The sequence below is a fragment of the Lathamus discolor genome, chromosome 16 (genome assembly GCF_037157495.1).
Source record: "Lathamus discolor isolate bLatDis1 chromosome 16, bLatDis1.hap1, whole genome shotgun sequence".
Lineage (NCBI taxonomy): Eukaryota > Metazoa > Chordata > Aves > Psittaciformes > Psittacidae > Lathamus > Lathamus discolor.
This window is the reverse complement of record NC_088899.1, coordinates 7,474,177-7,961,763: the sequence shown is the minus strand read 5'-3', so window position 1 is coordinate 7,961,763 and position 487,587 is coordinate 7,474,177. Positions and strand designations below refer to the sequence as shown.

Genomic DNA, 487,587 nt, shown 5'->3' with positions numbered 1-487,587 from the left:
TTCCAAAGCTAAAGACTGTCCCTATTGCCATCCAAACCTCCTGCAAGCATTAATTGTGCCCTGTAAAAGAATCAGGGATGCCACACATGATGTTTGAGTGTATCTGGCTGTGTCTATTTTAGTGAGTTTAAAGAATGACTGGAACTGGACTAAATCCATCTAGAGAATTATGCTGCTGCTGTTCCCTGCTGTATCTGAGGGCCTTTGGTGCTTGTCAGTTTGATTGCTGTATCCCTGATGGGCTTCCCTGTGGATCTGCTATTTCTCCTGTGTCACCAACACCACTTTTCCAAGAGAAGGCTGAATGCTGGGAAGGGTTTTATTTCTAATGAAGTACACCCTTTGATTTGAGAATGATGGAATGGATGGAACATGGTATATGTCCTTCATATGGTCAAAAGGGGCCATATATAATTTCCAGAGGATTATTGAAAATTATTCTTAACTAAAACCTTTTAACTACCCTGTTAGTCAGTGAAGAATTCCTAGACTGGCTTCCTCTTAATGTGGTCACCTCTTTAGTGGCAGGGGTCAGCAAGGGCTGCATGGCCAGGACTGTTCAACACATCGTCAGACCTTGGTGTTGTGGTAATTTCTAGAATTCCACTTGTGGATCTTCAAATTTGTGTGTGGTGCATTGTGTGAACAGAGACTTCTTGGCACCAGCGCCTTTCGGGTTGGGAAGGATTCTCTGTATGTCTTCTCTTGGCACTGAAGACACAGCCAATGGCCTGGACCATTTGATCCCATCCTTCTCCAGCCTCCCCTTTAACGCTGTGAGGCTGGATGTCTGATCTGGGTATGTGAGAGCAGGCCCCTCTCTGGAGAACTGCTGGTGTAACTGCACCATCAAAGCTCTTTCGCAGCTCCAAAACACCTCTTTCCTTTATGCTGAGTGGGATTTCAGAATAAAAACCCACAAACAAACCGGGAGAGTTTGCGGCGTTCCCTACGATGTTGTATGGAGCCTGAGTACATGGTGCCGTCCTGCTTTTCTGCTTGCTCTTCTAAGAGGTGTTTGGATATTTGCTCGTTCTTCCTCTTGTGGCCTCATCTACCTGGTTTTAGGTTGCAATGGTGCGCTCCGGAGGAGGCTATCGGGAGGCTCGGTTTGTGCCCCACTCCAGGTTCAGTTCCACGTCAGTGGGTAAGGGCGCTGTGGTACAGGAGCTCCCCAGCAGCGGCCGGGGGGTCCAAGCGCTCTCCAGCCTTGTTTTGGTGCCGCAACTGAGCGAGTGTGGGGACAAGAGGCGGGCCCTTGAGCTCGCCCCCGGAGCCTGCACGTGGCGCCGCTGGGGGCACTCCCGCATTCCCGTTGTGCAGCCACGGAAGAGGGGGGAAGCCGCAGCTTTCGCTCCACACTTGACGTCACCGCGGCCAGGGGACTCCTGGCTCCCGACAGCACCAATGACGTCACGTTAGTGATGTCAGCGCGCCGCCGGGGCCGCGCCGGGCCGGCAGGGGAGCAGCGTGGCGCGGCGCTCGGCAGGGGGCGCTCGCCCCCGCTCCGCGGCGGGGGTGGCGGTGGTGGCGGCCCTCCCGTGCGCCGCAGCGGCGGCCGCGGCTCCCCGCTTTGCGACAGGGGCGGGCTGCGGCGGCCAGGCCTCGGCGGAGCCGCTGCCGGCGGGGCTCGGGGCTGCTCAGCCGCCCCCGCGCGCCTTGCACGTGCTCGGGCGTCGCGCGGTCGGGAGCACGGGCGCTGTCCTGGGCTGCAGCCCGAGCCTGCACGCCTGCGAGTTCACCGCAGAGAGCGGGTCGTGGGCCGCAGGCGTTGTAACCGGCGCTGGCGGCGGACGCGCTCCTGATCGCTCGCTTCGTGCCCGCTCTCCCGGAGGGAAGGAGACGCCATCGCCCTCCCGCCCGGCCTCGGCGGCGCGGCGCTCCGTGAACCCAGCAGTTTACCCGGCGCGGGCTGTGCCGGCGGCGGGGGGAGGCGGGCGCTGTTCCTGGAAGAGCCCGGCCGGGGAGTTGGTCACATTCTTGGCCGGGATTCAATGACTGAGGCAGACACCAACAAACAGAGCGGGCAGCGGCAGGCGGAGGAGGCGGCGGCGGGGCCAGCCCGCATTAGCTCAGCTCGCAGGCACTCTCAGTCTCCGCTGGAAAGAGGAGCTGGGAGGATGTGCGCTCTGCTGCCGCGGCTCCCCACGGCACGCCGAGGAAACCGGGAGAAATAAGGGCAGAAAGGGCGAACGGAGAGACGAGGAACCCTCCCGGGCCGAGCTGACGGGCCACGCGGGGGAAGGAGCCTGCCGATCGCCCGTCCGAAGCCCCCGCGCCGCTTTGAAAGTGCCGGAGATTTGGGCCTTTTCCTTTCCTCCTGCGTCGTTCCCTTCCACAGAAGCTTTCCGCCTCCCTGTGCTTTTCCTCGCCTCCCCCTCGCCTTCCTGCCGGTGGATATGGACAGAAGGGCGATCGCTGCAGAGCAGCAGCAGCCGCTAGAACGTATTTGAGCCCGTGGAGCTCGGAGCGTGGCACGGACTTTTTGTGTTGCTGTGGGTGGTGTGTGTGTGTGCGTGTGAGAGTGAGTGAGTGAGTGAGTGTGTGTGTGTGGAGGTGTGGGAGGCGGGATTGCTTTGCCTGGGGGGCTGGCTGAGGGGCTGAGTGCTCGGATGAAGACCTCTTTTTGCCGTGACTCTGTGCTCCATCGGGGCAGCTTGGAGACTTGGAGGGTTTGAGGTCGTAACGAAGCAAGAGGAAAGAAAAAACGAAGAGAGAGACACGCATACAAAAAGGATTTATTTCCTATTCGCTAGTGGATTGCTAAACCTGAGTGGGAAGGAGAAAAGAACAAGGGTGGGTTGTTTTATTTTGTTTTTTTTTTTTTTTCTTTAAAAAAAATCCCTTTAGTGGATTTGTACCAGGGTGGAAGATAACTGGGGATTTTTGTTGTTTGTTTTGGGAATAGAAACTAAAAAATGGAGACTGTAAGTAGAAGCAGCTTCCAGCCTCATCCAGGACTGCAGAAGACCTTGGAACAGTTTCATCTGAGCTCTATGAGCTCCCTGGGTGGCCCTGCTGCTTTCTCAGCACGATGGGCACAGGAGATGTACAAGAAGGACAATGGCAAAGACCCAGCGGAACCTGTACTGCATCTGCCCCCTATCCAGCCTCCTCCGGTGATGCCTGGTCCCTTCTTCATGCCCTCGGACAGATCTACGGAGAGGTGCGAGACCATCCTGGAAGGGGAAACCATCTCCTGCTTCGTGGTGGGTGGAGAAAAGCGGCTTTGCTTGCCCCAGATCCTGAACTCTGTGCTCAGGGACTTCTCCCTGCAGCAGATTAATTCGGTGTGTGACGAGCTACATATTTACTGCTCCAGATGTACTGCTGACCAGCTGGAAATCCTCAAAGTCATGGGCATCCTGCCCTTCTCTGCTCCTTCCTGCGGGCTCATCACTAAAACTGATGCTGAGAGGCTTTGTAACGCCTTGCTTTATGGTGGCACCTATCCTCCCCACTGCAAGAAGGAATTCTCTAGCACAATTGAGCTGGAGCTTACGGAGAAGAGCTTCAAGGTGTATCATGAGTGCTTTGGGAAGTGTAAGGGACTCTTGGTGCCAGAGCTTTACAGTAACCCCAGCGCAGCCTGCATCCAGTGCTTGGACTGCAGGCTTATGTATCCACCTCACAAATTCGTGGTCCACTCTCACAAATCGCTGGAAAACAGGACTTGCCACTGGGGCTTTGACTCTGCAAACTGGAGATCCTATATCCTCCTCAGCCAGGATTACACTGGGAAAGAGGAGAAAGCTAGACTGGGCCAGCTCTTAGATGAAATGAAAGAAAAATTTGACTATAACAACAAATACAAGAGGAAAGCCCCCAGGGTAAGTGATGCCTTTCATTTTAAAGGGGGTGGGGGGAGAAAGAGAAAAGGAATTTTCTCCAGTGTCGCTAACAGCCGTCGATATACCCAATTTGTTAGCAGCTGCTTTTCCTTTGAGTCATTTAGCAATCTAATCGTGTTCTTAATTCTCACCACGTGTGTGTTAATGGAGACGAGCAACGTTTGAGGTGGCACCTTTTTTCCTCGGATTGTATTCTGAACTCGGTGGTTGGAGTTTGTTTAAATGATACATGTGTGTTTGCATAGCTTACTACAGATGGAACCTGATCTTTGAAATCCATCGCCCTGCCCCAGACGTTGATAGGACGTGTGTGATTTCAGGTCTTGAGAGCTTCAGTTAGGGGTCAAGACAAGGAAGAGGCCAGAAAAAAACCAAATCGGTTTCTGATCGCTCCAGAAGCAAATATGTATGTTTTTATATGATCAGCTGCATGCTGCCAAGGGTGGAGGTGGAGGATAGAGCGTCTAAATGCTTGTATTGAAATAACAGTGTGGCTGCTGAAAAAATCCAGACGGTAGCACAGGTTACTGGTGCTGGGTGGAACGTGAATGGCCAAGTCCCTGCTTTCATAGTATCCCTGTGGAGTCTCCCTACCAGACAGGCTTTTGTATATTGGATTATGTATACATTCAGCAAAAGAATCTGTCTCGGGGCAGCTGCAGCAGGAGCTTAAGGTATGCCGTGCCTCGTGTGCAGAGCCAGACAGCTAAAGCACAGTGTTCTTTTTAGGTGTCTTTTGTTTTTCTTTCAGTCTGAGCTGCCTTTAGCTCCCAGCATCCTTGGTGTGTGTGTGGGAGGCTGCCTTCGAGCTGGCAGTGGGACTTATCCATGGGCAGTGGTGGGTCCACAGGGCCTTGAGGCCTCACTCACAGACTCCAGGGTGCTGGTGAGGGTGCAGAGCCGGTGGGGTGAGCAGTTGGCTCCCTCAGTGCCCAGAATATGGTTAAAAGCAAACTCTCACCTACTGAGCTGTACACTGCGGGTTCTTTGGTTGGATTTTGGCTGGTCTGTTAGAGATGTCTGAACTTTTCTTTGGTTTTATGTGTCTGGAGCGGATGGCAATAACACAAGCCTCAGAACAGAAGTAACGTTTAAAGCCCACTGAGAATGTTCAATAAAATTCTTAATTAACTTATCAAACACCTGCCTAAAGGGGCAGATACACTGCCTTAAATAGACTTAATAAATGGGACTTAAATTGAGCATCTATTTGTTAAAAAAACAACAAAAATGTCCAAACACAGCGTTTGTAAGATACCCTGCCCAGGCAATGCAGTCATTCCTCCTAGCCTGAGAGGCCTGGCTAACCCATTTTGTGGGGAAGGAGCAGAGGCTCCCTCTTCAAGTTCCAGTTTCTCTCCTGGTCGTGTGCTCAGCCCCCGTTTCAGTCCTCGCCCTCACCCCTCCTCTTCCTCCCGCTGGAGTGTCAGAACCGCTGTGACAAAGCTAGGCTGTAATGAGCCACATTATCTCCGTGGTTGGAGGTGGATGTGTTTTTAATGGCTTGTCTATTCTCCGTCAGTCATGTGCTAAGATGGAATGGTGGGATGGATGTATATGAATGCCTGTGCGAGGAGAAATCTGCTCTGAAAACAGAGGCATTTTGCATGTTGGGAAATGAATTTTCTAGGGCAGGCTTCTTTGGGAAACAAAAGTAAGAAATCTCCATATTTGTGCTGAAGAAAAGGTACTGCGTTCCTGGCTTGGCCATTCACAGAATTTAATTAAAATCAATGTTGGCAGTGGTGCACTTTCCTCTTCTTCCAAGGCTTTAAAGCGTTCTGTTCAGTTGGATGATTTATCCCAGCTGAAGTTGCAGGTGGAGAACAAGAAAAAACTATGAAGCCTTGGCTTTGCCTGAGTTTTTTGGTGACCCTTTAATAGGTCCTGGATCGGAGCATGGCAAGAGCTCTTTCCCCCCGCCAACCCCCTCCAAAATCTGCATGCAGCACAACTCTTCTTGCAGAGGGAATTCAAGATCCTTAATAGTGGACACCAAAAATTATGCTATCTATTGCACAGAATATGGTGCCAAAAAACTGTCATGATAAGATGTTGCAGTCTCCTGCATAGGTTCATTTGTGAGGTGGCAAGGAGTTTTATGGGGAAAACCAGTGGCCAGTGTGTGCTCAGATGATGGGGTAGGGAAAAAAGAATGCTTTGTCATACACCCAGAGCAGGACTAGGCTCAAGTTTCAAGGCTTTAGCATGTCTTCATGGCTCTCCTGTTAATGTGCTGCAGTCTTGAGGAAGACCCCGGCAGTGCTGGCAGAATTTTGTCTGCTTATCCTTCCTTTTTCTGAAGTCTTTTTTCCATTGGGCTCAGCCAGCGGATATCATATGCTAAGGTCATTTGTGTTGTAGCAGTGTGTGCAGATAATTACGGAGAGATTTAATCAGGCTCTAAGATTGGTAGACTGTGGCCAGGGGCAAGTAGCGTTGGAGTAAAGTTTAGATGCCTAGTAAGGAAATGAAAGGATGGTCCCATGACTGTGTGTTCGTGTTAATTCCTGTCAGTCCCTGCGGGTTTTGTGTGTCTGTTGGGCTCTGTGTCTGTCTGTCTCTGTGGATGAAAGGGTGAAGCATATGTGTCTTTGTGGTGGTCCTCCTTTTTAATGTAGATCTCTGTGTTGCTTTGTTCTGTTTTATACAGAGGTGTTGGTAATCTGCTGTGACAGATACTCAGTCCTCTCTCCACTTTCAAGAGTGGGCTTTTTATCAGTCTCCCAATTTATTTATGTATGTATGTGTATACGCTGCTTTGTGTGATGTGTTTTCCCTGGGGCTCCCTCAGTATGTTGGTAGCATGGGATGCATATGACCGTTTAGTGGCTCTTTGAGCAGCAGTGAATTTTTTGACCTTTTTCTGTGTCTTCATGAGGATATGCAATGAGGTATATACAGTTCTGCCAGCACAGCTCGCCCTTTTAAGGGTCTGACTTAGATGGAGGAGCTGGGTTGGCACAAGCCCCCAGTGCAGACTCAGTGCAGCGGCAAACCTGCCTTTTTCCCTCTCCCTTCATTATCTAGTTTCTTTTCCCTATTTATTTATTTGTTTATTTTTTCCCTTGGTGTGGTTTTGAAGCATTGCTACAAAGCAGAGCTTTACCAGGTACTGCATTCCTGTCATATCCTCCACATGCATCAAGTACCCGTTGTGCGCATCTATGTCTGTAGGCAGAGATGTATGCATAGATGCAGATACATTGTCTCTCAGTCAGCCTGGTTGGGTGAGGGAGATGTGTGTTGCTTGGTCTTGCCACTTGCAGAAGCAGCTTTCGTCTACATCTGTGTGAAGTCAGCGAAGGGTCTTAACCAAAAACTGGAGAGAGTTGTGACAGCTGGGCCCCCACTACAGCACGAGCCATAGAGGCCTCAGCCACTTCCTTTACCATCTTCTAAAATTTGGATTTCTGTATCCTCGCTGTTCATCCATGGATTGATGATTTACCTTCCATAAACTTCACTTTCCTGCCACTTCCCAAAGCTAAGTCTTTTCTTGAGCCATATGATAACTTCTCCATTTCCCTATGTATCCTTTACTGGATTTTCCACCTTTTATGCTCACGCAGGGTTCTTCTCTGCTTTGCCTTCTCTCTGGTCTTTCAGAGTCTCCATACATCAGCATGGCTTTTACTTGGGTGGATGTTCTGTTTCCCTGCCCGTCTCATTTCATCCATTACTGGTGTCGAGAACAACCATTACATTCTGGGAAGTTTCTAGAAATTTCAAACATGAATAACCTCACAGGGTTGCAAAACAGGGTCCTAGAAATCCATCCTCAGTGCCAAAGCCTTGTTCTTGAGCTCAGCAGCTGGTGCATGTTGAGCACCACTTGCTTGGTGTAGGTGACAGCCTTGGTGTGTGTCTCATGCAGTCTTTCCACTGCTGTGTGAGACAGCGCTGTGCTTCTGAACATCAGCATGCTTCCTCCAGGATTGAATGAGTTCAAAAAGCAGGCCTGAAGGCTTTGTGGGTTGCTGTTTGCAGTGAAGGAGGGTGGGTTCAGCTGTCTCTTTTGAACCCTGTTTTTGTCTTTTTTTTACTTACTGAACCAAGTGACGTTTGTCAGCGCTTTCCTGTTCCTACCTGTGTGCCAGACAGCTGTACTTGCAGTAAGGCTGGATGTGATCAGAGAATGAAGGAGCTCTCCTTGCACACGTGTGAGCACACCCACACACGCCAGCGCTGCAGCGTTCCCACGGTTCCAGTCCCAGCAGCACTTCTATGAAGTGGCTGGAAGCTAGAAGCAGCATTCTGGGTACTGACACACAAATGAGCACAGGAGGCCTCCCACCTGATTTCACAATGCCTACCAACCTGGCGCTGCCACAACACGCAGCTCTCTCAGCTGGAGTAGGGTTTAGCCAGGTCAAGTGTGCAGCCAAATCAAAGGACAGAAATTGCTGCGAGCAGAGGAGTGCACTGCTGAGCTGTGGCATGGCTGTGGGCTTTCGGGGGCTGCACAGCGACTGTGCTTTGTGACCACCTGAAATGCTGCAGTAGTAGAGCTGGAAGGCATACATTTCCCTTTCGTATCCTAAGGTCCTGCCTCCTGCCAGTAGTGACCTTCTTTATTTGTTATACAGTATATCTTTTATATATATATTTCTTTGTTAACACTATATCCGATGGTAGGTGTAGCAGAGAGACTCTTGATTTTATCCACAAGTTCAGACCACTGAATGTATTTATTCTTTTTGGTAAGAGCTAACTTGATAAATACTCATGGAAAATTTTGCTGGAGACCAGGGAGTTCAGTTGTTTTATCGTGGAGCAATGAAGTCATTTGTTCTCTTACCTCAAGAATTACATTAGAGACCCTTCAGTAAAAATTTTGATGTCCCTAAACAAAAAACAAGTTGAAGTCTTGAGGCAGTAGCTTAGTTCAGAATCCTTTTACAGCTTACAAGCTGAACTTCAGAACAGACACCACGCTTAAACAAAACGCTGTGAACCTGAGGAGATGTCTGTGTTTAAGCAGACATCAGCACTTTTTTCCCCAAGCTTGCAAACAGTTCTACAGATGTTGTGGATCAAGAACAAAGAAGCAGGTACATGCATGTGTGTTAGACAAAGAATATGCTGCAAATGATGATCTAATGATGTTGAGTCAACTGTGGCTCTCTGTTGCCCCAGAATAGTTCCTAAGCTCCTGAATTCAGTTCTCCTGAATTAGGGAGGGAATCATGCAGTCTCTTCTTTTGCAAATCGCTGCCTAAAATGTTTGAACATCTGCCTCTCCCTTCATTGTCTGGGCTGTCTCTCTTGCCTCTCCATTTCTGTGGTTTTGGGCTTGGGCATATGTTCTGCCCGAACAGTAGCATGCTTTGAAGATACATGTCAACAGAGCTGATTTTTGGATGTGTGAGGAGCCCCACACCTGGTCTCTGCCAGGATGCGAGTGTGGTTATTGGAGCTGGGGCTGACTGACCAGCAAAGGTGTATTTGCACTTGCTGAGAGGCGTGTTTAGATCCGTGTTGTAAAAGCATCTGGAGGCGTCCGTATGAGGCTGCTCGGAGCATGTCTAGACAACACAGCGATTAAAATCCTGGCAGCCACTTGGACCTTATCTGCACCTTCCTAGGTTCTCCATGCTGCTGGAACAGGGGGAACTTAGGGCATATATTGAGGTCGTTGAGCCCAAGCAAGATGTGGATATCTAAAGTATTGTCCAACCTTACCGAAAACTCAAGTTATTCTTGTCTATCAGTAAAGTTATTTTGGCAAGGTCAAGGACTTTGAATGGCACTGACTGCAGTAAGGAGTGGGCAGGCTGTCTATGGCTGGTGATAACTGATGATAGGAACTCACAGTGCTGGCTTGGCTGGCCAGACTGCTTTGCTATCACACAAAGAATTGCGTCTCAACGTGTGCAGTACTTAGACCCAGAAAATACTTCAATTCTCACCTTTTGTGTGATTTTTTTTTTTTTTTTTAGTAGGCAAACTTTGGACTTGACGCTATCCCTCTTATTTAGAGGGAACTGTCATGGAACAGTTATCCTAATCCAATGGGGGGTTCTTGGAAAGAAATTAGAGCTTAGGCAAAAGTAATTTAGGCTGAACTGTAGAGAATCTATCAATAGAATACTGTCCATTACTAAGCTAATCTATTTTAGCTGAGTGGCCATAGAGCACTTAATTCAAATTGATCTTTGTGTACAGGAAGCATTACTTTAACATGTAGTAATATAGTGTGGTTTTGTTTTAAATTTGTCAATTGCAGCATGTGTGTGTTGATGCTACGCTTTATTAGATAATATCTAATTCATTTGCATGTGTTTTTTGAATCTGGATAATCTACATTGATAAATCTACACCTCTTTTTGGGGCTGTTTCACTCTGTCAGTCCCTAACATAGTCAGTATATGTTTTTGGAAATTAATTACAGAGAAGCAAGCTTGCTCTGGAAGGATGTGCAGAGGAAGTCCCTTCCTTTCCTTGTATAGCCTCATGTGTCTTCTGCATTTCATTGTCAGTGCAGAGATTCAAATTCAGTTTATTACTGAACTCATCCGTTCCCATGTCTTCTGGAATGCATGAGGTTAATCTGAAGGTTGGGGGCTCTGGGGCTGGTCCTGCAGCTCTCACTCCAGCAGTCAGCCAGTGTAGTAATTGGAACCAGTTCACCCACAAACCACAGAAGACTTGTGTATGTATTAGACTTCTTCCTGTGTGTTGACTGGCAGTCCTTGCAGTCACAGAACAGAGGGACAGATTCTGGCCCAGAACATGCCAGTGTTGGGACAAAGGAGCTTCACTAAGCTTGTGGCATTTACGGGACTGTTCTAGGGTTGAGGGCAGAACCCATAGTTCTGCTTCTGCAATATTTTAATTTAGCTCATTGACAAGGTTTTGTTTTATTTGATGGGCCTCTGATCCGGACAGATCTTACTGAATGGGGTGGTGGTTTCTGCAACTGCCAGGCTTCCGGCTGAAAGGGTTTTGTCTGCTGGTTGCTACTTGCAATTGGGTTCTGGGGCTGAAAGCCTGCTGGCCGATGGAGGTGGGCTCCTCGGCACCCAGCTAATTATTTTGCTTTGACTTTTGCTTGGATGAAGTAACAAAACACTGATACAAATTCAGGCTCTGATCCTGTCAGTGTCTGTGGACAGGGCTGTCCTGGAAGCCGATGGGAATCCCCATGTGTGGAGCTCTTGTCATTGGCTTCATCGATGGTTTGGTTGCTATCACATAAAATTGGGCTTTTCCAAGGGCTGGGTGCATATTAATAGAACCTGATAAGCTGCATGATCATATGTTCTTTTGAACAGGTCCTGCCTCCCTTACTCATGTGAAGTAGTCTTTCCTTGTTTTACCAGTCTTATTTAAAAAGTCAGGGGAAATGGGCATGAGGATAGAGACTCTGTGGATATGTAAAAATTGCAGCATCATTCTGTGTGCCGGAGGTAAACAGCAAAGGAGCTAATCAATAAGTTGGTTTCTGGCTTTGTTGTTTATTGATTTATGTACAGTTACCTTTGCACGTGATTTATAGAAAATGTGACTTGGTTTTCTGTGGTGTGTTTTTTTAGGTATTGTTTTAAATTGAAGCTGTTTGTGTTTTGGTGTGGAAATCAGTTGCACTGGAAGCACAAGAATTGCTTAGGCTTTACGGAATAAAAGACAGCAGCAAGGTTAACAAAATAAGATCCAGCCTAGTGCTTGTGTTTTCCTATGACAGATTTCAGTGATAAATTCAGAAGACATGTACCCTGTGCTTTGTTCTTCCTTCTCTGCGCAGTCAATGGTATCGTTTTAGAGAATAAGGTCATTGACTTGGATTGCTTCTTGGTTTCTCAACCCTTTTCACCAGCCAGTTTGTGTAATGTCTGTCTGAAACATTGAGTAAGGGCATTGAAATAGCAGACAGGATATCAAGTGTTCGGAAGTCTGGGTTAAGTCTAAACAGGCAGCTCTGGCTGGTGAAAGGGGAGCAGCAGCCCCTGAGCTCGGTAACAGATCTGTCTCTGTAGCAACAGCAGACTGGTCTTTGCATCCCTGTTGCAGCTTCTCCCCTCTGCTCCCTTCACACCCATGTAATTAATTGTGTGTGGGTGCACCTCTTTTCTAGAGATGTGTCTTGATTGTTTCTTAGTGGCACAGAATTGTGTGTAATAATGTCTCTTTCTAAGGATTACATAAGTTGAAGCGGATTTCTCCACTGGGAGAATTATGCAAGTTTAAACTGAAATGTATTTACAAAGCTCTAATGTATGTGCTTTTTGACTCTCAATACAGAAGGTGATTTATTTGCATCCTTAATTGGACAGCATCTGTTAGGATTGGAAGGAAAACCATTCCATATAATTTCAGTCATACCCTGCATTTTTATGAAGGCCCCTACCCCCTCTGCTCCCTATGTTACCTGTTTTAGAGGCTCAGATTCTTCATGTCCAAGGCAGGGGCACTTTCCACTAACCCGGGTTGCTCCAAGCCCCTGTGTCCAACCTGGCCTTGAGCACTGCCAGGGATGGGGCAGCCACAGCTTCTCTGGGCACCCTGTGCCAGCGCCTCAGCACCCTCACAGGGCAGAGCTTCTGCCTAAGAGCTCAGCTCAGTCTCCCCTCGGGCAGGTTCAAGCCATTCCCCTTGGCCTGTCCCTACAGGCCCTTGTCCAAAGCCCTTCTCCAGCTTTCTTGTTGGCCCCTTTAGGTATTGGAAGACTGTTACAATCCAAAGAGTTAGTTTTGTGTGGCTTTTTGCTTGTTTCTTTTTTGCCACAACAGTAATTTTTGCAAAATGGGTAAAGCCATATCTCATCTTTGGGCCATATTCAGCGGTAGACAGTGTAGAAGTGGGAAGTGTTGTGAAGTGCTCTGTTACACTGTTCAGTGGATTTGCACAATTTTTTCAGAGGCCTTGGTCTTCAAAGCAGAGCAACCCAGAAGTTCCCTTTCTAAAGCCTGAATTTTCTAGAAACATTTATGTGAAAATCTTTTCTATAATTGCTTAATTGATGCTTCTTTCAGCCCAGCTGATTCTAGAGGACAGATGGCGTAATATTATTAAATTACTATATTTTAATTATTCTGTAATTTTAAATTATTAAAGCTCTAAATACAAAGGGAAAAAAGTAAAAGTAGTGATTTGGGGGGAAAAGGGGTAGAGAGAGCTGGCAGTGCTGTAACTCCTGTTTGCTTGTGTTTCCCATATTACTTGCATCATTTACAGCATTGTTTAACTTATCCATGTGTCTCTTCAATAAATCTGGTCTCTGCAGTTTTGGTGACAGCCAACCTCGCTGTACTGAGGCAGGAGTGGATCTATCTGCACACCTGCTTGAATTAGAGATCAGGCACTCAGTGCTTTGTGGCTTTAGCTTGAAATTCAAGTTGCTTTGAGTCATCCCTTTCGTCTTTTGTTTAGATGGAAAAAAGGAGTGGCGGGGAAGGGCCTGCAGCTAAGAAAAGAAAGCGTGGAATTAGGTTTTAGAGATGTTAGTCTTGGCATTTGGGACATTTGCATTTGTACAGATTGTCACGCTTCGCTTTGTTTCGAGTTTAGCAGTTCACTGTTCAGGATGAAAAATGTTACATATCTTTTTCCCATTTACATGACACATGCTTACTACACTGGAAGAGCAGGAAGGAGCTGGAGTATGAGCTGTGGTTTCAACCAGATTAGTAGTAGCAGCCTACCTATAGTCCTACCTATAGTTTCCATGCTGTGGTGCACAACTGACTCGGGTTTTTTTCTGATGGCAGCTTCTAATTCTATCAGCCAGAAGACAGTCCACTCTTCAAAATCCAAAATGAGTCAATTGAGACCAATTGCTAAGGAGGAATTGGACCTACTGCCTCTCTTGAATTCATGGGGGGGTAGTTGAGGCAATGTTTTGCTCTGTGGTTTGACTCCAGCAAAGTCAATGGGCTTGGCCCAACTTTATCAAGTGCATCTTAAGAGTGGAAATGGCTTGTTATAGCTTCTGAATGCAGTCACTTTCTCCTTACTGGTTATGATTTGAGGGTCAAGTTCTGCTGAGATTTTACAAGTGAAAACGTGAGTAATGTGCGGGGTTTCAGTGGCGTTAGCTTTTCAGAAGTATTTCAACATTTAAATTCTACTCTTACAAATCTACATAAAAATTGATAATTCAGGTTTGTAACAGTTTTTCAGATTTGCCCTCACTAGCTGGACTAATTTCTTGGTGCAGTTTGCCCTTATCACTTGATTTGATTTCAGTAGATTCACACAAAGCTTGATGTATTTGTTTCTAAGAGGGATGTTCATTCACGTTCTCCTTAAAGAGCAGCTGGATCCTATCTTATCCTTACATTAAAGTTGCTGTAGTTTTTGTGTAGTTTCTTTTCTTAATTAACCCACCCCCTTTTGAACTCCTTCACGGCCTCAGTCAAAACCATAATCCCCTGTGACATCTGAATAAATTGCTGGAGACAGTTTGAATGTCACAAAGTGAGCATTAGATCTCGGGGCAGAGGAATATGGAGACCCCTGGATCCTATTTCTAATAAATCTCTTAACTAGGAAAAGGTTGCTTGATTTTTTTAAATGTTTAATTTAAAAAACAGAAACAAATTTGGTTTAAATTCTAATTGCATAGTAAAAACTGAGTTGCTCCAAATTCACCCCACTAAATCTACCTCGGGAATGATGACGAAGGGGCTCCAAGCTGGCTTTGTGTAACTTCTGTTTTGGCAGAGGAGAGCTGCAGTTCTGTGGGTTAGATTGCTGTATGGCGAAAAATGAACTGCTACCCTGAGAAAGCTTCTTAAATGGCTGGCATGGCAGAGCTGTGTTCTGAGTTGTAGTTTGGAGAAGTAAGTTCATCATGAGTAGCTCTGTGGCTCCTCTTCCTGCTGTGGTGGACACATCGGTAGCTCGTTGTTTTGGGGGGTGATGGTGGTTTTGTTTTCTGGTTTGTTGGTTCGTATTTTTTTTTTCCAGGCTTCTTGCCCGAGTGCATCTTGGGATTTCCCTTTTGCTGAATGAGCTACTTGTGTGAGAGGGAGGAAGTGAGGTCCCTTCTGGATTAGGAGGGAATGGGGGTGGAGGGTGGGGAAATGTCCTGTTTCATATGCAAAGCACACTGAACTGGGAGAAAAAAACACATGAAAACCTTTTAAGAAAACCATCCATGTCACAGGCTGGTGGAGCAGCTGCTGGCTTTGTTAGGGAGAATATTAAGGTCTCAGAGACTTGCAGAACCTTTGGAAAATGAGATGAAGGATGGGATTTTTATTTTTTCGTAAGATACATGCTGAGGTAAAAGAAATAATCTCCTTATCAATATCTGTGAATGGAATGTAGTATCAGTGATGTGATACCAGCTTACACAACAGTCAGAATCTCAGTGAGATACGCTGTTAGGGCTGCTCTCTGTTTCCTGAGATTTTGAGTGTAAAAATGGTCCTGATTCTTGAGTTACATCAGTATTAGCTGCGTGCATTTTGATTGCCGTTAAGTTTCTCCTGCTTGGTCTAATAAGTGATCTAGCAAAAGAAAAAAGTAGCTTTTCTGACCTTAACATAATTGTAGCTTCAGCTGAGAGCAGTAAAACCTGTGCAACAGAAGAGCAGTCTGGTTGAGAAAATGCTGCTTTTTTTCTTGTATCAGTGATTGACATCAGGAATCGGATGGGAAAGTTTCCATAACACTCAAAGCGAGGAGGGCTGCTACACTTTGCCCGTAGCCTCCAGTCCTCATCCCCATCTGGGTTGGGTCAGTAGGAAATCAATTAAAATAAGATTATGCTAAAAAAACCCAAACAAAACCCCAGACCCTTGCTTGAATTTGTCCTATTAAAGATAAAATAATGCTTAGTGTTAAATTCCATTTAATATAGTTGCAGATGCAACTCCCCAGCTCTTGCCATTTTATTACTCAGTCTCATGTGTCCAAGCAGACACCACTGCAGAGCATTAGTCTGGCTTAGGGCTGCAGTGTCTGTTGGAGTTGATGACAGCGTGGTATCAGCATCATCTACGTTCTTGGCACGAGCAGTGTGAGGCTGACCCTGTGGTCAGTCCTGTTGCTGTTCCTAAGCTTGTATGTATTCTAAAACACAATTGCTTCCATTCCTGGAATAAATGGGGCTGCCATTAGATTAAAAAGTTTGTTCTTGGGTTATTGGTATAAGAAGCCTCGCTTGAAAAAAAAGGCTATGAAAAGGAGCAGCTCGCAGGACTGCCCTTTTTGTCAGGATATGCAAGTAGTAAACTTGACGGCAGTCTCACCTAATCCTGTTTTACTAATGGTGCAACTCTAGGCATCAGAAGCATTCTGATGTTTTTATTGGTGGCTGAATATAAAATCATTTTGCATCAAGATAAAGAAGCTAAATGTCTTTTGTATTGATTTTATTTTTCTAATTTAGAAGATCAGAAACGATAGAGGTTGATAATGTAATAATATTAACACTTCAATCACAGAAGTATCTCTGTTGCACAAGTACAACATTCAGAGGCAGAAGGAAGTGCTCTGCTGCAGGCCTGGCAGGTTTCTGGTTTGTATGCTGAGCTTATTTTTTTGTACAACATTTCCAAATGCTAAAGAATCCCATCTTTTGAAAAGGGAAGTATGGTAGCATCATTTCTGCAGTGATTACCTGCCAAAAGTGAGCAGGTATTAACTTCTGCTGTAGTGTCTGTGTGTGTCTGGTAACCAGCCTGAAACAATGAGTCCATTTTATGTTGGGAAATTGTGTTCTTGACTCTCAGTCCTTATCCACTTAAAGAAAGAAAATCATCATCTGATATCCTTGGAGCAGCCCTTCTGTCAGACTAGTTTCATCCTGCACACTTCAGGTCATTTATGAACCATATAGCTGGCAGATAATTGCATGTTTTCCTTGACTTGATATAATCTTGGAGTCAAAGGGGTTTTTTTCTGCCACAGATCTGAAAGTTTTCTCAAACCTTTCTTAAAATTCACACTAAATTTAGTGGCAGAGGCATGCAGACATGGACATTTTTTCTCCTACAGTGATTGAAATGGAGTTGTTTGTTTGTGGGTTTGGTTTTTTTTTTTTATTAAACTTAAATGGATTCTCTTGGATGTAAACCCATTTTTGGGAGTAACATAGCTGTGCATATGAGCAGGCAGTAATGATCACAGGTTAAAAGTAGGGGAATAGTTAGCATGGCTATCAAACATTTGCTGTCATTCTGAACGCTGCTGTTGGAATCACTTACGTTCCAATGTTCTTAACAAAAGAATGTTGAAAATCTCAGCTGAAATTTTTTATTTCATTCAGAATTTGCCATTGCGTTTCCTCATTGCCCTTGGTTGGTTTTACGGAGCTGCCTTTTGCACAAGGAAGTGCTTGTGTAATGCCCAAGCCATTCCCATTCCTCAGTGAATGATATGCAAATCTAGTCAATTAAGCAGGGGGGATTTAATTAGCAGTTTAAGTTCATGTGTGAAGTGTCTTGCCTTAATTACTTAACAGTTTTGTTGCAAATTTGCTGAGGTTTTTTTTTTTTTTCCCACAGAACTATCAAAACTGTGATTTTTTTTTTTTTTTTTTTTTAATTTATTTATCCCCCCCCCCCCTTTCTTTTCTTTCTTTCATTTTTGGTAACTTTTTCAACTCTCAAGTATTGCCCAGTCCCTGTGCCCCCGGCACTGCTCTTGTGTGTGCATCCCTCTACTCGGAAAGCTCTTGTCAGAGCTGTGGGGACAAAGCAAAATTCTATTTATTGTCTCAAGTAGAACAATATATTTAAAAAAGAAAAAAATAAGGATTTTTGTTCTTCAGATCTGGAATGAAAGGCCTTTTTTTGTTTTGGTTTGGTTTTTTGGGGTTTTTTTCTGTTTTGTTGTTGTTTGTAGTTGGATGACACCATCGTAGTACTATCTGTGTAATAGTCTAATATGATTGCCATGCCTCGTATTGAATGGTGGCTTTTGTTTCCTATTCCGTCTGGCCAGGTTGCTTTTCTGCATCACTGCAGTGTCAGTTTATTGCTGTGTCAGTGGCGTTGCAGTGATGCAAACAGCTCAGTGTTAATATAAACAAGAATACTTCTGGCTTTTTGTTGTACATCTTCTCATTTGGAATATCTGAGCACGTGAGAGTGGCACCATTCAGTTCTGTGGTTCTCAGGCCATCCTTGCCATTTGGAGTTCTGATGGGGCTGTCTTGTGGCTTTGGGTTTGATTCCTTAAAACATCAAGGGTGGGAAAACGTGTGATGGAAGGTTGTGGTATTGCCCATTACTCTATGACCACTCATGACTTAAATATACATCAATTCTGTAAGACAGGTTATCAATTGCTGTTTTTAGCAATTTAGCTGTATCACTTCTTGGTTTTATATTGACAGTCATTCTGTATTCTTTGTAGAGGTCTATTTTGGAGAAAACCCTTTGTTCTAAAAACCCAGTATGCATTTTAGATTGGGAAACCACACACACAAAAAATTCTTGGAGCTCAAATGGGTTGCTCCATAGTCTGGCCCCGGACCATCTGATGTAAAAACCCAAATCCCAGCTAGATGTTGGTTCTTTTCTTCTTCCATTTCTGTCTTTAATCCTCCCTTCTCCCAGTGTGAGAATCTCTGGGAACTGTATAACTAAGGCAAAAACCTGGGAGACAGAGGAAATGAGATTAATTTCTATAAATGCCTCCCTTAATAACCCCAAATCACATCTGAATGTGTCCCAGGACAGATACAGGTATGTTGCCTTCCCTTCCCAGCACAGCACAGCAGATGGTCTGGCTGCAAAGAATCCTGGCATGTTGCAATTTTTAGTATAACTTGGTACAGTTCTGTTTTGATACCCATTTTCATCAACAAAAATAGTATTTATCCCTACGATAGCAGATCTATCAAAGCCAGATATGAATTGCAAAATAGAGTTTGTCATCTGTTGTCGCTGGCATACTGGCTCTAAAGGATAACCTGGCTTTCATGCTCTTAGCCTGTAGGTATTTCTCTCTCCCTCACTCCCACCTCCTCTCCTGAAGTTGCCAAATACCAAGATGCTGCTATAAATGCACATAGCCAAATAGGAGTGATAACTCCTGAAAAAGTCTGTTTAACCATGAAGCATCTTGTTCCTCAGAGCAACTGCAGTATGTGGTCAGTGATCCCATGGTTCCTTAAAGGACCCTGTTCTCATTATGGTCAACCACTGCTCATTTCTGCAATTTGAATACATAATAGAAATGCCTGGGAAGTCAGGGAAGAAGAGCGTTGAGTGGCATGATACTGAGCTGGGCTTGCCTAAGTGCTCGCTTGGGAGTACATCTGGTGCTCTGTGGCTTCACCAGTAGTTTCTTAGGATGATGGGTTGTGTGGCTTTTATGGTAGAAGGGGTGTTATTGTATCCTGAGTCCATTGCTGTAGGATGTTGGAGAGCCTTTCCCTGATGGACTGAAAGTGTCCCACATCTGTGTCCCACAGCAATATGCTGATGGTGATTCTTTTTCACTGCTTGTCAGCTCCAGTTTTGGGTCAGTGAACATGTGTATGTGCATGAAGGAAAGGCTGGGGAGGAACAAGAGCAGGATTGTTACTTAGTCCGCTGCACCACAGATTTGCAGGTATTACCCAGTGATTGTTTTAAAGGATCTGTTCTTTAAGATCTGACAAAACTTTGGTTTTCCATCAGTACAGTTAGAAATTTAGCTCATTTGTCTTCCACAACACACGAACTGCCAGTAATGTCACTGCAGCTGATGGTGTAGTGGTGACATACTCAGTTTAAAGCTTTTTGACTTGAAAATGGGCTTTCTACCAACCAGGAGCTCGACAGATGTGAATAAGGAAGTAGTGCATTGGTTCTGGTGACTAGTTCTTGCATCTGTACGTCTTGTAGAGTATAGATTTTGAATAATTTAAGGCACAGATTACTGCCTGCAGTAGCTGTGTTGTTAGAATCACTTCAGTCAGCAGACATCCAGACTGGGCAGAAGGCAGGGATGCTCAGGTTTCTTTCAGATTCTTTGATTAAAGGATCTTAAAGATTTACTGCAGCACCATATGATGGGAAATTCACCTTATTAATAATTCTTTTTATGAAAACAGAAGAAACATTTCTGAACTAGAAAACCAGAACTCCTCATTCCATATCACATCTCTTTGTAAATTGCTTTTGTAAAGCAAAGCTATGGTGTAGGTTTTTTGTCTTTTTTTTTCCCCTTTCTTTCTACGTCTTACAAGTGAGGATTGAAATCCCAAGTGTATCTGCACCACCTCAGCCCCCAGGATTAGTGGAAGTCACATACTTCTAAAAATGTATTAATAAAAACATCCACCTTTTCATTGGATGTGTTCGTTTCTTAGTTTTTTTCTGTGCTTTTCCAAACTAGGTTCTGGAGGCTCTTTCTTCAAATTTGGTATTATCGTTAAGCTTAAGATCTTGCCTCTGTGCCAGGCTGTGTTTTAATAGAATTTCTCTGTGGTTCAGCCAGGGCAACCCTTTTGTTGTACTTTCTTTGGGATAATGTTCCCATGTGCTGCAGAGGTGCTGACACATGACCTCCTTACACATAGAAAATCCTAAATGTCCTGCCCCTTGCCAAACCCATCACAAAACTCCCCATCACCCCCTTTTCAGGATCCCAGATGGTAAATAGCAGCAGGAGGTGAAAGGGGAGCTTTGTCTCCATTCTGAGTCCTGTTTTAAGTATTCTGTGTCTGTCTGTATCCCTCTGCTTTTCCCACTCTGCCCATAAATTAGCAAGCCAGCTTTTCTGACAAGGGAAGACAAAATGTCCATAAGTTGCAGTAGCATCACCTACTGAAGATAACGTCTCTGAACAGTCCTTGGTTTCATTTGATTTGATTGTGATCTCTCTCTATTTGGATAGAACTCTGTCTGGCCTGCTCACTACAGTATTTGGGGAGATGCAGCTGGTACTGTGTATCAGGCTGCAATTGAAGTTTACCTACAAACTAAAAAAAGCAATCCCTCCAAAACCACTCCCCAACCCCAAAACCAAACTACAAAGATCTGCTTGTCTTGTTCTGCTGGTTTTTAAAGCTGAAATCACAGGAGGAGCAGCAGTTTCTGCTAGATGGGGAGCACCAGGAGCAGCTGGCTTTGAGTGTATAAAGGGATTTGTCAGCCAGGCAGAGAAAGGAGCAGAGATGTGGTCAGTGAATGCAGCACAGACGGAGCTGCTGTGCAAATCTGTGACTGTTCTTAGAAGCTCTGCTTTGCTCCTAGGGTTCACCAGGCAGGATATTGTCTCTGCACACTCTTTCCGTGGAGTTCCCCTCAGTGTCAACAATTTCCTCTTACTTGGTGCAGGAAAGATGATGTGGGCTGTTGCGCAGGGGGGGCAGTTGTGTGGAATAAACTGTGCTGGTGTTGCTTCCGGAAAAGTCTTGGCAGTATCTGTACTGTGATGATAGCTTGGTATTTGTGATTAGGGTAAGTAGTGATAGTAGGTGTGAGTGACATGTAAAATGTGTATACGTTGATCTCCCAAAATGAGGTATCAAATCAAAGTATCCCTACAAAAATATGGATAAAAGGGGAGTAACAGGAAAACTGGTCACTTTTTTTTTTTTTGCCATGCTACATACAGTTTTTGTACTGGGTGGATCTAGTGGCTTCTACTGAGCAGCACTGATTCATGCCAGCTGAGCATCTCCTTGTTTTGAGAACAGGTTGTTTGATTTTCCTTAATTGAGGTCATGCATTCCCCTTAACCCCTTGAGTCCAAACCCATCCTGTGTTCATCCTGAACCTGAAATGTGGCAGCTTTGTCTGTGATTAGTCTTTTCTCTGACCTGGACTGCAGCTGACGTAACAACTTTCCAGTTTCAGCTGATTGGAAATGAGACGCTGGTGAACTGAAATACTGAAGGCTTCATGGGTTCCCTGAATTCCCTGGTGGTGTTTTGGTACATCTTTATTTTAAACTGTTGAGTATTAATGAGAGAAGGAGAGTGGGAGTGCAAGGCCTGTTTACTGTCTGGTACCTGAAAGGGGTGTTCTTGTTTGTCTGTTTGATTTTACATTGCAAATATTGCTGTAGAAATCCTGTGTTGCTGCGAAGTTCCTACCTAGCTTTGGGATGCCAAGTGATTGTCAGCTGGAAAGCTGCTGGGAGGGTTTTAAAGCAATGTTGCCTCTTTTGCAAATGCCATGGCTCTCAAATGTAGAGTGAATCCACCTTGGACCATTTTTTAATGAGCCTTCATTTTTAAGTGATGAGCAATGTTATGAGGAAGAGAGGGGAGAGCTCGTGTGTCTCTGTTTTCTGGGTAAGAATACTCTGCTTTCCACATTGTAAGTTAATTAGCAAAGGTTTTTTCCTCTGGAATCTCCTGCATTTCTCCTGACCTGTAATTCTATGTATAGTCGTCAAGTAAAATAGATCTGATGAGCTCAGTTCTGACACGTTGTGTTTTGACAGCACATTTTGTTCGTACTGAGTCAATACTTTTGAAGCTGTAGTTGCATGGTCACTTTGACATATACCTTCCTTCTGCCAAAATTCCTTTTGGCTTCTGCCCTAACACCAGCCTACTGTTCCTGTCACCTTCTTTGACCGTCACTAGCGCTTTTATGGATGCACAGTGTGCAACAGCTCACCAGGGAATCAATCTGCCTGAAAATTGGTCATTATATAAGGGAGAGTCACAAAAATTAACTAAACAAATGTGCTGTCGAGTGTACAGAAAAGGTGAGTCAGGGTGGGTTGGCTGGTTTATTCACTGGTATTACATGGTCTTATTTGTGATTGCCAAAGGTAGGAAGGTTTCAGTTAAAAGTGGTTTAATCGTAGAACCAAACCATATAAGGGACAGTCTCACAATGGTGGGAGTGTGAATTAGATAGAATCAAAGAGTACTTCTTCAGACTTAGCTTCTGTAATTTGTTAAACTTTTGTGTAGTAGATGTGGCTGCTAAAGATTAGGTCAAGTGTCTTTTCTTTAACACCTTATTAGGCTGTTGCTCTCAACCACGAGCTGCTGGGAATTCAATTTTCTGGAATTCAATTTTCTTTTTCTCTTTTTTTCTTTTTTCTTTTTTTTTTTTTTTTTAAGAAAGGCTTTTGATGGATGAAGATGTAAAATGAATAGAAATAGTGTCTCCCTCTTCCTCTGTCCTCCTACTCGGCGCTCACACACAGTCAGCCCTGGGGTCTTTTCTTTCTGTGTGGTTGGCAGAACAGAGAAAAGGAAGAGAGAGAGGTGGAGACTGTCTGGGCCCCTGGTGCTGTCAGGAGAAGAATAGTGGTGCTGTTAGCGCTAAATCTGAAGGGACAAGCTTGTGTGTGTATGCTGCAGCAGCCAGTGGGCTGAATTAGTGGCCTTTAGGCACTGCTAAGAGGCTAATTGAGTCACTGGTACTTGCTGATTAAACCAGCAAATCCAATAATGGATGGATGTGCATGTTTGTGTTTGGTTCTATGCTCTGAAAAATAATACAAGGTTTTCTTAACCCTTTCCATTTTGCTCAAGTTATGCAGTAGCTTAAGGAATCTCAAAGCATCTAAATAAATGTTTGGGGGAGATCTTATTCTATTATTTTCCTCCTGCTCTGTGCAGTGGGATTGGATGAGAAGGCATTAAATCAATTCCAGTACCAATTGCTGAACTCTACCATTTTTTAAACTGCTGTCCTAAGTGAGCCTTTAGTTAAATGTGGGATAATCCAAATTGTGAGGTAACAGAAGGTGAAGAACTGAAGCCATCCATGATGGATGATACATCAGTGCCATGTAGAGATGGAAGCTGAAGCCTATATTGGAATTTTGGTGGGCATCCACCTTGAACCACTCCACCTTTCTCAGAGTTGTGTTAGCAATGCACAGGTGATGGTTGCACCTCTGTCCTGGGTTCAGCAGGAGCAGTCATTTTTCTCCTTCTGGTGCAGTGCTGTGTTTTTGACTTTCAGCCTGGGAACAGCGCTGATAACACCAATGTTTTTAGTAGTTGCCCAGTAATGTTTACTCCTACCAAGGACTTTCTGAGTCTCATGCTCTGCTGGGGAGGAGGGGAAGCTGGGAAGAAGCAGAGACAGGACACCTGACCTAAACTAGACAAAGAGGTATTCCATACCACAGCACGTAATGCCCAGTATATAAACTGGGGGCAGTTCCCAGAAGGGCTAGATCACTGCTCGGGTCGGGCTGGGTATCGGTCGGTGAGTGATGAGCAGTTGTGTTCTCTTCCCTTGTTATTTCCCTTATCGTTATTATTATTGGTGGTAGCAGCAGTGGTTTGTGTTGTACCTTAGTTACTGGACTGCTCTTATCTCAACTCATGGGAGTTATATTCTTCCAATTCCCATCCCTCTGGGAGCAGGGGGGAAGAGGGGGGAGTGAGCGAGCGGCTGCATGATTCTGAGTTACCGGCTGGGCTTAAACCACGACAACCACTGCTGCCGAGTATCTCATGTAGTAAGTGCATAAACAGCTCAATTGTCAGATAGAAAGATGAGGACCAGAATGTAGGTAAAGAAAATTCTAGTTTTGCGTGGGTTGTGAGGGGAGTACACAGAGAATCTGCAAAGCCGAACTAAACTTTAATACACCCTTACATTATATTTTCTAATCCACTGTCACTCCTGAAATGTGCCCACAGGCTCGGGGCCCGCTTTGTTTTTGCCCAGAGTGGTTGTTATGATGATTGTGGCTTGATTGACTGCAGTGGAATTATTCTGAATTTAGAGCACTCAACTGGAGAGCAGAATTAGCTTCTTGTGTTTTCCTTTGAAGTATTCAGTGCTGCTGTGCTGAGGCATATTGCTTTCAGTGATTCTTTCTCATTGCGTTTTTAACGTTTAAGGAGAACAAGATGCCTCTCCATCTAAACCAGAAGGACATGGGTGAAAAAATAGGAAGACTCATAGAGGCGAATGGTGGGTTCAGAACCTTGTGAGTCATTGCAGGGAGATTGACAGTTTGGGAACATGAATGTGGAGGAGTGAAGATGGGATGCTCAGGGGCTGATGAGATAAGGGAGTCTATAGAATGTCAGCAGAGGGGTCAGCAGCAGCGGGCATCTCATTCCAGAGTTAAACTTAGGCATTGGGAAATGGCATTCCTTGATGGCAAACACAATCTGACAGTTCTCAGCTAGCTACAGTATTCACCTCCTCCTCCTCCCTCCCCCCCCCGCCCCAACTGCGTATCAGTGGATGCTTTGGAGATCATGTCTGTTCTTGCCTTCAAAGCAGCAGCAAGAAAATATTTAAAGCCACAAGCACACCTTGGAGTCTGCAGGGTAAGTCAGGTTAGCAGGAAATTTACATGTAAGTTGTGTCCCTCTTCAGGCAGCTGAGTTCTTTCTACGTGTGGTCAGTCTGTTTTGTCTCCTGTGCAGAGCTTGCAAAGCTTTTTGCACAAAAAAAAAAGCAAGCCATATGTAGCTCTTCACTTCTGTCTGTCCTCCTTTCTTTCTTCTTCTTACTGTGCATGTGAAAGAATTTCCTTCTGTTCGTGGGCAGGCCTGGACTGGATCAGCTCCTGGAATTAGCTACACAGGAGTTCATTCATTCCTCCTCTGAAATTACTTGGTGTTTGCTAGGATAACTTGTTATTGTTATTACTGAAGGTGCAGGGAGGTAAGGCTGCTTTAGTGGGTAGGGCAGAAGATTGAGGCAAGAGAATTTTTTTTATAGTCTCAGCTCTTGACACCATTTCACTGGATGACCTTGGGCAAGTTACTTCACTGCGAAAGAGGACAATAATATTTACCTCCCTGCCCAACAGGGGTCTTAAAGAGGATTTTTGTGGAGCATTTTGCATATATACAGGGCTGTGTTATTGCTGAGAATTGTTGTTTCTTTATGAATATGTATGAAAGGTGCTAAGACATTACCTCATCTTGGCAACTCATTACAGGCTTGTGGTTTCTCTGAATTGAGGTGGTGGCAGAGACAAGGAGTGTTGTGCCCAGAAGCTGTTGACATCCTCGGAAGAGAAAGTGGCAAACCCAATTTCTCCTTCTCTAATTAGCACTGTGTTTAAAGAAAAAATGTATTTATTCTGAGCATGCAGCACTTTTGGGAGCGTTTTGGGGATGGGGCCTAAGAAGGCTCCTGTTGGACTAAGTATGTATTATTTTCTGTAAAGCTTTTTGTGAGATCCTATGATGCAGGTCTTCGTGCTGAGGGAGAAGGGGAGAAATCATGATGAAACACTGTGTTACAGTTTTGTTTTTGAGTCCTGATGACTGGGCTTTGATGGGGGACTCCGCATCACAGAGACCCACGAGGAGAGGTTGCACAAGCACTGTCTCCAGGGTGTCACTCTTGTGGTGTCCAGGAAAACTTCCTCTTTCCATCAATACCACAGTGCAGCTGTGAGAGTGGTCATCACTGGGAGGGTTTCCAGTTTGTAAGGGAAAGAAGGGCGTGATCCTCATCTCACTTGGTCTTTTACACAGAGTAAGCAGGAGCATTGCAGGCAGACCATAGCAAACCTGTGTTGTTGAGGGAGCATTTTCTTTGGCAGAAAATAAAAACCATAGGCATAAGGTTGCCTATGCAAACCATGATGTGCTGTGGTTCAGAATGACTTGGTATGGCCATGACCTCAGACTGAACTACTGCACTGATCTGTAGCGGTGTTGGTGCACATCCAGCCACACACTGCTTATTTTACCATATATATGTATTCCCAGATGCCATGTGAAGAATTAGTGGCATTGGTTTTGGGGCTCTGGCCGTTACTCTTGAGTGCTGCCAGTATTTCATCGGGGTTCAGTTGTCCTGTCTACTTAAAAGGAAAAAAGAAAGGCTTTCTGTTTTGGGTTGTCACAGGCCTCCATGTTTGGGTTGAAGCTGTTGACAGACAGACGTGCTGGAATACCGGGTGCTTTGTGATAAATGTTGCAGCCTTGTAGTTTGCAGGTCTTCTCAGGTGATATGAGTCAGTTGTATAATGACAGCTATCAGATAACATCTCCTGTCCCAGCTCAGAGCGAGCAATCTCAGATTTTAGTCTACTGTGTTGGCAAGGCAATTTTAGGTCAGATAGAAACCTGTCAAAAGCTCTGATCTGAATAAACAACTGTGCTTCCTCCAGTTCTGATGTCTTGTAGCTTGTGCTTTTTGGCCAGAATGTTAATGCTCATCTCTAGGATCTCCTTATATTCACTGCACACATGGTGGGTAGAATGAATTAAAAAGTGAGCTTATGGCATGAAAAACATAAACTGGTGTGGAATGGATTCAGCATCACTGCTGTTCTCAGGAGTTTGTTAGAAATTTCTAGAGGGCCTCTGTCTCTTCCACAGGTCCATCAAGTTGAAGGGTTCAAGAGATGCAATGGATTTCCACACTTTTTAGGGGAGTGCTGTGATAAAATAATTGGGTTTAATTACAAGAGTAAAACATTTAGTGCTCACTCTTCCCCTGTAAAAACCTGCCAAAATACCTTCAGGAGTGGACTTCTCTGCATGGCTGCCCATCTCCGTGTCCCTTCTCTGGGACACGTCCTGGCAACTGGTTTTCAGCTCAAACGCAGCTGAGACTTCCTGGAGTTCTGCACTCTCTCAGGGTTTTTTAGTCCAGAGGTTTGATAAGGGCTGCTGGGGGTTGTCCACTGTGGTTACAGAAACAATTTTATCTTTGAGCTTTACCACAGAAGCTGGAAACTGGAAATGCTTCATGTGAGCAGGTAGTGTCCAGTCCCCACTGAACCCCTGCAAGATTCAGAGCTAGCATCTCTGTGCATTGATGCCCCAGTTGACAGGGCCATCCATTGTGCTCTTTGTGTTGTAGGTTTCTTCATTTCCTTAAGCCATATTTGTATTACTGTTTCTTTCAACACTTAAATGTATTTTTATTCTGTTCATGTGATTTCTAAGCAGATGCGTACCTTTATTCAGAGAAACATACTTAGAGATTTCATGTGGGGTTTCTCCATTTTGCATGTTTTAATGTTTGCAGGGGTGGAGTATGTTGTAAAGTGTGTGTTCTTAAAGCTCTGTGCTTGTGTGGTTTAAAATGAATATGCTTTACCTTTCAAGTGAACAAGCATGCTAGTATCAAGGGTTTGTGAACTGTAAAAAATCCTTTATGTATATATATACACCATATTATCTGCAGGTTTATCTCCAGATTATTGTTTGGAGAAAGGAAAGTTCATTTCAGTGATGGAAATGAAATGAAAACTTTTGTTAATTGTTGTTTTGAGGGAAATAGATCTCTCTTGGATACAGAGCGTATCTTGCCCAGACTGCAAGCAACATGCTGTGTCCAGAAGAGAAAAAAGCCTGGTTGATTTTTCAGTAGAGGTAGGAGTTTCTGGATGAATTCTCTTCATGTTAAGGTCCGGAGGTGTTTGTGGTATGTTGTGGCACTGTGTGCTCTAACCCTGATGCCTGTATGGGTGTGTGATCACAGTGGGGTGACCTGTGCTAACAGCCAGATGTTACATGGCTGGTTGGGGCTGGATGAAGGATCAAGAAATTGTGTTTAACCTGTTCATTTGTCTCCTGCCCCAACTCATTCTCTGCTTTGTATTGTAAGGACAGGTTTGAGAAGTCTTCATGGATCTAACTCATTTTAAAATTGTATTATCAAGAGGTTTCAGGTTGATTTGTGTAAATCAGAACTTTCCAGCTAGTAAAGTTTCACTTGAAGCAAATACTTTGTTCCCTTGTTTTGCACACAAGTACAGTGATTAGCTCTCCCTCTCTGTGTTTGTGGCTGGCTTTTCACATTGTCATGTTTGTACTTGCAGTGAGATAGGGATGTCACTTATCACCTGATTCTCCTATGCAAAGGGCTTGTCAGTCAGCTTTCATCAGGAGTATCTTTTTGTGAAGTACAAAAGATACTTTCCGATACACTTATATGTTTCCTGGCACTTTTGCATCACCTTTCTGCTCAAGTGACAAAGGGAGTTGAGTGTGAATGAGGAATAGTTTGTACATTACTTAGGAGTAATACTGCCTTGGAAGTGCCACACATAAAGTGCAGATGATTACTGTAAAGGTCTCGTTCTGGTTTGAGAAGCAGAGAATTATCTTTGAAAGAAGAATATGGGCAGTTATTCTGTATTAAATGTACTTTCTTTGTAAAAGAAAAAAATTGTAAAGCACTTGAAGATACATTGGCATGAATGCTGCTATAGAAAGGGGAAGTCTATGGCAATAGAAAGGAATTTTGCATGTTTCTGTCCAGTGAGAGGCCTGCTCCGAACAGAATTGGATTGTTTAGTTGAGATTATTCTTGTTCAAGAAAATCAGAAGGGCTTCACTCCTGTCATAACAGAACTGGGTCACTGTCTTTTTTAACTGGGTCAGAGGAGTTTCCCGCATAGGAGGCTCTTACCATGTTTGGTGAGGGTGAAGTGCTGGAACAGCCCAGTCCTGTTAACTCTTAGTGCAGGGTGCTGCGCTGTCTGCACAAAGTAGGCGCGAGGAAACTACCTGCCCTGACAGATGGAAGTGTTTTCTGGTGACTTACCTGGGAGCTGGTCCAGCTGACCTGGGCTAGAGGTCAAGTCTTTCCAAGTTAGCCCAGTGCTTTGGCTTCTGTTGCAGCTGGAGGCTCTCCTGCGTTTCACTGGAGGAGAGGAAAAACGTGGCTCTGTGGTCCTCAGTTCCTCGGGCTCTTTCAGTTCGCTTACCTATCCCAGCAAACCCTGCTCTGAAAATACTGTGTGCTGTAGCAGCGTGAGGGTGGTGCCCACCCTTGAACCACCGCCTGGGAATGCTTTAGGAGTTACAGAGTAAACCCCCTCTCATTAGGGAAAGAGAGAGAGTCTCCCCTGTTTGTCTGCTTTATGTGAAAAGAGGCAGTGTCTAAAAACCAAAACAAAAACCCCACGGCACAACAACTGGCCTCCTTCCATGAAGTGGCCCTATTTCCAGCTTGCCTGCCACGGTACCAGGGGCACAGGCTGTTATTGAGAGGCTGCTCTTGTATGTACATAAAGCCTTGTGATTTGTGTTTAGAGCTGGGAGTCTCCGAGAGTTCAGCTCTGCTGGAACAAAATGTTCAAGACAATACTGTGGGATCCAGCTGGAGGTTTAGCATTAATGCAGTGTCAGCCAGATGGAAATGAGGTGGAGAGGGCGGGGGGATGGGGAATGTCTTCTCTTCCGAGGGAAAGGAAAACAATAGTAACTCTGAAATACATATTCACATGTATCTATAGTGCTAAATGCTAGCTATGATAGGCATGTTTTCATTCAGCTTTGTGCCAGTAAGATGTCAGCTGGGCTTTGTGTGTGGTTGATACAGCAAATAGGGCAGAGACTGCTCTTGGTGAAAAGCCTGTGTAACTCCACCAAGTTTGGATGTGCACTGACAGAACTGGAGCAGAATTTGCTGGTTGCCTGTGTCTTTCAGAAGACACTAGTGAGTTTGTGTGTACATATGGGTATGCCTGGTGCCGGCCTGCTTTTCAGGAGTACCATGTACATACATCCTGAAATGACCAATACTGAAAGGTACAGGTAAGTTTTTCCAGACTTCAGAGTTGTTTCTAGATGCAGCATGCAACTGGTAAGCAGCAATAGCCCAAATCTGTCCTCTGTCACACCTTGTATTTCTTGCTGATTTGCCTCTGGAAAACCTGTAGCTGTGTGACCATCAAGAAACAGGGAGCGTGAAGCTCATGTTTTTTTGTAGTTGACTCATGGTGGTTCTGTACAGGGGTGTTGAAAGAAAAGAAAGAAATCCAAAAAAATAGGCCAGTTGGAGAAGGCAAGGTGACTTTCTTCTGTTCCATGGTTCTCAGACATACAACCTTCTGTTGCTCTCCTGAGGTAAAGCAAAATACTAAAGAAACTACTCTCCTTCACGTCTTGCTTTAAATGTGCCAAACCCAAGTAGGTTGGTAGGTAGCTCTTCTATGGAGCCACAGAGGCTGTTCATACTGTTTGCCTCTCTTTTTCTACTGGTTTCACATTTGAACTCAGCAAAAGCAGAACTACCTGAATGCAGACTCAAAAAGCCAGTTCTGTTTTTGCAGAAAAAGGATTTGGCAAGAAAGAATCTCTCCTCCACGTCTTTTTTGGTGTATTTTGGTCTTTCCTCTTTAGGAAGAGCAGTCAGCAGGTTCTAGTGAAATCCACTTGAAGATTGAGAAACACGGTCCATTCCTGTAAGCAGTCTTGGTTCAGCAATAACTTTTAGAACATACCTGGAAGCACAGTGGTGTTCCAAAGCAGGCTTCAGGGCACCCCTCTGAATAACATCAAGTATTAATTTAACATCTTAGAGCTGGATGGGCAGTGGTACAGCGTGGCTTTCAGTCCTATGAGGAGCATCTTTGGGGTGAAACACTTCCTTCATGTACTAAAGAAAAGACTTTTAATGGATGAAGAAGAATGAGAAGAGGAAGCACAGCGGTATTCCACTTGATGACCTTGTCTAGGAGCAGTCAGTATGCACGAGGAGATGTATTCTCTCTTGTGGAATTTTCATAGGTCATTCTCCAAGGCGCTGAAGACTTGCAGCATCAGAGTTGGCTGAAGTCATGTGTTGGATGCTGAACTGTTAATTAAATTATCCACAGCACAGGTCCCTGGCTAAAGCCTGTAAAAGTGTTTAGCACTCTTTCATTTGTGCCCTAGTATCTTCTGGGAGCATCTTGCAATTAATACTGCTGAAAACCGTTGAGGCTCTCAAACAGGGCGATACCAGTAGTAGTAAAAAGCCAGCAAGCTCTGTGATTTACTGGTGGCAGGTCAGCGCTGGGAAAGCCTGTGCCCTTTCTTTAAAAGTCCCTTTTAAAGTTCTCCCAAACACACAGTTCCCAGGCCCCATTCACTACTCGCTCACAGAATGAATGTCTCTCTTCTCCTCTTACGTATGTTCCCGTGGTCTCTGTGATCATAAGTTGCATTGCTGTGCTCCATTTTCCACTGCCTGTGGCTCTGGGCTTTTGTGCAGCTTCCTTAGAATTTCACAAGTACATCACAAGATGCTATTTTGGGTCGCTGCTACAGGATAAAGAGTGTTTAAGATCTTCAGAATGCCCTTTGCCACTTTCAATTAAGACTGTGGAGACACTCAGGAAACAAAATGAAGCAATCAGAACTCTTGGTAAATCTTAGTCCAGCCTGTTCACTTCTACTCACGCAGACGAGTTCAAAAGGTGTTGGGTTTGGTGGGTTTTTTGGTGTTTTTTTTTTTGGTTTGGTTTTTTTTTTTTTTTTTGTCCTAGAGCTTATTTTGATGCTGGCATATGGTTTTCCAGATAGATAATGGTTTTACTCCCTGAGTCAGGAGCATATGCTTCAGCAGGCACAGAACTTCAGCATGTATGTCAGTCCCTCACACAGTATTTCTTCAACACTGTACTTAAGCAAAGGAGCTGGGCCGTGCAGGAATAAACACACTGTAGGTATTTATTTTCCTGCCTGGGGGCTTCCTGCTGACTGTGAATAAGGGATAACTTCTGCTGTGTCTGAACATTTGGTGGACTGTGTTTTGCTATAGGGTAACTTCTCAGGTACAGAAGGGGCTGTGCCGCTCAGTGAAACGTGTCCCCTCGTACATTTGTGGTGCTATTTCTTTGGAGTAGGGTGGCTGATTGACAATTAGTGTTGCTTTCAGAGGGCTGGCTCATTAGAACAGAGTGTGTTAGAGAAGTACCTGCCTGTGATCAGCTAAAGGGACCTCTTGGCAGGAGAGCGTTCTTCTTCTGTGGTGTCTCTATCTTCCTGCTCCTGCACAAAGCTCATGTAACTGTCTCTGAAGCAGAAGAGGGGTCACTTCAGGTGCCTGGTTTGATCTGGTGGTGCCTCCTTGCCTCTCTAATGCCGTCTGGGAGGATCTGTTAGATTCATTTCTGAGAAGGAGAGGCCAGGCGTGCCTGCACTTCGGCACATGCACGTGGTGCTGCTGCGCTGGGATTGAAGGGGGCATGGAAGCCTGGGCTGCGGCAGGAGGCGTGATGGGGAATACAGTCCTTTCACAGCACTTTGCTTTTGCAGTTAAAGGAGGTTCTGTGTGCTCAGCATTCAGATCCACTGCCCCAGTGACATCACACAACTGCCGGGGCTGCAGCTACAGCAGAGCCACCAGCAGTACTTTGCCTTTCCTGTTTGGTTTGCCTGGGACTGTTGGACTCATTTACATACGTAAAACAGCCATTGTGTGACCCTGGGACAAAGGGTTGTATTTTATCTGCTCCTTCAAGGAGTAAACTGAGATAGAGAATGACCTGATGGTGTCTGTGGCCACACAAGATGTTATCTGGTGGACCTGCAATTAGAACCTACAGCCCAAGCTCTGCTGTGATCTGATGACTTGATAAGTTCTTCCTCCGGGCATGCAGCCCAGGACCAGTGAGTCTTCACCTCCAGCATGGGGTTCTGAACTCCCTATTGTATCTCCAGACCTGAGAAGAAAAGCTGGGTGTCACGACTACCACTCTTGGGTTAAGCAGCAAGCTGCAGCATGAGTGCAATCGGGGACGAGGCTGACCTCCCAGCTTCCACTGACCTAGTACAGCCTGGGATGCGCCAAGCTCAGACTTGGTACCTGCCCTGCCGCTCAGTTCCCTCCCTAGACGCTGCCAGAACGTTTTGGATTGCTTTGGTCACTAGTGCTCTAGACACTTAGAGATACTCTCCCTTCCCTTTCAGTTTGTGTTTTCAGTTTTGGGATACTTCCTTGGGGTCTGGTTTTCAGCAGATGTATGCCCTGCACTGTGAAAATAGAGAAGCTTAACACCAGGCTTGTCAGAAAGCTCTTTTTCCATGCTTTTGATGGGATTCTGTGTTAGAGGCAATATTACTTCAACTCATCTTCCTGTGTCTGTACTGGCATTTCTGAATAAATACTTTTGAACTGTATCTTAATTTCTGCATGCTAACTTTGTGTGGATTCTACAGCTTTTGTTGAAAACAATAGAGAGACATATTAGAAAAGCGCTGAGGGAAGAGAGGCCACAGTCCCACATGTAGTTACATTGGTATAGATAAAGACATGCTTTCTGGATATTTACCAGTTTGGAGAATTAAAAACCAGAATTTTTTGAGAGGTGGCTTTTGTAGTGCACAAGTAGATGCAATTTATCTAATCTCTCTTTCATCTTTGTTTCTTCCCTTCTTCCTCTCAGTCATTTCCAGGGATAAAAATAGATGTTATGCCATTTCACTTTGGAGATCTCAGTTAAGAAGGGCATAAAGGAAGCTTTGTGGCTGAGCTCTCGTCTGCTGGGATGGAGGGCCACAAAATTTAAATTATTGCTCTTCCTTTTTCTGACTAGTCAAAAATTGGGATGAGATGCCATGCACAGGTAACTTCAGGTTATACATGAACAGTCTAAGAGCTCTGCTCTGCAAGTTTTTCTGTGGTTCCTTGGCGTATAAATTGGCATATAAAGGTCCAACTGATGATAGAGACTGCGAGAGTGGAACTCTTAGTTAGTAGCACAAGATGTACTTCAAAGAAAATCCTCATGCTGCCTTTGGCCTGGTGAGATCTTCAGAAGACTTACTGCTGCCCTTTGTACACACACACACAAATTAAGCAGGATCCTGCTTGGTAACATGGTGTCTCTTTTGAGGAAGTGGAAAACCTATAAGCCATCCTCAGTGTAGGAGAAGAAAGATTAAAGTTTGGGTAACTATCAAAATACCCTGAGCTGCATTGAAAGTAGAGTTACTTATGAGTGTAAATTACAGGGAGGGAATTCAACAGCATGAGATTGACACATCACAGTACACTTTCCCAGATGTATTTTTTGTAAAATGGGAATTGTGTTTAGCTCTGGTTTTCCCCCCAAACTGTATTCCACATGCATGAGGGAGAGGCATCTGCATGGCATGGGATGTTGTGAGAGCTTTCTGCAAAAACATACATTGCAAAGTAGTATTCCTCATCCCTGGCAGTGTTCAAGGCCAGGCTGGATGGAGCTTGGAGCAACCTGCTCTAGTGGAAGGTGTCCCTGCCCATGGCATGGGATTGGGACTGGGCGAGCTTTGAGGTCCCTTCAACCCAAATCAGTCTGTGATTCTGTGGTTTATGTTAGGGAAAGATGTTACTTTATTGAGAAGATGCTGGAGGAGATCCTGAACTATTTACCTGAACCTCTTAAAGCAAGCACTGGCTGTAAATACACTGAAACTTTAGGTATCTTCTTTGTAGTAATCCTCAAATTCCTGTTCCTTCCTGCAGTTCAGCTGTCTATAGCAGGAATGGCTGGTGTTCGTTCTGGGGTGGACGGGTTCCTGGGTGCTCTCTTAGTTTGCTGAACTAAAATTAGGGCTTATGTGTAAACTCCTATTTTGTTTAACACAGTGAGTGCAGTTGTGTTCAGGCACCACTATAAAAGGTACCCACATTCCACACAGCCCTTCCTCAGAATGTTTCCCAGCACAGTGCTAATTAATAAACCCCCCCCCAAACATCTTTTCTTTCTTTCCCCTGGTGTTAACTTATTTATAGGCAAAGTGCATGTTAAGTTCAGTAAATAACTTCCTGCATTTTTATAAGTATTTTTAGAGCATCAGACTCCTTGGCAGTATTGGAAGGATTCATGTGGTCTTCGTTTAGTGTTGGGACGTAAGTTTCATGCATGCAAGAACTGGGAGGTATGTATCAGCCCTTCTGCTGACCAGATGTTAGATGAAAAGAAAAACAAAATACAAAATACTAAACTGAAAGTGTCAGAAAAAAGGTGTGCTAAGAATGTACTATTCAACTCAGTGTAGGTTTTACAATGCATAGCAAGAGAACTCAGTATGGCCAAAGTAATGTATCCTTTGTCCTAGGAATGAGTAAGGATAGAAGTAAGCATAGAACTGGAAACCTTTCCATTTGTCTGGAAGTTGTCTGGAAGTAGGGAAGGGGGAAGAGCTGACAAAGAGCTGAACTTCCCGAAGAACTCAAGGCTCATTCTTAAGGCAAAGAACTTTTCCCATCCAGAACAATGTGTATCTATTAGAGAAGAGATTAGCAAAGCGTATCCATCCCCAGGTGGAACAATTGGGACACCATGCTCATATTCTTTGGTTCTGGTCATTACTGAGTATTGGGCTGCACTGACTGCCAGTTAAACTCATTCTTTCTGGCAGTCATGCATGAGTTAGGTATAGTTTTAATCCTGTTAGATCTATAGAAATTTGTTTGAAGTTGTCCAGTCAAACATACTATATACATCTGTGTGGGTTTGGTTTGTTCTGTGAAGGATGCCAATGTTTAGGATGCTTTCTAATACTAGGGCTATCCAGCAAGAGTAAGATCAGGATCACAAGGAAAAGAGAGGTGATGAGTATTGAGAAGTCTTGTGGGACTGTCTTGTGTAGAAAATTATATCAGGCCAAGATGAATCCATGCAAGAAAGATAAAGCAAGTGATGATTGGACCTGAACAAATCTGCACACACATAAGAAATTCTATCCAAACTAGCCACAGGTACTCACTCATTTTGCTTGTGTGACCGTGTGGCTTCCTGCTAGCATCCATGAATCTGTGCTGCTGCATCACAGCCCTGTACTGTACCACTTAGTAAAGAGAACACGGAAGGGAGAAGAGGGAGCAATAAAATCCAATTGAAGTATGTGAGAGGAGACTTAATCCCCTAATTCAATCTAGGTGTTAAAAATTAAGATACTTTCTGAACTGGCTGTGGATTTCCTAGTTAAGTTCATGAGAAATTAAAGATGCGCATAATAGAGAGAAGCTGGAGCTGGGGCTTTTTCTGGTCTTGAAAGGCTGAATTCTTTTCTTTTTCACTTTCTTTCTTTCTCCCCCTTCTCTGCTCATTAAAAAGGTGCTATTTGTGGTCATTAGGAGGCACCCAGAGCAATTAGGTCCAACTGATCTTCGTGATGGCTATTCAAGACAGAAGCTAAAGCAGGGTTGTGTTGTAAACAACAACAGAAAGGGGGTTGCACTAAACTTTATGGCTTGTTGGTATCTTGGGGGGAGATTAGAGGGTGATGCAGTCAGCATCCCTGTAAATCTTATTTATCACTGATGTGGGGGAGGACACCATATCTGAGGGGAATCCTAGGACAGTGAGGTTGTGAACTTTGGGGTTTTATCAGTTCAAATGGCAGATGGAGTAAAGGATGAAGGAGGGAATGAAATAACAGAATACAGCCAAGTGACTCAGCTCTGAATGTGAACTGCCTGTGGGCTGGAGTTAGAAGGAAAAAAACCACTTTATTAACTGTGGTATGTAAGAATGACCATTCCGTGGATCCATCTGACCCAGCTTCCTCTCTCAGAAAGTGGGCAATAGTAAATGCTGAAGCCAGGAGACTAGGCTGAGCATACAGGTTGTTTCTCCAGTATGTACTTGGTCACATGTGGCTTAGGGGCTTCCTGAGTTGGAAGTTCTGTCTTGGTGTTCAATGGCCCTAAGGGACTTTTCTTCCTTGAGTTTGTCAGAGTTCCATTTTATCAATGCTGTCATCTCCAGCACTAAATCAGAATTAGCTTTTCACTGGAAAAGTCAAGTTATAGACAAACAATCAGTGGCATTTGAATTGCCATTCCTCATCATCAGCTGAGCTCTGATAAGCAAGTGGGCTCTAGCTTCTTACAAGTGGAGCTTAAACAAAACATACTTCCTTGTATCACCCACATGGCATTTGCAGTGGGATAGTGGTGAGCCCACCCACTTCAGTGCATATCAGCTGGTGATAGTGGTGCCTGCAGTTTTGCAATCCTGCCTGTCCCTGCAGGAAGAACCTTTGGTGTCCCTGCTTTTTTTAGCACTGAAGATCTGTGCAGCTGTGTTATCTGAATGGAGCTGTGCTGATTTACAACAAGTGTATGACACTGTTCAGGCAAGGAAACGTCCAGAGGAACGTGGTTAAGATTCATCAATAACCAGTTTGTTAAAATGGAGGTGTGGATGGATCTGCTGCCTCCCTGGTGGCAATTCCTACTTATCATGGACTGATTTTTGCAAAGATATGTTTGGGGTTTTGGTGGGAGGTTTTCCAGTTTGGTGTCTGTTTGGGAGAGGTGAAAATGATCTTTGCAGAGTATTCCCAAGTTGAATGGCTATGGCTGTATCTACCCAGGAGCAGTTCTGGAGTAGGTGTTGCCATTTCTTGTGTGCCCATAGCCAGTTTCTCTAAAACTGCAGTTTTGCTTTACCTGTGGTGACTTAAAATGCTCCCTAAGGGAGGCCTGTAGCCCTTGTTTACATGCCGTGTCAGAGTTCAGATCTGCTTCTCAGGCCAAGGAGGAGCTCATCTTGTGTTTGTGTCTTAAAAGAGTTGTATGCGTTGAGCATAACAGAAGTGTTTTAGGAATAGCTGACCAGCTGCTGAGTCTAAATCCGGGCTGGAATTCTGGGCACAGAACTGAAAACACGTCGATACAAATGGGATCAGGTTCTTCAAGGATCGAAGGCGTCTGCATCCTCCCGCAGTGGGGTGGGTAGGAAAAGTTTGAGCCCCTTCCAGTTTTATGTGGGGTCAGGCAGTCACTGTGGATGGAGAAGGCTCTCAGAAGAGCCCACCATCTGGCAATCATAAAACGAGTAATCAACATTTTTGGGAGGCGGATGGTGAGGAAACAAGCTGCAGACGATTGCAGTGCGATCACAGCCCTGCACAGACACCTTTATGGCTCTTCTCTGTTCTGGTTGGGTGTCTGCGCTCCAGGTCAAAAGTTCAGGCTGTCCTCTCCCCCTTCTTTCTGCTTCCAAAGATGGGAATTAGGCAGGGACTGGAATGCCGAGAGACTGTAAAACGGCTTGGCCTCCACAGCCCCTCCTATCCCTTTCTCTGCTGCCCCGGCTGCTGCTGCCTGTGCGGAGGGTGGAGGCTGAGCACCGGGCTGGGCGAGCCTGGAGCCAGCACGGCTTGAGCCCCATGGCACGGGGCAGTGGGTGAAGAGGCCAGGCAGCCTCCTGAGCAGAGCACTGGCAAGTGCAGGCTTTTCGCTCCTCTTTTCCCTTTTCCCCAGAACACAGTTAGGAGCTTCTCCAGGGCCGCTGCGTTGCTGCACCAGACCTTGGTGGCAGACAAGGAGATGACAGTTTCAGAGGCTGCTCAAAATCTTTTCAGTAGAGATGCTGCGTTGTCAGTAGAGCACTAACAGGCAATCCTGTCCTAGAACCAGATGACATTAAAGGGGAAAACAGGTCAATGATTCCGCAGATCACATACTTTGAATTACCCTGTAGGAAAGTAGAAGTTGGAATAACTATATAAGGCCTTCTCTTCTGCTAACTTGCATGTTGTATGCGGTTATTGCTCCTCCCACCCAGCTACTTACCCACCCTCCCTTTAAGGGTGAAAGTTCCAGTTTACCAGATGTGACAGGAGTAACATCTGAGAGATCTGCTTTGTGCGTTAAACGAAGGCCAGAACCGTTCAGTCTGATTCTCCCTTCTCGTAATGAAAATCAGGAGCATGAGTAACTGTATCCATGCATGCAGCTACCCCCACTGCAGCATCAGTCAGTGGGCAGGGAGAATGAGGCTGAGGCTATTACAACAACAAAATTCAGGGAGAGGTATCTGAAACCATGAGCAAGTATAAGACATGAGCGAGGTTAAACTGTGGCTATGGAATGTCTTTGAGGTGATAGATGAGCTTTTGCTGACCGAGAACTCGATTAATTTCTTTTTCTGAATAAAGAAGACCATTTTTAAGCAGCCGTACCTGGTTAATATGAATCATTCGGTAAACTCTGGGGTTTTTTCCCACTCTGCACAACACAGAATCTCCAGCTTAACAAATATGCTGGAATGCAGAATGCACATCTGGTCTGTGTTACTGTGGACCCGGCTGGAGTCACATGGAGCAAGCTACCTTGGGTTTTTATGTAGAGATGTTTGTATTATACAAACCCCCGTTGCCAAGCAGTTTTTATTTAAACAGCCAGTTTATGCTCAATATAGTGTCCCGCTGAGGAGCTTGGAATGCCACAGAAATCTATGCACAGCTTCCCTCCTGTTTTACAGTTCCAGGGTCTGAGAGGAACCTGTGTACTGGGTGATGGGTGAACGTGCTCCGAGTGTTTGTCTTCACTAACACATTTCTTCTTGGAATATCCAGTTGTTGCTGCCATCCTGACAGTCCGGCTATTGTAGTTACAGTGGATTGCTAGGGAAGCTGGGACTCTAATCGCCATTTTGCATCTGCTGCAGCAGATCTGAATGACACGGAAATTGAAATATCACCACGTAGACTAAGCTAGTGCTCCTGGTGGACTTCGAGTCTGGAGGTGGGGAATTAAACCAAAATGTATAGTAGCCAAGGGGAGCATGGCAGGGGTTAGTTTTGAGGGCTGGAGGGTTTCTAATGATGCATGGAAGATTAGAAATGCTCACTTTGAAATCCCAATTCTCAGGACATAATTTTAGAAGTTGCTTAGGATAATTCTCTTAGGGACTTAAAATGATTAAGATTTACCATGTGCTTTAAAAATGCTTCACATTAGAATACCGCTCTGACCTGACTAGCAGTGCTTCCCAGAACTTGAGCTTATGTGCTACTGTAAATCCAGAAGTTGGGCTCAGTGATATTTAGGTTAATCAGTATCTGTGGAACTTCTCACACACCAGGCATATTCATTCTGGTGCAGTAGTAGAAAGTTAGAAGTAAATAGCAGCAAAACTCTATACTTCTATTGCCATCCTGCAAGAGTTGGAAGAGTTGGTGCTTTTGGTAGGTTAGGAAAAAAATGAACCCAGAATTTTTCAAGGACTAAGAATTTAAGGGTATTATTTTGCATTTCCACCTAAAAGTGTGCTCTGTACATTCTTACATACAGTAAACCTTACCGAGTGGCACGAAAGGTCACAAGACAGGAAGGGGAAGAGGGAGGGCTGATTTCTTAGCCTGGTGTCAGTCACCAGTGTCTGCCAGCAGACCACAGAATCCTACCTTCATCTGTGCAGGCGCCCGGTCACAACATGCTTTGGCCAAGTGGTTTCTTCCTGTCCTGCAATTCTCCTAGCCTCATACAAAGTACTTTCTTCTCTTACCCTGTGCGTCCAGTGGGAGGTGGAGGAGCTGTTGCAGAGTGTGTACACAAGCTTGTATCCTGCTCTGGCATAAACTGTCTTGGTTTAGTTTTAAAATGCTGCTACACAGAGAAGCAAAGACTGTGATGGGGAGAGAGGCTTCAGGTAGTTCATCTTTTTCCAGTGGTGTTTCTTTCATTTCACAATCAGGGTGTATTTGGGTGCACATGAAGGTGAACTTACACAGTTCCTGTCCTGTCCTGAATGGGTTTTTTTGAATGGATGTGACAGTCCTTGATGGTTTTTGTCACTGTTGTGACTTGTGTGACTTCGGTTTCAGGATACAAAGGTTTGCCTTCACTGTACATCAGTTAGATCTTTAGGTGCTCTCCCTGCTTACTTGCAGAAGTGTGCACAGGGATGCGGCAGTGCAGGGCATGCAGGATGTTGCTGTGCATCTAGAAGCCCATGCTGTACATGCCAGGTGGTTGGCAAAGGTATCTATGGTTAAATGACGCTGGAATATGGCACATGAAGTGTCTTGAGGGCAGTACTCAAGTTCCGTTGCCCACATCTTCAGAAAAACTACTTACACTACTGTTACTTGTTGTGCCTTAGGGGAAAATGCCTGCAGCGCTGTCTGTGGCAACTTGGTAAGGCACAGCCCTGCTCTAAATATGGAAACACGTGCTTTGAAAAGGAAGCCATTTCAGAACTGCTGTATTCTTCTTGTTTCAGCAATGATGACCTAAGAACTGGCTTAGCAGGTGAGATCTCAGGTTGGTTTAGCGTAGGCTGTTCTAAGCGTGCCTAGGTGGGTGCACTGGGTAGATGACTGTTACAAAGGCAAACATCCAGCCATGCTTTCCCAGTATGCCTTTCCCAGATACTGCATGTAGATCCTGAACTTCCTGGCCCTTTTTGTTATTATATCTCAATGGATTTTTCTTCCACAAATGGCTCTTGATTGATTTTGGAGTTTTTTCAAGCTTCTGGCATCCACCATATCTTGTGGCAGTGAATTCCCAGATTGTATTTGAGATATGAAAAACATCTTTTGTTTCTTCCCCGTTTTCCCAGATGTGTCAAAGAAGCTGGAGGCAAGGGAATTTCTGGCACCTTCACCTTATAAAAGAAAATGTATCTTTTACACTGTATTTTCATCCAAAATGAGCGTTGACAGGCCCTTGTTTATTGTGCTAAGAAAAGCTGCTCTGCAGTATTTTCTTAGTGGTGGTTGAAATATTTCAGCTTACTAATTTTAACACTTGTATTGGGGTATAAGAAGACCAGAAAAGAAAAGAGTGAATATTGCGTGCTATGTAACAACGTGTGATAACAGGAACTCCACAAAGCCCACCTTAAGTTAAGGATGGGTTTGGATGATTTTCTTTTTCTTTACCCAGGAGGAGGAGATTGTGTTGTTAAGCATCACAGCTGATACTGGAGCTCTGCAGGGGCTCTGGATATGCATAAAGTCATGAGGAGTATGTAGAACCAGCCCCTGAGATTTCACACATGTGGGATACAGAGCATGTTGTGTCCACGTGGAAAATCTGCATAATATCCAACCTGATGAATGAATTTAAACTCACACAGCTAAGTCAGTGCAGCTGGACTTGGTATGTGTGCACACAGACCGGGCAAGAATGGCCTTTTTGTTTAGATTTGTCAGTGAGGAGCATCTTGAAATGAAGTATAACCACCACAAAACATGAATCCATTGCTGTTGACACCAGTTTAGTTTGAAACTAGTGCAGCTTTTCAGGGTAGAAATGATGTTGGTGTTCCTTTCCTCATGCACAGTTTAATTGCTCTCCTTTAAAGAGGAAGTTTAAATCTCCAACTCAGCGTATGCCAGGCTCCTGACATGCATGACAATTGAACTGTGCTTTTTTCTGCCAGCTATTTAACAACACTATTGGCATATAAAGATCACTTACACTGAATGACTTGGCCTGGCTGAAAGTGATGTTTGGTGCAAGGACTAAAAGAAGGAAATATGAAGTTGCCTTGTTAGCACAAAACCAACTTTTGTCCTGATACTGATATTGCAGAGATTTAAAACACCCCAAACTACCCCTGTCCTGTAACAGCAGTTGGTACAGCTTACTAAATCCATATCCGTCCATGCAGAGAGGCACTGCTTTCCCTTGATCTATACTAAACTTACTCAGTATATTTAAATACTATTTTTTCTGTCATTGCAGGAGCCCTGTTAGAGCTTTAGATGTGCCACCTTTTCTGAACACATTTTCTTGGCACAAATTGTTGCGTTTTGTTGGTCTGTCACATCAAGCAATATCCTTGTCAGTGCCAACTAATTGCTATCAATCAACTGCTGAGCCTGAAAAGCTGGTCTGAATGTTTATTAAAGCATGTTAAAAAGCCCAGGCCACATGATTTCTTGTAAAATCTGAGGCTGGAAGGGTGGTTCTGTAGGAAATCGGCTGACACATCTCCAGTTTGCATTTAGGAACTGCCATGCAGGTGGGTAGATGAAGCAGGCGTGAGTGATTTGTGTCAGATTTAGTGCCTGTCACTTGGGAGGGAGTGTGAAAGTGGTCAGGAAGAAACCATTCCTCCTCAATTGCTGTGGGGACCATCAGGGACCATCTGCTTGCTTACAAACTCTGCTTGGCATAGTTGTTGCTGATGGGATGATAGTACAGGGCAGCAGAGGAATGCAGGTGGTACTTCCCATAATATAGCTACAATAATCCACTAGCATCCTACTTGGATAATTTAGGGGATAATTGACCTGAGTCTGAATTTTCCCCTCTTGTTAATCCATTTGTTTGCAGGCTGTTCATTTTAGTGCATGCCTGCCTCTTTGATTGTCTTGGCATCCAACTCGACATTTAAATTGCATATAATTTATTAAGATAACAGCAGCTTGTAGCCTGGTTGTCCGGGGCCATTGTTTTTACTGCCTACCTGGCTCCTTGGTTCAAACCCCAGGGGTCTGAAGAGGTTTGCAAGCAGCAGAAGGAAGGAGCTGCAGCCACCACAACTACCAGGAACCTTTCCTCCATGGAACCATCATGGTTAGTACGTCTGTGTAGATGTGAAGCTCAAAAGGTCATAGTGTGTGTTTATTACCTTCCGTTTAGATCTCAGGAGTCCCATTTCATGACCATCATCAGTACTGGCCAGGGCATCAGCCCGGTCAGGGGAGTTACCTCCTTCTTTATGACTCTGGATGGGTTTTTTAGGAGCAGTCGTCACTCTGTCTTTCTTACAAGCTCATTTGAAAGTTCTGGAAATAACGTTTGAAACATTTTTATTCTTCAAGTGAAGCTGAGTGTTTACCTTAATTTTAACAGAAGACAAAAGCAGTTGCAAGACTTCACAGCTGCCTAGAATAACAGCCCAAGTGTGGGAGAAACAGCAGGGCTGGAAATAGGGGAGAAACAGCTACACATCATTTCTGCCTCTTTTCCAACACCATGAATCCTTCCTTTCCCCAGAGAAGGATGGATATATCCTACTGCTTGCTGATCCCCAGTACATTCATAAACCATTTCAAGGGCCCTCAGGATTATGTTTTTCCCTTGAACATGTGAATGTCAGTTCTGGGAAATGTGACTTGCTATGACAAGAGATGCAAAGAAAAGACATCTAAATTCTGATGAGACATGAACAAGCTTGGGAGATGAAGCAAGAATCCACTTTTTCTCCCCCCCCCCCCCCCCCCCCTTTGTCTCCTCCTCCCCAGTCCTGTTGTTTCTCTGTGCTCGATGGTGGAGTAGGTAAGCAATGCATATTTGGTGTCTTGTATTTAAATTGAGCTTCTTTCCAGATGAATGTCTTGTCTTTCTGGCTGGAAGATGGGTTTTGTCCTTACCCTGACCTTTGAAAGGTGGAGCAAATCTGCTCTTTTTTCACACGGGTTGCCTGGTGGTTTTGCGACATCTATTTTGTAATAGAAGTAGTTTAGTTCTTCCCCTCCCAAATTATTTATAACAACAAATGGAATGTGAACAAATGATTCTTAAAGCACTTAAAAAGCAGAACGATGTATTACTTCTTCTTGTTAGAAGACATCTGTCTTACCATTTCTATGCATTGCAATCAAATTACAGTTTAATTTCCTTGTAAACAGTATAGGAAAGTATTTCCCAACTGGATTCTTCTAGGGCTTTGTTGATAAGAGACAGTAACAGGGCATATTTTGGCCAAAGCATGGCAAAGCTGCTCTTCTGTATTACAGATTTTGTATGTATCTTTAGAGAAATGTCTAAGAGCACTGATTGCTTTACCCGGGTGGACATTTTGAGAAGTGCATGTTCCCTGATTGCATATTAGCTTTCATAATTCACTGGTGTCTCTCCTAATCCATCACGGACATCTTCTGAGAATCCCCTGAAAAGTGAGCAGAAGGAAACGTGGTCTTTTGCTGAGGGTGCCTAACGAAATGCTTAATGGGAAATAGCCTAAATATTGAAATAGGTATTTAAATTTCATGTGCTACTTTAAAAACAGGCTAGTAGTTTAGAATAGTGTTTTTTTTCTGTAAAAATGAAAAAATATAAGACCCCAAAAGACACATTTGCTCATCAAGTTGTGCAAAAATTAAGGCTATGAACAGGCAGAAGAACGAAGACTTGTTAAGATAAGGATCTCCATAGGATCACACTGCAGTTCCGGTTTTCATTTGCTTTCTCTTTTCCTACTTCCAGGGAACCCTCAGTTGTCTTTGTGTGAAATATTGGCTTTCTTACTCATGTTAAGTTGTGCTTTACAGATGGCATTGAAAGTGTTCTGCTGGGATGCAGTTTAAAAAGCATCCAAGAGAGGAGTGAGGCACACATTGCATTAGAGCATCTAGTGTTGGTGGTGGAGTATTTTGGGTTTTCACTGTAACCGGTTTTCTTGAGGAACATAGCTTCAAGTTGGTTGACTTCAGGCCACAGGGCTTGCAATATGGGCTTGGCTGGGGTTTACCCCTGCCAGATGAAGCTTTGTTTTCTGCTTGCTTGAATTTTGTATTCAGAAGTATTTAAATACTTATTTTAGGGTGGTGGGACACTGTCACAGGGTGCCCAGAGAAGCTGTGGCTGCCCCATCCTTGGCAGTGTTCAAGGCCAGGTTGGACGAGGCGTGAAGCAACCTGCTGTAGTGGAAGATTTCCCTGCCCATGGCAGGGGACTGGGACTGGATGAGCTTCAAGGTCCCTTCCAACCCAAACCACTCTGTGATCATATGATTCTATGAAAATAAGGCCAACTTTGTAAGGTGTCAGCTTTCCTCCTTAAGTTTTCCTTCTGTTTGTAGGCTGATAGCCAGCACTGAGCTAGACCTGTCCTACAACTTCCAAGCTGCTCCTTGAGAGCATTTTAGAGGCATGAGCTGCTCTCCTTGCTTAGCCGTTCAGAATCAAAGTCCGACATCTTGGCTGCTATTGAACTTCCCCCTTTTTGTCACAAAATGTTGAAAGTCAGGAAGGGAATATTTGTTTTTGGTTGTCTAAAGCAAAACCACCTCAGAAGGGGTCAGTTTCTGGGAAGCAGTGAGCACTTCTGTAGGTACAGTGTTCCACAAAATGTTATTGAATCACTGCATATGTTTTTAGTCATAGTTTATTTGTGTTATGGTAGAAATAGGAGGTACTGGCGAGAGAATAGATGTTCCCACTCCCGAGAAGGTGAGTATGTAAGCCTGAAGAAAACAAACTGGAGGCAGTAGATAGGTGAAGAAAACTGAACTCCCAATGTGCAGTGGTGTATGTGTCATAAAAATAGCCCAAAATACTTGCTGGTTTCACAGATTGCTCTAGCTGATAATCAAGCAAATGGAACAGCAAAAAGCAGCAGTGCCATTGTGAACACACTGCCATTGTGTCCCAGGAATAATGATACTGCAGCATTCAGATCACATCAGATCTGCCTGTCACTCTTTGAATATGGAATAGATCTGATTCCCAGCTGCACTTCCAGAGGAAATCTGAACAAGACAGGCTCGTAGGGAGGTGTCCCTGCTGGCTCCATGACTACTTCCAAGATTATTTGCCTTTTTGATGTATCCAGTGACAAGTGCCTGGTCTCTATTTGTACACAGCTTGAAAGCAGAATGATTTGCATTAGATAGCACAGACACAAGAATGGACATATGGATTGTTTTGAAGGAAGTGAAAATTGTTTTGTTTCTGCAAACTGGTGCATTTAAAAATACATATAAAATACAATACAATAAAAGATTGCCAAGCCTGCTTTTCCTTCGAACAGCTCTGTGAAAGCTCGGGTAGAGGTTAATATCACAGGCTTTAGTGACTTGAAGCTGTAAGGACACTTGGAGTGCGTAAAGAGGGGAAGGATTGTGCAGATAAGGCTGAACTCTGAACTCGGGGCACAATCCAGTTTATAAGTTAATCTCCACCAGTACCAGCAGCATCAGCTGGGCTGACTGGTCAGGACACTGCTCCTCCCTTTACTTTTAAGCTGTTCAAATAACATAAGTAGGCTGTTACACCTGAGAAGAGGGCAATGAAGGTGCACGGTGTTGAGCTTTGAAACACATGAAACAATAATGGAAACAGAAGCCAGAGGAAGTGTTTGTCTGTGGTTGCATTGTCTGTTCCGTCTCATGAAACTTAGTCCCCTTGCAGCGGAGTTGGGTTTTGTTTGGGTTTGTAATTAGACCATTGCTGACATCACCCCCTGCCCATTCCTGTTCCTGGCTGTCAGCATTTGCAGTATGGCAGACGGATGAACAGTGGTTCCTATTAATCAGTTTGCATCTTAAGATGCTTTCCTCCTCGTGATATGGTTACCTCCTCCTAACTTCACCTCTTGGTGAGCTTCTGAAGCTGGTCATGTAGGAAACATGGGAATGAGCAGGTTTGTGTGAGTCTTGTTTTTTCAGGCACAAAACTTTGAGTCTTTAAACATATGAACAGCACTGTTAGTCTTAAGTGTTTCATGTGAGGATAACCTCTTTGAGGAGATTCTAGAACATAGAAAAAATGCATTGTGACTGTAGCACAGAAATAGGATGAGATGTTCGTGGGCCATAGTGGTATCTCGATTATAAGATCAAGACCTGGTCATTCTGCCTGGAGCAACATCTCATGACCTGATGAAAATCAGGAGGTTGCTATGTCATTCTAGTTGTCATTTAGTCAGTATCTTTGTTTTTTACATCATTCTGGATGATTTTCTGACCTAGGACATCATTTATTTTCTTACAATCAGAGTATATTGTGATCTTAAGCACTGGGCACTGGCGTGAAGGTCAGAACAATTGGTTTCTCTTCCTGTCTTGTTGCTGAGTGATGGACTCAAAATCCTTGCCTCTGTTAACCTGTCTGCAAAACCGGAGATAATGCTGCTTACAGACTTACATGAAGCACTTAGAGGGTTATCTTTTTTGATAGGCTGCTTGTTAGGGAAGGCTGAAATGGCTTGAGTGCTTGTGCCAAAACCAGGCTGCACTGAACATTTGGAGAAATGGATTATAATTTAAATTTTCACTCTTGCTGCTAGTGAAAGCCAGAAGGGAAGAAGCACTTCAGAAGCAAGTCTCACTAGCTTTTTTCTCTAGGGCTATGGAAAGCAGGAATTGCAGCAGTTCCCATGAAAGAGGTGCAACCCTTGTTTTTAATGAATAAGGTTGAAGGATCACTGACAAGGCTGTATTATTTAAACTGAGGTTCAAACCCTACTACTAATGCTGAAGGACACAGTCTGATGAGGTGCAAAAAATACTCCACTCTGCCATCCCTTTTAACAGAGGGACTGCTCAGCACCCTGCTAATTTGAGCTAAGGCTCTTGCTTAGAAGATTCCTAATGAAAAAAATACCCTTGGGACTCTAAAGTATACAGTAGCTTTAAAATATATAGGGCAGGGATGGCCAAACTTTTATTGCCGGATGGAAAATGCACTGTTAAGGGATTGTTATTATTAGTACCAGCTTCCTTTTAGTGCCAGACTTGGTGGTAATGTCAGTTGTTCACCATTCTCAGTCTCTACAAGTGATGCATTTCAGAGCAGAATCAGCTTTGTCTTGGAAGTGATGCTCCCAGTGACCATGTTGCAGGACTCTTATGAGGGGCTGTGCTGCCCTCTCTGCCTCCTGCCTTTCCCCTCAGGACTCCTGCAGACAGCTGAGGATTACTAGGGGTAGTGGCAGCCAAGGTAAGGGAGTGCCTGCTTGATTGCATAGAAACCTGGCCTTTATCACCTGCTTCCACTTCTTTGGAAGATTGCTCAAGGTTTAAAGTTCTGGATTGGAGTAATCAGTCCAGCCTAAGACCTTACAGAGGGAAACAATGGCTGAATGCTGTGCTGTAAACGCTGTCACTAAGGAAGTGGCTTGGTTTGTCTGAATTTACAGCCTTCCTAAGACAATCCGAAATGCACTGCCTGGATTCTGCCTTTAGAAGAAAAGTGTCCTCTTGGCTGTAGTTTCCAGCCCAGTTTCTGCTCCTCTCTCCTTCCACCCCCCATATATTTTTTTCAAGCCACCATTTTCTTCCCGTGCTTGTTCTCGTGGGGTTTTGTCATTATTTCTTGTTGCTCAGTGGAGATGCCTTTTTTTTTTGTTAAGAAAAAAAGCAGCAAAGGCAAAGCAGGCTCTTGCCAGAGGAATGTGCAGGCAGAGAACAGTGAAGAGCCACATTCTGTGCTGCTATGGCAACCAGAGTTTTAAAAATGATACCGTCGGTGTTCCAAAATGATGCAACTTACAATGAACATCAGGAATAATTAAGGGAAATGGTGTGTGCTCTGTGCTCGGGAGGAGAATCGAGGAGGGGACCATTTCTCTATTGATTACCCTTTTTCCCCTTGCAAGTGGCATTTACTGTTGTTTGGGTTTTGGGGTTTACTTTACTGGTAATACTCTCACAGTGGTCAGTGGTGAATTTGTTAGAGACCTAAATGTTTTGTCCCTGAGCAGGTTTATAAGGTGGCCTGTGGGTGATACCACTGAATCGATTTAACTGATTTACTTATCTGTTTAAATAACTGCAGTGATGTAGCTCTGCTGAGGTCTTGACCCAAGGTCTGGTGGTAGCCTCCTTCCAAGGCCTTCCAGTCAGTGCCGGTATCGATAGCAAGGTATTTCTGCCACAGCATACAAGCTCTGTCCTAATATAAAGGCCATGCATTTATTATTACCTTTTTTTTATGCTTCATTTCCATCTTTCATTCTACTATCAGTAATGGAGAGGGAGCAGTTAAAAATGGAAATCCCAGGGGTAGATGATGGTGCATGGAAGAGTCAAGAGGGCTTGGAAATGGCAAAGGTCATGGGTTAAGACCCTTTCCTGGGAAGAACAGAAGCAGTCTGAACTTGTTAGTGAAATGGCTGGGTTTTTTAGTGTTGGGTAGAGAAAGTGAGGAGATGGGAAAAGAACAGCAGTCCCAGCTCTCTGTGAGGGCTCATGCAGCTTAATTGTGAATGTTGCTGCCAGTCCAGTACACTGGATACCTCCTCCTATCTTATTTTTTTCCAAACCAGAAATTAACTTTTTTTTTCCAGATAAACTGCTAATTCTGTTTAGGAGAGTAAGTTTGAATCCTGCTCTTTCTTAGACACCAAAGAAGAAACCGTATCTGCTAGTTAAATTACTAAAATGCAAATAGCCATGAAACTTCCAAACAGCATTGCTTGCTCTGGAAAGCATCAGTAGCTTTGCAGTTTGGGGACAGACATTCCTTGATGGACAATGAAAGGTTCTGCTCTTTGGCTGGTACATCAGTTACCAGCCAAACCAAGTATCTTAAACATAGGTTCATGCATGAAGGCAATGTAAAGCAACAAAATTACCTGCCTTCAACTTCCTGAAAAGCTGTTCAGTTTGCTTTTCCTTTTCCTGCTATATATGTATTCTACGTTGTGTGCCCTAGCAGCTCAGACACAGAGAAGCCTTGAGAAGTAGGTTCTGCATTCTCTCAAGGTTGTTTAATGATGTATCTGAAACAACTATAATAATAAATAATAATGAGAAAAAGCAGACAGAAGTGAATGGTACAAGGCCAGCTCACTCCCATATGTTATAGGATTGTGTGATTACACATCCCAGCAGTGCAATAGCCACCCACAGCTGTACCTCCACCACCACCCCCGCCCCGTGCTTCCTTTCCCCTCCTTCCAGCATCCCCACCCCAAAAATAAGGAAGAAACTTCTCTGTGGTAATGTGGGGTTTCTTGCTTTTAGCTGTTCGAGGTGAATCTGTTGAAGAACACTTGAGTTCATGCCCCAACCACTTCCCAAGAGTCTGGTATTATAAGAATCTGATTTCTTCTCTCTTTTGCTGATGAGACAGATTGAAAGTGTGTTTTACGGGCACACCCATTCAGGTTTCTCTATCTCTTAGCTTGCATTAATTTTTAATCACTTCCTCCAGTTCACAGGCAGCAACGCCTCTGAGCGCCGGCTGAAGCTGTTCCCGGGCAAGCACTGCTCAGCCTTTATAAAAAATCTAAGGTGACATGACCTTAAAAACTCCCGAAAATGGGCTCTGATTTCAGATACGCTGGTGTGCACCGGCTCCAGGGGGGCAGCGTGAGCCTTGTGGACATTGGAATCTGTCCACCAAAAAGCCCCTTGCGTTGTAGAGCAAATTCAGGCTTTTGGCCTATCGTGTGTGTGTTAGCAGAGGATTCCTTGTGCAATTATGGGATTGCTTCCCAGTTTTCAGGCAAGAGAGAAGGTCCTGCTGGTTCATTACGCCTGTTGTTTTAAACTCCCCGTATTTCAGCAAGCAAAGTGAATGCTTGGGGAGGATGCGAATGTCTGTATATGAACACATATTCAAAATGCCCCTATATGAAAAACTATGTAGATAACTAAAGATGCAGTTTCATTTCCCAGGTGAGGTGGCAAATTGAGTCCAATTAGAACATGTAACTAGAAAACCAAGATGGGGGGAGGAGGATTTATGGTATCTTGAGTGAGTGGTTTGAAAAGTAGCTGGCACTATGGTTATGGGATCCAAACACTCTTGTTTAGTATTCTGTTTAATGTCTCTTGTTTCAGCTGCCGTGGCTGTTTTCAGTGCCCGAGCCTTGCTCCCTGTCTGACAGCCTTTGCAGCTGCTTTGTAGGCTGAGAAATCAGGTCAGAAACCTGAAAAAAGCTCAAGGTAATGCTTAGGGTGGAGCACGTGGACATGTGCGCTTGCACACACAAAATACAGCAGGCAGCAAGCTTCCAGGCAAATGCTTCTTTAAACCACTGGTAGGGGGTTGCCTGGCCTGGAGGCATTAAAGGAAGTCATGCGGTGCTGGTGAATGGATTTGCCTTGGATGTAGTCCCAGCCAGGGAAATTGTGTGACAATTTTAGGGCAAAGGTTCCCCTTGGGTGACATTGGACAGTATTTCACATACACTGTGTGTGTTACCGAGCCCGTGCGCGTTACTCCTCTGCCTCGAGACAAATAAGGCTTCAGAGAATTAATGATCTGTTCGCTGGGGATGACCCTGCTTGTCTCTGAATGACAAAGGAGTGGCAGGGTGAGTGGATGCCGTCAGCACAGGCCAGATGCACAGTCAGGCTTGGAGGTTTCTCCACGGGCTTGCCATCAGCGATCGCAGTTAGACACCTCGCCAGGTATGTGTACACACCGCACCACCCCTGCCCACTGCCGCGGACACCGATGACTATTAAAAGACATGTGACACACATCTCACATCCCGGTATGCCGTCCCGGAAAACCACATATGGCTCTACCAGGCCGCCTGTGGAAAACAGCCTCCTGCCCCGGCCTCCCCGCTGCGGCTCCGCGGATGCCGGCAACGTGCGTCAGCGCGGGGCAGACAGGGCGTGCGCGGCAGGACGGAACAGCCGCAGTCTGGGCTCCCAGCCTCCTGGCTAGACTGGAGAAACTTCTAATTGAGCTCCGAGCCTCCCCTCCCCTGCCTGCAGCTCCGCTGAAAGCAGCCTGGCTCCCGGCCATGCCCTTTCACAGTGACCTTGCCTGCAAATAGCGCGCAGGAATTTTTACAGGCGCTGCGCACTTGGAAAAAGGGCTGGGGGGGGGGGGGGGGGGGGGGGTCAGGAGGGGGCTGGAAGGGGCGCGCTGGTCCCTCTGGGTTATACCCGAACCCCAGCAGCTTCCCTTGTCAGCCTCACCCCCTCCCCAAACCACTGAGCCCATGAGTTGCAAATTTCATTCCGTTGCGCTAGTTTTTACAATGCTATAGATTAATTTGTCTTCTGACGGTGTGACAAATGGTGAGTCTGCAAAGACTAACTGGTTTAAAGAGATTGTTTAACGCAGTGGCAGGATGATATTTTATATGCTTAGGTTTCTTTCACATGTAATAATTCTTTTACATGTATGTAAAAATATGTGAAATACAGGGAGAGTATGTACATGAATGTTTAAAAATATTCCTACATCCACTTATGCATGAACATAATGTAAAATGATCCTGGTAATGGCTCTCTACTTAGTATATATACATAAAAAGCAGCAGCAACCACTGGCTAAAAATAACCCCAAATTCTTCTCTCAGATTACATCAATTAAGCTTAGAACATTTGATGTAAAAAGTTGGGCTGTTCCATTCTGCTTAAGAATTAGTGGCCCTTCTGGGACACTATGAGGCAGGGCATAGAAATTGCTGGGTTAGGGATGCAGGAACGCCATGGAATTTTGCCTCTGACCAGCTGCATGATGGTGAATGAGCTGCCTTGGCTCCTCGCCTTCTTTCAGTGATATTAAATCAAATTATACCCTTTTCTGGGAGGGATGGGTATGCCCAGTGTCAGCATTAGCATCACCTGAACCCTTGCTGGAGCCTCTGCGAGTGCTGCTGTAGCACTACTACCACCCAAGCATTTTCCCCTAGAGCTTTGAAAGTAATACAGAAATATTTGTGCTGTTCCAGCCTTTGGTGTCATAAGTGAGATTCCTGCTATACCTGCAGTGTGCTGCCTCTTGGATCTGAAGGTGCTCAGCACTTTGCATTCTCATGCTTTTCACACGTTGCCACCTTGCTCCCAATCACCAGATCAGCTCGTGTAACGTGTCAGTTGCATCGCACTCTTCAGATGTATATTAGAACTTTGGGATACAAAAGAGAAAATGGATTATTTCAAAGTGGCCTTAATTAAAACTTGTATTTCTTGCCTGCTGCCCTGTGTTGGTGTTCGTGGTATCGCACTCACTGGAGTCAGCAAGCTGCTTTTCTCTGCCCTCAAACGTTCAGCTGTTGCAATCAAAGGTAATTTTGTTTGTGCCAGATACTTATCTCCAAAGGAAGGGCCAGGAATAGGGGTGAAAGGGAGGACAGGCGGCAGATGACTTCAGTGTTCCTATTAGGCCTTTCTGACAACCCCAATAATTCTTTAATGGCTTCCTAATAAAGTGTAGCAGCATTATGTCTGAGAGGTTTTTTGGGCTGCTTTTCTACGCATTCGCTAAAGGGGATGAAAAAGAAGCAGCCAAGATCAGAGCTCTCTGTGTGTGTCTGCGCTGTGTTGATTTGAGCATAGTATCCCAGACTTTTTTGGGTTGGAAGGGACCTAAAAGCTCATCCAGTTCCAACCCCCTGCCACGGGCAGGGACACCTTCCACTGGAGCAGCTTGCTCCAAGCCCCTGTGTCCAACCTGGCCTTGAGCACTGCCAGGGATGGGGCAGCCACAGCTTCTCTGGGCAGCGTGATGCTCCAACAGCATCCGAGTTCTTTTTATCTTTTATGCAGGGAGGGAGTTAATGGACTAAATGTCATCACACATAAATCCAACTGTAAGGTTCATCAGCTCATTTTATGCTTCTGGCACCTTTCATATAAGCAACCCTGAGTCTCCCGAGAGGGTTTTGATACCTGAGGGATTCTGCTGCTGCAAGCTTGAATTTGCTTAGTGTGACTCTCTCTGAGCCATATGGTGCAGCAGCACCTGTTTTGTGAGTATGATCTCAGTGTGGAGAGTGCGGATCCTCGAGAACAGAGGAAATTTCATCTCTCCTTCCCGGCATTCCACCTGGCTGCCACCTGCTCCCACATTTAATTGGCCTCAGTCCCTTGGCTCCCCACGCCGACCGACCGCAGGGTGAGCAGGAGGAAGCGGAGACAGACAGCGAGCATGCAAAGTGCTGTGGGGAAACAAAAGGGACTTCGAAAGAGCAGCTCAGATAGAAGCCAAGCTGGTTCGTGTCAGGCTTGTCAGTCACTACGGGGCGGTGGCCGGATGAAGTACCGCAGCCTGTCAGTTGGTGTGAAGACACAGGACAGGTTCTTGTCCACCTGGGCCAGTAATCTCAGCAACTGGGTGTAAAACGCGTGGCGAGTCACACTTGAAGAAAGACCCATTGCTGTGTGATACTGGACTAGTGGTTTGGAAGTTTCCAGCCTTCTAGTTTTGTAGCATAAAATAGCGGTGGTAACAGCTGGGAGTATCCAAGGGGAGCTGGCAGTAATATCTACACACCAGGGATAAACATCCTGACAAAACTGGAGTGTTTATTTGCATGTGGATGTCGCTGCTTGGTAAATTTCAACACATCTGGTTATCACCGCTGCGATTTGCCAATAAAAAGGAGGGTGTTTTGCCTCATTTTCCCCAGAACAAAGTCAGCATGGCTGCTCATGTGAAGAAAATTAGAGGAGCTGATACTTAACAGATTTCATTCCTGCTTGTGTGTTCACCCTCACCTCTGCTGAGTCCAACCACCTTTTTTCACTTAGTGTGACCACAAATATTTAACCACAGTTTCTTAACTTAATCTAACCACACCGTTAGACCTGGTAAAGACTAAGCAATGTCGGGAGGAAAAAGCGGTAGTAATACAATGAACCTGTGTGCATCTGTTCGTGAGCTGAGCTTTTGTTTGAAACACTTGGACCACGCTTGCATTGGGGTAAGTTAGCAACAGGGCCCAGGTGCTTCGCTACTCACAACTGGCTTTATAAATGGAGTGATGCCAGACTCTGAAATGAGTTCCAAAATTGTTAGTAAGAAGTTTAAAGCCGTATGTGTTACACAGATCGGTGTTTTATAATGGCCCATAACTATTATCCCTGTTTCTCCTCTGGGAGAGAGGAACAGCTCAAGGTCTTTCACTGAACTGGTGTACAGGGAAAACCCTGTCGCTCCTGATGCAGTGTGTGTAGAACACTCTATTGCTGCAGTTTTGTCCTTATGGGTCATGTCTCTCAGTCTTTTACACACGTGCACGGGAGAGCAGGCTGGGGTTCAGAGCGCTTGAAGTAAGGTTACTTGTGTTACAGGCTTGTAGCTTTTGCCTCTTAAGTCTCAATTCTGAATTTGTTATAAAACTGTCTTAAGTATTCAAAAGATGATGGATGTGTGGCTTGGGTGTGTGTGCCTGTGGAGAAGTGAGCATCCACAAGCAGCATCTTTAGTCATTCCAAGGTAAGCTGCCTTTCTCAGTCAGCCAGAACTTTAGAGCAGCCTTAGGACTGCTCTGTCTTACTGTTTCTGGGTATAGGACATGTCACTGGAGTGTGCAGACACAACCACAGCACGTTTTTACACCCATGCTTGGGATGAAGCACAACTTGCACCATTACAGAAACCATTTGCAGAAAATCTGTTCTTACAGGGCCCTTTTGTTTGCTGTGATGCTCCTTTATGCTACTGTAAAGAGGTTTTAATGCAATTCAGAACGCACCGTGCAGTCCGTCACCAACTTCTAAGCACACAAATGGGAAAATTAGGAGCTCTTTCCGAGTATGGCTGGTTTCCTGAGGACCACCTCTCCCCCAGTCTAATGGAACACAGAGATGATAGTGAAATGCAGTAGCAGAATAGAACGGTAGGAGCTTACCCTCTAAATCATCTTGCAGTCAAACAGCATTAAACACTTCCCAATGCCGCCTGCCAAGCGCATATTATCTTTGCGTCTCTGAGCAGTGCAGCCATTTCGAGATAAGAAAAGGTTAGTGCCCTCGGAGGAGTGGGAGAATGTTTACAGAGGTGTTGGCACCAGTTTAGCAAGTCACTAAAGTATCTGTTCCTTTGCCTTTTGTTCATATTTAAGGGACAGTACAGCTCCACGTAGCGCATCTCTCTCTCCAGCGTGCCTATAGAGTGCTGTAGGTGGCCTGGACGCTGTGCTTATAATGCGTGTCTTTTGCTGGTATCTAGGTACAGTTTTCAGTTTGGTGCATGCAATGTAATAGCGAAGTGACTCCAGTGGAAGCTGGGACTAAGGATATGTGAAGTTAATTCCTTTGCCACTTTAATCCTCTGTAAGCATGATCCAGTTCCTGTTAATCCAGATCTGTAAAGGGGCCTTCCTTTTCCTCCTCTTTGGATTGCAAACTGTTTGGGATAGCAGTTGCTTGTATATGCTGTGTTCTTGTTAGAGATAAGTACAAACTTTTGCAGTGCTTGTACTGGAAGAATGGGATCGATTAAAGGGTTTTAGAGAGAGCAAGGTCTGGTCAATGACCTGAGAATGCTGCTGCTCTGCCAAGGAGGAAGCCAGGGTACAGATAGCCCAGTACTGTTGTTTGATTGCAGAACAAAGGAGGAAGTCATTAGGCCCCACCCTTTATATGTTCCCTTCCCCTGCGCGGATGTGAATTTCGGAGGGAGACTCAAAGATTGTTAAAGGTAGGGGTGTGCGTCTTACCTAGAAAAGAAGAGACTGAAGGGTACAGTGTCCGTGCAAGCTGCTGGGCACCAACCTGATCTGGTTTGGCTGCCAGCTGAAACAAGAAGTTACGTATGATTCTGTTTTTCTCCTTCCCATATTTCTTTTTTCCATTAGCTTTAGAGTCGGTTAATGTTTATACAGACTGAGTCACTCATCCCTACCCAGCCACCAAAGAATGCATTTAATTCACAGCTCAAGAAGCAAACTGAATGTTTAAATTGACTCAACCTTTGTGGAGGCTTTGATCCCTTCTGGAGAAGAGTGACTAAGTGGAAGCAGGGGCAGTCAGCTCACAGGACCCCTCTTAGGGCTTTTGCTGTAGGATCATTTCCACAAAGAGCAATGAATGGTACCAGCAGTTCGGTACCTCCCAAATGCAGTATGGGAGCAGCATTGTGAATCCTGGAGCTGGGACAGGAGAGCAGACTCTGCCGTGCGCAAGGGGGCAGAGAGCCTGGGCAGCAGCCAGTGTCACCAGCATTTGGGGTTCTTCAGGCTTTATGGAGTGCTTCGGCCGACTCCTTTGAGTGCTTGGATTTAGTCCTGGTGTGAAAATTAAATCTCTTTAGGTGTTGCATGCACAGGTTCTGAAAAACAGGACTGGGAACTTGTCTTAGGCACGGCCTTGGTCACTGCCTTTTCCCAAACGTCTGCTATTTGGTCTGTTTTTCAAATGTCAAACCAATGATCTTTAAATAATCAATGATACATGGCCAAAGACCGTGGTGTAAGACAGTCCCTGCTCCCCGCATTACTTGTTACACTTTGGGCACCCTGAAGGATTTCAATTCATCTGGGTTTAAGGTGTAAATAACTAACCAGTGTGTGGCTGGGGATGGGAAGTATTCTTGCTTTCTCCTCTAGGGACTCTCCAGTATCTGGAAAGAATCCTTTCCGGGCTGCAGTGCCATGCTCATGGCTCTGACTGCTATTCCATACTGCACCAAGTGCTCCCTCGACTTGGGTTTGGAGCCTTGGAGAGAGCTGGTGAATTGTCTCTTTTGAGTCGTGCAATTCCTGTTGTACGTTTCCTGGGGAGTAGCCAGAAATCCCTGCACACTGCCTCTCTTCTCTGCCTCTTATGCACACTCTGTCTCTTTAGCTTTCCCTTGCCTTTTGTGCCAAGAATGTGGTGGGGGAAGGGAGAACCGCACAGGAAATGCCTCTTCTTTTCTCTAACGACATTTCCAGCTGCATTTGGATGGGAGAATTCGAGGAGGGGGAAAGCATCAAATCAGTGGAAAGTTGTTCAGCTGCCAAGTCAAACTGGTACATTTTAGCTCTGGAGACAGTAGAGCCTTTTCTGCTGCATTTGGCACATTTGTACGGTTCCGTTTTTGGGCAGCAGCCGGTGACATCAGTGCTCCTGGGGGGGTATTTATCTGCACTGGGTTTAGGGGCTTTTTCAGCAAAAGTGGATTTAAATTGTAGCTTTACTTTTGAAGGTTGAATGTGTGATCGCTTTAGGAAAGCTTCAGAAGGGTGATGCCTTGCTCTTTCATAGTGAGGAGAGTGCCTGCTCAGCCATCTTTTGGGTATCCATCTATCCACCCATGTGCAGTGCCAGAACCTCCTGTTTACTGTCTCCCATCCTGCTACTTCGTGTTATTATAGAGTAGGTTGCCTGGGGTGTGTCTTCAAGCCATACAATGCAATGTTGGATCAGCCCTTTTACAAGTAACCATGGATTGAGCCATACAAGGATAGCCTTACAGTTAATCAGATGCCAAGGAAACATAGGTGTGAGTTGAAAAGTAATGGGAGGGATGCAGACAGGACAGGAGCTGAAAGGTGGTGTAACCGGGGAGCAGGATTTCTTCATCTCAGTCCAACATGAAGGAGTTCTCCCCAAGTGCTGCAGGAGGAGATGGGCTTTGCCTGTGGCGTACTAAATTTGGAGTATATCACTCTTAGTGGTTCAGTGCCCGGCATCCTGCAATGGATCCTTTGGTCAGTTAATGTTGTAAGAGTATTCTTTTTGTGGCCCGTGAGTCAGATTTAAGGAGGATGTGACAGAAGTGGCAAGCAAGCATTAGGATCTTTTGGTGGTGAATGTTACAGTCTTAACAGTTCAAGTGCTCTGTATTTTGCAATTTTTTGCCATATAAACTGTGTTCCTTTGAGTGAGGAGCAGTGAGACATCAAAGCTCTGCAGCAGCTTTACCTTGTGAAAAGAAATTAAAAGGAGGAGGAAAGAAATGGGGGGAAAAAAGCTTGTTATTAGCAGCCTGGTTGTCTGCATTTAGAAAACCTATTAAAAATGCATCATGCTGAGGAGACAGTCTGCACAGTGTGTAAAAGATGGGTTGCAATAATTCTGTCTCAGTGTTTTGAACCACAGCCTCAGACAGAATGCACAGGGTGGGGAAAGTGAGGTGGGAATAGAGCTCCGAGAAAAGTTGTTTATTGCCAGTGCAGTTGCAGCCTGGACCCAAAGCAGACACGTGACTATGCGAGGGTCACAGAGGAGCTGCAGCAGGCAGTAGCGATGATGGGAACGAGATGATGGGCTGCAGGAGGAGATCTCTGGTGATGCTGAGTGATACACTGGTGGAGTTACAGGATGAGAGCAGGAGCTGAGATGAGCTGGACTGATCCCAATCTCTCCTGAGTTTCCATAAATCAGAGAGGACTTTCTGGAAGTCATATGGCAGTATGTTGATGGGAATCTGCAGCATGAGTTAACTGAAACACACGTTTGATTCTTCTCCTTGCATTCATTGAGGATAAAAAGAGTGCATAGGGGTAGCAGAATGTCCTGAGGAAGCATGTGGGGGGAATGGAGGAGAGTCCAGACTTGGAATTCCCTGTGTCTCTCTGCTGTCCGCCGTGGGCCGTGGTTAATGCCCTGGCACAACACTCCAGGTCACTCCCAGGGAGGGTGATGCAGTCACCTGCACCAGCATCCCCTGCACTGCCGCTGGGAGCGGCGCCGTGCTCTGTGTGCTGCAGGCTGGCTGGGTTCCAGGCGTGGTGTGCAGTGTCTCACAGATCCAGCTGTTAGTCCCAGGGCTTCTTCCCCCTAACCCTGCAGTTCCTGCATTTCCCACGTAACCCTAATCTTTCTCTGACAGCATGGAAAGAGCAGATGGGGTCTAGTATAATGCCAGCTTCTCTGGTGGTGCTCTACAGCCTTCTGTCTCTCCATCCTTACAGAGAGGAGAGGGGAGGGAGTGTTGAAACTTCCTTCTTGCAAGGGTTGAATCACCATTTGCCCTGAGGGACGGCGCAAGAGCAGGAGTCACCAAACTTCTCTGGCACATGCTGTTATCACAGCATACAGGGTAATGTCCTTGGCTGTGAGCAGCCTCTGCCCTTTTTCTTGCCTCCAAAAATCTGGATTTCTTTAGCCCTCTGCTCACAAGCCTCTTGCAGCCTGTTCCACTGTCCCTTGCTGCCTTCTGCTTAGAAGGGTGGCCAGTGAGTGCCCAAGGGAGGCCAGTGTTTCCTGCAGGCTGGGAGGGAAGGAGCAGCAAGGGAGCCTTAAGCCTGCCTCTTGATAGCAGGAGTTGTTTTCACTTGGCATTTCCATGCTCTGTAGCTGTTTTTCTTACCTGACATTGCAGAAGGATAACTGTCATAATGCAGGGTTGGGAGTTCGCTTACTCTGACCGTTGGGAAATCTTTTTCTTCAAAGGTTTGAAGCTTCTTATGTTAAAAGGCAAACAATAAATACTAGAAACCCCCTATAAATCATTTCTTCCATGTGTTAGTGCTCCATCGGTCACCTCTCCTGCACCAGTTTGTTGTGTGAGGATATTTCGAGTGAAATGCTGTACAAGAGGTCGGTATCCAGCAAGGTATTTTCTCGCACTCAGAAGTTCATTTTAACGTTGGAAACAGTCTTTTCCGTTCCTGCAAGCATAAATCCTTGTTGCTTAGATAAAGAGCTGTCTTACAGCTACAGGTGGCTTTTGACACATCACTGAGCTGGTGTTCATTCTGTAACAGTGGGTTAGGGCAGAATTTTGGAAGAACTGGGGCTGTTCTTGGTTGCACTGGCTTTTTGTGACAACTCGCTGTGTCTTCTTACGTCTGTTTCTCCAGCTGCAGAAAGTCAGTTAAAAATACCTGTTTTCTTTGTATGCATTTTTATGCCGGCAGTCATGGATGCATATTGTAAGCTGCTATCCTAATCACCTGTGATAGGTACTATGTCATAATACTGTTATGCTTGATATATGCATGAGAGCACACTAGATGGGTTCCAGGATCTGTCTTTGTGTTTATCCCATGTCACAGATGTCTTTGTAATGGGGAACAGAATGCATGTAGGTCCACTTTTTTTGGTGCAAACTCTATTTGCAAAGAAATGGGAATGAGCTGTTTGGGTTTTATCCAAGTGTACTGCATGGTGCAGTCTGGTTAGTGTTCTAGAAGCCCCCCTGAGCCTGGTGCAGTCTGCGTGTGGATACCTGACCCCTCTCCTTTTCCTTTCGTAGGTGTTCTTTTTCCTGCTAACTGCTGCAGAGCAAAAAAAGGAGACAGATAAAAAGCAAGAAGTTAGCAGAAGTTGCTGTAAAATTGTGTCTGTGGTGTGCAGAGGGCACAAGATTCTGCTGCTTTTCTGGGTAGCCTCACAATCCTAGATAGATGGGACTGTTGCCTTCATCCTGAGTAGTTAGAACAATACCTTGAAGGATCAGATGTGCTTGGCAGCCTGTAGGTATCCTGGACGTTTCTTTCCATTTCTCTGTGTTTCTCTTGAGCCTGCCTTGGGCCAGGCTGTGTTTGTGGAGCTGGAGGTTGGCTCAGGCTTGCTGTTATGTCGGTTTCTATGGAGGAAAAAAAAACACAGGGATTGCCAGACCTGGAAGAGTATTGAAAAAGGAGAAGAAGGAAGTGGGGAGGGTGGTGAGGGGAGCCTGGGGTGGAGGAAAAATGTGATCCCCTGGTGCTCCGAAGGTAAAATCTTGATTTCTCCCCCAGTTTTGAATCGTACGTGGTGGGTTTGACTTCCCAGGCTCACAAAGTCAAACTGAAATGTATCTTCAACAGAGGGGTGCTTGCAGCAGGGCTGGTTTCTGACTCTGAAGCCTGTTTTGTGGACGGCTGAACCGAGTCTGGCCAGTAGTGTGGGATACAGACGAGGGCTCACCCATGGTAGATCACAGAGGTGCTTAGGCTGTATTTCTGTCAGAGCCTCTGGATGATCTGCGGCATTAGGGATTAATGGAGTGAGTGTTTTGTGCAAGTGATTCCAAACTCTGCCTTCCATTCGTAGGTTTCTAAGTTTATTTCTGTGGGCTCTGTGCTCCACTCTTTTAGAAGTAGTTTCAAACTGCTACCCCTTTCCATCTACATTGCAAGTTACATTTCAGCAGGTAGGATTCAAGTGTTTTAGTAGCACCCTCTGGCATCAGATAAAAGCCCCTGCACATTCTCTGTTACTGGAAGGGATGGGTTTTATCAATTCTCACTTGGTGTAGGAGATGCCTCTGAAGATCTTGACTCCAGGGAGTTCTTGTAGCCTCCTGTACAGTGGCAAGGCATTCCGTGTTCTGATTGGGATGCAGGAGGAACCAGAACACATCAAGAAGAAATTATCTGTCCTCAGATGAATCCTCTGGCTTCCATCCTCTTGAGAGACGTGGATTTTGAAAAATGTATCCCGTACTAGTTGTGTGTTTGGAGGTTGCTGTAGCTGTTCACATCTGTTAGTCTTACTAAGACAGAACAACTCCAGGCAGCCGTTGCTACTAACCTGTGACTGTAAACTACATGTTTTCTGTATTCATTGGGCATCCGGTGATGTTACAGGATTTGATCCTCCGTTCTGCAGCTTAGGGCTACCAGAGGCAAGACCCTCACCCCCATTTCACTGAACCTGAAGCAGCCCTAAGCAGGAGCTCTTCAGTGCCCTTACAATTTCCTCAAAGCAGAAGGAAATTGTAGGGTCTTCAGGTGTCATTGTAATAATTCAAACTTGGACTGGGGGTGTTGAGATCTGGAAACTTCTTTTCTGACCAGACCTTGGGCTGGCTTTCAGGGATCTGGGGAGCAATTTATGGGTTTGTGTAGAAACCAGATGGAGTTTCTGTGGGCTTTTTCCCCCTAGTTTTGGTTTCATTGCCTTCAGCTATATATGCCTGTATATGTCCTTTGACTATTTGTGAAGTAGAAACCCCATCAGTGCAGTTTCTCCCAGTATGATATTCCCTTGTTCCTCCCGATAGGGAAAATTCCCTCTTTTTAAGACCTAACGGTATGTCTCTCAGAATTGCTGAGTCACAGAACTTTGGTATCTTTGCCTTTAAAAGAAATCATTACTTCTGGTTTGAGTAAACTTCTGTGTGCTGATAAAAGTGTGTCACATTTGGGGCTCTTCTTGCTTCCACATTTTACATTAGAAATCAAGACAAATCAAGGAACAAATTCTGTCCTCTGTGGGCATAATTATTTGCACCTTAGGACTCTTTTACAGGTAGAAAATCTCAAATACTCATAGAGTGTGCTCTATTTTATTTATTGCTTTTTCAGAGAAAAGTTTGTTTTAAAAAAAGAGAAGAAACCCACCAGAACCTTGCATGTTAGAGGCAATCTGAAGAGGAATGCATGCTCTCTTCGGGCAGTGCCAGGGTCTCTTTCTTTCTTTACTAAATGGAGATCATTTTCAGACAGTGTTGCATCTACTTGTTGTATGCTGGTATGTTTAGTGGGGATCAGACAGGTGAAGGTACAGGACAAGGTGCAGACATACATGATGGTGATCATTTGACTGGGTGACAGTAGAAAGTAATTTTGTGCTAAGATAGACTAGCTCACATGGGATTTTGTTACTGTTCATGTTGTTTTGATTTGTCCATACATGTCCATACGCAAGGGTTAACGGGTTAAAACTTAAACAGGGGAAGTTTAGATTGGATATAAGCGGGAAGTTCTTTACTGTGAGGGTGCTGAGGCACTGGAATGGGTTGCTCAGGGAGGTTGTGAGTGCTCCATCCCTGGCAGTGTTCAGGGCCAGGTTGGATGAAGCCTTGGGTGGGATGGTTTAGTGTGAGGTGTCCCTGCCCATGGCAGGGGGGTTGGAACTGGATGATCTTGAGGTCCTTTCCAACCCCAACTATTCTATGATTCTATGATCTAATTTGAGATCTTGCTGTTCCTGTTGGAGGTCCTGGTGTCCTGTAGGATGTCCTTCCATTTTTGAACCCTGTCAAGTTGAAGAGTATTGTACCTGCAGACAAAAGGTCAGCATTGAGAAGAGGCTGGGAAAAGAGGATTTTCTCTAAAGAGTAGTTTGGTTTAGGACAAAGTCCACACCACTTAGTGAGCTGCGTCACATTTGCCCTTTTATTTTGACAGTGCAGCCACTGACTGCAGGAAAGGCAGTTTCAAATCTCTTAATTGCAACATGGTCTGGAGGGTGAGACTGTTCTGTTGTAACCTTCCTTATTTCAACAGTTTCACCCTGGACTAGTAGACAAAGGCATGATGATCTCGTGTCATTACACGCTGAAGCATGTGCCACAGTGGTGGTGTCTTTGGGACTGAGGCGTTGGATCTAGTGTACATTAGGGAGGCTCTTTGATTTACTCATGTATGTGACCACAATATATGTGATTATTTGTAATAACTCCACTAGCTGATAAAGTTTGCTCAGGAGCCACGGCTGTGCTGAGCAAAGCAGCCGCAGGGCCAAGATGCTGGCTTGGAAACTGTGTGTGTGGTAGGGGGGCACAGGCCAGCAAGTCTGCTGGAGCTCTTCCAGCCTAAAATCTCCTTAGTTCCTAGCACTCCCCTCAGTAAACATTGGCCTCAGCTGGCAGCTGAAGCAGGGCAAGAGTCTATTTTGATTTCTTGGAATCTGGTAGACCTGAAATCTCTGTTAAATGTTAACTTTCAAAAGACACATGCATCAGCACTCTGACCACCGCGGAGTGGAAAAAGAGACTATAGAGAACATCAGTTCAGCTAGGGTTTGTCCTTTCCCAGCCTTCTGTCCCTTCCTTCCTACCCAGCCATCTCGGTATGACCTGCAGAAGAATCTGCAGATAACTGTGCACCACCTAGCAACTATGATTTTTTACTTCTAATTTGATCGTGAAAGAAACTGAGGTAGCAAAGAATTAATCCCGTTCTCCACACCCCCACACCCCCCACTTTTATTTATGAATGCTTTCATTTAAGTGATTACGGTGGTTGCCATCAGAAAAAACCAGGAGTTTAGAGAAGGTTGCTGAAGTGTTGACTCGGGGATTGAGTGCTAAATAGGTGGGGTTTAAGTCTTTGCTGAACTGTTATGAAAAACGGCACAAAATGTCTTTCCTGACTCCATTTGTAAACTACATATATCATTAACAAAGAGACCTTGTCAAACAGGCAGTTCTGACCTGAGAAAGGAAAAAGATCCTGAAGTTTAACTGAAGTTTAAGCAGTTTCTCGTCCAGATTAAGGTTCATTCTGTAAAGGCCTGAGAGAAGAAATGTCTTCCCGTTGCATTAGTCAGCTTGTTACTTTTAGGAGTTTCAGCTAGTCATTTTCATTATTTGTTCTCTTTTTTCCCACACCAGTTTGGAATTGCTCCAGGTGATGTCAAACCAGGAGCAGGATAGACAAGTGAAAAAATTAGTTTGCGTTGAATCTGTCTCCCACTCGGTGGTTAAGGAGGATAATCTGTGAGAGCCTGAAGGGTTTGGTTTCAGATGCTATTTCCCATGGCAGTTCTGTAAATCTGGAATTACCCCATTGACATCCTCTTGACATTCATTTGTTGGCATTTGTTTCTTTCTATGCTAATAATACTATGTCCCTTTCTGATCTCATACGGTGATTATAAGCTCCATTTCACAGTAACACCAAGACCAGATTCATTATTATCCATAATGCAGTAGAGGCTGGAAACCGGAATCATGACCTCCTGTGCTTAGGGCTCTGTAAATGCATAGAGAGGCATTTGCTTCCTTACTTCTTGAAATATAATTTAGCAGAAAATGAAGCAATGAATGAGACAGTTCAGAGGAGGACGAAGGTAAGGAGTAGGTATAGCAGTAGTTAAGATGGTTGTTGTAAACATATCAGCTCCCTTCACCCAGCAGCCTTTCAGTTTGCCTGAAATCACATTAGGTGTGAGGGAAATAGGGGAATAGCGAGGTTCCATGGGTAAACTCAAGCTGGAGAACTGAATGCTCTGTATGCAAAGGTGGCACATCCATGCAACGTCCCAAGCAGTACCTACCGGTCTGTCATTGTTCTTCCACAAGATTGTGCCCCAAATGTTTTCTATATTAAGATACTTTGTGAAATACAGTTGTTTGTGTTTAGGAGAATCAGATTCCTTTTGAGTTTAGATTTTTGCTGATGTTTGTTTAAAAGAGGAATTCCAAAGCACTTCAGCCATGTAGTAACAATACTACTACTGCTTTGCCCTCTTCCTGTGTTATCTCTGCATTCCATCATTCCAGGTGTTCACCTTAAATTTGGGCAGAACCATTTGATTCTCAAAAAGACTGTTTGTCGTAAAAGCATTTGCTACCTTACTGTAAGTCTGATAGCAAGGGTAAACTGTATTGACAAAATACAAATGGGTAACAGCTGCCTGGGAGTGAGCAGAGCTGTAGAAGTTTATAGTGCATCCTGAAAGCTGAAGGCTCCTCTGCCTGTAAGTGGCCTTTTAATTTACACAGATGTTTCTTCATCATCTATTCTTTTCAGACTGTTGGAATGATCAACAATTTAGTCTAATTGTGCTGGATGTTTGGGTTGTAAGGCTGTTTATTTTGTCTGTATGTCTGGAATAGTCACTCTGTCAAGGACTTGACTCCACTCCACAGACCTCACATGATTTACAGAGGAATGGGTTGTGTGCTTGCTAAAACCTCGAAGATGATGTTACCAAGCTTGGTTTCAAGAGCTGTTCTTCTATTCCTGGCTCTGCCACGTGGCAGGTTGCTTCACTCATCTGCATGCTGCCTGTGTAGAATGATGATAATAATTACCTGTTAGGATAATGGCTTGAGATCTAGGATAAAAAAGCGCTGTTATTTTCAGAGTCATTTTCCTTTTCTGGAGCCTAAGATGCCTGCAGTTGCAGTCAACCCCTACATTACTGTGTCTTCTGGGTCTGGTTTTCTTAAATGAAGCCCAAATAATGAGCTGAGCATGCTTTGCCAAGCTATGCTCATCTGTGTCGTGGAACAAGCAAACTATGGGGCAAGTAATGGAGGAACTCAGGCATTTTACTGAGCACTTAAAACACAGGTTTTGGAGTTCCAGGTTCCTGGTGTCAGATCTTGCATGGGAAAGCTGTGAAGTCCCTTCTTGAAGATTGCCCCGGAATGGTTTTCCCTGTTGCTCCATGAGTTTATACTGAGTTACCTTTCTATGAACAGGATTCACACAACATTTTGCCTCCTCTGATTGAATTTATTTTCCACATTAGTTTGTTTTCATGCTAATAAATACATTCTGTATGCAGGAAAATACCAAGACCTTGTTGTTCTTTCCTCTTAATCAGAATTAAGAGGAAAATATTTGACTTTTTTACTGTTCTTGAATCCTTTACTCATAGTAGATGGGGGACGTTATTTAAGCATCTGTAATCTCGATGTCTTTGATAGAACAGCGCAAGCAAAAGTTATCTATCAAACCGTGCAGGTTTTGTGTCAGCCTTTACTTCATGCCTGTTACGTTTCAGGGAGATCCTTTCATGTGCATTAGATGCAATTTCTCAGTTGAGTTTCTGTTTCCTGGTCAGAAAAGAGGTGGGGTTTGAGTTTTTAACAAATAAACCTTGCATTATTAGTGGTATGGGCTATGTTTCATAAATGTCACGTTGGTTGTAAATAAACTTTGATGATAGCTCCCCAGGCTGACAAAGCAACCACCGTGGGGTTATTGTTCATGAAGGATTCAGTCCAGCACCCCTTGTTCAGTGAAGGAAGCTGCAGGAGAGTTTGGCTTGTGCCCCCCATCCCTGAGAAAAATGGACTTTCTTACAAGCAGGGAAGGGAGAGTGAGGGGAAACTAAAAAAGCAATTGAATAATTATTCCCTTTTTAACCAATTCTGTGGATCTTTAATAGCTGTACTCAAACAATCCTTCCTCACTTCCTTCCTCACTTCCCTTGATCGTGATAGATAATCAATTGCTCAGGACAACTGATGCGTAGTAAAATACCAGTTAGTGCGAGAACCCAGTGCATGGAGAGGCAAAGAGCCTTTAATGACTACAAGACTATTATTTAATCCCAGTTTGTTCTGTGGAGAGTTCTTGAGTTTATAGAAGTGTTTCAGTCTACAATACATTAGGTTAGCAATTAATAGCTGGTTTTCACTGATTAAAAGTATTTATAAAGTGACTCAAGTATTGCTTTTGAACGCAGCTAGTAAATGCATATGTGTGTGTGGTATCTTGTGTTTATAACTCAGGGTAGTGGCTTTGCCATGGGGTTATTGGTGTCTGCAGTGTACCCATAGTCACACTGATGGAGATGGGGCAGAGGTTGAGCAAAATGGACTTCCTTATTTTAGGAGTGCACTCTCGGAATTCTCCCCTAGACACACTACACCAATGTTGTAAGTGGTGAACTTTGAGAGCAATCAGTAATGAGACTTGACCTTTCTGAGGCCAGGGCGGTCCTGAAGCATTATTATAGCCCAGCATTCCAAGTCACGCAGCACGGGACTGTGGGCTGGGAGTAATGAGTGCGTACATGTTCCTGTGTAAGAATAGTAGCCAATAATCATGGCATAAGCAATGCTGTTCTAGTAGTTCACTGACACAGCCCGCCCCCCCCCCCCCCAGCCCATAATTGTCAGTCGTAGATGTTGGGAACTGACAGCTCCCATGAGCTTTTCTCATGCCAGGAGCTGCTGTGTGGATCGATCTGGCGTTTAGGTGAAACTTCATTTGAACAGAAGCACCAGCCCGTTTTGAAGACCGCCTGTAAAAAGGAGGTTGTCGCTTCGCTGCTGTGCTTTCTGTTCTTTCCTGGGGGGAGGCAGCCAAGACAACACTGACGGAACAGCAGAGGGTGGGTGTCTGCGGTTCTGGTATGTGGCCTTTTGGAAAAGGAAATAGTTAAAACCTGGCAGCTAAGCAGCAGGTCTTTGGAGGGGAATCTCTGTACAAGAGGTTTCTGGGATAGATCAAAACTTTCCTAGCTGAGGCACATGCCTTTCATTTCAATGGCCTTTTACAGCGAACAGTTACTAGGGAAAAGGAAAATAATGGAATACTATAAATGGGGTTTTCGTCTACCACTGCAGATAGCTTGTATTCGCAAGCTGTGGTTTGGTGTTGAAGCTACCGCAGCTTCTTCCCGGGGGATGCACGTGCTCCCAGATGAGCTGGGTGGGGTTTCTCCCTGTTAGAGATCCATTAACTCACAGGGTGAACCAGGCTATGGGTGCGTTCTGATGCTTAGTTAAGGTTTAGTATCATACCTCTTTGAAATCTGTCGTTCCCTGTTCTGTCTCCCTTTCCTGCTAAAGCTGTGAGCAGTAGCGTGTCCTGCACTTTCTCAACTTTCCAAGAGTTCCTCAAGTTCCCTTGTCTTTTCTCCTTACTTTACCTGATGTTCTAGTCCTTCTCCCCCCTCCACCCCTTGATCCCTCCTCAGCATCTTTCATCATGATTGGACTGTAAGGTAGAACTTGGCATTCTGTGCCAGACCAGGAATCTTCTGCATGGGGAAGGCGGGGGGGAGAGAGAGAGAAATTTGAAGAAATAAAAGGTTTTATTTTGCATGGAAAGTTGGCAGCCGTCATGTGCCAGCTTCAGACACAGCTCTTGCTGGGCTGCTTTTGCACAGGGGGGTGGTTTAAAGGAATACACCTTTTGCTAGAAATACTAGAACTTACTTTTCTCTTGTTTCTCCTTTACCACCTTCGAAATACCTGCACCAGATTCCTTTTACCAACATTCCTCTTGTGTGTCTTTAAGGGTAACAGCTAGTGGAAAAAGCTCTTTCCTGTTGCTTTCTTTTCTGTGTGTGTGAATAGTGCTGGTGCTTTGCAATTCTATCTATGGATCTGGGAACACTTTGCAGAGACGTGTTAATTGCAGGTTCCTGATGGGTGGTCTTAAAATGTTACTGGGATGAGCAGAAGAATAATGGTAATGCCTTCAGAGAAAGACTCTGCTCTTGTTTTCAAGCCCTGTTGGTAGGACAGACTTCAGCCATGGTTGTACACTCCCCAGAAGTCGTCCTCTTGCTCTGGTGAGTAGTTTCTTAAGACAGAAATATTAGTCCTGTCACAGCTGGATGTGCAACATCTGTATCTGCTCTACAGCCTGTCAGTGTTAGCATTCCATGGAAATGTGGCCAGCTGTCTTGAAGCACAGTAATACCAGATCTTGGGAGCAATAGTATTTTATAATACATAATGTTACTTTTTGTGATTCTTAAGGTGCTGTGGTATAAAACACAAGACGTTGTGGTTGCATCTCTTTCTGGGTTTCTCTGCTAGTCTCCCATAACTCTAAAATGGCTTGGTTTAAAAATGGTTGTCAGGCCTCTTACGTATTTCATTTCCTTGAAGGTGGGAAAATGTCCAGCCAGTGATTGATGGGTTTTTGGAGCTTGCTCAGACATTTTGCTTAGCTGGGATGGAGAGGGTTCTTACAGTTGAATCTGATCCAGCATTCCCTGTGCTGCAAAGCTCCTGCTGGCTTCTTCCTGACTTTTGCTCTTACATTTATAAAGAAAAAAGAGGGGGAGAAGCAGCGGCAGAAAGTACGGCACACCCGAAGTGCTGCTGTTGACTGGGTGAAATGTAGAACTTCACAACAGGCCGGTCCCCACTTTGTGTTTTCCTTTTAACCATTGTCTTGTGGCGCTGCCCAGAGTCCTGTGCTGTGCTGAGGGTTTTCTTGTGCAGTGCTGCCAGATGAGATGATTTAAATAGGAAGAGTCACTGTTAGTGGGCAATTCCATGAAATTTTCAGTGAAAGTCAGAAAACTTCCCAAGTTAAGGATTTCTGAGGACCCTGTTAAGTTGTATTCTGAAGCTTGTGTTAAATGCTAAGCCTGAACTGGGACCTCATTCCAGGAAAGAGAGATGTGAGCATCCCTGAGGGATTTTGGGAAGAAGCAGGTTTTCAACGGCATGGCAAAAATGACGGCTAAAACCTCCCTAATATCCTTGAAGAATGGGGTTTGGAAAACTGACTTAGAATGCAGGCCTGGTTGCATCCTTAATGCTGGAGCAGCTTTTCAAGCAGCTCTATAATTTGGAATGTGAGTGACGTCAGTTCTTCTGGCCATCTGGTTAGAAAATCTAGTTGTAACTGAAAATATCCAGCCCTTTTTTTCTCCATTGCTAGGTGGTGACTACACACTTATGTAATTTAACAGCTCAAATTCTTTTCCATTCTGGTGATCTCTTCACAAAGTCGTAGCAGAGGGGATGCTACTGTAAGGATCTCATCAACCAATTCAACATGAGCGCTTTGTCAGCTGCAGAGGAAAGTACAAGGCTCCGGGTTAGAAGAGAGGATTCTGTTTGAACTGGTGCTAGGTTCGTATGTGAACTTGGACATGTATATTCCCATTTTTGTACCTCAGTTTCCCCCCTTATGAAACAGCAACAATGACACTTCCTATCTTACAGGCATTGTTAGCCTCTAATGAGTCATGCTAGAAAGGCAGCAAGGTATTGTTATAATTGCTGCCTGTGGTGTTCTGCTCATTCACTGCTTTTTCTTCTTCTTCTTTTTCCCCCATTTTTTCCCTCCTCAGCACATCCAAACATCCCATTTTAATGCTGTTCTTTAAATACTTACAGAGCCTCGCTGCTCCTTATGCAGAGGTTGTAGGCTTAGAAAATAGTATTGATGAAAAGTATGCAGGAAAATGCACTCCCTGATGGTGTACGAAAAATAAAGGGAAGCTGTTCGGTAAAGCCTTTTGAATGGCAAAACTCAGCCCAGGACCAGGTTGTGAACTAAGCAACTGCAAACACAGCGATACAAACTTAATATTCATATAAAATGTTGCCTTTGATTCACTGGGGTTCGTAGTCAGTAAATTTTCCAAGCAGAATAACCACAACATCACACGCTTCGTTTTTGTCGAGCATTTCCTCTAATTCTTGATGGAAAAGTTAAATCTTTTTGTATTATTGATCCCAGCAGAGTCCTGAGCCAAGCACCCTTTCAGGTCACTACATCCAGCTGAAACACCAGCCATTGTTAGTCACCATGAAAAGAGAACTGATGTCACCAGGGAAAAGTGTGATAGACAATTTGCCAGGGAGGAGGTGGACTTCTGGGATCTAGGGAGGAAAAAAAAGGAAGGACTTTTTGCATATTCTTTTCAGATTCTCAGGCCGTGTGTATTAAAATTTAACTTGGAATGGAAGGAACTACTCCATTTTATTATTCCAAGGAGTGGGTGAAGGGGACAGCATTAAAAAACAAATGATAAATAGAACAGAAACCATCTCGCTCAGTGAAAAAAGGAAACTATCGCTGCCCTATCCCCTTTCTTTAAAGCAAACAAACTCTTCATGTTGAGTTAGAGGGATGCAGAAATGTAAAATCAGTCAGCACATCTACAGGAGTAACAGGCACAAACACACTGCTGCAGGTACACTGGGGTTTGAACACAGTGACTGATAAAAGACTCAGCTTCTGTAACTACGTGGTAGCTCACCCTTCAGTGGTGGAGGGAGGGAAAGCTGTGTCACTGAGTGGAAAGCTCAAGTAAAGTCAAGGTTTACTCTGGCGTTAGAGGGATATATGTCTGTTGCTGTAGAGGATCTCAAGCGCTGTATGTTTGCTCCCTGAAGTACTTGCTTGTGTGTCACCTCTCCTGTGCTCTTCAGAATTAAAGGGGCAGGATCAGTTGTCAGTGAATAAATAACAAAGGAAAACTCCCAGTTTAAAGGAGGGTTGTGATGGACATGGAATGTCCTCATTTGTGTCATAGCAGAAACATTCCCTATACGGTTACACTTCACCTTCCCTTAAAGCTTTTCCACCTGTGATGGAAGTGACCATTCAGATGGCCAGAGCCCCCACTCCTGGGGAGCAGCAAATCTTCATATTGCATCTCAGGTTGTGATGCACCATTTTTGTACCTCAGTACTGAGCTCTAGAGCTTACATTTATTTTCCTAAAGTGCTAGAAAGAATGATTTCATATTAGGGGATAAAAAAAGGAGTGGAAATTACTCAGTGGTTAGGTTTAATTGTTCTGAATCCTTACAGTGTTTCATGAGAAAATGTACCGAGGAGATGTGCACTACAGTGGGAAATGTGATGGAAAGGTATAATTTGACCACCTACCACTAGGCAGCTGAAAAGTAATTCTAAGGGCTGCCTGCCTATCAGGATTAAACACTATTTCATTATTGAAAATACCTTCTTTGTCACTCCTGCAGTCCCTCTTGATGGGCTCTAGGCATCAGAAGGTGTTTGCTGAAGGTAAACAGGAGTTACAGTCCAAGCTGTACCTGTAAGGTTCAGGGAACACCTTTTGTTAGGTGCAGTTCTGGAGTATTTTGCTGTGGAAAAGCCTTGCTAGAAGAGTGGGGAAGGTCTGGTAAGGCAGGGTGCTCCCAGGGCAGAGCAGCATCCCTCACGAGACAGTTTATGGCCTCCCTGTCTAGTCATTTACCTCCATCTGAACTCTGGCGATGGACGTGGCCAAGTGTTTCATTTGGACAAGAAAAAAAGAGCATTATTGAAAGGGGCTGACCTCTCCATCACCCTGCTCTGTCGTCATGGTGCTTTTATAGCATTTCTCTCGACCAACCCCTTCCCTTTTCTAAAACACAATGATTCCCCTCCTCCTCTCAGCCTGTCCTCCCAGGAGACTTGGTGGTTTCTCTTTATTTTCACAGGCACCTGCACTGCTGTGCTCGTCCCCTAAAACCTTGTGAGCTTCTGGCAGAAGGTCAAATAATCAGCACTGGTCCATTGGCAAAGCTTGGAGGCACTGGTTGTCCCTCCTGCCTGGGCACTCACGCCGTGCCTCAGTGATGGTTTTTCTCCTTTGCTCCTAGAAGCGCAGCTGAGGGTGATTTGCAGGGCACTTGCACTCCCAGAGCATCTATTTTATAGATGGAGTGGCAATAGAGCAGGGAGTCTTGTGCCTTTCCTCATCTCTAAAATCCATTTTGGTAGCAGGAAACACCCCTGTTGAGCCCAGCAGTCTTTCTCAAAGCTCACTGTTACTTGTATTGAGTCACAAGGCTGTCACACTGATGAAGTCATTCAGGCAGAGCCAGTCTGCTCTGGGCACCTGTCTGTAGGTAAGTGATGGGCAGAGAAAGTGTGGCCGGAGTGACTGTGTTTGTTATTCTAAGTGGAAAAAATAAGGCCGAAAATGAAATGATTTCATTTCCTTAAGCATGTGGTAACCATGGCTTTGTCAGTACTGTTGTAGCAGTGGAAATTTCAATTGATTGTATTTCATTTTTCTTTTTTTACTGAAATTTCTAGCAAGTCCAGAGGGTGCTTTGTTTAAAATGACAATATTTGGAACAATGCTGTGTTTCTGTGGATCTGTATTGGTATACACTGGGTACACAAGGCAGCACTTGACCATTGTCAGGGGAAGCTGAGGTGCCTTGGACCTCATAACTTGCATTAGAGAGCTTTGGTTGTTAGTGGATTCCAGGGATTATTCTATATTCTGTGTGCAACAAGTTTACCTGTCCTAATTCAGTATATTTTGCACAATCAGGACCTTTTGTGCGTCAGAATTCAGTAGCATACAGCTGGTGCTGTACTTGGGCTGGGGTCCTTAATTGGCCTCTTTGACAGCTGGAAACACTTTAAAATCAAGTGGTGATGCTGCAGTCACAAGGGGTTAATTTTGATCATCAGTCGCTCAGGTGAAACCTGGACTGGTAACACAGCCTCTGCACAAGTTGTGTTTCTGCTGTTTTCATGTTGCACTCTGCAAATCTGAATCTTTGTAGTAATTACACTTACGGATGAGGCTTGAATATAAGCCAGTGAAAAGAAGAAAGACAAAACACTGCCAGGTTCTCCCACCAGCCATGTCACTGGCTTATTGATGACCTGTGGGCTGGAAGCCAAGTTGCTCAGCCTCCAGGAGACCCAGGGAGGGTGGAGGGATGGAAGAGGAAGGGGGATGCTTGCGCTGTGCAGGGAGAGCCAGACAGAAAAATTGATTGTTCCTTTAATGTGATCTGACAGAAGAGAAAGTGGAAGTAAAGGACAGAGGAAAACTGCAGCCTCAGCACTACATTAGAAGTGCTGCGACTTTATGGAATGTATTGGTGTCCTCTTCCTCTCCCAGAGATGAATCTGTAGAATCCTTTCTAGGGAAAAAGAAAACAAGGGAAGAGAGAATGTGTACTTCAGTTGCACAGTGTGCTGCTAGGGCATTGCTCAGACTGTTGGTGATTTCTGCAGAATCATAACCTCCTCTTACTGATGTTGTCAAGAAGCCCATCAGAATGGGTAAAATCACAGCTAAAGCAGGTGAAATGGTTCAGGCATGTGGTTGGAATGGTAGAACCTTGTGTAACGTGTATGACGGCTAAACCAGTTTACACAGGGATAACTCAGTTTATTTGTGATCTGCATTTTGGGTGCAGGTAAAACATATTTGCCAGCAGGAAGGAGTGGGCTTTCACCATCAGGTTACTACCACACAAGCTCTCTGTATATTAGGAAAAAATCATTTTTTTTGTGGTTCAGAAGCAGAAAGTTATTTTTGTGCTACTGAAAAATGTAATCATTAAGAGAGAGTCATTCATTAAAATAGTCCTTCAGCCTCATTGTTTCATGTGGAGGAGAAAACACCACCAAAATAAATCTGACTTATGCACGAGGCATTGAAGTTTTGTCTGAGATGTGAACAAATCTTGGTCAGCTGACATAAATGAGCTGGGAGAAGAGATGCTTAAACATTGCCCCTTGGAACAATGACCAGTCTTGTAGAAGGTTTCCACCAGGGTTTTGAGGCTATTTAGACATCTGTTTCTCTCTGCGGAAGTCTCATCCATGAACCTGGTTAAACTTAGGAAATGTATTGGTTTCCTACAGTGTAGCTGTTGAAGTCTGTGCTAAATGATAGATTATTTGATGGGGTTTGAACCATGTACTTTAGGATGTATTGAAGTCTGAAAATGCCTTTCTGTTGACTGCCGGGGAATCTACACCGTTATCTCCAGTGTTGACAAGTCCATTGAAAATATCTAAAAGCAGATGATGTCTCACCTATGTTGAACCTGATGTTAGACAGCCATATTCCATATACAAGTGCTCAGGTTAGAATTTGGCACATTAACTGTTTGAGAACATAGTGAAGAGATCTGTCATGCTGTATCAGGCTACAAGTACGTTTGGTCCAGCACCTTAGGATGAGATATGTCAGGAAAAGGAGCAAAAAAAAAGGAGCAACTCTTGTGCAGTGGCCACTTTTGGAGAACATCATTGTTGGGAGTTTCCACAGCTATGTCCTGCAGTAGTTTTCTCCAAGTATTTGGAAGTTGCAGGTTTGAAAACAAATAGAAGAAAAAATTCATGAGCTCTATCCTGATGCTTCCCAGCTGGAATTGATGGTGCTTAACCCTGTTAAAGAATTAGGAAAATTAGATTCTCTGCTTGTAGTTTTCTATGAAAACTTGAGTCTTGTTTCTCTAGTGCCTTTTATTGGAAAATCTGAAATGCCTTTAGAAATTCAGACTCTGTTGACACTGATGTAGTGTAATGAAACATACACGGTGTCTGATTTACCTAAAGCCATTCAAATAACATCGGTAGCAGAGCCAGGAATAAAAAGCTGCCCCAACTTGCATTCCATGTGGGTCCTGTTAGCTCTACACTGACTGCCACTAGCAGCACATGATTTTAGTATCTAATGCTATTAGTCATGACCCAAATCAGCTTTAAAATGGTTAAACGCATAGGAGTAGGAGTAGAGTGTCAAGAATAGCTTGGAAGAAGATGTTATCCCACATACCAAGGAGTTGGTAGCTCAAAGGTGTCATAGTGATGGAAGTGAGGAGAGGACTAAACTGCCAAGTAGGCTCACCAAATAAATACTGACTTCCCGTGGAGCATTCACTCCTTCATTAAGTGAAAATCCCCTTTGGTACTCCTGATGCAGAGCTTCCATGTAGCTCAGGAGACGCTGTTCTTGTACAACACCTTTGAAAAATAATACCTATGAAAACTGCCAGGGATTTCTTGTGTTCAGAGAACAGGACCAGGAGCCAGCACCCAGCAGCCTTCATCCTTAGCACTGGCATTCACTGGAGTGAGTCACTTGGCTGGCTTTTGCTGTGCAGGATGAAGGTGGAAACGGGGCTCATGCATTTGATGGCACAGCTTGTTGGCTCTTCATCCAGGTCATGATTGAAGTTGCTGTAAAATTAGGCCTAATTTCTTAAATCGATTGTCACTAAAAAGCATTTTTGGCCTTAATGTTTGGTTCACTCTGTGTAGAGCTGTGGAAATGCTGTTCCATTTACATTTTTTATACCTGTGTTTCTTACCGCTCCAGACACGCTATCCTGATGTCTTTGGGTGGATGCAAAGAACCACAGACCTACAAAGCACAAGTGGAAGACTGTAGGAAAGAATGTCAGGAGCACTGACAGGGTCTGAGGTAGCTGTGCGGAAAATTTACAGTGTGTGTGTTGGAGTCAAGTGAGTGTCAGAAAACCCGCCTTCAAGGATGTCTTGGTGGTGTTAATACATTCACATGAAGTGCAGCCCTTAATTCATTTGTGTATCTTAGTTTCTTGGTACTTCCCAATAGCTTTGCACCCTATCGAAAGGGAAAGTGACCCAGAAGGTAGCAAATCTGCAAGATTTTTTAAAAACAGTGTGCGTTTGGCAGAGGTAGGTATTGCTTCACTTGGCGTTGTAAAACGGTATAGGGAAGGGCTTAATGTTGAAGCTCTCCCTTTAAGGATTGTGGTTATAGCCCATGTTTTAATCGCGACTTTGATCTGATTAAATCCTCAGCCACAGAGAAATCAGCTTAGAGAAACATGTCTGCTGTTGAACCAAAGAGCAGCAGCAGTTCAGAAGACCAAGCCAAGCCAAATACCATTAGAAAAAAAGAAGAGCTTTAGCTCTCGCCGATAGCATGGTGCTGTTGTAAATCACGTAGTGCTGCTTTGCAGTGGGATGTTTCAAGTCTGCTGATGGTGGATATCCAAACTGAAAATCACCTAACGATGCTGTGGTTTCATCTCCTGTGCAAACACATAAAACCTGTCCAGAGCAAAACTGGATTCCGAATTTTGTTGGTTTTTTCTTCTTGTGCCTTTTGCCTCTTATTACAGTGTCAGGAATCGGGTATGTGTAGAATGGGGAAAGGGGAATTCTTATGCTGTGCCTGGAACTTGAGGACCAAATGAAGTTTTAATCTTATTTCAACCTGTCTGCCTTCTTACTACAGTCAAGTCTCCTTTCAAAATCTTATTTAAATCCATACATGGGTTGCTTTACCACGATGATAACAGTAGAAGTGTCCCATTAAATAATTCTGGTGGCACCCAACAAAAATTATTAATCTGTGGATCAATATTAATGCTGTAGGGAGAGAATAAAAAGGGAGGGGGAACCCCACATACATAAAAGGAGAAATTATTTTCTCTTATCTTGGATTAACCTAAATACTACTTGAGGTGTAGTTTTCAGCAGGCTGTGTTCATCCTTACTGTTACAGGCAAGGAACAGCTACCACTCACTTCAATCCTAAATTAAAGATACTACAGTTCTTCATGTTGTTTCACCTGATCTTTTGAGTTAGCAGGACTATAAGTTTCATCCTAGAGTGACAATTAAGACTTGTTTCTCTCCAAACTCACGTGAAAGAGGAGTCAGGATAGGTGAGTCTTGGTTATAAAACTCCTGCAAGAAAAGTCAGTCTTTTCTGCTTCTGGCTTTATCTGAAATTCTGAGGAAAGAGATCCAAGTTAATTCTTTGCTTACACTCTCACTGTAGCTCTCCTGAGCCAGAGCAGTTAGACCATGCCATTAAGTGAGGATTGCCATTTAAAAGCTCTTCTGCAAATGAGTCAGCTTCATATTCCTGGGTGACATCAGCATTAGTTGGACCAGGGCAAAGTGACTTGCCCATGGTCCTGCAGGTCTGCAGTGCAAGAGGCAGGACAAGGACCACCATTGTACCGTGGTGTCCAAAATCTGAACAAACCCATTTTGGGCCATGCTTCTTCACTAAGCTTTGTGAACTGTTAACAAGCCCTGTTAGCCCTCAAGGTGCTCCAAGCTCTGTTATACTGTCACTTACACTGACACTGTGAGTGTGTCTACTAACCTTTTCCCTTCCTTGTAAGGTTTCTCAATGATGGGAAGAGCAGCAGCAGCATCCCTGCTGCAGGCAGCAGTGATTTTGGCAGGTTTGTTGGTTGTCATGTCTCCTGCAGCATGGCATTAGCTTTGCCCTAGGAGAGAAACTCAACAGAGGAGAGGGATCTGAGAAAACTCAATTACAAACCACTGTCTCTGGTTTGAGCTGCGTTTTACCACTGCTTGCTGAAGAACTTAAAGCCTTCAACTGGAAGAGATGCATGTGAGTCAGAGGCATAAATATGGGTGGAGGTGTCACTTTTATAATAATATTCTGAAGCTGCACGGGAGAAAAGGCTTGTACAACACCAGCCCCAGCTCTGCCCAGGATACAGCCAGACAGCTATTCTGGGAAGGCAGCAGCTAACAAAAGACGTGAGAAAGGCAAGGAGACTGAGGGCCCCAACCTATTGTTTCCCTGCATCATTCCAAATAATCACGACTCCCGTGACCTCCTGGCTTGTTCCCTCCAATGAGGATTTTGTGACAGCTGCTACCACCAACAGCTGAGCCAGGCAGCACTTCCCGGGATTCCTGCAGCTCCCTCCTCCCACTCCGGCAGCAGCATTTGCAATGATAAACTCCTCTCCCGCAGGGTTCATCTGTGTTCTTTAATAAAGGTTTGGGTTTCATTGGGATTTCAAATACTTTTTCCTTCCTCTCCTAAAATGTGCTGCTTTACCTTGCTTTCCTGTTCCACTGGCACAGTCCTATTTCTGTACAAGAGAGGCTCAGCCTCTCTTACGGCAGTTGACTAAACTTGGCTAAACTGAGGACAGGGTTGCAAGTCTGTTGAAGAGAGTTTAGCAGAGGTGGTGAATTTGCATCGCACTTCAGTTCTTTTCCCACTTCAGCAAAAGCCTTGCTGTCGTGGCTGGGAGAACCTGCCCAAATTTCTTGGAATACACTCCTCAATCCACATGTATGGGAGAGCTTGGATGAGTGCAGAGGATTTTTGCCTTAATGTGCTCAAGGCCTTTGAAGCTTTTGGCTGTTGCACCAGGTGAGTTTAGTTCTATATCACCTAAAGGTGATAATTTTTGTTCCCATTGTTGGCTGGCAAGGTTCTCCTTGAGATACCTTTTATTTTCTCAGCCTCAGTAGTGTTTCTTTAGGTGCAAGGTAACTTCCCCCTGCAGTTACAGTACTGTGCTTTCATCCCAGCAGGCTGCTAATTTTTCTCTTGGGGACACCAAAATCTACCCTGTCTGGAGTCATCCCTCCACCAAACCCATCTTATCCTTGTTACCTTAATGCCACCTTATAACAGTAACGTCTGAACCATGGCTTTGTCTGTCCAGGTTTCTGGAAGGCAACAAACCTGTGCTTAGGTAAGGTCTTGCTACTTCATTTTGGCCAGGCTGATCATGATGGTTTTTAGCATACAGTGCTTCTCAAAGTCTTGTGTGTTTCAATCACTGCATTACAGGCTGCACTGGAAAAGTTCAACTCACAACTGGTTTTGAGGCTTCAAGGTTTCAGATAAAGGAAGAAAATACAATACGAGACTTTGGAGCTATCACAATACCAGAGCTGAATTTCAGTTCTGTGTTGATTCCCTGATGTGTTAATGCAGGTCAGTGTGTGATAGTGTAATTCCACGAGAAGGGCAGACTCAGACGGCTACCTTGGAAATCTTGCTTGCTTTGCAGTTTGTAAGTCAGTTGTGTTGACAATAAGAGCAAAATCCATCCCATGGTTTAAGGAAAGGAAAGTGGGAGCAGGAAAGTTGGCGTTTATAGCTCCAAACTTTCTCTCAACCCCTTTCTTTGTATTTCTGATCTCAGGCTGCAGTCCAGACTCTGTGGTGGTTTGTAATTAAACCTAAATTGCGAAGGTTCTGTGGAGTTCTCATTGCCTACCAGGTCAAATGGAATCTGGTTTCTATCATGGAATATTTCAGTTCAGTTACCCCTTGAGGAAGTATGGGAACAGACAGACCATTCATGTCGAACAGATGACCGAGGCTTAAAAAACCCCTTTTTGTCTATTAAGCTTATGGCTGAGATATTATGAAAACGGCTTAATAATGTGCCCCAACATTTATACTACACTATTTTCTTACTTTAATTTTCCAGGCAATTAAAAATAATTGAAAGTTACTGCCAAACCCCCTGAAGATATACTTTTTCTTTCAAATAAGCTTATTTTCATACTTGTGAGGTCACCAGATATTTATTTGACCATCTTTATAGGGGTCAGGCACATTACACATGCCAAATGGGAATGTGGAATAGAACGCACATTGTAACAAGAAAGTGAGAAGTAAGAGCAAAAACCCAGTACATGTCATGGCCAGTGGGTGTTCATAGTTATTATTTAGGCAGGGCAAACATAACTCATTGTATATACACCAGCAAATGAGGCTTCAATTCTGCCATTCACTTAAATACTGAAAGTTAAATCTGTGTTAAAGCCTATTAATTTGAATAGATGTCAACAAAAGTTTGCATGCGTTGTCAGATAGGAAGGATGAGTTGGGGCCAGCAGATAGCCCAAGGGAGTTACTCAGTAGAGTCTCCAGTGGGTGCTTTTGGGGTGCTCTTGGCATTCTGACTCACAACCCCACCTCCCCACTCCCCCCAGGAGCCTGTGGCAATGAGAAGAAAATGGAGCAGGAAGAGAAAGCAGGAATTACACTGGGAGATGTAGCCTGTATATAGTCAAACCTCTCTAATCTTCTCTCCTATTAATAGAGTTGTAGCAGACACAACCCATGTGGCTGCACGGTCACGCTGTGCTGTAACATTGCTTATAGCCAGTTCTCCCCCCGAAGACCTCAAATCCATCAGGTTACACAAGAACTAAAAGTTCCTTGTAGTGTCCCAGATTTCCCCCTCCTGTCCATCCCATCCCCCTTCCGTTTTCACTTTTAATTATCTTTTGCTGCTTCATTTGATGTTACACAAAATAGCTTTTTGGAGACGTGTTGGGTATCTCTGTACATACTCACATGCATTCTGTGGACATTTCCTCTTAGATCTCTGACCTGTAGTCAAAAGGTGAGTTTACGCTGGGGGAAAAAAGGAGACACACGGGGGGGGGTTTGTCAAAATGTGGTCTATTGAGACAACTTGCTAAAGGCCTCTGTAGTGTTGAGGGTCATGTTGATCGTCCTGGTGTAGGGGGTAATATTTTGCTCAGTCATTTGAATCTCTCTTTTTTTTGGTAATTGTTGCAAATGCTTCTTTTCCCACTGTTAGTAGCCCTTCCGAAGGACAGAAGCTCTTTTCCAAGTGCATCACTCCTGCATGGTGAATGTCCTAGCTAAAATTAGTTGTATTTAGACAAGGCACTCACTGGAACGTGAAAGGTTCTTCCAAAGCAAACCCTTTCTGACAGAGAAGGGCTGATTTGCTGCACTGGTTTGCTTGAAAGAGTAAACTGAAGGGCCCTCTTCTCTCCTCTGTTCCTCCTCCCTCCTCTCTTAAACCACCTCCACCCACCCCCCTTAACTCAGCATCTGGTGGAAGGAACATGTGATGCTTGTTTCTAAAGGCAGAAAAATAAGCTTTGAGAGTCTAAGGCTGTAATTGGTTGTCTGCCTTTATCCTTGGAGCTCTAGGGAGGTTTCAGAAGTAATAACTGTTACTTAAAGTAGATGAGCTTCTTGTGGCTTTCTTAGAATTGTAGAGCACGTTAGTTGTCGGGTGCTTAAGGAAGCATCTGCCTGTCTGGAGCTTTCCAAACATTTTGTAAGCACAGAATTAAGGTTTTTCCTGTCTTCTATATATGGATGGTGAGAAGTTACTCCTCAAAAAGTGTGTTCTTACAGAAAGAGTAAGACTGCCTTGACTGAAAAGATAGGAAGGAAAACAAGTTCCTTTTAATGATATTAAATTTTTCCAGTATCTTACTTAAAACTATCGGTATCTACAATGTCCTTAACTATATGGTTACTACTCTTCTCCTTCAGCCAAAAACGTAGTTTTGTTTTGATAAGGGACAGATAACTGAGGCCTTCACTGGTACTAAGGGGTTTCTGTGACACTTTTAACTTCAGTATTATTTGTAAATATTAATCCATGATCAGTGTATTGACATCTCATCCTGGCAGCCCATCATTGCTGCTGTTAACTGCTCTGGAGGTGTTGTGGTGTCAGACGTGCACAGTTCTAGGGATTGTCGGAGAAAATCCAAGTAGCTGTGCTGGGAAAACACATGTGCTAGCAGGGGGGGCTTTGTAAGCGCGGTGGCAAAATAACTTGTGAGTATGGCTTGTGCTTAGGAAAGATGCCCAAGTAAGAGAGGTGAAAGTAAGATACACCCAAGAGGAAGATGTTCTGAAGAGCAAAGAGGTCTCTGTTGGCAAGTGCCTGTCCTTGTAATGAAAAAGAACTGGTAGAGTGCCTGGTAGCTTGTTACTTGCATCCCAGTGTTGAATCCTGTGCCCCAGGGAGCTCTGCAGGCGTAAGAGCAGCCGGGGAAGGGCACAGCCCCAGGCAGTGTGGAGCCCGGAGCTGCCTGCCCAGCTGCTGAAGGAGAGTTTGGCAAAAGCCCGTCTGTGTTCCATGAGTTTGGGCCCCCTCTCCCTTTTCCTGGCTTCGTAAGGTGTCTGTGTGCTGAAGTTCCTCATGCATTAGTTGGTACCTGGGGAAGAACACAATGCCTGCTAGAGAGCCAGTGCTAGTGGAAGTCACAAGGGGAATGCTTGTTCTTTTATGTAACATTTGAGACTTGACCTGGTTTGTACTGGTCTTGATCGCTGGCCCTACAGTGGGAAGTGTGAGTTGAACTTGTTTTGTTTTGTTTTAAACCACAGGGCAGGGAATTCTTTTCAAGCTGTAACTTTTAGTTTCCACTGGAAGGGCAAAACAGACTCCTGGCCAATGGAAAAGAGGCTTCCAGTTCATCAGCCAAGAGCCAAAACACAAGTACATCATATAACAAATAATCCTAGAATGGTTTGGGTTGGAAAGAGCCTTAAAGCAAGCTCCGCCAGCCGCTGCCGCGGACAGGGACCCCTTCCACTGGAGCAGCTTGCTCCAAGCCCCTGTGTCCAACCTGGCCTTGAACACTTCTTCCTTTTTTTCTTTCTTTTTTGGCTTTGTTTCTGGCTATTTCAGTTTTCCCATCCATGAGTCCCTGTCCCACCGGGGTGGGTTTGTGCTGCCTCTGATTTCCTGGAGCAGAGGGATTTCATCAGAGAAGCAGAATCACCGAGTGGGAAATACGGATTTTGTTGAGCAACTACTAAAGAGTTGTGGAATTTTAAGGCTAAAAGAATGTCCATTAAAAACTTGGTGTTTGTGAAAGATTTTGAGACTTAAGGATTTATAGGATGAGATCTATATCAAAGATTAATTTTATACGATAGATTTACAAGAGCAGTGATATAAAGAGTAACTTAAGATCAGGAATTAAACAGCCAGTTTTATCTCGGTGCAGCTTTCCAGGTAGCACAAGCTTTGTCTAAATGCAGTCATCAGATGGCCAAATAACCTGCCTGATTTTTTGTACTAACAGAATAAAAGAAATGTTGAGACAGGAGAGAAAACCATTTTCTTTTCTTTGGTTTATGCTAGCCAAGAAGCTTTGGAGATGGATGATGACTTAAACCAGGGGCTGTGTAGTGTGTGCTAGAAAATAATCTGGATTTGCCTTCACAAAATGAACTCATCAAAGGGTATTCTGTAGCAATATGCTTTAAACTCAGATCATGTCTGAATTAAAAGAATCCTGACCCTTTTCACTGCTTCTGTTGTAAACTTCTGATGTGATTCCATAGAAATCAAAGAATTTTGCAGGGGTGTGCGATAAAACTCAGTTCCCCATTTTCCTATGCTACCACATGACTAAAACATTGCTTCTTTACATGGAATTCTCTTAGACCAGCTGGGAAGTTGCATTTACACTGCTATCAGTGAAGTAAAGTGGGGCCTTCACGCAACCAGGAGATCCAGGAAGAGACAAAGCGAGTCCTTGTGGGCTCACTCAGAGGAAGGAAGAGCAGGTTATTCCCATGAGGTTTATTTTCCACAGTTCCTTCTCATGCCCATGCTCTTCCAAGCGCTCTCCACTGTGGTTTGTGAAGATTCCCCACAGGTCAGACTTGGGGGCCACACTGGCAGCCAGCATGTGTGCTGTGAAGGCAAGAATAGAAAGCAAATACTTCCCGTAATCACACATCCCAAAATTACAGGGTAAAATGAGTGCTTCTGCTTCCACCAGAGCAGTGAAAAATGGGAAGATGGAAAGTCTGGACTCCTGCCCAATGAAACCAAAATTGTAAAAGAGAAAAGTAAACCAAATGCTGCATGCACTCCCCAGAACTGACACTGCAATGTGGTAGGTTTTTTCTCTTTTAAATATATACAGTAGACAAGCAGTAAATTTTCTTACAGCTCTGTAGAGCAGCATTATTTTTAGCGCTTTTTATTATCGAGACAACCCTTCCGAGCTTTCAATCTGTACCTGAATATATTTATGTTTTTAATCCATGTGGAAGTGCAGTCCTTATAAAGCCCTCAATACCTTATTCATCATTCCTGGACAGCACAGGAGGCCTTTAGGAAGCAAGTGTTCTGCCCATCGGTTGATGTGCTTGTGAAGGCTTGAAGGATGCCAATAAAGGGCCCTCCCTTTTCCCCACATTGCAGATACCTCTCACTGTGAGTGTTCAGTTTGACTTTAACTAGAACTCGTACTCTGACCTTAGCAAAGGTCTACGCAGGTATTTTCTGGAGGCTCCTAGGGCTCTTCAGGCATCAGTAGCAGCATGAGATACAGAGACTGGGGTGCTTGCTTAGATTTGCTGTTCATCCCTGAGTAAGAAAAGCCACCAGTTCCTGTAGAAAGATGCTTTCAGAGCTTCTTATACTTTGTTTATTTTATTGACTAGCTGTGCAGGTAATGGCACTAGTAAGTACCTAAAGCTTTGTCCAGTGATGGTGAACAGCAGCAGCACCAGCAGCACACTCACATGCTTCATTTGGGGCTCCTATAGCCGAACACGGAGCAGTTGCCTGGAAAGGTACATGGGAGTAGGTGAAAATCTTCAGACACTTGTGTAAGCAACATTTTCACTGCTGTATCTGTAGTGTCAGAGGGTTTTAGTCTTGACACATCTCTTGAGGTAGAGCAGAATTAGTGTCAGTTTCCCGGGGAAGGTAGTGGAAATGATTTGCTTAGGATCAGAGTCACAAGCTCTTTTCTGTTTGTGTTCCACCCTGTGGCCTCTACAAAATCATCTTTCCTCTGCAGTTTACCTAAGAAGGAAAGTTTCATTGAGAATAGGTGTTTGGCTAGTCTCAGTGTCTCCATGGCCTGTGGTGCTGATACTGTTCATCGCTCCCTGGGTCTTGCACCTTTACCCCTCTCTGTAGGACAGCTGCTGGTTTAGGTGTTCGCCACATTCCAGATTCCCTTGGAGTAAATGAGTAAATGTGAGCCGAGATGCTCAGATGACAGATTTTAACAGGAAAAATTTATTAAATAACCATAGAATCAATCACAGAATCCCAGCCTGGTTTGGGTTGGAAGGGACCTTGAAGCTCCTCCAGCACCAACCCCTTCCACGGGCAGGGACCCCTTCCACTGGAGCAGCTTGCTCCAAGCCCCTGTGTCCAACCTGGCCTTGAGCACTGCCAGGGATGGGGCAGCCACAGCTCCTCTGGGCACCCTGTGCCAGCGCCTCAGCACCCTCACAGGGAAGAGCTTCTGCCTAAGCGCTCAGCTCAGTCTCCCCTCGGGCAGGTTCAAGCCATTCCCCTTGGCCTGTCCCTACAGGCCCTTGCCCAAGCCCCTCTCCAGGTTCCCTGCAGCCCCTTTAGGCACTGGAAGGCCAAGGTCTCCCTGGAGCCTTGTCCAGGTAACAGCCCAGTGGAGATGGTGGCTCGGTCCCACTGCAGCGCAGTTGATGTGAGCTGTATGATGTGCTCACTGTCAGCCTTTTGCTGTTTCAGCGTGTATTTATCTCTTGATGTCTGACACATTTTGAACCCAAGCAGTCTCTCTGGGGTTTCTCCTTGCTTATATCAGACTGGCGTCTGGTCTTGTGGTTTGTGCCTCTAATGAGAAAGCCGCTTAATTTTCACACCCAGAGGAGTATCAGCTGAGACAGGAAGCCCCTCCCTTCCTCAGGGTGTAACTGCTCTCAGCTCTGCATGGACCAGCAGCAGGAGCAATGGCCTGAACAAATGAGACTGGTATTTATAGATTTACAGCCCTTTTCTGTTCATTTTGCCTGCTCTGGCCATACATGCTTTTCTAACTGTGGAGTTTTCAGTGGAGATGTGATTTATGCCTGAGTTAGGAATATGAAATTGAATTCTTAAGCCTCACAGTATTTTCCCAATTAATCTTTTGAGAGACTGAAGTACACATTTCTGTGTGTTGGGATAGCTCTATAGCCTTTGGGGACTTAAGTCTTTCATTTCTAAAGATGCCACCACATAGGATGCAGTGGCTGCTGCTGGGGTGGCATCCACATTTCCAAGGCGGTAAGAATCGTGTCCCTGAGCGCTCCCAAACCTTGACGTTCAGGACTCTCTTCTGGGCTCATTCTCCATTCTATGTCCCAACAAGAAGCAGCATTCGGGCCGCCCTGGTGCGCCGCTGCCTGCGGACAGTGCGGCGCAGCGGGGAAGGAGCCCTTGTCTCCTTGAGGAGGGGGTCAAAAATTCCTTCTCCTGGTCTCATGGTTGGTGGCAGTGACACGTAATTGAAGTGGAAAACGTGCTCTGACATGTCAAATGCGGGCCTGGTTGGCTAAAGGGCAGATTGGGCCTCTTGATTTCAGTTTGCCTTAAAATGGCTGACTGCAAGTTCACATGCCCAGATTTCCCTTTGGGATGTACTTCTGAAATCTTTTCTTAGTAACTTTATAAATCTCTGTATCTGCATTTCCTCAAAAGTCAGTAATGTCAGAAAGCAAGAGTCCAAAAGCTTAAAGAGATGCATTTCTGGGTCCACTTTTTATCATGAAGCTTCCTACATCTGTGGACTGGATTAGATGTGTATTAACGAAGTGTCTTACACTTTGCCCAGTGCAAAGCCCATCTGACAACAAATCATTAAATTGACTCTAATGGAAGGAAAAATTAATAGGAAATGAAGGAATATTTATCCCAGCCTTCTGGGGGTTGGGCTCCAGTTCTTCGTAAGTCACTTCTGAGGAAGGCAAAAAAGTTACATCAGATTTTGAGTCTTTCTTTTGCAACTTTATGTGTTTCATTATTTGGCAAAGAGAGGAAATGAAATAAACTCATCAGATTGGAGCCAGTACCAGGGTTTGCTGGCTGCTGTGGCTGGGTTGGAAATGTCAGAGTGGGGTATGCTGTTACCTGGAACGTGTCCTAGAGTGGGATGTAATCCGTGAGTCATGTGAAGAGAAGATTTTGTGTTCGGTGTCTAGTCTTGTTCCGCATCTGGGTGTCTTCCTATAGTTGGGAGCAGCTCTGCTTCTGCCTCTCCCAGTGCTGGAAGGCTGCACAAAGCAAGAGACCTACTTTGGTTGCGTATGGGGGGATTTTTTGTTTTGTTCTTGACAGCCACAGTATTTCTGCAGAGGGAGGGGGCAAAAGTGTTTTCAGTGACGTGTTCACATAGGTAGAAATACAGAAGAGCAGATATTTAACCAAATGATCACAGGTTGTGGTCAGGAGCCTCCTGTTCCATGAGCTTTGGAGATGAACGTCCATCTCTTGACTAATAGCAACACGTAGTGCCTCGGTGTTTCAGAGAGCAGATGGGACACTACTAGAACTGTCATGTTCTCACATAGTTAAAGCAGAACCCAAATACTGTACTGGGACAGGCTTGAAAACCAGAACAACCAGGAGATGATGTGTGTGAACAGAATGGGACAGTGGATGGAGGGGAAACCAGCAGCGGCTGTCACAGCAGCTCAGAAATGCTGTTGGCAGGAGGGCTTCCCGGAGCAGAGCTGAAGTGCTTCACCCCTTCAGGCAGCACTGGTCTGTGAGGAGGGCCGGAAATCAGACCGATCTGCACACCTCACTGCTCTCTCCCTGTTTCCATCTCATCGTGAGGAAGCAAACCCATCATTCCGCCATGCACACACCTTGTTCACGTCTCTTTTTCCCAGCAGCAAGCTCGTGTTCCCAGGTCCTCACACAGGAGGTTGAGCATCGCCACCAGGTCTCCCTGTGGTGGTTGGTGCCAGCCTTTATTTAGAGGGAGAGGAGGGGGGACAGTGGGGAAGGCTGGGCCCTGATCCCTTGAAGGACTCGGTGAGGCTCCTCTGCGGCGCCGCTCCCTGGACGCGCCCGGGGCTGCCCCGGCGCTGCCGCTCACGGGACGCCCCCGGGCTGAGCCTTGCCACCTGTTGCCTTTTCCATTCCAAGCCCCCTTCCTCCCCGCCCTCCTTCTGGCCCCCTCCCCACACAGCTCACGTCCCCAGTGGAGAGGGCTGGGATCAGTCGTCACTTGCCAAATACCTTTCGAATGCTGTCACTAATTCTGCACAGGCAGCATCTCTGGAAGCAAAACCAAATCTTTTCCAATGCATTGTCCTGCTAAAAGAGTCTAGAAATGCCTTTTCTGAGGCGAGTTAGATGGGAGGGACTGTGCCATAGCCCCTTCCCGAGCCAGCCCTAGCGGAGCCCGAAGCTGTGCCGCAAGAGTCCTCTGCAAATCCATTGAAGCTAGCGTTTGGCGTTGGCTGAGGCCGAGATTTCTCCTAATGGAGGTGCGCAGAAGGGATGGCATTGCTCTGCTTACACAGCTGCTGGGTCTGCTGGAAGTCAGTTGGGAGTCTGGAGAAGTGCATTGGAACAGTTCTGCTGCCAGTCCCTCATGCGCTCTCCAGGTAAGGTCACGTAGATTGCAGTTCCTGGGAGTGAATAGTCATTGGGAGAAGCGGTCTCTTACGTGCCCAATTTAAGATGCCTTGAAGGGCACTGATTTTCAGACACAAGACGTTGGCAAATAAAATCCCCTCTTTTGCTGGCAAATAGACCTGGATTTGAGGCATCCCGGGCTCTCGGAACGTTGCCATGCTGGGTTTTACAGACCCACCTGTATAAATACTTGTTTGCCCTCAAAAATCACAGTGAGATGTAAGGATGAAAAAGTTTAATGCAAATACGAGCACTTCCAAGTAGCTGGAAGGTAGAGTTTGGAACTGCAGAAAGGGAGAGAAGAAAGAAAACGGCTGTGAACAGAGGTGGATGTTTCTCTTATTATTTCTAGTCATGAGGCAGCGTAAGGTCCAGAACCTTCTCCCTCCCCATGTTTGTCCTGGCAGGGCTTCCCGCTGGTATCCCCCGCGCACCAGTTAAACCAGTAGTTACCAATTCTTTTGCAAGCCACGCTGGGACTGTAGGAATTTTATTCCTTCGCCGTGTTGAAGGAGGGGAGTTGTTTGCCAAAGGCTTTCTTATGCTTGAGGATGATTTATGGGCCAGGCTGAGCCACTTGTGGAAAAGGCAAAGCAGCTCTTGGCAGCACCCCCAGAATCCACTGCAGCTGCAGGGTAGTGAAGTCATCGGCATAACAACCACTGCAAACAGAATAACAAAGTCTGCTCTGTTCTCTTTAAAATAATCTTTCCAGCTCAGCAGCCGCGTTAAACCTCACCTTTCTGCTTACAGAAATGAGAAAAGGCTGACAGTTCTCTGCAGCACGGTGTGAATGTCTCACTTATCTGACTGCCCATCACTGCTGCACCTTCCACGCTTTGTCAGAGTACTTTAAGCGAAGGAGTGAAGCCACCTTATGTCATAGTTTGTGTCTGCCCCTTGTTTTCACCCCTTTGCTTGGCCTCTTATTTAAAAGGCAGAAAAAAACCCGTGTTTCTTCTAAATACAAAATTTGCTTTTGCCTCGTAACCTGCTTCTAAGCTGATTGCAAAATGAGTAATTCTGACTTTGATTTTTCCTGCCTGTCTTTGTTTCAGGTCTCCTCAGATCCTCCTGCTTCCAAAAAGCCCAAAATAGATGACTCTGCTTCCCAATCTCCAGCTTCTACTGAGAAGGAAAAACAGTCCAGTTGGTTACGGTCCTTATCCAGCTCATCTAATAAGGTGATTACTGAATATTTTGTAATCAAGAGAGATCAAATGAGCACATAGCATCGCGTCACTGAAACCAGGAGAGCAAGAACTTGCCCAGGTTTTCTAAATTTGTAACCTTTCAGTCCTTTTCCTAGGAAACACTCTGCTACTCAGTCCTCCCAGTTTCCTCGCCATCTTCCTTGATTGCTACCCTGATTGCGACCATGAAGGAAGCAATTCCTTCGTGCCTTTCAGGTCCAGGAATCCTGCAAGACTCAGGAGCCTGTTGTGGTCCCTGCAAACTTCATGTAACTTAGTGGCAGAGAAGAACCTGTCAGGTTTCACACTGGTGCAGAGAACCTCTTCTAGTGGATCTCCTCTGCAGGTCCTAGCCAGTGGGGAGAAGCTGTAGAACTAACAGTGTGTGCTGAGAAGCAGGGCAACCACTCCACTGGGGGCTAGAGTTTAAAAGACTGCTCACATTCACTGATTTTCCTTTCCTCCCCTTCCCAGAGCATCGGCTGTGTCCATCCCCGCCAGCGGCTCTCGGCTTTCCGGCCCTGGTCCCCAGCTGTGTCGGCAAACGAGAAGGATCTCTCAACCCACCTTCCTGCCTTGATCCGGGACAGGTAAGGAAGCGGGACCTGAAGGAAGGCCTGGGCTGGCAGCCAGGGGGATTTATTTGACAGCAGTTGTGTCTTTGCTCCCTTGCCCTGGTAGCTGGTGGCTTTGCAGCTCAGCCAGTTACCCACTCGCATGGGATTAAAGAGCATTCGCAGCTGCAGAGAGTTAATTCACAGAAGAGGAACAAAAGTACCGAGCTTTTGTGCATTCATTGAATAGGTTTTGTTAGGTGAACATGTCATAGGAGCCTGCAGTGGAGGCTGCTTCTAAGAATTTATGAACAGGGTGAGCTGGAGAAGTCGTCTCCATGTTTAAGTGAGTGCAAAGCACTCAGCAAACACAGGCAGAGTCTCAGGTGGTGTCGGTCAATGGAACTTTGCTGCCAGTCCAGTTACTTGCAGTTTTGGTGTAACACGTGGATTGGGAAGCTTTTAAAGCCAAGGACATTGGCTTTAACTGTCCGAGATGGCTACTAGAATGACCGTTTTCTTTTGCCTCCCCTTCTAAACCAGTTTCTACTCCTACAAGAGCTTCGAGAATGCCGTGGCCCCCAACGTGGCGCTTGCGCCCCCGCCGCAGCAGAAGGTGGTGAGCACCGCGCCCTGCGCCACGGCAGTGCCGCGCAGCACTGAGCCCGGCAGCACGGCCCCGCCGCGCAGGAGGAGGCCCGCGGCCGAGAGCACAGCCCTGCCCGAGGCAGCGGCCACCACGGCAGCCCCGGCTCCTGCCCCCGAGGAGGACAAGGAATCAGAAGCAGAAATCGAAGTAGAAACCAGGGAAGAATGTGAGTGACCGTCCCGTTCCATCCCAGAATGGTTTGGGTTGAAGGGGCCTTAAAGCTCATCTAGTTCCAGCCCCCTGCCATGGGCAGGGACACCTTTGTAGCAGAAGTGCTCCAGCCTGTTGTGCTTTGTTTCCGCTGGGTTTCCCTCAGCAATACACAGAGCTTAGCTGTTCAACCTCTGTTTTGTTCAAATACAATTTTGGAAGCTCAGTACCTCCATGAGATGTAATAATGCAATCTCAAGTAATATTGAAAACCAAGAACAGAAGATAGGGGGTGTTTTCCTGTTAGATGAAGGACATCATGGACTAGGTGATCTCCAGAGGTGGCTTCCAACCCTCATGACTGTGATTTTGAGCCACAGGTGTCCACTGAGCTGGAGTATGGTATTAAAGCAGGTCAGTGTTGTGCAGAGGACAAAATGTGTGTGGTGTTCACATAAACCCCATGGGTCAGGAGGCTTCTGTCAGAGCTCTTTGTGGGATACACACCAGTAGCACGTAAAAATTCCAGAGCAGAGTTTTGTGTCAGACAAAGAACACGGTCACGGTGTCAGTACCACATCCACGGAGCTGAGCATATAGAGGAGGAGCCAGAAGGTTCTTAACCAGTGTGCCCACAGCAGGCTCTGGCAAGAGGATGCGGGTGTCAGATAATTGTGCTGCTGCCCTCAGCAGGTCCGGTCCTCGCTCAGGGCAGGTGGTGCATGCAGAGAGGTGACATTTACCCACCGAAAACAGCAGGACCCTGTAGGAACCCTGAAGAAATCTGTTTCTTCACACCCATGGAGAAAAAAAGCCATGACATAAATTGTGGCATAAATTCCAAAGTCACAACTCAAGCAAATTGATTTTCATCACATTTCAAGTATCAAAGTTTAGAACAGGTATTTTCTTTCTTCCCTTGTCATTGAATGTCTCCTCTGTACAACAGGGACGCAGCATATTTTGAGTTTTATTGGATGTTTCTGTATTAATTTTGGATGTTTCTCGTTTTCAGTCACCTCCTCCTTATCGTCGCTCTCCTCCCCATCCTTCACCTCATCCAGCTCTGCGAAGGACATGAGCTCCCCTGGGATGCAGGCCCCGGTGGCAGTCAGCAGCTCGTACGAGGTTCCAACACATTCCGACTCTCACAGCAGCGGGCTGGAAGCGGAGCTGGAGCACCTAAGGCAGGCCCTGGACAGTGGCCTGGATACGAAAGAAGCCAAAGAAAAATTCCTCCATGAAGTTGTTAAAATGAGAGTGAAGCAGGAAGAGAAGCTGAATGCGGCCTTGCAAGCCAAGCGCAGTCTGCATCAGGTAAGGGTGAAGAATCGCTTTCCCTTGCTACTGTCTGCAAGACCCCTTCCAGGTAGGAACGTTGGGCAGGCTCATGTGAAAAAGAATGGGCTCATTTTTCCCGAGTAGCACCAGCCTTTACTGGGGCACTGCTGTAAATCCAGCCGGGAAACCCAAGTCTTCAGGAACCATTCCAACATTTTTCAGCTTGCCACCTGCTCTTGCCCTGGGCTCTACTCCTGAGGGACCAAAACCAACATCTTTCCACCACCGAAAGAATCTTTGAGCCCAGCACAGATGAGTTTGTTCTCACTGCAGTGAACTAGAAACCTTGAACCTACTGCCAGGGTTCTGGGGGTTGGGTTAAGTAAATGGATAAGTCTTCAGAGCCAGGTTGGATGGGGCTTGGAGCAAGCTGCTCTGGTGGGAAGGTGTCCCTGCCCCTGGCAGGGGTTGGAACTGGGTGAGCTTTAAGGTCCTTTCCAACCCAAACCAGTCTGGGATCATACAAAAGATTTGCAAGCAATATATATTTAAAGCTGATTTTTAAGTATCTAAACTCAATGCAGTGTGTACTTAAAGTGAGTTCCAGGAGGCGGTGGATGAAGAGGTGAGTGTTGAGGCATTAACTCGAGCCGGTCGGAGTGGGGGGAGCAGTGCCAGGCACAGCAGCATGTCCGGAGCGGGGCGGCGGAGCGGCTGCGGCCGCCTGGGGAAGCGAGACAGGGAAGGAGTGAGTTTCCCATGACCCCAGTGCAGTGCCCGCTGAAGGGAGCGATGCTGCGAGGGTGACTCTGACACCGGAAATGCTGCTTCTGGGGAAGAACTGCACTGGAGTTTCTGATTTAACCATCTGGGAGATGGATTTTAGTGCGCTCTGGGGGCCTTTCTGCGCTTGGGAGGCCTTTTAACAACAGCATTTATCAGCTCAGGACTTTCTGCCGCTGTAGCTTTAGGTTCTTTATCGTTATCGCGTCCATTAATGGCTCTCTTTTGGATTTGAGATTTCAAGGTAACAGCTTCTATTAAGAACCTGGACAGTGAGAGTGGCAGTTTCCAGAGCAAAGCGTGGTTTTGATTTGGCTGAGGGTTTTAGCCCAGGGTTTTGCAGATGCTGGGATAGAGCCATCCATTGGTGGGTTCTCAGGGGACTCAGGCTCCACACCAGCCACCTGGAGCACAACCAGAACTGCCTGGAGTTACAGATCCCACATTGGTTTTCTCATGCTTGCCTTAAGTGGATTTGGGGCGGGGTGGGGCTTGGTAAAATGGAACCGCTTCCCAATGCCTTCAGTGAGTAGGGAGCAGCATTGCTGCACAAAGGGCATTCACAAACTGCATTTATCACAACCCGGTGCATCTTCGGTGTCTTCAGCTGAAGGGCAGGCACTGCAGTTGGTGGGTTTGGAACTTGGAGCAAGCGTGGAGCTCGCGGCTCGTAGCGCTCTCCAACTGCAGTTCATCTTTATTCAGTCACAGATGGTCACAGCTATTTTGCGTGACAAAGCAAAATGTGGCTGTAGTGTAGAGGTTTTTTATTACCCAAGAATTCGGAGTATCTTGAGTGCAGGGTCTCGTGTTGATTTAAAGCAGGAGTGTACGTAAAGTACAGAAGGAGGTTTAGACATGGGCTGCCTTGGTCATAACCAGCAGTGGTTGGTAGCTGGGTTTGGACCACTCCCTGCGCACTTCTGTTCCCATGCGCTGACTTTGTGCTCACAAGTGAACGGCTTTTGTATTGCAGGAGCTGGAGTTCCTGCGGGTGGCAAAGAAAGAGAAACTGAGAGAAGCAACAGAGGCGAAGCGCAACTTAAGGAAAGAGATTGAGCGGCTGCGGGCTGAGAATGAGAAGAAAATGAAGGAAGCGAATGAGTCTCGGATACGGCTGAAGAGGGAACTGGAACAAGCCAGGCAGATCCGGGTGTGCGACAAGGGCTGTGAAGCCGGCAGGCTCCGCGCCAAGTACTCGGCACAGGTAAGACCTGCACACCAGGAGTATTCTCATTCTCGTAGCAGGTAACTGACCCTTCCTGTGGGTAGCTCGGCTGTCTCTTCCCCACTGGCAGTGGCCTTCTTGTGTCTGATGCGACACAAGCCGAGCTCCTGCCTGTGCAGGGTCTTTGCCCCCCTCATGGTGGCTCACAGCCCTAAGGCAGTGTCCCTTCTGTCAGTCCTGCAGGTCTGCCCAGCGCTGGGCATGTTTGTCAGTCGGACATCACCATTTACAGAGACAGGCGCTGGCCAGGATTTCAGTTCCACTTGCAAGCAGTGGGTTCTGAAGGACGGGCAGGCTTGGCTTGGCTGTATTTAAATGTCCATACACACACACGCCGTATCTGCAGGCTTACCGGCTACACACACACTTAAAGGGACTCCTTCAGAGCATGTTTACTGGAGGGCCTTTTCTACCAGGCGTGTTGTTGCACACGCGTGCTTTACGAGCGTGTTGGTACCCAGCACATGAGCTGCAAACAGCTGCTGTGGTCGCTTTAAGGGAGGGGGACAGGCAGAGGTGCAGCCGGCAGCCGGGCGCGGAAGGGGAGCGGTGCCTGCCAGGGCTGGGAGAGCTTCTGCGGGTGCAGCAGCAGGAAGTGATGTGGGCTTCCTCCTGCCATCGCAGGATGTCTCACTGATAAGAGGTGTCCAGACTAAACATAACCGGGCTGCGCTGGGCGTTACCGGCAGCTGGCTTCCACCCGGCAGCAACCAGGGCAAGGCACCAGCAAGTGCTGGGAATGCGGGACCATTCCTTGTGAGGGAGTAGAGGAGGCTTCCTAACATGAAAGGCTAAAGTCACCTCAAAAAGCTGAATAGCCATAGGTTTGTCCTTTTAGAGCAGCCTGAGGACACAGCAAAGCCCTCCCAGCGCTGCGCTGGGGCAGACACCTCATCACTACCAGTGCCTCAGGACCTGGGGCTTTGTCTGGAAGCTCCCTCGGAGATTTCTGGATAGAACTGAGTGGAAAAATACCTCCGGTAACTTCAAAGCCTGAAGTTTACTGAGGTCCATCCATGTGACTTCAGTTCTGGAGTCATGTAAGACACTTTAAGGCTTTTCCCCCTTTCCTCTTGCGTTTGGCGGCGCAGGGGGAGTTCATCACTTGGGTTTGTTCATCACTTTGGTTATTTTTGCGGAAACCACAATTGTCAGGACAGGCTCAGTGTGAGAGGAAGAGCTTCGGGCCGTAGGGGAGGAAGCAACACAAATTTGGGGATGTAAATGTTTAAGTGCCAAAGTACTCAATGGCCAATACGTACTGCACAGCAGTGTGCTTTAGGCCTTTCTTTTTGCTTGGCAGTGAGATCCCAGTCTGGACAGGTGGGGGTTTACATGGTGGGTTAGCCCCAAATGGATGTGCTTTCCTTTCCTGTTAAGTGGCAGTCCTTGGTATCAGCTGATCTTACCTGTTTGTGGCCTAAAACTGCGTATTTCACACCGGGGCCGCTTTTCCAGTCTTTACACCCTTCTCTCCTAAACTAAAATAGTTTATTATGTTTCTTAATGTGCTTCTCACCAGATTGAGGACCTGCAGGTCAAGCTCCAGCACGCAGAGGCCGACAGGGAGCAGCTCCGAGCTGACCTTATGCATGAAAGGGAGGCTCGGGAACACTTGGAAAAAGTAGTCAAGGAACTTCAGGAACAACTGTGGCCTAAACCAAGCAGTCAACCCCCCAGCAGCGAAAACACAGCGAGCGCCCTCGAGAACTGACCCACCCCTCCAGCCCGCCAGAGCTGCGCAGTAAGAGAGGACACGTGGGGACGTGTGTAAGTGCATGTGTGAGTAGTTGTGTCGTGGCACACAGGGCTCTGAATATGGATTCGTACTAGTTGGAAGGCAGATGTTACTCTCTCTAACTGAAGCACTGAATGATGCCTCTTTTTTTCCCCGATCCATATAGCACAACATCTTACTGTGCCTAGAAAACACAAAGTGTTTATAAACAAAATACTTTTGAGTCCACAGCAAATTTTCTACTGGCAAACTCCAAGCAAGCAGCATCGTCCAGCTAAAATCAGCGCAGGCAAGCGGGGCAGGGGTTTTATGTTGCCCTATTGCCTGTTGGAACATTTTGGAATTCAAAAGCAAACTTTTCTTATAAGCTATTTAAAATAATTCATTACACAGACTTGGTATTAAAAAATTAATGAGATTTTTATAATGAACCTTTCAAAGCAAAACAAAAAACAACCTTCGATGCACAATTTTTAATGACTTGTTGTAGGTTTGGGGATTCTCAATGCAGAAGCCCTCTGGTGATGATGCCATTTCATTAGCAGTTTTCCAGCCACCTCGGAAGCCATCAGTTTAATCCCGTCACGGGTATATGACAATTTCGGAGTGCTTTGATTTTTAACTTAGAAAGAATTCTCTTCATTTCCTGTCCTGAACACAAGAAGCAAGGGAGATGGAGGACTGGAAAGAGGGAGGGGGATGAGAAGAGTACGCGCTATACTTACAAGCCCAGCCTTACAGACTTCAGTGTTTGACATCACACCATTGTTTCTAACGACATCCTCACTACTCGGTGCGTTCAAAGGACTCACTTCATCCAAGAGCGCTTCAGCTTATGGAAAAGAAAGAAGGAAATGGATAATCCGTTAAGGAAGTCAGTTGAGAAATAAAGCAAAAGATGAACGTGTTTTGAAGCCATTCTGAAACCTGAACGTCAGTTTTCTGGAAAACTCACCTGTGTTGCTCCATCTTCCCATAAATTCAGTATTTCCCTGCTTTTTACTATGAACCGTCAGTCCAGAGTCCTGTGCCCAAGGGGAGTGCAACATCGCATTAGCGGATACTACAGACAAGAAAACATGTTTGCTGCTGTGAATAAGCCTACGTCATTGAAAAACCTTTTTTGTTTTTACCACGAGAAATTAACTTTGGGATCCCAGCCGCAGCCCCCGGGTCCAGGTGCAGGCTGCAGGCACCGCGGCTCGCTGCGGGGTGCTGCTCAGTTTTCAGTTGGGTTTTCGTTCCACCGCTCTTTGCCAGGATCTCACTCTGCATTTTATTCCACACTTCCCAAGTTTACAAGCTGAGCAGCCCAGGTTCTGCCCCGCGGGGCAGGCGTGGGAATCATCAGCCCAGTTTTCCACCAGCTGCCACCTCGCACCATCACCCACAGGAGCATTCCCCGGGGTGGAATCCTGCCCCCGGGACTTCCCCAGCGGGGTCTGAGTCCCGCTGAGCTCGGGAGGCAGCGGAGACGCTCCCAGAAGAGCTGAACAAAGAACGTTGGTGCTTTACTGAACAAGAGAAAAGTTCTTTTCACCCCTAAACACTCACCTGTCACACTCAAGCTCATCAGCGGAACGTGAACAAATTGATCTGGGGCTGCAGATGTGCCTTCCAGCTCGTTTTAACTCTCAGCATCTTCTAGAGGCAACGCTGACACTTTGGTGACCTTACAGAATAAAAGGATAAAAGATAAAAAAAAGCCCCCCCCAATGGATCATCCTCCCCAGAAGTTACTCAAAACAAAGAACCATTATTTCCAGCAATCTTTGTTTGCTTTTGGACATTACTGCAAACTCTGTAAGCTTACAAATTATTTCTCAGTAGACAGAAAGCGGCTTCCAATCCTGAAATTATCCTATTTACTTACAGTACATTAGAGAGATTATTTTTTTTCCTAAACAAGAGCTGTTTGCTTGAAACCATTATAATAACCATTATAATAACTGTGAGCATTAACAAAGAAGTTCATATATGTGTTTTAGGTACAAAAAAAAAGAAGAAACATGAAAGGAGTAGAATTACTGGGACAATGTAAAACTGGTGGGAGCAAGAAACCCTTCCACCAACTAAATGACGGGAAACTGTCCGTTGATGCGGGGCTCTGCCCTCGTGCGTTTGGGATGCTGGAGACTGAGGCTAGTGCAGATCTCCTCCTCTAAAGTGCAATGCAAAAGGAATTTTGATTATGCTTAAGCAGGTTTTTTTTTTAATGTGTTTTGTTGTTTTTGGTTTTTTTTTCTTTGTATGTTTTTTTCTGCGATATTAAATCATATGCATGGAATTAAAATCTCTGCCATAAGTATATTCATTAATGGGCATTATTACTGTCTTATGTAAAGGGTTTATTTTGTTATGCAGTATGCATAAAAATGTTCTCAGCCTTATGATTTCCAGCTCTGTATTATTCACTTATTTGTTCAAGGGAAACAGAGTAACTTTAGCTCTAGTTGATGCTGGATCAGCACTCACCTGCTCTGCTTCACTGCCACGCTATGAAATTACACCGAGGACACGTACGTCCCCCCAGCACGTCTGACCCCTCACGGTTTACACTTGGTTCCTTTGGGGTTTTCACCTGCTCTCCCCTTGTGACCCAGCAGGAGCTGGCACCGTGCCTGCCTCCAGCCACCCTTTCCCGGGAAGTGGCTCACTCACCTGCTGCCCAGGACACGGCGGCTCTGAGTGCGCAGGAAGCAGACGCGGTCACTGGCACAATGTCTGCTCTGCAGATGATGCTTTTAGCTCCTAAATTAATGAGTTCTGCATTTTTAAATACATAACCCCCAAACCCAGAGCAGCGCATGGGCTTATCTATCAGTAGTTAGTAAATGGTCCTGTCAAACAGCCACCAGCGCCTGTGCTTCACATGAGACAGGCCGGGCAGTGTTCAAGGCCAGGTTGGATGGGGCTTGGAGCAAGCGGCTCCAGTGGAAGGTGTCCCTGCCGTGGCAGGGGTTTGGAACTGGATGAGCTTTAAGGTCCCTTCAACCCAAACCATTCTGTGATTCTATGATTGAGATTGGCAAGAAAGAAGCCTACAAATTAAAGTTGCAACCATTGTTACAAACCTGTTGTGTCCTTTTCCCAAGCATTATAGTAATTCCATGATCTGTGACATGAACTTTACCATGGTTGAGGTTCAGGCTCAATAGCGTTTGATCCTTGGGAGTGAGAACGTTCCATAAAAACACTTGCATAAATTCAGGTTTAAAATCCAAAAGCCTAAGTAAGGTGCAGGAAGACTGGGAACAAGTGTTCCACACCAGCAGCTAATTGGCAGGAGAGGCTTGAAGGACAGGAATTCCATCCCCAGGGATTTTGTCTTTCTGAAGTACGTGTTAACATTTATTGCTGCTGAATATGGACTTGATTTCTAAGTCAGAATTCCTGAGCGTGCCGTTCATTTCCACATCCTCAGCAGACAGCCCCAGAGACACTAACTTCCAGAAACGGGCTGTCAGATGGGGGGGATCTTCAGCGACCCCCCCGTGGGCAGGCTGGCGGTGGGGAGTTGTGTGTGTAATTTCAGGGAGCACCCGCTGGCGGGGAAGGGCTGGGCTTGTCCTTGGGCTCACTCCAGGTCCCGCCGCATTCCATGCGCACTCCAGCCCGGGAGGGCCGGAACTGTAAAGTCCCAGCTTCGCCTTTCATCTGCTCGTTAGTTTCCTTTAAGAAGTTAACAGGGAGAAGAGGTGTTTCCTACAGGCTGTTGACTCTCCCTCTGCTTAAAAATATATTACTTAATACTTGTATATTCAGTTTAATTACTCATTGTTTCTATTACTGAAAGAAGACTTAACGAAGGGAAAAAAAACCAACAGCAATAACATTCATATCTATGGAGCAGCTAACTCGTATACATAATATTCTGCTTTTCAAACAGAACTAGCCAATGTAAAAAAGAAACAGTTAAAAGTCAAGTCAACCTGTAAATACTTGTTTTCATTTTACACTGTTGTATTATAAGTGTATATGGTGTTTACTTTTTCAAACTCTTTCTTACCTGGTAGCTGTCTTGTTTTATGAGTTGTGTTTTTAACTGAGAAGAACCTTTGCTGTCTGTGAGGAACAACACAACAAACCCTTTTTGGAAGCTGCCGCTGTGGGTTCGCCCTCCTCCACCATTGGCATTTCCTTTGTCCTCGTTTTCACTGTAAAGTATTTTATTACCAAAAGATTGGTTCCTTTCCCCTCTGCCCCCACCAGTCCACGTGTTTTAGAGAGAAGGTTTTTGTTGGTTTGGTTGTTTTGTTTTGGGTTGGGTTTTTTTTTTTTTTTAATCAAAAGAACTCACAGAAATGACATTTTTTCAACTGAAGAAAAATGAATCTTTACATTTATAATAGCCAATAGCATTTCAGCACATTTTTGTTATCCTGGTCTCTCCTATGCTGCTGCTAATGACAATATTATGACTTACTCTACTATTCTAGAACTATTTTTATGTAAGTAATGTATGCTTTCTTGTTTATAAATGCCTGATTTAAAAAAAAAATAAGAAAAAAGCTTGGCATATTTATCTATTTCGCTGTGTACCTTGATAGTCCTTTTCCACCCCCTTTTCCACATCCCCTCCCCTCGAAGCAGATAATATTGTAAAATAAAGGACTTTATGAGATTATGTATGAAAATAGCTATGCTTATATACCACAGTGACTGAATGTACAGTGTATAGACGCATTACCTAAAATAAAATTGTTTGTCCAGAAAAGAATCAGTAGCTGTGGTTTGGTTTTTGGCCTGGCTGTGCTGGAGCTATCTGTCCGGGTGAGCGCATGGCTGTGTCTCACAGCGGGTGAGGTACCTGCTGGAATGGTCAGTGCTTTGTAATTTGAAGTTAAACCCCATGCACACACCTGCACGCGTATACCCGATGGTCACTGCCATTGGCCTTGTGCGTGTTGTGCATGGAGAGGTCTCTAAAGCACCAGTGGAGGTGACCACGTGCTGGTAAAGCCCTGGCCTTTTCTCAGTGCTGGGAAAGAGACCCAGGCCAAGCTCCCCAGGGGAGGTGTGAGATGGGGGACATGGGCTTGTGGGGAGACATGAGTGATGTCCCTGGCTTGGACACTCAGGCACAACCCTCACCGCTGGCCCTGGCACAGTGCCTCACATGCTGTGTCCCACCTCAGAGGGCGGGTGACAGAAATATTGCATTTTAACTCTACTAGATGGGCATTTAGTGCATGTGCAGCCAAGTCATGTAAGACAAGGCTTATAAATTGTCTAACCCATTGTAGCTTGCAGGCCAATGAACTTGTCCACATACTCATCCTCTGATAGACACACAGCCTCACATACACCCAGCACCAAGCCCCATTTTGTCTGTAGGCGGAAACACCATTGCAATTGTAGATGTTGGAGGGACGCTCAGCTTTCCTGCTGTGCTTTAGTTTTTTTGACATACCTAACTGCCCCCCCAAATCAGTCACCTTACCACCTTCAATGTGCCAGGGTGCACCAACCACCTGCAGCTGAGTCAAGACAGCACCTTGTTCATGCTATTCCCCACACAGCCTGGTATAATCCTCTTGAAGGCATCATTTAAACAGAGCCAGTTTCAGGTCTGCACGTGATGATATGGTAAAGGAGAACGGAATTCCATTGGAAGCGATGTGTACTGCTTCATGGGGCAAGTCCAGCACTCCAGTGAAGTGTCTGTTGAATACAGAGAGCTGTAAGCATATAAAAGTTTGTACTGGGTCAAAGAAAAAGAAATACAAGAGGGGAAAAATGCAAAAGAGCAGAAGATGGAAACATGTTAAAGTAATTCTCTCATGGTTTTCTGAGAAATGGCTGCAGAATTTCCACAGCTCTGGTACATTTCTTAACATGCCCTTGTAAAACAGTGGAAAAGCCAGGGAATGATCAAACAGCTTAGACAAAAATATCTCTGCTTCCTCTTTGTGACTCACTGCAGCCTGCTTTCTGAGGGGCAGTCGGAGCAATGCCCCTCCTGCTCTTGCCAGAACTGCCCAGAACGTGTTCAGTTCTGTGCACTCTGAATGAGTGTTCTTCACCAGAGACCACCTGCAGCAAAGCTGCACTTCCAGCGTTTGCAAGAGTTAGGGAGTAAACCTTGTTTGGTTTAGTCCCCTTCTGACGTTAGCTGAGGCTAACTTGGAATTAAGGCTTGGCCTCGCATATGGAAATCTCCAATGCCTGAATCCAGCTACCCAGGCCTATTGGACTCCATCCCTATTCTTGGACTATCCCTTTTCAGCTATCCCAAATTTATCTGGCTCCTCTACGCTCGGAGCTTTCATTTAACTGACCTAGATTACAAGCACAAACACACAAAGCAAGAAAACGTGTATTTCATTTGCCTCCTCCGCTGTCCCGAACACAAGACTGTCCGATGGGAGCTGTACACCCGAGGTGACCGTCACAGATCCCACAGAGCTCTGGGTTAGTCCTGGCAAAATTTGAAGAGACCCACGCCATTACCATCTTATTTTTTTCCCCTAATGGCTTATGTATAAAACCAAAAATCACACAGAACCCCCAGAGCTTCTCCTTTGCCAGCTGCAGCTGTGTATCAAGGGTGCCAGTTTCATCTCACAGTGGAAATGAGGTGTTCAGAAGTGGTTTGTGAGTGAACAGGCAGCTGGGGACATACTGGGAAGAGCCAAAGGCATTAAGTGGTACCTGTCAGAGAGTTTCTTACTGGGCAGCAAGAAATGGAGTTGGCCACACCACTCACGGTCACTCGTAGAAAGCTTTTCTTTCACTCCGTTTTCCTCACCTCAGCTGGATTTGTGTAGTCCTTCTTTTGGCAACGTGCCTCCACCGATGCAGGCGCAGTTCAGGCACTGCCCATCACTGCAGTGAGTCACAGATAAGGAGCGTGGCTCAGTAAACTGCTGCGCAGTCCCCAACCAACAATCCAGGGATCCGTTCATCCTGAGCACTACAAAACTCCTTTGAGACCAGTTGATACTCAGAGTTCAGCTAATGCTGGCAGTGCAGACAGAAACCTGCCTCGCAGACTGTGGCATGCTGAAATACCCCTCGAGTTCAACTTGATTTCACAAAGTGGAAATAGTTTAGAAGTCTAAGAGGCCCCGGCCCCTCTGTGCTCAGTTCCCAACAAGTCCTTAGCAAGCTACAGGCCCTGCCCCGATGAACTTTCATTCAACAGGAACAACAAAGAATGAGGGGTCTGGGGGAAGGAATCAGCAGCCAAATGAGCTGAACTGCCCTGTGCTCAAACCAGCTGCTGGACGTAGAAACAAATTCCCTGAGGCCTGAAGTAAAACATCTTCATGGCTCATTCAACAGCCACCACGGAAAAAAGGGAAACAAAAAACCCCCCAAACCCTTAACCAAGCCATGTACATACACTCGGAGCTGCTCATTCTGAACATGCTCTATACACCGCAAATTAAAATGCTCTGAAAGAGGTTTAAACACTAGTTCAGCACTGCACCTCACTCAGTCCTTCCCATTTTAGTGCAAGCAGCACCCTTCTTTATACCGAACAGATGGAGCAAAGGGAAAACTGAACCCATAGAAACAATAGAGTAGAGGTTCGGTAGGGATTTTCAGTAGAAAAGGTGAGAGCCCTTGTTACTGCCCATGGTATCCAAACTGTGCTTTTTACATGTTCATTTGTTGAAAAGATACTGCAGAAATACACCTTGGCCAATGTGCGAGGAAGGGATAAAGCTTGCAGAAGATGATAGAAACCAGGGAAGCAGTAAAAAGCCAGGAGTGTCAGAGCTGATGATGAGATGTGAGTAATGTGGCTCCAAAGGCGCTGTCAGTAGGAAGAGAGCACAGATACAATAAAACGCAGCTGTGTGACGTATACTCCGGGGGAATTTTTATTAGACAGCTTATGTGCGCTTTAAGCACACCTGACTGCAATGCAGATTCCCACACACACTTACTTGGGAGGGAGAAAGTTTCCACAGATCTCTGCACTGGACTGGTTTAGGTGAACTGTTCTGTCCATCACCCACAAGTTGTCTGGCGCGTCTGCTTCAACTTACGTTTGTATTTGTCTTCTGCCGAGTCAGCTCCAATCCGGAACCTTGAGGATTTTTGCTTTTAGGTCCCCAGAGCCTATTCTGCCCAAGCTATCCTGGTCCTCCAGCCCCTCAGCACTCTCCCCAGAAGACAACTCTCTCGTCTCACCTACGCACCAACTGCAGAAGAAAAACCCTGCAACACACGAGGGAACCTGCATGGGTCAAAAGAAACCAAGGTTTTACTGCCTTGAAAGGAGGTCAGATTTGTTCCAAAATCTGCTCATTTCTGTGAATATCATAAAGACTTTATGTTTGAGTGATCACTATGCTTTTGTGAAGAAAATCATAAACCCATGATGTTGAGTTCACAAACCAAGAGCAGGCACATGGGCTGTCAGCAGGGCTCAATTCCAAACCCAGTAACAGTAGATGCTCTGGAGCTGCAGAAACTCCTTTGCTGGCTATCTGTCAAAAAAATGGCATTAAACCCCTACTTCAGGAGGCAAAGGTCTAAAAACAGGTACTGTACCATGCACTAACAGGCTGTTGGCCACGCAGCCCACAGACAAAACGGATTTGATCAGTACAAATAGATTCTGTTTTATAGCATCCCAAGTGACAATCTCCCTGTTGTTGTCTGAATGGATCTAGTCGCATTTGTTCATATACCATGCAGAAAGCACCTACCAAACATCTCCATAGATATACTGGTGGCCTTTGAAATGTCAATTGCCAGCCCAGGAAGTGGAAGTGTCATTTTGCAGCTGGTAACTCTGTTAAACTCCCCTAAACCTCGCTCCTGGATTTTAACATTGCTTGGCAAAATGAGTAAGCAGTTAGAGGTACAGAAGTGAAATTTATCCTTCCAACCCATAAGGCAAGTGCAATGAGAAGCAGATACACTCAGGAAAGCAAAACACCAAACCCCACAGCAATAAGCTGCATTTCCTTGCATATTAAAACCCCCACCCCAAACCTCCTGACCTCAAGACCCATGAACTCTCAGTACATCTCAGTACCGGGTCACACGCTGCGCAGCGTGGCTGCGTTGCCAACAGACTCAACACGTGCACCACTTTTAAACATTAGTTTCACTAGCACTGCCTCCAAGGAACCCACTAGTGTATCTTCGCTGTTGCTTTCTCTACAACCCTTGCCTGTATAAACTGGGATGTGGCAAACAGTGAGATACTCTTGGCTACACCCAGAAAAAAAGCAAAAGAACATGAAACAGAATCACAGAATCACAGAATCCCAAGGGTTGGAAGGGACCTAAAAAGATCATCTAGTCCAACCCCCCTGCAAGAGCAGGGTAACCTACAGTACATCACACAGGAACTTGTCCAGGCGGGCCTTGAGTCACAAGTGGTGCTACCAGGTTAAAGGCTCTGGGTGCTGCTAAGCTCTGAACTCCTTTTTGCACACACAAGTTCCACTGACATTAGTGGGTGCCCAAGAAATTGCCAGTGAGTAGAACCAACACTCAGCTCCCACCTGCCTTGCCCATGAACTGAGCTTACTACAAACAGACTCTTTAAGCTCCTGCTCTTGCAGTGTGTAAAGCAGGGATCCCATGCTGCTTAATTCAATTTGGCAGATAACATTGGTGAAAGGCATTGATTTCTTCCCTCACTCCCCCCTTCTCTTCCATCAATTTTCCCAGATAAGAAGCCTGTGGCTCAGACCCTGCTGGTGACGGATGCCTTGTAATTGCTTTGAATGGATTATCACCAGACATCTAGCAGGCATTTACAGTGCTACAGCTGTAATCAGAAACAGTCTCACCCAGTAGAAGGGCTCTGAGGAAGAGACAGCTGTCTCTGTTGCCTCTGCCTTGTCTCTCTGTTCTTGCATTAAGCCTAACTTTATGCTTTTAATACAGTAATATCTAGGACATTCAACTGACATCAGTGTCCAGAGAGGCTAAGCGCCATTCAAACCCCAGTAACCCATCTCTGCTTCTGACCAGGCTATGAGAGGGCTGCCCTGCACTGCTGAAATCCTGCATTTGGCTAAAGAAGTACCCACCTGGTTCAAAGGGGAACCTTACCAAAAAATTGGGAAATCAGAAAATACATACTCTGTTCTGGCAATTACCGGCTAACAGACATTAGATAAGACACTTCTTACCTCAGCTCACTGCTGCTTTTCTCCCTCTGCCTAGGCTAAATTGTCAGTAGTTTGCTTACAGAGATGACAGTGACATTCTAATTTGCTATCTGGAATTCAATTTGTATGGCTGGGGGGAGAAGCAACATGAATAAGGAAGTGTAAGAGACTGTGACATAGGAACAAAACGGAGCACTTTGATCTACTGCATTTTGTATTAATTGTACAAGCATATGTAGCTGCCCAGTATCAAGAGGCTGTAGATCCACGTCCATGACTGAACTTAAACTGAAAATTTGATCAACACTAACCAAGTTATTGACCCTGCAAAGTTTCATTAGGGGTAAGATAAGGAATAAGCCTCAAGACATTTATCTGATTGTTCAAAGACTCAGTCACTTGTGCAGCATCAGTCTGGTCAGCCTACGTAGGACACCTACATGTGCAATGATACCCTGATAAGAAAGGTTTTCGTGTTTAGTACAAACAGTACAAGCTTCAAGCTTCCAATCTTTAATTCTAACTAAAAATCAATTCTACTTTGGAACAAGTCTCATCTAACACTCTGTTCCAGCAAAAAGCTCCCTCTGCTATCTTTGAAAACAACACAAAACCTTTCTCGGAGCAAACGAAGAGTTGCTGTCAGTTTGGAGCTTGGATCCTTCCCTGCATGCTCCATACCTACTTGTCTAACAAAACACTGAAGGGGCTCATTTTAAGTGATGCTAATTTCCCAGAGCTCCACTGAATGATAACTTGGAATGCTTCATACGGGCTGGCTTATTACATGTGCAGAAATTGGCTGATATAAAGAGGGAGCTTTTTTAAATATCACACAACACAACCAGTAACACAAGAATTCTTCACAGTTTCTGCACCTTGAAAAGCAGAATGAAGGTGGGGAAGAGGGGCTGGTGGATTTGCCACCACAACATGTACAAACTGACTGTGTAGGGCTTGTGCAGCTGGGAGATAACGTGCTTTGCAGGTCACTGGCTCTTAAGCACTGTGTTATCTCTCTGTAACATACACCTTGTTGTGTCTCACTGCTTAATTACAGCCGATATGCAGGCCATAATATTGCTTATCATTAGTCAGAGGATGACAATTACAATATAAGATTAAACTGTTTTCTTCTTTTCTTCAGCCAAGTCTCTGTATGACACTTCCTTAGCCCAAGAAAAGATTTGCACATGCAGAACAAATCCATATACTAATTGGTTCTGTGCCCCTCAGAATGATGTATAATTTGGGAAGCTTGCGTTCCATGATGAACTCAATACTGCATAGAGCCTACCCCTGAACCTGCAGGGTCAGCTGGTCAGCTACAAGCCTGAAGAATCTCCGGACAGCAATAAAGACAATGGGATGTTGTGATCCCCTACACGGGACAGGTCCCAGCCTGGTGATTGTCAAGAGCAGTGCCTCAGCTTGCAGTAAGCTCAGGCCTTCCCTTCAGTCATCACTTCCAACTCACCTTCTGCTGTCAGCTTCACCCTCTCCTCATTGCTCTCCTCCCTGTTTTCTAAAATGGCTTGCTAGTGTTTTAGACGCTGTGTGTCAGAGGCAGAGGCGCAGCTGCATGCACCCACCCTCCCCCCACTATCGCATTACGATGCACTGCAGAATTTTGGGGTTGAGTTCAGCAGAACACTTAAGTACACACTTGATTTGAGAACAGTGTCCTGTGCATCCCAAAGCCTTTTTGCTTTAGCAGAGCTTTTGTTTCACAAATGGACACAGCTAACGGAGATCCTGGAGTTGGGAAGTAGCTTGAAATACTAAACTATTAAAGGAGCAGCAAAAAGTGATGAGTCTGCTCAAGCTGAACTGTCATTGAGTAGCTACACCCTTCTCAAGAAAAACAGATGTGTTATTCTGTACAAACAACCCAAAGACTTAAAGATGACTTACAAATATTCTGCACTAAAATCCACAGTGGCCTGAGAGATTTAACTACTCATCACCAACAATAAAGCTTAAGAACTGCATTTCTGTACCTCTGCTAAGCATTTACAAGACTCCCTCAAAACAAAAGCCTTTAACTCCTGAACATAAATGTGATAACATACAGTTCTGATGACTCCTAATGTCAGAGGTCCATGGTTTAAACCTCGTGTCCTGTCGTTTGTCAACTCCCATTTATCCTGCCCAGCACAACACTGGCCCATAAATCTTCCAAAAATGTGTTCTGATCTTTCACCTGCAGTAGATTAAAAATAGCCCAGAGCAAGAGCTTTTAGCATTCTGTCATAGCAATCTCTCCATCAAATGTGATAGATAGCCAGCTACACGGAAAAAGAACGAACCAACCCAGAGATCAGATAATGAAAAAGTCTGAATTACGCCTCCAAAAAGTAGGAGGTTTACTCCTGCTGGAAATCCCCACTGAGCTCCCGCACTGGGCTGGTGTGTTACAGCACGGCACAGGCCGCGAGACTCAGCCAGTAAGGCACTGCTTTCCTCCCTTTGATTTTTCATTCACACCTCACAGCAGACTCACGAGCTCCGTCTGGGGTCTGCACCCTTCAGGCACGGGTTTGGGCAGAACGTCCATTTCAGGTTTTACTTAAAAAAAAATAATCACTTAGGGACAGGTGCTCATCTTGGCCATCCAGCATCTGGAGAGCTCTTCTGAACACCAGCTGCCCAAAGTGAGTCAAGTTAAAGCCAGAGAGTGAATACTCTGAACAAAACCCCTTCCTTTGCTGAGCTGCTGAGCTTGCTGAATTACTCTGCTGTTGGGCCCTGCAGCTCTTCCTTCTAGGTATCTTCTGGTGATCTTGCAGCAATGAGATGTCTTATCGCCAGTATTAAAGCATGCAGCACATTTTCACTACCAGTACAAAGAGAATCCTGACAGTAAACTGTCCTGATCTATTACTGCGAGCCACTACTGGTTTCCTCTCAAAAAGAAGAATAAGATTGCGATTTCTACACATTCATTTTCACTAACCTAATTTCAGACAGTTTTGTCAATGCATTAAATACCAATTTTACTGCAAGTTTCTGTATTTTTGTACCATCGACACTTTAATGAAACTCTCCTAAGAGGACTTCCAGCCTTGCTTCTTAAAGGAGCTAAACTAATACGAAAAAGCCACAAGATGCACTTAACTGTCAGAAGCCTACAACAGAGAAGATTCCTTCTGCATTATGTCCAGTCTTTGGCTAGGTGCAATAGTGGAAGTATTAATAAATACAAGGAGCAGCTGCTTGAAAGCAAACCAATTTTTCTAATGTTATCAGTTGGTTTAATAAAAGGTATTGTCTATTAGTGTAAACTATGCTTTACTTGTATCTTTAGGTCACCACAGCCACGACTGCAAAAGTGGAATAGATGTCCAAAGTGTCCAGGAAACTAAAGCTTCCAAAGCCACAGCTGCTTCCATATTTATTGAGAATGATGCACACTTTCGCAGCAGTTTGGGAAGGCTGGAACATCTGTTTACCAGACACCTGTATCACATTCTACCTCTGAGTAATGGACTAAGTTTTAAAGAGTTACCACGTTAAATTCTGCAGAGGTACTAAATAAACTGCACTGCAAAGGCTGAACAGAACTGCTCATAACACTTCTCTCCTTCCTAGGCTCCATTGCATTGTCAGATGGAAGAGAAAATAAAGGAAAACCTGTTTATCTTCATTATACTGAACTGTATTTGTGAGTTTTATTACTCACATTCTGGTATATTGTAGTTTATATACATGTGGGTAGTCTCTGAAGGATGGAGTTGAGTATGAGGTTCAGACCCAGCCCCAAACTGTTTGTGACATGGACAGATATATCAAACAAATCAGCTGGAGAAAGAAAGGCATTGAGCATCGACTCTTCCAGCACCACCCAGGACAGCACTGGGAATGCAACATATCTCCTCCGAGAGCCATCCAGTGCCTTCTAGCACTGAAACTGGCAGTATTTTTTTTAGGCAGTATTGCCCACTTTCTTCCAGCCGCCAGTCATCACAGCACCTTCTTACATGTATTCTCAAGATAAATCCCATAGGCATTAGAGACCAAAGGGCTCTGACAAATTCCAGCTAATGTACACTGAACAGCACAAGTGCAAAAGGAGACAATTTCCTGCCTCTGCTCTCAGAGTTACACAGGGTCTCACATCCCTGCTGCACCACGAGAATCCAGTGGATCCCAGTGATAGAGGCCAAGACGCCCTGTCCTCTACTTCTGTCCCCATGCTTAGTCACACGTTGTACTAAGTTTCCATTTATAAGCAGTTTATATGGAAGCAATAAACTATTCACAGATGTTATAAACATTTTACAGGTCAGGGCACTACACACACACAGGTTAACAATTATTTACTAAAGCAGCTATTAATCATTTACAAAAAGTATATGAATCAAACCTCGGCATTTACGATGTATAATGGCTGTTATCCTGGCTGCCACACTGGAGATGGGCCCAAGGATATCTGCAGTTCAAAAATCAACCACACATCTGAGGGTAGAAACAGCTCAGATTCCCAACAGGAAGCTGTGACAGGCTCACACCTACCATGGGGTGGATTCACAGAACTAGTGAATGGGAAGTTAACTAAAACTCCTCAAGTAAACTAGAAAGTTGCTTCTTCAAGAACATACCAAATGTCTTGGTCCTGATTTTTCCTTATCTACAGTTCAGGTGACCAAAGCAATCAGATGCCAGCGACTCACTGGTACAGATGGAAATGGCTGCACTGAAGGAAGGCACGCAGGGATATTCAAGTCCCTTAAATTTTCAGCATCATGTTGTGACTGGTGCTTTTCTTGCATATCTGGAAGTATTTCCTGCCCGCTTTGGAAGGACACAAGTATACAAATAGCTTTACTTCTTTGACACTTTCAGTAGGGTGAGTATGAAAGTTGTAAGTGGCACTGGTATTTTCACGCACCTCAAATGAATGCATCTCTATGCCACAAACGATACTTGTTAATCCAGGAAATTTTTTCGGGGAAAAAACCCCAAACATATTCTCACCCCTCTTTCCCCAAAGACCTGATTTTCTCTCTTGCAAGCAGCTGGGACTCTGGGGCAGCAAAGCCCTAAGCCATCTGGCAGAAATCACCAAGGCAAGTTTTTGACTCACTGTCACAGGTCATGACCTACAACCACTGCCAGTGTTCCAGGGCTCCTGGCTCTTCGACTTCTCTTCCCCAAAGCAAACACAAATACAAGCTGGAAAACTCCTGAAGCAAAGCTCTTCCCTCCTGGGGCTGAACGTCTGTCACCTCTGCAAGAACACGCTCGGTAACAACTCCACAGTCATTGGTTAGCTGTCAATCCCAGTTACATCAGCGACTACAGCAATACTGAGCAGTTGAGGTTGGAGGGCAGGAGGACAGGTGACCCAGTATTCCTTCCACTACATTTGCTCCTTGATTACTAACTGTGTTAGCAGAGAGCACTGGTGTCATTGCTGGGTTTCTATTCTATGGATGACTGAAATATGGTATAAGTGCACACGATTTGAATTCACACTAAGGAAAAAGAATCCACAGGGAAAACTGTATTTCAATTATCGTAAGTCATCTTCTTGCATGAAATCTGACTTAGTGAGAGTTTACAATGCAGTGCATCTGCACAACAGCACTTTCTTCAGCACATTTTCCTCTGCCAATATTTTTCATGTTTCAGTACTTTGTGTACTACTGGGAAACGTGGTGCTTCCTCTTCCAATATCACCACCTGCAATAGGTGCGTTGAGCTATGCAACATCAGAATCTATTTCCATCTTGACAACTACACATTCTATGTATGCATCCTATAAGATATATATTTATAAGGTAAATCAGCCAACCTCAAGTTCTAATCTGAGGAAACATTTAAGCATATTCTTAACAAAGGAGAAGACTAATTGTATTACCACTGAATTGGACTATACACTTACTCAAGCATGTGTTTAAACACTTTTCTGAGTGAAGCCTGTGTCAGCATATGGGGCAGACTAGTCTTTAATGTAACCGTGGAGATACAAGTGTCCAGGCTGCATTTGTGCACTCCGATAAGTGCTAATCTGATAAAGACTTAAGCACACAGGCTTTATGCGTCAGTGAAGACAGTGTGGCAAGTGGATATTACAAGGATACTGCTTATCTAGCTGAGAACAAATGAAAACTCATTCAAAGAACTTGGTGCTTTTGAGATAAAAGCTGAGGAGGTCTTGTAGGGGGCCAGGAAAAGATGAGGTTATCACAGCGACAGGCAGGCTTAAAAATCCACTGTTTTATTACGGTGGCAATTAAGAGATAAAATTGCAGACCTCCAAAAGATGTAGAGGTGTTTCATTTCAATTTAAATCATGGTCCAGTGAAAATATGGATTCTCGTGGCATTGACTGTAAAGCATGATCAAATTTATAACACACCTTTCTAAGAAATTGTCTGTTCCACATTAGCTTTTCATGAGTTGTTGGAACAAATTAATCTGCAAACCCGTAGCTTATAAAGGAAAGAATCATAAGGGAAGCATGCTCCATATTTAGTACAGTCCCACACACAGAGACAACAACTAGAAAGCATATTGTAATCCTCAGTGGGACGGTGCCACTGACATTTCAGGAGGTAGTCTACCTGTGCTCAGGGAGCCTGCAGATGTACCAAAATACAAGCTAGTCTGGTAAAAGGGGTGCCAGAAAAAAACACCCTGCACAATCTGAGAAAAGGGACACAGCACAGCTGGGCAGCTGCTAACAAAGATCCAAAGCACCATCTCCCTGAATGCTGCTCACGTGGACCCTTCTACAGGGATGCAGGGAAAGAACATCCTGCTAAGTGTCCAAGGCTGGAGCACAAACCAGTGAAGCAGCTAATGTCACAAGCCTCCGGGCTCAAGAACAAGCCGCAGATGTGTAATTACGCACCGTATCGGCATTTACCTGACTTGAATTCATTGTTCCAGGCAATGTCAGCTTTGGTTATCCAGGAGCTTTAAAAGAAGGGAAGAATTCAAAGTTATCTTTGCCTTTTGCTAGAACTGGTCTGTGCACAGCTGGGGAAGCTGAAGTGCAGTTCAGAAGCTGTAGGCTCAGCTCTACAGTGCTGCTTTCCACAGAATGCTGTCCAGAAGCATCTTACTTCGATTTTATAAGGCTCATCTCCAGTTTCACACCACTGTGTGTAACAGGGCAAAGACACAGAAAAGGCTGGTCCTCCTCTCATTTGTTAAAAAAAAAGTTGATCTATGAAGTGCCTGTAACGCCATGAAAATACTTTATAAACATTCTTTGGTCACTTAGATTTTGTTTTCCAGATCCTATTTCAAGCTTTTTTTCTACCCCAAGAGCCCCCTGTTTTCACTGACAGATCTGAAAAGTGTTTTTGCTTCTGTGATGGAATACCAGTTCCAAGCAGGAGTCCAGTACCACAGAAGACCCCTTTGGTTTGGAGCAGGACAACAGTTAAATCTTTGTTCGTCCATCATCTGATGAACGCTGATGTCTCTTCCCAGCTAACTCAGTGGCAACTGCAGGGACCCAACACCTTCAAAACTAATGCTCAATATCTTTCTAAATTAAGCCACTGATGATTAGTTCTGAAATTTTAAACAAAATTATTTCCCTTCTCAGACATGTCAGGCCTAAAGGAAACGTAAAATAACCTTTCCTTCCTCCTAGATCTTGAAAACCTCTCTGTGACGAAGGCCAAGCCCCGCAGAAAGCCTGCTTTCCCAGCTAGTGAAACAGCACTGGCCAGTTTCATTTCCCCAGCACTGAAATGCTTCAGTTCCCTGCTTTATGGAAGAACTGCAGCACTGAGCTAGACCCAGGGGTTTAGGTTCTCAGGAGGTTTATTTCCCACAGCTGCTCTTCAGCCAAGCTGTGAATGAACCTGAAAATTCATTTGAAAACCCTCTATGGTTTGTCATGCTTTCACAATTACATTACAACTCTTTCCTCAACATTCACCACCACCCCCTGCAGGGAATTCCCCCACCACATGGGTAACATTTACCAGGAAGGCTTGTAAACCTTGATGGGCATTGCATCTCCAACAGTGCAAAAACTGACTTTCAAGTAAGTCTGGGAAATTCTCTTTTACAAGCTCTGTGATTTTGTTACGGAAGCTTGGCCTGCTGAAGTTCTGCTCTGTGAGCTGGGTTTGGAGCCCACTGAAGCAACTGGAAGGACTCACATTCATGCTCGTGGGCTCCAAACCTTCAAACTGCTCAGGTCTGTCACTTTGCCAGTGACTCCACAGGGAAGTACTCTGTGAGCTACGACTGAGGACAACTATCCTAGGAGGCTGAGTTAGTGGCTGGGGTTCTTGATGTAATATGGCAGATGAGCCACTCTAAAGCTAAAGTTTCTTCCCTTCCACTAGATAAGACCAGGGTGTGCAGGTCTCAATGCAACAGTGTTGGACTTAACTCTTCACCAAGTTTTGTTTACATCAGTCCTCAAGTGATCACTGAGGTCACAGCATTTGTGCATCAGCGTAACAGTCACCACAGAAACCAGTAAACTGACATCTGCTTGATGTCTTGGTTTAAAGGAGCTGTGAAGCTACTCGGGCAGGAAAGCCTCCTGCAAGCATGCAGCTCCTATCACTGGGGTGGTTATTTCCTTCATGTCTCACTTGCACATTCCACTTTCCAGCTTTGCCCTGTGACTGGTTCATCATCTCCTCTGACCACACCAGATGCTCTCGTTCACCAGGATCACTCAGGCCCATTTACTACCAATTCTTTATTACGGGGTTAAGATCCTACCAGAGACTAACATGGAGTCAACCCTCAAATCCCCACCCCAGAACCCAAAGACAGACATACTCATTTCAAATTCACACTGACAAATCAAGTAGATTTCAAGTTATTCAGAAAGTATAAGCAAAACCTTGATCCTTGTCATCATATTACAATTATATACTAGATAGAAAATACATCTTATTGTATTAGATGCAAGTCTAGCTATTTATCATCAAGGTAATCAATTGAAACAACTGTAAAATGAAGAGCCACAGGAACTGCTAGTTTCTGACAAACACATACAAAAAAAAAGATGCCCACAATCTATATATTGAGCCCATACCTATTTCACATTTTTACAACATACAGATGCCTGAATGTTACATTAGCCACTACCCTGCATTTCATGGACCCTCAAATAAATATAAGATGAACCTAGGATGTTTCTTTCCTAGATTAGCTCTCAATATTGGAGTCTTTTGAGGGTGGGAACTTCCAAATACATAAGAACATAGCTCTAGAAAAGCACATCTTTGATCTTCCTTTATAGCCAGCACAGCACAAAATATTCCTACTGTTCAAAAGTTGATTACATGTTCACACACACTGCTGCATAAAGTTCATGACAATGAACACCATTTTAAATGACCAGAAGTATTTCTGCCTGGTCGAAGGCAATTGCTGAACACAGAATTGGCTACCATGACACTTGCTGGAGTGCAAGTTAAAACAAACACATGTGAACAGCCTCCTGAGTTGTGTTCAGAGGAATTATCCCATTCTTTCTCTGAAACAGGGTGACTGCATATACACTCCCGACTGGGAATTGCCTCCAGCTTCAAACCCTACCTGGGAACACTTCAGAAAAATACCAGCTGGCATGGCCAAAATTCTGCCAAAAAACATTCCAGCACTTCAGTAGTATAGTATCGTATTCCACATTTGAGGAACATTCCCGGGAACATTCCCAGGCATCCTTGATTTTACTAGTATGGACTCAGCCTAAGATTTCCAGATGCTTACTAGAATAAAGTTTTGCTACTTGGCCACTACCTTCTGAACAGAGAACCCACACAAACCAAAAGAATCAAGGCTTATTTATGGCAGAAATTAACATTACAGTTAAGAATCCTTCCTGAAAGGGATTCCAGGCCCAGTTTGGAACAAGCACCATTCAGCACTCGCCAGAAAGCCGTATGCTCATGAGACCCTCATTTTACAACCTCGCTTTCTGATTGTCCTGGGATAAGCACAACAGCACTTGTAGATTCCACACAGACACCACTGGCACAATATCTTAACTCTGGAATTCAAAAAGGGATCTCAAAGAACCAATCAACAGCAGCTGTAAAAAGAAACACGGAGGAGTGTCTCTGCTAGTGAAAGCACAAGCAAAACAATGCTTCCTGCCCACAAGTCTCCAAGGCTGGTTTTCACCCTCAGTCCCTTTCAATCCATGCAACAGGGGTGCCATTTTAACAGAGAGAACCCAGTTGTAGCTGTCACACAGCTACATCTTCGGGTTGTAGTCAAAAGTTCTATGGAAACAGTGTAACACTGATGTTTGGGAAGGGAAAAGGATCAGGAGGAATCAGCAGAAAAGGAAAAGGACACAAAGCATCTTTTACCTGACACTGCGTACCTGTTCTAGTGTTGCTTTCATTTAGCCAGGATGGAGAGAAACATTGGGAAGGAGCTGGCACCACAGCCTTCCTCACAGCCTGAGTGGAGGAAGCATCCTGTCCGTCTGTCCCCTTCCAATGGGTCTCTATGCAACTCCTGCTGCACTCACCTCGACCTGCTAGATACCTATCTGTGCCCTAGAACACAACAACTTAAGGTCACACAACATTTCACATAATTGCAATAGATTTTACCACAGCCTGGGAACAGATACATCATCATCATCACTCCACAGCACAAAATTAAGGTGGTTTTGGTTCGTGTTTTTCTTGTGTGTTTTTTAACATTCCTTAAATAATTTGGTTAACAAATCACACATTTGAAACTTATGCAAAAAAGCACTATCAGAGAAATGTATTCACAATAATTAATCAGAGTAGGAAACATTTTCTAGAGAGAAACAGTCTTGAAATGGCTTAAAAACCTTGAGAAGTCTTTGAGACAATAAGACAGAATTTTTGTTTGCTTCCTTTGATTTCTAATTCCCGCTGTACTTGGATAGCATTTTCAAGAGGTTTTTATTCCTCCAACTTCCAAAGCCACAAAAACTCAGCTTTTTAAACACGAAGCTAACAGTCCTGTGACATGACTCTAGAGGGGGGCTTGACAAAAGCTCCCAAGTATCACAATGTTAAAAACCAAAGAGTTGGCAAAATACCTCAGATTTGAGGAGGTGAAGAAATATGAGTGGCACGAGACGGACTTGAACAGCTGTACATACTTCAGCTCAAGATTTTAAATTTTCTGTCAAAATATTGCAGTGAAAAACCAACATTCTCCATGGAAAGCAGCTATTTTTGTTGAAAATGTTATTTTATCAAAACTCTATTTTCCATTAAACACAGTTTTGACAGAAATTTTTCAACTCTCCTTATTCAGTGTTATGCTCTGTAGTTGGAAATGTTAGCAGTTTTTTAGGCTGTCTCTACAACTGCAAAGATTTATAAGGACTTGGCAAAGACAGAGAATGGGGAAAAAAAATTTGATGTAAGACTAAGATCTCTGTCCCTTCCTATTACACACAGCCCTGGAAATGATCTTTAATGAAGTTTAATAGAACACATAACAGTGACACACCACAGCAATGCTGCTGCAAGAAACCTGTTAATATGTCTTTCATGGCTTTTTTTCCCCATTGGATAGTACTGGCAAAGCATCTTTCTTCTATTAGTAAAGCAATGGAGTCTTTCATTTTGGCTTACTGAACTAGGGGATAATTTTTCACTTAGTCAAGTCCCAGTACCACTGGCATGTGTGCTGAATTTGGGAGCCCTGTAGATGGAGTTGCACCTTCCTCAAATCCCAAAGCAAGGGATTCAGTACAGGACCATGCCTACTTGTCTGCTGGAATTACGCAGGACTCCCTTGGCTGTGCTCTGAAGGGAGGCTGCTGCTGCTGCCTGCTTGTATCATGTTACAGCTCAGTCTGAAGTGAAACTGGGGGGAGAAAAAGAATCAGCGTGTGCAAATCAGAGGTATTTTGAAAATCAGAAACCTGCTATCTGGGAAAAGGAGAAAGAAGGCTGGAGAACTCCCGAGCACTGTATTTTCTGTAGCGCTTTTGCTTTTTAGGCTTTCCAAAATGTATTTACCAGGCTTCGGGGCTCTGCAGCCTCCCCATTGTCTGCTGAACCTTGCCTAAACTAAGCAAGCACTTAGGCCAGGTTGGACAGGGCCTTGAGCAACCTGGTCTACTGGGAGGTGTCCCTGCTCATGGCAGGGGGGGTTAGACCTGGATGAGCTTTAAGGTCCCTTCCAACCCAGACCGTTCTGGGATTCTATGAACACAGCTGATCTCATTAGTAACGAGGCAAAAGAGAAGCTACAGTCATGACCTTCACCCAGCTTAGCCCTGGCCTTTGCCTGAGACTGAGAGAGCCACACAGTCATAGCTGCTATGAACTAGTGCAACATGAGGGTCAGTGGAGCCACGCAGTGTCACAGCAACTGAAAATATGCCCTGGATTTTGCTGCCAATATTAGAATACATATTTCTCATGCACCTCCTTTCTCTTCATCCCCATCTCAGATGAACTTACAGAGTCTTGATTAGTAGCAAAAGTACCCAAGCTCCCATTCAGTGACTGACTGCAAGACAAGAGCCAGTCTAAGAGATCTTTTTAACTGGACACACTTCCTCTTACAGCCAATCTGCAAGATAGTCATCCATATACAATAGTAATAGTAATAGCAATAGTAATCCATATACAGAGCACTCTGGACCTAAAGAAAACAGAAAACCAAGTCTGAAGGCAGACGTGAGCAAAGGAAAGTTTCCATATAACATCTCTCTCTGAGTCCACTAACTAAAAAATGATGCAGGGAAACAACAGCCTGCTTCCAAATCAGAGGGATGTGTACACATGAGCACACACAGATGCATACAGGATTTTTGCTAATTGTCTCTATGGAACCCCTAAGTATCCACCAACATTAATATAAATCCTTCCTTCCTGCAAGCCAGCATTCCCCAGCCCGTTCCATCTCTCACTTCCCCCACAAAAATGACAGACTGACTCTAATCTCCCACCTGCATAAATCTCCTACAGACAACCACAAATATTTTAGCTATGCTGATTTATGGAAGCACGAGCAAGACTAAACCAGGAGATCCATCCTCCATGCACAATGACTGATGGCTTGCTGCAAATCTTTCCATTTAAAGCGCTGTCACTTTTGCAGCTCCATAGAGAGAGAGAAAAAAAGGGGGAATAAAATAACATGCACTAATGCAGCTTATGGCAGCTCCTGGGAAAAAGGCATTTGTGCAACCTGATTTCTTCCAAGTCCTTCTGCACAAGATCCTTCCTACTAACTGAAGAAACTCGATTTGAGGGCGGGTGTAAGAACAGCTGCAGGACCCTGCCAGCTCTCCTCCAGCCATCCCATTTTCTGACTTTAACTGACCATGGCAATCTTGATTTACAGCCAACGGAGAGTTGTCTTTTTAACCAATGCTTTTGTACCCATGGATTGAAAGAATGAATGAAAATGGGGACTCCTTACTCAGATTCAACTACAGCAGAAAACAAAATCAGACTGTATCTCCTGGCTCCACAATAATTAAAAGCAAAAAATCTCCCCAAATCCAGAGGACTAAGCTTTGAAGCCCATAAGGCACTGGGAACATCCCTTGACCTCAGAGAATACCCATCACAGACAGGATCAGTCTGACAAGAACAAGACCAGGACCACTGAGTTTACTCATGGCAGATAAACAAAAAGGACACAAACTGTGCACAAGAGACCTGTCAACATCTGGTTCAGCCTCTCCATGCTGTGTAAGGGCCCCACAGAGGCAAGAGCTTACAGAGGAGATTTAACTTATTTAGCTGCTCTGAGCCAAGCTGTTTTAAGGTTTGTGTTTTGCACCAGGACATCAACAGGGGCAGATACTGCTGTTGTGGCAACACATGATTACTATTCTGCCAGTTGCAGTTTCAAAGAGCTGGGCTGAGACCTGAAGTCACAGAGCAAATAAAGGGATTTCTGCATTCTCAGCTCTACCAACACCATTTTCCTGGCACTTCCTCTGCACCTTCTCTGCGGTGGGCTGTCTCTTCCTCACAAGCCTGTTGACAGCCACACTTTCACCTGTTGTCACAAGCATGTCAGTAGTAATGTCTAACTGAACAGCTGTATGCTTTCTGCTCTACTGCAACTAATTGACTAGCAAGTAAAGCCTTACAGCAGGATTACTGACCATACTCCTTTTCTATGAAATTTAATTGACTTACCAAAAGTTTTGCTGGGTTACAAGTCATTTGTTTTCACATCATGGCTCCAAGATATTAGCTGGAAAAAAAGAAAGAAAAAGGGTTAGCTGGTTAAAAAGAAGAGCAACGGGTATTTTATATCTTTGGAATGCATGTCTGAAATGCAATGGTTATTTTAGGGCATGTTACATTGTCTACACGGTCTATTACATGGAATTCTGGACTCAATTTCTTCTCCAGGCTCTGTGAATAATCACTTCCTTTTTCTAGACCCTAACTTCCTCAGTCAGTAAAATGGGGAAAGTTACACATACTGTCCTTGGAAATGCATTTAATGACAAACCTTTACGTAATGGCTGATTGTGCAATATCACGAACGAAGGAGGAGAAGACCAGCTGTCAAGTAGCTTGGGACATATCCCACCCCTATCAATGACAAAGTTATACATGTTTGCTTTAAGTTCCTCATTTAGGACTCACAGGTGAAACTTGAGAATACCTGTTCTAACAGGAAACTTTGCTTTTCCTTGCTATGAATCAAACCCGAAATGACACACTGGTAACATTTTGTACTTGTTTTTACCGGCTTGTAAACCCAACTCAAAGAATATCCTTATTTGAGAAGGAAAACAGAAAATCCCCAGAACTCAGCAACAGACACTCTAATGAGGCCTAAGACTTAATTACACATGGATCTGCTGGTAAATATCACCTGGATTTTGCTCTAAAAAGAACTTTGTAGACTGCTTGCAGATTTCTATGGGTCACTTGCTTGAAGCAGGAAATAATGCTTGTATTAAGCAGGATCTTAATAAGAAACAGTATAAAAGGAGATTAGAAACAGATAAATGAGGATTTTGAAAAGTCTCACAGTGGGACAGAACAATCATCAAAATGAGGCAGCAGAATGCTCCCTACTTCCCATCCCAACTATCTTTTAGCATGGAGAACTTTTCAGTTCGTGTATCAGACTGAGAGCCACTGACTCGGACAATCCTGGCAGCTGTTTGTATTTGCACACCTACGGTACAAAACAGTAATCTCTCAAATCTGTTTGAAATGGCAGATGTTAGTGATCAGCACTACTGCAGACCAGGTGCCCACACAAGGGCACAGAAGCATGACAAGGCTTAAATCAACACTCCCAGAGTGGTACTTTGCTCTTTACGTCTCAGAATCCAAGCTGCCTGTCTCTATGGCTGAACTGTGATAGCTTGGTTGGGCTAAGAACAGATTCATTCCACTATGGCAAAAAACCTGAAGGCAGAGTCTTGGGCAAGCACAAATTTGAATTAATATACTCTCTGTGAAGCAGCTACCACCAGGACAGAATGAACAGAACTTTGGCTTAAATAGCCCAGACATCAAGAACAGTTCCAAAGAGGCCTACATAAAAAACCTGCATGGTGGCAACTCAAAGAAGAAAATAGAAAGGTCTTAGTCAAACCAGGAAACATCAAGGAAACAGAAAAGAAAATAAAAAAGAGTCTACCGCTTTTCTATTTCTGCTAGTTTACTTTTGGACATGTGGGCAATGATTTCGAGTAGTTGTATGCAATACTACAAAAGCCTTGGGTTATGTGTGAACCCCTGCATGTCAGAACTGCAGAAAACAGTTGTACAATATGATCACTATGTGAGAAATACATGTACAAAGTACAAATAGGTGTTGGGGTCAGGGTTCAGGACTGAGCTCGCCAGATACAAAAGGCAGAGCACCACTGCTAACAGGAGCCTTAGCTCAAATTCTGTTTGTCATCTGGAGGGAATCTGAGCAACTTTTGCTGAAAGTTCTTGTTTTTCTCCAAACAGAAAGATCAAGATCAGAACTTGGGTGCACACACACATGCACACGCAAGGTAAAACAAAGCACCCAACATATATTAACTTAAAATAAAAGCTACTTCAATTGACAGCGCAATGCCAAGACATGTAGATGAAACATATTTCCATTATAAAATCTATTCTGTCTGCTACTAACATTGTCAAGTGCATTCAGCCTCTTGGTAGCTCAAGATGATTCCATCACCGATCCGTCAAAGGCTAAATACAGCTATATGAGACACAGAATATAGGATGTGATCACTTAGCATGCATGGAAGCGTGAAAGTAAGCAACGTGCTCATGGTAGTCAGGTTAAAGCATTATTTAGCTGGTTAGATCACATTCCCACATGGTTTGTAACTACACATTAACAAGTCAAGACAGACACTCCTAAGTTTGGCACTTTGCAGAAAGGGTTCAGGAGCGATTTTCAGCGACAGCAGCAGCAGCCACGGGCAGCTCCCTGCAGCTCTGACTGCAAGCTCGCAGCTGCACACATTGGACAATTACATGCTGACCCAGCCTAGTTGTGGTGCCGTGTTTGTATGAACATCCTGCAATAGTCTAGGGGGACTAAAACCAAAGAAAAGGTACAGAGCAGGGCTGAAAAGAATCATTTGTAAACAACTGAATGGAAACCACTCTTTTATGAGCTTCCCTTTGCAAACTATCCTCATCAAGCCAAGGTATGATGCTTTCTGATTTAGGCCTAGCATGCACTACCTGTGTTTCCTGCACTCAAGCTGCTAGTGCTCACACAGAATGAAGTGGGTGATCTCGCTACTCCACATTCTGGAAGGTAGAATAGAAAAATGAATGAGGGGTCTACAGTGTCTTCCCAGACTTGACCTACTTCAAAGAAAAACCAGGAAGAGCTGTGGCAGGTTCATGCTGTGAAGAAATTGTTGCTGCTTCCAACCCACCATGCCAAACTGCAGGATGCTGCTGTGAGGTCACCTGAACAGATTCACTACAGAATTCAAAGCCACAAAGTGACCTATTTTATGTCTGATAATGAAATAAGATGCTTTTAGAGAAGTACCTGGTCGCTGACTGCAGGAAAATCTCTGTGTAGTTAACACAGCCCTGTACAAGTTTGTGTTGAAAACTTCAATCACACAACCATGCTCACTTTTAACACATTACTTGCTTACATGAGAGGCTTTCCCCATAAGAAAAGACAAACCACACAAGGATGAAACTTACCAGGGTCAGTTTCTAATCTCAGACTCCTGTAAATCCGAAGTAACTCCTTAATCAGAACATTTTAAACCGGAAGTTAAACCGGACATGTATCTATACAATTCAGCAACTGGCGAGTGCCCGTCTGAGGAGCTCTGGAGTTTTCAGAGGAGGTTAGGTTCTGAATTAAGAGCCAGGATTTTCAAACCTGAAGCAGCAATTCTTGTGACAATTCTATTCTTTCTGACGAGTAACCCTCCACGAAGAAGGCACATTTTCATGGTTCACTACCAAAAACTTAAGACACATTTTCCAAATGAGCTCAACTCCCCATTTAGGTACCTAAATGATGCTGAATTACCAAAACTGTGTGTGACAAGAGCTGCTCTGAACCTGTAGTCTGGTTTCGTTTGGTCCATAGAAAAATGGTGTTTTGGCAAAATCAAGAAGTTTCACATCAACAGGAGAGCTCCTTTGCCACAAAACAAGAGCTTGCTGTTTTGTGACTCTTTCTGTAACTGATTAATTGTTTGTCATTAGAATTTAACACTTGGAAAGCTGGTAGAACTTCAAGCATAAACAGACTCAATCAGGAGCTGTCAGTGAAGGTGTTGTTTCATGATCTACTAAACCTGGAACCTGTTCTGCTATGGACCTGTCACCTCCTGCTCTTGCTCCTTTTGCTGAGCCACAGCAGTCTGTCAGATCATGGAGCTCACATGGCAAGGGAAAATAAAAGCCTTTGGATTTCAGCCTCCTCATCTTGGTGACCAACAGCACATTCATGCTGCCTGAAAAAGGGAAGGGGCAAGAGGATATAATTTGGAGGCAAAGCCAACTTAGACCAGCTTGACTGACAAATGGAACTGCACCCTCAAAGAACAAGAAACGTGGCCCCAGGAGAAGAACTGCTTCTCCCTCTGCTCTGACACTCTGTACCAAAGTAAACACAAACTGTCAACTGCTCTGTTCTGACAGTGGAGATCTGAGGAACGTAAAATACAGAGCCCACACACCACAGCAATCCCCATCTCACTTCTCTTTGTTTCCACCCAAAGCCTGCATGATCTCACTGCTGAAGCATTGATCTTGGTTCTGTGCACAAGATGGGTGGATACTGGCTGACTTGTTAGCACATTTTCCTCATGCTGCTGGGTACACTTCCCTTAGCATCCAATATTTTTGGTTTTGCCTTTAAAAACAGCATGCATAATGGAAAGGCTGGGAATACTTTTTTTGTGCAGAGGAGAGGAAAATGTATTTCAAACTGAGCAAGAAAGCTCCAAACACAAGGAGGAAAGGTTCCTGTAGGAAAACAGTGGACAGTAGTTTGCACATGTAGGAAAATTCTGATAAATGGGGAATCTATAACTTTGCAACCTGGCTTTGTCCACTGTATAGGGACCAAGGACACTGCTGGTATGCTCCAGGTGTGGATTCTGCACGGCAAGAGAGCCAGATTTAAGTATCAGCTGAGCATGCATCGGCCTGCTCCTCTCACTGCAGGTTGCAGAACTGATGTTATAATAGGCAGACTTCAAACTGCAAAGAATGCTCCTTTAAACACGAGGGTCAGATGGTTCTGATCAAGAGAAAATAAATCAGAAAAGCAAACAAATGCACTCAGTGAGCCAAGTTTCACCATGAAAGGCAAGAGGGTCTTTTTTCTCTGCCTGCTATTGCCATTATTATCCTTAAAGTAATGGTTCTGGGAAGGAGATTTCAACATATGCCATAAAAAAGCTGTGGCAAACCTACAGAGCACATTAACCAGAAAGAAGGGCAAACTACTCTGGATGTTCTAATGAATGAAATGATTTAATAACACCAGCGAGTAGAGCTCACTTATAAACACTTTCAGAAGCCTTAGCACTCAATTTTACTCACTTGAGAATTCCTGACAGCTGTTAAGATCCTTTCCAGCGATCCAATTAGGCAGAGGAATGGTGCAATTCCAATAATTAATTTCAGAATTTGTCAGAAAATTAGAGAAAATCATCATGATTTTTTTTTTCTTTTTAAAGATCTCGTGTCTGACAGAAAATATTTCTCAGCGAGTGGGACTAAGGAAACACTTGCACGTGGTGACCAGGCTGCAATCTGGGTAAGAGCAAAACCACCACGGTTCACAGGGCGGTGGAAGTACTTCTCAAGACAGTCACAGACAACTAGGAAGGTCTGTTGCAGGTTTTATTTTTGGCTTAGTTAAATGTGCTATATTAGATTATCAGATGTACTGCAGGGAGATAAAGTAGTACAGAACAGAGACAAAATCTGGGCCACTTAATGAAACACCTTCTGCTGAATATTCAGCTACACAAGAGGTCTGTATCCTGCAAACCTCCACAAGGCCAAGCAGAGGGTCTGGCCAGCAAACTGTTGCTTGTATTTATCAATGAGTTCATTTAAGTACAAACTTCTTTCCATCTATGGATAAAAGCGCAAGCAGAGGGACATACTTCACTGAGAGCCGGGCAAAACAGGGGCCAGCTCTCTGTTTTCCTCAGGCAGTTTATGCCTCAACTCAAGAAAGACAACCTCCAGATCTACTTGCCACAACTACTTGCCTTGCACCAGGCATGTGGCCTCAACCTACAACCAATCAAAAACAGACAGCTTGGGAAAGACAGGACACGCAGAGCCTTGTAGGTAAATTTGGAAGACAAGATCTTATGCCGTGCGATCTTCATTTCTACTATTTATTTGGCTTCAAGACATTTTTGCAGTATACAGAGAGCTAACATGGATGAGCAGTTTACACAAAGAAAACTCCTGAGCTCAGTTTCTGTGATACCACGTTTCTTGCAAAATTTGACAGGTCACCCTAATTTCTGCATATAAAGTAGATTTAAATAACAGTTTCAGATGCATTGGAGAGCAAGGTGAGCACACAGAGGTGAGCTGAGGTTTGTAAAGTGCTTCAGAATCCTTCAGCCACAGGCACTGAAGAAAATATTCAACATGTTAGAAAGATTCCAGTGCTCAATAAGCTTTTTTCCATTACAATTGGGAAACTCACACATCCAAAGGATACACCGCCCCTTTTCTTGAACCAAATTCATTTCTGTTACTACTGCAGTCACAAAGCCTGACGCAGTGCTTACATCCAAGCCCTTGGCCTGTCTATTGTGGTCACCAGAAAAACCTGCCATTTATTTCTCTACAGGGTAAGCCAACTGCATAATGTTGTAAATGCCAAGAACAGTGAAAGTACAGGGCCTGAGAAACAGGGAATATGCTGCTTCACTGTGCAGACAACTGACACAGAACTGCTTGCAGCAAGGCAGGGAATCAGCAAAGATCACGCCATGATCTTGGTGCCTCCTACACTGATCCTCATCCTCCCTACCAATGCTCACGGAGCTGGAAGATAGCAGCAGCTCCTGTGCTTGTCCAGTGGACAAGGAACAAAAGCCTTGAACAAAATGGCCACAGATGGAAGTTGTTATGTGGTAAACTCGACCATTTTACTAACATCTCAGCTTAAGAGCAGTCAGCTGTTCTCTGCGTGGCCAAGATACTGAATCTCACTCACAACACAAGGCAGACAGAGGCATTCTGAAGAACAATGAAGAGATCTGGAGATACATGTTTTAAAAGGTTGGGCCAAGTGGCATATGCCTGTCCAGCAATTCCTTCTGCCTTCATCTTCTGAACAGTGTAATAGCGTGTGACTAATATCAGTCCTCCCACTTCTCCAGCCTAGTCATTTCAGCTGATATTTTAAAGTGTACCACACTATGTGCTGACATGCCTCCACCCTCTGCTAGCTTTCCTGTTCTAGAGAGACAGAGAGAGAGTGACTCATGCATCTCTCCTACTATTCAAGCCTTTTAAGCAAATTCAAAGGAAAGTTTTAAAGGTGCTCTCTTGCTTTGGGGATGCTTGGGTGGGGTTTTCTCTTTCTGCATGTGCTTGTTTTGTCAGGTTCTACGTCATTTTCCAACCTCTGTGATGCTGAGACATTTTAATAATTCATGAATCTTTCTGACACTGTCAAACTGCAATTTGGAAATGTCAGGGGTACCCACTGGTAAAGGCATTTGTGGATGCCTATAGGAAATGAAATGGAAAAGGAGAAGGCTGGTAGAATGAGCTTGCCAAATGCCATGTCTGGCTTGTACTCTATTTGACAGCCATACTTGAAAGCTGAGGTGGTAAAAAGAGGAAAGTAAAAATCCTGAAAGTGAATGCATTTTAGACTTGATAGCAATGCGAACGGACTTCAGAACCCGCCGAAGAAAAACAAACACTGCAGATTGTTATTTCAGTTCCAGCATACTTATGTCAGATTTAAAGACAAAGTATTTTATCACCAACTCTGGGCACCTTCCAGAGGCAGCCATGTGACGGCTACAAACCCCAAGGTAGAACAGCAGTGAAAACCAGCAAAGAAACAACAAAACCATCAGGAAACATGGACTTGAAAGTGCATCTCTAAGTTCCACAAAACTTGAGCTATTCTGAAGCTGTCAAAAGCAGATGAAAATCCTCATCAGGAAACAGATGAGCTGACACTTCGCTTCTTTATCACGTAGAAGTGTAACACTAATAAAGCCATAAATTATTTACTTTAACTCATGTAAAGAAACCTTGACAGGAATAGAAAACAGCCCTTACAAGCAGCTACTTAGAATCAAGAAGCTAAAGAGCTCTTTGTAAGAACCATGTTATTATGTTTTTAACCTATCCCCAGAGAACAGGGAGAGGAGAAAGCAAGCCATGAGGGAGATCACCAAGCAAAGAAGTGAGCTCACTGATGTGTTTTCTCATAGACCTTTTTATGCCAGGTTAAATCTTGACCTCAGACATGATCTAGAGAAAAGCACAGTCCACTGATAAAGGCAGCTTGCTCAACGGCATCTAACGTCCCCAGGAATTCTTCCCGAGGAAACCCAGATGTCCTCCTCTCGCAGCAACAAGCTCCTAGGAATTAGATGTGTGCTTTTCTGGAACCCAGTCACTTGGGAAAGACCCACAGGGCTGACAGGATAGGGGCACTGGGGACTGATGTTGGGCAGCTTGCTTAAAAAGTTGAACCACCGCAGAGTTAACGATACACTGAAAGGTATGTAATGCTTTGGGGGTATGTCTGATCTCTAAGTACAAGGGGTGGTGGCTTCAAACCGAAGCAAGAGAAGGTCAGGTCGGATAGAAGGAAGAAGCTCTTCCCTGTGAGGGTGCTGAGGCGCTGGCCCAGGGTGCCAGAGAAGTGGTAAATGCTGCATCCCTGGCAGTGCTCAAGGACAGAGCATGGGTGACACGTCTATGCTGAGGAGCCCCTGCCCGCTGCAGGGGGCTGGATGACCCCTTTAGGTCCTTTCCAACCCGAACTGTCCTGTGACTCTCAGATCTCGTGCTCTAGACGGCTGCCTCTACGCCAAGAGGACTCTCCCGATCAGCCTGACCTCCGTGCTAGTGACGAGAACCTTCGTGCCCTGCCCTACGGAGGGGCAGCGGGTCCAGGCGCTGCCCTGCGCCGGGCTCCTCCGCGCGGGGTGCTCGTGGGGAGCGCACGGGCCCTCCGCAGCCCGGCCGCACGCAGCGGGGCTCCCCACCCGCACCCGACCGAACCCGCGATCCCCCCGGGAGCGGCCTTTTCGGGCGCACGCAGTCTCCAAGCCCCGCTGCCTCTCCCCTGCACCTTCCGCCCCTCGGCCGCAGCCACACCGAGCCCTCAACAGGCAGGGCAGCGGCTCGGCAGGGACGGGGCCGCCCCGCGGCAGCCGGCACCAGGCCCCGCTCCCCGCGGCATGGCGGCCGCGGGCGCCGGCGGAGCGCGCAGGGACGGCTCCTTTAAGAGCCGCGGCGGCGCCCCCTGGCGGGCCGTGCGCGCTCCGCCCCCAGGCCCGGCGCGGAGGGGCCGCGGCAGCGCCGGCCCCCGGGTCGCGGGCGGCGCCGGGGCCGCAGACGGGGCGGGGCGGGCCGGGAGGCCCCGGGGAGCGGCTCCGCGCCTCCTGCCGCGGGGGGCGGGCTCCGGGCCGGGGCCGCAGGAGCGGAGCCGCCGCCGCGCCCGCCTCGGTCCCCCCCGCAAGCCGGGGGCTCCCTCGTTAAAAGCGCGTGCTCAGCACCTGCCCGCTCCGGGAGCGCGGATAACGCTGCGCAGTCACAGCTCACCTTGGGGAGCCGAGCGGCAACCGGGCTGCTCCCGAGCGGCCTCCCGGGTGACCGCAGGCACCCTCCCAGAGCCTCTTTGCAGCCGCAGGAAAAGCGGGATGGCATTCCAAACTTCTGTCGCCACGAAGCCTTCTGGGGGGCGAATTCATTTTCCTATGTCCTCGCAGCTCGCACTGAGCCACACTGACATATGTCAGTGACTCACGCCAGCGCTTGCCAAGCCATCAGACCATGAATACCTCTTAAAAACAAAAAATAGCAGCTTCTAAAGAATAAAGGGACTCCAAACCGAGCCCTTCCCTCCCCGCAGGCCAAGCTATTTGACTGAATTGGGCAGCAGTGTTTTATCACTTTGAGATTGCAACTTGGATGGCAAAGTCTTGTCTGATGGCTGGCTGGGTAATTTGTCTCTCAGCTTGCAGAGAAATGATGCAAGTCAATTTGACAGCTGCGAGGCTCCCCAAGGATTCCAGACCCAAAGTGCAGAGAGCAGTGACAGACACAGCGATGCTCAGAATATCAATGAGGCGCTGCCTGGGAATAGTGCTGAGGCAATACAAATCACACATGTTCAGCTGGAAGGTTATCACTATCATTATAGTTATTAATTACTGTTATTATTACTTCTATTATTAAGATACAAAATAAGCCCAAAAGCTCCTCCTGGTCTCATGGAAAACAGATTAGTTCACAGCTCTGACCAACAGACTGTCCTCTCTTCCATGCAACCATAGTTCTGCCTGAGAAGATGCGGCACCATAAAAAGTTGCAAAGCTTTCTGTTAGTTCAAAAAGGAATAGCACTTGCTATTTGTACCCAGCTTTCCTGGGTCCTGTACGGAGTGCTGCAGGTGGAAACGTGCCTGCCTTCTCTCTGGAGAGTGCTGGTAACAGCTCTGTAGGTCTGTAAATCACAGGATCACAGGCTGGTTTGGGCTGGAAGGGACCTTAAAGCTCATCCAGTTCAAACCAAGGGGCAGGGACACCTTTCACTAGACCAGGGTGCTCCAAGCCCCATCCAACCTGGCCTTGGATACAGAGCATCTCATGTGAAAGCCGACCTAGAGGCTTTGCTTACCCAACTCCTTCAGCTTTCTTGGGATGTCTGGGACAGTTGGCTCAAATATCTCCAAAGCTGAGGTCAAATGCAGCATCTGGGGAAGGGTGAAGAGAGAGAAAAAGAGAAAAGTTAAAAAAAAAAAAAAAACCAAACCAAACAAAAACACCACCCCACAAAGCAAAATGGCTTTTGTGCTCCTATTCAAAACTAGGGGGTTTTGCCACTGGAGAGAAGAGAGGTCACTTAAAGCAATATACAAAACCTGCTTACATAGCAGATTTATTCCTGAAAAAGATTTACAAGGGAAACTAAGCTCAGTGGCAACTCCATCAAGTCAGTCAGAAGCAGCCCAATTGTTTGACTAAAACTATGGCAACTGTACAGATACTAACATGCAATCCTGCTTTATTAAACCAAACCTCTAGTGAATCTGTTATCACCATAGTAACACTGTAGTTATTACATGGAAACATGTTGAACTATAGTTTGATATTCACATCTGGTTAGCATCTGCACAGTTTCTTGTTCACTTTAAAATTATAATCCAGGCAGAGAATAACTCCAGTAAAACTCTAGTTTTAAGGCCAAATCCTTGTCTCAGGTGCATTATATTTAACAGACAGGCCCATGATATGTACCCTCTATCTGGATTTACAATCAGGGGCTCAGTGTGATATTTCAAGGTTAGTTTATGTATCTCCTAGGATGCAAACACACACACAGTGTTGTTCATAATATCCATGCAAAAAAAATGGCAAAACCATATGATAATTGCAACTGACCTTCCCACAAGTGCTCTCCAAAGCAACCCAGCTTTGCAGAGCCTGCTGCCAGCATGTCAAAGCTCCAAGCAGTTTCTAACAGAGCTTGTTTGATTCTTATTTATTTTAAGCCACCTGCCACAACATTTTTCCCGTCTTCATCTTCCTCCCACACAAAGTGTGGCACTTTGTATCCAGGCCAGTGCCATTTTGTGAATAAAGCGAGGGATTCTGTGATCCGAGTGATGGGTTTAAGGCCCAAAAGATTCACACACAGTCAGCATGAGAAGTGGCTCAGTTTTCTCACTGGAAACAGATATTCCTGGGTTTAAAACAAAGGGTGGAAAAGGAAAAATCATGGTGGTTTTTTGGCTAATACTACATTGTGATATACTTTCTCCTTTGTCACTGAAGCCCACCTACTTGTAATCCCAGTAATCAAGTTTCTCGGTTACACGTAGAAGATGGAAACTATCAAATATTCCTCCAGTTATTAAACCATGAGTTTTTTTTTTTCCAGGATGTAGCACATTGAAAATACAAGATGGAGCACAATGCACACTCTTCAAAATACACCTATGCTTGCCTGGGCAGTTTGCTGTTCTTTGTCATGTCAAACACAAAGATGGGACAACTTCATGTACACTACAATTCTAACAAAGTAAACTGAAACACGTGTTTTCTTAACATGCCTTTTACCAAGTAAAAAACCATCAGAAGTCAGTAGAAAAAAAATCACACAAGTAAAGCCTCAATGACGAATTAACTATACAAATAACAGGCCCGAGCGTTGGGTGATTTACAACCAAGAGTTAGATTGCCTGTCTGCATTCTCCATGTCTTCCTTCTTATAACTGGATATTGCACCACCTGAGAAGGCAGCACAACACAGAAACAAGAGGGGCACAAAACATTACAATTTCTAGTAACAATCTGCTGCCTCAAACCCCACCGTATAAAGCTAGGCACCTCTTTCACTTGCAGGGTCTAATGAACTTACCCTCTACTTAGCTGGATTCAGGGTTAGCTTCACTCGTTACTGACAACCTGTCTGCTATCCCTGTTCGATCTCAGCTGTGTAATGAAGACTGTCTTTTAAAGAATACAAACTGTTTGAGGCAGAGTAAAAGAACAAACTAGTGATCACAAGACAAGTTGTATCAGTTTCTTTTCTCCTCAATAACCTAAATCTCTTCAGCAAGAAAACACGACTGCATGGCAACTTGGTGATACAGCCAGGTAAAAGATACATCCAACACTTGTTCTCAGAAGAAACCCTTTTTGGAGACCATATATCACTAACAACTGAGATAGGTGGCATTTCACTCCTCTCCCATCACACATTGAAGTTTTTGCTACATGTTAACTTGCTAAGGCAACAACATGTGTGATCCCTGGATCATGAAGTTATTTCCATATGATCACAAACCCATTTCTTTGGATATACATAGGGAAGATGCATCAATTGAGCTAGACTAATGATGCGGACTAACATCCTACTGCACTTGAAGGCTTGCAATACAAATGCAGAATAAGTTACAGATAAACAGTTGGATTAAGAAAAGCACTACCTTAATATTCTCATTTTCAAGCAAACCAGAGTACTTAAATTGCACCTACCCCCACTTCTGTAATGAAGTAGAGCCCATGGCAAGTGGCACAGGATGAAGTGCGTAGCTTATAGCTTTCCAAAGCATTTAAGTATGTAACCCTGTACATAATACTTGGATCTTCAAGAGTGCACAGGCATCCCCTGCCCCCAGCACCAGTGACATGGTCTCAGCAATCATTGCCACTGAAGCAGTGATTCCTCCCAGCTGCGTGAATGAAAAGGAACAAACCTTGGTGGGGAGGAGGGGCAGGTGGAGCAATGCCCACACTATTCTGGGATGAGATTAACATTAGCGGTGTTTTACATACACTTACTTTCTGCAAAGTCCACGATGAAAAGCACTACTTTGGCCCAAACTACTGCCACAAATTCAGTGCACTAAGCCCTACAGGAGCTAGTTGCAAGCACAGGGTAGCAACCATTGCAACCTGCAAGCCTGAAACTGGGTGTTTTTGTTTAAAAAGGTGCCAATACACAATCAGCACAGCAACCACCACCAGCACAGGCAGACAATCAAACATGAACAATTGGGAAAGAGGTTAAATCCTACAGCTTTTTCTGAGTGCTTTTAGGCACATGTCAGGTTTATAGAGGCTTTCTCCTCCTTAAATACATGTTCTACAATTCCCTCCTTCCTCCCCCATAAAGCAGCAGGCTAAAGCCAATTACAGACCCAGTCTTTCTCTTCATTAGATCAGCAGCAGATTTGACACACGTAAGAGTTACACAAGGAAAAAGCCAACATAAGAACAGGTCAGACCCAATCTAGGCTTTGCTTCAGAGTTCTTAGGGAGCTTAAGCTCATCTTACCCAATGCACAGATTCTCTGCAGAAAAACCACACCACTTCCGACTTACTGCGAGGTGAACAAGGTGGGGTCAGTCATCTGCTAGGACTGATCCTGCCTGGCTCGCTTCATGGTAAACCTGAAGTGACGTGTGCTCCCCAGGCCTCCTTCAGCCCAGCTCTCATGCCTTGCTTACTCTAGAGCTTACTCTTACTTTCCCCCTCTTCCCCTCTTATTTTAAACAGGAATTGAAGCTCATCAAGGACTCACACCTCTAACAGTAAAGATATCCCATGCATACCCTACCTCAACAAAAAACAGCACCATCCCAGGGCCAAGCTTCCACTGCTGCCTTTCTTTCATCTTCTGCATTCCCTTCCCACCCCCTTCAGGAGAAACTGCTGCTTCCAAATGGCAATCTCGAAAGCACCTGTGTGAGAACTTGATTGGCACTGATCACACATTGGTTGTCTGGGTCCTGAGGAGCCACAGCTGTTACCTCAGTGGAGAAAAAACTTAGGGAGAGCGTTTCTTCTTCCTGGAAGAATGAACCAAGCCATTCCTTAAGGGAACGTTCTTACAGAGATGGAACCTGACAAATGCAAGTTAAATACAAGCCAGTGAAATCCCTGCAACCAATGGTTCATTATTACCATTACTAATCACACCTCTAACAGTAACAGGTACATGGTCACCAAAACAAAGTGGTCTTGTGCTAGCTTTGATATGATTACAGATCGATTGTTATCAACATAGGTGAGGCAGAGACTGCCGTTAAGGTATAAAGCCAAGGGAGTAAGAAGACAGAAAGCAACTGTGGATAATTTTGGGCATGGATCTAATTGGGAGTTATTTATCTACAAAGAGAAAAAAGGAAAGGCAGAGGTGAGAAGTTAAAGAAAGAGGAAGGTTTGGTAGAAATGGAAGAAAGGTGTGAGCCCAAAGCAGAAAGAAGTCAATGAGAACTGCAGCAAATCCTCTGGTGATTTATAGCTGTACAGTTCTCATTCTGTGAAATAATGATAACTGAAATTAAGTTCTCTTTCAACACTACACGACATTCCTTTCCTGATGGAGATGAATCCCATAAGAACTGTGAGGAGGAGCATGGGCCATAGTGAAATAGAAATATTGCTGTTTTAGCCGAGAGAGAGCAACATCAGCTTTGCAATCCATGTTTGCTTGTGTAGCACAGGTGTATTTTAACCAAGTCTCCCTGGAGATTTGCCTAAGGCCAGACTGTTGCTGTGTAAAAAAATAGAGAAAAGAAATGTTTGAGTAAAGGCAAAGGTAAATGTGGCTGATCTGCAGCCTGATGGGAGGAAGAAGGAGCAATACAAGTTTGTAAAAGCAGCTCTCTGGAGGCTGGCTCCCTTACTTAGGACAACCCCAGAGCACGTGCTTGGGAAGATGCAGACCAGGTATTTGGTTTCAACACTGCTGAAGTGCAGATAAAGAAGCCAGGCCTCCTGGAAGCACAAATAACCAGATCAGGACAAAACAAAACCGTTTACAGGCTGCATGGTTCCAGCAGCAGCCAAGGCAGAGGCTGTAAGTGGGTGATACCAAGAAGCATTAATGCAATCTTTACACTTAGCAACTATGCTCTTAAACCGATTTAGCTCTGACTTCACTGTCTGCAGGATCAAGCAGAAGATGACCAAAGGAGGAGGTAATGATGGTATTCGGTGATGGAAGAAATTGCCACGCTGAGAGCAAACAACGAGGAAGAGGAGAAGAGGCCGATTTTAGCAGCTTTCCATAAAAGCCATGGATTTCCTTTCTGCATAATTTACACAAAGACCTTGAAGATGATAAATTAGGGGAAAGGGATTCAAAGATTATTTGCATAAAATGGAAACAGAAAAATGGAACTATACAGAATACATTATATACTCCTCCAAGGAAATTCACATTCCTGTTTCTATAATCTTGGGAAAGAAGCCAAGGAGGACTGGAAATACACAGAAAGCTTTAAACAATTGATCTCACTGGGAGGTTACGCTGGTACCTTTTATCCTCCTGGTATCCAGATGTTTCAGAAAATACCTGGAAGTGAAACACTTGCAGGCTTCTAGGAAAGAAAGTGGAGAACCACTCTCTTCTTCCCCTTCCAGCCTGCTGTCAAGCCATCTCTCTAGCCCCCAGTACACCATGTAAGCTCTCTAATACTGCAGACAGCCTGCCTCAGCCTTTTTTATCTTCGGTTGTACAAAAGCCATGCAAAGGTGGATGGAGTTAGCACTTGAAAAGCAGCATCCTGAGGAAGAAACTGTGTGTTGCAGCAATTGCTGCAATGATGTCTTGAAAGGAACAGCTGGTGTTGAGGCGTGTCATGCTGCTGGACAGTGCTGTGCTTTTCAGAGGTACAGAGGGTATCTGACAATCTGCACTTTAATACCTTGAGTACAGAAAGCTTGGAAGTAGCTGTACTTTGGTCATGGCTGATGTAGTGTCTTTGCAGGTTTAGACCCAGTGCTTCAACAACATCTCTGCTCCGGCTTTGTCCTCAGAGATGCCAGGGCAGTGGCCCAAAGGCTGGATGCAGACCCCAGTCTGTACAGCTTTACAAAACCACTGCTCAGAGGCTAGCATGACTCTACCCTGTTAACTCCAGCCTGATGTGCTTTCTTGAGACAGATTTCAATGAAACAAAACTCCTCTGACAACCCCCACCCTCTTCCAACATAAAAACTGGAGCATGCCTCTTTAAAACTAGCCTATTTAGGCCACAGATGCTAAATGAATTCAGCAGACAGACGGAGTAATGGAATGTCAGTGTTCCAGTCTGCTGCCTCGAAGCAATAGGGGTTTTTTATTATTAATTTCTCCTCCCTTTGTGCAGCGCTGCCCTGGGCCCAGGCTCTGGATGCGCTGCTCTCGCCAGCCTCGCTAACCCACTTCGGAGAGAATGAAATTTTAAAATATTAAAGGGATTATAAATACTTCCCACCCCTCTTCCTCCACCCCATTCCCTTTCATGCTGCTGAATTTTCCTTCAGGACCTCGAATGCGTTACTGCAGAATCTGATTTGTTACTGCAGTTTCCTTTGCAAAGGCTGGAGAATACCTGAAGGGGAAAAAGCCCAGAGTTAATTCCAGCAAAAGGTTGCCCGGGAGCTTTATGAGATAAAGAGCTTTCTGCCATCCTGACACCCTGGAACCCGATCTCACTCCCATGTAAATTAATGATAAGACTCTCACATTCTTAGAATGGAAAGATTTTTGAGTCACAGATGAGTCCTCACAATGATACAAGCAAGGATGTAGTTTATCACAGAACCATTGAGGGTGAGCTCATGTGCAGCTGCCCTGCTCAAGCAGGGACAGATGGAAGAGTTTGCTCAGCACCATGTCCACTCAGATTTTAATACATCCAGGATGGATAGATAGCATCTACGCTGTAAGTCAGCATCCAAACCCCTGTTTTCTTTGTAACATCTGTGAGAAGCATCCAAAGTTCAAACCCAAGTATCTCCCCCTGAGAGCACCACACAACATCCCCTTATTATACCCTGTTTCTTGAGAGTAATACAATTTCCCTGTTCACCTTGTGCTAATGGATAAAGCCTGAAACTTCTGTTTGCTGAATATCTGGACACTTATACAGGCTTATAGATTCTTGAGGCTGGGAAGCACAGTCTCTTCCGTGCCTCAGACACTAGCATCAGGTATTTTCACCTTTGATATGTCCACAAGTAGATGTAAAGGTACGTATTTACAAGTCCTGAATGGAAGCTGAATAATTCTGATCACGTGCCTCCAGCTCAGCCTGTTGGGATCCTTTAACAGAGAGTTCCCCAGGTTTAGAAAGGCAGAGGCACAGTGTGACTCTCACATAGATGAAGGTTTCCTAACTCTCAGGCTTGCCCTTTTGTGGGTCCAACATCCTGCTATTATTTTAAAGCTACATCTGGAATAGAGGCTACAAAAGAAAAGATGAGACCACGACCAACTCATCTGTGCCATCTTTGTCCCACATTTCTATCTTGAAAGCATTCTGTTTAGCTTCAGATCTTTCTGGGTCACCAGTGGTTTGTTTCAACAACTGTACTCCAGACCTCACCGAGGCTCCACCAGTCATTTTGTTTATGGCTTCTATTTCCTGTATATTCTTCTTGTTGATTGCACTTCCCAGTTCACACCACATCTCGGATGGAAAATAAAACGTGGTGGAAACAAAGGGAATCCAGTGCGTCACACATCTCCTGTAACACATGAGCTGAGCTTAACCGGAGCGTGAGAATGGCTGCCTAGGATCTCGGACTCACATTTGCCTGGGAAGGAGTCAGGAGAACCCACTCTAACTCAGGGTTGTCTCATGGCAGGGGGGTTGGAACCGGATGACCTTAAGGTCCTTTCCAACCCTCATTATTCTATGATTCTGTGATTTAGATGCAAAATCCTGACACCATTGAGAAACAAACCCAGGACTAACAAGGTCACTTTGGGGACATAGGAAGGAGGGCAGATTTGTGGGTTTTCACATCCAGAAAATGAAGTTATAAACGTGGAAATAGTTTTATAGTGAACACGGACAGGGCCTAGTGACCCAGGCCCTTCAGGTGAGATACCAGTCACTGGGATTTGATAGATATGAAGATGTGTACACGGTAGTTTCAAATGAACTTGAGTTACAGTGAATCACAGCTTGTGGTTTATACTGCAGCAAAACCTATCTGACTTTTTTCTCTCTGTTTTACAATATTGAGGGAAGTAGTTTGATTTGGACACCAGAATTCAGGAGAATACAAGGAAAATCACTGGCTACTATTGGGAAAGTGACATTATTCTGCACTTCTAGAAAAGCTGGGCACTGGCACGCACCCTCTAGTAACTGGAGATGCCCATCCAGCATTTCTGAAGATGACACCTCTGTTTACCTTCCATAAAATCACTGTGGCTTGGTGAGAGGCTACAAAGATCCATTCTTTAGACTATCTGAATTTCTCAGTTCTCATAGAATCGGTGACTGCATCTGAATCACCTGTTACACTGAACATTCAGGTCAGAGAAAAGCATGCAAACTGACAATGTGGTTTGTAAAAGAAAAGGCATTCTATCAGTTTCTCTGTGACACGTTTTTTCTTCCGGCTACTTCTAATTAGTAAATCTTCCTACATTGTGTATTGTTTGTCGAGAATCAGCAGAGTTGGATGTTAAGGAAACAGGGTTTTTAATCAGTGTAAGTTCTCTGTGGTTTTCAGACCAATTTGGTGGCAGGGCTTTGGAGAGAAACAAGCCTCAGTTAAAGTGGAAGTGAAGAGAGCAGCAGTGGCAGCACCAAAAGGACAGGAAGACTATACTTGCGTTACTGTAGGATTGTGCAGTTGTAAAAGCATGAGCTAGTCTGTCTTGAAGTAAAGGAACTCCTGGCTCAGAGTCCCTGGTTAGGCGTATGACAGATAGCCATTTTTTCTGCACCAGGCAAAGAAGGGATCCATTACACAGTGAGCTATACTTGGGTTGAAGAAAAAAGCTTCTAAAAGATAGCAAGTGATGGCATACGTTTTCATTATGGAGCACGCTATGCAGAGATCTGGGTAGTCAGCTCCCACCAACCATCTGGAGAGAGAAGTCACTCAAATTGAAGTGCTGAACCTGCTGTGGTAGACAATCGGTGCCAGTGAACCACTCACTACTCTCCCCCTGTCTGTTTTCCTGCCTTTTGCTGCAATAGAGCCTTAAAATAAAATAATCTGGCTGCCACTTTCCAAACAGCCGCTTCCAAACAGCCCAGCTCCCATCTGCAGAGTGCACTTCATTCATGGGACAGAGCGGGCCACTACTGTGGGAAAAGCTACGCCAGGAACATCTGACCAAGAGGGGGATGCTGGAGAAAGGAAACATCATGCGAAAGAACTGCCTCTTCTTCACTGAGCTCCTCATGGCCCTGTGCTAAACCCTCATTTCTGGTTTGTGTCTCCTTGATTCTTCCCCAGTGCTTAACGTCTGTTTCGACTCCTGGAAAAAGCTTCCTGGGGCTGAGGTTTTGGGAACCCAGCAAGCTCACTGGGTTTGCCTTATGAAAAGTGACTTTAAGTGCCAGGGCGGGTTTAGCAGCTTTGAAATAAAAGGAACTTTCAACCATGTTGCCATAAATTGCTTTGTTGCCTGTAGTCAGCAAGAATCAGTTTGAAGACTTCTGAAGCCTGAGGGTATCAATTGCTTTGTTTTTTCCTTCTATCAAATCTATCCTCTGGTGACTTGTATTACACTGCAGGCTGCACTGGGATGCTCAGCAGATGCTAAATGGGGCACAAGAGACATATCAAGCCCCTTGGCATGTATATATTTTTAAATTAAATAGGCAGACATGGGCAAAAGAATCCGTGATGGTGAATCAAATGTTCCTAGCTTGCTCTGTTGTATACAGTCATCCTTCCTCCCTGCAGGACTAGACAGGAACTGAGTGACTAAAGCCTAAATAGCTTTGTGATATGAACTTACTGATGTATGCACCAGTTCCAGTGGGCTCACTGGGACAGCTTTATTAGAGCAGGTCATTTCATGGATAAAGAGCTGTGAAGAATATTCATGGGTGGGAATAATCTGATGAGTACAGAATATACAGATTATGCCAATTACAGAAACAATTTTGTGCACATCAGCTGTGAATTAAAAATCAAGTAGGATATGGAGTGCTGTTTCCACAACAGCAGCTCCTGAAGGAAAGAAGGGATGTTGGGCAATTTAGTACAAATCAGTACAATTGGGGTGCCCCTGCTTTTTCTACTAATCAATAAGGAAGAAAACCCTTGCCAAATAAAGGGAGCTATTGATGGCTTTTTCTCCTTTGAACTTGTCTGCATGCACCAATTGCACAGAATTAGCCCACATTAGACAGGGATACTGGTAACACTCTTACCTATCAAAACTTTTTCTAAAAAGCAAATAGGAAAAAGGGCAAATGAAGGAAGATGCTTCATGTGAACACTCAACTGGCTATCTGCATACCCACCTAAAGGCAAAAGAATAAATCCTGTCGGGAAAAAAAGCATCTGGTATAAATGAAGCTTATTTGTAAAAAGAAGCTGACATAAACCCATAAATAATTAACAGTACGTATAGATGCCATATTTGCTGTAAATTATCATCTATAGAGAATATTGTATGGACAAACTGAAGCATTCAAATAGCACAACATTTTCAAACAGATTTTTAGGAATCTCTGCTGCTTAGCAAAGCACAGGGAAGGCCAGTGCTATGATTACACCACCAGTGCAGCAGCTGGGAGAGCTGTATTCACCCTCCTTTGTCAACACGCATCTTCCATGCGAGCTCTGCCAACTGATCAATTCAGCTTTCCAGGGTGTCAGATTCCTATCTAAAATGCTGAAAGAATAATTCTCTCCTATTTAACAAGGATAAGGAGGAGGTAAATGCATGATAAGATTGTGCTTGCTGTGAAAAGTCTGAAGAAATCCAGCTTCACATATAAGAAGTTTTCCACAACTGGTTAATATTTTTGGTTCTGGAGCTCCAAAGTCAATAGAGCTCACATGTATTTCACTGGTAGAAATAACAGCTGATTCAACTGCAACTGTGAATGAATTCAGGGACAAATCACCAGCTGAGAACTTCACTGAAGTCATAGAACCATGGAATCCCAGACTGGTTTGGTTGAAGGGACCTTAAAGCTTGTTCAGCTCCAACCCCATGCCACGGGCAGGGACACCTTTCTCTAGAGCAGCTTGCTCCAACCTGGCCTTGAGCACTGCCAGGGATGGGGCAGCCACAGCTTCCCTGGGCACCCTGTGCCAGCGCCTCAGCACCCTCACAGGGAAGAGCTTCTGCCTAAGAGCTTGTCTCAATCTCCCCTCTAGCAGGTTAAAGCCATTCCCCCTTAGCCTGTCCCTACAGGCCTTTGCAAAAAGTCCATCTCCAGAAGTCAGGACACCTCTAGGAAATATCTACCCTAAAAGACCATTTCTTGGTAAGTAAATTCCTGCTTGGCATAACTTTGTGACTGTTGTTCCTTTTTCGCTTCCATTGCGTCCTCCTAGAAGGGCATCAGCTTGCCTCAGGCGCTGGTGGTAGGTCACTGCACGCAGTGGTAAGCAGGCAGTGCCGGCTCACTGCTGCTGCTGCTGTAGCTGGCTGGCTCCAGGGCTCAGGAACATGTGCAGCTCCTATTAATAAAACAGTGTGCACTGATGGAACAATGCCAAATTGCTCTCATCTCTGTACTTCCGAATTTCTCTTGTAGCCCTCACCCTCCAAACAGGAACAAAGCTCTCCCCTCTCTGGTGTTGCTCTCTGTGCAAAGGGGCTGTTAACTACTCAGCATGGCACTTTGATGAAGGCAGCATGCTGGGAAGCAAACCAGCCTCTTGCATGACCACTAACCCAGCCCTTCCTTTTCCTCTTCCTCTTCCACCCCAGCAGACAGATGCTGAGCTCATGGGCCCAGGTGCATGCACACAGGAAATCACTGCAGTCAGTGTCTCAGACGGCGGCCGTTGGGAGCACTCTGTGGGATTTGGCTTGGTTTCTGTGTGAAACAAGAACGAGACAAGATGACAGACATAGGTGCTCATTTCCTGTAGCAGTGTCATGCAGTCGCTGTCCTTAGCTCTGAGCGCAAGGGCCAGGCGTTTGCCCAGCAACAGGAACTGCAGCTCAATAGTGGGATCCATGCTGCTGTCAGTTCTGACATTACTCTTTAGAAGATGGAAAGTTTAAGTGGCAAGAGAAACTCTGAGAAGATTACAGGAATGGGAGCACAGGGATGTTTGGACACCCTAAAACATCCCCAGAGCCCCCAAAACACCACTGGGATCCCCCAAGCTCCTCATGTCCTTGTCCCCTTCCTGCCGTGATGCCATGACCCAAATCAAACCCTAACCCCTAACCCTAAACCCTATCCCTGACCTAAACCAGCAGCAGTTTTGAACAGAGCCAAGAGTGCTAGTTGCCTTGTCTTAGAACACCACATGGTTTCCTCCATGCTTGTCATCTTCAAAGGGTTGTGCACACTGTCGTGAGGGAGGAGGGAGCGTAGTAGTTTGTGGTAAGCTGCTTATTAATCTTTTCTCACTTACAGAATTAGGGCTTAATGAGCTAAGTGGTCCTCAAGAGTTATGGACCTGAGAACTAGCACAGTAACCAAATCAGTCATGGCAGTTAATCATGTTGCCAACCATGCATGGCAGTTTGCCTCCCACAAGCAGTAGTCAGATGTGATGATTCAATCATAGTAGCCTTCAGAGCCTTGGGGTCCATCCATGGCAGTTAATGGGGGCTCCGTGAGCAAAACCTGCACAGTACAGCCTGTGTTACAGTCTCATTTCCCCGGCTTGGTTGACAGAAGCATCAAGTGCACTTGTGCTCTGAGGTCTGTGCTGTATAAATATCCTCAGGAAATAAATAAATGCCAGTGCACTTGTGCATTTCCCTCAGATATTCTTCTCCCCAGCTGCTGTGCTGACAGTACTCACTAGGAATCAGGCATCTCATTCTGGCTCAGTGTTCTGCTGGAGGGAGATGGGAACAAGATGCTCTCGAGGCAGAAAAGAGGGGGGGGCAGCAATTTAGTTACCAGAATATTGGTCTGTTTGTTTATGGATGCACACACAAAACCTGTGTAGAAAGCTGGAAACTGATTTGCCCTTACCCTGCAACTGAAGAGGAGGGCTGAAGACTGAAATCTTATTCAGGGGAAGAGCTGTGAGAGAGAAGAGAGGAGAGTTTAGGATTTGATGGCATAGATGGGAACCATGGTCCCTGTTGCAAGCTGACAGCACTGGGTTTTGCTTGGCTTTGTGTCTGCAGGTGGCTCTGAGTCACATAAAGCCCAGCCTGTGGGACTGTCCTGGTTACTGCCGGGCACAAATGACCTTGTAACATGCTTTGTCTCCTGGAACATGCTCATTCCTGCTCTGTCCCTGGAGACCATCTCTGGGCAGACATCAAGTCACATCCCACCAAGTTCTCACATCAGTTTGGGTATTACGTGCATGCAGGATGTGTACCCAGTGAGAACGGCTGGGTTTCAGGGATGGTTATCCAAAGGAGGACAGACCTCCTCGATTCATTATTGCCAGCTCATCTGATTAAATTGCTAATAACAACAGACACACACTGTTAATTTCGGTGGCAATCTGGATTCTGCTGTTGACATTAAGTTCACTTGCCAGTGTCTATCACTCCCAACAGCGCTCAGCCTAGGCTGAATTACCATTTTAGCTGGAACAGGTCCAGTCAATCACAATTATGGATTGGATACCAATGGATGGAAATCAATGGACACTGCCCCATAGGACAGACACCCATGCTACTTCATAGCTGGGGTCTGCGGAGCTTTCTGCTCTCTGTTACACATCCTGCCTTGCTGCAGAACTTAGCTAACTGACAAGCCAGTATCAGTTTCACTGGAGAGTCATGCACGGCAAACGACTGCAGAGTTCGTTAAGTTTTCTCTGTTCTGTCCATGAGACACATCCAGTTTTGTAATGAAATGGTGCACAGGCAGCAGCTTATCCACTGGTCTGAAGTCATTTCGTTTTGGAGGCACTCATGAATTCTGTGGCCTGGTCCTGGTGGTTACCTGTCATATAATAATACTGTCCAGAACAGGAATCACCACACCTCAGTGTAACAGGTTTCAATCAGGACAGGTCGAAACAGCAGGAAACACTCCAAACTGGGATGAAGGCTGAAGATAGCTGGTCAACACACCTTAGGTCAACGGGAAGGCCAGAAGTGACACAAGTATTGGAACAGCAGATGATTAGATCTGTGATGCAGACACAGCAGCATCAGTGTACAAGTGGGAGTGCAGGTCTGCTGCAGGTCAAGATCTGTGTCTGTTAATAAAGTTCCTTGAATTTCAACCAGATTTTAAATGATAATAAGGATATAATTGGCCAGAGCCGAAGTGTTTCAGAAGAACTGTAGCTCAAAATGGAGATGGGGGTTTCCACACAGTAAGTTAGGACTTGATGGAACCAGACCACATAGCCTGCATCTACCTCTTGCTCTCCCTTCCACTTGTAATCACTCCCAACGCAATCAAATACAAAACTAGGGCCTCTTTTGGTCTCTTTTTGCATGTTGTCTTATACGAACGAAAAGCATGGGTATAAAATGCCAGGGAACATTCTCTATGCTGGTTTTTTTTATCATACATTGATAAGAAGATCCCACTCCAATGCCTGAACTGCAGCACAAGATTCTCTTTCCTTTTCTTCGTTCTCCTTTCACTGTGAACAGCCATGTCCTTCTCATTTCAGACCTGACCCCGGCTGCAGGACTGGGAATGAGAGCCCCCCTCGGTAGCTGCCCTGTCCCTCTGGCGGAGCCTGTCTTTCCACAGGGCTCTGTGTGTTTTGTCTACCGGGAAAGAGCCAGCCCGTGCTCCCTCCGGTGTCCCCTTCCCATGACATTAACCCCAGACTGGGGGGTGTTTGCGCGCCGGCAGCGCTGCGCTGCGCTGCGCTGCGCTGGGGAGGAGGCTGCCTTGGGCACACACACGGAACCTGCAAAGCTGCTCCGCCGGCTCTGGCTGCTGTGCTGACTGGCACCACCCCAGGGGAGAGTATGCCCATGCATCACAAATCTGCTTTCTGGTTCCCCTTCCACCCACCCCTGCGCGGAGCTCTCTGCCAACTCAGCTTCTGTATAAATCAAAGGGAAATATTCTCCCCCTCCTGCTTTTTTTCTTTTCCTGAACAGATTGGATGTCATTATGTGCAGCTGAGCTTGCTGAGGGGGAGGAGGGGACGGGAGGAGGGAGGGAACGAAGAGACAGTTATAGAAAAACACTTGCAGTCCATCAGAGGGGGAAAACAGCCTCCAGCTACAAGTAACCAGCACTTCACACACACACTGATTTACTGGGGAAACCCACAGAGCTTTAATATGTAAAAATAAAATAGAGTCGGGAGAAAAGAACGGGAGGGGGAAGGATGATATCCCTGCTCCCGGAGCAACGAGAGACACATCACAGGGCTGGGATGGAGGAGCTGGCTGTCAGAACACCTTCTCCAGCTCTCTGACACATTGGGGGTGCTCAGGTGGGAATTTATAGAGCACATGCCGTCGTGCAGACATCAGTGCACATCCAGACTGCCATGAATAGTCCCAGTGGCTGTGCAGAAAGGCTTCTAGCTCATCTTTTATGAAGTGAAAAGCACCCTTTTACTCCTCCCAGCCAAGTTGTTCACCAGGCAGTGCAGCTTTCCATCATTACTGAGGGGACCACTGGGTGGGAATGAGGGAAAAAGCATTGGGAAGGAAAAGGGGAAAGGGGAAAGAGGGGGAGGGCAGGAGGAAAAATCAGGAAGGGAGAAGGGGGGAAAAGAGGAGTAAGAGGGGGAGAGAGGGAAGCGAGGAAGAGATTGAGAGAGACAGACCGAGAGGAAAGGAGGGGCACGAGCCAAATCCATGGCATTCAAAAGCAGCAGCTTTCAAAAGCTTTGGCTGGGATGCAGGTTTGCAGAAGCTCTGGACCCAGAATTCCCTGGCACACAAAGCTTGCTTGAGGCACCAGAGTGCCCAAGAGGGGCCTGCAGAATAAACAGCAAATAAAATACCCAACACCCACAACAAGCCTACGAATTACAAATGAAGGTGAGCGAACAGCTTCCTTGGAACAGTACTTCCAACTGCAGGAGATCTCATGATGGCAGCTATGCTATGGAGAGGCACCAGCATGGCCAGTGGCTCCAGAATAATCGGCATGGACAAGAATAACTGGGAGGAAGAACACATTCCCTGTCTATACTAAAGAGCAGGTAATTGCCTACCTCTCCTGCCAGTCCTATTTTAATACAAAACTAAATCACTCCAAATATTCTTACAAACTTTCATGTTACAGCACCTCCTAAAGCCTCAGTTGACACTGCTATAAAGTACTGCTCTCACTTAAGTTCAGCCAGCCAGAAGGATGGCTATCCACCAGGATTTGCCCAAGATCCCAGAGTCCGGGACAGTATCACCAAGAGTCCAGATTTCCTCAATCTCAGCCTCATGCCTTAAGCGAACAGCTATCTTCTCCCAGGTTTTAGGTGCTTATTGAAATGAGCAGAGGTTGAACGTGAGAAACAAAAAAGACCCCAACCTGTAATTCTGTTCACAGTTCTCCAGTTAATTATCCTCAACGTGATTCCTTGGTCCTGCACAGAGCAGCATCCTGTTATCGGATAATTAAAAACAAAAGTGACAGGATTGAATAAATGCTGTTGGCTCCACATTACGGATGGGCAAACCAAGTCACAGGGTGGAATAATTTTCTTCAGTGCATTTGACAGGCAGTTCTTTCTTCCAGGGGATTCCTACTGCCCCAAGAGGGTCTAAGGGTGCTGTACCAGGCTCCACACTGCCTGTGCTTTGCCTTTTTACAAGTGGGAGAGTACAGCAGGACCACAATGGGAATGGTTTTCTAATAAGAATAGTACAACAGGAATGTGATAAGCTACAAAGATGACAAAGAGGTCTCAGGAGAACAGAAAAGCTTGGCAACTAATGTACTTTAGGTGGACTTTCCGTCTGCAAGGCTTGAAGGTCTAGACTTCTTCCTGGTCCCTGCAAGAAGTATCATGCATTGAACTGGAGAAGCCAACCCAAAACATCTGAACTTTCCATTCAAATGACTCTGTAACATTTTACAAACTGCTGACCCCAGCCTAGGAGACAGAATAGGAAATGATGCAAGAACTACCACATCTCTATCTCTGTAGATAGCAGACAGTAGTGGGAAGTTCTAGTATTTCTAAGCTTCAATCTTCAGTCATTTAATGTGAAAGGAAATGATTTTACAATGAACAACATGGATAAAGTACAATGCCCCACAGCCTTGCCAGAGGCTGCACTGCCTGGAACTACCTGTGGAGATACTTATGGCAACCAGTGGTGTACAAGAAGCAGACCTATGGCAGTATATTTCCAACAGCTTTTGCCTACTGGACATAGGAATGCCTCAGAAAGCACAAACATTTGGTAATCACCATCCTCCCGAACACATACTGTGTCATGTCCAACTTTGGAGTGAAATAAAGCCGGCTTTTGGAAAGCACATTCCATTACTAAAGATGCAGAGCAATGGAGGATCAAAGTGTGTTCAATCTTCAGAGAAGAAAAAATTACAATGAATAATAAACCCACATGGGCATATGAAACAAAAGCAGTCATTAAAAACTGCTTCTGAATTGGTCGGGTTTTGTGAGGGAGAGATCATTCCAGAGCTATTTGGAAAAACCAATTCCAACTGCAGTTGTGCAGAGAATGGAAATGGTCGCGCTATAAAAGGGGCCTTGGTTCCTTCACCAGATGACCGTACATGTACACTGGAAAGCAAGCTGCAGTTCTGTCACAGGGCATTAAAAATAGGCAGAGATCACGTACCACCAAGGAGCAGAGATTTGCTGCTACCAAAATAGTTTACAGTATTTAAAAAAATCTGAATCTACAGATAGCTCTCTTGGCAGCAAAAAGCTTCCTCATGCCAAGAGGAAAATAATTTGCATCCCTGGTGTCAATGGTAATACTACCATGCTGCCTTCACGCTCCAGGAGATGCAGCCAGCTCAGCACTGCTTTCTGAAAGAAAACCTCTGAAAATAACACTGAGAAGAAAAGAAATTCACATTGCAATTGCACCAGTGCTGGATGTGACATCAGCAGGTGATGAATCACTCTTTAGTCAAAGCATTTCTCTAATGAAACACCACGCTGGTGTTTGGGATTGGGCTTTTTCTCTTTGTTTCAGTCTGTTAACAGCCCTCAATGAGTTAAGTTTTCAAGAATATGGTTGTCTTGGTGTTATGCTCTCAGCTGTGAGCAGCAACACGTACCAGAAAAACCCCAGCACTTAAGTGGATTTTTGTGAAGTATTCCCCACTGTACATGTGTAATTAATTAGCCTCCCCCTGCTCACACAGCCAGACCCTTGGGGACCTTCCACTTTTCCTCCTCCCAGATTCAGCCAGTGGCTCGGAACCGCACTATTCATCCAGCTGTAGGTGCAACACGTCCCTGGGAAAGATGCAAAGTTGCAGCATCCATTTGGGTGCCTGGAGGTTGGAGCAGTCTCGCTGCTGTTCAGCACTGCAGAAAGTTCACAGAGAGGAGTGGAGCCGGCAGCAATCTGGGCAGTGGGTTTTGTCTGAGGCCACTTGGTGATTCCACACCCAGGGCACGTTCCTGTGAATCAAGCGGCAGGAATGAGGGAGGAGGGCTGTGGGAATGGCAATAAACACGAGCACCTGCCACTCATTAAGAAAATACCGCGATTACAAGCCTGGGTTGAAGCTTTTGTTCCAATGTGTCGCGTTGACTCTGTGCTGTGACAGTCGATTTCATGCGCGCTTGGCTGGAAATACACGGCAAGTGAGTTCCATATTGCCAAGCACAGAAAATCATATTGAGATACCTGTTCAGTGCTCATCATCATTGTACTAGAGACCCTCACGCTAAAAAACGTGAACAGCCAAAGAACAAATTAACCATAATTAACAGCACTTTGCAGCACTTCTGATTACATCTCCAAGTGCTTCAGCAGCTTTCATTTTCTGCACATTGCTGCGATACCAGGCAGCGCTGTTACTCCTCTTTTAAAGCTGGTGGTGTGGAGCGCCCAAATCTGCTGAATTTAGGGCAGTTTGGGAAGGTTTCTTCATGCTCGCAGCAGGCAGAGCAGTGGGGAGGTGGCACACTCTGTCCATACCCCTGATCTTTCAAGAACCAAGACGTTCCTCCCTGTTGAAGTTGAGATTGAAGTTGATTTTCCTTAAGCTAACATCAAAAGTCTGTGACATAAAGAAAAGCCTGATCTAAACTGGAGCCTAGTGCCCACCAGGTCACAACCCAAGCGCTGGGTGCTGGATGTACTTGCACATTAAGGGATGTGTCAGTTCACAGCAGTTCAAGTAGTGAATACAAATTCTGAAGACTGATGACATGAAGTAGTGTGTTGCCAGCACTTACAATTTTATTAGCAGTACCATAATATGTGCTATTTCTCTTGAAGATGCAGCTGCTTGAATGTCATCTGAATACCTCAGCCTTTAGGAAAAAGTGCTCTATTTTTAAAGTCATAATTATGCCACTCAGGATTCTGAAGTACAGGCTTATGCCTTTATTAGTGTAAGACTGGCAATACTGAACTTAAAAAAGCCCAAATCCTGAAATACCTGAAGGTATTTTAAGCAAAGGGAAAGCTTGAGAGAAACAGGTGACAGGATTCTTCCCCTAACTCTTGCACCAGAGTCAGGAAGGAAGGCACAGACTCAAGTGAGGGCACATGGAAGGACACCAAGAAGCAGCAGAAGCCTGCACCAGTTCTGTGTGATGCTTATTGCTTTGGGCTACTTGAAGTTAGCAACTGTTCAAGGCTACCCAAAGAAGCCCTCTGGGTTGTGCAGCGCAGGGTGGATCATTCTGGTAGAAAACAAAGTCCACTTAACAAGAATGGATTCCCATCACTGTTCGGAGAGCTGGAGATCTCACAGAGCTAGAACACACTAGCCAGGAGACAATAAAGAAGTGTAATCGATGGCCCGCATGGCGCGGCTGACTCCCGATTCACATCATCACAGCTGCCTTCAGGATTCTACCCTGCAATTGGTTCTACCCACACAAACCTCATTGTAGAATCAGGACTTTTATTTCTGTGACTCTTTTTTGATCTAGAGCTGAGCGCCATCATCTTCTTGATTAGAAGCCCCACTTGCTTGGAGCGGAGTTTTCCTGATAGTTTTCTTTCTATGAATTGCTCCATCAAAGGACTGTCATAACAGACTGTTTGCCAATTTGAAACCCAACAGTTTGTCTGCTCTAAGTGTTAAAAATGTTGTCTTGGCAGTTGGGGTTTTTTGGTGAATTTTTTTTTTTTCTTGCATTAAGTGACTTGATTTTTCCTCTGCTCCTACAGCATGTCAAGGAAACGGGAGCACTTCAGTAATTGAACCTGCTTTTTTCTTGCACTTCAAATAAAATTCAACACTTACCCTATGAATTCAGAAAGTAATTATATTTTAACTGTGTAAACTCTGCAAAACTCAGCAGGTTTTTTGCTGAAACTTCTAGCCATTGCTGGTACAATACAATTACATTGTTTTAAAGGGGGATCAAAAGCAGAAGCAAGATGGACATATGTTTTATTTACTGAGAAGGAAAGATTTGAGGCTAAGAGTTCCCTCAGACTTTAGTCTGTCAGATAAGGGTCTGTGGTGACTCAAATCAGGCTCTTTCAAATGATCCTTTACCCGCTTACCTTTTCACTCATTACAACCATTAAATGACTAAAGCTTTACAGTCTACTTATGATGCAAGAAATACTGATTTTATGTTCCCAGTCTCTAAACCCTCTAAAAATCCACTGAACTTGCTTTACAAACACCTGCTCAGCATCCAGGAGAAGGTGTTTATGTGAGCAGAAAGCCAAAGGATACCTGCAGAGGCCACTGTACTACGAGCAGGAACTCCAGGAAATACTTCAGGGCAAAAAACAAAGTTCAAAACCCCAGACTATCAAGGACCTTACATTCTTTCGTTAAGGATAGATGAAAGAATTACCTTTTAATATGCCAAGGTTTCAAATGGAGAGAGGCACAGAACCACTGACTTTAGTGACCCGCTTTTATCAGGACTCACTGTTTCATCCAGCCCAGAGCATCATCTAAAGCCATTTCTTACAATGACAGTTGCAACTGTGTAAATCACCAAAGTCGCAGCAGTGTGAAACTCATGAGAGTGAAGGGAGAGCCAGGCTTCCAGAGAACATGCCAAGCAGAGAGGAAACACTAAGAGAGGAGGGTTCTCTCACCCCCCGGGAGCAGTGTGGGCAGCCCCAGCACATGGGACACGGTCTGTGTGCGCATGTGTACCTGTGCAAGTTCAGCATCTGTGAAGGGTGTGGGCAGAAACAACCGGACCACGCTCCAGGAGCCCTGATTTCAAGCTGTGAGGATGGTTCTGAAGAAAGGTGCCTGTCTGAACCCCAGGAAGCAGGCGCCTTCCTTCTCCCCCCGAGCCGGGGCGGCTGCACTCGCGCTCGCTGGCAGCGCTCCGAAGGTGCCGCTGTCACTCCTTGTACAGGGCTCTGTGTGTGCTGTTTCTTTTTAAATGATTCATGACTCCCACTTCTCACTTCATCTGCCTTTGTTTTCCTCTGCAGTGCAATGTGTCTGATACATGGCAAAACGTGCTGCGCTAACGCCAGCACTGTCAATGGTTTCACATTAATGTCAAGGTAACGATGTCTGCAGATATAGTGCGGTGATGTAAATGGGCTTGAGAGGGTTTGGATTCCACTTCTTTGGCCTTGTAAAATTATACAAAACAGGAATACAAACAGCTTCCCCACTGAATCATCGTTATCCAGTGCACACTATTTTCTTTTTCTTTTACTAGTCTCCTTCTAAACTCATCTTCAGCAATGGCCCTTCCCAGAACTCCACCAAATTCTTACTTCTCGTGACAGTAAAACCCAGATGCCAGTGTTTTTCTACACCAGCTTTCACACGTCTTTACAAAGAATCAGAAACCCTCTGTAAGGATGGAAAAACCGAAGCACAGAACCAGAAAATACCTTGGCTAAAACCACTCGGCAGGCTAGTGGAGGAGCTAAGAATAATATGATTTCCTGATGTTTAGTCTGATCCTCTGCGGATCGGGCTGCCTCACACCGAGAAGGTGCTCAGCGATTAACTTTATTTATATATTTACCACTCAAAAATGGCATGCTCACACATCTTTTTATTTTCATGTTAACCATGTTGTGGATCTTCTCCACCCACCCCCCATTTCCTCTGGTACATTTGTTCTGTAGCTATTTGTGTAGAAACCAGGCAATTTCTGCTCCACCTGCTCATAAACACAATGAGAGAGAGAACACTATGTTACAGCACAGCCACTGCCTTAGCAACAGATTACAGCATCACTGGGAAAGGAACAGAGACCTTCTGGAGAGGAGGAGTGCCCTTTATCTCCCTGAAAAGCTACAGCAGGCAAGTTCTGCCTTTAATTATGTTTCCTGCAAGCCCCCCTTTGGCTTGAAGCAATCAGCAGTTATAAAGAAAGAACGTAAAACCTGAGCACAGAGTTTGCTCCTCGCACTCAGAAAAGACAAAGTGGGGTTAGTGGAAGGTTGTGAGCAGGCTGCCTTCCCAGCAGAATGTGCAGACATGTATCTGAGCACTCAGTTATGGTGGGGTGTAAATAATTCATTGTGTTTAAACACCGACCCACTGGTATCTCAATGTCTGGCAGGACAACTCTTGTACGGAAGTACGAGAAGGAAGGAAACCACAGCCCTTTGCTGCCACATCACTAGCAGCTCATGCATCTGGAATCCAAGTCATGAACTCTCCACCCTACGAAGAAATGCATTTCAGTCAGCAGGCACAGTGGGACACACAAAGGCTGATCTGGCAGAGCCTATCTGACATGCAGGTCATGGAGCTTGATACCTCCTGTTTGGAAAATTAATCACATCTTGATGGACTGGTGAGCTTAGGGTATAATACAAAAAAGAAGGTTTTATGCAATCTGGCCACAACTCTTTTCACGGATGCTAACCTGAAATGCAGCCACCAAGCAGTGACAAAGCCCAAATCGTTACCTCCCTCACTTTCCAACCCCATCCACTGTGCCACACTGACTGCATTACACATAGGTGCAGTGTGAAGCATCACTTACAAACCTGCTGTGTAAAATCTGGTCATTACCAAGCACCTCCACTGCGTGTGCACTCCTGGGCTGCACATGGCGCTGTGCCGGCTCACAGGGACACCAGGCCTGGCTCCCAAGGAGATGGGTGCCACGTGGGGAAGGATTTGTACGGGCAGCCTACAGAACTCAGCAAGTGCCATCTTTCTGGAGGAAGTCCCTCCTCTGACGCACTGACACCACCTGTCTCTTTACACTTGATGGCATCTGTTGGCATTTTTTATGTGCCAAAGCATTAATGTGCACAGTGCAAGAAAGGGAGATACCAAGGAAGATACCAAGTTCTTGGGTACTTAGAGATGCCAAACACCTCGGCTGTACCGCACCAGTGAACGGGGCTCTCCACTAGCATCACCAGTGGCAGCAAAACACAGGGGACAGCAGGTCATGCATTTGTCCCCACCATCTGAGGTGCCACTTTGAAAAATGCAAGTGGCAGGGGATTAAAACCCTTTGCCACGAGAAGAGTGGGGAGGAAGGCAAATTATCTTAAAAATAATAAAGAACCCATGCCAGGATAAGGTACCAGATGGGTAGTACAGAAATCCTTGACTTGTCCCCAAAATAAGGTAAAGCAGACAAGCTTTCCTGACATTGCTCAGTCAGCCATGAGGATCCACCAAGAAGAGGCAGATGGTCTTTCATCTCTGAAACTATCTGGTCCTTGGCCTCTGCTGGGAGTTTATGTTGAGGTGCCAATTACCAGCACTCTGACTGGTGACTTCCGAGATGCAGACAGCCATCAATTTAATGCTGCATGAAGGTTCATAAACCTGATTTCACAAAGAATGGCAAAAATGGCAAGAAACCAGCAGGTTTTGGTAAACATTCAAAATAAGTAACTGTAAAACCAGGAAAATGCCTTTAAAAATAAAACCAGGAAAAGAAAAGGTGGAACAAAGATAGAGACACACAACCCATAATGTCTCATTGAAACACTTACAGGCCAGCAAAGGGCATTTTATTACCCTACATTGCTCTGTAGACATGTCCTTGTGAATGAGACAACTACATTCTCAGTCCCACCAGACATCACAGAGAAGAACTGATGCTTTTCAGACGGGGAAACAGGTAAGCTTGGAGTATCCCTTCCCGTTTATATTTTATGGATAAATAGCAGAGTGCAGCCTCTAGTGCTGTCAATATGGTTCCTTTCAAAAGCCCCTAAAGTTTGCAAAAAATTAATGAAAGAATCTGAAACAGACCTCACATTCTGGTGCCACCTGTCAAGCCTGTCCTTGTGTGAAACTGCTGAATAAGTCAACACTCCCTAGTCTTTACTTTGACAGCAAGGCATATTGCAGTGTGCTGTACTTAGGGCTGCACCTTAAATCTATCTGTGAACTGAAGCTGCCATAGAATACAGCAGCCTGTTTATTAGCTGGTTCCCAGCATGTCAAGATCTAGGTTGACATCATATTGATTTCTGTGGGGGGTTTGACAATTTGGGTCTGACCAATAGTATGTAGAAAAACCTCATCTCTGTGTGTGGAGGAGATCCTGCCCTCATACACTGCGGCCACAGATATGGGTGCCCTGGGGGTGGCCACTCCCTGGAAGGATCCATCCTCTTCCAAGGTCCAAAGGGATAGGTATTAATGACCTATCAGGTGTGCTGCAATCCTGAGCAGAGTAAGGTTTAACTTGTCATATGGTTAGTTATTAGAAGGTGCATGAAAGTGGGTAAGGAAGCAGTGCTGATAAGCCCTCACTGATTTTCTATCACGGAATCCCACACCAGTCTGGGTTGGAAGGGACCTTAAAGCTCATGCAGCTCCAGCCCCCTGCCACAGGCAGGGACCCCTTCCATTGGAGCAGCTTGCTCCAAGCCCCTGTGTCCAACCTGGCCTTGAACACTGCCAGGGATGGGGCAGCCACAGCTTCTCTTTGAGGGCTCAGCGGCTGGTGTACAGGAAAGGTGTACTAGGAGATACAACATGACTTAAACATGGGGTGTATTTCAAGTGGTGGGCCCAGAGTGGTCATTAGCAGTGTAATGGGGAAATCAAGCTGCTTACAGAAGAGCGTAAATTCATTATGAACAGGACTCTCTAACTTCTGCAAAGACACAGAATATATTAATTAATGGCTTTAGTCATAGTACTGCTGTTGGTAGAAGATGCTGAGACAAATGTGTAAACAGAGGAGCCTTGGGAATGTCACAGTAATTTAAAGTACATAAACCTTCAAAGCACTGCCTGTGATAGAGTGATACATTGTCTTATAATTGGGCAATTGCTTTCATTCCATGATATAATTAGCACACAATTATGGTTATGTGAAAAATCATTCTGTCTCCCTCCCTTCCAATTTGTGCCTGCTTAATCTAAGTAGAGAACATACCTTTTTTGCTACATTACCAGTAGGTCTATTTATCCTTCCCAATAACAAGGCCTCTTACCTGACCAATGTAATGATCAAATATTCAAGACAGAAACTGAAATCATGCTATTTGTATAAAATATTTCCTATTATTATTTTTTTCCACCTCCCCAAAATATACAAACTGCTGCGACAACATGAAGTGAGGTGACTCACAGCACAAGCACCAGCAATCAGCGCAGCCGAACGGCAGCAGGGTTTCTATGCTGTGGGTGCAGTGCACGTGCTCTCTACTCAAGGCTGTGCTACAAAGGCTGGGTTTGGCTACAACATCTTTTTCTGAGAGCTGATGTTCAACCAGCAGTGACTTGTTGTGAAAAAATCTGGGGCTCTGAATGGTAGAAATCTCACCCGATGCACTGATTTCACTGTTTCTGCTGTCTCAGTGCACGAGTCTTTCAGTAACAACCCTTTTATTTCCATCATATCTTCCTTTGACTTTACAGAACAGCATAAATGACATACAAAAGACAGGCTGTATGGCTCCTGCAGACTGAGCTGATACCGTTCTAGAGGTAGCATGTGCCAGAACTGAGGTTGACACCAAGAGCTCCTATGTTCCAGCACAACACTCTACAACATTATCTTTCCTCCAAAATGCAAATGTTTTCATAAGCCTGTGAAAACTGTGTGCTTTTAAACCAAGAGCCTATGCCCAAGTTACAGCACATACGTTATATCTCTGCTTATTTGCACACGGCTAAAGGCATGCTCCATTGCTAGTGTTAAGACAAGTTGTTCTGAAAACTCTCACTTGCTTCCCTACCCCAGAACACGCTCTTGTGTGAGGTGTGTTTGTGCGTCACCGGTGGCAGCAGAGGGTCCGAGCTCTGCTGGCACACCCCACAGCACAGAAACCACCCTCTGCTTTAATGCAGTTACCATCTACTTCCTGCAGCTTGGAAGAAATCCCCAGAGTCCTCCCCTGGTGGAGCTCACCTCTCCCGCTGCCTCGGAAGGGTTTTTATCTTTAGTAGAACTGCCTGGATTCTCTTTAATCAAATCTTAAAGAAAAATTCGTACTGTGCCTGTTCATACTATGGAAGAGATTAATGCTGAGACTTCTTGGACTTTGCTGTGCAGGAGGGAGGGTCAGGTTATTACCTGATTACAGTGCTGCAGCTATGCGCCTCTATCATGGTACTACTTGATATCTGCTATCTCCCACTCTGGCTTTGGTACCATGGTCTAAATTCTAAACGCGTAGAACTTGGAACACAATTTTAAAAGTACAGCAGACATGCTGCAGGGCAAATCCTGCAGTTCTGGTCTGGGAGGTTTCCAGTTTTGCACACTTAAAGGGCTTAAATTCTTCACATCACAGTCCAAATGTACAGATGCTATATCAAACTGAACAAGGTCCTCTGGGAACACTTGTCCTCTCCTGATGGAAAGCACCTCCAACTTACTGGAGATCTAAAAGTACATCTCCACTGATACTTGAAGTCGCCCAGTGACATGAGAAACAAAGCATCATTGCACAGCACAATCTAAACTAACTGAAAGCTGTATGATTGCGTACAGGGTACGGATGTTAACTTCGGTAAGAATCAGACCAGAATCGATGGGTACGTGCATACTTTCACCCATTCCTATTGCTCAGCTACAAAGAGAAATCTTTCTGCACAATGTACTATCCACAGATATTCCCAAAACTATCCCTTCTCTGTGCAAACACATATGTATCGGTCAGTAGACACTCCTTTATTTCCTATACCAGTTACTTCCCACATGTATCCATAAAGAGGGCGCAGGCACATACATAAATTTAAGGGTGGGGGGAATGCACTGCAGATGGAAAAGAACACCCACCACCATCTCTCGGGTTCTCTATAGTTAATACTGGGGGAGATATTTGTCTGTGGGAAAAGCTTTACAAACTAAGTTAACGGAAAAAGAAATGTATTTTCATAACATTTGGGAGAAAATACATCTTAATGGAAAATAGGGGAAAATAATAGAGGCTAGTGAGCTGAAGGAACTATATTCTCACTGACATGCAACAACAATAGAAGCTAATGCGAGTCATTTGTAGAAGGAAAAGTGAATAGCTGTGGCATATTTGCAAAGAATATATGGCAGTTTACCAAAGGCAAAGCTCCAAGGAATACCAGCTGGGACATAAAAAGGGAGCTATCAAAAGAGGAGGGAGGTATAACAGCATCATGGAATGGTTGGCACCATTTCTTTAAAGCATTTCATGAAATGAGATGTAGCTGTTCAGAGATGGTAAACCAAGGTGCTGCTGTCACTGCTACAGCTCATGGAGGGGAACAGGGACTGTGCGAAGGCACATACACACATGTGTGCGTGTTCTTAGCATGTCACAAGATGGTACCAGTTATTAAACCAACGCAGTGAATTCATTTTTATTAATAACTACTCTCCTATTTGGATCAGAAAGCACTTACTTCAAATAGTACTTAAATATCAAATCTTTCTAATTAGAACACATTCCATTTGTGGAAAATTACATCCTACTGACTTTGTACTTTGACCTTATTATCTGGAGACGAGGATGGCCTATTGTTTTGTGCATCAGCTTCGCATCTTAGCAACACAGGGCTAAAGAGCTTAGTAAATAAGGAGGCATCCAAAATGCCATAGTAACATACCACTTATCCTGATGCTCACAAAAAGTTGATTTCCATGTTTGGATTTGTCTAACCAAGGAAGCTGTCTCTGCAATGAAAATGAAGTACATCTTAGATTTGGAAAAGAGATTGATAAACTCATTTCTAGCTGAATGCAGATTTTAAGCAACACAGAACAAATTGTGCAATATTTCATACCCCAAACAGCTTTCAATTTCAGTTCCTCAGGATTCTTTTTTCTTTGTGAGGTAACTACTGCAGTTATTAATAATTTAGAATATGAAAAAGGAGTTGCTTGGATTTGCAAGAGAAATGTTTCATTCCTTTATGTGCAAAGTAAAATTGTGAGAAAATAGTGGATAACAGCATGCAGGTGATTTCATCTTTGAAATAGGCTGTCCTAATAAAGAGGAGTCTTGAACTCCTGCCTATATACTTGGAGGCCAATTTGTCCAGACTTAATACACAGCCTGTGAAGTGAGAGGGTTTTGTGAGGACAAAGCTGAAGGGCTTGTGCCACCAACTGTTGAAGAGCCCTGTATTACATTTACAGGCAAGACAAAACTTGTGCTGTCTCATCACTTTTGGTCACTTCTTAAAGAACTTTTGGCTACAGCTCCAGGGTTCTCTTTTGTAAAGTGACACTAAGGGGCGCAAAAATTGCAACAAATAGCTTAGAAAAGATAAAAAAGAATCCTGTTACTCCTTGTTGTAGTTACGGTGCAGTTCAGTGTCCGTGATAATCAGTCCTCTGCAAATCATTCCTCAAGTTCACACTGTGATATAGCATGAAATAAATCTGAGCCAACCACACAGTTCTAATTCCAGCGTGCTGCCATCAACTGGTATGTTAATTCCATTAAAATGAGCTTGCTGGTAAGAACAGGGTTGCCACTCTGGGAGGGTGGGGGGGGGGGGGAAGGAGGGGTTGCAGTTCCTAAATACAAGGAGAATCCACTTCACATTCACAGCTTCAGCTCTCTAAATTACAGATACAAGATCTTTGTTCAGATTACTGACAAGGTTACCAGCTGGAACTTCACACTCAATTCAATTATTTTATATTGTACCTTCAGGCTCCATTCCAAAGTGACTCTTAAAGAATAATCAGACTTATTCAATAGGCAATCAAAACGAAATTACTTTTTGTAAGTACAACAAGGTTACGGACTTGGTGCAGTCTGTAAGTTACATGCTACTAATTTTCAGTGCTTTAAAATTTTTCCTCTGATTATCTGTGATGTTCAGGCATCAGCTACCAGGACATAATTCCCTCACAATTTCATCTTACCCTCTTCACTGTCTCCACTGTAGCTTGGATAAACAGGTAGAAGCTAACAAATAAATTACAGAGCAATTGAAAGTGATGCCTTATGTTGTAACTACCCATAGAAGCAGTCCTTGATGGACTGCCCTCCTTGTAATAGGCATTATAAAAATCTAACCCATACTTGTAATTCATAAAAAAATCCTCAGAGTAATTGTTCTTTGACTTAAACTAAACTTAACTTATATTTGGTATACTGAATGGCAAATAGAAATCCCACAATTCTCTCTGCTGTGTGCTCCTTCCCATTTAAAATAGCATCTTTGATATCAAGGAACAAACACAACAACCCACACTCTTTTCTAAGCTACAGCCCCATCAGACTTCTGAAATGCATACAGCTGATGCCATATATCTTCTCCTATATATAAAAAGTACAGCGCGTAAAATCCCATGATGACAGTCAGACACCGCCTCCATTTGCTGCTGTCTCAGGAATTGTCTTCCTGGTTCCGATGGCTCCACTTCCAGAAGACACCAAGCTAACCTCAAAAGTGAGCCCCATAATATTGAGAAGTCTGGCACGCACCGCAGTGTTAGTGAAAAGGCATCACCTGGCGTGCTTGAACAGCGAGTAAAAGCACCACCACAGCAGCACAGGCTGTGCAAGAGTTTAGACGTAGGAGCTATGTAGAGACTTACTCAGTGGTCCTGAGAGCTCCTGCTCAGCTTTCTTTACAGGAATGTAAACAGTTCTCCTTGCAATGTCTATGTTATGTCTCGGCTTTGTTAGAATTTCCTGAGCAGTGCTGCTGCCAAGAACACAAGGAGCGAGGCCATCAGGAGGAGCAATTCTCTCCCCAGTTCCTCGGGGGGGTGGGCCAGGATCATGGATCTTGCAGGACTCAGTGCTGGAGATACAAGCTGGGGTTAGGCCCTTGTTAGCTCTTCTGCAATTTCTGTAAAAACTGTGTCCTGGGATTCTTAAACACATTCAGGAACAGCTTCAGATGAGACGGAGCATCAGTGTGCCTGTACGACTCGCCTTGCATTCCCATCACAGAGCACACCTCACCGTACTGATCGCTCCACAGCATTCTGCTGTAGGCTAAAACTGTGTGGAACGAGCCAATGTGCTTTGTTGGGCTGGCACAGCTATGTGGTTGCACAGTATTTTGCCATACACTTTATTTCACTGCTTTCAATTGCACAAAAGGGATAGAAAAAAAAATAATGATACAAATGTGAATTCATATTAGAAGTGGTATTTTGCATATGTTTGAGTGAAAAATTGGGCTACACAAGATATGCCATAAAATACGTTCTTCCTTTTTGTATTAGAGGTCTGAATTCTTGTGAAACTCAGAAGTTTAAACACACTGTAAAATCATAACATTTGATTAAATCCATGCAGCTTTACTAAAGCTCTCATGGCACTGACACACAACTAATTCCCTTTGAAGACACCAGGAAATGCGAACCCAGAGTTTGCTATGCTTATTATTTCTAACCAAACTACAGCGATGATGAAAAATTATTAAGTGTGTATCATTTTGATATAAAATCATTAATCTGACTTTGACAGGGGCCATAAATAGGCTGAACAGTTTTCAGAGCCATTGCCTGTCCTCCTACACAGTGCTTTCCTTCATGACAGCAGCTGAACAAAACAAACTCGTTTTCCTAATACACTTAGTCTTTGGAAATGCATTTTCAATTAAGTAACTCATTCCTCCTGTTGGTCCACTGGTAACCGAGTTTACTGACAGTGAAAGGTCCACCTTTACATCCAGCTGGGTGCCTGCAAACAGATGGATGAGGCTGTGTCAATAAATCTGATTCTTTGCTGTAGGAAAAAGGGAGGGTTTTCATGGGGGCTGGTGGGTGCTGATGCTGCCAACAACGTTTTGTTGAGAGAAGACTGTCACACAGTCTTGCTGGTGAAAGGAAAAAGGCATGATGCAATGGGCAAGTCTCTCTGCCATGGTTCCAGAGGGCAGTTCACAATGCAACTGAGAATGGGAAGGGGAAAAACCACCTTCAACCACTCCAACAGCACCAACCCAGTGCTGTGCAGATTACACAGCAGAAGAGTGATGGAGGGGAGGCAAAAAAAGGGTTTGTGGAAGCAACGTGTCCTCTATAATCATGAAAGACAAAGAAAACAGTTTGTTTTAATGGAAAGAAGAGATGAAAGTACGTCATAATGAATGGAACTGATTGGCTGAGATAAAGCATCCTATGCTCTTCCTTATCATCTCCATTTTGCTGTGTCTTCCTTGCCCTCGAAAGGTTTATTCCAGCTTTACATCATTGCTGCTATGGCTCTCCTTTATTCCATTTCATATAAATACCAAATCAGTTCTCTGTCCTCTTGTACCAACTCATTTGGTTGCTGCTTCTGATTGTAATACTTGGGGCTATAAAAGAGTTCTCAAAGACCTTGCTTCCCTCTTCTATCAGCGTCTCAGAATTCTATCTTTTGCCATTTAGCTATCTCTACAAAACAAGATGTTAATGGCAACAACTTTTAAAATTGTGGATTTTATGATTTTATGTATGCAAGCTGATTTAGCAGGAGAATAGCAACAAATGAGAAATGGCAATTAACACTCCCGGAGTAAAGCCTGTTATTTCTCATGTTCTTCAACCCTTCTCTCACAAAATGCTTTCAGAAAGAAGGCAGCTGATTCTAGCAAACAAGACTACACATTTCATAATTCCACTCCACTGCTTTTCCAAAAACAAAAATATGTAGGAAGAACATTTCAGTATCACTAATTAGCAGGCTCCATGTCCTCATCCTTGGTGTTCAAGGGACATCTCTAAAAGATTCCTCCGGGAGAGCTTCTGCTGTTAGAATTTTACGCCCCTGCTGGAGTCCATTCAGCCTCCTGGTATCCGAAGGGGGCCTACAAAGATGTGGAGAGGGACTTTTCAACGGGGACTGTAGCGAAAGGACAAGGGGTGATGGGTTTAAACTGAAACAGGGGAGATTCATGTTAGATGTAAGGAAGGAATTCTTCCCTGTGAGGGTGCTGAGGCACTGGCACAGGGTGCTCAGAGAAGCTGTGGCTGCCCCATCCCTGGCAGTGCTCAAGGCCAGGTTGGACGCAGGGGCTTGGAGCAAGCTGCTCCAGTGGAAGGGGTCCCTGCCTGTGGCAGGGGTTGGAACTGGATGAGCTTTTAGGTCCTTTCCAACCCAAACAACTCTGTAATTCTATGATCTACGTTGACGTTCTGCAAGGAATAACCCCTTGAGAACAAAGAATGAATACCCAGGTGTTATCTGAGAAATTGCCCTTGTCTTCATCATGGAATTTGGCATGTACTTTAAATCACAGGCCGGGGCATGGAGAGCTGCAAAGAATTGGAAAGAAACATTCCCATCTGTCTGTTCCCAACCAACAGTGTCAGTGATGTGGCTTTGCTCTTATAAACCTCAGCTCTTGTGGAACGGCCACAGAGATGAGCCACTCAGCACCATTATCCCTAATTCTCTCTGCACTTATCCTTGAGTCATCACAAAACAACTCATTGTGCGGAGTGTCATCAACTCAGCTGTGGTTCATGGAACCTGAGGTACGTGCTCCCCAACCTGGCACAAAGCAGCGGAAGGAAGCACCCCCTCCTTCAGCTGGGGTGAGTATCAGCACTGCCAAGGGCTTTCTGATGCTTTCGCAGAAAAGAGGGAAGTAATTTCCCACTTTTGGAGAGAAGGTCCCTTCTGAAAGGCTCCAAGAGCAGATCTGTCAATGTGCTAGAAGAGAGGGAGGGCCGCTCAGATGCTGACACAGAAACAAACTGCAAAAGCATCTTTGCTTTTGATGATGCAGAGCAGTTCCTGACTGAAAGATAAGTAAGAATCATGCACAGTTCACTTCTTTACATACTCCTCACTGTTTAAACTTCTCTTTCCATATGGTTTTATTACTTTCAAATGTGGTTTATTCCCTTATGGTAGGAAAGGCTCTTTGGCAGGTGTATTGTACACACTGACTTCAAAATGACTGGTTAAAAAAACAACAGTAGTTTTCCAAAGAAGGATTTTTAATTAAAAAGTATCAATATTTGCACTTGGTTTCCTTGTATCTTCTCGATAGAAAAGAGAGATTTTCCCTGACTTCTTGGTAAGGTCACCCACTGAAAAATCCAGGAGTTACCCAAGTCTACTTCAGGTACTAAAATGACAATGTTTAGAAGATTGAGCTACATGTTTTCAGTCACTAAATCAGAACTAACTTAACTCTGGAAAATGAGCACATGTTCCTGGGGAACAGAACTCAAAGAAGGGATTTCCTTCTCTTTCTGTGCTTAACTAACCTGGATCCCTTCTGCTCTGGCAGGGGGCAAGGGCTTCCTTTGCTGTTTCAGTCACCTTTGGCTGTTCATACAGATCCACATGCACAGAGTTTCAATAAGCTTCAACAAAGCTCCACTGTTGTGGGAGCTCCTCCAAATAAGTATTTGCCAATTTCAAACCTTTGGAAACGTGTCCATCGTTAATCTCCACGATAACATGGCACAGGGCAACATCTGCTTCACATGGCACACACAAACAGGAGACACAGCTGTGACTGCGTGCCCGAGCAGCATGGTCAGTGCTGCTTTGAGCAGAGCGAGGAACATGTTTGGGGAGGGGAAAAGAGCATAGTTTAAAAAAACCCCAAGTCTTTGGTAATGCAGAGAAGTTCTATAAGCTCCAAGTCACCAGAGAGCTCAGGGGCCATCGCTGTCTGCTCTCAAGCAAGCCAAATCCTGATGTTTGCATGCAGTACTCCGTGCTATCATAGGCAGGCCAGCCACCAGATGCTCAGAAATCCTCATTCCTCTGCAAATTAGTTCACCTCATTTCATAGCCAAATCACTCACTTGTCAATTCCCCCTTTGGCCTTTGCAGTTAATGGGATCTGCTCTCAGTCAGTCTGGGGGGATTCCTTACTCCCATTATGAAAACAAAACTTTACTCAGAATTTAAATGGAATTCATTTTCCTAAATACAGGAGCACAAGTTGCCACTCTATTGTCTTAGACTAGTAGATTTGGGAGTGTTTTGAGTGGATTACAAATCACTTCAAAACTCCAAATGAAAACTGCTGGTTTCATTCAAGTACATATTGAAAAGAAATTCTTCTTTCCCTGTTTCTTTGCTTTTACCTTTCCCTTTTACATTCAGTGTAAAAAAGGGTATTGTGTAGTGTGACAGACAGCTAGCAAGCGAAGATGCAGTCTTACAGCCATTTGTAACAGTAGGCAAAGATCCCACCTTGCCAGTGGTGCTGTACATCACACTCCAATGGCTATAGCTGGGTGCTGCAAGCCAAGCGATCTGGCCCTAACTCTGGCTCTGGTCAAAAGACCTTGAGGGAGTTACTTCAAAGTACTGAAAGAAGCACCAGCGCAGGTTCCTTCTGTTTTCTGTTGCTCACTGTCACTGCAGCCTGGCTTTCCAGCTGTGCAAGATGTGACATTTGCCTTGTAAATAGAAGCCTGAAGGGCTTCTCTTGGTCCCACAGCATCTCCTCCAAGAAACTGCTACAACTGATGGCCAAGACACCCCCCCATTTTACACTTTATATATATGCTTTTGAACTGTTTTATGAATCAGGCCCTATGTTTCATGCCAGGCATCCTGCCATGTGCCTCATGTAGTTTGTATAAACCTCTAGGGCTGCCTTTAATCTGCTTTCCCAGAGTCCCTCAGTCTGAAAACGTGTATACCAGGAAGAAAGAGAGAAGCTGGAAAAAGAGAAAAGAAATCAAAGCACAAAGCGAGCTCACTTATGTAAATCTTAGTCACCACTGCGAGGAGGGCCTATTCGGTTGCGCAGCCCTCACCCTTTCACCTCAGGTACTGGGATTAATGGGGGACCATTTTCCCCCTTCTGATTGTGTAAATGAGGAAGCTGTTGACTCGCCTGGTACTGGGAAGACATATGTGCTTCATTATCTGGATTCTTTGTATTGTTTCAGCTTGTTGCTGGCTGGGAACGTGCAGCCTTGAGCTGTTCCCTTTTTTAAAACGCACTTTTTTCTGCCCCGGATTATTGCCAAGTGGAGATTTAAGTACACTATTACTTTTATGGAGAACTATTAAGAGTTATTAGATCCCATTAGAGCAAACTATGCTCTTTTAAAAAAAGAATCCTTTCCTTTATTTTTGAACAACCATTTATATTCATTTAAACCCAACAGAATGTTTGTATCAAGGCAAACACAGTTAATTATATCCTAGATCAGTGAGAACATTTCTTGTTTAGTTTTAAAAAATGGTTTACTAGTCTCCCCTAGAGATGGTGGTTTAGGAATGTGGATTTAAAGCAAGTCTGAGCCCTCATGGGTGCACTGGGTGTGCTGGCATGGATGGCACGAGAAGAGTTGAGTAAAATGATAGGAAACTGAATCCCAGCACAATGTGGACCTGTTCTGTTACTAGGTTTGGACAAAGTCCTCAGCTCATGGAGATTAAAATGTCAAGGGGGGGCCTTTGTATCAGTAGAAGCAGGATCAGACCCCTCGTTGCAATAGGAAGATGACCTAATATTACTGGCAGAAGTCACTACTAGTAAGAGCTGCACACGGCACCCGTGCCTGGGTGGTTGTGATTTTTTTAGAGAGGATGAATGCTTGGAGCTGGTCTGCTCCAAGTTTACTTCATGCCTACTCCTCTCTTTGCAGTTTACACCCAGTTCTCCAAATCTCTGTGCATTACTGCTTTGTCTCCAGTCAATTCCAGATAAAATGAAGGAAACGTGTCTCAGAGGAGTGAAGTGTGTGCTGACACCATCTTTTCTGAGCAACGCCTCAGAGATTAGCTCAGATTTTATCCCTTCCCTAATGGCAGCACTGGTTGTAGGCAACATTCTCAGTAGCCCAGACCTATGGGTTTGATCTGCTTAAACTGTAATTTGTACAACCCACTCTGGGAAGAATGGTATGTCTTCCTGGAAAACACTCCATTTCCCTTCCCTTTTCAAAGGCACACTGGTGAGGAGATGACTAAATGCTGCCACAGGAGGGAGAAAAACAAACAGGAAAGAATTAAAAGGGCCTCGGATAGGGCTGGAAAGCAAAATGCATAAATTATTCAGCTCTTCCCCTCCCTGAACCCTCTCGCAGCCAGCACATGCACACCACCTCCCTTCTGGACGAGCCTTTGGCATGAGCGGCGGATCGCACTAATGCTCCATCCCATTCCGCAGTGGAGCAGCGCTTGGCAGGAGGAGGCAGGAGACTCCCTCAGGAGAACTTTGTGAGAACAGAGCTGCACGGCTGAGCTAGGTAGTGGAGGGGAGGGAGGGAGTGGGAGGGGGAGAAGCATCCTGATTATGAGGGGAACAGTGTTTGAAATGGCTTCTCAGAGCAGAAAGCACGTCTGGGAGTAGAAGTAATTGTTTAAAAATGTATATGCTCCTGGAAAGCTACCTGTGGTGATTTTGTGCAGGAAAGAATGCTGTTCCTATTTGTCCTTTCAAAGAGCAGCTTAACAAAACAGCCAGCCACATGAAAAGGCAAAGAGCAGAATTCTCACATATGTTGCTTGACTCTTTTTTCATTATAATTTTTCAGGCAGGCTCTAATGCAGGCACTTGGAAGCACAGTGGTTAGGTCTGACTCACAGTTGTCCTGCTTAACTTGGTCCTGTCCTAACATGGTCCCTTTGTGCTTGGTGTTCAAAGCCCTTAGGTTTAGTCTAGACTTGGAAAAAGGTGTTTTTCTTCAAGAGTTATAGCTCAGTTGAACTTGTTTAGCTAAACAAACGCCAGCAGCTGAACAACATCAGGACCACGGTTTAGCAGGTCTGTCTCAGTTCAAGCAGTGGAATAGAACTAAATTAAGTAACCTGCACTACCTTCAACATTTTCTTAATAGGCTTTACAAGTGACAGACTTAAAACCTTAGGGAGTTTCTGAACATAGAGCAGGCTGAGCACTGGCAGGTTCCTTCTGGAAGAACAGGAGAGACGAAGCTTGACCTTAGCAGACCATTCAACCTCAATTTACCCAGCCACCTATCTAGATATTTAGCTTTTAGTGTGCAGCATTTGGACATTGCCCTGCTGAAAATCCACAGAGGAAGTGATAGTATTTTTCCAGGTGATTGTAAAATATACTGGTAACAGGGATGAGACCCACCTGACTTCTGGAGTACTGGCTTAGTGAAATTCTGCGCTCCTGGAGTCCTGCTCTTCCCATGGGAGGGACAATGCAGTAGGAACAGCCTTTCCCCACTGCTCGTTTTCATTTTGAAATCTCCTCTAGAAAATGTACAAAGGAGATAATAAACTCTTCTTCTTATGCCAGGAACTCTCCATTTTTGAGCTTTATCTGTTGCTGGCTTTTGGCACCATTAAACTGTTCAGGGTAAATTTCAAAATACTTGAGAAACTGGCTCCCTGGATTGTAGTTTGGGGCTTTCCTGCAGAACAGGAAAGCTTTTGACTCAGAATAGCTCTTTGATTTTTGATGAAGCTCATAAGCATCTGTTCTCGCATGCAGATAACTAACTCTACCTGGTTATGGATTATTTTTCCTCTGAAGTCCCATCTCTGCATTGCCCAAGTTTTCCAGTAAGACTAAGATGTGTTTGATTTTACCCTTTTGCTGCTTTAGATCTCTCTTTGGCAGTCGCATCTACCTACATAGATAAATGCTCTTATTAAAGAACTTAGTCATGGTCTGAAGTAAGTGCAACCCACTGTTATCAGTACTTACATGTGTGCTTTGAATTCCACCACAGAGAACGGGGGTGTCTGAGAGTTTTTTTGCTGAGTGCCTTCTCATTTAGTACAGACCAGAAGACTCTTGTTTTCAGACTGGGGCAATCTCCAGTGTTGATGAAGTTGATAGTATTTGCACAACAGGAGTAGGGATGGAATGCCGTCCAACACTCCCTGAATCAGAGCTTCTTTTTTGTTCAGTTTAATACTGTGTTAGGGGTTCTGTTCAACACAATGCAGTGAAGAACATGTCGTCTCAGCTCCAGGCAGCCTGTTGTCTAAACTGGAGTGATTCCAGGGTAGCTCATCACGTACAAATGGAATCAGTGAAATATTTCCTATGGATTAATATGGTTCATTTTGTAAACCCAGATGATTTACATTGATTGTGACTGTTAGAGGAGTAAGGTTTAGGAGACTGTTTTAAGTAGTATGGTAAAGTACTTCTGGAAGGGTTTCAGAAAGGCAGAGAAGAATTAACACAACATAGAAAACAGTTTGAGGAGAAAGAAATGAGCAAGGAGCCTTTAGCATCCTGCTGAAAATCTTGAAACTGGTGTTAGGTAGCAAATGGATTCTCAAAAGGAGACACTTTCAATCTAGTTGAAAAGCTGTAGGAAAAGAGAGAGAGCAAGGATTTAACACAGAGGTCAAGAATAAGATATGGGAGAGTCACAAGGTCTGGAACGAATATTGGGTGAAGTGGAAAGAGATTAAAAAAAGTACTTATTTTGTATTCTACTGGATTCTGGGAGTGAACATACCACTGTGTGTGATGGTGCGCATGCATGTGACAAGGAATTTGGGTTTGCCTCAGAAAAGATTAAAAAGCTATCATCTAGGGTCAGACTGCAGGAAGACAAAACAAGCTACTGCAGAAATCCAGCAGGAAAATAACATGGCTCTGAGGCAGGGCCACCACTGCTTTCATCTGTCCCCAAATTGTACTGTATAGATTTCTAAAGGGTTTAAGCTTCAGATTCTTTAATTTCCTGACTGGGATGTGTGAGCTAAAGGAACACCATCTGGACAGGTCAGTTCAGCAGGAGCGCTGGTTTACAGAAACTGGAACAAATGTTGGGATTACAGTCCTGCTTTTTTTCCAAGGGAAGGAAGGGAATGGAAATGGAAAAATGTCAGTGAAAAAACCCCACACAGGGCACAAACTTCAGAGCTGAGGAAGTCTGCAATGGAGAGTGTAGTTGAGACAGCTGTGCTGAGGCTTACCTAACCTAGGGCTGGCCACGCAGCTTCCATGAGGTCATTACATTAGTTTGTTGCTCCAGTCCTTGCTCCTGACACCTATTAAATCTACAGCGTTTGAGTTTGGAGTTGTCAAGGCAGCACCACACCGAACACTAACAGAATCCATGTGGAATTCTGGGAATGAGTTAGACCCTGCACAGAAGCTCTTTGCCTTTTTTCTTGTTTTTTTCAGGATATTTTCTTCTGTGCATATTCTAGGATTGGTTTACAGAACCAATTAACTATCTGTCCTCTGTACTGTTTAATGCCAGATGAAACTAGGAAAGCTCTTTTCTGGGCTTGGGCCTATCATTTTCCTCTGCAGTCTTGCAGGAAATATCCCTATTAATCTCAAAATAGTAGAGAAGAAGATTTATTTCTACAACAATTATATTATTAAAAGGCCACCCAGAGGATTCATTCATATTCACAACAGTCACAAGAACTTGCATGTATTTAGTGCTTCTCATCCCAAAGGAAACCACAGTTACATGCTCTACATTTGCACTGTAGATAACAGATCTTATACAACATTCTGAACCCCAAGCTACTTGCAGGACATAGCACTTACTGGACACAGATCCCATCTGCTTTTCTTGCAGCAGGCGATTACAAGGTCTCCTTAAGGATCCCAGAATCTTCACAATGACAGGTCCAACACTGTCCTGCCTACTTCCAAGAAAATGTTCCCTAACGGTATTATGAGTCAAGAGTCAGTGATGCAACCATCCTTCCAAGTGAACCCCAAAGGGCTGTTAAATGTACATTTGGGATTTTTATTTTGATTGTCCTCAGTAGTTTTCCCCAGGGGACCCTCTGAATATCTCCCTACCCATCACTCAGTTTCTCCACGTCTCTCATGTCTTGTGCTCAAGAGAACAGCTACATGTTCCCTTCTGTTCCTTCCCACAAACCTAAACTAAATGTAGAGCACATATCCCCTTCATCTACCACCAAGCTTAAAGTCCTGGCATCTGCTTCCAGTGGCACATCTGGATAATGCAACCTGGTACTTTAGGTGGCTGGAGAAGTGGAGATGCAGTCTTGCACTACACATTCTTCTCGACAAAGGTCTATTATAACAAGTGAGTCTTTTAGTGTAACAAAAACTGACTGGCAACCAAGACTGACTAACAAGTTGCTTCTCACTTCCACCAGGAACCTTGAAGTGCAGGACAGAATGCAGGGAAGATTTTCTGGAAAACGAAGAGAGATCCAGTAAAGACTCTAAGCCTGGGCAAGTCAGTAAACTGTCACAGTTGCCCAGAAGGACTTGGCTTGTCTTAGATAAACTTACAAAAGGCCCTGAAAAAACAGAACTTTTTTAAATGGCAGAGATTAATTTTCTGACTTCAAAGCAGTATTAATGCAGAGCTTGGCTAAGGTTTCCTGTGCAAGCAGTTTCCCCCTGAGCAATGATTTCAGAATCCGCCTTGTTTCAAGGCTGGCATTTGCTGCAGCTGCAGACCTGGAGTATTCTCGATCCCCTCTGAGTGCTGGAACACTATCCAACAACCAAACCGCAACCCAAAAACAATCAAACATCTGTTTGGAGGCAGGCTGCTCAGTGACTGACATCCTCCTGCCAGCATAAACACTGGAGCTGCTGAGTGATTCCTGTCTTTTGTGTGTGTGTGTGTGTATGTATGCGCTGCTTGTGGGGGTTTTGTTCCATATTTTTTGTATATGCAAATACACTGAAGAGCACTTTTATTGCAATGTATGAATGTGCCCATACAGTTTATTTGTGGAAGTCTTTTTGTTGACATGAACACACGTTTGAGTGTTTGAGCTCAGTTATTTGTGTGCTGGAGGCCGCTCTGCAGAAAGAAGGTGAGAATGTGGACTATGCGCCTGGACTCAGGTACATGCTTATGCAGCACGGTGTGTGTTTGTGTATGTTCATTTACAGATATGGACTTGGCTTTATTTGGGCAAAATTAGCATTATGGCTGTGTGTAGTTTTATGGAGAGACAAGTATTTTGAAGTGTGTGCATGTGTGTGTAAATGTAGAACTGTTCCTGTTAAAGGGCTTGTGCTTTTTGATGGACACCTATTCAGGTTGGACGGGCTTTGAGCAACCTCTCCTAGAGAAAGGTGTCCTGCCCATGGCAGGGGAGTGGAACTAGATGATCTCTAAGGTCCCTTCCAACCCAAACCATTCCATGATTCTATGATACATCTGATCTTCAAGTTCTGCCATTGAACTAATCAGCTACTTAGGCCACAGGAGTTGATGTCCTTTACTGTTGGCCCAGTAGGAGAGATAACAGACTGCTAGAAGCAGTTCGGAACTGGGTTCAAAGGAAGAGCCAGGTCTGACCTTGATGTAATCTCAGTCCTTCTAAATCTAAACCCCCTGATGTCAAGACCTCTCTTGGGATGACAGTAGGGAATCTGAGGATGATTTGGCTCAAGGGCTTCGGGAACATGGACGGGCCAGTGAATATTGATGTTAGGTCTGCCTTCCTAGAAGTTCAATTACCCTCCTTCCTAAAAGCATTTACAGACTCCATGCAGGTATCTGCTTTTGTCCTGGTTTATTTATAGACTTCCAATAACCAGGGGCTGTTGATGGCCAGGGTAAAGTAGCATGCAAAAGGCATTCATTCCCAACAGGAACCCCCTCGCTGCAAGGCTAAGACCAGCTTTCAGAAAATGCCATTGTTCCCACTCCCAGCCAAATGACAGCTTGTGCTGCTCCTGCCAGTTCCGCTGAACCCCCAGTGTCTGCCTAGAGATGGCTGCTTGCTGTCTGCAGTGTCTTTGTGTACCTGGCCATACATGAGTCAGTGAAGCCTCTTGCTCGAACACATCAGTATCACAAGTGACAGAATCTGGGCCACCCACTGGATGCATTTCTGGAACATTCCTGTCTAGGAGAGAGCAGCTGAAGCCTTTTGCTTTAGCCCAGTTCTTAAATATCCCATTGCTGATGTATAAGAACATGCCATTGCAGGAAAGACAGATCTGGTGATCTTCCCACTGTGAGCCCACTGCTCTGTAACGGGCAGTGCAATCTTCACCTGTATTTTTCAACACAAGACCCCTCAGCAGGGTATAACACAATGATCATGACAAAAGGCCCTTCGTCAACATTAGCAGCTGCTCAACTTCCCACAAACTCCAACTCCAGACAAATAAGAAGTGCAACTTATGGAAGCCCTCAGCTGTCTCCTACTTTGGTCACTTCCAGAACAGATGTGAATTAAATTCTAGTCTCTTTTCTGTCCCTGCGTCTGAATTTTGATTGTAAGACCTTTCAACTTTGAACTGTTCCCTTACAATTTATTCCTTATTTGCTGCAGGAGTTTTGAGGGACATTTGAAGCTCTTTTACTTTGTGAATTAACATATTTAGCCTTCCACTAATTAGTCCAAACCTCAGAAAGCCCCAAACTTTAACTGCAGGCTCACTATTCAACCAACCAATAAATAATACGAGAGACGAGAAAACAAACTGTAAGATTTAAACTTACTGTGTAACACCTTAAAAAAAAGGAGTGGTATTGCTCATTGAATAACAGGATAAATTCAGGAGCAAGGGAGTGAAACAAAGGAATATAAAATCTCAGTATGACTACTGGGGAAAATGCATTTGAGACTAGAATAGTTTCCCATTGGAAAGGACAAAGAAGCAGGCACTTGAACAACTATGGACAAAATAATAAACACTAGAAACTGTATGGCTGTGTGCAGAAGTTACTTCCATAAAACCAGGCTGAAGATGCCAAGTGCGGCTCTTGGACTCAAGAAAACAAGCAGAAGTTACAGGGACTGTAATCAGGGGACTGGAGCACCTCCCGTATGAAGACAGGCTGAGGAAGTTGGGGCTGTTCAGCCTGGAGTTCTCTTCTCTGCGAAGAAGAGAAGAGAAGAAGGCTGCGTGGAGACCTCATAGCAGCCTTCCAGTACCTGAAGGGGGCCTATAGGGATGCTGGGGAGGGACTCTTCGTCAGGGACTGCAGTGACAGGACAAGGGGTAATGGGTTAAAACTTAAACAGGGGAAGTTTAGATTGGATATAAGGAGGAAATTCTTTCCTGTGAGGGTGGTGAGGCACTGGAATGGGTTGCCCGGGGAGGTTGTGAGTGCTCCATCCCTGGCAGTGTTCAAGGCCAGGTTGGATGAAGCCTTGGGTGGGATGGTTTAGTGTGAGGTGTCCCTGCCCATGGCAGGGGGGTTGGAACTGGGTGATCTTGAGGTCCTTTCCAACCCAAACTATTCTATGATTCTATGTGCCCTTTGCCTGTCAAAGCTGATGTGTGCATTCATTCTCACACACTGTTTGCGTCAGCCTGTCCATGTTATATAAAACTTCTCTTTTTAGTCAATAACTTGAATCAAAAATCTGACATATTCCTTCTGGGAATAACTTACATAAAATTGGACTATCTCTTTGGGAAAAGGGGGATTATTCAGATCTGGAAAGGTATTTGCCATGCAAAGTCTCATCTAGGCTGACAACAGCAGCTTCCCATCCTCTGTCCTGAGGGGAAAAGGGGTGTCAAATCCTCACATCTGCCATCCCAGTGCACAGCTGTGAGTTGCTGAGGAGAACCTCCCCTGCTCGCCCAGCTGCCCCTCCATTCACTGTCACTCAGCAAGTAACTATTTCACAGTCCTTACTGGAAACAATAGGACCTTTCAGAATGAAATCAGATCTTGACTGGGATAGGAAGGCAGCTGTGAGACACATGAAAGCTTCTGCTTGCTGTCTTTTCCTTGTCTCACAAGGTTCAGATTCAAAGACTCCAAGTGAAAAACCCACTGCCAGCCCCTTCAGAAAGGTCAGTGTTGCAAGGGAGATTCTGCATGTTGGGTACCCAACGTACAGACTATGTACAGCTGCAGAAAGCTGTACAGACACAGATAAACAGCTCACTGCAATTTAGATGGATGCAGCAGGGGTTGAGTATACATGGAAATAGACAGAATATAAAAGGAAAAAAATAGACCAAGAAAGAGCATTGAATTTCAGTGCTTTTTTGATTCCAAAAGAAGACCCCACGATTTATTAAGTTGACATTTCTCCCATTACTGATACTCAGTTCCTCTGGGGCAGAAGGCAGAAGCTTTTAACAGCACTCAGCTATACTACATGCTAGTATGCCCCAAACTCCCCAAGATTTTTTGGGGCACTGAGTACTTGATAACCTTGGAGAGAACAGTTTCACCATTATCAATAATAGCTGCAGTTTCCCTTGAAGGTTCTTCTCTCATCAACGAACTGATGAGGTCCAACATGATTTTAACCTTCTAATTATTCTAATTTCAGGACATCAGTGCTGCTGATTAAGAAATACACTGCTCCAAAACAGCTCCCTGGAGCTGGGTGTACAAGCACAGCGTGGAGAAGGCAGGAAAATGAACCCACATGGAACGCTCTGGTAACGCGATTCCATGTATTCCAGTACCCAAACTCACTTATTTACAAGCACAGGGTGTTTACACTTCACTGCAGGCTCTAGCCTAAATTATTCTGAGAAAACCAAGCGCAGGGAAGAGCCGCTGGTCAATAAAAAGGCCACTTCTTTTTTATTTCAAGAGAATTTACAGACTGCTCCTCAGAACGGCACAAAACCAACACGTACACTGTTTTCTCAGGGACTGGCCAGCCTAGGATCTCTTTTTCTTTCAAATACACCAAGTCGTTTCCAAGCACAGGGACAGCTTAGTGCTCATAAAGCAGCACACAACACATGCTCCACTAGCCTATAGATCAGCCATGTGTTACCCTCCCTTGCTGCTAGTCCGCCTTATCCTTACCCTTGCAGTCCCCCTCGCTATTGTCTTTCTCTCCCAGTTCCTGCTTACATGTTGTCTGCAGTGTGCTGCTCCTCCCTTCACTCATTCCATTCACCTGCTCCACCAGCTAAGCCCCATACCCTTTCTCCGTTCGGAATATTATCCATTGCTATCAAAGCTTATCCACTGTGATACCAATTCTGAACTCACATTTTCATATTATCTTTCTGTCTTATATCACAGCAATTCCCAGCACCACCACTCTGAAGCGTTTCTGTTTCCCCCAGCTTCCTCTATCACCCAGTTTGGACTTAACTAAGAGTTAAGTGCCTGCTCTGAATAGTTAGCTATATGACAAATAATGCACATTGCATGTTCCTTTGTCTTCTCTGTCTTTCATTTCTCAATGTCACATTTCAGTTTTGAATTGCTCCTCTGTTTTGAACAGATTCCTATTTTCTACTCATGAATAAAAAATAAAGCATCTTGTTTGTGTAAATGCTCCCTGCTCCAGTACTGCATGCATCTGTAGCCACCTTACTGTTGCATTGCTGATGGGGGTAAAATTTTGCTGCTGCTAATGAAGGTAGGAGCTCTTTAATTCCCGGGTAAGGATTTAGGTTTTCAGCTCTGAAGCTCAACAGCTCAATCCCATTTCTGACCCAAGGGAGGAGCTGTTACACAGGATCCCATCACTGAGTTCTAGCATCACTTTTCTCATCATCATGTATTTGAATTGTTACCCTATACATCATAATTCCCCAGAGCAGAGAACTCAGAGCTCCTCACACCACAGAAATAAATGTCCACTTCTTAAACATTTGTTTGAATTGGGTAGGGAAAACGTACTAGAGTGAAAAATGTACTATCCGTGTGCTCACTGCTGGGGGTTTCAGACTGCCAAAAACACATAATCAAAAAGGATTCCTGTTTCCAAATGACACCAATCATTTTTCCCTCAAAAGCTATTGTATGTGGCACTGTGGGAGTTCTGAAAAGTGAAAATACATTTATTTAATAAGAAAAAATTAGTGGTGTCAGAATATTATTCGATTGCATCTATTTAGAGAAAAGAGGCTGAATCAATACCACACATACTTGCTGCTTTAAAGTGGAGAATTTCACTGTGGCAAAACCAATGATAAGACTCATTTATTTTATTCACCTCCTGAAATCATCCAGGCTGTTGTCACTAAATGCAGATTTGTCTTCGTGACTGGCAAGGCGAGTGTTGGGGTGGGATTTGGGCAGGATATTACCAAGAGATGAAACCAGAAAGACCTAAACATTCATGCAGGAATTGCAGTGAAGGGGCAGAAGGCAGATGTGAAATTCTTTCAATCCTGTGTAACAGAAACACAACCCTTCTGAGAACATAGTTTTATTCCATTTTCTTCCAGCAAAACTTGTTTTAGAAGCCTTAAGAAAACAAAGCCAGCCTCAGAATAACTTTGCAATTCTTTTTAGCCTAATTAACACACAGCAGTCGGCCTTCCCAAGACCCCAGCATCCTTTGGGCTGGATCACTGTGCTCAACAAGCCACTGCTCAGGTTTAGCACACCAGCTTATGAGCTTTTTATTTTGCTTTCAGCTTTCTGAAAGGTTTCCAAAAGTACCAGGCAAGGAAATGAAATCTTCATCTCAAGGAAAAGATCCCTTTCCAAAACTGTTAATCTTCCCTTATGACATGCTTTGGAATACAGACGTATCCAGAGGGGGGTTTATTCAGCAATATGCTGCTCTTGTAAGCGATCAAACTGGGGTTTATTACAGTGGTACATATGTTAACAATAATTCAAGCTTTTATTGACCCTGTTTCACCACCACAGCTGCTCTTGGTTTTCGTCATGGCCCCACCCAGTGCCACTTGGAACACCAGCAGACACATGTACGTATTGCAGGGAGTGATGCTTTGTGCTGTTATTGAAGAACCAGGCTTCCTCTAGCATGCAACAATCGTAAACTCATGACTACACATTTCCTAGCTGTCACTGCATTACATCCATATATGCTGGAATCAGCAGAATTAGAAAACATGGGTTTCTGTGTATCACTTCTGATTAATTTTTGCATTACAGAGCCTCTGGATGATCCAGCCACATGTAGGTCAGTCCGTCTTAACTTGAATTGAAATATCTATGAATTAGATCTCCAAATTATTATAAGAATATGGGCCTTAGCAGCATGAACAAAATACTCTGCAATTAGGCCAACATCGGTACTAACTAAAAATACAGAACATGTTACAAGTCCAGAGGAGAAGAAGCTCCCACAGCTTTCACAGCTCTCTTGGTGGATGAAGCAGACCCAAAGAGGGAGTCACTACGAGCTATAAAATCTGTGACTCTGCATCAGCAACTCGATGGACATGGTGGCTGGCAAGCCAGCCTGTGTGCTGTGTGCAGCTGGGTTTGTTGAACATGAAATTTGGCAATGGGCATCAATGTGTCAAGACCCTCTGGGTCTTCTCATCTTTGTCACATATGATATTTTATATCATATTTTATATTTTTATATATATATATATATATAAACCAGAATAAGATGATGCCACCCCATGAAGAGAGGGGAGTGTCCACTGGTTTGCATCCCAGCTTGTGGTTCCAAACCCACGTTTCTGTCACAGAGATCCCAAGTGACTTTGGGGAAGGTGCTCAGTGAATTCTGACAGGGACACAACAAAGAAAAAGCCATCTCAGACCTAACCGTGTTCTGACACAGTGGCAGTTAGACTGTACGCACAGAGACCTGTGGCACGGAGCAGTAAGTTGGAGAAACAGCCAAACAAGCTTGGAAGCTCTTCCACAAATATTAGGTATTAACAGTAAAGGAAAATAGAGAAGTTTTCAGGGGAACAAAGTAATTTTTTGCTTAAGCACTCTCGTTTGTCATCCCATCAGTGCTCCCGACCAAAATCCATTTAAATAGCTCAGGCTTCCTGTTTTATGGCAAGATGAACTAAAAGCAAAAACATTAATTCAGATCAACATCTCCTGTTGTAGTCCACTGTTAGTCAGACTTTAATCTTGATTTCACTTGTGGGGAAACCTCCTCTGGTCTGAGATTGAAATTAAAGAAAAAACCCACCCCAAAACAGGGGCTGTGCGCATTAAATAAGAAGATTTAGCCTGAGATCTGTTTAACTCTGGGCAGCTCCCCTCTCTGTCACTTGGCCTGCCTTGTAACTGAGATGCTGTTTGACCTTGGTGTAATTGCTGCTGTCTGCTGACAGGGCACTTCTGCCAACCAGATGTTCTGTATTGTGAGGCATGGCTATTTGATAAAGCTGTTCTTAAATCATAAATAAAGGAGGAAACTGTTGCATGGGCTCTATTTTTCCCATTAGCAGTTTAGCTTACTGGTGATAAAAAAGGGCATGGATTGAATTTGACATTTACATAAAAGAATCAACACAACACCCTATGCATCAGTTCAAACTTTTCTGTACCTTGGGGGGTCCTGCTTGTTCCCTTAATAAGCACTTACTCCTTGTTAGATGGCGCAATGGACACGTCTCATTGATCAGGTACTTGGTGAAAAAATACCGGCTAGTGTTTGTAAGTATTCAGAATAATGACACCCATATGAACTTCAAAGGCCTTACAGGTTTAAACAGCAAAGAAAATCCAATTTTTCTTCTGCCTACACACAACTTTGTTTTTGCTCTGAGCCTCTTCAAAATGCTCCTTGACAAACTAATGGGTAAAAAGAATCTTAGACATTGGATGACAACATCTGAGAACCAAACTGCTGATGATTGGGTCTCAGACAGTTCAAAAAGGCACTTTAAAAACTTTAACTTTCCAATAGAGCTATGTTCTAGAGAAGAAAGGTGCCAGGAAAGACAAAAAACCTTCTTCAAATGCAAACCTGAAAACCCAGACTTCTGAATGTGCATGAAATCTGAGCTCCCAAATGAAACTGCTTGCTCCTCTTAAGCGATAAAGAATAGCATTGAGCAGAAAAATATTCGCAGGCCTCAATAACAGACATCAATCTAGCCCATTTTAAACCATTAGAAACAATAGTTAAGTGAGTATGTTGTTAATGAAACCCAGAGGATGCATCATCATAGGTACGTACAAGGATAACATGGGGGTATTTTAAACATGATAGAGAGGGTGGGTCTTCCTGAGAAGAAAGGTTAAAGATATCAGAGAGGCATTGAGCAAGAAAGCTCCCCCCTTTCTCCATATCTGAGCCCTGACAGCACAAGGACAACGGCGAGGTCAGAGCACGTACTTCTTCAGTTTTAAAAAGTGCTTACAAAATACTTGGCAAAGGTGGGATTCTGTTGTGTGTAAAAAATAATGCCAGGAATCAGACATGCTGAGCATGGTTTATACATCCACAGCTGTGACAGTCTGAGGAGGGTAATGGCCTTCATTTTAAAAGAGCAAGAAATAGTCTTCCCATACATCCTGAAGGAGCCAGGATACCTAGAAAGATGCATTACTCCTATATTTCCTGCAAATACTTACTCATTATTCCAAGAGAATACTACTTCACTGACACCTTGGTTCATGGTGCTCAGTATCTAGTTTGTTCTTTGTATTATACTCAAGAAGAAATGCAAGAAAACTGTTTCTTATAATGCAGTTTTCTAGTGCTTAAAAGAATGGGTCCGGACCTCACTCTGGATCCAAGGCTGAAATAAAACCAGTTAGACCATTGTGAAAAAGGTGTTTTGCAAGTATGACTGTAACTTCATGATGCCTGTAACTTCATGATGCCAGCAATACAAGATCTTGCAGGTACACAGAAGGACTCCAGTGTTGTATTGCCAAGTTGCTGCCCAGGCAAATTACACACTCTTGTGTGATGCTGGTGCTAGCGATGGCCAGCACCACAGGAGGTGGGATACATTGGCAGACTTGAAGGCTGAGCAAAATCCCATGTGCACAAACTCATATATGATGGAAGAAAAATTAATCACCATCACCAAGAGTATCTTTTCCCATGCATCTGACCAGAGACTTTTCACAAAGAACTGTGAAATGAAATGGGATGATCATGGGAAATATTCAGGTATAGTATGAGAATGACCAGCTCCTGATGTGGAAGTCAAATCTTTTAGCCTATGTAAGAAACATGCAAGAAATATCACGGGCATCAATACACTCACAATACTCTGTCTATGCTGGACAGTCTCACTCAAAACAGTTGTGCTCAATGGCTCAATGTTCAAGTGGAGAAAATCCCCATCCCCAGTTATGCTCAAGGCCAGGTTGGACACAGGGGCTTTGAGCAAGCTGCTCTAGTGGAAGGCGTCCCTGCCTGTGGCAGGGGGTTGGAACTGGGGGAGCTTTAAGGTCCCTTTCAACCCAAACCGATCTGTAACTCTATGATTTTATATTCACCTACCATACTGATGAATATGCTTCAAGAAAGTCTTTCAATTCAGATAGAACACCCAAAAATCTATCACCCCACCGAGAGTTTTTTCCTTATAAATCAGTCCTATTGCAAAATGCCAAGTGACAAATGACCAGATTTTTAATGAAATCTGATGAAAGGATCTACTCCTCTTGCCCAGATTCCTGTTCCTCAAATATTATCCTAATTGATTCTGTACTTAGGCATAAATCTCCAGCCTGTACTTTGCACAAAGTCAGACCAGATGATGATAAATATGTCCTGTAGGTACAGATCTATAAATCTGAGTTTCAGAGCCACATTTACTACAGCAAAAGGCAAGGCACTAATTAATGTACAGTGGGTAAGCTGTGTCTGCTTGTGATGGACGAACACTGCAACAGCACAGTAAAAGGAGTAGAAACCACTCCTTTCAGAGAGGAAACTGTGAGTATTGACTGAGGCACGAAGCAAGCTCACTTGAAGTACTTCCAGAATGATCTACATACAGCATGTAGCCTAACAACATCTGAAGAGCTCCCAAACCAGCCGCTATCTGCAACAACACAGAGACCAGAGTCCCACTGAGTCTGGACAAAATCATTACAGGGAGAAGAGCAATGTTTGTGCTAGAGGAAACGATGGAATTCATTAGAAGTGCAATGACAGTTCATATTCCTGGCAATGAGTAACCAGTAAAATGGGAGTTTTGTTTGTGTGTTAGTTCACTATAAAGATCTTACAGCAAAATAAACACTGAACATGGAGAAATAGCTTACAGTGACGAACTCTGGTAAATCCAACCTCTTTTACTAGGGAATACCAAAGCAGATTTTAAACATTTGGCAGCTTATCAGAAGCTAGAAGAAGATTAACTATGTGAGTGAAAAACCAGTCCAAGAAACCAGAAACAGCTTTCCACAATGAAGGGAAGCCAACAAGGAACAGTCTAAAAAGCATTTGGAAAGAAATGTTAAGATCATTTCACTCTTAGGAAAAGGATCACTGAAGCAAGAGGAATTTGAATTCCTTTTGGAAGCATGCAGGTTATTTACTAAGTTATTTGTAAGATTTAGAGAGAGTCTCAAAGTACCAAGAGTATCAAGACTGACAGGGTGGAGTTGGTCAGAACCAGGAACAAGTGTCCCAGTACTCCCACTGGTACTATGGGTAGTAAGTAGTATTCATAACGTCTTGTAGGTGAAGGAGAAAATGAAAGCAATAGATTTTTTCAAGGTACTACCAATAGGATTTCTTAAATCGAATAAATCTTGATTGTTACCAAGAATCAGTACAGTATGTGGCACTCTGAGAACAATTGAGTAACCACAACTAAGGGAACATCAGCTTCTGCTTCGCAGGGAAGGCACCAAAAGTGTGTTTAGCCTGAACAAGACCCAGTATAATTAAACAGAGGCTGCTCTTCCTCACTGTGGTACGTCATACCCACAGCAACCGAGGCGAGGAAAGGCTTCCTTCTGGGTGCAGCACAGAATAAAATATTCACTGTCACTGATGTTATTAAAGAAGTGACAGCATGAACAGTCTGGGTTTCCAGCTCAGTATTCAACTCCAAATGTGATCAACATCTTCCATTTCCTACATTCCCATGGAAATTCCAAAGTCTAGAGACTCTGCTTCAAGCATCTGTCTTTGAAGGCAAGTGTTTCCCTTCCCCTTCAGTGCTGGATGATCCCTGCACACCTCTGTGCACTTTCCTAGGGGAGTTATGAAGCACAAGTGGAGCTCACAACACAGTTCATGTTTTCAGATCTGAATTACTATGGACACTAATGCATTACTGTGACTGCATGGTGTAATAGCTTTTAGAGCCCCAAAGATAACCAAAGGTTCCTGGTAAAACCTTGAACTTGCTGTATTCCTTTTAAAGAATTGTAATTTTTTCACTGGAGTAAGCTTCGGCATTACACAGATTTCAGACACACTTCTTCACATGCTAGGAGAAAAAAAAGAGAAGGGAAGTGAAGCCAAAACCTCACTGACTTGTTTCTGGCTGCTCTCAACCATAGGAATTCCCCAATCACGAAAACGCTCTGCTCTAGCTGAAGAAGTGATGTTGATTAGGAAAAAAAAAGTTCCAGATGTTAACTGACAGCAATATCAAGAGAAAGGGAAAGTGGAAGAGAGAGAAGGCATGTGAGGTGACCTTGCCCTGGGCAGCACCACAGCCAGAGCCCTGTACCCTCTTCTTGCTGGGATGCAGCCAAACCCTGGCTAGCACTCACACCATTCTGTTCTCCTTCCCACTCCAGGCAGTGTTTCCAGTTTAACCCCATCAATTCTTTACATCCTTTCTGATTTCATTATTAGGTAATCATAGAAATAAATCAGAATTAAAGTTATAGGAGGAAAAAGCAGAACAACCTATTTTTCTTCACAATTCCCATACAATTTCTTCTTTACATCCTTATTAGGGCAGTGTCTCCAACTGAGATCCAGAGGTACCTCAGAAGGCATAGATGGGGTTAAAATACAAGTTCTTCGAGAGAAGACACTGCAGTCATAGTGAAGACAGATGTCTTGGTTCTTTGTATAGCTAGGTAATGTGATTTAACTCTTTGTGGGCTCTGGAAAATGGCCAAAGTAAACCAGCTGCTCAGTTCTCTGGAGTGAACTACCAGTGCTTATTTGGAGTTCTTCCATTCATCACATTTGTACTTCACTACCTCTCAGAACAATGCTATTTAAATTAGATATTTAGGGAAAACAAAGGAAAGGCCATAAAAGTCTGCATGTGTTCCTAAGATTAAGACTTGTCTTACTTTCTTCCTACTGGAAAAATGTCCATTATGGGAAAAACCTGCTTGCTGTTGCAGACTATCGCACTGATATTAAGCCCAACCAGAAACCAAGTAAGCTCCTGGGGCAAGATCTCACCTACTTACTTATCAGTTCACAATCTGGATAATTCTGTCCCTTCCCAAGAGAAAAAAATCTGTGGTTTTCAAAGTTTTACAAATTTTGGGGCCTTTCTGTTAATGACAAAGTCATAGGAACACTACAGTTGGAAAGAGCCTTTGGGGTTCTAGTCCAGCCTCCCCACTCAGAGCAGGATCAAACTGGGGAGTTGCTCAGAGCCTTGCCCAGTCATATTGTCAGTATCTCCAAGGACTGAGACTTCATAAGGAAGCTCTCTGGGGAAAACGTTCCACTGTTCAGTGACCTGGTAAAAATATAGGGAATTCTACTCAAACGTAAGAAAAAAGTATGTCAGTTTGTGTCCACTGCCTCCCCAAAGCATAAGCTATACTTTCTTCTTTTCTGAAATATTCTGACAGATGAGCCCTACACATTCACAGAAGATCCTTAGGAAGGAAATTAGCATACCCTATGGAGGAGGCATTTCTGCCCTCCTCCCAGCATATGTGAAAATTAACATATGGCTACAGATTGGAACAAGGGAACTCATGGGGCTGTTTTCTCCAAGTCACAAAACCCAACTCCTCCATGTCTTGCAGAAATCTGCTCCAGTTGAGTCTTCTCACACCGTCTGCTTGTTACTAATATGCAATTGCAACACTGGAACCAAGCTCTACAAAATGTTATCAGTTCCTGCTTGAGCACAGTGCCCTATATATTTGTAGGGAGACCTGTCAAGTACTGTAAAGCCTGCTTTAACAGTGTCAAGCTGTTTGAACCGGGGTCCTTTGCTGGCCTCTTACTTTCCCTTCCGCTGCATGGGAGGGACTGTGCAATTCTATACTCTGCTCTCTGACCAATGCGTGGTCAACACAGTACAAAAACACAAACGAGTTGCTTAATGCAAACGGATACCAGGGAGCATGTGCATAACAGGCATTTATCACTTGACAGTCTGGGGAGCAGCAAAACTCACAAAACTGATTAGGAGAGATTACAAAATCTTTCTTTGGCACTTTAGCAGCAGAGTGGAATGAGGAGATGAAATTTTCAACTCCGGTTCAGCTAAGTTATTAAATAATCCTTACAAAGGTGCTCGCTGCTGTTCCTTAGCACCATCTATCCAGGAATGTCAATGTCTCCCATACCTTCACAGAGTCTGACTGAGAAAGGTAACCTGCCTCTCATTTCCTCCTGACAGTGCTCACATATTGCAAGCTGAGGCACAAAGAGATGAAATTACGATCTAATAGTGTGGCCAGGGTTAACAATAACACAATGGTGCTGAAACCAAATAATTTATCCAACAATGCCAATTGCATTTATTGTTACTTATTTCTGCATCACAGGAGAGATATGGATGCAATTGGGCCCTGTCATTTAAGACTGAAAACAGACAAGTGGAGGATACTGAGAGTCATAGGAAAGGCTTTGCAGTCCTTTCAGAAGAACTGCCCAGAACTAAGCTCCACAACTCACTGGAGAACAAACTGCAGGGAGTCATTATGAACTGGCAGAAGGGATGGACAGGATGACCTAATAGGTTTATTCCATCTCTGATTTCTGTGGTTGCGTAATTCCATCCTGATATGAGACCAGGGGAGTTGACATCTGCAGTCACTCCTGAAGTTACTGACCCTGCCCATGGAGTACATCAAATATTTAAGTAAAAAACATCACATATGCACTAGGAATTGAGGGGGTGTATCCAATTTGGGTTAATAATACTTCTTAAACACTGTAAATGGGAATGAAGATGCAATGACAGGAAAGACTAGTCTTGGTTTAAAAGCACATTGAAGATGTGACCAGATGATATTAAGCAGAAAGATGCCTTATTAAGTTTAGCACTTCTGCTAAACTTAATAGCAGCAAATATTACTTAGTATTGCTACAAAGCCACAAATAAAGGTTTTCAAATCTTGTGTTTTCTTTAGCATATAAAAGGAAACGTCTAGTCCAAAGCAGAATTCGTTTCCACAATTTCAGAACTCTGCTCCTGCAGGTGTCCCTGCGCACTGTGTTTTCTAAAGCGTTTTTAAAATTAAAAATAATAAAACTCTAATGGTGCTTTCTTGGCTATGGGAATCAGAACAGTTATGAAAGAGCCATAAAGCAGCTTTTCTCTTTTAGCTGCCAGCAACTCCAGAAACATGTTTGCTGGAACTCTGACCCCTTACATAGAAAACATTAAAATAACTGAAACTTGATACAATTAACTGGTATTAGATTCAAAGGTTGTGAGGCCAACTGGCTTTTATGATCTATTTCTTGGTACTTGCATACTAATGGAAATACTCCAAACTTTTGCAAAATATATTGCAGATAGGCTGACTGGTAACTCAGTTTGTAAAGCAACTGCTTCAGCAACTGCTCGTCCTGTCTGTGAGGAATGAAAACCAGACAGACATCACATCTCTACTGCTGCACACCCAAGGAATGTTTTCTCTCTGCATCCAGCTTTCCCTCAGAATCTATTAACAATGGCAATATTTGAAGTGTTACGGATAAAGCTTTCATTGCGCTTCTCAAAATACTAGTATCACAGCTGTAACATTTCCCAAAGCTTCTCATTCCCTGGCTTAATATTAGAAGTAGTACATAAATCTCCTCCTAAACCAGACAGCCTTCAGCTACAGCCTGTTCTACATGATACACTCTTTCTGCATGACGGAAAAAAGGGGACGTGGGCCAGAGTAATAACTGTGGCAGAAGAACGATGGCTCAAGTTTGTGAAGCTCTTAAATTTGTAATGCCTATGAATTCCTTCCACCTGTGTTAGAAAGGGAACTGCCATTGATAGCCATAGAATTAAAGTAGACAGAAGGTTGACTTGGGTCCCACTAGCCAAAGGACTAACAGAACTGTGTGATGGGTATTGCTGTGAATTTTCAGCATGGTGTATCAGATTGAGAAACATCCCTAGAAAATTTCACCCAGCTAGAACGTGAGTGCTGGTGAATGCTTCAGAACCATTAGATCGGTGCTGCTCCAGCCTCAGCAAGACTTTTCTGATATAGCTGCTAATTATCTCACCCTTCTTTTTCACCACGGTCCCCAGGGATCACACAAAGCTCCAGTTGCCTTAACTTGCCTCCGACAATTCTGGACCACGCTTTATGATACTAAATGACAGCCAGACAACAGAGTTACTTCTGAATTAAAGATGGTGTAATTGAGAAAAGATTGTGTATTAAGGGAATTACTTAAGATCGTAAGTACTTACAGACTACAGACGTGGTAGATACTTCCCTCACAGAAACATACCAACATGGCTGTCTTCATGCCCATGTACTTTACCATGTAAATCATCACGTAAGCCTTTGTGGCCATGATCAAAACTCACTATAAACATGACCAGAGCAGGATCTTCACTTCTGCTTTTGGCCAATGATATGATTACTTCACACACTCACAACAAACCATGTACCTCACCTGACCATGGCAACCCCAGACAGAAAGCACTGCCTTACAGAATAGCACTAACCAGTGTCAAATTATGCTTCAGGAACAATTTGTTTCCTGGTTTCCAGCCACATAGTCATCATTGATCACTATAGAACATTACTCATGGCTTTTCTCTGCTACGCATTTGTCACTTATTTTGATGTTCTTCATAGAAGCAGAAAAGGAACAGAAAAGAAAGAGTGGTGGTTTCTGTCGGGCAGTTTAATCAATTGAGGAAGCATGTGCATTGACACCAGAATTCCTTATGCCTACCTCAATATTTGGTCAATATAGAATGTATAGATACTTTTTTATCACTAAGTATCTGTTCAAAGTGTGCACACTGAAATTACCAATTCTCTTCAAAATCTTTGAAAAGTCTTCTGTAAGGAGTGTTTGTGGGCTAGAATGGGAACAGAGTTATATTTGAGTACACTGAAGAGCACTCTTCACATTAAGAGTCCAATTTATGTTGGTAAAAACAGTGGAAGAAACAGTAAAACACTGTAATACTGTAACGTTTAAAGACTCCAAGGATGAAGATCCCATTTTAAATAGCATAATCATATACAGAAATACAGAATTCTGAGTGGACAAGAACAAAAAGAAGACCAATGAGATGAAAGGTCATTTAAGTTGTTTCTAAAATACACTAGCTCCTTGAGGACTGCATAGTGGAGATTTCACCTGTGTCTACACAAACAGAATTACTGACATGAGAAAGACTACTTAGAAAGCAGATGTTTTGTATTACCTATTTAAAAAATAAATCTGGGAGGATTTAACAGATTTCATTGACATCAGGATTTGGCTCAATACCTTTTAATAAACTACAAACGTGCTCTACAGTCCACACAGCAATTGTTGTCTGGAGAATTTGCATCAAACACACTAGACAATGCAATAAACTTTCTTTTAGAAGTATAAAAATGCAGCTAATAGATTGATGATTTCTGGATCACCACAGCCCATGAGTGTTTTAGAAGATCAGAATAAATGATTCTCTCACAGCTGGGGACTGTTGTTTGCCACCACTGGGGCGTGTACATGGAAAGAGGCTTTGGGCTCCATCCCATGTTCTGCAATCCTATAAAATCACTATAAAATAGGAAGGACATTCATTTTTAAAGATCACAGACTATTTGCTGTATAACCTCCCAAGCCCCAACTTTGTATTCAATTATGACAAACTAGAAGAAGAAGAAGGAATAAAACCAATACCTAGTTTTAAATTTTAAAATGTATATTGAAGCTAAAAGACACGTTGACTGCATTATGCTGCTCTAAAGGACATTTTAAAGCTGGATGTAGCTGGGTCTCCTATATATCTTCATGAGCAACATTGAGTTCTTTTTCCTGTTTCATACTGAGTCACTCCACCATGCTAAGGAGGCACTTGCTCTTTGTAAGTACTGGCCATCTCAAGAAAGTCAGCCGGAAATTCAGAAATTGACATGTAAAACTTTCTCTTCACACAAGAGTAAGAGCTTGCAATTGCTTCTCACCAGGGACTCTTGGGACATTACCCTAAGCAAACCACCAAAGCTTTATGTTAAAACAAAATCCAAATCTTGGCACTGTAGTTGTTAGTAATTTTCAGAAGACCACCAAGTGAACAGTGAACTGGTGAATCCTGGTGTGAAACCGTGGCCATAACTTTAAGGAATAGAAGGTCTGGGATTCTGCCAAATGCTACCGCTGTTTGTAACTCCTAATGCTATGCAAACAAAATGATTGCATTGTAAGAAAATATGAAGGAAATAAAGTTCATCACCAATGAAGGAGCAAAGATGATGATGAAATCAGATGCATTCTGAAGGTAAAATAGTCAAGATATTACAAGTTATGGAATGCTGCAGTCATGCCTTGCAATGCCACATCTGCATCTCCAGAGCTGATTTCTACCTTAAGATGCTCTTGAGGGAGAATGAGTTGGATTTTAAGGAGCTTTATCTGCTTTTGCTTTAAATTTTTCTGTTTGCTTCAACAATGGACATTTAAGATAAGGCCTAGTGATTCAGTGATATGAACTGGCACGGGGAAGTGACAAGAAAACAAATTTATAACCACAGAAAGTATTAAAACGAAGTATGAAAAAAATACTATCTTTGCTCTATTTGTGGTGTATCACATCGACCAGACAACAGCCTTGTTAAGTATCTGCACACCATGGACAGCAGAGCTCTTGAACTCCCATGTATTTGGTATATTCAGAGAGATAAACAGAAGTGAAGATTGTTTTGTCTCCAATGTTTTTTAAAGATAACATTGTAATTTAACTTTTCAATCTGAACTAATTACAGGGGTGCTGGGGTTTTGTTTGCACATGTGTGTGTTCCTTCCTTTGTGGGTATCTTTGAGAGTGTAAAAGCTCCTATAACTGGTAAGTAGACAGATAAAAAGAAACTGGGATCCCTCAGATTAGACAGAAGTGTTTTAAAACCTTAAAGAGGTGAACTGAATGGAATTCATGAATGAATTACTACAGCTCTTTGAGTAATCAATTCCAATCCCTATTAATAATATTACTTTCCCTTCAAAGAATTACTTTCACCTTATAAAGTCAAAGCTTGTAACCTCCTTAATCTTTACTACAGCCTGCAACAATTACTATTAGGCATAGAGGATCGACAAATTGGAAGCTCTGTGCCATTATCTCTTTTTCCAACAGACTCTTTTGACGATCATAAATAACTCTAAAATTATCATAAAAATTAACAGTACTACAGTTAAAGAAAATTATTATGTAAAGGTTTATGAATTTTGCAGCCATTAATAGGCATAAGTTAATGAGGCATAGGCTTTCCAGAATATGATATCAGATATTTTTCCACGAATGAAACTTTCAGAGTTCCAAATCCTTCAGAGGTCACCAACTTCAAAAACAGAATAGAAAGTTACTGTTTAATACTAATGGGAATAAAAATGAAACAGAAGTATTATAGCAAGTATCATGCATTGCAATTGAAACAGCCCAGTAAAACAAGATAAGGAAATCTACCTTGTCACCAACTTGGAATGGAGGAAGCAAAACCAGAATATTCAAGATGAATAAGATGCATTTTGAACACTTTCTGAATATTTTAAATTCACAACTACTCAGTTGTAGCTTCGAGCTAGAAGTGAAAGTTAGGATCAGGGCTTATAGACACCAAGTCATAGAGAAATTCATCATACCACTTGGAAACAGGTTCCAAAAAAGGTTACTGTCAAGAATCTGCATTTTGACAACCACAAATAAAGCTGATTTCCCATTCCATTACTCTTATGCTGTATGCATGGGATGCTTCAAGCTCTCATCAACAAAAATGTCGAGGAAGCACGACTCCTGCAGTAACACTGGCCTTTGGCTTTGTCAGTCGTGTTTTAAAGAAACACAAACACCTGAGGTTTTGAAATGACAAAGAGAACTCCCCACAGCACAGGAAACAAGTATACATCAGCCATCTTAAGGGAATAAAAGTTTGGGGTTTTTAATCTTTTCCCTCCAGTCTGGAGAGGATCATATTTCCTCTTGAACAGTAATGGCCTATTTTGTGACTTAAACAAATAGGTGCAAACTCCCTAGTATAATTCACTGACATTATCTGACATGAACTGATGAGCTGGACCTGGTGGACAGCACACTGCACTGCTTCTCATATTATGGCCTTAAGAACAGGCATTTATTCACACTTTCTCATGCTATTGCCACTTATTTTCAAAGTAAAATTCAATGAAAGCTTCCTTCCATATGCGGCTTTGCTTTTTCGTGTTGCAGCAGCAGAAGACTGAAGGCTCCCACAATCTTATTTGTAATCACGGGCAAGATAAATATACTGGCTTTAGAGAATATCAGAAATAACAATCCTCATTAAAAGTAGCACCCAAAATTGTCAGATATATCACATATTAGACACAATCAAGACACTAAAGACAAATGCCTTAAAAGAAAAAGTTCCAGGAAAATTTTACTGGATTTCTTTACTTATCCTAGAAGTAATTCAACAGTTGACATAGTCTTCATGATCAATACGTTCAGTCCTGAAGTTATGATATAAACCAGTTTCTACAGCTCTTTAGTTAATGAATATGATAATACAGGCAAGGGAAAAAAAAGATCTTTACCTTGTAACGCCTTAGAATTCCTTGAGGTACTCATCCTTTTGTACCTTGCATTCTTTCGATGTCATGCGAGATCTAAAGATCAGAATAAACATATTGTTACAACTAACAATGATGGTTATTTATATGTTAATGAGAACTTGTTGTTATTAGTTCATAAGACAGATCGAGACTCTTCCTCTTGTAAAACATTCTGTACTATTCACTTTAATGGGAACTACTCAGCCAATTTCAAAACAACATAAAAGCTTCAGATCCTCTAAACTGATTTTCAAAAGCATTTAGCATCCTGAAGTCACGTTGTCTTCTTTGCCAAAATAAGGCAAATATTACTGATTGCTGTAGCAATTTAAAAAGATTAAGTATATCTGTGAGATAAAAAAGCTATACTTTGAAAATTATAAACAGGGAAGTGTTCAACTAAGTGCCGGCCATGTAATACTGTAGACTACAAAGCCACTGATATTAAAATAGTGGACATATTATTTACATTTTGTAGCATATATGTTAATATTTTAGGGCACAAAACTCCTTGCACATAAGAAAGTTTAAAGCATGTTGAAAAAAAACTACCATTTGAATAGTCATCCTTGTATTTGTTAAACCCTTCTTACTACTGATGAGCAATGAAAATGAGAAAGGTTAGCTCTTCTACCCAGTAATCCCTTATTTCCTACTTGAAAATCATTAAGACATACATAACTTAAGGCACACAACAACATGATTATTAGGAAGGTATTTAATTGTGTGCTTATGTCCTATCAAAAAGAGCATGATAAGTGACACTACATTGTAGGATGCTGGATTTAAAGGAGATTAAGTGCTTAACTTACTTGAGCAGCATTTCAACATCAGCACTGGAAAACGCTTGGCAATTAAAAGATCTTGAGAAAGCCTCAAGACTATTCTATAACACACGATATAATATAGCAATGGCATGTAAGACAAAAAAATCAATGAGATCCACTCCTGAAGGCAGATGATAAGAATCATCCACAAGGAAACAGATAACGGCTGATATGACCTCCTTACCTTGTTAGAATTACAATTACAAAAAATCAGATACTGCATCTTAAACATAGTTACACATTCCAATTTTACATGTACATTTTAATGGTACGACACTAAAGACAGAAGATAAAAATGGCTTCACTTTCAAAGGGAAAAAAAAACCCAAGCCCAAAGCTCCCCAAAACCCCACATGCCCCAAGAGCCAAGTTAAAGATTCAGAAGTCAGGGCTAGGAGGGAAGAGGAAGATAAATAATTTAGCACTCAGCACAACTAAAGGCTGTCACTCTGCCAACCTTAAGAGAAATGAAAAGGTTTACACAGATCCTGAGAGTTTTTACAAAACCTCCAGGGAGCTGAAAAAATAAATCCAGAACAAGAGTTCTGAAGTATGCCACATAAATAGCTTCTAAAGACACCGATTAGACTGTGAGAATAATGGCATAGAAAGATTCCTTTAGTTCAAAATCAGACTGTTCTCTGGCATTATGTTTGCCCTCCTGTATCATCACCAGCTGCCTGTCTTTTTTCAGAGGCATCACCTTGTCGGAAACCAGGGAAGATGTCTACGGGAGACCAAGACATTATTTGGTATCATTTTAAATGATATGGCTAAGCCTGTGCTTGGCATTAAATGTACAGGCACTGCACACATTTTCATGCCTAAAGACCAATTCTGATCACTTGGAGTTGAGTAATTTCTGTGCTTTGTGGTGTCAATATTCACGACTGAACATAAGACAATTAAGCAAATAAAACCCCCTGTAAGCCTTGGCCACTCTTTGCAGGAGGAAGGAGTGCAGGGAGGAAGAAAGGGGAAGCTTCACATTATTTCCTTCTACCTTAAAATTAATTTTTGGCTCTTATTGTTTGAATTGCAACAGGGCCTTTCAATCCCATGAAAGCAAGAGTTAAACTGCAATACCTGCAACTATAAAAAAATTAATTCCATATCATCACGTTTTACTTCAAAGTAAGATGTAACCTTGTACTTCATTGCTCAGACAATGTTAACTGTAGGAGAATCACAGAAAGGAACTAAGTTCATTTAAGACATAAAGCAATTTTGAATTGCATTGATTACAGTGATCAGTCTATCACTTTAATGTCATCTCTGCTGGCATTTATTAAAAAGACATACATGTGACAACCCATTGATCCTTAACACTGCAGCTGAGATAAAAAGTCTATTTGCAAAGGAAAATTACTTCTTTAATTAGAAATGGAGTATCATTTTCTCTTTCCTTTGTTAGAACTTCAGCAGCCACAGATCAAATACATCATGGGAGGGGTTGCAGAATCTGCCACCTAGTTTCATTTAAAAGTCTTCATAGTTAATCATTCAAAGTTGTACGAATAAGCACTTGAGGTGGGGAAGGAAATGGGTCTATTCCCCCATATGAAGGCACTCCAATGCGCTGCTGCTTAGGAAAGGCTTCAAAAGGGAGAGCTTCTTATTACTAATTAGTAAGGATTAGATCTCAGGCAGAAGCTCTTCCCTGTGAGGGTGCTGAGGCGCTGGCACAGGGTGCCCAGAGAAGCTGTGGCTGCCCCATCCCTGGCAGTGCTCAAGGCCAGGTTGGACACAGGGGCTTGCAGCAAGCTGCTCTAGTGCAAGGTGCCCCTGCCCGTGGCTGGGGTCGGTAATGACGAGCTTTAAGGTCCCTTCCAACCCAAACCAGGCTGGGATTCTATGATTCTTGGTGGATGCTGCCATAAGACTGATATTCCGGGGACAGGGTCACTACTGCTTGTTTTATCTTACACTCTACTTGAAAAGCATGGCATTCAACAGATATGGGCTTAATTTCTTTAAATTTTCAGGATGAAAATCACAAACTCTGCAGGTAAATCTACACACTCCTGTGTCTTTTTATAGCACATGGAATTAATTCTGGATAGTTCACTCTTACTCTATTTTCCTCATCAGTTAAAATAAGAACAATTCAATGCAGTGCTGATTTCTTAGCTGAATACAAAGTCTATTTAACAATTGTCCAGACTGAATGATTCATTACAACAAAGGTCTTCAGGACCTTGAATTATTTAGATTCTTTTGTGCAGTATATAACCCTTAGGATTTACTTAAACTGCTGGCTACAAATGAACTACTAGTAACTCATCATCTTGCCATGAAAAGAACTCAATTGAACTGCGGGTAGATATTTAATTGCCTTCACAATGTTTGTACAGTATTTGTCTATAAAGCTTTAGATAATATTGCCTTTATTCATCTGAGTAAACTATCAATTCCCCTGCAATAATAGACAAAAAACTGCATTCCTGTTTTAACTTCCCCCAGGGTACAAATTAAAACTTTCAGGTGGCAGATCTTTACTTTATTTGGCTATAAACGCTCTTTATGGCAATGAAAGTTGTCACAGATGATGGCTACTGGAATACTTAAGTGTTTATCTCCAGCCACCACACAGGGAACTGGAGCTGCGCACAAATTCCGTCTACAAGCTCTGAAAACTGCTCTCAGACATCCAGAAATGCACAATTCATTGGCTGTAATGATTCTTCATAGCAAAGAATGTTCATCTTTAACCAGACTCTACTGGTGAAACACTCAGCTATTACAAAGCAGCAAATGCAGTTTCAGTGTGACTATGGCTATTTCACACACAATACAAAGACGGCCCAAATTTTGTAGTTCTGTTTGAAATAGCTCCAGATGACAAATGTAAAATAACAATTTACCTGTTGCAGGGTGAGGAAAGGAATGAGCACATGTGGAATTCGGGGTTTAATCTCTAAAACTGGGCTGGAAGATCTGAATTGGGATACTAGAATCCTGATTCTTCAGCTGAAACAGAGAATTTGGGCTTCCCAGGTTAGGCTGAGGTTGAGGAGAAGTCCTAGTCGTGGTATGTGTTGCTGTTTAAGTGGTACTGTGACACAGAGCTATGCATTCACAAATAAAAAAAAAGAGCCTAAATTAGCAGCTTCCATGTAAAGATATCACTTTATGTCTAGAATGTGATGAAATGATGCCCAAATACTTCAGAAGTATGAAAAAGTTTCTATTTGGGATAGTGAAATTATTTGAGTGATTTTCATATTATTACTTTACAAATGTAAATGATGTATAGGAGCCTGGGACCATACCATATAACAACAGAAAACAGGAGTCTCAGATTGCAGAACTGCTGCTCTAAATACAGGGTACACTTGCTGTACTGAAGGAATGACTTACATGAAAAAAAATAATGGCTAGAATATCATATCTGCTCCAACTCCAGAATCTAGTGTAGGATGATGCTAATATCAGCTAATAATATCAGGATCAAAGATGAGTGGAATAAAACTTCCAATTTTAGCTGCTCTTTATCTGCAGGTGTGAATGTATAATGAATTCTCGCCACTGGCTCCCTATTATAAATCCAATGATTTTGTACTCTACAACAGCAGTTTCTACAATTTTCTTTTGGCACAACCTGCTTGGAATACATGACAAAACAGCAGGGTGCCAAAATGGTTTTCTAAATGATCTACTTCGCAAGACAGCTTCCAAGTGCGACCCTGATGAATCTTATTACTCTCAGAACGGAACAAACACGAAAGAAAGAGCCTCCATATCATTTACTTAAGTATTTCTTTGGTTTTTTTACATGCTACTTTACATCCATGCCAAAGTATTCATTCCAACACAGGAAGCATTTTAAACCCAGGTTAAATAAAAAAAACCATTAGTGGGTAGGATAGAATTGCACTATGCCTATTTTTGAATCCTGCTGTCTCAGGCAAGTGTAATGAATCATTTGATGTCATCTCAATTACCATGTTGCTCTAATCAAGGGAATTGCTCTTCCCATCCACTCCTTGTATGGAACTCTCTAAATTAGATGGCAGCTTTTCCCATGGACAAACCCATCCTCTGGCAGACTACAAGGGTCAGGATTTAGCAAGATTAAGCTACAGAACAAGGCTGGGTGACTCTATACTTCAACTGAATATCAGATCATTTTAATGGTACAGAGGGGTATTTCATTGCTATTTATAGTGATGGTTGAGTGTTTAATCAGGAAGAAGCATTTACGGGCAAAAGCTACACCAGAAATGGAAGGGAATCATTATACATCTTCAAAAATACAGCTCTGAATTAAGGTAGATTCCAGTTGCAAAACGAACTTCTAAAGGCTTTTATTTTTTTTCACTTTGGCATGACTTGCCTTGCTGCAAACACTGAGACATGGCCAATGAGGATTACTAGAATGCATTAAGAAAGGTTGCTGAGGTATAGATATGCAAGGAAAAGTGAGCATAAAGAGAGTTAACTGTGGTTTGTACCCCCCTTTCTCAGTCAAGGAACCCTTCCATATGCTGTGTTCTATTTATTATTTCTGCATTGCATCAGGAGGGAAATATTCACACTGAGCCACAGGGATTAAAGACTGAAGCTCTAGAGCAGTCAGAACACATCCATCATATCCAGCTGCTTTCAATTCCAACACCTCACACCTGCTTTTATTTATTATTCCTGGGCTAGACAAGACCAGGCTCATTTTTCAATCTTTAAAAGCTTTCTGAAGAAAGGCAGATCAATCTATTCCCTTCCCTTTTGCCTCTGCAAGGGCCCACCAAGACAACATTAAAACCAACTGCTCACACGGTGAGGACCTTACCTAGTGGAAGCCCCTTAAGCACTGAGGCTGGACAGCTCCCTCATCCCTGCATGGGGACACCATGGCCAAATGGAGCAACAGCAGTTGGATGTTAGCAGACTCTCAACCCCATTTACTGCCACTTCTATTGCCTTGTTTGTAATTTACATTGGAAAAGGACTCAAGAGGTTTGGGTGGCAGTGAATTAAACTAATTCACGTAGTACTTTATGCAGTAGGATCTCCACTTCTGTTCTCCTTCTGTCCTATAAATGAGGATACAACCTCGATCTACAGCCAATGAGTCATTTCAAATATTGTTGATCTAACATGGATGATGACCACTCAACTCCTCTTACTAGATTTAGGAAGTCATTTCATAGGTGTATACACCTCATTTTTGAACCTGCCAAGCAGGAAGAAAATCGTCCTGCACCAAAGCCCTTAAGTTCATGAAACATTTAAAATTCCTGCATGAAACACAAAGTATTATTATTTGTAATAAAATACATTAGGAGATGCTGAATACACTTTAACAGGCAACTCTGCCCCACTACTCTTCAAAAAATAAAGGCTAGTCCATAACAGGAACAACCAAAGACTTCAGAACTAGACCAATTCATTAAAATTCGGCTAGCTTGTAATAAAACATACCTATAGTTGCCATAATGGTGACATGCTGTAAATGCTATCCAGCTTTTGGAGGAGCAATGTACACTTCCTAGACAGACATCAAGGCAATTGCCCATGATACAATGTTAAAAAAATAGATTCTACGGTTTGCAGTAGCATCAAGTCTCTATTCAAGTGTAAAAAAATTAATTGACTCCATCTGTATTGGCCTAATGACTGATTAAATGACTAATCACGGAAGTCTTAATTAAAATCATTTTTCTGTACAGAAGAGGATGGAGGGAGGAAGGCAATCATTAATGTGTTATAATGTATGTCAGATTCCATTTGTGCCATTTACTAACAGCCGTCAAATGAGTAATTATGCACAAGGTCATTCTGTAAACTTTCTGCATCCATCAGGCTGATTGGATTAGGCTTGGTGCTTGGCTGGGTTCTGCCTGTGGCTGCTTTTTTCCCCAATCACAAACCAAGCAATTAATATTGCTCAGAATAAATAATAAAGGAAGCTGACATTTCCTCTTCCATCTTCACCCCAGCCAACCCAGTCAAAGACTGATACACAGCATTCCTACGTTGCTGGGTAAAGTCCCACACCGCCTCCGTTAAACCAAGCTCATGGCTAGTATTCTCCATGGATTGACAGGCTCTCACAGCGCAATTCTGTGACATGCAAGGAATTTTTCCTGCATGAATCAAGTCAAGAGGCAATTAAAAGAATCCTTTCCAAGTAAAGCAAGATGTCAATATAAAATGTATTTTAAGTTTTATTTGCCACCTGATGCATAGTGACCTCTGCTATGGAAAAACAACAAGCTGCCTCTACCTAACAGCTGAGACTATTTAAAACAATGTATTAAAATGAGTAATGGAATAAAAAAGAACTTCTTGAGATTAGATAAACCAAGTTTCCACTTGCATGTAACTCATATGTAGCACCTACACTTTTGATGAAATGTTGTATATAAAATGTTCAAGTCCAAAGTATAAATTGTAACACAGAAAATAGTGTTTGATCATGGCTGTCCAGAAATTTCCAGAAAATCTTTTCTGCAGCCACAGTCACTTGCGCAGCCACATCAGGAGCTGCAAGAACTCCGCACATCCCAGATGACAATCATCTATAAACCGATGTTTTTATACAACTAGAATTCAGTATGCCTTAAGAGAGAACAAAAGAAGTTGATGCAGCCCTGTCACTATTATCAGCTTCTGTCCAACTCTGTCAACGTTCAAAATATTGAATTCAGCTGTGCAGTACTGATGAGAGTTAGTTACAGAATTAGGTGCCAAGGAAGTTCCAGCTCTTCTAAAATAAGTAAGTTTTTTCAATTACCATTGCCTTTTTCCTACACAGAAGTATTCTGACCAGCAATCCTGATTAAAGAGATCTCTGCAGTGACACTGAAAATGCACAACCTCCTGTGAAGGTACAGTGTGTTGCTTTAAAGCATACCCAACTCATTAAAAACAGTGCTCAAATTATGGATGGAGAAAGGGACACAAAAAGATTAAAAAATCTGAAGTCCTGACTGTGTAACATCCAGTTACACTTTCGGCATGATTAAGTACTCTCCTGTCTAAACCATTTAAAAGTCAAGCAAGTGACAGAAAAATATACGTAAACCTACATTAGGCAGCTTCATCCAGATTTCAAGTAAATTCCAATTTCAATTAGTTTGAGTTAATTATAACACAAACGCGACCCTCCTTACCACATAACTGAAGAAAACAAAAATATGTGACAACAAATCTCTGCTTGCAGAAACTGTCAGTGTCACATATGAAAGAAGCTCATTTTACTAATAAAGGAAATGGGATTGACTGATGGATTTAAAATTAAATTCAGCTATTCTATAAATGTAACTGAGTTTTAAGGTGGCTCTCAGCATTGAGACTCAAATGTGCCACTCTCTGGGCTTCCAGAGAATCAATGAATCTCAGTTTCATCTTCGCTTGAAGACACATACACTTAAAACAACCACAAAATCCATCACCACCAAACCAGCACACTTAAAAACAGACAACATACACATGGCACAGTAAATCTTTCAAAACCTGAGGATATTTTTATGGAATAATTCAACGACCCACACTTTTCTGCTAATGCAAATGAAAACTTGCACAAGTACCTAAATTACAGGGTGGTGTGCCACTCTTCATCTGCACAGAAATGTAGGAGTTCCTGTTTCAATCATTCCTATTGTTTGAAATACACCAGATGATAATGGAGTGGCTGCCACTGTAGGCAGCGACTGACTTCTAGGTGCAGGTAATTAATGACTCTGTGTGTGACTTACTGTAGGTTTGAAGGAATTACTAGACTGAGGTGAAGATCAATGCGCTGGTCAGCTTCAAGTACAAGAAGTGACCCATCTGAAACCTCAGCACTTTTTTCTACATACATTGATAATACGGGCTATTCCTGCTCTTTGATTGTATAAATTATTGAAGACAAAGTCACGCATTTCAAGTGCCTCTCAACTACCCGAAAAGGTTAGACCCCCTTCTCAGCACACAAGTACATACTCTTCACATCATAAGACAGAAGTCCAACAGAGGTTTGCTGAAGACAAGGCTTCACCCTTTCTTATTTCTTCATTTAATAAAACATATGAAGGTATGTTATGGCCAAAGACAGACCACAGAAGAGACGGCATCCCATGTGAAGGCAGCTCCAGCTCTTCTAGCACCAGAAATCTGGGAATCTGCCACTCTCTGGGCCACTAAATAGGATGAAGCAAGATAGGTTCAGACTAAGGGGCTGAAATGCAGCCAAGTGAAGCCATTTAAAGAAAAATAACAAAACAAAAATCACTTCAGTCTACACCGAATTCCCTGGTCACACTGCAAAAATGAGGTAGAGAGTTGCTGCATGTGGTAAATGAAGGTTTTTGAAATTTTTGAAAGTGCTTTAAGAAGCTGTGTCCCTCTGATTCCTACTGTTAGTGCACACTATCCTGTCTATTTTGACATAAGCATGACTTCTCAACTGGTTAAAGATGAAGAAACACCTTGTCTGTTTCAGAGAAGCTACTGCAAATCAGTGGGACCAACGTGACTAGACACTGGAATTGCTGCGCCAGCTCATGTCAGCAAGTTCCATTATAATTATTTTATGCTTTGCTGTTAGCTGAACTAGTGAAAAAGGTGGAGAATTAGTCATCATGGCAGATTTGCTCAAGTCAGTATTTTAAACAGCTTGTAACCTATTGTACAGTAAATAAAGCAAACACTGGAGAAGTTACCAATAATCAGGTATAGAAAAGCCATTTTCATCACAAGCCAAATAACAGGAAAGTCAAACAATATCTTTCACTTCACTGCTGCAACTGCCATCCGTCTGAGAGGATCTCTCCATACTCATTTTGTCAGTTAAGAAATGCAGATTATATATCCCCTATTCTTCTGTTTGTTTTATACAGTGAGTGCAGTTTCTGCATGAACGTCCAACTGTATTTCCATCCTCTTTGTGTCACAGAAACCTCATTTACCAGTCATTCTTCTTGATATGAAAAGATCTATAATGAGGAGTCTTTCTGTCATTGCCCTGCTCCTCTGAGTCAGGGATTTTCATTTCCCCCTAATACTTGCTGCTGTAGCTGCAGTTTCATTTACTGTCAACTCATACCACAGCCTTAATGCAAGCACATCTGTGGCTGGATCACGGAAAGATTCAGTATTGCTTTCAGAGCTGCATATCGATTACATGGTTACAAGAAACCAGTTTTTATTTATTTACCATGTTCTCATATGGTACTTCTAAAAAGGAAGGTTTTTCACTATACTTGAAATGACAGTTAATTCTTCCAGTTCCTCACCTAGCACAGGTATCTGTATGAGAACACAGAATCATAGAAAGGGGGACAGGAGGTGTACTTGCACATGCACTCTCTCACAAAGCAACAGAAAATCCTAAAGCTATCCAAAAGCTAAAAATGTTGCTTAGATGCAAATTAAAAATATATATTGAAACCAAATACATTATTTTGAGGAAATAAAGCTGTTAAAAAAACCAACAAAAAAACCTTCTACTATTCTTGTTAACACTTGAAGGCATTTACACACGCTTAGCCAAGTTTAGCTTTGGTACAACCCTGGGAAATCAGCTGTGTCAGGATAGATCACCTCAGTCTAAGGAAGCAGTAGTTGTCATATTCTCTTTGTTGAAAGCCAGAGTTTCTCTTTACACATTGTCCTGATTAAACCCCCTGCTATAGTCAGTGTGCAAAGTCAGTACTACTGGGGGTTCAAGTAGGAAGCTACCTGAAAAACAAAAGTTTTTACGAAGCAAATCAAACTTTGCACTGGCCAGCAAGCAGAGGAGTTTTTCTTCTGGATGTAATTTGGTCTCCCTCAGATAGAATGCAATCACAGAGGTTCATTTAAACACACCAGTTAGAAACCAGCAAGGTGCGATGCAATTACTCAGTGTAATCACAGCAGATTGCAAAGCCTGGCTAAAAAACCCCCTCAAAAAACCAGCAGTAGATCTGATGACAATTTTAAAGGTGCAGTGAACCACCCCCCCCAACCCCCCCATGCTTGAAACAGGGGGGAAAAGCTCTAATAAAACAAGAAAAGCACTTAAAAAACCTCCAAAAACTCTAGCACCAAACAGAAGGACTCAGAAACATTGTTCTTGGAAGCACAAGCCCAGGTTATAAGGAAGGAAAAGATGTACTGGCATAAAATGTGAAAGGCGGTATTTATGTTACAGTGGCCAGCTAAGGAAGAGACAGGGCCATTTGTCCAAGAGTGTAACACCAACTAGAAGTGGTGCATTGCAAAGAGATCAGAACTGCTTTCAGCAGACAGCATTCTCCAGCTGAGCAGCAGGAATACTGATTCACACATACCTGCTGTCTTCCATTTTCTCCCATGAGACTGTCATCTTCTCAGCTTTCTCAGCAGATATTCTGCCACTTGGCTTTTTGCCTCCTTTCCACAGGGAAAAAAAAAATAAAAATGAAGTATTTCTGTAGTGCTTAAGTGCCAAACCCAGTGTAATTTATGATGTGCTCGTGTTTTCCTTTGCATTATAAGTTAAGAACAAATGCAAAAATCATCAGCACTTGAACTTGGATTTTGATTTACATATATTAAGGTACTCTCACGATTTCCCATTATTTACTTGTGTGAACAAAACTGGATCCTGGTCACTAAACTATTCACTTCCCTACAGAGCCAAAAAATAAAACAGATAAAAGCCAGAATGTACAACTCCACAGTCAAAAGAATTTGAAACCAGAAGTTGTATCAGATTCTCTGACCTGAAACTCTGACCTGCTCTTTCTTTGTTGAACTAAAATCTCACTGGGAGTGAAGTAAATAGTTCTCTAGTTTTGTCACAACCACCCCAGTGAACAATTAGCAATACTGCAATTCCTCATGATAAATTTATGCCAAGGAACTCACATTTCACTATTAAGTAACTTTTTAAGTAACCTACAAGGAGGCTGTTTTGCTCATGTTCTTGGTGAGAGGAAACTTGAAGAAGCATTTCATAATACAAACCAGAAGACAGAATTCTTTGTTAGTTAATTTCACATCCTGGTTGGAATACTTAGTGTTGGAAAGCTGTTGTTGAATGATTCAGGACAAAATCTAAAAATAGTAGTATTTGTCTCAAATTCTGTGGGGTGATGTGTGAAATAAAGATAATATTCCATCACACTTTATGCTACCTACAATACCTTCAAAAAGAAACTTCAAGTTTTGAATGCTGCACTTATCTCCACAGTGCTGCAACTTTATCATTACACGGTAAGATAAGAAGTTGAGTCTTTGCCTCTGCAAGGACATTAAGTAACATCTTTCTCTCCATTAGCTTTTGCTGTAGTAGCAGTATTTATTCTCTGGGCAATGAGTGCTTACACGGTGCTTACAGAATGGCTCCAGGTTCTTAAGGCACTAAGCATTTCAGAAAGGTTCCTCGGTCACTAAACCTAACCTTTTTTTATTATTATTAACTGATAGCTCTTTTTCCACACAGCTTTGACACTGTTTAACACCAAGAAGATATTTTAGCAGTGCACTATAGTCGCAAGGCTCATTTAACTGTCATCAGGGGCTGGAAACCAAGTTCAAAGAAATAAAGGATCCCGGTCAGCCTTTCTTCTTTAACAGAACAGCGAAGGAACATCAGCGACCCTTTAGGGAAGAAAGGAGATGAACGTTTCTAGTGCGAACATTTTCTGTTTGACACAAGCTTTCAAGAGATTTACCCATAATGTATTTGCAGAGTGATTGTCAAGATACAGTAACAAGACTACAGTTGCTACTTGTGTGATCTGAGGAAGCACCAGAAACAAAAAAATCCATGTTAATTTTAATTACAACCGTTATGACTACCAGCAAGACAGAGCTCACGTGCCACCTTCAAGGGCTAAGTGCCAGCAGGATGACTACTTTCATACATTCAAGATAGGGCAGCTTGACCTCTCTGGGAGTGAAATATCAATTAATTATCTTTTTACAGCCAATTCAATTAGAGCACTCTAATCACTTGGGTAGGACATCAAGGCAGAAGTTAAGGGCAGGGGGTGTCTGGGGAAAGGAAGGAAAAAACATTGGCAGTGAAGCACCCTCAGCAAGGATGACAAGGCAGTAACCCCATGTTTATTAACACGCAAGTAGTTATTAGCTGCCTGTAGCAGAACAAATGTTGTAATATCATCCTCATTCAACTGAACTGTTTTAAAACTACAGGGTTATTGGTCCTAGGGGTACCAGCCATTTTGTTCAAAGGTGACCAGACACACTGCATTAGTCTTTAGTGCTGGAATCTATTCACCCAAGAGCTTTGCTCATTAAGGGAGAAAAAAAAAAACCAAAACCAAAAACGCAAGAAAGATGATCTGTTCAGCAGAAAGCAAAATACATATAAGTTCTGGTAAGTAAACTGGTGTTAACTCGAGCTGCTGAGGATGATTTCGCTACTATATGGATCCCAAAGAAAATTATCAAGTATGGGTAGTTGTTCAGCCTGGAGAAGAGAAGGCACCAAGGACCTTAGAGTAGCTCCAGTGCCTAAAGGGGCTACAAGAAACCTGGAAGAGGGGCTTTGGACAAGGGGGAATGGTTTTAACCTGCCAGAGGGGAGACTGAGATCTTAGAAGTTCTTCACTGTGAGGACAGTAAGACCCTGGCACAGGTTTCCCAATGGGCAGAACTGAAAGGACAAAAAAGTATCTGGATCACACAGTTGCAGAAGTGAAGCACTTACCAGTAATTGTGATGCTAAAACACTTACAATGCGGCCATAGCATAACTGGCGATCTCTTTGTAGCAAACCACTTCAATTTCCCTTCCCAGTATGGTAACAACAGCAGTGAAAGGCTTGTGCATTAGATGAAATATGTATACGACATAAATATAAGTTGATATTCATATTTTATATAAACATTCCTTCTAACAAATGTTAAACAATTTCTGTGGTACACCTGGCTGCTAATACATGAGAGGCTGTTGTCATTTGGGTTACAACTTTGTTTAGAAGAACACTGCATTTTATATCAACCTAATATGATGCCATCAGAATAAAAATATTATGGCGAAGTTGTCTATTTCTGTCCCTTGAAAGGGCTCTATCAGGTGCAAATTGCGCAGGTAGCATTACAATACAGTGTAGTAGGTGGGAATCTGTGCCTTGCCTTGTGATACCGCTTAGTTTTGTTCTTTTCCACAATAAATCCTGTCTGGGAAACTACTAACATTCCAAAACAGGTATTCTATCAACCCCCCTTTTCTAGACACACACACTGTAAAACAATTACTAGGTGAATTTATTTCTCAGTGCTGCTTTAAAAATACAGCCTATGTTAGAAAATGGTGTTCAAATTACCTGTAATAAAAATCAACCACACACAGCTAGATCACCAGCTTCCATAAGGAAAACACATTGTGTTTCCAACAGCAAACCCCAAACTTCCCTGATGTAAAACACAGATGACACAGTTAACAAATAGTTTGCTTTTACTGCTGAGTGAAAAACATGAAACCACAAAGGCACCAAAACTGAAATCAACTGTTAACTGAGAAAATCCTGTTCCATGAGTACCTTGCAAAGCTAACTTCAATTAACAAAACCTGCTAGTATGTCAGAGCAAGTTTTTCAGCTACTTTGAAAAAAACCCAATGCATTTCATAGCTAAGGATTCTGTTATCCTTAGTTCATGCTCTTGAGCCTGAGTTCTCTTGACACAGACCTTTTCAGCATACTCCTGCATTGCAATACTTCAAGTAAGAAAAAACAACTGCTGCTAACACTTGTGCAACTGTAGTATGAGCAAACAGAATCCCCAAAATCCTGAACCACTAAGGCTGAGTCAAGAAGAATTCCAAGTTTACAGCTCCAGTCAGGGTTCACTCCCCAGAATTAACCCAAGAGACCTGAAATATTACACTCAAGGTAATGGAACCTCCACAGAATTTTTTCTTGCATTTGCAAAATTAATTCATTTTGCTTCAAAATGAGCCAAATCAACCATTTCGGGGTGAAGCTAAAAGTGTCCAGATCCCTAGAACTAGGGATCCACACAAACAGCTATAAAGGGGCATAAAGAAACAGCAGTGAATCTTGCACTCTTAAGTGCAAACCCACTGGGGTAAATCACTCTTACCACAGCAGTTATGCAGCTACATCTCCACAGCAAAGCTTCTACAGCAAGCACAAAGCCAAACCAGCCAGCCCATCCCAAATCCTGAATCCTGTCCTGCTGCAAGAGCCACGCTCCCAGGCAAGAGCCTGGAGCTCCAACTTCCAGCAATGACTTTTCACCACCACTGGTCACCACCTTTAAATTGTTAGAACGCCTTTTTAATTCAATCTTTGGAAATTAACATTGAATTAAAATTATTTTAATTAGAAAACAAACACACATACACACACACCTTTTATAGGGAAGACTATAAAAAGCTCCTATTTTTGACCCTAAATTTACCTTCTTCCTGTGTATAGTAACTTTAGTTAAGCAAAGATTTTTCTCATGAGAATGACTCTCATTCATATGAAAGCACTCTGCGGAAACAAAGACTTCACTCAGAGGGAGGGTTCATCAAACCCACTAAAATTATAATCATTTAATAAAGTAATGACTACTCTGTATTTAAAATATTTTCCCAGGCAGCCCTTTAGCATATTGTGTATTCCAAACAAAGTGCTATTGCATAATCATTAACTCTGCACTACATAGATCTTGTGAAGAACAGAATGAAGATTCTAGTAAAATAAAGAAAATTAAGTTTTCCTTCAGGGTAGAAACCACACACACAGATGCACACTAAGATTGTAGGACAGATTTTTGTTGGCTATAACATAGGCTCAAATTAGACACAATGTTTTGAGATGTTTAAAGGAAAAGCATCATTATTTCATACTGAGAAAAGCAAGGCCAGAAGAAAGTAATCTGATATCACTCAGATGATCACAAACTCTTTTCTCCTCCCTCTGCCATGTCATACTCACTGGATTATGGTGTTACAGCAACCAACCATACTTTCAGAAACTACCAAAGATTCCTATAAATATCCAAACCCAAAGGCACTAACAGACATTTTAAACACTCCACAATAGCTGTTGAATCTTAGTCTGCCACAGTGAAGGCTGCTTTAAAACTGCAAGTATGTAAAACTCTTACAAATGAGAGGAAAAGTTCTTCCTAAATTTTTCTTTATTGTAACTCTGATATGAGATTATCTTCAAAAATGGGATTATTTTTTTTAAGTGTTCTCAAACCCAATTTGAAAAGAATTGTTTGAGACATACATGCTGGAGCCAGACCAGAACAGTTGTGCAATTACCAGCACCTGCATTACAATTCAATGGGTTTCAATTGCCAAGGGGCCACGGCAGATAACCTCCTGACAACAATTAGCATCAAAATATTCTGCAGTTCAAAGCTGTGGGTGGGAATTACAAAAGGTTAACAGACTAAATATAAAAATCTTTTTGAATATAAAATCAATGCACTTTGTTATCAAAATCTGGGTACTGTAATTTAACCAAAATAGGGATTAGAGGATCTGGCAATCTTCCACATGTGTGAGCTTGGCTTTTCTTTGAAACAAAACGTCAAGCAGCCAATCTGAAAGTTTAAAAAAAACCAGACCCAAGACCCAAAGAAAGGAAAGCATTTCACATTTTATTATTTTCTTAAGCTTTGCACTAAAATGAGCACTCCTCTGATGAGGGCTCAGAATGATCCTGTGCTAGGGTCACATTCAAAATTTAGGGAAATATTTAGAGTGGTCAAAATCCAGTGTGCTCGAAGCTTCTGGACTCAACAGAACTCCACCAGTAAACGCGTTTCTCAAAAGGTCATCACTACATCACCACCAATATAATTTCAGAAGCAGTTTCTACTTCTGTGCAACTACCAGGGGAAGTTCAAAACTAACAGTAAAACAATCTGGTCTTCATGCTGCTTCAGAGCAGAGCTTGGTTTGGTTTGGACTGAAGTTACAAGCAGAACAGGTGAAAACAAAGAAAGTTTGCTCATTAAAAGTACTAAATTATGACACTGAATTTGATAAGACCAGCAAGAAGCATCTTCAGTAAAAGTACAAGCTTGGTAAGTCTGAAGTTTTAAGCTAGTTGTCCTCTGTGTCTTTTGTTGACAAGATAAACGGTCATGCAGGAACTTCGGATGAAGATAAATTCAAACAACTTTGGCATGAAAGCTTAATTCCTTTCCCACCTGATAATTTATCTTTAAAAAATAGAATTAACAAGTCTCAGAATAAAGTAATTACCTGGGAAAGATATCACAGGCTACAGACTGTAGTAAAGCAGACTTGTACTGTGAGATTCTAACTCTAAATTGATGCCTCATTAAACTGAGTTACCGTGGATGTGCTTGACACACGCTGGGACCCCTTTTATCACAATTAGTGAGCCATCTCCAGCACTCCTCACAAGTCTAATGGAATCAGCGTGCTTAGGACTAGCCCAAGGCTTCTAATTGCAGAATCAGCAAACATGCTAATCATCACCTTGTTGCCCCATTGTTGTGAAATGAGATTACAGAGAGGAATGGAAAAATGTAGCTATTTCAACACAGTACTGGAAGATGCTTTTCATAATTACTTCTTTTTAGATTTATTTCTGTAAGTCCGTGTACTAAAGTGTCTAAAAGGTGAGCCAGGTTGCCAAGTTTTACACACATTCTACAGCAAACAGGACTTATCCCCCCTACCAAAGATTTCGTAATATTATAGCATACTTTAGTGAATCTTAATAGCAAGATTACAAGATTGTAGTAACTACTCTGCAGATACAGCAAATACTGAAAATGAACAGTTATTTCTGTAGGTACCTGTAACAGTGCTTCAGATAACAATTTTTGTTAGATGTTCACTTAAAACCATGGCAATACAACAAAGATCTGGGATGAGCATTAGTAATATTTTATTCCAGCTGCTACAGAGGCAGCTGAGGAACCATTCAACCTCTTTCTTTAAGGCCTATTAAAATAATCTTTTCATTATTATTTCAGTAGTAGATTTAAAATCATGCAGATATTTAGAAATCATGTTCAGACTTGATCATACAAAGACAGATGTCAAACGTAAAACTCCTACTGACTTCAATCATGAGCAGAATCAGGTCCTCAACACAGAATAAAAATAAAGATTACTGGGAGTCTTCAAGTTTAAAAAAAACAAACCAAAAGAGTAAGTCTCAAAAAAAGTAAGGCACCTGAGAGTGGTGGTGGTCCGCTGCTTAATACACGTTCTGTGTGGTCAGCTCTCCAGAGGATTCCCTAATATGATTACAAGTCAAGTATTCAGGGTTTGGGTCTGGTTTTAAACAAACTTGCTGCTGCTTCCAGTAATGGAGATGATCATCTGAGAGCGTAATCTTATTTCTGATATCAAACCCTTCCCTGAATACTGAATGTTCCCCGAACATTCTTGCATCCAGGAAAAACCATTTCACAGTCTTCCACTGAAAACACTACTAACTTGCATGTAACTGACCTGTTCCATTTTCTTTTAAGGTATTCTCTCTCTTGGAAACACAAGTGGTGAGTCAGTTGTTATGGTAACTGGGTTGTTTTTTTTTTTTTTTTCCCTTTTTTTAACTAACATAAGACAGCCTGTGTGTTATCTGATGCTGTTCCTCCATTAAGTTACACATTCACTTTTGTCAAACAGCCTAAAAAAGGGCTTTTTGGATAAGAAATAGTGGGGAGAAACCAGAACATTTTTCCCAGGCACCCTGCTTTGGCAATTATAAAGCCGCTCCAAATCCTTACACTGTAACATGTCCAAGCACATATGAAAAGATGCAGGTTTGGCTTAGCCCTCCTGCATGCTCCCGAGATAAATCATCATATTTACCCTCCCCTTTGGTAAGTTTCAATGTAGAAATTCCTGGAAGAGATAAATCTTTCTTATCGCAAACTTTCTTTCTATTGATGAATCCAAAACTCCAATGAATCAAGTTGAGTGCTGCTAATTAAAGGACAATCCCAAAACATTTATGTTCAAATTATTTCTGTTACAGGTTAAAACATATTGACCCGAATTATCAAGGCCATAATGAAAACTTTAGCACTATTGCAAACCAAGCATTTTAAATATGCAGTGGCACAAAATAATTTCTCCCCCCCTCTATGATCTTTCTGCTTAAACAACCCACTAAAATTATCAGTTACTCCTTCACCTGTGTTTTGTTTCTCATTCAAATCCAGTGTTATCAACTGAATACTCACAATGCTAAATAGAAAGATGGGAATCCATTCAGCCATAATGAACCTCCAAAAAAGTATCTTAATTAAATACACTTTCAATGGAAGTCAGTGGAACTAATGGGTGAAGGAAGAAAAAGTATCTAATAGTGATAAGGTTAAGTTAGATGACAGAACACTTAAGGCTAAGCACTTATAAAAACAGTAAGAGCCAAAAATGGAACTTTTTACACTTCCAATCTTCTGAACAATGAAGCAGCCATACGTTTGAGTTGGCTTCATACAAGCGCTCTGTACATTCCTAGCCCTGGTTTCAATTGAAAGCTTGTTACTCAGCCTTGTAAATCCTCCTAAATTTAAGACACGTAGCACAATAACCTTCTTCAATGACAGATATGAAAAATATTTTAGCTGATGCAGCAGAAAAGTGATGATATGAAGCAAATGTAAACCAGCAGAATTACAACAAGCCGGACACTGAGCAACATTAAGTCACTGATATCAGTGCCCAGAAATTTCTGTCTTCATTAGACTGTGATATCTTGTCATAACAACAAGAATACAGTGAACATCCTTCAATATGCATGCATTGCTTCCATTACTGTAACAAATAACCAAGGTAACATTGCTACTCTAAGTCCATTGAGTAAGGTTTCTAAGCCTACTTTTAAGCAGTCATGATAATATTTTCTAAAAAGTGTCTTGGAAAATAATACTGAAACAAAAAACGCTGTAAAAAGACATCAATAGCATTAAGAAAAAAAAAAACCAAACCCAAAGAGCTGCATTGATACCAAGCTTACTTACTTGCCCAACATCATGAAGTTACTAGAAATTCATTTGTAAGCCTAAGATAGGTATTAGTAACTAGTGACTAAAGAGGCTTTCCAGTCAAGTGACATCTAATATATCTTTCCTGGGTGTGGATCCCATTACCTATTTGAAATATGGAAAAAATCCATATTTAAACAATAGCTACATATATGTTACTAAACAACAAAACCTCTTGGAACTCTTTCACTAACAGTTCATCAATATTGGATAAAAAGATGATTCTCCATCATTGCATGATTATATCCATACTACAGGCACTGATGCATGAAAGCTTCAAGGATCTCATCATTTACTTATCGGCAGAAGTTATTCCCAAGGTATTTTGAGAGCCAGCCAACATTTCTCTCCATAAGTAGAAATGGGAAGAATCAGAAGAGAAATCAGTAAGACAATGGCCTGAGAAAAGAATCTTTCAATAGCTCTTCAGGTGTTCCTCTTTCTAGTCTTTTTTTTTTCCTCTTTTCTTTTTTCCCCTCCTTCCTTCCTCTAGTCTCTTTGGCATCTCTCCCCACTCTCTCCACCCCATCTGCCTCACTTCATCTAACTTGCCCTCCAGTACCAATTATTGCAGTGTCCCAGATAATCCATTCATTGAAATCAGGGACAATTAGGTAACACTGAAAAGTCACTTATCTGCCACAAACACTCAGAAACACACACTGTCATATGAAGAAATCACTCTGGGCACGACCGCAATGGAACACTTCAAAAATCAATTTAAGAATTCCTTTTTGTGGAAGGAGGATGCCTGGAAATACTTTGCCAGAACTCTGAACACTCTTTTATTGTCCCATGAAAGGAAGAACACTACCATTGTGTGTGACCCTGAGATCTGGTAAGGAAATGCCCTTGCAATAAGTCAACCAAAAGGAGGACGTACTTATTTAATGCTGGTAATTTGGGGATATCTTTAATATTTCAAAATAAGTGAAACACACTTACTGAGTTAAAAACAACTGGAAAAGGATACTAAAAAAAGGACAGAAAACTGAACTAGTAATTTTTTGCAAATTATGCACGCCAGTGTGAACCAAAACAATCAAGGTGGGACAGCAGGAGACAAGGGATGCTGAGGGTGAACATGTGCAAGGCTCTTCAAGTCACTTTGTTGTTTCATCTTTTTACAGGACAGAAAAGCATTGCAAAATTATGAAAATATAGCAGTCATTCATACATCCATCATTCCATCCTCCTGAAAGGCACAGTGAAATGGATCAGCAGGACAAGCACATGCACACAAGCAGCATAGCCAAGTAGTGACACTGTAGAGAACAACGGCTGCCTGCCTGTAACAACAGGATGCCTTGAACCCCCAAAACTATCAGCTCAGTGATCTATGTGGAAGAATGACTGGGTTTTGTTTCAAAGTCCTAATACTTAAAGCAAAACACATCTTCAACGTTTACCCTGCGATGTCATCTTTCCAAAAACACTTAAATGCCTGCTCTAAAAGCGCTCTTCTTTCTATTGCAACATATGGTACCCCATCCAGGGAGTCACAAGATATTTTGTTTCTAATTGATTAAATTGCATGAGTCACAGACAGGATTTGCACATGGATTGCAAAAGCAACTGCTTGTTTTTCACAAATTTCACAGTGTAACACATAGCTGGGACAGTTACCTTTAGATCCCCAGCTACCACCTGGCCAACAAAAAGCCTCCTCAGAAGCAACAAATCTGAAGCTTAGAAATCAGAGCCACCTACTCTTCTGATTTTATTACACGGCCAGAAGTATTTCGTGGTGTTTCTTTTCCTCCTTACACCTTTTTGTTACAATTAGGAGCTCAACGGAAAGTGTTCTGTCTTTTAATGTTATGGATACAGAGAAAGACTTTGTCAATTCTGATGTTTCAACACTGATGTTTCCCATGCCAGTCAAAGTTGTCACTAGAAGCACCTGAAGTACTGGCAGTATTTCTGAACATGAGTGAATCTGGACTCCAGGTTCGAATTTCAGGCCCTGTTTCATTCTTGGTAAATGAATTAAGACTGTAGAAACTTACTTGAACGCTTTTGATCTTGTTGCACACCAGTACATTTCACCTGATTAAAATAACTGAAAGAAAACCTAGGAGGGACAAATTTCACCTGCAAAGTGGAATAAGTGCCATTATTTTGTTTCTATTTATTACGAGACGTTCAAAACTCTGTGCTGAAAAAAATCCATTTAAGAATTGCCTCTTTGTATTACCAAGGCAGTTTTTTTATACTCTAGAGTTACTTTACTACTATGCAAAGATACTTCTTCATTGAGCAGTCAATTAATCCATTATTTTTTCTTACCATGCTGGCTGCTTGAAGCATCTCCATCTCCATATTGGCGTCAGTTCCAGGTTCTGGCTCTATGTCCCTTAGGGACTCGTGAATCAGCCAGTGAAATCCAGAATTGCTAGTGAAAGAAGCAGTGGATTTCAGTTCCCAGTTTCCAGATGCACATATGTCAAGACACCTTATACACTCAGATCCAGTGAAAGAAAATAGTTTTGACACTTTTGTTTGTTTACGCTGATAGGTTTTTAATCTTAAGTGCAAATAGAAGAATAAATTCACCACGACAACCACCAGGTACTCAGTATATAAATTTAAAGTTGGGTATACAGCAGAAGACACACGTTAAGAACTACCTCTCCAACAATTTCATTAGATTTTGTCATACTGGAGATACAGCTGACAAATGAGCCTATATATTTCATTCAGGTTACCCCTTCTATTTTCCAAGTTCTGTTGAAATGCTGCACAAACTGAAAGCAGTGACTTCCCTAATAAACAGAGAATCAAGTTTCACAGCTTCAAAGAAAAATTTCACAGTAGATTCAATTTCATCTGGTACTGTACTTCAAATAACTACTGTGGAGTATTTACAGTTCTGACATCAGCTATTATCCTTGACAGGAAAAAAAAAGAAGAAAATTGTTGCTATAAAAACATGCAGAGAAACAAATTGCTGGGTGAGATTTTGTTAACAAATTTCAATGAGATTTAAAGGTTCTTGGCCTTTTAGAAGTACTGACACATCCAGCAGTTTTCAGAGACTTGAGTGGATTTATCAATACTTCAGAAATCAATTATTACAGGATCACAAATCCGTATTTAGAAGGATGATTTTTATGTTCCCAGATTGAAGACAGGGCATGGTGTATCGTTTGCTCAATTAGAGGATCTTTCCTTGAATAACCAAGAAGCTACCAGTTAGGGGCAGGGGAGGGCAGCAAACAACTTGCACTCTTTAAAGTCTGAATAATACACTATAGAAGTGTACGTGACAACCATAAAAACACCTCAGCATCTAGAAAAAGGTATCTGCTACTATGTTTAGGTTGTAACACTTGTACCTTTGCTGTAATTTATGATGTTGGCAAACCAACTACCTGATTTTAGATTACTGAATACATATATAATCAAGGGAAATACACAATAAAATTGACTCTTCCCCAGACTACGTACACAGAAGTTAACTGTTTTCCTCCCAGTTTCTTCAATCAGCTCAAGTTGTTAGCAGAATCTGATGGGGCTTCGTGGTTTCCAGTGCCAGCCCAGATCTCCAAATGACAACTGCTTACAGCTGATCATCAAAAGAACAAGAAGTAAGGAGTTAGTACATCACAATTATGTATTAATTATCTCTTACTGTTACTGTGTCACAACATTACAAGTCCTGGTAAAGATAAAGAGTATAAACCTCTCTGTACTTCTTAAAAAGGCATCAGAACTCTCTACTTTGTCCAGCAGCATCAAATAAAGTAAATGGCTGATGACTACAACAAAGGGTATGAGGAATGGGGAAGTTGTTGTGAGTCCACAACAGCCCCTCTCTCCTGCTCCTTTCTCCTCACATTTTAACTATGCTCCAGCATCAGTCCTCCACAAGCCACAGCTCCTGTCAGTAGAACCTGTCCCATGGGCTGCAGTTACTTTAGGAAATATCCACCTGCTCTGGCATGGGGTCCTTCTTCATGGGCTGCAGTGTTAGTATCTGTTCTGCTGTGGTCCTCTGCACAGAAACATCTGCTCCACCATGGTTTCCTCCAGAACTTCCACAGGCTGCAAGAGAAACCTACTTTGAGACCGGGCAAACCTGCATCCCCCTCCTCCTTCTCACACCTCAGTCTCCGCCGTAGGAAGAGTAAAATTTTGCTCATAATTTTATCTTTATGTTGCTTATTAAAGAATGGACTCAGGACAGCAAGTTCTGGCATTAAGTACCTGTAAAATTCTCTCACTTTGATTTCAGGGAACAGGAGAAGAAGGTTTAGTAGATAGATTTGATGCAAAGTTCCAACAGAAAGCTGGCAAAAACTGTGCAGCTGAAATGCTGCCCAAGACATCCAGAGTCAGCAGTCCTTGCAGAGGTGAGTATCTCACAAAGAGCAAACAGTATCATCTGTACTTGGCTTGGACAATCATGATGTTAAAGTGAACCTGACTACTAGAAGGAAGGGGATCACTCCTTTTAGGGAAAGCTGTTTCATCACAGAAGCCAAGCTATCACTCTGCCTGAAATACTTCTCTGGACATTTACTTTAAACTGAAGTCCTGGGAATAACCTTGACTTCCACAAAAATGCATTTTAAAAAGACTGAAAAAACAATTAAGGTTTGGTGATAAACAGGAATATCACGCTTCCCTAATACAGAAAGTAAATGATTGCACTGCTGAGAAAAGGGAAAATTAAGCCTAAGTACCCAATGAACAGGAGTGGAACAAATTTTCCCTCTTCAAATATATCCTTGTAGTAATCTGAAGAGAATACTTCCATGATTGTGTAGTGATTTCTTTAAGACCTATTCAATTCCTTATTGTTCAGCTTACAGTGCCAGAAAAAAAGGACTGTTAAAGTTAACATCTGCTAACTAATCACAAAACAGACCATCACAACATTTTACAGGGTTTGAACACAGCTATGAATTTTGATTACTATCAACTTTGACTGGATTAAAGCAGCTTTTTACTGTGGGACTTACGAAACCTACAACTTATTCCTTTAAAGGAAATGCTTCTAAAAATGAAGATTTTCATTCTGGGTTCAGAAAAGATGACCTAGCATTACAAGTATGCCAAATATTAGAGATGGAAATCAATCAGGTGAATTATATTCTTCTTTTTTTTGATTAAATATTTCATTTTTAGTCTTATTAACACCTTACAGTAGAGGTTATGACACGCAAATATACTTAGGATGGGCTGCTGCACAGATCTTAGTTCCATTCCATGTGTTCTGCTTCTTGACACCAAGGGTACGTGCATATGTACTGCATCTCAAGTTTTTTGGATCACTTTTGTGGCAATACATTCATATCTGATTGAGGCAATACTAAAATCTACTTATGAGCACCTCTTGAGGAGCTACACTCCAGTTGGAACTACTATACCCTGTGTAAACAGTCCCCTCACGCAGAAGTCAACTGGATTAGAAAAGCTTTCTATTAAGCTATTGAGGCCACATCTTTGCATTATGACAGGATTCATTTCTGCTCTGTGCTTAAGAAATTATAACCTGCTGAGCAATTCTTTACAATTTCCAATGACATAATTTAAACTATCTGGGCTTACTGTCTCATGCACATGCATCCCATCATGCACACGCACAGTTTGTTTCTTTTGCTACCCTTCCAATTTACTAATTCCAAAATACTTTTACTTTAAAATTAAAAATCCACGTTATTAAACCCAAAAACCTCTCCCTTGTGCAAGAATAAAAATCCATTACAAGAATATTTGATGCCTCATTGTAGCTTCGTGTTTAATTTGAGAGAACAGCTCCCTCCCTGTAGGAAAGGCCTCAGTCAAATAGTCAACCCCCTGTCCAGAGAACTACGCATTCTAGGAGAAATGAGTACTCAGAGGATGCGAAACACTATAGGCAGATCATATTAATCGAAAGAGGGACAACGAAAGCATTATGCCAAAGACTTGTTAATAACTGGAGAGCACAATGAATGTACGTACCAGCAGGGGAGCCATTGATCCACAGTCCATCACAGATGTCACCAGAACAATTAACTATAGCTCCCCACTCATTGAATACGTCATTTCTCCACTGCCCCTTTAAATAGGAATACACATGGATTTCAAATTTCGACAACACCACAGCTAAATTATAAAGAAGGGATTATTTCAGCCAATTTTCAACAGCAGAGTGGGTGGTCCTCAGGACTTTTTATAAATACCCTTCCAACACTTGTGTGAAAAGTTGAATAGGAGACCACACAACCATCAAGGATTATGTACTCCTCTAAAGGGGAAAGGGGGGAGAATCAAACATTTCTTGCCCAAGGTTTGTTACTGTGGGATACTATTATGTGAGGTCCTTCAGTTCATATATTACATCGCATTAAATTACATGGCAAGAATGAATAACTGCTTTGTCACATACAGAATCACACATTATTTTGCTTTTTAAAGATGGTGAAAAGTGAAATAGTGTACCAAACTCAATTCCAAAAAGCTTCAGTTATTTAAATCTGGACTGCATTTCACCCAAGCCATACCCTTCAAACAAAAGTTTAAAAATTCCTGAGGCTGCAAAGCCAAATACCACAGAAGCTTAGGTATGAGCCAATTAAAAGTTTCTAGCAAAGTTAAACTTGCACATGTAAGCATGCAATGGAGTGTTACGTCATGGTGAACGGGCAGTTTTTCTAGTGTACCCTTTCAACACAGTATAATCTTGAGATGATTAGTTCACAGCCACAGTTCCACTAACATTAACCGACAGCACAGTAAACATTCCTTTGTGTGGTCCTATACTAGGGAAGGATAAAAAAAATTGTCAAACCTTTCACAGGTATTTGCTGCCAGGACAGGGAAGGAGACAATCAGGAATACTGGGTTCAGTTTCAGATATGAAAAGAACACACTGTATACTGTACTATGCATCTTGAAGCACAGAGCTGGCACCGAAAATTAGTCTGAGTTGTTCCCTTATCTTGGGAGGAGTTTGGAGTTGAAACTGATAAGGAAATAATCAGACAATGGTCAAAGTCCAGCCTAAAGTCCAGGCATAGGAAGTAAAACGACTCCGTAACAAATGTCACTTGTTTTATGTGGTACTAAATCCTGTTCAGCTATCAGACAATATTCTTTCAATGTTAAGAGTACATAAGGAACTAGAGATTCAAAACCTAAAGTGTGCATTCTTCTATTAACTTGGATATCTAGCTTTTAATGTGATAACAGCAGAGGGGCCAAATAAAGCACTGCTGTAACTCTAAACTGTGTGAACCCAGTTGAAACTCCAGATGGGTTTGACAGCATTTTGTTTACACCTTTAATAATTACAGATGTAAGCTAGAAGATGAAAGCAAAGACAAAGCAGTTCTTTGGTAGTATGCTTCTGATCCTACTTGCTTTGGCCTATTCCTTCCATCACTTCAAAGCACACAACACTATCTCAGCAGTCATCTCAATGACAGCAGCACTGTTAGTAACTAATGTACTCAAGATCCAAGCTCCACCAGCATTTTCACAATCTTTGCTCAGTGGAAGGGGTAATAAGTAGTTGTCCTAGTTGTCCTCCTGAATGTAACAACCAGGTCTAGAAAAAACTCACTGTGACTGGAACTGTATCCAAATTTTGTACTGAAGTCACAGAGGCCTTCATCCTGCACCACTGCATTTAAATATACAATAGGATTCGGCTGGGTACTGCTTCCTCTAGGGAAGGAAGAAGGCCAGGGAGTATAAAATATGCAACCTATCTCAGTGGTTCCTTATCACTACCTGTAAAGGCATTGTACTTGCTTTCAATCAATTCTGATGATTGCCTACTATTAATGTCACTCATTCTCTTCAGTAATTAAGCCACCTCTTTCTTAGATGTGCCTTTGTCTTTCGCTGGCACATTTCCTTGTCTTATTCTCTTTTCCAGATGGCATAAGGATGAGAGATAAGTGTTGCTAAAAGTTGCTTAGCAATGCAACACATGCAAGGTTTGGAAATGCTGACGTCCACATAAGCACTATCTATACATCACACATTTATGCAGAGAAACAAAGGCGTGAACAACCAGAGTGACACAGGGGCCTCCAGAAAAAGAGCTACCAGTTAGTACACAAACAAAGGGGAGCAGGAAACAGAGAAGAAAAAGCTACAAGCTTCCAGTGATGGACTGTATTGTGCTGTGGGGGTTCTCTTGTTTGCATTTGGTTTTGGTTTTAAACTAGAACACAAAATTCTGCTTTAAACAAAACTAAATCCTTGAGTTTTAGTAAGGCCCTGTGTTTTCTGTGATTCAGAGACCTACAACGCACAACGACACTGCAACCTACTCATAGAGACCAAAACAGAAATAAAGCTCGTGAAGAACAGCAACCAGTGAAGACAAAGATGTTTATCACCAACTAGGTATCAACACAGATATCCTCCTATCCCAGTAATCAGTAATAAGGAATTTATTCCAGTAACTGCACACTGCAGTTGTAATTGTTTCTAAACTCTAAAGTAAATGTGCTTATATGGGATTTATTTAAACCACAATTAAATCTTTTAGGTAATAAATAAGAACATTTAGTACACTAACAGTGGTAATTTCACAAGATCATATTATCATATTAATTCATTTCTGCAACAGCCTGTGTAAACAGGTTATCATGACTCACTGAGTTTAAAAAACCTGAGATGTTAAGAATTTATTCATTATGGGAGACAACTTTGAAACAACTAGTTCTAAGAAAATAACTTAAACAGTAGTAAATTCACATGCAGTTCAGTTACATGATGATGTTTCTATGTTTCAATTACTGGCTACTACAGTTTTTATTGCAATTAATTCTGTTTATTTCAAATTCAAGCTTGCCTGCCTCTAGACTCAACTCATCTGCCTCCACAATCAATTTCTACATGCTCTGATTTGGGCTTTCATCAGTCGTTTTCATCATTTGGTTTCAACCATTCATGAAACTTATTTGCATGATCCTGATCTTAAATATCATGTCAAAATTACCCTACAGATTCAAGCAATGACTGAACCATGTTTCCCTTTATTAAAATCTCTGGCATTACAGCATACAGCCTCAGTGGATGCCAATTTAGACAAACACTGGTCTAGTGGGATGTGTCTAGAGGGGGCTGGAACTAGACGATCTTAAGGTCCTTTCTAATCCAAGCCATTCTATGACTCTATGATGTGTATTCAAATACACAGTTACTCATGTATATCCTGACTACTCATCTGGCTGAATATGTTCAGATAGTTCACACAATATGGCCTGGTTTTAGAACCTGGGAGAATAAATGTTTATCCCAAGAACTACAGTCTCAAATATAAATCACAGTTTATGTAAAAAGACATATAAAGTTTTATTTCTCCCTCAAACCTCAGAGTTTCTATACAACATTTCAGAAAGTTATTGACACTCAAATTGTTTTACTGGCTTAATATACATAAAAGACAATAACTTTAAACTGCTTTTGATCCCTGAATAAGGAAATACTAAGGAAAATAATAAGGAGAAATAATAAGGAGAATAATGTTTTGCTGGATTTTTTAATACAGGAATGTAATCAAGATTCAGGAAGACCTACTGTATCTTCCAATTTCATAATATCCACTAGTATGCAGAATAACTCTGAGCAATCAAAATTCAAGTAATTGGAATAATTTGCATCAGAACTGAAACTGTGGCATTTCCAAACAGGTAACTCAGATGGATTTGGGGGGAACACAGGCCTGCAGGTGAAGAAGCCCATAAGGCTTGCCACCTGTTCCATGTGGTTAACAGGTGTATCTAACAGCAGGCCTTCCTCTGGGAAGGACGACAAACCAAACACAGCCAAAACACACAAAGAAGCAGCAACAGGGACAGAATGGAGCACAGCATCTGCTTACTAGGACCTAGGCAGCAGCCAGAAATGAGAAATCACAGAAAGGAAACACGTTCATGAAGAAAATGAGCAATTTACTTCATTAGCATCTCATTGTCATCTTTCATTCTCAAATGTGTGCACATACGAATGCACGAAAGCCAGACAGGCCACTGTAGTTACAGTTTCTATTTAGCATCTCTTGACAACATTTCTACCCATTGTGAAAATAGTTTTATGTTTAAGCAGTAGATAAATCACAGTTGTTGGTCATTATTGGACTCCTCTGCTGATATAGTTACAATCATTGCTTGTTTACTGGACATTCAATCGATCTGAATCTCTGACGATTCGCAGCCTACAATATGCTACTAATTGACAACATCCACTTACTAAAAATTTATCACTTGCAAAAGATTGATCTAAAAATCTATCCCTGACATTATTAGAGTTAAAACCTAAGAGGAAAAACAGACAAATTCAACATTCCTGCCATTACTCAATTTATTCACATAGATCACATAGAAGTAAATCTAGAATACTTTGCAGCTTCAAATATTTGCCCATGTTCTTTCTGCTCTAGCAGATTACTTCAGTATGTCCAAGGTGCTGTTTCATAACTCTATGGTAACAGGTCAAAAAAAAAGGAGCTAAAAAAAGTTTAACCTATTGTTTTGCCTGAAGAAAATTACTCTTATGCTTTCATTGTTTTATTTTAAGTTACATAATTTGAAAGCATCATACGCAGAATGAACAGTTGCATTAAGCGGTTGCCTTTTATATCATGTTTTCTACGCGATATAAATAATCGATCAACAAGACAGTCGTCAGTAATGTCAGGATTTTATCCGGGGGGGCAAAGGGAAGGCAGAGTATCTTGTCACTTCTGAGCACATACACAGTCTAAACTTAAATATAGTACTAAATGCTTACAACTCTGCAGAGCAGACCAGCTACTGAACAAATGTAAGCCTATAGAATTTACTAAATCAGTCTCAAAACAGATGCTAGAGAGACACCCAGTGGCGCAGAACTGCGTGCACACAAAGTGACACAAGAAAGTTACCTACAGAAACAGATGCGTCAAACAATCTTGAATTTCTTAATATATTTAACTTTCAACAATAAGTGATATTGTACTTAGAACAAATATAAGACATTATAAAAGCCTAGAGGTTTATAATTAACAAATACTTTTTTGTTATTACTGCTGTCTAATGGAGACTACAAATGTACAAACATAGTTGTTATTTTGAAGCTAACAAATCATATTCCTTCTGGTCTGTAAAACCAAGAGTGATGTGTTCAAAAGACTTCTAGTGTGTTCTATTATGGTTCAGGAATGTACTAAAGTAGTACTTGAATTTCAGTCACCTGAACAGCTTTTTAAGGGAAAAAAGTATCAGAAATTGATGATATATGTTTCTTGTTTCTACCATTGACATATTTGATTAGCTTTCTGAAGTGACTGACGGTTAACACAGCCTAACTTGAGGAGCCAATGGAAAACATGAAAAACAGAACTCTTCAATAAACATCATGGAAGTAGGACAACTTGGACTAAATCAGTTTGGCTGCCTGTGATACATATTTATATTACCGATTTTAAGGAGACAGGGTTTGGGGTTTTTTTGGTAGTTACAGACTTACCTGTGGATGCCCAGCATTGAAATCCATTCCCCATAATTTCTCCATGAACACACTTGCTCTCATAGTAACCTCCATCTTCGATGAACACCCTGTCCTGACCTAGAAAATAAAACAATACTTCCTATTAACAGAGAAATGTCCACCCCTGTTTCCTGCTCAAGGAGAAGATTGAGACTTTCTCATGTTTTTCTCGTTTACATGACCAAATTTATCTCTATGCATTGTTGGCACCTTCACATGTTTTAGACTTCCCTCACTACCTCAGCATCTAAACACTGACCCCAGCTGAAGGGACTTAAAAGTATATACAAGGCAGAAACGCTGAATCCATTAAATCAGGTGTTTCCTTATTGGCTCTAATAGAAGAGAACAGAATCACAGTCATTAAAACTTGAAGTCAAGGATCTGACTTGCAGTTGTGAGCTCCACAGCTGTTAGTTTCACAGGTAATGATCACCTACATGCAAAAAGGGGATCCTTTCACCTTCTGGTTCTGTCTTACAGTATACAAAAGGTTTAATGACTACAAATGACAGCATTTTTCAGAAAAGGTGAAACTAAAAGGATCGTTGCAGACTTAATCAATTTATGCTCCTCGGGTCAGCATAAATCCCTGGGCTCAGTCAAAAGGCCTCAATTCCTCTGGCAAGACACAGCCGAGGCTCCCACACCCGCCCTGCCCATCGTGGTACGAGAACACAACCGAAATTATTCCAACAACTCAGAAATACCGTACTGAACTCTCAGTAACTAGTAATACTGAAGTTAAAGCACTGATTCCCCTCGGGGATACCTATTCTACAACGTCAGTACCACCAACTACGAAGAGAAATTTATTTCCTTGCTACTTAAATTCACTTTACACGGCAATGGGAACCCGGGCTCTCAAACACCCGCAGGTCATTGCAGCATTACCGACAGATGACACAGAAGCAGCCACGAGCTACAGCATTAGGACCACAGGAAGAGCGACTGCATCTACATCGGCCCACAACGAGCAGCGGGAGCTCCGCTTCTCTTCGTGTGGCGGACACAGGAGACCCGCCCCGCGCCGCGGGCGAGCGCCCAGGCTGAGGCAGCGCCGTCCACCTCAGCGCCCAGCTCGGCCCCACCGCGCACGCTCCCGCCTCGCGCAGGCACCGCCCACACAGCATCCCCCTCGCTCTCATAGGCCGAGCGGCAGCGAGGGGTGGGGCGCTCCTCACCCATGCGCATGCGCAGACGCTAAAGACGCGTATCAGCCGCGCCGGTCCCGCGCTCAGCCCCCGATAGCTGTATCCTGCCCTGCCCTGCCCTGCCCTGCCCCGCCCTGCCCCGCCCTGCCCTGCCCTGCCCCGCCCTGCCCCGCCCCTACCGCCGGCCCTCATAGGCGCCTCCTCCCTCCTTTTTACCGCGGCAACGCCCACTTCCCCCTCCGGGGCCAATGGCGGGGCGATATCTCGTCTTTGCCCCGCCCCTTTGCCCCGGAGGCGGAAGTGGGTCTTTCCCCGCTGTGCCGCCATATTGGGCTCTGAGGAAGCGGGCGGGGGTAGCGGCAGGAGGAGCGCGGCTCGCCCGCCCGTGAGTAGCCGCTGCCCCGCGCTGTGCCCGCGGGCCCGGCCGGGAGGGAGGGAGGGAGTGGGGCCTGCGGGCTGCGGCAGTGCCAGTCTGGTTGGGGGTCCCCCCGCGAGCGCGGGGGTTCTTTGGGCTCGGCCGTGCCGCATCTGCGGCCCGGGCGCTCCTCCCAGCTGCGGGCGCTGCGGGGCGGCTGCCCGGGGCCTGCCGCCGGCTCCGTTTCGCTGTCGCCGGGGCGCTGCCCGTCCTAGCCCGCTCCCGTGCCCCCCTCGCATCAGCGGGCCCCGCTCCTGCCTCAGGGCCTCCTCTTTCGCGGCCCGCGCCGCGGCAGCGCCAGCCTGCCCGTCCGCTGGCTCTTCCCCAAGTGTCTTGTGTTGGGTTTAACGGGTGCTCAGGGTGCGTGGGTCTCAGGGAAGCGCCGTGAGCACGGGTGCTGTGCAGCTGCTGCTGGTGGCACAGTCCTGACGGGCCAGACCTCATTCTGACAGACACCAATTAAATAACGTGGGCTGTAGGGTTAAAAGCAGTTTACACAATCAGTGGGTTGTTTTTCTGTGGTTGTCCTCCCCATTGTTAAGAAGTCACTTCAGTGTGTTGCTCTTCAGCAATGCTTTCTGTATAAGATAAGGAAACTTGCATGAGCAGCAGTGTGGTTTTGCTGGTTACGGGCTTCGTTTATGTACCAAATTTACGAAGAGTCCATGTCAGGATCTGCGAGTTGTCTGAAAACTGTGTCTCTCTGTATTTGATGATGTGAGGCAAAACCTGAATGCTTTATTGTCCCAGGTCCTGCAGTATTTAAGAGCCCAGTGGTGCAGTGCTATTTGTAGTGGTATTACCACAATGGTTGTGCGGAAAGGATTAATTGTTGGAGGTCACACATTCACCTACTTGGTGTTTTCCAGCAGGCAAAAATGTTCTAATGTGGTTTAGTTTTGGTAGCAGTTTGTATTGTGCCGGTAGCCAGCCATTCAATTGTTTGTTGTATTAATCTTTGTATATCTTTCTGATTATTTGCTTTACTGGAATAGCTGAAGGGTTATTGTAATTCATTATGCTAAGTGGTAAAGTCTTATGAAAGGGATTTCTAGTGGTTAGATTTAAATATTCTCTTAAACCAGTGAGCTCTGACCTGTGTTCTTGACTAAACTACCTTCGAAGCAATGCCAAAGACTGCTTTTCTTGGTCATTATCCAACTATAAATGTTCTTTCAGTAAAGTTTTATTGTGATAAAAAATGTTAACTAAAACTGTGAACTGTCAGATGATATAGTTCAGTCTGTGCTGCTTGCATGGGGCCAGTGAGCGGTTTCTTCCCATTAAAAAGGCAGTGTTAGCTGGTTGTGTTTCTTGGTCTGCTGTGGAAGAACTCTGTGTATGATAAAGAAGTGAGCGGTTTCTTTTCATTAAAACAGGCAGTGTTAGCTGGTTGTGTTTCTTGGTCTGCTGTGGAAGAACTCAGTGTATGATAAACAATCACACATAGTTGCATGTAATGTCATTTTTACACCAAGCAAAATGCTTGCTCCATTGTAAAGCCATTAGTAGCCTTACATACGGGATTCTTCCCTTGATCTACAGAGATTAATGGTTACAAGATTGTAATATTTGGTCCACTTATAGCCCAGATGTGCTATGGATGTATCTGTGAAATTAATGTTGAGGATACAGGAGGTTTTATGTTTGTGATCTTTAGAGAATTGCTCTCTGATCAATAGATGGGTTATCATTTTTATATGGCTTATATACTTCAGGACATTTTAAAAAAAGGGAGGGGGGCACAAAATCATGCTCACCTGATAATGCTGAGTAACTTCTGTCTCCTGCAGTGCAGTGAAGGGGAAGAATTATTTCCTTTTGCCTGTATTGAAAAAGTCTGTATCTCTATTGTATGAGTTTGTATTTGATTTTTTTCTTCTTACTTTAGCTTGAGTTAAAAGGGACTGCAGCTCCTGAAGCCTCATAATGAATCCCTTTATCTTCTGAAGTGTAACAGAACTCCTTTTTTTCTACTTACTAACTATTCCATAGGATGTACCTTATAGACATTTACAGAGAAAATGCACAGCTTGCAGGTTCTGTGCCTCTCCACGTTGGCCTTGGCCTGTAATTATTATTTGCAGCAGTCACTGTATGGCAGAATCTAAGATAATTTATCATTTTCTGGTTTAGTAAAGTTTGATAGATCTTTAGTATCATCTGAGGCCCTTGCGATATTGATAGAGGGCTGAAAGAACTCCCACTATCCTAGAGTTATGTAGTCCCACCCACAGATGAGGACTCCAGGAAGTAATGTCAGGGATTGCTTTTGGTGATGTGGCAGAAATGTTTCTGTTTAGAATCTGTTTTATTTTGTTTGTTTTCTATCTTGAAGGGAGCTGTAAAACTTGGTTGAGCTTAACTGAGAAGAAAAATAAAGCTCTGAAATTGGTAGGAGAAGTATGTACGAAGAAAGAATTCCCTTGGTTCATTTTTTATCACAAGTTCAGAATCCTGGCCCTTACACAGCCTTGCTCGCGTGCAACTTTTGTGTCACTGCTGAGCTCTTAATGTTCAAGAGAGAGAAACTCATTGAATAATTCTAGCAGTGGACAGGGTTTTGATATAGGTGCTTGTGGTAGAGCTTTTTATCTGTAGCCACTGGTGTACAGAGTCCTGAACTTCTTCACTTATCTAGTCAGTATTTAAAGATCCTAAGCAGCTTTTTAAAAAGTATTTTGGTTTTGTTCTTTGCCTAAAGAAACTGAGGAGGCAGGAGGGTTGGTGCTGCAGTTCATATCTCAGTGCTTAGATGTTGTAACTCAGCTCCTGCCTGCTCAAGGTGAAGATGGCTAACAAGGCTCATTCCTGCAGTTCTGCATGGACTTTTTTTCCCCTCCTTCCTAAAATGGACTGGATCCTGTTTTGCCTTTCTAAAATAGCCTTTTCTTTGCTCTCTTGCCGGTTTCTTTTGGAAATTAGTTTCTTTTGGAATAAATTACCTCTCTTTAAGAACACTTTCTTAAAAAATATTTGCTTCAGGAAGGACAATCCAAAAGAATATCACATGTAAATGCTGTTCAGATAATGTACTGTAAAGCTTCGCTGAGCTTAGATTTGTTTTAAATGTTACCTATGTGTCATGTTTTGTTTCCACAGCAACTATGTCGGAAGGGGACAGTATTGGTGAGTCTGTGCATGGAAAGCCTTCTGTGGTCTATAGATTTTTCTCAAGACTCGGACAGGTTGGTTTTCTGTAGGGCTTTTCTGAATCCATTAGAAGCAGGTCTCAGTGCAGCTTCTTAAGTAAACATCATTATTTTTGGATTAGTTGTTTAAACACTAACATCTGTATGAAATACTTACTTTGAAGCCTTTTAAAAATAAATATTATAATACCCAGCTTAATGGTATAATTAATGGACTTACATGTGATATTGCACAGTGAAAATACATGTTGTTGTCAAAAATAGAGAGTGACGACTTCAGTTTTCATGTCAGATTCATCTTAAGGAAAGTAAACTTGCATTAAATATTGAAAAAATATATTGCTTTATGATGTCCCCAGCATGAGGTATTTTTTGTGTGTGTAAAAAAATACAGAACAATGCTTGTGTGTTTGTGTGATTCAGTTTATTTGTAAGGAAGAGTACAAGTGTTTTATGTTACTCTCCTTCCCAAAATACTCCTCACAAATGCTTACTACTTCTAATTGCTACCCTGTACTAAACTTTATTTACTGTGCATCATATATTTTACAGATGTACGCTTTATATTTCTTCCTAGATCTACCAATCCTGGTTAGACAAATCTACTCCATATACTGCAGTGCGATGGATTGTAACTTTGGGTCTGAGTTTTATCTACATGATTAGAGTTTATTTACTGCAGGTAAGAAAACTGGATTTACTGCTGAAGTAGATTTAGCTATTACTGTTCTGTTTTTTCTTAAGTGTTTTTGAGGCATGGTATTACTCCAGAATTACGTACTGTGTCATTCAGCACACAGCAGAAGTAAATTAGATAGTCTGAAGAAAAAACACATCTTGTTGGTGTTAAACTTCCTGCTTCAGAATGGAGGACGTGTGAATGCTTGAGGATATGCATCTGATGGCAACAGAAATGGATATTTGTTTGGTTTTTTAAACCTTGCTTATATTACACTAAGTTCAGTTGTCATTTAGGTAGCTTTAAGTGAAAAATGTTACATAAGTTTCTGTCAGTGCACAAAAAAAAGAAATAGATTCATAAAGGTGAGCTCATCTTTTCATAGAGTCAGAATGCTTATTTTATACAGTGAGAATTTCTAGTATTTTCATTTAAAAGTCCAGAAAACTTTTTGTGCTAATGGTGGATGTAGAAAAGCACTTCTCAAGGAAGCAAAAAACCAGATTGTTTAATACTGTTGAAAAATCAGTACCTGAAAATGGTTTTCAGAAAGACACTCTTTTTTCCTCCCTGCTTCAGGGTTGGTACATTGTGACATATGCCTTGGGAATCTACCACCTAAATCTCTTCATAGCTTTCTTGTCGCCAAAGGTAGACCCCTCTTTAATGGAAGATTCAGGTATGATGAATAGTTCAGTTAATTTTGCTATAATTTTGTACTTAGTCAAACTTCCAGGTCCTTTTGCCTGATACAGTAAAGATGTGCATTACGCTAGAATCATTACATTGTTTTTTGGACTTGCAAAATACCTATACAGCTTGACATCAGGAGTCATGATAAAATGTCTTTATTATTTTCAGGACTTGAACATACTCCATATTGTGTTAGCCTTCTATGTCTTGAAGGAAGGTTTATGTGACTTAAGTTTTCACCATAGTAACTCAAGTGACCTGGTGCTCCTTTCTGTTACCTATTTTCTTTGGGGAAACCAGCGTTAAGTTACATTAAAACAGTCACTGTAACTGGAATCTGTGTGTAACAGTGAAAGTTTTTCTTTTTTTAAGATGAAAAGTAAAGAAAATCTAGAGTCTGAGGAGTGTGGAAAATGAGTGTGAGGGGGTTTGTGGTTTGTTTCTTTTCTGTTTTTTTCAGATGATGGTCCTTCTTTACCTACAAGGCAAAATGAAGAATTTCGGCCTTTCATTAGAAGGCTCCCAGAGTTTAAATTCTGGTGAGTGGATCTGTCCATGTTCTGCTTCTGAAAAACAGAAATACTGCATCAAATCAGTGGTAGCTGGGGTTGAAGGATTAATTGTTAATATTATTTTTAAGGCACTCTGCCACTAAAGGAATCCTGGTTGCTATGGCATGTACGTTCTTTGAGGCTTTCAACGTTCCTGTTTTTTGGCCAATCCTTGTGATGTACTTCATTATGCTTTTTTGTATCACTATGAAGAGGCAAATCAAGGTAACTTTCTGAAAATAGAGTAGCATTTGTCATGTCAGAACTTACTGTATTGTTCCAATCCAAACAGTTGAGCATGTTAGACGTATAAGTTGTACTGCATGTGCTTCTTTTACTAGAGGAACTTAAACAGTAAACAGTTGAACATTAGTTCAAGTGTGGAATATTTGCAACTTTGAGCAGATACTGACAATGGGAAATAAAAATGCTTTGTAGAAAAAGTCTTCATGCACCACCTCACAAAATCTTATGCTTGCTTCCAGAAGCTTTTGGTCATAGAATTCAGAATCTGCTTTTTATGCATGAGGAGTCTTAGTTTCCCCGCCCACTTCCTTTCTTCAGTTAACTGTGGCTGTTTTTAATGAAGAGGTCTTGTAGGATCTCTGATGAGTGAAAAGGGAAGTTCTGACAAGTTGGTGCGAGAGGGTAGGTGAAAAAAAGGGGAAGAAGAACACAGGCAAGTCATTCACACCAGTTTTAATAAATTACTTATGGTTTGTTGGCATTTTAAAAAGAACCAATTTCTTTCCCAGACACTCAGAATTTTGGCTAGGTACTCTTCTTCAAAGTTATGCATTAAAAGATCATAAAGATCCTTTAGTTTTAAAGAATTAAAGAATTAATACCTCTGTGCTTTATCCAGTTTACTCATTAGGGGAATCACAATCTTCACTCTACTGTAAAATTGTTGAGTATACCAAATTTGAGGTTTTAAAGACTGGGCTCATACCCCTGTTTTGATGTAAAGTGATGTAGTTAGGTATTTCTTTACCTTTACAATGCTGAAGAACTGTCTTTCTAGAGGGCTTTGTAGTTTACAATGTGTAGTATAAAACATTTTTGTAAACATATAAGTTTCTTGCCTAAAAGATTGTTCTTTTCTCTTTACAGCACATGATAAAGTACAGATATATACCCTTCACACATGGCAAGAGGAAATACAAAGGGAAAGATGATGTTGGAAAGACCTTTGCTAGCTAGAAGATGCAATCAACCTGTTGACCAGTTCTACTTCTAACTAAAGGAACGATTTTGAGCCATTGTAACAATGCCTTTTTTCTTCATAAAAAATGATTAACAGAGTGGTGACAAAACAGTTAAATTTTTGTTTTAAAGGATTGTGCTATTTTTATCTGAAATATCAGTTTCTTAAAGAAACTGGCATTCTAACCAAATTGCATTGAGTTTGTTATCTTTTGTAAGCAGTTGGAGAAACTTTGGATAATCCCATAGACTTGGGATAATGTATTCCTTTCAAGATTCATTGCACTGGAGCAATTAATGGCTTAGAGTTGTGTATTTTTACATAGTTCTCCTGCTCAGTATCACCCTGAAGTGCTGTGCACGTATCTGGAGGAAAAATGTACGGTGGCACACGTGATGCTGTTTTCTGCTTCATGGCCGTGTGCTATTTTCATAGACAAATTCAGCAGACCTAAATAGATACAGAACTTAAGCCTGTTTCCTAAATGCATGGTATTACAGAGTTATAACCAAACAAATATAGATAGGAATAAGAAATCTACAAAATTACAGGGTTTGCATTAGGGAAAAGATACTCATAGCTTCTCAAGTAACTCATTTGTGTTGGGTTTTAATGCCAGTTTCACAATGTCTCCTTGCAGATGCTAAAATTGGGCTCTTTCATGATGACTCAAACTTTGTTCAAAATCACAACTTACTTTGAGGACCTGGAATTATAAGAATCTATATTTTAATTGTTACTAGTTGGAGTTTCTTTCATACTTAAGGATTTCTTAATTTAAGCTGACTTCATGCAGCCCCTTCAGAATATACCCAAACTGGCCATAGCAGGTAAATGGTGTGGGTTTTATCACAGCTTTTCATTTTCTATGGGGAAAAAAAAGAATCTGAGATAAATGACCTGCATGTAAACTTTTTCATGTGATACAGCTGCAGTTTTATTAAGTGAATTTTTAATTCCAAAATTTATTAAAAGACAGTGTCCCCCTTTACTTGTTCTCTATCTTTATATACATATATTGACCTGACAGTATTTATGGTTCCTTCTCAATAGTCATTACCCTTAATTTATCTTCATGAAATGCCTTTTTAAACTCTTCAGGGAGTATTCAGTGGCAGAAAGCAGGAAAAGGTTAGCTCTGAAGATTCTGCATGGAGAACAGTGGCAACTTCAACAGACACCAAAGTGGAAAATACATGTAGGAACACTTTCATCTGATTTTTGTCGAATGTATTTGTTATGGAGCTCTGGAATTCAGTGTACAGTAATCCTGGGTAGTGACAGGTAGTTTTAGTTCACATTGACCTGTTGCTTTTTGTTTGGTTTTCCTGTGTTTCATTAGCAGTGTGGAAACCAGTAACGGTAAAACTTGAAATTATGGAAACGCATTACCAGAAAGGGCCTTATGAAGTCCCAGTCATGGGTGCTTGGAGCTTGTTGCCTAAAAATGTGAAAGCCCCGAGTTGGAGACGCTGTTTTAGGTTTGCTGGCGTTCCTGAATAATATGGCCAAACTGGGGAGAAAAATATGTTTATTATGTTTATCAGTATCAGCAAATGGGATGACTCCTGTGTTCAGTCGACGCCATCCATTGCAAATCAGACATTTTTACCTCCACTTGATTTTGAACGTTAGTGGCAGTTTGAGATAAATGCCTGCTCATTCTCAGGTGGGTGATGGTGCTCTGCATTCAGTGGGATTTACACTTTTCAAATAGGGATTGTAGGTGGTGCTGGGACAAGGGCATAGTTCCCTGGCTGACTCAGCATGCAAGGGCCACACAAGCTTGATGGCATTTTGTTAAACTTTGCTCTATTTTTATCACTTGAAAGTGCTAAAAAAAACCACCCTTACGGAATGCACAAAAAACTTGGCTTGACAACTTCACAGATGCTTCCCAGTCATTGTTTGTTTCCTATGTTGTTTACAGTGCAACTGAATGTGTGTTCTTACCGTTCTCTTGGCAGTGGTTTCCTTAGATAGTCATGTTTTGATTTATGATAAGGAGCATTTCTCTCCCACTGTTGCCTTGACGGTTTTAGGTTGGCAAAGGATGCCTAAAAGTTTTCTGGTGTACAAAAGTGATGCTATTACAGCTCTGAAGATCATGTTTGTACAGTAATGAAGAAGTGTTTGCATAGATACCAGCAACTGGTTTTTTTTTTTTTTCATTTATAGTTATGATGAAAAGTTAAAGTAATTTGGGAGTGTTTTTGTGATAACACTTGGAGATTTAATGGTTATGTAGCTGAGCAAGATCTCTGCAGTACAAATAACCATCTTAAAAGAAGTGCTTTTACTGTAGCACACTTCCCCTGCCACCCCAAGTTCACATTCAGTGCCATTTGTGAAAGACTTACTGAAACTGTAACTCACAATCCACAGCCTGGATCATCTGGTGTTTTCTCCCCATCTGTATTTCAAGAATACAAATAAATCAATCTTGCACATTATCTGTTGTGCAGGAATGACAGGATGTTAACTAACAATCGTCTTTTTCCCTGCTGCTCAGATACTTGTAAAACTGAATTAATATTCACATACGGGAATAAACCTTGAGGTGGTGCTGCCGAATCCTTCCTCCTTTATACTCTGAAATACTGGCTTAGCTGAATTGCCCTTATTGCCATAAAGAGCAGAGGGTGTCTCATGGCTGAAATCAGCTTCTTCCCTATGTTAGACTATAGGAAACACCACACAGCCAAACTTAAGCTGTGTTATAAACTTAACATTTTATAGTTGAATTTAGTATGCATACTAGGGCTTTTCTGAAACAACAGTTGTTACACTGCTATAGCCTAAGTGTCTAGAATACTTGGTGAGAAGTCTTTAATAGTGGTAGAAGAGCTTTGAGTTTGGAAGCTGAATGTTAATTGATGAGTGTGCAAATTAGTCTGTCTTACTGGGGGGTTTTATTACCTGCTTCTGTTGATCTAGAAGAAAGTCATGGTTTGTCACACCAAGGAAACCTGCATTATTGTTAATCTGTTATGAAAACAGAGTGGTACATGTACATTTATCATCAGACTTCCACTGCAGTTAAACTAAGGATCTGTTCAGCTCTTGTCCTTTTCCCCTGAAGCCCACAGCATGGAATCATATTACAGGAGAAAGGGAGTCTTGCAAATCACAGAACTTTACTAATACCTTAGGCCTGCTATGAAAGGCTGGAAGACCCATTACCGACACTTTAGAGAATGAGTGATTGAAATTTTTCATTGTCCAAAGTGAAGAAAACTTTTACATTTGTGGTATGCACTTTATAGAGAGACATATTTTTAAGACAGTCAAGAACCATGTTAGAAGAAATGGAAAGGTAGAGGCAGAAATACATTTATTCTGTACAGCAGGAATGAAGTGCCGCTTTGCACAGGCAGTTACCAGTTTTAATAACGTCTTTTTCTTGGGCCAACTCAAACTTTATGACAACTTTATAAAGGGTATGAGAGCTGAGGCCGTTGTCATCAAACAGCAGATTATTTCCTTTAGAGTTGATAGTGACGTAGGTAGATCAGTTTCTGAGGATGAAACTTCTCTCTGCACAGTGGACATTCTGTCTGCAAAAAGAAAAGACATTCTGAATTGCTCTGTTTAAAAGTGTAGGGGAAAAATGTAACTCTTATGTCTTATTCCACAGTGTCTATAAAATCATTAATGGATGAAAACTGTTGTATTTCATTAATCCAGAGCAAAATCAAAGTTTAAAATACCATGCATAAGAGCTAGCTCAGTTGGTTGTAACTCAGGCCTTTTTACTGGAAATCAGAATGATCTCCAGGTCTGTAGATGGAGAAATCACCTCCATGGCTGGCTTCCACAGTAGTTTGATTGTGTTTAAGTGGTTAGGACAGAAAACTGCTCACCTTATTTACCTCTTCTATGTCATACATAGTCATTCTGCTCTAACAAAACCTATAGGCCCTGGCAGACTCTCATGTGGGCTTTTGGGTGCCTTAGTGAGAGAAAGGGTGTTACTTCAACACCCAGGCTGACAGGCATGTTCAAGTAGAAATTTCATCCCATTTACCCCTTCCAGCCTCCAGTTGTCCCTCGGTACTTACTCTGGTGTTACACCACTCTGTGATGCATTCCCAGCAGAAGAGGTGGCCACAAGGAGTGGCTGTTGCATGTCTCCGTTCTTCCAAACACAGTGTGCAGCGGGAGTGGCGCCCAGGAGTCTTCTCATTGGTCATATTTCTAGTTAACATAGTTATATGTTACTTAGTTCTATTTAGCCTGCCTGTAAGAAATATTTAATAGCACAATCCTAAAGTAAACCCTTTCTTCAAGTATTAACCCTTTTTTGTGAAGATCTCAGAAAACATGAAAGCAAAGAGATGCTTGAGACAGTGAGGAATTCAAATGTTTTATCAGGTTCTAACCTAGCCAAAGCTGTCACTCCAGCTATGGAGTGACAGTAGCTCCCTGTTTAGTAAAGCTGCTACATTCCCCACCCTTGCTTCCACCTCTTCCCTAGTAAATAAACACCATCATACTTCTGATGAGCTAGGTTGCGGTGCAGTTTCCATTCCTGCCTTGCTCTCTGCTTCTGTTTGAAGCTGTACATCTGAACACCAATTGTTAGAAGAAGATGGAAGAGTGAAATGATTCCAAGAAACTTGTAACTTGATCGAATGTTCTCATCTTCTTGAGGTCCTCCAAAATGCAGCTACATAATTCACAGAAATAGAGAGGTTTTGTTACTGCGATTTGATGAAATTATAAACACACACACAGCATCAATAACCACGGTTTGAGATTGTCATGTCCCGTGGAGTTACTAATGTGACTTCTCACTTTGTATTTGCAGGAGACACACTGGGCTGGTGTTCTGAAGTTACACAAGATGTTAAGTTCTGACTGCCCCCACATTTACTAGCCATAACCTTTTGGCTGCAGGGACTCACAACCCCTCTACATGGTATTAAAAATACCCTCTCACCCCTATTGCAATCAACTGTAGCCAAATCCTATAGCATTTTTGCACACACAGCATCCCAGAAGAGACCAAAATACTGCAGTGGATGCTGTCTTCAAACAAGAAATACTTACATATGTAATCCCTGCGATTCTTTTAGACAGGTGATAAAAAGTGCCACTTATGTAGAACACTGCCAGATGCAGTCGATGAAGCAAAGGAATGCTTTGTTTAAGAACATACACGATCTGTAGGACTCTCTTCTTCTGCTGCTCTGTAAGCTGCCCAACTTGTCTCTGTATCCAGCTTCGTATTAAGGTCCTACTGGATAAGCCAAGCGCTGGGTTGCTCTGCGAGGTGCTGGACACATCAGCTTCTGCCTGCAGCTCGTGTTCCAGGTGCTGTAATCCCTTTTCTAAGCAATAAGGTACTACAGTATGAAGAGCAACAAAGACAGCCCGTCGAAGAAAGGCAGGTACCCTTTTCTTGGTTGAGTCAACTTGAACAATGTTAACGTACTCTTCACCCAGCGTCTGGTAACCTGAATGGTGTGTGCAACAGAGAACACGCAGGGTAAGATGGCAACTGCAGTGGAGACAGGCTGCTCAGGTCAGAACCATTGGGGTTTGAGGTTTCTGAAGCGCTCAGTGAGGTGAGCGCTGTGCTTACCTCAGCGTCTGCAGCAGCCCTGTCTGCGGTGGGTTTAGGCTTAAAGCAGGGGTGCTTTTTCATAGTGTCGTGCATCCCTTTTTATAACAGACTGTTTCGCTTTTAAGGGACACCCTTATTTACAAGAACATCTGGGCTGATAAACTGCTGCATTCGACCTCCGAGTTCCGGCAGCTCTGTGGCTTCGTATTTACTAAAGGGATTTATACGAAAGCAATCCAAACAACCCCCGTTTAAGAGAACCCCTGCCGGGCAGCGTGCTGGTCGCCAACAGACAGCGCATTTAGCACGGAGGAGAAGCGCAAAACACGACGTGAGGAGCACGTTACCTGACAGAGTGGTGAGGGCGAAGTAGGCTACATCGGAGAGCAGCTCCGCCTCCTTCCTCCACTGCAGCCACTTCCGGGCACCTACGGGACCGGATCACCGCGTTACGTCGCCGTAATTCCTGCCGATCCCAGCCCTCCGCCGGGAATCTCCCGCCCCCCGACGCCGCGAGGGCGAGGGGTGGTGCGGGCGGTGCAGCTCGGATTCCACGCGGCCCGGCCCGGGGCCGAGCCCCGTGCAGCGTTACCCGCGGCCCCGTGCAGCGCGGCGCCGGCCGCGGCCCGCAGCCCGCTCCGGTAGAGCTCGTCCTTCTGCGCGCCCCGCACCAGCCGCGCCGGGCCCGCCGCCGACGCCGCCATGGCGGGAGGCGCGCCCCGTGACGTCATTGCGGGCGGCCCGCCTTGAGAGAGGCGGGGGTCACAGCCCGCCCCTCGCCGCTCGGTGCCGCCGCCTCCGGGCGGGCTCCGTCCCGGTGCCGCCGCCGGCGCTGCTCTGGCCGGGGGCTCCGCTCCCGCGGGCGGGCTCGGCTGGCGGCAGCTCCGCTCTCTGCCCGGCTCCCCCGGCCGCGGTAGCTGGGCAGGCTGGCCCGGGCTCGTGCCCCCGCCCTGCGGGGAGCCGGGCCGCGGCTGGCTGAGGTAAATGGAGGCGGGGCGGGGAGAGCTCAGCGCTGTGCCTGGCGGCGCTGTGTGTAGCTGCGGGTTTGCTCAGGGCATGGAGGGTGGGCTCGCCTGGTGAGGGCTGGAGTGAAGCTTATTGTCCCCTTGGAGACGGCCAGAAACCCTCTGCCTGCCTGCTGCCTGTGCCACGTGTGACTAATGCCAAACAAAGGGGAGAAAAAGGAAGCCTTTGTGGCATGCTCCCTGCAGGCAGAGGCAGCAGCACGGGAAGCGTGGCGTGCCCACGCGTGTCCTGAACTCTGATGCACTCATTTTGCCAAAAGCGGGATTTTTTTTTTTTCTTAGCAGACTTTAACATGTCACCAATTCAGGTCTGCAGCGTGTTCAGGTGGAGTGAAATGAAGCAGTTCTGCCAGGTAGCTGATTCATGTGACAGAGCTACTTGCACCTGGGTTAGAATAGGTGTTGAGTTTGCGGACTAATACTGCAGTACCTCACGTGAAGGTAGCGTGAAAGAGCAGGAGCTTGTGCTTGTTCCTCCTCAGTGCTGAGAAGCAGAAGGAAAGGCTTCCTGCTGCCAGCTACCACCACAGCTAAACTGGAGGTCTGCAGTGGTTCAGTTGTCTGCAGGCTGTTGCTGACGCAGCTTGTGACATCGCAGCTCCGCTTTAACTGCGCCAGAAGTTGCGAACTAAGTAAAGCTGTGGAATCTTACACAGTAATGTGTTCCTGCCCCTGCCTGCTTGCCCCACGTAAGCCTCAGGTTTTATTTGCTAGTGTACGGGAGGGTGTGTAGCGACAATTAAGCAGGTGTTCCGTCTGCCGCCATAAAATCAATGCGATTAAGGAACATCACAGCGGTTTATTTAGTCAGACAGTAGGTGGAGCACCTGCATAAGACAATGTCCAGTGAGGAGTGGGATATGGCATGTGAAGGATATGGGGGAGTTAGGAGCAAACAATGATGTCTTGTTAGAGTTGCTAACTTGGCTTAGGGTTATAACTGCCTGGTTGTGAAGAGCTCTTAGAGAAGCTGGTTAGGGTTCCAGGTATAATAATTTCTCATTAGTGCTCTGTGTCAGATACATGTTTTACAAATGTGCAGGGTAAATGTGTGTTGCCATTTTACTCAAGTGGGTAAATATGATTTTCTTGTTTTATAGGTCAAGAAACCAAAGAAGAGCTCAAGAGACCTTTTTTCAAAGCTGCAGTTCTGGCTGATGAGCATGCCATTATTAGATTGGAAGCCATTTCTGAAGCTGAAGCTGTATTTACTAAAACAATAACTAAAACAAATACTTTTTCGTAACCTAATACGAGGCAGTTCAATGTATTAAGCTGAAAAAACACAGCAGTCATCCCTCGAGGACCTGGGACTCTGGTACCTTTCAAATGTTGCCTGCTAACCTGATGAAAGTCTCTTGAATACACAGTATCATGAGGATTATTGATTATTGGCCCAGTATGAACTTTTACCAATGTGATGGTTCAACTGAAACTGGAGGTGACATGGTAAACCCCCCCGGGATCGACATGACTAATCGTTCCCTTCATCACATTCAGCCAGATCAGACTAATGTTAGCTGTTACACAGTGATCTGTGAGAAAAATCTGTTTGTTCTACTTTGTGTCCCATTGATATTGGAACTACAGAAAACTGCCATATCTCAAAGTTCAGCTGCTGTGTTTTACTTAAGCTTTTGCAGGACAAATTTCTGTACAGACTCATTTCCCTTGCATGGTTCTCTACTTTTCCTCCTAACAGACCCAGTTAGGGAGTTGCTTCTCTGACGTTAACAAGGAAGTCCGAAATGTAAAGCAAACTCAAGAGCACAGTAATGATTAACTTTTCCTCCCACATGTAGCTTGTCTGTGCATTATTAAATATGGTTTTAGCTCTGCAGACCTGTTAGTATGGAAGAGGTTTGGAGTGTAGCTTTCAAACACAGCAAGAGGCAGATGTTTCAGTTTCCAACCTGAAGAACAGGTTCTGCAGATGTAAAAGGAGCGAAATGCCTGTTCAGGGTTGTTACCACCCTCTGATTCCTTTTGCCTCCTCCCACTTTGAACTTGTTACCCTGGAGCTGAACTGTTTGAATAAGGACTGTAAAAGCTGCTTTGTGATCAGTGAGCTGAGAGCCCTTAACATGTAAAATGCAGGGCGGAGCCTTCGCCCTCAGACTTGGCAGTTCCCTCCCTCCTTTTATTTTTTCCACGCTTATGAAGGTTCTGATGCACCGTGCAGAGGAGCTCGGATATCTCGTCTGCACTGCCCAGAGAGGTGGGGGGGTTTGGTTTGCTTTCATTTGCTGCTTTTTCTCTTTCAGGAATCATTTTGGTGTACTTTTAACACTTTTGCTTACCTTAGAAGTTAGTAACAAATTCTATAATACGCTACCACAGGAATGAATATCTTTAGGACTGCAACAGTTTGCTGCTTTAGCCTTTAAGGAGAGAGAGAATGGAAAGAGCATGATGTCTGATGCTTGGTTTATTTGGTCATGTTTTCTTTTGTTGATGATAATGTTCAGGAGCCATGAGGTTCTGTTAACCCTAAGTTTTTAGATTTTCTGAGCTTTATAAGGATGAAACAAACCGCATTTGTGTTCTAAGTTTAGACTTGTCTAACTGGACAACTGCTTTCTTCAGGGCTTACACATTTGCTCTGAAACGATAACCTGAGCCTGGAGCTTTCACAGGTATCCTAAGCCAGAACTAAACCTGACTTGGATAGGAGAAGTTGAATGTAAAATGAACTTTCTAAAGTTAAATGAAATACCAGTTAGGTGATCTAACCTGGCTGCCTCCATGACTGCACTGCTGGGAAGTCTTCACATGACCCTTCAAAAGGGTGTGCATTGTTTGGCTTTTTTTTTCCCCCCGGTCGTTGTTTTGGGCTGTGGAGAAGGAATTTTCTGTTCTTCCCTGGCATAAAAATGTGGTTTATGATTGCAGAGATAGGGTGAATAATAAAGATGCCAAATTGTGAGTGCATTCAAATGCCTTGGGCTCCCGAGTCTAGATGTAGGTCTTGATCATGTTACCAAATACGATGGGTGATAATTCCTAGCATCCTGTTTTGTTTCATGTCAGAGGTAGGTTCAACTGTTTAAAAATAAGATAGAAGTGGAGTAAGATTCACTGCTGACTGTGATAAGTTTGAGTCAGGAGACTGATGCTGTCTTCAGAATCTAGCTCAAAGTTGTTTCTTTACTGGTCAGAAGAAAATGGTCAAAGTTTTGTCTATCAAGGTTTTTTTTCTGTTCTTCCTGAGAGGGGGTCTTTAGCTTGGAAGAACTATTTTTCTGCCTAGTTAGATTGGGTGTGAAGGAACTGTTCAGTCCAGAAGAAGGACAGAGGTTGTGAGGGAAGGTCAGTGACTACTCGTGAAATGTGCTATCAGCTATCTAACTGTGGGCTAGACTGAATGGTGTCATAGTTATTGCATTCAAATGACCTCAGTACCAGTGTGTGAGGAACAGATGAATAAAGGCCAACTTGTCTCTGATCTCTTCAGTATCTTCAGTAGGTAGACAACTTGTTTGAGATTGTCTGCTTCTGGAAACCCAGGATTGATTGTATGTAGACTAGAGACCTTGCAATACTGAATCTTGAAATGCTAATGGGTTGCTGATTCTTATATTTAATGACTGTGTTGGGAAGATCAGCTTCTATAATGCATCATAATTTGATCCTTCTCAGCCCAAACAGTCTGTCATTCTGATCTCCTGCCAAAGGTTTGGCTTCCTGTCTAAAGCCAGGAGAACTTTAATCTGAGCATTTTTTTCTTAGTTTTCCTAATCCTTATGTTAGTCTTAGAAAGTTAATTTTTTCTCTGTCCTTGCAGCTCATGGATGTTCTCATCTTATAAAACCACAAGTTTTTCAGGGCCGCAGACAGAGGGATTGTTTGTGAACTCATGCCTTGTCACTGGTAAGTAAATGGAATGTCTTGTCTGTAAATTTGTGTGAAATGCATTGAATTCATGCCTTAGAGACCACTGTAAAATTTTCAGTCATTCCTTGCTTGTAGTTGGTTTTTGTTCTGGGTTTAGAAAGTTATAATCATTTTTGCAGTTTGTGGCCAAGCTCCTTTTACATTATCTGAAAAGGCTTTTGTTCTTTTGTGGCATTCATCATTTCTGTAATTTGTGCTGAATTAAACACTGCTCCATACTTGCCCAAAGTTGTCTGTGAGCACCTAGGTGAACGTTACTGCAGGAAGTCTTTCCCACTGAGAACTTGTTGGTTACATTCATGCTCTAAAAAGCTGCAAAGGTGAAAGACTGAAATTCTTTTGTAAAAGAATCTTCACCCTTGGTTAGGCACTCAGTTCTTAAATATCATTCAAATGGACCATCTTATTTGTGAATACTACTGGAATTTGTTCTTGTTAGTACTGTTAATTTGTCCAGAGCTGAGAAAATAACAGTATAAATAAATCTGAATGGGCAATAGGATAAGGCTGAAGAGATTTTTTGGTGAAGACAGTTACTAAGAATCATCTGAATTTAGTGCAATACATTTATCATGCATCAAGGTATCTTAGGCTACATTAGTTACCTATAAAATGACCTGCTGCTTCCCATGGTAAACTTCAAATAATCTGATCTTACTATTGACATGCCTTCTCTAGTGTTATATCTGAACTTTCTCTCAGTTACTTCTGCTGTCTTGGCCTTGTTTGAGTTACCCTCTGCTCCCGTTGGTACTGCTGGCGTTGGTAAACGACAGTAAACCTTCCTGGATATCATTTATTGTGCATACTTCTTAATTGCATTTGTGAAATGAGTAGCTGGCATAGGCCATGCATTCAGGATCAGATAATAGTGAAGAAAAGGCCTGTATAACATGGACCAAGTCCCATTCCAAAGGGCCAGCTATTTTCCCTCCCTGGCCACTGAACTAATTATGTATATGGCCACTTTATAGAGCATCTCAGCCCAGTGTTTGCTACAAGTCAGTGTGAAGTTCTGGACTTCCACATTACTGCTTAGAACATAGACTCTAAATCTGTAGGGAATTTCCAAACCTTTTATTCACTGTTTAATCTGCCTCTGTTTTATGGGGGTGGAGTCCTTGCCTTCAGCACATGTAACTGCACAGTAAAGTCATTGGATCGGTACCTGTAAAAGTGCAGGCTGTGACAAATCTTTACACATGCTGGGGCAAAGTTCTGACTTTCCTTCCTGTTGTTTTCTGTACATCACCATCCGGCAGACTGCCTAAACAAGTGGGTTTAATGCTGCAGTGTTTTAAGACTCTTGGTTTCTGGTGTTCTGCAGGAGGCATTGTGGCTAACAAGGGAGCAGTGGAGCTGGAGTTTACACTAGAAAAATCGTTTGATTTTCAAATAGGAATTGAACCAATATCCTGATGTGTTGACTGAAGAGATGAGAAAATGAAGAGGATAGGGCTCTGGATGGGGAGGTGATGTTTTAGGCTACAGGCTATGTGTCATGAGTAACTTCCTCAGGTGCAAAATAGCCACAATAAAATACACTGAGTCAGGTGCATCAGGCTCTGTGGATGAGTGTGATGGGAGAACTCGTAGCTAAGCCTCTAGCAGTTTGAAGCGAGCCTGCAGGCCTCTGGGTCTCATTTGTTAGAGTTGTCTGAGCCACCTGAAGTTGGAGGTCAAGCGGACATGAGGTAAAAGTTGAAATAAGCACTTGAATAATCTGGAAGTGCAGTTTCCCCATATGCATGGACCTGAATGCTTTATCTGAGTGCGGTTTTCAGAACAGTTGATTCAGAAATACAGTGTGCAACTTAGTTTGGGGGATTTTTGTATACCTGGTTCTGATGTGGCCCTGCAGTTTTCACTGTTTTATCGCAGCCTCACTCGTCTCCATTTAATTAAGGAGGAGCATCTTCTGACATCTTAATAGTTGCCAGGGAGCAACTAGATTGCCTCAGAAATTAAGAGGGAAATCAGGTGGGAAGGTGAAGGAGTTTTACAAGTTAACATTCCTGGGAGAGACTGAAAGTGCTGCAAAACTTCTGTAGTTCCCATCCCCTCCAGGTCCCGTTTGCCAAAGGCCGTTATGCAGAAACTTGCAATACCACTTTTTGTGTTGAATGTGATGTGAAGAGGATGTGTCTCCAGAGCTCTCCTTGCAGGACTGGTTACTATAAAATAACTTAAAAGAAGCTCCTCCCTGCCTCTTTTCCCCTTCAATGTGACACCCTTCCAGCTTGTTATTCCAGATTTCCTAGTGCTGGAACATATTTTCTGGAAGTTTTCTCTGCCTTTAACTGAAAATATGTAATTTGAGTTCTATTTATGAAAAAAAAAAAGAGCAAGGAGTGGAGCCTGAGGAGACAAAGGAAGATATAGGTGTTTCCTCCTGGAAGGAGCCATATAGCCTGCAGAGGAGAAAGTGAAGAACAGAACTTTGTGATGTGTTACATGCTGGTATTTTTTAGTGGGATTGCTGCAAGAACAAAGTGAAGTTGTGCTTGATCTGTTGTGGCAAGGATGTGAGCACACATAGGATTGTGTAGAGGAAACTGGTGTGAGTGTGGCTGGGGATAGGTTGTCAGATGCCTGAAATTGCCGGAAAGACCCTGCATGAGCTTCTTTGAAGTATGTCTGATAAAAATGGGGTTTACCAGTTGTTGTAAACCCAGTTAGAGCTGGTCTCTGGCATGTAGATTTGGGTTATGTGTATGTTTTAGTTTTACTTGGAAACCACTTGGTGGATTTGGTGCTATATGACTTGGATAGTGAGACTCTGGTCTATGATTTTGGTTTTGGATCATCATCGGTCAAATAACTTAGTAGGGTTATTTGTCTTCTACAGCAAAAAGGGACCTATGCCACTTCTTTCTTCCTGTCCTGTGAGTTTAGACAGATTTTGAATGAGATGAGGTTATTGAAGTAATGTTATTTATTGACTAGCAAGGTACCAAAGTCCACAAGGGGGTGGTGAGCAAAGCAGAGCTGTACTTTGACATTTACTGGATTGGGCCCTAAGACTTGCATCCTTGTAGCAAGTCCGTTAGCTTGTGTTTGTGTATGTCACTGCCCTGTGTTTGACAGCATGCAAATGGATGGAGTGGCTCCCAGACCCCTTCCTCTAATGGGGAAGAATAATTAGTTCTGCTGTACTGAGTTAAAGCTGCTTGGTTAAAAGTCATAGGCTTAATTCCTAAAATAAATTCTTGCCTCTTTAGATGAGGAAAGAAGTCAGCTTCTGGAGAGTGACCAAGACTGCTAACATCATTGAGAATATTAACAGTGTTAGTCTTGTAGGTGTGTTGATTACAAATGGCATTGGAGCCCACAGTCTGCATCTCCTCTTTAGTGTGACTCACAAATTCCCATGCGCAGGAAAGGTTTAGCTTTTCCAGCAGGAGTCACTTCCTGTCTGTCTTCTAACAAGGAGACCTTCCTATCCCTATTCCTTCTCTGAGGCTTTTTGGGTTTTGTAGTCTCTATTATGAAACTTGCATTTGCAATGTACTTTGGAACCTTGCTGGCTGGCTGGATCTCATTGGATGAGATCTAGAGCCTTGCTTAATTAGTTCTCTTTGCTCTTCTAATGAAAGTATCCAGTTCTCCTTTGCTAATAAGAGATGCAAATGTTCTTGAGAGGCAAGAGGCTGCTGTGTGCTGTGTTTCCATTGTCATTTCAGGTAGGTCTGGGAACTGGCTAGCAGCAAGTAAGGGTTATGAAACCGAGAAGGGTTTTGACAGCTTAGGATTAGTATAGGGAAGGGGATAGCAAACACTCTATCCGCTCTATATAGAACTTGTTGCAAATTTCGAGTTTGGTTTTGTAAAGGAAATGCTAAAATCATACAACAGACAGTTTAAGCCTGAAATAAATTATTCGTGATTAATAAGTCTCCTTACTTGCATAAGAAATATTCAGTGACATCACTCAGCAAAAATGCAGAGCTCTCCTGCATGTGCAGCCCTCGTTCAAGCTGTAAGGGGTGGGTGAGGAAAAGCTGACAGATGTAAAGTGTTCCTTTTAAGTGGGATGACTGTGTTCTGGGTGTGAGTGCATCAGGCTGCCAGAAAGACATCTAATGTCCTCTCTTTTTGACTGCCTTTTCCCCTTTTCCCCCTTACATGTTTCACTGAATCGTGTGCTAGAGGAGACCATCTCATGCCAGTTTGTTCTGTGCATGTTCTGTCCCTTCAGAAAAAGAATGTTGTATCACACCCTAAGGTGTGGGCTCACCCCCTAGTTCCATAGTCCTGAAAAACACTTCTTTCATTCTGTACTTGCTTTGGATGTGAAGCAACATGCCTGGGCGTGCAAGTTATCTCAGATGGAATTGCCCGGTGAATGGAGTTGCATTCTTTAGAATGAACAGCATGTCACAGTGAGCTGCCGCAGAGTTGAAAAGCAAATCCCAACTCTCAGATTCAAATGCTTTAAAGTTGGGTGTTTCTTTCTTCCCATTTGGTAGCACTTTGATCTTTTTTCTATTGATCTGCTTCCTCATCAAGCTCTTCAGGCTGAAGTGATGATTTAGGTTCTGTATGTTTGATCTGCAGTGTCAGTGTATCTGTTCTGGAAGGATATCAGAGCTTGTTCTGGTGGCTGGCACATGGTACCTCCCTGAACACAAAAGCAGGTCTTTGGGGTTAAACTTGAAATACTACCGTGATTATAAAAATGGCTAAAGGATTGTTAATGGTGTACACAGCTTTTTTTTTGTCTGTAAGTGATATCCATCCTGCCTCCAGGGGCTTAAGTCCTCTTTTCTGAGGGAATACAGAACCTCACACAATAGTGCTTACGTAGGGCTCTTAAATCAGCAGTCAGTTTAAATCTTGTTCATGCTGTCTGAACGGATGCAGTTGCTCTCTTTTGGCCATTTTGTGACTCTTGTCAGTGAGCAGTGCTGCTCTCTGAGGCCATAGTGATTCCTACCAAACAGAGGTGAAACGCTTTCAAAGAACATAACTGATATATGTCATCATACAGTCCTCACAAAAGCTTTTCCAGGGAAGCAGACTGAGCTGCTGTCATTGACTTCAATGTCTGGCCCCAGAGTCTTGCTGAGATTCCAGTTTGAATCCTGCAGTATTGTTAAAGATTGTGTGGTTTTCTGCTGGCTGCCTAGGGTTTATAGGAATATTCAGCTTGGTATTTTGGAGAGAGGGGCTGGACTTTAAAAGGTGGGACTGAGTGAAGAAAGAACATCTTTTGCGTGAAAACAGAAGACAGATCATCTGAGTTACAACTTCACTTCCAGATTAGAACAAAGAATAAAGAAGGTGAGTTTGACATGACTCAAGACACTAAAATATTGTGAGCCACATCCTCATACAAAGTAAAGTATTGCAGCTCATCTGCTTTCACTGAAATTATGTCAGTATATACCAGCATGAGCATCTGTGCCCAGTCTTCCTCACTCTCATGGATATGTTCTTTGGTGTATAATGAGTCACAGTGATTGAACTTCCTACAAAGGAAATGACCTCTTAAAAAAACCTAAAGCAAAGAGGTGAGAGGGCCTGGCAAAACACCAACAACCAATTCAACTATCTGAATGGGAAATGGAGAGATCTTGTCTCATGTTAAAACAGTTTCATCTGTCCTTTGAGCTGTGGCTTCCTGGATTAATGTCAGGGTTAAACATTTAATGCCCACATTCCAGCAATGGCACTTTGTGGCTAGAGGCTATAAAATTGTGGTTAGGAGGAGCAGTGCCCAGCTGACCAAAGCAGAGGATAACTCACCTGCTGTAGGGCCCTGTCTCCTCTCTGATCAAGGACTGGCTAAGGGAAATGCTCTTGAGTGCAGTTTGGGGTTTTTCAGTGGATATGGTTGACTTAACTCCTGAGAGAGCTTCTAATGTCTAGTCCTGTATTCTTTTAACTAATTCTGTATGTGTCAGACAGTGATGAAGGGATACAGTAATGGAGGGAGATGACAGCACATACAAGGATGTATATCCAGTGGGGATAGTGAGTATCTCTGATAACCTATCATGTCCCTCCCCTTTCAATCCAGCTGGTCTGTGAAATCTGTCCTAAGCTTGTAATTTTGGTTTTGGCGACTCTGGATGTGCCTTGTGATAAACATGTTCTTCACCAAATGAATTTCACCCTCTCATGTGCCCGAAATTGTTTGAGCCATAGGATACCCTTTGAGATATTTCAGGTTTAAATGTGGAAAGATGTGATTTTTACCAATACTGAATTTCTACAGGATTAATGTTGCTAAGCACTACTATCCCATACATGAAGCTGCTGTACATTTGGCTCCATGCACGGGTATTGCTTCTTTGACTGATGTGCTCCTTCTCCCCAGAGGAGGTTTTGACAAGATGAGAATGGAGAAGGTGGGGCTTGGTGAAAAGAGACTTATGGAGAGGAAATGACTTCCCAAAGAAGCTGAATGAGGGCCGGGGACCGGAAGAGATGCACAGCTTCAGACTGGCAAATGCTCTAGCAGGGACACTGAAATAGCTCAAGCCCCCTCTATTTCTACTCTCTGTAAAGGAATAGTGATGCCTCATTGCCCTCTCTCTTTTAAAATAATGTCAAACTGGCTCCGTGCTTTCACAAGAAAACATGTTAGGGCAACGTTTCAGAGCTCAACTTGTAATTACAAACTTAAGGAGACTCCCAAAGATTCAAACAGTTACCAGCACAAGGTAGGATCCTGGGTTTCTGTCTTGTCTGATTGCTGTTTTGGAGGGAGCCTTTGACCTTCTTTCTCTGAGGAAGGTATTCAGCTGAAAGTGTTGGAAAGGTGAGTCTTCAGTATCCAGTGAGCAGGAGATAGGTAAGAAAAGGGAAGGACAATGACAGACAATAATGAAGAGATAGTGTGAAGACAGTTGACAGCATGTAAGAGGAGAAGAGAGCTTTAAAGAGCAAGAGACATGACTGAATCACCAAGCTGATATCACAGCAGATAGTTCTCAAAGCTCTCCTTTGGGAATATAGCTGATACATTCACTTATTATGGAGAATGTTTGATTTAAATGTGTGTGGGTATATATATATATATAGATATTATACCCAACATGAGTGGTTTGGCTACTGGAGAAGTTGCCGCTTTCAAAAGCGTAGTTTTCTACGATTATAGAAAATACTGGGATGAGGGAAAGAAGAGTTGGTGCCTTCTGTGTCAGGGGCTCTCGGGTATAGGCAACTGCTGAGATCAGGCCCGTGTATGGCATCTTGCTATGTTCTAGTAAGTACTGTATAATAAGCACTTAAAGCAACTTCCGCTATGTAAAAACAATTGTTGTCTTCAGGTTTGCAACACGCAAGAGCCTCTGGGAGATGTGCTGAAGACTTGTGACTGCCTTGCTTCTGGGAAGGGCCATCACATCCCTTCTATCAAGACCGAGCTCAGCGGTTGTTCCTTCTCCGCACTGATACCATAAATTCTATTCTTCAATGCATGGAATATGTGTCAGCAGGATTAAACCAGGAGAGTCTCCTGAATGTGGAATTCTGGAGAAGGCCCTTGCTGTGACTTCTGAAGTAAGCCAGCCACATCCTGAAATTGTGGCTTTGTCTCAGACACTTTTATTACTGGACTGAATCTTTCTGCAGATACCTGTTCTGAAGTACTTTGACTTGGAGCAAGCACCATAGCTGGGCTGCTCTAAAAGCTTGAGATGGCTCTGACTTCTCCAAAATCTGTAGCAGGGGATTTGGCACATAGAGAAGAACTCATGCTCCATGATGGAAACTGTCTCCATTTCCTGTCTGCAAATGTCATCTCAATAGGTAAGTGAAAGATTACCATCTTTTTCTCCCAGCTTACTTTTATTGCACTGAGATTTCATATGGGACTTCTAGCTTTCCTTAAGTTTGAGTAGATTGTGCTTGTATGTTCCTCAGTCCTTTTCATCTGTTTAGTTGCCATGATGACTAGAGTTTGGGTGAAGTGTATGATGTAAGGTCTATGTGTTCAAAAAGTAATATATTTCCAGCCAACGCAGGTTTTCAGGTATAAAACCAAGCAGCTGTACATAGAAACTGTGCTTCTCCTGCTTTTAGATTTTTCATGTCCACATGCAGTGGAAACCCAATATTAGGCTGTTTGCTTATTCCTGTCTGTTCTTGACCCCAACAGGCAATTGGGTATCTGGTTTAGTTTGAAAGCGTGGTTAATGAAAGTTAACACTCTTCTGAAAGAATGCAAGCCTGCATGTTTTAAACTTGATCACTGTGTTTTTGGCTGCCTCACAATACTGGTTAGCAGAGATGTTTTTCTGTGAGGTGAATTAACTTGAATATTTTAAGTGGATAGCAGTTTGATGTCTTATAGATCCCTTTGCAATTAATATAGACTGGAAACAATACATGTAAAAATTAAGCTGATAAGACATGTAAACACAGATGAAAGAGAAAAAGAATAGAAGTCTTAAAGTCTTGGTGTTTTGAGGTGGGCACTGGAATTTAAAAGGAATGTGTCTGAGTAGTCTTTGCGAGACAGGTAGGCAGAAGATGGCCAAAAGCGTAGGTATGAATGTAGGTAGAAATGAGATCTGCCATTTATTAAATTATTCTCAATCTTATCCCAGTTAAGCTTTATTTTTAGGGTTTAATCCAGAAGCTAGGAGAGATCAGGATTGTCTAGCAGGAGGAAAGAGATACAGATTTTCGTATCTGGCATTACAAGTTTTATTTCCATAGATCTCTGAAGCACCTTGTGCTGGTCATTGAGCCTAAAATAGGGTAAGTCTTTTAGATTGAAATGATGTTCTAAAGCGGATTTGAGAGGGAGGAGGATTACAGGAGAAGGGACAACTTGTAAGAAATACAGCGTTTGGTCTATGCAGCCTTCCTAGAGCAAATGTGTGTGTTTGCTGCATTGCTCTTCAGAAGGAGTGATGTCTGCTGAGTCTTTGTGACACTGACAATTCTTTTTCTTGTCAAAGCAATTCATCCTAATAAGAAAGCGCTGGTGGTAGCTCTGTGTCTCAGCATTCTCTTTTGTGGGTGATTCTACTGCAGTTGCCCATCAGCTGCTCTTTGGCTTTCACCCATACTCCTTTGTTCAGCAGCACCAATGCTCCAAAACATTTTGTTTAATCTTGACCAGATATATTCTAGTGGGAAAGCAGAATGCTGGGAAGACTGGGAGGGATCCTTGCAGTGGTACAAAGCTATAGAGGCTGTACGAGCAGCAGGAACACCCAACCTCTTTCTCAAAGCAGAATCACAGAATCACAGAATCCCAAGGGTTGGAAGGGACCTCAAAAGATCATCTAGTCCAACCCCCCTGCAAGAGCAGGGTAACCTACAGTACATCACACAGGAACTTGTCCAGGCGGGCCTTGAATATCTCCAGTGTAGGAGACTCCACAACCCCCCTGGGCAACCTGTTCCAACATTTTGGGCCACATTTTAAAAACTGAAGTTACTATGATAGGATCAGACTGTCAAAGCTGATCGCAACTTTTTGTCCTCGATTCTTTCAAGTGCTTCTGGAAAATCTTGTAGTTGATGAGCCCGTGATTTATAGTGCCTCAGGTTGTGGCTCTGTGCCATGGTGTTGTCTGGATGGAGCCGAGGGATCCAGAGCTCACAGAATCATTATTGTTGGCTGTTGCTCTTTTCTGAGTGTTGACAGCTTGTGCAGAGGAGAATGAGCTCTTCTCTTGGGAAGCTCTGGAGATTACAGATGTGATTTTGCACATCAGGTGTTGACTGGAGATTGGGTAGGAGGAAGGGAATTGTGTAACTGATGTCTGTGGCAGATGAATTTGTGCTACAGGAGGGATCTGGGGGAGGAGGAGCTGGTTGGTTACATTTAAAGTAAAATTAAAAAGTTGATTTAGCCCAAGATTGTATTTGGAACTTTATGTGTTCAACACAGGACTCATTTGCTTGAGATACGTTCTCCTTTACTGCCTATCGTCATGAAGCAGACAACACTCACAGTTTTGGCTGGGCTCTCAAATGAACTAATTTGATCATTTTGGCAAAATCTCCAGGAATCAGTTTAGCTTTTTTCTGGGTTACAATTTGGGCTGATGTGTGTGTATTTTTTTTTTTTTTTTACTAGCGTTAATGGGACTGAATATGTTTGTATTGTAGTTGTATTTAAAATGGCTCGTCAGTGAAAGTATAACCCATAGTTATATTTCATGCTTATATTTTCTATAGTTAATATAGAAGTATTTACAAGCTATGTCCCTGCTCCTCACCTGCAGAACCAACAATGAGCATTATTTTTTTTTTCCAGCTCTTTCTCATAAATTGGCTTGCAGGGGTTGACAAAGAAAAGTGCAGGAGTTTAGAGGTGACATAAGTGTATTACATCATTAGTGTGTGTTCTGGCACTGCAAAAGTAAGATGCTGTGTTCTGGTTAGCGCTAGCTCATACAAACTGACTTTTAGAGCACTGCTTTTTTATTTGCAAGATGAACTGTAATTTGTTGCCTCCCGAACAAGCATTGTCCATTATATACATCTGTACATAAAGCTCTATCAGAGTGTGTACATAGGACAAAGTGGTAGGAAATAGCAGAAATAGCTGGAGGGAGAGAAAGTCTTCATTGTGCCTGTGCAGCACTCCCAGCATTCCAATGTGAGTGGGTCTGCCCCCAAACAAAAGCTGGTCTGCAGCTCAGGAATCCCTTTGCAGACTTGTGCACAACACCCACTTGCATTTGTTCTTAACTCCCTCCATTAACTCCTTCCACGACGCAGTGTAAATGCGGTGCAGTGACTGACAGATCTTTACTTGTTTTGCCTTTGTGTTATAATAAATACTAAGCAACCTGCGCAGAAGAAATCACAGTGCTGTTGAGCGTTGTCTTGAGTACCCCTTGCTCTCAAGTATGACACTTCTGCTTTATCAAACCTATGCTGTCAAATGTAACATTCCTGCTGTCTCATTTGGGTGAATATATCTGCAGGAAAATTTAAAGGATTGAGCTAGAGAGTGAAATCACTAGTTGGATTAAATCCATGCGGTTAAATAAATCTTCCTTAATTCATGATTTGGTCTCATAGTATCATACCTACTTACAATCGACTTTTGTGCCATACTTACTCATCTTAGACAGCTTGGAACTCTCAGTGCTCTTCTGTAGCTCTCAGATTTGTTTCATCAGTTGAGACAGTTTTCAGAACTTGCTGTTTTTGGAATAAAACCTCTGCTTTTCTGTGTAGGCTGTGTATGGATGAGGAATGAGATTGCTATGTGCAAAGGGAATCTGAGTGGAATGCAGTTAACTTTTACATAATTTTGCTGTATAATGTGGTTAAATGTTATTACAGCAGCATTGGGGAAGTCCAAAATCAAGGAAGTATATGGCAAATTTGGTAATACTCTAGTTTTCAAGTTGATTCTGGCATGTCTGGACTCACTTTTCCCTTGTAATCTGATGAAAGTGTGTTGTGCACAGACATGCAAAATCCTGTTTGCTTAGATACATCGCGCATCAGATTAGACTGGAGAAACGCTTAGGATGCCCTTCAGGATGCGGCTCCAGCGTGCTCCCTGGCTGCAGGAGCAGTGCTTCTGTCCTGGCAGAGACATAGACTGCCTGATCTTTAAAGGCCCCTTCCAGCCCAACCCAGTCTGTGGGGCAGGTTTAGCTGGAGAGCCGGCACACAAGTGCTATTATGTGAATTGGCATCAGCTGTCTGAAAGTAACTTTAATTCAAGCTGAGTTTGTGTGAAACTGGCCATCATTATCAGTGAAATGTGAGCTGGTGATGTGGTTCTGCTGGTTCTGTGCGTGTCAGTAAATCTGTGCCCTGGATGTAAGATAAGGATTCCTTTGGAAGTAAACTTGTGTGTATCCGAGGGGTGGATATTTTCCTAGAACACATGAATTTAAAGAAGGCGTGTAAACAGAGGGCTCAGAAGTGGCTCTGTGTGTCCTTTGCTGGATGAGTTTTCTATTGAGGCTTCTGGGTGAGTAACAAATTAACAGGATTCACCTCATTTGCGGAAGAGGTGAGAATATTCAGATGTTCATTAGTGTTGGAGACCTGTGATGCAATTGATACATGTATCTGCAACTGTGAGGTTTAGCACTCTGTCCAGACCTTGGCACCTGGGAGTAGGTGTCATAGATTAGACAACATAATTATAATATTAGATTCAAAACAGCAGAGCTAAATAGATTGAGAGGTTTTTCCACGTTATTGCTTGAGCCAGTTTCAGCCTAGAATTTCTCTGAGTTTAGGCTTTTACTGCTTCCTTCTGCAGATTCAGAATGTGACAGGCAACCTCTAGCCAGACTTCCTGGGTTTTAAAACAAAGTTTGCTGTATTTGCAGGCACATACCTGCAGATAAGCAGCCAAATGTTTAGGTGGGTGTTTTGCCTGAGAGATCACAAACTGATGTATCTTGTCCTCAGGTGGTGCTGCTCAGGAGTGGATCAGTGAAATGGAGTAACTTTTCAGCTTGTGAAAGGGCTGTTTTCTGTTGTCCAGGCTCATGTAGCATTCTTTAGTACTGATAAAGTCTTAGAAGAAAAGTAATAGGGAAGAATTTGGCCTTTGAGCTGGTTTATCTCGCATTAAGACAGACAAAATTGTAAGAAATTGTGCCATTTATGTAGTGTAGTTTGTGTTGTAAAGGAGAAAGTATCTTGGATTACTTGATAAGAGCAACTTCCAGTCTTCAGGTCATTGTGCAATGCAGCAGATAATAGCTGATTGTAGCTTGACACTAGAGGGCAGCGGTGTTCTTAATGTCATCTGTAAGTGTGATTCATCTGTTCCTTTTCTCTGGCTGAGGAATGTATATTTGCTTTCTTAAGGATATTAGTTTGAATCGAACAAGCTTTTCAAGCATTGTCATTTATCCCAAATGGATTCAAGGGGCAGTAAAAACCTGTCAAGTTTTCTAGATTCATTTCCTTGTTGGATTTGTTTGGTTAGGTTTTTTTTTTTGCCTGTTTTTTAGTAAAGTCTTTTGTCATGGCGTTCTTGGAGGTGCTGTGCCAAGATGCCTGAAGGTGTTTAGTCTCCTAACTCCTGTCTAGGCACCGACATTCCCACTGAAATCTCTTGGCAGTTAGGAGCCTAATACTATGGAATTTGACACCTGCAAGGAAGCAGAGAGGTGTCCACTTTGTCTCCACACAACCTTTGACCTTGGACAGTGATTCTGGGTTAGAATCCTGGAATACTATTAACTACCTGTCTTTGTCCTAGTGGAGTTTTATCAGGATAGATGTGAGGAAGGCTGTTAAACTGTGAGAAATAGCAATGGGAGCCATGAAGGTGCTTAAGGCAGGCATCTATTTGGTCATTCTCTGGTGTCAGTAGGAATATTGTGGTTTGGCCTCACCTTTCTTTGCTGTGCACTACTGAAATCATGTGGCTGTAATAAAAAGGGGAGAGTTACTTGGGTAGCTAATTTATGTGCTGGCCCTGCTCCTCCTGCAGCAGTCATCTAGTGAAAACAAGGTAAAAGGTACTGGCTGACCTGTGTCACAGAATCAGTGTTTCATGTGTACCAGGGGATAAAATAAAAGCAGTATAGAACACCTGTAGGTACAGCCATATGATAGCTTTACAGTGGAAATCTGCATCTCAGATTTCAATTTCTGTAACTTCAAATCTTCGGACCTTGACTTTAAAGGTTGAAAAGGAAAGTAACAAATGGCATATTTGATGGGTTGTCTTTCCAGGGAGCAGGAAGTCAACTCATGCTAGTATTATCTGATCCAAGCTGCTGCTGTGATGTTAATGGATCTTCTTTTGTGTCACTTGCAGAAGTAGTAGAGTTATTTTGCTGAAGTAAAGCCTGAGGCATATGAAGTTCTGTGTGCTGTGTTAAGAGCTTTTATGGCTGAATGTGGATAAGAAACTAGATCACCTGAATATTACCTTCTGTTTCTTCTTCCACTTCCACCAAATTTCCCTTCTCACATTTTCTTGCTCTTTCTATTGTATATGTATTGCTGCCTGTAAAGATTTTGGAAGTATGTAGTGGGAAACGGGATACTTGAAGCAGAATGAATACTCCTGTTCGCGCACACATTCCAGAGTCCAGGATACGAAGCTTGCGGATTCACCGGTCTGTCTGTATCGCTATTGCCATCTACTGGGGGAATGCACAAATGCTAAACTGGCAGCGGGAGCACAAACCTGACTGTTGGTTTTACTTGTTTCGCTAGTTTTTGAGAATCAAACTAGTGAAATAAGTAAAATCAACGTGCAGTCAGATGGTCAAAGCAAGTGCAGTATGTTTAGATGTAATAAGCTAAGCCCTGGATTGACTGAAGCAGTGCTGGAACAATCAAAACTAAAGTCCTTATAATGCTGTGAGGGGAAAAATATGTTTATTTCATTTATTTAGATGGGTGCTTAGCTTACGTGTCAAATATGGGAGGGGACGGATCCAGTATTCCTCAACAGTTCAAAGATATTAGCATTATCTGTGGGAAGTTCTGAAGATACATCCATTGGTTGTATCTTGTATCAACTCTTTAGCTGAGTCTGTCAATCAAAGCAGCTCAGACAGGTGCTGTAAGCACTGTGAAGGAAAGTTGGGCTCTCCATCATACATCTTCTCACAATGAAATGGTTTGTATCTGCTGATAGTCCTGGTAGAGTTAATCCCTCTGAAAGGCACCAAAGGCACATATAACCAAGTGGCTGCTCTTAGGCAGTGTCTTACAGCACAGGCTGTTGTCTGGCTTTGAGCTGCATTTGGAGTTCGGCAAAAGGCTTTTTTAAAATCCCAGCCATCCCTGGCTGTGACACTGTGAAGCCTGTCTGGCTTTAGATGCTGCTCACCTCCCAGAACATGTAAATGCCCTTCATCTACAAGCAGTTTTCTTCTTATCTTTGTTCACATCAGAATCTTATCTGCCAGCTTCATCTGAGGTTAAACTTTTTCAGAGAGAGGAATGCTTTGTTTCTTGAGAGAACAAATAACTCGGTTGTCTTCTGAAGGGAAGTGTAGTGGTTTTCTACAGTTATTTAAGTATGAGGAACTGGTTTATGCATGGTTGCCGCTATTTTATAGGCAAATCCGGGGTTCTTCAGCTGCATCTCTGGCTATATAGTTAAAAATGAGAATATTCTATTCCTATGTTAAAATTCTTTGAAGGATGCAAGTATGTGCAGAGCACGTAGTTCTCGCAGGAAACCACTGCTCTGGTGAAAACCTTTGCAGTCCCAGTTGACGATACTGAGCTGGCCGTGGGGTGCTGTTACTGAACTATTTTGTTATTAGAACAGATGCTTGGGAAAAGAGAAGTGAGATGGTCAGCTGTTACCTGACTGTAAATTCACAGCAAAGGAATGGGCATGATTCTGTTCTGCTCCCCTGAAAACACGGGAATGTTTGGGGGTGAAGGTGGTTCCTACAGGTACGTCCACAGTTTATTTTTCTAGAGGCAGTGAATTTGATTTCTTTGCAAATAGTTTTGTTCTGTTACTTGGATGTTGAGGGCTAGAGGTTTTAAATATATTACCTGAAGAAGCAAGCATTAGTTGGGGGAGAATAAATCACTATTGGAGATCTCTAGCAGTTTTGGAAGCTATTAGTGACTAGGGATCACAGTAAACTTAGAAAGTTCATAGGATTTGTGATTCTTAATTGCTGTGGCGTGACTGAAAAGAGACACCTCACACAGTTGTAAGAAATCATGGCTGTGGCAGTGACTGACTGTAGTTCCTTGTTAGGCAGTGGAAGAGAAAAGCAGAGGAAATCATGAAAGAAGGAACATGAGCATTAAACAGCTGTCACAAAGAATTCCCTGTTGCCTGAGAGGAACAGACATTTCAGCGTCAACTGACACTGGAGATACCAGGGAGGAGATGTCAGTCAATGAGGAGTTAATTGTTTCAGCAAAAAGTAGTTTAGATAAAATCCTACCTCTTTTCTCTCCCCCGCTTCCTCGGGTGTTGTGTACAGTAAAGGAGCGTGTACCATCAGAAAGCTGACAGTGATTCCTCAGTGACTGACTGAGCTGATAGATGGGATGAAATTTAAACTGCCTTCGCACACGACCAGAGAGAGGGACTTGCAGAAGAGGGAGCAAGACAGAGGGGAAATGCTGAGTGTTTTTTGCATTCTAATGTAGCACTTGAAAAGAAATACTCTTGTTTCTACAAGACAATGGATGTAGGAAGCCCACCGCGGGAGCACAGTAGGTGGATTTTTTTTTTTTACCATATTCCCTAGAATTTCAGCTAGAGGATAAATTGCGCTCCTGCTTCTGAGCACAGTGAGGGTTTTAGTACTATGATAACATCACATCACTCTTTCTTTTTTGCTGCTTGTTCACAGATATTTGTTTACCTGTTTGACCCTGTTTGTTTAGAAGACAGTATTTTTTCAGACCTTATCAGCACATTATCATTCCTAAAGCTCTTTAATGTCTAAGCAGGCATCGTTTATTAATTATGGCCACAGTACCTAGAGGAATAAAAAGATTGTTAAGTAAATGAAAATCCATTTTGCTTACTGTGAATGAAATATGTACTGCTTCAGGGAAATGGTCATGCTAAAGATAGAGCAATTCAAGAGTCTCTAACAAATGTCTTTAGTTCAGAGCAGTTTCTTTAGCTACAGGCATTGCATTTAAGTGTATCTTGCAAACTTTACTGATGCAGGAAACCAAAGTTGGCTTTTAAATAAGAGTGACTATGCCACAATGCACTAAGCGTAATTTCTTAGTGTCATTAATTATTGCTATCTAGAATAGAATCATTTATGCAAACTACCACACAGCTCAGCTGTATCTGCATTCTCTCGGTGATTATACAGTAGTTCTGCTCTTGTAGGTTATGCTGATCAGTTCTGGTTGTGCAGTTGCTCTTACCTTTGTGGTACATAGCTCACTTGAACCATTAATATGTACATATTCTCCAGTGGTGTGTTTTGTGGTTCTGTATATGCATATGTCAATGCCATGTTTTATGAAAAACATGTCTGTATAGAGGATAGTGTTACTTGTATCTTGGTTCTGTTTGAGGATGAAGCTATTGCATCTTTAATGATGGTTGTAACACTTCAGGTATCCTGTGTGATAAGCCATTTTGAGTAGATAATTGGTCGGCTAAATGACTGACAGGTAAATTACAGCTAACACATGGAACACATCTGTTAAAAGCACCTGCAGGCACTCGAGTGCTGTGCAAGCCAGGTCAGAAGATGTTGAATGGGGAGATTAGTTTATTCTGAGCTCTATTGACCAACCACTTCGCTGTCTTGCAGGCTGCAGTGCTACCCCTTGTATCTTCTGTGCCCACAGAACAGTGACCTTAGGTATGTTCTTCCAGGGGAACAGTTCCATTCTTGCATTTTCATCTGTCTGTGGGGTTTATATAACTTTCCCCACGCTCCTCACATGCATTTGCCATTTAGATGCTTGTGATTAATCCTGCACTGGAAGAGCTTCTTTAATAGTGCAAGTGCCAGATTCAAGCTTCTTGTGGACAGGTGGGGTAGGGATGAAGTCTGTACTCTCTGCATAGTGTGTCATGGCCATTATGTACCACAAATCTAGTTTTTGTTATTAGAGTGATTTTGCCAGTAACTATCACCAGAGAGTGTGTGCTGGGTCCTTTACTGTCTGGTTTAGAACCTGGTTTTCTTTCCTGTTGTAAATTCAGGTGACTTTGTGCAGTTTGCTGTTTACTTCTCAGTAAAAGCTGTGAACTGACTTCAAGTAACATCTGCCCTGCAGACTTCCCACTTCGATCAGAACAAAGTTTGAGGCAATAGCAAAAGTTAGAACTGTGAGAAAGTTGTGAAGGTCTCGTGCTACTTAGTGTTGTGAAAAATGCCGTGTAACTGATAATTTAAGGCAGAGAGATGATGCATTGACAGTTGTTCCATTCATTTTTATAATGGAGAGGAGGGGGTGTAATAGCGTTTTGCTGTTGTCAGGTGCTCAGGGGGAAGTGGATCCTGGCTCTTCTCTAAGGTAAGCAGTGAAAAAACAAGAAGCAAAAGTCACAGGTTGCAGCAGGAGAACTTTGAACCTGGCTGGGTGGGGATGGGGAGGAGAGGGACCTTAGCAAGCTGCTCAGGAGCTGCCTTAAAGAGGTGTGAAATCTCCAGGATGGAGGATTTTGGGAAGGCAGCAGAACAAGTGCAGGGCAAGCTGATAGAAAGCTGGCCCACTCACCCTCCTGTGAACACTGCATTACCCAAGCTTGCCTTAGTTCAGCATTTCTGAAGAGCAGTACAGTAAGGTGATGCTCTTAACTTATACCCCAAAGTCGATACTACAGTAGAAATTATAGAGTAAGATCTGGAATCCTGTTTTGTAACTTTTATATTGCATCTCTGCTGCACAATGATTCAGGAAACCTATGAGTTTCCTGAATGCCAGTGGGATTTCTCTGTAGTTTTGACAACATAACTCTTGGATGTTACAGCTCTTGTGAAGTTTAGCTAAACTGAGTTTGCATCCTACTGCTGCTTTCATGTTTAGCCTGCAGTGTGCCTGTGTTTGTGACTATTTGTTTTTAACCTAGATCAGGAATAGCGGCCATTAAACAGATAGTCTCTGCTACATCTGCAGTGGGCAGTGTGATGTTTATCAACAGATGCAACCTGCAGTGTCTTAACTGTCCTTCCTCTTCCAGCCAGTGTCTGGGAAACAGCAGCTCCCAGGTGTAGCTCAGGAAATTGCATTACGAAGTTCTGTGTCTTTTATGAAGTCTTGCATTATGGGCAATTGGTACGTTGCTGAGGAGCTGGCACACCAAGATTGGATGTCATTGATTTAATTGCACAACAAAGCACAAGGTAGACTGTACCAGGCTGCAAACATTTCGCATTAAGGGCTCCTCTTGGCAGTGCTGTTGTTCAGATGCCTCCTGCAGCTTTGGCTTCTGCCAGTTACATGGTAACAGTAGAAAGCAGTTTTTCCCTTCTGTTTGAGAACTTGAGTTATTAATCTGCAAATATCTGTATACAGTGGCCGAATAAGGTACACGGGCAGGTTTAACATGATTTGGTTTGGGTTTTTTTTTGCCATATTTTCCAAACCAGGCAGGCCTGGGAGTAGGAGGGAAATGTTCATGGTTACCTTGTTTTCTTCTGGAACTGATGCTGGAGATGCCTGGTGGGTAAAGCCTTTCACTGCTGAGAAACCCTCCCCTTGAAGCCGCAATGGTTCTTTCTGGGTTTGCTTTTGTCTGGACCAATGCTTACAGGTGGTAGGCACTTTCAGTGCCTTCCCGTGTCTGTCTTGGAGGGAAACTGATTTGATTTCATCTGAAGACGGAACTCATTCTCCCTTCCTTCTCTTCGTGACACTAGGACACTTCCTTCATCCTTTGATCTGATAAGCAAGTTTTGGTTTGCTTCAAATTCATTCCAAATTGATCTAACAGGCTTTAACTGGATGTCCCAGGAATAAACCTCGGCTGTCTTATGTGGAGATGCAGCCTGATGCAGTCTAGTAATTCCCTTTTTCCCCTTTCCAAAGGTATTGTTTTGAAATACAGTTTTGCAGCTGCATTTTAATGCAGGTTTTTTTGCCTGAAGCAGCAGTAAGAGCTCTGCATTAACAGAAACTATGAAATATTTGCACATGTGATCATAAATTTGCCTCATAATGAGCTAAGAATAATCAAGTTTTATGATCTCATGAGGTGTAGCTGTGTGCCTGTGGGTTGGCGAGGTGGATAACGTCAAGCGCTGTCGCTTGTCTTTATTCTCATTTCCTATCATTCTAAGCTTATTATAAGCATAGGAGCTCCCTTGAGCAGCTCTTCATCACCTCTTGCTTTATTTGCAGGCTTTGCACTTTCCAATTGCACCAGAGCACTCTTTGCTAGTGGGAATTAACTGCCCATGTATTTCTGGTGAAAACTATCACTTCCTTTGTGACCTTCTGTCCCAGTTCAGACTGATACAAGATAGCGAAGACCTTTGATACCCCTGTGCTTCTAGCAAGTGTTTCATTTGGGGTTTTCATTCTTTCCCTGCATTTCTGGGCCAGCTTTCATGCCCATGCCCCTGCTGTTTAGCCATTCACGTTCATAAGAGGTTAGTTCCAACCCTTTTAAAAAACAAAGCCCAGCTGAGGACAAACCTGATAGTAAAGCTTTGATGCTTGCTGCTGGAGCCCACGATTCAAAGTTTAGCTCCCCGCAGTTCTCTCCCCTCAGAGGAGTCTCTTCAGTTATTCATACATTATTTAGCTGGTGATTTGAGTAGCAGATGTGAATGGGGGGGCATTCATAATTGATTACCAAGAATGAGCAAGCCATAGCCTGTGGAAGTAAGGACAGGCTGAACACACTGGCGTGTTGAGGATGGTGGGTTCCTTAAAGAAAAAGACTTTTTCATACGTGGGGCATTGGTCACCTTAAGCTGAGCTTTTAGTAACAGAGGCTGATCCTGGGAACTTTGAAGGGCTGTGCCTGGGAGGTGGGAGCAAACAAAGTGGATATGGGATGCCACTCAGAACAGTGAAGCTGCTGCGGGCAGGCTGCATTTGGGTGCTCAGGCTGCCCACTAAAGTAAATGGAACTCTGCTTTCATTTAATTAGCAGGAAATAGCTAAAAGGGGCTATGGGAGTTAATTTAGCAGTGATATGTACAAATATGTATGTAGAGCCTTAATTTGCAGCAAGTTCCTGTGTCAAGCTATGAATTGCAGCATCTCTGTGACATCTGGGGGGCAGCCTGAATGCATGGGGTGTGACAAAGCCTGAACTTGTGTCTGTGGAGCCCTCCTATTAGCTCTGTTGGATCTTGGTTCGGGTGTATAGAGATATTTCTATCTCCCATCAGGAAGTACTTGAAAAGACCATGTGTTAACTTCAAGACTTGAAGCAGATCCAGAAGAATTTTATAGTAAACATCTAAATTGGAGCTGCTGGATTAACCTGAATGAAATCACTTACTGGGCTCTATGGAGCTTCCGCAGATGTGAAATGTTTTGTCAAGTTGAACATCTTTTGGTTTGTTTTTCATGCCAGATTAAAAATGCTCAAATAAACCTGTTTGTTCCGTTTGAGAGCAAAATGTGCATATGTTTTGGTTGTTTTGAAACCTCTCATCTCATTTAAGCTTGTGTATATATATATATGTAATATATATTAGATACTACTCTCATGTGCTTTTTAAGTCAGTAACTATTTTGCTGAAACAAAACACTTTGATCCAAAGTACATATATTATTTATTTGGATTATAATTCATGTTAACCTACCCAATTTCACAATTCTCTGCTCTATCTGCTGTCCACTGGTTTTGGGTATGTGAAAGAAGTGGCGTGAGATGGCCTAAGCAAATATAGCTGTTACAAGGCATGAACTGAGACTTGTAACTGGAGCAGAATAAATGTAATTGCTTTTAAAAAAGGGAATTTTGGAACAAAAATGTCCAGGCCTGTGTCTTATATCCACTTGTGCTGACCTGCATTGTTTCATGGCTGAGCCTTTGGTCCCTTTCAGGAGGTGAACCACAGTCTGGCTTTGGCATGCTTACTGGTTCTTGGAAAGGAACCTGAGCTTCATTCCTGAGTCTCTTCCATTTCCATGTTTCAGCCCATCTGTGAGAAGCAGCATTCAGAGTTAAGAGCTGCAGCACAGGTCTATTTCTACATCTGATATTTTTGTACAGAGCAAATGGTACCGGTAGCACGAGTCTGACTGACAAGAACTGAGGCACAATCAGGGTTTTTTTTTTTTAGTGCAGGGTTCTATTAATAAATATCAATGATTAAAATATTGCCACTTTTAATTGTTTGATGACAGTATGTGTGTTAAAAACAACATGTTGCTGTCTAATTTTACTCTGGAAGTAGAATTAGTACAGTAATGGCTGTATCTATGCATAGGCTATGTGCTATAGCAGTTAATAGCAGCATCTTCTGTTATCAGGGTTTGCCTTTTAAATACTGAAGGAGGACAAACTATATTCTCTGAGCAGGGCATTGCCTGGTACCTGTGCACCACAAAATTACAGCTGAGGGGAGACAACCACCCTGAGCAGGGAGTTGCCATCCTCACAATGCCTTCCCACCAGCACAGCGGGAGTGACCTGTGGAAGAGAGTGAGCCTGCGAGGTTATAGGCAAGCTCATGTGGGAGATGTCGTGGAGCTGCTTATGGCTGACAGGGCAAATGAATGCAATTACTTTCTATAATAAAATGGAGCTGGTATTTTGTGGTAACAGCCTCTGACTGACAGCTGGGAGCAGGGGGAAACGGAAGGAGAGCTGTAGCTGTCTGGAACGAAGTGGAGCTGCAGGATGGAGCTGCGTTACACAGCTGAAATTCCACATCTCTGCATCTTGCAGAGAAACCTAATTTTTTAAATCTCCACAGGCTTCCCAGAGACAGAAGATGCTAATTTTAGCAATGTGGCAGCTCGTCTCCTTCCCCACCCCCTTCCCTTTGCTGCCAGGATGCTTAACAATCCAGTAAACAGGCTGTGGGAACAAGGGGAATAACCTCAAGAGCTGAGGGTGCTGGCCTCTTGTCAGTGGCATCTTGGGGACAGGCTTGTCCCCTGGCTGTGGGTCCTGAGCTTAAAACCACTATAAAAATAGAGTGACAACTGAACTGTCAGTGCAGAGGGGTAGGTAAAGGTGTAGTAAGGAGGGCTACAGCTTCCTTTCACTGACCTGATTAAATCTGCACCAGTACTCGGGGTAGTCTAAATTAAAGCATTGCATAAGAGCAACGCTTGGAAGTAAAGAAACAAGCCCTAAATTTTCAGCTAGGGTTTTGATATCTCATTTTGGGTCTTGAGCTATATATATGGAAATTGCACCCTTCACATAGTATCTGAGGGAGTTTATTATAGATTACAAAACACAAAGTACATGAGAATAACTTCTGTTTTAAAATGTCTTTTTACAGTGCAAAAAGGTGTGTTACCGCATCTTAGTAAACATCCAGAGTCCAAGTTGGTGCAGTTGGGGAACCCTAATTTCCACATTTTCTCCTGGTTTCCTTGTGCAGCTGCATCTTCATCCTCTGCTTCAAACTGGTGTGTCAAAAGAAAGTTTTGAAAGTATTTCTCCAAACCCAGCTGCATTGGAGCTGCAGCTATCTAAATACAAGGCCTTACAATGAAAAGTGCTTGGTTCTCATTTTGGCAGCAGATCGACTGATCTGAGCTAGAATTGTCGTGGTGAAACTGAATTTATTTAAGACTGTCCAGTCCAAAGTACCCGAAGTTCCCTTTGGCTCTCAAATGCCCAGCACTTTTGGAAGCTTGCTTTGTTGTAACTGCTCTTACGGGCACTTGAAGCTGTGTGTGCATAAATAAAGCTATAGGAAAACATTTAAAATTAGGCATTCATTGTTACTTCAGAGTATCTTTGTTACTAAAGGTTTTCTGTTAGACCTCCACAAGATACATGTGTGTTCCGTTGAGGAAACTTGCTCTTTTGTAAGCAGGAAATGTGAGGCAGTGCAGTGTTCATTGCATTCAGGGCACGTGGATAATAAATCTGCTGAAATTGAACATGCATCATAATTTCAAACACCCTCAAGTGTCTAGAAAGTTTAACAAAGCGTGAATGCTCCAGCTACTTGGTGCTTATGCAGAGCAACGCATCTATCTCTTTCAGCCTATTTGGAACAGGGGAGCAGAGTGCAACACAGCTGCTTTTTCTATATGCAAACATATGTTGTGTTCTATTGCTAGTCGAGACTGGCTTACTGTGATTTGCAGCGCTTCATGGCTCAGCTGCCTGCGAAGTGCAGCTCTGCTCAGAAGTCCAAGTCATGGTTGTGACTGGAGGAGTTACAAGTTTTGATGCTGGGGACAGAATTTGCTCAGGACAGGTTTCACTTCCAAGCCCTCACTCTGCACATTGCATCGTGTATGTCACCTTCTCATGAATGAAAATATGAATGGTTTCTTTGCTCCATTCCTTTCTCTGGGTACATTGTGTCTTGTCGCAGCACACAGCAGAGGTGCAATTTATCACAGAGCCCAATATTACTTGTCTCTGTTCCTGATCTCTCCCTGATGATGCTGCCATCTTTTTGCTTTGTGTGTTGTATTCCTTATCTGGTTGCCATTGCCAGCCCAGCGGTGGGGGTTCGGAGAAGCTGCAGGAGACTGAATGCTTACTGTAACAGTATCATTTGCTGGGGAAACTGGTCAATAATCCAGGGTTGTACTAGTGACCCCAACTTAAATGTAAAACTGCTTTGTGGCCTGCAGTGAACAACATGGGGTTTAGAACGGTTACATTGACATCAGCTGGTATAATGGAGAAAATACACTTGCAGCAGGGATTGTTGAGAACTGTTTTTTATTCAGTCTTAATTGACAAAGGGGCAAACTGTGTTCTGAGATCAGCAGAATGAGGAGCTGATAAATATTGTCTTACAAGCCCATGCCATCACGAGTCTAGAACGATAGAACCTTTTCAGTAATGAAGATACTGGAGCGCCAGAGGAAAGACCAAACAGCTTCCAGGGGATGCTTGCACCTTAGATAGAAATGAATGATGAGCAGCTTGCAGAATACCAAACGCTGACATAAAGCTACTGCAGCCCTTATGGTGGTTTTAGGCATTGTTGCCTCACCTGGAAAGCTGGCGGTACAAATGAAAGTCAGTCTGGTTTGTGTCTGTGCTGGTGGGATTCAAGAAGAGAATTTGCCCTGTTGTACCTAAGGAAGGGAAAAGTGGTTTTGTTTTCTGTGATGAAATTGGACTGAGGAGATGATAGTTTTGGGGTTGTGATGAAATGGGGCTGAGGGGATCTGTGTTCAACTTCCTGCTCACTCAGTTCTAAATGAATCAGAACTTGTAGCAGAGCCCATTCTCAGAAAATCCTGTTGGATTCTGGAATTTTTGGGCAAGAGTTGTAGTCTCCGTGGGCCTCTAGTATTCCATTTATGAAATCAGATTGTGATATGTTCCTAACTCTTGGAAGTTTTCAGGGGAGTTTGGTGAAGGTTTTACATGTCACATTAGACCTGGGTGTAGCAGAGTACTGCACAGAGGGTGCTAACATGACAGTAAGTGAGGCTGTAGGCACTGAGCATATGAACGGCAGTAGCTTTGTTCATCTACCTTAAAGCAAAAGGTAATGGACAGCACACAGAATCACATCATCTTAATTTATCGTACAAAATGTCACAAAAGATGTTAATGCAAAGCACTGAACATTAATGCAAAGCATCACGTTGTTATTTGCAGCACATTCAGTGCCAGAAAAATTCAGTGCCTTTTCCCCTCTATTTCAGTTGAAAATGGAAAAGGTATTACCTTGCAAACTGGGATGGTTCTGATAGGAGCCTTCAAGTAAATTGCTGTTTCGGTTGAACAGACTGTCGGTGTTTGTTTTTACTGGTTTTATCCCTCGCAGATAGGTTTATCGCAAGAACTCTCTCTGGTACATGGTGTGCTGCCTTCTTTACCTTCTCCCTGCAGAAAGCTCATGTAAAGGCATCAAGGGGATCTGTGGAGTATTTCAAATGACAACAAAAAGGAGGCAATTGTATTTCTGCCCTAGATGGTGCAGCCCCATGGCATCTTTGGGTGCAGTGCTGGAAAGTCATCATCTCTACAGGATATTGTTGAATTTACTGTTGACTGAGCAATAAAGGTGTGGAAGGATCCTGTATTTGCTGATCTGGTGGTGTCAGTCCTGGTAACTGTGTGTAAACATTTGGTGATAGAACCTGAATTTGAAATTTGCCAGCTCCTCGTGCCATGAAGAATGGTGATGTTGTTCTGTGTCTGGCCACCTGCTGCTTTCTCCTGTGGTAAAGAACATCGGTAGCTATGGGAACAAAAACTTAAGAACAGACACCCACGTGTGTTGAAGTTGATTTATAGAAGGTCTTGAAGTGATGCCATGAATTATGAGATACAGAACTATCTGGTGTGGAGTTCGATGGCTTTCCATGGGAGCAAAGTAGCATTGCATTATGCTTTACTGCATCCTTGGGAAAGTAGGGACTGAGAGAATTCCCCTTTCCGCCCCTTCTTAGGACTTAAATCTTTGGGATGTGATAGCAGCACACCACAAGACACTCTTCTGCTCTGGTTAATAGGACTGGATTGCTTGGGATGGAGAACGAAGGAATTGGGGCATCCTCTGTTTTGTCCAGTATGGACCTGCCAATGGTGTAGATGTGTTCCATGCTAGCATTGTGCTTGCCAGACTGTTATCTTTTCATTTGCTCTGTGTCTTGGCCAAGGTGTGAGGAATAGATGGTGTTGAATGGGAGGTTTGTCTCGAGGTGGTGCACTGGGCCTGGCCTGTGGTGTGACAGCTTCCTGGCCCTGTATTCCCCACAGAAGTTGACTTGGAGACATTTTCTGGGCTTCAGCATGTGCCCTTCTGCTCCCTTAGGATGCGGGACAGGGATTCACTGATAACCTGTACTTGTCTACCACAGATAAGGACAGTGGCACAGAAATGCCAGCTACTTTTAGGATAAACCTGGAACATTCTGTGAACTGCATTGCATGATATGTTGTTGAGCAGTTGTCACTGTTGAGAGAAGGGCTTGTTGGTCCTCTGAGTCCAAGATCTATTTCAGGAGAGACAAAAATGCAATCTGAAAAGTAATTTTATAAAGAGACTTTCTGATAACAGTATTGATACTTGATATGAGTATTTGCCCTGATAAGCATATATTAAAAATGCAGTGGATGCAATAGGAATAACCCAAATGTAATGTGGTGTAAACACAGGGTGCCCCAGGAGGCTCCTGGAACAAGTGCTCCTGAACTGGTTGCTCGGGAGCTGGTATCCCAGGGGACACGGGTAGTGTTGGAAAGGAGGAAGCAAGCAGGATGATGATTTGCTGAAAACAAACTTGAGCCAAATCATAAAATCACTCCTTAGGGGCAGGGACAGTGGGGTTCAGGCCTGAAGGAAAATTGCAGGGGGCTGTGTCAGGGGTGTGTGCAAAAGTCTTGATCTGTCTGGAACACTGGCTGATGCCTAAAATGCAGAGATGATGTGGAATGGAAACAGCAGGACAATCCAGCTGTAACAACTGAAGCTATGAATGAGAGTCAACATTTCTAACTTGTAAAGGCTAAATGGGGTGGGAGCACGTCCATGCTTAAGGAGGCTGAGATTGCAATGAGGCATTATAAGGCAGCAAAGCAATGTCAAACACGCAAATGGATTGACTTAATTTGCTGCAGATTCATGTGGTGGGAGAGGATCAAGAGCAGCAGTGCCTGCTAAATCTGTGTGGGGTGAATGCCTGCGGGGTTCCTGGCAGATACACCTTGTGTTTGGGGCAGGATACTGTCATCCTCATTATCCTGCCTCCATGCATCAGTTTTCCTTTTCTGAAGGAGAGACTTTCCATTCATTTATCAATCCTATTTCTTTAGATTTCAAGCTCTCAAAGCACAAATTGCCTTATCCTGTGTATTTCGGTGGCATGTAGACAGGCAGGAACTTCTCCTGACTGGAACTTTCAAGCAGCACCATCATATAAAGATGCTGAAATTCTTCTCCAGAATGTAAGCAGACCTCAAAGCTCTGCATCTGCCTTCCTGTGCATTGTGTTCTGGGACACAGTGTACTGTAATGTGCATTGTTGTCTACTCATTTTCCATTAATATTTCCTTGCAAGTTAAAAAGGAGAGAAATATATGGTCTTTGCCAAGAAAAGGAATCAGTCAAGAGTCCACAGAGAACAGCTTGTCTATTTTAATCAGTAATCATAGACTCACTTTCTCAATCAAGCAGGTATGCGAGGATAACTTAACAATATGTAGGATGCTGTATGGACACAGGGGAGGCAGTAAAATAAAGAAATCTTTTTCCTTCTTAAATGAAGTAGCATCCCATTGATATTTGTTGCTCCTGAATGAAATACATCCCAGAGGAGTTAAAAGTGAGTACTTTTGTACTTATTTCCTAACACCCACAAGTTTTCCTCCCATTCTTTTTTGAAGGAGTGAAGCAAAAGACATCCATATGTCCTGTCTGAGAGTAGGGAAACAAAGAGTTAAGAAACGATTATCCCAGGTGACTGAACACTTGGGTTGCAGTGAAAGGCTGCTAACATTCATTGAGCTCCTGTGCTGGTCTATACCTGTCAGCAGCTCCTCTTACACTACAGTACAGAGGGAAAAAATGAGCCTGCTCAGAGCAGAAGCTGCAAGCATCCTCAGGAACCCTCCGATGTTACATTAGAGACCTCCGTACAATGGTATTTTTCTCATTATTTGAAAGAGTCTTTGGAAATACCAGTGATGTACATACGGTTTTTGCTGCTTCCTCTGGTGTTTTGTTCACTTGATTCTCTCACTGGAATATGGATGATGCAAGCACCATTAAATGCCTCAGCCCAGATAAAGGTAAGGGAAATGTTTATTTTAACCACCTTTTTGAGGGAAATTAGTTTTGCTATAGAGGAAAGTAGAGTTTACAGAGCTTTCTTGGACACTTGCTCTCTGTTATGAAACTTAAATGATTCAAACACATATCTAGCAGTTTCTTAAGGAAGCCTTTGCTGTACCCTGCCTTTGCCTCCCGTTAGCACCAAACCTTTAATAATACATGTGTCTAATGGCTGCTTCTCCCTGCATGAGGAGTGCACAGGAGGAGTGCACCAGTGATATTCTGGTCCATTTTCTGCCCGCTGAAGAAACTAACTGTGACCAAAAAGACAGGCTTTCTATTTTTAGCCATGGACCTTCTGCTACCCACATTAGATTGGAGAAAAGAGACTCCAGCACTGTTGTGAGTCAGCTGTATTGTTTTCATTTCTTAAACTAGGTGATTTGCTTCTAATTAGATATTGTTTCTTTATACCCATCAAACAAGAAGGCGCAGCATCCATTTGGGTTGTGCTTGTCCTGGTGGAGTTCTCAGAGGGATGGATTCCGTCCTGGCTGAGAGCTGCTGCCTCAAGCTGTGAAAACTACGCTGCAGTTTCCTGCAGTTCGAACTTGGAGGTTGAGCTGCACTGACAGCTTCTTAAAAAATCATATTCATTCGAACCAATTCTCAAATCGCAGGGTTTATTTTTCCGAAGTCTTATCTCTCATTGATTTGTTTGGGAAAAGCACAGAGAGAGAAACCCTTACCTGGGATATATTTTAATCAAATAAGATGCCCAGTTGCTTGTCTCTGCAATGTGTGCTCTATGCCTGCTAGGCGTCTGGTTTTACCATAGTTACGCAACAGGTAAAGAAGTGTGACTTCTGTGTGTTCAGAGTAGCTGCTCTGGGTACACAGGATACCGGTCTAACACCTTCATCTCTTTGGGCAGGCAGGCCTGATTCCCTGTATTTGCAATTAATAGGATTACTTATTCTCACATTCATGAGTATCTTGCCATAGCTTTTGAAGGATGCACTTATTAAAGGTCACTTTTCTTTGTAACACTGGTTGTAAAAATCCTATCTAGAATAAAACTTTATCAGAGTGGAAACATGCTTGGATCTAGGTGTTAGAAACAAACCTGGTGTCCATTAACTCTGCCTTTGACTCTTCCTTGTCTTTATTATTAGCATACCAAAACTAGAGCTAAAGCAATGCTCTTCACTGAGAAAGTGAGAAAAGGTAATGCAAGCAAGTGTGGGTACCTGTTTGTCACTGATCACTGCAGCAAATACTGTTCAGTAACTGAGGAAGAATATGGATGTGAAAATTAGAGCAAATTGACTTGGAAGAGTCTCATCATAGAGCAGAATTAGATGCAAAAAAGAGGATGTCCATAGAACATCGCATAGAAAAATATATTGTAAATGGAAATAGAATGTTGGGATTTTTTCTGTATTTTATGACCATTTTGGTAATGATATACTTTCTTAACAAAAATAATATCAGATCCAAGAATATGGATTCTAGTCTATGACAGATTTAAAGATTGTGAGAACTGTGTAAGGAAGTCGGGTAAATAATGAAAGAGTCTCAGTCTGCATCAGAAGAATAGGAAAGCATTAACCGATGTTTTTCTTTGATAGGTTTAAGAATGAATCAGAAATGATGGGATGCATTTAGGCATTGTCAATATTTATTTAAACAGTACAAAACTTGAAACATATTTTAGAACTTGGCATAAGGGTTAATTGACCTGTGCCATGTTGTGCATAGAATGTAGAGGTTTGGAGGATGCAAGCTTTAATTTAAGAAGATGCTAAATAGAAAGAATGGTGAGAAACTGTTTCCTGTGTGCAAGAGTTGTTCTAAGGAAAAAAAGGTGATTTTCTTATACCTTCATAAGGTGTAAGTCCCCAAGTTTTGGGTTGACTAAAATGGTACAGTTTGAAACCTTTTCATGTAACATACTTCACTGGTTGCATTTTGTAACAAAGGTGTTCCAGGATGGAAACCCAGAATATTCTGGTTTTAAATATGTCATGATGGGACAGCCTGAGTATTCCTCATCTAATCATTGTTCTCTGAATCCTGATGTACCATTGTGGATTTGTTTGTGCTTTAGTCAGACAAGGTCCTCAAGGAAGGTATGATGGAGCAGGAATTCTGTCGCCCAAAGTCCTTTTGACTTCTTATTACTAGGTTCAGCCTCCAGCTTCTGAAAATTGAGGGGGAGGAGAAGGGGCTCTCACTTGGGGGTCTGAATGTAGCAGTTATTGTCCTTGTTCCCAGATAGAAAACGCCCAGGCTGAGATTGAAGGATGCTTATCACCACAGTGTTTCTGCCAGATGATGTCGTTCTAAGCCAGCTCGTGGAAGCACCTTGAAAACAGATGGGGTAGCTTAAAAGATTGGAGGTTCCAGGGGCTGAAGCTACAGGCAAGGCAGTGGAATGAAGTTTCTTTTTAAAGGGTGACTACCTTCTTGCTGTCACCTGTAGCATTAGCCATCAATGTGATCCTCCTCTCACATGTAAAACAGTGGTAATGCACCAAAGCTGGTAATTCCAGAGTATATGAATGCCTCTAGAAGTCTTCATCTGGTGTAATAAAGATCAGTGCTATTGACGTGAAACTAAGTGAAAATCAAAATGTGAAAGTTCACATATTCAGTGTGCTGGAGAAAGCTGGGCTGCCAGCCATCCTCCTCTCCTGCCAGAAGTTGTTCTGATTCAAAGAATCACCTTTGCCTGTTTTCTGATGTGTTCAGTCCTTGATGTTGAGTATATGAGGTATTATTGATATTACAGATTAAAAGATGCAAAGTCCAGTAGAAATCAGACATGGTGAAATGCTGTTCTCTCAGACCCATCACCCTGTTATAGCAGAATGATTATTCTGAAGGTGACTGAAATGCTACAGTCTGCCGTGCAGCGTCCCATTAGTTGAACTGAGGAAGGAGCTTGCCAAAAATAATGCCTTCAGAAACAGCTTTTCTATTTCTTACCACAAACTAATGTTCCCAGCTGCATTTCTCAGTTGAATTTATCAAGCAAAGATCATTTTTGATTTGGTTCCATAGCAATACCAGAAATCTTAAGTAGATAAATAAATGACATTTTTATTTCTGATCAGCAGAACCCCCAGAACTTTCAGTATAAATAACTTCATTGGGAATTCTGCGCAGGGTTTCTTGAATGTAGGATTAAATTTTCCTCTTCATTTACATTAATCTATATGAAGGAGAAACAAGTGCACAATGGAAATGAGCACTGCACCAGGAATTAAATCTAAAGGAATATTTAATTTGGTCAATGACAAGAGCGTATCTCAGTGGACTGCTGTTGAACACATATTTGTGTTGCAGGAATTGGTTCATTTCACAGAAACTGCTTAGAAGAAAAATAGCATACAGTATTCTATGGATAACTGTCTTCTTCTTGCTGTGGTTTGTTGGGTTTTTTAATCCAACTAATTAGAGGCCTTCATCATATAAAAGGAAACCTTCTATAAGGAAGAGCATACCACTTCTTTAAAGATACACCAAGCTGTTGTGAATCCTTGTCTACTTTTGAGATTGTGAATTGATTTCTCAGTTGAGAAACTGCATTGTACTTGGTACACACATAAAAGCAGGTTTTATCTTCAGTCAGATGTAGGAGAGTAGAAGTCCGTGCTAGGGCATGATGATGAAGACAAGGTGCTTGTCAAGCATAGGTCTGGAACCTACAGCACAGTGCTGTTTATTTCTTGATGTGCTTCACATAATTTTGATATCTGGCAGTTGTGGCATCTTGCAAGGTCTTCTCAGGTCAAACTTCGTGGTGAGAGCAACATAAAGCATAAATCAAGCTGAATCCTTTATTGCGATAGGCATGGAAACTGTAGCAAAACAAATTCACTGAAACAGCTGTTTTCATGGCCACTACCACCACAGTATGGTTTTATTTTACTTTAACCACTTCTGTATTGTCCCATAGCAACAGCAGCTCCAAACCCCACTGCAGGGTGATGGTGGAAACCATGAAGTAGTGGATCATAAGCGTCAGTAATGATGTGGCTTTTGTCTCGATTCAGTCAGAGTTGTTGCCCTGTCCTTGTGTTATGCTGGTGGGATTTAACTGAGGGAGAAGAGATGATGCGTTTGATGCTGGTTTTCATACTCAGCAACTGGCAGTTGGTGTTTCCTTCAAATATGTCCCCACGGTTCTTTCTGTCTGAATTCCAGAAGGATTTTAGTTGTGAAATAATTGCCACTGTGAGTACCAGCTTATAAAGGTCCCTGTTCTGGAGTCTTTTGACTGATTACGGTTCCAGTTTCCAATTACAGTTTTTGAGGTTTTCTATCAAAATTATTTTCTTTGTCCTATTGTCATTGTGAGTGTTCTGATGAATTTAAAGCAAAAGGCAGAAAACAGGAATCAGAATTTGCTTTTAAGGTCCCAATACTAACATGGATTGAAATTAAACTGCTTTACACAGGTATGATCCACCTTCTTGGGTGCTTTTTCTGTTTCACTATGTGCAAGGGTTCTTTAAAAGTCTTCTGCTGAGGAGCTGATATAATCACAGTGATGATTCTCGGAATGTAGGTCACCAAAGAAAAATCCATACACAGGTATTCTGTTTCTCCAGCTTCGTGCCTATTGATTTTGCCGTGTTACTACAGTTGCACACCCCTTTTTGCTGTTCTGCCTTCAGTTACAGATGGTTACAGATGCCTCATCTTCAGCTTGAGTCAAAAAGAGAAGACTGCAAAGAAAGTTCTGTGTCGATGCTGAGAGCACAACTTAAACCTGACACCTCCCATGTGGAGTCTTTAATTCATATACTTTCTCTCCCTAGATAGAATAATTTGTTTGATGGATGTGACTTTGGTTCAGCTAAAAGGGAAAGCTTTCCCATTTTAGGGAATTACAGAAGGAGGGATCATCAGGATTGGCCTCTGCAGGTCTAAAGGCATTAATGTGGCAGAGAGCAACTAAATTTTACAGTGTGATGTGGCCTGACACAGAAGGAATGTGGACCAGCTCTGTCTAGAAGCACTGTTAGATGTGAATCTCTGTCAGTATTTTCCAGAGAGCCTGTTTCACAGTGCAGCCAGCAAGCTGAGCCTCTTAGCAGCCCTCAGATCCCTGCTTGTCTTCTGGCTCTGAACCCTGGGGGAAGTGAATCTGTCAGGCTTTGTTTCAAACTGAGGTGGATATTGGAGACCATATAGAGATGGAAATAGTTTTCCTCTAGGAGCCCAGAAGCAATTACTTCTCTTCCTGGGCTTTTACCCCAGCTATATTGCATCCAAGACTTGAAAAAAATGAGGCAATAAGCTGCAGTGACTTGCAGTCACTGACCCTGCTGTGGATTCCACTCAGTAGCCTGCACTCACTGTGTAACTGGGAAGGCAGAGGCTGGGTTATTCCTGGAGACGGTGCAGCTCAGGTTTTCCCTTTTTCATGAAGCTGTATGTATTTGTGTACATGTGAAGAAATAAGAAGCCTTTCACATGTTTTAAATTGTACATGGCACGAAAGGAAGGTCCAGAAGAGTTCTGAGTCTGTTACAGGAAGGATGTCTTAGAATTCACCCCAAGTACAGAAGCAGAGTTGTGAGTTAAAATCGATTTGTGGTGACGCATTTTGGGAGCAGAAGATGACTCTTCTCAGTGTCTCTCAGTGTTCTGTTTTGCTGCAGATTTTTGAATTTTAGAGGTGTTTTCGTAGAAGGCATTCAGTCATACTGACGGATTTCTTCCCTCCCAACCTGCCTTAAGCTCCCTGTCAGTTTTTATAACCCGTGGCACTGAACAGATGGCAAAGTGCTGAAAGATCTTTAAATATAAAGAGTTTTCAATCTTATTTCAATTAAGTGTGTAGGGGCATTTTCTTATGCAAGTCAGAGGCTGGAAACAAGGTGACCTTAGAGCTACATTTAGAGTCTTAAAATCTTTATTTGCTGGCGTTTTCCACAGTCAACAAAATTGCATTACTACAGCTTTGCAAGGAAAAAGATTCAGATAGCTTGGACTCCTTTTTACTGTAGGTATCTTGGAAATGGAATTTCCTTTGCCAAAACCAGCATCAGGATTCTTAGTAGAGGTCACGAGTTAGCTACTGTTGTTATATTTTAATCACTGAAGGCAGAAACTATAGAAACATCTCCAAGATGGTACACGTCTGAAGTGGAAAAGGGTTAATAATATTCCTACAGTTTCACTGAGAAAGCTTGACACACAAATCTTATTATGTTTATTAAAGACACAGTCTTCCTTAATGCAAAACCTACTCCGGGGCTCAAAACACAGAGCCAATTCTCACTTAATTAAAATAATTGCCTCATTTGTTTCAGAGGAGCTCAGGAGAACTCAGTATCCTGGAAGGAGGCAGACTAATTGTTGGAGTTACATTTGTGCTGTGGCTGCTAATGGATCCCAGTTCCACAAATAGTCCTTTGCGGGAATAAAGTAATTTAAGGGATTTCAGGGTCTGTTCATTTTAATAATGCAACTTTCTCAACAGTTTAGGAAAGCCTTGGAAACATTCCTGTGTGTGGTTGCTCAGCTAAAGCAGCTGTCTTGGGGCTTACCTGCTGGGAATTCCAGTACTGAGAGGGTGCACTGGGACATGCAATGTTAGAGTCATTCCTGCTTCTCCCAGTGGAATTAGTGGCCATGTAGATTGGTGCATACTAAAGACAGATGTATTTCAGTCAAACTGAATAACTTGAGTATATTCTGAGCCGGTGTAAAAACACTGAGCTTTGGAGCATGGGAGTGAGAAGCAGAAGCCAGTTACTAACCCACCTTCCACCACCACAGGCGAGATGTGTGGCTCTAATCTCAAGCGTGGATTACTGTGCTTAGAGTTGCTGTCCAGATGGTCCTGCAGCCTGCGGTAGGCTATAGCCCTGCAGGGTCCATGCCAAAGGTCAGCAGAGTGTGGTTCTGTTAGAATTAAGGAAAAGGCAGCTTACAGGCATTTGGGATAATGCTGCTTCCCAGCCGGTACTCTGGCCTTTCTGAGCCCATGAAGTGAGTGCAGGCAATTTGGTTGTAGCTCTCCATGTAGCTGAATTTTTGACTTCCATGGGATTTACCAAAACCATCTAAAAGTGATTTTTTTTTTAGGGTATTCTTAATATAACTAATGCAGAAGTTTTTAGTTGTCAGACAATGATAGAAAATATAACACTCTTCAGCATATACTGTCCATCTCCCTCTTTTTGGTAAGAGCTTATACCAGAAACAGCTCTTGCATATGGACTTCAGCAGTAAAAGAACAGAGAGCAACGTGAGAACCTGAAGGCAAATGGTTCCAGCAGAGGAGAAACTGAAGCTGAGTTAACTGGTCTTGCTGTGTAGATCAGGCTACTTTAGCTCTTCAGGAAGCAGCATTTCTGGGAGAAAGGGAAGAAGCATAAATCACACATTTAGAAGCAGAGAATGAGCAGCATGACTTTGGTTCATCAAGTCAAGCTTTGTGTGCTCCTGCTGTTGGTGCTTATGCATGTTGGATTTTGAACCTTTACTGTAATGAAAATGTATTTAGTGATGTGCCTTTCAGTGAGGTTTCTTTGCTTTTGTTATTTTCCTTGGAAAACTCTCAGCATTTAGTACTTCGGAAGACAGTAACAGTCCTGCTAACTCATAGGAAGCTCTATGGGGTATCAGAGATGTGGCTGCCTGTAATTTCTGCTGGTTTTCCAGGGCTTTATGGCTGGTGTTTACAGGTAGAAGTGCAATGGGGAGGATAAAAGTAAGTGAGAGAGAGCAAGTGTACCCACAACAGCAGTGTGCCTGATGACATTAGAACCTTTTGTTTCCTTCTTTTATTTTATGACCCATGCTGTGGGTTGGCAATCACTTTCTTTTTATTCTACAGCCATCAGGAGCAAGATTTCCCTGGGTAGGAAGGCAGCTATAGCGATACCTGTATTAAAGTTAATAGATGCCCATGTGCTGCTAAGTGGTTTAGAATCAGCCCCTGTGATGAGGTTAGTTTGTTAATCTGGTAAAGTGGGTCTGTAGTGTGTTCATGTGAGGATACATGGAATTCAGAGCTGTAAAGTTACAAGAGTAATCCTTGTGGGTTTACAGGTCAGTTATAGTATCAGGTATGGAATTTTTGATGTCTGTGGCAATCAAAATATGAACTTTAAAATCAGTTTATAAGGTACATCTGGGGTAGTTCCTGTGCTCTCTTCAACTGGCAGTGAGCTGCAGAGTAGCAGTTGTGTCTGCATGCTGGTACCTGACATGCTCAAGCTTCTTGCGACACTCGAGCCTTTTCTGCCTCTGGTGTTGGGTCTTTGCTTTATCTTCTGCTTGAGTCCTGATGTGCAGAAGACAAATGAGAGGCAGAGTCTGGCCCATACGGTGAAGTTTCCTGCATTGAAATGTTTAGTTTTGTCTTTTCTTGAGGGCTACTGCTGTTTTCCTCTGTATGACGTAATTATTAACGCTTCCTCCTTCCCTCAGCAGTAAAGCAGATGGATTGGAAGGGAATCATCCCCCCGATGGATTGCATTAATGATAAACCCATTCGTCTCAGGAGGATCTCCCTTGTGCTCTTTTTTCTCCCATCTTCCAAACCATATATATGCTGTGCTCCTGTATCTTCTGCAAGATGCTCTTTCTCCATATGGTGGACTCTGGCTTTTCCACCAGTCTTGAAGTGAATTTCTTCCGTCTCCAGACTTGTCATTTTCTAGCACTGTTCATCAAGTGTTCCGAGTTCTGCTCTTAGCTGAGCCAGGGCCAGCCTGCAGACCCAGACACTGCTGTTTTCAAAAGCTTTCTGTGGCATGAAAAGCCTTTGTTACACTCAGAGAACAGTAAGTTTCTGAAGTGCCATGGAAAGAAGTCTGTAATCTGCATGTTGTGTCAGGTGAGCAAGGTTCTTCTGAGGATGTCCAGTGAGACAAGAATAGAAACCCATTTCAATAGGCTTATGTCCTAAGTACTCAGCTCAGTAGCTTAAGAGTTGGGAGAGGGATTATGTCACATTTAACCCTTTGTTATTTCCTGTTGCTTTCCCACACTATTACTTACTATACAGGACGATCAGGGAATAGAGGGGCTTTTGGAAAGATTCTGTTTGTGACCATTTTCTTAGGAGGCCTGGAGGATGGATTGATAGTGCCAAGTAAAAGGATGTAAATTAACCTTCTCTGGGTGGGATTTGGGTTACAGATCTAACTTTAACTTGAACATTGAACTAGTTCTTCTCTTCTGGTGCTATAAATCACTGACATTTCTCTGTCCTCGAATAAAACCAAATCCACATTCAGAGTCCTCCTTATGCAGAATTCTAGTTCTGAACTGTGAAACTAAATACCTTGGGCAGTGCTGTAATAGGAGTGAGGTTTCACTCTTTTTCTCCTCCTTCCCTTTATCCCCAGGTTGACAGCACATAAGTGGTTAATGCAGGATCTAGGATGTCTTCACAGAATCCATTTTTTAATTGTAAAAGGAGTGCCTTTGGTGCCCAGCACACAGAGTGCCAGCTGCTGAGATTTTGGTGCATGTACAACCTGGAGACTGCAAGTAATCGTTCCTGATTAGTGTTGCAAGAGGAAACAAAAGGGAGCTAAACCACCACAATACTTCTGGTTTATTGCAAAACTCTGCCTTAACTCTGTTGCCTTTAAGTTTAGTGGTATCTCCTCCCTTATGAGGTACAACAATGTCATCCTTCCCATTTAAGGTGTTCTTTCTATAGCATGGAAATTCCACACAAAGGAGTTTATTGATGTATCTAAGAAATCCAGAGCATGCAGTAGAGCAGGCAATGAAGCTCACGTTTCTCAGGTCTCATTCTGGCCCTTGCTAGGTCTTGCTCCATCAGACAGAAGGATTAGGAATTTCAGAACAACACTCGATGGGTTCTTGCCTTCTGTGGAGCAGTTTTCTGCTGTACGAATATGTGTTTCTTTACAGAAGAAGTTGTTCCTTCTCTATGACAATTAGTTTGCAGTCATCTCACTAAATTACTCTGGAAAGATGCCTTAGGACAGGGAAAGGCTATTCCTGAAGTGTTTGAATAAATAGCAGAATGTGACAAGAGCGCACGCAGCATTATTGCCACCACTGACCCTTAGCACAGACCCAGTTTGGGTTTGCTTTGGAAAATCAGTTAAATTCTGAGTCCAGCCTTACAGAAGAACTCTGGGCAGAGGTGGTGAAGTAAACAACACTGAGAGTGAATCATCTCTAGAATTAACTACTCAAAAGCTTTTTCAAACTGAAAGGAGGAGTAGGAAGCACTTAATGAATGTGTTTTTAAACGGGCAATTTGTGTTTAGCTCATCAAGCTAGAAGCATATTAGGCTCCTTGTATGGATCACAGATGGCAAGAGCAATTGTATATTGTACTTGCAACCTGATGTAGATTAAGTGTTGCGATAACATAAACGACAGATTTCTGTGTTTGCAGTTTAATGGGTGCATTTCAAATGGAATGAGGCAGTGACTTAGTGCTTTTTAAAGATTAATCCTTACCTGCTTTTATCTCTGTCATAGTTTGAGCACCCTCTGCATTCCTGTCTCTGTGTGCAGCATTTGTTCTGTACAGGGTAGCTGCCTGGATGTGTCCTAAGCAAGCATCTTCTGTGGGGTTGTGTCAGTTTGCAAAGACCTTCATAAAAGGGCTGAGAGATGGAAAGGTGCTGCCAACAGAGGTGAAGAAGAAAGCACTTTTTTAAACCTCCTTTTTTTTTTCCCCTACAGCTGTAACATGTCACCTAAATCCCTTGACTGGATAGGGCAGAACCCCAGCTTTAGGATTAGTGCGTATGATGGATTTAGGATTTGAAGCAAACATGTGTTGCTGTGTTTGCATCGTATCTAGTTTTTACTGCCTAGAGAGAAAGATTTTGTCTCTTAGCAGGCTTGTCCATTAAAATACTGAGGAGAACCTTCTGAGAGAAGGTGAAGACTGACACAGGGAGATTTTGAAGAGCTGTAAGAGAAGAAAATGTGATTCTTTTTTTCAGACCTGGAAAGAAACTGAAGAGCTTCAGCACCCGAACAGATTCACAGTGAAAGGCAAGGGTGGCTTAGGAGCGCAGGGGGAGGAATGGATTGTGCTACTAACTTTGCACTTCCTTACTGCAGTGGATATTGTTGCTTGGTTTTGACGAGCAAGCAGAGCCCTCAGCAAGAGTGGGACTTGCAAATCTGTTAGTAATCATATAAAAGAGGTATCTCTATGTTGGAAGGAGGAAGCACCATGGAAAAGCCAACAACTGTAAATTGGTGTGATGTCTTGGTGGATGCTCAGCAGCTGGTAAAGTAGCAATGGACAAAGGATACCATGGGGCAGCCTTTCTGTCCAGAAATGGATTCATTTACCTGTCATACTGCCTCATGTGCCACCATGTGTCTTCTTGAAAATACTGAACTGAAACCCGCCCAGTCCTCAAAAATAGACACATAGAGAATAAAAAGGAATTTGTTAGGATTTTAATATTCTAAATCTGGACTAAATCTGGAAGAAGGCCTAAATTTGCTGTGAAACATCTCTGTAACAACCTGAAAATAGCACTGGATTTCGGAAATCACTGATTATCTTGGATTTTCCTGCTAATATTTTTATGCTGTTACATTGAAAATGTGTCCTGAAGAATCTTGATATCAACTAAGGCCATCGGTGCTTGCTTGCATTCAGTTCTGAAGCTGTTCTTTGTCTCAGATATGGATGCCTCAAAAACTCCCTTGCTTCAGAATAAGTTCTCAGTGGCCCGTCTGGCTGAAGAGTTTTTTTGGGTTGGTGGCAGCGTTGTAGCTTCTCCAAGATGGAAAATGGGCCATATTGGTAAGATGCAGGCTGGATACCTGCCACTGCACTGAGCGTGATGATATCTCTTTGAAAGCTGTTGTGTTGAACCCTTATTTAGTGACAGCTTTGTCCAGCAGTAGTTGGGGGCGGGGGGGGGGGGCAGAAAAGAAGGAAGAACTTGAGCCACAGCCCTAGTCCTACGTTATATTGCATGGTTGCTTGTGCAATTCTATTGGTCTTCAAGAACTTCTCAGTTATATTTCCATTACTGGTTTCTTTCCATTATTCTGGAAAAGCAAATGCAAAGCTGTACACTTTGACATGTGCGGATCTTTAGACATGTTCTGTTGCAGAGATAGAATCAATCTCCCTCTCGTGCCGTCACGGAAAGCCTTGCTGTCTACCAGGATTTGTACACCTCTTACCTTTTTGATTTTTCATGCAGTATTTGTAGTTTTCACTCTGAAATGAGTGTTTGGAAGCATCTCTGATGTCTTCTTCCACAATAGGTCACTGGACTCTTGAGAGGTTGTTTTCTAAATAATGATATACAATGGCAAAGTTCTAAAGCTTCACCAGCCATCTGAGCAGGGTCCCTTTTTGCTTTGTAGCAGCCTTGCTTTTAAGCAGGTAATAAGCCCAACAAACCCAGTTGGAGTTTGCTATAGAAATGTTTCCTGTTCTATTAACTGCATTTTAATAGCAGGCTTCCAGAGCCGCTCATGTCCAGTGAGGAAACCTGCAGTGGCCTTGGCCAGAATCGCCTGCTGCCTTGTAAGCACTTTTTTGTCCTATTCACATTATCTTTTGGGTGCAGCAGACGCCATCCCTGCCATTGCTGGCAGAATTACACAGACATTTTCAAAGAACAAGGAACAAACGCAGGGTGCTGTAGCCAGCAATTAATGTAAAAACTTTGCAATAAGACGCTTACCTGAGTGGATGTCAGGGTCAGAAGCGGCGCTCTGGGAGCCCTTATTAAGTGGTCCCATGAGCTGCCATGGAGATTCCCTGAGCTCACAGGCATCAGCGGAATTTTCAGAATATCTTCTGATTTCAAGACCTCTCATTGGAACAGAATTCCCACAACTCTACTGGATGGATTGTATAGAGGGAGCGTGTTGTGTATGCTGTTATTCTGTATTCATTTTTAAAAGGATTTGGTGCTTCCTCTCTAACTGAAATTGATCTTTAAGGTTTCTTCCAACCCAAACCATTCTATGAGTCTATCATATTTCATGTACAAACCATTCTATGATTCATAATGTTCCTGGCAGGAATACTTGGAGCCAGTCAGTTCTTTGGTTTACCTATTGATGAGCCACTTATAGCTGCAAAACCATTTCCAGTGAGACTTTTAAAACCCGTAGCAAGTGTTATCTCTTCAATGGATTGGCAGTGCTGGATGCAGGATAAGTGTGGGAGTCCTTGTCTGCATGGGGGAAAGCTGTTGTGGTTTGGTGGTATTTTAAGGGAACAGCTTGCCCTTACGGCGCACGTGTGCTGGAGGGCTTTCAACAAACATGTTGTGTCTTCTGGAGGCCCTGGAGAGAAATAAGCCTCTGAAATCTCTTTCTCTCTCCTCACAGTGTTTGAAGAGGGGTTGTTTTGAAGTGCACAGTCAGGATGCATCTTTGTCAGGGTCTGTTATCAGGTCAGAGCTGAGCCTGACTTCTCCAAAGAGGCTGGGGAGGGTCAGTGTGGTACAACATAACCTGGAGCTGTGCTGAACCTGGGACGTGAAGCTTTTGACAAAGCTGGTCCCTGTATAAAAATACTCTGTGACTCAATCCTTCTAACTTCTTTTCATCCCCACATGCTAAAATACTCCCACTCCTTCACACATATACATCAAACCCAGAAACTCCTAAAGGACAATAATGCTGCTGAGCCAGAAATCATTAATTAGCAGGCACTAGAACATCTTTCTAACAATAAGCAGGAAATTGGGCTCTTATTTTTTATTCCTGTAGCAGGACAAGTTGTAGGGATTTATGATTTGCGTAGTTTTGTTATTTATTGTTACTTTCAAACTTTTAATAGAAACTGTAAATGTTGCTATGAGCCGTGAAACATCACTTTGAGCCTTTTCACTGCATCAGTCCAGTGTCACTTTGTAAGAACACAAGCACAGAACTGAGTGTTCTTTGCTCCTCTCTCCTGCTCTGCTCTGACACTGCTTTTTGCCGCAGTACAGAGATCCATCTGCTCTCCATGACTCTGTTTTGTCCAGATGCAAATTGAGGCGACTCATTAGATCAGAAGAGAGCTGAACCTCGGCTGAATTCTGCAAAAAGGTTCTATTGAAGTGCAAAATGTTATGTAAGCACAAAGAAAACTCCAGCCTGAAGTTAGCAGCTATTTCTTCAAAAACATGATTCATTGCAAGATTGAGGGGTTTTGTTTGATGTATAGAAATGAATCCTTAAAGCAGGTACCTGAACAATGGGAGGTAGCAGTTAGACTTGTCTTCCCATCAGTGTGCTCTGCTCATTTCCATGCAGTGAAAAACCTCAGAAAAAAAAGGTTTACTTTTTTCTTTGATCGAAGTACCACTGTGTTCTTCCTGCAGGTTTTCTTGCCCCTCTCTACTGCTATAAGCCTCCAGTCACACAGACAGGCCGGAGTGCGTGTTTCAGTGCACATACGTGTGCAGTCATGGTGCCCAAATCCAATTTCCTTTTGCAGGAATACTGCCAATAAACTAAGGTGTTACCAATCAACTTAGGAATATTGCCTGAATTTCCTTGTGCTTATTTCTAGTAACTGATACTTGACAGTAGCTTGATTTAGAGTGTGATCAGAACGTAGATCTTATTCATTCAGCTAAATCCCCTCAAGTAAGTGTCTTGCTAATAGTTTGACTTACTGATATCACTTTATTTCTCTCTTCAGTGGAAAGATGTATGAGTTCCATGCAAACTGGTACCCAAATGATCAAACTCCGTGGCAGTTCCAAAGGGTTGGTCCGTTTCTATTACCTGGATGAGCACAAGTCGTGTATTCGCTGGAGACCTTCTCGGAAGAATGAGAAAGCCAAAAGTGAGTTTCAACCCCAGAACTTCTGATTCCTAGGGTCTTGCCATCCTACAGCCAAGCAAGCATGAAGGATTTAGCTCAGTGATAGGTGACCAAGAAGAATGTTGTATTTGAATTTAAAGGGTAGTAAATGATTTTATGATTAATACTTTATGAAGATGAAGTGGTTGTTGTCAGCTCTGCAGGTTGCAATACTGTAGTAGTAGTACTGAGTTGCAGGCCAAACCTGTGTGAGTTGAGGACCTTGCAGTGTTTGGTTTGGGCCCTTTCTCTGCAGGATTTCTCTACAGGATGAACACACCCTGTGGCCAAGGGCTGGCACACAGTCACTGATGAACTACATGCTTTTGTCATTCTAGTTTCCATCGACTCTATTCAGGAGGTTTGCGAGGGGAAGCAGTCAGAGATCTTTCAGCGCTACGCTGATGGCAGTTTTGATCCCAACTGCTGCTTCAGTATCTACTATGGAGACCATATGGAATCTCTCGACCTGGTATCTTCCAGTGGAGAGGAAGCACGCACCTGGATCACAGGGCTAAAATACCTGATGGCAGGGATCAGTGATGAAGACAGCCTCTCGAAACGCCAAAGGACCAGAGACCAATATCCTTCTTAATGCTATCTGAGAGTAATTCCTGGAGGTGGAGAGTTATCAATAGCATAGGGATTCCTTCAAGTATTTGTTTTGCTAAAAGTAAGCACTAGGCTCGAAGCTTCAAAGTGGTTCCCGTTATATTCCCTGTTTCCAGAGACAGAGGAGTCCTTGAAGAGGATTGTTCTGGGCAAGATTTGGAGGTGAATGACTGGAGTGGACTGAAAACCGTACAGGTATATTCTTTCATCTGTTACTCCCTGTGTAAAGCTGTCTGTTTCACTTGGTTCTACAGGACAAGGTGTGATGCAGCTTTGCAGCTCTCTCAGAAGTTAGTTCTTCTGTGCTATATATTATGGGTCGATAGCATGTGTTGCATGTTGAGCATAGCAAGTCTAGAAACTGTTATTGAAATAGCATGAGTAGAATTATATATTACTGTAAACTCTCTTTCATCCCCAGTATAATACCCAGTCTTTCCTAACATGGAAAATATCATATATACATAATATCCTTTACTATTATTATATCAGTAATAGCTGTTACTATTCCATGCTGTTCCTTAACTCCTGTTCAATGTGGTTGAAGCAGACATTTGATGAGGCAGATAAGAATGGTGATGGCAGTCTGAGTATTAATGAAGTGCTCCAGCTAATGCACAAACTGAATGTGAACCTACCCCGACAGAAAGTCAAGCAAATGTTTAAGGTAAGAAATAAAAATGTATTGGTTTCTAAAAGAACAAGGTTTTGGTTGCTGGAGATTTCACATTGAACCTAATAGGAGAAATTGTAAATACTTCAGCAGCTATTTTGTTTCCACTCTGCTGAAAGATACTGTACTAGTCCATTTGGTAAATTGAAAAGAGCTCCAGAAACACATCATAGATAAATGTTATTCATAGAAAAAGTCATTACACCAGGTACCTTCTGGTGTTGCATAACATCGAGACACATAGTACAGAGATTGCTTCTTTGCTAAATTTCTTGATCTGAATCTCAGTCACGTTTCCTCCTCTGATTACCTTCTCTCTAGTAAATATTATCTAATAAAGTATCTAGAATCCTCCAGTAACTGGCACCTATAAAATACCCAGCATGGAGACTTCTGTATCTGTCATGGGTTTTGCGCTGCTATCGGCTGTTTGATTGCCATTGCATTCTGCTGACCTTGACCCAATTTACTGGGCAGCTGAACCATGGAGATGTGTTGCGTGTGCTTTTGTAACCCGAAAGTCTGTTGTGTGAAGAACCTAAGCAGAAGTTGAATCAACAGTTCTGAGCATAGGGAACTGCCATGAGTTTTGCACTACTCTGAGTCACGGACATCTCAGCACTGCTTCATGTTTTCTGCTTAGGAATCACTGGATTCTCAGTAATTCAGTTCTGGGACGGATTCCAGGCTCGAACTCCTTTGGGAATCATGCGTATACAGCCAGAGAAATCTGAGGGGTTCACTCATCACTTCTTTTTCTGTTTGTCTTTTATTTTCATACCAGCAAACAGTGAACTTATGAATGCTCAGTAATTCAGTGAAGAACTGAATTTAAAAACTCATTAAAATGGGTAGATTAAAGTGACTCTTTCCGGGATGAGCCATTAGGTTTGATGCAAACTGGATAAAAAAGACTGGGGAAGTATTTCCTGGGGAAAAAAATTGCATTTACTGTATGCTGTGTTCTGGTTTTACTGCCTGTAATCAACGACCATTACTACACATAGGGGTGCTTTAGAATGCTATTAACAGAGAAGAATAGGTTTCTTTTTTCCACATGCAATCCATAATTGAAACTGAGCTGGCCTCAACTGAAAATACAATTGCTATTTGATAGCTTAGAATATTAAGCAGCCTTGAAATTAAAAATCAAATCTCTTGGTTAATGAAATAGCTACACCAAGTGTTTTAAGATAGAGTAGATTAGATGTAGGTCTTGAAGAACGTTTCCTTGACTGTTAATTAAAGTAAGGAGCAAGTGCAGGGAACAAGGGAAGAGGAGGCTGTTTGTGTAAGGCTTTAACAATCCCTGGGGGTGCATTAGAATACATTGCAGAGTTGGGGCAGTACTTTGGTCTTGGGCAAGTAACTGAATGGATGTCAGCTTGCCAGATCAAAAGTGCTTTGTGAAGGCTGCTTATGCTGCTGTCCATGGTTAAGGGAGTTTATTTTCCTCAGCTGATACAAGTGCATGTGCATGGCAGTATATGAAGGAAATTCAGTGGAAAACATGAAGATTTGGCAAAAACTTGTCTAATTTATTTATTTTTCAATGTTGTGGCCTTAAATGTGCTTGAACTTGTTCGCAGTGAAGGCGAGCAAAGCAATAAACTGACCACTCTTTTACTCAGAACAAAGTAGGGAGTGCTGGGTAAGCTTTATTACATGAAACAGTGCAGCTTTCCTTTTTCGTACTTCCCCCTGGCAGAATGTTTCATTCATTTTTTCATGGTTTAGGAACAGGTTTTTAGGAAACACAGTAATTCCAGAATCTCTTCTCCAGATAGTTACATCATTGAGTAGAGCTCATCATGATCAGACAATCACAAGATTTCATGGAAGAAATTCTTTTTCCACTGTGTGCAAACATAGTAGCACCAAGTAACACTGCTGATACAACTGAGAATGGTTCAGGTCACAGGCTGGGACTAGCCCAAAAAGTAAAGAGCCAAGAAACATACATATTGTAGGGGGTAGATATACTAGAGGATATTGTGTCATTCACTGATGATTATTTCTTTACTTGCAAAATTAGTATTCTTGCAGATCTTACTAGTTTATGGCCATGGTTTTAGGAGGGAGCCTCCCAAATCCTGGATATAAAATTAATTTCAAGATGACTTGAGTTGTAATGATCTTTTCAAGAAAATATGAGTGGGTAATTCTGCCAGGCGTGTGCTCATTCTTTCTATGCTGTCTTACTTCGTTGCCATAGGTAGAAGAAATCTTTCAAGCAGAGTTCCCAGTGGAACAATGAAAATTGTTTCTTGGCTCATGCACCTAATGCATACATTCAGGAGGTTCAAAGGGGAAAGTTGTTCAAAGCATTCACATGGCAAAGCATCAGCCTGGTAAATCAGTCTGTTCTAAGAGGTCATACAGAGAGTGGCTGGGTCAGGTGCTATCATCCTGCGTTTAATTTCCATGTTGCTTTATTCCCATGCAGGAGCTTGTTTATTTAAGTTTTGTTCTGGCTGTTGTTGGGATCTCATTGCCTTATTGCTGTGCAATGCAGGAGGCTGACACAGATGATAACCAGGGCACTCTGGGCTTCGATGAGTTCTGCGCCTTCTATAAGATGATGTCGACGCGCCGTGATCTCTACCTGCTGATGCTCACCTACAGTAACCACAAGGACCACCTAGATGCGGATGACCTGAGATGCTTTCTGGAGACTGAACAGAAGGTAGGGCCAAGCCAGGAGGAGCACTGCAGCCCTTATGCCGTCCTGCTTGCCCCTGGGGATGCATCACCTTCTAAAGGGTGGGAGCTTTGTTGTCATGCCTGTGACAAATAGACAGCTGGATGCCTCTAGATTTTCATCTTGCAGGCTGGCATGACTATTTCTTGAATCTGCTTGCTCTCACTACCTCTTCTTTTCTGTAAGCTCTTTTGTTGTGCTACTGAATATATTCTCTACAGTTTCTTTCTTTTTCATGTGTTATTTTAGGACAATTCTATCCATATCTGTCTTTTCCCAGTATTCAGTACCCTGGTGTTTCTGGCTCTGCTTTTGACTCACTGCACAGTCCATGATAAGACATTAAATTGCTTTGTCACACTACCTCAGTTTGTAAAGTGTAAGATTAATTTTTAAAGAGCTATTGGGAGAATTATTAATGTCTGGGACAGTTTTCTGGGGGTCTGTAGTAGCACATATTCCCTTGTCTCATAGTGCTTTAGCTCCGTTGCTGGAGAGGGTCTTCAATGCTGTTTTGCTGTAAGCTAACTGATGTGACCTTATCATTGACCCTGCCTGGGGTAGGATTTTGAGCTGAATGACTTCCTGGGGTCCCTGAATGATCCTAATATCTTTCATCTAGAAACTTGTGGAAGGCTCTGAAGTGAGAAAAAATGATTGGGCAGCAAGATGCAGTTAGTGCAGGAACAAATGCATTGACTCGTCCTTGCCTTTTTCCTCTCATGACCTCTTTTGAAGCGGCATGTCTCCAAGTCATGAATCTCCATCAGTTTCAAACGTTGTCTAAAAAATGAATGAATAAAAAGCCACCTCTCTGGCAATTACAGTATTAGATTAATGGGGTGTGTTTCCATTTCATTGGTCAAGTGATCCTCCAGATGGTGAGAGGAAAATGAACTCACCACAGTGGGATTAGCTAATCACTGACGTGGACAACTCAGGGCTGTGGGGTTTCTCTCTCCCGTCTAGTGCTGCCCTTACTCATACAATATGTACATGTAAAACAAATTTTCATTCTGTGCTTTGAAGCTCCATAAGAAAAGCTTTCTGTTGCCAGAGCTTTAACTTCTGAACCCAGCAAACCAATAACGTATGGGCAAAGACAGGGTTAGGACTTTTTCTTCCTCTTATTTCACTCGTATTTATTAGGTTTTAAATGACCCCCAGAAAAGGCATTGATCTGGTGGCAGAGATGCTGGTGGTTTCATTTCCCCCCGGGCAAAGATTCTGTGTTTCCAGAACAGTCATTGACTTGGTCACTTTATTGGCAATCCCCTCTGGTGACAAGGTCTGTATTTTCATGTGTCATGTGCAGAATTTCATGGAAAAGATTTGCTGGACCACTGAGGATGGGAATATTAAATAATAGCAGGGATAATAATTATAGGATAAATCAACAGTAAATAGGAATATTAAATAATAGTGTTAAAACTGAACTATGGAAAACTTGCAAGGTAAAAAAAGCTACAGCTTATCATAAATGGCCCTTTTTCAATAAATGACAGTACTTGCAACCATATGTTTCCCTTTGTACTCTGTCATTGTCAGTTGAGAACGCAAAACAGCATTGAAGTTAGCAGATTTCCTCATAGAGCTTTCTGATTCTCTGTTACCCTGCCACTAACTGATTTTTCTGTCTGCTGCATAGAGATGAGCCATTTTCTTGTTTATTTCAAAGTAAAAACCCCTTGATAATGCAAACTAATCCTTTAATCCTACAAGAGAAGAAATCCCATTGGTTTGGGACAAAGGTAATTCTGTTTGGATGCTCTGGGTGCCTAATAACGCTCTAACCAGATTTGACCTACAAAGCAGAACTCTGTATTGGCCAAGATCAGGCAGCTGCCAATAGGGCAGAAACATTCCCTGGAGCAGACTAGTTCTTATCTGACCTGACACTGATTGACAGGAGTGAGAATCATGCTGGGTAACTGGAAATCCCTACTAGCACTGTGGGTAATCTGGTCAGCTGCTGAAATGTATACAGAGACAAGAGCCCAGCGAAGCTGTGATTACCAGTTAACACCATTTTGCTACTTTTACAGATGACAAATGTCACTAAAGAGCACTGCCTGGAGATCATCAACAAGTTTGAACCATGCCCGGAGAACAAGAAGGAGGGAGCTCTGGGGATTGATGGTAAGCAGGCTGGCATAGCTTTTGTAGGGAAGAGGCAACTGTTTAATGCCTATGAGAATATTGCATCCGTTTGCAGAATATGTAGTCATAGAATTCTGTCAGGTTGTACAGAGTATGCTGTTCAGTACCTTGTTAAGTGCCTATTGTTTGCTGAGGAACCTAAAGGGAAATTGCTGCTCTTTGAAAGACTGGTTTTTAAAGGTACATACCATGAAGCAGCACAGCAGTCATTAAAGGTGAGCTGGAGCTGGATGTGTCTGTATTTGTGCTTTTGGAAAATACAGTAGAATTGAGTTACATCATTCCTGCAGGTATTTTTGGAAACCCTTTAAGTTTTAATCAGAGGAGTGATCTGATCCAGAATAAACATGTGAAGTGAGATGATAGATGAAATTTGTCCTGAAGCATGCCTTCATGACCTCTGCTGCTAGAGCCTTCACTCTGAATACAATGATGCTATGCCATAATGATGGTAGCTGTTATTCCAAGCACTGATTCTAAATCCTTTCCCCTAAGTAGCAAACCGTCTGCTAGATCTTATCAACTCCAAGGGCAGAGTACATGCCTCAGGAATTAGATACTGTGCAAAAGTTGTCTTATCCATTTCTGTGAGTGTGTGGTCACAGAGAAAGGTGGCAAAATATAAGTTCAGTTTGGTTTACTGCATAAGGAAGTGGATAGTTTCTCTTACATTGTGTAAGAGTATAAGAACTGTCATGCAACGAGGGTTGCTTAGGATGGATTCAGGTCTGTTCTACTTCCAGACTAAATTTTGTATTTATTTTAAAGCTTATTCCAATGCCAAGGGAGTGTAGCAGTTGACATATTCATGCTTTTATTTTCTGGCGCTCTACACTCAGTGGCAGTCACATAAATAATGAATAGTCAGGTTCATTATCTTGCCTTCCTCATAACTAGAAAAGCACAGCTAGGCTTCAAACAGCTGTACCTTTCCATACTGGAAAGAAAACCTTTTAAAAACTAGCCTGATCTAAGAATGGGTGATAAAACAGTGGAGAGTTTACGAGTTAGGATTAGAGAGCAGCTCAGCTCTCTAATGGGTGACATTCTACTGGGTGTCAGCTACAGGTCTCCTCATCAGGAGGAGGTAGGAGATGAGGTTGTTTTGAAACAGCTGGAAAAAACTTCCCGTTAACAGGCTCTTCTCCTTGTATGGGAGACTTTAACCACTTCAGTATCTTCCTGGAAGTGCAACAGAACAGAACATACCTAGTCTAGAGCTCAAGTAATGCAGTGTATGATGACAACATCTGAACAGAGGTGACTGGGGAGCTGACTTTAGATCCCTCTGGTGTTTTAAATCAAGTGTTACCTGGGGAAGCTGAGATACAGCAGCTATGGAAACTGAAGCTCTGTGTTTATTCCTTACATAGGTAGAGCCCAGACAGGAGCATCCTGGCCACACATAGCAGCTCTTCGCTAGTAGTAAAGTAATAGTACAGTGTTCTTGACCTGTTCATATCCATTCATGTGTCTGTATTGCCTTGCTTCCTCAGCTGTGATGGCTTTTGTCATGAAGCACCTTGGACTGGCCTGTGCCAATTCACTCACTGAACATAGTCCTGCAAAACCCCTCTTACCTTCCTCTGTTGATCAGAACAGATCACTATGTCTGTGTGCTTTTCCTGAGTGTGAGAATACCAGAGATCTACAGTTCACACTGCCAAGAATATCTTGATTCATTCCTGTTTCTTCACCCAAAAGCTGATAGATCCAGTTACTGTGAACTCAAACATCAATTTTGGTATTATATCTTCACAAGTGCTTAAAGCAAACACTGGTGTTTCAGGGGCATTAACAGTGCTGTGTGGAATTAGTCTTGTAGCAGCTGATGGTTTATAGTGAGATGAAATGACTGATTTGCCAAGAGTGATCAGCCGTATGTTTGCTGCCACACTGTGCCCTGTCCGTTTTTCATGGTATCAGCTCTGACTTGGTTACTCTTGTTCCTATTCTAGCTATATAACAGGTTTGCTAGTTGATATGTGCCTCCAGAGGCTCAAATACCATTCAAAAAGTTTTGGCTGCTCTTTGTATTTATCATCTCTTTTCCTTTAATAAAACTTTCATCACCATGAAATATAAAGCCTATAAGAGCCATCATAAAGGACATTTTATCTTAGACTCTATTGAAGCTCAATTTCCCTTTGCTCTGTAGACCAGACTGATTTTGAGGACTGGAGTTCTTTTGCCTTTAGTGAAACAAAGCACCAGTCTGTCACAGTCACAGAAGGGGCGTTAAGACCTTTAGAAGTTTGGCAGAATTTTTATAAAGGCACTGTGTTATTTATGGAATAATGAGTGAAATGTCAAGAGAATTAGAAGTCTTGAAGCGAAGACCTTTTGAATAAGGCATCATCGCTGTCAGTAGCTGTTCCAGCCAGGATCTGGGTGGAAATCTTAGTCTTTCATTGGTGGCAAGTTAAAAGGATTTTAGGGAGACTTGAAATGGAAGTTACAGTTTTTAATGTTTGTCTTGTGAAGGTGTCTGTGAATGTGTGCACAAATGTATGCTGGTGACCTGAGAGAGCAGCAATTTCATACAAAGATAAAAACCATTACTTGCTAACACTTTCCTTCCGAGCAAGGGCAATGACTGCAATACAGAAGTACAGGGGGTGTTGTCTGCATCCCACTACTTCAGCAAATAAATTCTTCTGGTAGCATCACTCAAGTACTAAAGAGAATTGATATTTTGGTGTAAGTCTGGAGTGAACCTTGGCCTCACAAAGTGGGAGGGATGCAGCACTGCAGATCTCTCCCATCCACGTACATGTTTGTGCATATGGTGTCATATCAGCAGTAGAGACTGTTGCTTGCACAAGCCAGTTTGTGTTGACATTCTTCTTGTATTTTCAGGAGAAATAGAGGAGAGGAAAGTGTCTCCCTTGCTTCAAACTGTGTTGTGCCACTAGAAACTGTCTCTAGGCAGTGCAACACCATGTATCTTCCAGCTCATTTCACTGAGGAGCAATGGCAGGATATAACTGCAGCTCTCTGGACACTTTTATATACCATGCAACTCAATGTCCCAGCAGAGTCTTTTGACAAAAATTATAAGCCTCAAATGTCAGGTTTGGATTAAATAGACATATTTATTTCGGGGAAGGCAGAGGAGGGAAGGGTACAAAGCAACTAGAAAATTCTTGAAAGCAATAATTGCTATTGGTCGTTGTGACAGTGGGGATGTTTTATTTATTTATCTTACATGTTCGTGACTATGTCGGTGAACGTAGGATGCGTTTTTTGGCTGCTTTCAGGAAGGTCATAGCAACAAAAAGGACAAAACTGTATTATTTATAGTACTGCTTGTTTACAGGTTTCACCAATTACATGCGGAGTCCATCAGGGGACATATTCAACCCAGAACACTACGAAGTGAATCAGGACATGAGTTATCCGTTGAGTCACTATTTCATTACCTCTTCACATAATACCTACCTCATGGGAGATCAGCTGATGTCCCAGTCTAGGGTGGACATGTATGCATGGGTGCTGCAGTCTGGCTGTCGGTGCGTAGAAGGTAAGTATCAAAAAGGAATCATCAGTAGCCTCCATAGTTTTGTTTCTCCTCTGTAAAGGAAGACTCACGACTTCTGCAGAAGACGTGGTAATTGGACAGAAGAAAAAGCCAAGTAAAATGGAACAACAAAATAATCTTGCCGTATAATTGACAAATCTTCTTGGTCGTGGCATATTTTGTAGATTGAGTACTAATGTTCAGGAGACTCTCTTGGTGTCTGTACTTTCTAGCCAAGTGTATGACAACCAAACTGGTACATACAGCAGAATTCCTGGTACACATGAGAGGAAAGGTGATATTTCTGATCAGGAAAGTAAAGAAAGTGTCTGATAGGTGTCATTGTTTCTGTTCTACAGTTGACTGCTGGGACGGGCCAGACGGTGAACCAATTGTCCACCATGGATACACTTTGACTTCCAAAATTCTCTTCAAAGATGTGATTGAAACTATCAACAAATACGCCTTTGTCAAGAATGAGTATGTATACAGTGTGCCAACTTGAGAGTCTGAGGACTGTGAACTGGAGTGTTCCCTGGCATCCTTCTAAAGGCAGATGATGAAAATCTGACCTGTTCCTGCATATGCCAGGCAGAATTCTCTGTAGTTTATTGTGGGGAGAAAGCCTTCAGAAAGGAGTAACCAAGGCACAACTGAGTAGGGACATTCTGTACACAGGTGTAGGGCTGTCTTTATCCCGTTTGTAGACCAGAGGATCAACATGTTTTGACAGTGAATGATGCAGTGAATGGCTGACACTTTAACCACATCTCTCTCTTCATGTGCACCCAAGTGATGCCAAGGTTACACTAGGTTGCTTCAGGGACAGGGAGTAAGTCAGAGAGCAAAGGAACACAAATGAACAGGAGCCCAACTGTGGAGAAGGCAGACTGTTCAACAGAAATACGTTATTTTCCCTACCTGTATATTGCTCAAGAAATCAGAATTATGCAATGGGTAGCTTCATGTACCTCGGCAGTACTGTCCTCCTCCTCCTCCGAGTCAAAATGGGGGTGTCAAACTAGTTAGTTACATTTTTTCAAGATAAATGAATTTATGTGTGTAAAAGCTTCCCCAGAGCAGCCCATCTGTCTTCATTAATAAGGCTGAGCTTGCTCTGAAATTTCACCCTGGGTAAACTTCCTGTGAGCCTGAAATCTTTGGAGTTTGCCTGAAGAGATGGCAACTAAAGGGCAGGAAAGCTGGCTAGCTGAATACACGAACCTCTGGAATTCTGAAAAGTTCTGAAAAGCTTTACAGGAAGGTCCAATGGGAAGTGTTACAACTTAACTGTTTGTGGTGGGGTTTTTTCCTCATGTGTGTTGATGCTCAGTCAGAGTTTAGTACTGAATGAAATATACACGAGACCTGCAGATGTTTGCTTTTCCGGTCTAGGCTGGGGGCATAGCTGTTGATAGGCTGCATGTTCAGCTCAGGAGCTGTCTTCAGGCAGAGCCAGGAATTCAACCATAGTCATCAGCTGGGAAGTTGTATCCTGCAGGCATTGTCTGGCTGGAAGCCTGTTTCTTCCTGATGAGGAGCTAATGGGAGGCAGATGTCAGGACAGACATCTTTTATTCATAATCCGTTTTTGGTTAATGAATCCCTCATAATTCAGCCCTACAAACTGCACTGTATGCTGACTTTTGTGCTCATCCTAGAAGTACATCATCTCTAAACAGAAATCCATCTTCAGTGTGCTTTTATATGACACCAACCGCACTGGAATCAGTGTTCAACAGTTCCTGTCTTGGTGCCTTTCAAACAACCAGGCATTGTTATTTTTTAGCCTAAGGCTTGGAAAATCAATAATAAATAGCAATGATAAAACTAGACCTAGAAGTAATACTTCCTGTCTTTTAGAAGAGGCTTTATTGCAGACTTGTTTGTATGGCACTGCTCTGCTGCCAGCTAGGAAGTTTCCGGGCAAGAGCTAACAGAAGGTTTGTCACTTGGTTGTTGGAAGTGGGAAGGTAAAGACAGAGCCCCTTTGGGTTCAGTCCTTGGAGCCTTTGTTTACTTTTACCTGTGAGAGTACAAAAGGGCTGAAGCACGGATTGGGAAGGAGAGTTGAAGGCACTGGCTGTTTAAGTTTTCCTCATGAATGGCACAACTGGTGGTGATGCCTGTTACAGAAATGGCTCAGGCAGTAATAACCCTTATCATCTTAATGCTATAAAAGCTGAATTTGCAGTTGATGATACTTGCCTATGTCTCTGCCAGGTACCCTGTTATTTTGTCAATTGAGAACCATTGCAGTGTCATTCAGCAGAAGAAGATGGCTCAGTATCTTACAGAAATCCTGGGAGACAAACTGGATCTGTCTTCTGTGCATACTGATGATTCTACCACTCTCCCTTCACCAGCAAGTCTTAAAGGAAAGATACTGGTTAAGGTAAAAACCTGCTTCATTTGTTCCATCCCTCTTTTTGTTTGTGATGATTATGATTTCTGCTTGCTTTTTGCTTATACCCTAACATAAATCAGTTTACATAGAGCAGTCTTTAAGGACTTGGTGCTTAAGGTCCTGAACAAATGTTTTCTCAATCAGTAAGAGCCTGGTTGCATGCTTGGAATACTTTTTCTTTTCTTGTGTTCTAGCAAGAGCTGCACGCTAACCTGCCTGTGTAATCACTGTCTTGTAGGGGAAGAAACTTCCAGCCAACATCAGTGATGATGCAGAGGAGGGTGAAGTTTCTGATGAGGACAGTGCTGATGAGATTGACGATGACTGTAAACTGATGAATGGAGATGTAAGTTAAGTGACCATTTGAACATAAATATAAGTCAGGTTTTCCCATCCCAGTAAGAAGAAACCTTGTATGAGCTCTCTGGAATGTGGATGTGGTCTAATCCTTGGGATTCATTGCCAAGTCTTTTAGGTTCTAAACCTTCACAGGGTTCTTCTTCCCCTTACATGCAAAAAAGAAAGGAAAAAGTTCTGCTTACGCCAAATTGTGGTCATTGTTGCAGAGCACCCCTTTGGTTTGCTGAATGCTGGGTTTGATTGATTTTCACTGCAAGGAGAAGATAAAAAGGAGAACATGTTAATCTCTGCTTGCCTCCGTCTGAAAATGCCTTCTTTTTCATCCTTTTAACAGGTTAAATATTTTGTCACTTTAATCTTCTGGCAAGTGACACTGCATCTCACAGAAACAATATAAAATGCACAGCAAAACCATTTAATAGCATGAACCAGATTGCCTTGAAGCAAGATTGCTTTTTCAGTCCTTAGGGCCTTCCCTCATTTTATGTTATGGATTTTCATCTAAAACTGAAAAAGAAACTTCTTTGTGAATAAGTCTACGGAAGGGGAAAACTAATTTGTTTGGGGTTTTTAAAGTGTTATATTAGAACTGTATTAATTAGTCTTACTCTCTCATCACTTCAGATAATCTGTTTAGATCTAACATCTACTTCAGGGCCTCCTATGCTTCCATACCTTACATTAAGTCTGATACCAACCTGCAGGTACCTGCTTCACATTATGCGTGTGAAGAACCTCTTTTTTTATTCTCTTTTTTTTCTTGCATGCAACGTTTTAGCTTGCATTAATCCTGACTGGAATTGCTAAGACTTTCTTCATCACTACTTAATTTCATGATTCTGTTTTGTTTGTAGGCATCTACTAACAGGAAAAGAGTGGAGAATATAGCAAAGAAAAAGCTTGACTCACTGATAAAAGAATCCAAAATCCGTGACTGTGAAGATCCAAACAATTTTACAGTTACCACTCTGCCATCAGGAAAGACTGGCCTAAAATCAGATAGTAAGAAGGTGAACAAGTTTTAGTGTACTTCAGTGGACCTGATTGTTGTTCTGTTTGTCTCTGTAGCTACATGGTGTAATTATTTCATAACAATAATGCTTGTTCTTTCATAGGTGGATATCTGCAGTTGGGCTTTAAATCTGTTTTGGGACTCCCTGGTAAAGATAGCTCAGTTTACCTATCTGCAGCTCTCAACTAGAACTAATAAAACTAAAGAATGCTCAGCATTTCCCTGAATGCATGACAGTGTGAGTCCCACAATGATTTTTGTGGAGTCTGTTTGCCATTAGGACCCCTCTAGTTTAACTCTGATAATACAACATGACCAGATGGCCAAAATGTTTTCCAGGGATGTGGGAGATCCAGGTCCATGTCCCCAGTCAGACTTAGGCAGAACTGGGATTCTGAAGCTGAGTTTTCCATTCTTGGATGCCTGCCCTGACCATAGCTTGTTTGGCTATTTCAATATGTGAGAAAACATGTTCCCTTCTTTAATATTTTCTGTAATATTTCATCCTGATGTCTTATTAACACCTTGTGTTGCTTACAGGAGCTATGATATAAGGAAGAATACTTTTTACACTTATGTCCACATAGTGGAAGCTTCTTTTTCATTTGCTGATCATGAGATTTTAATTCTAGCTGGTTTTATGATTCACACTTGATGCAAAGGGGTACTCTGTTGTTGCAGATGAATAATGAAGTATGGCAGTCTTTCAAGATACAAACTGAAATCCAAACTGCAATAACTTTCAGCCATGACTTGAGAGAAAGAGGTGTTTAACATTTCCCTTTGTTGTGTTATATTAGCTTACTAAATAAATCCTATATTGCTGACTTGGGATTCACAGCTGAATTCATTCTGTTACTGCTGATGCCAGGTGAACATCACTGTCAGATGCACAAAGCTTTTTTTCTTGCTCATGCAGCAATTGGAGCATGAAATGTGCACATGAAATGACTTCTCAACAGGAAGAAGTTTATTTTCCATTACACAAAGTGCACAGGAAAGTTGGGCTTTCCCCCCTCAGATCTCTATGTTCTGCACATTTACATTGCATTTTAATTTTACACTAATGCTTTTTTAGAAAAATGTGCTCAGCCCCCAGCTCCACTTCAGGAACTTGAGGCTTTGTCATCTGAGAATTTGTAATAAGCCCCAAAAAGCTTAGGAAGAGTGTTGCATGCAAATGAAAAACATTGGAGAGCTGTCAATAATAAGCAGAGGTAGTAACTAGGGATTTAAACTAGATGAGAACTAAAACCAGCCTCCCAAAACTTTCTGTGGCATGAGTTCTGTATCTACTTTCAAGCCTAGTGATTCACATGAGGCAGTTATTCTTGTAAGATGCACTTCTAGAATCTTTTTGTGTAGGTGTTAACCAGAACAGTCTGTGTTGTATTAGTCTAGAAAGCAATGAAACTGCAAGGTCGTATTAAAAACTAGAGGCACCAAGGACATATATACATTTTTAGGGATTATGAGAATATTTCTTCTTTCTTACCATGGAGTATCCTACTGAAACTGTAATTGGCAGCAGTAAGTCCTGTTAAACTATGCTTTCCAAATGTTAAGCTACAAACCAATTGGGTGTCAGTGGTTGTACATGGTATGGGGGCATCCAGGCTCTGCCTGGATGAAAATGAAGTTGGGGTTAGGTATTTGTGTGATTTCTGTCTGCTCTGGAAGTTTTCATGGATGAAAATGATGGCAGTTATTGCTGGGATACGAAGTCCTGTACTCGGCTTGTGTTCCAGTCTAAAGGCTGCATCAACCTGGTCCAGTTCTGTTGTTCAGATATGCTGTCTGTGGCACTCTTTTTGTTCTGCTATGCTATTCTTTCTGTCTGATTGCTTTAGACTAAACTTGAGGATGATATGGAATCTGGGGAAGATTTCAGCACCAGTAAGAGGCACGGCCGGTCATTGATGGGCAGCTTTTCCAAGCGCAAGGTGAGCCACTTGGTACTTCTGGTCTGCACTAAATGTTATATTCTTGGATAGTTTTTTGATTTGCACACAGGGCTGGAGAACAGCGTTGTAATTGCATTGTCTGGCAGAGGCTTGCTCTCAGACTGTTCACTGAATAGAGGGGCTGGATAACTGCCTCTGGTTATAACTCTGCATAGCAGATTTTTCAGACAGTTGCGACATGATGGTTTTATTTCCTTGTGGCACAGAAAAAAGGAAGCAAATTGAAAAAGGCAGCAAGTCTGGAAGAGGGGGAAGATGATTCGGATTCTCAAGGAACTGTAGCCAGGAGCTCTGTACATTACAGCAGGTTTGTTAACAAATGATTTGATAATTCTGTTTCTAAAGAAGGTAACTACATAATCATACCCACTAAATAGGTATCGTGCCTAGAAGCCAGCTTGCTGAAGGCTGCAGGCACATAATGGGAATCTGGTATAAAGATGGCTGCCACTAGATCATCAGAATGATCTCCCAGTGCCTTCAGACTAATTAACGAAGTACACTGGACCTTGTATATGTTTTGAGCTCTTACCATCTCAACCAGCTGACATACATGCCACTTGACTGGTGGCCCAGTGCATCCATTAGGCAGATTTGCAGAGTATCCGGTCCCCAGCTGATGTTTTTAGTTGTTTCAGAATTTGCTGAATGAAGTTGCACCAGCATTCAGGTGATTATTTTGATTTTTCTTTTGAAATTGCCTCTTCAAAACCCTGACATCAAAGGTCCTTTGCAGAATGGTTGCTTAAGCTTCAGGCTTCAAAAGTATGAAATTAGATCAAGCAGTTCTCTAGGACACTTCGGAGTTTTCTTTGGGAGGTTAGTAGATACGCTGTTAGTGAAAACCTGAAGCAAATGAGGAGCAGAGCATGGGTTTCATATTGTTTCTTTGGGATTTAAAAAGTTTCTTTGATAGCACTTGACAAGTAAATATATATGTGAATAGCTATTCCACCCTTTGGTCAAATCAACTGAGAGTAATCCCCACCAGATTGGAGTTAGTGTCTCCCACCTTCTTGTATATCTTTATCCTGACTGATTTTTAAATAGGAAAGATAAAATTTACTCCTTAATTAATGGGGAATGAATTTGTTTTTCTAGGGTAAACCGACAGAAGAAAACAATGAAGTTGTCCAGGGCACTCTCTGACCTGGTGAAATACACAAAGTCTGTTGGCATCCATGATGTTGAAACTGAAAGTAGGTTGAACTGAAAGCCTGCTGAAAGTAATTGTTATACAAAGAAAAGGAAAGGTTTCTGTTCCTACCTCTCTTCTTATATCCCAAAAATCTTGGATCATTTCTTAAAACTTTTTAATGAAGATTCAGGTCATTCATTGTATCCAGCTTCATTCCCAGCCATAACTGCTCCAGTAAGAACAGTGATTTTGCTGTAATGTTAGAAAAGTGTAGTTCTTTCTGGGTGGGTTCTATTCGAATGATGCTTGATGCTTGATACTTTTAAGGAACTGGTGCTCTGTAGGCTTGAATGCTTTATCTAAATAATAAGGAGATTACCTCTAATCTCTTCTTTGTAGTCTCTTCCAGCTGGCAGGTTTCATCTTTTAGTGAAACAAAAGCCCACCAGATACTGCAGCAAAAGCCAGCACAGTATCTGCGTTTCAACCAGCATCAGTTGTCCCGCATCTACCCGTCTTCCTACCGTGTGGACTCTAGCAACTACAATCCCCAGCCATTCTGGAATGCTGGCTGCCAACTTGGTGAGCAGAAATAAAACCTGGGGTTTTTTTGATATATTTTGGGAGGGATGTTTTAGTAGGAGCTCTGGAATCATCCCTTAGAGCACTGAGTTCTCTGCTCATCCAACTTTACTGATAATTGAGTTCTCCTTGTTACTGTCTATGTTATTACCTAGACAGATAACCTCAAACATGTGTCTTACATGCAAGTAGTTGTCTGATAAATGGAAATAAATGAACTTCTGAAATGCAAGAGGTCTTCAGAGTTCAGGCTCTTTTGGAGAGCTGCTCTCTCTGAAGCTGCGATATATAGAAGAGTTCTTTTTCATAAAATACTTGAGGTTTTGCATCCAAGAAGTCAAACGTGGAAGTGTGTCTAGATGTCCTTCCTTTAACTTGGTTCTACAAAGCAGAACAATGTTAATGTACTTGGTAAGTAACATCACCAGGTTTTGTGTTGTTTTTTTAACTAGTTGCACTAAACTACCAGTCAGAGGGGAGAATGCTGCAACTGAACCGGGCCAAATTTAGTGCCAATGGGAATTGTGGCTATGTCCTCAAACCAAGCTGCATGTGTCAAGGTAAGAAAAATGAGCAGAATGAGTGGATCGCTTATTGCATGAGAAGAGTGGGCGTGGATCCTTACTACAGTTTGTTTAAAAATGCATTTCTGATGCTCGAAGCAAACAGACCAGAAGGTATCTACAGCTGAAGACATGCCCCAGATTGCACTTCTTTCACATTATGTGACTTCTCCTTCTTACAGGTGTGTTTAATCCAAATTCTGAGGACCCCCTGCCTGGTCAATTGAAGAAACAGCTAGTTCTAAGAATCATCAGTGGTCAACAACTCCCCAAACCACGTGATTCTATGTTGGGAGACAGAGGAGAGGTATGGCACAATCTGTGATTGTTCTTACATGTTGGAGAAGGTTTATTTCCATATTGGCTGGGCTAAGGGTGAGGATTTAACTTCTGCAGTTAATCTGTCAGGAGATAGAGTCTATGACTAAATCAGGTCATTAATATCCTGGATCTTTAGGTGGTTTTCTTCACTTCTAAACATCACATGACGTGATGCTTTTCCTCCAGTTGTCAATACAGTGGCTCCAGCAGGAGCAAAAAGGGGGCCACTAAGCTCGTCATAGTGAGCTTCTACTCACCGTAGTAGTCTAAATTTCCTCCTTCCTCCAGAGCACCTTTGCCAATACAGCCAGATGTAGTACCCCTTGGCAACTTTTTAGAGGCTTCTTTGTTTCTTGTGCTGTTTGTTGGTGTCATGATGTCACCCACATGACTTTGTTGAAGAATAGTCTTTAATGAATGCTAGGATAGAATTAAAATTCCCTTTTAGCCTTTTGCATTTAGAATCAAACCTCTCAAGCGAGTTCTTATAAGTCCGATTCTTATATGAATGTTGCAATCATCTTCTATTTACTCTTTCTGTACAGAAAGAACAGAGAAATGATCCATAGAATAGAACAGAAAAATGATCACAAATGCATACAACATGATGATTCCAAATTATGCTTTACATGATTTAGCCACAGATCTCTCATCAGCATAATAATAGCTTTACAGAAAGGCTGAGGACCAATAATTATTAAGACAATGACGTACAATGCCCACACTGTAAAAACCACAGGCTGGAATTTCAGCTTTGTCACTCTTCAGTATTTGCTACTTTCTGTTTTCCAGATCATTGATCCATTTGTGGAAGTAGAAGTCATAGGCTTACCTGTTGACTGCTTCAAAGAACAAACTAGAGTAGTTGATGATAATGGTAAGATTATGTGGGGCTTAGTTTTCTTATTGCTGAAACATCCTCTTTCAGGCAAGTTTTGTTCGTAGAGATATGAGTAGACAAAATTTGGTGCCTATTATGACAAAGCACTGAAAAATTGATTTGAGCATTCTTGATGTTCATCAGACTTGGGTCTTGAATTGTTCTGCTGAGTTGGCATAATGTTGTGAAGGTCTTGGTGTGAAACAAGGCATTTGTCTGACTTCTCGTGTACGAGAAGGGTGTTTTGAGCTTGCTGTGGTCAAAAGTAAGCAGCTTGTCCAAACAGCTGCTGAAAGCATGGCCAAATGTAAGTCAGATCCAACTTTGTTTCTTGCAGATTCTTGTGCTGTTGTGTGTCCTGCTGAAGTCAGTGGGAGTACTTGATTTTCCAGGAGCAATAATCACACTATTAGGAAAACCAGAATGGCATTGAAGTTTAGGCATTCCTTATTTAGGCAGTCTTGTTTCTTCTTGCATCTTGTGAAAGGAATATCTAAAAGCTGATTCCTTCATTCCAAGGTTTTAACCCCATGTGGGAGGAAACGCTGGTGTTCACAGTGCACATGCCAGAGATCGCACTGATTCGGTTCCTCGTGTGGGATCATGATCCGATTGGACGCGATTTCATTGGACAGAGGACAATAGCTTTCAGCAGCATGATGCCAGGTAAGACTGAAGTGGTGAAATCCTCTTCTGTGGTAACTGAAACTGCAAAATGCTGGGTTCGTGTGTGCGCTGTGGGAATTTCTAGTTCGATCAAGAGACTGGGAGTTTGGACCCCGAGTTCTCCCCTTGGCTCAATCCTGACTTATGAAATGCTCAAGACTAAATCAACTCTACAGGACTAGGTTTACAAAAAATGGGTAAGATCGTTAAGCAGGGTGGCTGAATCTTGTGCATTTGGAAGACTCATACAGAATCTTTACCACTGTTGCGTCATACTGCTTTTTCCCTCTATTTTCTGTACACGAGTGTTTGAGAGACACTGGAACTTTGACTGGCCTTATTACAGTCAGTAATATTTTAACATAGAACCACTAGTTACCCATTCTAATGATGGGATCCAGGTTATTAAAAGCCATTTTCTGCCAGTTTCCTAGTTCTGTTTTCAATTCAGTCTTCTTTCACATTAAAGCTTCTTCTCTGTATATTTTCCTTTTCTTTCAAAGTAAAGAAAAAAGTTTCTGTTTAAGATTGAAAACGAGCAGCCAAAAAATCAAACATCTCAAGGAAATGAACTTGGTTGAAATGTTTGCAGTATTAATGGTAGACTGTAAGTCCCCAAGATAGTTTAAGTCACACACTTTAAGTCCCTGTAGTCCAGTTTAAGTCACGGTCTGACAGCAGCAATAATGGATGCTGGAGAAAACAGGACACAGCTTTTTCTAAACTTACAGGGACAAGAAGAGGTGGCAGTGAGGTTTGTGAGTGCTGTTGCTCCTGGGTAACTGCGTGTAGCTGGCTGATGCACAAGCCTGGATGCTTATTGCAGGGAGGATCTGGGAATAAAATGGTGCATTTCTTTTACTCTTTACAAAAACAGAGTCTCTAGATCCTATCATATCTTTCAGGTTACCGGCATGTGTATCTGGAGGGTATAGAAGAAGCATCCATCTTTGTTCATGTGGCAATTAATGACATCTGTGGTAAGGTGAGTGTCTTCAGTGGGGTAGAATATGTACGTAAGTGAACTGACAGGGTTTTGTATCACAGTGGGGAAGCCCAGTGATTGAAGGTCCAAGCTAGTTTGTTCAACCAGAGCAAACTCCATCTCTGTGATTGTCATGGTAGCCTGAGATCTTTCTGAATATACATGGAGATAAAGGCAAATCATAGGGGAAGCTGTAAAGAGATTTTTGCAGTGCCTTTTGTGGGAGCCGGGGGAGGAAGTTATTTCATTGCAGCCTGCCCACATTTGTATGATGATTGTATCCAACACAATAAGTGCACCTTGCTGAACAAAGGGTTACACACCTGAACCCTGACTGCTTGTTGCATGTAAAGCTTATTCTATAGAGGCTCTGCCTGCCTGACGCTTTCACACTTTAATTAAATTCTCAAGGATTAAACTATCTGGGTGCTGTATCTAAATTCACATGAGTTACTCCAAGCTGAAAGTAAAGCCCTAACTTCAGACTTTTCCTAGGCCACCTGAGAATGAGCTAGCTTCTTTCCTCGCAGTGCACTAGATTTAGTTTCTTCCGTGGAATTAGTTTCAATGAAATTCAGGAAGCTGAGTATCTCGCAGTGCTGTGACAGTTTGTATCCACGCCTAAGAACTGGCTGTGTTGTGGTACCAAACTGCAATATCAGCATCTTGACAGCAGAGGGCAGCATTGAACAGGCTGGGTATTCCGAGTTCCCTTTCTTGGGCTGCTGTTCAAGTGAGAGGAATGAAAGCAATTCTTAGAAAGGAAAGCAGCTTTTTAAACTGCTCGATTTTAATCCAGACTTCTGTGGGCTGAAACAGAGATAAATCCCAGGAAAGCCTCGGTTTGTATTTATGGGAAGAAGGGCTGTTTCAGGAAAGAATGTCTCTTTAGACATTTTACCTCAGTTCCGGCTTTTTTTATTTGATGTCTAATGCCAAACCTTTAGGCAGGTGTAGCTTTATCCTGACAGGATAGGAGTCCTGCCTGGAACTCCCTGTGATGGCACTATGGATCAGTTTGAATTTAGCTCTGTTAAGCAAAGAGACATTAGGAGATTTAGGTGAAAGAGAGGTGGCTGGTGTTGGTATGAGCAGGACAATGCAGATGAGCAGTGTTTAATTCTGGGCTGTAGGGCCTGTCACAGGCACCCAGGTCATGGACAATGGTCATTTAGTCCCAGGCTTCAGGGAAAAGTGGTGCAGGCTGAACATTTCAGTGCTAAGATCTTTCCTGACTGTATTTTGGGGTTGAAGGGAGCTGTATAGGATGTAAGTTGTGCCTATTTTGATGGGGTGGGGATGCCATTGTCTCAGGAGCCTTACAGACAACCAGCTTTATATTTTGTCATGAACTTCTTTGGAGTTCCTGTGAGATAGCTCAGCCCTGGACATGAGGCCAGAGGAATGGAATCGGTCTGATCAGTGCCTGCATCCCTCACCTATGTTCTTTAATGAAAGCAGGCATCGATTTGCTGTATGCATCCAGCATGGAAGGTGACTGCCCTGGCCAGCTCTACTCATCCTTTTGTCAAGTCTTCCTTTCTGTTCTGTTCTTACTCAAAATGAGGCAGAATAAGCAGATTCTCCTCCTTCTCCCTGTGTTGTGTGTATTCATGATCCTCCAGTTGTTTGCTACTTTCAGGTGATGCCCTCTGCACTGCTCTTGCAGTACTATTGTAAGGATAGCAAATGTTTCAGGATCCTTCATATTGCAAGTCCAGTGCTCTAACTCAGTACCCACTGCAAATGGGATTTTTAAATGAAAGTCAAGCTGGGCCTACATGCCTTAATCACAGACTAGTAACTTCACCAGCTTCCAAGTCACTGCTCTCGATAGCAGGGTTTCATGAAGAGACAATGTTCACAGTCTATGTGAATGTTTTAAGAGTTTTCACCTCAAATCTTCTTTGGCAACATTGCGCAGCATTATCTCCCTTTAAATCCTTACTTTACCCAGCCTTTCATAAGCATTTGCTCTTATTGTCTCTTTCATGAGTAACTGCCTGGTGACAGTTATAATTTGCAGTACTGCAATGTCCATTTAAACTTTGGCAGCTATTTTGAGGACTTCAGACTTCTTGGTGTTTTAAACAACTGAAGGACCCCCATGTGCATCCTTTGTTTCCTTATCCGCTGGCTTCCATCCTGATTTGCTTTTTTGATTGCTTTATTCCCTTTTCATGTTCTATGTCTATCAAATACCCCTTATTTCATCTCATTATCACTGCAGTCTCTTTGGATTTACTGGTGTTAAGGTGCTGGTGCTGTGCACTGATGGGATTGAAGTACAAGGAATTGGAAGGAAAGCTCATATGGGTGTTTGAATTAGCTTATCATTTTTAATAAAAACTACTGAAAATACAGAGCAGATATTGCACAGCCCTTCCTGGGTTGGAGTCTCAGAATTGTGCTCTACTTTGGTTTTTCAGTTACCAGAGTTCTGTTGGAACGAGGATTATTTCTCTGCTTCCCCTCTGACAATTATGGGCAGAAAAATCACCATGGTTATCAGCCTGGCTTTACCCTTTATAAATCCAGATATTCTAATCCATTTTTTCTATATGTAGATATTGCACCTGCTCTGGAGCTTGATATTGCTGAAGCAGAGTCTTAGATTTTTTTTCACTTTAACTTGTATTTAACTGAAATCTTTCTTAGATTGCTCTGTTTCCTGGAGGTGCTTTTCTTTGTCCCTGTCTCTCCTGTAGTTTATTCATGTACTGTAGAATGTGGTTTTCTAGACGTGCATATCTCTGAGATCCTCCCTCACTGTTGTTTTGCCTTTACTCTGTCTGTTTGTGATTGCAGTGGGCTTCTCTATGTCAAAAAGTCTACTTTTAGAAGCAGAGCATTTTTAGACGCCTTGAAGGTACCCCCTCCTGCCTCAGGGAGGTGCAGTGACCACCACCACACACCTGCATGCCTCTGACTAGCTGCTTCATTAGCATCAGTGTTTCCTTAGTAATATTTGGAAGCTCCTCAACTCATGTAATGCGAATGGTGACATTTGACTTGATCAGTTCTGTGGGGTCGTTGATCAGAGAGCCCTCCATGAATGAGGCAGATCCAGGATACAAGCCCTTCATACCCTCCTTTTCTATCATCTTTGAGGCTCTACCTCTACTGCCTTTTTTCTGGTGCAATTCAAACCACTTTTTCACATGGAAGAGAACAGTAAGAGGCCAGGTTGGATGGGGCTTTGGGCAACCTGGTTTGGTGGAAGGTGTCCGTTCCACTGAGACCCAAACCAGTCTGTGATTCTATGATTAACAGTGAATTGTTTGCTAAATTGTGGGAAAGCCTCTTGTGCTGTTTTCCAAGTCTGCTTTAAAGAATGCAGTAGTCCTGTCAAAGCTGGACTGGAGCTGAAAGCCCAGGTTCTGGATCTCCGTCAAAATGGCTCTCCTCTTTCTTTCTTTTTTGCCTTTTTTTCCCTTTTTTCCAATTTTTTTTTTTCCCCTGAGTTAATCAAATTTGAGTTTGGGTGCTTGAATCACTCCACTGATTCAAGCAGTAGTAGCTAGCTTAACAAAGATGCACCAAGTAAGCTAGGCTGATACCTGGAGCCCTGCACTGCTGTCACCCATTCCATCAGTGCTTTCCTTTTGTTGGATATGACTGGGGGGCGGGGGGGTGTATGAAAATTTTTCTGGGTTTTGCAAATCCTTATGTTGTCTGTTTCTTAGAGCACTAAATCCATGTACTTGCCAACTTGCCTCCATTGAAGCAGAATGCTTTTTTCCTTTCACTCCTCAACAACTGCACAAACTCAATTTGAAGTGAAATTCAAAATGATCCAGACAGCCTGTTCATCAGTCTGGCTCTCACAGAGCTTTATCAATATGTAAATTACATCTTCTTTGCCTTGTATGGGAAAAATCAATCCCTACCTTCTTTATCTTATCCTGTATATACTTTAAAAGGCCAATTTAGGCCTCCTTAATCATGTTCTCCTCATACTGGGTCTTGGCAAGCGGTAACTAATCTTCAGTCAGTTATAAAAATTGTGGCAGACAAATAAACCTTGATCCCACGTGGAAGATTGCACAGGACACTTAGGAATAAAAGCAGCTTTTAACCCAGGCTAAGTGTACAGCGCAGCTCATATCTATCCATGCAGTGCTACAAAGGAAAATCTGAAATGCATGAGCATGCACTTGAATAGTTTGTGGTGAAAGAGAGACCACTGTAATTTAAATGAGACATTTCCGTGCTGTTGGCTGGCACTGCAGGAATGTGACCTCACATGGCATCACAGGGTACGACTCGAACTGACAGCAAGTGCCAGCAAGCACGGACACTGCTCACATTTTATCATGGGCTTCTTATCATGCGTTTCAGTCACAGGCTTATGTACTCTGGTTTAATTCATTCTTTGTGCTACAGCTGCTAAAGAGTCTGATCTAACTGGGACATCAAGAAAACAAATAGGAGAAAAATACCGTGTGTCTCTGCTCTAAGTGATTTATGTGTACGAGGCTCTTTGTACAGAGCACACCCAACATGGTCCTTATCAGGCATCAGCCTGTTGCTTTAAAAGTTGGCAAATACACCTGGAATGTTTACGGGAATGCTGAACCTCTCTGTTTCACTGACATGTAAATCAGCTGTATGATGGTGGGAGATTTATGATGATGGATATATATGTTTGATGCTTAAGTAATACTGAAGTTTACAAAGTACTGTATTATCACCCTGACTAACTTGGCTTGTTTATAGTGTGTTTCTTCAGTGATGCAAACATACCTGAGTGTCTTTGGATAAGTGTTGTATGGTAGGAACTTATCAAAACATAATCACACAGGTGGAAATTGTAGTATTTGATAATCATTTGTCATGCAGGTAGTTCAACTGCTGTTCATAGCAGAGGTCAATTCAATTACAGTGTAGATCTCCTTTATAGGGAAAAAATCTGATATTCTTAGTCCACAGTTTATTTCCCAACAGTTCCTAAAGAATGTAAATCTCCATTTGAACATCCAGTTTATAATTACCTGTTTAACTCAAGAATATTCTTTAGCTTAAGAGGTCACTATCAACTAAATTCTGTAACCACATCATGCTGCAGGACGAGTAAAATGATTTTAAAGTAACTTTTTAAAATTACCATTATTCCTACAGTAAGAAAATGATGACAGACACAAAGATAAGCCTGATTGGAAAAGTTTATCTTAAAAACAGTTGAGCAAAGAAAGACACAATGTTTTGCAAAGCTGCTGTTACTGATTTGTTTCATTTTTCATCTCTGTCCTATTTCTGGTTTAGTTCTCATGCTGATGGTAGGAATACGGCAGGAGACACTGTACATGGTGCATATGTGACCTGATCATTTGTACGTGAGTTCCTGTGGCCAAAGGAAGACACTTGCTTTTTCCATTAAGGACATGTTGTTTTGTTTTGTTTTAATTTTCCAGGCCAAACAGGCTCTAGGTCTAAAAGGTCTGTTTCTCAGAAATCCAAAGCAGGCCTCTCTGGACAGTCATGCTGCTGGTCAGCTCCATCGCAAACATTCCTTTAGCAGCCACATCTTGAGGAGGACAGCCAGTGCGCCCACCAAGAGCCAGAAGAAGAACAAGAAGGGCTTTCCTGAAATTGCTTTTGACACAAAAGACAACAGTTCTGAAGGGGTCAGTGAAGACCATGAAGTGGACGCTGCTTCACAGCCTCGCTTTGAGCAGGAGCCAGAAAGTGCTCCTCTGGCACCAGCTCCCCGAGATGGTGCCAGTGGGGAGGTGCATGGCAAGGGGTTGAAAGGTAAGGCCCATGGTTCCCATAAAGCCCAAAGCCAGAGTTGTGCTGGAGGGGGTGCTGCTTTCAGTGAACCCATGCAGAGGTCTGACAGGGTCCGGCTTCAGGAGCACCAGAGCGAGAAGCAAAGCGTCTTTGCACGCTGTGCCATCAACAGCTCTGGTAGGATTGGAGTGGCCACCAATTGCATGAAATGCATGATTGGTTCCCAGGAAAGCCCAGATCTAGAATGCCAGTGGAGTGACCATCCTACCAGGCCTATTGCTAAAGATATACTTCACCATGACCAGTATAGCAGTATAACTGGAGAAGAGAGATTAGAGCTAAAAACCTGGGGTGTTAAACCTGTGAAAGCTCAGCCCAGGCGGCAAGCAGCAGATTTGCAGTCTTGCAGCAGCCCTGGAACTGGTGATGATCTAACAAGGAGCACCCAGTCTTTCGTGACCCCAGGGAAGAAAACTGTTGAATCTAAATGTCATGGAATAAAGGCTCATTCCCGGCAGCGGTGGCAGTGCCAATCAGGTGGCAAATACGGAAGCACTGTCAACTTGGTTGCAGCCAGCAATGGCTCTATATCCTCCAACTCCAGCAGTCTAGAAAGCCTTGGAAGCCCAGAATTCCCCAAGCGCTGTTCTGAAACTTCTCGAAGGCAAGTGGGCACCCTACAGAGGGAAATGAACGCCTTGTTCGTTCAAAAGTTGGAGGAAATTCGAAGTAAATCCCCTATATTCTTTACTGGTAAGACCAGATTTTCTTCACCCTTCTCCACCGTAGATCACATCATTGTCTCAGCTTCTGCATAGCAGCTTTACCTGGCAGCTCCTCTCTGTTGTTTTGTTACCAAGAGCTCTTTTTCTTTGTTGTTGGCAATAACTGAAAAAAAGTCAGCATAAATGTTTGTATTTTATTTTATTTTATTTATTTTATTTTATTTTATTTTATTTTATTTTATTTTATTTTATTTTATTTTATTTTATTTTATTTTATATTATATTTCCTAGAGGTGTCTGGTCTAGATTAGTCCTTCCCATGCCTAGCAGAGCATCTGCAGTGGTGGAACTGTCAATGGCCCATCAGTGCTTGGATTGCTTGTTTAGGGTGTTTTGTTTCCTCTCGTGTTTTGGGTTTTTAGTGAATGTGGTATGATACTAAGTGAATTCTAAGATCCAAACCAGAGCATTAAGTAGAGATTGACCATTGGAAATCTGTATTAACAATATTCATTATCAGTATTTGTGTTTCACTGAGGGATAACCACACCATAAATGATGCACTCTGCTAACAGTAACACTAGTTCCTTCCTCAAAGAACTTGCAAACTTACTGCCATCAGTTCAGGGATTACTGGATGGAATTCTCTTCTCTGGGTTATTCTGGAGATCACATTTAATGAACACAGCAGACCATTCTGGTCCTAGATGTCTAAATCCCCACTTATAGATGTGCTTAGTGTTATGTATGTGGTTTGACTCTGACCTGAGGGTATAAAGGAGTGAGGTATGTGATGTGATGTTGCTTGACACCAGCTGAGCTAGGTGGACTGTTGGCATTTCCAGGTTGCAAAGTAAAATGTGTCAGTTTAAAGGACAGCTGCTTAAGCTACAGCATTTTATAACTGTGCCCAGCCAGAAATATGCACATGGTCCCTGGGATCGCGCGGCTGTGTCTGTGCTCATGAGCTGGATGTTTGGGGAGATGGAGAATAGGAGCAGAGGTGATCAAGGTTTACATTTTAATAAGGAAACTGATGCTTTTTTACCCTCCTGATTTGTCAAAGAGGGGAGGTAGGGAAGAGATTTTGGCAAGATTTTCTGTTTCATGCAATTGTGAAGAGGAAGTAAAGAAACACAGCTTTTGTCTGTGACTACAAAGCATCTCTTCCAATCCCTCCCCCTTAATTGTCCAAGGCATTTGGACAAGGTTATATTTTTGGGAACATTAAGGGACTTTGGTGCTTCTTGGAATGCAATCCCTTTTTTAGTAACAGATTCTGGCTTCTTTGAGAGCCACATACAGGAACGTAAAATGCCCCATTTGTCTGATCAGTTAAATCTGGTTCAGTGCCTACGATTTTTCTATTTCTCTGTCTTAACTCTACTTTTTATGTATTTTTTCCAATATCTGCTTTGAGGCTTTTAGGAAACTCCCAGGGCAATGGGAGCGGAGGGAAGAAGTTTGCCCATTCCCATGCCTTGAAATGAATCCAAAGCAGCAGAACTCTTTCTATGACTAGATTATTGGCATTAGGGTTTTTCATAAGCTCTGAGTAGTGTGCCGTATGAAACCATTTCCCATTACCAGTGCCAGCTCCCCTGCCAGCCCCCCAAGTCACTAAATAAATACTGTGATATGCTTGAAATTTGATTAAATCCATCTGACTTCCCAAGCATGCAATCAGCAAACCTTTAAAATGGTGAAGCAGTCACTTGGAGTGGCTGCTGCTGATCCAGTAACAAACACTGTGCTTGCAGTGTGCTCTCCCCATCCGCCCTCCATTTAATGCCTTGTGCCAAGAAACCAGGGAAACCAGTAACATCAGCCTAATATGGGTGCATTTCATAATTAACAGTCTGTTGGTGGGAACTGATTCCAAGTGCCACTGGGATAAGACAGGAAACTATAGTGTCTCATTGTCCCCTTTATGGCAGCAGCATTGCCGTTCCCATAATTGTCCCATAATCTATGCTGATGGCCCAAGACTTTCCCCATGCTGATGGATGGGGAGCAGAGCTCGTTGGTCTGATTAGCTCCAAACTCTTCCCAATACTCCTCCAGATCCTGACAAGTTCCATCATGTTGTGAACGGTGGGGTTGCTTATGAACACACCTGCTGCCTTCCCTTTGAACACTCCCAGCTGATCTCACATGGGCCATTGAGCAGCTTTCTCCATTGTTAAGTGCCTTGTTGCTGCACTGGAGTGGGAATACTGATGTTGAAGGGAAAGGCCCAATATTTCCTTGGAATTTTTTGGTAATGCAGGTGATCTTTTCCCTTAGCATTAGGAAAGGGCTTTGGAGAAAAGGAGGCTGGATTCCATTCCCCAGCCCAGCGGAGTGCATTTCTTGAACAATAGCAAAAATTGCTCTTTATTTTTCTGTCGCTAAATAATGGATTTTAAATCCATCCATTGATGGATCCCACTGAGTGCTCTGGTTGGTCAGAAATTCTTAGGATCCTACAAGAATGCGTGAATATTTGTCTGTTTCCCTTCCCTCCCTCAGCACTAATTTATCCTGTTACCTGCACCTGCCTTCCCTACATTAACTGGATTTTTCCTCTGTTCTGTCCTATTATTCCACATGCACACTCTCTCTTTCTAGTTAAGAACTGAAAGGACAAGCAAGCCAAAGGTAACTGTCTCCTGAGTGTCACTGATTGAAGCACCTTGTTGCCTGTAGTCCCAGTTTTTGTCTGTTTCCTGACATATAATTATCTGCTCCTATGCTCTTAAGGTTGTTGTCTGGCTCAGTGGTGCTTTGCTAGTTCTCCAGTGCATGTTTGCATTGTGGTTTGGAGATATGGGAAATAGTCTGTTGGGCGTGATTGCTTTGGCTCTTGGGATACAGGTTATAAACACTGCAGGCAGATGGAGAGCTCCCTTCAGGTATTTGGTGGCCATACGGATTCTATGGATTGTGCTGTCACCTGGTGCTCGTGAGCCATATGTCTCTGTGAAAGAAATTATAAACTTCATTAAGAAAACCAAGTTACCCTGTTTAAAGTTTAGGTTTGGTTTTAAAAGGCACACTGACTACGCTCCACTGTATGTGTATAGCTTGTGCTGTTTGTCATCTACTCCAGAAATCCAGCGCTGCTTCTCTTCCAAGTAGTTCATCCCTGGGATCATGTCTGTCGTTTGGGCAGTGGTGCTCTGATTATTGTACATAGTCTGCTGATGCTCTGATGCATTGACACATTTGAATGCTGGAAGGAAGGAAAAGAGCAATTCAAGTAGTGCTGGGAGGTGGAGGAAGAGAAGTTATTTTATGAGAAGGTGCACAAAGGGCACAAAGAAATGGATGGGTAGTTTGAATAAGATAATCAGAAAAGCAGTGTGGTGCTACCATGCATGGACTGAGATTTCCTGAAAGCAACGGGGCTTTTGAGGAGGTAAAACTGAATGGGCAGAAGATTCTGCTGCCTTTAGCCAGATGATTGAAATCATAAGTTATTATAAAAATCATTATTAATATCTGCAGCTGCTACCTGAAAACAAAATAACACAAGAAGAATGAATCTTCAGCTGAAGTGCCATTTGTAATAGGTATTAACTCGTGTCTCTGTTTTTCTTCTTTCTTTTTTTTTCCTGTCTTTTCCTGTCTCCCAAGTAGATGTCTGCCATTTCTCGATACAGAGGTCAGTCACTTCTTTATGCAGCCTAGAAACTATCACTGAAGAGCCTGTTATTGCCAATGGAAACCATCACACCAGCCTTTTCTTCCCTCTGCCCATTGCTCCTTACAGTGATTCTGAAGAAGCATCTGTGTCTGATCACTCCACTGAATCTCGATCAGAAGCAAGCAGCACATCCAACCAGCCTCAAGAATCTCTACTCACTAGAGAGCAAAGAACAAATCTGGCTGCAGAAGACCAAGTGCAGGTAGTCACAAGAGCAGCTGACACAAGTTTAGTAATTCAAGAGGATGAGAGGACAAGCGTGGCAGGATGTTTCAAAGAAGAAGATGGCTGGACACAGGCATGCAGTAAAGCTGAAGACCAGTATGGACTGGCAGTGCACCCTCAGAAAGCCTGGCTGGTACTGGCAGCGGGTAAGACTGATGGACAGCCTGTTGAGAACTGCCAGAACCAAAATGGCCAGCCAGGCATGAGAAGCACCATTGAATCCAAAGGGCAAACACTTGGTGCAGCAGCCGTTGTACGGCAGCAGAACAATGTGATTCACAGCACACAGACAACTTTGCCTCCAGATACTCTCCAGAAAGCCCAGGCTGCACAGGCTCTACCTGTTTCTCAGACAGGCTCTTACATGTTAGTACGAAGGTCAAAGGGTGAAGGCCTGAAGATGTCAGACTCCTCAGCCTTAATAAAAATTCCAAGTAGCCTGTCTCCAGCAGCAGAGGTATACTTTGATGCCACTGTTAATGACCGGATCTGGAGCAAGCTAGATTGCAGCAATCATCGTGACAGCATGTCTTCCTCTTCCAGCATGTCCTCCAATGACACTGTGATAGATCTCTCTCTGCCCAATCTAGCTCGCAAAAGCCTCCCAGATCTTGGCATCCATCATGAGAATTTTGAGCCCCTTGCCATAAGGAAGGGTATGCGTCCACGATCAGCCACAGCCTCCAGTAATGAGATGCCAATGGTGAGCAAGAGCAAATCCAACCCTAACCTGAGGTCTGGCCAGCTGCCAGCAGATGAACTATGTCCCCGTCCTCTTGCCAGGGGTCCTCAAGATGCATTCTCATCCATCCCTAGAAGGCATACCTGGAGCAGGCTCTACATAGAAAGTCTCAGACAGTCTTCTAACAAATCCAAAGCACATGACATGGTTGGGAATAACCAGGCAAAATCCAAAAGTCTTGGAGACCTTACCTCTGATGATATTGTGTGCCCTTTTGAAAGCAAATACCGTAGCATCAGCAGGAGCTTTGTCACTCGGTCAATGCGGGAGCAGCGCCGCTCTTCAGGCCTGAGATCCTCAGTCAAATCCCAAGACGAACTGACGGAGCAGCTGAAGAAGCTGACAGCCTTTCAGCAGGAAAATGATATCACTTCCCCTATCAGCCTTGACCCAAGTGAATCTGAGGAGGAAGGGGAGAGCGTGGGGCTCCTGCGCCGCTCGTCGTCACGCAGCCAGAGCCGGGTGCGGTACATCGCCAACAGGGCTAAACAGGCCCAGGAGAGGCAGCGGCTGCAGAGCCTGGGCCAGCTCAGTGCCAGCCCCATCGAAGAGAGAGGGAATCCCGAGGGAGCCTGCAGCGTTGCAAAAGCAGTTTGTGCGGATACAGCTTCTCCTGCTGTGTTTACATCCCAGCCCAAGAACCAAACTGATTATAACACTGACACAGAAGTCTTCTTCATGCTGAAACTGTAGTTCTGGGGAGCACTGAAGAAGGTGATGTTTACATTCCTAGCAAGCAAACCACAGTGACCTGAGAGGCACAAAACACCCTCATCTGGCTTAGCGCTTCCTGGCCTTCCCTTCAGTGTAAGGGGCCTTAATATCATGACTCCAAAAGAACAGATGAGTGTTAAATTTGTCAGCTTGTAGAAATAGAACCATCAAGTGAAATCAGACACTTGTATTTTCACAGTCCTAATGATCTGACCTCCTTTTTTCTAAATACAATTTCCCAGCCTCAAATTCGGCCTCTGTTGTGTGTGACCACTTCTTGCATTCGCATTTTGCTCCATGCAAATCTCATGTTCTTTACAAATTTCAGTAACTGCTTCTTAAAATAGCTAAAGCTGATGTTTAATGGGTAAATGTGATGCTAACGACAGCTAAAGGTTAATTTTGCTCTTACAGATTGTGGATCCACAAAAAGAGGCTGGGTTGCAAGTCATGCTCCCAGTCCTGGTTTATTTTTTGAGGCCTCTGAGGGTGTCTTCTCTGGGAAATATTCCAAATTGCAGTGAAATTGTTTCATGAATTAGTGATGTGGTAGATAAAGTCCATCTTCCATCGTGGACCTGTTTGTTGCAGTTTGCCTCACTCTGAAGAAGAGCTCTCGCTCTGTTCCAAAGCAATGCTTTTTTAAACCAAGCTTGTTTATATATACATAAATATATATATACACATCCGTGTGTATGCAAATTGATGTCTGCACATAGCTGTGCACATGCACACACTTTAACTGAACTGTGACTGTTCCTTGTCTCAAAGCATCATCTGTGGGAATGAGACAGGAGAGAGAAGGGAATTACTGAAAATAGACTGGAAACATCTTCTGACTTTGATTCAGAAATGGCTCAAAAGCAGGCTGGTCTTTGCTTGGAAACAGACCATCCCTTCCTCCCAGTACTTTAACAATGCTGCTGTACATAGCACTTTTTGGATGAATTTTACTATTTCTGTATTGCACTGCCATGCAAAATTTTCAAGGATATGTTTTAAAAAGAGCTATTTAATTTTTTGTAGATGGACATGTTCAGAATTAAAAACCAACCAAAACACGAGAATAATTTTTCCTCCCCAGTTTTTTTACGTTCTATTTTTAGGGATGTCATCGTTGTCTTCCTGTCCGTCCCCCCCCAGTTATTATGTCATTTATTATAGATGCACATTTTACCAGTGATGGAGAAGAATGTTTACTGAGATGTGTTTTAAAGAGAAACAGAGATTTAATTTTATTTCAGGCTGCATAGAGGCTGCATTGTTGAGAGGATATTTTGCTTTTTGTTTGTACTGATTCCTTTGTGTATATTGCAGAATCTAAAGATCTGTTTGTAAAACCACTTTACACTACTAAAATAAACATATTTAACCCTCCAGCTGTGACTCTTTAGCTGTAACATAACACTTGCTCTATGCTCTCTAGGAGTCTGTGCTATGCGAACGTGGTGAATCCCATCTGCCTTGTTTTATCTTCAGTGGGTAACATTTAATTTTACTCTTCATTCCATTTCAGATCCAGCTCAAGTTTTCTCAGGTCCACCAAATCACGTGCAAGTACTGGTAGAGACTCGCATTCTGTTGTGCTGTGATGCACAGCACATGGGTTGTCTCAAAGTGATGTCTTGCTTGGCACCCAATGATGCCTGTTGTATATGAACATTGCAGGGGAGCTCATGTAATTAATAGCCAGGCAGACACAATCCAAGGACCTAAGCTGTTCTGTTACAGCTCTCCAAGGAAAGTAGTCAGCTGTTTTCCATCACTGAGGTTGGTTGATGTCTGGCTGACAATATTGCATCAAAACTGCTCAATAATCTCTTGTGTTCCAGTCCCCACAGATTGCACAGTAGGAGTGTGTTAGTTCATGCTCACTCCTGGAAGGTCCTCAGCTTACCTGTGGCTTGCAGGGCTAGAAAGAAGTTCTTGGTTCCTAATTTTAGTATCATTTGGCCACAAGCAGTTAACCTCTGAGGTATCAAAATGTAAGGCTACCTATAGGTAATGGTATCATCATGACATGGGGATGGGGCTGTGAGGGGTTAAATTCTCCAATTAAATCTTTTTAAATTGTCTTCATTATGTTTGGTCTAAAAATATTCTCTCAGTTTTCCATCCTGGCTCAGATCTTCATTGTTTGACTTCATAATTTGGATGAGAAGCCCTTGAGGTTTGTGTAGCAGCACCCTGAAGTAACCCTACAAAATCATTTCTGAAGGAAAAAAGGTAAATCTGCCAAGATTAGTCTCACATTGTGTCTTAACACAAAGCAGATGTCATTAGCATTCTCTGGATGAAAAGTCATTCTGTAATACTTTGGTTTTGGTCTGAAAAGCTTCAGGGAGTTGCTGCTTTTTTATATTTAAAGCAGGAAAGCACCCACAACTTGACAACTTCAGAAAGTTAATGCTTAAAAGGCCTAGTTGTATCTTTTCAAAGACCAAGTTTAACAATCAGATTATCTTTGACTGATACTTGTTAAATCAATGCACCTCACAGAAGGCAGTGCCTTGTAGCACTTCCAAACATTTATCTTTGTTCGTGGTTTTAAAAAGCAGTGTCTGGATTTAACGTACTAGGGTACAGTTGAATTTTGCCCTTCTGCTTCTGAACTAATAGTAGCTACCTTTATAGCTTGTTTTGTTACATTACACACGACCGTTAACGATATGTCCTTTTATTCCTAAGAACGGAATTCATTTCGTGGTACCCACACTGTTGTGCAGTCACCTTCGAACTACCAAAGACAGCACCTGGAGATGAACCTGTGAGCAGGTCAGAGCCTCCGAGAGGAATCCAAGGTGAAGAGTTCTTTCTGGATTCCTTTTCTGTTTCGTCCTATAGGGAGGAGGTAATTATCATTTGTAACAGTTCTTAGCATCTCGCCATAATTTATATTGCAAGACCATCTGGGGTCTGAAGTGCACTAAAAGTGATCTGAGGACTCCCCTTAATTGCAGTGAGCTATGAGGCAAGCCTTTGAGCTCTGTTAGGGGCCAGCTTCACCAGCTGCAGCCTTTTGAATTGAAGTGTAAGCAATTTTTGACTGCACAGATCAAGCTGTGTTGATATTTAATAATTGATTTCCTCAGTGGCATATGTACAGAGTGCTCAGGGAAGAAGGCCAGGACGTGCACACTCCGGGCGAATTTTCCATCTTCAGTTTTTCATTATCTTAAAGTCAAGTAGGGAGTAAATTGTTGTTTCTTCCTCAAGTGTGGACATGTTCCAAGTCCCCTGCAGGATGAGTTGTAGTAGTTTACTCTGCTGAATTCCTGCGAAGGCACTTCTTTGTTACAGTGCCTTGATGTGCGTATTTATAACTGACCTGGCGCAGCAGAACAGCCACTTGGCAGTGTAGTGCTTCAGCTCGCTTCTGAAGTGAAACTAGTAAATGGGAGGATGGAGGGGATAGGGAATTAATTCCTGTGCCTGCGTGTTAAAGAGAACTGTACAATCCGGAGAGGAATGCAGTGGTTTACCTCGGAAGCTCAGGCCTTCCTTCAGCTGTCCAGGCATTGTGAGGAAACCCTAGATGTATGTAATGGTTTGGGGTTTTTTTGATGTTATGCATGAGTCCCCAGCTGATCTCCTGAGACATCCGCAGAGTGGAGAAAGTCTGGAGCAGCTCACACTAGCTAAGGACAGGAGAGATGGGCACAGCTTGCCAGGACATATTGTAAAGAGAGAGGACTTTCACAGGACCACCCAGCAGGGCAGTAATAGGATTTTCTGAGCCTCAGGGTAGCATTCAGCTGCTGCAACAAACTGCTTCCAACCATTGTCTTCTTGCTGGGTGTAGTCTCCTCTTTCCCAGCCCCAGGTACCCTGGGGTGTGTGGTGGCCCTGACATGCTCTACAGAAGCCCCTCAGCCTGGCTCCTCCCTCTCTTCTCTCCTTATAACAGCGTTGGCTGCAAGTGCAGCTTCCCAGCAGTTCCCTGGTGCCTGCTCATCGAGTTGCTGCTCCAGTGCCCTGTCAGGAAACGGACTAGGAGAGGAGAAAGGAACCGCTGTAAGTGAGCTACTGCCTCCAGACACTGCTCTTGCTGTAGATGGCAAGGATCAACGCCTGTGTGCAGCAGGCTGTCTCCTTCCTAGCTCATGGCTGTTCACCTTTTCCGCTGCTGTGTTCATACTGGTGCCTGCTGGCAGCACTGCAGACAGAAGACTGGCTGAGGAGTAATGATGGCTTCTTTGGCTCACAGACTGAAAACCTGCTGAGGAGTGAGAGCTGATTCTAGCAAAGCAACTGTTTAAATCCTTAGTTTGTTTTGCTGTAAAGCCAGCGTGAGGAAACTTTGTAGCATCTCCTCAGGTGGATGGTGAATGGATGTTGCAGTGGTTAATCTAACCAGTACCTAAGGAGCTCTTTACACACTGGGAGGCACTAAAACCCTCTGCTCTCCCTTTATTCTAACGGATTCTGTTTGTCCCTAAATGGCTCCGGTATAAATCAGAGCCAGGGAAGTGTCTCAGCCTTTGCTAAAAGCCGGTGGTTTTCATTTTTGCACATATTTACACTGTATTTGTTCTTTTGGACAGCAGCAACAGCAGTGTGTTACAGCGCTCTCTTTTCAGGGGGCGCAAGCAATACATTACCAGCTCTAATTAGCTTTTTTATGAAGGAGACTGCTTGAAATAAAGTTCATTTTGTAGTTTGTACTGAGCTGTATAGAGAAAGTAGCAGTAATTCACGGGTGAAATCTACCAGGAAACAAGCAGGCTGATCCATAACTCAAATGGCAGTCTCCTCCTTTGGTGCTTTTGCAAGGATCAAAACATTCCTATTTGAAGTATTTTTCACAGCAAAGACAGCATTTAAATTAAACTCAGAAAGAATCTTCTGGGCTCATTTTATTCACCCCTCTCAGCAGGTGAAGAATGTAGAGAAACTGAGGGAGGGAAGCTCCTGAGCTGTAAAGCCAAGAGTTTTCCAGGAGGGCAGGTTTGGGGAAACATTCATGACGAGGTAAGGTGAACTGAAGCCGTGTTTCTGAGCAGCAACAGAAGCTGCTAACACTGTGTGTAGTGTAGGATTTTTTTTTGTATATAGTCTCCTGAAAGGTAAGTTTTCATTTTTTTACTATGGTTTTTATTGTTTCTGGGATAACGGTGTCCTGAACCTTGGCTGACTCTATGACAACGCGTACAATCCAGCTGAAGACTTCCTATAACCTGGCCTTGATGGTTTCTCATAGTTCTCTTGCTGTTTTACAATGACAAAGTACAACTGTTCAAGCCCTGCAGGAATTTCATTGCAGAGTTTGAACTGAAAAAAGTTAATTGAAAATATGCTGGTTTCTGCCCTCCTCTGCATGTCCCTTCTCCCTTGTTCAGTTGCAGGCAGGAGGTTGAGATGAAAGAGGGCTTCAGAAGCAATTCCTCTTGTCTCTAGATTTCTTTTATTAGTGCCTCTTCATACTCTAAAATTTCTGTGACAGCATCTTCCATTTCCCAGAGCACAAGGGCCTGGCTCTCAGGGGCACTTCAGCTGCTTCCCCCTGGGAGCCCATGGATGTGTATCCCCTCCTTTCCCACATCCATGGGTTTGTGTCCCCTGTCAGGACACACACCTATGTCTGCCCCTCTCCAGAGCCTGCACGCTCATGGTGGCAAACCTCTCCTTTGTGGAGAGCTGACCAGCAGAGACACATCACAACATCTGTGGTAAATCCACTCTGCAGGTCAGTCACATCCTTTCTGCTGCACTGAGCTGCTCAGCAGACTCTTTCTTTTAGTACTTGTATGGCTGGGCTCAGAGGTGACTCTCTTCTCACCCAGAGACCTTTGCTTTGCTTGACTGTGGACCCTTCAGAACGAGTTGCAGAAAATCCAGGATGTACTGATTTTAACCTGTCAGTGAGGCTTTCTAAATGCAGCTGTAACTGCTTGTCTTTCACCTCCAGCAGGAAGTTTCCTTTATACAGAAGATATTTCTGCTACAATGGACAAAGGTCTTTCCTTCCTTCTCTGTGTGATTACAACCATGCTGCTCCTGGGAGAATCAAGCCGGACAGGTGAGAAAAATGATCCAAACCTGCTGCCTGCATCCAAATCTGGGTTTGTTGTTCTTTACAGAGTGAAGTCTTTCAGTCTTTAACTGCTAGTGCTTATTTTGCCTGATTTTCTTATTCTTCAGCAGCTTATTCTGCTGGTTATGTCAGCGTAGGATTTTGCTTTTGAATTGGTTATTAAGATATCACCAGGGCCTAGCTTGTTATTGCAGTTTGTGATTGTGCACTTAGTGCATTTGCTGCTGTATCTCTAAATCAGAGGAGAGATGAGGGCAGGTTAAAAAGCCTAGAAAAAGGGTGCCTAGGTGTCCTTGAACACCATCGTTGTGGTTAAAGCTGTTTCTTAGGGTAGACAAATGCTGGCAAAGGATGCAAAGGCAAGGCTCCTAGCCCAGAGAGAGGGTGGGGTGGGAAACTGAGGTGAGGTGGCCAGTGCTTAACAGTGCTATGAGCTTTTCCACAGGAAGCTAAGCAGGCAGCCAGCTCCCATTGGAAGGCTGGGCATGTCAGAGGAGAAGGGGTAAGGATGAGGCTGATTTTTGCCACTGCAGTTGTTTCCTGCAGCCACCAGCCTGTGGGGAGCAAGAGTGGAGGGATGAGCCTCTTCTTTGTCTTCTGTTTTTCATAGAATCTCCCAGTGAGGACTTGGCTTCTGAAGTGTCACTGCCATGAACTGTGAGCAAGTGCTGCGACTTGGTTACTTATGGTCCTTTCAGGAGTTCTTACAATGGGCTGCATCCAGTGCCACTGTGGGGGAGCTGAGGCCCTCAGTACAGGCTGTTTTCTTTCAGGAAACCCTAGCAGGTCTTCAAAAAGAAGCCTCAAAAAGCTTTTAGTGCCTTTAATGAGTTTCTAAAGGGAGACAAGAGAACTCCTTTGTGAAGATTTCCAGCTCCCATGGAGAACTGTAGTGGAGAGGGAAAAAACAGGTTTTGTTTCACCATAATGTAGAGTTCAGCACAAGGCCAAAAACCGCAAAACCAAAGGATGAATAATACATAATGAATGAATATGTTGTTATATTTAATGAAAAACTCACAGCTTTTGCTTGAAAGACTGAAAACGCTCTTAATTTTTGGTGTTATCTTGAGGGATTTTTGGCTTTTCCACTGTGAATTCTTTGATTCTCAGGAGCAAAGCTGTGCGTGTTCTAGAAGCAGCATCCTGGGCAATAGTGAGTCGTACATTGACACAACTGTGGGGTCAGTTCTGCACCTCAGACACTGTAGTTTTGCTCTTTTGCAGCTGGGGTGAAATGGGGGGATTCTCCTGAGGATTAAGGGAAGAGAAGCTGTGGATCAAATAATTTAACAGGACTTGTTGGAAGTCGCACAGCAGAGCAGAGAGTAGAACCCAGCAGCAAGACTGACCCCAGTAAAAGCACTTGGTGTTTTTACCAAAGAGGGGAGTATCATTACCTTGGTTTTACAGATGGGAAACTAAGGCACAGGAAGGAGAAGTAATACCCAAAAGGTCAACAGGGATTTGACACTTGGTTTTCACTCTGTGCTGTTCACGGGGTTGTTCCTGGCTCCCAGCACGCTTTAACCCTGTCAGTTTTATTGACTTCCCTTGCTCTCTTTTCCTTGATGGGACACAGAGAGCAGGCAATCCCAGCAGGGCTTCCTGGCCCCTCTTGCTGTTGATTCCTGGTTTTGGACATGGCCCTTTTGGAGGCTTTAGTTTTCAGAGGAATGAAAAGTCAGGGTGCTTGGAAACTGAGGGGGAACAGAGCAGGACACAGTGGAGAAAGGTTTGTATTCCAGTGGGTGCAGCCCCTCATGTCTTGGAACTTGATAGTGATGGGCTGTTTACAGGGCTTTTCCTTAGGGATTTCGACAGGGGTTTGCTGGAGTGAGAGGGAAATCTCAGTTGTGTGAAGCAGCAGAACTGGCTTTTCACCTCACTGGGGAGGACAATCAGGAAATAAGCCAGCTGATCGTGCAGCATCAGTGTGTGAGTGACAGCCCTCATCACTGAGTTACAGTTAGAGCCTTTTGTAGCCCGAATCTGGCTGTGGCTGTTCCTGCTCCTGTTTCACACTAGCACTGTGCTGTGAATGAGCAAACTTGAAGCGCTGCAGCCACGAGCTGGTGAGGCCAGGACAGTCATCCTGCTGTGGAAGTGCAGTAGGAATGAGGGTGTGAAACATCACTTTTGAGGAGCTGCAGATAAAAGCCCTGCAAGAAGCTGATGATGTTATTGTGTTTTTCAGGAACCTCAAGGAATGACGATGTGCTGAGTCAGGTACGTTTGAGCTCCCTGGAGCAGAGCTGCCAGTGAAGGTGTGTGTGCAGAAGACCAGAAATAGATGTGGTTACGGTGTGCGATGCTTTTAAACCGTGAAGTTATCATTTTGAATACATTTCCATGGCTGGTGCTGGCCATGTCTGAGTCTGTGTGCGTCTGTGCTGGGATTTTGCTTTCCTTTAGTCCAGAATTCAAAACTCAGCCATGCCCCAGGGCAGAACCTGCCTCCAGCCTCTGACTGTTTTGTCTGCAACAGGCACTGATCTCTTTGGGAGCCTGTGTGTGCTGTGTGCCCTGTGACAACATTTAAAGTGGCTTTTATTCAGGCAACGAATCCTAACAACAGGCAGTGAAGGGAAATGGTTGTGATGGCTCAGTTCCTGTTGGGGAACCGCAGTGGTGGGGTTGCTGCAGCTCACAGGGGCAGATTTACAGCTGGTTTAGCACAGGAGACACCCCTTGAGGCTGAGGGCCCTGCCTGGGGCTTTGCAATCCAATCATTCCTGCTCCATTTCTCGATGTGCAGGGCATTGACTCGAGGGGACCAGAAGAGGCTCTTCCAACTCTGACCGTCACAACGATCCTGGTGAGGCAGTGGCACGGCTCTGGGGTGGCTGGGACGTGGCTGGGGTCACGCTTTGCCTTTTCTTTCCACCCATGTATTTGTAAGTGGATTTTTGTGCCAGCGCCTCAGCACCCTCACAGGGAAGAGCTTCTGCCTAAGAGCTCAGCTCAGTCTCCCCTCGGGCAGGTTCAAGCCATTCCCCTTGGCCTGTCCCTACAGGCCCCTGCCCAAAGCCCCTCTCCAGCTTTCTTGCAGCCCCTTTAGGCACTGGGAGACTGTTCCAAGGTCCCTGCAGGCTCTGGAAGCCCGGAACTCTGTGTTTTCCCCCCAACATGCAGGAAGATCCCTACGTCATGGTGAGGAGCGCGGAGCTGGAGGGGTACTGCATCGACCTGCTGAAGGCTCTGGCTGCGATGCTCCGGTTCCGCTACAGGGTGAAGGTGGTGGGCGATGGGCAGTACGGAGCTGTCGCTCCCGGCGGGAACTGGACCGGGATGATCGGTGAAGTTCTGAGACGGGTAATTTTCCATTTGTGCTCTTCAAAGTGGGCTCCAGGAGGGCAGAGCAGCGCCGGGGCCTGCTCGGGGTCATCGAACTCATGGGCAGCAAGACTTGTGGTTGGGTTTGGCCTGCCTGCACGGAAACCAAGGAACAAGGAGGTGATGGCCACAGCAGGAGCTCAGAAAGAGGCGCTCCTGGGCTTGCCTCAGAGGCCTCCCAGGGTTTCTTTGAGCTCTGAGGGACTGCACAGGCTCCTCAGCTCAGTAGCGAAACAAAGATAGCGGCTGTCAGGAAACCTTGCCTTGACCCTGACCCCTGAGGACGCCGGAGCCTCAGCTGGTCTGTGATGCTGTGGCAGGAAACCAGAAGGCCCAGATTCCAGCCCGCAGCCATCAGTGCAAAGCTGTCCTGTTTGTCAGAGCTGTCTGTGGCACAGGGCAGTGACCGGCGCTGCAGGCCTGCCTCAGCCTGGGGCAGTCTCTGCTTGCGTGCAGGCTCTTCAGGCAGGTTGAGGGTCCATTGCTTTCCCCCTGCCTTGCAGGAAGCAGACATTGCAGTGGCGCCGCTGACGGTCACATCAGCGAGGGAAGAGGTGGTCTCCTTCACCACCCCATTCCTGCAGACCGGGATCGGAATCTTGCTCCGCAAAGAAACCCTCTCTCAGGAGATGTCGTTCTTCCACTTCCTGGCTCCTTTCAGCAAGGAGACCTGGACCGGCCTCTTGTTTGCCTACGTGCTGACGTGCTTCTGCCTCTTCCTTGTTGCCAGGTATGAATGAATTTGTTTCCCAGGTTTTGGTCGAGTCAGCTCCTTTCTCAGCTATGGAGAGACCTCGGTGCTAAAGGAAGCACCTGGGTGCATTTTGCTTTGAGGAGCCTTCTGTACAGGTCCAGAACCAGGGCCAACAAAGCTTAAGTAATGTCAGGTTAAGACAGCATGGAGAGCACGAGACCCCTGGATGTGGCCTACCTAGGGTTGCTGAGAGCACTGTGTGCTTGTACTTCAGCTCTTCTTTCTCACCCTTATCGGAGCTTGCTTTGAACTGACGGTGTTCCCATGGGCAGGTCCCTCTCCTGTGTTTGTATGCACTGTGTCCTGCACTGACTGATGGAAGAGTCTCTCTGCCACCCCTCCACTCTTTCCCAAGGGATTCGGCTTCCCCCGCTTTCTTAGGCTGCTCTAATGCTCTCTGCAGCTGCAGTCTTGGACAAAAGCGCTACTGCTGGAGCCCTGGCCTCCTCAGGTGAAAGAGGAGCCGCCATGCACAGAAGGGGCATTTTCAGTCTGGTCCGCACTGCTGCACTCACACTGCAGGATGGTTTAGATCTGTTTTTCCCCGGAGTGTCTTGTTTTATCCTGCCATTTCCCCCAGGCTGAGCCCCTGTGAATGGAACGAGCCGAAGAACGAAGAGAACCACTTCACCTTCTTGAACAGCCTCTGGTTTGGAGCAGGAGCCCTTGCCCTGCAAGGTGAGCTGGAGAACAGCCACGGAGGGGCTCTGGCGGAGGCATGGGGTGTGTATAGCCAGCTCTGGTGTGTCTGTAGCTGCTCTGGGGAATGTGAAGGTGACCTCTGCACGGGTGCTTTGTAGAGGGGAGCGTTTTGTTGTTGCTTTTGGCCACTGACGCTGCTCCAGCTCTGCTCTGCAGGTTGGTGCAAGTCAAAGCAGCCGTCGCAGCTCTTCTAGGCTCATGCTCAGCAGCTGCAGGGCAAGTTTTGCAGTTTGGCCTTTATGTAGAGGGAAACCTTGAACTCGGGCTCATGGTCTAAAGCTCTCTGTGTCTCTGTGCATCCCTCCTGTGTGTTTTCTGGGCCCTGGTCATGCAGGTGTCACCCCTCGGCCCAAGGCTCTCTCTGTGCGGGTCGTTGCTGCTGTCTGGTGGCTCTTCACCATCGCACTGCTGGCTGCCTACATCGCCAACTTCACCGCCCTGCTGAGCTCCGGCAGCGAGCAGCTCCCCATCCAGACCTTTGAGGATCTTGTGAAGCAAAGGAAGCTGGAGTTCGGGACACTGGAGGGCTCCTCTACCTTCTACTTCTTCAAGGTATCCGTTGTTTTGTTCGTCTCTTCCTCCACCTTTTCTCAGGAAGAAAAGCCTGTAGAGGACCGTGTGTTCATAGTGCATTCCTTTACAAGCCAGCAGTCTAGCCTGCAGGGGCTGTCCCTGTGTGCCTCGAACAAGTTATTTTGCAGCCACTGCACATACGGGCAGATTTTATGTGATGTTTTTGCACTTCAGTTGACACTTGGATTTTTGGGCTGCAGAACTCCAAGAATCCCATCCATCAGATGATCTACGAGTACATGGACAAGAGACGGGACCACGTTTTAGTCAAGACCTACCAGGAGGCAGTTCAGCGGGTGATGGAGTCCAACTACGCCTTCATCGGGGAATCCATCTCCCAGGACCTCGCCGCCGCCCGGCACTGCAACCTCATCAGGGCCCCCGAAGTTATCGGAGCCAGAGGATTTGGCATCGCCACCACCCAGGGTTAGTCTGCCCCCCTCTCCGCTTGGAATCGTGGAACGGCTCGGTTTGGAAGGGAGCTTCACAGCTCATCCAGCCCCGTGCAGTGAGCAGGGACATCTTCAACTGGAGCAGGTTGCTCAGACCCACCTCCAGCCTGGCCTGGGATGTCTCCAGGGAGGGGGCAGCCACCCCCTCTCTGGGCAGCCTGTGCCAGGATTTTAGCACCCTCAGTGTAAACCATTTCCTCCTCACATCCACCCTGAATCTCCCCTTTTAGTTTTAAACCACGCCCCTGGTCCCGTCAACCTCCTGCTTCAGACCCCAGCGTTTCTTGGCGCGTAGCAGAGGATTGCTCAGACGTGCTCTGAGCTGTCCCAGGCTCTCCTCATGCTCTCATTCTGCCCCCTCCAGCATCCCCGTGGACGAAGCAGCTCTCTGTGGCCGTGCTCAAGCTGCGCGAGTCCGGGGACCTCGATTACCTGCGCAACAAGTGGTGGGAGAGCAGCTGCCTGCACAGGAGCCGCGAGCGGTGGAGCCCTCTGGAGCCCCAGGCGCTGGGGGGGCTCTTCCTCACCCTGGCCATCGGCCTGGCCCTGGGCGTGATCGCAGCCGTGGCCGAGCTCTCAAACAAGAGCAGACGCGCGGCTGGGCATGCCAAGGTGGGTGATGGGTTTATCTCCTGCCCTGATTCCCTGTATCCTACCGGATCAGCAGGAACAAGCTCGGTACCAGCCTGATCCTGCTTTTTCTGAGGAAAGCAGCGCAGTGACAGGGGAAGCCATCGTATCCAGTTGCTCTTTAAAGAGCTGGGGTTTCACGGCTTGGGCTGGGTGACAGATTTCTAGCCTGGACAGGGCACCAATAATAAAGTAACCTCCCACCCTGCCACAATACTGAAGCAGAAACGTCTGCTCGGTGCCTTGGCAGCCCAAGTGCATCCCGGTGTGCTCAGCGCGCACAGAGGACAGTAGATCACCAGTAACAAGTTTATTCTCAAGTATGGCTCCTCTCAAGTCACTTGACAAGCAGGAAAACACATGTGAATGAAACCGCACCAGAATCTGAGTGCGTGTCCTGTTCCCTGCCTGTTCCAGGGGTGGGCTGTGCACCCTTTCCCAGGACACAGAGACACCCATCCTTGTGTTTCCCCCCTTTTGTCTTCCAGAAATCTTGCTGTGCTGTTTTCACAGAGGAAATCTGCACTCGTCTGCACATAAAGAAAAACACAAGACAGAGCCAGGAGACTTCAGGGAGGGCCAATGCTTAACAGTCCTGTCCTGAAGGAGCGGGCCTGTGTTAGCTTCATACCACGTGTACTTCGTAGGAACTACATCGATGTAGGCAGATGTTTCTCTGCAGGTCTAGAGTGTTAGTTTTCTAATTACACACACACAGAGCACGTCTGGATTGGCGGAGCTGGATGCAGAAGAAAATCAAGTGACTTGGAAGAATTTCAATCCATGAGGGATAGAGGGCAACTTGACAGTAGGGGAGGTTAACGACGCGGTGAGATACAGCTGAGGTGGCTGCAGTGGTGGGTCTGTATTTACTTTAGAAGTTCACTGTGTAAGTACATGAACACCTGTAGGAGTAAGTGACTTGGGACAGTTAATGCAGAGCCTCTGCTTACGACTGACAGCCTGAGGTACAGCCTTGGAAATGGAAAGCTCTCTCTTAGCTGCCTGCTCTCAGCAAGAGCCGCTGCTGAAAGAGCCAGTTACAAACTGCCCCATTCTGAGCAGATGCTGCTCGCTGGGAAGGTTGGTTCTGATCAGGAAGGACAGAGCTGAGGCGTAATCCCCAGCGGTGGGGCTTAACTGAATCCCCTGCAGTGCCTGAGGGAGCCCACGCAACCGAGGAACTACTGGACACAAGAAGTGCCAGATGTGGACTTGTCCTTGCCCGGTTCCCATCAGGGACAGGTTTCACTGCTCAGCCATAGAGGGTTAACAGTTTACCTGGTCAAGAACTGCTGAGGAGCATTGAAGGTTGGAATCCAGCAGTACCGGAGTGTGAAGCCTGGTTATGGGGCAGCTGTCGTACAAGTTCCCCAGGGAAGGGTGAGGCTGTGGGCACTGGGCATTAGCCTCTTGCTTGCAAAGAAGAATCCTTGGGACTCAAAGGCTCAGCTGTGCATTAAACAGTTCTCCCATTCAGAGCTGGAATGGCTGACGCAAAGGTCGTGGTTAAATTACTCCATTTAGGTGCTGCACAGCCCACGGAGGGGGAAAGAAGGCAAATTCAGTTCCTTGGGAATGGCTTTAACTGCACTGCAGGAACCAAGAGACTAACTCCTACCCATCCCAGCATTAAATGACTGAAGGCAACAGAACTTAACGTGCCTGCAGCAGGAGGATAGCTGGGTGCTCCTCAACAGAGCACTGCACATTCACTTTGAGGGTAACTTAGTAAGACTAACCTTCATCAAACTATGGCTGAATAATTTCATGTAGTTGCAGAATTCCCCTCCCAACCCAACTGGTAACAAGAACAAACAGGGAAAGCAACAGGAGCTACGGGTTCTTCCAACTGGTGGTAAACCAGTGCTGTCCAGTTAGCCCAGATCAGGACAGTTCTGTTTTAAACACAGCTTAAGTGATGCTTCTTAGGTTAGAAAGTGGATCAGTCCTTTGGTCAACTCAACTGCAAAGAGCACGAAACGCTTTAGCTGTTTAAAAGCTGACATGGGAAACGCAGTGTCAGACTGACTCAGCTCTTTAGAACTACCTGGTGTGTGCCATGTCCTTGCTGGCAGAGTAGGCAGAGATGTATAAAAAAAGGTTTCGTTGACATTTAAATATATTTCTATATGAATGTCTCACAGAACAAAAAAATAAAGTCTTTCCATCACAAAAACTGCAGCATGAAAATAAACACTTACCAAAATAAACAATGAGTGATATACATATATATATTTGGGGGTGTATACTATAGAGTGAGCCATATTGTTGCTTTTTAAGTCACAAAAGCACAATATAAATACGGAATTTCCTATGAACTCTTTTCCCTGTTGTAATAAAAATACATTCTTTACAGTTAAAGTAAAACTAGTGCAAGTCCGTGCTGCTGCTGCCGCTGCGCTGCGGGCCAGCCCCCATCATTGACACGGCACTTCATACTTAAAGATGACGCTGAAGATCTTCCCCCCGAGGCGGTCAGCGAGCCACGAGTTCTTGATCACAGCCAGCTTGAGGCTCTCGCACTTGAAAGCCGCGTAGTAGTTGGTGTGGATGGCGCGGCCCATGCCCTCGATGATGACCAGGTCTGTCTTGCGCTCCCGCACCAGCACAGCCAAGCCTTTGTCCAGACGGCTGAAGGAGAGCTCTGGTTAGGAACAGACCTTACATGTGCCACGAGAGACGGGTGGTTCTAAGGGCTCTGGACATAAAATGTGGAGGGATACGGCCTTTCAGCTGGCATTACTGATGCCAATAACCAGGAACTCTTAAAGGCAATGAGACTGAGTCATAGTTTTAAAGCCCCATCCCCAGCGCACTTGGGATTTCCCAGGAAACAAGCAGGAAAGTTCTGTTCCCCCAGAGAACTGAACTGAGAGTAACCAGGTTAACAACATGGAACATGCCTGGGCTCAAGGGGGTTTCCTGGTCATGTGCAGGACTTAACTGAGCTGCTCCCGAGCATGGCTGCGTGTCACTGCTCAACACAGCATGGTAAGGCAGATACCCAACAACGAGGAAGGGCTGATCAGTATCACACGTCTGCAAATCCAGACTAAGCAACGTTACTGGTTGTGTGGAGGTGACTGCTATCAGGAAGAGTGGCTGAGATCCTCCAGCGCTAAGTCTCGGAACATTCTGCAGCTGATGGAGACAAAGAACAGATGGGGACTTTGCCAACATACCTGAGATCTAGGCACGGAGAACTCGAACCCGTCTGAACCAAGAGCAGCTTCTCCTCCTTCAGGGCAGATCTTGAAGAAGAAAGAAGACAAAAACATTGAATGTCACCGAAATCCGGTACTAAACCAACGACAACAACTGTCCGAGGCTGCTCTGCAAAGGCTTCCTTCCCCGCTAGGGTTCCAGCAGGGAACACAACGCCGCCTTCAGAAAAGGCTTATTTGGTCAGCTGCGTGTCCTCCGCAGGGCTACTCTGTGTGTGACAGCGCTGCATTTGCCTCTGTTCTTTCTAACACAGCTTCATGTTTTAGCAGCTCGAATGCTCAGCAGGGAAGACAGAGAAAAGAAATACAATTATGGGTTGTTCATAAAGATCTGATCTGTAAATTGTTCACCTGCATGAAAGTACAAGTCCTGCCTTGCCTTGCTTCCAGGTTCCAGATTTCAGACGCAATAAACACAGGTAATATGTAACAAGGAACTTGCTTTTTCCTTCTCTGTACTGTTCAATGCACAAAGAAGGCTGGGAATGTGCTTACTGAATGATGGGATCCATTGCTGCTATCCGCTCAGTCACGATCAGGGATTCGCTGTAGGTGACATCGTTCAGGGCAGGGCCAGAGTTACAGGCCAGTATAACCTGAGGTAAGGGTCCAGAAGAGTCCACTGGTTAATGCAGTGCACGTGTGGTGGCAGAGTTGCTTGTGTGTTTAAGTCATCGTGCCCTGACTTACTGTACCAAAGAGGAAATGCGAAGAGGAAGGCAGGAGGCCCAGGGCTCATTCTCCCTCAGGTCACTGCTATTTTGGGACTTACGACCCTCAGCACCCTCACAGGGCAGAGCTTCTGTCTAAGAGCTCAGCTCAGTCTCCCCTCGGGCAGGTTCAAGCCATTCCCCTTGGCCTGTCCCTACAGGCCCCTGCCCAAAGCCCCTCTCCAGCTTTCTTGTAGCCTTTGGAGTTCCAGGGGTTGGGATTAGTCCCAGTTTTGATGCCAGGAGCCAGTCTGGTCAAAAGTACTGCAGGTGGACAGTTAGCAATTGCCAAAGCTCTGTTGCACGGTGAATTCACAATGAAACCCACTTACCTCTGTCCCTCGAGAAAGGAGCTCTCTGACAAAAGGAAAGACTCCTAAAATTATGTCTATTCCACTGTTATCTGCGAAAATTAAGGCACATTTATGAGGGGGACCCTCCTGAAAGAGAAAACCAACGTATTCAGGATTGAGTTCACAGCTCATTTCAGTGCACAGTCTGTGTTATTTGCAACTCCTCACTTTAAAACCCCACATTTTATAGCCTCAGACGCTTGGCCATTTGGTTCTCTAGCAGCAACACAACTCATCAGAACACCACCTGCCCTCAGTCTTAGGGGAAGTTAAGTAAGTTCCCTGATGGTGTCTTTGCACAGTAATTTAAAGCAGCCTGCAGTAACTTTGATTTCTTTGAGAGGCCCTTCAAGCTCCATTCATATAACCTGCACTGGAATTAAAGACAGCAGCTCTGAAGAGGGGCAACCTTGGAGGCTGGAGGAGGAGCAGCAGCATGGGCGGCTGCTGGTGCAAGTGTGGTGGCCATCGGGGTGCACCTACCTCGGTGGCTGTTTTAAGCTATCCTGCTGTAGGGTGACAGGATTCCCTCTGCCAGGAAAGGGCAGGAGGGGCGGCTGGGGGCAGTGACATCCTAAAACACAAAGAGATTCCCTCTCCCCCATTAACGTTTCCATTTGTTCTAAATCTGATGTTACAAACTCAGCCCCCTCCAGTTCACACCAACAGCCGCAATTTCATAGTGAACAATGCCTCATTGTTAATAAAGCACCGTCAGGACAGTGCCTGGCCTTCCTCGGTTGTCACTGTTTGTTACAGGGATGAGCTGACAGGTTCTGGTTGAAGATGTAAGGAGTTTGAATGATCTACTCACAGCAAAGCTTTGGCTCCCATTGCTCACTGGGATTTACACAAAGACACAAAAGCTTTTCAATTAACCCTAACGAAAGAGCAATAGGGATCACACAGGGCAGAAAGGGCTTTGCTAATTGGCGAGTTAATTGCCTTCAGCAAGCTCCTACATTACTGTTGGCTTTAGGCTGGCTACTCAGCCAGAGCAACAAGCCAAATGTTACCTTTGGGCCCAGTGTTCAAAGTTCTGGGGCTAGATGTACAGAAATAAATGTCTTTATAAAGCAGGGGCACAACGTGGTCCCTGTGGAACAGCTCTGGGAGCAGCTGGGTTCCAAACGCTGTAGATCCTGAAGGAATTCAGCTAAGAAACTTGGTAAGTGATGAAGTGTCAGACTAATCCTTTTTATTCCTTTCTTTATGGTATGGCTGCTGAGTTCCTGGTACTGGGTTACCAGAATGTATTCTGAGTTGTCTGAAGAGGTTTCTGTTAAAGCCCAAGATTAATAACGTGGGTTTATGATGAATGTGTTTAATTACTCATGGTTAGTAGCGATTGTGGGTCATACCTTCAGTCGCTCCAGCCACTGGTTGTAGGAATCTTGTAGCCAGGGACGTTCTGTGTCATAGACAAGATCGTGTTAGTGTGGCTTTCAGGCAAAGAGGAATTCTGTATGCTATGAAAAGCAGGAGGTGGCTCTTTCCAGGTGTTTAAACATTAAAGCATTTGAGCTCAGGCTTCTGAACCTTAAACAAAGAGTTCCAGAGCTCTGAGTTAAGGGAAGAGCTCAATTGAAGCAGTCTTGAAAGGGACATTTTCATAACAAAGCAATGAAGTCAGGCAGGTTGGCTGTGTAAGGATCCATCCCAGGTGGCCTCCCAGGACACTACCTCCTCGAGTGGGTTACAACAGTTATGAAAAGAGCAAAGACATTCTGAGTATCTGTGCAGCTCAGGCCTCGGTTCAAGGAGAGCTTTTCAGACTGCAATTCCTTTGGAACACAGATGGGAACGTCCCACTCAAACTCTGCAGGCTGTGCTCCAGGTCACCCCAGCGAGTGCTGAGGTTTCCTGCCACCCGGGGCAGCAGAACTGCCGCAATAAACCCGGGCACACAACATCCAGTCCCAGCCACCACCACACATCTCCCTTTACCTTGTAGTTTTGACTTGGCTTCTTCAAATCCAAACTGTGGCTCAGATTCCAGAACGCTGCATCAGAGGGGAAATAAAGGGTACGCAGTTAAGCGGCTTCATCTCAAATACAGCTCAAATGTCTCCTTAGCAGGTGGTCAGCAATCTTACTGGTTATATGGGGAGTGCAGACAGGTCCAGTGAGTGAGAAACAGATACTTTGTGCTTGGGTTAAAACCAAAAGGCTCAGATGTATATTACTGAAGCTGGTTTCTTTTGGCATAAGAACTCTTAATTTAACACCCAGATGTTTGCAGGCACTAGGCTACAGGCACAAAAGACACCTTTTGGTCTGCAGCCCACCATAAAATGGAGTCATGGTCTAAAGTCTTGGTGAAACAGTCTCCTCTGAAGGCTGAACTACAAGAGTTTTTGAAGGGGTACCTGTGTGGCACAAAAAGGGATTAACAACCAGAGCCCGGTTTTCAAAGTTACTGCCAGGAGTTGATAGTAAAGGAGCCCCAGACATGTGGGTGGTGAGGAGGATTTCCACAGTGAGGTGACTTGGTTCTAAGCTCAGTACAAATATTACAGCATGTGGGCACTGCTTGTCAGTTCAGTTCATGAAGTTCCTTAAAGCCAGCACTAAATGACATTTAACTCGGTATCTCTCAGTTCCTTCCTTAAAGGCTCTTGGATCTGTACTATCAGCCCCCCCCCCAGAAAGTTCTAGAACTGAGATTCCTCTCACAACAATGCTTGTAAAGAAACAGCCAACACTTGATACAGGTTTAATACAAGCTACAGTTAGATCAGTGCACTTAATTCTCCACAGAAAAAAGAACAATTGGACATTCTGAATCTTAAACGGTGCTTTTAAAACATTTTGAAACATTGAACACCTACTCTGAGACTGCTTTTGCTCCCCAGTCAAAGACATTCCCCGCAAGAAGTCCTTTCACCAGAGCAAACTGCCTCTCCTCCCAGTCTAATGAATCCAAAGACTCGATTACGCTGTGGAAGCATTTTAAGGCTATGCCATTTTCTTTCTGCTTTATCTGTAAGAAAGACATGAAACACTGGATTTATAGACAAGAACTTCTTACCCATCACTGGTTGTCTCAGGGCCAGCACCATGCTCAAGCATTCTCCTCTACGTTCATGGCCTCTAATGGACCAACAAGTTACTATTACCAGCATGCTTAGTATCAAGAAAAAAAGTTCCCTGGGATTCTAATAAAAAGCTTTGTGAGTGCTAGGATATGATCTGCAGCCCAAGAATTACTTGGCTTAAACAGTTCAGGTGCTATAGATCTTGAGGTTGGGGACTGGAGAGTGGGCACACAAAGGGCCTTTTACAGTGCCACGACCCATCAAACCCAGGTAATTACCACGAGCAGACTCAGCACTGCCTGGTTCACAGACACTGGAGATCTCTCTGATTTCTGCATCAAGAGTTTCATCATCCCAGGTGTTAAGAAGCTCCTGATTTTTTCCTCCAGCGGGATCAGGGTTACACAGCCAGTTATCTTCCCAGCTTCCCCAGTTCTAAACTGATGGGAACACCTCCTCGGGGAGGAGCTGGTTACACTGGTAGCTGACACAGACACCACACACTCATCAGAACAGGACCAACACCAGTTCTCTTCTCAGAAGTATCAGACAATGGAAGCTGGTAATTTTTATGGTTGGTGTTACCCTCCCCATGTGCATGTTGAAAGTCCAGGGTATTAGATCCCATTACCATTGCTTCTCCTCAGTGACAACCACCAACTGATTAAACCTGTTGCAAGGTAGCCAGTTACTGACCTCCCCCTCCCCAAGCCATGACTTACACAAAGTTTCAGAGTATGGAAAAAGTGTCTTGAACTCGGATGTTGTCCACCCCGTAAAGCAGGAACAACTTACCTTTGAATAGGGATCCGGAAAATTGAACTCGTTTAAACAGTGTTCCCTTGTATCCAGAAGGCTTCTAACTGTTAAGGTACCATACGCACTTTAAAAGGGGAGAAGGGGGGGAAAAAAAAGAGATCAACTACTTGTACAGAAAGAAAACTCTTCTCTTTCCTCCATAAGTCACTGCACATCACACAAGCACTTGAAAGTCTTTACATTCCACACGTGCTAAACACTGCCTCTAAGTGGCAAATCTGCTGTACAGTCTACTTAAATACAGAGAGGGAAGATGTTCAGAGCAAAGCAGGACACTGGCATGAACATGCTGCCATGTTCAATAAGTAGGTAGCAATTTTAAATAATAAAATTTTAAATATAAAACCATATAATTTTCCCATTACATTCCAATATACGAGACCCAAAAGTTCTGTGCAGAGGACCTGATGTTTAGCACATCACCTTCTTGAAGCCTTCAGCCTACCCAGCCTTCAGCCTGCTCTGCTTTGTAACCTAAGCAGCTTTTAGTTAGTTTTCAGTTAGCTTTTAGTTTGCTCTGCTTGAAACAAACAGGAAGTGATGAAAAGGGAACACAGAGACACTTACAAGGGCTGCTGCCTGAGTGTCTGCAGCTTGTTCCAGTACTTCTGCTGGAACTTTTCAGCTCTCTCCAGAGCATCCATGGAGTCTGGCTGGCTGGCTGCAGCACGCTTTGCCACCTGGCAGGGAAACGAGGCAAGACACAAGTTACCACATGAATTCTTCCTCCATGTAACTGATCTGAAGTTTAGCCTGAGAAATAACCCCTCCATCTGCTCTTCAGTGCCTGCATATATCAAGTCCCTCCCACACAGCATCTCCCAGCTTCCCTTGACTCCAACCACCAAAGAATATTTAAATACCTCCTGTCTTCCCAAAGGATTTCAGCTTCATTTTCAAGACTGTACTTTCACAAATTAAACACAACTTACTTACATTAGGGGGGAAGAAACAACGTGCGCGCACACACACGTAAAAGGAGAAACAGGCAGGAATTTAACAGTCTGCATTAACCCATTGTGTTCTCTCTCTTTACTGCAGTATGGGTTTTTCCCAGCCCTTTTCCTCCTGACGCTCACTCATGAAGTTTCTGATTTGGATTTGTTTATTAAGCACAAGCAGCTCTTAGGCACTAGCAGGCACTGACTGAATCCGTTTTACAATGCAGAAGCAATACCTCATGCCTGATTAGGGCCAAGACCCTAACGCTTGGCCTTTCTGGCCTTTGATGATCTGACCATCCTGCTTGCCAGCTCTGTATGAAGAGGTGGTGTCATTTAAGAGAGATGTTTTAAAAGCACCACCAGAAAATACAAACCTTTACACAATAGGTTTGATGCAGCAGGTGTATTCTGCAGGGTTAACATGTTGGTCCACAGAAGATTTATGGACTAAATATCTGAGTCACTCACACATATGACTGTGATATTTACCCCATCCAGAGACTCCTCAAAGCAGGTGAGCCAGTATTTTCTGGCCATGGCATCATCTGTGAGGTCAACAGTGTCTGGAATATAGGTTGATGGGTCTTTCAACAGTGGCAGGTTCACAAGCGGTCTCTCCAACCTATCCATTTCAAGCATGTCAAACTAGGTGAAAAAATGAGAGAGATTTATTAGGACTTACTCAAAAATAGACTCATAACAGATTTACTTGTACAAGGGCTACAGAAGTCCATCCACAGCTGAGAGCGACAAGTTTGCACACAACTTTATGTCACCATAAATAATCCACTCCCCTGCATGGATTATTTATCTGTGCCCATCCTGCAGATGGAGATTATCAAAGCTTCATGCTGAAAACTTACTATAGGCCCTCTAGTTTATTATTTTCCTTCCCTTCCTCCCCAGATCTGCTGGGCTATCAAGTTCAAGGAGCACAAAGAGCTGAGCACAGGATTATTTGTAAAGGAATGCTGCTACGTTGCTTCACAACTTCCCTTTCAGAGTCCTGGTAAGTCCCCAAAACTTTTCCTCATGTCTTGTGAAAACAAGGCTTGGGATCAGATTTCTAAGGACAGAGATTAATTTAATGTGAAATATGTGTAGTTACACAGCTCTGTACAGAAAGTGTGCCTTATTTCTTGCATCTGAAAAAACCTGAGCACACTTATCTGTACTTTATACAACTACCTAATCACATTGCATCTGCCAACAGAAACACTCAGCCTAAGTAAAGATTAAAGCCTACAAAGTGACAGGTCTTTGTGCACACACACTAAGGTGGCTGTTATAGAACAAGTGTCTTCAGTATTAATTCAACTGCTGGAAAGTGGACATTTTTGAACTGTGACTGTTGCAAAGAGATCCCACTTTATGTGAACAAAGTGCGTGCCAAGCAATACAAGAATTCAAAATGGGGCAGCTGTGGACAGCACATTACAGCTGGTTTGACACTCTTGTACCATTGCCAGCATGAAAAAATATCATCTCTCACAGAGGAAAGGCTTGACAAACAACAGATCGTTACATCTGCATAAATGCTTTTAAAATCTGTAATACATTTTCTCATTAAGAAGGATGGGGTGTTATTTTTTGGTCACACTTTTAATCCACAAATTCATTAACCCAATTTCAGTTATGGCAGAGCTGAAAAGTAGATGTTTTTACATATAGGCACAACCCCCAAAATCCACCATCTGCAGCTCATAGTGGACTTATATGAGAAACCAGTCAGTAAGAGCTCTGCACCTCGTCTTCAGGCCTAAAAAAGCTGAGTAACTAACAGAAAACAATGAACCAAAGCCAAGACGTACTTCTCCCACCCCATTCCCTATAGCAAGGAAACCAATTCCTGAAAACTGGAAAGAGATAAATCACTGATGGAGGAGATTTAAAGAAACTTGACACGAAAAACGCTGACATGCAGACTGGTAACACGGTAGAACAATGAGCTCCACTATTCTATCTCCTTTCAAAAGCACTTCAGTAGATGCAGTATTAGAATAGTTTAAGAACCTGAAGGTGTTTTCTGGGTGCTTACTGGATGCCAGTTTCACTGTGCAATCGGAATTACTGTATTGTCAGTGTGTTTAAGAGATGACTGGGCTCATGCTCTTCTGTCCAATTATATATTTCTCTTCTCATAGGAAGTAAATAAAAGCTGCTTAAAGACAGGGGAACATTGGATTCAAAATTCTGAAGCACAATATTTCAGCTACCTCAGAGAAACAGCAAGAGATGAATGTTCCCCCCTCCCCTCTTTGGCGAAGGACACCAAGACAAAGTAGCAGCCACCACCTGTTTTTATGAGACATTACAACAAACCATCACACAAGATACAAGACAACATCACACAACACAAGACACCGTATTAATCACTTCTTTTGGTAAGGAGACCCAGTGGTAGGAAGCAACCAGCTTGAGAATAGCCATCTGTTTTCAAATGGCTATTACTAAGAGAAAGCACTTAGTTCTAGAAAAGACAACCACATACTGTACCACTCCTTGTTCTCTGCATAGGGTAAACATCAGGGGATGTGCTCATAAGACCAGAACTCCCAGCGTAATTCTCTCCCCAGCTATACTGATTTGGATCTAGAAAAGAGAAAGACAGAGACACACATAATCTGAAAATAAAACTGAGAATACTCCCATGAGCGCGTCTAGAGCTAGCATCCCTTCAGAGAAGGTGCTTCACTACCAAAGCCATCTTCCCTTGTCTTTGTAAGTAAACAATTTCCCCTCCAACCCTCAAAAGAAACGTTTCAACCACTCAGTGAATTACCTAGCTCTGAAGAGCTTCAACCTGAATGAGACATAAGACAATAGTTGTAAAATCATTCTTTTTTTTAACCCCCTTCCCTTGCCATTAAGGGCTATAACCAGCGTGCCTTCAAAGCCCTATTGCTGATCATGATTTCTTGTTTCTAAATCTAGATCCAGTATTAACAAAATGTAATCACTAAAGCACAATGTAAGTTCCAAACAAACACTAAAGTTACTTCTAGAAAGTTTTTAGAAGAGAAGAAGTTTAATCAAGTGGAGATGTACAGTATATGCTGCAAAAGCAACGTCTGTAATTCCTCAGTAGCTGGTTCCTTGCCCGTATCTACAAAATGGGTATGAAAATTATTCCACAGCCATTATTCTAAGGTATATTTGATACTTACTAATACTAAGTACCATTAACAACCTCTCTGTGTTCCACTCTAACTAATATACTTACTGGCTTGCTTGTACATCAGCAAGAAATAAAGACAAATGGCAGAATTCAACCAAAGCACCCTACACCCAAAGAATGCTGGACAGAAGTGTCTCATCCTTCATAAATGTGTGAGGCTTTTCTCTCTCAAAGGAACACAGTCTTCTTCAGTACATTAACTGAATGCAGAAGCTGGCCTCTTAAAGAGGAGGAAAGTTCTCAGAAACAACATTTCCCCAACTTGATTTAGTTATGAGTGCTCTCTGCAGAAATCCTGCTGGCTTCTCAAAGCTGAGCAGGAGAAACGGTGAGAAATTAAGATGTCCCTGCCAGAATATATAAAACCAAAGCCCAGCATCTGTGTTTATTAGTGTCAAATGTATTTATTTGGGCAACAACTTACATGCAGCCTCTTAAGAGAAACTCGGACATTACACTGACATTTCAGAACACAGCATATACAGAACAGAGCAGTGCTGTACTTACTGTCTTGTTCAGCTCCTTTTAAAAATGCCCCAATGGCTCCCAGGTAGCCTTCATGTCTCAGGAACAATGCCTGAACCTCTCCCTGCCACAATATGAAACATTGCAATTGGATGGTCCCTGCTGGCTAATATGTACTTCTTTGTCACTAGTTTTACACTTATATTTAATAGAAACAACTAGAAGATGGTAATATTAATTTGTGCTACATTCTAATACATTCAGTAACTTTAATGGTGCTTCTGAAACACAGCTTCAGGAGGAACTGCTTACAAACATCATTCCACAGTTACTAAACAGCTGGGAAAAAAATACATGCAGAAGTGGTGTGTATTCTAAGCCTGCACAACCACAGAAGCAGAGGGAAGCCAGTGCCTTCACTAGAAAAGACAACTGCATCACTCCATGAATATTCAAATCCTCTTGCTTGAACAGGCTGGCAATATCAGGTCATCTGATTTCTAGGTCACCAACCTAAGTGTGTGCCACTGTGCACTGTACACATTTGAGCCATTGCTCATTACCTTGGTTTCATTACACTGCTGTTCAACAACATGCAGACACTCTGTATATTATCCATAGACAAGCATTTCCCCCATCAAATTCATTTAATTGTTAATATAATACGTGAATGTTAGGGTGAATAAGAACACCCTCCATCCTACCAGCAGGGTCCCTTAGCTTTCCTAGGCAGGGCTGGGTGAGACATTGCCTTCTCTACAGGATAGCCAGCTACATCTGCAGCAGCCACTGTAACAACAGCTAACACTGAGGTCAGCTACAGTTCCTGGAGAGATTGCGATTTGAATCACTAAATAGATGAAGCTGTTCTTACAAGAATCTAAAGCTGCAGCTTTGCAATAGTTTTCTTGAAACCCAACAGTTTTACAGAAAGGGACCACAATGGCAAAATAAAGGGGGGGGAAAAGCAGCATACAGGAGTCTCTTGCCCAAAGCATTGAGAAGAGAAAAAAAATGCTGTTGCCTATTCTATCAAATTACAAAAGTTCAGAACTAGTCTCCCTGTAAGAACCACTAAGTGAGCTTTTGGACTTGACAGTTTTTCTAGTGAAAAATCTTCAGCATTTTCTACAGCTTCAAAACCTGTAAAGAACTACAGCTCAGTTGTTCTGGGGGTTTTGGGTATTTTTGAACAACAAACAACAAACCCCCTGCACTGATACTAACTATCTCAGCAGAACTATCCCACATTGCATAGCCTAGGGGGTGAAAAGAAATAGATGCAAGTCAGCAAGAGGAATTGAATAACAATGGTAGCTATAAAGAGAATAGTGAAAACTCATTACTTGGCAGCTACAAGACAGACTGTCAATCAAAAACTAATAATAAAGAGAGAGAGGGAGGGAGAGAGAAAGAAAGAAAGAGAGGCCAGACAGAACTCCCAGACATTTCACATTGATTTTACCCCTCCCACAACAGATCTTTATAGCCCTACTTGCCTACCTAACCAGCAGCCCTCTAAGCTTATTTTATGTGCTATGCTATTTATTAAAGTCCCCCAACAACCTAGAAAGATAACTAAAATTGTGACTTTGCTATCAGGAAAATCTCTGCTTCATTACCTTGGAGAAGAAGTTGATACTGTAGGTTATTGTGCGCATAGTAACAGGGTGACCTCGAATAAAGAATCCTCCAAAATATATCTTCTCTAAGTTATGGAGTTTGGCGTAGAGGCAGGCGAGCTGACCGATGTCATTGCTGATCATATGTAGTAAACTTTTTGCCATATCTTCTTTGGAAAATTCTTAAAGGAAAGAAATAGTAAACCAATTGAAAGACAGATGAAGAATCCTCAGGTACACTGTGCTTCTCTAACAGACAGCCTACAGCTGGAGTTAAAAACATCCAGTGTGACCAGTCTCTGTGTATGGAAAGGTGTTCATGTCCCCAAAACATCTCTTATTAAAAAGTACTTCAAACAACAAGGAGTTTGTATTTAAGTGAAGATATCATGTAAAAGACTCTAAGCCTCTGTTAAACATTGCTTGAAAGAAACCTGCTTGAAAGGCCAACAGCAATGGCAACAACTCCATTTCTTCTCTCTAGGAACCACAGATGATGGCTCATCCATCCAGCTTGACCTGAGATGCACTGCAGCAAATAATAATGCAAATAAAATTGCAAATGACAGTAAATCACTGCCATGGGTCCTTTTCTGACCAAGAAAGCCACACATATTTCCCACAGGAATGAATTCACAGTAGGCTAACTAGAGAACTATTTTTCTTGTTTGCCTAAAATTATGCAATCCCAAACTGAAATGTGAATGCCTGCATTATATAATATTTTTAGCAAATAAAATATTGTGCAGGCAGAATACATGTAGGCAAGATGATGAAAAGGAGTGGTGGTTATTTTCCAGCTCTACTTGTTAGATCATTAGGAACAGCAGATTCCCAAGGGCCAGAGGAGATGGTGGCATTTCTTCTCCTTATTAGTTTTGAACTATGACTTCAAGTAACTGAGCAGCTCAAGCAGTGCTCCAAGTCCCCTCTCAGCCCAGTGTGGGGAAATGGCTAAGGCAAGGTATGTTTATGCTGATGAAGCTGGCAACTATTTTTCCATCTTAGCACAAGGAGCAAATCCAGGAAATATAAAGTAATAAATCTATACCAAATCTTGGGTAGATCTTTTATACACTGATACCTTTATCAGCTGTAGTAGATTTCCCGAAGCTGCTAGCAATCAGATTTCCACTTAGGCCCAGGGTCTGGTAGGCTCCTCCATATACATCTTTCACCAGCATGTCTACATTTGTGTGCTGTCCCTTGGAAGCAAGTTGCAGCAATTCATCAAATTTCTGAGGATGAAAGGCAGAGTTACTCCAGCTTTCCTGGACCGACAGAGAACCCTGCCCATAAACCCAGAGTTCTGCAGCATCTTTACTGAGCAAAACTGGGGGTTTGGGCTTGTCTTAGAATCACTCTGGCAGCAAAAGATGCCTTATTCCTAATAATAATTAAGTCCATATCTTATCAGACAGACTGATCTTAAGTGAAGCTCCTTTAATGATGAAAAGCATAACTGTCCTCTTCTACAAAATCAGGAAGCATTAAGAGCACACATTATCATGTTCTTAGATTAACTTTTAAAAGCACCAAACAAATTATTGCAAGTATGGGTCTTCCCTTTGACATTTTCTTATTTGATGCATATGTAACTTTAGCTTTCTGTACACTGCTGACGTTTAGGAACACCTATTTAAACCACATGGATCTTTGAGACAGGAAAAAGCAGCATGATTTAAGAGCTGAGTTAGGCAGAGCAGTACTAAACCAGGCCTTATTCTGGCAGATCACCAAGCTGGGATTGAAGTGATGAACCCCTGAAACCAAAGTGTGAAACAGAGAGTTAGAATTCCTCCTCCCTATTCCCAGATATTTTGCAGTAATTGCATGCTCTCTGCTTTTCTTCTGCAGATCAGGTGGAAGGAACTAGGTGGGCATTTCACGTTGAACAAGAGCATAGAAAATTGACAGGCCACTTTGAGGAGGCTATTCTCCGTACTACAAATAGTGTTCATCCTTGCAGACAAGGTCCCTGAGTCCCAAGCAGGATAATTATTTTGCCACTAATGATCATCTTATCATTTTTGGCCCTACATTCTACTAGTACCTTTTTGCATTTAAAGGTTCCTTTGAAAATATGAACATAAGTCAAGGACTCAGCCTTGTTATCTGACAGTGTGGGACCACAAGAATCTAGGGAGAGTATTGAAATTGTCCTGAGCATTGCAGAGCTGCCTGCTCTGTTTCTGCACCAGGACAGCAAATCTTCGAATAAGAAGTGAAACACCTCAAGAGACAGACATAATTTTTTTCATTTTTTAGTACTCCAATGTTAGACATTTGGTTTCCCACAGAAGCATAATTTAAAATGATTATTTCTCCCTCTTCAGAGTTTGTCATTCCAACATTTCCAGCTTCCTCTTAGCATCTCATTTAATCCCACACCCCTTAAAACTGACACTTCGATACCTTTGTTTTTGTAAGCAGTGCTCCAAGACCCCAGAAGGTTCCACCTCCAATTGAGCTCCCTCCAATCCATTCAAATTTGTCTTCTGTTTCTACCTGTCAATAAAACAAGGCAGATTTTCTAGAAAGTCCTATTTTAACTATAAACACAGTTACATATGAGAACACATGGGGTTTTTTGAACAGTTGAATTCGTGTAGGTGGAACTCTTTAACTGGGTAACTATCAGGTGAGAAGTGCACGTTCCTCATACCCCTAGCAGTTCCTGAAATCTTTGTATTTAATTCTTGGCCAATAACCCTAAATACAGACATAAAACCTGGTTCCCTCCACAGTGTATCAAACCAAACCAATATTAAAAATCACTTTGATCTGACAGCCTTTGTCCTCATCAATTAATATAAAAACTTCTTTAAACACCAAACTACATGTGATTAAAAAGAAACTATGGGAGTGAGCAAAAAAGCATTCATAACTCTGTAAGAAAGGGAAATTGAGAAATTTTCTTTCTAAACATTATTAGAAACAATTACTGCTCTAAAAAAAGCAAGATGTTTCAGATCACCTTTATCAAATTCTACAATAAAACATTTTAGCAACCACTCACCTTCACTATAGAAACCCCAGAGCCAATATTCACCAGTAAGTAAGGAAAAATGTTTGGGTCATTCGTCTGAAATCGGAATTCTGTATCTGAATCTTTCTGGTATGCAAACACTTCATGGGGTATGTTCCTTAGCACAAAGTTGCATCCTTTAATTAGACAGGTCATCACATCTTCTTTATCTACTCTGAGGGGAAAGGGAAGAAAAAAACCCTTACATAAATGTCACAGCCCTACTGACAAGGAAGTTTGCTTTTAGAACAATTGTTTTCAAAGGCTTTAAAAACAGGAGATAGCAACCCACACTGCATGGCAAGTCCAGCTCTCTTAAAACATGAAACCTACTTCTGCATATGTTCTGATGTTCATCCTCCACGCCAGTACACACGGGCCAAAGTTATAGACTGGAGTTACACAGTAACTTTAATCTTAATCATGATGTCATTAAAAATAATCCCACTCCCTTGTTTGCCTGTTTACACCACCTCTTTAGTGCCCTGGTGCTAGCACAAGCATATATGCACCCCTGCAACAAAGTAGGTCAGGAAACTAATCTGGAAAGTAGCCTAACAAAACAATTTCCTAACACAGAATACTTTTCTACCACTCTTCCTCTTCCTTCTCAATAGAGGAAAAAGGATTTCAGCACTTGTCTGTGACAGACTGAAGTGACTGTGAGGGGGGTAATATTGGGATTGCTAAACACAGAAAAAAAAAGACTTCTTAGAAGAATAATAGGACTCACAACAGTATATATGCTGAATATGGAGCTTGGGAATATGATACATAATTTTGATAAGGTGAATGATGTAGTTAAGTCAGCTAACACTGACTTCTGTAAACTTCTATATCTTATGTATTGTTACTGATTTATGGTAAATTTCTCACATGAAATATCACAAGACTTGTTGAGAACACAAACCAAGCACAGATATACATGTCAACTAATACAGAATGCTTGTCAGGATGGAGAAGGTGCTGCTTTTTGGGCCTGTAGACCAATTAAGTATTTCATGATCAAGTGAAAACCACATAAACAAAGGCCAGGTGCACCACATGAGAAGTGGGAATTGCCTCCTTGACTTGATACTAGCTGATACTTAGCACCAGCCAGTAAGGTACTGATGTAGGCTGGTTTGAAAAACAGTTAACAGAATCCTGCCTATTAGGAGAAGAAAGTAATTTGGAAAAGTACTATAAAAGAAGATGACCAGAGTGCCTTATGGAATTGCAGTAGGAGAGGTGTCTTGGGAGTTGTCAGCAGTAACATCAGGTAATGTTTAATACTGGTATAAGTAATGATATTTTTATCTGTACTCACAGTATCTTTTTAGCTTGTGGTGTTTGATAAAGATGTGTCAACAGTAATTTTATGAGGCTGTAGATTCATAAAACTGCCCTTTAGTCTCCTGCAAGCCTATGCTTCTGCATGAAGTTTATATAGGAGCTATGCAATAAGTTGCTGTATCATATTAATTACTTCAGAGCATGCAAAGAAAAATGTTAGAGGCTTTTGGAACTCTTGAGAGCTTAGGCAATTACAGAGATTAGGTATATCAGGAAAAAAGTGTTTGTTAATAATATTTTGGTTTGTAGTAATAGTTGACAAGTGGATTTCTTCCTTAAAATTTAAGCAGAAGGTCTGACACGCTTAAACACAGTAAAGGATCAAGGATTCCCAGTGAAAATTCTTGTTACCAATGAAATTACTAACTACTTGATTTCCAGTATTACTCTGTTTTATATACCATTGTGAGTTTTGTGCATTTGGATCTCTACTCCATGGCTCTCCAGTACGTCCAAAGCATGCTCCTGATAGTCAGGGTACTATCACTGAAGTGCGGCTAAAGTTGAGAGGTGAGAACTAAAAACTGTTATCAGAATAGATTAATTTAACTTAAAAGCAGATCCTTTCTAGAAAAAAAAGCTCTGATAAGACCCTGCTTTCTTGTTTTTACTTTCTCCTGAACTCTGTGCTCCTGCCTGTTGGCTCTCTGCCTGCACCTCTGCTATGTCAGCTCATGATAGAGTTATCTTGTGGTGTGGGTGGCTTCTGAGGGTGGATGGGCAAAGTGGCAAGTTAGCCTTCTAAAAACTCAAAGAAATCATACACTCCTATAACTAAGTTTAAATAGTTCCACTTACTTCAACCCCAATTTCTTCTCAATAAGATCTTTGAATTTATAGGCACCACCACCTGTAGCTTTGATGACTTTCGTCTCTGTATTGACAAGATGGTCTTTGATGAAATCTAGGCAGGTTTCAATATAAGTGTTTTCAAATTTAATGAAGTGAAGTCGAGCTGTAATTTCCTCCTGAACAGTTATTTCATACAAAGGTTCATTTTCTATGTCCTTTAAGAGAGAAAAGAGTTTATTATAGATCATTCAGAAGCCTTCCTTGAGAAACAAGGTTATGCTGAACTCCTGAACATAAGTTTCTGTGCTTCCTTTGTCTTGAAACTGTTAATGCTATTAACAACATAACATCCCAAGCTGTTTTGACATATTAATTCTCCTTAAGCTGAATAACAGACATTACAAAAGACCATCCTTAAACTATAAGAAAGTTCTAGATAAAGCTTCATACAGAACAAGTTACTAGATGAGTTTCAGATGCAACTTGTATTCTACTGTGAGAAACCAGTCCAGTACTTCACTCGCATGATTCAGCCCCATGCAGCTGATGAATGATACAGTTCTCACCTTTCCAGAATGATCAAAGGATCTCACTCTAGCCACTTTGTGCTGCACAGTTGAATAATAAGCCAATTTGGTTAATGAGCCACCTGTCAATAAGAAGATGACAAGTTATGATTAATGTCTCACCTCAGAACAAACAGTATAATTTATGTATGTTTGCTTTATCTAAGGGTTCTTGGTTTTTAAGATCTCACCAGCTAAAGCCAGATATAATTAAGCTAAATGCAAAATGCAGCGAGCCAAAGAACCCTGGTCTAGAAACTGATCTGGCATGGTTAACTCTGAATGCACTTCCTATAGAAAAAAGCTCTGCTTTTTTCTCTGTTGGAGAAAAGCCCTTAATTTTAACTGTGCATTAAAAATACCCTGGGCTGCAGACCATAACCACCCTTATCTGGACAGAGAGTCAGTTCTAACTTGGCAACCCTGCTCTTGGAAGAGGAGCACAAGGCAGTCAGGTGGTCAGTATATCTTGTTGTTACAGGCCTAATGTGTAGCTGAATTTAAGTCTGTGTGCATTACTTGTCTCTTGCCAAGTCTTTGGCATGTCACCCCTTTCAGCAAGTTTACCACACATCTTGTAGGACCTGCTTTGTACAAGACGGGGAGTTATTATGACCAACCACTAGGTTAAAATTGAAGTCCCACCAGTAAATAACATAACATGATGAGTAAATTGAGTGGCCTAATGCTCCGCCTTATAAACAAGTGTCATCAAGAAAAGCAGCATGGGCATGTTTAACAGTAAGACAGTGCTTATAGCTCTGCCTGTAACAGTACTCTCAGCTCTTACATAGTGCTCAAATAAACACAAGGTTTTGCATTCTGGAGGCTTTCTCCAACAAAATTTAAGTGAGGTCAACTTAGTGATCATTGACAGACACTTAGAGCATCAAAAGCAGCAAAGCTTTCCTGACTTTACACCAGTGTACTAGCCAATGCTTTCAAGTTTCTGGTTAACAAAATCCAAACTCTGTTCTAGCTCTTTGCTTGAAGGTGAGGGTTTTCTTAGCTTGGTTTTTAAGAAAACTGAATTTAGTAGCTCTATCCTATGAGTAAAAAACTTCCTTCCAAACCGCTAAAGGAATTGTGGAGCTTGTGCTGGAATGTCTCGCTGTACAACACTGAGAATGACACATGTGCATCAGTAATTCATCACCAGGTAAATGGTACGTAAAGCACAGCTTTACGCTTCCTCCCCTTCCTCTCCCAGTTTTTGAACATTTAAATCCCTTCATAACACCAGCTGAGAGATGTAACTAGGCTTTGTAACTAATCCCACAACTCTAATTCCACTCTGACCCCCAGAAAGGACCAAATCCAGCTGTTATTTTATCAGGCACAAAACAAGTATCTTCTGAAGGAGCTGGTGGACTTGTGATATAAGACTGTGTATTATGGTGCATATATTCTTCCCACTACTCAGTAAGCCTCCACCACCCAGAGCACCGTTAATCAGAGGACTAATGGAGGCTGGCAGCAGTACCAGTGTACTGTGGCTGAAAAGCACTTGTCTAGTTTTCCTAGTAAATAGTTCCACTAACCTAATAAGTATAAAATGGAAGCACAGGTGTGAATCTGACCTGGCTGTGCAGCTCTCCACAGAATGAATGCTAATCCCTACTCCTTAACAGGCTTAGCCCAGGCCGCCCAGGCCAGCCCCCACGGCAGCCCAGCTCCCTGCTGCGGTGCTCAGGTGTTACTCGGATGTGCATTACTCCAGCTGTCCCTTGGTGCAGACTGTTGTACACCAGGAATACCGTGTTCTCCGGGTGTGCACAGGACATGGGGTGTTTCAGGGGGTGACTGAGGGCACAAGTACAGACAACGGCTGTTACAGTCCCAACCCGCTCCCCTCCTGCTTTGCCAGCTCCTTCTTCAAGGTGTGTTTCGGGAGCACGGAGGAGCGGGTGACGGGCCCTGCTCGCCGCGGCCAGCTACCAGGGTCGGCAGACGGGGTCCGCACCGGGCCGCCGGCTCCAGCCCCGTTACCCTTCTGACAGGACAGTATGCTGTTTCCGCAGGGCGGCCGCCCCGGCCCTCCGGCGCTGCCTCTCCCCGGGGCCGCCAAGGACAGCCCCGGCTGCCCCTACCCCTCCGCCGGCCGGCATGCTGGGCCTTGTAGTGCCGCTCCGCACCTCCGCCGTACAGCCACCGCCCGCCGGGACTCCCGGTCCCGTCGTGCCCCGCGACCCCCGCCCGCCGCGCTGCCCGCCGGTAGCTATAGTTCGCCCGCCGCCACCAGCACCGGCCCGTCCGCCTCAGGGGACTCCATCTCCCAGCGTGCCCCGCGCCCGCGGGCCGCCCGGCCCGGTGAGTCCCCTCAGCGGGCGAGAGCCGCCGCCCGTTCCTCGACTGTCGCCCCCCACCAGCCGTTCCCCGCCGCTCCCGGCCCGGTTACCGATGTCTATGGCAAAGCGCTTGGCGTTCTCCAGGTTACGGAAGATTTCGTCTGGCGGGAGGGTGATGCTCTTGTCCAAACTGCCGTGACCGCCGCTACCTCGCCCGCCCCGCTCCGCCATTTTGAACGCGACCCACTCCTCGCCCGGCCTCATCGGTATGCAAATATATGCGCATACATCAGCATGATAATGAGACCGCTGCATAGATTATGCAGATGAGGCGAGAGCCGCAGGCGCCTGCGGGGAGCGCGCCGAGGCCCCGCCCTCTCCCCAGTGCGCTCGTAGGCTCCGCCCAGCGGCGCGTGGCGTTACCACAGCGGTGAGCGGGGCCGGAGCCGGAGCCGGGATCGGGATGTTCCCAAGGGAAGAGCGGATCCAGAGGGGCGGCGGGAGAGCAGCGGCGCCGCCCGCGGCCCGTGGACACGCAGCGTCCGGTGCTTGGACAGTGTCACACCCCACCGGACAGCTCAGGGCCTGCGAGACCCCTTGGGGCCTCCTCATACCCCTGCACAGCGAGGCCCGAGCGGCCTGGTGCCGCCTGCAGAGCAGCCGTCCCGTAGAGTTGAATTCCCCTGTGCTTCAGGGTGTTTGTGGCTTGATGCACACCACAGGAGCACGAAATGTAGCAGAGCACAACACGAGGGACGTGGAGCTGTTGGAGTGAGGCCAGAGGAGGCCGCGGAGCTGCTGCGAGGGCTGGAGCAGCTCTGCTCTGGAGCCAGGCTGAGAGAGCTGGGCTGGGGCAGCCTGCAGAAGAGAAGACTTAGGCCTTAGAGCAGCTCCCAGTGCCTAAAGGGGCTACAAGAAACCTGGAGAGGTACTTTTTATATGTCTAGGGACAGGATAAGGGGAATAGCTTTAAACTTAAAGAGGGGAGGCTGAGCTGAGCTCTTAGGCAGAAGCTCTTCCCTGTGAGGGTGCTGAGGCGCTGGCACAGGGTGCCCAGAGAAGCTGTGGCTGCCCCATCCCTGGCAGTGCTCAAGGCCAGGTTGGACACAGGGGCTTGGAGCAAGCTGCTCCAGGGGAAGGGGTCCCTGCCCGTGGCAGGGGTTGGAGCTGGATGAGCTTTAAGGTCCCTTCCAACCCAAACCAGGCTGGGATTCCATGGTTAAGTGCCTCAGCAAACTTTATTAATGAAACCTACTTCCTAGATTTGGGAGTCAGCACCAATTCTGAGCTCACCCTCGCGGTGCCCCTGCTGGCAAGTCTCTTGGCTCTGAATTTCCAAATACCTTGCTGCTTCTCTGGCTTTGTCTCACATTGGGACAGTGAAGGTTTGGTACTGCTGTGGAAAGCAGCATTGCCTGGGTTCCAAATGGGCACGAAACTGGCGAGGCAATGAAATACCAACTATTACTGAAATCTTTGTCTCGTGCCCTTTAGCCCAGGGGCCCCCGGGGACATCAGCTATGTGAACTACTCAAGAAAGAGTAACTTGCTGGATTTGTTACTAGATTTTTATTTATTTTTGTACTGGTAAAAGTTTCTGCAGCTTCTGAAATCCAAGGTAATTCCTGGCACAGGTTATATACACTTGGTGCAGCTCACACATAACATGTCACAGCATCCTCCAAGGATAGTCATGATTCACATTCTCCCCTGGGAGTAGGGTACCACAGAGTAAATACAATTTGTACACCTGCCTTTCGTGAAAGACTTTGATAAATATATCTTGTAAACTCGACAACACAGCCGTAACCTTCTTTCCTACAAGGATATAAAACTGAGCTTTTGCCTTTATAAAAGGCGCACATATCCTGCATCTCACAAGCAGTACTCTGACTTTGTGAGCAAGACATCCTGAGGAATTTCCTCTACATAGTTTGAGTTATGGTTTAACCATTTCCAGAGCATGCTCAGTACAGTCTACAAATATTGTAGAGCCCATTATGGCCCCCGTAGGGAAGCTAGGTTTTCAAAGGTGTCCAGTTAGACCTGCTGCTCTGCTTGTGCCACCTTGGGTCCCCACAGCCGGGCAGTGCAGTAGCCTGGAATATGGGAGTCTCAAGTGAGGCAGGTCAGAGGAAGAGGCTCCTCCTGAATGGACACTTTTGAAAAAGCTAGCCTGAACATCTTAGAAGTTACTGCGTTCTCAACAGATCTACACGTACAACCTCACTAAGGTTAAGAATAGTCGGTGTTCCTCTCTGAACAACTTCTCTGTCATCCTCGCCGGAGGATTACAGCTCACATTCTTTTAGAATAACTTTCTGTCCACGTGGTGGGATCATTTCTGTCCTCCTGGAAGAAGGAAAGCAGACATCCGAGCATAGTAACGCTCTGCTAAAGGAAAACATTCTTCCTACTCATGAGAGGAGTGGTGGGACTTGTACAGCAAGTCATGATCTCCTCTGGCATATGAGCAAGTGTCCAGGGAGCACATAAAGGTAGTCTTGGTCTACCAAGGCCTCCCAAGGTTTCAGTGCTGCTTGGTTTGCAGGCGGCTAGTGGGTTGAGGCAGGTGCAGAAGCAGCACCAGAGTCCTTAAGCACCATTTGTGACCTCTGGAAATAACAGATCAGCTTCAGCCGGGTTTCGGTGTTTGCTGAATGGAGATTCAAGAATTGCAGAGCTCCTCTTCAGGTACCAGGCATCCGCTTCGCAAATATCCTGCTGTAGGCTTTTGGCAGATGTTGCAAAAACTGAAAGGGCAGAGGAGGAGAGAAGTCTTACACAGGGAGACTTAGGCTGGAGTTTTGTCTAAAAGTAAGGGCAGCAAGTGTGATTGCATTATGTACTTACCTTGGCTGTTATTTCTGTAGCTGACAGTCATCTCCAGGTTATTGGCTTCTCCAGCTTGGAGTTGGGCTGGTATCTCTGGAACTCCTTCCCCAGGAGCAATTTCAGCTGCTTGATGCTGCTGTTATTCTGATCACAACACAGTTTCTCTGCAATGGGCTTCCTGAGCTGTAACATAAAATGGGTAGAGGACAGTTAACCGTGAGCCTTTCCCTTCCCGTCTCTATATAACCACTGCCATAGGAGTTTGGACCTTCTCAGCTCTTTGCCCTTGTGGTCACAGACAGCAGATACTTACTCTGTTCTTCTCTTCGGGTGTCGAGATTCCAGGCACTGGGTGCCGTTATCCCAAGTGCTGGTTTCAGCTTGGAGCTTGCTGCTTAGCGAGTGGAGAAGGGAGAGGCAGTTGCTCTATTTATACGCAGCAGCTGCATACAAATGTATGGGTCCTAAGCAACTTTGAGTTTCCCACAGTCGATAGCCAATCCATGTGTGCCCCAGGACAATAGCGAAAGCATCTATTACAGCATGGCAAATTGACTGTGAATTGCCTGGGGATAATACCCTGTTCCCAAAGGAGCAGGTGGACTGGGGAGTGTGTGACACAATGGGGCTCAGCACTGCAGAGCTGGGGTAGGGACGTGGGAAAGCGTTCGCCCACATTATAATCAAACTTCTGCCTGGTGTTGGGAACGTCAACATCTCAATGTGCTGCCTTTTCCCAGGCTGTGGTGAAATTAAGCATAGGAGACTGATCCTAGGAAAAGATAATGCTCTCTGCCCATGACCGAAAGAGAGGTTGAAAAGGAAAAAATGTAGAATTAGAGGGACTAAACCCTTTCAATGACATTAAACCGTGCTTAGATGAATACAGTACCGGATAATTTTTGGGTAGCTAGAGGCTAAAATCAAGGGAAGAACCCTTAAAACAATTTGTGCTAAGCAGTTAGCTTGAGATATTTCCCTCTCCATTGTTTAAATACCGAAAGTCCCTCTATAAGTTATAATCGGAGCTCTTCCTTACTTTTGTTTGGGTAATCTGTGCTTTCCTACAGCAGTCCGTGGCATGTAATGATTAGGATGTGTTTGGGAAAACATCATATTTAATTTCATGCCACTTTGTAAATGCCTTGCTGTTCCCTTGGTCCTGAATCTCCATGTAAAACACCTAAACGTGTTTTCCCTTTACACACAACTGAGACACAGGGGAAGTCAGTTCTTGCCTTTGCTTGTATTATCCACTTGCCAGAATGTAGATACAGGTCCAAGGATATTGTGTGACTGTTCAGTCTTACATTTTCTCAGTATATGTGCCATGAACATAGGTAATGAACTGGAAAGGACCAGACAGGATCCAAGATTAAAGCCACCTCTCTGAGATATCCCAAGCACAATCCAATCCAACGCTAGCCCCATTTAAGATCTGTCATTCAGGCACGTGAGGCCTTGTATTGACAGATTCCCGGCTGTGCTATATGGTACATCTGCTTCAGCTCTAGGTGAAGCTTTACAGGTTTAAGGGGAATCATGCACAGACATAGTTTTATTTTTCTGAAAATCTGTGTCTTAGACAGCAGTGTGTTCCAGCACACACAGGGTTATTGCATAAAAGGATGTGATCCTGCGAAGGATGATCCTGTAACTAGTTGTTAACCTGAAGCTTACAAAGCCGCTTTTAACTTCCAGGATTCTCATGATGGTGCTTCTCATACGTCAGTTATTTTCCCCTCCTCCCTTCCCAGCCCAAAGATGTTTCATGTTTAGATGAAGCATGTAGGGATCCATCTAAACAATTTTAATTGTAGTAATTTTAATTGTTAAGGGTTGTTCAAAAACCTATAATTGAACTGGGATAATGAGTCCTACTCAGAATCAGTTTCCCAAGTTACTTTGTCAGCTCATTATCAGCAGTGTTACTTGCAGCCCTGGCTGCATGTACTTGTGCTGTTATTGGAGCATGAATCCAAGCACAGGGTTTTGTGGATCTTTCCCTGGGGTCACGTGGGATGGAATGGACAGCAGGTCCTGCCACACACCGTATGGGAAGGAGTATGTTAGCAGCAGCACTGGGCACAGTGAGATGGGAGGGAAGCTTTGACCCAATTTTCAGCCCTGGAAATATGAAATGAGTGGTTTTAAATAATGCCATCCTATCCCCAGCACAATGCCCTTGGACTCCAAAGGGCTAAACCAACTCCCACTGATTAAAGCATTATCCCTTCCTTTAAGTGCTGGGCAGATGGTGCAGCAGGCGCCAGCTTTCTTCTCAGGACCCACAGAGGCACACTTCTTTTGTTGACAGTTTAACACTGTGAATGGGGCAATGTGGGAAATCCTCAGAACTGTGGCCTCGCACCATCTGATGTGAATGGTGAACCAGGCAGCCAGCACAAATCCTGCAGCCCTCTGCGCTCACCAACTCCCAGCTTCTCTCCCCCTCTCTGTCAGCTAGCAAAATCCTCAGGTCCCCCTGTGCCTGCTTTACCTCCCCTCTGTTAGAATGTCAGTGGATAAAAGAGGAAGAAATATTTTCCCCTCCTTCCCTGTTTGGTTTGATTATTAAGGCCTGAACACTTAACAGCAATTATACTTTCCAGTTGCATCAGGATAATAAATTGTCTAGACTTAGGCTGTCCCTAGAGTATATTCCTTATGGAACTTGAGCGCAGTGTGCACTTTCTGCAAGGATTTCAGTAAGGAAAAGGTCCTGTGCTGTAGGCAGTTCAGTTGCTCTTTGTTAAAAGTCTGTAACTAGTTTGCTCAATTTGGGCTTTTTTAGAAAACCAACTATTAGTACAATTGTCTGTCCTGCTGAGCCACATTTGTGATCCAAATCCTTGTCATTGTGCATCATCTCTGTAGGAGGAATTTGTGCCTCTCTGGCTGTCACTGCAGAGCTGGAATGAAATGAAAGACTGATTGTTGAGGCTCAGAAGCAAGGGGTTTCCTGGTTAAAAGAAACAAATTCCCAAAATTGCCAAACATGTGGTGTTGACTGAATGATAGGACACAATAATTCCCTTCTTCGGAGGATGGTGGGAAATCTGGCCCCACTCCTGAGAGATGACATCTCTGCTGTGGACAAAGAGGCTTGCTTTCTCAGTGGCCTTGTTTCTCTGTAAATTACATCACTCATGAGCTGCCTCATGAAGATGCAGTCTTCAAAATCACAAATGAAAACAGGGATGTGTCTCCACTCTGACTTGCTGTGGGTATTGAAGAGAGGGGAAACAGGAATCCGCAAACAGTTGTCAGTGGCTGTACTTGCAGACTTGCTGTCAGGCAGGAGTCCTGGCTTTTCCTGAGGATTAATTGTCTCCAACTGCAGATGCTCACCATTTGACCCCATGTTATGGTGTGCAAGCTGTGCACCATAGCTTGCTTTGAGTTGAGAGACAACCACAAAGGATACAGGAAAGGTAACAAACCAACCAACCCATGCCAAGACTATCATTACTAGGCTTGTGTTCATTACAGTCCGTAAATTGAAACAGCTGGAGGACTGCTGGCATAGGGAATGGGTACTGGACCATGGAGCTTTCTGCTTCTGGTTTGTAGGTGATGATTTCAGCCCAGGGGCAAGCTTACTACACACACTGTTTTCACAGAAGATGCTACTATTTGTAATACCAATTGACAGCTTCCTTAACCCATCTGATACTTAGCCTTCCATCGAGGGAACCCAGCATGTTGCTAACAGAAGAGAGTACAGAAACCCACAGTTTCATTGTCTATGTTATGCGGCTTTAAAAAGCAATGCTCCTGTATGTCTATGGCTATACATACAGCATACAACATGATGGCTTAAAGCATTTTATATCATTTTTAGAGCATTTTTATATGAGACCAATTCCTACATTCATGTCAGCCTCTCACAAATGCTATTGATGGTGTTTTTAAAGAATTACTAGTTTTATTTTTCTGTGTGCCTTCCTTAAATGGTTTAAAATCTTCCTGACAACCCCTCTTGAGACACCTATTTAGTGTCAAAGAGCATAACATTCCCAAGTTTTAAAAGGGCTCTGGCATAATACTGATCGATCAATGTGCTCCTTGGGAAAATAGCTTTCCAGATGGTCTATCGGGACAGGAATTGCTGGTCATCACAATGCAGAGCCAGAGAGCGTCACTAATGTGGGCTGTTGTGAGGCACGCTTCCTTTGTGGTCCCTTTGAATGTCATAAATAGGGAAGAAAGTGTGGGAAACTCTGAGAAACTCAGGCCCACACTCTGAGGTTAATAGGGGCTTTGTCAGGAGAGTATTCCTGGGCTGTGGGATCAGCATAATAAACAACATCTTCCCTAAGGGTGGGAATGTGTTGAAGCAGGGGAGAGTCACCCCAGGGGACAGAGGAGCAATAAGAAGCTTTGAGTTCAATTATTATAAGTGATAATAATTAATAAATTGTAAACATAACCTTTGCTGTGCTGGGACTGGGGAAACCAGAGGTCTGGCTTTTAGCTTTCAGGTAATTGCTACATTAAAGCCCAGAGGGCAAGTCTTTCCCTGGCAAAAACCAGAAGCGGTGCAATTGCATCAGCTATGCATCCCTGGAGCAAGGGGAGGCTTTCTGCTGGGGTTTGGTTTCTTCCCCTGTCCCTTACACCACTCTGCAAATCGTTAGGTCTGAATCTCAGGTACAGCTATGCACTGTCTGCTACACCCTGCTACAGCCAGAGCAATATAGTATAGCCTCAGTGTAAATGAGAATTGGAGCTTGTGGTTTGAGTGACAGGAGCCATGTCTCCAGATTTATGCCAACATGGGTGGCAGGAGTTCTGGGCTTAGAAGCCTGACTAATCTCACATGAGTTTTGCACAGTTATCATGTCTTCGGCATGCTCCTGTGTTAGGCTAGAACTAGAGGGACTGGGTTCACCTGCAGCAGTCATCTCCAGTTTGTGCAGCTCTTCTTTGGTTTCCTTTTCTCTTTTCCATTGATGCTGTCAGCTGTCATCAGACTGCAGGGATGCTGCCAACTGTGACACTCACAACCGGGTTTACTTGGGTGGCAACATGTTAGCTGCAGAGGATGCCCATCCGTGTTTCTCCATGCCATGTGTGACTCCACTCCCAGTTCCTGTGGTGCACAGTCAGTTTGGGGTGTGCTTTGGGGCATGTCGCATTCTGCCTGAGTCTGAACTCCTCCAAACCAAACTTTCTATCTGCAACTGCCTTGATTAAGCCTGATTTAAAAACACACAGCTTGAATTCTGCTGGGATTGAGAAGCTTGTACTAACTGGCACAGACAAGTTGAGCACAGCAAGGTGAAGTGACTTTTGCAAGATCACTAAGCAACCACAAAACCTAAAATATCTTCTCTGAATTATTTAGTAGTTAATTAGGAGGAACAACTTCATCTGCAGCGTTAGTATCAGCCCTGATGAGTTGCAGAACTGTACCAAACTGTATTGCACTGGCAAACAGATGAAAAGCATTCAGCCAGCTTGTGCATTCAAGGTAAAATAATGACCAAAATGATCCATGCAACTGTGACAAGGTAGTGCAATATGTTTCTGACCCAGCTAGCTGGCTTTTTGGTTGTTTCCATATGTGTAACAGAGGATTTAATCACAAATCAAGTGAGGACTGGCCAGGTACCTCTGGCAGTGTCTGAATGATGTTTGATCTGAGTTCGCTTAGTGCTTAATTAGGCAGCCATTTGACAAGATCAAATATTCCAGGGTTCCTTTCATTTAAGGAAAAAAAGCATGGTAGAAACAAAGGTTTTACAGGGCACCTTTCCCAGGGAATCTGAGGAGAGTTGAAACTGTTGACCAGTGGTGTTTCACACTATTACTGTATCTCTGGAAGAATGAGAGGTTGGTCATATATCCAAATCAACATGTTACTGTGATTAGATAATAGTTTTGTGAACCGATTATTTGTGCAGATTTATTTTACCTTGAAGAGAAGGAAAAATAAAAGGTAAATCGTACCTGCTTAGCAAGGAATGGGCACTCTTCTAAGGAAAAGTGAGTGAATGTTATTAGGGAAAGTGCTGTCTTTTGGAGATGCTGTTGGTAGTTAAGGTGGCTTTAAGATCCCCTTCTCACACTTCTCTTCCTCAGCTGGTGCAGGCCAGGTAGGCTGCTGTAAACCCCCACATAAGAGGATATGCTAAATCTGTTTTCTGAGTTGAGGTGGGGTGAAAAAAATCAAAGGAGGATCACTTAAATGATGCTTGCCAGAGAGACTGTCTCTGCAACAGCCTTCACAGTGTGGTGGAGTGTGGTAGCTTCTCAACTCTGAGGCACAGCCCCTATTCATGGCATGTTTTGGACCCTTAGGTGGATGTCAGAGAAAAAGAATAAAATGTTCAACAAAAAGAAGAGCATGGGGAAGTAATTTAGGAGAGAAAACGCTTTTTCAATCTGTCTGTTATCAGATTGTGTAGACTTTTAGCCATATATGGGCATATTTCACATCAGTAAAAAAATTCTGTTCCTGCCTAATAGAATTAATGTTTCAGTAACAGAAGGTACGAAATTAAAAGGCAACAAAAACTACTTCACAAAAACTAGTTTCACAGAAATGGATGAGATTTCCCAGAGTTAGGTGCCAAACTCTTTGGAAGTTATTAGGAGTTTTTCATGTTGCTGCCCCCTAAACGGACAGAAAGCATACGGCTGACCTCAGGTTGGCAGGCAAATGAATGGGCAGTGGGAGGAAATAAAGTGGCTGTGAAATTAGTGATTTGTTGAGGTCTGAATAGGTTGCTATGAAGTGTCTGGGTCTACATTTCTCAGTATCCCACTTCAGTTTCACCTCCATTTTAATTGTTAATAACTTTTCCAGAGGTTTCTGCTTGGCAGGGTCTGAAATCCTGTTCTGCCAAATAAATGTCACACATATAAGCTATGTACTGGAATGAAGGGCTCAAAAATATGACATGACCTGATAGCTCCCCCACTGCAAGAGAAGTTTACCTGCAACACTCAGCCCAGCCATTTTAATCATTTCAAACCAAAGGATTAATGACTAAAACCGTTTTATTGTATTGTATAGTAAAGACACCGAAGTTGAACATCACACAGGATGAATACATCACAACTTTATAAAAGCTTTTTAAGCTCTGTTCAGCAAATGATTTTAAAGTACTTACTGCCTCCCTTCCTCCCCCTTTTCCTTAAGGTATATCACAGGTATTTCCTTTACAAAAGGCATCAATTATTCCTCAGCTGAGAGCAGCACATGCTGACATGAGGAGAATTTTCCCTAGAGCTATCTGTTACCATCATAACTCTCTGAAAGAAGATAGACTAAAAATAGCATAGGGACTGCAGAGGAATCAGCATTTCTTAATAACAGCTTTCACTCAAAAGATAAAGGCTCAATACTTTCTTTATGATACAAAATACATTCTTCAAAGTGCTCCTTCTTTAGGAGGGTCAGTACATCATCTGGAGACAATGGAGCACTTGAACCAGTGACCCAGGGAATTAGTAGAAAGATTTGCACTGACAGCCTTGTCAAGTGAAAGTGTGATGGAAATTGAAGAGCTTTGGCTCTCTAGATCACCTCAGAACATGGTTCCCTCTTTGGCTAAGAGCCACCAACAAAAACAGCAAATTTGCTGCAAGATACACACACAGTCCTTCACTATGAAGGGAAACTACCTAGCGACCCTCATTTCTTGTGACAGAAAAACAATAACTGCCCCCCCTCCCACCTTTGGAAAGCAATGTTTCCTACTTTAAAGAGGAACTGTTCAATCACAGGTCCCTCCAGTTTTCGTAGCAAAACATAGGAATAAAGCAAAGTTCAGCAGTTCTGCCAGGGTCTCCAGATGGTAGGAGCAGCAGCCACAGTCTTCTGGGCAGGCTGCTTTCTGGCAAACAGGCAGGGTGACAGGGGCGAACTGCGCGGAGCAGGAGAGTACATGACATCTGCACCCATCTGAGCTTTGCAGAAGTGCTTGATCAGCTGCACCTGAGTTTCCTTCTTGGGTTCATAGTAGGACAGAAAATGCATAGCTTCCCTGAGGCACCGCAGGTATCCACTGTTGAAGTCCTGCTCTAGGTTCTTGTGCATGAATGCTAGAAAAGAAAGAAAGAAGCAAATGCAAAGGGTTAAGATTACTACCAAAACATGGGACAGTGGTGATTTTTTACCACAGCCGCTGCTTGCTTCAGAGGCCAGGGCTATACAGGAAGGGTGTGCAAGATGTGCTCTGCACTTACCATAGTCCTGCAGCTGGCTCTGCTGCTTCAGGTAGCTGACAGCCACTTCCAGGATGTCGGCTTTCTCCAGCTTGGAGTTGGGCTGGTGTCTCTGGAACTCCTTCTCCAGCAGCAGTTTCAGCTGCTCGATGCTGCTGTTAATCCGGTCACGACGCATTTTCTCCACCACCGGCTTCCTCAGCTGTGACAGAGATGGAGCAGAGCGTTAGGGATTTTCTGAGATCTGACCTATTTCCCATCACATGTTCAAAGACACTTTTGGTAGGAGAGCTTTGTGGTGCTGCCTGCCTGTTCCCCCCTCAATTTCATTTACAAAAATCTATGTAGTCTCCTCTGTCTCTCTTTAACTTGTTTGCCTTCTGCCAGACCACTTTCTTCCTCTTTATCTCACATTTTCCAATGTAGTATTTACTTGATATAAAATGAGGCAGCTCATTGTATAGAGCACAGGGCAGCCTTTCCAATCCTGTCAAGGGCTCTACTTACTTTATTCTTTTCTTTTGGCAGCAGCTTCTCCTCCATGTGGACCATGAGAGTGTTACTGGGAGCCATTCTTAGTGCTCTGAGTCCTGGGCACAGACCCCCTGGTCAGGCTGCTGTGCTGAGTGTTCAGGCTATGCTTTGGCAGCTATCAACTGCCTCTATTTATACATCAGGGAGCTTCAGCAGATATGTGAGTCTCGGGATCACTGGTGTTTCCCACAGCCATGCAGCCAATCCAGGCACACAGATGAACAATAGAGGAAGCATCTATTAGTGCATGGTACATTGATTGCAAATGCCCTGGAGAGAATAACCTTCTGCCCACGCTGACTGGTGGAGTGTGCAGCGTGGCTCTTCAGGGCTGCCCCGGATCTGGGAAAACACTGACCCTCCAGCTGGTTGTCTGGGATCAGTGGCATTCCTGAGTCCCTGCATGTGCCAGTCACATTCGCAGCGTGGAGGAGGCACACTTTTGGGGGAAGGCGGGAAAAGAAGAAGGGACCACTGTTAGGGTTAATATCAACAGCACCAAGGATATCTCTGCTCTTTCTGGAGAGGACACCTCACAGCCAGGGTCCCAGGTGCCCTTTGCCGGAATGTGGGTGTATTTGTGTTGGCCCATACAGGTATTACACTTCTAATACATGAGCCAAAGTGTTACCAGTGTGAAATGATAGGCTTGTTTCATAACACTTCTAAATGCTGTGGAGAACTGACAGTCAAGATGGTGAGATGTTAGATAGGCGGGGTGAATAAATAGGGAATAGGAAGCAAATGGAAATGATAACCTCGGTTTCTCTCCTCCCCTTAACGCAGCAGGGTCTGTGAGCCCATTGCACCAGTGTTCCCATTGCCTTCACTAAGGAAAGCACACATCTCCTAGCAGAGCTGGGCCCATGCCTTGTCACCCCGTAGCTCTTTTTTTTCCGTTTTTTACTCTCTTTCATACAGACGTTTACAAGAATGATGGTTAAGATGAGCTAAAGAGTAGCATCAGATTCAATTCAGATGCCTTAGGCCTTGGGAAGTCCGAGGTGCGTCGTGAATGGGATTTAGTGCCTGAGATTTCTGGTATGCTCTGTTCCCATCTGACCAAGGAGCATTGCACTGCAGACACTGTCCCACTGCAGACAGGACCTGCCACAGTTTGAGATCTCAGAGAGCAAACATGAGATCTCAGAGACCATAGCTGCCTCCCTGTGTAAACTTATCTAGAAAAGGAGATAGCTTGCTTGCTTGCATTTACATTAATATTTCAATGAAAATTAAGCAAACATTATTTCTTTTGTGGTAAAGGCAAGAAAAAGAATGACATTTTAGGTGGACATTTTAAGTAAGTCCTTACTTTGTCTTATGAGACAAATGCTGCCTGGCTACAACCCTTGAGGCAGCACCAAAAATAGCCCAGACTCTACCTGAGAAGAGCTGTGCTGCATCCTGCCATCCGAGGGTCCAGCTTGTTGTGCGCAAGGCACACGTGTGCTTATCTTTTCCCAGTGCACTGCTTGTGCATGGGAGTGCGGCTAGGAATCCTGGAATGGAAATGGTGGAGGGAAGTGTGCAGTGAGGTGAGAAAGCCAAAGACAATTTCTTACTTGGAAATCCTGAAGTGAAGACTGAGTTTAATGGGCAGTTGACAGGAAGGAGGGAGGTGTCGCTGAACCAGGCAGCATCGTGGTTTTCATTGTATGGGCCTGAATGGGCTTAGCTCATTGTGGAGGGCAGATGTTGTCCTTGGAGTCCTTCTTTTCCTTGCATTGTGGGAAAGCCAGGAGACAAGACATCTCATGAACACTTTGAAGCAGTCAAAGGATTATGATACAAAATAAGATACAGCTCAGAGACCATGCCCTAGCTTTTGCTGGCTATAATAAGGTGTAGCCCTTCCTCCTGTATTCTTTGGCTTGCTTTCCTTCCAGAAGTTGGTATCCTGCATTATCCCTTTCCTTGCAAGGGAGCAATGGTGGCAGAAGCTAGGAGCTGGTAGGTAGGCATGTACCAAGCCAGTTGAAGAGACTCTTCAGTGTCAAAAACCATCCTTCTCCCAACTCCTGAGAAGCAGCCCTGACCTTTATTGCTGTATTATAACTGATAGCCAGATGGTCTTTTGGGAGTTGGATTCTTTCCCTTTAAATTATTCAGGCTCAAGCACCGTCACTAATGTCATGAGTAGTTGCAAGGCACACTTCCATTGTCCCAACAAGAACTGTTATCAATAGAGGAAAAGTATGGGAAAGGCAGGGAAATCCAAACCCACAGAGCCTGGTGCTAATAACCCCTTTGTGGAGCCTGTGCTTCTGTCAAGGCAATGAACTCACATGGCTCTTGCAGCGAGTGAGGCTGAAAAGCGCGTGTTTCACTGTGCAGGAAGGGGCTTCTCAGAGGTGCAGCAAGGGGGTGCCTGGCAGGAATACCCAGCCCAGCAGCAGCACTGGCTGGCCTGGGGGCTGCCGTTTGCTTCACCTTGCTTCAGTTTGCTCTGTTGGGAAATGGGAGTGGTACTGCTAAACTCTTTCAAAGACCTTTTGGAATCAGGAGCTGGGCCTGTGTCTGTTTTGGGTGTAGGGACAGGGCTGAAGTGATCCTCACGGGGATACTGCTCAGCATCTGTGAGAGCAAAGTGGAGAAGGGACAGCACTGGGCTGCCTTATAAACTCAGAGGATGGTCTCTTCTTGCTGTCCTGCAGAGGATTTTCTTTTCCCTCCATCTGCTGGGAGCCTGGCAGTGATACTTTTTTGCTTGGACACCCCTTGTCATCACAGGTGCCTGGAGAGCAGGACCAGCAGGTCTGTCCTGCGTGCAGTTGGCTTTTGTCTCTTCCTCAGGCCAGCCCATAGATTCCCAGCTCCAGGATTGCTAAAGGGTTACTTACACAGGTAAAATAGAAGGCTTTTTAGGACCAAGCTAGCTCTGGTCTCCCTTTCACAGGTAATGGGCTAGTGGCAGCATCCCTGAGGAAGATAGTAGCAATGAGAATACCCATCAGGTACTAAGTGCTGGCACATCTGCGTGGAAATAATTAGCTTTGACTGCTTGGTGAAGCTGTTGGCTCTTCATCTGGTGCCACACACCATACTGCTGCTGGGTGGGCATGTCCTAGTGTTTTAGATTCCTGAAATATAGCACCACAAATCCCAGCAGTATTACCACATCCCTTCATCATCCTCATACTCTTATGACTTGCTCTGTGGAGGTTTCTGGGTAAGGTTTGAAAAGGCAGGGTGCTGCCTGAGGTGAACCCCAAAGAGCCTCTGGCGGTTTCCATTTACAAGCAACTGCTTCCTTTGGTGTCCCAGATGACAACCCCTTCTTCCAGCCCACACGTGCACCATGTTCTGCTCAGGCGTTTCAGTGCTATTGCATTCTACACAATACGTACTTTAAAAAATTGCTTGGCATGGGAGGAAATATATAAAGAAATTATCCTGCGAAACTTGCTATTCAGGATTAGCTTCTCCCACTTGCACAAGGAAAGTGAAGCAATGGAGTAGAAGTGCAGTACAATCTGCCTCTTTCAGGGGAAAGGGTTATGTTGTTGTTAGACTTCTGTATAAAATATTTCATTAAATGTCATTAGCGTGGCATTGTCTTGCCTCCTTTGGACACCAGAACCCTGGCAGAAAGGGGTCTTTTATTACTGTAAAGTACATTCTTCACAGGTTGAACCTTTTTTAATTAGTTTTCTTTAGATCCAGAATGCTCCATGTACTCCCATTCCCAGGTGCCCAAGTGAAGGCAAGTGGACTTTGATCATTAGGAAACATATGAGACAATTTGATCTGCATTTGTTAGAGGCCAAAGCAATTTCTATTGCTGCTTGTGTGGGTGACCCAGGAATAGTCATGCACCACTGACACGGTCTTCCTACAGTGAGTATTACAAATAATTAAAAATTAAGGAGAATTTATTATTTTTCTGCCCAGCTGAAATTCCCACAAGTCACCTCTCAGCATATTCAGCAGTGCACAAGAGGGATTTATTATTTCCTGGTATATTGACTCTGAAAGGTCTGGGGATTACAGCTGCTTTGCACATGAATAGCTGGAGTGTGTTGTACAAAAGGCATGGGCTGTGGGATAATGGGGTTGGATGTGGGAAAGCGCTGACCCTCGGGGAGAGCAGGCTGGTGCCTGATGGCAGGAATCAATTATGTCTCAAAGGAACACATTGCCCTGGGAGCAGGCTTTGCAGGAGCCACCATGTTATGTGTTTACCACCCTCCTCCTTCAAAAACCTATATAAACCAACCACAGAATATATTCTCTCCTGCTTTTACCAGGGGACTCAGCTACACCATGCCCTATAATGATGCTTTTTTAACTTACTTGTTGAATATTGAGCATTTGGACTTTGTTCAGGTTGATGCCTTTAATTTTCTTTATAGAACCATGAGGCTTGGACATGAAGTCTTAATGAAGGCCGTAAGTATTGTGTGTCTCATGATAAAAATCACAAGACTTACCAGCTAGTGCTGCCAAGCATTTTGGCAAGGAGAAGGCATCCTGCAGAGAGAATAGCAGGTTGAGAGTTGGGAGTGTAGTTCCCAAGGTCTGGCCCCAGGAACCACTCACTGTCATTGACAAGATGGGAATGGGGTGTTTGTGCCAGATAGGAGCACCATCACCTCTTCTGTTACAGAAGCAGCAATTGATCTTGTCTGCGTGTGTCAGATACTGAATCTCTCAGCTCTAGCTAGGGCAGTAGTGGAGAGGGGAGATAATAGTGACAGGCTTGCCTGGCATCCCCTGAGCCTCATCTGATTGTTACCTACCTTGGACCAGTATGGCTCCTTCCTCATTTCTGAGTCACTGGTTTTATTCAAGCCAAGAGTCTTGGGCCTGAAATTCCCTAATAAACTCAGAGTTCATGTAATTCAGGGCACACTGCAACCTCCCCTCTTCAGAGCTCCAATCACAGAATAACCATAACCACTGGGAGGCAGCTGATCAGAATTCAATGGTGCTGACAGACAGATGTGCACAAGGACTAAGGACAGCTGCTAAGCCTGAGGTTTGGGTAGTAACATGAACAAACAAGTTAAAACTCAGTTTACTTTCTGCAGAGATCAAGTTATTTTCTGTTGAGTAGATCATTGTGTATTTACTGACCAAGGATTTGAGTGCATCTTCTTTTTCAGTCATTTCATGGGCTTAAATTGTACTAAATAGCATTTTCAAAACCCGCTGCTGAACTTACGTACAAAGGAGAACTTTGGCATCTGCTTATCTAGGTGGTGCCTGGCTGCGAGTGTGGTCCAGACTGGTAATCCACATTCTGCCACAAGCTGGGGAGTTGGCTCCTTTCAGAGATGCCAAAGCTGATTAAAAGGAAAGTGGATGCTGCACATCATTGTAAACCAGATGTCTCAAACAGCCACTTGCAATGGGAGCACTGCACCCAGTAGGCTATTGGAAATACTGAAATTTGGGGGTTCCCCTGTCTGCCTCATTTTTCTTCGTTTGTAAAACACTGCTAATAATACATCGTCATCTCACAGAGGAGGTTGCTGAGAATTCATTAGCTGGTATTTGTAAAGCACTTCGAAAATGCAAAGCCAGTGCATTATTCTTAGTCTTCTGGATGCTTTCCATGTTATTAAAATCAGGATTTCAGAAAGGCTTATCAGGGGATCAAAACAGCATCCCAAACATGAAAGGAAGCAAGACTGTTAAACCATCAACTGTCGCCTCCCCCTCCAGCCAGATGTTAAGCCCTAAAGAACTGAAGTGGCACAAGGAATTACTTTCCCAAGTTCCCCCAGCTGGGCTGACAGGCCTTGATCAATGGTTTTCTCCACAGTGAGTGCTATGCAGATGGTCTGCCCAGAGCAAGGTTTCTGTGAAGTACAAAGGGAAGTCAAACACCATTTCTAATTCAGCTTGTAGCATGGCACACTTCCTTTATCCTCTGCCTGAATGCAGTGAATAGAAGAGCAGTGTGGGAAACTGGAAGGAACTCCAAACTCACAGAGTTTGTGGGGCTGTGGGACACTGCTGTCCTCCAGCCACATCTGCCTGTGACAGACAGAGGGAAAAGAGTGACAGAACGAAAAATCAGATTATAAAACCTGCATGAAGGGAAGATGGACCCTGAATAAAAAGGAAGAAGTGAAGGAAACTCTGCAGGCAAACAGCAATTGCACAGGCTCAAACAAGCAGCAGAGCAAGGAAAGAGCTAGGAGAAAATGACAGGGAATGGAAGTGCAGCAGCAGAATCCTATTCATCCACCAGTAAGGCCAGAGAAAATTGTCCCAGTGAAGGTGGCAGAGGTGGCTTCAGCCCACATGAAGACTTCTGGGCCACATACTTTGTTTGCTTCTTTATTTCCCCAGGTTTCTTTAGTCTGTCCTGGCAAACACAGACCCTGGATATTAGTCAAACTGATGTATGCTTATTCAAACTGCTGCAAACAGATACGGAAGCTTTTCCAATCCTTAATGGCCTGGGTGTGTTAATCTGAATTGCTGTTTGCTGTGTGGGAATTAAACACAGGACTGATTTCCTCCTGCCAATTTGGAGATGCTCTGCTGCAGGTGAGGCAATGCCTCAGCTCAGCTTCACCCAGCAGAATAGCTGGGTTTTTGGTAGAACTCTCCATGAGGAGAGGCACTGACAAACACCAAGACTTTGCTCCCAAGTGTCAGAGCACCCGTACCTCATGTTGCTCAGTACCTGTCTTGCTGTTCTTTATATCTAAGGCTGACCTGCCCAAATATGATGGCAACCATTGTGGCACATCACAACAAATAGGGCATTTTTTCCCTAACTCTATATGAGCTGGGCTTGGCTTTAAGAAAATTAGATCAGATTTTATACCAGGAATGCTCTGGAAAAGCCTTTATCTTCATTAATGCTTCTAAACTATTCTCTGTTGCTTGGATGAAAGAAATGGGAAACACTAGCCCAGATTCTGGTGCTGGTATTTGGCAGGTGAAAATCCAGGCTCAGCTTTTGCTGGTTAGGATTTTGATGAACTCCACGGGAGGTGCAGAGGGAATTTGTGTTTAGACCAGTTTACAGGAGGTCGGGAGGTAGCTCTGGAGGTACAAAAGCTGCAGGCTGAATCCAGCAGCCTGCTCCACTCCTCATGGAGTCCCAAGTTCCTGCTGGTTTCAGTGAGGACCCAAGTAAGGCCTGTAGGGTTGGACCCATTCTGTTTGTCACCTCAGGATGGTCACTAGGACTCGACACTAATTGAGTCTCCTCTTGCTGTCTTTCCCACTCTCTATTCTAAAGCTTTGCTCTGTCCCTGCTCCCAAGCTTTTTAGCTTTATGCATGACTTACTAACATAAGGCTATGGAAGTTTGTGTACTTCTGAGTTTCCCACACCATTTCTTAACTATAGTCATTCCTGTCACAAAGGAAGTGTGCCTGACTACAAACCACATTAGCAACGGTGCTTGCCTCTGCATTGTGTTCAGTGGGAAACCCTGCTCCCAAAAGGCCATCTGGGCAGCACATATCGGGAGAGAAGCAACAGGAGTAATGAGCATCTCTCAAGACTTGGGAAAGCAGCAGCATCTTTAAGTCTTCCTAAAGAGCTGACATCCTGCAGAGATTCTGGCAGGAGGCTATTTGCTAATGCCATAGTTCAAATATGTCATCCAGATCCAGTATCTTGGGATCCTATTAAGTTTTCTGTGCAATATTGTGTATATTTGGAACTATAGTAGAAGGTGTGTAATTCAGAATTCATTATCCTTAGTGTAAAGTCCACTGACTCTGCTAACTTTATAATGGGGAAGAATTTGTTAACAGTTTCCTTTAGGATTTTCAACCAAAGGAGAAGCAGAACATCTATTTTGGGTAATTGAGCATCTAATCTGAGTAACTCTTCCAAGATAGTCAGTAATTGGCTCATTTTTCGCGTCACAGACTGTGAAACCAAAGAGAAAATAAAAAGCTATTTTAACTGTGTTTATTTCAGTCTAGCATGACTATTCCAGTGGAGTTAACTCAGGAATCCCCTGGGTGCTGAGTAGAGAAATAAGAGGTTTGTGTGTAAAATCCTGGTGCAGAGCTCCCAGGCAGAGTGAGCGGTGGCAGATATGTAGGAGGTGATGGGCTCAGCCTACTCGGCAGCGACTGAGGGGCTGCAGCAGCTGCTACGCTGGGCTCTTCTCGCCCTCCTGCACATCTACAGGACCACTGGGCAAACCCCAGAGCCAGCCAGAGCCCGCAGCTGTGACAGAAGAAAGCCAAAGCCAGACCAAGTCACTCAAATCATGCATCAGCTCTACTACAGCTTTATCACGGAAAGTTAGTCCTCCCCCCCAGATAAAAGTCCTATGATACAGGAATGCAATAATGCTCAGATTCCTGAGAATTAGACTTCTTGTTGTGTGCTGTGGACAATTGCAGGGAAGGCATCTGAGACTTAAAGCAGCTCTGTTGGACTAAACCTGGAGTGCCTGTTAGTGTGACTTGTACTGGAAGGGGAAATCATTGCTGTTCTTGTAGCTGCTTATTCGTGAGTTAATCTGGGAACCAGAAACTCTCTTGTAAAAGTGCCAGTGGGCCCTGCTGATCACGGGACTGGCACATTTCTTCTTCATGCACTTGATTAACGAGCTCAAGAAATGAGTTACTACTCAGGAGTTTCTGTTTCAGAGAATCTCCCCAAGAGGGGTACACAGAGCGAAAGACTGGTTTCAGAGGTGGCATTACATGGGCTCAGAGATAATGCACAAGCTTTGAGGAGAACATGTGAAATGGTGTCACAAAAGCTTTCCCACAACTTGACATAAAAGACTCCAAGCTCAACAGCTGCTGCTCTGTACGAAAAGAAGGAGCCTATTCAAGAGCAGTACAATAGGGATGGAAAAGCAGATCCTGGAAGAGGTCATTTAAACCTTACCTGGTCTTACGAATAATAAGTTGCAGAGGGAGAGAGAAATGTGTCCGTGTCCGTATTCACATTAAAGGATGTGTGACCACACACACATGTTACTATATACATAAATGCACATGTATTGATGTAAATACAAACGGTAATTACTTACTACAGTAAGAGATCCCCAAACACAAGCCCTAACATTACTTGACACTAATTTATTACTACTATTATTACTATTATTATTGTTACACCTGTACTGAATCTTAGAGAGGGAAATATCAATGCTCACAGACAAAAGCGTTAAACTGGTTAGGTCACGTAGCCCATTTGGAGTAAATCTGGGACCAGAATGTGTGGTTCTAGACATGGGGTTAGTGCTGCTGCCTGCCCACTGCACCCTGCTTGTGGTGTAACAGGGCAACATCGCTGCCAGCCTTGCTCCACACTGTCCAGGGTGGGTGTCCAGGGGATGCAGAAAACACCACTGCCGTGTCCTTCTTTTAGAGCTCACAAAAGAAGGCAGTGCTTGCATGGGCGGAAGGCAGGTAAAATGCATGCAGATCTGGTTCACATTTTCCATCATACATCTCCACTGTGCGTTTATAGGATACAAATAGCAAGAGTGTTAACTCTTCCTGTTGCAGGAACCTCCTGAACAGGGATTGTGCATCTCAGTATAGAAATTGGCCCAGTGGAGAGTAACAAGGAATCGGGAATTTGATTTCTAACAAGTTTATGGGCCATACAGACTCCTTTTGCACTCAGTTTTCCTTTGTGCATGGCCTAAATCAAAATAGTGAGCTGTTTTCTGTTTCACATGGGCAGGACTGGTGTCGCAGTCCCTGCGGGAGAGCGGCTGGCCCTGGGCGGGTGGAATTCCAGAGCTCCTGCTCTTTCCCCGGGCAGGCAGAACGTGCTGGTGTGTGCGTGTGCCTGGGTGCGTGCTCCAGCATGTGCCTGTCCTGTGAGCATCCTTTCCCGCCACCGGCAGCTGACCTGCTCCTTCCTGCACCGTGTGAGCCCCAGGCTGCGCTGGGAATGCTGTTGATCCGCGGCATTAGTCAGCAGCCTTTTCCCATTGAAGGCCAGCTCTTTCCCAGCTTCTGACACGTAATTCTGATCGCAGCCTTTCACGTACCACGCACTCCCCACCTGCTCATCTGGGAGAAGGTCATTATCCCCAGGCTATTCAGTGGCAATGGAGCATGCAAGAATAGATGCTTCTCCTATTGTGCTGCCCGTCTCCCGGATTGGCTGTGGAGTGTGGGAAACACCACCAAGCCAGAGACCCACAGACTCTTGAAGAGGTTGTACAGTATAAATACCAGGCAGAGCCAGCCTCCAGCCACACGCTTCTCCTGGACTTCCACTTTGAGACCGTCCCTCCTTTCCCAGGACAGATGGCTCCCAGCACTGTTTTCATGGAACCTGACAACCTGCTGACATCGAAGGAGAAAAACAAAGTAAGTCCCGGCACAGCAAGGCTTTAGCCGTGCTCTCAGCTGTTCTCAGAGCGGTTTAAACCACCTGAGAAACTGGTCCACATTGTTTAGGAGCAGTGATGGGCAGCAAAGATGCTGTGAAAGGCAGTGAGAGGATCCTTCCAATAACAGGTCTCTTTTCCTTTGCTTTTTACAGCTGAGGAAGCCGGTGGTGGAGAAAATGCGTCGTGACCGGATTAACAGCAGCATTGAGCAGCTGAAACTGCTGCTGGAGAAGGAGTTCCAGAGACACCAGCCCAACTCCAAGCTGGAGAAAGCCGACATCCTGGAGATGGCTGTCAGCTACCTGAAGCAGCAGAGCCAGCTGCAGGTGAAAGGTGAGTACTGAATTTTGTTTCAGTCTCCAGCTTACTGCAGACCTGTGACAGTTTTATGAACCACTAGCCACGAACAACTGCTCTAATCTATTCTTTCTTCCCCTCTTTTCTTCCCTTCTCTAGCTGCAGGACCCTTCCATAAGAGCTCTCAGTTTGACTTCAGAGAGGGCTATTCCAGGTGTTTGCAAGAAGCTTTCCATTTCCTCTCTCTTCACAAAGTCCGAACTGAAACACAGACCAAACTTTTAAGCCACTTCCAGAAGAGCCATTCGGCTGCCACGGAGGTCACCTTTTCCCCCCGGAACCCCAGCACCCTGAAGCCAGCATCTCCAAAAGATGCCAGCACCCTCTGGAGGCCCTGGTAGTCCAGGAGTCCTTATTTCGTGGACCTTTGCCTTTTACAGTCCAGAGGAAGGATCTGACTGCATCTGATAGTCCAGCTCCGATCCTCTCTTCTGTAGGGAATGTTATTTCCCCATGTATTTTATTTATCTGTGCACAGAATGGCATACTTTTGACTTTGGGATCCTTTGGCAAAAGTTCAGGCATTCTGTTGCGTGGTCCTGGAGCTGTGTAGACACTGCTGGTAACAGTACACAGCGTGCTGCCAGCCAGGGGTGAATGCCTTCAAAATGAAGGGGGGTGTTTTGTAAGTGTTACAGTTGTGATGGACACGAATTGCTGTAGGAGAGATTTCTCTCATATTGCTTGTTATGAGGCATCAGCTCTGCTCTGGCTTGACCAGCAACAATTGTTTGCTTGGTCACCCCGGAGGATAAATTTACTGCCCTTTTGTTCATGCACAGTTGATTAAAATCAGTTTCCCTCTGTTTGCTTATAACTTGTACAGAATCAACGATGGGTTTGATTTGGTTTTGGATTTTTCCCCCATGGCCCTTTCATAATCCTAGTATACAAAGGACAGAAACTAGGAAACTATGTGGAATATTTCTACTACTTTGCTGCTTTTTTCAGTTTAGAAAAAGAGGATGTTACTGCTTTACGTTAAAGAAAAGGTAGTGGGTAAAAGGCTTGATTTGTCAATGTTATACATTTTGTGTGTAAGCTATGCTTTTTCTAGCATTTTCATTATAATAATGATTTTTGTCTGTATTGAGTGGTTTAATTCATGGTGGATAGTGTTTCTCCCACAAGTGGGACAGCCCTACGGCTACCTGCATACTGTGTATGCGTCTCTGTGTTTGTAGAGAGCAATAAAATGCATTTGTGTGCAACTGCTGTCTGGGTTCTCTCTCTCTGAGGGGTATGCAGCCACCTGCACCCCTGAAACAGTCTGACATGTAAGTCTTCTAAAGAGCTGGGTCTTTTTGTACAGCAGCAGGAGTTTGTATTCTCATCTATATATTCTCATGTCTCCCATCACGTGCGTACCCCAAGAGTAAAGCAAGTGCTACTGTCACACAGATTCAGCTGAATCATACTGAGCATTTCCTTAATCACTGCCTCTCCTATCCACACAAAACCTTGTCACAGTGAGGCCTCGAACCAGCCATCCAATTTCCCTGCAGGTAGTGGCTGGAATCTGAGTCCTCCTTTCACACCTTTTTGCACCTCAGACTGAGAGGAAGCAGACTCAATCACTGCAGTGCTTTGTATCCTTTAATGCCTTCCCACAGTTTCTTCTCTTGAGAGCTCAGAGGTGTGAATAAAGTGTCCCACAAAGCTGCAGCTCTCCGAGCAGCATGGAGCAGCGGTGGTAGAGCTCCTGCAGAGGTGGAGGGGTGAGTGCTACCCTGGTGGGGACACACAAACCTGGACAGGGCCTTTTGCTGCTGTTGCACCTACCTGAATTAGGGCTCCTCGAGCACCAAATCAGAGTCTGCGGGAGGTGTGCCTGAGCCAGCTGTAATGCTTACATGTCTTTTGGTCTGAGTTAGACGTTGTAGCTCCATTTGCCACCAGGTGGCAGCATGAGAGAAGGAAAGGCTTCAGTTTCCCCTCATCCTGGGAAACATCTGAATCTTTCTTCTTTTCCAAGTATGTAATAAAGCTTCTCTGACATTTAATTGCCCACAAGCCTAAAATGGAACCAGATCTGCAGCAAAACAGTTCTGGGTAGAGAGTTTTCCACTAGGCTGAAGTATTTTGTGCAGCATTTGCTAAGTGCCGTCTGGTTCCATGTATTTATCTGCTATCTTAGTTACTGATGAAGGTGTTCTGTTGTAGCAGGACTGTTCACCGGAGTCTCTGACTGAGACACACGGTTATATGATGCTTGTAAAGCCGTGCCCTGTCACTACCATGGCTTCTCTAGACAATGTGCTAGGTTCCATTCTTGCTTTCCAATGATTTCTGTGCTGGAAAGAAAAGCGTTTGCTGGAGAAGTATTTGAAATTGAGCACAAAATGTTGGCAGTTTAAAATACTGTCACTATATTAGCATGCTTACTGAGGAGAGGCACCCAAACCCTCGCTCTAGAGTAAACTGCTGCATTGGCCACTGTGGTCTTATTTCTTTTATTAAAAACCCATACTTGTTACATTTTCAAATGTAAATACTGAAAAATAGCCTATGGCAAAATGAAAAGGCACAGGATTAAAATCAGCTTCATTGTTTCCATGGATACTTGTTTGCTGTTTGGCAAAGAGTATTTTTTATACACTTTCTACAAGAATAAGCATAATTTTAAATACATCTCTGAAGGGAGGGACCCTGTTCTTTTAACCATGACACCTGAATTTGTACTCCTAAAAATGTGATCTCTTTACCTCACTTTAAGGTCCTGTCGCAGTTGTTCTTTGGAGCAGAGGAACTTGAGTGCAGCAGGAGAGTGCAGCTTTGCATTACGATAGCAGCCGACAGGCATCTTAACATAGAGCTCACTTTGTACACAGTAAGACAAACAGCAGTCTCTTACAGCAAAGCAGGGATCAAGTATACAGACAGCATGGGAGTTTAAGCTAGCTCTAACCTGGATTTGGGAAGAACGCACCAGAAACTGGCTCAGAACACTGGGAAACAGTTCAGCGAAGCATTTCAGACTGGTTTGCTGCGTCTCAGAAGGGGTGGTTGTAAGAGAGACTAAAATTATTGTTCCTTTCTGAAAAATAGATGTACAGTTGGTTGTTGGTTTTGCTTTTATCTAAGAATTAGTCTTTGTAACCCTGATGCAGTATCTTAATAACAGTCAGGATGTCATTGAAACAGTCATTCCTGTTCTGGAGCATGCCGTGGCTTCCAGCACAGCCCATCCGTCACTGGGATACCTGCGTGCTTCCCAGTGGGACTGTAAGAGCTTGAGGGCTGTAGTTTCCTGGATTCTCACTACAGTAGCTGCACCATGAGCCTTGGCTGTGACTGAAGGGGAGAACATCAGGCACATCGCTTGTTTGTGTCACAGAGTACATGTCATTCTCACCAGTGTTTTTGGTTACCAGACTCTGCATTTCTCTGCAGGATGCATGGCTGTTCCTTTCTTACAGTGGAACACCTCTGAGAATGCTTCAAAGTTCTGCAAAGACCCCATCACCCTACACAAAGAGAAGGAACTTATTTACATGGATACAGGCCATGGAGATTGTTGCTTTGAAAACAGAAAACTATGTTGGAATTCCAGTCTCAGAAGACAGGATAATTTATGCAATAAAAATACAGCTGATAGGAATAATGAAATGCTGGAAGAGAGCATTCTGGTCCATTCTCTACAGACTAGCAAATTCACCAGGCCAAGGAAAGGAATGTGCTCTCCAGCACTGTCCTACAAGCTATGGGAGAAGCTCTTAAAGTTAGTCCAGATTGATCTTGTCTGTTAGAATATAACTCATAGCAGTGAGCCTCTCTCTCCTCCTGAGCCATACTGGCACAATGGGTTGAACCAAGTAAGTTATCAGTTAGTAAATCAGTTAGTAAAACGCACCTGTATTTCAGAGGGCTGTGAACATCTGTCTTTATGGACTGGCTAGCATATTCTGGTCTGTAGGAACCACACCAAACCTAGACAAGGAGGATTAATCATTAGTGGGGCGGTATTAAAGGGAATTCAGTTTGGGGACCTGCTCACTGTTTTTCCAAGTTTTTCCTAACAGCCATCTCAATTTGTTATAGTATAATTGGAACATGTTGTACTGAGGAAGCAGAGTAATTATTAACTAATTACTTTTTGTTTTATGAAGTTCTTGGATTAAGATCCGATGCTTTGGGGTAGATATATTAGCCCGTGATTTCACTCGTGTTTCCCCAGATGAGCTGGAGGTTCAGAGTCTGAAACACACCACCAAGTGTGTTGGCCCACTATCAAATATTTAACCTACTGTGTCACGTTTGTTACGCTAAGAGTTTCTCATCCAGGCCATCTTTTTCAAGTCTCTCTTGAGGACCTTTTGATGAGTGCAAAAGTGAATCGTTGTCCAAGTGGAGCTTGGGACTGATCTTCTCTCTAACCTCTAAGATAACCTAATTTATACTTTCATGAGGCATGTAGTGGCTGCCCCCAAGTGTTCTTACCTGGGCAAAGTTGAGGAAGAAAAGCTGTTTGTGGGACAGATTCAGTCCTGGCAACTTTGGCTCCTTCCCTTCCCGTTCCAGCCATTTTAAGTAGGCCTAGAAATGATCACAGATGCAATTCATATGGCAGAGTGGCCTATTCAGGCATGGTGGGTATTCTGAATGTTATTTGGGGTGAGATTTCAGTCACAATGTATATGAACCCAACACGTCTGCCCTTCTGTATTTTCATAGTTTTTATCTTTCTAATACAAATAGTGCAGCTAATTTTATGACAAAGCTGTCACAGAAGCACTCTGTTGACTGTTCTGGCAAAACCCATGTAACACAGAGAGAATTCACATTCAGCTTCTCAAGTACAGTAATCTCTGAACTGAGCTGTTATGAAATGGGAAACAATAGCAGACTCTTGCATGGAAGTGTTGTTTTAGAGTAGCAGTTGGCCAGGTGACCTTCACCACGAGGAGCTCTGTGTTCTTTACAGAGTCACCTGGAGATGTACCCTGCATTTCTTCAGGAAGGTGGCACTTGCTGCTTTAGGGAGAGGCATGCCACTGGTGATACGTGCACAATCATTCACGCTGCGGAGCCTGAACACCCATGACTGCAGCTTGAAGTAAAATCATCACCTTCCACTGACTTATTCTCTAGGAATTTGTGTCTGGAAATAAAGTGTTAAGCCCTTATGATGATGATTTTTCTCTCTTCAGGTAGCTGCTCATAAAATAGCAGATAATAACCTTGCTCAATGTTAAATCCATTACTGGTATTGTTACACATTAATTGGCCAATTTTCTTTTTTTAGGTCTATTGACATAATGGAGACAAGTTAATGTGTCCTCACGCTGGCTGATTTCAAACGTTCTAGTACCTGATCCTAGCACACAAACAGCAAAGGTAGAGCTGAGGGTGAAAATACATTTACATTGGAGGGTCCTGTGCAGGCAGCTCCTGTCATCCCACAGCACCCTGCCACGTTTGCACAGCTTTGCGAGTTTATTTGAGAGAAATAAACTTGGGGAAAACAGTTGCTCTGCTTCCCAATATCACCAGACTGTGTTGCCAAGAGATCAATGCTCTGTTGCCACGTAAGAAGCTCTTTGAAGGTGTAGCTGTCATTTTCAGAATCAAAAGTGGAGGGTCTTTTACCTTCTCCCAAGCAAATCCTGTGCCTGTTGGTGAGTGTTGCCCTTGATTACCTGAGACAGAAGTGTGCAGCATCAAGCACTGTGGTACCTCAAAGTACAGCCAGGAGAATAAGATGGGCTTCTCCTGGCTGCAAGAATGCAGCAGTCCTACACTGTGACTGGGATGTAAGCTGCTAGATCCATAATTGAGGCTTTAAGTTTTTGAATATGGTAACAACATTAATTGTCAATGTTTTATTGACAGAATAATGCCACTGCTGAATCCCAGGGGTAAAGTTACCCCACAGTATATTTGGAGGTTACCTTATAAGCCTGTCGGACTCCTCCATTATCTGCTATATTTTCTCCTAATGTGCTTATTCCACTGACCTGTAAAAGAACAATCATTCATTTAGTCTGTACTCCGTAGTATTAGCAATGCTCGGAACCACGAGCTGAGCACAGTCATACATCACAGACAGTCATGTCTGGAACAGAAGGAAGGACGTTGGGCTAGGGCAAAGAAAGGAGAGAATGGAAATAAAAACTTAATAGGGTAAAAGCTGTAGGTTAGAACAGAGAGAATATATAGGAATATAACAGGAATGGGCTTTTGGGCAGAACATACACTAGCAGGATGGCAAAATACAGTAGCAAACACCACATTTCCTCCCCCTTGCCAAAAACACCCCGTAGGCTCTGGCAGCAAAAGCACACATGGGCCCAGCTCACCATTAACCCACTGCATGCAGATACTGCTGGGTTTCTAGGCTACACCAGTGTCCCCAGTTTACATTCATTATGGTATCAAACCCAGTGGTGTGGCATTGCTTGGTTTCACTTACATTTTGGCCCCCTGCGAGCTCCCATGTGTAGTTCCCATACTGATAAACCATGCAACGAGACTGCTCCTTGAAATGCATAGCTGAGAAATTGCTCCACCAGTCAAACATATTCCCATCTTTATCAAAATTCCTGCCTGCATGAAAATCCAAGACAAAAGGAGTTTTGAGTGTGATCCTGTGTGCAACCACAGCACTGTGTAACCCATTTCTTACAGTGTAGTGAGGGCAACTGAAGGAATACTATTTTCCTAGTTATCTTCTCACCATTGTCATCAAACCCGTGGGTAATTTCATGGCCAATGACCATCCCAATCCCACCGAAGTTCAGGGCTTGTGGCTGGCGTTTGCTGAAGAAGGGGGGCTGTAGAATCCCAGCAGGAAAAACTGCATAGAGGGGAGGAGAGAAGGAGATGCTGTAAGGCACTGTTAGTTCTGGGTACTTTGCAGACAGATTGTTTGCTTGGTTTAAAGATCCGTGAGGAACATAAAATATAAAGTGATTAGGAACAACATCATGCCTCCTCATGTGAAACTGTTTCTCTCTTGGTAAGTGGAAAATGACAAGTTAATGAAGGTTTAATTTAGCACATCTGCAATTACAGTATCTCTTTGTTTGAGAACCAAGCATCATTTACATTTCGACTTTAGCCTAATTTGGGCCATAATGTATGCTGCAGTAAGTCAAGAACAGCATGTTCAGTAACTGTCTGTTAGAGATAGGTACAGTTTGTATTATAGAGCCATTTTATAGGGGAACTAATGGATGTTTTATTGCTTTATTTTTGTTAAAGAAAGGCTGGCAATCACATGCTGATTACCAGCAACACTCAGTGATAATTCCTGCAGACCACCAAGTTCTCTTGAAAGCCAGTCTGGGGTGGGAGCAGTGGGAGGTCTGTTCTTCAGTCTACTGACAAAAACCTTATATAGAATTGGTGGGATTTAGTCTTCATCCCACCTATGTAAGATGAAAAGCACATACGCTTCTAGAGGAATCAGGATTGAAAGCAATTAATTCTAGTAAAATACTTTGTAAGAAGTGAGATACTGAAATTATAAAGCAATTATTTCATTTAGAGACAAACCCCTTTTGGACTATATAGAAAGTTTAATCCATACAATTTCAGGGAGAAATGCGTAAGACAGAAGTAAGACAGAGGCAGGAAACCAAAAGTAGTGTGGAAAATTATCTCTCTCAAACTTGAGACAGGACTTAACTGGCATCTACACTATTGTGGGTAGCTGTGCTTGAATTTTTGGCTTATACATTCATCTTCAAGTTGCTTAAACCAGTTACTTCCATATTACTTAAAAGGCAAAGTTGTAGAGGAACCAGGCTTCTTTAAGAGCCAACTTCCCTGCCTGCAACGCTGGGTCACACCTGATTACCATCATTATAAAACAGAGCCTGAGCTTGCCTACAGGGTGATGCACATTCACAGGTTGAGGACTGGTTGCAGCTTTCCCTGGACCTGCAGTATAGCGGTAAGTGGAAGCTGCTCTTTGCTATGAGGTTGGAGTGCTAAAGCTTTGGATGTTTCTGCTTTTAGCAATTACCTATGTTTTCCCTTGTGACTGTTGGTTGGGTTGTTTTCCATTTCTGGCCTTTGCCCTGTGAGCAGGATGCAGTTGGTGTCTGGCCTAAAAAGGGCATATATTTTAATTTGTATGGTATTTGGCAGTACTTGGATAGTAGATCTTCCTGCAGCCTGGGAATGTGAATAAGCGCTACTTTCTATGAATTGCTTGGTTCCTCTCCCTTTTGTGGTGCTCGGAAGTCACCCAAGACTACAGCATTTGCAAGCTTAACCTGAGTATTCTGGCCATGTGCATAGCTCAGGGAGCGTGGGCAGCTAGACATATTTGCTGTGTCTTAAGTCTGTAGATCTCTGTTAAGAACACGGAAGGTCAGCCTAGCAGCTCTGCAAAAGCTCCCAGCTCTGACATTCTACAAGCAGAGGCAGGTTTCTCCAGCCTGGTGTGCCTCTTATTGATATAACTTCCGTACCTTCTGTACAGATGGCAAGCTGAAGAGCTGCCCATATGTTTATCAGGAATGTGGAAACATGAGTACAGACAGCCCAGCATACACTGTGAGCATTCTCTAGTCTCTGAAGCTGCACTCGTATAGTAGCAGTTGCTGTCTCAGGCTCTCAAACATAAAGCTGTTCCAATTACAGTCTATAAACTATGTCTGCCCAGCAGGGAGCTGAATGTTCATCAACAAAGTGATTGCCTGAGATGAACAGCATGTCCACCTTGCCCATGGGCACAGGCAGGTTTGCCTCTGGGTAACAGACTGATGATTCAGTTCCACAGAGCTGTTTGAAGCTGCTGTGAACCTACCGATCTGATTCCGGTTGGGGGAATAGAATGCATTGACCACTGCAGCTCCAATTATCCATCTGAAAACAAACATTGCACCAAAGTTAGTCCTGATTTAGACATCATTTTTATTGAGTTGTTATTGATAAAAAATGCAGGCTGCATAAATGGGAAGAACTGAAGTAGGAAGAAAGGTGCCACTGAACACAACTTAAATACTAACACAGGAAATAACTGGTGTCTCATTTATGGGCACTTTTTACCCAAAACAGTGCCAAGTTAAAGTTAGAAATGCTTTTTCTCTTGAATATTGAACAGCCACATTGGGGCAGACTGTGGTACCAGCTCATCTCAATGCTAACTGAGCTTGAGAGGAAACCAACAGTTTACATTCAAAAGACAGCTGGCATTTAGAGGACACTGAGCAGCAGAAGGCCGTTACTCAGTAAGTTAAGGCCAAATTGGTTTCTTGAAAAATTAGATAATCTGATTGTGATTATTCAGTTTTAAATGTCTGTATTTGGAGTCCAACATTTCATAGATAATGAGTGTTAACTTTGAGAAGTAATTGTTGAGTAGGCTGCTTCTGGAAACTTCCTTCAGTACCTTCATAACTTTTAGTCTTTATATTTTTCTTTCTCCTCCCCTTCTCTTCTACCTCTGACACACAGTGCCGTCATGAACCATCCAGAACAGTCTGAAGCCATAAACTCATGACAAGTATTCAGCAGCATCAGCCTGTGATATTCTTCCCACATCTCTTGTCCTTACAGTATCTTGTGATGCCCCAGGTGCTAGTGTTTTGACATAACTACTTGTGGGCTGCTGTGGGATAGAATGAAATTTCCTGCTTAAGAAATATAGCACATGTCTGTATCTTCCAGTTCTTGACAAGTTGGTTACTCTGAACTAACAGAATAGAGGGGACTGCTCATCTCAGCCTGCGAACAGGATTAAGTGGGAGAGGTGCTGGTATGGCACTGACCTGTGTGTAACACATGCATAAAGAGGGAGTAGGAATCTGTTCCTGAGGTCAAGGTGGTACTGAGGTTTTTCAGGGCAGCTGTTCTCTGAAGGCCACTCTGTTGTGAAAGCAGACTGGCCTTCAGTTCAGACCATGCTCTTGGTCCATAAGCTTCTCCTTGGCATGCTTGACATGAAATGCTTGCAGCTGGCCAGGTAGCCTCTAACAACTTGCCCCCACCCTCCCCAGAAGGCTCTGAATATGAGCAATGGCTAGTATTCTTAACTGCAATGATTAGCTGATGATATCAGCCATAGTAGTTAGGTACTCCAGTGTAATTAAACAGTGATCTGGAGTGATAAGTGGTTTTATGTCTCCTTGGGGAAACCCTTCAAGCTGCTGGAGAGAGATTACTAGTAAGATGTGGTTCATTACATGGAAAAAGTGCCAAGTATTTCATATATCATCAAACTACCAGGCAAAAAAAAGCCTAATTCATGAATCCATGAAAGGGTTCCCACAAATGTGCTTTAAACCATGCCTTGAATGAGCAGGGGTGTTGGGAATTCTGGCTGAAAGGCTACCATCTGTCTGCAGGCAGACTGTAAAAGGCAGCAGTGATCAATAACAGTTTGTGGATTAAGAACACCAGTGCTGTGCAAGAACTCTTGCTATAAAGAGCACCATGATTGATTCCTCCAGAAATGAGGGAGCAGAAAATGCTGGGTTTTAGCTGCCTGATCAGAAGACTCCCTTGGTGAATTATTCACCAGTAACTTCCTGGAGGTTTCTCAGTGTCTGCATTGTGTGCTTGCATTCTGAGTTAAAACCACTTCACAGGAAGAGGACAGGAGAAATGAACAGGCTTTGCAACAATTAATTTGACTGATGCTTCTCTCTGGGGAGTTTTTGTTTGCTTGCTTGTTACTAACTGTGATATTGTAGGCTTTGTAAAGAGGTGGTTGACATACTTTTGTCTCAAGACGTTCTCAGACAGCGTTCTCTGCTATCCACAGTGTAGGACTTGCCCCTTGGCACCCTTACCTCAGAAGTCAGTTGTGGCTGTAACTTACATGTCCTGGTCAACTCTCTCACGAAGTTTCCTCAAGCTCTTCTGGGCTCCAGCTCTCAGGTTTTCCAGAATGTTTTCAAAGTAACTGTGTTCACTGAAGTTTAACTGAAGAAACAGACACCAAGTGTGTTTATGAGTAAGCTGAGGGGACAGAGGGATTCCTCATACCACACAGCCTATCTCCTACACAATGCTTTGATTACAAGGTATCACTTACTAGCTAGCTTTTTGCATGCATTTATTTATTAGCATGTTCAACACAATTCTGTGTGCTGTCCAATCACTTGGAAATCACATTTGCACAGGTTTAGGCATTCCAAGTGGCAAGAAAATAAGTGTAGGCTGTTATACATGGAGGCATGCACAGCATTCTTACGTTGGCATATTCCTGATCCAGTTTTTCATTGTGATCTTCCAAAATATAATCTGGATAGCCAATTTGTTCTTTAATTGCCATTGCCTAGAAGAAAAGAGTTTAATGTTTTTTCCGCTGAATTGTTTGTGAGAATCTGGCAGCAAATATTTAAAGACCTTGTTCAAATGCTCCCTATTGCCTACTGAGACTTAATGTGGTTCACAAGACTCATTAAAAGGAAATAAAAATGTATGTGAGCTAACAAAGGATTGAAAAGAAAAGGACAATGTAACAGGGTAATGGAGAACAGGATAGTGAACATCAAAGTCTCTTCCTGTGATTTGTAGAGGAACTGGGAATAGTGATGCTACAAAATTCCAAAGATTACATATTCATGATGGAATATTGAAGTTCCTTGTTCTCTCTGACCTTCTCACGAGCTTTCTCTTTAGATGCTTCATCCATCCACTGTAACTCATCTAAAGTCTCAATGAACACTTCACGAATCTTGTCTATTAAATCTCGGACCTAAAGAAAGGCAGTAAGAAACTAATCATTTCCATGCTGCTTTCCCCAGGCAGAGCTAAGGAGGGATGAAAAGCTTCCTACTGACATGATGTCCCCATATTCTGTGTTCTAAAACCTGGTACTCAGCGTTTAAAAGAGCATCATAAATGCATCCTTGTGCCTTCTGACTCTTGGCTGATTGACATCTTTAACAGACAAAACAGGTTGGGAGATCAGGTGGAGGGGAATGGGCACTGCAGACATTGTGGTTGTACAGTAGTATGAAGGGTAAACTACATACCATCCTCTTGCTCTCACCAGCAAATGTCTCCCTGACATACATTGCTCCCACCGCGTTCTCCATGTTGTTGTTGACATAACTCACACACTCCCTCCAGCGGGCTTCCTCCAATGTTGTCCCGTAAAGTGCCTGTCATACAGAGCACCGAGGATTAGTTCTGTCTGTGCGTTTCTTCCCCAAGTCATTGCCAAAAGAGGAGGCTAACCTAAGACAAGGGTTTCCATTGCTGTGACTGCTGTTCTTGGATTTCTTTGGGGATGACATGACATAAAGATGTCATTGTGTTGACAAGGACTTGATCTGGTGACTCTGGGACTCTCTTCTAGTACTATGCTCTATGATCTCTTTAGGAAGAGAGGAAATACCTTCCTGTAGCTGGCCCGAGCATCCTTAAAACGCCGGCTCAAGCTGCTGACCCGATCAATCACCAGTCGCCAAATGAGGTAGTTCTGGATGGTGCTGTGTGGGAAAGCAAAGCTGAGCTTAATCCCCTGGGAGGAGCAACACTAGTGCAGGCAGGCAGAGGAGGATTTTAACTCTGAAGGAAGATAAGAAAGCAAATGATTGCTGCCAGTCATCACTTTCATAGCATCTGCAGGTGACTGTTCTTATCTAACCTGCTGTAGAGGCCTCCAGGCTGAGGACTGGGCTACCATGTCTGTTGGGGATTAATTTCTTTCTAGAGAACAAGAGCTATAAGCCTGTGATGTATCTTTTTTTCTTCCCATTTACCCTTTTCTGAGCAGGGGGACACCCAGTGCCACGGATACTTTGGTACCCAAGGACCTTTGAAGACATTGCCCATGTTTCACAGAGAAGTGGTGTCATTTTTCTCAGAGGCTCTGGCACAACTAGCAAGTGGGCCCAGTCATATGGATTCCCACAATACTTCCATGACTTTTGTCTTGGATATTCTCAAGTTTCTTTACCTTGCTGAGTACTTGGAGATAATAGCTTTCAGCTCTTGCAGATAGGGCATGCCATATACAACAACCTCTTCTTCTTGGTCCACCTGAACACTCACTGAAGACATAACACCTTGGATGAAGAAGGTCCAGTTAAATTCCTAGGCAGACAGAAAGACATGTGCTAATACCAGATGTTTCAGTGCCTTAGTAGCTGTCTGGACTTTCTACAGACTATGCAATTCAATGTAGTTGTAGTGGTGTTCGGTAGAAAAATGATTTGTAAGAGACTCTGAATACAAGATTAAGAATGGGAATAATTTTATACCTCTGTTGCATTACTGATCAATTCACAAAGCCATTTCCAATGGACATGGCAGTAAGAGGAGGCTGCAAGTATCAGACTGTTCTTTAAACACTTACGTTCAATGCAAACTTTTCCTGTAGTTCTTTTAAGGTCATTTTGTTGTACAGCAGGGTTACATCATGCCTTTCTTCTGCTGGGGTAGTTGCCTGAAGACATTCACAAGGTTATTACTAGAATCAGCTGGCACAAGTGACAGTGGCTGAAATCACATGCATGTAGGTGCACATACATACACTTGGATAACATGCAAATAAACCAGATTCTCCCTCCTGCTCCTTGCTCCCTCCTCAGTATCCAGAGAAGGTCTCGGTTTCTGTACTCACATTTGCAATCTCTGTTTCGAGCTCCATAACTTTTGCCATTTCCTCTTGGACAAAGGAATCGTCTTTAGACATATTCTTGTCTTCCCGGATCATCTTGGCAATGGTGATCATGAACTGCAGGTAAGCTTCTCTCACCTGCACACAAGAAACAGAGCATGCGTGTAGCATTGTGAAGAAAAAGTTTGCTGTCTATCATCTGTCATTGAGCAACCATTCTTCTTGTCCCTTTAGCTTTAAGGTGTGCTGTGAAGGAGTTGGGCCCAGGGTCACAGCCTTTGCCCTTGCCTCCAGTGCAACCCTCCCCACTCCAGTTTTCCTGTTTCCCCCAGAACCGCCACTGTTATAGATACTACTGCAGTACCCAAGACCTTAGTTCATCCTGGAATACCTTAGAGTGCAGTCTGCAGTCTCAAAATACAGACTGAAAGCAACACTTTCTGCTTCCCTGTGCAATCCAACTCTGGCATTCTGAGTTAGAATTACTACTTGAGCAAAAAGAAAGCTCTGTGCTTCGAGTTACACTGTGGGAACAGTGGTCCCACTAGCCAGATACCAGGGTAAACATAGAGGGTTTTAAGTTCTCTGAAAGTAATACCATAAATCTTCTAAACTGTTTTTATTGTCTGAAAGAAAAGCTCTGTTTCAGATGGTTCCCAGTGATACCTTTGCATTATTTCTAGCAGGAGGATATGGCTGTGATTTATGCCTCAGAATGGGCCTTGAAAAAATACGTGGCTGCTGAGGGAGTACTGATCTCTGATACAGGAAAGCTTAATACTACCTATTCTTGCATCCTTCTCCTCTGCCATAGACCTTAGAAACCAGATAAATACAGGAACTGTTGCGAAATGGAGTCTGGGCATTTCCATGATGAGGATGATTTGTGTTTTGAGGCTGAATGCTGAGCCTTAATCAGGCCAGGTTCCCAGAGGCCTCAGCAGGAGCTCTGCCAAAAGATGCTGGCCTAAGCACAGGGGGGGTTTGGGTCATCAGAGTTTGGCTTATTGTCTGTGGGAAGTGAGCTGTTAAATACCAAACAGAAAGGGGTCGTGCCTCCTTATTCATTCAGGTTAAAACCACAGCCTCTGCCCTTCTTCTTTATAGCTTCAAATTAAAACTGTATTGAGCAGTACTGGTTTTCTTTTGCTAATGTAGGATTGTCTATGTTCTGTACTTGATTTTCTACCTCCTACGAGTCAATCTAAGTCTGACTTTCATGTGATGATGCACAAATGTCCCTCTTTCTACTATATCTGGCACTATAAAGGTGAAACTTGCAGAACAGAATCCCAGTTCCAGCAGCTATGTGCAGTTCCCAACACAACTGCATGGAGTTTTTGTGTTTTCATGTCATCTGGGACAGAAAGGAGGGTAAATGGCAGTGGATTCTTACTGGCTGAGGATCTGTTCCGTTCATACAGCTTCTGCTGCTTCATATAAAACACTGTCCTTAAACTTTTCTCCCCCTAAATGAACACATAAATTCTGAATATTTTGGTGTTCCACCTAATGTATTTTGGGGTATTATATGTTCAAATATGATCCAGTATGGCAATAGTTCTCCTATGTCTATAATCCATCTTTCCAGCAGTTTATAAAATAGTAGCCAGAAGCAGTGGCTTTAGAAGAAGATAGAAGTGAATCCAAGATAACCTGCACTGAAAATATGAATCTATCCTTCAAAATGACTCTTTTAAGCTCTAAACAGTGATGGCTTTATTTTCCCAGACCCTCCTCATCTGTATGAAGTGGCCAGGTCTGGGAGGTTTGATACTTGCAGTTGCCAGTCCTTTAGCAAACTCTCCAATTTTGGTGTAATAGGAAAAACTGTAACAATGAGCATCACAGTCTGGTTCTGATTGTCACGCGTTGCAATGATTCATGTATTTGAGGTTTCCAACACACAGGGGTAAGTAATAAAGTTGTATTAGTAGCGCACTGCAAATAAATTAGAAGGAATACTTACTCTTTGATAGTTGCCCCCATTGAAGTAGTAATCCCTGGATGGCATTCCCAAGCTTGGCTGGTCAATCTGAAGGAAATCATACATTTCTTTAGTTAGTGAGGAACAGGAACTGGTGTTGTCCAAAAGTATCCTTGAAAGGCAACACAAAATGCTTCTTTTGCCATCGTTTCAGTGTTGGAATGACACTAGTACACTCTAATCAAAGACCTTTAGGAACTGGCATGAGATAGAAAGTGCAGCTTTTGTCTCTGGGTTTTAGATAAGGGCAGGATGGATGCTTGCTGTGGGTCATTAACCAAATCTTTCAGTAACCTTTGTGATCTAAAAATAAAGCAACTTGGAAAAGAAGTTGTTTGACTTGAGGGCTGGAATTCCTGCATGAGCTACGTGGACAGGCTCTGAAGAATTATCTGCATACTTTAAAAACATGGTTCCCTGCTGTATATTAAACCTCACTTTGCAAGACACAAGAATTTACAGCCCTTAAGTGCTGTAAATCAGCAAAGGTCCATTGATTGTTTTATTTCTTTGACTGCAACAAAAATTATGCTTCCATCAAATGCTTCCCAGCAGGACTGCCATTGGGGTTCAGAACTGGTGCACAGGCTTTGCCAGTGTTGTGCACACCCCCTGACTAAGGGAAGCTGATCTCTATGCAGTGTCAATAACCATCCATTATGATTCTGGCATATAAATAATTCCCTGAAATGTTTTCCTTACATAAATGATGTGTCTGCTGGAATCCCGGTCATCATTCCACACAAACATGTCGATGAGGACACGTTTGTTAAATCTGGAGTTCATTATGGAGAGTTTTTCTTCCATGCTCCAGTTTGCCTCTGGGAGATGAAAGGAAAAATACACATCATTTATCAATATGTATGAGGACTGATTCAGTTGTGTAGTTTCAAGCTTATTGCTGAAACTGTTTGGAACCAGAGTGGACATGATATGGGTATACTTGTACAGGACACTGCTAAATACGCATGCTACCCTGATTTTTGTTAATGAAGGAAGAGTTAAAATGAGGATCTAATTCAATGACAATAGTCTCCTAATTCTGACTTAACACTCCTGCACTCTAAGGCACAGCATTACCTTTGGTCTTATTCCAGTCTGCAGAAGCTACTGGCCAATCTCCAACCATCCTTAAGGCCTCTAGCAGAGGCAATGAATCTCGCTGCTCTATAAGACCTGAGAGTGGAAAACCAAACATTATATTGTTTCCATGGGGGTTGAGGGGGAATGAATTAACACAGATAACAGGCCTGACAGTTTAAATCTGAAACTGCACTCATCATAGCAGGAAATAAGAGGTATAGTTAAATCATCCTGTATTGGTCTTCAGAAAATTAATCAAGTACTTATGTTGACTTCAGTACTGATTTTGACTGAATTAGTTTGGAAAGGAGGAAATGGGACACATTTTCTCCATTCAGAAGGGAAGGCTTTCTGTTAATACTAGAGGTGGGTAATAAATATCTGTCCTTTCTACACCCCAGAATGTGTCTTTTAAGCCTTAATGATGTACCAAGGCATCTTCATCTGAAGCTTAGCTTTCCAAGCAAAGCCATGCAGGTTAGATGGATACTGACTGGCCTTTTGCTCAAAAGTACATTGGTACTTTTGTACATCTGGTATTGGACAAGAGAATTAATGGAATAAGAAGAGACTCACTCTCATTCATGCATGATTTGTAAAGTATTTTTGCTTTCTGAAATGCCTCTCTGTCCTCTTGATCTGAAGTCTCCAGCACACCTGGGGAAAGAACCAGTGAGAATTCTGCTCTGAAGAGCTTTGATCTTGTCACAGAAATCACAGAGTTCAGGGCTATGATAAGTACCTGTTATTGTAGGCTTCAACCACTGTGCAACTAGAGTGCTCTTTAAAGAGGCTATTAATGGGGAAAGGTCATGCTACAGCTTGTTGTGCTCCTTTTGAAGTTACTACCACAGCACCTATGGCTAATTTTTAGTGGGAGCAGGATGTTCCCACAAAATGGCTGTAGTAAGAGATGTGGAGATTAAAGGACTAGAGAAAAAACTCCCGATCAACACAGCACTTCTATGGAAGTTTATTTCTCTGTCAAACGTGCAGTAAGTAACTTGTGAAGCCAACCACAAGTGCACAGCCAAGCAGAGAGGAGCCCCATTCCTACCTTTGAGGACGATCTCCAGCTCATCTCTCAGGATGTCAAAGATGCTGTATCTGGAGCTGGTCTCTGGGATGACGTGCCGATTCAGCCAGCCCCCGCAGGCGTACTGGTAGAAATCCTTGCACGGGTCAGCTGTTGGGTCCATGTTCTGGATTATTCTAGCAGCTGGGCATCAAAATTGGAGAGGTGAATTCCAGAGGCTGCCCAGTAATCTCTGGGACTACCAAAGGCTGTCAAGAAGGCACCTTGCTTATGCTACTTATAGAGGATAAGACTCGTGTACTATAATTCAAAGGAGCCTGTTTTCTCATGCAATGTGAGGAAGCCTTTGACAGACACTTGCAGTGCAACTGTACTGCTTTCCAGAGGGAGCCTCTGAATAGTAGGCCAGTTCTCCCCTAGGGCCCTAGCTTAGGTACCCACCAATGAAGGCAGCGATGGGAACATCTGTGCTGGAGTCTTTGCTGTCTTGAGGTGTACAAGCAGATGCCAGAAATAAGCAGGGGAATAGCCCCATGTGTTGAATGCATTCTCTGTGAGGGAAAGTTCTCAATAATCATCCACAGTAACAATCATTACCTGCTGTAACACATCCAGGGGTGGTACATACGCTGCCTGAATTGGTGCCATAGTGAGTGCCTGCAGGAAGAGGAATAAGCAGGTAAATTAGTTTCTTTGGAAAGAAAAAGCTACCAATGTCACTTGCCAGCAGCCCAACCTCAGGGACAGCCCTGTTTAGTTTTAGAGCAAGCGAGTGGATGTTAGTGCCAGTAAATGGTACCAACTGACAGCTGTGAAGACATCTCTTATCTGCAGATTTATGAGGAATTTATTGGAAGCAGTATTACAACAGTCCTGACAGTGAGTCTGAACTCTCCTGGAAGGAGAATACCTACTAATGGACTCCACAGTCTTCCTGACACATACTGAGTGTATCAGACCCCTTTCTAGACAATCTATTCAGATGCTTTAAGGATCCAGGCTCTTTCATGACCTTCAAAGTTCTGCTGTGGACTTGCACTAAAGTCTTTGCACATGAACATGTAATTTTTCATGCTGAGTACTGAAGTGAATGTGCTTGTGGTGCTGGTCAGGCCACCTGTGTATGGCACTGGGGTGGGGGTATCCAAGCACCCAGCCTCATGAGTGGCCTTTGCCCCAGGCACACACTAATTAATTTTGCTGGTTTAATTTCCCTTTGTGAGCCTGGACTAGCTCAATAGCTCCTGGCGTTAAACAGACAACTACTTGCTTCCACAGTGGAAAAGGAAAACCTGATACCCTTCCTTTGCAACAGGATTAGCCGTGGTTTTAAACTTCTGTTTGACCCTTATGCTAGGATGTTTGCAGAAAAGAGCTACTAAAAACCCCTTCCAATTAAAGTGTTTTACGTGACAGCAAACAAGATTACAGTAATTCAGAGAGAAATAAAGCAGTGGGGAAGAGAAGAGGGCTTTGAAGTTCATCAGTGGAAGCAACATAAAAAGCCCCCACTGTGATTGGGAATGTACCGTTCAGGGTTCAGCTGCGAGCTGTCGTGCTGCGTGGGAGCAGATCTGCATTAGAATAACTGCATGCCTTATTACAGTTCAGTGTCTGGCAATCTGAACATGGGATGAGCAAAGCATGGGTAACAATTCGTTGGCTTCTTTAATGTAACCTGACAATATCTCACTTCAGTTCCTGGAACCCAACTGCTTTCAACAAGGTTCTGACTCCTCGTGTTCACAGAGCTCTTGTGATTGTGGAAATGTAACTGAGCTGTGTAACAGGGAAGCCAAATCTGCTCTGAAACCTTGGTTGCCCACTCAGGGCTCTGAAACTGTGCCACAACCCCAGAAATGGCTGGGGAGGGACTCTCAGCTACTTCTGAAAGGGGCTTCTTTGTCTTTCTATCAACTCTCTCTTGTGCCTCAGCAGCACTCCTGACAAAGAACCAAGCCAACCTGACTGTATGACAGATGACCAACACTGCCCTGTTCTGCTTCACAATGTGTTCATTTGGTCTCTGCTCCCTTGACTGATGCTCTGCCTGCTGCACCTCTGGAACTCCAAACCCCTGGAAACAAACTCAAACCACACCTTCTGAAGCCTGAGCCGGGCAACTCCGCACTTCATTTTCTCAAACTGCTTTGCCAAAAAGAACTGCCCAAGTTTCACTAGAAATACCTCTATTTCTCTATATGCTCGTTTTTCCTCCCTAGTTAAATATTGCTGACAGGTTGAGCTACGACATAAAGACTCCTTGCTTTGATAGCCACGGACAAAGACTGCTGCAATAGAGGTGTGGGAGGGACAACTTGGGTTAATGTTCTTCAAAGCCTGAAAGCTGAAACAAACCCAATGTCTAAATCCTGTGGACGTAATGGGAAATTACTGAACATAGAGTTGTGAGTGGGATCGTAAGTGGGACATGGCCTCATGTTTGACAGTCATACAAGGCATGAAGATAGTGATTTGTAGGAGAAGATTAGCACAGATTGTTCAGCTCTGAATCCCATGTTCCCCCTGCTGCAGAGAAAGTGAAGACATCAGTGGAAGGGTTTGCAGGGAATCAGTTCTTGTCTCTTCTCCCATCAAACCGCACCTCCCACTTGGCTTCTCCCACAGCCAAGTTCATCCAGATCCTTACAGGCTTTTTTTCCTCTTAAAATTAATCACTCCATTTCCCCACCTCTTCCTCCTGAGACACCTTCTTTCTGTACACCTCTTAAACAATCAGAGAGGGATGCAGAGGAACAGAAACGGACCAGGAATATTTAATCACTGGAGCTACTTTGTGCAGAACTAAGTTCCTTCTTGGCTCTTGAAATTCAGGACCTCTGCAGCATTACCCTTGCATTTGCTTCATCAAGGAGGTCACACTCTTGCTCTGTCAATAGTCTTGTAGGTAGAAAAGAATCGTTGAGCACTCTGCAGGCTGAAGAATAACTTCTGAGCTCTGCAGAGCACCAACAGCCCTTCACCATTCATCTCTTGCATGTCCAGTTTTTAAAACACAAGTTGCTTTTCACAGCATTTCTGAAGTTCCTTTTTAGACAACAAAAGCAAAGCAAATCATTCTGTACAAGCAGTTAGTGTTTAGTGTTTTCCCACTGCGTTTTGAAGGCCACAGATGGCTGGGGATGGCACACATCGAAACAATTAGATCCACAGTTGCCATCAGGCAGTCAAGTGTGAGCTTTACCTTTCAGCACCTTCTCTGTTTATCACACAGATCTCATTTGCACAAGTGCTGTCGGCACTGCAGACTGCCTCTGTTGCTATTCTAGTACCGAATTGTTTGCCACAAATGATGTAACTGCCAAACTTAGCTGCTCTTCATCTGAGAGGGCTGTACCCGATGTCAGTGTCTTCAAACCTGTGGGGATGCACAAGTGTTGGGGTTTGCTTGTGTCTGCACCTTGCTTCTGAGAAACCCTACAAACTTGGAAGCCAGAGAGTGAATTAACAGGACTTTGAGCAGTCAGGACCAGCAATGAGGTGAGGGTGGCAGTTGTGTGTAACTAAGTTGTCTGGAGGAGTCACTGACAGTGATGTGATGGTCTTTGGCCTGCAACCTTTCCAACAAGTAACAAGACCTGGAGGTTGGTAAATATTTGTAGAACAGAGCTGAGAGCTGTGAAAAGGCTGCAGAGATGTACGTGTGGGTGTGATGGAAAGATTGAGAGCATGGTGTGTTCGATGTCAGAGCCAAATGACTTCAGTTCTGTCTGCTTCCCTTTCCATGCTCACCCAAATATTACTCTGATATTCTTACAGTAGTTTCCTTTAGCTTATTTAGATGAGGTTTTATGGGTATGGAAACTTCTTTAGATGTCAGAAAATCCCCAAACTGCTTCTAGAACTACGTAACTGTATTGCTGTGAGAGCTTCAGTGTGTTTGTTGGCTAGGTACGTAGATGAACATCCCAGTCAGTATTTACATGTATTACAGATGCTAACTGCTATAAATAGTTGAGCTGTTGTCGTGGTTTAAACCAGACATAAATGGACAGAAGCTGCCTCTAGGTCAGTGCTGCAAACACTCCTTGAAGGCAAGAGAGAAGAGCCCGAGAGGCTGCCTGCTGTACAGGACAAGCAGCACATGAGCTCTGCAGTCACCTTGCACTCACATTGTGCACAGGGATGTCTGAATCTAAGAAACATTTCCCATGAAAGTTTAACTGCTGATAGGAGCCTGCAAAACACTTAGGATTTTGGAACTGCTTTCTGATAGATAAACCTTCCAGCAAAGAAATGTAACAGCACTTGCTTCATGTGCACAAATGATTCACATGGGCTGGGATGAGACGCCAACATTTGGGCAAATGTTACTGGTACCTGAACTCTGGTTTGCCTGCACCCAAGCAGCAAGGATGTAGAGCAGATTTCTCACCTCCTTTAGGCATGCATGCAACAAAATTCTGCATAGCTCAATATTTTGATACAGAAACTCCTACCTTAGGACGCAGCCCTGAGCAATTCTTTCCTCCCATCTCCTGAACTAACAGAATAACTTTCTGATGAGTGTTGTCAGTACCAAATGCTCTGAGATTTAATCTAACACTGAAACAAGTGCTGGTAACACTGAATAGCTTGTAGCAAAAGGAGTGAGCAGTAAAAAGGATTTTCCTGTGAATATTACTCATCATTGTGCAGGGTTTTACTTACAAGTGCTGAGGAAAGCAGTTCACTGCAGGCAGGGGATGCAGTGGCAAGGTAAGGAGAAAACAATGCCTCGCTTCAGTTTTGCTATTCATACTTTGTTTTATTCCCTAGTGTTTTAGCAAAGCCCTGAATCCAAGAGGCACTGATGGAAATGAGGAACATGAGGCAGCTGCTGCTACCAGTGCTGCTTCACAGGGGCTTTAAATAGGACTTAGCACTTGATGTGCTAGTGGGGAAAACTTAGTTTTGAGAGTAAGCATGCTCTGCTGCTGGCGTATTCAGGCACAGCACCTTCATGTGCCTCACTGTCGGGTTCCTGGCAAGACTCTTGCATGAAAGTCCCTGAAATCTCTCCTAGGGATCAAACTGCCTGATGCGATAGTGAAGTAGCCTCCCTTCCTCGGCAGCACACCATTGTAATAAGCAGTCTCCCTTTTGATCTGCTAAGCAGCTGGAGCTTTACAACTCCTGGCAATAACAAACCTTGACTCAGGCTTCTATGAGATAAGGAAATGTCAGCACACAGACACACATCTTCCTTCTAAAACATACAAGAACTGTTGTCAAAACTATGCAAAACCCAACCAAATGCATGAAATGAATTAAACACATAGAATGTTAGTCACATAACTTGAAAAGGAAAGAAAATCCAAGCTAACCCTCCCCATGCCTGAGCCTGGCACAAGGCAGAGGCAGCCGCGTCCCTCACAGGGGTGACCTCGCTGTCTGCCTGTACTTTGCATGTAGCTCTGCAAAAGCACTTTATATCCTCTGCGGAGGGAAGAGGGGAATTCTTTATTCCCAGGTTCCTTACCTCTGCTGCTGGCATAGAGGATCACCAGGGCGACCACTGCGCAGGTCATGAGGAGCAGCAAGACAGCCAGACCGATGGATACGAAGCTCCATGATTTCTTTCCAGATTTTGTTGATTTTTCCACAATATCCATTTGACTTTCTGATTTCCCCATTATTGTAACTCTAAAGGAGGAGGGAATGGTAAGAAAGCATTAACAGCTCAGCTAAATCAATATAGGGATGAATGCATGGCAAATCAGGGAGGGAAAAGGCAGCAGAATCAAAGCAAAGATAAAGGAAACTTCCAAATTATTACACGTATTTGTCCATCTGATTGTCCACAGCTTTGCCAACCTCATTCTCCATCTCCTGTGCCTGCCAGGCTGCCAGCACTCGGGATGTGCTGCTGGGGGGCTGTTTGGGACTGCACTACCCCAGCCTCTCCATGCTGCAGTGTCATAACTTCAGGAGCCTGTTTTGGGAAGTGTGGAAAAGTCTCATGACCAGGTTGGGCAACTCCTTTCTCCCAAACAGGGAAGGAGGGGGAAAAGCTGCCTCCTTCCACTCCCAGCTCGGAAAAGTCTTCTGCTGTTTGGAAGGATCTTCCTCCTCCTTCAGTGGCTGTGAGCAGGTCTGTGGGGCTCTGTCAGCAGCAGCAGTCCAAGCAGAGCTCCTGCGAGGTGCGAGTGCCTCTGGGCTCGGTCTGCTCCGCCTCTGGCACAGATGAAGGATGTGGCGAGTAGAACGCTCCTAGAGCCCGTGTCCGCAGGAGCCGCTGGCCTCCAGTGCCTCAGGGCCATGCTCCAAGCCCCGCGCTCTGCCGTGCGCAGCTCCGAGCCCCGGGGCAGCGCCGCGGCGGGCGGAGGGAGCGCAGCGCAGCCGGGTCTGGCCACGGCGCTCCGGCAGCTCCGCGGCGGCTTCTGCCGGCTTCCCTGCAGCCCCCCGGGGCTCTGCCGCCGGCCCCTTTGGAGGCTGCTGTGGGGAGTCAGGAGGTGCAAACCCACCGAGTCCCCGGCTGCGGGAGCGCCGTGTGTGGGAACGGCTCCTGGTGCGGAGCGCGCTGATTTATAGGCTGGTGCGGGCTGTGGAACAGGATTCGTTTGAGCTCCTGCTTGGAAATCTGTCTGGTAACAACTGGGAAGAGAGTGAAAGAAGGCAGGATAGGCATGTCACTTCCCTTGGGGGTTATTCTTTTCCAGGACTGACTTTGGAAGGAGGGAGAAGCCGGTTTGTTTGGGTTCTTTTCCCCTCGCAGGCTGCTTAATGGAGCTCGTGTAAGTCGCAGCCAAAGTTCACACTATATAAATCCTCAGGCTGGTACCTCTCATGACCCAAGCGCTTCCCCAGCACTCCGAGTTCCGTGCGTGCTCCGGAGGAAGTGCTGAGGGCAAAGAGGGGATTGCTCTGTGGCAGCCCCGTTTACTGGGAATGTGCACACAGTTTTCCAAGAATGGGAACACAGACCTGTTCTGTGAATGGGGTAGGAAACGACAAGTGCCAGTTTCTTCTGCTGGAGTCTTGAGTCTCCTCTTCTAGTCTGTGCTCTGCCTCAAAGCCCCTGTGAGGATTTGCCTCATTTCTCTAAGTCATGTTATCTTGGTCTCTGTCAAGTGTGAAGGCAGCTATTCCCATCCCACCGTCTGAAGGAGAGCATAAGAACACAAAGAGCTGAGAAAAATGCATGCAGATCCTGGTGTCCATCTGTGAAAACCAGCTACAGAGGGAAGGATGCTTTTAAGGATAAAGTTACGGTTTTAGTGATGAGTTAAGTGATCTCCTATTTGTGTTTGCGGGAAGCTAGCGAAAGATTAGTTTCCTATGTATGTCCATGTTCCTTAATGCAGAAGGGTGGTGGTGTTACAGTGTGGCTCTGAGGACTTAGTTAAGGTCCATGATACTGCAATAGACAATCACTGCACAGGATTTAATGTAGTTATTCTTGTAACAGGGCTGTAAGATCCTGCAGGGTGTTGCTGTGTCCATTTCACAGGTGGAGAATCAACAAATGATTTGAATGTGGCCCAAAGCAGCTCAGTTGAGGCCGATCCGAGCATCAGGCTGGAAAGTCAGTAGTGAGAAGCAGTTTGTATTTCTTTCACCCTTGCAGCTTAGCTGTGAAATAACCTGCTCAGTACCAAAGTCCTTCCATTGCCCATTCTCAGGCTGGTTTCAGTGGCTGTAAAGGACATGTCTGCAGACCCATTAATTTTGATTGTCTTGAACAGCTCTGTGTGCTCACTGAAATAGAGTGATCTGTCATTCTGACACCCCCCACTACTGCAGCGAGGTCCTTGTTCCCTTCATTGCTTCTAAGGGGAAGGGCCTATTTTAGTTCTGGCAAAGGAGATTTGATGATGCAAAGTGGAAATGTTTTTTTCCTTGTTATTCTTTTTCCCTAAGTCCCGTATTTGACGAAGTTGTTCATAAACTGCTTTCGTTCTGCAGTGTATTGCAACCAGAAAGTGCTAAAAGAAGTTCAGTTCCTTTATACCTCAATGGGGAAACTCAGGCACGGGGAAGTGTTGTGACTTATCAGAGTTACAGTGGCAGTAGCTGACTGCAGAAACCTTGCTGTCCCACTCTTTCATCTACTGGCCTAGTTCACCAGCCATTAGACCCTTATTTTACACGTTAGCTTAAAAAGTGTAATCTGTCCTTACAGTAGTGTGGAGGTGAACACTGATCTGGGGATTTCTTCTTCCAGAAACTGAGACTCGGTAGGTTTCAGTTGTTGGAAAACAGGCCTTTTCCACAAAGCAATGTAGACAAACCCCATATGAAGCAGTGAGGCATTTGCTGTTCGTATTGGGCTGCTTTGAAAGGAATTTTGCCATTTTGCTTGCTCTGTAACTAGAGGAAGTTCTGTTCCTGCCATTTGGAGTTGTGGAGTTTGCAATGGCAGGGTTACAGCTCTGGAAGAGCCCAGGTGGTTGATTTGTGCACTGGATGCTGAGTGAGAGGGGTGGGACCTGAGCAGCCACTCTGGATGGCTGCTTCCTCTGGATGCTTTTACTGTGCACCTATGACTGTTTACTGAAGAGGTGCTTCCGCAGGCGTAAGGCATCGCAAACCACCCGCAGCTACCGTGGTGCTGGTCGGAGGCAGGGAGCTGCTCCGGAGCCGTTATACAATGCTCTTCTCATGGGAAGGACTTTAGGAGCTTTCCTATGTCCCTGGGAGAATCTGGCTATACCTGGGACACGGCACGGGAAGATGTATTCAAGGATACTGCCACCTTTCTCACAAGTTTGGTTGCTGTGTCTTAGTTGCTTACAATGTCAAATTGAGCTTCAATGCTTCATTTAGAAGGAACTGATGCTAAAGAGGAAAAATGGTGAAGGGTTATACCTTTTCTCCCCTGTGCATACGTTTGCTTTAATCAGGTGGTTAAATGAGGTGATGTGTACCTCAAAACCCCAGTGCTAGGACCGTATGAGAATGTATTGCCTGATCTAGTTCCCTGCCATCCTGAGGCGCTGCACAGTCTTTCCTCAGTGCTGACTGAACTTCTCCCAACAGCTCACTCAGGTTGCACTCAGTGTGGCGTGTTTCGTGTTGACGGAAGTGGATGTGCTGGGTCCGCTGAACAGATGTGCCAGTGGTTGCTGCTCTCTGCATGCTCCAACAAAGTCAGGGGCTGCATGAACAACCAGGTGGTTACTTCCCAGCCAGTGCTCTTGAGTTCTGCAGGTATGAATCGGCTACATCAGATGTATAAGCAGCTCCTTTAGTGTCCGAAACCAATCGGAACCAAACATGACACGGTGCTGACATCTTTAGTATGATGTGTCTTAAATATTGTTACCATGGAAACAACCATCTCTATCTGTTACACTTTGTGTCTCCTTATAAGCTGGTCTGTACCAAGATGTGAGAGAAAACCACATACCTCTGGATGCCAGGGATTTGTACTTTCTGCCCATGCAGAAAGTCACGTATAATTCAAGAGCAACAAGAATTGCTCCATGGAAAGGTATTTTCCTTATCTCCAATACAAACAGCAAAAGCAGCTCATTTTGAAATGTCATCCATAGGTGAGGGAACACAGACAGTTACCAGTGAATGTCACACTTTTTTGTCCCAAGTGCCTGCTGTTTTCCTTTCCAATTTCTTTCTGAGCCCTTCCCTTTTTCAATAGAGGGAAACCAGCAATATGGGGTATTGTATAGGAGAGTTTTAGGGTGACACTAATTCTAGTGGGGGCACAATAAAGAATATAAATGAATGTGTTAATAGGCAAAGCACATCCTTATGCTACCTTGCACTGCAGCTTTGCATTTCACTTTGATTCTATTACTTTGGCTTCTCCTGATGGATAACAAGTATTCCCCACTCAGAACAGATGGGTTACAAGTGGAAATCTTCCTTTTTCCCTCTTTCAGGCAGTTTTATTCACCAGGTACAATCCAGCAGCTGCATCTGTCCCCATGCTGCAGCAGGAGTGCAGCGCCAGAGCCAAAATCACCTGCATGTGAAAGAGCCTGCGTTTCTTTAGTGCAGAGAGCAGCTTCAAAACTCTTCCAAGAGGCTGCTTAAGTACTGGTGCTTACCTCTTTGTCTTTAGTGCATTACAGACAGTCAGTCTCTGCTGAGACCTGGGTTTCAGTGTTCAGGTTACACAGATGCAAAGATGTGTTTCTTCTGTGCATATAGATTGATCTAAATAGGAAAAGTCATCTGAACCAAGATTTATAATGCATGTCTAAAAGTGCCAGATTTGCTACCAACATCACCAGTTCTGTTCAGTAACCAAACCAATATGTTCCAGTCTAAGCAGCTGCTTTCTCAAGAGTGAAAAGAGTATTGAAGAGACTGTGCTAGAAACAAGTCTGGTATTGCACATTAAATACAGAAGACAATCTGAAGCTATAGGGTGACATTGAAAAAACCAAACCACCAAACAGCCCCCAGTAAATCAGCACAATGACTGACTCCAGGACAATGGCTGGATGTTCCCTTTGGATTTATTGTAGCAGGGATGCTGACTACTGAGGATAACTCATTGTGCCCAGAAAGAATGGGTTTGTCTTTGAGAGCCAGTGTAAGGCTGTCATCTGTCAACTAGCTTAAAAAACCCTAGAAATCACTACTCAAATACCTTATAGCTGGTTGGCACCAGATGTGTGGAGTGTAAATAAGTCCTGGTAGATGCACATGTGAAACAGATTAGAATTGGGAAAACCCTGAAGTTCAGATGATGTTTCAGAACTCTTTACTCCCCCTCCCTTTAGAGACAATGCTCTCTGAACATCGGAAGCAGGAAAAAGAATAGCAGACATGAGCGTATTCTGTATCGAAGGTGTGCCGTGATTGCTGCAGCGGCTCTGTAAATGCATGCACTCTGCACAGAGAAGCAGGTGAAAATGGAAAGTTCCCTTACCTCTGCCTTGTGGAGAACGTTTTCCAGCTGCAGGGGTCAGGAGCCTGGTGCAGTTCCTGGATGGAATTTGCATGTTTACCTTGTCTGGCAGTCAGAACCAAACGCTAATGCCTGTTACCAGCACTGATGTCTGGAACAGGCTCTCCCTGGCAATGCTCTTGCCAAGAACCGTGCCTAAATCTGCCTCTCTTTTTCCCCTGCACACTCACTCTCCCACACAGGTGACTTAGAATGCCCAATGAATTTAATGCTCTGCTCAGACTTGTCAGGGAGAATGAATGCTTTCCACATACCTGAAATCAGCTGATTCTGTGTCTAGGCTGGAGAGCAGATTGTGCAGCCGCACGAGCCATGCTGTCCTGAGGTGGTCAAGGTGATTTCCAGCCGGGGAGCATTTAGAAAGATCTCTGCTATTACGGTAATTAATTCTTAGGGTAGTTCTTACTTTATGGACACGCTTCACTTCCTTCCCAAGAGATTGCGCAAGTATCTGCAGCAGGAAGACTCCTGTTGGAAGGCAGTGTCTCATTTTCCATACACTTAATTTCAGTACAGTGACGATTACTGCAATTACATTTTTAACGACACGATGCTTTAAAATCCTATGTGCATGACTTAAAAGGTGTGGTTTTGCATTGTTTTGCTGCATGGGAAGATGAATTACAAACAAAATGAATTTAAGATATTTTACTTTATTTTCAGCTGTGAAGCACATTCACATTGCAGCTGCAATATCCATTGCATGTCCTGTTTATATCTTACAAATGATAGAAGATAGTTCCATTTCCCAAGAAAAGATATTCAGACCAGTTGACAGAAATTTGTGTATAAAAGCATAGTCATGGTCATTTAAACACCACGCATTTAATGGAACACGGAAGAGCAAGCCATAAGCTCCTCTTCAACAAATCATGACTTGGTTTTGGAAAGACTGTCCAGGTGTGAAGTCCTGAATGATCAAAATGCTTATAAATATGCTTAGCTTTTAGCAAACCTCCCCTTCTCACCCACACCTCGCCTCTCGCATGCTCACTAGAAAAGGATTTGGATTCTAGAGGTGCTTCTGGTTAGAGTTTCCCACTAGGTGCTTGTTGTTTGGCCTGTGGGTTCCAACATACACCAGACTGTGGGGCTACAACTTCGGCAGCATCCCGCCTAAAGGAAGGTATAAATGTTTTTATTGTTCCTTAACCCTTGCCAAGGGTTAAGTAAAGACACAGCATGTACCAGTGGCTGCCTGTGCTTGTGCCAGAGACAGTCGTACAAATAAACGAGTGGGTATGAGGCACAGACAGAGGAGTGACCTTTGCCAGCATCACTGACGGGGGCAAGGGCTTGCTGACAACCCACAGCTCTTATGATAATGTGAGATGTAAAAATAATGTCATCTTCAAAGCACTTTGTACCCAGCACTAAGCGACACTGACAGGCATCTGAGAGGGAGCATTAGCCCCACTTTGCAGATGAAAGAAAGTCACACAGAGAATCAGTCAAGATTAGATTAATAGACATTGATGCCAGAGGAGCTATTATGTCTTGTCTGGAACTGGCAGCACGGAGCAGAGAATTTCACACAGATCACTCCATTAAATCTATAACCTTTGTTTGGGCTTAGAAAAAGACCTCCAGAGCTGACATGAAGACACGATGCCATCTTTAAGTGAAGTGCTTGCAGGGCACTATTGCAAGTTCATATTCCAGTATGAGTTTAACTTTTAGCTCCCTCATTTAGTGTTGTTTGCATAATATTTTTTAAAGTGGCCTCTGTATTGCCTGAAACCTCCTTTGCATTCTGTTACCTGCAAATAATTCCCAAGCTGCTGCCTTCTCCAGAGCAAGCTGACAGCACTGCGTGTATTCCTTTAGCTCATTCTTTTAGGGAACAGGACTCTTCAGTATTTAAGAAGGTAATGGTTGGGTTTTGGTGTCCATAATATTTAAGTTCTCTCCCACCTTGTCTGTTTTATTTCTATTTTTTAATTCTTAGCCCCTATTGCAATGCCTGTAGTGTGAGAACCTTTGGGAATCTGAGTGCTCCAGGATTTGTAGAATTAGAGCCTTCCTTAGTGAGGTCTTATGTGCATTGCTTTGTGTGTAATGGAACAGCCTCCCCAGGGACGTGGCAGAGCGCCCACCACTGGAGGTTTTCAAGATGCAGCTGGATAGGGAGCCAGGTGCTCTCATCAGGTTCCCTTTGCCATGGCCGCTTGGCTCAGGCGGTCTTTTGAAGTCCCTCAACCTGGGCTGTTCTGTGATTCTGTGAAAAAGGTTTTGTGGACATGACCTGACTTAGGTGTGCACTTCAAGGTGTTTTGAACCAGGTCCTGAGTACCAAATCCACCCCCACCTACAGTCCATTACAAGAGTCCCTGTTGAGAAGCGATTTGGGTCTTTCAGAACGACACAGTCTGTTCTGAACTGACAGCTCTGTGGCGTTTCCCTCTACATCTCTACTTGATGTGTGATTATATGGCAGTGCATCAGTCAGGTTTATTAGGAGGTTGACTTGGATCTCATTAGCTGGCATTGAAGCCATCCAAACCAGCTGAGAATACAATCAGTTAAAGCATCCACACACATTAATGGTGTAGACATAGGGCAGTTTGTGTAGACGCTGGTTACCTGTTGTCTCCAGTAAGTAGATTTTATTGCCCAAGAATGGACAAATGATGCACAAGAAGAAAAGAAAGAGCATTGCAAAAATCCTCTTGGCAAGGTTGCAATAAAGAGCAAACGACAAGGAATAAATGTTCCTGTTGTTAAAGCTCTGTACTAAAAGAACAAACCCTACACCATTACCAGCACTCAGAGTATTCCTAGTATTGTAAGATTCTAATGTGACTTTTAGAGAATAATATCAAGTGTATTGCCAGTGCTTCAGTGTCTGTAATAAGACATCTGAGGTTTCTAAGCAATCAAGATGCTCCATGAGATGGTCATTTTAAGTGGAAAATACTAATCACTGTCAGTTTCTCATTTCATCCACTACTGATCTGGATCCAAAACTGGCTCCCTTGTGCCATCAGGCCCCCAGCCAGCATGCTCTGTGACACCCAGGAAGCATATTTGCTAGGTCACGTTAGGCATCTGCACTACTGACCTGGAGATGAAAGTACAACTGAGGGGCATAACAAAATGCAAATTGGGAATGGAATGGAATTGTTAACATCCTCCTGTGTGTTGTGCTCCCTGCTCCGCTCCCCCTCTGGCTTTACAGCTAAACTTCCTCATTTGCTGTGCTACAGTTCAGGAATGAGATATGCAAACTTATTATCAGATAGTGTTCCTAATTTCCTTTACAGTCTGTGGGGGAATCCTCATGGCAGTTTATGCTCTGACTCTGGACTTCTTGGAACCACGTAGGGAACATACAAATAGAAAAATGATGGGGTTGGATGGTGAGACATCTAAAGGCGCAGCAAATCTGGCAGGTTAAACTCAGGCTTGCATTGCAGAACATGCAGAACAAGTACTTGGTTGTTCTCAGGAGCACAGAGTATACACATGAGGGTCTCAAGGAGGATTTGGCCGTGCATCATGTGCCTGAAATATACTGTGGGAATGAAATTAATTGAGAATTAAATAGCTGCACTTGTCCTAGATGCACAGGTTATCTCTGTATTGAGGTGGGGAACCCAGAGGGTCAGTGGCACCAGGCTATGATAAAAGGGAAGGCCAAGACTGGGCAATGGCAGTGACCAGAATGTTCAGAATTGTTCCCTCCTTGTCCCCGTAAGTTCTGAAGTACTGAATGCTACCATCAGCAATGTCATCAGGTATTTGTTTCCTACCCCCCCCAGTACTTCTGTGGCCAAATAAACTGTGCATGGGGTGTCAGTTGTAGACGTCTGTGAGGCAGGTGCAGGTGTGCAGTGTTCTGTTGTTCTGTAGGATGCCAATGAATATGAAAAAGCCATTCCTGGAACCTGCAGGAGGTGAAGGAGCCTCCCAAATCCCACAGCTTTGGACTGCTGCCCCTTCTAAGTTATGAGTCTCTTAAGGTGTCATTGAGCAGTGGCTGACTGCACCAACAGATTCCAACACGGATGAGTTCAGCTGACACATGATGGGAATAGTCTGCCTTTGAGTCTTGGCTGTAATGGCAGTGATAATTTAATGTCCCACATTAACTGAATGGTGACAGTGACTCCTCAGAGTGCTGGCAAATTGGCCGTTGCTTGATGCAGGAGCAGGACAATGATAACACAGTTAATCTTCTGCAGGGGAATGATAGTGAAAGAAATGCCTTTTAGATTAGTTGTCATTAAAGTGAAACGTCTGCCTCTGCAAGGCAAGTGGAACGTCCTCACTTATGCACACGGAAGCTCATTAAAGTTACTGCGTTTGTATGGCTGTGAGCCAGAGCCAAATTTCCACCAGGAGCTAAATCTGGGAAGCACAATGAATTAGACTGGAAGTCAGAAGATGACTTCCAGGCAGTATGTCGGCTTCAGAAAGGTTACAGAATACTTTAAAGAACAAAATTCACAAGAAGCGAAAAAGTATTTGGTAGTGTCTGGATAGAGCTCAGAGCTGATTAAACTAAAGGCATTTAATCTTTCCTTGGGACGAACGTAGCTTCAAGCTGGATTACAAATGAAGGGGTATCCAGTTCCATTATTTACATAGGTTTTCAGGCCATACTCTCTTCTTGATTACATTGGTGTTGGTTCACATAAACCCACTTGAATTGTTCACAATTGTCTAACATTTACAGCAGCATGCCACAAGGATATGTCCTAAAGCACATTGCACAACAGACTTGCAAGGAGCAAGCGTTACAGCAGAGATCCTTTTTGAAGTAAACCACTGGCTGTGTGCACAGGAGGAGGATGTGTCTCAAAGCAGCTGGAAACAGCTCCACAGTCTTGATGGATTGCAGCTTAACGTTAAAGAAACAGACAGAGATGACCACTGCAGTTTTGTTGTCCAGACTCTTCAATCTGGAAGAAGTGGAAACAATATCCTGTTAGAAAGTGGCATGTATATAATGAAGTAGGGGATTCAGCTGAGTGCTCCCAGACCTTCATATGGGTATGGCAACAGATAAGGATGAGATTTATCAGCCTGGAGGGGAGGGAGATGTTTGCTGATGAATACTGATAGATCTCTGGTGCATAACTATTGCTGGCGGGGGAGAGCAGGCTGAAAGGGAAGCAGCCAAAGCTCCCTAGTGAGAGCAATGGCCTCTGCTGATTGCTGTGATAGCTAGTTTCACATAGCAGCACTCTGGCTAGAGCCAGCCTCAAGTGCAGTGATCCTGTTAAGGCATCTTAGATGGTCTCCATGGCAGTGCATGAAAGATCACAATTAGCCAGAGTTATAACCACAGCCAGTGTTGGCGACTGTCTGTTAGCAATGGTTGGTACCTGGGACTCCTGCAAAGTGCAGCATGTTGGGGTTTTGGGAGATACCATCAGTGTAATAGTAGTAGATGGATCGCATTTAATCCTGTCTGCTCCTCAGGACTCTGGGAAATGCATGTCAGAACAGGTTGTGGTGAGCGTGAAATTGTGCTGGGCATGCATATTGCTGCTCATCAGACCCCTCTCTGTGACTAATCACAAAAATCTATTGCATATTCCGAGAAATTAGTTGGAGAAGCAAGCACATATGTGAGAAATAAAGAAAAGTCAGAAGCTTCGGCACAGGCAAAGATAAGGACTTTGATCACAGCGGTTTAGTGGGTACAGAAAGAGGACAGAGAAGAAAAAACAGGTTGGTACTGCTGCTCTCAGCAGAGGCTATTAACCCAGCAGGCTCTTTCTTCATACACTTGTTGTACTGATATTATTCCTATCTATCAGCATGGACAAGTGGAAGGAGAACCAGATTCATGGTCTTTCTGACTATATATCTCAGACTAAGTATTAGGAAAGTTTCTTTACTGAGAGGGAGGTAAAACACTGGAACAAGCTTCCCAGAAGTGGCCATGCCCTGAGTCTGTCAGTGTTTAAGAGGCAACTGGTACCCACCCCTTTGTGACATGCTTTAACTTTTGGTCAGCCCTAAATGGGTCAGGCAGTTGGAAACTATCCAGTAGCATCCTGATGCCAGTTAGGAGCAAAAAGGAAGACGTTAGGAGCATCTGTGTCACTAGGATTAAATCAGAGTAACTTTCCTTGAATTTAAGAGGTAAAGAAGCCCAGCCTTACCTGTGCTCTTAGGGAAAAAACCACAAAAGATCATGCAGAGAAACAAAAAAGATGCAAGGGTAGAGATGGTATCAGTGCCTATTGGGTTGACTGCATGGCTGCTGGATGAAGTTTCCCTCTGGAATGTTGCCTTTCAGAAAACAATGCAACAAACAAGAAAATGTTCCCTTTCCCTTTCATCCCAATCAAAGCAGGAGAGCAGGTCTCAGCATTGCTTTAATCTTTGTTTTCAACAGCAGTTTCTATTTTTCTCCATGGTTGTATTATCACACTCCATAAACATTGGGAGAATTCGGTTGGAGCAGTCAAAACAAACACGAGTCTGTTGCTTTGGGCCCCACCTCGTTGTTTCCTTTTTGCACAGCACAGCCACACTGCTTCCAACTGAAGCTGTGGGCTCCCTTTGCACAGATGAAACCCTGTGGGTTTATCAGCACCATCTCTGTGCCCCTGAGTCTCACTGTCCTTACGGGTGGTGAAGCTATGGCAGGCAGAACCCTCCAGAGCAGGTGAGATGCTGATTCCCGTGCTGTGCAGCATGGATGGTGAAGGAAGAGTGCTGAACCACTGCAGAAACCACATTACCATCTTGGCTGCTGCCTCCAGCCCTAACCTCCTCCTTGTACATTGATCACTTCTCATTTAGCCCATGCTCCAGTGCTGTCCCTTCTGCATGACCATCCGGGACGGGGTAGATGATATTGACTAGGCGCCCCTGCTGACAGACCCGGGTAACAGGCACAGGGATCTGGTAGCCCAAGTCTGTAGTGTAGCTGTTTGTGTATCCCATATAACAGAGCACTGGTCACTAGATTGGATATTTAATCTCTGAGTCTCATCCTTCATATTACCTATATTTCCTGGGACAGAAAACCAGCTTACTTGGCATTTGTACTGCTCCATTCCCCTGTATTGGTGCCGATCATTGCAAATCCACTGGATGATGACAAGGGCAGTTCCATTCCGGAGCGGGTCAGCTGAGTGCTGTTACACATACGGTTCTTCACAATTACATTACAAAAGTTAGTTTTGACAGATCTTTTTAAAAGGCCCATGAAAATGGGGGTACTTATTAGAACAGTATGTGTAAAATTAATCAAATAGCAAGGAAATACATGGTGATTATTCATATGCTGCAAGCTGTTCATTTTCCTTCACTATGGTTGGAACCCATGTGTTAGAATTAGATCACCTTATCCAGACAAAACACGTTCTTCCCAAGGGGGAGCTTACATACACCCACAGCAATTTTAAAAGCTTACTGAATACTACAATTTGCCTCTTTCTTAGTGCTCTCCTGGTCAGTTTAGTTTCACGGCCTGAAACTCTCTTTCTAATCTTGCTGTACCATGTTCAGTGGCATGTCCATTGCATGTTTAGCACGAGCTTTTCATCTTTCCCTTGTTCTTGCAGCCTCACAAACTGGAAAGCAATCAGACACATCCCCAAACACACGCATTAATGTATGCTACAGCTGGATGCTTCTCGCTTAAGTCTTGTTTTCAGCTTTTTCAGTTCAGCATTTTTATCAATTTTAAGCCCATAGGCTGTGATTTCCCAGGCCTCCTCGTAATGCTGCATTTCAATGTGATATTGGGCAACCTTAAGAAATGCTTTGGTTAACATTTCACTGCCAGGGCCATTCATGATGCTGCATAATGCCACAGATTCATCCAGCTTCAGTGCCTCGATATACTGCTTAACTGCTGCTTCCTCCTCAGCCACTGACAGCAGGAGGTGTCCTTTGGAGCAGTGGTCCTCAGCACGTGTTTGCAGACTGCTCCGGCTGTGCTGCTGGATCACCTTCTCCAGGTCTTGTAAAGCTTTGTCGTATCTTTTCAGGTGCATAAGGCAAGCAGCCCTCTGTCGAAGATACCTTGGGCTGTCTTTGCTTGCCAAAGCAGCAAGGGTATAATAACCAAGAGCCTTCTCATAGCTATGTTCTTTAATCAGCACATTTCCTTTCTGGGCTGCTACCTGTGGACAGAAAGTAACTTAATATTAGTTATTAAAAGTGAAACCGCCTGAAATATGTAGTCTGGACTGGGCACAGGTAGACACAGACACTAAGAAATTGTGGATACAACTCAAATGTTGAAGTTGCACCTAGCTGGAGAACATGTAATTGGCACGTATCTTCGCATGCAGATAAACCTTGGATCTATGGGCACTTTCTTTTCTCTCAGGAGTTTCTGAACCACTCTTTGTGCAGGTTTTGCTAAAAGTTTATAGTGTTCTCTTCATGAAACCACATTTCTGCCATGCTCTGCTCCAAAGGTGACTAGATGGAAACTGCATCTGCACGTACTGCCCACAGACATTTGCATGTGCTGATTATGAAGGCTGGTCTCTACTGAAGCTTCCCCAAGCTATAGGAAAAAAAAGCCAACTGATGGCTTTGCTAATCGTGACCCTCAAGTGCAAGTCTGCCCTTATCTGAAGGGGAAAACAACAAGATAGGGAAGGCAGAAAGAGCCGCAAAAACTCAGGTTCACAAAGATCAAAGAAAACTCCATTAGAACTATTTGCCTCAAATGGATTTTTCATTATTTCTCTTTACTGGTAATAAATAAAGCTTTTAACATGCTGCAGCAGAGCGAATATTTAACAAGGTGCCGCCAGCAGCTTAGGTCTTACAGAAAGCTGAGCCAAACAAGCTGACACTTCAAGTTCGGTCTCATTCCTGATTTAAAGGGACTGAGCTGCGGCTCATTTTTGGTGTGTAACACAGATTAATTAGCATCCTCCTTGCTCATCATCTTCCGAGCAAAGACAAATATGAAGACTTATGGAAAGAAAAATAGGAAGGGCACGGAAAGCCAGAAGGTTATTACACAAGTGAGTTTAGCTGCTCTCTGCACGTGGCTTTTGAGAAGCACTTTGCCACCAGCCTCCTTGCAGGTGACTTTGGAAGGCCAAGAGCAGGCTGTGTAGTCCATTCAGAGGTGAACTGCAGTCCATGTTCACACTGCTGATGACTTCTAGACTGAAATAATTCTGGTGCCATCTGGAAAGGGCCATCAGTCACTGGGCATTGGACTGCTTCCTGGATTAGGTCTCTGTGTTCCTTTCTACCATCTAATTACCTCACTGCGTAATCAAGAACTGAAAATACCACTATTTGGTGCATTTGTGGTTCCAGTCCCTAGTGCCTAATCTTGTGTTGAAATTGGCCATGGTTCACCTCCTTAGAAAGAGAATGAGGAATTAGGAGTTTAATGGACATGGAATTACAGCCAAGATTTAGTCTCTGGGCAGTAAATTCCAGAAGATGGCCTGATAAGCACTGGGCTTTGGAAGTGGACTGGATGTTTTCGGAACAGTTCAGAGCAAGTCTTTCCTTCTTTACCTGCAGGCCTTGTTTGGGGTCCATATCCTATGAAGGCACATGGAATGGCAACTTCTGCATTGGGCTGAGGGCCTAATTCTGTTACACACCATATATAGCTTTCATAGGAAGCAGCTCTGGATACCCTATGGCATGTCAACAGCCAAGAGAGAGTGCAGCTCTGAGGATCTGGGCAAGGAGCTAGCAATCAGTCATGCATTTAACCTCTGACATAGGAAACTGAAGGGTTGAAGCTGCACTAGCAGCAAGCAAACTCCCTTCCTCTGACCTTTTGCAGCTTAATAAATCTTTCAGATTCCTATTCCCATGGGGCTCTCCCAGTTGTTTACAAATTTCTTAGCATGGGACCCCTTTAACTATAAATAATGCAAGTGGTTCATTGCTTTGTTCTTCATGAAGTACATGAAGGAGCTCTCCTTCCTCCACCCTTTCCTATTCAGCTCTTAGAGAACTATTTTTAGCCTTTCAGATCAGACTCCAGGATAATGATGACACGTTGCTATAATGCCTGTAATCTCCAAACACTCTAGAACAATGTGGCAGCAATGCTTTTGTACATGGAGTGCTGAGATGAAGGGCTGAGCCTAACCACTAAACCCTTCTTTGCTTCAGTCTCCTTACTTGTGACATGGAGGGAACAGCAAGAACCACCTCCTCTGGAGTGTCATTAGGAGCCCTGGCAAAGTCAGGCCATCCCTGGGCACTAATGCTGTCTGTAAGCTTTTTCTTCTTTTACTGAGATCTTCCTTTCACACACAAACTGCAATAACCTCGCAGGCAGAAGGAAGTGCTGCTGGGAAATCCTCTGAGACACTGGGCAGGTGAATTAACCAATTCCTTCCCCAGCCCAGCAAGGTCCATACTTATCCCCTGGTCACAAAATACATGTAGAAAAAGATTCGTGATTCTGGGCTGATCAGCTATAAAAGTAATCACAGCCATTGACTCTTTAAAGATCAGAACACATGAACAGGCTCCCGGTGCTTGAGTCCAAGTGTTTGCTCACTGAACAAAGGCACCAGATTAAAAAATGAAAACGACTCTATTTGACTTCCAGCACTGGGGCTGAGTTCCAGCCACCCTTATCCTCCCAAGTAGGAGAGGAATCTGTCGTGATAAATGAGCCACTGGAAGAGGGGTTTGTTCCAGACCCTGTTCCACAGCTGCTAAAAAAGACAGAAATAAAGTGCCTCTGCCCTGTTAAAGGTTCCACTAACCTGTGGCACCATCACCGCAGTGTAACTGTCCACAAATTAGGTTGTTTGGGGTTTTTGATTCTCTTTTTTCCTTCCTGACAGCATAAGAACATCCCTCCTGTGTTTGCTCAGAGAGCAGCACAGATGGACTGAGCTGTGACTTCCACACAGAACGAGTCATGTGGCAGCAAGGGAAATTCAGCTGTAAAATGTATCTTCACTTGTAGACACCTCCTTAGGGCCTCCTTAAACACACTCCTGATTGTATCTTTATCAACTTTATATAGTGAAAGATTGCAAATTGGCTCTGAAATCTTAAAACTCTTCCCCGTCAGGCTGATTTTTTTTATATTATCAGAAGAGAGTGGCTCTTTTCTCTGTGATGGGGTTTATCTAGGGACCAGCAAATTGATACTTGTTTACTTACATCCTCCTGCTGTTTTGCTAAGATACTCACAAAGCACTCCTCTCAAGATACATTAAGTATAGCAGCATGTTGTTTGTTTTATAACCTGGGAGAAAGCATAACAATATAGCTTCTCACCAGGGTGCACACAATCTCCAAATTGAGTAAAAGAAAGCAAACTGATTCTCAGAACACGCAGCTTCTGAGTAATCAGAATTGCAGATGCTTGAGTGAATGTTAAAACTCCTCACCATCAGTCTGACCTTGTCCTGTTGTATTACTGAAGGTGTTTTCTCAGAGCTGGATGTACTTTGGGGGAGAAAGTTGAAGAAAAGACTGAAAAATCCATACTTTGTGGGCTAGAACAATGTGCCATTTTTGTGGCACAAGGTTTCAGCTGAGAAAACCACTGCCAGTCTCAAAGGCTCATAGTTTTATACTAATACATTTACATTTCTAAATGTTACACAAAAGAGCAAAAAGAATTGAAGCATTTAATGTGACTGAATCAGAACCCTGAGTTTAATTTCAGCAAGAAAATGAACAAAGATAAATTCCCCTTCCCCCGAAGGCAGGTATGAGCACTGTGTAACTTGTACAGAGAACGGGCCGAGCAACGATCTTGTTAAATCTCTAGCAGCTGCCCCTCACATCCCCTGCATTTTAGCGTTGGGATTAACCAGGTCTCATACTAGGGAGACCAAGGAGAAATTCCCCCAAGTGGCAAGAAGTGGTAATGATGAATTATTTGAGACTGAAGCAAGGTCACTGCACTGAAAGAAGTTTGGATTCAACTCCCTGATCTGGCTGGAGTGAAGGCTGGAGGAAGAAACCAATTTGTTCCTCGTGCCTCTGATAAACGGTCTTCCCACACACTTCTATTCAAGACAAGGCAGGGAAAATCCCTGCAGCCTTGCAGGATTGCTTCCCATTTCCTTCCCCACTGAATGCAGCCATGTGGCATAGAAAACAGATTGTACCTGAGCAAGGTGCTGCCGTTGCTTAGCGTCTGTGAAGTTCAGGAGAAACCCCAGCTCCCTTTCATCTCTCTTAGCCAGGACACTGAGTGAGTGAGCTGCTGCTGTCACGTTCCTCCTCTTCAGCTGCAGCACCGCCAGCCTTGCACTAGCAAAGTCATCAGCAAGAGAGCAGCCAAATGCTTCCTGAAGGTGTTTGAGGGCCTCTTCATACCTTCCTGGGGGTTAACATCAGTACAAGCTATATAACCCATTCCATGTGGAGAGAAAGGCATCAAGAAAACTTACTAAAGCAGGATTTAAGCAGCCTGTCCACTGTCCACACCCAAGGGTATTAATTACTTCATACCCTTTCCCAAAACATCTGCAAACTTCTCTTGAGAAGTACTCTACAGCAGTGCTTTTGCCATTTAACACTGGCTTTCTTTCATTCCCTTACTCTGAACCGCAGTGTGAAAGAACTGGAACTCACCATTTGCAATTAAAACATCTGTGTAGAAGATGTGGTATGGTGCATCCCTGTCAATTTGAATGAGTGCTTTTGCAAGCATGAGAAGATCGCTGAGGGTTTCTTCTTTTGAAAGGTCATTAGTAGCAACAAGCTCAGTTAACACAGCCCTGCCATGCTGAAGGAGCCACTGAGTGATCAAACCTTGGGCTTCGTGCTTTAAAGCCAGGATTGCTGGGATCACAGCTCCTGCCTCCACCTTCAGTGCTGAGATCAAATCTTGCACTGCTTCCTGTGTGAAGACAAGGCCAGAAAATGAAATGGCACAATAACTATGAATTGATATTTTTTTCTTTTAGGTGTTTTCAGTTCTTTGCTGTCCCACAAGGCATCTGCACACCTTTGGAAGCTCTTTGCTCCTCTCTGTCCTTGTGATGCATTGTTTTCATTTGCAAAGCTGATATAAGAGCATAAGGACAGGTTCGAATGACGATTTGCAGTGTTTTGAACTCAGATTATCATTGAAAAAACATCTTAGAGCAACAAGGAGGAGATGCTGTGAATGAGTAAGTGCAGGATTTGGGCTAGCCAGGATAAACCAGCACAAATCCACACAATCAATGGTGTGATATGCAGGTAAAGTGTAAGGCTATTGACCATATTAGAAGCAGATAAACCATGCAGACATCTGACATGATTTCCAGGCAATGATAGACTGCAATCTCCAAAGTCCACTGTAAAACTAATTGTACACATAAGCTTTCATAGGTGGTGGAGAGGGACTGACTGAACCTTGAAACTGTTCTTTCTTTCTCCTCTTGTTGTTGCTACATTTCATTTAATGCAACATCATGTCCTGAAAATGTGATATCAAATATAAGGGAGAGTTTGCTGCATTGCAAATCAATGCATGGTAGTCCCAGTAAGAGCTATGATTAAGGTTTTGTTTTCCTCTCTCTAGACTTGGGAAAGGAAATCAATAAGGTCACGTGGACTACTGATACACCAGCCAAAGCAAGAGCCTTTCACTGCCCAAAGTCTCTGGTAAACTCATTTGATTTCAGTGAGTCCATGAAAAACCTGGGGTACCTCACACTAATACTGCTTAATGCCATCAGAAATATCACCACGAAATCAATATATGATAATACCTTCTGCTGCTTCAGAGCAAGGTAAATGAGTCCTCGTCCACTCAGAGCTTGCACGTTCCTAGGGTCCTCCTTTAGGATAGCATTGAAATCAAAAATGGCAGTTTTCTTCTGACCAAGGTGCCCATAGCATCGAGCCCTGATGAGAAGGCAGTCTTCAGCATAACCCCCTGGAGAACAGAGATGCAGCCATGCTTACTTGGAGCGTGTGACAACTATAAACCCCACTGAAGGGCCTCAAAGTGGCCAAGTGCAAATGATGTGGTAGACCTTCACGTTGTGTTGTGGTGACTGCAGGAGTGAAAAGTAAATACTTTATTCAGAGCTGTGGTGGAACAAGAGATGTGTGCTGGGTAGAGGCAAATGTGCTCTGGTAAGGAACTGCAGTCCACAGATGTGACAGGAAGAAGTGCTGGACAGGAGACAGGAGGGTGCTGGAGAGGATATCCAAGGATATCCAGATGAAGCTATAGGAAAATGCCACTTTGCTTGATGAAGTATATGAGAGTACTTAAGTGATAGTTTCCTTTGTTTCTGTTGCCAGTGGAATTGCTAATGCATACTCTAACTGTAACTGTCCTACTGTGACTCAACTCTAACTTTCCAGACAGGAACTATACTGTGCCAGGCACGCCAAAAACACAGGCCCCACTTCAAAGAGTCTTCAGGCTAGTTAAACACGCCAAAAGAACATTGTAATAAAAAGCTGAATGAGTGGAAAAGGTAACAGAATGAAAATCATAAAATCACATTGCTCAGCTAGCTCAAAAGCCTCCTGGTTTCTAATAAAAACATACATATGTCCATCAACACTCCCTCCTCAAATATCCATGACTGCTTTTCTGATTGCCTCTTGTCCCAGCAAGAGTGGGACTCCTCAGGAACAGCCAACGGAAGCAAAAGGAGTGGTCTGCAGTTCTTAAACACTCAAACTTTCCATGCAGGCCAGTGTTTTTCCGCTGCCTCTGGCATACCCAGGCTCAGCTAGCTGACAGTGCAGAGAATTCCTTGTTTGCCACTTGTCACCAAACTGCTGCTGTGAATTTTTGAGGTCTGCAAACCTTTCTCCTTCGCAATTCTGCCATAAGGTCTCCCAGGTATTTTAGGGGACCTCTAAAAGACAATGTTGTGATGCTGCTCTGGAAAGGAGCAAAAGGAAAACAAGGGAATGTTTTTGTATCTGCACATCTGTCCCTCCAACACACCTTTCTCCAAGACATCATTAATGTGCAACAACTGGAGACAACTGACCAATGGCATGACCATCACCTCAGGACCTGAGCTGGATTAGGATTCAATTAGTTAGAAGGAACCCTTGGGGATTTTGCTAGGAAGGAATAGGAACAGCACAAATGAGAGAAGAAAGCATCTGCTCTAACAGGTGGGGAGTGGATAAGCTGGAATGCCTGGGCTGTGAAATGGAACTAGCTCAAAGCAATTAACAGGGCGTTTTTTTTCCCATTTCCATAAACCAGTCTCTCTTTCTTCTCAATGCTGTTGTCATAACATTTGCTTGGAGTGAGAGGCACATTTCCATAAGAACATGGTTTTACTTGGAACATGCCAGGCGCATTTCCATGTTAGCCTGATCTCGCTTCTTAGGAAAAGCTAGGAATTGTTTCCTTAGGAAACAATTATACTGTATTTTCAAAGAAGCTTTAATCTCCTTCTAGATCAAGTTTCATTTTCTGGGGAAACATTTCAAAGTTATAGTAGTGCAACCTAGCAGCTGGACACCAGGATCTTGACATTACTCAGTCATCTGTGTGCAGTCACTTACTACAAAATCAAGTTCTATAGAAGGAATGATAATTCTGTAGTAATTTCTTGAGACTTCCCTGTATTTTGAGCATGCATCTGTTGCTGTGATAAACAGCCTCCCTACATTAAGTACAGAAGAATTCCCCTGCCAGTCTGCTTTTCCTTGACCAACAGAAGAACGCCATTACACTGCTTATCCTAAAAGGGTCTTTTTAAAACCACAGTAAAGAAGGAAAGCATGGGACATAAAATACCTCTGGGAAGACATGTAGTAAAGTGTACGGAAGACATACATTGTGTTTCCCATCAGTATGTTGATAACCCTACCTGAAGCAATGATGGCAAAGGAAAGGTAGGCAATGGCCTCTTTGAGGTCAGCATCCTCCTGTTTGTTCTTCAGGATGGTCAGTGCTCTGAAATGGCAGTGAGTTTGCATCAGCTTCCTATCTTCATCTTTGAAGATGTCCATGATTGGCAGGAGGCAGGAGGTATCACCTATTCTGATCACTTTCTTCAGCAGCTTAACAAAGGAAGAGAAAAAGGCAGAAGAGAACGATTGGCATGAAAGGAGAAATGACGATATGCTAAAGCTGGAAATATTACTGTCGAGTGAGACAAGTATGCTTTTACCCAGTGCTTCCCCACCTTTCACTGGGGCTTCAGCCAGCCAAGGACCATGGATCTCTTTTACTTAACTTCTCAGCTGGCCCCACTGTAAATGCATGTTGGAGAAAAGACTAATTCTTATCTTCCCCCACCACCACTGCAGTTGTGGAAATCATTCTGGGGAAATACAGAACGCTGCCTTGCTTACCTAGGGCAGCATTAGCTCCTTTTATAAATACACCTGAACCACAGGATGCTTGCCCCAGAGAGACAGTTTCTGTGGAACAGAAGCATTCCAGTGACCCCTTTTGGCTGTAAAATTGAAACCAGTGAATTTAGGATTGCTATTGGGAATGTGGAAAAAATGTGAAAAGAATCTTGCCTGACATATGGTATCTTTGTCTCCATTCACTAGAGTGAAAATCACCCAGCATTTTCTTACTAGATTTCCTAAAGAGAGGAATCAAAAGGCGTTTCCTCCAGTAAAGCAGATGTGCTTAGCAGGTTCTCAGTATTCAAATCTGAGGCAGGCCAAGAACAAAGTTGTCTTGATGCACCAGCCACATGCACTGAACGCATTATTTTTATCAACAGAGACAAGTGTTTGGGTGCTGACAGGCAGGGGCACAAAAACATTCTGAAGACAAATTTCCAGTGACAGATGTTCCAGCTAGAACTCATAGCAGAAGCTGCAGACAAGAATGCAGCTTCCAGGGGCAACTCTAATAAAGTCATGTCATCCATTTACAGCCTTCCCAAGGGCAGCAAATTGTACAGAATTTGTCACAGGGAGTAGGGAAGTGGTGACGAGAAAACCTTTCTCTTCGTGCCAGCAGAATGGATATGGAATGTTAAAAAATGCAATAGTTCCCTCTGATGGCAGAACCCGGTAATTCAGCTTTGCATTTCTTGGGCGGAATCTCTTCTATGTTTGAAGCACAAGTCGTTAGCCACTAAAGAAAGAAAACTGCAGACTGACATTTGAGCTTCTGGTTCCGTGTCTTTCTCCTCCCCGCCTCTACAATGCTCCATTAGGATAATCAGTCAGGGAGTAGTTCTGCCTTCTTTTGTCTAGGGGAAAATTACCAGTCCCATCAATATTGTCACCAGGGGCAGGATGCTCAGTCATGCTCTGCCTGGTTAAAGTCTGATGAGAAGTGTCATTAAATAGCATATGATAAATGGGCTGTATTTAGCTAGGAGTCCTGTCTGGCCTGTGCTACAGACAGAAAGTTCTTACGTATGTGGCCTGTATTTAGATCTTACAGGTTCTGCTAGAGGTTGAACCTTACCTTCAAGTTTCACTGTGTCAACAGCCCTCACTGTTGCTATTCATGAAGTTTGCTTCTAACAGCAAGCTGCTCAGTTTTAAGATGGCAATGCACATGAACCACTGAGCAAGATAATGTAATAAGTAATTTCATTGCAGTCTGGGTAAAAGCAGTATCAAATCAGGTCAAATGCAGCTATTTCCTGTCCTTTTCAAAGACCTCTGCCCAGTTCACCAACATTCCTGAAAAATGACTGAAGCACATTTTGGGGTAGGTACAGCTCCTGGAAAACCCATCACAGGTTGTGTGATGGGGTGGGTTCCAACTCTACAGCATGTGATGAGGTGGCCTCACAGTGCAGTTTGTACCTGAAGCCTTATGGTTGTCATGTAACACTGAGGAGCAGGAAGCAAGCAGAGCATTGTGCTGGGAAACTGAAAGCCCTTGGAACACTCTGTGGCAAGACTACATCTCTAAAGTGATCGCTCTTAAGTTCTACCATGCATCTTACCCTCTTCCCTGCTCACTCATCACTCTGCCATGCTCTCTGCTAGTCAGGAGCTCCTTACCTGGTTGCCATCATACATGAAACCTTTCTTCAACTGCAGAAGCGCGAGTCTAGCCAGGATGGGAGACCGCTGTGGATTTCTGGACAGTGCTACCAAGAGGAGCTTGTGAGCTTCTTCTGCACGGCCCATCTGGTACAGGGCATCAGCACAAAGGATCTGTGATGCTTCATCAGAAGTGTCCAGCTCCACCAAGAGAGAAGCCAGCTGGTAAACCCCAGGGGCATCTCTGGAGGAAAAAACAAAAGAAGAAAAGGGGAAAGACCACCTTCAACGAAAAAACTCACTACTTTTAAAAGCTCAGGCTGTAATGGATTTAGCTGGAATAGTTCAGTGTTCCCATCTCAGATCTCCCAGCCTTAAATACGACATTCATACAGTTAGCACTGAAAAAAGCATTTGGATTGCCAGCATCAAGTATGTGCACAGTAGCACCTCAGCTCTGTCTTGGAAGGACACTTTCTAGGGGTTTGGTACTTCATGGCCCACCAAATCCTTCAGTTCAGAGCTGAGAGCGACCGACAAACTTGTTTTATTATGGGTTCAGCTATAACTCTGAAGGAGAAATCTGTCATATTCCCACCAGAATTTCGCACTTTCCTAGCGAATGCCAGTCAGTGTTATCGTGGATTAGCTTCCATTGAAAGACTGAGCTGATTTGGCTCTGTGGATCCTATCACAATATTTTGCTGCAGTAACCATACCCATGTCATTTTATTTCAACCTGTTATGTTAATTAGGAACTCTAAAAGGGTCTGTATCCTGTTCACAGTTAGCTGAAGTAAGTACTCTCTCTACGACTCAAGCTGCTCTCTTTCTGTTAAGAATCTACACAGCCCTGTTGCTTTTTCTGCCCACAGGCTGAACTACTTCCTGACTACCTCTTCATTTGGAGCATCTTCTGTCCTTCCTCTTGGAGAACTTTCAGCAGCAGTCCTCTTTGGTTCCATGGCACATAGGACTTGATTGTGAAGATGGCTTCCTCCAGCTTTAACTGACAAGCTGTGATGTAATCGAGGGCTGTCAAGTAACTGCTGCCACCAGAAATCCGGGTAAGTCCACGCCCACATAAGGCTTTAATACAGCTGTTAGGATGTGGGGAATCGTGTTCAATGACCCTCTGAAAGTCCTGCAGGGCTTGCTGATGGTCCTGAGTGTGGAGGGAGCAGAATCCTCGCAATGCTAAGAGAGTATTGCAGTAAGTTTTCTGCTCCGCTGCCAAGAGGTGGTCACAGATATCCCGGGCAGTCCCGATGTGTCCATGCAGGAGATGGCAGTCTGCTAGCCGAACACTGAGTTCACGTTTGGAGCTTGGGGAGATCTGGAGGAGGAACTGGACTGCCTGGATGACAGAGGGGAGCAGTTCAGTACCATGATTGCCTCTGAGTTCAGTCCGACTACGCACAGCCTCCCTGTAGGCTGCAAACTTCACCTCCAGGACAGTTCTAGCCTGCTTTTCTATCCTCTCAGTGTCGTGTGGTGAGAAAAGCTCTTCAAAGTGTTTCATTGCCTGGGCAGGCGCTGCTGCAAAGGCTTCTGCTAAATCCTGCACCATTTCTTGCATCCTGCCACCCAAGAAGAAATAAGCAGCAGCCCGTCCCAAGAGCAGACCCAAAGCTTTCTCATCTCTCAGATTATTATCAGATGAGAAGCCCTTGAGGGCCTTGCTACAAACTGCCACACACTCCTCAAATTTGCTTTTCTTCAAGAGGTAAGCTGCCTGCACCCCACACACCCAAATATCATCCGGTGCCAGAGCAGACAGGAAGTCATAGCAGTTGTCCAGCCACTGGTCCAAGGGACTGCTGCCTGGGCTTTCCTCCTGATATGTTAAGAGATAATCAGAGAAGGCCTGGATGACCTGTGGCAGGTGATCCCTTTGCCTGGTGCACACATAGGCCACTGCCTCAGCCCGATGTGTCGCAAAGGCTTGGATATAATCCACAATTCCTTTGCTGACTTGTGTCCCTGACAGCACCCATGCCAATGCCCTCAGCAGCAGCAGTTCCATTGAGTACTTTGGGTGAGCCTTGAGCAGGGTATTGCATTTACCCACCACCTCCTCTGAGCACCCTCGCCTGAGCAGGGTCTCTAGTTTGTATACCGAGGACACCACATTGTTGGGGCTTAGGGTGGAGAGAAAGATGGCTGCAATTCCCACATTGAGGGAGACACCAGCCAAGTTCTTGCTCTGGATCTTGGGAATCTGGTTCTTGCCTTGGCACCACATCTCCAGAGTGGCGATCACTCTCTCCCAGAGGCCTTTGTCTAAGGAGTTCACTTTCTGTACCGCCGTGGGGGCACTGCAGCTAAAGGCAGCCATGTAGAAAGCAGCGGCTATTGGTAACTCTTGCTGGGCGAGATGGCGGTCCCCTTCTCCGCAGAGCAGCGCTGCAAGCTCCTGAGCTGACATGTTCTGTGCTTGTACCTTCACCAAGCAGCATCACACAGGCAGCGTGGCTGGGCCTGTAAAGCAAAACCAGCAACCTGAGGGCTCTGGGGAAGGTTGGCTTTTGCTTTCTGACGGACATAAGCAGGCCCAGGTGCTGTAAGAAGCCAGAGCTCTGTCACTGACCGGCTTACAGGGAAGCAACGCCACGCGAGGGAACGCCACAGGGGTTCTCAGTGCACAGCCCTGGAGCACTGCCTGAGAAGCAGCCCCACAACCGAGCCAGGGAGTGGGGCTGGGCTGCCCCCGGCCGGGGGGGCAGCGGTGCTGGCGGCGCACGCGGAGCACGCAGCAGCTCGCCTCGTGCTTCGCCCGCCATTTGCCTTTTCTCCTTTGCCTTCAGGAGGCGGGAAGGGGGCCGGCAGGGCGCCCGCTGCGGCCCCAGCCCCGCACTGGCGAGGGAAGCCCCGCGCGGGGCGCGGCCACGGCGGGCGAGCCCCGGAGTACCTGAGCGCGGGCGGGTGCCCGCGGGACCGGGCCGGGGCTGCTCCCGCCAGAACCTTCTGCGGCGGCTCGACGTGAGGCGAGGGCTGAGGGGAAGCGACGAGAAGCGAGGCGAGCTGAGCTGAGCTGAGCTGAGCTGAGCTGAGCTGAGCTGAGCTGAGCTGAGCTGAGCTGAGCTGAGCTGAGGTGGGTCGAGGCGGCCGTGGACGGGACGGAGAGCGGGGCCGGGCTCCCTGTTGCTTGGCGACCGCAGACGCTGGCGGGCGGGCCGGGCCGCCGTGCCGCCATGCCGCCGTGCCGTGCCGTGCCGTGCCGCCGGCCTCAGGGCACCGGGCTGCCCCCCTGTTCGCCGTTGTGCTCCGGGGCGCGGCGGGGCGGAGCGGGGTGGGATGTGCTGTGCTGTGCTGTGCTGTGCTGTGCTGTGCTGTGCTGTGCTGTGCTGCTGCGGCTTGGCTTCTCTTTGCCTCCGCTGAGGGCTGGCGGGCAGAGGCGGGGGCGGGCGGGAACAGCAACCGTTACCTGAGGAGAAGCGTGCCGAGCCCGTGGCCCTCGCTGTCGCTATTGAAGCGAATTAGTTACACAACAGGAAACTCTGTGGTGAACTCTACGTTTCTGATGTTATTTTTCAAGAATAAAGTATTTTTTTAGCGGTAAAGAAGTTATATTTTCCAGCTTGCATAGACTGATGATGTTCCTTTAAGCAGCGGCCATTTCTGAGCTTCACCTTTTATCCATGTTCGACGTTCAAAAGAGAAAAAACCCCTCTATGATGAATAGAGTTTATTTGACATTTTATTAAGAGTTTGCCCATTACTTTGATTTGATTATTTTCATTTTAATTACCCTAATTAGCCATCAAGATATAATTTAGCATTGTTGTCACATTAGGCCACAGGTGATATTACCAGGAAGGACTTGAGGGCATAAAAAGAAACAGTTCTGAAATAGAAATCCCATTAAAAGGAGCTGTGCTGATCAAACCCGTGTGCCTCTGGCCCTCCGCTGAGGTTCGAGCACAGCTTGTGGGAATAGAACCGAGACCGGTGCCTTCAATGGGCTGTGGCCAGGCTGCAGGAATCATTACCCATGATTTGACTTTGCTGCGTGACTGAGTGCTGTGCAAGTTGCTTCCAGCCACGTTTTGCCTTGTAGATACAGAGAATGTGGAGGATGCCGATATCCTCCATCAATCATTTCTAGCATAAAGCGTCCTCCTTTAGTCAGAGTCCAGTTTGCTCACTGCTATGTGTGTGTGGGCTAAGGGACGTTGTTACAACCGATGTAGTTGGCCAGAAAGGTAGCAGCAACGCAAAGATTTTATCTTATTGATTTAGAATTATGCAGTAGGTGGTATGCATACAGCCGATTTTAAGTTGTGCATTAAGCTTAGATTAATTTAGGTCCTTAACATTGATCCTCAAAGCAGTAAGAGAAACAGCATTTACAAAGGCTCGATGCTGGTGGAAGAAGAGAACATTTCTGATGGGACTGCGGCCTTTCATACCTGAGGTGTCTGAGCGGAGCCCAGTGTGGAAACCCGTTAGTCTAAGTAGCAGAAGCAGCAATTTGAGATAGAGACTCCTGACAGTTTTCTCAAGCCAGCAGACAGTTTGCTGTTTGTCCTGTGTTCTGTTTTTTAGGATCATAAAAACATGGGGGGGGGGGGAAATGATACGACAACTGTGGAGATGTTTATCTAAACATTAAATATTAAGTATGCTGCATGTTAAATATTAAGTATACTACAGTAGCTCCTCATGATGTCTCTGATTACTGCTAAATCTTTGAAGGGAGGTGGGTGGAGAAGGGGTAACCACAGCACAAGTAAAGTGCTTTGCAAAGCAGGAGATGCCCTGAGATGTGCTGAGAAATCTTGCACTTACTTCTTTGTTTGAAGGGCTCTCTGTGCCTGCAGTGCATGTAACAATGGCCTCACATCAGGGTTTTTAAATGCTAGGTGTAGTTAAGACATTTGGTACGGGAAATCTGGCTAAAAAAGGGAATACAATGAACTTTCTTTGATAGAAAGGAGAGCAATGGGGTGGGGCATTAGTAACTTAAAAAGCTTAAAACCTTTGCTTTATTTGGCTGACTTTCTTCACTCTGAGCTGTACCTGGCTTGGAGAGCAAGCACCGACTTCTGCTCTCATTTAGGCTGGTGTAAGCACGCAGGCCAGGGAACGAAGATGGCTTGCATTAAATTATCTAGGCTGGGTGACTGAACATCCGCAGCATTGAAGTCAAGAAGCTCTGGTGATGTGCTAAGCCACAGGATGAAATTTCATCCCTAGGCATATTTAGTTCCACACCCGCAGTCTGCCAGGAGAGTTAGACTGCCGTAACTGTTGTCAGACTGAGTTAGGATATCCTTCTCTCATGAAGGAAAATTGCACCTTTGGCACTGTATCCCCATGACCACAGCTGCTGCTGTTCCTTTGGGTTAGAACAGCAGATTTCAAATGGAGACCTCTAAGCTTTGTTATTGACAGATCTACTTCCTAACATTGGTAGGAAAGTGAACATGGAACATTTCAGGGTATTCAAATTCTCAGTCAGCCTTTTATGTGCTGTTCTTTATACAATATGATAGACGACTGGTCAAACTTCTGCATGTCAGATAATCACAGAAGTATAACACGTCCTAGGAAAACTATAAGATGATTAAATCAAAGCTGAAAGAACCAAATTGATCTGTTTATGCCCTGGACCATTTTTGTCGGTGCTCACCCAAATGAGAATGATAATGCAGACGGTTGCAGGGCTCTTTTGTGGATTAAGATGCACTTGAGAAAGATTACAAGAAAAATGTTGTCACTCCATTAGGGAAAGAAATAATCCTTTTGTTTATATTCTTGGGATTAAACCAGTAACAGCAGAAAACACTGAGGTCACTGCACACATCCTTTGCTGTCTCTGTCTTTGTCTATGATTTAACTGTGGGATTCAGTAATGCAGTCACATAATTTAATCAGTTCTTTTTTTCTGATATGTTGCCATTTTTATTTATTTAGGATGTAAGCTTTTTTAGCACATCACCAGAGCTTCTTGACTTGAGTGTTTGACTGTCCTGAAGCAGCTGTAGATGGTGACTGCTGAAATCGATAGCAGTTGCACCATTGGGGAGCACAACTAGCCTGTAAACAGGAAAGCATTTCAACATGTTAAACTTAGTTTCTCTTGCACCCTAACAATTAACCAGCCAGGCTGACTCTTCAGCTTGCTCAGCATCTCTGTGTCCACTTGGGGAGGCATCAGAAAAGGGTCACTTGAACAGAGTCCTCAATATGCCAAGCAAATGGCAGTCCTGTCCTTTCCCCTTTCACCTCCCCCAATTACACTGTCTGCTTCCATTCTTCCCAGTGTAAAATGGCCATTATAAAATTTCTTTTTTGTGATGCGATTTGCCCTTTTGAGCCAGATAGTGCCCGGTGTGATGGGCTGGATCTTGGAAGGGATCTCCCAGCAGTGCTGTAACACGAAGAATAACAAACAATGAGGTATAAAAAATGAAGCTATTACAGTATCTCAATAGATATGCTGCCAACTCAAATCAAACAGTGTTAACCAGCCCACTTTATTCCTCCTCTCTTAATACTGAAACTTACTGCTTTTATTTCCTCTTTCCTTTTCAAACAAACAGGGATAAGAAAATGTTGTTAAGGGATAACTTATTTGGTCTCCAACTCATATTGGTTTGAACTAAGTTTATCAACCAGCCATGGAAACATTAATCACCCAGAAAAATAGCACATGGTGAAATGACTTTTCAAAATGTCGTTGGTATAATTATCATCTTGGCCATTACATTAAATGCCACCATTTATAACTGTTATGTTTAAGTATGCAAACAGTAATTAACTTGGTAATGAACTGAGGACCCCTGTGCCTCTCTTCCCTCAGCTAATTTGCATGTTAATTATCATTAGCAACCAGGGAAACAAGTTATAAACAGCTTAATTAGCAGCTTAATCATTTTTACAAGAAAACGTGCTGCACTTTGATACATGAGCAAGAGTTAGATTAATGAAGTCAGATGAGTGTGGCTTTTCCTTGCTGTTCCTGCTGCAACACTATGCTTGTGCTTGGGCACTGTGTGTATAACGGATGCGTGCACTTGAGCGTGAGCACACTCAGGCTTCAGGTGTCTGTCCTTCCTGGCAGAAGCAGGCATTGCTTCTGCAGAAGGCTCTGTCAGTGTTCTGAAAGAAACTGCCGTTGTCTCGTATGTGTGGTAGTAAATAGTTATGTTAAATAGACACTAGGATTCAGCATGATCAACCAAACTGCTGTGAGGCATGTTTTATAACAACCCTTGTTTAATCCCGTTGGTTTTAGGCACTCTGCTGTGATTTGATTCCACCTGTAATCCCTGCAGTGTCAGTTGGTCCCAGCTTCAAGCAACACAAGCGTTCAGGCTCACTGATGGTGGTGTTATACCAGGTAGGGCTTTTATATTTTAGGCTAGACTTAAAGTCTAGGGCTGAGAAGCATTCACTGTGAATGTCTTCAATGATTCTGAAGTTTATAAGAAAAAAGAATTTGCTTTCTCTTTTTTTTTTCTTGGTTGTTTCCTTTTTGGTAAAAACTTTTTGATGATTTAATGGAAAAATTAAGTGCAGTTTGAAGCAGTTGGGTTTTTTTGGGTTTTTTTAAGGTTATGCTTCCATTCCCCAATGTACATGACGATAAACACTAGGTAGCTCACATGCGTTTTGAAGGTGGCTTCTTGTTTTTAAGACTTCTTTTTATTACATTTAAGAGTTAAGACTGATTCCAGCTCTCCATTTATTACTACAAAAGACATTAAAATTTTCCTTCCTTTAATCATTATAAGAGGGAGAAGTGCAAATTGTGGTTTATAGTTGGTGATGCCCAGTATGTCTGATGGCAGGCATGCCATGGGAACGGCGGGAACTCATCTGTGTGGACTTTGGATTTCTGTGTCTGTTCCGAGATCCTTGGTGGGTAAGCTATCCAGATGAGGCTCACCCTGTTGCTTATACAATGGATAAAATGTCAGTCTGGGAATTATTCCACATTAGTCTGCCAAGAGCACTTCTCATTTGATCAGGAATCAATCATTTGATGAAAGGCAATAGGAATTTCATCATAACATGAGAATGCATTGTCCAAGGAGGTTGTGGAATGTCTGTCACCAGAGATTTTAGGAATGGGTTAGATAAACATCTGTAAAGGATGGTTTGGGTATTGTTGATCCTGCTCCAGGATAGCAGGGTAGACCCAAAGTCTGAAACCAGACAGTTCTCTGTGATGTGGCTGCAGAACATCCGTGGTGCTTGATTGGGAGACTTGGAATCTGACAAAACTCATTTCACTGCAGGTTTGATCCAAAATCAGTCTGGATTGCTTATTCCACAGGAATCTAGGGATTCTCTTCATCATGATAAAGATGCTCATTGTTACGACGTGTAAAGAAGTACATGCTTGCACAAAATTAAAAGGTGTCAGCCTTAATGCATTGGTAATACAGTGGCATCCTTCTGCCATGACAAAGCATTACCAGTAGAGGGGACCAGTGCACTGTTTGTGGGGATAGAAATGGTCATCCTTGGATGATTAGCTTGGGCTAACACGAGCAGGATGCAGCGGCCTTGGGAGGCTTCTGAGTTCAGCACACAGATTTTGGACTTTTGAATTGAACTGCTGGCACATCACTGGCCCTTATTAATTCAGGATAGTTTGTAAGGATGGGTGAAAGTCTGGAATCTACTCAGGCAGGCTTTGAGTTGCTATACTGGGGAGTGAAGAAGTTCAGTGAACTCCGGAGCTAAGGAGGGTTGTGCCTCTGACTCTGGATGATAGCTGAGTGGGACCTTATGCTGCAGGAGCAGCTTTCTTTCAAACTGGGACTAGAAATTTAGCCTTTTTTTTTTTCTTTTGAAATGTGTAATTTCTAATAGTGCAGAACACCTCTGAAGAATGCCCTCCAGAATGCTTCAAGTTTTGTGTTTGTTTTGGTTCTGAAAGTTTGTGCAGCTTTGAAGCCAGCCCAAGTCAGCTCTGCTTAGCAAGTGGTACTGTCATTAGCTACAGTCAACTGGCCATGCCTTCCTAAGCGTGATGCTCAGAATTGTCACATACTTCACAAATGCACACACGGAAGATGTCTGTTCAGGTGGTTTACTAACTGAGATGATGGTGGCATAAGAAGGTTACAGCTGAGAAACTGCAGTCCCTGTGGGTTAGTGTGTAGTTTTACCACAGAAAGGGGAATGAATTGTTGCCAGGAGTGCAAGCAAGTCTAGAGTGCTCCAGCCAGCAGCACATCTCAGTGTGGCTCAAGCAGTGGCCCAGTCAGTGAAGCATGGCTGATTTATGCCAGCTGAGGATCCAGCCTAGTATGTCTTATCTCTTTGGCCACTGGCCCCCATCATTTCCTTGTGAGGGGCACTGCCCTGTGGAATGGCAGCCAGTAAAGAGAGAGCTTCCTGTTCTATGTTCCATAAATTCTTTATCAGCTCATGTAATCAGATAGCATGGCTGGATGTTGATTTTGTTACGGTACCTGGAGCGAATCTCTATATGTTAATTTAAAGCCATAAAACTACAGCTTAGGGTTTTGGCATCCTAATTGAAACTTCCTCTTCTTGGAGGCATTCATGCTAGAGCGGAATAATAATCATCATAAAAAAGCAAGATGCAGATAAAATGAAAGTTCATTGTTTCAAGTAACCCGTAAATGCCAGGAAAACTCTGACACCTAGTGCCAAGCATGCAGCTGTACTCAAGGATCACCACTGGACTTTCTGCTTTCTTTTACCAGTGTCCAGTAGAAGCTCTAAAAGGAAATGTGTTGTTGTCAGAAAGGTTTAGTGTTCGTTGCCAGAGGGTGTATTTATTTGAACTGCTCTTGCATGAAGAATACACAGTGCTTGGGGATGTAACTTCTGGTCAGTGCTGTTTTAATTGTCCCTTTGACATTATGCTTTTCTGCTGAGGTTGACAAAAGAAGTCTTCTAACATATTCTGTTTGTTAGCCATGTGGAGTATGTTACCCATGTAGAGGTAAAGGAAGGTGACAGAAGGTGGGATGCATAGGGACAGAGATGTAGTGGATAGGAATTAGTAGAAGAATCTCACCCATGTGTGCTGAGCAGCATTTGCTTCTACAGACAGGCCAGGCCTCAAATTCAACAGCAATAGGCTTGAGGTGGGTCCAGGTTCTGTACTTTGATCCCTTCTATAGGTCTGTTGTTTCTTCCAGCTCGACCACAACACCAGTTCTAGGGTCTTGTCTCCAGAAAGACCGTTAGTACTTAGACAGGGGTATAGGATCTCCTGCCTAGAAGCGAAGCAGAAAGGATAAGACAGCACCAGCCTGCTGACTAGGCTGTGAACCAAATGCTGTAACAGATCAAAGGGAAAACCAAATTACAGATTGATAGATGCCTTTAGTTTATAAGTTATTAAGCACCAGGTAACAGGTTAGATTAATATTGTGCCTGGAGGTTTCTTTTTGCTGCTTTTTTCCCCTCTCTTTTTTAAAAAATTGGAGAAAACAAAATATTTTTCTAATTAAGTAAATCTACAGTGTTTGCTAATGGGGCCCGTCTGGGTGCTTGTCACAGGGCACAGGGAGAGCTGAAATAATGATTTTATTTTTTCATTAAATAGAATTATAGGCAGTTACTCAAAGCAACTGTGAGTCTAATTGAAAGAAAACCATTTCTTCTTAATTTACTTTCATGGTTCTGGATGATAAAAGAGTGTGTTCCCTGGAAAATTAAATAAAAAGCACAACATGAGGAAGCTTGAAATAACGTTGCTCAGGCACAGGTGGGCAGAGAGACCACAGTAGTTTTACTGCTAGTTATTAGAGAGTTCAGACACTAGTGCTTCCTCTTACTCTCCCAAAGGTGCGTTTCTCTTTTCTCAGGCCCTTGTTTTCCAGTTTAGTCATCCACCACATTAACCATGTAAGCTTGACTCTTCCTGAAGGGTTACACTTTCCCTCTCCCTCCATGGGTGACAGCAGTTTGGTATCAGTGCTTGTTTGTATCCCAAATGATTCCTGACTAGTTCATGCATTGGGGTTATCAGGATCAGCAGGAGCAGGTGAGAAGCAAGCAGATTGTGTGGAGAACTCGCTGGAGAACTAACCCTGCCTAGGGCAGTGCTAGACTGTGTTGCCAAGGTACAGAAATCACTATATGTGTGTTTGAGAGAAATCAAATATGGAATTCAACTTAGAGGGGTATATGTAGAGCTACTCCAAGAATTATTCTTGATGCAGTATGGGAAATAAAGCATATCTAAAAGCAAGTGCACAGAGAGAGTGTGAAGTTGCAGTCAGAGCAGGGACCTGGGGTACTGAACTCCCATCAGTGCTTTGTAAATGTTTTGCTCAGGTGGAAAGTGCAGGCTAGGGCAGTGGCTCTCCTCTTGTTATTATGAAGCCTTTCGGTTCCAAGCATCAGCCTTAAGCTCATGGGTGAGTCTTTCTGGGCCCTGGCTCCAAGGGTGCGTTACAGACCTGCCAGCATCTCCTGGTTTGGTTGGATTTCTGTTCTCTCACTGGGGCTGCAGGGAGCAGATAAGGTTTGAACACATCTTTCTCAGTCCTGAATAAGCCCCAGGAATATTTAGGCACTGCACAGGCACATGAGGGGTTAAAAAAATGGGAACTGATTAATTCCATGGTGAGGGTCCTTATCTGGCTCTGGTGCTGCCTCTGAGACGGACACATCTGGTAGGGTCACAGCATCAAGGAATGGCTGCAGCACTGAGGCAGGGGTCTGTTTCCACTAACCATTTCTGCTACTTCTTACACTAAGTACTTCCTAAAAAAGGCCCAGGATAATGTTTCACTGTGGCTGCTGTTAGATTTACGGGGATACCATTTGCTCCAGCTCTTGGATTCACTCAGTCCGGGACAAGATTAAAACCAACCCTTCAATTTCCTTTTTTTCTTTAGGAAATTAACTGTGGCTTTTCTGCTAATGAAAGTCCAGAGACACCAGCTTATTCAGACTCTCTGCTCACTCTGTGTGTGTTTGATATGTCTTCAAGGTGCACCTGAAGGAAACAAGTTAAGGCAGCAAGGCAGCTATTGACAATTAATACTAAATGTTCTTTTCTACCTTTTATAAATGCCTGTGTGTATAAGGAAGCCAGAGCAGGGCTTGGACTTGTCACTTCAGCATCCCGTTTGAAAACGGAGTAGAGAAAAAGGCAGTGAAAACTTTCCATGAAACATAATCTATTTTGCCTCCATCTGTAGATGTCTGTGCTTCTGTGATCCTGTTACACTAAAAATCTGGTTTGTTCCAGTTTCATCTTTATGTCTTCGTGTTGCTTAGTGCAAAGCTAAAGAAGTAATTTCAAAAGAAAATTGGAATTTTCTCTTCTGCTACTGAAATGTTTCTAAGAAATGTTTTTGTAACTCGCTTTACTTGAAAAGCTGCTTCTACAAACTGCTCTGATTCCATGAGGCATTCAAGGGAAAGAACTTCCCAGTAATACTTGATCCTCTGTGTCTTGGGTCAGCACAGGACAGGGCAGTTGAGATGATTCAGAGCAATGGGACAAGATATTTATGTATTTCCCATCAGGAGACTTAGTTGGGAATTTTCTGACAAAAAGAGTTTTCACTGGAAAGTGCTGGTTCAGCCAAAATCATTTTTCTTCCATCTCATTTCCACAAAACACTAGCTTCTTTGTTTCCTTCTGCTGCTGGAGAATCTGGGCCTCTGGGATCAATGGTTCCAATGCTGTCCCAGTGCAGCCATTTTCCTCCCTTTGGAAAATATGAAGCCTTCCAGGTAGTCTGGAGGAGAACTGGACACCATCAAAATCCACATGGAGGCCAGTGGGCTGTGACTCTGGATTCCAGCTGAGCCCTGGCTTGTCTGGTGTTTGCAAAAGATTTGCCAAAAGCCTGATGTTGGGATATTTTGTTTATTTTTATCAGTATCTGAATTGATTGTTCAGTTAAAGAGTATCCCCGGTCAATAGACTCCTAGTACTTGACTGATAGTTACTACCCTGCAGGAATGGATGGTTAGGCCCTTTGAATTGGGTTCCTTTTTAGGTTTGGAAACATAATTCCGGTTCATATTGTTGAGATGAACAGAAGTGAAGATGTTGCTGAATCTTGTATAATGGGGAGTCTGCCTGGTTCTGAACATCCTGCCAAAGTGCTATGAAGAATAAACCATGTCCTATGAACTACCTGATAAAAGCTTCGTTCAAAATAAAGAGTTTTTTTTCCAAACTCTTTAATACCTTCCTAATCTCTCCTCTATAATAACTATATTAAATTTTAATACCAAGTATTAATATATTTAATGGCAACCTGCGTATTATTCTGAATGTAGCTGCCCTGCCAGAGAGCTCTGTGATCTTGACTGGGAGAAGATTTAACTCTTCCCAGGCACTCAGTGGGTAGCAAAGGCACCTGGTGTTGCTACCACAGAGAGCAGACTTCAGTGCTGGGAATTGTTTTGGCAGGTTGCAAGCAAGGAACATACTCTCTGTGTCTAGGAAATGTGGCTATCTGACTCTGGTATTCCGTAGTATTGGAGTGTCAAACATTGGTATAATTATCCACCAGGGAGCCTTAAAAACTGGATTTTGCCCCAAAATGATGTGGTTGGCTTAAAAACCAGGGTTCTTGTTGAAAGTTACTGTTCTAACTATTCAATTTTGAAGCTTTGTGTTTCTAGTGTTTGCGCTGTGGTCCATAACTTGAGAGGAAGAAACTTGCTGTAAAGGAAAACTCGGTATGGAAACACAGACATGCAGATGCTGAAACTCATGACAGAATCTGTCTGCTGACAAAGCCATAAAACCTCAGGTCCACTTAGAGGCAAGGACACAGGAAACAGGTATCTCTGTGCAGGTTTGATTCCGCGTGTGTCCCAGGCTTTTTCCTTTATTGGTTTACACGAGTGTGTTCTGAGGAGCTAAAAGCAGCAAGATTAGTTCTTTTACAATGTTTTTTTTTTTTTTAATAGAATCACTGAGTAAAATATTCTCACCTGGAAAGAAGTCAGTGCTGAGATGGAGGGAAGGGAAAGAAATTAGAAAAAGAAAATAAAGAAACAGGCAGTGGGTGGCAAAAGGGAGAGAGGTACACAGTGGTGAGTGTGAAGGATGACTTGGAAAGTAGAGGGATGCTATTGAGGAACAGCAGTAGGAAGGAAAAGGGGGGCTGAGGGGAAAAGCAGGAGACATGGTAAGTTAAGTAAATTCACATTTATTTCTGCAAGAATTTGCTTCAAACGCTCTTCCTGCCCTCACTGAACATTTGCTGTTTGGACGCCCTCCACTACGGGGAGGAACAAAACGGCTCTGTTAAAGCACCAGCGATGGAGGTGAACACCAGGTCACTGGCAGGCTGCTACGCTCAGTGCTGTGTGCTCCACCTGAGGCATACCGAGGGCTGAGCCAGCAACTGGTGAAGCTCCTGCAAAGGCTCCCTTGGGTCCTGCCTCTGCCCCGTGGCCTGCTGCAGGAAGCCAAACTCCGCTGCTAATTATTGGTCATCTCCAAAAACTCCGTGGCTTTTGGAGGAGCTGGTGCTGAGCCCTGGGGAGCAGTGATCATGGCAAGGTTTATTAGTCACCTTGGCAGTGTTCAAATGCATAATGGACAAGCTAGACCTTACAGCTGAAATTCTATCCCATGCTGCCAGTCAGATGTGTTCAGAAAGAGATGGTCCCTGTTTAAATTAGGGCCTTGAATATCAGTGCAAATGAAAGGGTTTTCAGCACCAAGGAGGACAGACTTACTTTTACCCTTAGCAAACCTCCCTTTGCCTGCACACCAGATAGCAGATACGTTCCAGCTTATTGGGACTACAAGCAACCTATTGTTTTGGTCCAGTTTGAGCTACAGTGAACAATGGGAGACATTGTTGGAGATCTTTTGCTGAAGGTTTTTAAATGCATGTTATGCTGTGAAGGCACAGGGCATCTGCAGTGTCACTGTCTGAAGACATGACTGCCTAATCCCGAGGAGCCTCCTTTACATACAGATAGCTCCTTTTTAACAAGGACTTCCCATTTCTTATGCACGCCTACATGACTTTAGCTATAGGGGTTTCCTAGACTAAAGCTGTTTAATGATCATAATTTGTTATATTTATTTAGTAAGTACTCCAGTCATGGATGTGTTGCATGGCAATTGCTGTTCACATAGCCCATAGTAATAGTACTACAATAGGACAGCTATGTTTTTAAAAAGCATGCTTCTTATTAAAGCTGGCATGGTTTTCCTGGGCTGGTCTAGTTAATCTCTTATTTTTAAGTGTAAGATCATCTTTGCTTCCGGAGTATTTTGCATAATGGCATTTAAGAAAAGAGCTGATCTGCTTTCTATGTGCATTAAAAGATACATTTCACTGCTATATGCCACTTAGTCCTTCACGTATGAGATCTGTAATTCCAAAGAAATCTTAGAGATTTCATTGGAAATCCCCTGTAAAATTTACTTGGCTATATCTCCTACAGAGAAAGGCTCTTTCAGATAAATACTGAATTGCTTTTGGAGGTGGGGAATCCCTTTGCTGCCATGTGAGCTGGAAGAAAATGTTCTGGGGAGACCAGCACGACTGGAAAATGGTTTGACAGTTGAGCAAACTTAGTATTTCATCCAGTCCAAGTCTTGATTCCTGTAATAGGCAGCTAACACACTCCTTCCAATGGGTATCTTCTCTCTTGAAGGTAAGATCTGCTGGCTTTCGAGTCAGATGCTGTTACCCCGTGTCTCTGGCATTTGTAGTAATGCTGATGGCAGTAGAAGAGTTTGCTAGTAGAGGTTAGCTCCTCTGTGAGAGTGCTGGAAACAGAAGATTTTAGAACATGGTGGGGCTGTTTTTAAGATTTGTTTCGGTGTTGGTAGTTGGTTTGGGTTTTTTGAAAGGGAAGCTGATTTGTCCAAGCTTCCCACTGACAGGCTCCTCTAGACTTGGGAACCAGAACTCAATTCAGTAGTTTTGCTGATCAATTATCAGTTACTATAGGAGGAGGGGGTTGAAACAAGGGATATCACTTCATGTGCCATTTGCTTGGGAGCAAGCATATCGCTTCATCTGCAAAGTTGCTTGGGAGCCCTGAAGCCCTGGTAAGTGATACAGAGCCATTCGGGCTGGAATGCAGCTTACAGCTGGATGACATTTTAGACACGTTTAGTGTCTCACAAGATGTTCTCCAATTAGTCATCATCACTCACAATATGTTTTACATATTACCACACAGTTTACAGTCAGTCAGACTAATACAATTGCAGTGCAGCTGCTCACAGCAAGACACAAAGGTTATGGCACTGTGTACATAAGCAAGCTGTGAAAGTTACAGCCATCCAGCTCCTTTACCCTCTTGTGCTTTTAAAAGCCAACAGAAGCAGAAACAAATAGTGAGTGCGCCTCTCATTTCAGCCCTGGAAAAACATTTGAAAGCATGGAGTGAAAGGAGGGATTTTGTTTTTATAATTTGATTCCCATTGCTGCAGCTGCAGCCAAAACCTTTGGATTCTGGAAAAAGTTCAGAAAGTGCTGCTTTTTGGAAAAGGTTGTGTTTATTGGAAAATTACATCTTGCCCAGTAAAAGCTGACAGTGTAAGTACTCTAGTCTATTAAAAGCTACAGAAGACACCGTTAAGAGTTTATTTAATGATTGCTACAGATGGGGTTAGGGAACTTGGAGCCTGGCATTGGTATATTGGGTTTGAGATTGCGTTCTGGGAACACAGAAACCATCATTGTTTTATTAGTGACCCTTCTCATCCACCTACATGGTGAAAGTAGACCTGGCTGCCACAGCTGGGCTCTGCCAAGTAACTAGGCCTCTTTTCCTGAAGGAAAATAAAAAGGTATCGGAGGTCAAGACAGCAGCTTAGTTGAGAACAGCTGAGACACCGCAACCAAGGAAGCCCAGAGCTGGCAGACTTGGGATCCCAGCCTGGAAGTAGACTCTGGCTCAGCCCAGGGCTTGACCCTGTGAAGTTTCCTGGAACTCTTTAGATTGTGGAACAAAAATACATTGTGGAAAGTGAGGAACCACTGCCTCAGAGGTGTTAGACCTGATCTAAACTCCATCAGAATGTCATGAGGTATCAACAGCCTTTGAACTGAGTCCTTAAAGCATAAACCATCTTTGCCTCTGTGACAGAGTGCTCTGTGAAGGGAGGAAGTAAACATCCTAACCCGGAGTACTAGGAAAGACAAAGGTCTGTTTCTCATGGCTGTCCTGCCATCGAGGAAGGGAACAGCCTTTCCCTCTCTCCAGTAAGAAGTTCCCTAGCAGTAACTAAGTCAGAATTGTCTGGTGCGCCGTGACTGTGTTGCAGAAGGGTGTGATGCAGACGCTGTTGTGTTTTGTGTCTGGCTCTTGCAGTTCTGCTCTGTCCCACTTCATTGGAAAATGTATAAACTCTTCAGTAAGAGAATACCTCTCTAGGGGTGTCAGATCTTTGAGTGTAGTCCAGCCCTGCTGATTTCCTCTTTAAATTACAGCTACTGTGTTTGCTTCAGTGGTGGTCAGTGTTTCTGGGCTTTGCACCCTCAGGCAGGCTTATTACCTTGAATTTGTATGGTGCTTTAAGCCTGTGGGCCATTACTATTGAGTTCATGTGTTGGGGGAATGGTAGTGTTACAAAACTCAATGTTATGTGTTGCTTGTGGGGTCTGTTGGCCAGAGACTGAATGAGGTTCCAGGGAGCCATGTAGGTTCTGCTCCCTGTCTCTGATTGACCTGGAACTGGATTATCTACAGCTATCTAGAAGCCAGACTCTCCTATGAATTCTCTCTTCTCACTTAACTTCACTGGTTCCTGAGGCCTGGATAGCATGGATGGAGACTTTCTGTGCTTTTGAAAGGAGCTGCTTTTGCACTGAGCATCAATTGCACTTTTACTGTAGCCAGCAGACTCTGTGTGTGTGTAAAGATCCAAACGTCACAGCTGTTTAGAACAAATTCAGTGTAATTCAGTTTTACAAGCAGTGTTAGGCTAAATCCAAATCAACATTGATCTCAGCAAAATACACTTATAATACTTTTGGCCTGCTCACAACGTGTGTGTTGCCATATTTGTTTTTCCGAAGCAAAATAAAAGATGACAGTTACTGACAGCCCGCTTCAAAAGCGGAGCGGCCACATTGCGCTTATGCACCGGGACTCTGGGGGCAGTCCATTCCTGCTCCTGATTGCATGGGTAGGCTTGCCATCAGAATATAACCCACTGCAGAGCGAAGAACTCATCTCACAGGAGGGGCTGTAGTCTCCTGTAAGCAGTGACTTGCGCTGCTGGACTGCGTTTCCTTCAGGAGCAGTGTTTTCAGCAGTTAACTGATGTGATGGAGCAGATTCCGAAACTCCTCTCTGATGCTTTGTGGTAGCTGGTACTGAGGACAGGGTGTTAATGCCTGGTCCACAGCTGGCAAAGGGGCTGTGGACTTTTGTGTGCTGGGCTCAGGCTGGGCTACCAACCTGAAAAGTCTTGAAGGCAGCTGCAATTCTGATAGTTTTACAACTGATAACTGGAGAATTCCAGGTTAGTGGCATGAAGAGTGTTGTATGCTTCTAGGACATCCTCAGGGAGCATCCCTCACATCTGGAGTACTCCTTATTCACTCTCTCACTATTTCTGTTTTCTAAAGGTTGTTTCTACTGTGGGCAGCATCTCTAGGGTCTCTTTTACTCAGCCATTGGAGGGGTTCAGTCTCCATTTGAAGTAGCCTTGTTAGACTTACGTACTTCAGATATAATCTTGTAGATCTATTTAATTCCCCACCATTAAGACTGGGAAAAAAAGAGGGAAAATCAAATGTGTGTATGTGTGCACATAATTGTGTTTTCTGTCCCTCCTTCCCTTGGAGGTGTTCCCCATGTATATACACCTGCTTGGACTCTGGACTTTCTCCTACCCAGCCGAATGCTCTCCACCATACTTTCTCTTCTGAGCATGTACTTGGAAGCAGACACCCTCCTTTGTTAGCCCCACTTTATATACTTTATACAGTATTTGGGCTACTTAACAGCTAGGACAATGGTGGCTGCTCTCCTAGCATTATTCAGTACCTCTTCAAATCTTACGTTACTTTAGTGATAAATAGTCATAATAAATTCTTTAATAGTGTGAAGATAGGTCATTACTCATCACAGCCAGGCTGTGAGAAGATCATAAATCTGGAACAAAAGCCATCCATTTGGTTGGAGAATCCAAAGCTTCACTGTTTAGAAGGATTCATTTCCATCATCCCCCTCAGTTAATCATTCTCTAAGTCCTCATAAATATCACAGGCAAAGGAAAAGAATGACCTATTCTTGCTGTGCCATAAAAAGTATGATGTCGTGCTATGAGTTTTTGCTTCTCAGCTCACATGTGAGAATTCTGCAGCAAAGTAGAGGTTGCAGTGTGAAGTTTCTTGCTGACTGTGCTTTCTAGGCCAAAGAGAAGGTGGGCATGAGCATATTCAAAGGTCAGATATTCTCCCAGAAGAAACAAAAGATACAGCAAGGATCACATGCGTGCATACATATGTAAGTGTGTATTGATGTATTTTCTCCAAAACCTGTATTAGTAATAAAACCTTTAAAAATACTGCACCAGGCTACTCTACCTCAGCACCTCCAGCAGCCGGACTCAAACCAAGCTCAGTGAGTTCATTATGTTGCCAGCTAAACTTGGGGAGGGATTTTCAAGCTTGATTCTCAACTGTAGGAGGCAGAAACGTTTTTGTTGCTGAAAGTTGAGATTTTACAGGGATTTGTTAGAAGTGTCTTATGAAAGACACTGAAATAATAACAAATGAGTCATGAAGATTTCCATACTGAAAAAAACACTGGAGAGAAGCACATATTGGATTTCCATTATAAAGGAAGATTAGGAGCACTTAAAGCCAAAGTGTGAGCAGGCTTCATGCAAGAGTAACTGAAATAGTTGTAGTGTCTACTCTGTAGCTGATTTCCTTGAGGATCTAGCTATGAGTCTGCTACAGTTGTACAGGTGGAAGTGCTGCTAACTAGACTATGGTTCATGAGTTAGTGAAGAATTCATTATCCAGATGTGCAAGTTATTATTTTTTCCTAAAAATGCCAGTTTTCCTTGTGGGAAAAGTTTCTGAGGAATTCTTGACTTGGATTGTGTATTGGAAAAATGCTTTGAGTTTGTCAAAATATAGTATTTGACATTTTAAAAAATGCCATTATCTTTCTGCTTGAAATGACTTTTTGCTTTTCAACTTCAGTGAACTGAAGTAAAGACACTTAAAAAGATGTTAGATGCATTGGATACAGAAAAGATGCTTTGACAGAAGCGATAAGATATTTTGAAGTATTTACTTGAGGAATGTCTGGTTTTCAGTTTTAAGCACATTGAGTTGGATCAGGGTTTTCCATGTTTGAGCTTTTCTTGTGAATTAGAAGAATAACCTCATCTGTAGAGCTAAAATCTGGAATCCTGCAGTGTTCTCTCGTTCTAGGACAATGTAAAGTGCCATGTCATTTAGGTATCTTAACTGGGTGGCTGAGAACAAGGAAGAGGAGCCTCTTCTTTTTCCTCTGAGCTGCTCAGGGGGATGTACAGGCTGAGCTGAGTACTAAAGCTGTGGTGGAACTTTCCCTTGAACAGGTGTTTGCATCTGCCACATGTAATTCTTCCCTTCGCTTTTCCTTCCTGTCCAAAGGGAAAAAAAAAAACCAGTATGACGAAATACTGCTTCGTTTAGGCAGTTGAACATCCTTCATATATCTTCCCTTCATTTGTAGGGCATCAGCTATGTCAGTGCTGATGCCACCTACACTGCCAGTGCAAGGAAGGAGGACTCTTCTCATGCATCACTACTGCCCTGCGTAAAAAGGAAAATGAGGTTGAGAGGGTTGTTCTGGGATGTGTGTGTTAGTACTCAGAGAAATCCAGAGTGAACTTTCGGGATGGAAAGGAGGGAGGTCTCTGTGGTGGTGCTGAGCAGCCTTTCTCCCGGCTACAACAGAGAACTTCAAATGAATGTATTCAGGGGAGCAACCACCGTGATTGATTTATGCACCTAGCTTTGAACCAGAAACTGTATAAGCAAGCAATAAATCATGGTACTGGAGGAACACAGAAGCTATTGCCTGGGACTCAGTAAGTTATGAGAAGGAAGTATATAAAAGGAAAAGGAAGTGAAAGAAAATTGTCTATTTTTACTAAATTGTTTGAGCTTGAGTATTAGTGGGCCAGGCTTTGAATTGGGATTAGGAGCCAGCTTGGGAACCAGCGAGTGCTGTCTTTGCCTTCATATAACCTCATTAACTCTGTAATGTTAAACACATTCTTCAGCTGGGCTCCGTGGCTGTGTCTCCGTGGTCTGCCTTCCTCCCAGGGTAGCAGCCCATCTCATAAGCATCTCTGTGAAACCCTTGTAGTAAATGTTAGTGATCCCTTCATAGCTGTTATTGTCTCTGCCTCCAGATAGCTAAGCAGGTATACACTTAAGTCCAAGATAAACACTTCCTTGGCCTCTCATTTATTGCAGATCTGAACTCCTATAAAGCTCGCCACTGTGCTGGCTATCATGCCCTCTATCGCCTTTTTGCAAAATGTAATCCATAAAATGCTTTCATGGTAACCTTATACATCGGCAACCAGTGATAACATCTCGAGGCCCCCGTGACAGACAGGAACTCGCAAGCATGGAGTTAATAATGCAAACTTTCAAAAAATGAAACTGGCAGAAGGAGACGAGGAGGGGAATAAAAGGGGCCGGTGTGGCTGTAATTGGGACCATGTGAGCTTCCTTAGAGAGGGATTAAGGGAAAGAGACAGGCCTCGCCCGCGAAGATTAGTTTCAATTAGACGGGCTGGAGGCGAAAGTCAGGACTTGGTGAAAGATTAAAACAAGAAGGGAGAAAGTTTCCATTGCTTTTGCTCCAGGCCTACACAAGAGGGTTCAGTGAGATCATGCTAATTGAAGGCAAAGCTCGCATGGAAGTTAGGAAGAACTCGCATTAATTGATTCGATGCTGCGATTTTTTTCTTTATCCGCAGTGTTCTTTTGGGTTGTTCTTTTTTTTTTTTTTTCAGACTTCTCCCCCCCCTTTCCCTTTCAAAATGTAAAGAGGGAGAAATCATCCACAGTTTGTGCTGTAGTTAAACAGGAGGGAGGGCAGTGGACAGTTGCCTGGTGCCATCTAGTCAGTGCTCTTCTATCTCTGTGATCTTCTTTTGGTTTAGTATCAACTACTAGAATGAAGTTGATGGTGTCATTGTTACCACTGTACAGCAGAGCTACTCGCTTCCCAAATTAAAAAGTCCATTCTCTTGATAGATTTGGTTTTCCTCACAAGAAGGTCCAATTTAATGCATTATCTAAATGTACTCTCTGATATTTACAGTATGAGAGCCCACTGGGCTTGTGTTTTCCTGTTCTGAGGTTGGGTAGAGCAAACACATGGTTTCCTTATGGCTATCATAAAAAGGAACTCTTCAGGAAATGGCAAACAGTATTTTAGTCCATTTCTGCCTGTCTGAATACAATAATTGTGGTCCTAGTGAGGAAATTCTGTTGCTTTCCTCCTCCAGCTTCTCTCCCCTCTGCTTCCAGCTTCAGTGAAAAAGGAAATAATAGAATCGGGAGTTAATAGTTGGGAAGATGGGCTTGTGTCATCAGCCAGTGCAGGGTTTCTCTGTGGTATGGCCCTCAGTGCTTTGTCTGGTTCTTGGTACAGTGAGCACTGAGATTACAATTACACCATTTCCTTTAAGAGGAAACTATTCCAAATATGAATAGGTTTCCATGTTAAGAATTTTCTCCCCTACCCCCTTGATAATACTGAAAGCTATAGGAAAATGTATATCCAATCTTTCTATATTAGATCAATATTTTTATTCTATTAAACTTGTCTCTGAGGGGCAAGATACATCATCCTTTGCCAGATTTCTGTATCAGATTGTCACTCTCTGGATTTTTGTTTCATAAAGCTTTGGAATTACAATGCCTGGTCAATTAGAGTTAAATGCATTTTCACAGCCGGCCAGAAAAACATTAGCACTAATCAAAAACACGGCACCAACGGGGATTCCCAAAGAGGGGTTCTTTGGTTGTTTTATGAAAACATTCTCTCAGCTAGAAACATCAAAAGACAGCCACAAACGGGATCTGCTAAAGCACGAGGAGAAGAATTTGTGTTCTAGCTGCACTGAGATCTGTCTTCCTTGCAGCTGACAGTTGATGCAGCATGTTCTGGGTTGAAGCTAATATTAATGCTCGGCAGGGGAGGCCGCTCGTGGAAACACTGATGCTCTGGTAGCTGTTCAGCACCATCCTCTGTCTTTGGCCTTGCACACACACGTTGTTTCACTTCAGTTTCATGGTTCCTGCTGCGTTTTTCAAATTCACAATGAAACTGGATCCTGGGGGCTAGCTGCTCAGGACCTTTTCAGTGTTCACGTTAGGAAATGGAAATGGTTCCGGTGGGATCTCACCCAGCCACTGGATGACTGCGATTGTTGGGTCTGGCAAGAACAAGCTGCAAAGCTGGAGTTTGGATGGTGTGAAATGCTCTTGTTTGCAGTGGTGACTTTTCTTTCATGTAATACTCCTTGTTTATTGCATGCATCATAGCAACTTGTCCTAGCATCCCTTTCTTAGAATGGTGCTGTCAGCACAGAACATGCAATGCTCCAGCTACAGCTTGGAGGTGTCTGAGGGTCCTGGGCTTTGCTGTGCCACAGGACCTGGCCTTCATGTCTGCTGGGTTTTCCCAGCTATCAGAGCAGCACCATGGACATTCTTACAGTGGATATGAATGCATCTGGGGGTGGGAGGCTGCAATTGACTGCATCTCAAATCTGAAAAGTTTTAAGACTGGACTATTGTTGAGATATAAAACCGCTGAGCAGAACAAATCGACATCATCTGCTACCTCTGAATGGCATCTAGACACAAACATTGCTGTCTAATTGCAATATTTCTTTTAAATGGAAACATTGACAGCATTCCAGTTTTTCCCTGTTAAAATGTAGTATCCCTGATTTCCTTTCCCACCTGCCTCCCTTCAGGCTTTATTTCTGTTCCTTTTTTTGGCGTGGAGTTATTACATGGAAGCCTGATAAATGGATGCTATGAATGAATGTTTTCCAAACATTGTAGGAACTATTAAGAAAGTGGTTTTCCTTCTTCCCCTTTTTCCTTCCCACACTCCTCCCCCTCTCACCCCACAACTAATAGCACACAAATAGCACTTCATGTAGTTTTGGCTACTCTCCACTATTCCAGGCAGACTTCAGGAAATCTCTTGATTTATAGTTGGGGCATCCAAAGGCAGCATGCTGCCTGCTTCCTTAAGGGATGCCTATTGGTGACATTTTGTAAGTTTGAGGTGCAGTATTTCAAACAGGCAATATACATATTTTAGTCAGATAACTCTTAATGCTTATGAATTGATTTAGTAATGAAATGAGCTCCTTTCATGATGCTTGCTGGCTTCAGGGGCTTTGTTATGGTATACTCAGACTATTTCTGAAGTTTAGTTTACCAAAGTAGAGCCAAAGTTTTCTGTCCATGTTCCCATAAGCAGTCAAATTGAATTCAATGGGGCTATTCACATTAATAGGTAAAGCAGGATTTGGGACTCAGTTCAGAAAAACCATCCAGCATGTGCTTGAGGCCCACTGTCCTCTTGGTTCTCCACTGCTGCTGTTGGCTCCTGGAGGAATATCAGTGCTGAAATGCTCCATTAGGTTGTTTGTTAGTGGAGTCACGTATCTGGTCTCCTGCAGGTGGCACGCTTGGAAAGGGGCTTCGGGCCAAATTTAAGGCTACAGCTGAGTGATTTGCCCTTGTATCTGGGTTTTGTATTCCTCTATGGATTGATGATACTTCACTTGTAACATTACCAAACGAATTCCCTGCTATTTGTAGGGTTTACAGGTGTTAGCAGTGTACTTGGGTTTCCCTGCTCTCTCTTAGTACTAGTCCTTTAGAAGGACAGTACTAAGTCCTTAAAATACAGTGTGGAAAGCCATCTCAGATGACATTGTGGTAGTGCTCAAAGGTCTGTAGCAGAAAAATATCTATAGCTATGAAAGAAAGAATAGCAGCGTTACTATCCAGTAAGGCAAATCTTCATCTTGGTCCTATTCCCATCCTTCAAGGTCCAGGATTCTGACTGGGTTTTCAAGTGGATTGTCATGTTTTGAGATGCTGAATTTCAGGTTTTGGGGTTTTTTAGTTCTGGGTTTGAAAATCTGGAGTGAAGCTCAGTATTTGTGCTGTTCCCTTCTGATGGGGTACCTGTGCTTTTGTTCTGCATGTGTTTTACCTCCTCATGCTCCACTTCTTTGCTTTAGCCAAACTACATATCGTATTCTGCTCAGGCTCTTACACTTGGGTACCCTTTATCAGGATTGGAAAAGGTATCTTTCCATCTTAAAAGTTCTGATCTTGACCCTAAATCTTTGCAACTGTTTCTGTCCTGATAATACTCATTGCCAAGAGTGACCTTTAAAGCTTCCAGATAGTCAAAGTGGGTATCAGTGGGTCATTCTGTAAAGTTCAGGTGACTCATTCTGCTCCTCTTCCTGTAACTTCTGTCCCTCAGTCCTGAATTAAATGATGGGTGACATCTCCTGCTTTGTGAATTGGATCCCGCTACCTGAGGTTCACCGGGTGAAATACGCTGACACTGCTACTTCATAATTTCCAATGGTGTATCATTAGGTTCTTATTTTAGAAGCATTTCAGACAATGACCCTGCTGATACACAATGATGGAGCATGGGAGAGATTTACCAGTTTAGTGCTGGACTCCATTCAAGCTCACTTTCATCAGGGGACCTGTAAAATCTTTCCATAGGAAACGTTAGAATAAGTAAGACTCCAGTTTGGACTCTCCTTCGTGTGAGACAGGACTGTCATTGTTGTCTTTGGAAGGAGTTTCTCATGACATCTACTTTTGAGCTGGCCTAGGCCTGGCTGCATAAGGAATGTGTTTGCAGAAGGCAGACAAGTTGTTTATGCAGAGAAAGAGAGGTGGCATTGCAAGTGAAAAGACCTGGTTTTTAGGCTTGCTATCCAACTTCTTGTGAGGAATGAAATGTGAATAGAAAGGTACAGCTGGATCTCACCTGATTTGCTGCTGTACCAAGCTTAGGCAAGGGCTGCTGACCCAGGATCAGGGGCTTCCAGGCTTGTTTGAAGTACATGCATTTGCTCTGTTTGGCAGTATTGTTCCAGGGTTTAGTTCATTTTAAAGACTGGATAAGTGACCTGTGATGTTCACGCATCCTAGAGATGTTCTACTTTTATCATCTATAAAGAGGGGAGAGCCCACTCTCCATGAAGTGCCTGAAGACAAGCACTGCACAGCCATGGTTCTGCCAAGGGCTGTTCTGAAGGTTCTCAACTTCAGATAAAACAAGCTTTATACTGCAAAAGCATTGGCTTAGTATGTAACAAACTGTGGCATCCGTGGACAATTCTGGGACATCAGGTCCCAGTGAGAAGAGCAGGGATTTACTTGGGTCAAGAAGCATTTGGAATTCTGCCCAGAGTTAAGAATGTTTTTATTAGCTTAGATTTGTTTTTGAGGAGAAAAAGAGTAACTGCATCCACAGGTATTCAAAAGCTCTTCAGGTTTCCCATCAACTTGAAAAGTATACTTAGCAGTAAGTAATATTTCTCTTCCTCCTCATGTAATGTGTTCCTCCTTATGTAGTTTCCTTTCTTCTTTGTCATTCATTCTTTATCTTAAATGGAAGAGATCCCACATGCACTGTGAAACAAGCGAGTTAGTCTTTTTCCACAATGTTCTGATACTTTGTGTATATGTTTTACTTCCTGGAGTATGACACAGGTAAAGCTGCTCCCAGGAATAAAATAAACTATGCTCAGAGTTGTAGAAATCAGAAAGTTTTAAACTTAAATCCTTAATAAAGTCTTGCAGTGGGCAAAGCTCTGACAGTTGTGCTTCCAAACCGATCATGTGAAGATACCATGTTAAATTGTTTTGTAGAGAGGCTTGAAGAGGAAAACTCATTGAGGAACAGAATGCAGGGCAAGCTCCAGAGCCTGTTCCTGCAGCCCTGTTACAGAGCTCTGTGGGACTGGGGCCTTTGTCTATTGAAAAAATGGACCCAATAGCCCCTTCTCCAATCCCACTCCTCCCACGGCTTCAGTTAAATTCTCGGATCGTGAGGGCATGTAGGGAACAGCTGCTTATGATCTCTTCACAAGTGCTGGGTCATTGGTAAACAACCATCCCTCCACCCTCTCGGAGCAGAAAAAATGATACAAAAAATGTATTCATTTTCCTGATGATGAAGAGTAATGAAGAGCACGTGCATGCTGCACGGCGAGCGGGAGAGAGAAATGACAAATTAAATCATGTCTCGTTTGACAACCCTTTAAGTGTAACAGATCTGCACTTGTGCTGTCTGACAGGCATGATTGATACCACGGAGCACTCGTCAAGTTTTAAACACACAGACCGAACAAAGAGTCACTTCATCCCTGTTCTTGTAGTTTACAGGCAGCCCAGTGCTATGCGGGGTAAGCACCCCTTCATGCCGTGCTGTTTGACTTGGCAATACACTGCATCGCACTGTTTGGACAACTATATTTATTTTTATGATCCTTAAAATATTGTAACCCAGTCAACTCAACAGTCATTTAAGGTAATTTCTGGTCTGAACAGCATCTATTTTCTAGACAACTTTACAATAATATATGTTTGCTGTTGGCCAAATTCTTTGTGTAGGTACCTCTGTTTCTGTGCTGCATTCATAGCTGTTAACTGGGAGAGAGTCACAGTATCCAGTGATCTCTAATAACTCGAAATCTAATCCTCTTGGATGTTTCTGACCATGCCATTTATAGATGATATTTAGCATGGGAAAACAATATGCCTTTCTTTACATTTTATTAGTGTACAAACCAACTAACACACTGATGAGCTATTTTAGATGTTTTTTTTGGAGGAAAAATGGTCTGAAACAGTGAAAATTTCATTCCATTCTGAACAGCTCAAGGTGGCAAATGTAATAAAGGTGCTAATGTAAGCAGGGTCAGGGCCTGTAATTACCAGTGCTTTGTTTTTGCGCCACAGTGATAAGAGTTACTATGGGTCTTTCAAATGTACCAGTAAGAGTGGGAGGATAATGCTCTTGAATTTTACATTTCCTTCTGAAAAGCTGTAAACATCTCTACTTGCATCTCTTGTCTTTCTTGTGATGTTGCATAGTCATTTCAGGAAGACTTATCCACTGCTGGCATTCATCTGTGTTCATGGCAGGGTTTGTCTGCTATAAGGTCTCAAAAATGGGTCAGCAGCTCAGAGCAGCCAGTGAGGAACCCATTGTGGCGCAAAAGTGGAGGGAGCGCCTATGTACTATGAATAGACTGGGACATAGATAATCCTATGGAAGGGGTCAAGGTAATGGAATAATTTTGACTTTTAAGGACATAGTGAATCCAAAGTGCAGTCTGGGGGGTGATGTCCCATCTTACCCTGGGCCGGGAGCTCTGAAATTACAGGGAGCAGTGATGCTCTCTCTCATCTCTAGATATTATTGTCTCATGTTTTTATCTTTCTATGAAACTATTTATTAGCAGGGAAAAAGAATCTGCACAGCTTTTAGCGAGTGTTGTGAACCAAATCCATGGTCTCTGTAAATCCAAGATCCTCTTTAGACCGGGGTTTAGGAGATGCTTCCACATGTATCAGCTGTGTCTGCACAGGGATGAATTCCCTCATCTGGGCTTTCATTTTCTGTATCTTTACTACTTGTCCTGGGCTCTTAACTCCATTAAGGGTAGATGCACAACTGTTTATTTAGGCCTTTTTAATCTGACAGTTCCAATCAAGCTAATTCATCCGAGAGAGACCAACCATCCTTTTATTTATTTTAAGCTATTTTGCCAAGGTAACCCAATCCAGGCCATCTCCGTATCTTGTTTACAAGAGCAGCCCCGGTGACATCTGTCCTGTGTAAAATGTCAAAAAAGAGAGAAAGAAAAAGCAAACCTTGGGAAAATCATAGAGGTACCAGAATCATTCTTCAGACTCACGTGAGCCTCCAGCATCACTGTCTCTGCTGTTCTGAGAAGAAAAAAGGTCAGAAGGAGGTACTAGAGCTGTGGTGTCAGAGCCCACGCTGGCTGGGAGCCAGGCCCTGGTATGTCCAGTGGAATGCAAGTCCTGTGAATAGTGGTTGCTCCTACCTGTAATCTGTGGGAGGAAGTGGCAGCCTGACAGTGAGGTGGAAGCTGCTGAACATATGGCAGTGTCTGCATCTTTTGTCTTTCTCTGTTTCTTTGTAGGCTTTTTTTTTCATATTAAGCTACTCCGTTTCTGGGCTGCACTAAGGGGATTTTGCAGCTTCCTAGTGAAAACTACTTGTTTTAAATGATGCTAAGAAATAGCTTTTGCCATCCAGTAAATGAGGGAAAGTCTGATACAGCTGCACTGTAAGAGGTTAACTTATAATAAAGTGATGATGTTTAAAGTTATGGCAGCAGTTTAAAGGACAGAACTGGCTGTAAGGGTGGCAGTACTTTGTGGTCCACAGAAGTGGAGGAAAGCTGAGCAGCTCCCATTGCTGAGATGCCTTGGCAGTGCTTGATGGCTTGTCTTGATCCTTGCTGATCCCTGCAAGCTCTTGTATTTCAGGAAGAAGTGGAAGCCTGAGGAATTTATTTGTCACTTGAGCCTAGTGATGACCATCAGGAATGAAACCTGTGTAGTCCATTACTACTTGCCATTGTGCTGTGAGCTCTTGTCTGAATTCACTGCTGCATGATGTGTGGTGTGAAGTTCCTGCTGGTGGAAGGCTCCTTATGGACAGGCTGCAGAATAACATTTCAAAATAAAAAGACCTGCTTGGGTCAAAAAGCCATTTCTTACAGGAAAAAATACATTTTCACGTGAATGTTGAGTATGTGACAAATAGCCCTTTGCTACTAAACCTGAGAAAAAATGTTCAATTGGAGAGAGGAAATTTGATCCTTCAAATTTCAGCCAAACCTGCCAGAAATAAATGAAATGAAAACCACTGTGTACATGTTAGAGAAGCCAAACAAACATACCTGAGAAAGGTCTTTAAATATATCACAACCGAGACTTGCTATACACGTAAATGAGGTGCACATCTGCTCTTGGTATTGCACTTGCATCCATGGGAAAGAGGATTACAGCAAGATACCAACAATAAAGTAGATCGATACAGGAGAAGTGAGTGGGAGCTCCTCGTAGGAGATTGTTAGATAGTGACTGCTTGGAGTAAGTCCAAACCCAACTGCAGCACAGAGAAATTGGCTTTGTGTTGTACCATGTTTTCTGTAATGCAAACCAGTGTGTGTGAGTGTGGGTGGTGGTATGTGATTGTCATTATGAAAAGCTTTTGCCAGCACAGTAGCTCAGACACCAGGGGATAACGCATTACACACTGATGCTTTCCAGGACATTGATTCTGAAGCAGTTGTAGTGGGTTGTTTCTATCAGAGGATGTGAGCTTCTGAACCACAGTTTCCCACAGGGTGTTATCTTAGCAGGACAAGGGTAAAATCCAGTCATACTTTAGAGAAATCCCTCTACCTCTCTGCAGTGTTCAGATTTCACCTAACACCACTGTGCTTTGAGGTTAGAGACAGGGATTCATGTTTCAGACAATGGACAGAACAATGGGGGAAGCAAGCCCCTGTTTCTGTTACAGCATAATCCCACCTGGGAGAAAGGCTCACTTGTTACTTCAAAGCCGTTGTGTGTTAGAACACCCCACTGAGACTAAAGCACCTCACAGAGGAGATGTGCCAGGTTGATGATCCCGCAATGGGAGAGCACGCCCAGAGCTGCATTAAAGCTGTGTCAAGTTTGGGATCCAGTGTAAATACAGGCACCCTGATCGCTTGTGGACATTAAGGAAGTCCTGAGCAGTGCTGAGATCAACAGTTGAGCTGCAAACACATTGCACGTGTTGCTAAACCCTTCACCTCCTGGAGTTTCAAACTAATGTAATAAATTGTGCTTCATGTCCTCAGCACAGCATTTGCTGCCGGAGCTGCCACGTTCCACCTCTGAGCCAGCAGGTGCTGGTTGTTGGGAAACATGATCCCTGGATCACTTGGATGCATCTTGGAGAATGTAACTTACAGACATGTAAGAGGGAGGCTGCATGAAGAGGTTTCCTTCCCTCAGCCTGGGAAGCCTGGTGGTGTCTGTGGTTTTGTAAAACCTCTTGTGCTGTATTTGTTTTTATTCCTCTGCTAGCTCTCGGGTCCAGATTACTTTCAGACAAGCTGGTTTACTGTTTGCATAACACAGGCTTAAAGTCTGTTAGAAATGGGTCATTTCTCAAGTAAAATTCCCCAGAAAATAATGACAAGTATTTGTGGTGCTGGGTCTGGTGGCACCTGGCAATTACAAATAAAAATCCATTTCTTGATCCAGACTTTCCTCCTTCTCCTTGGGGACAACTTAAACTGAACTGCAGAAGTTTCAAACATGCTTCTAAATCCAGCTTGTGGGGCGATTCTACATGTTATTTCTTCCTGGGAAAGTGTCTCAGATTCATATTAATGAGGATTCCATGTTTGTGGTTAGGGGAAATTTAGTCCTGTGGCTTAAGCAGCCTCAGGACTCTCATTACGTGCAAGAGATTAATAATCTAAACTAGCAGCTAACTAGCTATGGTCAGCAGAGCCTGATTGCTTTTGGCTCATACTGGCTAAACTGGTCCCTTGTCCTGTGCAGGGCTAGAAATCCAGGTGGAAACAGGGAGTGCAAGTGGGAAAAACTGGTCTGCATGTGAGTGATTGTAAAGGACAGAGAGGGATTCCCTAAAAGTAGATGAGCTCTTCATTCAGGTGTAGTTTGTGCTCTGGCAGTTTGAGATCCTTGTCTAGCCCTGTGCTTTGCACACACAGCTCAGGGAAGACCCTCTCTTCGTGGGAATAAATGGTTGCATGGAGCATCTGTGGCTTCATCTTCTGGCAGGTTGGAATAGAGACTGCAAAATAACCAGAAAAATTAATATAGTTTCACTCAACTTTGGTCTGAAAACAAGTATCCAAGAAGAAATCCAAAACATTATTCCAAGGAATCAAACAGAAGCATCATCCGTGTGAATAGCCAGATCTGAAAGAACACATCTCTTTCATTGAGACAGCATCTTGTGCTGTCCATCCCATGCCTGCATCAGCTTGCACCACTCTGAAGTGGTTTTGCTCATTGGTCTCAATCTGCTTGCAGGGAGGTGTTTCCTCTGAAGGAGGAAAGGGGTTCATTAGCTAGTAGTTCTGTGAGAGAAAGCAATACTTTGCTGTCTGTAGGGCATATGGGACTGGTGGTCTCTGGGATGTTTTCTCAAAGGCAGTGAAAGTTTGGCTGGAGCATGGAAGCTTCAGTTGCTGGTCACAGCAAGTAGAAATGCTCTAAATGCACGGGAGCCCCCAAGTTAATGCAGTTGGGTCTGCGTGTGAAGCCTCTCTCTTCTTATGTCAGGAAAGCCGTGTCTGCAGTAGCAGTTCCCCTTGGGAAGAAGTGCCTGGGACTCCAGCCTAGCCATACATCTCTGTCAAAATCTCTATGAATAAATTAACCTTTCTAAAGATTAGTGCACCCTAATACCTCAGGGTTTTTTTCTTGTTTTTTAACAGCACAAATGCTAAAAAAGCCTTGACAGACCCTGCTGGTTCTGTGCTGTGGATTGTCTACAAAGGATTATGCTGCAAGTGGCGTTAAAGGCACAGCCATGTGGTTATGTGTCCTCCTTTGGAGAAGGGCTTTAGTGTATGGCAAAGCATATGATTATGAGTAGGAAATCCTCATTAGGGTGAGTAATAAAAAAGCTAATGAAAATTCTTGTGCTTTTCCTTTTAGAACACCTCAAATTCAGACACCTCCCAGTGCTTCACAGCTGTTAGCTCACCAGAGCAAAGGCATGATCTGACTCACTAGGCTTTGAAGATTTTGGTCGCTACACTTAACACTTGGGTAAGCTACAACACTGGTTGCCAAATGTATCTGTGGAACAATGCCTCAGTGTCAGCAACCCAGTGGGCCCTTGTCCTGAAGGCTTTTCCCTCTTTCCCTTATTTCGGTAGAGCAGACTGTGTAGAGGTCAGGTATCTGTCACTCTGTTCTCTTGCCATTGGATTGCTGGAATTGATCTGATCCTTTCCAGGCGGTGGGGCCATTCCAAAGATGGTAGGGAGTGTTTTGATTTTTGATCTTTTTGAGATGAATTATGGGGAGGAAGCTGTCTGCTATCAGAGGAATTAGTCAAATTCCTTGTCAGATGTGCAGTCCCATTAAAAATGCATTATCTGTTTTCAAAGCTTAAGGACGGGTGTTGGTTGAGTCTTTAAAATATTATTGTAAACTTTCACTGAGAAAAAGTATTCCTGAGCCTTTCATGAAGGCTAATCCCACTTCAACTACCGTCAACCAGCAGCTCATGGGGTGGCCTTCTCAAGCAGTGCTAGGCAAGAGCATGGAGTTATGCTGGGAAAATCTCCCTGGAAGATGCATGCGTTTGTTTTATGACATTGGTAGCAGCTCTCAGCATTCAACTGATTTGTTCTGATAATGATCCCTTGTCTGCTGCCTCTTCAGATGATCCCTTTGCTCTTCTCTCTGGGATTTAGAGTTCAAATAGCTGAGGCCAGGTCTGAATTTGCCCTCAATGAGATAATGAACTCTGGTTCCTGCAAAGGAGGAAATTCAGAACACTTACATGCATAAGCTCATAACTTGAATATCTTAAAGTAGACAGAAGGAATCTCAGTCAAAGCTTTGAAGTATGTATCTGTGGAGGAAACCACAGCTTTTTCTGGGAAGGATTAATGGGATATCGTGGAGTGTGCAATATCACTAAGCCTTTAAAACATGTTCCTTGGAATGTTCTTATATAAGCATATAATGGTGGCATGCAAACTTCTCTTTAGAAAGCAATTATTAGCTGCAGAATCACACACTCCTCCTAGTTTTTCCTTATTTTTGACATGTAAATAGGATTTCCAGGAAAACCTCATTGTTTTTGATCTCTTTCACTGATATTCCCAACCATAATTGACTTTACATTAGCCATGGCAGACCATAAGCGGTGGTCCCTGTTCCATAGGTTATATGCTTAGACCTTTGCTCATTTGAATTGTTAGTGCCTTGGAACAATGCTGTTCCCACCGTTTCTATTTGCAGTCCAACCTTTGCTTTCTTCACTAAGCAGTATAACTCAAAAGCTGACTGTGTGAGCAGGAGGGGATCACTTATGAAAGTCAGTCTGCTTGGCCATGCATTACGAATGCTTTCATTTTGTATGGTCTCTTTAATATCTTTGTTTCTGCATCTGCGCTCTCATCTGAACACAACTGGAACAGCAAAGAATCTGCTGCTCAGGCCATGTAACAAACTGTGTATTTTAATAATTAAAAAAAGAAGGTGGCCACCTCTGTGAAGGAAGGAAACAGCCTCGGCTGGCAAGGGATCCCTGCGAGGGCTGTGCCAGCACCCAGGGACATGTTTCATGCTCTTTTGTTTTTCTGTTCCATGAGAGGAGTTGGCAGAAAACAGGCAAATTCCTCGGGTCTGGCTGGATGCTCTGGCCCCCTCCGGTAACCGTGTTTCCTGCCTGGTTCTCTGGCAAGTGTGTCAGTTTTAGAACAGCTCCAGTCCTCTGTGTCACTGCAGGCAAATGAAACACAGCGTGGTGCTTATCTCTTCAAATACCAGTGAAGTTGGGGTTCCAGTCCCTGTTTGCATCACTGCCAATCCACCTGTTAAAATATTTTCCAGACAACAATTTATGAAGAGAGCACATGTACATCATAAATGTTTGGGATCATGTGTTATGTTGAAAGGCTTTTAAGGTGCTTTGATTTTATTTTGATGGTGGCTGAACTCCCAAGAGATCGTATTAGGGCCTGCCGACAAATGCCCCAGGATGAGCTGAATTGTGTGGGAAGGTGAAAACCAGCTTAACTTCTTCTTTAGCCAATCCCTGTTAAAAAAAATCAGCCAAAGTTTTGTGACTGAACGTTTACCTTGCTCTTCTGCTTAATAGATGAAGGAACAGCAGCAAATATTCTCATCCACCTTCCAGATTCAATAAGCAGTGGACTTACTGAAAGAACCTGAGCTGGTCTTTCCCTTGCAGTTTCCACTATACTCTGCAGTCTTGGATGGGCAGAGTTCGCATTACCACAAACATTACAGCAAAACCCTGCCTGGTGCTGTCTAGACAACCTCGTACCCAGACAAAGCTACGGGAAAAACACTTCCTTGTATTCTAACTAGTCTGTGCAAAGCAAAGATCATCAAACCAGTAAGAGCACTTCAGAGCTTTTCCTTACCATTTCACCAAAGCAGAGAACATGTGGTCCTCAGGTCTTCAACATCCCGTGCATTGAGCTATGTATGATGGGAGGCAGCTGCAGTGCAAGTGATTTTATAACGCAGAACGGTGGCACTTTAACGTTTCCTTTGCTAAAATAGGTTTATCTCAAAATTTTATGTTATTTCAACAAAGTGGAGTGTTTACCATAAATAGCAGGGCCTGCAGAAAGCCTGCTGCAACACTCTTCCTACTGTGAAGCAGCAGTACCTCAAGCCTGAACCAATTTAAGAAGGCATTGGCCATATGATTTTAATATTAACAAGTGGAGCAAATTTGTGAGTGGGTTGTTGGCCAGTTTCATAGTGAGGGCACCTGCAATCTATCAACACGGCTCGTGCAACAAGGTGTCAATGCACAGGCAGAATAATAACAAGAATTGGGTGCGTGCAGGGATCACTCAGCTCGTGGAGAGCTGTTAACATGCGGGAGGAGAGAAAGTGCTATGGTGAAACGCTGTTATTTGTTGGTCAGTTAGCAACCCTGTTCTGAGATGAGGAAGGAGCAGGGCAAGAGGTGGAACGTGGCAAGGAGGGTGAGGGACTGTATGCCTGTGGCTTTGCTGCCGGCTGGAAAGCTGAGAGGTGGGTGGCATGAGTACAATGTGAAGTTTGTGGTGGCAGAAAGTGGTCACGACCACCTTTTGTGAAGCAGGAGCACACAGGTTATGTGGTTTTAAATGCAAGCAAGCGCTCTTTAAAAGGGCATTACAGTTGTGACACCCAACTCAAGGGTTGGAGAGAAGACCCAAGTGCCAGGCTCCTTGTCCTTGGGGAGCTCAGGTGGGCCGCTGCCCAGCCCTCAGACCTCTAATGGTGGGCTAACATGGTTCAAAGAAACCTGTCATTGCAGGGACTCCACTTTGAACACAACACACTGGGCTGTGATGGAGTAGAGCGCGGAAAACGCTCCTTATTCAGCTTCCCTTCCAAGTGTGTTCCCTTGCAGAGGCTTCCCCCGGGAGTAAGCCTGCCTCTCCCACACTGACTGGGGGTGGGCAGTGCCCGATGCCCAATTTGTCACCCCTGTGCCCCAGTTCCTCTGCCTGAGCCAACACATGGCTGCCATGGGAGGTGTACCAGGGGACATAGCCCCTCTGGGACATGGTGTTTTGACGAGTACAAATAACATTGCAGGCTAATGCTGGAAAGTGAATCCAGTCTGTGGACACCGGCTTGGCTTTCACAGGACGTGACAGAGGAGGGATGTGGATGGGCCTGTCTGTTTGCCAAGGAACAGAAGGACAAGGAACAGTCACCTCTGCAAGAAGTTCTGAACATGCAAGAGGGGTAGATCTCTTAGCACTGTGCCAAAGGGATTGGACTCTCCAGAAGTCACTCTAAAGCTGGTGCTCCTTAAGAAGGATCGTTCCCAGCTGTGTCTTGAGCTCTTACAGTTTTTGCAGGGATGTAATTTTTTTGCTCTATTTCATAGATTTTTCTCCCTTTTCATAGCATCCCAAAGGGTGATATCAGCATGTTGTTATGTTCTTTCTATTGTGTGCCAACTTCAAGTACGTATTTTCATCCGTCTGAATAAGCACAGAGCTACAGTGACATGATCCAGGATTACAAAAATATGGGCTGTCACAAAAATGTGGGCCTCTGTTTGAAGGAACCCAGGTCACCTCCTGATCTCACCTTCCCCTCCAACAAATAACTGGAGCTGCTGTGTCCTGCTTGAGTTACTTTGTCTCTGCCTTTACCTCTGTTACTTTATTTCTGTATTGCTTAGCTAGTCTTGACTTAGCCTGATGTCTGCACTCCAACTCAGGTGGTTCATACATGCTCTTGGCAACCCATGCTAGCTTTGTTGTGCTAACAGCACGCTCTTCTGCACATCTGAAATAACACCAATCTTCTTTCTCCATGCAGATAAAAACCCCTCCTTTCTGCTTTGCCAGTTGCTGTTTCCTGACACTTGCAGTGGCCTCTTCCCAGGAGGTAAGAAAATAACCTTGCGTACTTTCTACCAGTGGTAATGTGTTGTGTTGGCATTCTCTGAATGACTGGTTTCAGGAGCCTCTGTCAGCGTACCTTGCCAGCAACCAGGTTTTGGATGTTTGCTTTGGGAACATTTTGTGGTTGAATGGCTGTGTTCCATTCCACATGTAAACATGGGCAAAAGCTCACATTGAGCAGTGCTAAACTGTTGGACACTGGTCAAAGAGGCTACTCCCCTTCTTGAATACATTGAAATTTCACATGGAGCACAGAACAATTTAGTAGCAGGAATGCCCAGGTCCTGCCAAACGTATGATTTTGTTTTATTTTCTTTTTCAAAATGCCTTGCACAAAGAGTGAGCCTTTATTTGGAAGGAGATGTCAGAAAAGCAGAACTTAGTTGAATCTCAGACTGTACAACTGGAGTCATGTCTAAAAGGAAAACTGTCTTTTCCCTCAGCATGCACTTGTACTGGAGGCCAGTTTCCACCCTCATTTGCATGAGTCTAAACCACAGTAATACCACATGTGACTGTGCCAGTATGGCTTGAGATTAGAATTGAGTCTTCAGCTATTGTTTTTCACTTTCTTAGTCATCTGATTGAACACAGTGATGCCAATCTGGTTACTTGCCACAGAGGTGCAGAAGAGCCTGCCCACAGCATCAGGACCTAGTGTGTGCTCAGCACTTTTCAAATCCAGGTCTGTGCCACTGAATGCTGCAAGCTCTGCTTTGGCAGGAACAGGAGAGAGACACATCCTTTAAAAAACAGTATGCACTGTGGTGTGAGGAGCTGTGACAACTCTTTGCTGTGAGTAACTTTATCCTTCAGGGGTTTTCTAACCATCTAGTGGAGATGTCATCCTCAGCTCCTAAGGTAATATAGCCCATCTTCTATATAGAGCCAAGAGAGAGTCAGTTCTCCTGCGCCACAGTGCTGAAGCCTGCTGCTGTGCCAGGGAGCACTGGTAGGGCCTTTTCTAGTGAGGGGTCTGGGAAGAGCATAGCTCAGCTTTCAGGCATTTTCAGTTTAAGGGCACCTTCTGGCTTGTTGAATGTCCTGGTGTACTCTGCCGTGGTTTTCCATGCGTGGTCTGTGGAGCACTGATGGATCTCTGGTAGCACTTGTTGGTGCTCCGCAGATTGTCCGATCACATGGTGCTGGCACACTGCCGTATTTCCAGCTGCTAAATTGCATTCAAAGGCCATTTAAAATACTTTCCTAATAAAACTTGCCTATAAAAATAGTTACTATAGCTGCTGCAGGGATGTTCTAGGAGCTGATCCAAAAGACAGTCCCTGCTGAGCTGAGATCCACCCTACTAAAAAAAGCTGAGAAACTTTAGCTTTAGCAGGAGTGCAGCAGAAAATACCAGCAGCAGGAAAGTGGCAATGGAAGCGTTAACCCAGTCCTGTGCTCTCTTAGTTAATGCACAGTCACTCCTGCAGCTGATGGATCAGATAGGCAGCACGGTTTGTTGGGTAGAGTTTCTAAGCTGTTTAAATATGTTACAGCTTTGCTGTTAAAGTAGAAGAGCTTGGATTAATTGAGTAAGTGGCACTTAAGAGATTGCAGGTTAGGAGGAGGCAGTGTGGCTAAACACAGCTCGGGTGTTCATGTGTTTTTCTCCCCCTCTTTAAATCCGTGGTTGCACTTTCCCTGTAGCTGTGGGGCTGGGACAAAGCCCATCAGCTGCAGGTTTTATTGCCAGTGAGCTGAGACATGCAGCTGTTTCAGTTCTTTGATCACAGAAGATAGCAGGACAAGCAAACCCAATGCTGATGCAAGCTGCTGTTCGAAAAGGCCTGTGTAAGCTCAGTGCAGCTGCTTGGACTCCCAGAAGGTGGCAGGAATAGGAGGCAGAGGCCAGGGCAGGGCTGGCAATCTCAGTGGCTGATGGTACCTGCTGAGTCTTCTTTCTGGCAAGGTATAACCAGTTCTCTCTTTGCCATTTCTTGCCAGTGCCCAAGTGTGCCAGAAATGCAACTTTAAAACAAGTTATTTTCTCCATATGTAAAAGAAGCCCTTGGAAGCCAGCATGCTTCACTGGTGTGCACGTCTTGTTTCCTTTCTCACAGTCGAAGTGTCTTTCTCAGCCTTAACTAAACAGTTAGTTCGATGCTTTAATTTATGCTTCTGTTTTCATTAGTTCTTCAAGGCAAATCCTTTCAGGACTTTGATTTGCATCCTGAAAACCTCTTTTGCTTCTCAGGATAGAGACTCTTTCACCTTCATATTTGGACATACCTGATGCATATGCCAGATACCACAAATAGCCCAGTCTCTTTTCTTCGTTAGGCAGCATCTGGACTTCCTTCTGTGCTGTTACAGTGGTAGATTTTGACCCAGATTCTCTCTGACATAAGGGGTAAGAGTAAAAGAATAAGCTGTCAGGGAGCTGGTCGCACTTCATAGCTTGGTTCAGAGCTGGATACCTTGTGTTTTGCAATGTGGATTTAAAGGGAAACATTACAGGAGCTCCTTCTTTTGAGACTTAAGCCCGTATCAAGGATGTAAGTGATAGAAGAAAAGGTATTTGTCAGAAGCATAGGTGAGTTTTCCCCCTACCAGCAGATTCCCATGTTGAACCAGCACAGTCCTCCCCAGGAGCGTGCTCCCACCTCCGCTTGCTTCTGTCCCAGGACCTTTCTTCAGGGGATTGTCACTAGATTGTTGCAGATGTTGGTGTTCTCTGGGAACATTAAAACCTTGATTTTCAGTGCTAGAGAGTTGCTTTCTATGACGAGCTTCTGCTATTGTTTTATAGTTGTCTGGCTTTGAAACATGTTCAAATTCAAATATTGGTATTGCTAACTGAGCTGTTTTAACAAGACCTGAGGTTGCATAAATGGTCTCTGAGATGGGCTGCTTCATTTTTGGTTCTATGGGAAAGCTGTAACACAAGAAGTGATGGGGTGGTTTTTAATGAATTCAAAGTGAAACAGAAGAACTTTTCCTTTCAGAGTTGTCTAATTCACGTGTGGGAATTTAGAATGATATTTTTCCATCCTAATTTCTGCCTTAATTTTTCATCTGCCATTAGTAGCATAACAGACAGGGATACCACTCATTTCATCTCTCTGCTTACTAGAATATGATGCTTCAGACTTTTGGGAGCACTATCTAGTCAGGGGCTGTGTAAGGCTGGTTTGACCTAGACTATCAAAATTAGGCCAAGATTGCTTTACTAAAGCTGAAGTTTTCTAAAGGACCGTATATGTAAGAAACACAAGTCAGCTCTTAAGTGATGTTTGTGCTTTCCCTTGTGTCTGTCAGTGCAGCTGGCACTCAAGCCACTCTTAAGGATGTGATTTTTGGAAGTGCCAAGCAGTGAGATGCCCACATTGACTGCAGTGGTACTCCTGCATGGCAATCAGGCTGCGTGTTTAGAGGAGTTTCTAGTCAACAGTCAACCCTGTATGGGTTCTTGTCTTGACATTACTATAACAGTCTTTGCCAGTAGGTGGGGTTCCAATCCTGTTATAAAAACCTGGGAACCCTTGTCTGTGAGTGCTCGCTCCTCCTGCACTTCCATCCACAAGCTGGCCACATCTGGAAATGTTTGATTTGATATAGTGTCGTTTTACATTGCAGAAATGAGCGTAAGCGGTTTTTTAACCCACCAAGTGAGAAATGTGATCTGGGTTTTACTACCGACCCTTTAAATAAAAACCAGATCGCTTATTAAACCATTATCTATCAAGGATATGGAGAGAGTTAGAAATATCCCAGGATCAGAACCAAAATTGAAATGGACACATTTCTGTCTACTGTCCGATCCCAACAGTGAGGTCCAGTCCTGCAGAAGTGCAGACCTGAAATACCTCACAGGAGGGCAAACAAATGTGGAGAGACAGGAGAAAGAAACAAGCTCATGTCCTATCCTCTACCTGTGTTTGCTTTGAGCATTTCCATTCAAGTACAGGGCATTGCTTATGGGAAATCACTGAAATGTGTAATCACGTGTTGCTTGTTATTAAGATTTGGTAAAATCTTCTCTTATGAGCTTGAGCAGCAGTGGATCTGGGAATGCCAACTGGGTTCCTTGCAAAAGCCAGTGTGTCCACATCTGCAGGCAAAAGACAGTGAGAGGAGCAAACTCCTGGCTCACAAAACAGAATTCAGGAGCACTGTGCCCTTTTGTGTGAGTTTTGGATGTGCCAGTTTTTAACCCTGTGTGAGTTGCAGCTGATCCAGAGCTCCTTGGGTTCCAGTTTCAGGGATGTGCACTTACCAATGTACTAATTAACGCTTTCACCCATTGGATCACATGTTGCTTCCTGACTGGTACAGGCACATCCCTCTGGCTTTGATAGAGCTGCTCACGTTAGCAAAACCAGACGGATTTGACCTTCTCTGAATTATGACAGTTGGCATCTGAAATGAAACAAAGATCAGACCTGAGATGGATTTTTACCATCATGTTGCATTTAAAAGCTCGTATTACTTTGGTTGTATTACATTGCATCACACTCGACCGAGTCAATGTGTCATAAAGCTGCCTAATGTAATTGTACCCTGCATAAATGCAACAAATGCCCCCGAAAAGTGGTATTTCATGCTCGGTAGCTAACGCCTTGCAAAGATTAAATCCACGAGAAGTAGGTATGTCCAATTGTTCGTTTGGACCAGCAAATAATTCATTGCCCACATTGTCTTTTGTGGAATGTCAGCCCATGCTGTAAATCACTGAGGTCCTGCTTGAAATGCCAGTGCAGGGGTGCTTTTAAAGAGCAAATTTAATTTTAGGGCCAGTTCACACAGTGGTTTTCCCCATGAAGCAGAGCTGCCCGATTGCAAAGGCAAAACGCCTCCTTAGAGTGTTTGCCTCCCTTTGTGAGTAGTGACTCTCAATGGGGGCAGCTTATTTATCTTGGAGACTCCCTCCCAGGCACTGGCCTCTCCATAAGAGCTTTCAGAAGAGAAACCTTGAGACACAACCCTGGGTGTTGTGAGCTGATACCTCAGGAGCCCACTCCCTGCTCTATTTTTGATATATCTGAGGGAAAAGGATGGTTTTCTTCTCCTTGTGCCTCAGTTGCTTGTCTGCAAAAGCAGAGACTGAATGCTGTCTTAGCAGTGTGGAGTCTGGCTTTCATAGCTAATTCCTACAAGCTATGGTGGAGGTACATTAGGTTATGGATGACAAGCTGGGGAGGAGGAGAGAGAAACTATGATTTCCAAGCTCAGGTTGTGTTGTGATTTTGACAGTGGACTAGGAATGATCTCAAGAAATTAGTTTCTCACTTCTGAAACGGGGGAAAATATAATCCACGTGACACTTTATGTTTGAAAAGCTTTATCCAGCCCATAGTGCCTCTTTCCTTTGTGGGAATTTGACCTCAGATGGCCTTGCTACCAGCCTCGTGCCACAGCCACTGCTCATCTGTGCCCCACACTGAGCAGATGAGAGCTGCCAGCTTGCACACCCTGCTTTCTCCGTGTGATGCTGATGCACATGAAGCATCACAGAGCTTGAGGAGGGTCCTGTGTGCAGCTGCTCCTAAAACTATCCAGTGGGACCACGTGCAGAAGCTGCTGCACTAGCAACGATGCCCATTTTAAGGTTTTCCAACAAAACGCCCAGTAAATCCCTACGATTTCAGGATGTGTGAGGCCAGCGAGGAGGAAATCTGTTTGCCAGCATGTGCTCACTGTGACACGCAACCTTTCAGAGCACAAATTGACCTTTCTGGGCAGTGATAACTGAAATAACATTTCACCATATTGTAACATTAGAGACACTTCAGCAACTACTACAAGTGTGCGAGCTTCCCCTTGCCAGGCAGAAGGGGTGATCCTGGCCTCTCCTATGCTGGATCCTTGATTGGCTGTCACCTTCCTGACATGCCCTGTTGCCTGCAGTGGATTGGCCAGGGGCAGATTTATATCCCCCTGTCACAGCCAATAGAAATAGAGTGTTTTCTGAGTCCCTGTTTAGTTACAGTGACAGGACCCTGATTGGGTGAAGCCTTGTGATTTATGGGGGTTTGCTGAAGAGTAACTGAGTTTTATCAGAACATAATGATGTGGTACTAATGCTCATTGCGGCAGCAGGGCTGGCCAGCCCAGAAAGGTCAGCATTTGACCTTGGCTGTGTTGTAAGTAGATCTCGTTGTGTTGCACACTGGGTTACCCACTCACAACAAACAAACCCCCAAATCACAGCTTTATTTGCTGAGCCTCTGACCAGCTCCTTCATACCCCCATCCCAAGGAGTTAATCTTACAGGGCTGGGGGGAGCTTTTCAGGTTCCTGACAGTGCTGCTGTTCTTGCTCCTTCCATGTGGTTGGTTTCTGAGTGAGGGTGCTATCACTTTCCAGAAACAGCATCAGCTTCCCTCTTTCATCCTTCAGTTAGAAAAAGGATGAGTGGGAGAAGGAGGTACCTTGAAGAAAAGGGTGGAATCGAGGACATCCACTGCAAGAAGAACCATGATTTGGTTATCAGTTAAAAACCAGTTATTGGACATACGCAGTTAATCTCAGGATGTGCTCTTCAAATGCCTCTAGGGACTAGGTTAGTTCAGAAAGGAAAATGCAGACAGGTAATTACTACCATTTAATTGCTGCTTTTAATAATGGGCCTGATCCAAAGCATTCAGCCAGTAGAAAGTGCACATCTCTTTGCTGGCCTTGTTGTTATGGCGTCATTCAAACCTATGGTTTGTTGTTGGGAATGTCAAGAAGTTACATTCATTGCAAATAAAGCAGGATTTATTTTCTGCATTAGTTAATAGCATTTCCTTTCCTCAGCATTCAGACTTGAGGGTACAAATCTCAAGCAGAGCAGCAAAACTCTTAGTAACACTTTAACAGTGTTTATTATGTTTGTTTGCTTGAATAAACATCAGGATCCTCAAGCACTTTCTTTTCTGAAGATTAACAAGCAACCCCATGGCCTGAAACTGCGATTTCAGCGTGTTACAGGTGTCTTTCTCCTCAAGTTCCTTTACAGATCCCAACCTGTATCTTTTATTAGGTAGCACAAGGGGCATGGACCCCAGAGTGTACACCTGTATTGGTGAGTTACTAAGCTGGTGGGCTATGCCATATTTCTACAGCTGGTTTGTAAGATATTTGCAGTCAAGTAGGTTCAAAAGATTCTAAGTGCACATAAATCTCTGTGTCACCAATCTGCACTAGTATGAATTTGCAAGATATTCACACAACACAATTACTGTTCCATAGTAATTTTAGGCATCATTTTTACATCACAGAGAGGAAAACATCACACCTCTTTACTGTGAGCATCACTTTGGAAGAAATTCTATTGCAATTCATGTACGTTTTATAGCTATTATATGTTTTAGATCTATTATTTAATGCTTGCTACACCTCAGTTCCTGTCTGTGTGTGGAACTTGTTTGCTCTTTGTCTCTGCTTGTACTTCACGTTCAGTTTCTGACATCTCTCTCCTGTTCCTTGCCTTGCCCAGGTAATGAGCATTTTTACATTTGGTGCCAGTTAGAGACATTCCAGGCTACTGATACAGTTACAAACACTGATTCTCAGAAACATGTGAAATGTGTGGACCAGCTTCTGATCAATTCATTCCAAAGGAGGAGCAGCACCAGTAACTTCAGCTGAGTCACTCCTGATTTATAGATCTGATTCATACACAATAAAAGAGCCTAGCCCTATCTGTTATCCTGGTACAACTCTGTTTGCTCTGGGGGACTAATTACACTGTAGGATGCTGCTTGCATAGGGTTGACTCTGAGCTCATGACTAAATACAGAATTGAATATGCTCTTGATAAAGCCTCTTTGGATTGGGTTTGGAGCTTGGGATTCATAGGTTACATTCCCACTTGGAGCAATCCTAGGCAAGCTGCTAAACCTCCTTCTGCTCTAAGCCTATCTATTCCATTTATACAGTGCATCTAATGTTCTTTTTACAAAACCCATAGGTACTGCTCAAGAATTCTGATTTTTGAAGCAATCTGAATGTCTCTAGTAGAATCTTTCTCATTTTGAACGATCTTTTCATGCCGGTATTGAAAATCTTAACAGGCTGTTTGTGAAAAGAAAAGTTTCCATTTCCATATGGAAAATGACTGAAGGGTATGTGCAAAATTAAGACTTGCCTGTTGAAACATTAACAGATTTGTCACACTGTTAGTCTCGGAGCTAATCCATGCAAAGTTGAGAAGAAAGCAATGCATGGATTTGGAAGCTCCTTACTGTGTGAAGGGCTGCTCAGAATGCTGAGCAGGGATGTTCCTAAGGCCTCCTGAACTGTCTGAGATGATTTTGCAGCTCAACAGCCACCTGGTAGGGAAATTTGCTGCAGCTACATAAAAGACAACTGTTGTAGAGCACATACTTTAACTCCTACATTTAACCTGTGAGGGGTATCTGGCCTTTAAGTCTGTAAGTCTTCAGCCCATCACAGATAAATGGAGTACCAGAATGTGCCACTGGTGCCAGGGTCCCAGGAAAAGGAGTGCAAATTGCTCTTGCTGGGTCTGGAAACCTGAGAAAGGGACACAGTTGAAATAATGCACATGCACTCGGGTGTTTGATGCCCTGCCGTCCCTACCATCTACATGGGCATAGTCAAACAAGTACTGATGACATGATTGGACTGAAATGTTGTCCACATTCTGGTGTGTCTTTATCCCAGCTGAATATAAGGGAAACCCCAAAGCAATGCACGTTTCATCTGCTGTGTAAATGTTTAAGAGACCTGGTGCTTCCTAGTACCTTGTTCAACAGTGATTGGCCTGAAAAATAGCGCAGTAATCAGGGAAGAGTAGATCTTCTGCCCACCTTGGACTGGCTCTAATATTGTACTTGTTTGAATCAAAATGGGGGAAGATGCAAAGCAATAAATAAATGCACTTTCCCTACTCATACGCTGGACTTGTGAGAAGTCCCTGGTGTTGTCTGGAATTGGCTGTATCCTGGAGCATGGGCTCCATCCCTAGTGCGCTGTTCTCCTTAACTGCATTCAAGTAAGCAAAGGGAGCTACCAGGGGCAGATCTGCTCCGTAGATACCCTTAGCCATCTGCTGCCCAAGTCACCAGCAAAGGGTTCAGGCTTGCCATGATAAATGTTGTAGGCAGTCCAGTAGAGTAAGTGGCACTGTCTGGTGAGGTTATTATAGGGAGAAGAGTAGGAAAAGGGTGCATTTTGCTGCATGTCCCACAGCAGCTGTATCCCATGCTGAAGCTGTGCTTTGATCTGGGGGTATTCGGTTTTAATTTGTTTGGTTAGCTTTTATCCCCAAATCATTCTTCCTGGACACGGGGTTCATGCACACACCGTGGTTTGTATCTGAAGCACGAGGCAAAGGCTGAACTTTCCAGGCTGCAGGAGGCTGTTGTTTTTCTTTTGTTTTGTAGTGTGAGTTTTGGGGTTTTTTTGTTGTTGCTGTTGTGCTCCAGCTCTGATCCCATCTGCTAATATCATAGCTTGGCTTCACTGCCTCAGAGTTTGATGTCCCAACTTTTCCTTGTTAGCACCGGGAAATCATAAGCTTATAGTGAGTGATAGCCAGTGGGTCTGGGATTGATTACAAACAAAAATCCCAGATAAGATCATAAATTTAACCCATCCCTGTGATGTGATCGTATCGGGATTCAAGTAAGTCTAAAAGTTGTTTCCGATTTTCAGCCGCTTCATCTGGTTTCCATACATCCCAGCTGGGAGTGAAGTACTCTTGTGGTGGGCTCTAATCCATGCCAGCCTGCCGTGGAAGAAGCCCTCGTTTCTGTTGTTATTGTATTATAGGAATGGATAGAAATGCTTTAGGCAAGATGGATGTTTCAGGGAGGATCAGCTCCAACATTGCTCAGGGAAAACTGACTTGATAATAAGAAAACAGGGCTGCTTTCCCACCGAGCTGCCATACCTCCCATTCCCTTCCTAAACTTTAGCTGCATTTGAACAAATTCAAAATGGTGTTTTAACATGAGAGATAAAACCAGTGCTTTGATTAAGAAGAGCAACTGAACCAAACCAGACACGGCCATTCTTAGCAAAACCAAATACTGATGTTTAGTGCCTGCTTCTCCATTGCAGGAAGGAGATATTTGTGCTCAGCTCGCCATCCTTCTGGAGCTGCTGCTTATCTGTTTTTATATGCGTCCTCCACCTGAGCTGCCTGCTTTCGCTGCTGTAAATGACTGCTGGGATCCAGGTCCTCTGCCTGAAAGCAGATTGAGCTTTACACCTTCCATAGTGCCGAAGCCGATGCGCTCCCATCCATCCCCTCGCCCCGTGGTACCAGGTGATTTAATGTTACTGTTTCTTTAACGGCCTCATCGCTGCTCTGGCTACACAGTAGTTGTCTCCTGTGTGACTGTGCCTGGGAAAATCTATTACTGGAGTGCCATTAATCTGAGGCTGCCGCCTCTGGCACTTTCTGACTCTTCTATTTAATGGGCCTGTGCTTCCGGAGCTCTGGAGACATGCTGTTTTCCTCTCTTGATCAGCTTTGTTTAATTATCAAAATATTTGATGCAGAAAATTGACATTAGTTGTGAAGGTTTCTGCCTTCCTCCTCCTTACAGCCTCCCTCCCTGCTTCATAGTGACATTGAGATCTTCTGCATGTGCCACCTTCACCTTAAAATAGAAAATCGCTTGAACAATCATTTGCTTGTCTGGGCACAAGCTGCATTAGCAAGCTACAGGTAGAGCTGCTGTAACCCCTCTGCAGTAGCTTGGTGCTGTGCCTCACCCAAGCATAAAGAGAAGAGAGGCCATGGCACAGGTAGTGCTGCTGGACCTTTGTCTCCTTCCTGCAGATATAAGGGTGCAGCCAGGCAGCACTTATGGAAAGCTCAGAAGAGAGCACCCCCATTAATTCCTGTGCCTGTCTTCAGGGTGAGCCCATCAGTAAGTGAGGGTTCAGCAAGGCTCAAAATCATGGAAGTCCCTTAGGAGCCAAGATTTCCCCTCTGGCTTCCTGCTCCTATCTTCAAAGCAGGAAGCTGTAGGTGTGGCAGGTGTTTCAATTGCCCTAGTGCATTTTGCTTACCCAGTGACCACACTCATCATTCCAGGACTAGGGATGGGCTCACACAGAATCAGTATTTATAGCTAAAATGAAGATCTAGGGGCAATATGGTAACCATGTACCAATATCTCCACAGGTAGGGAAGACAAAGTCCTGAGGAAGTCCTCACATTAGCAGAAAGAAAGATATGGTGGGAAGAAAAGTCCAAGGTAAATGATTACCATCACTGGAAGCCCTTAGCTGCTGGAGCAGCTGTCCAGTGGCAGTGATAGGTTGTGTGTGCCTGAAATCTTTAAACTGAGGATGCCATTTTGGAAAATGTACTTTTCCCAAGCACAGCTTCCCAGGTTTAGTGCAGGGTGAAGAGGGGAGTGTGTCTGGGCTCTGTTACTCTGGTCAGGCCAGAGGAGCTGGTGGGGTCTTTGTGGCATTTGAGTCTTTGCTTCTGCCACGGTCTTCTTAGCACTGCCTTGTTACAGGGGAAAGGAGCTTTAAAAAGGGTCCTAAATTAGTGTCCCTCTTTTCACAAGCTGTGTCTCTTATTTCTGCTGCCTCTCTGTAAAATGCAATGAACAATGAAATGTGAATTACTGAGATCCGGGGCTACTGCAGACAAAGCAGGAGAGCTATTTAGGTAACACGAAAGCACACGAGTACCATTGTTACATTCTTTCTTCATATGTATGTCTGTTTGCTCCACTGGACTTTGTTTCTTACTACTAACATTACTACTCTCTCTTTCTCCATTACACATGCTGTACTTTCTTCACAACAGGCTGGAAGGAAGGTGAGTAAAGTACAGATGGGGCCCATAAAAGTTACCCAGTTCACTATTACAGTGACTTTCAACAAGTAAATCACATTCCAGCAATAATTAATCCTCTTTTTGCAGCAAAACCTTACATGCTATTGCCACTCTTACACCAGGATTAACTGCTGTTTGGTGTTTATATAGTTTGTTTGGGTCCCCCAGGTATATAAATATCTCCGATTTTACTTATTAATTCATAATAAAAGAATTATATTTCCTAATTAATTTGCATTAGAAGGCTATCAGAGGAGCTGGAATTACTGAACAAAGCATTGTACAGTGAAAAAACCAACATCTTTGGACAGTTGTCTTTCCTCTGTGGTGTGTAAGAAATACATTGAGGAGTGCTGAGTTGATGTGTAGGCAAAGATACTTGTCAGAAATGACCCTCTGCTCTGAGCATATACCTGCCCGATGGGGTGCTTTTGTCCAGCATTGGCTTTTGTCTGTATTTTTCCTGCACATGCCCTGTGGATGATACAGAGTAAGGGCTAATGCAGTTAGTGCTCAGGTTTGATAGCAAATCTTCACTAGAGCCCCATACTTCCTTAAATAAAGGGGCAGATGGTTTCACAAAAAGCCTGACCAGTTAGCTAGCTAGTCCATGGCTGTATAATAATATAGAAGAAGAAACTAGAGTTATGGATTCTCTCCCCCCTCACCCCGCCCCATTCGCAAGGTTTAATCTTGTGTGGTTTAAATTATTCTCTTTCTTTTCTCCTGTGCTGCCTTTATTATAGGAATATTTCTGGTGAAGTCAGTGAAGTTACCTGTGTATCATTCTGGATTAATCCATTCAAGCAGCTGTGGATCACTCAGGTAAGTAATGAGCGTGCTACAAGAGAATCAAATTCAGACTCTCCTTGTGAAAATCCACTGTTAAAAGATCAGTTACGAGCCTTCATGCTGTCTGTGACTCAGAAATGCAAAGCTGGTCTGGTAATAGGTGTTCATTGCATCACAGATTTGGGCATAAGGAAAATTAATAGCTCTAGCTTCATTTATACTGCAAATGAAAATAATCATAAAGATACAAACCACCAAGGTGCAAAATGAGTTTTCCAATTCATAAGCACAAGCCACCACGAGTTAAAACCTCTTGGTTTCTTCCCATAGTGCCTCAGGCAATAGTTTTCATATATATTTCTCCATGGTCAGAAGTCAGAGCAGACCACTGCTATCTAAGACCTTGACTTTTTTTCCCTGACAGTTACAATTATTACAGCCCGGGGGACTCATTTTCTCAGTCTGGCCACCCGCTGACCTAGCCTGCAACCAGAATACACTTTAAACCAAACAAACAGCAGCTCGGCTCCCTTCTCTTCACTCCTCCTCCCCCAGCTCGGGAATATTTTTACACCGTGCCCCTTGCAAAAGGATATTAGCCACTATTGCTGAAGGCACAATCACATTATCAGCACCATTCTCTCTCCCTTTCTCCCTCTCCTCCCCCCAAAGATAAATTTTTTATGTTGCTATTTTCTTCTCTTTTGTATTTGGCATTCGATATTTACGTGATAAACTGCAGAGCTGCTACTAAATGGGCCCTGATACAACTTAATAAATACATAACGGTATCCAGACTGCACTGCATTATTGTGCTGTGTCCTGGGCTGCTAAGGATCCTTGGAGATAATGTCTGCTAAATAAAAGTTATGCCTTAGTACAGGAAAAGTAGATATGTATTTATTCCAGAATAATTAATGAAATGAGCTGGCTGATGATCCTGCCTCTCCCCATCTGTCTTCTGAAGTGCACCCATGCTCTGCATTTCTCTCTCGTACCCACAGCCTTGCTGTGTCGGAGCACCTCTGCTTCTCTAGATGAATATGTAAGGAATATGCAACCAACATTTTCTCTGCTGTTGTCTGTTGTTCTAGCCAGGGAAGGTCCACAGGCACAACCTTCACATCTGCAGGCTGAACTTTCAGAAAGAAGCCTGTGTTTCGGCGCCCTGCTGAACTGAGGCGGGATTCAGTAAGAGCACAGCGAGATGCAGACACAGGGGCTGGGCCTCACTGAAGAGAGATGAAAGGATACAGCTAAAAGTTACAGATAGAAGCTGCAATGGAGGTAACTTATTTCCATCTGAAGTGCATAAATATTATTCTCATTATTTAACACTTGCAAAGTTTTTTGCCAATTTTTTAGTATCTTTAATATTTTTATTTTTCAGCAGAAAAGAAAGCAATTTACCCCAGGTAATTTCTAATCATGCAGTGTATGAAATATTCCTCCTACGTGCCCCACGAATTGCCCAACATTCAGTGAGGCTTCCCAGCTGTGCTTGAGTGATGGGAACCATCATGCTGTGTCCTGGAGCTGTTCCTGTTTGGACCCAGGTTTAGAAGCTGTTCACGAAGAGCAGATTATGGGGGGTAGGTACCCAAGCATTTCACTAGGCTTAGCCAAGGCTGGGATGCCTTTCTTTGGGACTAGCCTCACTTAATTCCTGATACTAAGACTACTTGGAGCCTGAAAAATTAAGATGGAAATAACCTAGGGGAATTGTACATCTGTGATTCATGTGAGGTATCGTTATTACCTACACTACACATACTGGTTATCTTTCCAGGAAGAAAGGAGAAATTATTCCAGACTTTGTATCAACTGCAGAACAGCGTTAAACAAAGCACTTCATCAGTCTCTAAAATCTCTATGTTTCTGAGATGAGCTGGTTTGCATGTGATAACATAGCTGCAGAGGATGTATGCATGCATGAACACACACGGACACCTGTGGAGGTACATTCAAGAATCATGCCTCTAATCTTCACTCTGCTTTCCCTTGCCAGAATGGCAGGTTTTTCTTTACCAGAGTCTTTTCCAACTGTGTTCTAATTGCTGAAACCGTCAGCATAAAGTACCATCAACCAAAATGAAGTGAGGCAGACTCACACAAGCTGCAGAACTTTGCAACACAAAGCCACTTTACAAAGAGTTTAGCTCTATAGAAACCACAGTGAATGCTAGGAGGAATCCCAGAAAACTTTGCATGATGCTTCAAAATGCACCACAGGGATCCCGGGCTTGTTACCTCCTGACACCATCTTTCTGTAAAGGAAAAAGCACAGAGCGCTCCGTGGAGCGATTACCCCGGGGTCCTGTGCATTCAGCACTAATATTGCAAACTTTCAGGTCTCACAAAGGAGACAACAAGGACCTTTGATTGCCCCTGTTGAAGCTCCTGGTAAGGAGCAGGTCACTTCCCTCCAACCCCTCTGCGCCTCCATGTGTGGATATTTTCATGCCCACTTGACAGGTGACTATTTTACCAGACAGGGTTGTCAGTGGTGCTGGGGGTTATCTGGATTTAGCTGTAGGCAGGAACTGAACCACAATGAGCATTAAAAAAGCTCACTGTTCTTCGTTTGTTTAGAGACAAGCCATCTCAAACTTGTTTGAAGCCTTTTTTATTGAATTCACACTCTTGTGCCAAGCACTGAAAGATTTACTTTGGCTATTGCTGTAAGATGGAAAGCATATGAATGCATGGCTGTCTGCCAGCTATGGGTGAGCAGTGAAAGGTCTGCTACAATGGACGGTTACATGGAACAAATGTGAATGCAGTGGGCAGACGTGACTAAAGAAAGGCTTTGGCATTCAAAGAGCTGCTTGAGGTTTAATCCAGTGACTGAAGTAGGGTCAAGAGATAACACGTCTAACTTGCAAGCTTTTAACTGTGCAGCAGCTGAAAAGTAGTAAGCTACAGGTATACACGCATGTCCTCTGAATAACAGCCTCTTGCCTCCCGTTGCAGGCTCCAGCTCTTCCACAGGCTCCATCTGCAAAGGCGAAGACCCAGTTGGCCATACCCAGTGCAAGGTACCCCAATTGCTGCTGGATATTTCTTGCAGATGTTGCCATAATTTTGTTGTGGTACAGTTTGACATACGACTCCCTGCTGCATCCGAAAGGGCACATTATCTCAATTAATGTTTCACAGCAAACATGGCACTGATAGTATTCATGGGACTAAAGACTATTACCATTTGCATGGTGACTAGCACAAGAATTATGACTATGTGTGTTTTCTGCAGCAAAATTTGCCCTCAGGCTCCCTTTTTTTTTTTTCTTTTTGGCTTGTGACAATGTTCCCTTTTTCTTCCTCCTTCTGTTTTGATTTCTACTTAAAGTTTTATGGCTCTGTCCCCTCCAGGGTGCTATTATCTTGTATGCTAATAGGGCTATGCATATTCTATTAGCGTTGTCAGTGTGAGATAAGAGGCACATTCTGTAAGGAGCACTCAGGGGGTAATAATCACAGCAAGGGGTCTCAATGTTAGTACATTATCAGTCATCTTCACATTTCAGTGGAGCCTGTTTATGCACCTCTTCAGCTGCGCAACTCAGACACTGGAAATTGCTGAATGTTTACGGAAACTGTTGTAGAGGAACATAATGGGATTTGTGATTGACTTGATAAAGGAGCCTTCTCCCTTGTTGCTTCCAGATACAAGATGTTTGTAACTGTATGCAGTAAGTAGGATAATATGTTATATGGCAGTTAGCAGCTAAAATCAGACTCAGATCTGTATTTCAAGCAATAGAGCGGCTATCTAGGAAAGGATTTTGGAAGGGTGCACACCAGCAGTGCTTCCTCAGAGGTTTCTCTGCCTCACTTTTTACAGGGTGACACATAAATGCACACACCTGGTTCACATCAGGAGGAAGGCTGACAATTTTTACACCCTTTAGTCTTGAACTTGAATGATTAGAAGTAAGTAGGCCCATAGAAAGAAAATTGGTGACAGCATGTGAAGGGCAAATGAGTGACTATTTGCAACACTCTTTGCTAGCTAAATAACATTCCTTGGTTGCAGCAACGGGCAATGGCGTGTGAAATAGGTGTCATGCGAATGCTCGGCTGTTGATGATGCCATGAGCTGCTGAGGCAGAGGGAGTTCTGTTGCTGGGCGCAGCTGTTGTCTCTCCCGCTTCACGTGTGTTGCCACTAAGTTTCCTGGGGTGGTAATGCTGCAGGCTGACACTGCAGCCATCCTGGGGCAGGCATCAGTACACCTACTGGCAAGAGCTCATCTAGGAGAAGGTTCTTTCTCCTCCTCAACTGTGGCGCTGGAACTGGTAACCAGCAAGTCTATAATTTACAAAACAATTCGGAGAAATTTGGTCTCTTTTTCTGCTTTTCTGACATCATGGTTTGAGGGACCCTTTCACAGTGTTAGATTTTTCAGTGGCACTTGTAGGAGAAGAGGTAAGGCACAGTGCTAGCTCTTTGTATGGTCTGTTAGAAATATGTGTACATAAATGGCATTTTAATAGAGTTGCTGTATATTTCTCAGCAATTTAGTTACTTCTGTTCCAGCAGTAGTAGCATATTTATGTGCTGTTTGACACCTGGATTTTAATGGGACTCAATGTTATCATTTAGTTGAGCAAAGGATGGAAGGAAAAAAGGGGCATTTGTGCATTTCTTAGGAAGGTGGAATCTGTGATTAGGCCTTTGTAATAAGTTCAGTGCCTAATTTTGGAGCCCGTGGGAAACGAACCTAATGGGGGATGGCAGAAAATACAGAGATGAGGAACTAATCTCATCTTTAGAGTGAACAAACAATTTTTGGAGACAGATAGAAAGCTTCTACTGTTCCTACAGCAGAACTCCCTTTCTACAAAGAGAAGACTAAACACTGCCATGGGCAAAGCCTTTCGGAGAGCCTAAAAGTGTCGCTCAGTAGAGACAGGTAAATTCCTAAATGCATAGGTGCCTCCTTAGATGATCTAAACTTAATTCCTGGGCAGAGGCAGCTCTGTGCCTGCTACAGGTGAACAGTCGCAACAAGGAGAAAAGAAAGGGCTATGTTTTGGATTACTTCTCTGGTACTTAAGATTACACATGGATACAAACACCCCTTACTTTAAAAATATTTGTCCTTGACATTTCCAGACACATGGCTCACACCAAATGTATGCAGCTCCATCTCCTGAGGGTCTTGAGATTAAAACCCCTGCTTTCTCACCTTGTGATCTGGCATTAATAGCTGATAGAAAAATCACGTACATGACTGACATCTTCCTAGAAATGTGAGACTGTGGAATTAATGAATGCCATGCAGGAAAGCAGGGGTCAGTTTGGAAATAGGATTTCTGTTGCCAGCCATCCAGTCATGAACTGGACAATCTGCCGTTCATTTCTTTGCTTTAGCATTGAGGAAAATTGGTCTGGAGAATAAGGCAGGCAGGAAATAAGCAGCTCTGTTTCTTTGGCCACTGGAGGTTGATGGACTTTTATAACTTGTGGAAATCAGGTTGACTTGTGTTATACAGAAGAGCTGTTAGCGCGTTCTTTATGACTGCTGGGTTCTTTTATCCTGCTGTAATCTGCAGGATAAATCTGCAGATCCAGAGGCTGGGGTGGCCTGAAGGACTGGTGGTCAGACACTGATGAGGTCAGTGCTGCAGTGTTGGACAGTTGAGCTTCCAACCTCTGGATGCTGAATGGAGCGTCAGGGGAAGGGTGTCTGAGTTCTGTTTGTGTGATATGGTTATCTCCAGCCCAAAAGTTCATCAGCTGGTTGAGACAGCTGGAGAGAACGGGCCATGGAACACTGTTCTGTGTGATTCGAAAACTGCTTTCAGGAGGGCAATACAGGAGATGGACCTTATCCTGATGTTGAGAGAGCTCCCATCGCCTCAGCAGCAGGGCAGCATTCTCTTCAGGACAAATGGATTTCCTTTTCCCTTTCACATCTTCCCATTCTTCTGTTCCCTGTCTTTTTTCAAGAGCAAATGAAAAAGTAAAACTGAAAAGGGGATAGATGCAAAGGGAGCTGGAAAAGAAAGTATTTGCAGGGAAAACCTTCCCACTTTTTTCTGGCTAAAGAAAAGGAATATTTGAACAAAAGTACAAAAATGCTGCAGACATTTCATTTGAGAATGACAAGCCATTCCTCATTGTTCTGTCAAGGTAGCTCCCACTCCCTCTTAGCTCTGCTGCAATCATTATTGTTGCTTCTGGGTGCACACTGCTTATTTTGGCTTCCACAGTGAAAATGCGGAACTCCTGAGTCTGTCAAATAAGGCAGAAAACAAATGCAAAAGGGGAGGAATGTCACATCTTCTTTTGCTGCTCTTTATAGATCTCACAGAAAAAACCTGTGTCCCGGTCCCTTTCTGCATCCACATTATCCATCTGAGCTGAATGGCATCCATCCAAGCAAGGGTTAAACCTGGCCTCCATCTAACTGGACTCCTCACTCTAGGTGTGTTTGAAGGAAGGCTTAATTTCATCAAGAGTAGGTTGTGTTCAGCTAAAGCAATCACTGTAAATAGATTTTCTTTTTAAAGGGCCATAATAACTGCATTTGTAAGAACTAAAGGGATAAAACTGGTCAGAGACCCGAAGCCATATCTATTGAGTGTTTTCTGCCAGTTCATTACTGCTTCAAAGCAACTTCTGGAAAAATAAATCCCAAAGCATCCTGTTTACCTCAGTCTGTGGGATCTATAGGTGATACATGAGAAAAGCACTGTGCTACCAGCACACTGCAGACAGCCTCATCCGGTTGGGATTGTCAGACTCCTCACAGAGACTGCACAGGTAATAACCAGGGGCCCAAACCCACCCACCCCCAAGAGCTGGGCGGCATTCCTGGTGCTGGAAGACACGACAGGACCCACATTCACTTACATGTCTGAGAGCCATCCCATTTCCATCAGTGAGCACATGAACATTGCACGGGGAGAAATGTGGAAGCAATTACTTTAAGAGCCGTCTTTTGGGCAATTCCCAAAGAGACATCAGACCCTGTATTTATGAAGCCTATTGCATCGGGCCCTAATGAAGCAATTAAGCAAAGGGTCCTCTGTGTTTGATCTAAATGTGGTAATTTTTACAAAAACATCGCCGAGTGATAGATACCCATAACTCAGGGTCCTTAATTGTACTTAATTTGTTTGGAATACGAATGTGCATTTAATTAAGCCAGGGCTTTGCCCACATGTTTAAAGAAGGGCTGTCAAGGAAAATTAAGACCCAGTTTGTTTTCAAAGTTACTGGTTTTTATCAGGGCAGGACAGCGATCTTCGAACAGAAGGTTACAGATAATTAGGCAGAGACCTCAAGCCAAAAAAAAAAGGCAGAGACACTGTACAGCTGAGAAAGCAGGAAGAAAAACTCCTTGATGAAGAAACATAAGAATGGCTGTTCACATAGTCAAGTCATGCATGGCTAGGATTTGGTAAATGTGACCTCTTGCTTGAAATGTGTTTTGTGTTCCTCAACTCCAGCATCGCTGATGGAGACTGGCCTTGCCTGATGGCAGAAGCAGCTGCTCCAGGACCACTGAACATGGAGAACTGATGGCATCTCCATAAACCAGCAATAATATGCAAAGGGCAAAAATAATTTTCCTTGTTTCCCTGGATTTACCCAAGCTAAAGCATTGGCTCTGAAAGCTGGATTTAAAAGTGTCTCTTTCCCCAGTACAGAAATACAGTAGGTGCTTGTCATCCTCTCAGGAAGAATCTTAGTCTGATGCATGTCGGGAGTGTATTCTAGGATGAGCAGTGCCTTTGACCTGCTGATGCTGTTATGGAAAGCAGCACAGTGCACTTTTGCATGCACAGAAATATTTCATACAGAAGTGGCACAGGGAGGGAAGCATGGAAACAAAAATGTTGAGACAACTGTGGGTTTAAACCTATTTTTCATTCTTCTATAGTGAAAAAATGGAGTGCAGTCAAAAATTAATAATGCTTCGACACACATGAAGAAAAGGCAGTTTTTGATACTGAAAAATTAGTGTCTCAGCACGATAGCAAACAAAGTCCATGTGTGGACACCGTAACCTCCACTCTCTGAGACTCTTCAAGAATCACATGCTGGTTATCAGTTTCTCAACACTGTCATTTTTAATGTCATGGTGAGCCATTTATGTCAAGAGATCCTTACTGTGGAAAATAGTTGCTGTGGTGTTACCTCGCAGCCTAAATAGGTTACGTGGCCAACAAAGCAAGCTGTGCACACATCATCAGTGAGTGCTCAACTGTCACAGGGAGAGCAACTCCTCTGCAGAAAGGTGCTGTGTCTGTAACTGAGCTGAAAATTGATCCCAGATTCCCTACACTGGGGGAATGTGGATCTGAACTGTGAAAATCATATTTTCTTGAGTTTTGATGGGCTACTGTGCTGCTGACAGCTGCAGTGGCTCCAGTTGTGGGTCACGACACGTGTGGAGAATCAGGAGATGTTTAAACAAGTAACTAACTCTACCTGCTGTTATGTCCTGTTTGTGGATCTGCCTCTACCTGCTTTGCAGCTCACAGAAGCTGGCACCTCGCTCTGAGATAGTACCTGGCCTCCTCTGCTTGGGTGGCTTCATTTAAAACTTGGCAGAATACCCAGAACAGCATCAGCCCTAATTTAGTATAAATTAGTCAACTTAAAATAAACAGAATAAAATGAAATAAATGCTGTGGTATGAGAGCTCTCTTGGCTGGATGGCTGCCTGCTCCCAGAGACCGATGCGTGCTGTCGCTAGGACCTTAGGAGCAATGTACTGTACAGAAGGACCATGCAAGCCCTTCACCACGGTGCTCCTGGCTCTCAGTGTTACAGGCATGTGAAAGTTTGGAGTCTCCAGAGTAAGATGCTGAAGGGGAAGGATGCTGTGGGAGAGCACAAGAGTGCCAAGTGTTAACAGGGAGGCAAAACAAAGGCAAGGAGATGCTGAACTGCGGCTGATCCCGGGGTGCATCACACATCCAAAGCCCCGACGAGGAGGTCTCTTTCTTTTGCTATATCTGCTAAGCACATTGAACGAGTTTGCACAGGCAGACCCAGGTCACAGTTCTTCCCTGGTAAAGGAGTGTGTCAGCTGCTTCACCTCTTAACTGGAGTTTGCAATTTTTGCAGCAATAACAGAGAATTTGAAAGGACATCAGAGGTGGATTTGCGGGGCTCCTGGGAAATCAACTGCTTCCTGTTCCAACAGCTTCTTCATCATAACTTGCTTTCTCAGTCACTGAATGATGTTCTGTTTGTCTTGGTGGGCAGTGATTACTGTTAAATGCAGAGCTGGGTGGAACCTCGATTTGTGCAATAACCTTTTTTGTCTCTTCAGCAAGTCCAGCACAGTAAACTTTGGGCAGAGGTCTACTGACCAAGTGGGTAATTGTGTTCCAATGCATCCTGTGAATAATGCAGATAAAAACCCTTCAGTGAATAATTCATTTTGCCTCCACTCATTTTGAATTAGCCTATTCATGTATGTATCCTTTCCAGTCTGCCAGTCTCTGTGTATGCATATATTTACATAGCAGTGTTGTAATTCGCAGGTACTTAGATATCAAAGCAGTATAGTTCCTACTACTGCATATGTTCCTGACTAGTCTATGTGATTGCATGTGTATGAGTAAGCATCGTATAGTGTACCATAACATTTGATTTGATTTGAAGATGAAATGTGACACGTTGTATTTGCTGCTGTGTTGGCTACCTAGGATTAATATTAAAAAACTTGTAAATGAGGGCAATTTATGGCTATAAATAACAGAACAAGTATTTTGGGCTGTTCAGTGTTCAGACCCAAGTTTTCTGCAGTAATGTATATTGCCAAAGATTGAATTATATACTCGCAGCTTTACCTTTACCTTGGCAGCGACTTCTGGATCCTGGGTCAAGCAAAGCCTGTGAACAGTGGGAAGCAGTGGGATTGTGAGCCCTGAGGGGTATTCACAGCACTGAAATTGCCTGAGTATCATTGATAACGTGCCTGCAGGTCGAGAACATTTGCAACAGGTTCATCTGAAAAGCAAAGGGAAAGAGTCTGTTTCCTGATGGGATCAGGTTTGTCAGAGAAGTTCTGAGAAGCACCTGAAATTTGCATGTGCATCTGATACTGTAGCTGATGGCATTGGTGCAGACTGAAGAGTGTCCAAAGCAGAAGCAGGGAGTACAGTCCCTTGGACTGGAGGTATCCAGATTAAAATATCCAGGTTTTCATCCAGGTAGCTCTGGTCTGGCTCTGGAATGTGTGTCATTCACATTTAAAAACTTCTGCTAAGTGTTGGTGCTTGATGTATGGCTGGAGAGGCCAAGGCACTGTGTGACAGCCAGAGGAGCTGACTGAATGGCGGAGGGTTTAATGGAAAATCCACTGGGAATCTATTCACTGTGAGTTCTTCTGCCTTGCACAGCCAACAAGTTGTGATCATGCAGCTCCATCAGGGCTGGCAGGGCAGATGGGTTATCTTTGACTGCTGGGGAGTTCCTGCTCTGCAGAGAGCACAGACACTTGATTTGACTCCGTTTCAGTTTCCAGTCCATTACAAGTGACAGAGCTGATACAGAGCCTGTCTGTCAGCACTGTCCCTGGGGGGGCGAATCTTCGTCTCTTCCTTCTCATACCAGAACTGTCCGCTTGTGCTTTTTCAGATACTGCTGAGCACCAGGTGAGGAGGAACTCCTCTGGGAGCTGGATCGCAGCTTCCCAGCCCTGCCAGGCCTTGTCCCACACACTCCTCCTGGCACTTCACAGGGAATGGCAGCTCTAGAACAAACCTCTTCCCAAGTGGGGATGTCAGTGCTTAAAATAAATCGCTGCCTATCGTTCCCTGAATGGGTCGGAAGAGCACTTGTAAGCCTGTGAACAGCTCGAACCCACTGCTTGGGAAAGAAATGCCACAGCAGAGAGCATTGCTCTGGATCCATCGTCCATGGAGAAAAAACAAGGAGGCAAAAGTCTTGACAGCTGTGGCCAGTTGTGCACTATTGTCTGCAGTCACTTCCTGGGCATATAGAGCTCCTTCTACTTCCAGAAAATGCACACCCGTAAACCACCCTCTCGGTGGGAACCGCTATTCCCATTTTGCAGCAGAGAAAGGAAAGGGTAGATCTGAATTTGTCTGCATTCAGTGGGTACCTTGCAGGCTCTTCCAAGGGGATGTGAGTGGCAAAGTCTGTTCCTTGTCTGTGGCTAGCAGGGATCCTGCAGAACATGGGGGCCTTGATTTGAACAGCTATAACTGAACTAGCAGATCTAGATTTCATTGCTGATGGATAAATATGCTGTTCACTGGTCTGAGCCTCACCTTTTCCTTTCTAATTTGAGCCGACCTTCTGTACCTTTGCCAGAGTCCCAGTGTTACTTTCCAATGCCCATTTATGAGGACTAAAGACAAGATGGACATATATACATATATATATACACCTATGTGTGTATATGTATTTGTTCATGTATTCTCCCATATCACACTGGAGTGAGCTTCCTTTTCTCTGGCTCCACAATATCTTCTTTTTCCCTTATTTCAGTTTTAACTCAATTTATTACAGGTCTGTATCTGATGTGCCAAAAATTATTTGTTCTAGAGTTAATCCCTAACCCCCAGCAGTACCACTGGGAAAGCTGTGTGGCAGACTTGAAATAGTTACTACTTAGAGCAAGCAGCCTTTCAAGTCATAGAGATCTTTATTTATAATTCACAGATTGGGGAAACTGGAGCAACAATTTCTACAGTATAATACATTACCCTGCTCTAGTTCTGTCTGACAGACCTGTGCTAATTACTCCGTGTGGTTTTGATAGAGAGCCAAGAATGGCTTGTAGAAAAATGTGTATCACTAAAACTTAGGTCCCCAAAGTCAAAAGTAAAACAAACAGTGAGAGATCATTATCTGAAGCAGACCCTTACTCGCTGTGTACAGAAAAAAAGTCATTCCCATGTTTTGTGATCCAAGGAGTATTTCTGTCTGTATTTGGAAATCCCATGAGTTTGTCCAGGGAGGGCAGACAGTGCATTTATTCTGCTCTATCCTCCTTTTCTTCTCTGGAAGGCTGTAGCTGGCTCTGGTGTGGACTCTTTGTGTGGCCTTCAGCAAGTGACTTAACCTTCCTGTGCATCAGTTTACTCATTTGTAAAGGGAGTTTTATAATAATAGACACCCCTTGGGGGCTTGTCCAGATTTAAATAATTAATGTTGGTAAAGCAGAGGGTGAGCCTCAGGTTAAAGGTGCTAAATAAAGGCAATATATTAATATTTCTTCCTCCAACTCCTCATAGAAAGAGCAAAGCCAGAGCCTGGGAAGTGTTGGATTTGAAGTTGGGAGTTAATGTTACAGTGCTCAGCGTATATTTTCATTTCCGTGGTCCCAATTCAGCAGAGCTCTTAAATCCATTTTTAATGTTAGAAAGATCCATTATTTTCCACAGGTAAGGCTCCCAGTCTGAAAAGCCTTTTGATTTGGGCTCTGTAAGAGCAGTGATAGAAGGATCCGCTGTGGGTGTCTGTATCCGTGTATGTTTTTATCCTTTTGCATTTAGGATTTCAGCAAGAGCATCACTGCTGCAAGAATATAACCAGGAAGTCTCATAAGGCTTGCAAAATTCATCCAGGATGCAAATCAATAAATGTAACAGGAGAGAAACTACAAGCTGTGCATTTCCATGGAGGCTGAGGTTTTGTGGGATGGATGGATAGACGCTGCTGAGCATGACCTAATGCCGCAGGAGGAAAAAAGCAACCACAGACCTCAGCATCTAAACAGTATGAATATTGAACCAGAGGTCCTTTGAGTAATTGTCCTTTCTTCACTCCAGGGGTGAAAAGGGTACATTAGACATTCACTAGCAGCAAATGGCACCTGACATCTCTTTAAGTGAAAGTCAGCTTGGAATTTTTTTAATGGCCAAGCATAAATCTTTTAAATTATAAATCAATAAATAGTTAATTCAATAATAGGAATCTTTTAAATATTTAATGAGTCATATGCAGAATGGCTCTATAACTGGATGTTGATGGAACTGTGTCAAAGGAATTTGAATCAAACTTTTCTAAACTCCCCATATTAAAATAGTTATTGATTCAAACATAAACTATGAGGACTGTTGCAAAAGTGAGGGGGGTGCAGGGCTTTAGCATGCATGCATTCTCATCTGAGAAAATGTGGAACTAGCAGCTTATGTTTAATGATGTATTTTTGAGCTTTTCAGGTTGTATTAATGTTCCCACTACAAAAATGAGTAAGCCCCTATGCAGACAAGATTTTGTGTATGCATATTCATTAAAATCCTGCTTTAACGGCAGCTGTGCTCTTAAATAAAGGCTGTGGCAGCCTGCCTCTCATTAAAGAGTTCTGCTAACCAGCACTGACATTGATATCCTGAGCTATCTCCATGTGAAGCAGCCCAGAAGTTTAGATTTATTTACCAGGGTTTGCGAATGAATGGCAGTGGGAGTTGTTTCTGTATAAGCTAGAAATGAATTTGTTCCTTTATCATTTCCTCTGAGGTGATCTGCAGTCAATGTTCCCTCATTAACTATGTGCTGCTGTAAGTCAACACTCTTCTTAATTCCCCTAAATTGGAGGCATTTTGTGTTAATGCTCAGACCACATTCAGTGCAATGTTATTCTGTAGCAGATGTGGCATCTTCAGGTTCTGTACAGCCTAACCTTTGCTTCCAAAATCCTTACCAAGCTCTCTTGATCTCTTTTCAGGTAAAATGGTGGAAAAGATGTGTTGAGAACAGGATGTAGGAGTTGCTTTGGGGGAGAAATTCAGCAAAACAGGCAAGGAAGGCACAAAGAGTGAGAAGAAGGGAAGAGGTGGTCTGGCAGATGAGCTGAGACTGGGTTCTGCAGTGCTGCTGAATGAGTAGCAGGTTTGCTCTGGGTATGTGTTACCTGCCACGTATTCCATGCCATGTATTTCAGAAAGATGTCCTGGTATTTGAGGAACAAAAAAGGCTTTAATGCAAGGTTTGTTCCCCATTTCAAGCAAAAATAATGAGTGTCCCTGCACTCCTTTACGAAAGATAGCAATGAAGGGATTTGATGTTGCCTCCTGAAATAGCAAAATGTGGTCAGAAACTCCTTATCATAACAGCTTATCACACCCATTGTACAGATGCTAAAGCTGTTTGCACTCTGAGGAGGCAAAGCCTGACTGCTCAGAATTTGCAGAATTTTTGTAGTCAAAACTAGCCAAAACCCAGGTTCAGCATCACCTGAAGCAGGACCCATGGCTTGCTCTGTGCGTGCCTCTGTAATCAATTGTAGTTGGTTCAATACTTGTAGCGGATTAGAGTTTCATTTGTATTCTGCACACCTCTGCCTTCCCTCGCTGTGTGTATATATATCTCCAGAAAAGCTGCCTGCATATCCTTGGTGGTTTTTTTTTTCTCCCCGGGATGACAGATACTGTAACAATGACAGTAGATTAATATCTCCTTAATCAGCCAAATGAACATGACATACAAGGGTGACAGTTCAATTTGCTGCTAACAGATTGTGCCTATCAGAGCCCTTCCATTCCAACTGATGTTTATTTCTGGAAGAGATCATACGGGTCTGGGAGGACCCCAGCTTCCCACCAGCTCATAGGCACCCATTAAATACATCAAGTACCACGAAGGTGTTACTCACCCGCCTGTCAGGACACTAGCTGCTTGGGAAATGAAATGAGCCTTGACACATGCAATGGAGAAACACTGTCACTTAGCTGGGAGAGGTGGCGGCATGTATTATTGACTGCACGCTGCTGCAGGTCCCTCTCTTTATTGCTGCTTGGGTTTTGTGTGCTTGTGGACTGCTCGGCGTTGAAACATGGATCAGAGACTGAGTCTGTCTCCTGGGGAGATACATAAAGAAATGAAGTGGGGAGGAAGTGCAGGAGGGGTGGTGGTTTGGGTAGAAGTGATAGGTTAAATCTCAGTCCCAGAACTGGCTGTGCTTTGAGCTTGTTTGCAGGTGGGATTTCAGGAGGATCTAGTTTCTAATTCTGAAATTCAATCTGCAGGGTCTAATTCAAATCTCTCTTTTCCTGCTTCCTGCGGTACTTCAAATGAAGTAACTCCAGTACAAAGGGATGATGGCAAGTCCTTCCAAAGGGCAACCCCTGCTCCTCCCCAGGCTCACCTAGGCTCCATTCTGTGCGGGCTTGGAACAGAACACCTAAGGTGGGTACCCTCAGCACTTAGAGGTCTGACCCTTCAGCCCTTGCTGCTCCTGTAAACTGAACAGGAGAATTTTCATTTGGTGGATGGTTTATTTTCATCTGCCTGCTTTTGTTGTGTGGCACCCTTACCAGGCCCTTCACACATACAGGAAACTGCTGAATTCTGCAGTCCCACCCAAATAGGGAGACCTCCGCATACCCCATCCACAGACTCATGGCATCACTCTCTGGTTTTCCTATGGAAACCTTTTGCACGGCTCCCAGCATTTTGCTTCACGGGAGAGAAGAGAGGTGTTTATTTTTGAAAGATAAGATGCAAGTAGTTTCAGTGGAAAGGTTTCCAAGGCAAAACTGACAATCTGTTACCAAAACAATGGCATTAAGATACCCATATGATTGTAATTATGAAGCTAAATCCTTCCAAAGGAGGGTTCTCTCATTCCCTATACTTGTTACAATTGCTGTCATACAAATGCATTCATTATGTTTATCATTTTTTTTCCTTCTTATTACAGGTTTTGTCATAAGAATAACTCATCAAGGTTTTATGACTAATAAATTCTCTAAATTACAGTCCACGGATGCATTACTTTAATTTTTTCCTCCATATTCTGTTTTTAATTGCCAGGCTATTTCCCACTTGCCTTTCTTAATGACTCGTTAGGCTTAAGGGGAAAGAACAGAATTTAGTCCACCTAAGATCTTGCATCACGTTTTGGACACCTCTCAAGGGAAGTGATGCATTAGGGGGAGGAAAACTGTGACTTGTGTCTCCAGAGAAGACTTCAGATTTCAAGTATTAAGGGTACTCAAAAGAAAATACAGATTCTTCAGAAAGCCCCAGATGAGGTGGTGTTTACTAAAGTGGTTTGAGCAATTACTTCCAATAAGAAACACGTTCAAGATGTATGTGATTTTTGTTAAGATACAGATATCTGAATAATCTTTTTCTGTGTAAATAGGTCTCCTGGGATAATTTCAGAGTTCTGGAGACTGAACTTAGATGTGTCCTTAGAAACCTTGTGAAATCAGGACTGAAGAGAATAAGAGGTGATGGTTTTGGTTACAGATTCCTTCTGTGAGCCGCTTGCGTTGCTGCCTGGTGCCTGTGAGTGTGGTGTGAGTGAGTGGGCATGGGGGCAGACAGGCAACCACGTGTACAGGGCTTCTGCTGGGCCCCTGCTCTGCTGTAAAAGCAAACTTTAGTAGCCGTTTTGAGTGTGCTAGAACCCATGGCCCATTCCAGCGCTGCCACTTGCTATCGGAAGGGGGCTCTGGGATACCTACCAGGGTACCTGTGTCAGAAAATGGACCCATAAAAGTGACTTTTCAGATGCCTCAGCAAGATTACCCCATCCCTGGCAGTGTTCAAGGCCAGGCTGGAGCAAGCTGCTCTAGTGGAAGGTGTCCCTGGCTGTGGCAGGGCTTGGAACTGGGTGAGCTTTAAGGTCCCTTCCAATCCAAACCAGTCTGGGATTCTGTGATTTGCTAGGATTCTGTGATTTGGCTGTGCTGGGCATTCTGCAGGCACAAAGTTTGTCTGCAGGGTCATGGC

The 487,587-nt window shown here is 43.7% G+C and overlaps 12 protein-coding genes and 2 long non-coding RNA genes across 55 annotated transcripts; 7 read left to right on the top strand and 7 right to left on the bottom strand.

The window, feature by feature from the left end:
• The first annotated feature begins 1,604 nt into the window (after positions 1–1,604).
• On the top strand, positions 1,605–102,565 carry SKI (SKI proto-oncogene). 2 transcript variants are annotated; one of them, XM_065696401.1, is made up of 8 exons: positions 1,605–2,796; positions 2,909–3,830; positions 91,328–91,453; positions 91,937–92,052; positions 92,560–92,831; positions 93,831–94,132; positions 95,856–96,086; positions 97,630–102,565. In XM_065696401.1, exons 2-8 carry the CDS (start codon positions 2,919–2,921, stop codon positions 97,819–97,821), a joined length of 2,151 nt encoding a protein of 716 aa, XP_065552473.1. In that variant the 5' UTR covers positions 1,605–2,796; positions 2,909–2,918; the 3' UTR covers positions 97,822–102,565. The 2 variants fall into 2 exon arrangements, with proteins under 2 accessions (XP_065552473.1, XP_065552472.1); XM_065696400.1 differs by having other exon boundaries at positions 1,605–3,830.
• Positions 98,247–225,120, bottom strand: MORN1 (MORN repeat containing 1). 32 transcript variants are annotated; one of them, XR_010616298.1, is made up of 19 exons: positions 224,914–225,120; positions 223,999–224,097; positions 218,494–218,590; positions 216,476–216,588; positions 215,992–216,109; positions 214,831–214,936; positions 203,875–203,956; positions 192,771–192,842; positions 160,024–160,090; positions 132,215–132,290; positions 122,036–122,093; positions 118,258–118,435; positions 105,478–106,036; positions 103,343–104,673; positions 100,920–102,002; positions 99,400–99,517; positions 98,801–98,908; positions 98,571–98,677; positions 98,247–98,496 (listed from the first exon to the last, which is right to left on the bottom strand). XR_010616298.1 is itself a non-coding variant. In XM_065696415.1 (5 exons), exons 2-5 carry the CDS (start codon positions 224,071–224,073, stop codon positions 216,104–216,106), a joined length of 291 nt encoding a protein of 96 aa, XP_065552487.1. In that variant the 5' UTR covers positions 224,074–224,097; positions 224,914–225,120; the 3' UTR covers positions 215,038–216,103. The 32 variants fall into 32 exon arrangements, 1 of the variants encoding a protein (XP_065552487.1); XR_010616294.1 differs by having other exon boundaries at positions 99,400–101,517; positions 101,855–102,002; XR_010616302.1 differs by having other exon boundaries at positions 99,400–102,002; positions 103,343–103,509; positions 104,500–104,673.
• A 328-nt stretch (positions 225,121–225,448) lies between these two features.
• RER1 (retention in endoplasmic reticulum sorting receptor 1) lies at positions 225,449–232,000 on the top strand. Its single transcript, XM_065696412.1, has 7 exons — positions 225,449–225,558; positions 228,691–228,776; positions 229,318–229,422; positions 229,999–230,098; positions 230,573–230,651; positions 230,753–230,888; positions 231,777–232,000. The coding sequence occupies exons 2-7, from the start codon at positions 228,696–228,698 to the stop codon at positions 231,864–231,866; spliced, it is 591 nt and encodes a 196-aa protein (XP_065552484.1). The 5' UTR covers positions 225,449–225,558; positions 228,691–228,695; the 3' UTR covers positions 231,867–232,000.
• A 3,179-nt stretch (positions 232,001–235,179) lies between these two features.
• Positions 235,180–238,171, bottom strand: PEX10 (peroxisomal biogenesis factor 10). Its single transcript, XM_065696393.1, has 6 exons — positions 238,032–238,171; positions 237,787–237,867; positions 236,923–237,329; positions 236,367–236,539; positions 235,932–236,067; positions 235,180–235,427 (listed from the first exon to the last, which is right to left on the bottom strand). The coding sequence occupies exons 1-6, from the start codon at positions 238,168–238,170 to the stop codon at positions 235,356–235,358; spliced, it is 1,008 nt and encodes a 335-aa protein (XP_065552465.1). The 5' UTR covers position 238,171; the 3' UTR covers positions 235,180–235,355.
• PLCH2 (phospholipase C eta 2) lies at positions 238,036–319,146 on the top strand. Its single transcript, XM_065696394.1, has 25 exons — positions 238,036–238,419; positions 239,565–240,682; positions 242,249–242,334; positions 249,636–250,116; positions 285,232–285,378; positions 285,735–285,978; positions 286,546–286,675; positions 289,197–289,367; positions 291,428–291,521; positions 294,862–295,065; positions 295,422–295,542; positions 297,286–297,457; positions 297,708–297,815; positions 298,684–298,839; positions 300,692–300,784; positions 301,012–301,112; positions 301,907–302,004; positions 302,343–302,525; positions 302,978–303,085; positions 303,271–303,395; positions 304,202–304,286; positions 304,809–304,955; positions 305,861–305,940; positions 311,355–311,694; positions 316,017–319,146. The coding sequence occupies exons 4-25, from the start codon at positions 250,005–250,007 to the stop codon at positions 317,744–317,746; spliced, it is 4,749 nt and encodes a 1,582-aa protein (XP_065552466.1). The 5' UTR covers positions 238,036–238,419; positions 239,565–240,682; positions 242,249–242,334; positions 249,636–250,004; the 3' UTR covers positions 317,747–319,146.
• A 472-nt stretch (positions 319,147–319,618) lies between these two features.
• LOC136022718 (probable glutamate receptor) lies at positions 319,619–331,689 on the top strand. Of its 7 annotated transcripts, none has more exons than XM_065696390.1 (14): positions 319,619–319,993; positions 320,456–320,568; positions 321,675–321,781; positions 322,641–322,738; positions 323,679–323,786; positions 325,999–326,030; positions 326,560–326,619; positions 326,937–327,116; positions 327,641–327,867; positions 328,472–328,569; positions 328,928–329,145; positions 329,367–329,592; positions 329,983–330,230; positions 330,737–331,689. In XM_065696390.1, the coding sequence occupies exons 5-14, from the start codon at positions 323,714–323,716 to the stop codon at positions 330,836–330,838; spliced, it is 1,464 nt and encodes a 487-aa protein (XP_065552462.1). In that variant the 5' UTR covers positions 319,619–319,993; positions 320,456–320,568; positions 321,675–321,781; positions 322,641–322,738; positions 323,679–323,713; the 3' UTR covers positions 330,839–331,689. The 7 variants fall into 7 exon arrangements, with proteins under 7 accessions (XP_065552462.1, XP_065552460.1, XP_065552461.1 ...); XM_065696388.1 differs by having other exon boundaries at positions 323,676–323,786; XM_065696389.1 differs by lacking the exon at positions 322,641–322,738.
• Positions 331,690–332,352: 663 nt separating this feature from the next.
• PANK4 (pantothenate kinase 4 (inactive)) lies at positions 332,353–352,888 on the bottom strand. Its single transcript, XM_065696384.1, has 19 exons — positions 352,724–352,888; positions 350,326–350,408; positions 349,766–349,974; positions 347,624–347,807; positions 347,020–347,112; positions 345,689–345,842; positions 344,605–344,786; positions 343,025–343,106; positions 341,831–341,931; positions 339,829–339,984; positions 338,963–339,075; positions 338,372–338,459; positions 337,370–337,521; positions 336,486–336,541; positions 335,900–335,949; positions 334,518–334,625; positions 333,971–334,071; positions 333,434–333,502; positions 332,353–332,882 (listed from the first exon to the last, which is right to left on the bottom strand). Exons 1-19 carry the CDS (start codon positions 352,875–352,877, stop codon positions 332,669–332,671), a joined length of 2,349 nt encoding a protein of 782 aa, XP_065552456.1. The 5' UTR covers positions 352,878–352,888; the 3' UTR covers positions 332,353–332,668.
• LOC136022721 (uncharacterized) lies at positions 335,546–342,232 on the top strand. The gene is made up of 3 exons (XR_010616282.1): positions 335,546–335,706; positions 340,246–340,348; positions 341,484–342,232. It is a non-coding gene; the product is annotated as an uncharacterized LOC136022721 (long non-coding RNA).
• A 1,279-nt stretch (positions 352,889–354,167) lies between the features above and the next one.
• Positions 354,168–358,812, bottom strand: LOC136022922 (transcription factor HES-5-like). Its single transcript, XM_065696841.1, is given in 6 exon segments — positions 354,168–355,297; positions 355,299–355,366; positions 355,467–355,511; positions 355,514–355,631; positions 355,762–355,796; positions 358,728–358,812. Coding segments are annotated over 6 exon segments (480 nt in total). The 3' UTR covers positions 354,168–355,168.
• A 3,647-nt stretch (positions 358,813–362,459) lies between these two features.
• LOC136022738 (transcription factor HES-5-like) lies at positions 362,460–364,249 on the bottom strand. Its single transcript, XM_065696430.1, has 3 exons — positions 364,134–364,249; positions 363,648–363,828; positions 362,460–363,503 (listed from the first exon to the last, which is right to left on the bottom strand). The coding sequence occupies exons 1-3, from the start codon at positions 364,197–364,199 to the stop codon at positions 363,229–363,231; spliced, it is 522 nt and encodes a 173-aa protein (XP_065552502.1). The 5' UTR covers positions 364,200–364,249; the 3' UTR covers positions 362,460–363,228.
• A 5,866-nt stretch (positions 364,250–370,115) lies between these two features.
• Positions 370,116–375,994, top strand: LOC136022815 (transcription factor HES-5-like). The gene is made up of 3 exons (XM_065696604.1): positions 370,116–374,431; positions 374,607–374,787; positions 374,911–375,994. Exons 1-3 carry the CDS (start codon positions 374,186–374,188, stop codon positions 375,150–375,152), a joined length of 669 nt encoding a protein of 222 aa, XP_065552676.1. The 5' UTR covers positions 370,116–374,185; the 3' UTR covers positions 375,153–375,994.
• A 1,254-nt stretch (positions 375,995–377,248) lies between these two features.
• Positions 377,249–399,139, bottom strand: MMEL1 (membrane metalloendopeptidase like 1). 3 transcript variants are annotated; one of them, XM_065696319.1, is made up of 24 exons: positions 398,225–399,139; positions 397,928–398,091; positions 393,043–393,102; positions 392,467–392,628; positions 391,986–392,066; positions 391,407–391,502; positions 391,029–391,147; positions 390,309–390,374; positions 388,343–388,477; positions 388,076–388,165; positions 387,677–387,813; positions 387,113–387,206; positions 386,748–386,876; positions 386,369–386,467; positions 385,961–386,044; positions 385,586–385,689; positions 383,570–383,628; positions 382,781–382,864; positions 381,488–381,607; positions 381,224–381,357; positions 380,703–380,768; positions 379,252–379,347; positions 378,665–378,741; positions 377,249–378,278 (listed from the first exon to the last, which is right to left on the bottom strand). In XM_065696319.1, exons 1-24 carry the CDS (start codon positions 398,272–398,274, stop codon positions 378,179–378,181), a joined length of 2,406 nt encoding a protein of 801 aa, XP_065552391.1. In that variant the 5' UTR covers positions 398,275–399,139; the 3' UTR covers positions 377,249–378,178. The 3 variants fall into 3 exon arrangements, with proteins under 3 accessions (XP_065552391.1, XP_065552392.1, XP_065552394.1); XM_065696320.1 differs by having other exon boundaries at positions 398,263–399,139; XM_065696322.1 differs by lacking the exon at positions 382,781–382,864 and having other exon boundaries at positions 398,225–399,136.
• An 8,654-nt stretch (positions 399,140–407,793) lies between these two features.
• TTC34 (tetratricopeptide repeat domain 34) lies at positions 407,794–424,155 on the bottom strand. Of its 2 annotated transcripts, XM_065696317.1 has the most exons (9): positions 424,068–424,155; positions 422,053–423,637; positions 421,175–421,400; positions 419,056–419,248; positions 416,971–417,137; positions 415,844–416,111; positions 415,375–415,589; positions 409,444–411,420; positions 407,794–408,231 (listed from the first exon to the last, which is right to left on the bottom strand). In XM_065696317.1, exons 2-8 carry the CDS (start codon positions 423,582–423,584, stop codon positions 410,902–410,904), a joined length of 3,120 nt encoding a protein of 1,039 aa, XP_065552389.1. In that variant the 5' UTR covers positions 423,585–423,637; positions 424,068–424,155; the 3' UTR covers positions 407,794–408,231; positions 409,444–410,901. The 2 variants fall into 2 exon arrangements, with proteins under 2 accessions (XP_065552389.1, XP_065552390.1); XM_065696318.1 differs by lacking the exon at positions 424,068–424,155 and having other exon boundaries at positions 422,053–423,760.
• A 48,254-nt stretch (positions 424,156–472,409) lies between these two features.
• On the top strand, positions 472,410–483,468 carry LOC136022914 (uncharacterized). The gene is made up of 3 exons (XR_010616395.1): positions 472,410–472,496; positions 473,878–473,942; positions 483,399–483,468. It is a non-coding gene; the product is annotated as an uncharacterized LOC136022914 (long non-coding RNA).
• Positions 483,469–487,587: the final 4,119 nt, after the last annotated feature.

What these genes read in the sequence shown, in the direction of transcription:
- PLCH2 (XM_065696394.1), top strand. Translation starts at nt 250,005, where the DNA reads ATGGCTCTGACTTCTCCAAAATCTGTAGCAGGGGATTTGGCACATAGA. An exon ending in GTAAACTGATGAATGGAGAT is followed by an intron (nt 297,816 to 298,683) that starts GTAAGTTAAGTG and finishes TTTTGTTTGTAG; the next exon opens with GCATCTACTAACAGGAAAAG. An exon ending in GCAGCTTTTCCAAGCGCAAG is followed by an intron (nt 300,785 to 301,011) that starts GTGAGCCACTTG and finishes CTTGTGGCACAG; the next exon opens with AAAAAAGGAAGCAAATTGAA.
- SKI (XM_065696401.1), top strand. Translation starts at nt 2,919, where the DNA reads ATGGAGACTGTAAGTAGAAGCAGCTTCCAGCCTCATCCAGGACTGCAG. An exon ending in ACAAGAGGAAAGCCCCCAGG is followed by an intron (nt 3,831 to 91,327) that starts GTAAGTGATGCC and finishes TCTTTGTTTCAG; the next exon opens with GTCTCCTCAGATCCTCCTGC. An exon ending in GCGCCAAGTACTCGGCACAG is followed by an intron (nt 96,087 to 97,629) that starts GTAAGACCTGCA and finishes GCTTCTCACCAG; the next exon opens with ATTGAGGACCTGCAGGTCAA.
- RER1 (XM_065696412.1), top strand. Translation starts at nt 228,696, where the DNA reads ATGTCGGAAGGGGACAGTATTGGTGAGTCTGTGCATGGAAAGCCTTCT. An exon ending in TTTTCTCAAGACTCGGACAG is followed by an intron (nt 228,777 to 229,317) that starts GTTGGTTTTCTG and finishes ATTTCTTCCTAG; the next exon opens with ATCTACCAATCCTGGTTAGA. An exon ending in CTCTTTAATGGAAGATTCAG is followed by an intron (nt 230,099 to 230,572) that starts GTATGATGAATA and finishes TGTTTTTTTCAG; the next exon opens with ATGATGGTCCTTCTTTACCT.
- TTC34 (XM_065696317.1), bottom strand. Translation starts at nt 423,584, where the DNA reads ATGTCAGCTCAGGAGCTTGCAGCGCTGCTCTGCGGAGAAGGGGACCGC. An exon ending in TCATGTATGATGGCAACCAG is followed by an intron (nt 419,249 to 421,174) that starts GTAAGGAGCTCC and finishes TCCTTTGTTAAG; the next exon opens with CTGCTGAAGAAAGTGATCAG. An exon ending in AGATGTTTTAATTGCAAATG is followed by an intron (nt 415,590 to 415,843) that starts GTGAGTTCCAGT and finishes GTTAACCCCCAG; the next exon opens with GAAGGTATGAAGAGGCCCTC.
- MMEL1 (XM_065696319.1), bottom strand. Translation starts at nt 398,274, where the DNA reads ATGGAGAATGAGGTTGGCAAAGCTGTGGACAATCAGATGGACAAATAC. An exon ending in ATGGGGGCAACTATCAAAGA is followed by an intron (nt 388,478 to 390,308) that starts GTAAGTATTCCT and finishes TCTTGTGTGCAG; the next exon opens with GTGAGAGAAGCTTACCTGCA. An exon ending in CACAGCCCTCTGAAATACAG is followed by an intron (nt 378,279 to 378,664) that starts GTGCGTTTTACT and finishes CTCTTTGTGTAG; the next exon opens with GGTGATGGGGTCTTTGCAGA.
- LOC136022738 (XM_065696430.1), bottom strand. Translation starts at nt 364,199, where the DNA reads ATGGCTCCCAGTAACACTCTCATGGTCCACATGGAGGAGAAGCTGCTG. An exon ending in TGCCAAAAGAAAAGAATAAA is followed by an intron (nt 363,829 to 364,133) that starts GTAAGTAGAGCC and finishes TCTCTGTCACAG; the next exon opens with CTGAGGAAGCCGGTGGTGGA. An exon ending in GAGCCAGCTGCAGGACTATG is followed by an intron (nt 363,504 to 363,647) that starts GTAAGTGCAGAG and finishes TTTCTTTTCTAG; the next exon opens with CATTCATGCACAAGAACCTA.
- PANK4 (XM_065696384.1), bottom strand. Translation starts at nt 352,877, where the DNA reads ATGAGGCCGGGCGAGGAGTGGGTCGCGTTCAAAATGGCGGAGCGGGGC. An exon ending in GAGAAGAAATTGGGGTTGAA is followed by an intron (nt 347,808 to 349,765) that starts GTAAGTGGAACT and finishes CTTTCCCCTCAG; the next exon opens with AGTAGATAAAGAAGATGTGA. An exon ending in AGAGAACAAGGAGTGGTACA is followed by an intron (nt 339,985 to 341,830) that starts GTATGTGGTTGT and finishes TTTTTCACCTAG; the next exon opens with TTTGACATGCTTGAAATGGA.
- LOC136022718 (XM_065696385.1), top strand. Translation starts at nt 321,619, where the DNA reads ATGCTCTACAGAAGCCCCTCAGCCTGGCTCCTCCCTCTCTTCTCTCCT. An exon ending in TCGGTGAAGTTCTGAGACGG is followed by an intron (nt 327,117 to 327,640) that starts GTAATTTTCCAT and finishes CCTGCCTTGCAG; the next exon opens with GAAGCAGACATTGCAGTGGC. An exon ending in CTACCTTCTACTTCTTCAAG is followed by an intron (nt 329,146 to 329,366) that starts GTATCCGTTGTT and finishes TTTGGGCTGCAG; the next exon opens with AACTCCAAGAATCCCATCCA.
- PEX10 (XM_065696393.1), bottom strand. Translation starts at nt 238,170, where the DNA reads ATGACGTCACGGGGCGCGCCTCCCGCCATGGCGGCGTCGGCGGCGGGC. An exon ending in CGCCCTCACCACTCTGTCAG is followed by an intron (nt 237,330 to 237,786) that starts GTAACGTGCTCC and finishes CACACCATTCAG; the next exon opens with GTTACCAGACGCTGGGTGAA. An exon ending in CAGAGTGGTGTAACACCAGA is followed by an intron (nt 235,428 to 235,931) that starts GTAAGTACCGAG and finishes TTCTTTTTGCAG; the next exon opens with ACAGAATGTCCACTGTGCAG.
- LOC136022815 (XM_065696604.1), top strand. Translation starts at nt 374,186, where the DNA reads ATGCTTCTCCTATTGTGCTGCCCGTCTCCCGGATTGGCTGTGGAGTGT. An exon ending in CATCGAAGGAGAAAAACAAA is followed by an intron (nt 374,432 to 374,606) that starts GTAAGTCCCGGC and finishes TGCTTTTTACAG; the next exon opens with CTGAGGAAGCCGGTGGTGGA. An exon ending in GAGCCAGCTGCAGGTGAAAG is followed by an intron (nt 374,788 to 374,910) that starts GTGAGTACTGAA and finishes TCCCTTCTCTAG; the next exon opens with CTGCAGGACCCTTCCATAAG.
- MORN1 (XM_065696415.1), bottom strand. Translation starts at nt 224,073, where the DNA reads ATGGAGGTTACTATGAGAGCAAGTGTGTTCATGGAGAAATTATGGGGA. An exon ending in TCAATGCTGGGCATCCACAG is followed by an intron (nt 218,591 to 223,998) that starts GTAAGTCTGTAA and finishes TCCTATTTAAAG; the next exon opens with GGGCAGTGGAGAAATGACGT. An exon ending in GATCAATGGCTCCCCTGCTG is followed by an intron (nt 216,589 to 218,493) that starts GTACGTACATTC and finishes TTTCTCTTGCAG; the next exon opens with CCTGTGGAAGTTCTGGAGGA.